Genomic DNA, 576716 nt, shown 5'->3' with positions numbered 1-576716 from the left:
TAAAGACCAAACACTTCTGGTTGCATTTCTATAATGTGGAGTGCTTTTTCTCAGAAGTCACAGCATCCGAGTGCTGCATCTGGCATCCCACCACCAGACTTGCTCCTGGAAATGATTTTCTGTAAATGAGCAGACTGGTTCCAAATAGGAAAAGGAGCATGTCAAGACTATATACTGTCACCCTGCTTATTTAACTTCTATGCAGAGTACATCATGAGAAATGCTGGGCTGGAAGAAGCGCAAGCTGGAAACAAAATTGCCAGGAGAAATATCAATAACCTCAGATATGCAGGTGACACCTTTATGGCAGAAAGTGAAGAGGAACTAAACAGCCTCTTGATGAAAGTGAAAGAGGAGAGTGAAAAACTTGGCTTAGAGCTCAACATTCAGAAAATGAAGATCATGGCATCTAGTCCCATCACTTCCTGGGAAATAGATGGGGAAACAGTGGAAACAGTGTCAGACTTTTATTTTGGGGGGGTGGCTCCCAAATCACTGCAGATGGTGATTGCAGCCATGAAATTAAAAGACACTTACTCCTTGGAAGGAAAGTTATGACCAACCTAGATAGTATATTCAAAAGCAGAGACATTACTTTGCCGACTAAGGTCCGCCTAGTCAAGGCTATGGTTTTTCCTGTGGTCATGTATGGATGTGAGAGTTGGACTGTGAAGAAAGCTGAGTGCCAAAGAATTAATGCTTTTGAACTGTGGTGTTGGAGAAGACTCTTGAGTGTCCCTTGGACTGCAAGGAGAGCCAACCAGTCCATTCTAAAGGAGATCAGTCCTGGGTGTTCTTTGGAAGGACTGAGGCTAAAGCTGAAACTCCAGTACTTTGGCCACCTCATGCAAAGAGTTGACTCATTGGAAAAGACTCTGATGCTGGGAGGGATTGGGGGCAGGAGGAGAAGGGAATGACCGAGGATGAGATGGCTGGATGGCATCACCGACTCAATAGACATGAGTTTGAGTGAACTCCAGGAGTTGGTGATGGACAGGGAGGCCTGGCGTGCTGCAGTCCATGGGGTCACAAAGAGTCAGACACGACTGAGCGATTGAACTGAGCTGAAATACAACTGCAACTGAGAGACTTCCGTGGCGTCCAGTGGTTAAGACTTCACCTTCCAATGCAGGGGGTGTGAGTTTAATACCTAGTCCGGAAGATAGGATCCCGCATGCCTTGCAGCCGAAAAACCAAACTGTAAAATAGAATTGATACTGTAATAAATTCAATAAAGTCTTTTAAAATGGTCCCCATCAAAAAAAAATTTTAGTGTACAGGAATGCAAGGGATTTGTGTGTGTTGATTTTATATCCTGCAACTTTACTATTTTCATTGATTAGCTCTAGTAATTTTCTGGTGGAGTCTTTAGGGTTTTCAATTTAGAGGATCATGTCATCTGAAAAGAGTGAGAGTTTTACTTATTTTTTTCCAATTTGGATTCCTTTTATTTCTTTTTCTGCTCTGATTGCTGTGGCCAAAACTTCCAAAACTATGTTGAATAGTAGTGGTGAAAGTGGGCACCCTTGACTTGTTCCTGACTTTAGGGGAAATGCTTTCAGTTTTTCACCATTGAGGGTAATGTTCGCTGTGGGTTTGTCATATATAGCTTTTATTATGTTGAGTTATGTTCCTTCTATTCCTGTTTTCTGGGGAGTTTTTATCGTAAATGGATGTTGAATTATGTCAAAGGCTTTCTCTGCATCTATTGAGATAATCATATGGCTTTCATTTTTCAATTTGTTAATGTGGTGTATTACATTGATTGATTTGTGGATATTGAATAATCTTGCATCCCTGGGATAAAGCCCGCTTGGTCATGGTGTATGACCTTCTTAATGTGTTGTTGTATTGGGCATACACACTGCGGAAACCAGAATTGAAAGAGACACGTGTACCCCAGTGTTCATCGCAGCACTGTTTATAATAGCCAGGACATGGACGCTACCTAGATGTCCATCAGCAGATGAATGGATAAGAAAGCTGTGGTACATATACACAGTGGAGTATTACTCAGCCATTAAAAAGAATACATTTGAATTAGTTCTAATGAGGTGGATGAAACTGGAGCCTATTATACAGAGTGAAGTAAGCCAGAAAGAAAAACACCAATATAGTATACTAACACATATATAAGGAATTTAGAAAGATGGCAATGATAACCCTGTATGCGAGACAACAAAGAGACACAGATGTATAGAACAGTCTTTTGGACTCTGTGGGAGAGGGAGAGGGTGGGATGATTTGGGAGAATGGCATTGAAACATGTATAATGTCATATAAGAAATGAATCGCCAGTCTAGGTTCAATGCAGGATACAGGATGCTTGGGGCTGGTGCACTGAGATGACCCAGAGGGATGGTACGGGAGGGAGGAAGGAGGGGGGTTCAGGATGGAGAACACGTGTACACCCATGGCTGATTCATGTTGATGTATGGCAAAACCAATACAATATTGTAAAGTAATTAGCCTCCAATTAACATAAATTTAAATTTAAAAAATTTTTGTTTAAATAAAATACAACTGCAACCAAATTTAAAAATTACATCATAAGTTGTAAAATTTGATAACTGTTCTCATCTTTGGTGTTGCAGTTTTGGGGCTACTCCTAGCCTTATGAATTACATTCTCCTACACTGAATTCCTTGTATTATTCCTCCATACAGCATTCTACACCACACCTTGGACCTTTGCTTTTGATCTTTCCTTGGTCTGGAATGCCCTTACCCTGATCCTTATCTCTTTTCAAGTTTGACCACTGGTGTCACCTTCTATAAGGGCCTTCCTGAAATTTCCAGATCCTGCTATGTACCCTTTCTTTGTGCTTTCTTTGGTTTTAGAATTACCATATAATATTTAATAGTTTCTAGGAATCTGTCTCCTCCATTAGACTACAAGCAATTCCTTGAGTGCAGGAACCACGTCTTACTCATTTCTTGCCTACAGTTGCTGGCATGATGTCAGGCATAGAGATTAATCTCAATAAATATTGATTGAAATGAATTGTGTTGCCAATAAACCATGATGCTATCACTCCATCTGACCCTTTTCTGCCTTCAACTCCTGGAAATGCCAGCAACATTTTAAATGACTGCATTTTAGCACTTCTGCGAATATAATCTTTTGTTATTTCTCTTTCTTTTCAGGAACCTCTTTCTGAAGCTATCGAAGACAAAAGGGAAGAATCATGTCCATGATTGCAGCTTTCTATGGTGGCAAGTCCATTCTCATTACTGGGGCCACAGGCTTCTTGGGCAAAGTGTTGATGGAGAAGCTATTTCGCACCAGCCCAGACCTGAAAGTCATTTACGTCCTGGTGAGGCCCAAGCAGGGCCAGACCCTGCAGCAGAGGGTTTTCCAGATCCTAGATAGTAAGGTATGCCTTATGGGAAGAGTCTTGGGGGATGGTGACTCACTGCAATGTTCCCTTATAGCCCCAGATGCAGATGGGACCCAGAATATCTGGGCAGATAGAGGAGAGGAGACAAAACAAGAGAGCAACCAACAGTTCATGGAAAGCTATGGTAGAATGCAAGAAACATCTTTCATTTCTGGAAGGTGTTTAACTGGAAAAAAAGAACCTTGAAAAGCTTTTTCACTTCACCTTGAAAGAGCCAGTGTGCCCTTTTCCTGATTTACTGTATGTTGAAACCAGCTCTTGATTGGATTAGAATATGCTGGTGGAATAAAGGAGAAAATGAGGTCAAATTTGAGATTCCTCGGGGGAGGGAGGCTTTGATGGAAAATATACTGTAACTGAATAAACCTCCTGAAGGAAAAAAAAAAAAAAGAAATCTGTGGTGTTTTCCCTTAAGAGGGGAAAGAGTGCTTAGACCCTGTCCAGGGCAAATGAGCAGATAACGTAAATATATTCTGCAAATTACCAAGTAAGAATCAAAATGCTAAAACTCTCCAAGTGGACTCAGTTCAGTTCAATTCAGTCGCTCAGTCGTGTCTGACTCTTTGCAACCCCATGGACTGCAGCATGCCAGGCTTCCCTGTCCATCACCAACTCCCAGAGTTTACTCAAACTCATGTCCATTGAGTCGGTGATGCCATCCAACCATCTCATCCTCTGTCATCCCCTTCTCCTCCCACCTTCAATCTTTCCCAGCATCAGGGTATTTTCCAATGAGTCAGTTCTTTGCATCAGGTGGCCAGAGTATTGGAGTTTCAGCTTTAGTAGAAGTCCTTCCAATGAATATTCAGGACTGATTTCCTTTAGGATGGACTGGTTGGATCTCCTTGCAGTCCAAGGGACTCTCAAGAGTCTTCTCCAACACCACAGTTCAAAGCATCAATTCTTTGGCACTCAGCTTTCTTTATAGTCCAACTGTTACATCCATACAGGACTACTGGAAAAACCATAGCTTTGACTAGATGGGCCTTTGTTGGCAAAGTAATGTCTCTGCTTTTTAATATGCTGTCTAGGTTGGTCATAACTTTTCTTCTAAGGAGTAAGCTGGTGGACTCACCAGGCTTCAGATCTATCACAAGTTTATCCAAACTCTTCCTTAATTTTCTTCTAAATTGAGGGTAGCTTTCCTCAAAATTTTTGGAAAGTCATTTACATATTATATCATATCATATTATAAATATAAACAGATATGATTACTAAGTAGCCATGCAGTAATAGCTTCAGTTGTCTAAATGCTGCAAGTTGTATACTTTATCTATGATAACTTGACATTTCTCTTACCCCACTTCTGTTATCCTGTAAATTCCTCTAAGGGAAAAACATGCAAATGAAATACATGTGTGAATGAGCATTTGAGTCTCAAACTCTCTCACTCCCTTCCCAAACTATGAATATATCACCTCATGTCTTGATTTATATATTTGAAGGCTTTGGTATGAAACACTTTGTCAGTTTATACCTCTTACCCTTCAGCTTGCAACGTTTAAAAACAATGACCTCGTAGGGTTGCCATAGGAGTTAAATATATGTGTCTGGAATGTACAAGGTTAACAAAAGGAAGATTTAAATAAGAATTTTTTACAAAGTCTCCTTTCCAGTGTTTAGGCCTGCTGACATCTAACAGAGATGTGTGTCTGATACCACAGCACATTATAGACACCCAGTAAGCTTGATGACTATATTTTATCTGCTGGCACCAGCATGAGATTTTGTATAAACCATCATCAAGAGAAGCACAAAAGTCTCTCCTGTATCTCATGGCCTAACTCAGCTGTGGGACAAGTAATAATGACTGACACTTACTGGATACTTAGTACGTGGCAGACATTTCTCAATGGCTTTTTCATGACTTGCGTGCTCAGCCACTTTAGTCGTGTCTGACTCTTGCCACCCCATGGACTGCAGCCCACTAGGCTCCTCAGTCCATAGGATTCTCCAGGCAAGAATACTGGAGTGGGCAGCCATACCCTTCTCCACGGGATCTTCCCCACCCAGAGATCCAGCCCATGTCTCTTGTTTCCTTCATCAGCCGGCAGATTCTTTACCACTGGCACCTCCTGGAAAGACCCTTTCACATCTTATCTCGTTGATTTTTCAACAATGCTGTGAAGTGAGAATTATTAATATCCAAATTTGTTAAATGAGATAAATGAGACCAGAAGTATTAAATTACCAACGATCTGTGCTTAGTCACTCACTCGTGTCCAATTATTTGTGACTTCCAACCCAAAGATTGAACCCTGTCTTCTGCATTGCAGGCAGATTCTTTACCATCTGGGCCATCAGAGAAGCCCACCCAAGGTCACACAGTCAATAAATAAGCTCACCAAAGGTCACCCAGTTAGTAAATAAGAGCATTAGACTTTAGAGACCCTACCCCAGCCTGCCTCCAGGGCAAGTATGCCTGCGTTGTAACTAATGGTCCTGAAGAATAAAATTTAAAAAAAAAAGGCTGATGTGGCATAAAACCAAAATCTAGAAGAAACTCGCAGATCTCTCTTCTTATACAGCTTTGCTCAGCTATACATCCCTGATGGACTTTGTTTTCATCACACATTTAGCTTTGTAGTCAGCTTATGAATTTCTAGATAACTGTTGTGACAGAGAATCTTGTGGTCAGCCTAGTCTCCACCTCCTGTTACATTCAATGTGCTGTATTTGATAACTCTGAGACATTACTTTTGTTATGGAACTCTTGATTATACTATTAATATCATTTGTGAACCTGATTTGCAAACCTTTAGCCCTGTTTTCGCTATTGGGCTATTTATAACTGTCAGCTGTTAACTTTTATAAAGAGTGGTTCTCAGACTGTGGTCTCCCAACCAGCAGCATCAGTATTACCTGGGAGCTATCTGTTGCTATCGGATAGTGCTTAAAAGCATGGGCTTCAGAAGCAGATTGATCTGTGTTTGAATCTCAGCACCACTGATAAACCATGGGACAGTGTGCAGGATATACACTTTACTGATCCTTAGTTTCCTTATCTGTAAAATGGGATAATAATACTTTACTCACGTACATATATGTGACAATCTTTGAATGAGGAGAGCTGGCTCTCCCTAAAGCTGTCCTTTGAGATTGATGGAACTTCTTTTCTGGAAACTCTCAGCAAAATTTGCCTTACATCTTATCAGTCAGGGTTAGGTTATGTATCAATTTCTGAACCAACCTGTGTGGCCTGAAATATGCCATATACTAATTTGTTCAGAAACTCCAGATCTTAGCCTATCACTGTCCATGTGGAAATTCTCAATAATCTCACAGAGAATCTTAAATAGGGACATAAATCAATTATAATTTATTAAGGTTATAGGGAGATCCAAGCTGACGTATGGGTTGACAAGGCAAAATAAATTTCTCTGTGTTTTTTAATGTAAAATATAAAGTAATCAGCTTTGTGGTACTTTTTAATTTTTAAACATTAATTTGTCGATTGGCTGTGCTGGGTCTTCACTGCTGCAGGGGCTTGTCTCCAGTTGCAGCAAGCAAGGGCTGCTCTCGAGTTGCAGGGCACAGGCTTCTCACTGCGGTGGCTTGTCCTTGTGAAGCACGTCTCCGGGGCATTCAGGCTTCAGGAGCTGCAGCACGTGGGCTCAGTAGTTGTGGCTCCCAGGCTCCAGAGTGAAGTCTCAATAGTTGTGGCTCATGGGCTTAGCTGCTCCACTGCATGCACGATCTTTCTGGATCAGGGATCCAACTTGTTATCTCCTGCACTGACAGGCAGATTCTTTACCACTGTACCATCAGGGAAGCCCCTCAGCTTTGTATTTTAACTGATCAAAAAAAGCACACCCATAAATTTGTCATCTCCAGTGCAGAGAGAATGTAGTGTAGTGTCAGTTGCTTAGTCGTGTCTGACTCTTTGTGATCCTATGGGCTGTAGCCCACCAGGCTCCTCTGTCCATGGGATTCTCTAGGCAAGAATACTGGAGTGGATTGCCATTCCCTTCTCCAGAGGATCTTCTTGACCCAGGGATTGAACCCAGGTCTCCTGCATTGCAGGCAGATTCTTTACCATTTGAGCAACAGGGAAGAGAGAACTTGGTGGTATCTTAAAACCAAGAAAACTACATTCAGCAGCCATCTGCTAAATTCCTCAATGCTCAGGATTTTCCATTTCTAGTCCAGCAGTTGTGTTCCAGTTGCAATTTTAAAACATTTTCTCCAAATCTTTCAAGACAGCCCTAATAGAATCAAATCCAGCATAGAAAGTTAGTTTCCTATAAGCAGTCTCACCTACCTACCACCTTGCTAAGCCTTCCTTCACACAGGCTCCTAAATTCAACATCAGAATAAAAGGTATTTTTCCTTTGTCACTAAAAAAATCTTTCCTTTGTCTCAAAGAGACTTTGCTGTTACTGTAACACTATTGAAGATATGTATAAATGATTATAAAGTGAACCATTACTGTAGCACCAAAATGCTCAAGAAATTGAAATATTGAAATATGGACATGTCTTCTCATATCTCTATTTCCGGTTTTGTAGCAAAGGCATTAATTATACTTCCACAAATTTTGACTTATATGGTCAGATAGAAGGAGAAGGCCTGGGCTTCATAAAAAAAGACTGATGTAGTTTAGCATTTTTGCAGCATTTCACTGAAAGGTGAAAATACCCCATATGAAATCTAATCTTCCTCTATTTGCTTAGACTTTGGAGGGAAACAGTGCAAGTTGGTTATTCCAAATATTTGGGACCCCACAACCAACTTTCCAATATAGGGTTATATTTAAAGGAATATACACAGACAAATTGGTGCAGGAGACCTGGATTGGATCTTTGGGTCAGGAAGAGCCCCAAGGAGAAGACAACTCACTCCAGTATTCTTGCCTGGAGAATTCCATAGACAGAGAATTCCATACCCCACACAGTCCATGGGGTAGCAAAGAGTTGGATGTAACTGAGCAACTAACACTTTCACTTTCACTTGACATTCTGCAGGTAGTCAACCAAATTTGTTCAATGAATGAATTTAATGTATTCCAGTTCTTCAGACCAGTCTTTTACTTCTATTGTGTGACCACTCTTATCCTAGGTTTTTACTCAGAAAAGTTTTCCTGTATGGATTAGAATTTCTTCCAGAAGGCCTCTGATTTTACAAATTTTTATTAAATATCTTCTATGAATCAAGACCAGTCTAGAGTGTGCCATTGAACTTCATTTGGACATAGAGTGATTTAAATGTACCCATGCCTTATTCCCAAGAAAGATCTGGTATCACTTTTAAGCACTGCTTGTCTCCTGCCACACAACAGTGATGCATGAATTCTTACCGAGCTGTATTAATAGTAATACAGTGTGCTTAAAAGTAGGTTAATGGTATCAGGTGTGCAAGGCTTGGAAACATTTCTTTAATTATAATAAATAAAAATGTTACCAGTTTGCCTTTGATTCCCATTGTATTCAGAGGAAATATGATTGAGCCTATCTATTAAAAGCCTGTTCCTCTATCTATTAAAATTCGTTCATCAGTTTCATTCCTTTTCTTTTATGGTATGGATAGCAACCACCTCTCACTTCCTGTTTCCATGCCTTCACAGGGAGACAATTAAGTGGGAATGCTTTGGAGAGAAGGTTATTTTTAACTATTTGGTCATATAGGACTGGAACTTAAGAATCAAAAGAGAGGATCAGTTTCCTCACATGTGACTAAGATCCTTGAGTATTTTCAGAGCACTTAAAGGAACACATCAATTGAGATAAATCTATCTGAATTAATGGCAGATTCTTGAGGACTTTCTCACAAAGATAAGGTGGCACTCTAAAAAAACAACCAGACATATATGTAAGGACTGTAAAATATATATTTATTGTAGTATTATTTACATAGCAAACGTGGAACCAGTCTGAATGTTCCACAGTTGAGGAAAGGTACACAGATGTGTTGGACTGTTATGCAGGCACTAAAGTTTATATTTTATAAAGTATTAAATAATATGAAAAAGTGCTTATAATACATTCAGAACCAAAAAAATGCAAAATAACATCCAGTGTAATCTCAAGTAATGACCCTAAATAAGTGCTGATGGAATCTTGGATTAATTTTAGTCTCATACTATAATGAGCATGTTTACTTTCATGGTGAGGGAAAAAAGTACTGTCTTTTGTAGTGGAAAATCAGAACAATAATCATTCTCCAAAAGAATTCTCTAAATGCAATCACAATGAAGATGTTTTATTTCTATGGTGGGAGAAAAAGCCCACTTTTTAAGATGGTAAATAAATAAGGCAGCAAAGCAATCACAAATTTCTAAAATTGTGGAATCAGCTATAAGTTCAGTTGATGTTTAGTTTTGAGACTTTATCAAAATAAACTAGTTTGATTTACTTTTTATTAAAAATATGATTCTAAATCTATAACATTGTTTTTAAGAAGATCTCCTAATTTCTTTTACAAAATCTGTGGAGTTTCTAGAGGAAATAAGCCAAATTTCCAGTGTTGACATGTGAACATGCTTACCACAGACCCACTTATGGGTTGCCAGGAAGCCCAAGCTGCCTGCTTAGTCTCTTCTTATGAAAAATGTGCCCATTTACCTGAACCAACCAGTTTTCCAACTAGGAAAAACAATTTTCAGTGGTGAAATTTATTTTATGTTGCTATCTAGAATATGGCTTTGTTTAACAAGACATGATTCTTTCCCACTACAACAGATAATTGGTTGCAAATAAATCATTCCATTGTGAAGTTCAAAGTGTTGAGAGCATTTTGAGGTTTTTTAGTGCCTTAAAGATGTGTTCCTTTGTATAACAATGATATCCCATTTATATCCATTTAGGATCTGAAGTTGGTCATAACCTACTCTGAATAACTTACACCCGTGGTGGATTCATGTCAATGTATGGCAAAACCAATACAGTATTGTAAAGTAAAATAAAGTAAAAATAAAAATTAAAAAAAAAACATCAAGAAGACAATATCCATATCTGAAAAATAAAACCACAAGTAGATGAATTTATATTGAGTGAGGTAGTTAATTAAGAGTGAGGTCAGAATCTAAAAAAAAAAAGATGTTTGAGAGAATATCAGAAATGCTTGGGCTTTTCCTCTTAAGCTATAGTAATTAGGTAAGGCAAGGTTTACGGCGAGATGTTGCCAGGTTTAGAATGCAGCATATGAGAAGACTAGGCAAAATTCAGGGTTTTACAGGGAAAGGCTATCCTGTATTATACCACTGGGAAGTGGATTTATAAACAACAGAGCTTGGCAGGTTGCACTGGATATTTCAAGTCAACTTCTCTGGAAAAATGTGAATTACTCAATAAGCTTGCAGTACCTTTAAGATAAACCTACTTTGAAATACCCTGGAGAGCTTTAGATAGTGAATTATGCTGGGACACCCATGGGGCCCTCAGTTCATAGAACTGATTAGATTTAAGACAATAGAAGATAGCAACATTCCATGAAATAGTTTATTGAATCCTTTTGCAAAACTATCATTGGTAGTTTTTAGAAGACGTTAGATCCCTCAGGGGAAAAATAATGCATTTAAAGAAATTAACTTCTACCAAATAACATCTGCAAAGAAAAGACCAGCACTCTAACATCACTATTAAGAAGCACCCAACAGAAAAGTGGGCTTCCCAGGGGGCACTAGTGGTAAAGAACCCACCTGCCAATACAGGAGATAAAGAGATGCAAGTTTGATCCCGGGGTCAGGAATGGGTTGCCATGGGTTGCCCTGGAGGATGGCATGGCAACCCCCTCCAGTATTCTTGCCTGGAGAATCCCATGGACAGAGAAGCCTGGTTGTCTATAGTCCATAGGGTTGCAAAGAGTCCGTAATGACTGAAGCAACTTGCACAGCACAGCACACACACTGTGGCTCCACCCTTCCTTCCTACAGCAGAAAAGTTAATTTCATATAATATAAAAGTTCCTTGTAAGTTTGCATAGAATTTCATAAGGAAGAATAGCATTTTCATATTTGGTTCAGGCTACCCTGTGTAAAAGTTGCTTGTTCACAACTTCCAGAACATGAATTTCTGATTGATTATTAATGATTCTGTTAGATCTCTATTTAAAGCAAAGGCAATTAAAAAAAAAAGTTTGTATTTTAAATTCCCAAAGTCAGTTTTGTTCCATTACTATATTTTATTTTTCCTAAGAAACTAATGATCCCACAAAAAGCAAGAGGCTTTTATAAATTGGGGACAACTAGAGGGAATATAACCTTTCCAGGAATTAAAATTCCCCCATGATTAATAGACACATACTTTTGAAAGGGTATAACTGGTTCTCAGTTTGACAGTTACTCAACTCAAATTAGTTGAAGTGTGTTAAGCCTCCCTTCTATGAGTGATTTCTTTCCCTTTAAGAAAAAAAAAAAAAAAAAGCCTTTTAAAATTGATTTTGTCTTCTTTAAGGTCCCAGAAACAGAAGTAATTTATTTCTCAATCTCTTGTTTTCTTTTACAATACCATTCACTAGTTCATTCAATCACTAGTATGATTTCACATGTCCAACTTCTTTCTTTCTTTTAAAATTTCTTCCAATCATATTGTCTTTTTCATAGAAGCTTCATATTGCCTATGCTGATTTCACTCCAGAAGTTACCAAGCCACAGGATTCAGCATGACTCTGAAATATATTCAGTTTTTAGAGATACATGGATCACATGGCATAATCAGAAACCTTGGGTGACCCAACACACACAAATGCACATGCATACTGTCTGATTAACACATTTTGGAAATGGAGTATTTCTGATGGAAACAGAAGAGAAGTTTTCCTATTATTAGAAACCTACTAAGTGGTAGCCACTATGCTAGGCATCCGACATTTATTACCCTATTTAATCTTCACAAAACTCCATGGTATGCCTTATTGCTGCAACACAGATAAGAAATTAATCCAAGAAAGTTGTCACCTATCCAAGGAAGTACCAAGGAAGTGGCAAAGCATATTTTAAATGCAGTTCTCCTATCTCTAAAGCCTATTTTTTTCTCCACTGCATTGCTTTACCACCCCTAGGAAATTAATTCCTCTAACCAGGTACTTATTCTGAAAGAACTCTGTGAAAGTGGCTTTTGATGTGGGAACAAGATGTTGAACTGAGTCACCTCTAGCATTTATTACAGATTCTTAAGTGAATTATAATTTTGCTAAATGCAAAATTGTTTTCAATGACAGCAGAATATGTATGATATAGACGTTGTTAACAGTAAATTCTAAGGGTTCTCACCACAAGGAGAATATTTTTGTTCATTTTTTCTTTCTTTTTATTGTTATCTCTATGAGGAGATGGATAGTAGTTGAACCTATTGTAATCATTTCACAATATATGTAAATCAAACCATCATGCTATACCTCTTAAGCTTATATAGTGATGTATTCCAATTATTCCTCAATAAAACTGGAAAAAAAAAGAATAGTAGAAAAGAAAAGCAGAGTATATACAAATTATTAGTTCTCTGAGATCATGAGTGTTACAGTCCTTTGACTGACATTTTAGATAAACATGCACACTAAGACTCTGAGACCCCAAGAAATGAGTAACTTACCCCAGTCACACAGTTAATAAATGGCAGAACTAGGCTTCAAACTCTGGCCTTCCTGAATCCAAAGAGCCAAATCCAAATTAGGATCTTTCTAATACACCAGTGGTTCTCATCTTCAGTGTGGATCAGTGTCCCTAGTGAGGCTGTACAAAGTACAACTGCCCAAGCTGCATCTCAGAACTGAGTCAGAATATCTAAGAGTGGTACATCTGGGTTTTTGTCTTTTTAAACAACTTCTCAAGCAACCCTACTGTATGCTAAAATTTGATAACCATAGTACTACATTTAAGACTGCTTTGTGGTCCTAGAGAGTAGTTCTTATGAAAGCAGTAAAAACTTCTAGGTTAATCCTTTATATCTTATGGAAGTTATCAGTAAACCAGCAAAATTCTAACATTTGTGAATCTTTACATTAGGTATGATGGCTTTTTGTCTTAATTTACATGTACTTATTTGTATTTAATTGTACTCAACTTAGATTATATATATCCTTTTAAAATAAGTCTTTATTGCTCAAGAGCTGACTTGTAAAATTCATTGATTTGTTTTAACTCAGCACTCTAAAATTTCAATGATAAATGTTCCAGGCTCTCCTGTCCATTGGGATACCAGATATTTCATAGAGATTGCCCTTTATTTTAAGAGACTCACCCCTTGTTTTTACAAAATAAAAATGTTAAGCAAATTTTGGTGGGTTATTGTGATTAAATAATAGTTATATTTGAAGAGAAGAATCAGTAAACTGAATAAAGATCAAAACCTCTCATGATTAGAAAAGAATGATAACCTAAAGTAGCCTTTAGAAGGTAGTAACCTCCTAGATGCCTCCCAAGTGAGATTATGTGGATAACAAATTGACTGTAGAAGTCCAAGCTCAGGGCTTCTATGTTGTTTCAGAAGCATTATATAAATGTCATGCCCCTCAATTTTTGCCCAAGTCCTGTTTTTAATAAAAATGCAGTGTTAGTATTTGGCCACATAAGTCATACCTCAGTTAATTGAACCCTCAAATTTCTCTTTTTGTGAATTTTTTTTTAGCATTTTCAAGTTTGTCTCTTGCATCTGGGCTATAAGTAACTATTGCCAAAATAGTCTCTCATGTTTAAAAAACAAATTGGAAGAGAAATACTTGTCTGTGTAATGTCAAATCAATGAAACACTCCTAAACTTTCTAAGAACCAGAGTGAAGTAAGCCAGAAAGAAAAACACCAATACAGTATACTGACGCATACATAAGGAATTTAGAAAGATGGTAACGATAACCCTGTATGCGAGACAGCAAAAGAGACACAGATGTATAGAACAGTCTTTTGGACTCTGTGGGAGAGGGAGAGGGTGGGATGATTGGGGAGGATGGCATTGAAACAGGTAAAATATCATACATGAAATGAAAAAAAAAGAAAGAAAAATGTATTGCTTTATTATCATTTCAAAATGTTTAGATCATCTCCCAGCTATTATCTTTCAGTGACCACAGAAATGTATCTTCCATCTGATATCAAGAGCATGGTTTACTAAAATGAAAAAGCAGCATTCTTGAGTGTTCAAACATAGCAAGTAGTTATTCAACTCTTTACCTTCTTAGTCCTGTGCCATTAAATAAAGAATATATGAGAAGGAAGATGATGAACTCTTAGAATCTAAAATAATTATATTAAGTTCTTTATTAGTGGGCCTTCAATGAAATTTTTGAAATTTTATTTTTTAGCTCATTTTTATTCCACCTATTTTTTGCCTTTAATTTATGTTTTGTCCCTCACCTTACCCCTCCAAAAAAAATAATAACTTTCAGAAGAGCTAATATCTATTGAGGATCCATTTGGATCATTTTGTCTGTCCTTTAGTCTTGTCGTTATTACAAAAGAAAAGGGTGTGCGCTGAGCCTTTCCATATCCCCTACCCTTGGCAGTTAATACAGAGGACCCATAGATCACTTTAAGTCTTCTTTTAGCAAGACTAGTTACCCGCTATCTTTTATCCCACCAACACGAAAGAGCTGGTAACCAATTTCAGGAATCAAACTCTCATTTATGGTCCTATTACTGTTCTTACAGTGAAGAGTGAAAGTGTTAGTCGCTCAGTCATATCCAACTCTTTGCAATGCCATGCACTGAGACCCGCCAGGCTTCTCTGTCCATGGAATTCTCCAGGCAAGAATACTGGAGTGGGTTGCCATTTCCTTCTCCAGGGGATTTTCTTGACCCAGAGACTGAACCCGGATCTCTGGCATTGCAGGCAAATTCTTTGCCATCCTAGCCATCAGGAAGGCCTGCTCTTAGAGTAATTACTTTCAGTTTAACAAAGAAAATTTGAGTTGTTTCAATGAACTGGGTGCTGTCAAGCATGAAGAGATAAAAGAAGAATCAAGGAGTTTACAAACCAGAGGGTGAAATTTAAGTGCAGAATTTTAAAACGGACATGAATTTTTGGAGTTGGTGTTTCTCTAAGTATGGTATTGGACCATCAGACCTATCCATGGAGATGGTTAAGAGATACTACTCTTGGTTACATACCAAAGTTACTGAGTCAAGATCTCTGAGGGTGGCGTAAGGGCATTGAGGGGAGAGAGCAAATTAGCCAAGATGGCACGTTCAGGCCCTCTCGCCCCACATTTTGTAAATAATGACTATGGAACAGCTGAGATCACTTATAACACTGCACATGTGCAACACAAGGCACTCACTTGATCATGAGCTACTTTGTGCTGTAGGCATATATGAGCTCTACCTCGAATGTGGGGGCTTCCCTGGGGGCTCAGACAGTAAAGAATCTGCCTGCAATGTGGGAGACCCAGGTTTGATTCCTGGATGGGGAAGATCCCTGGAGAAGGAAATGACAATCCACTTCAATATTCTTGCTTGGAGAATTCCATGGACAGAGGAGCCTTGTGGGCCACAGTCCATGGTGTCCCAAAGAGTTGGACATGACTGAGCAACTGACACTTCACTTCATTTCACTAGAACATGGTGGCATTACTGCTGAATCACGGCTGTGTCTGTTGTGTTGGGTCAGCCACGAGGGGAGAGAATGTAGCGTGTCTACTGCTATGGCTGCAGCATCAGCCAGGAGAGAATAAATGTGTCTGCAGTTTCTCTGGCCCCTCAAGTCTTCTTCCAGTCTCTTAACTTGCACCTTGCCTACCCTGGGTTCAGTGAACAGTTTAAACAGTGAGACAGTTGGCACTGTGAGCAGGATCAGAAACAGAGGCATCATTTTTAATTGGTCCCTAGAATTTTCTTTTGCCTCTACAGTTTGAAAACCACTGATGTCTTGTAACTGCCCTGGGCTGTTAAAGAGGGAAATGAGTCATACATAGTTGTTCATCAGTTATTTGTGTTAACAATGCCACTAAGGAAGTTCTCAGCTTGGGATCAGTTAAAATCAGCTTTGAAACCTGATGTGAAATGCAAACTCCTGGGCAGGGCCCAGTAATTTCTTACTTTGTGAGCATGGCATGGGGTCCAGGAATTTTTAGATGCGTATCTACTGATTTCAGTGCAGTTCACTTGGGGATAACATTTTAAAAAGCACTGACCTGTTGCATGGCAGTTGGCTGCAATCTCTAGCACTCTAGGCTTCGCCTACATTTAATGAGTATTGTTTTGTTAGAAGCTACAGCCATATGCTGAGATTCCAGATTAAAAGTTTTTTTACAGTCTGAGCCACCAGGGAAGCCCATGCCATTCATATTATCAGTTCAGTTCAGTAGCTCAGTCATGTCCAACCAGCCCCATGGACTGCAGCATGGCAGGCCTTCCTGTCCATCACCAACTCCTGGATTGAGTCGGTGATGCCATCCAACCATCTCATCCTATGTCGAGCCTTTCTCCGCCTGCCTTCAATCTTGCCCAGCATCAAGGTCTTTTGCAGTGAGTCAACTCTTTGCGTCAGGTGGCCAAAGTATTGGAGTTTCAGCTTCAGCATCAGTCCTTCCAAAGAAATCCCAGGGCTGATTTCCTTTAGGATGGACTGGTTGGATCTCATTGCTGTCCCAAGGACTCTCAAGAGTATTCTCCAGCACCACAGTTCCAGGGCATCAGTTTTTCAGCGCTCAACTTTCTTTATAGTCCAACTCTTACATCCATACATGACTACTGGAAAAACCATAGCTTTGAGTAGAAGGACCTTTGCTGGCAAAGTCAAGTTTCTGATTTTGAATATGCTGTCTAGGTTGGTCATAGCTTTTCCAAGGAGCAAGTATCTTTTAATTTCATGGCCGCATTCACCATCTGCAGTGATTTTGGAGCCCCCCAAAATAAAGTCTGTCACTGTTTCCACTGTTTCCCCATCTATTTGCCATGAAGTGATGGGACCAGATGATACGATCTTAGATTTCTGAATGTTGAGTTTTAAGACAACATATTTATTCTCTTCTTTCAGTTTCATCAAGAGGCTATTTAGTTCTTCTTCACTTACTGCATATCTACATATCTGAGGTTATTGATATTTCTCCCAGCAATCTTGATTCCAGTTTGTGCTTCATCCAGCCCAGCATTTCACATGATGTACTCTGCATATAAGTTTAATAAGCAGGGTGACAACATACAGCTTTGACGTACTCCTTCTCCGATTTGGAACCAGTTGTTGTTCTATGTCCAGTTCTAACTGTTGCTTCTTGACCTGCATACAGATTTCTCAGGAGGTAGGTAAGGTGGATGATATTCCCATCTCTTGAAGAATTTTCCACAGTTTGCTGTGATCCACACAGTGAAAGGCTTTGGCATAGTCAGTAAAGCAGAAGTAGATATTTTTCTGAAAGTCTCTCGCTTTTTTGATGATCCAGTGGATGTTGGCAATTTGATCTCTGGCTCCTCTGCCTTTTCTAAATCCAGTTTGAACATCTGGAAGTTCAAGATTCACATTCTGTTGAAGCCTGGCTTGGAGAATTTTGAGCATTACTTTGCTAGCATGTGAGATGAGTTCAATTGTGCGGTGGTTTGAACATTCTTTGGCATTGCCTTTCTTTGGGGCTGGAATGAAAACTGACCTTTTCCAGTCCTGTGGCCACTGCTGAGTTTTCCAAATTTGCTGGCAAATCAAGTGCAGCACTTTCACAGCATCATCTTTTAGGATTTGAAATAGCTCAACTGGAATTCCATCACCTCCATTAGCTTTGTTCGCAGTGATGCTTTCAAAGGCCCACTTGACTTCACATTCCAGGATATCTGGCTCTAGGTGAGTGATCACACCATCATGATTATCTGGGTCATGAAGATCTTTTTTTGTACAGTTCTGTGTATTCTTTCCACCTCTTTTTAATATCTTCTGCTTCTGTTAGGTCCATACCATTTCTGTCCTTTATTGAGCCCATCTTTGCATGGAAAGTTCCCTAGGTATCTCTGACTTTCTTGAAGAGATCTCTAGTCTTTCCCATTCTATTGTTTTCCTCTATTTCTTTGCATTGACACTGAGGAAAGCTTTCTTATCTCTCTTTGTTATTCTTTGGAACTCTGCATTCAAATGGGTATATCTTTACGTTTTTCCTTTGCCTTTCACTTCTTTTCATAGCTGTTTGTAAGGCCTCCTCAAACAACCATTTTGCCTTTTTGCCTTTCTTTTTCTTGGGGATGGTCTTGATCACTGCCTCCTGTAAAATGTAATGAACCTCCATCCGTAGTTCTTCAGGCACTCTATCAGATCTAATCCCTTGAATCTCTTTCTCACTTCCACTGTATAATCATAAGGGATTTGATTTAGGTCATACCAGCATGTTCGAAACATATATTCTAAACTGCAGAACAAAAATTTTAAATTCTTTGTAATACTGGTAGTAATCTAGTAACAGGAGAAGGCAATGGCACCCCACTCCAGTACTCTTGCCTGGAAAATCCCGTGGATGGAGGAGCCTGGTAGGCTGCAGTCCTTAGGGTTGCTAAGAGTCGGACCCGACTGAGTGGCTTCACTGTCCCTTTTCACTTTCATGCATTGGAGAAGGAAATGGCAACCCATCCCAGTGTTCTTGCCTGGAGAATCCCAGGGACAGGGGAGTCTGGTGGTCTGCCATCTATGGGGTCGCACAGAGTCGGACACGACTGAAGTGACTTAGCAGCATGTTCTAGTGGTCTTCCCTACTTTCTTCAATTTAAGTCTGAATTTGGCAATAAGGAGTTCATGATCTGAGCCATAGTCAGTTCCCAGTCTTGGTTTTGCTGACTTATAGAGCTTTTCCATCTTTGGCTGCGAAGAACATAATCAATCTGATTTCAGTATTGACCGTCCGGTAATGTTCATATTACCAGGCCTGGCTAATATAGTAAAATAGGACCCTATTTATTACTGTGGCTTCAGTTGATGCAGCCAATTCATTGATTTATATCAATGGATTGTAATCAATACCACCTCAATCAGAATACTTAAGCTTCTTTTTAAATTACATTATGTTCATTCAGATATCCCCTTTTATTTAAAAATATAAATCCATAAATAGGATGTTGATTGGGATTTTATTTCAAAAGTCCTTTATTTCAAAAGGACTTTATTTGGGAGAAATAGTAATTATCTCCTAAAACAGTAATGTTGTAAATGTATCTTTGTGCTGTTCAACATTGTACAGGTGGTCTGAAAGTATAGTACAATTTAATAATATTCTCTGACTTTTAAAGTCACAAAAACCCACGACTTCCCTGGTGGTCCAGTGGTTAAGAATCTGCCTTCCAATGCAGGGACTTGGGTTCTATCTCTGGTTGGGGATTAAGGTCCCACAACCGTGGGGCAACCTGAGCCCAGGTGCAACAGCTAGGGAAGCCCCTCCATTCCACAACCAGAAAAAGCCTGCACACCCTAACAAAGACCCAGCACAGCCAAAGAAAATTTTAAAAATAAAATCATAAAAGCCAAAGGCAATAGAAAATGTTTGCATGGCAGCTTGCATCATCTGTGATAAGCCCTATTGCTAAAAGAGTAGACACTGAGTTCATTTTCCACATCTTGCTCTCAAGCAGCCAGAAGTCTTCACAGGCCAAAGTCAGACTCAACAGAACCTCAAACAGATTTCTTATGAATGAAATCTATCATAACTCAGAAAGAGCCTCCTATAAATTCAATTGTTAAAAAGGAGGATAACTGTGTAAATTTTTTATCCAAAAATATCCAACCTGTGTCTGTTGTATAATTAACATGAACTACAAAAGAAAATTGTGATACTGGAGAAGACTCTTGAGAGTCCCTTGGACAGGAAGGAGATCAAATTAGTCAATCCTAAAGGAAATCAACCCTGATTATTCACTGAAAGGACTGTTGCTAAAACTGAAGGTCCAATATTTTGGCCACCTGATGCAAAGAGCTGGCTCATCAGAAAAGACCCTGATGCTGGGAAAGATTGAGAGCAGGAGGAGAAGGGGGCAACAGAGGATGAGATGGTTAGATAGCATCACGGCCTCATTGGACATGAATCTAAGCAAACTCCAGGTGATAGTGGAAGAGAGAGGAGGCTGGCATGCTGTAGTCCATGGGGTTGCAAAGAGTTGGACATGACTTAATGACTCAACAACAACAACGACACAAAGGAAAACGTCTGACTGAAAGCAAATATTAGCATGCTTATGATCTAGTATGACTGGCGAGCTGTTAAATGTCTTTCAAAAGAATTTAAATGACCTTTGTTGAGAATGTCCCTGAGATGCTTTATCAATCTTAGATGTCAAAAAAGCATTGAAGAGTGGCCCAACTTTTGAATTATTTTCAGGATTATAGTAACACAATATTAAAAAGGCTGGCCCTACAGTGCAGGAAAATAGTAGCTTGGAGACAGATGTATATTATCCTGCCAGGTCAGTATGTGGATTTAATTCCCTTCCCTAGTTGGCTTCATTAAATTTCCAGGATGTCCTCTGAACATGGTCTTACCTGATACAAATGAGACATGATTTCTGTAAATACCTGAAATCAGCTTCTTATTACCCAACAGGTAATAAGAAGATTTACCTGGGGTGAATCTCTAGCGGCAAGGAGAAGCCTGCTGCTCAGGATCAAGGAACAGATGAAAACATTCTTTTGAAGTTAAAAGGGAGAGGAGGATTGTCTGTCTCCACGACTATATTAGTATTCAACCACATCCTAATTTTCTCTGCTCTTAACCTTTCTAAACGTTTAACCTTACTTTTCTTGCCCTTACTTTTCACATACCAAACCATTACTACAATAAAGTTTTATTTTATCAAAGTAGATTGGAACCAAGATGATTTCATTAAAATTGTTATTTTCTGAGAAAATGGAAAATAACAATTCAACCTGAGAACTTCTGTGTGGAAGGGAAAATAGAGGCTGTGTTTTACCTGAATAATTGTAATAAAAGCTATATCTGCCAGTACTCTTTCCTTTTCTCTTTATAAATAAATTAGAATATTAAAAAATCAATTAAAATCTGATAAAAAGTACACGAGCTCATGTAATCCTCTTACTAGACAATAACTGCCATTTATATATTAAAATGAGATTATATAAAAATTTTATTTGTTTTACCCATTACAAATTTGCTTAATTTTTTTTTTCTAATTATCTTTGTGCTTCTAAGTCCTCTTGTTAATCTGATCCAATTAACCAAGTTGTTTTGAAGCTGCGCTTATGAGACCTTACAGGCTGGTGATTTTGCTGGTAATTTGTCAAGGTATATAAAGGCTGGTGAGTTTGCCCCGAAACAGTATCTCCCAGGCAGAAATGGAAATAATCACCCTGTTTAAACATGAAGCTGTCTTGGAAGGGAAGAGAGGATGGTGCAAGATATGAATGACTTACTACCACTCCTTCACCCAGGAAAAGTTCAAAATACACTCCTTACTGGTCACTGGAACTTTTTCTGAATGTTTATCAAATTAAGAGGAGCAAGAATTATTCTAAGCTGACCTTGAATTCCATGAAATATAGCAGATGGCTGTCATATTATTACAACTAATAACCAGTTTTTGTGAATTAAAATGAAATAAGTCAGTGAAAATAAGAACATTATTGGTGATGATGATCTTTGATGATTTATATGTTTTAGCTGTTTGAAAAAGTCAAAGAAGTTTGTCCAAATGTGCATGAGAAGATCCGAGCTATTTCTGCAGACCTCAATCAGAATGACTTTGCCATCAGCAAGGAGGACATGCAGGAGCTTCTTTCCCACACAAACATCGTCTTCCACTGTGCCGCGACCGTGCGCTTTGATGACCACCTCAGGTACAGTCCCAGTCCCCTTTCATGACTTATATTAAATGTGTGTGTGCACACGTATGTGTAAGTTTTTTCATTATTTCTATTTTTATAAAAAGATATTCTCAATGAAAACAAAGCAGTAAATCTTTTCCAGAATCTTACCATCCACAGATAACCATTTAATATTGTGAAGACCATCCATTTCAGCTTTTCTTTATGCATCTGTAATATAATAGACTTATGTTCAATTTCTCCAAAAAATGGAATGATGTTTTTTGCAATCTGTTCAGTTTTATTTTTAGATATCTTTCATTGTCAACTGATAATTTATTATATTTGTAGTGACTACATGGCATCCCATTGTACATGTATATAATACACTCAAGCAGTTCTGTAGTGAGGGGCATTGCTTAGAAGTTTCACTGTTATAAACAGTTCTGCGATGAACATCTGTGTATATACATTTTTTCCCTTTGGATAAATTCCCAAAAGTGGAATTATTAGACACATGCCAGATATGTCCAGGTTATGAACAGTTTATATATTTTGACATATGATGCTAAGTTGCTTTTCAAAAAGGTGGTATGAATTTACACTGTTCATGAGCATATGAGTGCTCATTTCTAACACAGTAGTACCCTATTATAATTCTTTAATTCTTTTTACCATTGTCAATATGAAAATGGAAATAGTATTGCATATTTTGTTTTTTATTTTTGATAATCAGAAAGGTTGAGAATGTTTAAACGCTTATTGACAGTTTATTCTTTTGTGAAATGTTTGTTTGTGTTCCTCACCTATTTTTCTCTTGAAAAAAATTTTTGGGGGTATACTTTAAGACTTCTTGGAAGATTTAGCATATTAACTCTTCATCTTTTATTAGGCTCAAAATATTTTAACAGTTTATCATTTGTCCTCAGCTCTGTTTTTATTATTTACAGTTTTCACAATTTCTTCTAGTATTTTAACTGTTTCATGTTTACATTTAAATCTGACTCATTTAAAATTTACTTACCTCTAAAGAAAAATAGGAAAATTCTATAAAAATAAGAGTGATGTATGTGATGTACAGTATTTTTTTAATATTAACAGATAGTTATTTTTTAAACAACATATATTAAATGATTTATTTTCATTTTTGTTTAAAAGAAAATATTATATTAAATGCCTATTTCTGAATCATTTTTTTAAAAACCCCATTAATTAGACTTTCTTTTCCAGTACCACAATATTTTAATGACTACTATTCTTATTAGGCAAGTATACACACATTTTTCTCTTTTTAAAGAATTTTCCTGACCATTCTCACCTCTTGATTAAGCTTAGAATAAATCTGCCAAGTTTGTTTAAGGGTTGTGAGTTTGACTGAGATTACCTTGACTATGTAGATTGATTTAGAAAAATAGCATGATTTAGACATTGACTTTTCCTACCCAAGAACAATGTATATCTTCATTCAATTTTTCTCTTATGATCCTTAATGAAGTTTCATAATTTTCTTTATATAGAGCCTACTTATTAATTTGATATCTTTTCAATGTTCTTTTTTGAATATGTGCCGTTCTTCCATTGTAGACTCTAATTTTTGTTTCTATACAGGAAAGCTAGTGATTTTTTTACGTAACTTTTAGATATGAACGCCTTATTGAATTATTGTTCACCCCTGTTTTATCCAGCTGCTTCTGTTTTTTCTCAGATATACAGTTATATAATCTGATAGTGATTTTGTGGTTGGCTTTGCAGTGATGGTATTTATTAACTATATTTTCCTCTCTAATGATAAGGCTGGAACTTCAGAGCAGTGTTAAGTAGTAGTGATTGTGAGCATTTTTCTTGACTCTGCCTTTAAAACCAGTGCTCCTTACTTTTCACCATTAAGCATGACACAGGCTATCAAATTGAAGTATATGTATTTTTAAATAATTTGCTTCTTTTAGTGAAATTATAAAAATTGAACTAGAAATGGGTATTGAATGTCATTTTAAATTTTTTCTATATATATATGTACACACGATCACATATTTTTTTCTTTTATTGAGTTAGAGTAATAGGTTTCCTATTTGTAACGCCTCCCCAGGCAGGCATTTTGCTTTTTTGCATTTCTTTTCCATGGGGATGGTCTTGATCCCTGTCTCCTGTACAATGTCACGAACCTCAGTCCATAGTTCATCAGGCACTCTATCTATCAGATCTAGTCCCTTAAATGTATTTCTCACTTCCACTGTATAACCATAAGGGATGTGATTTAGGTCATACCTGAATGGTCTACTGGCTTTCCCTACTTTCTTCAATTTGAGTCTGAATTTGGCAATAAGGAGCTCATGATCTGAGCCACAGTCAGCTCCTGGTCTTGTTTTTGCTGACTGTATAGAGCTTCTCCATCTTTGGCTGCAGAGAATATAATCAGTCTGATTTCAGTGTTGGCCATCTGGTGATGTCCATGTGTGGAGTCTTCTCTTGTGTTGTTGGAAGAGAGTGTTTGCTATGACCAGTGCATTCTCTTGACAAAACTCTATTAGCCTTTGCCCTGCTGCATTCTGTACTCCAAGGCCAAATTTGCCTGTGACTCCCGGTGTTTCTTGACTTCCTACTTTTGCATTCCAGTCCTCTATAATGAAAAGGACATCTTTTTTGACAGAATGTGGTCCACTGGATAAGGGAATGGCAAACCACTTCAGTATTCTTGCCTTGAGAACCCCAGTATGAAAAGGCAAAATGATAGGATACTCAAAGAGGAACTCCTCAGGTCAGTAGGTGCCCAGAAAAATGTCTATTTCTGCTTTATTGACTCTGCCAAAACTTTTGACTGTGTGAATCGCAATAAACTGTGGAAAATTCTGAAAGAGATGGGAATTCCAGACCACCTGACCTGCCTCTTGAGAAACCTATATACAGGTCAGGAAGCAACAGTTAGAACTGGACATGGAACAACAGACTGGTTCCAAATGGGGAAAGGAGTACATCAAGGCTGTATACTGTCAACCTGCTTATTTAACTTCTATGCAGAGTACATCATGAGAAACACTAGGCTGGAAGAAACACAAGCTGGAATCAAGATTGCCGGGAGAAATATCAATCACCTCAGATATGCAGATGACACCACTCTTATGGCAGAAAGTGAAGAGGAACTAAAAAGCCTCTTGATGAAAGTGAAAGAGGAGAGTGAAAACTTGGCTTAAAGCTCAACATTCAGAAAACAAAGATCATGGCATCCAGTCCCATCACTTCATGGGAAATAGATGGGAAAACAGTGGAAACAGTGTCAGACTTTATTTTGGGGGGCTCCAAAATCACTGCAAATAGTGATTGCAGCCATGAAATTAAAAGACACTTACTCTTTAGAAGGAAAGTTATGACCAACCTAGATAGCATATTGAAAAGCAGAGACATTACTTTGCCAACAAAGGTCCGTCTAGTCAAGGCTGTGGTTTTTCCAGTGGTCATGTATGGATGTGAGAGTTGGACTGTGAAGAAAGCTGAGCGTGGAAGAATTGATGCTTTTTGAACTGTGGTGTTGGAGAAGACTCTTGAGAGTCCCTTGCACTGCAAAGAGATCCAACCAGTCCATTCTAAAGGAGATCAGCCCTGGGTGTTCTTTGGAAGGAATGATGCTAAAGCTGAAACTCCAGTACTCTGGCCACCTCATATGAAGAGTTGACTCATTGGAAAAGACTCTGATGCTGGGAGGGATTGGGGGCAGGAGGAAAAGGGGATGACAGAAGATGAGATGGCTGGATGGCATCACAGACTCGATGGATGTGAGTTTGAGTGAACCCCAGGAGTTGGTGATGGACAGGGAGGCCTGGCATGCTGTGATTCATGGGGTCGCAAAGAGTCGGACATGACTGAGTGACTGAACTGAACTGAACTGTTTTCCTAATTTTGTATGAAACATATATTTCTGGAAAAAGAATTACTTCAATGTCATCATATCCTTATGTTAATGCAGCTTTGTGTTCTATTAGGTAAAATTTAGAGTTTTAACATTTTTTTAACTGAAGTATAGTTGATTTAAAATGTTGTTTTAATTTCTGCTGTACAGCAAAGTGATTCAGTTATATATATATACAAATATATGTATACATTCTTTTTTATATTCTTTTCCATTAAGGTTTATCATAAGATACTGAATATAGTTCCCTGTGCTTTATTTTAGAAACTTGTAATTTATCCATCCTATAAATAATAGTCGGCATCTGCTAATCCCAAACTCCCAATTCATCCCTTCCCTACCTCTCTCCCCCTTGGCAACTTCATCTGTTCTCTATTGACATCAATTTTATATCTGACCTATACCTTTGCAATAGAAACATATTTATCATTCTATATTAATTGTTGCTCTCCTCTAGTTTATTTGAATTTTCTAACTTAAGGTAGATGCCTAATTTATCTTTTTTATTCTTTTAATGGCTGCTTAAGAAGTCCCTGTATAAATTCAGAGGATTGTGATTTTTCTTTCCTTCCAGTTGATTTAGAATCAGATGACTTCTCAACATGTATTACAGGATTTATATGCACAAAAGGCATCATCAACATATAACATATTCCAAGTATCATAACTGTATGGCCATGACTCATACTTTTCTTCCTGGTCCTTCGATGCAGCCACAAAAATCAGATGGATATGCCAGTTACTGCAGTAGGTGCAGCTCCAGCAAAATGGGATGTGATTTGCCTCACTGTATTTCCTTTTGCCTAACCTTCTCCAGACATGCTGTGCAGCTTAACGTCACTGCCACCCAGCAGCTTTTGCTCATGGCCAGTCAGATGCCGAAGCTGGAAGCCTTCATACACATTTCTACTGCCTTTTCAAATTGTAACCTGAAGCACATTGATGAAGTCGTCTATCCATGTCCTGTGGAGCCAAAAAAAATCATTGACTCCATGGAGTAAGTTGGGTTACATGGGTGGTGGGGGTGAAGGGAGATGGACTTTCATTCATTTAGAAGGTAACACAGTGGGATACCCTGGGATCAGAATGCTTTGAAAAGGTGCCAGCTTCAGCTCCCTGACCTTGCTATTCTCTGTCGCCAGTGGGGAGTAGAGTGCTTCTTGATGGAGGAGAATAGGGATAGAAAAGCTGTATTAGGTTGCTTAGAATTCCATGAGGTTCTTGAGAATACTTTACATGGAGGTGGTTTCTCACTTCTTAGTGAACTAAGCTTTGCTACTAGATTTATTTTTTTCAAGGGAAGTATCAGGGTTTCCCAGGTGATGCTAGTACAGGAGACACTAGAGGTGTGGATTTGATCCCTGGGTCAGGAAGATCCCCTGGAGGAGGGCATGGCAATCCATTACAGTATTCTTGCTTGAAGAATCTCATGGACATAGGAACCTGGTGGGCTACAGTGCATAGGATTGCAAAGGAGTCAGACACAACTAAAGCGACTTAGCATGCACACAAGGGAAGTTTGCATACATAATATGTAAACGTCCAGAAGAAAGGTTTTATCATTAGACTGGCAAAGGTTCTGTGACCTTGAGCAAATCTTTGGCCTCTCTGAGCCTTAATTCCTTCATGTGTGAAATGAGGCTAATAATAGTGCCTGTCTTTATAGCTGTGATGATAATGTGAGTTATACAAACAAAGCAGTTACTACAGTGCTTAATAGCAGTTAATCAAAAAGTTAATAAAGAAGAACTAATAGGGAAGAGAAATTTCTTCCAAATCTGGCAGAAAGTGTCGGTTTCTTGATCTGTTCAGCTGAGAGACACTTCCCTTATGATCCTATTATACAGGAGAGACAGAAGTCTAGCATTTTTCTCTTTGGCCAGCTAACAGGAACTATTTTCTTTTTAGGCCATCACTCTGATCTCAAAATAAGTATGTTTTTCTGTTCTGCCTCTTCATTCTTGTGTTCCATTTACCAAATTTGCCTTATTTTGTTTGCTTTTTAAAAGACTCTGCATAAAACATATTATAGCAGAGAAAATATACTCTCATGGTGGATTTGTCAGATTTTAATTTTTTATAATACTGTATTTCTATTTTAGATATACTCTTTAGCTTTAGCTAAATCAAGAGTTTATTCCCTTCAGGGCAAACATTTTTATCTCACACAGCTCTGAGAACAGATATTTTTACCTGTCATTTAAAAATAACCAGGACGAAAGAAAAATGAAAGTCATTTAAAGGAGACAGAGGTTGCTTAAAGTTGCTAATAAATGATGATTTGCTTAACTGGTGCAAAGGAACCTTTCAGAGTCCAGAATTTCTCAGGATAGTTGGAGAAAAGGCACTGTGATGCCAAAGTCGGTGCAGGAAAGTCAAGTTCTAAAGCCTTGGCATGTTTTCAGGAGGGAAATGATTTGTATGCTGTTTAGCCATCCTCTTATAGCTTTGTCTTTTGGTAACAGTGGTGTTTATGGATGTGATACGCCCATGAAATAGGAAATGGCAACCCACTCCAGTATTCTTGCCTGGAAAATTCCATGAACAGAGCAGCCTGGCAGGCTACTTACTGTCCATAAGATTGCAAAAGAGTCAGACTCAACTGAGAAAATGAGCACACATACTCAGAAGCCCAGGAAAGGAGCAGACTTCTCCCTGTCCTTTGATTCTCCTGAGAGGTCACCAATGAAAAAGGGAGGAAATGGAGATTCAGTTCACTCAGAGATTCCATACCACTTTCTCCCTCCCACACTGTGTCCAGATGCTCAAACCCTCCCACACCCCATTTCAAAGAATAAGCTCACCTCCCAGAGGAAGAGTTGATTTATTAACAGGCATTCTCCACTCCCCAGCATATGTCAACTGGTAAAGGCAGGTATCGGCTACATGATTGATGACCAAACTGTAATGGACATTAGTGCAAAATTTATGTCTGTCTGTCATGTACTGCTCTCCAAGGAGAACAATTATTTTAAAACATACATATATGTAGCCAAACAGAACTAGGAGAAAAATTATATTTCGTCTCAACAAAATACATTTCAATGCAGTTAAGGAACTAAAGCTAACTTTTTTTAAACAAAGGGAACATCATTACCATAGTTTATTTATTTAAATTTTTATACTCAGAACCACCTGTCCAGCACCATCCGTCTCAGTCTTTCATTTGTGCTCACTCTCGCTCACACGTCTCTGCCTTGGCTCAGGTGGTTCTGTCTCTAGAGGCTACTTCTACCTCTGCTTCCTCTGGTAAGCTCTTATCCAGACATCAGAGCTTTCCTCTGGGAGCACATGGGTTCAGGTGGTCACTCCCGTGCTCCCAGAGTGCCCTGTGCTCATCCTCATCATGACATTTAGCGCAGGTCATTCTAAATGTCCGATTATCTGTCTGTATCTCCAGTGGCCAATGAGATTCTCAAACAAGAGACTGTCTCTTGTTCCTCTTGTTCTTCAATGCCAGCACAAAGTAGGAACTCAAATATTCGCTGAATGAATGAAAAGCTTTTCATGGAACTGGATTATCATTGTTCATACCACTCTGGCTAAGATGTGTTGTTTCTTGTTTGTTTAGACAAAGCAGGAATAGACAGAATTCCATAGCAAGCTGGTATTTGAGAGTGTGAAGTATAAATATAAAATAAAACATATAAAATACATATATGTATTTACATATAAAATACATATATGCCCCCATCTTATCTGTGTTTTGGATTGCTCTTTTTTTCTTCTTTAACTTGGAATAAAACCTGTGTGTTAAGTTTGGAATAATGCTTTGAATAAATCCCAGCAGGCTCTCACCAACTAGACCATTGTTCATGACTGTTTCAACAATTCCTATATCAGATAGAGTTTTCTGAAGTTTTAAAATGACAGCATTAAAGTTATTCTGAATAAATACTACTGTTCCTAAATCCAGATTTAGTGTTCTAAGAAAATATTTTTCTCTGATTTCTTCTCTATTTTGTAATTGGCCCCTGGTTAAAATAAAATTGCCCTTGGAAATTTTTATCAACAGTAACCCTATCGAGTCTAGCCACTGTCATTGTTCTGAGTACTTCAGTGGTCCTCATTTTCTACAAAAAAAGGAACAAAGAGTTAAACAGCAAGAAAATCTTGAAGCTTTGTGATCAAATAAAATCTCTCATAAAAGAGTAGTGAATACATTAATTTTAGATGGGGGAGGGGAAATCCTCTCACAGTGTATGAATGCATGCTAAGTTGCTTCAGTCGTGTTCAATTCTTTGTGACCCCGTGGACTGTACAGGCTCCTCTGTCCATGGAATTTTCCAGGCAAGAATGGTCAGAGAAGGCAATGGTAACCCACACCAGTACTCTTGCTTGGAAAATCCCATGGACAGAGGAGTCTGGTAGGCTGCAGTCCATGGGGTCGCAAAGAGTCGGACACTACTGAGCAACCTCCCTTTCACTTTTCACTTTCATGCATTGGAGAAGGAAATGGCAGCCCACTCCAGTGTTCTTGCCTGGAGAATCCCAGGGACGGAGGAGTCTGGTGGACTGCCATCTCTGGGGTCGCACAGAGTCGGACACGACTAAAGCGACTTAGCAGCAGCAGCGGCAATACTGGAGTGGGTTGCCATTTCCTACGCCAGGGGATCTTTGCCACCCAAGGACTGAACCCTCATCTCCTGCAGCTCCTGTATTGCAGGTGGATTCTCTACCACTGAGCTACCGGGGAAGCCCCTTCACAATGTATGTGTACCAAATCATCACACTATGCACTGTCTTAAAATGTTGTTCATCAGTTATATCTTAGTAAAGCTGAAAAAAAAAAAGAAAAGAAAATCACCCATAAAACAGTAAAATGAACCTTTGTTTATCCAGAGAAGCAATTTAATGGGAATTACAGTTCTGGGAAATAAAAGAGGGTTTGCACTTTTTTGCCAGGAACTTTCCAGATTGTGCAGGCTGAAGAGATCCTGCTTGGCACTGTTAATAAAGGGAATGGAACTGTGAACCAAACCCAACACCTCTCATTCCTGCCCCGTACTTCTGTCCTTCTCAGCCCACCCCATCTTCTGTCCATCTCACAGCCCAACCCCTCCCTTTCTTCAGCCCATCTCTGAAAATCCAGAGTTACCTTTGTCCCTAACCATTCCCAAAAGATAAATTTCGATTATCTTATTATGGAAACTTTAGTATATACACATTTTCATAATAAATTAGGACTTGATGCTTTTAATTGGCCTTTCGTGTTCAGCAACTGATTATCTGTGCACTTGTCTTCTGCCCTTCATCCCAACACAGACGTTTTATGATGTAATGATGTCACCATTCTTATAATTTCTGCCTTTATATTTCCAGCTTCTACATAGTTGGTAATATTTACCTTTAGAAACTCAGGTGTGTAAATGGATCAGGGATGACCAATAAACTCCAGTTTTCCAGAATAACAGCTTAAGTGGAACGTTTATTTTTAAAAATGCTCATAGCTGACCAACAAGGACAGAAGTTTGGGGCTTATGCTTCCCATACTTTTTAGGCCAAGGTAAATCCTGTTAGGGGGGCTGTGTAGAAGAAAAAAGCTTTTCCATCTGTATAAAACCTGAAATAACTAGAGTTAGGAACCAGAAAAAATGGATCCATAATTACTTAGTGCTTTATTGAGCATGCTTAAACCAATCTAGTAAATATGCAGTAAGAAGGGAAGGATTCAATGAATCATCATTCAGCAATTACTTGGAACAAAGGCACTTTCACAGACATTAAATTCCTTAACATAACATTGTAGGGTATACTATTATGGCTAATGTATTAACAAAGGAACACAGGCTCAGAAAGATTAAATAACTCTTCACAAGTCTCTCAGCTAGTAAGTTGCAGAGACACAAAGATTTTCCATGGCCACATGATTATGGTCTTTCTAGTATATTCACAATACCATGTGATTAAATGGTGCTTTCTTAAGATAGGGACTGTACTTTCAAGGAGCTCACAGTCAAATGCAAATAGAACAGAGTAGAATTACCTGAGGTATGGTGGAGGAAATGGGATGTAGTAGGTTTGCTGGTGCTGAAGGACTCTAAAGAAAGATGTGGGAGACAGAACTGGAAGAATATGTACAGTGGGGACAGGTCAGATGAGGCACACACTGGGCAGAGCTAGTGAAGGAGGAAAACCTAGGGCTTGCCTGGGACAGAGCTGTAAGTCCATTTTGGCATCACATAGGTTACATGTAGGCAAGCTATTAGAGGTCAAGCTGGAAAGATAGAATGGAGCCACACTGTGGACATTTTGAGTACCATGCAGAGGGTTATGTTTAATTCTACAGACAGAGAGATCTGTTGAGGGAGGACTTTGTGTGTGTGTCTGTGTGTGTGTGTGTGTGTGTGTGTGTGTGTGTGAGTGAGTGATTTTGGCCCTTTGTTTCATTTTGTTTTAATCAAGGAAAGACTTTGATGAAAGTGAGCTTTAGGATCATGATGGTTATAGAGCAAAGGGGATATGTTAGCATGGGGAGTCTCCACAGGCATGGAGACCCATCACCCAAGATGAATGGTGAAGGGGACTCGAGCCTTTCTGAATGGCAATACATGTAGAAAACCCCTATGTGTTTGTGGAAAGAAAAACCAATAGGGCATGGCTACTGCTTTGCCTATAGGCTTGCATACACCTTTTTTTGTTGTTGTTTTCGTTCAGTTGCTAAGCCCTGTCTAACACTTTGTGACCCCATGGACTATAGCCCACCAGGCTCCTCTGTCTATGGGCTTTCCCAGGCAGGAATACTGGAATGGGTTGCCATTACCTCCTCATGGGTATCTTCCCAACCCAGGGATCAAACCCACATCTCCTGCATTTGCAGCCATATTTTTTACCACTGAGCCACATGGGAAACCCCTGTTTATCTATTCTAGGGGAAAGGAAAAGCTAATTTTAGCATTTGTGCTTTTATTGTCAGGATTGTATAGCATTAAGATGGCATCTAAGCAGCTGACAAAAAAAAAAAAATTGGAAATTCTGTGTACTTTTAATAGCACCAGACTTCAACATGAATGAGAGCAGGGTTAAATTGTTCTTAAATGAGCTGAATAATTTCCATGTTGTCAGGTCACTGGAACCAGAATATATGCTCAATAAAAGTCTATAGGGTAATACAGAGGCCAAGTCACCATAAGCATTAGGCTCAGATATACCCTTCTCCCCAAGAAATGATTCAACTTTACTTTGAAGCCAGTTAAATTTACTCTGAAGTCACTGCCCAATTGAAGTTGGCCAACCTTTGGCCTTTCCGCTTTTCAGCACTTTTCACCAGTGCCACCGGATACCTTAAGTTCCAATTTTTCATTTCCTCAAAGACATCCCCTCTCTAACTTTCCCACAGTCTCCCCACAACCACACCTCCTTCTGAGTTCACCCATTCTCTCCTACCATTATCCATCTCAGCTTCCCAGACTTTGGACAGCACTGGCCAATCATGACTGTCTTGTGAAAGAACACAAAGTTAGCTGGTTTCTGGGGAGAATAAGATGATTGGACACAGAGATTAAAAAAATATAATCCTTGCACTCCTGGACTCATTGTGAAGTGGGGAAACAGACATGAGCAAGAACTTTTGTGTTCAGTTGCTCAGTTATGTCCAACTTTTTGTGACGCTATGGAATGTACAGGTTCCTCTGTCCATGGAATTTTCCAGGCAAGAATACTGGAGTGGGTTGCCATTTCCTTCTCCAAGGAATATCCCCCACCTAGGAATTGAATCCTCGTTTCTTGCTTTGGTAGGTGGACTCTTTACCCTGGGAAGCCCGAGCAAAAACATATAGCATGATAATTGCAGTAATCAAGGGACAAACATACTCCAGGTCAGAGAAAAGACAGCAAAGCTTACCCTGGGGCAGGATGTCCAGTACTTACTCTCCAGAAAGCTTTTCTTGATACACTACTAGGTCGGCCCTGTTTGGTGCACAGGAAAATGGAGGAAAAATATATATTCCTCTTGCTATTTCATTCAGTAAATACAAAAATTATGAAAATAATGATATAAAAAGTTGAATAAATAAGTTTCAAACCAAAAAAGATAGTAATATTTAGAGGAAATTGTCTGTATTATGTATGTATGTCTGTGTGTGACTTTGCCTCTTTTAAAGCTATTTAAGTAGAAGTTTAGAATTTGGAGCCCATGAGTTCAGACATCTCCTTGAGTATCCCAAAGTGCTTTGACTTAGTTTCAGAAATGTGCTTTGGTTTATATAGTGTCTTTTTTTTTTTTTGAAAGGAAAACTTTGTGCATTTTTAAATTGTTTGATGTAGTTAAATATATAGTGTCCTTTTTTCGTGCTGATTTATTTACTAGTTTAAAGACAAGCAACAGCTCCAAATCAAATTTTGATAAAGGAGAACATGAACCGATTTTAGGTCCTGAAAAGGGCATCACTTGACCAATGAATGTCACATTAATCTCTTTGAACTGAAGAAATGGCAGGGTGAGATATGATCTGTTTGGCTATATTAGAAAAGATATTTTAAAACCAACTGTGATTCCTCTTGCTATTCCTCTTTCTAGATACATGCTTCTTGGCGGTTTTACTAAATATGTGTTAGCTCATTTTGTTTAATCAAATAGTTTTAAGTGTAGTTGTGAATGTTCCTATTTGTCCTCATCACCTGAAAATTTAGAACACCTGTAGTTATTGCTATTTTTCACAAGTGCCAGTGGAGGACATGAGAAAATGATACAGTAGAATATGGCGGAGCTACAAATAGAAAAGGCAGATCATCTATGGAGCCCTGCAACGTCTTTTGCTTTGTGTTCTTGTGCTGTTAGTATTTTCCAAGATGAGCTAACTCACCAAACTTGGAGAAGCCTCCAAGTGTTACCTTTTTCATGCACACCAACAGCAGTGATAGCACGTGGTACCAGCCACGGGACACACAATCCGAGGGTATTGCTGGCTTCTGATGCTTTCTTAAACTTGTTTTCTTTACAGCTTTGTTAAAACTGGACTGTATTTCTTCAGACCTAGTTTTTGTAACCTGTATGTTTTTGTAGGTGAAAATAAAAATGGTCTTAGGTCAGTTAATCCACTGCTGACCCACAAATAAGACGAGGTAAAGGTAACAGTATTAGAAAGATAGACAGGCACCTAGATTGTCCCTCACTCTCTTCCAACACTCAGTGACCATGTGATTGAAATAACTTCTGTTTTTCTAAGTATTTGGAGTTGTTTTTAATTCTCAGACCTTCTCAGCCTTTCTCTTTTCAGTGTAAACCAGAAGGCATTTGATAGCTAGAAGATATTCAGCACTAATAGCCGCAAAGCAGGGAAAACTAGACCGTAACAGACAGGATTCACATTCCTCTCCAATATTGAAATTGAGAGTTGTGTTTCTGAATGTCTTGGCATTAAGCACTTCTTAAATACTCAATAATTTGTCATGAGAGGAAAACAATAACCTCTAATAAGATTTTTCTGCAATCAAAATAATATGATTGTGTTGGGTCCAATAAAATGGGAACAAATGTACCAAACACATTAATTATAAAATCACACTGACATGTCACCTAATTTTTAAAAACTGTATTATATCCAAAGTTTCACCAAATAGATCTACCAGCTAAGAGAAACATTCAGTATTTAATCAACAATCATTTCATTGCTCTCTTAGAGAAAAGCAGGTAGACTCTGGGATTATCAAAATGATTTTAACATCTTTTTTTAAAAAAAAAATTAGGTTGGTACCATGGTAACTCAGTTATTCATGATACAGATCTTCTTGAAGGTAGAGGTGTTCAACAGTCACTGTATTAAAGTTGCTTCATTGTGCTATTCTCACCCCACTTGACAGACGATTAAAGCTATCAGAGCACTTTAAAACTCATTGGAAATCTCTGGAAATGGTTACAAGTTATTAGCATAGACTCTAACCAGATCTCCAAAATACAGTGCGTGGGTTCTAAGACAGATTGTAAGTTCTGATAAATGCAGTTGCCTTTCTTTGTTAAGGCATTACTGCTACTGCTGCTAAGTCGCTTCAGTCGTGCCCGACTCTGCGCGACCCCATAGACAGCAGCTCACCGGGCTCCCCCGTCCCTGGGATTATCCAGGCAAGAACACTGGAGTGGGTTGCCATTTCCTTCTCCAATGCATGAAAGTGAAAAGTGAAAGTGAAGTCGCTCAGTCGTGTCTGACTCTTCGCAACTCCATGGACTGCAGCCTACCAGGCTCCTCCGCCCAGGGGATTTTCCAGGCATGAGTACTGGAGTGGGGTGCCATTGCCTTCTCCAGATAAGGCATTAAGCAGAATTTAAACAAAAATCAAAGCTGAAGGTTTCGAGATTAGTGCCAAGGTTCTAGTTGGACAATAGTGAATGAGAGGGGCTGCCACTGACACCTCTGATGACAGCCTCTCAAGTCCATGACCAAGGCAGCCAGCCCAGTGTTGGACACCCAACTGGCACTCACAATACATTCATTGAATGTACCTTGATAGGTACATGCCCTCTGAGAGGCTATAATTGAAGATAGAAATTAGCTCTATGTAATCAAGTAGCAGGGAGCTTCCCAGGTGGCGCTAGGGGTAAAGAACCCACCTGTCAATGCAGGAGACATGAGACACAGATTCCATCCCTGGGTCGGGAAGATCCCCTGGAGGAGGGCATGGCAACCCACTCCAGTATTCTTGTCTGGAGAATCCCATGGACTGAGGAGCCTAGTGTGCTGCAGTCCATGGGGTCACAAAGAGTTGGACATGACTGAAGTGACTTAGCGTGTGTGTGCACACACACACAATCAAGCAGCAGACTGCAAAACAACTGGATACATGTATTGAGACAGAAGGCCATAGGATTCAACTAGTAATGTTGGGCTAAGCAGTGGGGAAGATCTCATCCATCTTGCATCATGTGGATAGGTTCACACTCAAGCCTTGGTGTCCTTTGACGGTTCCAAATTACAGAACTCAAGCTGGAACGGGGAAGTTCTGTTTGTTGTGTCTCACAATTTCTTTTTGGTATGTTGTCTGACACATGCTGACAAGATTCTTTTTCACTCTGACTACTTTTAGGTGGTTAGACGACGCTATTATTGACGAGATCACACCCAAGCTGATCGGAGATCGGCCTAACACATACACCTATACCAAGGCCTTGGGAGAAGTGGTGGTGCAGCAGGAAGGTGGCAACCTCAACATTGCCATCGTACGGCCCTCCATCATGGGAGCAACCTGGCAGGAGCCCTTCCCAGTAAGCCCACTTGCCTGGATTCCACGCTTTGCTTCTGAACCAGCATCTCTCCTGTCCAAGTACTCTCTGATGTCTTTTTTTTTTTTCCAGTATAGATAGCTGAGTACAGCAAATGTGAGGACCAAAGTGCACGTTTGTTTCAGGATTTACTCACCAGCGGGCTCCTCTGATGTTACACTGACTGTCCTAGAGTTGGGTGGAGTCTTCAGTTAGTTTCTCAATAACTCTAGTCTCAAAATTCCCATGGGAAATAACTTTATTTCTTGGCTTCTCCACAATAGTTTAAATATACAAGAATGTTCCTACTGGCCAAGTTGATAACGTTAACAAATTGCCAGGGTAAATAGGAGCAGCAAAGCTCAGAGAAAGTCCTCAGTTTAGGAATAATGTTTTTTATCTGCGTATACGTCTGTATCTTTTTGAAAGTACTTTGAATTATGCCATCTTTTTTCGAAGCAGTTCTGTAAAGTTTTTGTACCAGATAAATTCAAGTTCCATTACTTATTGACATGTAACCTTTTACATATGAGTTGTCTCATATGTAAAACTGGGCTAACCACACCCATTGTGGAGGGCTGATGAAATGAGACAGTGTAGTGGTATGTCTACTGCAGTGCCTGGTCCCTAATAAAAGGCTCAACTAATATCAATCCCTTCAAGTTCTCTCTCCTTTCCCATCTTATACATTTTGACTTTCAAAGATAAACAGACATAATGAGGTCAACTGACTTGCTTTGGTCTTAGGAGACAAACTCATAAGGACGTTTTTCTCTAACTGCTCCTAAAGATAATATTTTCTCTACCATCTATAGCAAGCTAATACAAGCTGATCTTGAGATAGAATGAATGAAAGATGCTATGACTCTTACCATTGTCAAGTAAGAGTCAATTTTCTGCAAACTATGTTTGAATTGTTCCCCTGAGAAGTTAAAATCAGGCCCAAGTGAGGAAAATGAATTGATTAGCAGATTATGATATTAAGATGAGATCCAATTTAGCTCCTAAGATGTCATAGACAGCTTGAAACTATTCTTGATTCCTGCTATGAAATAAATGCTGGCAGAATTTTAATTCTTCCACAAACCAAGTGCAAAAATATCCAGTGCTTTCTCACTGATCTCTGTTTGTAATTTTGGAAATAGTGGACTAGACAGTTTATCGGCTGGAGTTTCATCGTTCTTGTTTGGAGTTTAAGATTAGACTGCAGATATTCCAAAGGTACTGTGATTTTCTGACATGTGGAACCAACTAGAGATCTTTTCCCTTTTCTCTTTTTAGGGTTGGGTTGATAACTTAAATGGACCTAGTGGGCTCATTATTGCGGTATGTATAACGGTGTGGAAATAATTACTTCAAATGTAGTGGAGGGACAGTAACGAAATGCTAGTATTGGCTTAGCTTTACTGATGCAAAACCATAAGCATTCCTTTACTCACTACAATTGATGCAAATTATTTCAGTTTTGCTGATTGAAAAATGAGGCAGAATGAAATTAATTATCTGTCAATATCATTATCAGGAAAATAGAAGTACTGTGATATCGTCAATTGCCACTTAGGAATTTTATTTTTGGATAGAATTTTGAGCCTCTAGTACCATGCTTAGTTAACACAAGATGGGGGTATTTCCTTCTTTTCGCTCTTTAACCATAGCTAGAATTAGGGATGTGATAAAACTCATATCCCCAAAGATTATTAAATTTATGTGCATTTGGATAGAAAGTATATAAATGCATAAATATATCAATATCTATTTCTCAATATATCTAAGAAAGAGGACTACCAATTGGAGGAAGTTTTTCAAATATAAAAACTGATGACTATAGGAAACACTTTTCAACACTAATCCTCTCACAGACAAGGAGGTATATCAACCATTCCTCTGGGTCAGCAGACCTTTGTGTGCATCTCCCTGCAGTGAAGACTGATCCTGTGAGCTGCGGAGCTGTCCGGTTCACACTGAAGCATTTTAGGCTCAGAACTACAACTCTTCTCTTTCGGACATTGAAATGGACTTCATGTCTTTAAATGAGTTTAAATTTTGTTTGGGATCTCATGTTTCAGACTGTGCCTCTGTTCTTCACAGAACTAGATCCAACATGAACTAAATACAAATAAAAGACAGTGAATTATGACTACTTGTCAAAGATAGTGACAATGAACTTCTTTCTGATTTCTTTCTCTTTCTGTTCCCTACCTGCCTTCAACTCTTGAGGCTTAGTTGGAAGTGAGTGTTCAGAAACTTAGAACATAGCTATTTTAACATGATCCCAGAGTGAGTTTTATTACACTGTTAGCAAAGCTGCACATGTATTCAGATTTTCTAAAATTTTCCAAATTGATTTCCCATATTCTGAAGGACAGGAGGAGGGCATGGTAACCCACTACAGTATTTTTGCCTGGAGGAATCCCATGGACAGAGGAGCCTGGTGGGCTATAGTCTATAGGGTTGCAAAGAGTCGGACTCGACTGAAACGACTTAGCAAGCACACTTGTCCAAAGGAAGGTTAATCAGTTACAAGAAGACAGAAATTAGGAATATAAGAAAGTGCTGACCACTGCAAATTGATGTCAGAAACATGCAGGGTGTAAATAATCAATTACTTCAAAAAGTCAGTAAACTGGCTCCTTTATTTATTGACATGGCATTTATTAACATGAACAATTCCCAGTTCTTGCATCTATATAGCATCAGTGATCTGTGAGGTAAACAAAGATACTGAACAAAAAGTAAATAACGGTGGCCTTTTCCACAAGTAATAAAAAGTTTTTGTTAAGCAGTGGAATTTTCTCAGTTTAAAAAGGTGTTTCTTAAACTCCTAGTTCTTATTATTTCTTGTAAACTAGTAGACTCTAGCTAAAAATGACAACATTTAAGAAATGGTAAGTTAAATTAATGGGAAATTTGGGAAAAGTTAATTCTTAGAATATCTTATGAATTAATTTTTAAGATATGAAATCTTATTCTTGTTTTTTCTTTTATTCTTGGTGTTTATTAATTAGCTAAATACATTAAACTCCTCACAAGCTTGAGGAATTTCACTCTGAAGAGGAACCTGAGAATCACTGGTGGTTCTTGGAGATGTTGGCACTTGAGCTTGGATGGGGAGGTTGGATGGCCTGAGAGCAGTCAGTCTTGGCACATTAACCTAGCAAGCAGTGAATCAGTGTTAGTTATTATTACTACCAGCATTGATACTATCTGTCCGATACATACTTCAGCCCCAGCTATTACATAACGCCTGGTTCAATAATTTATGTCCTTTTTTCTGTGCAGGCTGGGAAAGGGTTTCTTCGGTCCATAAGAGCTACTCCGATGGCTGTGGCAGATTTGATTCCAGCAGACACAGTGGTCAATCTCACTTTGGCTGTAGGATGGTACACAGCAGTTCACAGGTGTGGAGTGGATACTTAAACTGGCTTTCAAAGATTTGATGAGGAGGAGGGTAACTATGTTGGGCACCTATTCAAAATATATGAATTTTACTGAAGAAGACCCCAAATGTGAGAGGGTATCTGTTTGGATATTTCACAGAGTTCCAATTATGTCATAATATAGGCATCAAGTTGTGTTATAAATACCAGTTAGTACTTGGTTGATCATAAAATAATAAATTCTTCAAATCATTTAACCATGAAATTCTCAATAATTGAAAGATTTTCATTCTATTCAGCAACCTAAAATGCAGCTTCCTTTTTTAAGGCAAAGAAGATAAAAGTAGATGAAATGAGAGCATATTTTTCTTCATTTCTCAGTTCCTAATAAAAGTCAAAAGTTCAGATCACCGTGTGTGTGTGACAGAGGTATTTTTAGTACAAAGAAAAATAATAGGTTGTTTGTATATTTAACATTGTTAATAAACAAAATTTTTATTAATTATTTGAAGTTAGATATTTAGATGTTGTCCAATCCAACAGCACTTCATTGGATTTAGGAAAAATCATAGCCCATATTTTTGCCCAGTAAAGACGTCAAGAAATTAGAAATACAATTTGCTTTGTCATCATCATGCTGCCTCCATTTGCTCCATAAATATGTCAGTCTATGGGATTTTGTTCTTCATACACATGTACACACACACACACTTGCACTTTTCCTAGTTTTCCATTTTGTTTTTAACCCAAAGAAGGAACAAAAGATGAAAGTGGTGTGTGGAGTGCCTTGTGTGTCAGGCTGTGCTTAGTTGCTCAGTCGTGCCCAACTCTTTGTGACACCAGGGACTGTAGCCTGCCAGGCTCCTCTGTCCATGGGGATTCTCCAGGCAAGAATACTGAAGTGGGTTGCCATGCCCTTCTCCAGGGGATCTTCCCAACACAGGGATTGAATCCCAGTCTACCATATTTTAGGAGGATTCTTTACCACCTGAGCCACCTAAGAATGCCTTAGTGATAGGAATTATTGGGAAAAAAACCAAAAAACAAAAAACTTGTTTAAGTATTATTTTCTCTATCTTTCTTTCATTAGTTCTCCATTTTCTTATATTTACCTAACTTTTGTTTTTCAGACCTAAGTCAACATTGGTCTACCACTGTACATCTGGCAACCTCAATCCCTGTAATTGGGGCAAAATGGGTAAGTGCCTGTAGCAAGGTACGTAAGGAACCATTAGAGAATGCTCATTTGCAATTAGCATCTGCCACAGGGAAAAACAAAGTGTCATGGAGCTTTGAGTCTAATGGGGGAAAAGACAAAACACAGGTAAAGCCAGAAAATTAATTGCAAATTGTAAATGTGTAGAGTTAATTAGAATACACTGTGGTATCTCAAAGAAAGGGACCAGTGAAACAGCGGCATGATTGTGAGCAATAAGGGCTCCGTTGGCTATAGAGATTTAAAAAACAAATCAAGTCAAGCCAAAGTCAGTAATTATAAGCAATATCAATGATAAAATACTTCTCCTGAGCCACTGTGCTCACACACACAGCCCTCGTCCCCCTGAACATATCACTGAGAATGTGCCATGATTAATGGCCAAGTAGATTTAGAAAAGTCCAATGATACTAACTGGTGTCATTGAGTCAGTGATACTCTTTATTAATTTAGGCAGTCAGCCATAGTGTAACCTTGAAAGTAGCCTGTTGAATTGAATTAGAATTAATCCTGCATATGACAGAAAATTAGCTAACCAATCTTGTACTCTGCTTCTGATTTTCTTACAAATATCTGAAACTTTTAGATCATCTAATTGCTGTTTAGCTACTAGATGTTGAAAAAAATTAAATGTGCTTAATTTGTTAGAATCTTATCTCCAATTCAGAGCATTCCACTGTGCTATTCTATTTGCAAAGTTATTATTTCAGTAAAAGTAAAATGAAATTATCTATTACCATCATATCCAGTTATTTAGATCATATAGCGAAATAATTCTGGAAATAAAAATAAATCTCTATCTCAGTAACAGAATTAAGGTATCATTCATACAAAGAGCATTAGTAGAAGTAACCAAGATACTTAAATTCTTAAATCAAAAGATGCTACATGTAAATCCATACCTGGGATTCAAAATAGTCTTCTTCCTTGCTGAAAATTCTGTCTATTTTATGAACATACACAATGTAATAGTTGAAAGTGATCTTAAAAATAATCTAGTGTGCTTACTTCTTTTGATTATGGTACATATAAAACTCTCATTCTGCTTTTTCTCTCTTTTCCTTGTTTTTAAATTGAAGTAGACTTATTTACAGTGTTGTGTTAATTTCATGTATACTGCAAAGTGATTCAGATAGATAGGTGAATAGATAGATATCATTCTGCTCTTAAAATAAACTTTGCTTTGACAGAAATTTCTGAATCAGTGAAAGTCAGACAATCAAATCACTGCATCTTGTTCCATGTTACATAGCCACTTATTAACTTTTTTCTTTATTTATATATATATTATTCAACTATAGCTGACTTACAGTGTTTCTGGTGCACAGCAAGATGATTCAGTTATACATAAACACAGATACTATTTTTAAATTATTTTCCATTATAGTTATTACAAGATATTGACTATAGTTCCCTGTGCTATACAGTAAACCTTTGTTGCATATCTAATTTCTTAAAATTAGAAATCTAGCTTTCTATTTGCCACGTACTAACTGTAACACTCAACAAGAAGGATAAAATTTAGAGGAAAGCCTTTCATTCACAAAACCATTAAAAACTTTGTATTTTCGAAATTAAACTATGGTACAATAAAAATTAAATTCTTTAAAAAATAGTCTAGTGTTTTCACTTTATTTTACACACAAAGCCCATAGAGGGTAAATGATTTATTCATTGCACATGGGGAGTGGGAGCCGGACATAGAAGTAAATGAGGGGTATGAACATGTAATGATCACCCCACTAGGGATTCGTAAAGTCAACATGAATCCCTCTGGGAGGAAAAGACCCAGGATCAGATGTTTCTGGATAATCTTTTCTGTATGGGGTATATATTTTTCATACATATTTCTAGGTAGTATCTTTTACAGAGGACAGTAACCATATTATCATAATAATTGATAACTTCATCATAACTGAGTAATGAACTTAGGCAACTTTGAAAATTCTACATAAATAAAATCAAAACTAAGTTCAAAAGAATGAATACCTTTTGAAAAGAAGTATTTGATTTACAGATGTACATAAAAAGCTTTAAACCATGTTTTATATAAGTAATGATATACTTTTTAAGATTAGTATTTAAGAAAACTCTGGAGACAAGAGTAAAACAATTGAGTCTGACATATTGCCAGAATAGTAGAAATACCAAAGAAGTAAAAGACTGGTATTTAAAATGAACCAACATGAAGGAATCCTAATTTTACAGTCTCTCTTTTACATAAATCTTTATAAAACTTTAAGTAAAATGTTAAGAAACTTTCCTGATTGTTCTGCAAATAATGATCCAACCAAAGAAATAACACCCCCAGGCTCTGTCTTGGGCTTTCTGAATAGACTAGATAACCTTGAAATTGAATTGAAATTTTAGTATTGACTAAAACTATTTTCCCAAGAAGTTGTTTTAGGGTAAAGGTTTCAAGTGAAGGATTCAATTCTTAACCAATTTACATTGTTTAAATTTGCAGATGACCACTTGCCTGGTGTAAAATTCTTAGTATTATTCTAGACTCTACACAACAAATCCTTACTATTTATTGTTTTGACCGATTGCAAATGCCATCCACCACAATGGGTGGCATTTACAATGCTCCTGGATTTAGCACTTAATCTCCCCCACTCTCACCCCCTCTCCAGGACTCCAAGTCTTGGCAACCTTTGAAAAAATCCCATTTGAGAGAGCTTTCAGGAGGCCAAAAGCTGACTTCACAACCAACAACATCACAACCCATTACTGGAATGCTGTCAGTCACCGGGCCCCTGCCATCATCTATGACTTCTATCTTCGTCTCACAGGAAGGAAGCCCAGGTGAGAAACGGAGACAATAGCTTTAGGAGGGTCTCTGCGTGAAAGTCAAGGACTCCAGTCCTTTGCCTTCCCATCCCCTATGGATCAAAGTGACAACTGAATCACAGTTATGACTATATCTCTAAGGGAGTTAACTATATCTCTATATAGTTATGATTTTATCTCTATAGAGGGACAATCAAAGCAGTAGTAGTGGGAACCCCAAGGGGACCCTACCTTAATGTTAAGGAACTTGCTTGATGAATTCAGCAGGTAATCAATCACCTAAAAAGAAAAGTAACTGAGAGTCTGTATCTGGGAGTTTGTAAATTGTTAGATTCAATCCCTGGGTCAGGAATTACCCTTGGAGGAGGGTATAGCAACCCACTCCAGGATTCTTGCCTGGAGAATCCTGTGGACAGGAGAGCTTGACAGGCTACAATCCATAGGATCACAAAGAGTTGGATGTGAACTGAGTGATTTAGCAGGACAGTTAATCTTACAATGTACTACAATGGTAACAGCCTCACATACACACAAGGGGTGATGCATGACAAGCTCATTTTAATTCTCACAACAACCCAAGGAGGGTATTCTCATCCCAGTGTTACAGATGAGGAAATGGAAGTTAGAGGAAGAATTTTAAGTAGTCTCAGAGGAAGAGACAGAGGAAAGATCTGGAGAAATCTGAACTGGACTGACTGCCATGTGGAGATGAGTGGAGAGAGTAGAGGGAGCAAAGTGGAGTGTCAGGGTGTTGATGCTGGGTGAATTAGGGCATGGCCCTTTCTACTCTGGTCTCACTTGAATAATACTTTGTGTGTAATTCCTGCCATCAGAAGCATGATGTTAGCCTCTTTTAAAGGAGAAAATCTCTCTCAGTGTGTTTATTTCCATTCTTATTAGTAGAGCAAATGAGTGATGCTTAGGCAATGTAGAGTTTATCCACATTTTCAAAGATCTTCCTTAGAGTTCATAACTCATTGTCAGTTTCTTCATGAGTAAGGTGAAAAGGGGGACACTATGTTTGTGGGAAAATATTTTTATAAGGGGCTTATTAAATAAAGATGGGAAAAGAAGGAAAACCAAACACTGCTGACATCAACACTGAGGCCTTTAAAATATATCAGGGTTGGAAGGAGACCTGGATGAAGAGCAAAGTTCAGTAAGTAGAAAAGAAAAACACAGGAGGACCGACTTTTTGCGACCCCATGGACTGTAGCCTACCAGGCTCCTCCATCCGTGGGATTCTCCAGGCAAGGGTACTGGAATGGGGTGCCATTTCCTTCCCCACAGGAGGAACAAGGCCAGTAAAAATCTTTATGTATTTTGTTTGTAAGAAGTTTAATTGTAATATTCATGGGAAATGATTATTCGTTTGGTTATAGGAATCTTAAGAATAATCTTTATGGCAGAAAGTGCTAGAATCTTTCTGGACTCTTTCCTTCCCCAAGTGTGTTTGTGTGTAATCACTTATGCATTTACAACCACATGTATGGTTTTGCTTTGAGGTAAGGTGTGTCTCTATGTATGTTTAAATCAATCCTACACACTTTTTCACTTGTATTCCATGAAAATCCAAGTCATTCTGCTAGTGCTGTCTTTTTCACCCCCATTAAGAACAATGGGACAAGTATCAGTGCACATGCATCCTTACAGAATGTGCCTTTGGGTCTGTGGAGGATGCTGAGGGGTAGGCTTGCTAGACTGGAGGATATACTCAACATGGATATTATGACTACTACCAGGTTGCCTTAAAGGCAGCCTCTGTCAATTTATACGCTATCACAACAGCATGTGAAAGTATAAATCTGTTCTTTCTCATTCTCATTAATACTTTGCAAAAATCAATATTTTGAATTGTTAAGCTAATGACAAGAAATAGCATCCCTGTCACTTTGATTTGCATTTTCCTTGATTGATGGAGGGGCTGGGCTTTCATTTGTTTATTGGACATTCATGTTTTCTCTGTTATGAGTTGCCTGCTTCTATTTCTCACCTACTTTTTAATTTTGTTTTTATTGAAATATAATTTATTTACAATGTTCAGATGTACAGCAGTGATTCATATATATATGCATATATATATATATTCAGGCCCTTATTTCTTATATATAGTAATGTGTATCTGTTAATATCAAATTCTAAGTTTATCCCTCCCTGCTTTCCCCTTTGGGAACCATAAGTTCGTTTTCTATGTGATCCTGTTTCTGTTTCACAAGATTCATTCATATCATTCTTTTTAGATTCTACATATATCATATGATATTTGTCTTTCTCTGTCTTAATTACTTGCTTAGTATGATAATTTCTATGTCCATTCATGTTGCTGCAACAGCATTATTTCATTCTTTTTTATGGTTAATAATATTTCTATTTTTCTATTTGATTTTACTTATTAATTTTTGGAGGCTGTGTGTATATGTTTATATGTGTAAATATATAGTTTTTAAAGGGGGAATTCTCTCTCAGTGTGTTTATTTAGGGGCTTCTCTCATGGCTCAGTGGTAAAGAATCTGCCTGCCAATGCAGGAGATGAGGGTTCAGTCCCTGAGTCAGGAAGATCTTCTGGGGAAGGGAATGGCAACCCACTCCAGTATTCTTGCTTGGGAAATCCCATGGACAGAGGAGCCTAGCAGGCTACACTCCACCGGGTCATAAGAGTCGGACATGTTGCAGCAACTAATCAACAACATTTCTATTTTTCTGTTGGGTTGTACTTATTATGGAAGTGGTGTGTGTACTATATATGTGTAAATATATAATTAATGTGTTTTCTTGAAGTCAGTGTCTTATTCTGTAGCTCTGATTATGAAGTTTTTTTAATACAAGGGAAACTACATATAATGCAAGTCTTAAGAGCATGGAGTTTGGTCAGACTTACAGACTTAAATCCTGGCTTTCACTAATTTACCCATATGAGCCCTAAATTACTTAACCTTTCTAAATACTAACTTGTTGAAAAGAGATTGTAATCATACCTATTTTACAGGATTTTACATCAGAGTGCATAGAATATAGTAATCACCATTATTACCAAAGAAAAATCTTATATGATAAAATGAATCATTTTTCCTTTATAACTTTTCATTGTATGCATTAATAAGATCTTCACTACATGAAAATAATAAGTGTACTCTTTCTTTCTAAAAAAATACTATTTTGCTGATACAGTCCTGTACATAAAATGATACACCATTGTATACATTGTATAGTCACTTGTACAATGATTATTTTTTAAAAGTAAATTATTGAAATCATATCAATTACTTCAGAGTTGTAAAATGAATAAAGATTGTAAATTTGTTTGGACTGCTGTAACAGAATATCATCGACTATGTGGCTTATAAACAATAGCTTTATTTCTCATAGAACTGGAGACTAGAAAGCCTACAATCAAGGTGCTGGTGGATCCAGCATCTGCTGAGGGCCCACTTCCTGGTTTCTGACAGCCTGTGTTCTCTGTGTCCTCACAGGCTGGCAGGGCCAAGGGAGCTTTCTGGGGTCCCTTTTATAAGGGCTTTCCACATCTGCTGAAGTCTCCTTCTCCAATACTACCACATTAGGAGGAATAGGTTTCAACATGTGAATTGCAGGGGGATATAAACATTCAGTCTATAGCCAAGATGTTAGATGACAATAGCAAATGGAACTCTATTATGATGCTTGAATTAGGGAATAATGATTCTACAGCCTTGCTTAAGAATTTCCCATAATACAATGAGAGAAGTACCTCATGAGTCATTAGGGATATGGACATGAGGATTTGACCAGAAATAAGACCAAATTCCCAAAATAGCATCATAAGTCATTATGGGGTCAACTATAGTAGTCACTGTTACCAAGATTAGCCTAACTGGTTAAGATAAAAATCAAATGATCTGTAGGCCAGACATGATTTGTAGCCAGAAAATCTAGGTTTGAGCAGTAACTATGTGACCCTGTACCTATTAATCCTTCTGCAAAATGAAGATAAACAATATAGACCCTGACTACCTCATGGAATCATACTGTATAAATTAAGAAAGCATGTTTTTTAAAAATATAAATTGTTACAAAATTGGGAAGTTCAAACAGCAGGTCCTCACCACGGTGTTAAAAGATATGATCCATTTAAAGTAATGAGATCCAGGGGGTCCCATTTACAAAAGCAAAGACTTTTTGAAGTCCATCAAAACTGGGCGGAATTTTGGCTTTGGCACATGATATTATCATGGCTACTCAATCTTTTCTAAGCTAACTTTACCTGTTCATAAAAACACAAACCTACCTAACAGGGATGTTACAGGTATTAGTGGAGACAGTATTTTTTTAAACGTTATCAGCACTGTGCCTGAGTAGATTATTAACAAATAAAATATATTTTCCCCTTAAATCTGCATTAAGAGCTGTTTTTGGTTCACCAGATGCTAATATAGTCACCACTTCTGCCCAGAGTTTGAGGTTTGAAACCTCAAATCAATAAATTTAAAAAAAAAATCCAAGAACATACATTAAAGAAGAGAAATAAGTTTTCTTCTTGTCTACCTCAGAATTCCAAGAACGAAGAGTATGTCATTGGGGGTGGATATGTTGCTCAGCTTTTAGAATACTTGCAACTCTTGAAAAAGAGATGGTAGGAAAGAGACAGAGAAGTAGCTTAGTGGTATTAAAATGCCTGCTATAACAAGCTCCTTTAGGTTCGGCTGCATCCCTTCTTTCAACAGAGGGTTAATGTGGAAGAGAAAAAAGAATAAGAATTTTAATGAGGAACTGAGGGAAAAGTGGGGAGAAATAACTTTTATATTTTTCAGACCTAATTTGTCATATATCCCTGTGCAGTAGCAGGAAAGCCATCATCTGTGGTGCATTGATATTTGCTCCTATGTGATCTTTACCTCAGGATGACAAAGCTCATGAATCGGCTTTTAAGAACCCTTTCCATGGTGGAGTATTTCATCAACCGGAGCTGGGAATGGAGCACATACAACACTGAAATGCTGATGTCCGCGCTGAGTCCCGAAGACCAGAGAGTGAGTACACTCCTGACAAGCAACGGGAAAGCCTTCCCCACTCGGAACTTAGAACTATTTGACTTGGAGAGCTGATGAATAAAGGCAGTTTTATATACACAGAATTTTTTTTCTTTTTGGGCTAAGAAAATCAGTGAATGCTATCAACGCAATGGCAGGACACAAGTTTAACATAAGAGATCCAGTTTCTTAGCCTTTGGTCAGCTTCTCCCTGCTATTCTGCAGTCAGGTCTCATAAACTTTGTTTCACTCCTTTGTTCACCTTTGGTGAGTGAAAGTCAAGTCAAGTCACTCAGTTGTGCCCGACTCTTTGCAACCCCATGGACAGTAGCCTGTACCAGGCTCCTCCGTTCATGGGATTTTCTAGGCAAGAGTACTGGAGTGGATTGCCATTTCCTTCTCTTTTCAACAAATCCTCAGTTCCTCTGTCTTTCCCTCCCAAACATATGCCTTCAATGAAAACCAATAATTTTATGGCTCAGCAACTCTCTCATCCACTGTTCTTGTCAAATCAAAATCATTCTGCATCATCAAAGCTACATACAGTTCCTTTCTTCCAACCTTTTTAAAGCTAACCTTCCACCTCTGTGTTCTAGCCCACCTTAGATCTCCTACCATCAGCATTCCCCTCTCTGTAGCATTGTCATTCTTCCTCCCTATAATGATTTCTCTTTGACCATTCAGACATTTATTTCTCAAGACAGGCATATGCTTTAAATTGTTTAGTGTAAGTACTATTTGGGCTTCCTGGTGGCTCAGATGGTAAAGCGTCTGCCTGCAACTTGGAAGCTTTGGGTTCGATCCCTGGGTCAGGAAGATCTCCTGGAGAAGGAAAAGGCACCCCACTCCAGTACTCTTGCCTGGAAAATCCTATAGATGGAGGAGCCTGGTAGGCTAGAGTCCATGGGGTTGCAAAGATTATGACTGAGCAACTTCACTTTACTTTTTACTTTATAAGTACTATTTATTTCTCTGTATTAGCTTCTAACCAGTCACAAACAGTTGTCCTGAAATTCACAAATATAGAAAACTGTATTATATACATGTTCCTAGCTTTGTTTTTCCTCCATTCGTTCCTTGAGCACATCCTTGGTTTTTAATTAAGCTTTAAAGTTTTCAGTCTCTTGACTGACATTTTCCATTAAATTTTCTTAAAGAAAAAAAAAAGATAAATTTCTTCATTTATCTTGTACTTGACAGCATGTAGAAGAAACCAAGTCATGTTGAGAAGTAAATGTTAGATATACCCTCACCTGCTATCTACCAGCCTTATAGTGCATGATTCAAATGCAAGTCCTAAAATTACTTCCTACCAGGAAACCTAAGGATTACTTGCAGTCAGACACAATATTTGTTATATTAAATGTACTAGTTGAGATTTTGTTGTTGTTTAGTCGCTAAGTTATGTCTGACCGCTTGTGACCCCATGGACTGTAGCCTGCCAGGCTCCTCTGTCCATGGGATTCTCCAGGCAAGAATATTGGAGTGGCTTGCCATTTCCTTCTCTAGAGGATCTTAGCAACCCAGGGATTGAATCCATGGCTTCTGCATTAGCAGGTGAATTCATCACCACTGAGCCACCAGGAAAGCCCAGTTGAGATTTAGAGGAATATTTTAACTGAAATCATCGCTCAGTTCAGTTCAGTCACTCAGTTGTGTCCGACTCTTTGTGACCCCATGAACCGCAGCACACCAGGCCTCCCTGTCCATCACTAACTCCTGGAATTGACCCAAACCCATGTCCATCGAGTCAGTGATGCCATCCAACCATCTCATCCTCTGTTATCCCCTTCTCCTCCTGCCCTCAATCTTTCCCAGCATCAGGTCTTTTCAAATGAGTCAGCTCTTCACATCAGGTGGCCAAAGTATTGGAGTTTCAGCTTCAACGTCAGTCCCTCCAATTAACACCCAGGACTGATCTCCTTTAGGATGCACTGGTTGGATCTCCTTGTAGTCCAAGGGTCTCTCAAGAGTCTTCTCCAACACCACAGTTCAAAAGCATCAGTTCTTCAGTGCTCAGCTTTCTTTATAGTCCAACTCTCACATCCATACATGACCACTGGAAAAACCATAGCCTTGACTAGACAGACCTTTGTTGACAAAGTAATTTCTCTGCTTTTTAATGTGCTGTCTAGGTTGGTCATAACTTTCCTTCCAAGGAGTAAGCGGCTTTTAATTTCATGGCTGCAGTCACCATCTGCAGTGGTTTTGGAGCCTACCTCTAAATTGAGAAGTGAAAGTCACTCAGTTGTGTCCTTGCATCTCCATGGCCTATACAGTCCATGGAATTCTCCAGCCCAGAATACTGGTGTGGGTAGCCCTTCCCTTCTCCAGGGGATCTTCCCAACCCAGGGTTCGAACCCAGGTCTCCCGCATTGCAGGCAGATATTTTACCAGCTGAACCACAAGGGAAGCCCCAAAATACTGGACTGAGTAGCCTATCCCTTCTCCAGTGGACCTTCCTGACCCAGGAATCAAACCAGGGTCTCCTACATTGTAGGCAGATTCTTTACCAACTGAGCTATAGGGGAAGCCTAAGTAACTCTAAAATGGACATGAAATAAAACCCTTTTCCCAGAAATGTTTACATACGTTGTATAGACAAAATTCTTCAAAGCACCTGTGTTTAAAATACATGGATCAAACCAGATTATTTTTAAAAACCCATCGTGGTATTATAAATTACACGTGACTTATCTTTATTGCATTTTCTTCATGGAATTTACACATCTAAATAATGCAAAAGATAATAAGCTTATAGTTTCAATTTTGACACTTTACAAATATTTTAACCTAAAACAAAAATTTTGTGAAAAAAAAAGAATCAAAGCTGCAGTAGATTTCACATATACATATGCTTGTAAAATACTTTAGCAAAGGTAATAGTCCTGAATACCTGCACAATTGCCAAGCTCTGGTGTGGCTCAGAATTCAGTTTCATTTGCCATATAGAATGAGGATTCCAAATTAGGGCTTCATTGAAATCTAATTTAGAAATATGAAATAGCATAAAAATAAAAGTCTCTGCATATATAGATGAATACGCAGCATTTGGTGGTACTGTGGAAAATAAAAATATCCAAACAAAGTGATACAGAATTACTTAGCAGTTTTTGGATAAGTCTGTGAAGCTCTCTGGAACTTGTTAGTCTTGTCTGCTTTCCTTGTTAATACTGCAGTTTACTTCACAGAGATTTGCGGTAACTTGAAGTAAATACATGTAGTAAAAGACCAAAGCAGAAATAAAATATAAGCCAGGGAAAATATGTACTAAAATAGGAACTTAAGAGCAAGAATGAAAAAAACTGACATTCATGTCTAGTCTGTAAGATCCTGCTGTGTGTGCTGTCGCTTCAGTCGTGTCCAACTCTTTGCGACCCTATGGATCACAGCCCGCCAGGCTCCTCTGTCCATGGGATTCTCCAGGCAAGAATACTGGAGTGGGTTGCTGTGTCCTCCTCCAGGGGATATTCCCAACCCAAGGACTGAACCTGTGTCTCTTCTGTCTCCTGCTTTGGCAGGTGGGTTCTTTACCACTAGCACCACCTCAGTTCAGTTCAGTTCAGTCGCTCAGTCGTGTCCGATCCTTTGCCACCCCATGAATTGCAGCACGCCAGGCCTCCCTGTCCATCACCAGCTCCCGGAGTTCACTCAGACTCATGTCCATCGAGTCGGTGGTGCCATCCAGCCATCTCATCCTCTGAAAGCTCTAAAAGATTCTACTAAGTCACTACATTTGAGGAGGAAATTTGTTAAGATTTTCGGTGGCAACGTGAAAAGGCATTCTTTAAGAGGAAATAGCCAGTGTTCTGCGTGTTCCACTCGAAATGGTTCTGAAGGGCTCCATCTAGTGGCATACCAAGAGACAGAGTGGATAAACCTATGTAAAGCAAATAGAGAATATAAATTCTGCTTAGTTAGTCCTTAGGCATTGCTTCTCAAAGTTTACCTTAATCAGCAAAATGAAGTAGTGATATTTCAGAAAAGGGTGCTAGGCCAAGGGAAAACAGCAAAATTTATTAATGGAAAGAAAAACATATGTAGTTTGTCTTGGTGCCTAATGTATTATTCTCTCTTAAAAATAATTCTCCTTTACTTGAAATTAAATTAGGTTTCACCAGACTAATATCAGTTCCTTAAAATTTCTAAGACTGCCTAAAGGCCAAATATTTGTCCTTGATCAATGTTTAAATCTAGATCTGATAGACAAGAGTGCCTGATGAACTATGGATGGAGGTTCATGACATTGTACAGGAGACAAGGATCAAGACCATCCCCAAGAAAAAGAAAAGCAAAATGGCTGTCTGAGGAGGCCTTACAAATAGCTGTGAAAAGAAGAGAAGCAAAAAGCAAAGGAGAAAAGGAAAGATATACCCATTTGAATGCAGAGTTTCAAAGAATAGCAAGGAGAGATAAGAAAGCCTTCCTCAGCGATCAATGCAAAGAAATAGAGGAAAACAATAGAATGAGACAGACTAGAGATCTCTTCAAGAAAATTAGAGATACCAAGGGAACATTTCATGCAAAGATGGGCTCCATAAAGGACAGAAATGGTATGGACCTAACAGAAGCAGAAGATATTAAGAAGAGGTGGCAAGAATACACAGAACTATACAAAAAGGATCATCAAGACTCAGATAATCATGATGGTGTGATCACTCACCTAGAGCCAGACAACCTGGAATGTGAAGTCAAGTGGGCCTTAGGAAGCATCACTACAAACAAAGCTAGTGGAGGTGATGGAATTCCAGTTGAGCTATTTCAAATCCTGAAAGATGATGCTGTGAAAGTGCTGCACTCAATATGCTGGCAAATTTGGAAAACTCAGCAGTGGCCACAGGACTGGAAAAGGTCAGTTTTCATTCCAATCCGAAAGAAAGGCAATGCCAAAGAATGCTCAAACTACCACACAATTGCACTCATCTCACATGCTAGTAAAGTAATGCTCAAATTTCTCCAAGCCAGGCTTCAGCAATACGTGAACCATGAACTTCCAGATGTTCAAGGTGGTTTTAGAAAAGGAAGAGGAACCAGAGATCAAACTGCCAACATCCGCTGGATCATCAAAAAAGCAAGAGTTCCAGAAAAACATCTATTTCTGCTTTATTGACTATGCCAAAGCCCTTGACTGTGTGGATAACAATAAACTGTGAAAAATTCTGAAAGACATGGGAATACCAGACCACCTAACCTGCCTCTTGAGAAATCTGTATGCAGGTCAGGAAGCAAGTTAGAACTGGACATGGAACAACAGACTGGTTCCAAATAGGAAAAGGAGTACGTCAAGGCTGTATATTGTCACCCTGCTTATTTAACTTAGATGCCATAGTACATCATGAGAAATGCTGGGCTGGAAGAAGCACAAGCTGGAATCAAGATTGCCGGGAGAAATATCAATAACCTCAGATATGCAGATGACACCACCCTTATGGCAGAAAGTGAAGAGGAACTACAAAGCCTCTTGATGAAAGTGAAGAGGAGAGTGAAAAAGTTGGCTTAAAGCTCAACATTCAGAAAGCTAAGATCATGGCATCCGGTCTCATCACTTAATGGCAAACATGTGGAAACAGTGGCTGACTTTATTTTGGGGGGCTCCAAAATCACTGCAGATGGTGATTGCAGCCATGAAATTAAAAGACGCTTACTCTTTAGAAGGAAAGTTATGACCAGCCTAGACAGCACATTAAAAAGCAGAGAAATTACTTTGTCAACAAAGGTCTGTCTAGTCAAGGCTATGGTTTTTCCAGTAGCCATGTTGGTTGTGAGAGCTGGACTATAAAGAAAGCTGGGTGCTGAAGAATTGATGCTTTTGAACTGTGGTGTTGGAAAAGACTCTTGAGAGACCCTTGGACTACAAGAAGATCCAACCAGTCCATCCTAAAGAAAATCAGTCCTGGGTTTTCATTGGAAGGACTGATGTTGAAGCTGAAACTCCAGTACTTTGGCCACCTGATGCAAAGAGCTGACTCTTTTGGAAGGACCCTGATGTTGGGAAATTGAGGGCAGGAGACGGGAACGACAAAGGATGAGATGGTTAGTTGGCATCACTGACTCAATGGACATGAGTTGGGGTAAACTCTGGGAGTTGGTGATGTTCAGGGAGGCCTGGTGTGCTACGGTTCATGGGATTGCAGAGTTGGACATGACTGAGCGATTGCATTGAACTGAATGTTTAAATATTTCTTATACATGGCAATCCATATTATCACTGCCTTTAAAATAACAGCTCAAATAATCTCATTTGGAGGGGTATCACCTAAATCTTCCAAACCGAATGTCACTTATTTATATAAAAAAAACTTCATCAAATGTGCAAAGTGATCATCCAGCAATTCTGACAGTCCATAATCTCTTCTTGCCTTTCAGGTGTTCAACTTTGATGTACGTCAGTTGAACTGGTTAGAATACATTGAAAATTATGTTTTAGGAGTTAAGAAGTACTTATTGAAAGAGGATATGGCTGGGATCCCAGAAGCAAAGCAACACTTAAAAAGGTAGGTATAACAGTTAACATTTAATGAGTACTTAGCATGTGTATCTCATTTTATACCAGGCATGAAATTTGAGGAGAGCAGTTAATATTTTTCCAGCCTTTATACTATATATCCTAGTATACACTGTTTATTTAGACTTCACCACACTTCTATGAGGCAGGTAGTATTTTTGTTATCCCATTTCCATCAAAGAACTATGTAGGCTCAAAGGAGGGAGTGGGCAAGCTGTACATGGTAAGCGGAGGAGCCAGATTTGTATCTAAGTTTGTTTCTTCTATCATATCCTGTCATAATGTGATATAAAGAATACCCAACAGGCAGGAAACCTGATGGATACTATTTAACATAGGCAAATCAATTAACTGTTCTTCAATAGCTTTGACTGCCTGAAATTTTTTTCAATAATTAATTAATCCCTAAGGAACATAGAATTATAGCAGTCTTGCATAATTCTGGTAGAAGCAAAGGGTTTTTAATGCAGAGATGACCAGGATGGGAAAAGTTGATTGCAAACAGACAGGAACCTTGAAAAGCAAGGTGAGACTTTAGAATTTACCCTCTAGTAAACGAGAATCTGGAGAAGGCAATGGCAACCCACTCCAGTACTCTTGCCTAGAGAACCCCATGGACGGAGGAGCCTGGTAGGCTGCAGTTCATGGGGTCGCTAAGAGTTGGACACGACTAAACGACTTCACTTTCACTTTTCACTTTCATGCATTGGAGAAGGAAATGGCAACCCACTCCAGTGTTCTTGCCTGGAGAATCCCAGGGACAGAGGAGCCTGGTGGGCTGCTGTCTATGGGGTCGCACAGAGTCGGACACGACTGATGCGACTTAGCAGCAGCAGCAAATGAGAATCAGTGATTTGTGATATACAGTAACATGATCAAAGTGTATTTAAGAAAGCTTATATTAGCCGTGTTTATAAGACAGGTTAAAGCAGAGAGGTATGAGAAAGGGAAACTAGTCAGGGGAATATTGTAGAAATATGATTACTCAGAAGGAATGTGGTGGAAATGAAAGATATCAAAATCAAAAGACTATCAGATAGTGCCATATACCTGAGGACGCTTAATTATTTGCTGGTCATAGCCAGGAAAAGATACATTTATGCCTTAGGTAACATAGTTGGGTATTTGATACTGTGTTGACTTTGACTATACATGTCTGTTTCTAGGCTCCGAAATATTCACTACCTCTTCAATACTGCTCTCTTCCTCATCGCCTGGCGTCTCCTCATTGCAAGATCTCAGGTGGCTCGGAATGTGTGGTTCTTCATCGTGAGCTTCTGCTACAAATTCCTCTCCTACTTTAGGGCGTCTAGCACACTCGATGCCTAAGGACATTTGGTGATCCCCCTTTGTCTGGAACCTCTCAGATACCTCTAAAACGGCAACTGTGGTTCTCAAGATTAGGTAACAAACATGCCCATCATTACCTGTCAAATGTGCTGCCATGTATTCATCCTTATTTCAAAACTATACATTTTCATTTCATTTCAGTGAGAGAACAAAAGTCATATCCTAGCCAATTAGACACATTTTAGGAAAAAAAATTGTTTCTTTAACATTATTCTGTGCTCTTGAATATAAAACACCAAAGGACACCCATCTTCCCTTATTTAGCTTTGTTCTCCTTGAGAGGACTAATGTCAACTAAACATGGAAGGACACATGACAGACGTTGAGATATGCTAAAGAAAGGCAGTTGTCATTGGAACCATTTAGTACAGTGTGCTTAGTATACTTAGTGTACTTAGCATAAAAGCTGAAAATCAAGATAAGTAGACAAAGGTCTCAACATCGTCATAAATGCTTAAGAGAAACAATTCTCCATGGAGGTTTCTGCTTTCTTTTTGTGCTATACTATGGAGTCCTGGTTGAGGGCAGGGGAATTAGAAAAGTGGGTTTACATCTAACATTTTCCTTCACTATACCCACATCTGAAACCTGAAGAGAACCAAGAGGTGTAAATAATGTATATAGAGTGAGGGCTCAAGCATATTTTAATTATGGCTGATTATTATGCTTTTAAGTAAAAATTGGTTCTCATAATTTGAATGACAACTATTGTTTCTAAATCATTTGAATCATCAGTTGTCCTGATTACCTCCTCTTAGGAGTTTTCCTCTTGTTCATTAAAGTGGCCAAATCCCTTATATTTAAGCTTATATTGCCCAGGCCTTCGATTAGAGTGAATAATGTCAGATGAAGGCCCTAGGCTAAAATCATGTAAAAACCCATTTTCCTGATCTTTGCCACTGAGAAAAGCAAAATTGCAAATAAAAAATGTAAATGCTAGTCATATTTTCTGTGGGGAAGTTCACTCTTTCACCAGGACTTGCTAGTATCTTGATCACTCCAGTTGCAGAATGTTACCTGTACAATGTGCAGCAGAAAAGGACAGACTTCATTAAGTGACTGGAAGTTCAGACAACAGGTGTTGTTTTAAAAATAGTTTACATATAATGCAAATGAATTAGTAAAAATCTGTTATCAAATTCCCATATTAATAATATAACTGTTATCCCAACTTTCCTCATATTTGAGAGATGAGTGCATTTTAGATTGCAGCACTTCATGTTAAACACGTGGGATATGATTCAAATAACAGTACCTGGGGCCTAAGTAACTAAAAAGAATCATAACTACTAGAAAATTATATGAGCATAAAACATTCAATGGTAGTTATACATATGGCTCACTTCCTGGGATAATTGGTTAATACTCAGAAAGGCACATTCATGTGGTAGAAGTATACTACAGCTGTGAGGGCAACTTCTAGCTCAGTATTATTTGAAATTTTTCTGAACCCCATAAAGCACATTTGGGCTCAGGGCAGGGAGACTCTTCTGGGCAATGTCTTTCTCAATCTCATCTAAGTTATGCAAACTACTTTCCAGGGCAGAAAACCCAGCTCTGAAAGAAAGCACCTGGTTATCTGCAGTTTGAGATTTCTGTGTGATATGTTTGAGTTGATTAAGATAAAAACTATAGATGATAAAAAAGAAATCAAGATATAATTCAGTGAAATTGGACAAAACATAATAGTTCTAAGAATTTACTATCTTTTGGTTATTTTGTTTCACCAATTCAATAAATTCCACTGATCATTCAGTTTTGACTTGATTAAATGAAAATTTGAATTAAAGACTGATTTCCTCTCTTCTAGTATTGTATCTTTAACTGCTGACTACTGCAATAGATCCTCTCCCTCATCCTTAGGAAAATAAAAAGAAACTACCAGATGAATATGAATTAACACATACCCATAATGCTTTGTTTTTCAGACACCATTAATAGGGTACAGAGCAGGATGAGCACAGCCCTTACACGAGGTAGCCATTGCTGTGCCTCATTACTCTGCACCCTGTTATTAGGCAACAGGTCTTGCTCAGCCATTGGTCAGTCCCTCAGTGGGCCCCACCCACAAGCAGCAAGCTGTTAGTGAGCAACCATTAGTTGTCCTGCTCAGTTATTGGTCAGTGCCACAGTGGGCACGCCCCATAAGTAACTGTCAATGAGGGACGATTAGGGAAGTGATTCAGCCAAGGGTCAGTGGTGCGGTGGTCATCGGGTAAAAGACAGATTCAGGCCTTCTCCTGGAGGCCCTCCAGCTCATCCAGGCTTGGGCCAGTGAGTGAACTGGAGGACCCAGGGAACAGACTGGGAACTATGTAATGCAGGGCTCCAGAGCCCTAAAGCCCTCCACTAGCCTTGGCCCAGACCTTGAGAAGCAGTGAACCTCTCCCCCATCCCTGTCTCTGCTACCAAATAGCACAGATATCTGCCTTGGTTGCAGTCTGTGAGACATGGTCTCCCCTCTTTTTGGGCAGCCTGAGGAGACTGAGGGTGAGGTGGCTTGGGTGCATGGCAGAGATGACAACTTGGCAGGGTTTGGGGACCTGGCCCTGAGAGTGCTGCCAGCTGAAATCTGCCTCCTCTTAGCCAGGACCAGGACCTTGGAGGATGCAGGTTGTGCCTTGGGACCTTGCCCTTTCTTGGACAAGAGAATAACAGAGACAGAGAATAACATTGGTTCGGTAGAGATTTACAGGAACATCGTTCCCCAATCATGACCTGACCTCAAGAACAAAGGATCTGATGCCTAGAAGTTTGTAACAACTAACCACGGCCCTCCTTCACCTTTGGCTTTTAAAGGGGCTTGTTGAAAGCTTTCACTAACTGGGTTTCTTAAGGCATCAGCCACCCATTTCCTTGTATGAATCTGAAGTAAACCTTTCTCTGTTCCAAACTCTAATGTTTTAGTATTGACAGACCTCACTGTGCATCAGGCACATGGACTTGCAATTCGGTAACACATGCTGAAGAATATTCTACCTCTGGTATTAGAGAAATGGCACAAAGTTCTCTTGTGATGATTAAGCTGTAAAAGTATGTATCTGCATGAAAGAAAACCCCTAGCTACTTTATATCAAGACCAATTAACAATAATTTGAGTGCCTAATATATACAATCCAGTAAGAACTTCCTACTTTTGATGGAGAAGGGGGCAGTAAGTACAAAGAAAGGGTTACTTTTAAAAAGCTTTGGTAATCCCTATATTCTGCACCCACAAGATATTACAGTAACAAACATTACAGAATTGAAAAGTCAACACGAGGCAATTAATTCTAGAAAAAGTTGAGGCAGATGGGCACACAAATCAGAAAAACATTTCTCAAAATTTTATACTAACTTAACATCTCCAGCTAGTATAAAATTTAACTCATTTAAATTTTTAGCTCATTTAAATAAGTGACTTAGAATTTCACGGTAAAATTGACTTGAGAAGGGGCTAATAGTCAAGTAGTGTAACTCATAGTAAGCATTAACAATTAAATTAGACCAGCCTAAAGTTTCTTGGATTGTAAAGAGATCAAACCAGTCAATCCTAAAGGAAAACAATCCTGAATATTCACTGAACGGACTGATGCTAAAGCTGAAGTTCCAAATGGCTACCTGATGTTCTTTGGCTACCTGATGCGAAGAACTGACTCCTTAGAAAAGACTCTGATGCTGGGAAAGATTGAAAACAGGAGAAGGCAACAACAGAGGATGAGATGGTTGGATGACATCACTGGCTTGATGGATACCAGTCTGAGCAAGTTCAGGGAGTTGGTGATGGACAGGGAAGCCTGGTGTGCTGCAGTCCATGGGGTTGCAGAGTCAGACACGACTGACCGAATAAACTGAACTGAATGTTTCTAAAAATTCAATGTTTCAAATTTCACAAGAATCACATGCAAATCTCCACATAACTTTCCCCTGTACATTTTCTCTGAAAATCTAAAAAATTATGTTTTGGGAACCATATACAAATATGGAAAATTATGAAAGAGATGGGGAATACCACAACACCTAACCTGCCTCTTGAGAAGTCTGTATGCAGGCCAGGAAGCAACAGTTAGAACTGGACATAGAACAGACTGGTTCCAAATAGGAAAAGGAGTACGTCAAGGCTGTATATTGTCACCCTGCTTATTTAACTTATATGCAGAGTACATCATGAAACACTGGACGGGAAGAAATACAAGCTGGAATCAAGATTGCCAGGAGAAATATCAATCACCTCAGATATGCAGATGACACCACCCTTATGGCAGAAATTGAAGAGGAACTCAAAAGCCTCTTGATGAAAGAGTGAAAAAGTTGGCTTAAAGCGCAACATTCAGGAAACAAAGATCATGGCATCCAGTCCCATCACTTCATGGGAAATAGATGGGGAAACAGTGGAAACAGTGTCAGGCTTTCTTTTTCTGGGCTCCAAAATCACTGCAGATGGTGACTGCAGTCATGAAATTAAAAGACACTTACTCCTTGGAAGAAAAGTTATGACCAACCTAGATAGTATATTCAAAAGCAGAGACATTACTTTGCTGACTAAGGTCTGTCTAGTCAAGGCTATGGTCTTCCCTGTGGTCATGTATGGATGTGAGAGTTGGACTGTGAAGAAGGCTGAGCGCCAAAGAATTGATGCTTTTGAACTGTAGTGTTGGAGAAGACTCTTGAGAGTCCCTTGGACTGCAAGGAGATCCAACCGGTCCATTCTGAAGATCAGCCCTGGGATTTCTTTGGAAGGAATGATGCTAAAGCTGAAACTCCAGTACTTTGGGCACTCCATGCGAAGAGTTAACTCATTGGAAAAGACTCTGATGCTGAGAGGGATTGGGGGCAGGAGGAGAAGGGGACGACAGAGGATGAGATGGCTGGATGGCATTACTGACTCGATGGACGTCTGAGTGAACTCTGGGAGTTGGTGATGGGACAGGGAGGCCTGGCGTGCTGTGCTGTGATTCATGGGGTCGCAAAGAATCGGACACGACTGAGCGACTCAACTGAACTGATACAAATATGAAAAAATGCTCACTACCTAGATTACTTCTTAAAAATATAACAAATTGCTAGAATTGCTGATTTTAAGATATAACTGACTTGAGAGAAGAATGCCCTGTGAGGTGCAGATACAATTATGACAACAGATACTTAACTGAAATTCTTAACAGCTAGAAAGACCTCTCTGATATAAAATAGATTAATAGTTTAGGTGTATCCCTACCTTATTTGTGGAGAAGGCAATGGCACCCCACTCCAGTACTCTTGCCTGGGAAATCCCAGGGCCAGAGGAGCCTGGTAGGCTGCTGTCCACGGAGTCTCTAAGAGTTGGACATGACTGAGCGACTTCACTTTCACTTTTCATGCATTGGGGAAAGAAATGGCAACCCACTCCAGTGTTCTTGCCTGGAGAATCCCAGGGACGGGGGAGCCTGGTGGGCTGCCGTCTATGGGGTCGCACAGAGTCAGACACAACTGACGCGACTTAGCAGCAGCAGCAGCAGCAGCTACTTTATTTGAAATATCAGTTCCAAGCTGGAATTGTAAATGGGTTGGAAAGATGTGGAGTTGGGTCAATTTCATCAATTCTAGAAAAATTTCTTAAAGAAATCAAAGATAAGTATAATATAAGAAATCACCCAATTAGTTTGTATAGTTGCTTGAAAACAGAATTTATAAAATATTTACTACATAATTATATGCCGTGTTGTTGAAGGTCTGCTTTAGTATGTAGTACGTATCTTACATCAATGTATACCTTTTGCCACACCTCCTTATTCTGGGGTTTACATTAAAATTATTATATAAACAAGCATAAATGAATTTGGAAGAATTGTTAATGCTTTTGATAAATACAACTTGCAGTCGCTGAAACAAAACCATTAAATGTTTTGCTGATTATAATCTGTTTACAGGTGTATAAATTGGAGTCAACTCTTTTCCTCACTCACTCGTAACACAAAAAATATAGAATGCCATATGATACAGCAATTTAGCTCCATCTGAAGCAAAAGGAAAGCTACTGAATGATAAAGATTGCTGTAGTTTTCCTAGGAGGAAAAAGCAGCTTAAATATGAGGAACTAAGGCTTATTTGGGGGTACATGATCGTAAAAGGACAAAAAAAAATTATTGTACAATGTATTTTATTGAGTCCAAATCTTTAGGATTGAGACCCTGAATGAGTCTTGTGTTTCTTTCTGTTAAAACAATTTTAAAAACTGCAAGAAAAAAAATCCAAGGCATTTTGTTTCCTACTCTTAAAACAATGCTGATATAATCACTAAAATATTCCAAAAGGGGTGGGAGAAATTACAATAAATAAATAGTACTTGGATATTACTCCAGGCTTCATACCATAAGGTAGTGAACAAGTAGTGATCTATTTGGATAGTGCTGACAAAGGGTGACTCATTTTGGCTTAAAGGTTTGCTAGACCTCCAGACAGGGAAGAGCTTAAGTGCTAGGTTAAAGTCCTGATGAGATTTTAAAGATCCTAAGGCTCAGGTTAAGTAATTTAAAAAATATACACATCTCAAACTTAAGTTTAAAGGTTTTAAATTGTGAAACAAAGGAGCTGCATGTACATTTAATTTTTGGTACCTGAATTACTAACCTAAGACATAAAAAGACAATACACAACATGTGTCCTTTATACCATTAAAAAAAGTAAATCTTAGTCATTCCTTTAAGAATCCCAAAGCTGTATTAAAGATTATAAACTTTGTCATTAGTAAAGTTTTATTACAAAAATTCAGTGCTTTATATCATAAAATGTATGAGAAAAGCATATTAATCATCTAAGTCAAGAATTAAAAATGTGTAATTCTAAGTCAAGCTTTTCCCAAGAGGTAGTCTTAAGTGTACAAATACTGCAGCAGACAATTATTCATCTTTTTCATTTAAACATTTCATCTTTTTATAGGCTAATGTATGCAAACACAGATGAAAAAGAAAACTCATTTAACGTAATTCCAGATCTCAAAATATTTAGGATGGAATATATACACAGATACTATGAATGCCCTAATAAAATAAAAAATTGAGTAATAAACTTGGGTATCCTACTAGAGGCATCCCCAGGTACATGCCAATAGACAGACAGGCCAGTACAGTGTTCTCTGCCATGGAAAAGATACACTTGGTGAGGTCAAAAACTGCTACTAAATCCTAATATACAAGTGTACCTCATCACTCATCATACAAAGGGCTGGTCAGAATCTTAATACTTTGATTGCTCAAAATTTGACCCTGACTATTCAAGGGGTTTCAGGTGAAAACCTTTCGTAACTTTTAAAATGGAAATCAATGGCGAAGTAGGATTTTGCTTCAAAGAAATTCCTTTTATACTCAGTTTTAATGGGACAGAGTAATACTATTACAATTTTAATGTGGTATTTGGAAAACAAAACGGTAACAAGTAAAAATCATATATAAGTACCAAAATAATTTTTAAAATCCTTCTTAAAGATATTCAACTTTTATAATCCTAATTGAGAGAAAATAATTCTAAATCAATAGTTTTTCCTATTAAAATAACCCTGAAACTTAATTGAATTTTCTGACAAGCAGATTCACAGAACCAACATTCAGTCTAAAATAGCTAAAATTCTAATTAAAAATTCCTTTTCCTAGTCTACCTTCACTGGAAATAACATCTGAAGAAATCAGAAATTTCTAAATAATGAGAAGGCCATTCATTATTTGGAATTTTCTGAATTCAAAAATCTTTCAAAGCATAAACTTGTCACTTATATTAGTCAGTTAACTTAATGGCTCTTAATCATATTAACTATATATTTTAAACAATGATGCTTCTCTTATTATTTGCAAAATCACATTCTTATATAAGCTTTACTATAAAGTAGTTTTATCAGTATTTCTTCTTCTTTCCATTATCTGCCTCAACTGCTTTCAACAGGACATTTTTTTCTTTTACTTTTTAACAGAAAGGAATTTGAAAAACTCTAACTTGTGGTGTCCTATTCTCTAAAAGCCATTTAAAATCTTGTTTTTTAGTCTTGGTCTTGTTACTTACCTGGAATTTTTGTTTCCCCATTTCCCTGAAAGACTTAAACCATGAGGAACTGGTTGATGATTCTTCTACTGTCATTATTAAGCATTACAAAAGGAAAAATTATGTTGGCACACATATTCCAAATTTAGGTTTTAACAGCACCTGAGTGATATACCCCTCTTTCAAATCTTTTATAGTCTAGAAATCTAGAATGAATCCTTAAATAGTAAGAAATCTAGACCAACACAATCTAATACAGAATCAATCACATTCAGGACACTCTGAATGCAGATCGTTTTTTCATAATACAGTTTTACAGTTTAAATGTTTAATATGATAAACATTTAATATTGTTTAATATGACACTGTTTAATATGATAATCTCTCAGTTCTGACATTATTTTGTCTTAAATATTTGCTTTATACTTCTATTTTTAAGTTACCCTGTTGCCCACTACCACAACACATAAAAAATGCTACTTTTCCTCTTAATATTTTACAAACTGATTATTTCCATCATTAGCAGTGGATCTTTTTATTACTCACCCCTTGTTCCCAAACCATAACAAAAAATAACGATCAGATTAGGAAATTTAGCATCGTTTTTAAACTTGTGCTTTCTTCTCCCTGCATACGTGCCCACTATACAATCTGTGAATGATACCTGTTACATATTACAGCATCTGCCTCTGTTACATATTACAGCATCTGCCCTTCTGAGTATTTACCTTAGTCTTTCACAACCTTGCCTTGAACAATCAGAAATGTCAACAGCCAAAGTTTAAAGAAAAGCAGTTACCACCCTAAGACCCAAAATTGGATAAATGGTCTTGTCATTATGGCTTAACAGTAATATGGCTATAACACAGGGACCCCGCCTTTTCCTTTATTAACAATGTGACCTGACCACACTTTTTAAAGTCTACACTAGTTTTCCATATGTTTTACATATTTTATTCTGACATCATATCTTTAAAAAAACAACGAGATGAAAACATTTGCACTTATCAATGCCATTTTCTTTAGATGTGATTTGACTTCTTCCTTTAGGCTCTTTGTCATCAAGAAGCAAGGTCTGATTTCAATACTGCCCATCTGCTATGAAAATATCAGAAGGGGTCATGTTCAAAGCAATACTCCAGCTGGGCTTATTCACTGATTATAGATTAGCTGCATAATTTCTTCTAGAACATTTGTAACAGACAAGGAACATATAGGATTTCAGTTTGGGGGTTTTTTTTTTGTCCCTAGGTGTGATTTCTATTTTTCATTCATATTTTCTTTTCTTTGAATATATTGCACAATATTTTATTATTAAAAAAGGTTTTATGTCTCAGGCAAAAAGTTCTTCTCCTTTACTTGGGAGATGTTAATGTGTATTATTTTCTAAAAGAGGTACATGGTTGTCCGTGTGGCCATCTTCAAAGGGAACCTAGGGAGGAACAAAAAGATCAAAGTATGAGCTTTATTTCTTATACTATTTCCTCTAAACATAATGGTTTATTTTGGGCAATTTCTTTTAGGCACCAAGAGCTAATATTTAGATTTAACAATGATACTATGACTTAGGATGGACATCACTGTATCACTTACAGAATTGACAGGTTTGTAGGCTCCAAGTCTGAAACGACAGTAAATTATTTCAACTATAAATTTGCCAATTCCATGTAACATGCCTGTAACAACAAAATGTTTGTTTTTAATTAAATTATGCTTCTAATGAAATTTCTTCCTATGTTATTTACTTCCTAAATTTGTGAGTAAGAATAAAAAACTCAACTAATTACAATGGAATAGGTTAAGGAAGGAAACAGTTTGCTTTATTGACATCCACAGTTAAAAATATCAAGACAATTGGATTTTAAAATAAGTGAACTTCTTTTCAAAATCAGAAGGCCACATAATTCACGACCTTGACAAAGCAATCTTTTCAAAGGTGCTAATATATCTTACACCACCACAAATTTAAATGACTCTATTGTAAATAAAGCAGTAACCAAAACTTTCATAAAAAAGCTATTCATTCATTTAAAAAATATAATTGAAACTATAAACTCCATGTAATATTAAACAGAAGTTAGCATAAAAAAGGAACTATTTAGGTTGGTACAAAAGTAACTGCAGTTTCAGACTGCATTTTAAATCATTATAACCAGGCTCAAACACTTTTTTTAATCAAAATAGGAACAATTAGAATCAACACATTGTTGCCAATGAGAAATAAGTTTGCTTATTCCTGTAGCATAAAAATCCATGCTTTGGGATTCAGTGAAGTCTTGGAAAGTGTCTTCTGCCTCCTGCTGTTTTGGAAGCATTTTCCCTGCAAGAAATGGTCAATATGCTTGAAGAAGTGGTAGTCAGTTGGTGAGAAGTCAGGTGAATACAACAAATGAGGTAAAACTTCATAGCCCAATTTGTCCAACTTTTGAAAAGTTGGTTGTGCAACCTGCAGTCGGGCATTGTTATAGAGAAGAATTGGGCCTTTTTGTTGACCAGTGTCAGCTGGAGGTGCTGCACCTTTCGGTGCTTCTCATTGATTTGCTGAGCATACTCCTCAGATGTAATGATTTTGCCTACAGAGGATTAGATAGGTGGCAGACCACCAAACCATGACCGTGACCCCTTTTCTGGTGCAAGTTTAGCTTTGGGAAGTGCTTTGGAGCTTCTGAGTTGGTCATCTCTGGATGTCATATACAGCCCACTTTTTGTTGTACGTCACAATCTGATTGAGAAATGGCTTGTTGTTGCACAGAAAAAGAGAAGACACTTCAAAATGAATTCTTTTATTTTCAGTCAGCTCATAGGCAGCCACTTAAATCAAGCTTTTTCACCTTTCCAAATCGCTTCAAGTGCCAAATGACCATAGAATGGTTGACGTTGAGCTCCTCTGCAACTTCTGTAGTTCTAAGAGGATCAGCTTCAATGATGGCTCTTAATTGAAGCTGTCAACTTCCAATGGCCTGCCACTACACTCCTCATCTTCAAGGCTCTAGTCTCCTTTGCAAAACTTCCTGAAGCATCACTGCACTGTATATTCATTAGCAGTTTCTGGGCCAAGTGCACTGTTGATATTGCAAGTTGTCTTGGCTGCTTTACAACCCATTTTGAACTCAAGAAAATCGCTTAAATTTGCTTTTCGTCTAACATCATTTCCATAGTCTAAAATAAATATAAACAGCAAGTAATAAGTCATTAGCCATATGTTTTATAAAGCGAGATATGCACATTAAAATGATGTATACATGAGCACACTTATTTAGAATGTATTCTAATATCAAATGGTAAATTTCAACAATGTAAAAACCACAGCTACTTTTGCACCAACTTAATATTTCCTTTATCCTTTCTATTTTATTTTTCTTTCTATATTTAACACTCAAATTTTCACAGTTACAATTCTGCAAAAGGAATGGCTACCCACTCCAGTATTTCTGCCTGGAGAATTTCATGAACAGAGGAAGGAGGCTGACAGGCTACAGTGCATGGGGTCTCAAAGAGTGGGACATGACTGAGTGACTAACACTTTAACTTTCACAATATAGCACTTCTTTTTCCTTTCAAGTTACCTTTGAGAAAATCCCATAACCTTAAAGCAAAATGATCAGAATTCACAGAATGTGGCTGTACATATTTCATAGTACAGCGTATCATAAAATATAATTTTACATCCTGTACTGTTGAAAATACCTTAATTGAAAAGAAAATTTATGTTCAAACTATCTACTGTTTCCAGGCATATTCTCATCTAATCCTACAACACACTTGCAAGTTAGATATTATTATTCCCATTTTTATAGAGAGAAAATTTTAGAAAATGTAGGTGACTGACACAGGGCTACCACCATGTAAATGACACAACTTGAGTTCAATAGGCTCTCTCTAGCACACTCTGTGTGTAGTCCCTTCAATTGTGTCTGACTCTTTGTGACCCTATGGGCTATAGCCCACCAAGCTCCTCTGTTCACGGGAGTCTCCAGGCAAGAATAATGGAATAAGTTTCCATTTCCTCCTTGAGGTGATCTTCCTGACGCAGGAAACAGACCCACATCTCTCCCGTCTCCTGCCTTGGCAGGCAGGTTCTTTACCTCTAGTGCCACCTGGGAAGCCCAACCACACTAAATAATCTCCCTTAAGTCACTGAATACAGTGAACTTAAGTGTAACACTTAATCAATACAATCTGTGATGTCTGAAATTAAACCTTAAAGAAAAAGTTCTTTAAACATCAAAACATGAAAATGTATACATTTCTTGCCCCTTTTGTGTAAAAGTATCTTGACTGAGTGTGAGCAATACTTTTAGAAATTAGACAAAAAAAAAAACAGGAATGAATCTTAACCTGTTGTTGAAAAGATTCCTCCAACAATACCACAAAGTCTTACAAAAAACTGCCAGAAAGGCATATGCTCTTCGGTAACTGTCACCATAAGAGAGCTGAGATCATACTTCATAAAAATCCCAGAGACTCCATGGCTGCCCGCAGCATGGTTAATAACACGTTCCTAAGGGAAGGCAAAAGGAAGGGGAGGGAGAGAAGGAAGACACAACAGGATTCACATCATCAGGCTACTTGCATACAGTCAACAGGAAGCCCTCCAGCCCTCCTGAACAAGAACGGCATCCAAACCTCTTCACGAATTGTCCTGCTAGCTTAAGTTCTCTATTATGTATTCTTTGTATGGCTGGGTTTTGAAGCAATCAAAAGAACTGAATCATTCTTTCCTATTTTCTCAAAAAAATCACTTTACATACAAGGTTTCTATTAACCCAAGACTTTAAAACTATATGGCACAGTCTTCATTGGCCAAATCATTGAAAACCATCACATTGCCCAAGAAGTTCGTTTGGGTTGTTCTGTCGTATCATAAGGAAAAACCCAAATGAACTTTTTAGCCAACCCAATACATTGCTATTTTAACATACTTTTTTGTAATATTTCTTTGCTAAGAATTTACAAAATAATTATACTTACTTCCTGTCATTTGAAAAATTAAAAAACAATTTCACTTTCTGTTGTTCATTTTAAACCATATGAGATATAGTACAGGAAGAAAGAATGCATTAATTTGAAAGACTGACTACTGGTTCAGTTTTTAAATGAAATTTTTTTCTTGAAAGGAGTGTAACTAAATTTACAAACCTACCATAGTGTGCACACTGAGTGAGAAAATAATGTTTTGTTTCATCCTGGTTATAATTCAAAAATCAAGCTTGCAAACTTCTAATACATTTCTATCACAGCATTCCAAGGGACTCTCAAGAGTCTTCTCGAACACCACAGTTCAAAAGCAGTCAATCCTAAAGGAAATCAATACTGAATATTCATTGGAAGGACTGATGCTGAATCTCAAGCTCCAATACTTTGGCCAGCTGATGCAAAGAGCTGACTCTTCAAAAAAGACCCTAATGCTGTGAAAGACTGAACACAGAACGGGACGACAGAGGACCGAATCAATGGACATGAGTTTGAGCAGGCTCCAGGAGATGGTGAAGGACAGGGAGGCCTGGCATGCTGCAGACCACGGGGTGGCAGAGTCAGACACGACTTAGCAACTGAACAACAGCTCATAGCATGAAACAGCTATGATACCCAGCACTTTGTTACAACTTTTGTGTCAAGCCTTACCTGTTTCTACTACGTTGTAACTAAACTATAAGCTTCAGGAAGACATATAGCGAGGAAAATTATAGCAACTCATGTGGGCACTACAAAATCTCTTTGCCTGTTAGCACAACAGAACTATTGTTATAAGCTTATTCCTTACAAGCTTCCTTATAAGCCACTGATCAAGTTTCCAATATAAAATGATTTCATCTTAAGAGTTCTGATAAGTTAAATATAATGCCAAAATAATAACTACACTGTCGCCATCTATATGAGTAGATGTTGTTTCAGGGATCACGGTGTCTACATAACAAAAGACTCATAATGGTTCGCTTTTGGTCCAGGACCAATGAAGGTCAGTGCTGACTTTCTTATCATCCATCCATTCTGCCAACTTCAGTTACTTTTTCTGACAGTGAAACACAACTATTGTAGTTACCCTATCAGTACAAACACACCCCACAAAGGCCAAATGCTCTGGGATTCTATTTTTCTTTTTTACTTTTATTATTAAAAAAATATATATCCTGGAGATAATTTCATATCAGTAAACAGGCATCTTTTTCTCTATATATTTTTAAAGTTGCATGCTCCCCCATGTGTGGATGTACTATGTGGGTTGTTTCCAGTCTCTGCAATTACAAATAACACAAGTAATAGCCTCATACACACATCACTTCTATTCTTTTATCTCTGGATTCAATTTATAAAAGTAGGATTGCTGTGTCAAAGGGTAAACGCATACATCATTTTCCAGATATTGCCTAACTCCCTTCCAAGCTATTATGCCACTTTACACTCTTAGCAATGTATATCACTCATTTTCCCCAAAGTCTTGTCACTGTGTAGACTGCCTGACCTTCCAGTGTTGCCAACCTTAGTGAGAAATGATATCTCCCCAGCCATACAGAAAAGCAAGCACAATGTATACTTACAGACACTTTAACTAGTTTCTCTCTGTGTACACACAAACATAGTTTATATTTATTTTTCCCTTCTGAACCATTTGAAAAGTCATAAACACATGACACTACATCCATAAAAACTTTAGTATTTAGATTCCTAAGAATAAAGAAAATTCTATAGTTATTGAGCTCATAATCAACATAAGTCATAAGATTATCAAAGGAAAATCTCATATGGAGGAAAGCAAATTTTTAAAAGCACTTAAATTTTGGAATTTTTCTGTATACTAGTATTTGAATATCACCATATTTGAACACAATAAGTAAATGTAACTTATAAAAATAAACAAAAGAAGAAAAAAGAGAAGAAAAGAAAGAAAATATGGTCCCAGAGTAGATGAGAAATCTGTTAAACTATCCAATTCTAAAACTCTGCTCCTCACTGTCAATATTTATTTATAGAGCCACTCTACCCTAAGGTTACAGAACATTTTTCCTCTCAATTATTAACAGATGAATACAAAGCCCTAACTTAAGAAGGAAAACCCTCTAAACCTGCTATGTGAGTCACAATAACCATGCATGGCCCAGGGTAGGTGCATTAGTTAAAAACTAATGGTGAAATTAGAAAATCTGTTGGCAGATAAAAACCTACGTATACCAATACATAGGAAAACACTAAAAATTAAGATATTAAGAGTAAAATAATTAACATCATAGTTTAAGTTTTTTATTAATTGACAGAAAACATTCTAGATTTTTAAAATCTACTTCTTCTTCTAAAACATATATTTAGTACCCATTTCTGATATTTTATTTGCTTAAAATAAAAGGTCAATCAATGGATTCCAAATCTTAAATGAGGGAGGGGATTACCTGATACTTCAACTTAATTTTGTAGCAGAACTATAAATGCTTTAAAAATTCATTTTAAACCTATTTTGAAAACAATTTCAAAAATAATATGTGTTAAAAAAAAGAATTCTACTTTTTGAAATTTAATGCTTTTGAACTTTATTGAAATTTAATGTTTTGTGAAATATGAAATTTAAATTTTTGAAATTTGAAATTTAAATTTTTTTAAATTTGAAATTTAATGTTTATCTTTTTGTCAGTTTTTCTAAATGTCCTATGAACATGTAATAACAATGTACATGATACAAACTTTTAAATATATTTGTGTAGTGATACAAGATTTAAAAAATAATTTTACCAGTTGAATTCAACTTACCCTTTCTGTCACGGCAAACTGATGGGTGTCTGCTGAAATTTTGTACGTATGTAATTTTGTTGGCACAATTGTAATAAAATATTGAAACATCTGGTTGTCTAGAATAAAAACAAAATGTAGTTTTTTCCATCAATCCAGTAGCAATGAAACTGCTTCCAAATATATCATTCTTCTATTAAACACATATAATCTGAGATTTAATGCTATTTATAACAATGTCTAACAAAAAAAGTATTATAAAACAATCAATGAAAGCAATAATTCACGCTCGATAAAACAAGTTCTCAGTAAGCATAAAAGTCACACACACATATCTATTAGATGTCAAAAAAACAGATGAGCTAGTGACCTCATTAGATATCCTTTATAGTCATTAGCATCCTTTTATAAAATAGGGAAAGTAAAAAAGCAGTTCTTTATAGTACAGAAACTAACAAAAATAAAGTTATAATAGTATATAACCACCATGAGATACATTTTCAGTTTCTACTAATATCTTAAGATAAAAAAATAAACCAAAATTGAATTAGCCATTGGATGAATAAACCAAATTGGAGTAGAAAATGGCAACCCACTTCAGTATTCTTGCCTGGAAAGTTTCATGGACAGACGAGCCTGGTCAAGCAAATGAATCAAAAGGTAGTCTTTGGATAAATACAAAGAATCAATACGACAGCAGGAAAAAAAAGAAACCACTCAATGATGGCCTGGAGTCACTATGTAATTAAAGGGATTATAATTGTATAGTTATTAGGCTGTTCTAGGTTTAATATGTCAGAAAGCATTATATTACTAATTACTGATTTTACACAATCACATAATAAAAAGCATGTTAATTCTCTAGGTCTTACACTCTAGAAAATTTAGAACTAGATATGCTGCTGCTGCTTAGTCACTTCAGTCGTGTCCAACTTTGTGCGACCCCACAGACAGCAGCCCACCACGCTCCGCCGTCCCTGGGATTCTCCAGGCAAGAACACCGCAGTGGGTTGCCATTTCCTTCTCCAATGCATGAAAGTGAAAAGTGAAAGTGAAGTCATTCAGTCGTGTCCAACTCTTCAGGACCCCATGGACTGCAGCCTACCAGACTCCTCCACCCCTGAGATTGAGTACTTGAGTGGTTTGCCATTGCCTTCTCCAGAACTAGATATACGTATCTATAATTTCAGCTAGGTAAGTGATAAGGCCTCACTATGTTTGTGACATACTTCACATCATATGGTAATAATTGTCTATGAAAATTGTGTACATGAATAAAACATTTTTATCATCCCCCAAAGAAGAGAAGCAAAAAGCAAAGGAGAAAAGGAAAGATATAAGCATCTGAATGCAGAGTTCCAAAGAATAGCATGGAGAGATAAGAAAGCTTCCTCAGCAATCAATGCAAAGAAATAGAGGAAAACAACAAAATGGGAAAGACTAGAGATCTCTTCAAGAAAACTAGAGATACCAAGGAACATTTCATGCAAAGATGGGCTCGATAAAGGACAGAAATGGTATGGACCTAACAGAAGCAGAAGTTAGTAAAAAGAGGTGGAAAGAATACACAGAAGAACTGTACAAAAAAGATCTTCATGACCAAGATATTCACGATGGTGTGATCACTCATCTAGAGCCAGACATCCTGGAATGTGAAGTCAAGTGGGCCTTAGGAAGCAAAACTACCAACAAAGCTAGTGGAGGTGATACAATTCCAGTTGAGCTATTTCAAATCTTGAAAGATGATGCTGTGAAAGTGCTGCACTCAATATGTCAGCAAATTTGGAAAACTCAGCAGTGGCCACAGGACTGGAAAAGGTAAGTTTTCATTACAATCCCAAAGAAAAGCAATGCCAAAGAATGCTCAAACTACCACACAATTGCACTCATCTCACAAGCTAGTAAAGTAATGCTCAAAATTCTCCAAGCCAGGCTTCAGCAATACATGAATCGTGAACTTCCAAATGTTCAAGCTGGTTTTAGAAAAGGCAGAGGAACCAGAGATCAAATTGCCAACATCCACTGGATCATGGAAAAAGCAAGGGAGTTCCAGAAAAACATCTATTTCTGCTTTATTGACTATGCCAAAGCCTTTGACTGTGAGGATCACAAGAAACTGTGGAAAATTCTGAAAGACATGGGAATACCAGACCACCTGACCTGCCTCTTGAGAAGATTATATGCAGGTCAGGAAGCAACAGTTAGAACTGGACATGGAACAACAGACTGTTTCCAAATATGAAAAGGAGTACGTCAAGGCTGTATATTGTAACCCTGCTCATTTAACTTACATGCAGAATACATCATGAGAAATGCTGGGCTGGAAGAAGCACTAGCTGGAATCAAGATTGCCAGGAGAAATATCAATCACCTCAGATATGCAGATGACACCACCCTTATGGAAGAAAGTGAAGAGGAACTACAAAGCCTCTTGATGAAAGTGAAAGAGGAGAGCGAAAAAGTTGGCTTAAAGCTCAATATCCAGAAAATGAAGATCATGGTATCCAGTCCCGTCACTTCATGGGAAACAGACGGGTAAACAGTGGATACAGTGTCAGACTTTCATTTTTTGGGCTCCAAAATCACTGCAGATGGTGACTGCAAGCCATGAAATTAAAAGACGCTTACTCCTTAGAAGGAAAGTTATGACCAACCTAGATAGTATATTCAAAAGCAGAGACATTACTTTGCCAACAAAGGTCCATCTAATCAAGGCTATGGTTTTTCCAGTAGTCATGTATGGATGTGAGAGTTGGACTGTGAAGAAAGCTGAGCGCAGAAGAATTGATGCTTTTGAACTGTGGTGTTGGAGAAAACTCTTCAGAGTCTTGGACTGCAAGGCGATCCAACCAGTCCATTCTGAAGGAGATCAGCCCTGGGATTTCTTTGGAAGGAATGATGCTAAAGTTGAAACTCCAGTACTTTGGCCACCTCATGCGAAGAGGTGGCTCATTGGAAAAGACTCTGATGCTGGGAGGGACTGGGGGCAGGAGGAGAAGGGGACGACAGAGGATGAGATGGCTGGATGGCATCACTGACTCGATGGACGTGAATACGAGTGAACTCCGGGAGTTGGTGATGGACAGGGAGGCCTGGCGTGCTGCGACTCATGGGGTTGCAAAGAATCGGACATGACTGAGTGACTGAACTGTACTGAACTGAAAGTTCCTTTGAATCCCTTTCAGTCCATTCCCTCCATATCTGGCCTAGGCCAACCACTAATCTACCTTCTATTGTTACACACTAGTTTTGCCCATTCCAAAATTTCATATGAATGGTAGTATATGTATGTACTTTGGCATGTCTTGCTTCTTCATGTTCTTCAGCATGAATAAATTTTTATTTCCATCAATTCAATTTTTCAGTCTCTAATCTCAGCGTAATTCAGAATAGAAGAAAGAGGTAAAACTATAGATAGAAGGGAGAAGTAAGAGTAATGGTCTGTTTAGCACTAACATTAGACAAGTTTCTGACAAAATAAACCAAAGCCTGTTTCAACCTCACCATTTCTTATTTCACCTAATGCTTGTACCACTATCAGTTTCATAAACACAAACAGTTTTTGAGCAGTTTTCTATTATCAATTTCAATTTAAATCCTAAATATTATCACAGATAATATTAGAGCAAGAGGGTGTCAACTTTGTCTACCACCAATAACTGGCTTGTCAGCTGAGCTTTCATCCTTTGAGTCATTTTTTGATATGAAGTGAACTGCTCAATCTGTGCTTATTTTTTTAGATGTTTTATAACTCTATTATATCATAAAAATAGCAACGTAAAAATGATAGAAGGTGTTCAAATGTTAAGTATGAAAAAGATGAAATTGAGAGTGGTGAGGTTACACCCAATGCTGTACACATGTGTGGGAAAATTAAGACTTGCAGGAAAAAAGGAAAGATAAACGAAATCTCATCCCATGAGGAGTGAAGTACCAATGCAATGAATAATAACCCATGAGGGTCAAAGAAACGCCAGAGCTTTTTGAGCTACAGACTATTTGTCTAATATATAAGATTGCTAGATAACTTGATAACCAGGAAAGGCAGAAAATGCTGTTGCATAAAATTTTGTTGCAAGATTTGCAGGTCAAATTGGCACAGCATTAAAGATGTCACTGCTAAGTAATCCCTTGAAAACTGCTACATCAGAGGGGGCAGTTATCTGAACCCACCAGATCTGTGATGCTGAATTTTTTTTTTCTTTTTTAAAAAAGAGGCCCAACAGAATATATATTAGGCAGAAAAGCATACCTGCTTTAAAGATTTGAAAACCTGCCGACATTCATCTCATGGCATTTTACAAAATAACTCTAAACACCTTAGTCTCCCTGAATTTAGGAACAAATGAACTTCAAGAGTCTTTTGAAAATTAATCTGTTCATATTTAAATCTGCTTCTTTATAAAAATTTATAGTTCATTTTAGGATCCTGAAACAAAGTATTAACCAACATGTTTCAAATGAGCACCTCAGGTAATATTTAATGTATTTCAGTGTGGAATGAACATATACTTAACATGAGATTACAGAGAATAAAGCTTATAACTCTCAGAATGTTTCTACTCACGTTTCAAGTTTCCTTAAGTGAAACATTCCCAAACAGAAACATAAAATACTCATGAATGTGAATATTCTAATTAAAGCATCTTTAATGTATCTGATTACAATGCTGTGCTAACAGAGTAAAATACTGTATATTAATAAATCTATTTGAATTAAAACAAATAAAATCCTTAATTAGTTTTGCAGAGACTAGACTTCTTTTGCAAAAGGAAAGCATAGGAAGCTTTAGAAGACCTCAAGGTATGTCACACAATATGAGTATTTAAGAAGAAAAGCAACCAAAAATCTTCAGGAAATATGAGGAAATATAACTTGCTACAAAATTAAAGAAAATAATCCACTTATATTTGGTTAAGCTACAATTTTAAATGGAACAGTTAAAACAGTTGTAAAAGATATCTGTACTACTTCTGTATTAACAACAAACCATTCTAGAAAAACTCTAGATTTCTGATGTTTGTAAACTTCTCCAGAGAGGTTTCTGATACGGTAAGTATAGCATGCATTTTATAACTCTGAATCTATAAAAAGAAAGAAATTCTTCTTATAATGTTCAAATTTTCTTTTACTCTTTCTTTGTTGAATATGGAAAAGCAGTTATACCCTCTTACATTAACCTTTCATACATTTGAAGAGCTTTTAAATTCTACTCCTTGTCCTGCTTACTTTTGACTAATTCCTTATTCTGTTTCACGGTACATTCTTTAACATTCAAATTCATCCACTACTAGGACATTCTCTCCACAAAACATTGTCACTTAATGATTATCAACCATTTAAACCACTTAAAAGATTTGTTTATCTGTTACAAGGGGGTTAAGAAAAGAATTAATTAAAATGTTTTATCAAAGTTACAACAACAATTTGCAGACATGCAAATTCCAACAGTAATTTTTAAATACTTACGATCTAATGCAATTTTTTCAGTTCCATCTAAAGGATTAATAATTCCTGGAACAAGTTCTCCAAAAGACAAATGATCTATTCTGTGAGAAAAGTTGTAAGCTAAGAAGCAAAAAAATAAAACTATTAAGTAGAGACATTAAATTACTTAAAACTATGTTACAGACTAATTCACATTCTTGTCCATTCTCAAATGAAAGTATCTAAAATCTGGTGGCATGATAACACTGTATTTAAAACCACATTATTCTGAGAAAAAAAGTATATGAATACATAGGAACACTGTATTGCAAATTTCATAATTATATACAAATTAATATCTAAGAAATAATATAACATCTAATTCTGATAACAAAAAAAATAATTCTTTTCTAGTCCAAATCATCATACAGAAACAGGACTGTGTTGTTAGAAGAACTGGGGTGATGTCCATGAAACTGATCAGTTATATTTTTAATACACATCGTTGCTAAATGTGACCAAATTTGTTTTTTATGGAATTTATTACTTGTTTTTATTCTCCAACAGAGTTTAAGAACTAAATTTATGATAACCATTACATGAAACTAACTTGAATACTTTATATCTGTGTGTAAATGTCCCTATTTAAATTTACATATGGAAACTTCAAATATATTCTCATTATTATAAAAATTAACAGAAATGTGTACAAAGTGATAAAAAGGACACTAAGGCTCTTCCCCTAACCTTAGCAACTTCTGAGCTATGACTAAATAGAATTATGACTAAATAGAGCTATAATTAAATAGGTAGCTTAAAGACAAGAGAAAATAGATTAGGCATTAAGTTAAATAATTTATTTTCTCCTGTGGCTATCTTCTTTCAGAGCAGGCCACTTTCAAAGCCCTACCTTGTACCTGCACAAAAAATTTAAAAACAAACTTTTCCCAAGGATATCTTCCCAGAAAGAAATTTCAGAAACTGCTTACAGTCATGGTTGACAAGTGCTGCCAAGTGTGCATGACCTCGGGGATGTGGAATTGCCCTGAAAGGAGGGAAAAAAGATTAAAGTAATAACATTTAAATACAGAATGAATTAAAATCAGAAAGCAGATCTTTCTTAAACTATATGATTTTCTTAGAATTAAATAATATAACATACTTGACCTATGATTTAAGTAGTTAAATCTATTCATCTTGATGCAATAAACTGGGGGTTAGCAAACATTTTCTGTAAAGTTGTTGTTATTGTTTTAGTTGCTAAGTCATGTACAACTTTTCTGCGACCCCATGGACTGCAGCCTGCCAGATATCTCAGCCCATGGGATTTTCCAGGCAGAAGTATTGGAGTGGGTTGCTATTTCCTTCTCCAGGGGATCTTCCTGACCCAGAGACTGAACCCATGTCTCTTGCAACGGCAGGTGCATTCATTACCACTGAGCCACCTGAAAAGACCTAGACAGTAAATATTTTAGGTTTGTGGGCCAAGATGCAAAACTGAAAATATTATGTAGTTACATAACGAGAGAAAACAAATTTTCACAAATGTACTAATAAACTTCAAATTATAATAGTAATAACTGAGTACTTTTATGGAATCCAGGGTTTTTTTTTTGGAATCCAGGTATTTTTTCTGGGAGAGAACATTTTGCTTAATTGGGCTTTAGAGTTGGCATTCCTTATTTTCAAAATTCCAGATATGATATGGATAGGATACAAACCAAATGATTTTCCATTTTACCTCTCTTACTGAAGATGTGAATTATCACAAAGAAAGATGTGTGAAGAAATTAAGAACAAAGGCCAAAATATAGAGGTTGCTACTGTATTTGTCAGTTTCCCTCTTTCAGTTAATTTTGGAATAGGATATTGTTTGTATGCAGAGATGCAATAAACTCTTCTAAATTTCTTTGAGCGAACAATTATCTGTTGGACTTTATGATATGAAGAAGTTAAGGTTTCCATCTACAGGTTGGGGATGGGAAGAATAGCTCCTGGCAACAGTAACAAAACAAGAACGTGAAGAGGAGTGGGATAGCGGAAACAAAGCAACACTTGACCTGATCACTGTAAAAACTGAAACAAAGTCTAATGTTTTCTCTGCACGTTAAAAAAAAATCTCCATCCAGCCATGCTCTTTCCTGTTTTATGACCTTTCCTTCAGCCTAGATGCTATTCTCTCCTTTACATATAAAAAGTCGAATCATCCATTAGTGTTCAAAGGTTTTCTCCAATAAAGCCTCCACTGATTCGACAGTAGACCAGCAAACTTGTTATACAGTTTTTTTTATCAGCCACAGTTTTGCTTTATATCTACAATATAACTATAATTATACAACTACAATTAAGTAATTATTAGTGTAATTCACTGTTTAAAGTTCAGATTCTCTCATAGAATGTCAGCATCATAAGGGCAAACCCTTTCTCTGGTTTTCACTGTTTCATCTATAGTATGTAGCATGGTACTTTGCATGTAGCAAATACTCAAGAAATGTTTTTTACAATGAAGAACTGTTCAGCTCTGAAACTAGCTAGGAAGAGAGAAGGGAGGGAAAGAAGCAGAGAAAGAGGGAAGAGATAATCAGAGAATCTATTTATTTATTCAGAAATTTACCAGGTATTTACCATATGACAGTTTCTGTGCTGGGTTCTGTTCATAAAAAATCTGAGATTTTTCTTTAACATTCACCTAATTTAACTTTATCCCAGACACATTTCTACCTATATCAAAATATTGTCTTGAATTAGGGATTCCATTTTGATGAGAATCACTGAAAGGAAAAACAAAAAAAACCTAATATCATCCAACAAAATGAACAAATTAACGAAATGTCTAAGTAAGACCTTTGTGGCTACCAACACTTGGCAAGCTGAAGGTTTTAATTCACATTTACCTACATTTTCTATATTTTAATATATGAAAGATAAGATGACTGTTATCCTTTTGTTTTAAAGTAGAAGTGTTTAAAGTCAGTAGTCTTCTCTTTCCTGAGGCTGAAGGCCTAAACAATCTGAAGACATCAAAAATACACATTTGAAGAGTCACTTAGTTGTTAGTTAGATATTATTTAATTAGCAAAGTTTTGACTTTTAACCAGACTGCCAACTTGTCTAAAGTATTTTCAGCAAGTGAAAAGAACATACTTGCCCACAGTTATGTGAAAATTCCCTGCTACTTTATTGACATACAGATGACCACGAATTCTGCAAGCGTCTGGAGGTTGTGACGAATCATCTTCCCTGTTACAAGATACATTACGATCACTTACAGCATAGTCAGTAGTTATCATTTACTGGTGAGAAAATTTTATAGAGGGAAAAAAACTCCTAAAGATAGATTTTTACGTAATGTTCTAAATGTCAAAAGCAGAATAGCAGTTTTTTGAAATCTAAACATTTATTTTAAAAAACTACAAAAATGAAAAAAAATTATACATGAATATGAAAAGTAAGTCAAAGTGTTAGTTGCTCAATTGTGTCTGGCTCTTTGCAACCCTACTGACTGTAGCCCTCAGGCTCCTCTGTCCATGGGATTGTCCAAGAAAGAATACTGGAGTGGATTGCCATTTCATTCTCCAGGGGATCTTCCCAACCCAGGGATAGAACTAAGTCTCTTGCACTGCAGGTAGATATTACTATTTTAGCCACCAGGAAAGCCCAACTATTGAATATATATTTACACAAACTTAAAATTTCATAGTTATTCAAATTTACTCAGAGCACTAAATCTAATGAGAGAAGAAAAATGAAAAGTAAAGAATTATTAGTCCAACAAAGACACTTTCATCATTTGTTTCTGGTACTTTCAGAGACAGGAAGAATGAGGTAAGGGAAGGGCATGACACTTAACTTCATATATATAAGAACATTTTCTTCCTAAACAAATGTAAAACCTCTATATAGTTTTAAATTTAAATAATCATTTTTATGACAATAGCATTTCCAAATATCAGCTCTTCTAATCTATAAAAGAGACAAAAGTAATATAAAAACATGAAATCATGAAATTCCTAACCAAAGTTTATACATCACCATAATGGTAAATGCAATAAATTTGTTCTTAAAACTTAGTACAATTTTATATGAAGGTATACCATACACACATAAAAGAGAAAAATTAAATAAAAATATTATTATTTATGATAATCCTGATCAATATCACAGGCCATAAATTCAAGAGTTAAAAAGGCATCTTCATCATAAAGAATGATTATATTTTCTCTAAGAACTATCAGATTCAGAGAACTAAACCATTACTAAATCATGTCACAGTAAATCCTTAGTAAATAGTCTCATAGTTAAAATACACATCTCACCTTGGTGGAAGTGCTGTTGATGCACTTTTAAAAGCACTTTTAAATATCACATCTTGAAGTGAATGTTCTTCTTGCAGTCTACTCTGAATCAGCTGTAGCATCCTAAATACAAAACAAGCAACAGTTTAAAAACACAATAAGACACAAAGAGAAAGTCAAAGTATTTGAAATATAACAATGGCTAGTTGACTTGCTAAGTCATATATTTATTATCACAGAACCTTATTCTAAAATACAGTTCGAAGTATTCTTTGGTCACTTCCTGGAAAGCAGGAAAAGAGAGGTAGTGTGGCTAGAGGTCTAAAAGCCGGGGTCCCTAATCCTGTCTATTTCTACCAATAATGAGCGTGTGTGTCCTATTTATATGTCCATCACTGGTGGAATGAGGGCCACCAAGAAAGGCTTTCTGTTCATCTGAATATCTAAATTCATTTTTCATGAACATATGCAGCAATCACAAAATCATTAGCTTTTGTCAGATACTGAATAAAGTGTTATAGATAAAAAGAACAGGACAGATACAGGGTCACATAACAGATTTGGGGGCTTCATTTGTGGCTCAGGTGGTAAAGAATCTTCCAGCAATGCAGGAGACAAAGGTTCGATCCCTGGGATGAGAAGATTCCCTGGAGAAGGGCATGGCAACCCACTCCAGTATTCTTGCCTGGAGAATCCCATGGACTGAGGAGCCTGGTGGGCTACAGCCTATGGAGTCACAAAGAGTCGGACATGAGTGAGCAACTAACAGTAGAAGTGACAAATAGATTCAAGAGATTAGATCTGATAGGCAGAGTGCCTGAAGAACTCTGGATAGAGAACATTGTACAGGAGGTGGTGATCAAAACCATCCCCAAGAAAAAGAAATGCAAAAAGGCAAAATGGTTGTCTAATGAGGCATTACAAATAGCTGAGCAAAGAAGAGAAGCAAAAGGCAAAAGAGAAAAGAAAACATATATCCATCTGAATGCAGAGTTCCAAAGAATAGCAAGGAAAGACAGGAAAACTTTCCTAAGTGATCAATGCAAAGAAATAGAGGAAAACAATAGAATGGAAAGACTAGAGATCTCTTCAAGAAAATCAGAGATACCAAGTGAAGATTTCATGCAAAGATAAGCACAATAAAGGACAGAAATCTAACAGAGGCAGAAGATATTAAGAAGAGGTGGCAAGAACACAAAGAACGATACAAAAAAGATCTTCATGACCCAGATAACCACGATGGTGTGATCACTCACCTAGAGCCAGATATCCTGGAGTGCGAAGGCAAGTGGGCCTTAGAAAGCATCACTACGAACAAAGCTAGTAGAGGTAATGGAATTCCAGCTGAGCTATTTCAAATCCTAAAAGATGATGCTGTGAAAGTATTTCACTCAATATGCAAACAAATTTGGAAAACTCAGAAATGGCCACAGGACTGAAAATGTCAGTTTTCATTCCAATCCCAAAGAAAGGCAATGCAAAAGAATGTTCAAACTACCACACAATTGCACTCATGTCACACGCTAGTAAAGTAATGCTCAAAATTCTCCAAATTTGGTTTCAGTAGTACATGTACCAAGAACTTTCAGATGTTCAAGCTGGATTTAGAAAAGGCAGAGGAACCAGAGATCAAATTGCCAACATACACTGAACCATAGAAAAAGCAAGAGAATTTCAGAAGAACATCTGCTTCTGCTTTATCGACTACACTAAAGCCTTTGACTGTGTGGATCACAACAAATTGTGGAAAATTCTTCAAGAGATGGGATTAACAGACCTCCTGACCTGATGCCTGAGAAATCTGTATGCAGGTCAAGAAGTAATAGTTAGAACTGGACCTGGAACAATGGAATGGTTCAAATTTGGGGAAGGAATATGTCATGGCTATATATTGTCACCTTGCTTATTTAACTTACATGCAGAGTATATCATGTGAAATTCTGGGCCGGATGAAGCACAAGCTGGAATCAAGATTGCTGGGAGAAATATCAATAACCTCAGATATGCAGATGAAACCATGCTTACGGCAGAAAGCAAAGAGGAACTGAAGAGCCTCTTGATGAAAGTGAAAGAGAAGAGTGAAAAAGTTGGCTTAAAACTCAACATTCAGAAAAATAAGATCATGGCATCCAGTCCTATCACATCATGCCAAATAGATGGGGAAACAATGGAAACAGTGACAGACTTTCTTTCCTTGGGCTCCAAAATCACTGCAGATGGTGACCACAACCATGAAATTAGAAGACGCTTGCTCCTTGGAAGAAAAGCTATAACCTACCTAGACAGCATATTGAAAAGTAGAGACATTACTTTACAGACAAACATCTATTTATTCCAAGCTATGGTTTTTCCAGCAGTCATGTATGGATGTGAAAGTTGGACTATAAAGAAAGCTGAGCATCAAAGAATTCATGCTTTTGAACTGTGGTGTTGGAGAAGGCTCTTGAGAGTCCCTTGGACTGCAAGGAGATTGCACTAGTCAATCCTAAAGGAAATCAGTCCTAATATTCATTGGAAGGACTGATGCTGAAGCTGAAGCTCCAATACTTTGGCTACCTGTTGCGAAGAACTGACTGACTAGAAAGACCGTGATGGTGGGAAAGACTGAGAGCAGGAGAAGGGCAAGTTCGGATTGCATCACTCACTCAAAGGACATGAATCTGAGTGAGCTCCAAGAGTTGGTGATAGACAGGGAAGCAGCCGGGCATGCTTCAGTCCTGGGCTGCAAAGAGTCAGACAGAACTGAGCAACTGAACTGAAAAGTGGAGATGACTGGGGTATAAATCCACAACAAGAGCATCCAATTCTCAGTACAAACTAGGCCACACTGAAATTTAACATCCCCTGGTATCTGCCTTTCCTGAAGTAACCTGAACTTTATTCTATGACATGATCATTTTAAACAAAATATTACATTCTACCTATAATTTTTAAAGAGTATCAGCATATAGGGTATAGGATTATAGAGAGCTTAGTATACATTTGAGAACTCATGCTTAGATTTTCTTTTTAAATATAGTCAAAATAAAACAGAGTTGCTTGAAGACATTTTTTTAAACTAAATTCTTACATTTACAATAATTTATGAAATTACTTATTCTGAACAAGACCAAGAATAAAAGTATTACTTCTATTTCTACCATTTTCAACAATAACTTCATCTCTTTAGATATAATCCTATTTCACCTACTTTAACTCTGTATCTTTATATAACTAACATCCAAAGCATCTATATTAGAACTCAAACTCAACTAGTACAAAATTTATAACCCAGAGGGGAAGGAAGGATGAACAGACAAAACAGGATTTTCAGGGCAGCAAAAATACAGATACTATAATGCTGGGTGTATGTCATTAGGTATCTGTTAAAACTCAAAATGCACATCTCTAAGAGTGAACTCTAATGTAAACTTCAGACTCTGGGCAATAAGGATGTATTCATATTGTGCATGGGCTTCCCTGGTGGCTCAGATGTTAAAGCATCTGCCGGCAATGCGGGAGACCTGGGTTTGATCCCTGGGTCGGGAAGATCCTCTGGAGAAGGAAATGGCAACCCACTCCAGTATTCTTGCCTGGAGAATCCCATGGACTGAGGAGCCTGGTGGGCTACAGTCCACGGGGTCGCAGAGAGTCAGACAGGACTGAGTGACTTCACTTTCATATTGTGCATAAACTGGAAGAAACGTACCACTCTGGTGCAAGATATTGATAATGGTGGAGGCCATGCATATGAAGGGACAGGGGATATTTGGGAACTCTACAGTTTTCACTCAAATTTGCTGTGAACCTAAAAATACTCATAAAAAGTTTTTAAACATATATAAACATACATAAATAATTTTGAAAAATTATAAACAAAGAAGCACCTGAAGAAGCAAATATAAATCAGAATATACTTTATATCCTATCATGATACAATAATAAACATTTTCTAGAAGGGCAAGTGAGAGATAAAGATAAAATACATATGCATCACCCACTGAGGACATTGGTAAAATAGGCCTAGTTAAAATAAAAGGTCATTTTTACACTGTAAAATCAGTAGAAATAAATAGCTGTCATTAGGAAGGCTATGTCCAGAGTTTGAGATTTACTACTTCAGGAAAAAGATTAGTTGGGATCCTATATATTTAAGAAAGCAGAAGAGCTGAAAGAAAACTTAAGTATCTTTAGCAAATTCTGCAGGAAAAGAACATTTTGGTATGCACATTATTTAGGTTGTTAGGCCCTAGGCATCTCTAGTCCATTCACAAATATTTGTTTGGAAGCAGAACACAATAATTTAGGAAGCTTCAAGAGGTCAGATTTCATCTTTAGATGTATGCATGTACAGAGACTCAAAAACTTTGTAGCTAATGCTAGCAGAAATTGAAACCTTCATATTTTTGTATGTCATGTATTTCCAGAGTTCAACTTTTACTGCTTGGGCAGTGGGAAAAGAGCTTGATGACAACAAACCATATGTGTGTGTGTGTGAGCCTCAAATAGGCCAGTAAAAACCCGAGCTAATGTTCCATAGATGAAGGGATATGAAAAAGTGCACTATGATGAAAAATGGAAAACTGTACGCTGGAACATATTTATAATTTTAATAGTAAAAACACAATCTTGTCTCTCACTTATTACTAGTTTTGAACACTGAATAAAATTCCAGATGAAAGCAGACATAACTTTTAACATTTCTAGAATAAAGTAATATATTTCATTCCTGGACAGCTCTCTACTAAAAGCACTAGAAGCCCAGAGACACCTAATGTTAAGTTATTTTGTTCAACTACATTTGTTTCAACTTTAATTTTAAAATCTCTCCAAATGATGAAAGTGGAAATTAAAAGAGAAAGGCATTTGAAATGAACCAATACTTAGGGACTAGAAAGAAAGAAAAGGATGAGTAAAAAAATTTATTTTTAATAAATTTCTAATTTATTATTAAATTTCTAATTATTATTTTTAATAATTTTCTAATTTTTAAGTTAGATAATGCCTTTTTATTTATTTATTATTTGATAATGCCTTTTTAAACACAAGACACAGACTAGAAACCAAAAAGAAAGGACAGAGAGGGAATGCAGTAACCATTTACCATAAAAAAGTAATTTCTTTAATATACAAAGAACTCTTTAAAGGTAGTAAGAAGAAACCCAATGACCAAGCAAAATGGGCATATGGCATGAACAAGGAGTTTCATACAAAAATACAAACGGGGAAAAAAAAATGAAAGATATTCAGCTTATTTATAAAGAAATGTTAATTTTAAAGTACAATATCATTTTTCATCCATCAAAATGGCAAAAATTTTTTTTAAAAAAGTGATTATACCCACTGTTGGTGAGGTTAAAGAAACAAGTACTCTCACATAGTTGTGGAGTATAAATGAAACTATTTGGGGAAGATACTTGGCATTATCTATCAAAATTTTTTACCAATCTTACTGAGATATAACTAGCATATAACATTATATAAGATTAAGGTATAAACATATATACGGTGAAATGATTACCACAATAAGTTTAATTAACAATCACTACCTCATCATTAGAAATGTTTTTTCCTTGTGTGACAACTTATCAAAACATTAAATATTATCTAAAAGAGAAATTTCATTTCTAGAAATTTTATATACATATATTCACACAAGAACATAAGGAATATATACATATATTCATATGAGAAATTATATTCAAGAATTTTCACTGAGCATTGATATTAGCAACCTGTCAGCAATCTAAATGTCCATCAATAAGTATCCAAAAATTATTATAGCTTGTGAATAAAATATACCACTGTATATACTTAAGTGGGAAGATGTCCAAAATAAAAGGTTAGGTTGGAAAAAGCAAGCTATAAAACAGATGTAGTGAATGACCCCATTTGTATTAGGAAAAAAGGCATAAGCAAATATGGCCACATGCAGAAAACTGGTTATTAGCACTCGTCAGTGGTACTAGGTTTAGAGAATGATGAGGAGGCTTCGATTTTCATGTAATATCCTTTATATTCAAATTTGATCATATATGCTTTTAAAAATATTTAAATAGATAATACAATTTTAAATGTAAAATAAAATGTATTTATGGTTCGAAGTGGATTAGAGAAAAGATATGACATTCCAAAGATTGGATAAAACTTTTGAAATTATAAAGACTGTATTATATACTGTATTCTGTTAATATTTCATTCAAACAAATGCCTAGAAGAATCTATAAATAATTCACAGTAGACAAAATAAGCAAAGCAAGATCTAGATTTCTATGAACCACAATACTTTGTTTAGTTATTACCTCTGCCACTCTCTTTGCTGTGGTGAAAGATCAAATATTGCCTGAAATGAAGCAAAACATAATCACCAGAACTGTCAATTTCTCCCGGCTTTAATATCATAATTTAAAACAATTTTCTTTGAGCAAGGAACAAATTTATAGTGCCGTTAAAAACAAGTATTCGTAATTTACATTTAATCTTCCATAAGTCAAACTAATAAGTTTAAATATAAATATATAAATTTAAAAACACTTATACTCAAAAGTAGTATATAGAAATTTTACTAACTGCAAATATTTTCCTGTTATAAAAACCTACATTTATAGGAATGGATACAATGCAATCTATCACATGTACATAATGGTAATTTAGGGCTTAAAATCATTTACATGATGCCAGCAAGAAACTTAAGCATTTAAAAAAGAAGAAGAAATGAAAAACTCATACAGCTCAAGTATAGTATTCAAGCATACAAAGCCTACGTTTCTGTCATGGTATTTTACCACGATAAAATCAACAAGTTTTGAAACAAGCTAAACAATGTCACTGTAATTCCCAAATGTATTAACCAAAAGAATAATTCAAGAAATGTTACCTAGGTACTATAATCATCAATTCAAAGACAAATTTTGTTATTTTGTAGACTCAGAGGGAAACGGGCAAGCTCTCATGGTTTGTGGCAATACCCATAATTTAATTTTCCAATAGCAAGTCCACCTTTGATATTTATAAAGACAATTCATAACTAGACATATTAATTCTATGTTCTAACTCATCATTATTATTAATGATGCCTCCATAACATGTCCTGACCTACTACTCTCTCTCTACAAATCCCTGGTCTCAACCCCCCATTCCATCAAACAGCTCTAACTCTATGCCTTTGGTTATTTAATTATGTTAACCTGGAGCCTACCTCTCCTGTAATTGTGACCCTAAAGTCAGTCTAAATTCTATACACCATTTGTTCCAGGTTAAATCACCCCCTTCTTTCTGATTACAATGAAATCACTTTGGTTACTCCTCCTGCAACCTTTTCACACCATGGCACACAGAGAAAATGCTAACATCTAAAAAACACACCAAGGCAAACGGATGAGGCTACACGCACCTGCTCCCCAGTTACTTTGTGAATAAAACTGTTGATAGCAGGGACTGCAATTTTTCCTTTGGTATCCCCAAACTGCTCAACATAGTGATTAACACAGCAGGTAAGGAACCACAGAGTGGCTTTGTGTTAGGCCACATGCTACTTAAATTATTATCTCAATCTTCATAACAATCTTGTGAGTTTATTATTCTTTTATATATATAAAAGAACTCAAAAGGTTAAAAAATTTTTTCAAAATCACAGGTAGTAAGGGTCAGTGTATAAGCCCAATTCTCAGATTTTTCACTTTCTCACATCCCTAAAAATGGTTCTTTTCTTTAAACAAATAATAGCTATCACATAGCATAATGTGATCATGGTTTAGAAACTTATAAAATTATTAGAATTAAGTTTCTATATTCAGACTGCATATTAAAAGAATGAGTGAAAATTTAAAAACAAGTAAAAATTATCTCAAATAATTTTACATTAATAATAATTCTGAAATATTTTAATATAAATTAGGACAAGGGAGTGAATACTTACCAGAAACATTGTTAAACATTTTAAAAATTACTGATAAAAAGCATACAATTTTTAAGTATACATATAAGAAGTATACATATTATTAAGTTTCTAGCTTTATGACTAAGACATGACTTTTATTTCATGACAGTTAAAATAAAACTTTTCTATTTGCAGATGATGGCCAGAATGGCAGAAACTGTTACAATGGAATAATCAATAATCTTGCCACAATTACATAATTCTAACATATCCATTAGAGTCTAATATCTGTAATGCGCTATGCTTTACATTTTGTGAACTATAAAAAAAGAAAAATATCAAGCAATTTCTTCTCAGGAGTTTAGCATCTAGCTAGAGAGACAAGCTATCCAGAAAAAAATGTACATGAAAAAAAAATCAGAGACTTAATAAATGTAAAGAGTGACAGACACTCAGAATATGGAGACTGCTAGAAAATAGCATAAATAAATTTCAGAGGATAAGCTCAAGATGATATTTCCTCAAATCCTCACAATGCTTAAAGAAACAGAAAAATGAGGACACAAACTATATCATTGTTTTGAATTATTTTAAATTAGCATCCACCTGCTGGAAATTTTTAAAAACTTATGCAAGACAGCATACAAGGGAGACTAAATTGAGAAAATAGCCCAACACATAATTAATTTCATGAGATAAGAAAAGTTCATGCAAGCAGCAATTAAATTGCCAATTCACAGTAAAAGGGGAAACAGGTGATAAAAGACAATAACACACTTGAGGAAAAGACAGCGTCCATCCTAAGAACACTTTCAATAATTCGATCAATGCCAGAGACTGAATTCCACAGCAGTATTACTCCCAGCTTATATGTGACCTGGACAGTAATATCAATTAAGCAAAATTACTGCCACAGCTGCCGGCTAACGAAGACAGTCACACCAGTTAAACAAAAAAGGAATTACCTTAGCTAAATTTACCCCATCAAAAAAGAAACACGGAAAAGAAACACTGTGGTGCCCTAGTGACGCACTCTGCCATCCTGAACCCAGTGTGACTTCTTCCTTTCTTTTCAAAAACTTCCAAAGCTTTAACTTTACTTAGAAGAAGCATAGCCTATTGCAACTCTCAATCAGTTATTTGGCCATGCATCTTCCCATCCAAAAGAAGAACAAGAAAACAGACAAAAAAGATTCATTAATTTGAAGGACGTGGTCAATCTGAGGTCCAAGGCCTAATTTTCCTCTATGATACCATTTCTAAAAATAAGAAGAAAAGTTTTTCTAATATCTCTCAATGAGATTTAACATCATGAAGATAGAAAAAATAGAGTGATCTGCAATATATTAGAGGTGGGAAGTATACATAATGAAGGCATTGAAAAAAAAGATTGATTCAGAAGTCAGAAGCAAAGTTCAAAATATTCATCTTATGCAGGAGTTGATAAAATATTGAGAACCACTCCAGGAAAGTCAACATCATTTGATAAGAATCTTTAAAAGCAGAAGCAAAAGTATTACTCTGAATGTCTTTAAAGCAAACCAACAACCAAAAAAAGACTTAAAAATTCAGATCACTAATATCACCAATAGCCAAAAACAACTAAAGGAGATCTACATTTGGATATATAGGATAAATATCTGAATTTCAAAAGTAAAGGAAAGAAAGCATGTAAGTAGATAAATACATTCCCTACAAGGAAAAAAATATTGTGCCAGAAGGCAATAAAGGAATGTCCACAAAGCTGAGTGCAAAGTATCATAAAGCAAGAATTCTATCCTCAGCCAACTTTACATGTATGAACAACGGAATGACAGAATGGCAGTCTGTCACAAAACATAATCCACATATTCCTAAAAAAAAAAATTTATTTTATACTGGACTATAGCCGATTGACAATGTTATGATAGTTTCAGGCGGACAGCCAACGGACTCAGCCATACATATACATGTATCCATTCTCCCCCAAACTCCCCTCCCAACCAGGCTGCCATATAACGTTGAGTAGAGCTCCCTGTATTATAGGGTAGGATCTTGTTGTTCATCTATTTTAAATATAGTAGAGTGTACATGTCCATCCCAATATTCTTTCTGTGATAAAGAAGCCACAAAAAGTCCCTTAAAAAATGATAAACAAAAATAAACAAAGAAGTGTAGAAAATAAAAGCAGTAAAACTCAGTGAAAGTTGAAGAATTATTCCTAAAATAGTATGAAATGTAATAAAAATGTGAACATGCCTGACAATAATCACCACCCAAACTTCCAGATAACAGTATGCAGTAACATGGTACCTGACTTTGTAAGGTAACTAATCTCATTAAAAATTACTGATATCAATTTTTTGAGTGGAGTAAAGGAGTTAGGAAGTAGAGAGATTCAGAGTGACACTAACAAAAGTTACTTTTTCTTTAGAAAACTTTATTTTAAAAGTGTGTATGAAAAGGCATAAATACATTTTATTGCTATAAACTAAAAATAACTTGGTAATCAAAACTAACCTAAGGGCTTCCTTTTTCTCCTCCACACATTCAGTTACTTCTAATCCTCCATCACCTTTAGTCTTCACTTTCCAATTTTGTTTATAGAGAGTTCACAACTGTCAATGGTAAACAAAACAACTCAAGAATGGATGAGTAAACTTAAGTACCACAAAGCCAACAGAGTAGCCAGCAGGCAAACTAGCTGGGAGTTCTGTACGTTCTTCTCTGAAGCTTCTTTAGGCCTAGTTCTGATCAGGACCTGTTATTACCTGCCCCTGTAATGTGATATCTGCCCCTATAATGTGCTGGTGTCTTCTGATAAATTAATTTTATTACACACAACTTGTGCAATGAAAACGATAATAAGACAATGTCAGTATTTCACCAGGTCTGGGAAATGGAGGTGTGAAGGTAGGTGAAAAAAAGTAAATGTATATAAAATTCTCCTCTTAGATACTGCTTCATTCTTGATTACAGGAGAAATGTAGCTCAGACGTTTTTAAGGACTTAAATCTGGTAAAAGAAGAATACAAATAGGACACAGAATTTCTAAATCATCGGAAAAAAAGGAATGTCATCACTCTAGCAACTGTATAAATGAGATAAAGAACTGTTAGGAAGAATTAACAAAAAATATAAAATAAGTACAAGGTTATTGTTATAGAGGCTTATCCAAATGCTAACAATAGTTATCTCAAGGCTTTAGTATCAAATATAACTTTTTTCTTCCCCTAAATGTTTACAAAGGAAATGTATCACTTTTATTTTCTTGTTTTATTTTTTATTGAAGTATAGCTGACTTACATTGTCATTCATGACTCCTGAATTAAGAAAATGTATTTTTTTAAAAATTAGCTCAGACAAAACTAAAAGCAAATATTAAAACTGTTTTCAAGGGAAAAATTCCTCAAAGCATACAACTGAAAATGACATGTGAATCAAACTTACTGGTTCATAAACTAGACCATCTGCAGATGCAACCATTGTTTCTGCTAAATCCAATACATCTGCTCCAACATCTGCATAAAAAAAAAATTGGAAGTTTTATATTCTATGCTCAGAACCAAACTATGTGATATAAACTAACAAACTAAGATGAATAATAGAAAACTCACAAATATGTAGGATCACTTTCCTATACCGCTTATTTATTCAAGTTAAAACAGTAGTATTATATAGTTTTGGTGGAAATAACTTCAAAAATTAATAATGCTTTTTCTACTTTTTACTCGGTAAGAAAGATGACTTGGAATCTCACAGTAAAAATAGTATAAACTTAACTGAACTGAAGAGCTTTGCAAAAATTAGCAATAAACTAATCACAGTATTAAATGGCTGCTGAACAAAATATTAATGACTAATTATTTTTAGAGATTAAAAAAAATCTTAAGGCAAAGCTACTGATGACATTTAAATAGTCAACAAATAGGGAAAATTTATTTTGAAAAGGGTAAAATTTTATTGGTATTCAAACATCTATAATAAAGCAAAATATGATAATTCAGTATTAATACTAACTCAATAGTTTAGATACAAAATGTTTCTTTTATCTTAAAACCACTAACATAGAAAATATAAATGGAAAAGGGAAACAGATTTAGATGAAATCTCTTAGAAATGAATTTCCTTAATTGGATATAATGAGTTTACAACTTTAAAAACTTTTGTTTGAATTACTGAATTCTTGGTCTCTACTTTTCAAGCAGCACTTTACATACAATTTAAGAGGAAAAAGCATCCTCATTTCTAAGAGCAATACTGATTCAAACAGTATCTATCTGGAATAAAACCATTTTTTCACTTCTACCAGTATAATTAAGTGAAGCCAGTGAAGAAAACAGAAAACGGTACCACCACCATTAACTTAAAAGATTTGAATCTGTGTGCAAAAGTAAAAGTAAAGGGTTGTAAATTTAAACAGTAATAGGATATGTTTGTGGAAGGTGGGTGTAAAAACTGGTACTCCAAACAAGATATACCTAAACTAGAACTTTGACTTATCAAAATTTCCTCCAATTTTCTTTCATTTTAATCATACTAATGTAAAAGTTAAATCTCTTCATGGAGGAGAAATATAAAAAATACAAGCTGTGGAGAAAAACATTCTAATTTGCATTCTTAAATAACACTAGAACAGTATTTTACAATATCATAAAGGGAAAATAAAGTTAAAACAACCAGTATTTTTTACTTTTTACTAGCAATTATTTGGAGGAGGCAATGGCAACCCAGTCCAGTACTCTTGCCTGGACAACCCCACGGACGGAGGAGCCTGGTAGGCTGCAGTCCATGGGGTTGCTAAGAGACACGACTGAGTGACTTCACTTTCACTTTTTACTTTCATGCATTGGAGAAGGAAATGGCAACCCACTCCACTATTCTTGCCTGGGGAATCCCAGGGATGGGGGAGCCTGGTGGGCTGCCATGTATGGGGTCACACAGAGTGGGACATGACTGAAGTGACTTAGCAGCAGCAGCAATTATTTAACCATAATTTATATATGCATTCATCAAGTTAAAGATGTACTTACATTGACACTTCATGGCAACAGTAATATCTATATTGATTCTCAATTTGCTAAAAAATGAAACGGAAACATTATATTAATTGATCAATAAAACATGAGCAATAAAAATCAACTGATCTATGAAAAACTTGAACTTCACACAGAATATGTCAGTTAGAACTTGTATAGCATTTCATATGGCCAAAACAAAGGCTCTTCAAAAGTAACAATTCTATTTTGTAATTATTCCAAAAGCCATTCTGACTTACAAGTTTTAAACACAGTATCCTTTAATTAAATGGCAAGTTTACAACTGAGAAGTCTAAGCAACTCAGAAAAAAGTATTAACCTCTGTTTACATAAATCTTATATAGACTATGTGACTAAAGAATGTAAAACTTTCAAAATCAAAAGGTAGGAATTGAAAGTCTGTCTTCCCTTATCAAATAAATACCATACATCCAGCATTATGCCTGATATGCTACAAATAGCAAAATCTTTATTCTTTATCATGGACCTATAAAATGGACAGCTTCAGTTCTACAGATAAGCAATGGTATTTACAGAAGTATAAATGCATGCCTAGTTTAAGACCAGATAACCACTGAAGTGGCATACTGGAAACTAGGTCTGTATAAGTCAAAATAAATGTACCAAAATTACTAGAAAAAAAGAAATCTGATTCTTAAAGTTTTGCATGGCCTTTTAAAAAGACTCACTCAATGCCTTATTTTCAAATGATCAGTTCAAATTAAATTAATTTTCAAAAAGAATTAAGCACCAAAAAAACAGAATGAGTACAATCAGTATTAGTCCTGTCTGTCCTGTGCCTCCTATCAAAACTTTTTTTCACCCTAATAATTTTCATCTGGTTTCAACAGAGAGTATGGATTTTTAGAATTTCATGTAGTCTTAAAGTTGTCTAGAGTTCAGACTGTAGTCAAATAACCCTGGAGTTTAGGCTCATGAGATTTTATAGGAACCAGAAGATGAAGCCAAGTGGACAGGCTTCTGGGCATCCCCATTACACTTGAGGTGAACTACATGACTTCATTTGTAAAGAAGAAAAAGTGTTTCATTGGGGCTAAAAAAATAAATAAGAAAAATAACAAATTCCTTAAAAACTAATGGCATTAAGAATAATATTGACGTTACAGATCACAAAACTACGGCCCAAAAAAGCCAGCTATATGACTTGCCCAAGGTTACAAAGGACCTATTACAAATGTTGACTGACTGAATTCTCATCGATCTGAAGAGGAAAGTAGTATAAATATTATCCCCATTTTACAGAAAAGAAAACTGAAGCACATGCAGATATAGAGTTAGTCAGTTCTCGAAAGTCACACACCAAGTAACTGGCAGATCTGGGACTGAAATTGAAAAGTAAATGTTTCCTGCCATCTAGTGCAACCTACATGTTATAAACCTGTTATCTTCAATCAATTAAAAAATCCAAATGATATGAATAAAGTATGTTTGTTTCCTAATTAAGATACTATTATTTTCAAAGGCTTAAAAGTGATGTTTACCTTAAAATATAGTTTATACATAATTTACAACAATCAAGCTTTAAGTATAAACAATGTTACCATAATTTGTTTTCCAGCTCAGGCAGATCAGTAAGATATTTCAAAATCTAAAGAGTAAACAGTTTTAAAACATCAAACAATTTCCATCTTTTCAACTTCTAAGGAAAAATACATTCTGTTCTCCTAACCTTTTTAAACAAATATATGAACAGAGAACCTCTCTTTTATAATTTAACCAGTATTCAAATGATTCTAAAATATTTTACCTAATTCATAATGAGAATTTTTAAGGACTATTTCTTCAGAATTAAAATAAACTATGTATAAAAATTAAACCATTTTATTTTCAGAACAATAAATCTAAAGACATTTCAAAAAATAAAAGCAGTTACCTAGAAAAATCCTTGTCTACTTCATATTCATACTTCATCCATGTATCTTGATATACTGAAAATTCCATTATAGTTAATAAAGCCATAGTGGTAAATGCTATTAGAGAAACTGAGAAACCAACAAAAAAGAAAGAATTACAATAATTTTTAAAAGGTAAACAGCAGGAAACTGAGATTAAAATTAGCAAAGAATACCCTAATATAATTGCCATGTGAATGAATACTGTAAAAGATTTTTCTTAAAATATTAAAAAAATTTTTCTAAAACAACTTAAAAATGAATATTTAATGAACACAAACATTTGCATTATTGAGAAAGCATGTCATTTCTTCAGTATTAAGGACATTTCTCACTAAATGGATCTGTGAAAATTACACAAAGACACAAAACTTTTACTTTGTTACAAACAGCAGAGTCACAGATATGATAAATGATAAAAGTAAGGAAGTTTCACAACACAAATTTGAAAGTAGTCCCCTCAAATTAAAAATGGCATCCATGCTGTAGCCCAATTAAAATAACAAAAAACCTGCCTAATTTCTTAGATCTTGAGAGTTCACAATCTATGCCAGAAAGTCAAATAAAATCTCCATCTCTGCTTACCAAAGTAGATAGATAAAACTCTATCTACTTGGAAATCTCCCAGATATTTCACTTCATTTTAAAAGATCTAATTAAAAGAAAAAGCACTATCATCTACTATAACAAAAAACACTTAAAATGGACAGTGTAACAAGAACTTGTACTATGTTCATTAACAAAGTTAATCACAGGAGATTAGAAATAGCAAATAATGTAAATTTTACCAAATTATTTTACCAAATGAAATGTGAATCTTATGAGAAATATACTGTTTCATTAGTTCTTCACATAGAAAAAAGTTATAGTAAATACTGTTACATTTTTCTGATATATTTCATTACTATTTTATTTAACAAATCTCTCTCTCTCTGTACCAGGCACTGCTCTGAGTATTTTATAAATATTAACTTATTTAATTGCTACTGCAACTCTACCAGGTAAACACTGATAACATCCTCATTTTGTGTAAGAAGAAACTAAAGCATAGACAGGTTGAGGAACTTTCTGAAGATCAAGTATTTAGGAAGGGGCAGAGGTGGAATTTAAATCCAGACAGTCTGATTCCAAAGTCTAAGCTCTTAACTTACTACCCTATTCTACATTTCTTTAGTAATGTGAAATTTAAGAATTTTATTATCATATCTAAAGTGACTTACTCTTAACCACAACAGACTAGGGCAGTTTCAACATCATTAAATAACTTCAATTCTATCTACATATAAAAATCTTAATAATAATTCAAGAGCACCAAAGCAGTATAACTGAATTAATTTGTTCAGTTATGCTTTAATAAACACTGCTAAATGCACAGGCTGCTCTGGGTTGGATGCCAAAAAGCATATACAGAAGAATAAATTTAAGGCAAATAGTGTGACATGAGGACAGACCAGCTATAAAGTTACTTTGCTGAGTTTAAAGTTACTTTAAAATTCACTGATGAGTTCTTCCTCATAGTGACATTTCTGTAAGTTCTTTTTTTTGGAAAGAAAGGGTTTTTTTAACCTTTTTTCTTCTTTTTTTCATTGGTGTATAACTGTCCTCCAATGTGTTACAGTGACGTGAATCAGCTGTATGTATGCATACACTCCCCCGTCATGGACATGCCTTCACGCCCCCACCCTCACTACCATGCTAACTCAGAAGATGAACTTCCTGAAGGAGTTCTGATTTGAACTGATACTCACCTGTACCCCCACTGGCTGAAGTCTCCACATAGCTCTCAGGAACCTTTGGAAAGGCATCCAACTCTTTCACCAAACTTAAGGTTTTCCTCCGATTCAGTCGCCTCATCTTCAGGAAAACCTTCTTCTTCTTTCATATAGTCATGCTAAGAAATAAAAAAAAAAAAATGAATAAATGCATCCTTCAGAAAGATTAAAAGGCTGATTTTATTTTTAGATAACTGGCAAATGTCCTTGGAACAACTTAACATTCTCATTCCTCCTCAAGGGACAAAAAAGCTTAACACTATTCTTTCTCCACTCCCACCCTGACAAAAAGTACTAATGAAAGGTAATTTACACACACTAACACATTTAACAGCTAAATAATGTGAAAAGCTACTCAATCGTATTTGTAATGTTTGAATATACAAATTAAAATGGTTATTCTCTTAAATTAACAAAACATACAAAAATAACACATTTCCATTAAAGGATGACAATGAAGTAAAATAGACACGCTCATATATTGCTAACAACAACATAAATAATCACCACTCCTCTTTTCACCAAGTAAATTCCTCTTTTAGGAATGTATCCTAAGGAAAATATATGTGTTGTGCACAAAAATTTCATTATGAGGGTATTTCACAAAACCCTCACATCCAATATACAAATTTAGTGAATTAAAAGTTCTGAACCTAAGCAAGCACTGAAAATCTTATAAAAGAAAATACAATAATGTACAAAAATACTCGTAACACATTAAGACTAGAAGGCCATATTCCAGTTTTATTAGATGCAGGGAAAAAGATACTTGGGGAGAAAAACTGAAAGCCTATACACAAAATGTTTTAAGTAGATAATGGGAGAATTTTGTTCTCTTTACAAAATTTTGAACTTTACAAATTATCTATTTTTATAATAAAAATATTGTTTAAAAATTGACTGCTTGCTATTCTCCTTTTGATCATTATGCCAACTATATCTAAAATATGCAAGCCATAAAATAACTGAAATCACAAATATTTATAGAATTTTATATGGCTGATTTATATAATTATTATAGGTGATACTACAAGCATTACCCCAATCAAAGCTGTACTGATAAAATTAACACCTAATAGAAAGAGTCTATTGGTTGTAAAGTCACTAAAAAAAAAAACCCCAGTGTCTAGAAGAAAGCAGAAAGACTTATCTAAAATCTAAATAGTATTAATACAAAAAGAAAAGACCATAGAAAGAGTATTCATGGAGAAAAAGGAGACCAGAGAGGTAAAAACTGGCAGGAATCACAAACACTGCCCAAAAGAGAGCAAGCCCTAACCAGGGGCACTACTTAATCAGTCCATGCAGGAACCACAGCCCTAACATGAAGCTGAATGCATTAAAGGGCTGATTTCATTTGCTATTACAAACATCCAACTTACTCCCCTTGCTGATTCCATGTTTAAAAGTGGCCTTCAGATTATAATTTGGTTTTCATATACATGGTTTTCCTAAGAAAAAAAAGAACATGTAGACAATAGAGAAGACAGAGTTTGATTCGCATGATAGTTGTGAATTAAAGCTTCTGAGTGTTTATTAAGCATAAGCCATGGCTCCTCATGTTTGTTCAACTCAGTAATCAAATTTATTTTCTATACCCACTTAGCAGTAATAGCACCAAGACTGATCTTTCTTCCATCTTTCAAATTTCTACTCATTCTCTCCTACAGGAGTTAAATAATAAATGCGTTCAAGCCACTTAACTTTAAAACAAAACTCTCAAGGTAAGCTCAAATCCAACTCAACTCTGGCTACCGCTTCAGTGTTCTTGCCTTGAAAACCCCATGAACAGTATAAAAAGGCAAAAAGATATGACACTTAAAGGAATGAGTTGTCTCCATTCATATCCTGAGACTAATTCCTCGGTTCTCAACTAAATTTGCTCTCAGCAAGGTCATCAACAATTTCCTTAGTAACAAATCCAATGGACAATTTTGGCCTTAATTCAGTTTTGCTTCTGAGAGAATACATTTTCTCACTTGTTCATCACTTCTTTTCCCTCTTGAAAGTCTCATACCTTGGCTGAGGTAATACTACATTCCTGATTTGACTTATTTTGCAGATTCTTCCTCTCAGATTCTGCACTAGGCCCTTCCCTCAACCTCCACACTTTCCCCAAGTGGTCTCCCATCCCTTCCATTTCCATCAACACATTGATTCCTCTCTAATTTTTATTATCAGTCCAAATCTTTCTGCAGACATGAATATCTTTCTGCCTTCTATTACATTTTCATTGGAGCACTGGAAAGACAATTTAGAGTAAATATGCCTAAAAATAAACACTTCACCCTACCAAACATGTTTCTCCTCCTGTGTCCCTAAATTAATGATGACACATGCATCCAAATGCACAAGCTAGAAACATGAATTTCATCCTTAAACTCTTCTTAAATTTCTCACAATTCTAACTTTTCCAGGCCCAGAGAAATTCCTTACTAGGATCTTAGTCTCAGCTGCCATAATCTATCTCTGCATTGCTTCAAACAATCTTCAAACCTTCGATTCACTCTCTATATGACAATCAGTAATATTTTTAATACATAAAACTCATCATATAAGTTTCATTTTAAAATATTTACATAGGTTCCCATTACATTTAAAGAGTCTGAAATCTATCTATCCCAACATGTTTTACAAAGCACTGAAAACACAGACCCTGCTTACCTCTCTTTAAAACCCAGTTTCTCAAAGTCTTAGTTTCAACCTTACAAAATCACTTTCTATTCCTTAAACACACTATTCTATTAGAAATATCCTCCCCCTCCTACCCCACCTCTACATTTGGCTAACTTTCTTCACATCTCAGTCTAAAACCTTCAATGACCTCAAACATGAGTTACAGCATTTGCTCCTAGAACACTGTAGTTTTAGCACACTATTTCTACCTGCTTGTTTTCTCCATAGTAATGTTAAGGCAGGGACCATGGGTAACTGAGTTTTTGTATCTCCAATGCACATGAGGTTACTTGATAAATATTTATGGAAGGAAGAAAAGAAGGAAGGTGGGAAATTCACCATTAACATTCATGACAGCACAGCTTTCCAATCAAAACATCCATACTTAGATAAGTATGTAAAAATATAAGATCTACAAGTATAAATCACTATAGTATATCCCCAGCACCTTTAACAGTGGTTGGCTCATAGTAGCAATAGCATTGTTAAGCAAAAGAATAAAACTGTGAATTTTATTTTCTAAACATTCTATGTATTTTAATAAGCCTTACAAATGCTGTCTTATAAATTGAATCTAAGTATAAAGATATGGCAGGCAAGTAGTTGGTTTTCCCAACACTCTAGTATTCATACAGCCTATCCAGTGCTCCTCCCTTCATCATCTAACTAGTGTACTCACTGGCTATCTCCCTCTCCCATTTCTAGTTTCTACAACTGCACAGCCTGACCCAGAGAACACAGAGGGCACTTTCACTGGCTCTCCCCAAACAGACTAGAAAAGCTGACAACAGGCCATGTTCCTGGTGAACTGGCGGGGGTCTCACCTTCCCCTCAAGACAGCTCCATTCTACACCTGAGCACCTGCCACTCTGCTGCTCTTACCTCATTCTTCTTCCTCAGCACTAACCTACACCTGAGAAATTCGTTCCACCTCAAAAACTGCCAGTCTGCTCTATAGAGCCACTATTTTGATATGAACAAGTCATCTGTTAACTTCTGGTTTTTCTAAAAGCAAGCCTTCTACCTGCTATTTATGAAACTTGACATTCTTCTAGTGGCATTTCTCTTTGAATCCTACTTCTTTTCTGAGACTCACAGGTAAAGTAGCAGCAGGTTTCAACATGATTTCTTGACCATCTCTTCCCTTTTTAAGTCTATCTTCTAATAATAATAAACACACATACTATACAGAATTATAGCTAACTTTCATATTATGTATCCAACTCTTTGAGACCCCATGGACTGTAGCCCACCAGGCTCCTCTGTCCATGGGATTCTCCAAGTAAGAATACTGGAGTGGGTTGCCATGCCCTCCTCCAAGGGATCTTCCCAACCCAGGGATCGAACCCGGGTCTATACTTCTCTCTTTCCCCATCCCATGACACTCATGCACTCGCTCACAGTGATGTCATGTAAACATAACATTTATTTTCCAATCATTTCCATCTTAATTCTATACAAAGTCACACATGAACAAGGTCACATTTTGGCTCCTCTGAACTTTTAAAATTGTGTGTGTGTGTGTGTTAGTTGCTCAGTCATGTCTGACTCTTTGAGAACCCATGGACTTTAGCCCACCAGACTCCTCTGTCCATGGGATTCTCCAGGCAAGACTACTGGAGTGAGTTATCATCCCCTTCTGTAGGGGATCTTCCCAACCCAGGAATCGAACCCAGGTCTCCCACATCGCAGGCAGATTCTTTACTATTTGAGCTACCCAGGAAGCTCAAATTTAAAACTGCTCTGCTGCTAATATCCAAAACACGAATTTTCGTCTCTGAGCAAAAACAATTATGCTTGCAGTTCTTTAATTTCTCGACTAGAGAAAAACCTACTCTTCACTTTCCCTGGGTTCTCAATCCCTTGGATTCCTCCCCATTATGCAGTTCCACTGCTCCCATTCCCACTGAATTTGCTTCTCCATCCAGCTCAGTTAGCCATTTTCAAAAACACATTTAGAAAGACCCTAGATCAGTGATTTCCAGAGCCACAGGACTGCTATTCTGTCACAAAAGTTTCTAATCTGTACCTACTAAATGAAAAAAGCAATGATAATGCAAGAATTTCTAAAGTTAAATTTATTCAATTAAAAAAAATCAGTCTTTTATTCTGAAATTATTTCCTTTCCTTGTTTTTAATGTGCCAAATATCCTTTCTTTGGTGAAATGATAAAGCAGACAGAAAGTTTTTTGTTTTGTTTTTGGATGTCTTTATTTAATAAAATTAAAAACTTCAATTCTACATTAGCCCTTAAGTCCAGCCCCTTTCCCTGATTTCTATGTACTTTTTGTACTGGTTAACAAAATTTAGGAGCCATTATGCTAGATTCCTTAGCCCAGTGGTTTTCATAATTTGACAATCTCCAGTACCATATCTTTAATTTCTCTCCTATACTGCTGTGTATACTAAAAAATAAAACACATAAGCTCTACTAAGTCATTGATAACAACTGAGACTAAAACAATGCTTTGAAAAACTGCATAAGAAATATGAAACCAACTTTCATGCTGGAACACAGGCACATATTATCAACACTCAATCTAAGTAATGCCACACAGCCAGTATTTCATCATGTGTCCATGTAAATACAATGAGACTATCAGATGCTTTGCCAAAATTAAAATATAGAATTCATGATACTTCTATTGCTCCATTACATTTAATTGTGTGGAGACACAATTTATTCCTGCTACTCACACTTTATGAGCTAACTTCTATCTTTAACATATATTTGACAATATGAAAAATATTTAATTGGTTAATACATATGCATTGTTGTGAGCTGAACTATGCCTCCCAAAAGGATACATCCAAGTCCTAATCCCTGGTATCTGTGAATAGGTCTTATTTGAAAATAGCTCGGTTTTCAAAAATACAACTAGTTAAGATGAGATCATACCATATGAAGGTGGCCCCAAATCCAATGAGGGTTTCCCTTGTGGCTCAGCTGGTAAAGAATCCACTGACAATGTGGGAGACTTGGGTTCGATCCCTGGGTTGGGAAGATCCCCTGGAGAAGGGAAAGACTACCCACTCCAGTATTCTGGCCTGGAGAATTCCATGGACTGTATATAGTCCATGGGGTGGCAAAGAGTCGGACATCCGGTGGCCAGTGCCTTAATGACAAGCCATATGAGGATACACAGACACACTGGGGACTAAGCCATGTGAGGACAAGTAGAGATTACAGTGATGAATTTAAGCCCAGATGTTAGGACAGGCGGGAAGGTTTCTTTCCTAGAGCTGTCAGAGGCAATATAGCCCTGCTGACACCTTTATTTCAGTCTGGTGGCCTCCAGAATTGAAAGAAAACAAATTTCTATTTTTTTAAACCAGGCAGATGGTAATTTGCTAAGTCAGCCCTGTGAAATTAACACAAGTCGTTAACAAGAATGAGAAAGGAGATGGAATAAATACTATCCAGGCTGCCACTGAACTTCAGAAATGAAAAACAAAACTATGACTTATTTGTAAATTTAAGCGACTTAATAATACTGCATTAGAATACAAAAGAAAAAAAAATTTATGAAAGATACCTTAGTTTCACTTTACAGCACTATGGGCTTCCCTGGTGGCTCAGAGGTTAAAGCGTCTGCCTGGAATGCAGGAGACCGGGGTCGGGAAGATCCTCTGGAGAAGGAAATGGCAACCCACTCCAGTACTCTTGCCTGGAGAATCCCATGGTGGGAGGAGCCTGGTAGGCTCCAGTCCATGGGGTCGCAAAGAGTCAGACACGACTGAGCGACTTCACTTCACTTCACTTACAGCACTAGATATCAAAAAAGTACTCATTCTTTTTACTTTAAAACTTTTTACAATAGAGTAAAATGTTTAATAATTACAGTTATTTACACTAACATAATTCAAGCAAATCTAACAACCTTCCAAGTGATATTTTTAAAAAATGTTTACTTGGAAGCAAATAAGATGGTATAAATGTGAGTTCTGTGACTAGAAATGCTTGGGGTTCTTCTAGGCTCTTACTAGCTATGTGACAAATTTGAAAAGATCCTCAACTTCTCACAATTCTCTATTATAATTATATTTTAAAAGGAGGGATGGAGACATAATGGTTTACCTCACAGTTTTTAATCAAGATAAAAATGAGTCATTTGATAAATGTCTATGTCTAATTTTCAAAAGAAACGCAAAGACTTATAAGATAGCTGAGATTTGTTAAAGTCTTTAGGAAGGTGGAAAGATTATCTGAATTAGTTGGTAATACCATGACTAGTCGAGTTTGATCCCTGGGTGAGGACGATTCCCTGGAGAAGGAAATGGCACCCCACTCCAGCACTCTTGCCTGAAAAATCTCGTGGTCGGAGAAGCCTGGTAGGCTACAGTCCATGGGGTCACAAAGAGTCGGACACGACTGAGCAACTTCACTTCACTTCACCATGAATAGACTGAGAATTATGTAAATTGATAGAATAAATGTTGAGAGACATCGAGTGCTGGCAACACATATTGGATGCACCTAATAACAAGATGAAGCAAGGTTTGACTCCAGTAAGTACTCAATAAAAGCACACAAAATTGAATTAAGAAAGTAAGGCAAGTGTGAAGAAAAGGTCAGTGACACATGAAATATACTGACAATAGAATGAAAGTCCCCAAAAACAAGGAGAATGGGTTACCAAGGCACTAGGTCACTGACCTAGACTGAGGTAAGGCTGCATGAAGTAGCAGAAAGAAGAAATCTGAAACTTAGTAATTAAAGAGAGGATAACAGCTTAAGAAAGCAAGCAGTTGGAAGATGGAGCTTAAGCACAAATTAACCATACAGACTTAAAAGTATAATCAATTTTGGAATCAAAGAAATTACTTTAAAAAGCATCTTCTTCATTCTATATTTTGGCTAAGTACAAAAGCAACATTTTGTGAGGAGGTATATAAGATAGAAAACAAAAATTAAAAATTAACAAGAGCTAACACTTATTGAGCACCACCACCCACCTTCTGAGTCTGGTATTATTATTTCCATTTTGCAGATAAGGAAACTAAAGTACAAAGAGGTTAATTTATCCATCAGGACATTAAGAGGCAGAATCATAATATTGAAAAACTGCTGAAAACGATTTATAGCAGGCATAGACTGCCTAAAAAATAACTTCTATTAAAAATAAGTTTCACCATTTCTTCCAATTAAATCACTAACCCTAAAGGAAATTTATCATTTTATTTCTTTCTTTCTTTTTCCTGTTATTGTTCCAAGTCAATACTAATTTCCTCTGAGACTTTAAAGCTTGGTATATTTTTATGATTTGTACCCTCAATTATAACAATCAGCTGTGACTGAATTTTACCATCACAAAGAAATTCACTCCCTCTTCTTCCCCTAAAGAAAACAGTGAAATTTCTTTTTTTCATGTTTTTCCCCTAAGAGACCCGGAATAATTGCAACAATGTGGAGATATCAATAAACAAATTAAGTAAACAAACATACCTACTACACTCTTCAGTGAACAAACCTGATTCATTTCTTAATAATAGCTGTATACTAGAGTACAGTGAAATATTTAAATACAATTGCAAACAAGTAAATCCCATTTTTAACTGTATCTTTGACTGCTTCTGAAGGCCCGTCTTGCAACATTTTAACAGATATTATGTAACTTTGCGTTGTCCTGAGGGCATTAAATCCTAAATATAAAAGTTACAAGAACACCTTTTCTCAAACAACGACCTACTAATTCTATACACTACCAATACCCAAGGGTATTCTCTACCACGAGTTGACTGTTACCTAACGACGGTTTCTTAACTCTGGAGGGTTTCAGAAAAGTACTGACACTAGAACCTCTCTCTCCTATAGCATCTCGTCCTATCCTAACCCCCTTCTCATTTTCCTAAGCGGTGCGCGAACCTCCTGAGGAGAGGCTAAGAAGATCTAGGTCTTTCTCAGACAGAGAGCAACTTGCTGCGAAGAATCTGGTATTTGTCTGAACGGGGATGGAAGCCAGACACCCGGGAAATCCGGACACCATCAGGCAGGTCTTCACAACGTGGGACCCTCGTCGCCTGAGGACGGGAGGAGCCACCGGGGCACGGGACGCTGTAAGAAGCAATGGGCCTGGGTCAGAAGCTACGGGGAAGTACCTAAACTCCTTCAAGTTGTAAGACAGCGCAGAAACACTGAACCGGAGAAAGAGATTCCCGGCGCAGCGCTGCCCAGGGTCCTGCCAGTAACGCCCCCGGGAAGATAGGTAGAGCGGCTCCCAGGTCCGGCCCGTTCTCCAGAAGAGAGGAATTAAGACAGGGAACAGTCCTATAACTGGCTCTCACTACTTTAACCACATTCAGGCCCTGAACAGCCCTGGAGCAAGCGAGGGAACAGCACCCAGCAGGGTTTCATTATTTTACCTTGTGTTACGGTCCCAGCCGACCGCCATGTTTCACAGAAGCCCGGGTGGCCCGGGCTCCCATTTACCCGGAAATATCGCGAGAATAGAAGCCACTACCACCGTTGAAAACGTCAACACGGAGTTGGTGTAGAGCTCTCGCGATATTCCCTTTGCTGACGAAGTGCTCTGTGAATCAAGAGGCGTGGTTCAAATTAAAGAGGTGTGGCTAAACAGAAGAGAGATTTAAATATATTTCAGTTATACCCATTTGGCTAATACGGAAGTAACTTCTCCAGGGAGGGATTTGTATTCTACCAATTTGGAAACCTGGGGCTTCCCAACTAGCGCGACTGGTAAAGAATCTGCCTGCCAATGCAGGAGAGGCAAGAGACGTGGGTTTAATCCCCGAGTCGTGAAGATCTCCCGGAGTAGAAAGTGTCAACTCACTCCAGTATTCTTGGCTGGAAAATTCCACGGATAGAGCAGCCTGGCAGGCTATATAGTCCATAGGGTCGCAAAGAGTAGGACTCCACTGAACGAGGGAGCGGGGCATGCACACCCGCATAGGCACGCATACAAAAAGTTGGAGACCACAAAACGAATCTCACGCAGGAATTAACATTTACAGCCCTAAATGTATCACTCCTCCAAAACTCTCGTCACGTTTTGTGCAGTCTTTCTTTACCTCTTTATTTTCTTCTGTCAAGAACGTTTATACTTTCCTTTTAAGACCAGGTTACAATTATTTATTAAATGTTTGTCTTGTCTATGGGTTGGCCAAAAAGTTCGTTCTGATATTTCCGTAATATCTTATGGGAAAATGCAAACGAACTTTTTGGCCAACAATTAGTAAACTCCATCAGAAAGTACATCTGATCTACAAAGATTCTGATGTACCTATCTATAGGGCAGCAATGGAGATGCAGACATAGAGAACAGACTTTTGAACACAGTAGGGGAGAGAGAGGGTTGGATGATTTGAGAGAGTGGCATTGAAACAGGTGTGGTACCATATGTAAAGTGGGAATTTACTGTATGACACAGGAAACCCAAAGCTGGTGCTCTGTGACATCCTAGGAGGTGGGATGGGGAGGAAGGTGAGAGGGAGAGTTAAGAGGCAAGGGAACATATGTACACCCATGGTTGATTCATGCTGATGTGTGCCAGAAGCCATCACAATATTGTAATTATCCTCCAATTAAAGATTAAATTTAAAAAAGGACATCTGTCTCTGTCAATCTTATATCACCAGTACATTTCTATGCACTCAAATATTTATTGAGAAAGAAAATTAATGCTTCATTCAGCTTGTCCTAACACTTCCTATCATAAGAGGCAACAGAAGGGACTTTGAAAAGAAAGGGTTCAAGAGCAAGCCCATGTGTTACCAGATTTTCCAAACATTGAGATTTCAATTTTAAGATTTATTGACCAAAAATTCTCACAAAAAAATAATAATGACTAATTCTTAAGGGGTATACAGCACTTTTTCCCCCCTGTAAGCAATATTTATATGTTTTACTGTCTGTATCTCATTTAACCCTCACAATATTATTCACTTACTAGATACGGAAATAGAAATAAGTGGCAGTTAAGTAGTTTACCCAAAGTCAGATAGCTAGGAGATGCAGAAAAATCTTGACCACAGAACTAAACTGCCTTACAAAGGAGAAATCATTTTATTTAATTAATTAACACTTACTGAAATATAAAATTTTGCTAAATTTAAAATATCCTAGCAAATAAGGGCAAAGAATTTCCACTGATGGAATTTCACTTCCAGACTTTCATCTCAGGATTAGCCCTAAAACTTTAAACCACCCCTAAATTGATTTAAAGCTTAAATTGATATTTAAGAAGAAACACAGTGGGGTGGTTAAGATCACAGACACTGAGCCAGGATTTCTTGGGCTAAAATTCCAGTTAAATCACTTACTAGGCTGTGACCTTAGGCATATTATTTTATCTCTTTGGTCCTCTTTTGTTTATCTATAAAACAGCACAATAATGTATCAAAGACTGTTACAAGGACTAAGTTCAGTTCAGTTCAGTCGCTCAGTCAGGTCCGACTCTTTGCAACCCCATGAATTGCAGCAGGCCAGGCCTCCCTGTCCATCACCAACTCCTGGAGTTCACTCAGACTCACATCCATCAAGTCAGTAATGCCATCCAGCCATCTCATCCTTGGTCGTCCCATTCTTCTGCCCCCAATGCCTCCCAGCATCAAAGTCTTTTCCAATGAGTCAACTCTTCTCATGAGGTGGCCAAAGTACTGGAGTTTCAGCTTTAGCATCATTCCTTCCAAAGAAATCCCAGGGTTGATCTCCTTCAGAATGGACTGGTTGGATCTCCTTGCAGTCCAAGGGACTCTCAAGAGTCTTCTCCAACACCACAGTTCAAAAGCATCAATTCTTTGGTGCTCAGCCTTCTTCACAGTCCAACTCTCACATCCATACATGACTACTGGAAAAACCATAGCCTTGACTAGATGGACCTTAGTCAGCAAAGTAATATCTCTGCTTTTGAATATGCTATCTAGGTTGGTCATAACTTTTCTTTCAAGGAGTAAGCATCTTTTTATTTCATGGCTGCAGTCACCATCTGCAGTGATTTTGGAGCCCAAAAAAATAAAGTCTGACACTGTTTCCACTGTTTCTCCATCTATTTCCCATGGAATGATGGGACCGGATGCCATGATGTTCCTTTTCTGAATGTTGAGCTTTAAGCCGACTTTTTCACTCTCCTCTTTCACTTTCATCAAGAGGCTTTTGAGTTCCTCTTCACTTTCTGCCATAAGGGTGGTGTCATCTGCATATCTGAGGTTATTGATATTTCTCCTAGCAATCTTGATTCCAGCTTGTGTTTCTTCCAGCCCAGCATTTCTCATGATGTACTCTGCATATAAATTAAATAAGCAGGGTGACAATATACAGCCTTGACATACTCCTTTTCCTATTTGGAACCAGTCTGTTGTTCCATGTCCAGTTCTAACTGTTGCTTCCTGGCTTGTATACAGATTTCTCAAGAGGCAGGTCAGGTGGTCTAGTATTCCCATCACTTTCAGAATTTTCCACAGTTTCTTGTGATCCTCACAGTCAAAGGCTTTGGCATAGTCAATAAAGCAGAAATAGATGTTTTTCTGGAACTCCCTTGCTTTTTCCATGATCCAGCAGATGTTGGCAATTTGATCTCTGGTTCCTCTGCCTATTCTAAAACCAGCTTGAACATCAGGGAGTTCACAGTTCACGTATTGCTGAAGCCTAGCTTCGAGAATTTTGAGCATTACTTTACTAGTGTATGAGATGAGTACAATTGTGTGGTAGTTTGAGCATTCTTTGGCATTGCCTTTCTTTGAGATTGGAATGAAAACTGACCTTTTCCAGTCCTGTGGCCATTGGTGAGTTTTCCAAATTTGCTGGCATATTGAACGTAGCACTTTCACAGCATCATCTTTCAGGATCTGAAATAGCTCTACTGCAATTCCATCACCTCCACTAGCTTTGTTCGTAGTGATGCTTTCTAAGGCCCACTTGACTTCACATTCCAAGATGTCTGGTTCTAGATGAGTGATCACACCATCATGATTATCCGGGTCGTGAAGATCCTTTTTGTACAATTCTTCTGTGTATTCTTGCCATCTCTTCTTAATATCTTCTGCTTCTGTTAGGTCCATACCATTTCTGTCCTTTATCGAGCCCATCTTCGCATGGAATGTTCCCTTGGTATCTCTAATTTTCTTGAAGAGATCTCTAGTCTTTCCCATTCTGTTCTTTTCCTCTATTTCTTTGCATTGATCGCTGAAGAAGGCTTTCTTATCTCTTCTTGCTATTCTTTGGAACTCTGCATTCAGATGCTTATATCTTTCCTTTTCTCCTTTGCTTTTCGCTTCTCTTCTTTTCACAGCTATTTGTAAGGCCTCCCCAGACAGCCATTTTGCTTTTTTGCATTTCTTTTCCATGGGGATGGTGATGTCCATGTGTAGTCTTCTCTTGTGTTGTTGGAAGAGGGTGTTTGCTATGACCAGTGCATTTTCTTGGCAAAATCTATTAGTCTTTGCCCTGCTTCATTCCGTATTCCAAGGCCCAATTTGCCTGTTACTCCAGGTGTCTCTTGACTTCCTACTTTTGCATTCCAGTCCCCTATAATGAAAAGGACATCATTTGGGGGTGTTAGTTCTAACAGGTCTTGTAGGTCTTCATAGAACCGTTCAACTTCAGCTTCTTCAGCGTTACTGGTTGGGGCATAGACTTGGATTACTATGATATTGAATGGTTTGCCTTGGAAATGAACAGAGATCATTCTGTCATTTTTCAGATTGCATCCCAGTACTGCATTTCGGACTCTTCTGTTGACCATGATGGCTACTCCACTTCTTCTGAGGGATTCCTCAGTAGTAGATATAATGGTCATCTAAGTTAAATTCACCCATTCCAGTCCATTTTAGTTTGCTGATTCCTAGAATGTCAAGGTTCACTCTTGCCATCTCTTGTTTGACCACTTCCAATTTGCCTTGATTCACAGACCTGACATTCCAGGTTCCGATGCAATATTGCTCTTTATGGCATCGGACCTTGCTTCTATCACCAGTCACATCCACAGCTGGGTATTGTTTTTGCTTTGGCTCCATCCCTTCACTCTTTCTGGAGTTATTTCTCCACTGAACTCCAGTAGCATATTGGGCACCTACTGACCTGGGGAGTTCCTCTTTCAGTATCCCATCATTTTGCCTTATCATGCTGTTCAATGAGTTAAAATATATCTAAAGTGTCTCTTTTTAAATTTTATTTATTTTAATTGGAGGCTAATTACTTTACAATATTGTGGTGGTTTTTGCCATACATTGACGTGAGTCAGCCATGGGTATACATGCGTCCCTCATCCCGAAATCCCTCCCACCACCCTCCCCCTCCCATCCCTCTGGGTTGTCCCAGTGCACTGGCTTTGAATGCCCTGTTTCATGCATTGAACTTGGACTGGTCATCTATTTCACATATGATAATATGCATGATTCAGTGCTATTCTCGCAAATCATCCCACCCTCTCTTTCTCCCACAGAGTCCTAAAGTCTGTTCTTTATATCTGTGTCTCTGTTACTGTCTCGTGTAGAGGGTCGTTGTTACCACCTCCTAAATGCCATATATATGTGTTAATATACTGTATTGGTGTTTTTCTTTCTGACTTACTTCACTTTGTATAATAGATTCCAGTTTCATTCACCTCATTAGAACTGATTTAAATGTGTTCTTTTCAATAACTGAGTAGTTTGTGACATTGTACAAGAGGTAGTGATCAAGACCATCCCCAAGAAAAAGAAATGCAAAAAGGCAAAATGATTGACTGACGAGGCCTTACAAATAGCTGTGAAAAGAAGAGAAGCTAAAGGCAAAGGAGAAAAGGAAAGATATACCTATTTGAATGCAGAGTTCAAAGAACAGCAAGGAGAGATAAGAAAGCCTTCCTCAGTGATCAATGCAAAGACATAAAGGAAAACAATGAAAAAGAGACTGAGAAAGACTAGAGATCTCCTCAAGAAAATTAGAGATACCAAGGGAACATTTCATGCAAAGATGACCACAATAAAGGATAGAAACCTAACAGAAACAGAAGATATTAAGAGGTGGCAAGAATACACAGAAAAACTATACAAAAATAATCTTCATGACCCAGATAGCCATGATGGTGTGATCACTCACCTAGAGCCAGACATCCTGGAATGCAAAGTCAAGTAGGCCTTAGGAAGCATCACTATGAACAAAGTCAGTGTAGGTAATAGAATTCCAGCTGAGCTATTTCAAATCCTAAAAGATGATGCTGTGAAAGTGCTGCACTCAATATACCCACAAATCTGGAAAACTCAGCAGTGGCCACAGGACTGGAAAAGGTCAGTTTTCATTCCAATCCCAAAGAAAGGCAATGCCAAAGAACGTTCACACTACTGCACAATTGCACTCATCTCACAGGCTAGCAAAGTAATGCTCAAAATTCTCCAAGACAGGCAGGCTTCAACAGTACATGAACGATGAACTTCCAGATGTTCAAGCTGGATTTAGAAAAGGCAGAGGAACCAGAGATCAAATTGCCAACATCCACTGGATCATCAAAAAAGCAAGAGAGTTCCAGGAAAACAGCTATTTCTGCTTTATTGACCACACCAAAGCCTTTGACTGTGTGGATCACAACAAACTGTGGAAAATTCTGAAAGAGATGGGAATACCAGACCACCTGACTTGCCTCCTGAGAAATATGTATGCAGGTCAAGAAGTGACATTTAGAACTGGACATGGAACAACAGATTGGTTCCAAATAGGAAAAGGAGTACGTCAAGGCTGTACATTGTCACCCTGCTTATTTAACTTATATGCAGAGTACATCATGAGAAATGCAGGCTGGAAGAAGCACAAGCTGGAATCAAGATTGCCAGGAGAAATACCAATAACCTCAGATACGCAGATGACACGACCCTTATGGCAGAAAGTGAAGAAGGACTAAAGAGCCTCTTGATGAAAGTGAAAGAGGAGAGTGAAAACATTGGCTTAAAACTCAACATTCAGAAAACTAAGATCATAGCATCTAGTCCCATCACTTCATGGGAAATAGATGGGGAAACAGTGGAAACAGTGACAGACTTTATTTTTGTGGGCTCCAAAAGCACTGCAAATGGTGACTGCAGCCATGAAATTAAAAGAAGCTTGCTCCTTGTAAGAAAAGCTGTGACCACCCTAGACAGCATATTAGAAAGCAGATACATTACTTTGTCAACAAAGGTCCATCTAGTCAAGGCTATGGTTTTTCCAGTAGTCATTATGGATGTGAGATTTGGACTATAAAGAAAGCTGACTGCTGAAGAGTTGATGCTTTTGAACTGTGGTTTTAGAGAAGACTCTTGAGAGTCCCATGGACTGCAAGGAGTCAAACCAGTAAATCCTAAAGGACATAATCCCTGAATATTCATTGGAAGGACTGATGCTGAAGCTGAAACTCCAATACTTTGGCCACCTGATGCGACGAACTGACTTATTTGAAAAGACCCTGATGCTGGGAAAGATTGAAGGCAGGAGGAGAAGGGGATGACAGAGGATGAGAAGGTTGGATGGCATCACTGACTTGATGGAGATTAGTTTGAGTAAGCTCCAGGAGTTGGTGATGGACAGGGAAGCCTGTTGTGCTGCAGTCCACGGGGTTGCTAAAGTCGGACATTACTGAGCAACTGTACTGAACTGAGTACTCCATTGTGTATATGCACCACAACTTTCTTATCCATTCATCTGCCAATGGACATCTTGGTTGCCTCCATGTCCTGGCTATTGTAAACAGTGCTGCAGTGAACATTGGGGTACACGTGTCTCTTTCAATTCTGGTTTCCTCGGTTTCCTGTGTGTCCCCAGCAGTGGGATTGCTGGGTCATATGACACTTCTATTTCCAGGTTTTAAAGGAATCTCCATACTGTTCTCCATACTGTTCTCCATAGTGGCTGTACTAGTTGCATTCCCACCAACAGTGTAAGAGGGTTCCCATTTCTCCACACCCTCTCCAGCATTTATTGTTTGTAGATTTTTTGATAGCAGCCATTCTGACCAGCATGAGATGGTACCTCAGTTTGGTTTTGATTTGCATTTCTCTGATAATAAGTGATGTTGAGCAGCTTTTCCTGTGTTTGTTACCCATCTGTATGTTTTCTTTGGAGAGATGTCTGTTTAGTTCTTTGGCCCATTTTTTAATTGGGTTGTTTATTTTTCTGGTATTGAGCTGCATGAGCTGCTTGTGTATTTTTGAGATTAATTCTTGGTCAGTTTCTTCATTTGCTATTATTTTCTCCCATTCTGAAGGCTGTCTTTTTACCTTGCTTAAAGTATTTCTTTATCTAGCTGCAAAGATACCATCAGCCCTTCCTTCTTTGTGGGTCTGATTGTTTGAGCTTTGTGTGGCTGGAAACTGGTTGTTGTTCATTTGGTTACACCTGATCCTTGGTCTCTAGAATAGTCTACTTTCAAGGTAACAACTACTCCATAAGAATCAGATGTCACAATAAAACAAAACTGACTAATTTGATCTTGCTTATTTAAAAAAAGCTCATGATCTTCCAAGCTGCTCAGTGAAGACTAAATTTCCTTCGGAAGATTGAAACCTTACTTAACTTGGAAGGGGCGAGTACTTAATGCTATGGTGGTGTTATATCTGGAAAACAATTTGCTTCCAAAAATAAAAATGTCCATTGGGTAATGATTAATCAAATCCATTTCACCTGCTTTCAAGATCATTTTTTAGACTTGCTTGTCCTCCAAGCAGTACATAGCCTAAACATTGTCTACCTGTTATTTTTAAGAAGTTGAGGTCATCTGTGTCTAGTTCAAGCCCAGTTGTTACGTCTGGATGGGACTACCAACTGAGCATGTGAGAGTGTCTGTTTGGTGACCTTTTCAAGGCACAGTGGTCTATAGCTTAGTTATGCCTTCACAGAATGACCTCACATTTATCCACCCCTGCCACTCAGATATTTTTCCATTTTCTGATATCATTATATAATATTGGTGGTGAGATAAAATGGCCAAATAATTTCCATTCCATATACAAGATATGTCCCTCCTTTTTTATTCCATAAATACCCAAAGCCCCTTGCCTTCAGGAAGCCAGATTTGAGATTTGTCTTCTAATTCCCTTGCTTGGGTGAAAAAAACCCTGCCTCTGCAGCAAACTTCAGCATCTCAGCCTTTGGGCTTGCTGTGCATTAGGTTAAAGGAACCTGGTTTGGTAATGTTGCCTGCAGAAGAGAACCAGGAGATAGATATTAGATTGGGGATTAACAGCCAGTGCTAACCAATCTGTATTTTGTACAAATGATCTAAAGGTGTTTTCATGCTGTTTTTTTTGTTGTTGTTGTTGTTGTTGTTTGTTTGTTTTAGTTCTCTACAGTTTGCATAAAAGTTTTTAGCAAGTGAGTAACAAAATTAAGGTAATTTAATACTTTTTGTTATATGAGTGCCCTAGAAACACCTCAGATTCAATATATCCCAAGTGGATTTTATAATTTACCCCCAAATCTATTTCTTCTCCACTGTACCTAGGAAAGTCAATGACACCACTAACCTCAGACTTAGTCACTAGCTACCAATCCCAATGATCAATTTCTTTCATTAAAGCTACTTTCAGTTACATGCTACACACAAGACTGTGATTTTTATGTATGTGTCAAACTATCATAATTACAGAGGAAAAAAACAGGATAACATGACAAAAAAAAATCAACTTTCAACAGCACAGCAGAATATATTTTTCCACTTTCTGATATTATATAATATTGGTGTTGATCTAAAATGGTCAAATAATTTCCATCCCATACACAAGATTCGTCCCTAGAGGTGATTTTCATATCATGTAAACAGAAGAAGCCAAATATATAAAAAATATATGGTTAGAATTCAGATGCTTGAACTAAAAATTCTGAATACATATTGTATATCTTACTATTACTATTCAACAGGACTAACATGACAAATACTCTTATGTATTAAATTTGTTTTTGTAAGTAAAGGATAGTTGAGCCAACAATAGTGAGGTCCCTTTCCTCCCTGTCTGGATCTTAGAAGAAGCCAGTCAGACCTGTTCCCACCTGCCCTCCACTTTCTCATGAACCAGGTTTTGAATGAGTAAACTTGATCAGAAGTTGATTTTTCCTCTAATGGAGGAAGTAGTTAGGTTGGGGGAAACTCACTGAAGAGTTGAGTCCTGGACACAGATTGAGGCTGCTACTTTGGTATCACATCCATCTAACCCATCTATAAAGGCGGTGATCTATACCTTATTGATCTCTTTTGGCACTTTCATCATAATACAGATGGGGATTGCTAAGCCTGAGGTAGGAGAAGCTATTAACATCATGTCTATTCTAATCCAAGTCCAAGCTGAAGGAACACATAGGGAACCCATTAGAGTATTCCATTTGGAGGCAAAAGATAGAAAAAATAAGGTTGGGAAATTAGTACTATCTTTTTTTTTTGGTCTGTACACCAAGTCTAGGTTCGGTGGCTCAGACGGTAAAGCGTCTGCCTACATTGTGGGAGACCTGGGTTCAATCCCTGGGCTGGAAAGATCTCCTGGAGAAGGAAATGCCAACCCACTCCAGTATTCTTGCCTGGAAAATCCCATGGGTGGAGGAACCTGGTAGGCTACAGTACATGGGGTTGCAAAGGGTCGGACAACAACTGAGCGACTTCACTCACTCACTCATACACCAAGCAAAAAGGCTTGATTCAGTTAAACTATGATTTGTCAAGGATGAATTTTTTTTAAATCATTTTAAAGTTTTAAAGGTGCTAGCAACAGCCATAAAGAACAGTGAAGCTTCCCCTTTGCTTCCCCCTCCCCCCGACCTTGCATCATCTGTTGGCGAAATGCAGCTATTTTGTCATCAGCAGAGTCACGAAGCCCAGTGGGGAGGCCCACATGGCAAAGCACTTCCGTACTTTAAATATTTCTGATGAGTCTCAAGTCATTCAAATTCTTGACCAAAGTATGAGACCTCTTTTTATCTGGAATCTTGTATCATTTTCTTATCGCCAGTGCTCTTAAGCTTCACAAAGACATCTGTGATCTTGGTCCATCCTCACACTGCTGCTGGGCATCCAATGCCTTCTTTCCACCTGGCAACACATACTCTTAAGTCTAGGAAGTTTTCTTGACTTGTTGTCTTGATTAATTTCTCCCTTCCATTTTCTCTATTTTCTCATTCTGAAACTCCTATTTATTGTTATGATATGCCCTGGACTATTAAAAATGATAACTAAAGGAAATAGGAAATCAAAAGCAGTGGAATAAAGAATTACAGCTTTTTCTTTATACAACCACAGTATCATTTTTAATTGACCCTATTTCTTCTGTAGTTATTCCTAGAAAAGGTGATAAAAGTGAAATTAAAAGCAATGTATAATAATTAGGGATGTGGGAGAGATTTCTGGTTGCATGTAAATACTCATCTCTCCTTCAGTACCAGAATCCTGGACAATTAAACCCAAGTGAAGAATGAAATTCTCATGGCAGGTAGACATGTAAGTAAAGTCACTGAGTAGGGCTTTTATGAAAGCCATTTGTCCCCTTTTCTCCTTGCCCTTCCTCATTTCCCTTTTTGGAATGTGAGTGTGATGACCTGAGTCCAGCTATTTTATGGCTTGACAATTGAATTGGTACACTGAGGATGGTGGAGGAGGAAGACAGGAAAAGTCTCAGGCCTTCTAATCCTTCGGACAGACTATCAGCTGTCTGACTTCATTTAGGTAAGAGAATAAAAATACTAATTCCTAAAACTACTATAGTAAAGTCTTTTTAACAAGCAGCTGTAAAGTAATTCCTGGTGGATTCAAGGAAATTTATACTATTTTTAAGCTCTCTGAAAACTGAACCACCCTTATTACATGTAAGTCTTCTTATCTCTATCCATCTGATTTTCCTTCTCATGTTCAAGTGTGTGATTGAAGCCAGCCCAATTCCAATATCTGCACGCTCCTAATCTTATCTCCCCAGTCCAAACTCCACACTTTTGCCTGCATTATCTTCTGAAAACACCCATCAGTCACGTGATATAGTAATTAAGGTCTGTAATCAGAAAAACCTATATATTCATCTTTCTCTGAAACCAGGTGTTTGATATAAAACAAGTCAGTCTCCCTAGCTTCAATGTCTTCATTGATAAAATGGGAAAGAGAATGCCTTTTTGATACAATTGTGCTCAGAATTAAATTAATATATATAAAATATACAGAACAAGGAAATTTACTAAGATAACCTCATGGGATTGTCATTCCCAAATTAAATCCGTAAGGAATTTATGAAGAGAATTATTGAAAAAAATGGAGGACATAAGAAAGAACTGAATAAGTATATACATTGTTGAACAGCAAGGCTTAATTAAATCAATCTTTTTCCAAATAACATATAACATAGTCCTTTTCTCCTACATGTAATGGTTTATTGCTGAATTTTGATTACAGTCAAACATGAGAATTTAATTAGATTTTACCTCTCCTGATTAAAGTGTCATTGAAGTAAAAATTCTGAAACTATTTCCAAAAGAAAGCTTTGCTGCTGCTGCTAAGTCGCTTCAGTCATGTCCGACTCTGTGCAACCCCATAGAGGCTCCCCCGTCCCTGGGATTCTCCAGGCAAGAACACTGGAGTGGGCTGCCATTTCCTTCTCCAATGCATGAAAGCAAAAAGTGAAAATGAAGTTGTTCAGTCGTGTCCGACTCTTAGCGACCCCATGGACTGCAGCCCACCAGGCTCTGTCTATAGGATTTTCCAGGCAAGAGTGCTGGAGCTTTATAAGTGTACAATTTACTGATTTTATTAAATGTATGGGGTTGTGCAGTCATCACCATAATCTAATTTTAGAACATTTCCATCACCCTGATTTTATTTCCTGCATTTACCCAAAATTTTGAAAAGTGAAAGTGCAAGTTGCTCAGTTGTGTCCGACTCTTTGTGACCCCATGGTCTTTACAGTACATGGAATTCTCCAGGCCAGAATACTGGAGTGAGTAGCCTTTCCCTTCTCCAGGGATTTTCCCAACCCAGGGATCCAACCCAGGTCTCCCGCATTGCAGGTGGATTCTTTACCAGCTGAGACACAAGGGAAACCCAAGAATATTGGAGTGGGTAGCCTATCCCTTCTTTGGGGGATCTTCCCAACCCAGGAATCTAACTGGGGTCTCCTACATTGCAGGCAGATTCTTTACCAACTGAGCTATTATGGAACCCCATCCATAATGTTAGGGAACTACTGTTCTGCTTTCCATCTATAAATTTGTCTACATTCCATGTAAGTGTAACTGTAACATGTAGTCTGTTGCAACTGGCTTTTTTTTTTTGTTTAGCATAATGATTCTGAGGTTCATTCATTTTTGTGACAATTTTTTAACTGTTCTCTTATGTTCAAATATTTTTTAAAAGACCCAAGGTCAGATTGTTGGGGGAGGGAATCCTCTTTAAAAGCTTTATTTTTAAAAAATGCACAAAACAGTAACTAATATAAATTGAAAGTTTACTAGCTGACTGACACTCTTTTAAGTAGATACATTTATAAATTCCTTTAACTACAAGATATCTCTATGAATAGTTTTTTATTGCCTTCATTCTGTAGGTGAGAAAGTAAAAGTATAATGAGTAAAAAGTAAAAGTCATAATGCTAGTTAATAATGAAGATGGGATTTGAACCCAAGAAGTCTGGTTTCAGAACCAACACTTGTCCCTATGCCCAGAGGTTCAGTTCAGTTCAGTCGCTCAGTCATGTCCAACTCTTTGCAACCCCATATATCTCAGCACGCCAGGCCTCCCTGTCCATCACCAACTCCCGGAGTTCACTGAAACTCACATCCATCGAGTCAGTGATGCTATCCAGCCATCTCATCCTCTGTCGTCCCCTTCTCCTCCTGCCCCCAGTCCCTCCCAGCATCAGAGTCTTTTCCAATGAGTCAACTCTTCGCATGAGGTGGCCAAAGTACTGGAGCTTCAGTTTTAGCATCATTCCCTCCAAAGAACACCCAGGGCTGATCTCCTTTAGAATGGACTGGTTGGATCTCCTTGCAGTCCAAGGGACTCTCAAGAGTCTTCTCCAACACCACAGTTCAAAAGCATCAATTCTTCATTGCTCAGCTTTCTTCACAGTCCAACTCTCACATCCATACATGACTACTGGAAAAACCATAGCCTTGACTAGATGGACCTTTCTTGGCAAAGTAATGTCTCTGCTTTTGAATATACTATCTAGGTTGGTCATAACTTTTCTTTCAAGGAGTAAGCGTCTTTTAATTTCATGGCTGCAGTCACCATCTGCAGTGATTTTGGAGCCCCAAAAATAAAGTCTGACACTGTTTCCACTGTTTCCCCATCTATTTCCCATGAAGTGATGGGACCGGATGCCATGATCCTTGTTTTCTGAATGTTGAGCTTTAAGCCAACTTTTTCACTCTCCTTTCACTTTCATCAAGAGGCTTTTGAGTTCCTCTTCACTTTCTGCCATAAGGGTGGTGTCATCTGCATATCTGAGGTTATTGTTATTTCTCCTGGCAATCTTGATTCCAGCTTGTGCTTCTTCCAGCCTAGCATTTCTCATGATGTAATCTGCATATAAGTTAAATAAGCAGAGTGACAATATGCAGCCTTGAGGTATTCCTTTTCCTGTTAGGAACCAGTCTGTTGTTCCATGTCCAGTTCTAACTGTTGCTTCCTGACCTGCATATAGGTTTCTCAAGAGGCAGGTCAGGTGGTCTGGTATTCCATATGATATTCAAATATTTTCATGAGATTAGCTTTAATGGTTAAATGATCTAAATGGAAAAGTCAGGTAATATCTAACACAGAAGATAATACAAATTTTAAACCCTTTTCCACTGGAAGAGAATGGATGGCAGAAAGCGTAACTGCCAGTGTTACCCAAGCAAAGTTAACAGTGACATCAAGTGATATCAGGGAACACAAGACACAGTGACAATCTGTGCTTTCCAGGTAAAGGGCATTGCCAGAAATGCAAGACTTTAGTGCTCTGCATGTGTGGAACTCTAATTACCCGGAGAGAAGAACCAGTTCTCTGTTGAACAGCAACTGTTAGTTGAAAGACTTTTAAGTATATGTATATTCTGTAGTATTTAATATACACAGAAATATATGTAAGTTATGGAGCAAGATCATAAACATCTGTAAAACCACCACCCAACTTAACTAGAAAATTATTAAAACCACTTATGTGTGGTTCCTCTGTCTTATCCCACCATCCTCCCACTGCTCTGAATGGTGGATTCTTTTCCCTGCCATTTTTTTTTCAACTATATATGAAGCTAAACAGTTTAATTTTGCCTGTTACTGACTGTTCTATGGCTCCTACTCTTCTGAAATTTGGTTTTTAAACTCATCATTGCTTTTAATATTCATCCAAAGAGCCTGTGGACTGTCCTATGTTTTTTACTGCTATGTGAGGATACTACCTTTTGATTATCCATGCTTCTGTATTGGGTATGTGGAGTGCCAGCTTTTGCTGATGTTCATGTTTCCATAAAGTTCCCTGTTCATGCTCAGTTGTCATGACTGCATCACTTTCCCAGGACACTGTTAAACCTAACTGCATGTTAGAGTCAATGTAAGAAATTAAAAAAAAAAAAAATTACACCACCCCCACCCATGTCCCAGATGTTTTCATTTAATTGCAGCCATGCAACCATCTAGGGCATTTCCTTGGAGGTAGAATTGCTAACTCAGAGGACATTGGCATTTTTAATATTACCCATGTTATCTGAGTTGCACCCCACCCCTGACCAGTGAGGAGAGTTCCCTTCACTCCACTTTCTCATCTGTTTATATCATCACACCATGCATTTTGCCAGTTTAGAGAATGTAAGATGGCACTTTTTCTTGCTTTTGCTTTCTGTTCTATCGATTGATTTCATCTCTGTAGCAATATCACCCTGTTGGCTCAGCTGGTAAAGAATCTGTCTGTAGTGTGGGAGACCTGAGTTCAATCCCTGGGTTGGGAAGATACCCTGGAGAAGGGAAAGGCTACTGACTCCAATATTCTGGCCTGGAGAATCCTGTTTTAAATACTATAGCTTTAACTGCCTCTGTTGTAATTTTCCACTTTATTCTGTCTCTTTAAGAATGTATTAGATATTTTGGCCCTGACAGTGGTTTGTGTTGCCACTAACTGAAACTTTGGTTAAAATTTACTCTTATTTTATAAACATCTATAAGGAATAGAAAAATGAAACTGGTTATGCTTTTGATAATAAAGTTGAGACCAAGATGAAGTCAATTAAGTGCCCAAAGCCTTTTACATCACATTAATTTCTCAGTTAATCTTTGATGAGAATTAGACACTTACTGGGTCTAAGTTGTTGACTGTTAAATTGACAAAGAATATGTATGAATAATTGGAACTATGTTATTGAACTATGTTATTACTACTTCCCTGGTAGCTCAGATGGCAAAGCATCTGCCTGCAATGCGGGAGACCTGGGTCCGATCCCTGGGTTGGGAAGATCCCCTGAAGAAGGAAATGGCAACCCACTCCAGTACCCTTGCCTGGAAAATTCCATGGACTACAGTGCGTGGGATCACAAAGAGTTAGACACGACTGAGCAACTTCACTTCACATTACTGAAAATTTTGTGAAAAAGATAAGGTGGTGAGTTAGAGGAAATTATTTTAAAACTCAGTTCATATATTACTCTTCCTGCAAAACCTCCACCCATCTTTGCAGAAAGTGTTGATTATTTCCTCCTAGGCTGGCAGCTCCATGGCATACAGAATCATAGTTAACTTTGTATATCATTCTTCTCCCCTAGAATGAGATTCTAAAAATGAGGGAAATTTCCTCTTTCAAGGTGCCCCTCTTTGCCATACAGCAGGTGCTCATGGAGGACATTTTTAAATAAACACATGAGCAAAAACTTAGGTTATTAGGTCTCTATTTTTTAAAATTTGGCTACATAACTTTTACAGACTATATTAATGTACACAGTTGACTGCAGTTTAATACACATAGAGCTTGACCTTGAAATTAAAGAATAAAAAAGAGTTTGGGGGAAGAAGAAACAGTTGAAGTAAGAAATAAAGCTTATATCCTTCCTGAGTGAAATTGGCTTTCAACTAGGAAAAGGGAAAGTAAAACAGTCTAACAGTGAAATACTCTAATACCTTTCTATTCAACAGGGAAAAGATTAAATACAGAACAATTTAAAAATTACTGCCAACTGAAGCTGAAAAGAGATCACCAAATAGTCTCTGACCCTTGCAGAAAAGTCAGGCAGCTTCCCCAAGCAGTACATGGAATGCTAACCCGACATCTTTTGCTGCCAGAGCCCTCAAGCATCACCAACAGATCACCGTCCCAGGAGATCAGAGATTGTCCAAGCATCCAAATTAACCACCTGCAGATCACACTGTGAAGAAAAATGCTTTAGACAGGCCTGATGTTTTAATACAGTCCATCTTTAACTCCCCTTAATGTCATCTAACTGAAAAGATGAGAGCAATTTAATGAGACAAAGTAAAAATAGTACAAAACAAATTAACATAAGAATGAGAGAATCTTCATTATAAATCTCATCTTTCAATTTACTGAATTCCTATCGAACAGTATAATTTAAATCAATGAATGCAATTTAGTCCAAAATTCATAAAAGATGTTTTTAGTAAATACTAGGAAATTTAAAAAGACTTTCCCTTTGTAGCATTTGCAAAAGAGAGGAGAGACAGAAAGAGAAATAGAGAGGGAATGGGAAGAATGGGGTAAGAGAAAGGGAGATCAGAAAAAGAAAAAAAAATTATCTTTTGGTTATTTCTTTATGGATTGTTCTTTGATTTGTTTATATTGTGCTTACCTAAAAAGTTAAACTATCCCCTCTTTTTGAATGCTGTAATTTTGGAAACAAAGTGATAAATATTGGTGGGAAATAAGAAAAAAAAAGTTGCTTCAAGCTCTTTCTCATTCTACATTATCTATCTTTGTGATGGGCTCTGGCATTAAGTCTCTGGTCTCAAGGGCCTTCCTTAATTTTTGGCTAAGCTTTGAAAGATGAGGGTAATGGTACTGGTCAGCTGAAATTCAGATAAGTGTTTTGAAAACAATGGAAATATCTTAATTTGTACCTGAAAAGTTAAAACTCAAGCGATAAGCCTGATAAATCATTTCTTAAATGTCAGTTGCTCATTGAAATTGTGAAACTTACTGGGACCATTCCTATATTTGTACTTATCTGTGTGAGTAAAATTAAGAATTACAAGGAGGGATTAGCATTTCTCTTCATATCTTTCAATGTTAACCAAGTTAGAAAAAATAGTAAAAGTATATATGTACGCTCAGTCATGTCCGACTCTCTGTGGCCTCATGGACTGTAGCATGTGAGGCTCCTCTGCCCATTGAATTTTCCAGACAAGAATACTGGTGTGGGTTGCCATTCCATTCTCCAGGGGATCCTCCAGACTCAAGGATCGAACTCACGACTCTTGAGTCTCCTGCATTGGCAGGCAGATTGTTTACCATTAGCACCACCTGCTGTTCTGTGCTGAATAGCTTCAGTCATGTCCTGCTCTTTGCAACCCTATGGACCCTGGCCCATAGTCAGGACCATATGGACCTGCAGTCAGCTTCTTTGGACCATATGAACCGTAGTCAACCATATGGACCGTTGTAAGGCTCCTGTGTTCATGGGATTCTTCAGGCAAGAATACTGGAGTAGGTTGCCATGTCCTCTTCCGGGGATCTTCCAGACCCAGGGATTGAACCCACATCTCTTTGTCTCTTCTTTATATCTCCTGCATTGGCAAGCAGGTTCTTCACCATTAGCACCACCTGGGAAACCCCAAAAGTATATATGGTGGTATTCAAATGTGACATATACATAGTACATAGATATGAATTTAATGGCATTTAAGATTATAAGTTCCCAGGAGGCACGAACCAACATTAACTATCTGTGACCAATGTTTAATATTGAATGTATTTATACACCAAATCCAAGCTCCTCCATGATAAAAGTTGGGAGAAGTGACATCGAGTTTTTTCAGCAATGACAAGAGACATATTTTCCAGATATGTGGTTATGTATTTCCTTTCCCACTTGTGATCACAGTCCCATCAGGTCGCCCTTCCGATGATCCTGCTTCTCCTCCAGTGATGGATGTGATCCAGTCTGTGTAGGCAGAAATTCTGGTGAAGACTGTTGGTGCGGCAGGATGGCAGTTACTGCTGCCCCAGCTCACAATACCGATGAGCTTGTACTGTCCACCCTCACCACACTGCAGTGGTCCTCCAGAATCTCCCTGCAACCAGCAAAAAGAGAAGTTCATTCTCCTGACTGCATGATTCACGGGGGACGCTAACCCCCAACTGCAGGGAATGATCAGACAAGAGTGTAAGTCACTCTCCCATCACAACAGCTTAAGGAACCAGGGCCACTGAGCTCGTTGGCTGATGTTACAGATCTCTGATTCAGACTGGAATTTATATTTTCAAAGCAATGCTGAAAGAAACGTAAATTCATTTTATGCTGGCCATAGACTGCCATGCAGGAATGTGTCTAATAAATAGAAATGAGCAAATGATGGCTTTGAGTTACACAAAAGCATTTTTATATTTTCAGTGCTACTGGAAACAGGTAGTTTGAGCTACCTAATTCAGCTATGACATCAAACCATAAGAAATCATCATTTTTTTGCAGGTCAAAAATAGCTGAAAATCATCAGTTTCACATAGTTCAACCTAGCAATGGAACAAGTAATTCCTTTTGAAAACGGAATCTATGCAAATATCAAATTAGCAATCACAGTACATCAACTTAGCAATGGACTTATTCCTCTCATTTTTCCCTTTAAAACTGCCATATGTTTGTACCTCTTTCTGGTCAGCAAACAAACATTCAGGAGACAATACTGAAATGAACCTCCTGCCCTTGTGAATACAGGCCTTAATTACCATACAGGAGGATGATCCGGAAGCCCCTCCACATATATTAGTGTTTTTAATTTCCAGTCCCCAGTAGCTTCGACAAGATATACTACTGATCAGAGGTACCTTTGCCTGCTGCACAGTTTTAGGAAATTCATCTTCTAGTAGAAAAGAAATAAAAATACATAAGCAAATGCTATTAAAGGATAAAACAAAATTAGCCTTACATATACATAGACTCGAAGGGGTAAATCCTACTCATTCTCCTCTCTCAGCACTTCAATGATGCCATTAGGTGACTTGTAAAAAAATAATTATTCCACAGTGGTTTATATAACAGAAACAACAAAAAACATTTTATGTGCATTCTTTTGTCATTAGTATAGTCCTCAAAAGATATAAAACTGATACCACCTTATGAAAACAAAGACAAAATTTACACCCAAATCAGTTTTTGATAAAGCAAACAACATAATTCATTTTTGACATATGAAGTCTATACTTTATTTCATTGGTTTGCCATCTTTTCATTCTTTTGATTCGACTTCTGCTGAGCAGGACATTCTGTTTAAGTGCTGATACTGACTAGAAGCTGAAAACTGAAATTACATTCTAACTAACTCTTTACTTTGTTGGATATTTGCAACTAGTTAATTCATTTGGAAAATAGAGTGTAGGTGAGACCAGAGACATGGGTTTGATTTTTATAAGGACTAGAATATTTTTACATAATCTTTCCACCGATTTACCTTTAAAATAAAGTTGAAGTAGAGTTGATTTACAACATTATGATAGCTTCTGGTATAGAGGAAAGTGATTCAGACATATACATACATTATATATATAATTATATTATATATAATATATAATATAATTCTTATATATAATATATACAATTCTTATATAATATATATTCTTATGTATATGGATATATATAATATATAATTCTTACATATAATACATATAATTCTTATATAATATATATTCTTATATATATGAATATATAATACATATAATATATAATTCTTATATAATATATATAATATATTATATAATATATATAATATATAATTCTTATGTAATAATATAATATATAATATATAATTATTATATATATAAGAATATGAAAAAGAACATATATAATGTATATATATGTTCTTTTTCATATTCTTTTCTGTTATGATTTATTACAGGATATTGAATTTGGTTCCCTGTGCTACACAATAAAACCTTGTTGTTTATCCATCCTATATATAATAGCTCACATCTTCTAGTCTCAAACTCCCAATCCAACCCTCCCCTGCCCCTCCTCTTCCTTGGCAACCAAAAGTCTGTTCTCTATGTCTGAGTCTGTTTTTGTCTCATAGTAAGTTCATTTGTGTTACATTTTAGATTCTACATATAAGTAATATCATATCTACACACTTACCTTTTATATCACCCTATCATTTCAGAAAAATGCCTGACAGCTTTAAGAACAGGCACATACATCTTGAAGTATGGGTTTTTACAATTGCAATATCTACACTATTGTGAAAACAAACTGTGTGTGTGTATGTCTGTGTGTGCACTCACAGCGCAACTGGGGAGTAAATACACACAAATATTTATGGGTAATAACATCACTAGATAGTTACCAGCACAGGTTTTCACAAGTATCAATGAACTAGAATCAATGAACTTGTGTTAATGAATATGATGGACTAAAACTCAAGCAGTCACCTTTAGATCTATTATGAAAAAAAGTTTTTCTACGATCATTCCTATGAAAAATACAGAAAAATTGAAAATGAATAAACAGTATACTCAGACTTCAAATATAATTGTTTGGATTCTAATTTTAGAAGAGGTAATAAATATACTTACGATGAGGTTCAGTTATTCCCCATCCGGCAGTCAAACATTTGGAAAGTAAATTTATTTTATCATCTTTCCCTGGCAAACAGATTGTAGATACAAACTCTCCTAATAAAAGGATGAGAAAGAAAAAGACAAATATAAATTAGTCTATTAGATTCATATTAACATTATATTGTTTGCTCTTCAGTGATAGCTCTAGAAATATCTACTTTGACCTGACACTATCCTCTGTAACCCTATAGTTTAATAAATAAAGTCTTCCAGAAGCTTTCATCTATTAGTTACTCAGAGGGGAGCATCCCAATCAATGTACATGATGCCATTTTGCTCCAAGTATTTCCATATCCTCCTAGGAAAACAGAAACACACATCCTGCACTGAGATGTGGGGCTTCTCATCCATAACCATTTTAAAAAATGCATTTTTTTTTAACCTGCGTGCCTTGAGCACATCACCATGCTGAATCTGAGATGACAATGCAGAAGGATAAAACTGTCTTCCTTTTTCAACTATATTACATGAAGAATGGGGAAGAATATATTTGTAGCAATTTAAACTTTTGAAGTATTTTTACAGCAAATATCTATCTTCACAGTTGCATTATAAAATATATTGATATATTACACATTCACTTTTTTTTTCTTATCACCAAAATTTGTATATATATAAATACTGTGGGTTTCTGTCTCTGTGTGTATATATGCTACACACACACACACACACACACACACACACACACACACACACACACTGAATGCAGCGCTCTTGTGTTTGTTTTCCCTTTCCCCAGGCTGTTTCACCTCATTTTTGTCCGGGCTTTTACATACATAAGTGCTTCAGCATACCTGCTATCACAGGCCATTAATTTCAATGATATGTCCTTTATTTTTAGTGCTATCTCTTAACAAAATTACATAAAACTCTTTGTAACTTGTCCATTGTTTTCCTACTCATCTCTACACATGTAGCAAATCTTATGTTATACTGCCTTCATAGATGATTATTGCTCTATCATAATCTCTTCCCAAATTTCCTTGAGCTAAAACATTTTCCCTCTACCAACATATTTTTCCCATCAATAGTTTTTTTCTTATTCTGATGCTCTTCATTGACTAAATTATGATTATATTATTTATATCATTGCATACAGATCTACTACATCATTCTTTTAACAGCACACCATATTCAGATAATGAATGTACTGCAATTTATTAAATCCCATTGGCAATTTATTTAGACTCTAATTTTTTCCTTTATAAACTGCATCAAGTTTTCCAGATCACATATCTGTGCATCGGTGCCAGTATTCCTGGATAGTTGAGTTGCTCGACCACAGGGCCTGCACTTCAAAAATTGTCAGATATTGCCAAATTGCAGGATCGGGGTGGGGAGATGTATTGACTTGTACTCTACATAAAGCTGTGTTTATAATGGAAAAATATGTCAAGAATCTGGAAAACAGTTATGCCCCAAATCCAGCATTTCTACATCTGAAAAATTTATTTTAAGGCAATAGACCTAGGAAAATGTACATATAAAGATAGTCAATCCAGCATTATTTAAGTTAAAAAAGGAAACAACCTTTACATGAATGTTCATGGAAGCTTTATTTGTAACATCTAAAAGCTAGAAACCATCAAGATGTTCTTCAACAAATGAATGGTTAAATAGGTATGAGTGGTTAAACATTCATACCATGAACACTGAAGTGAAGTGAGGTGGCTCAGTCGTGTCCAGCTCTTTGCGACCCCATGGACTGTAGCCTATCAGGCTCCTCCGTCCATGGGATTTTCCAGGCAAGAGTGCTGGAGTGGATTGCCATTTCCTTCTCCAGGAGATCTTCCTGACCCAGGAATCGAACCCGGGTCCCCCGCATTGCAGGCAGACGCTTTACTGTCTGAGCCAGAACATTACTCAGCTATTAAAAGCAATGCACTGTTGATACATGCAACAACATGAATGAAGTTCCAGGGTGTTAATGCTAACTGAAAAAAAATCAATCACAAAAGTTTACATACTATATGATTCCATTTATATAATGTCCTTGAACTGACAAAATTATAGAAACAAAGAGAACAGATCCGTGACTGACAGAAATCTGGGTGGGGAGGGTAGGGTAGGGAGGAAGGAGATGAGTGTAGCTATAAAGAGGCAATAGTATCGATCTTCATGGAGATAGAAATGTTTTGTATCTCAATTGTATAAATGTCAAATGCTGCAAGTTGTTACCACTGGTGAAAACCAAGGTAAAAAGTACTTTGGTGTCTCTGTATTATTCCTTATAATTGCATGTGAATCTACAATTCTCTCAGCATTGACAGTTTAACTAAAAATAAATTTTAAAAGCAGGGTAGGGAGAAAAAATAAGTCATAGTCAAGGTTAAGAAGCACTGCTCTGAATGCTGTCAGTGACTCAGTTATAAAAGCATAAAAAGCAAATGATTTGGGGTTTGTAGAATGGATGCACTGAAATGATATAAAAAGTGAGGTCTATAGGCAGAAACAGAGGAGAGAGTTGGAGCAGAGCAGGAAAAGTGTCCAGAGCCCTGTGATTTCATGAAAAAGCTTGGATATGTGGGTGGGGACTATCCATGGATCTTAGTTACATTTCCCCCAATACATCTTCCACCTAAGAAGGAAGGTGGGTTAATTGCCATTCCCTGTCTACAAATGATAAAGCTGAGGTTCACAGAAGTTACATAAACTGCCCAAGACGACACGACTACTTCGTGACAATGTGAGGATTAACAATTTCACATTTTTGCTTAGCTTCGGCTTAAGTAAAAATTTTTAAAAAGCAATATCTTACTAAGTTATAAGTGAAGTGAAGTGAAGTCGCTCAGTCATGTCTGACTCTTTGCGACCCCATGGACTGTAGCCTACTAGGCTCCTCAGTCCATGGGATTTTCCAGGCAAGAATACTGGAGCGGGTTGTCATCTCCTTCTCCAGGGGATCTTCCCGACCCAGGAATCGAACCCAGCTCTCTCGCATTGTAGGCAGATGCTTTACCGTCTGAGTTACAGACCTGGGTTCACTAAGTTCGATAGGAACAGAAAATTGAACATCTCATAGTTCAAACTGACGTTCTCTTAGTGTTTGAATTAACCTCTGAGAACATAGTCTCAAAATATATATACATAGGACAAAGGTAAAAACGTACTTCTTTCTGTTTTTTTAGGTCACACTGTGCAGCATGCAGGATCTTTGTTCCCCAGCTAGGGATCAACCTGTGCCCAAACACTGAGAACATAGTCTTAATCACTGGACTGCTAGGAAAGTCCCTAAAACATATTTCTTTGAAATATCCTCTAGACCCCCATCAATTAAATACACATAAAAGTAAAATGTTTACACAGATACTTCAGCTGTTAGAGAAAGGAAGTTAAGTTAGTATAAAAGAACATTTGAAAATAATTATTTAACTTCATGACTCAGGGAACTCAAACCAGGGCTTTGTTACAAAACAGGGGTGGAGGTGAGAAGGGAGGTTAAAGAGGGAGGGAACACATGTATACCTATGGCTGACTCATGTTGATGTATGGTAGAGGCCAACACAATATTGTGAAGCAATTTTCCTTCAATTAAAAACAAATGTTTGGGGGAAGAAAAGTACATATAGCACTTCTAAGCAAGACAGAAGATAAAAACTATATGGCAAAGGTTCAAAATGGAAAAAAGTTATTTATACTGACCTAGTTCAACAGGTTTTTCCAGATGCAGCAAAGACAGATCATCGTTGGGAGGAAATTGTGTGAAGCTGGGGTGAATGTACACAGCTTTCACAGGAATCAAATCACTATTTCTTATATTCCCCAGGTAACTTCTCCCTATTACCAGGTAGTCTGTGACAGTACTTGTCACAAGAAAAAGGAGTGAGGAGATAGATTCCACTTTTAATTAGGCCATCATTTCTCAGAATTACTAAAAATATATTCTTTAACATTTCTAATCCCCATTAAAATCCTGATTATCTTGAATTCTTAGGAAACAGAGGTTTTGTATTAATTCAGCCCTTGAGAAAAATTTTAAAGGGTCTACTTCCTTGTCTTCATAATGTCAGATAAAACAATTCAGTATTTTTTATTACAATTAACATTCATGCTGCCTCAAGATAATAATCATATGTATTATAATCATAATATTATGCATTATATGATGTACTTATGTAATGGTCACTGAAACTATTCTGAAAATTATATTTACTCCCTAATACAGTGCTTCTCAAAGAAATGTCTAGGGACCACATGCATTAAGTCTAGCACAGGTAATAAAAGTGCAGAATTCCAAACATAACTCATCAACTCAAAATTCAGAATTAATACTCTAAGATTCCAGTTACAGCAAACTCCCCAGGTAATTTTAAGCACATGAAAGTCTGAAACTGTGTTAATAAGTAAGTCTTCTTATGATTTATCTGTATCAAAAGGAAGAGTTGGAGGATAGTATAGAAACTGAGTTTTTAGTTCACTGAAGGCTCATGATAACCACATTATTTGATTAGATGCTTTTATTGTAAAGCCAATTTCAGAGACGTTGAAAATGTTGTATCTACTTGTTCAGCTATGGGACACTGTGCAACAGTATCAGCTGTCACGCTACTTCTGGGAGATAATACTAAAAACGTCAAGCTAAGACTCCTCTGAGGGAGTTTTCAGATATCTCTGTATCATATTAAGATCAAAAGTAAGATAAAATCAAAGAAAACAAATGTTCCTTTTTTAAAGGATATTCCTTGAAATTCTTTTAAACTTTACAGATTTATTTTGGGACTGGGTATGATCATCAGACAATCCATAGGCGAGTAAGGAGGAAAGGAAGCAGTGTATAAGCAACCCCTGGGCTCTAGGCTCCATGCTGAGAAACTGATGCAAAAATGTGAGATCTTCATTTTCATGGTTGGAAGGGAGGGTATTGTTAGTTTCTTACTAATTAAATCATACCTAGAAGCAGAAAGTTGCTCTTAGAATTAAAAGCTATTAGTAGTAATTTTATTAGTGAAGCACAGAAAGTTTCATCAACCTAATACATTCATTCATTTGCAAGTTGGGGACTGTATCAGTGGGAGCTGGTGCTTAATGTTTCTCATGATGTGGGGAGAGAAAGAGTGCACCCACCATGGGCCCTCAAATAGCTCCTTATCAGCACCCACCCCATCCCAGAACCCCACCCCCCAACCCAGGCACACACCTGAAGTTACAGTGTGCCGCTGTCAGGACCCACTGTCTCCCAATCAGAACACCTCCACAGTAGTGACGTCCTTGGTGCTGCAGACTGACCAGCCAGGGCCACGACATCACAGTGGCTGCACGGCCACCAACCACCCTGGGCTCCCCAACCTCTGCAGACAAGGTATCTGTATTCCTCTCAAACCCTTCAGTGAGAAATGGGTCAACAAATGGAACGCCACATGTGTCTTGAGCTGGCTGTCTTCTGGTATTGTTTTCTACTGTAAGCCCTCCGAAAAAAACAAAAGCAATACATTAGATAGCAATACTTATGAATATCTATTTAAATCTCAGAAGGCATTTACTCCTTTTGCCAGTTCAAAGCTAGCATTATTTGCAAGAGATGAGACTCATCTCTTCTTCCAATGCTTTTAAATGAGCAAAAATCGACAGTTTACTAAGGTATTAATATACACACCATGTTAATACACTCATACATATCTTTAGATGAATTGGAACATAAATAATTTTTTTAAAAAAAAGAAATAAAGATGTTGCGTTTAATCATGAAATTATTGGAGATTGTTCTTTCTGTAGCACCATTTGTGTTATCCCAGTACATATATTTAGACACATCAAAATATTTTATGCTCTGTGTATTCAAAATAAGTTGTATATATAAAGGAAAACCATAAGGAAAATTTATAGCAATATGTTTACTCCATTCTCAGATTTAAAAAGAAACTTACCAGAAAGTAACAAGAGACAGTTAAGTATTTCCTTAAATATAAAGAAAACTAAATTTTTCCATAACCATATAATTTTGGAGTGATAGGATATATTCCTAACCAGGGATCAAACCCAGGTCTCCTAAGACAACTCACTTGTTAATTCTTTACTTGAGATTATTTTTTATACCAGAAAGCTATTTAAAAAGTTTATAGCATAGTGGATTTGCACTTGTTTATTCAATACTTAAGTAAAATCATTTCTACTTTCTTTTCAGATATGTATAAAACATGGATTCCCTCTTCCTTTACAAATATGCAAACTCTTCAAAATTAAGACTATCCTGGACTTTAGGGGGAAAAAACGCACAAAAGGTATTTACTAAAACATATTTTTTAATGCATTAAGTTCACTGCATTACTATATGTTTTTATTGCATTGGTAATCCACATTTTATGTGGTAACTCAGATTTTGGGGCTGTTTGTATACATGTATAATAGCAATATTTTATTAGTATTCAACTTTACAAAACTTTAAAAAAGAAATGAGGCTAAATATTTTTATTGTGAGAATAAAGGGTCAGTTTAAAGATAAAGCAATGGAAAAACAAAAGCAATGGACACAGAAGAAGGGTCAATTAGGTGAGCAGGGCTTTAACAATTAAAAATCACGTCTATAGGGGACTTTCTTAGTGGTCCCGTGGTTAAGATTCTGTGCTTCATTTGCAGGGTGCATGGGTTTGGTGCCTTCCTGGGTAGGGAACTAAGACGCCACGTGCCTTGCGGCACAGCCAAAAAAAGAAAAAAATCACACCTATAGGACAATGTGGTTCACTAGTCTAGGGCTCAAATTCAGGGCTCTTGGGAGAGCCTGTTCATTTCACTATCCTAAGAAAGATTGTTGTTGCTTAGTTGCTAAGTTGTGTCCAACTCTTTGTGATCCCATGGACTGTAGCCTGCCAGACCCCTCTGTCCATGGGATCTCCAGGCAAGAAATCCTGGAGTGGGTTGACATTTCCCACTCCAGGGGATCTTTCCAACCCAGGGATCGAACCCACGTCTCTTGAGTCTCTGGCGTTGGAAGTGGATTCTTTACCACTAGAGCCACCTGGAATCTTAAGATAGAGTGTCATTAAAAAAAAAAAAAAAACACTTTGCATTAATGTGGATTATTTGAATTTTCCTGCTATTACACTCTAATCAAGAAAATCTCCTAATAACAGATTCATTAGGTTTAGTCTTAAGCAAAACTAACGAAACTCTAGCTTAAAATTAGATAGACTAAGTAGGAAAAAATCAGTATATTTGTTTCTATTTTATGCAGAAAAGTTAATATATCTGAAATATTTTGAGGGCTCTTCATAGTGGCAAGGAGATAGTTACTTAATAGAAGAGATATGTAAACAAAGACATGGAAACACATTGAACTCTCCTCTTGTTTCAGCTTGAAAGGCCCCACAGGATCTTTTAAATAGCAACTCACTGTCTCTCATGTTTATTATGTCTTAATTAAAAACAACATACACACATAGAGACATGTACACACCCCAATTAACTTTATTACCTCACATGATCTATGTGAACTGCCAAAGTCTCAGTCCTTAAGGAATGGTTTAAAATGAGCTTATCCTGTTTTTAGTATTAGAGTAAAGTGATTGCCATTGATCCCTAAACCAGTGGGCTCCAGGTTCTGTTTTAAGGCATATATGGTACCTGCTTTAGTAGATATTTTAAAATAATTACTTACCATTAATAGGCAGTTGGGTCCCAATATTGCTTTTCTGTGATGGCTTCTCAGTCATATCTTCCAAAATCAGTTTAAAACCTCTTTCTCCCACAGACTCATCAGTTTTCAAATTCACAGTTAGGTAAGCACCACTGGATATCCAGACAAATTCTTTCTTGGAGCCACATAAATGAGCTGCAATGTGAAGTATACTCAATAATTAAAATACTTCTGTGTAATTACATGGGTAAAAGATGGAGGAGAGAGGGGACATTAAATTCCAAATAAATCTTGATAAGAATGATTATCAATAATGTAAAATCAAGATTCTGAGGGTGAAATTCATGATTTGATTGAGACAAAGGGTATAGATTTTTAAAGATCAAAGGGAAAAGACTGGGCTAGCAATTGATATGGAAGCAATATACAATTTGTGTGGCAATCTTTGATTATAAGGGTGGTTAAAGAAGCATTTCAATGAAGATAAATGGACAGAGAAATGGAAGTAATGGGATACCATTATGGACCAAATGTTGGTGTGACCCCAAAATTCATATGTGAAAATCCTAATCCCCAGTGTGATGCTGTTAGGAGGTGTGGCCTTTGGGGGTGACCTGGTCATGAGGGTGGAGCCTTATAAACCCTTATAAAAGAGAACCCAGGGAGCTCTCTAGACCCTGTATTTGTCTTATGGGAAAATAGCAAGAAGACAGCTATGAACCAGGAGGCAAACCCTCACCAGACAGCAAATCTTGAACTTCTTGTCTTCATAACTGTGAGAAATACATACTTGTTATTTAAGCTACCCAAACTATGGTATTTTTATTATAGTAGCTAAAACTAAGACATGTAGTCTGCCCAAATACAGACTAATGACGATCCTTTCCTAATATAGAAATGCAAAAGTTGTCACAAACATTGTCCTGATAAGTGACAAGATATCTGCTGTAATTTATCTGTACAAGCTGTAACTGAGATTCTCTCAAACTAAATGATACACTGTTGATTTGTCTTAAAGATAATGTTTTTTGAGGAATCTGGGAAAGAGATGGGGAATAGGAGAAAGTTAATCTCTGCGTCATTCTTATCCTTGAAGAATCTGGTGAACTGGATGTCGTGGGTAGCTTTGGAGAGGCACCATGTCAAATGAAGGCAATCTGTGTAAAGTCAACTAACACTCTGGAAGTTTTAACATAATGGAAATGGGAAAATGTTATTCTGCTTTTCAAAAAGGAGATTGAGGGTTGGCAGAGGGGGAAGGGTAGGAGACAGAGAAAAACAAAGAGGCCAAAGGATTTGCAAAATCTTATATCAGTGAAGTAGTGTAGCTTAGTCCTTACAGGCTCAGATTCCAAAGTCAAACTGCTAGTCTGGACTAGTTCTATTAGCTATGTGGCCCTAGGCAAGTTATTTAACCTCTCTGCCACAATTTTCTCATCTGTATAATTTAGATTAAAAAAATACAGGATTATATAAAGTTGTATTTATGAAGCATTATAAACATTTACTAAGTAAAAAAACCTCAGCAAAATTTTATAGCAAATTATTAGGCGGTTTTTGAACACTTTAGGAAGGAATCAGTGGTCATGGGCAACTAGCATGGGATCCTCAACAGGCCATATTAAATTAACCTAATTTAATTTTTGGAAAGAGCTAATTAGATGGTGGCTAGGGGGAATGAGATAAACTTAATGAATTTTGATTTCAGTGGAGCACTTAATAAAGTACCTTACAATGTCCCTGTGAACAGATATAAAGTGTAAGTGGATAATTATATGACTAGGGAGCTTCACAGCTGATTAAATAACCATACAATGTTAACCTGAAGGGAAGATCTGATGGGTATGAAAATAGTTCTACCCTTGGTTCTGTGAAGTACAATATTGCTGTTAATGGCTTAGGTAGAAATACAGGTAACACATGTACAAAACGTGTAGGTTTGAGATGGGTAGCTGAATGAGAAGTAAAGAACTAGGTTAAACATAGAATCTTTGTGATAATTTAGTTTAATCTTTCATCTAGCACTGAGTTTCTTCTAAAACAACGTTGGACATATGTTAGCTGCATCTGAAGATATTATGTGGAACTTATGAGCATTTATTTTCTCTTTTTAAGCAGTTCTAATTGCTTGACAGTTCTTCCTTATGTTGAATCAAAAGGCATCAGTGTAATCATATGGTTAATGGAGTGGCCAAGGATAGAAATGTTTGAATCAGAGTGCTTGGGCTTTAAACCAGCTTCCTCTACTTATTAATTATGTTACCAGAGGCAAGTTACTTAACATTTTTGTGTTTCCTTATATTTAAAATGAGGGTAACACCAGCTACCTCCATAGGGCTGCTAAGAAGATTGAGTTATAAGTTCTCAGGACTATGCATGAATAATGGTAAACATTCAATAACTATTCGATATTATTAGGCAGAACAAGTTTCATGCATGGCTGAGAATCTATGGAAATTCCATAAATACTTGAAGAGAAGAAATTGTGATCCTTCTGTTTTCTCTCTCCTCTAAAATAAACATTCCCAGGTGTCCACACCCTTCAGCATCCTGGTCATTATGTTCTATGGATGTGTTCCAAATTGTTAATGTTCCTTAAAATTGTTGCTTGACCAAAGATGACATTTCATAACCAGTATGTCAGGGGCAACAACCAGACTGACTGGATATTTACAATGAAGACTCGTGAGGCCAAGTTAGTGAATGCCAGCTCAGTGCCAACACTAACTTTAACCATACAAAGGACCTTATCTCTTTTGTCATAATTCTTTACTAACAACACTGCATTGAAATTTTGGAATCATTTGAGACTTTTGAAATTTGATTTCAATCATTCTACTTCCCAAATTACCACTTTTATGCATCCTAATCTATTAGTATTCCCTTGCTATAATTGATCTCTCCGTGACTTCTTGCCCATAATCCCATAAACTATGTATAGCCATCAACCTCTAAGAAAGTGAGAGATTTTACTGTAAAGGGAAGCAGAGAAATGGGGCAACAGCTAACTTTCTTGTTCTATTTTTATTTTAATTATGGGTAATAATAGAATATGTTTGAAACTGATGAGAATGATTGAGGAGATTGATGATGTCAGAGAAAGAATAACTAAAGGAAATTTATGAGAAGCTGATAACTCTCAAATCTGTATCTTAAGTCCAAACTTCAGGAGTTCTACTTCTATCTCCCTACTGCCAACTCAACCTTAGATGTATCATGGCATTAAAAATATAACATGACCCATATAGATCTTTCACCACAAATCCATTTCTCCCTCTAGTATTTCCCATCTCTGTAAATGCCACCACCTCTGAAAACTTTCCACTATAGACTTAGGAGCCATCCTTGATCTGCAGATCTAATTTCACATTTATTCCGTCAAGAAAGCCTATCAGTTCCCCAATCTGTCCATTTTACCTGCATTCCCTTGTTACCATCCTCTTGCAAGGCGACATTAGTACCTAAACAGTACTAAAAGAACATTCTGCAATGATGGGAAGTTCAATATGAGTGCTGTCCAGTATAGTAATCATTCACTACATGTAGCAGCTGAGCACTTGAAGTGTGGCTAATACTACATTCCATTTCATTCTAAAATTTGAATTTAAATTAGAACATGGGTTAGACAGCATAGGTATAGATTATCATAACTGCCTCATAACTGCAGGTGTAATTCACCCTGACAAGGGGGGAAGGGATAGCGAGAGAGTTTGGGATGGACATGTACACACTGCTATATTTAAAATGGATAACCAACAAGGACCTACTATATAGCACATGGAACTCTGCTCAATGTTATGCAGCCTGGATGGTAAGGGTGTTTGGGGGAGAATGGATACATGTATATATATGGTTGGACTTCCCTTGTAGCTCAGTTGGTAAAGCATCTGCCTGCAATGCAGGAGACCTGGGTTCGATTCCTGGTCGGGAAGATCTCCTGGAGTACAAAATGGCAACCCATTCCAGTATTCTTGCCTGGAAAATCCCATGGACACAGGAACCTGGCAGGTTACAGTCTACGGGGTCGCAAGAGTCGGACATGACTGAGCGACTAAGCACATATATACATATGGCTGAGTCCCTTCACTGTTCACTTGAAACTATCACAACATCATTAATATATATTTTTTTAAATAATTCACTTGTCACTCTAAAATCCATTCCCAACGTGGTAGCCACAGCAGCTCTCAAATTAGTTCCTTGTCCAAAACCTTTAATGACCTCCCACTGGATGGGAATAAAGCCCACTCATTCCCATAACCTGAGCTGCATGACCTGAGGGCAAAACCTTCATCTTGTACAACCTCACCTCATTCCAGTCCGTCCTCACTCAATCTCTAGCCACTCTGATCTTTGATAGTTCCCCAAGTTACCAAACTATTCCCATATTCGAGGCCTTTTTCTAATGTATTTTTTCATCAAATATTTATTTTCAGGTAGTACTTTAGACATTGGAGATAAAGCAGTGAACAGGAGACTAAGCTCTGTTATCAGGATATTTTCATTCGGGTGGAGAGAAACAGATTCTAAACAAATAAATATACATGCTGCCAGGTCATGATTAATGCCAAGAAGGATAAGTGTAAGAGGATTATTTAGATGATGTGATACAAGAGGCCTTAGATTATATAATATCTGGACAGATACCCGAACAAACTAAGGAAGTGAATCTTGAAGTCACGTTTGGGCCAATCAAGATTATGCTCAGTTAATCCAAGGAAGAATAAAGGAGAAGGAGAATGGTAGGAGGTACGGTCAGACCTGAGATACTAGACACCTTCGCACATGCTTTCTCGGCCTTGCCTGACTGTTTCCTTGTCATTCTTTGGATCTCAAATGCACCCCTTCAATGAGGCCTTCCATGACCATCTTAACTAAAGCAACTGTGTACCCACTATTATTCCATACTGCTGCTGCAACTAATTTCCTTCAAACTATGTTGACATAGGGTTTCCCTGGTAGCTCAGCTGGTAAAGAATCCACCTGCAATGCAGGAGACCTCAGTATGATTCCTGGGTTGGGAAGATTCCCTGGAGAAGGGATAGGCTACCCAATCCAGTATTCCTGGACTTCCCTGGTGGCTCAGATGGTAAAGAATCCACCTGCAATGCAGGAGACCTGGGTTCAATCCCTGGGATGGAAAGATCCCTTGGAGGAGGGCATGGCAACCCAATCCAGTATTCTTGCCTAAAGAATCCCCATGGACAGAGGAGCCTGGCAGGCTACAGTCCATGGGGTCAAAAAGAGTCAGACATGACTGAGCAACTAAGCACAGCACACATGTTGACAATCAGTAATTATTTATTATTTATTGTTAAATACTATTATTAGTTTTTTTTATTATGTCTTTTCAAAAGAAGGTGGCAATGATCACTTCTGAACTGTTCACCATTGTGTCTTCAAGATGTCTAACACATTAGAAAATGCTCAGTCATGAATTAATCTGACATGTATATTTAATATGGTGTTAACTAGTTACTGATGTCTTACCTTTATGGGGTAAATGAAAGAATGAAGAGCAGATGAACCTTAATTTTGCTAATTATTTTCATTAATATATTGTAAAACCATTGCAATGAAACCAATCTGGAGGCTGTGTACCATTCCATCTACATTCTCAGAAATAACTAAAAAGTAGCTAAAAACTAATGAATTCTCTTTAGGTGAGAAAATATTTAGTAAGAAAAGATAACTGAGACAAAATAGACAATGTGGATCCATATTTGGGCTAGCTCTTCTCACCAGATGGGAGAAGAGCAATAGGGTTCAATGTTCAACAGTTTAACAATGCTTATAAAATTGCATATTTCACTGAACTAAAATGATTGTAAGTATATAAAATTATATGCAATAAAACTGTGTAAACTAGCAAACTAATGGTAGTGACCTCACCTTTATATAGAATAGTATAAGCTAATTATAGAAATACGAGTTGTCACATTTTAAATGTTTTGACCCATGAATTTTTTATTAATCGGAACTTTTAAAGACAAATAATGTTGTCAGGTTGAAAAATAGTAGAGTGAGAAATAGGAAAGCAGCCTTGACATCCAGAAACTGGTCCAGCACTCACAACTGAACCAGGGTCTCCTGTGAGATACAAACAATCTCACAGGATACCAACATCAGACTGTCTCTGAATCTGTGATGAGACAAAAACAAGGTCATCTGTAACCAATAAAATACCAAACATTGACCTCTGGCTAAAATGAAGACTTGCTACTTCATTATCAATTACAATTTTACCCGTACTCCAGTCACGCCTAGATACCCAATCATAAACTTGCCCCACTTTCTCACCCACTTCCTGCAAGCAATCTAGAGCAAATTTCACTTCCTTAGTGTGTGGGTGCTCAGTCATGTCTGACTCTTTGCAACCCCATGGATTGTAGCCCATCACGCTCCTCTGTCCATGGAATTTCTCAGGCAAGAAAACTGGAGTGAGTGAGTTGCCATTTCCTTCTCCAGGGGATCTTCCTGGCCTTCCCAATTGAACCTGCATCTCCTGCATTGGCAGGCAGATTCTTTACCACTGCACCACCTGGTAAGCTGTTCCACTTCCCTAGAATTTAGGATTTGGGCTTAGAATGGGTAATTTTGAAGCAAGTCCACTTCCCTAGACCTTCTCCAAAATTACTCATTCAAAATCCAAATCCTATAAGAGGTTCTTTCTACCATCCTGTTAACACTCCATGGTTTTCAAGGATATGTGTTTTCCTTTTCCACAATGAGTAATAAATCCAACTTGTTCAATTCCAGGTGTGTTCCAAGGGTCTTATGTTGAAAGGCATTCTGGAGAATTATACCAGATAATTCTGGATCTGATACCACAGATGATTCATATTAATCTTATGGAGAACTAATAGCTTGATATTTTGTGTCTCCACCACCTCTATTCTATTGCTCTAGAATTCTTGGCAGGAACCAAACTCACTGATAAGAAAAATTTTAATTAGCTTTGGAATTTCAAAGTACATTGCTAAACCTACTGGTGTTATAAATCCTAGAATATCACAAAAGTAGTTAAGGTCTTTGTAAAAAGAGCTTCAAACCTCTTCTCCTGTCCTTTGTGATAGGTGGATTGTAATGGTATCCTGGTTGGAAATTAGAGAATGGGATACAATATTGAATTACAAAATCTTTGGAAAAGTTCCCTCTATGAGTCAGTCTCAGGACATTGTCTGACATTCAAACACAGTAGACATCATGTAGTCAATAAATCTCTAAAGATTATTTAAGTTAATTGGCCTTTTTTTTTTTTTGTAATTTACCTTGGATCTAAAGAGAGCTACCTTTATCGTGAGGATGAAATCTGAGTAAACAAAATTTCAAAAAGCTACCTAAAAATGCAGTTTAGGCAACAGAAACTCTTCAAATATATGACTTCCTGAGAAAAACAAAATTAGTGTGCTCTCTGATGATAAAATGAGATAGGAATCACTGAAATCAAGAAAAGCTGGAATTAAAGGCAAAGAGCCATTGAGTGTGGTATTATGCTCATCACATTATGTTTAATAGTATTCAGGATTCTGATGAAAGATCTGATGGAAAGTCTCTGACAGTAAATGATATTGCTCCCAAGGCAAATGTAGATCATGTTTGCCACATATATAATTATATAAATTTTCTTATGAATGCTACTCAACATAGGACATTTAAGAAGGTTCAGTTTACCAAGTAATCTTGATTGTTGATCTGGTCCATCATAAATATTGAAATAATCCCATTCACAGTTCCAAGATTCTTCCATTATAAAATCTTTAATCAATGCCTTCATTTTATTTCCAGACATAGAATAAAAAGTCCAAGTGCAGTTCAGCATATTAGGATAAATGTTAGGATAATTGGGAGATGTGATCTCAAAAGAACTAACTGCAATCAGATCCAATATTGGACACCCTTGAGGCAAAAAGAAAAAAATATTGTATGCAATAGTCAAGGAGCTGAGTTACTACTTTTTGGATCTGGTTTTAATGTCTACAACAGGTCATTAAAACCTTACACTGCAGTGTATTTCTATTAAGTTATATTACTCTTTCCTTACTTCCATAGCTCCTTATATATGGTGACACAGGGTATAAATGACTTTTGTTTTGAGAAACTGACCCTTCCCAAAAGAAGACAAAGTTCTTTGACTTTAACTCACAAACTATGAACCACTAAGTCGCCCACATATACATTGTGATGTAGCCTTATTGCTTATCTTTAAGCACACAGTCTTCTAAATCCCTGAGTAAATGACATACTCCTAAAATTCAGCCTATACTAAAAATTATAATCATTTTATTTGGTAAGGAAATTTGGGTCACTCTCAGATAGTTGAAATCAGGATATTATGGTTCACAAGGGCCAAGAAGCTACTACGCCAAGAAGAGAACTGAGGAATTTAATGATATTTTGGATTTACTCCAAATGCTCTAGGCATTATTCAATATAAATTTAATGCCACCCCCAAATTGATTTACTTCATCAATAATCTTGTCATTTTAGTTAACTGTGCAATGGCCCAGCAAAAAGAGAGGGTGAGGGGTATCCAAGCACAATCCAGAGGACATAAAGTATATGGAAAGAATGTTAATGAATAACAGAGTTAAAATAGGGGGATCTCATAAACAAAACATGTATTTCTTACACAGCAATCAGATAAGGTGCTACCTTCTTACTCTCTACTCTCTGATCTGCCCTAGGTCTCCACTACCTCCAAAGTTTGACACTCAGAAAATTAATATAAGTTCATATCTCATTATAAAGCAAATAGAATAAGGACATAACACTTAGAAGTCTTTGACAGCAGCCAAAATATACTTATTCCTAAACAGTGTTTAGCAGAAGGAAATTCCTCACTCTGTCTCTATAATATCAGGTAACCAAAGGCAGATCAACAAAGCCAATTCCTTACCTCCTTTATCCTCCTTACCATTAACTTTAATGTTTCCTCTCATGGAACCTAGAATAAGAGAATTCTCAAAGTCAATATATCCTAATTAATGCTTTATATTTTTTATTCTTTTGCTTAAGTGATACACTTACATTGGAGAACATTTCCAAAACACAGATTTCAAAAAAGGAAGTCTCCTGTAATCCCATAAGTAACCAATACTCATATTTTAATGTAAATCCTGCTTTTCCCTAAGCTATAGTATACATTTTTTAAAAGCTGTATTTCACTTTACATCATTGTAACTTCCCCCCAATTGTGAATATTTTTCCATATGACTACATATTACACATACATTTTAATGGCTTTATATTTCTTACTCACATAGATATTAATATTACAGTTTCCACTGATATATTTTGATTTGTAATCTCATGAGTATGAATGATGAGTCAGACCTTTTAAAAATATTTATTTATGTATCTGTCTTTGGCTCTGCTGGGTCTTTGTTGCTGCATGGGCTTTGGTCTAGTTGCAGTTCATGGGCTTCTCATTGTGGTGGCTTCTCTTGTTGCAAAGCATGGGCTCTAGGGCTCGGGTTTCAGTGGCTGTGGCCTGTGGGCTCAGGTTGTGGCTCCTGGGCTCTAGGGCACAGGCTCAATAGTCGCGGTGTATGGGCTTAGCTGCTCCACGCTATGTGGGATCTTCCCAGATTAGGGATCAAACTTGCATCTCCTGCATTGGCAGGCAAATTCTTTATCACTGAGCCACCAGGGAAAGCCAAATGAGTCAGATTTTTAACAAACTTCACATACAGGGTGAACCTATAACATTTATGCTGTTGTTGGAAAAATGTCTGCGCTAAAGGCTGTTTATGTTTATCTGAAAACAGAAATTGAATACATGTATGAAGTCTGCTTCACTGACTCCTACTCATTCTTTAGCTCTCAGCCAAAGGGATTTTCATGAGAAAGACGGATGTATTTCTTACTCATTTATTAGGTAAGGAGCTACTATCTTACTGTCTACTCACTAATCTACCCCAGCTATGATGTCATTTCCTTTATTCAAGCAATTATTGAGCACCATCTATTTGTAGGCCTGGTTGTATGATTTGGAGGGAACAGCGGGGGGGCATGCTTGGTATGGCTGAGCAACAGCAGAAAGGCTGGTGTGGCTGGGGTAAATGATCGGAGAGGTAGTCAAGGAGGTAGCCAAGAGCCAGATCATACAGAATCTCATAGGTCACTGTAAGGCCAACTAAGAGTGAGCTGGGAAAACACTGAAAGGTTTTAAGCAGAGGAATAACATGATGTGAATTATTCATTTTAATATGATTACTTTGGAGCCTCCCTGGTGGCTTAGTGGTAAAGGATCCGGCTGCCAATGCAGGAGACAGGTCCCGGGTCTGGGAAGATCCCACATGCTGAGGAGCAGCTAAGCCTGTGTGCCACAGCTACTGTGAGCTAGAGCCCCAGAGCTTCAATTACTTAGCCCAGATACCACAACTCCTGAAGACCCCTTGCCTAGAGCCTGTGCTCTGCAAAAATAGAAGCCACCGCAGTGAGAAGCCCACACACTACAGACAGAGAGTAGCCCCTACTTGTCACAACCAGAGAAAAGTCCACGCAGCAAAGAAGACCCAGCACAGTCAAAAAATTAAACAAAATTTTTAAATATTTTAACAATGATCATTCTGGCTGTTAAGGGTAAAACAGACTATGCAAAGGCTTGTATCAGAATGTTATGATGGAATTGTTGAGAGGTAGTTGGATTCTAGATTAATTTTGCTGCAGGTCCACAGATGAACTCTAAATCTGATGACAGATGTGAGAAGGAAAGTCAAGGATGGACAATATAACAGCTTGAACACTTCATTAGTAAATTGCAGTTGTCCTCTACTGAGGTGGGGAAGACCGGTGGGGGAAGAATTTGGAAACAGAGGTAGGAAATCAAGAGTTGCATTTTGGTCCTGTTAAATTTGAGATGCTTATTAGATACCCAAATGAAGAGGGAGGCAGTTGGATATACAGTCCTAGAGTTCAAATTAGAAGCTGGAGATATACTTTGAGTGTTGTCTGTGCAAAGATGGTATTTAAATTAGGGATTGGGTGAGATTACTTAAGAGTGAGTACAGGTAAAGAAGAAAACAAAGTCAAGGACCGGGTCCCGGCACACCTCAACTTTTAATGGTAGGAAATATGAGGAGCGACCAGCCAAAAGACTCTAAGGAGACCAGTGAAGAAAGAAGACAGTCAAGTAACAGTGGTTTCCTGGAGGCCATGACAAATGAAATTCTAGAAGGAAGAAGAGGTCATCCATGCCAAATGCAGCTGTTATGACCGAGAAGTAACTGTCATATCTGAACTTATGGGGGTCACTGGTATCTTTGGCAAGAACACTATCTGGGGAAGGGTAAGAAAGAAAGCCTTATAGGAATAGATTCAAGAAAAAGCAAAAGGGTAAAAGGGGAGAGAGTGACTAGAAATACATTTGAAGGTGTTTTGCTATAACAGAACAAAGATTTCCCAGAATTCCATGCCCATCCTTTACCAAACTAAATAAGACCCCCTGTCAAATCTTAATATAGTCGTTTTTTCACTCTATATTTTTCTGAGATTACTTGACTGGTTGACTGAAACAAAAATGCAAAACATGAGAGCTGTGAGTTTTGTTTCACTTAGGGTCTTACTGAGGACTATACCCATGAGACAACTGCTCAGTAACTCTGAACAAGCTGTTCCATAGAGGTAGGGGGGAGAAGCCAGTCTAAATGTCATTTTGGCTAGGGAGTATGGACAGTCAAGCACATGTCTTGAAAGAAGATTACTGCTAGTCACAAGGAACAGAGATCTCAAGCTAATGATTTCAGTGCTTTTACATGAAAATATGAAATTTGGGTTCACTAAAATTTTTCCTGAAATACACATCTAGCTATGTAAGGGGCCTGCTTGTTCAAAGCACAGAGCATCCTGTTATCACTTTAATTTCCTCTCTCTGAAGCACAGAGTGCACTGTCCATCAGCTACTGCAGTGGCTTAATCCTGGTAGAACTGGGTGATAAGCAACACTCTCTGTCCTTCTCTGTTTACAGAGACTGTCTCCCAACTAAACTGTCAACTCTTCTAGGGCAGGGACAGTCTTGCTCATCACTGAATCCTCAGTGCTTTAAACATGGTCTAGCATAAGTTTAAAACCATTTGCTGATAATCTGAATAATTAAATGCCTAAATGGGAAATTTGATTCTGTTTACATTAGCCCCTTATGATACAACTTTCACTTATATAATTTGAACTTGATGCAAATCTTCGTTTTCTCTATCCAACATTTCTCACATTACCAGACTAAGAAAGTAAAAATTTTTTGTAGAAATAACTCTCTAATTATATTCCAATTAACATTTTTAATGAGTATGAATTGATAAATCTTAAGGACTAGAGCAACTCTAATGCTTAATTCAGAATTAAGCATAATTGCAAATGTTTTCTCCATAACATCCAATTTCCATAATTTGCAATAGTTCTCAATTTTGATAATGCTATCAGCGCTTTTACCAAAACTATAGGAATGTTGGGCAAAGCATATTTGTCAATAATCTGGTTGCATCTAATATATATGAACTATCCACCAAACAAGTTTTAAAAAAGGAATCAATTACTCTTGATATTAGTATATTAAGGTAACCAATTTCAATATAGAAAAATTGCTTGAAACTTTTAGGCTAGGGATGAAAAATTCCTACTGTATTGTTATAATATTCCAAGTATACAGAAAACTAGGCAGAATTATTAGGTACTGTAATAAAAACTGAAAAATTTGATAAATCTTATACTTTGTGAAGGTTTACTTTGATGCCTCCACAGATTATGGAAGTTAAAACTTTATATACTATCTTTTTCTTCTCTTCTAAAGCTTACAAATGAAATGAAGAACACATTATTTTTTGACACATATTTTCTAATAAAGCACAATAAAGCAAAAACATATAGATATAAGTATGAACAAAGTAACAGACTTACCAGACATATGATAAGAATATCTCAAAGAAAATTCTTCCATGGCCAAACTTGTATGGTATGTGAAAATCAACATCATAAGAGGACCATGAGACTTTAATGAAGGTGAATCTCCTTCACATAGATTTCCTAGCCAAAAAACAACAAAACAACCCCACCCCCCGCAAAACAACATTCTTAGCATTCATCAAGGTAAAAGTTATTGAGCAAAGTAAAAGGAAAAAATCCTATTTTTATACAAATTTATAGTTTATCTACTACCAACAATAATGGGAAATTAAGCAAAACAAAACCCAATTAGAATAGATACATTCTAGATTTGTGACTGTAAGCAGTTCTAAGAAAGTGGTTCCAAACCAAGTAGGACATTGTACCCCGTTCTCATAATGTCTGAAATACTTAAGTAGATCTTTTAAAGCTATATAATATAAAAGAAGGTAACATGGTCTGGCTAGGTCATCAGGGAACTAAAAGATATTTTGTCACAAGATTGAAATAACCATACATAAAAGAGTATATTTCAGCTTTTGTTACATACAACTTTCATATATCCACAGCACAACGAAATGAATAAGAGGCAAGGTACAGTAATTGGCATAAAAGTCAAAACTGCTAGCTGGTCTAAATGACATTTTTTAGGCAACAGTTCTTAGAGGTCTCCTGTGAGTCAGAATCCTAGGGCTAATTAGTAATGGTTTCACTCAACCTCCCATTGCCCTTGGATTTCTAAAAGCATCCTTCAGAAGATGATGGAGACTGATCTTTACCCGTGGTTCTCTCTCTTGTGAGCCAGACTGCTGTTCTAAAGTTCTCTGTAACTGCTACCCTATGAATCTAGCTCAACTTCTAGAATATAATGTTTTTCTTTCATCTTCTGATTTTTATAGTTTTTTTTTATGATCAGAATGTTTAATCCTTCACTAGAGAAAATCTGGACAATTTAAAAAATAATTACTTATAACCTTGCAGTTCAGAAATATCCACTTGAACATATTGGTGTATTTCTCCCTATGATAGGGACAGAGTGGGATGATCAAATAGCACAATAGTGAGTTCCCCATTAGGGAACTGTAGATAGAGTGGGAACTATAGGGGGCTTTGGGAGACCACAATAAGACTAATGATCACTCAAGAAAGAAATAGGAAAATTCTGAAACAATGTGGGCTTGCTTGACTCATAAAGCAAAACAAGTCACTTAACATCAAAGTCAGATTGGCTTACTTAATGATAAAATCAAGCTAACTTCAGTTCAGTTCAGTCGCTCAGTCATGTCTGACTCTTTGTGACTCCATGGACTGACTGCAGCCCACCAGGCTTTCCTGTCCATCACCAATTACCGGGGCTCGCTCAAACTCATGGCCATTGAGTCGGTGATCCCATCCAACCATCTCATCCTCTCATCCCCTTCTCCTTCTGCCTTCAATCTTTCCCAGCATCAGGGTCTTTTCAAATGAACCAGTTCTTCACATCAGGTGGCCAAAGTATTGGAGCTTCAGCATCAGTCCTTCCAGTGAATATTCGGGGTTAATTTTCTTTAGGATTGACTAGTTTGATCTCCTTGCAGTCCAAGGAACTCTCAAGAGTCTTCACCAACACCACAGTTCAAAAGCATCAGTTCTTTGGTGCTCAGCTTTCTTTATGGTCCAAATGTCACATCCACACATGACTACTGGAAAGATCATAGCCTTGACTAGATGGACATTTGTTAGCAATGTAATGTCTCTGCTTTTTAATATGCTGTCTAAATGGGTCATGGCTAACTTACTAAGCAACAAAAAGATGCAACAGAAACAGAGGACATGCCCACAAACAACAAAACAATGGAAGCATGAAACCTACATCCTGCTCAGTTAGGCCAGTGAGTTAGTAACCCCCAAACATGTTCTTTGGCCTCGACATGTTCTTTGCACAATGCCCCCCAAACAAAAGAACAACAGTAGAAAATAAGGCCTACAAACTGCCCAGTGATGTCATTAAATTAATGACCACCAAAACAGGCTCTGTGCACACAAAAAAATAATCATTTATGGAAAGATGACTTTTCACAATGAAAGGTCCTCATTGTACTGAGACTTGAAAATATTTTTCCAAGTGCTCTGACAGTTGAAGTAAACTTCCCTGCCCTACCTGGGGCAGGAAGCTGATGATGGAAGTTCTACTTTCTTTCAACTCAAGAAATACAAAGAAGATCTCCCTCCCCTCGCTCTTTCTCTGGTTACAAAAATGTAACCCATTGAGTACTTGTCTTCCCACTTGTGAACCTTACAAATGTCCTATTCTAATAAATCACTTCCTATCAATCACTTTGCCTCTCACTGAACTAATTTCTGGGCCGAGACATAAAGGACTGTGGTGCCGGAGCTCTTCAGAGCCCTGGAAACAACACCCAGTGATTTCAGCTGGTGACTAGAGCAGGACTGTAGTAAGATAAGAAGGTCTGGGGTCGGGTCCTGGTCGGGCCATGGGATGCCACGGGTCAGAAGTTCTGGGGACGACACTCCACTGATGACAACCCATTTCAGTCAGGCCAATCAACCCCGAGAGCTTTACGGCTCTGATTAGATTCTGAGATACAAGCCAGGGGAACAATGATATGGGTGTTTAAGGAACTGGAGAAATGATGGCAATCAGTATGGGTTGCCATGGAAAGGTAGTATGGAAATACAGAAAGAATCTTATTGCTGGTAGAGACGACAAGGGAAGTGGTATGTGAAAAAGAAGGAATTTCACTGTCTGGGTTGCTTTGACCAGGTCTGAGTCCTGGCTACATAGATACATACCATGGCAGTGGAATGGCTGTGCTTGTACACATCCAGTTGCTATATGATGTTGCAGGAGTTAGCAATCTCTACTCTTTCACCCTGAGGTTTTCTTTCTATGCTCTCTATCTGTTCCATATCTTTTAACTCCAAAAGACCTGTATGATCACCGAGGTGTAACAATTCACTCTTCTCTCTCAATCTGGCAGGGAACCAGCTTACAAGACTCAAAGTACTTTTCCTTAATTACTAGGAGTGCCCAGTTGAGGACCTACCAGGCCCTGATGTCAGTCTTGTCCTCCCTCCAGGCCCTTGCAAATGTTAACCCTTTTATTTCTGACTTGCAGCCAGACAAATTCCAAATCGTCATCAGCACCATTGGGGACATCTTCTGTACTATTCCTTTGTGGCAATTTCTTGGGCACTAACATCTGGCCGGGAGACTGCTTTGGAAGGGATACCATCTAAAATCATAACTGAAAATCTTGATCAAATTGCACAAGAACAAAACTTTTGGATAGCCCAGGAAGCAGAGACCTCTCCTCAGGTTTGGGTCTAAGAAGGGTCAAATTGAATGAATCCCAGTTGATACCCAGAGGGGTATCAACTGGATACCCCCTTTGGCTGTGTATTTCAAAGCCCAGTCTACCCCAGACATCCTCTGGGACATGTACTCCAGGACTGGAAAAAAATTGAACAAGATTTGAAAAAGAAAAAACTTCTCAGGCTATGTAACCAGGTTTGGCTGCAATATAATTTAGAGAGCCAAGAAAAGTGAGCACTGAACAGGTCTCTAAATTATAATACTATACTGCAACTAGATTTACACTGTAGAAGGGAATCAAAATGCAGTGAAATACTACATGTTCACGTTTTTATGACCTTGTATTTGGGAACTGTAACTGGAAGGGATCCATGTAGCCCAGAAGGCTAATTTAAGGAAGCAATCAGAAGACAGTTTAGCTGATCCAGTGTACAGGGCCATGCGAAGATCAGACCCCCCATAGAAAGAACCTGTTGCTCCTGCAGTAGCTGACAGCCCAGTGGGAATTGTTCCACACCCTCCTGGAGGAGCTATTGTGCCAACAGAGGCTCTCAAATCTGAGAGAGGCTAAAATCCCAGAGGAAAGTGTATGCAAAGGTGAGGAAAGGCCACCACCATATTCCAGAACTCCTTCTCTGTTCCTTAAGCTACCCAAGGAACACAATCTCAGCCCAGCTAGCACCCATAGTGGCCTAAATTACCAGCTATCTGCCCCTACAATCTTGCCTCTGAGCAAAGTTCCTGATGAGAGTCAAGGAACAGTAACAGTCCATGGGCCCTTTTCAAAATGTTTGATCTAAGTCTGGTCGGGGATAAATTGGGAAGTTTTTCTGAGGACCCTGAAATTTTCACTAAGGAGTTTACCAGGTTAATGAGAACTTTTGATCTCACCTGGGGAGATTTGCAGATTTTTTACTATCCCATTGCTGCATCCCAGGGGAAAAACAGCATATAATACTAGCAGCCAGGGACAGTGCTGACCAAATGGCAACTAGGGCCCAACCAGGACATGCAGTTTTTCAAGTGGGGAATGACACTGTCCCTGATGCTGATCCACAGTAGAATCACCAGATGAATTCTACTGACAGGGACAGATAGGACAGTATGATTAACTGTTTGATAGAAGACATGAATGGTAAAGTCTGTTTATTATGAGAAAGTAAAAGAAGTCCAACTGGGACCAAATGAAAACCCTGCAGTTTTTCAAGAGAGATTAGAGGAAACTTTTAGAAAGTATACAAATGAGGATCCCCTTCCCCTGAGGGACAGTCCTTTTGGCTGTGTATTTCAAAGCCCAGTCTACCCCAGACATCAGGCACAAAATTCAAAAGATAACTGCTGGTCCTCAAACCCCTATAAATGATTCACTCCAATTGGCTTATTCAGTTTTCATTATAGGGATGTGGCCCAAAAGGCTGAATGCCTGCGGAGAGACAAACAAAAGGCTCAAATGATTACAAAGGATTTGTCCACTGAGGGACCACCAAAGGAGAGGCCAGGTTTTTTGGGCCAATCTGACCATGGTGGACCACAAGGCCCATGGGTACCCAAACAAATTCACTGTGCCCTGTGTGGTCAGAAGAGACACTGGAGGAAAGATTGTGATCAATGTACCCTTTGCCAACAGTCAGTGCATGGGCAGAGGGGTTACCTCAGTTGCCAGCAAGTGATGGGGGCCATTAGGCTTCACAATCGGAAGATAGAGGGGCCTGAGGCCAGAAGTGGCTCTGCCTAGAGATATCATCTATATAATTAATGCTGAGCCTAGGGTAATCATTGAAGTAGCAGGCAACTTGATAGAATTTCTTATAATAGACACTGGTACAACCTTCTCAGTCTTAACCTAAAGGATTGGAAATCTTAAAAATCATAAAGAATATGTAATGGTCATATCAGGAAAAAGACAAGGGAACACTTTCCTAGAACAATTTATGTGTAACATTAACAGTCAACTACTTTTACCTTCCTTTTTGTTTGTGCCTGATTGTCCCTTTAATGGGAAGAGATTTATTAAACTAGTTAGAGGCCACTCTGTTCCTAAAGGAACAACGAAACCTTGTGTCACATTGTGCTTAGTCGCTCAGTTGTGTCTGACTCTTTGCAAACCTTTGGATTGTAGCCCACCAGGCTACTCTGTCCACGGGAATTTTCAGGCACTGGAGTGGGTTGCCATTTCCTCCTCCAGGGGAATCTTCCTGACCCAGGAATGGAAACTGCATGTCCTGTGTATCCTGCGCTGCAGGCAGATTCTTTACCTGCTGAGTCATCAGGGAAGCCCTTAAGGAAAACTTATTCATCACCAAATGATTTTAACAGAGAATGAAAATGAACAGACTGAATCTACAACTGAGCTAGAAGCCCTGGTAAACCCTGAAGTTTGGAACATTGAGGTTTCGGGCTTAGACAAAGACATTTGACCAGTAGTTATCAGGCTAAGACCTGGATGAGACTATGCCTGTAAAAAACAATATCCCCTAAAGCTAGAAGCCTAGAGAGGAATTTCTCCTACAGTGAAGAAGTATGATTCATATGGTTTATTACTGGTACCTTGTCAGTCACCATATTATACTCTGGTATTACCTATTCTTAAACCTGTTGGAGACTATCAATTTGTACAGGACCTAAGGGCTATTAATGAAACTATTGGACCCATTTATCCTATTGTGCCTAATCCTTAATACTATCCTAACTCAAATCCCAGGGGAAGCCAATTGGTTTACTGTGTTAGATTTAAGTGAAAGTGAAAGTCGCTCAGTCAAGTTCTACTCTTTGCAACCTCATAAACTACACAGTCCATGGAATTCTCCAGGCCAGAATACTGGAGTGGGTAGCCTTTCCCTTCTCCAGGGGATCTTCCCAACCCAGGAATCGAACGGGGGTCTCCTGCATTGCAGGTGGATTCTTTACCAACTGAGCTATCAGGGAAGCCCGAAGGATGTTTTTTTCTGCATGCCCTTGGCCCAGGAACCTCAATTCCTTTTTGTCCTTGAGTGCACAGGTCGAGAAACAAAAGAAACCTGATAAAACACCTGGACTGACTTCCTCAAGGACTTAGGGACAGCCTTGAAAATGACACCTAATGGTCTCTATTAGACCTTTAGTCATACTTAAAAAAAAAAAAAAAAAAAATATATATATATATATGCTATGTAATTTTTTTATTCCAATCTTCTCTCTTAATATCACAGTAGGATTTTCCTGTATTCTAAAAAAAGTTAGATGAAAATATTTCATTTAGTGGTGATATAACATTTTATTCTATGGATTTGCTATACTTTTCTTAACCAATTTCCTATTTTGATCCCTTTTTTTGATCCTAAATAACACTAGCTGAATGAATATCTTGTACATAAATGTAAAGTATATTTCTTAAAAGTATGGATAAAAATAGAAACACTGAAAGTTCTAGATTTATCGCTTTTGAAAAACATTTCTCTATCTTGCTCCAGAAAGAAACTATGTATTATACCTAAACAACAACATGAAAATGTCTGTTACACTGCATTTTATTTACTAAGTATAATCATTCTTCAAATATTTTTGTCAGTTAAGTAGGTAAATTTTTTTCATCTATGCTTTAAAGAGGCTAAGTATTTTCTCACATGTATTTGTCTATTAATTGCTCATTCAGATCACTTGCCCATTTTTGTATTATTGTGCTGCTGCTGCTGCTTAGTCCCTCAGTCGTGTCTGACTCTTTGTGACCCCGTGGACTGTAGCCCACCAGGCTCCTCTGTCCATGGGATTTCCCAGGCAAGAACACTGGAGTGAGTTGCCCTTTCCTTTTCCAAGGGATCTTCCTGACCCCAGGGATCGAATCCACGTCTCCTGCTTGGCAGGTGGATTCTTTACCATGGAACCACCCTAGGAAAATAGTAATTCTGAATCGTATTTTAAAATCAGTTGGTTAAAGTATTATTTATTGTACTATTTTTAAATTGTTTTATGTTAGGGATCCTCTTGATTCAAAAAGAATGCATCTGTGCTTTATAATTGTTGAGTCACTGTTAATTATTATAGGGCTGATGATTCAAGTGTGCTTCTAGTGACAAACCATTTCTAAGTTTCACTGACCATACATAGTATTCTGTGAAACAAACATTCTAACAAAGGTAGTTTGCTATGCACACATAGTTTCAAGTCAACAATTCTAGAACTATTAAGCTTTTCACTATTATAAGAAAACTGCCCTTCTTAGTAAACAGATGGCCAGAGGATTAACTTCATTGTGACAGAAATGAAAAATAAAGAGAGATTTAATTTAGATTGTATAGTAACTGATATATAAGTATTCATTAACTTTCCTTATCAATCAAAAGAGGTTGAGGGTTAATCCAGTGCTTTTGCCTTTTCAAAATCACTTGGGTCAATAGTTCACAATTCTTTAGGAAAATGAACAAAAGACTCAAAAGCTTTGGGAACTCTGGTTTTAACCTGACATTTTTTCAATGCTAAATCATACATATTTGGGCTGTTATTAATTTTTTTACATATTTGGGCTTTTCTAATACTGATTTATATACAGCCCCTATATTAATTACCTTAAACCTTTCTCAGAGTTGTTGAAAATCCTCGGTTTGTTACTTGTTTTTTATTTTGCTTCTGTTGAAGGAAGTTTTTAGTTATATAGGAATTTATTGATAATTTCCTGTTGTCTTCAATTGCTTTTACATTAGAATCCTTCTCCATCCACAACTAAGATAATTGCTTATTTTATAAACTTTTAATGCCTTAAGAAAAATGCTTAGCTCTTTACTCAACTGTTCTTTGAGGTGATGGAGAATATAATTTATATTTTCCTCCCTGATCTGCAATGCAAAATTTATCACATTTAAATGCCTTATAGTTTCTTGGGCCCCTTCTGGTCTACTCATGTGTGTCTCTTTTGTACCAGTACTACTCTGTTTTAATTATGGTTACCTTGGGGTGGATTAATGTTAATTTCATCTTCCAGTTTTAGAACGTGGTACTTTTCTCTATTCAGATATGTGTGTGTGTGCACATGTGCACGCATGTGTTAATTTCATATTTGTGCCATAAAACTCACATTTCAGTGTTATTCCTAGCTACATGGTTTTTGTGACAAATTATAACCAAAGTGATTTTTACATTATAACTTTTAACTAATTTTTACTTGGATGGTTTTATGGATATGATATTTTATCATTGATTTATATTTATTTTTCCTAATTTGACCTCACTTTTAGATAATACATTTTCAATATTAAACTATTTGTGCATTCTGAGGATATAGCATTGTTGACTATGTTTAAAATATTCATTCAATAACCTATTGACCTCAAAAATTGAGTTAACCACTAGAGGCTGTCTTATTTGCAAAAATTGAAATAGAATTAAAAAACTTTTTGTGGAAGAAGATAGGAAATAATACATATATTTTATGAATGAATTCTAAGTGAAGAACAAGTTATAAGAACAACAGAGATACAGTTCATCAATATTATAAATTATAACTGACATAGCTAATGTACTCTTTTTCCTTTTTCTGTATTTCTTTGTTCTTTCAAACCTTGTGTTCTCCAACACTCCATTGAGGGACAATAGGGAAAAAATAGCCTAATCTTTTCTTCTAAGCAGCACAATTTTAAAATACAAATTTAGAGGTGTAATTCTAATTCAAACACTGCAGGTGCCTGGTTTCTTTTGTATTGATTAACATGCACTCTGTCATTTAATTATCAAACTAACCTCATGAAGCAGTACAAGTTACAGGTATTCTGTAAGGCAAGAAAGCAAGAAGTGGAGATAATTTCCAAAGATACTAGCCTAGATGCTGCATTCTCCCCACAGAAAGCTATGCCCTTCTGATGTTATGTAAAAGCTCCATGTTTACTAATATTCCCTTAAGTAGAAACACAAAGATTGTCAATGCACCTATTTCTGGGATGTTAATGTAAGCCTAAAGAATAAAAGAACAGTGGTTTAGCAATTGGCTGTTTGATCAACTCTGGCAGTAGTTGATCAACGTGGAGAGGGACACTGACACCTGGGACCTTCCTAGAGAGACAAAGGCCAGCAAAATGCTATACATCCTCTCTCTGGGAGTCACCTTGTTACATTAGGCATCTATATCTCTGACTTAGGCACACTGGGAATTTGTAATACTCATGTACATATGTGCTAGTGTTGCTGTGTCTTTTCACTTAAATCACATGAAAAGTTACAGGTAGTTTTCATCACGTTACCAATGAGGACAGTGACTAATTGAAAAAGCTTTGGGAACATTCCAAAGTCACTGAATTACCAAGTGGTAGAACTGCAGTCTACTGGACCCAGGATCATCAGATTTCAGAACTCTAGGCTGCTATATCCTAACTAACCGAGCAACTTTGGTCAGCCAGCCCAAACTATGCTTCCATTTCCCTTTTCTCTAGTCATCTCGCTCTCAGTTGGGTGTGGCCATGTGAAAAATCTGGCCAAAGTGACTTAAATATGCTACAGGACTCCTGGAGACATATTGCTTTCTTCATGGTGATAACCCTTCCCTGGGCACTTTCTTCTTTTCTCGCCATTGTAATGGCTGCAAGTGAAATAGCCACTATGGAACCACTAGGAAAAGGCCAAGAGAACTGCAATAATTCCAGTCTTCACAGAGTTGAACTGTTGAGTTGGTGGTGCATCTGCATGCCTCCGCATTTCTCATTCTTTCACAATAATAAATTTAAGTCACTGTAATCAGGTTTTTGACTACTATCTAATTAATAATTCCATTTATCACGCACTCGATGGACGTGAGTCTCAGTGAACTCTGGGAGTTGGTGATGGACAGCGAGGCCTGGCATGCTGCGATTCGTGGGGTCGCAAAGAGTCGGACACGACTGAGCAACTCAACTGAATGACTGACTGACTGTGAACATTATTTTGCCTGATTAATATTATACTCTCAGTTTTCTTGTGCTGCATTTGTCTGAGACTGTTTATTCATCTTTTATTTTTAGTATTTCTGGCCAAGTTTCATCTATGTATGACTCAAGTAAACAGCACATAGTTGGGTTTTATTTTTAACTTAATCAGAGTATTAGGCTAATTTCAATTACAAATATAAAAAATAGTAACAGCAACACGCTATTTCAATATCACATTTAAGAAGAGACTAATTTATGTCATCTGTAATTCGCACACTGAATATAAAATGATCTAAGAATATTTTACAAAATAAAATCAATAGCATGGTTCTTCATGGGAAATTGGTTACCTATTAATTTTTTGCCTGATCCAAATCCTTCATAAACCCACAGGTGACCCTGACAGGCCAAGGGCATTGGTTGCTTCTGGAAGTTGATAATATCAAGGCGAATGATATGATTTATAGGGGCTAGTAATCTCCAGTGGCAGCTATAGCACAACAAAAGAAAGTTAGAAATTATTTCTCAGTAGTATATGTTGTTATTTACTTTGTTCAGCATTTAATGCATCACTCAGTGAGTCACTGTTATTGACTGTACCTGATTCTTTTGTGCTTAGGTGAAAGAAAATTTTAACATAACAGTAAAAATATTCTCTAATACTTTTGAATTTGTCAAAAGTTTTAACCAAGTACACCCATTATGTGAATGGCTGGTCAAGCACATGTATTATTCTAAATTCTAATTGGCAATCCACAAGAGTTACTGAAATATTCCTGTGTCAATTTGCCCTAAACTTCCCCAAATCATACACATTTACTTAGGATTGATACTATATGAATCTCCACTTTTTGTTTCTCACTTTAAGTTTCAGTTCAGCTCAGTTCAGTCGCTCAGTCATGTCCAACTCTTTGCGACCCCATGAATCGCAGCACGCCAGGCCTCCCTGTCCATCACCAACTCCTGGAGTTCACTCAGACTCATGTCCATCGAGTCAGTGATGCCATCCAGCCATCTCATCCTCGGTCGTCCCCTTCTCCTCCTGCCCCCAATCCCTCCCAGCATCAGAGTCTTTTCCAATGAGTCAACTCTTTATTTAATTTAGGGAAAGTTCTCTTTTTACCGTGGCATATTATATGAACCACTTATTGAGTACTACTATGTGCCAGAAGGTTTTACATACATTATTTCAATCTCCAAAGTTCTTTGATAGAGATTCGGCTTTTCACTTTACCTAACAAGTGATCTCTTTTGTTAGGAAAGTACAGTTTATCAGCAGGGGTAATCTCACATTCAGGTTCTGTATACTTAAGACTTCAAATCAGTTATTGTCTCAAAGTCCATTCTTTCAGGAAAGCAGATGGAAAATAATTCCTTAAACAGATAACAAATGTTGCTGCTTGTCAAGTGATCATTCAAAAACTTTCATTATAATAAAAATTCCATCCTCACCTCTTAATGGTTCTGTGAAAATATCTCGGGAATTGTATGATCCCTGCTGGTTTGGTCAGAATAACATCCTCACAAGTGGCCACATGCTCTTGGTTTGAACTCTGAAGAGACTGGGTGCTTTTACTGCCTTTTGGACCTAGAAATAAAGAAGGAAAAAAAAAATGAGGTAAAACTAATTTTTAAGAGGCTTGTTATATGCCTTTTCAGATCAGAGCTGTCAGTTTTCTCCCTGTTTTAGAGAAAGTTAACAGGAGGTGGTTAGTTTCACTAAAAATTTTTCTATCTGAAATATTCAAAGGTTACAGAAAACCAGCACCTCTCTCAAATTATATTTGGCACAGCCTAAGGTCTATGGAAGATAAAGAGGAATAACTGTAGATGATGTAGGTTCCCTACATAAGTCCATTTAAAAGCAATATTCTTTTTAAAAAATTTTAATTCAACTATAGTTGATTTACAATGCTGTGTTAGTGGCTGGTATACAGAAAGTGATTCAGTTATACATATATATATATATATATATATATACATTTTTTTCCCATTATGGTTTATCACAGGATACCGAATACGGTTCCCTGTGCAATACAGTAGGATCTTGCTATTTACATATAATAGTTTGTATCTGCTAATCCCAAACTCCTAACTTTCCCCTCCCCTACCCCATCTCCCCTTTGGTAACCATAAGTTTGTTTTTTCATGTCTGTCAGTCTGTTTCTGTTTTATAAGTTCATTTGTATCTTATTTTAGATTCCACATACAAATGATATATGATATTTGTTAAAGCAATATTTATACTACAGTTTTTAGGAAAACAAATTTCATATGATACACATGCTTTTCTTTTTGTTTCTCATTTAACTTTTTTCCAGGTATATCTCTGCAATGCTTTTCAGTGCCAAGGAGAGAAACTAGTTTTTGGTTACCTATGCTCATCGAGTCAAAAATCTCATTAATTACATGTCTGAAAATGTAATAAGCCTGAATTGCATACAGTTTACATTTATAATATCAGCCTCTACTATTTATTTAGCTTGTCCTCAAAACTCATTCTAACCTTTCATTTTTACAATATCACTATAAAGGAAACTTGTATAGAGATAAAGAACTGTGTGGAGCTAATCAGCCAGCTAAGTAAGATTTAGAACCCAAATCTTCAATCCACAAGGATAATGGTTGTAGGACAGGCTAACTGTGGTATAAAATCACAATCATGATAAAAATATTGATATTACTTTGCAGTTAATATATTGTATCGCCATGTCCATGAGTCACAATTCTGAATGATGTACAAGTCAGTCAAGTTATTCACTAAATAGTTTTTCTCTTGGATCAGACCAAAATCAGATCATTTAAAAAGATTTTCCCTTCAAACATAAACTCATTCCCCACAAAAACATAACTTTTCTTACAAAACAGTGCATAAGTTTTGAAATATCCCTAAAAAGAAAAACACTGAGTTTTTAAAAATTTAATTTATTTATTTTAATTGAAGGCTAATTACTTCCCAATATTGTGGGGGTTTCTGCCATACTTTGACATGAATCAGCCATGGGTGTACATGTGTTCCCCTGTCCTGAAACCCACCTCCTATCTCCCTCCCCATCCCATCCCTCTGGGTTGTCTTAGAGCACTGGCTTTGGGTGCCCTGCTTCATGCATCAAACTTGCACTGGTTATCTATTTCACATATGGTAATATATATGTTTCAATGCTAGCTTTAACTTTATAAGTTAGAACATACCTTGGACTCTAAAGACAATATAATTTATGCCAAAAGCACCTTGCACACTGGAATGAAATGTCACCCTCACCAGTGGTCCAGAGCTCATGAAAACCATCGGATAAAGCCTTCTTCCACATAATTTACCTAGGTTAAAAAAATCAAATTTGATAAAAAAGAAGAACATTTTTAAAAGTTTCTAGTTTAGGCATGGCAACTAAATTCCACTCTGCAAATTGAGGAACAGCATTCTAGAATTCAAATGACTCACCCAAAGTCACAGACTAGGGGGTGGGGAGTCAGGAGCAGAACCTAGATCCCAAATTGAATACTTGTTACAGTCTGTTATGTCCCATTGTTCCCATGAAAGACAGTAGGTAGCACATTATTTTAATATGAGGCTGATATGCCATTTCTCTCCTAGGAAAGTAACCTATTTATTAAAAATACATCACTGCGAAATCCATGATGAAAACTTTTTTTAAATTTTACTTTATTTTACTTTACAATACTGTATTGGTTTTGCCATACATCAACATGAATCCGCCGCAAGTGTACATGAGTTCCCAATCCTGAACCCCCCTCCCACCTCCCTCCCTATACCATCTCTCCCTACAGCCACTCTTTTTTTTTTTTTAATTTTTATTTTTACTTTATTTTACTTTACAATACTGGCCAATCTCCTTTTGATTGCTTTACTTTGAGAACCTAAGTCAAAGAGAATGTAAAATTATAACCATAATTCTAAAATGATTCAGAGGGCTGATTAAGAAGGTATAGAAAGATTCCATGAATTTCTTAGAATCAAACTCGCCTACTATTAGGAATAATTCAGTGTCTTTCTGTAATAATTATTTAAATGTCATCTGCTCAGAAAGCTGGTTATTCTGCACCCAATTCTATGGCATCTGCAATCCCATATGCTTTTTCTCTCTCTTCTCACCTCATTTTCCCTTAGTCCTTCTGCCTAATATATATTTTATCATATTATGTGTCCTGTCCCCCCTAGAATACATGGTGGTAAGGGCAGGGATTTTTTTGCCCATTTTGTTCACTATCGGATGCTCACAACCAAGAAAAGTCAATCCTTGACCCATAGTAGGTGTCCTGCATATATTTGTAGGGAGTAAGGAAGGGAAAAGATTATTTACAAGAAGAAAAAATCATTAGTTGGCATAATATATTAGAGTAAATGATGCTGAAATACTATTTGAAGAATGAGTCAATATTTATTTGTAGCAAATAGAGATGAATCCAGCTCTTGAACGGTTGCTGGCTCCCACAGGGAAAAACATAGCATTTGCAGTGTACAAGGATACTATCCAACTTGAGTAAGAGGTAATATCTCTATCATAGCCTTACAGTTCTGCTAGCTATCATCTGAAGGACAGAACAATTTTACAGGTTTCAAGCTGACAATTTCAAATCAAAGAAATGCTAGGTTGAAAAATTATAGGGTTTCCACAGTTAATCTACAACAAAGTCAAGCATGGTTTTCAGTACATAACAATGAAAAAGGCAAGTGTTAGTCACTCAGTCGTGTCCTACTCTTTGCAACCCCATGGACTACAGCCCACCAAGCTCCTCTGTCCACAGAATTTTCCAGGCAAGAATACTCGAGTGGGTTGCCATTCCCTTCTCCAGGGGATCTTCCCCATCCAGGGATAGAACCCAAGGCTCCTGCACTGTAGGCAGATTCTTTACTATTTGAGCCACCAGGGAAGCCTGGTTTTTCCAGAAATCATTTATTTCTATTTGAGAGCCTGGTATATGATAAAGTGAAGTGAAGTGAAAGTCACTCAGTCATGTCCAACTCTTTGCGACCCCATGGACTGCATAGTCCATGGAATTCTCCAGGCCAGAATACTGCAGTGGGTAGCCTTTCCCTTCTCCAGGGGATCTTCCTAACCTAGGGAATGGAACCCCGGTCTCCCTCATTGCAGGCAGATTCTTTACCAGCTGAGCCACAGGGGAAGCCCAAGAATACCAGAGTGGGTAACCTATTCCTTCTCCAGTGGATCTTCCCGACCCAGGAATCGAACTGGGGTCTCCTGCATCACAGGCAGATTCTTTACCAACTGAGCTATGAGAGAAGCCCCAGTATATGATAAAGATAGCTATAAATTAAAGAGGAAATAATTTTTTCTAAAAAAGGAATTAGTCATAAGATCATTTTACCATATGAGAGGGGTTCCCTGGTCTCTCAGCAGTAAAGAATTTGCCTGCAATGTGGGGAACCTGGGTTTGATCCCTGGGTCAGAAAGATACCCTGGAAAAAGGAATGGGTACTCACTCCAGTATTCTTGCCTAGAGAAGTGCATGGGCAGAAGAGCCTGGTGGGCTACAGTCCATGGGGTCTCAAAGAGTCAGACACGACTGAGTGACTAACATTAACACAACACTAACACCATGTGAGAAAATGTATTTCAGCAGGATTAAGCATTTTTTTATTTAAAAATTTCTGACCTTACTTGGGAAATTTTTAAAAATAAAAGCAATGAGATAAATCAAAGATGAAAATACATAAAAATATATTTAAATCAATAAATTTAAAAATATTTATATCAACATACAAATACACAAAATTTAAAGGCAAATGACAACCTCATAAATAAGTACTTGTAATTTATGACAAAGGAAAAAATGTTTTATATAATTATACACACACACACACATATATATAGTGCCCTTATAAATCAATAATAAGATCAATACTCAAATTTAAAAATAATGGTAGTAACAAGGAATTTGAAAATGTAGATAGCTAACTAATAAATTGAAAAAAAGTATCCCCATTAATGATTAAACAAAGTAAAAGTGCTTATTAAATTGATAATATCAGACTAAAGGCATGGTGAAAGAGGCTCAAATTTAGTAGTATGCATTCATGCAAAACAAATGTCTGAGACTCTGTTATTTCAATTTGGGAAAATATAGGAGGGGAAGAAAATAGCCAGATCCCTGCTCTCATGGCACTTTCATTTTGGTCAGGTAAATGAAGATTTCAAATAGAGACCACTGCTACACATGAAATGACATGTGTAGAACATGTGCAGAATATGACAGAAAAAGACCATGACAGGGAAAGGGTGATGGCCCTTTAGACTTAGAATGTCTGTTTGAGAAGGTGACCATTCAGTCAGTCAGTCATTTACTGAATGCCCTCTGTGTATCCAGGACTGTTCTAAACACGGGATTCCTGACACGAAGAGACAAGTTTCAGTCCTCGAGAAGCTCATGTTAATAGGGAAGACACAGGTATGAACACATGAAACAACATCATAGGTTAGAAGACAATAATGCCAAGAGAAGGGCCGTTAAGAATTCCGGAGGTGGGAGGTGATGCAATTCTCATCAATCAGGTAGGCCTCATTAGGAAAGCGTGTTCTCGGAGGAGGAAAGGGGACTCTTGTACACTGTCGGTGGGAATGTAAATTGATACAGCCACTGTGGAAAATAGTATCAGGTTTCTCAAAAAGCTAAAAATGAAACTACCATATGACCCAACAATTCCACTCCTGGGGTATATATCCAAAAAAATAAAAAACACCAGTTCAAAAGATGCACACACCCCCATGTACATAGCACGTTACTTACCCTTGCCAAAATATAGAAGCACCTAAGCATCTGTTAACAGAGGAATGGATAAAGAAGATGTGATACACGCACACACAAAGGACTACTACTCAGTCATTTAAAAATAACAAAATTTTGCCATTTGCAGCAACATGGATAGACTTGAAGGGCATTATGCTAAGTGAAATAAGTCAGACAGAGAAAGACAAATACTTGTATGATATCACTTATATGTGGAATTTAAAAAACTCCACAACTAGTTAATATAACGAAAAGAAGCAGACTCACAGATACGAGAACAAACTAGTGGTTACCAGTGGGGAAGGGGGAGGGGCAATAGAGGGATGGGGGAGGGGGGTACCAACTGTTCGGGTGTAAGACAGGCTCAAGGATGTGTTGTTTTGTAATAACTGTAAATTGAAAGTAATCTTTAAAATTGTATTTAAAATGTCAAATAAAAAAATGAAAGCACATTCTAGTCAAGACTTGACTGGATGGAGAAGAGCTCTTTGGAGAGCTGGGAGAGGTAGATGGACAAGGGCCCTGAGAGCAGAGTGTGAAGAGCTAAGGGAGTGGCAGGCGAATGTCATGCTGTGCATTCTGGGTCTCACTGCAGTTTCAAGGAGACCTCAAGCCATTTCAATCAGGGTGGATGGGGAGGTGATCTGATCACAGGGGGAAAATGTGCAGTGGACAGGCCAGTTAATGGTTTCCTCTGCAGTCTAAATGAGACAGTATTTCTAAAGAAAGAATCTTTAAATAAATGGTTGTGCCTTTTAAGTCAATAATTCAATCTCAGAATCTTTCCAAAGAAAACAATCTCAACCTCAAAGCAATTCCCTGGCTTCCATATACTCCTGAATCAAGCACGCACATTTGTGTGTCAACCACGTACACTCACAGTAACATACATAAACTTCTCTTTCCAGGTGTCCCCATCAACCAAATTATTTCCAGCACCTTCCCACCTCCTGCTTTGTGCATGCTGTCACTTCAGTCATGTTTGACTCTTTGCGACCCCAAGAACTATAGCCCACCTGGCTCCTCTGTCCATGGGATTCTTCAGGCAAGAATACTGGAGTGGATTGCCATGTCCTCCTCCCAGGGATCTTCTTGACCCAGGGATCTTCTTACGTCTCCTGCATTGGCAGGCGGATTCTTTACCACTAGCGCCATTCCCCTTTACTGAGAGCCAAAAACCCTGTATTATACTTACACAAACAAGAGTTGGGAATTTTGTTTTGCTAAACACAATAGGTTTGCCCATACATGAAATGAAATGACAGTTGGTATGTTATTAGCAAACTTTTCAATTTCACAATTTTAAAAACCTAATGTGTCTTGCCAGAGAAGGCAATGGCAACCCACTCCAGTACTCTTGCCTGGAAAATCCCATGGATGGAGGAGCCTGGTGGGCTGCAGTCCATGAGGTCGCGAAGTCGAACACGACTGAGTGACTTCACTTTCACTTTTCACTTTCATGCATTGGAGAAGGAAATGGCAACCCACTCCAGTGTTCTTACCTGGAGAATCCCAGGGACGGGTGAGCCTGGTGGGCTGCCATCTATGCGGTCGCACAGAGTCAGACACGACTGAAGCTACGTAGCAGTAGCAGCAGTAGCAATGTGTCTTGCTGTATTTTAAAATTCAACACTCTAGGTCCTACATGATTTTTAATTATCTTAATCCCTCCTTGGTCATATACACACTTCTGGCATTCCGGTACGGTTCTGCTACGTTTGAAGATGGGCTCTCTTGCCTTTTTTTTTTCTGAATACACATACATACAAACACACTCACTCAACCTTTAGTATACCTGTTTTGTAAATTCAAATTTGAAAATATTAAACATGTCTAAAAATAAATGCATAAAAATATGCCTACATTAATCAACATTTCAGAGGTATTATTGCCAAGTTTAACTCTCCCTTTGATCTTAAGCTGCTTACCCAGGAAAAGCACACATATAAATGCCCCTACGGCTTACCTGACATCCTTCTCTCACTGTGGTTTTCTTCATAAATAATCAGAGCTGAGTCTTGACACATACGAGACCCAGGGAGTAACAGATACTCAACTGTAAATTTTGCCATACTCCTTGGTGAAACTCGGAGCACCCAAGAACATTCCAGTTTTCCTCTATAATCCAGTGGATATCTTGGAGATGAAAAAAAGCCTCTGGGCTCTTCTAACTCCACTTCAGGGTAACAGCCTATGATTTAGAACACACAGACACCAGGGACCAACTCAAAAAGACAAAGAAAAGTGAGATTCTATCATAAATTTGAATAATTTAGGCTTGCAAGAAGAAAAATAAAACTTAATTACCATCAGTTATAAGGTCTTGGATAAAATGATCACCCCATTTAATGTGTCCTAGTTTTGTGAAATGAGACTGTAAAGGTAGAATTTAAATAATAATTATTCAAAATGACTTTTAACTGAACTTTTAAAATTTCTTAGAAAATGCAAAGTGGACTGCACTGTATTCTCTAATGGCAGCCTGTTTTCATTTCTTTCCTTCGTTGACATACAACTGAAGATCTGTTCCTAAAAGCTTGTTTGGTTTCCATAAACACTTATCTTGCTGGGACAAATGAAGTCTGCAATTGAGGTCAGGAAAGGAGAATTTGCTGAATACACTTTGAATGTCATCTTCAATTTGTTCTTAAGTCTAAGGGCACTGCTGTACCTGCATGGGTACCTGCAGAGCTTCAGATGCTAGGAGCGCTCTGTCCCACTGACCCTGACATTGGCTTCTCCTTCGGGTGACATCCTTGGCTCTTCCTTCTTTCCCTATGTCTATTCCCTTGATAACAATTTTTTTTTTTAACAATTACAACTGAAATACTCGTATTCAAATGAACACATTTTAAAAATATTTAATTGGTTGATGATTGGTTTACAATATTGGTTTGATTTCACATTTTGATTGATGAATATGATAGCTTATGGTGAACGGTGTTGAATTTGTGATCTCCGAAGAAGATTTAACTTCAGGACTAGGGACCAGGCTTGATCACTCAAGAGTTTTGTAGAGCAGAGTTTTATTAAAGTATAAAAAGGGATAGAGAAAGTTTCTGACATAGACTTGTAAACAAGATAATCCATTTGTTTTTGGCATATGAGTAAAAGGAACCACAGCGTCATTTATTATTTGTAAATCTTGAACTAGTCTCCATTTATCATTTAACTTTTCCACACCCAAAATAGGAGTGTTGTATGGACTATTACAGGGAATTAATAGCCCCTGCTCCTTTAAATTCTCAATGATGGCTATTAACCCTTCCTTAACCTCAGGCTTTAGCGGGTACTGCTTTTGCTGTGGAAATAGGTGAGGGTCTTTGAGCTTTTAAGGACAGGAACAGCATTTTGTCCTCAACCCACAGTTTTTTTCATCAGCCCACACTTGAGGATTTACAGATTGTTCCATTAAAAAGAGCGGATTCCATATTCATGAAAACAGCGACCTGGACCTTGTTCAATATATCCCTCCCCAGAAGGGGTGAGGGAGACGCTGGCATGATTAGAAACTCGTGAGGAAACAGCACAGAGAAAGTTGCCACTTAAAGGATGACTGACATAATGTTTGGCTCATCCAGACAGTCCCATTACAGTAGTGGATCAGGAGGAAAGCGGACCAGGGGCTTCAGTGAGCACAGGGAAAGTTGCCCTGGTGTCCAAAAGAAGTCAACTGACTGGCCCTCCCCAGTTATTAATACCCAGGGTTCCTCAGGTGTAATTAGGACGGGAGCTTGTGGGGAGATCTCTGGGCACCTTCAGATTGTCTATGTCAGAAGCTTTCTCTGTCTCTTTTAACACTTTAATAAAACTCTGCTCTACAAAAGCTCTTGAGTGATGAAGCCTGGTCCCTGGTCCCGAAGTTAAATTTTCTTCTTCGGAGATCAGGAATCTGACACCATTCACCGTAAGCTATCATCTTGGGGTCTTGTCCAGGATCTGAACCTGGGACCTCTTGCCCCAGAGGCGAGAATTGTAACCTGTAGACCAACCAATCCGCTGCCCCTTCAATCCAGATTGTCTTAAGAGTCCAACCCTTGGGGCCTACACCTCAGAGGGTAGTCTCTTCTCCAGTGTGGTCCTTTGCAGACCGGACCTGGAGCAATACATACATCATTATACATGCTCTGCCATAGAGAAATAACATTCTAACTGAGGAGACCCATATGTTAATACACTTTGCTGAACAAGAGAGATGAAGAGTGGCAGAGGTGAAAGGAAATGTTCCAAGAATTCAGGATTCTATTCAATTGCTTGGTTTTCTGTTACTTCTGTGAATTTTTCTCTTTTTCATTTACATGGCTATTATGGTCTAACTTAGGTATTTCTTAGGTCTACTTGGATGTTATAGTAACCTAACTGATTTTGCAGTCTCGAATCTTCCCCCATCATGTCCTTCAATCAGAGAATGATGAAACAGAAGAATTAAGCTCTTTTCTCGCTTGCTCAAAGCCAACCACAGCGGCTTGCAAGGTCTTTCCGAGTCTAGTCCCAACATGTCTTGGCAATCTTTTTTCCTCTCTACATGAATCCTCCACTATAAATCTGCCTGGAAAAGGAACTGAATCATATAAAGTCATGAATTCCCAAGCAGTTACTATTTTTTATAAATAGGGTAACAATTTCAAAAAACCATTGCTAAGATTCATTTATTCCCTTGTGTGAAAAGCAAGTGGTGGGAGTGTGTGGGTGTTAAAGATGGCAGAGTCCTAATACTTTTTCTCACAGAATATTCAGAGAAGTAGAACAAAACAATACCCTTTTATATGTAAAGCTTTCAAAGTTCTTTGGCATGCATAATTATTTCTGAACACACGCAAATGTGCGATGTCTTCTTTACATTTTCGCAATGTTCATTTCCTAATAGCCTGTTTTGTTTTGTTTGGACACGCCCCATGGCATGTGGCATCTTAGCTCCTCGACCAAGGGTTGAACCCCCACCTTCTGCATTGGAAGCACAGAGTCTTAATCACTGGACCACCAGGGAAGTCCCCACTTTCTAACAGTCTGAATGAGACAGAACAAAGAATACATTTGATGGGCACTATTACCACTCCCTGGATAGACTTCCCTGGTGGTGCAGACAGTAAAGCGTCTGTCTACAATGCAGGAGACCCGGGTTCAGTCCCTGGGTTGGGAAGATCCCCTGGAGAAGGAAATGGCAATCCACTCCAGGACTATTGCCTGGAAAATCCCATGGACAGAGGAGCCTGGTAGGCTACAGTCCATGGGGTCACAAAGAGTCGGACACGACTGAGTGACTTCACCATATTTGCTATCACCACTCCCACACTTCTTGACTCTTTCCACAGGTCATACCATCCCTATTCTGAGGGCTTCACATAGATTACTTCTTTCAGCACTCATTAAAACTGTTAACTCAAATCATCAAAATCATTAGGTTTTATGATCTTAAGTTCTACTCTCCATCTCAATCCCAATTCCAGATTTAATTTAAATCTAAATTTGACTCTTTGACTCTAGTTTTGACTCCTGACTCTTGTGTTGTCAGAACTTACCACCCGTAAGGTAACGGGTCCCTGAGTTACTCCACTTCATTCCTAGAAGATTTTAGCAGTCATTTTCTCCAACATTATGCTTATTTTATATCTTGCTGATTTCAACAGGCACATAGATGATGACTCCAGCACTGAAGCTTCTCAATTCTCAACTTCCCTCCAGTAATCCTGTCCTTCACTTGACCTCATTCACTCATCCCAGTGATCAGCCCCTACACACCTGGTTATTAGCAGTAATTACAAGCCTCGCGTAAACTCAGTTTCAAGAACCACCATCTCCAGCCACAACCTTCTATTTTTCAGCTTACACCAACACATCTTTTGAGACTTGTAATTCATCTATCCCACCATCTTTTCTTATTTTTTAACTTATCATTCATCCTTGTTTTACTCTTTCCCCCAGCTTAAATTCCAACCATGTATCATTTTAATCCCTTCCTCACACACACACACTCCCAATTCCCTTATACTCTTGTAGACTTGGAAAAACCCACTGTGATCGAACCTTCTCTGCACCCGTGCTGCATCTATGTGATACACCTCAGTGTCTCCAGAGGGAAACAACCAGACCAACTGATTGCTGCCACTGCTGCTAACACTTCAGTCGTGTCCAACTCTATGCGACCCCATAGATGGATTGGTCTCCCTCTAAACTTATGATCATTAATCTCAGAGGCTTTTATGCTGCCAAAAAATTCTACTACATTTTCCTAGTCCATAGGGCTTCCCTGATAGCTATTCGAAAGCTATTTAATACTTTCTTTTTTCTATCTTAAAACTCTCAAACTCTCTTCTACAATCCTCTGTTTCACCTGCTGAGGAAATAAGCAATTAGAGGACAATTGCCAGCAGCTCTCATTCCCACAGGTACCCATAAAGAGCACCCGTGCCTAAATATTCTGCTTTCCATTTGGCAAAACAATGGATAAACTGCACTTTGCTCCTGCCCAAGACCAGTCCTTCCACCTGGACACTAGATCTCATCTGCTTTCTTCTACTGAAAGTTATCCCTCTAGCAAGTCTTGTTCTCTCTGGACTCCTCTTCAGTTTTTCTCCAACTCTTCCTAGTTGTCTCCTGGACTTGAGTGTGTGTGGGAGTGGATGAAGCAGAGATGGGTGAAAAGGGAAAGACCCTGACCATTTGGAAACCAAGAATGATGGTTATCATGGAATTTTTATCTTCTTGTAAATCTTTCACAGACTTCTAAATCTCCAGGTGCTTTTCAGTTTCATCCAGTTCAGTCACTTAGGTGTGTCTGACTCTTTGCGACCCCATGGACTGCAGCACACCAGGTTTCCCTATCCATCACCAACTCCTGGAGTTTACTCAACTCATGTCCATAGAGTAGGTGCTGCCATCCAACCATCTCATCCTCTGTTGTCCCCTTCTCCTCTCTCCTTCAATCTTTCCCAGCATCAGAGTCTTTTCAAAAGACCAGGTGCTTTTAGCTTTTAACTAAAAATATAATCCTATTAGCAAACAGACACTGACAGTGTGGAAGAACTAAGAGAGACACTAACACAAATGCTGGTCTTAGTCATCTCATATCCAGAATCTTTGTCTAGCAAGATATCTGAAAGGCTAAGGACCTTTGTTCATGCAGTAATAAACAGTTCAGAGATCAGAATAATTCTGTGAATTTTTCCAAAATTCAAGCACTGTTTATAACCATTAAGACATTTTTTTTTTTAACCTGTAATAGCTGTGTCTATGAACTAGATAAGATCCCTTTTCTAGTTCTTTGCGACCCCATGGACTGTAGCCTACTAAGCTCCTTTGTCCATGGGATTTTCTAGGCAATAGTACTGGAGTGGATTGCCATTTCCTTCTCCAGGGGATCTTCCCGACTCAGGGATCGAACCAGGTCTCCCACATTGTAGACAGACGCTTAACCATCTGAGCCACAGGAAGTCCCAAGAAAAGATCCGTAGACAGTAACAATAGATAGCTCACCTGCCCTTCAACTTAAACTACAAACCAGAATGAAAACAGTTTATGGTACTCCAAAGAAAATTAGTGAATCCAGATAAGCAATGCTTTTTGCTAAATTCTTATTAGCTCTATTAATAGGATAATGTGAACATCTACTACCTGGCCCAGATGCACTGTCTCTTGAGGGTGTGGGTGGTGGCAATTGTTGTCTTGTTAAGATTTTGCTTTCATTTTTTATCTGGAGTAAAACAGGACCTGCATCTGGGGAGACATGTTAAAAGTAAATAAAGATGAAAGCCTAAGGACAAAATGTAGTCTGTTCCAGAGCAGAGATTTTCAAAAAAGAATGCAAATCTAGGATTAAAGCAGCCTCAGGAAAAGTCAATTTTACCATAACATTGCCTAAGGAAGAAGTTATTCTTATAGAATTTTATGTTTAGAAACTAAAATAAAATACTATGTTATTGTCTTTTCTTTTATAATGCTGTTTCTATCACTCTCACCTCTCCCAAGCCCACTCTAAAAACAGAAGAAACTTTTTATAATATATGAAAAATATTTACCTTTGATTTTGGATTGAATCCAGTCCAGGAAGACACTCACTCTGGCAAATACACCAGGCTTCCTTGGTTGGGCACAGCCAGCTCCCCAGCTGACAATGCCATAGAGGACAAAGGGACCTTTTTCATGTTTACACACTAATGGTCCACCAGAATCTCCCTGAAACACCAAGAAAACATGTTCTAAAATTGCTTTAATCAGAACTCCTGCTTTCAATTTTGGAACATGAATAATTAATTTATTCAAAACATATTTCTTTAATTTTTTAAAAGATTTATTCCTTAGAACAGTCAGACATAAATAAATGAAATGGCAAAAGAAAGGAAAGAGGAGACACTACAGCTGGTATTCCGGAAATACAAAGGATTATAAGAGACCATTATGAACACTTAAAACCAAAAAATTGGGTAATTTATAAGAAATAAATTCCCAGAAACATGCAACCTACTAACACCAAATTAAGAGGAAAAAGAAAATCACAATAGACTAATATGAGAAAGGAGAATGAATCACTAATGAAGAATATTATAAAAAAGAAAAGTCCAGGACCAGAAGGCTTTACTAGTGAATTTCATTAAACATTTAAATAAAGAATCCTTCTCAAATTCCTCCCAAAAACTGAAGAGGGGGGAATATTCCAAAAATCATTTTATGAAGTCAGCATTATCCTCATACCAAAGCCAGATAAGAACACTACAGGAAAAGATAATTACAGGCCAATATCCCCAGTGAATATAGATGTAAAAATCCCCAGCAGAATACTAACATACTGAATTCAGCAGTATATTAAATATACTATCAATCACCATAATCAAATGGGATTTATTCCAGTGATATGAGAGTTTTTCAATATATGCAAATCAATAAATGTGAAAGTGAAAAGTTGTATCATCTCAATAGTACAAATAAAACATTTGAAGAATGCAACATTCTTTCATGATTAAAAACTCTCAAGAACTTGGATATAAACAAAACATAACTCAACATAATAAAGGTCATATATAACAAACCCACGCTTAACATCCTACTCAACAGTGAAAGGTTAAAAGCTGTTCCTCTAAGAGCAGGAACAAGACAAAAGTGCTCATCCTCACCATGCCTATTCAATACAATCTGAAAGTTCTGGTCAGAGCAATCTGGCAAGAAAAGGAAACAAAGGCACCCAAACCAGAAAGGAAGAAGTAAAATTGTTTTTATTTTCAGGTGAAATAATCTTTTCTACAGAAAATCTTAAAGGCTTCACCAAAAAACTGTTAGAACTTATCAATGAACACAGTAAAGTTTCAGGATACAAAACAAACATACAGAAATCTCTTGCCTGTAATCAGTGACAGGCTGTGCGCCTTGCACTAGTTCACAGTGGGTCCTGCTGGACAGATTGAGGTAATCAAGCAAGATCTGCTCCACAGGGCTAATGCTACATCTCCCCTTTAACATTTTATAGAGGTTATAAAAAAAAACAGTGGTATGTTGTGTGATGATCAGCACAAAGTCCTGCGTTTCTATCAAGGCCACCTGGGCCATGAATGAGAAGGGAATCAAAATGAAATCTGACTAGAATTTTACTGCACAGGCCAAGTACATTTAGTATGGCATTGAGTTTTGATATAGTTTTACTTTGATGTGAATTTTGAATTTCAGCTACACCTAGATAGACATAAAATGATAATTAAAATGCTGTACCAATTTATCTAATAAAATTGGCACCTAGCCCCTATTTTGTTGGCTATGAGATAGTTTATGTTAATTTTAAGGGTTTGATAGAATAGTTCATGTGTATTACAGTGATATTCATATGCAGTGTCTCCAAACGTTATTTTCAAAAGCTCAAATACAAACTTCTTTGAAATAGAAAAAAGAAATCAATTGTGTCTCTATACACCAACAAAAAACATATTTAAAAGATTTCATATATGATAGCATCAGAATAATAAAATATTTCAGAACACATTTAACCAAGGAGGCAAAAGATCTCTATACAAAAAACTTCACTTTGATGAAAAAAATTGAAAATTATTTACACAAATAAATGAAAAGATATCCTATGTTCATGGATTGGAAGAATTAATATTGTTAAAATGTCCATACTACTCAAAACCACCTACAGATTCAAAGCAGTCCATATCAAAATTTTAATGGTGTTTTTCACAGAAATGAAGGAAAAAATCCTAAAACTCACATGGAACAACAAAGACCCCCACATAGTCAAAGCAATCCTGAGAAAGAATAAAGTTGGAGGCATCATATTTCCTAATCTTAAAATACATTACAAATTTATAGTAATCAACACAGTATGGTACTGGTGTTAAAACAGGTATGTAGACCTAAGGGACAGAATTGTGAGCCCAGAAAAAAAAAACCTTAATTTATATAGGTAACTAATATTTGACAAGGGAACAAAGAGTATTCAGTGAGGAAAGATTAATTTCTTCAGTAAATGGAATTGGAGAAATTAGATATCCAGAAGCAGAGGAATAAAATTGAATCCCTGTTTACACCATAAAAAATTAAAGACTTAAACAAACATAAGGCCCCAAAAGGCAGAACTCCTAGAGGAAAACAAGGGAAAAGCTCCTTTGCTTGTGGCATCAGTTTTTTGGATCTGAAACCAAAAACACAAGCAAGAGGGGCAAAAATCAGTCAGTGGGATTACATCAAGCTAAAATGCTTCTGCACATTACAAGAAACAATCTAGATCAAAATGCAACATGTGGAATGAGAGAAAATATTTGCAAACCATATATCTGATATGGGGTTATTATTCAAAATTATAAAATTCATACAAATCAATAACAAAAATTACACAGTTTAAAAATGAGCAGAAGATCTGAATAGACATATTTCCAAAGTAGATGTGCAGATGACCAATAGGTATATGTAAATGTGTCCAACATCACAAGCATCAGGAAATGAAAGTCAAAATCACAATGAGATAGCATCTCGTACCTGTTTAATCATCTATCATCAAAAAGACAAGAAATAAAGTGTTTGCAAGGATGTGGACAAAAGAGAATCCTATTGCAACACTGGTAGGAATATAAATTGATATATCACTGTGGAAAATAGAACTACTATATTACACAGCAATCCTAGTTTTGGGTATACAGCCAAAGGAAATAAAATTAGGATACTGAAGAGATAACTGCAATTCCATGTTTATTGCAGCTTTATTCACATTAGCCAAGATATGGAAGCAATCCATTTTTCTGTGAAAGGATGAATGGATAAAAAAGATGTAGTATGTGTATGTGTGTTATGGATACTTTAAGAGTGCTCAGTTGCTAGGTCATGTCTGACACTCTGTGACCCCGTGGACTATAGCCTGCCAGGTTCCTCTGTCTATGTGATTTTCCAGGCAAGAATACTGGACTGAGTTGCCATTTCCTCCAGGGGATCTTCTTAATCCAGGGATCAAACCCACATCTGCATTGGAAGGCAAATTCTTTATCACTGAGCTATCTGGGAAGCAATATATACATATATACACACACATATATATATATTAGATATATGTTTATTTGTTATTTATCTATAAGAATACTAAATATTAAGATGGAATATTATTCAACTATGAGAACAAAGGAAATCCTGCCCATTGTGAGAATATGGGTGACCCTTGAGAACATGATGTTAAGTGAAAAGTCAGATAGGGAAAGACAATGACTATGTTATATCACATATATGTGAAATCTAAAAAAAATAAAACTCACAGAAATGGGCTTCCCTGATGACTCAGTGGTAAAGAATCTGCCTGCCAATTCTTAGAGGCATGGGTTTGATCCCTGGGTTGGGAAGATCTGCTGGAGAAGGAAATGGCAACTTGCTCAAGTATTCTTGTCTGGGAAGTCCCATGGGCAGAGGAACCTGGCAGGCCATGGGGCTTCAAAGAGTTGGACATGACTTAGCAACTAGGATCTTATATATGGTTGCTAAGAGAGTAGATCATAAGTGTTCTCAACATAAGAAGAAATGGTAATTGTGTGAGGTGTGCTCAGTTGATCAATTTTGTTCGACTCTTTGTGACTCTATGGACTGTAGCCTGCTAGGCTCCTCTGCCCATGGAGTTCCTCAGGCTAGAATACTGGACTGGGTTGCCATTTCCTCCTCCAGAGGATCTTCCCAACCCAGGGCTTGAACACTTGTCTCATGCATCTTCTGAATTGGCAGGTGGAAACTTTACCACTGATCCATCTGGGAAGCCACTTCACAACACATGTGTATAAAAATCAGCACACTGTACATTTTAAATTTATACAATGTTATATGTCAATTAATCTCAATAAAGCTGAAAATAATCAGACCTTAAAATATAGGATTTGCATTTTTTTAAAGACAGCTTTTCTGATTTTTAATCGGTGCTTTTTTTTTATATATATACAAGTGTATTTAGACCCTAACTAAAATTTTAATTATCTTCTAAAATAAACTGAGCTGATAACACATTTGATATAGTTATTTATTTTATATGAAGACTTTTACAGTAGATATCCTGAATTGGGACTAGGAGACAGATTCCCTAATTTGTATTGTAGAACAATTAACATTTTCTTTGGGCCCAGTTTTTTTCCCCACAGAAGATTATTAAGATTCCCTTCCAGTTTGAAAATGGTCTGATATGTCTTTTATTCACTCATTAATTCAGTACCAACATATACCCAATATAGAATTTTTCAGGCAATTACAAACATTTCATGATACAGAAAAAGTCTAATTTATCTTGTTTAGTCAGTTATCACAGAGTTTAGTACATAGTAAATCTTTAATAAACAAATGGTGCCTATTAGTTACTTAAAAAAATATTATTCAGTGCCTACTGTGGGCTAGCCATTATAGAAAAGAGTATAAACAAATTAGATTGCAATGATACCCATAAAAGGAATACTCAGAGTGAATGTTGAGAAAAAAGGTAGCTGTGTGTATGTTTACACACACATATATATACATACACATACACACATATATAAATATATATATGCATACACATGTATATAAATTACATATTAACTTAAATAATAAATAAACTATATATTAACACTGATGTGACTGTTAAGGGCTTCCCTGGCGGTGCTAGTGGTAAAGAACCTGCCTGCCAATGCAGGAGATGTAAGAGATACAGGTTCCATCCCTTGTTTGGGAAGATCCCCTGGAGAAGGGCATGGCAAACCACTCCAATATTCTTGCCTGGAGAATCCCATGGACAGAGGAGCCTAGTGGGCTACAGTCTATAGGGTCACACAAAGTTGGACATCACTGAAGCGACTTAGCATGCACATATGTATTATATGTGTGTGTGTGTGTGTGTGTGTGTATATATATATATATAAGCATTTGAGCTCATACATGAAAAATAAGAAGGAGCTGTATTTTTAAAATCTGGAGAAGCAGCATTATATGTAGAACTGATATCGGGGCTAAGGGCCCAATTTAGACATGGATGTAGCAAGTTTGAAGGTCAGAAGGCAATCAGTGTGGCTGGACTATAGTAAGCAAGGGGAGAGAAATAAGAAATACATTGGAAAAGTCAGCAAGAACCAGACAAGTATCTACTCTGTGAAGTCAGAAATCACTTGATAGGTCGAAGAACTTGAAATTTTTAAAACAATCTGAAATTTGTGGTGAGCAAAGAATCACAGGATTCCACAGTGTGTGTCTGAGACTCCCATGTCTCTGCATTTCAGCCTTCTAATGTTCACCTTCCTGTATGAGAAATTACATTAGCAGGTCCATTACGTCCAAGTATACACAGGAGGGTAAAAACCAATTACCTGACAGAAATATTAGAGTCCATTCTGTCAAAGCAAGTTTCTGAAGCTACCCTTTCAGTAAATCAGTATTCTTTGTAAGAGAAAGCTAGCCACACGTGGTCAGAATCTCAACTCCTATTTTCCTTTTCTCGTATTGGCTATAAATTTGGTCACACTGCAGCCAAAGTGACAGCTGGATGTAGCTGAAGTAATAATAGGTGCCAAGTGAGATCATGGTATTTGGCTCACCTCTACATAGATCTGTTTCCCTCTCTAGTTCTTTTATGATCTCTTGATAGATTAAGGTCTTTCATTAAAGTTAGATGCTATTAAACATGACAGAGACAGCAGAGCTATTTATTAATTTTCTTGATTCAAAATAGAAAAACCATCCCTCAAAAAAGGGAGAAAGAACACATTAATTCAGAATCAGAACACTTTTCCATTTGATTTCTGTAACAGTAATATCCTCTAGCAGAGGGTGTGAAACCCTTCTCATACTCCTCAGACCTTCCAGTCAGTGTCTGGCTCTGTGCCACAGGGATCCTGCCCTCTTCACCCCACCCATGAGGTCAGCCAGAATATGAGAGGTGCCCCCCTGCAGCCCTCCAGCCATCACTTTGGGGAAGCTGCCTCACTCCTCCAAGGGAGTAAGTGTACTACATGTGTTTATCACTGTAGGATTCAGTTCAGCCCCCCACTGTGGTAGCTGGCTTAACTGCACATCCTAGACTGGCTGCCTCCCCTTCCCTGTACCACCTCCTCACATTCCTACAGCTGATAGCTGCACTTCTAAGCAGACCACTACAATTGAATCCTCCTCTTAGGGTTGCCTTCTGGAGAATGCAAATTAGGATAATATACAACATAAAACAGAATTTGTATAGAACTTGACATCACAAAAGGCTTAACTACAATACATTTATACTCAAAGTTGAGGGGACCTCCTTCCTTTTGTTCTCATGTTTTACATGGAAAGACTTCTACCCAGATTTTAGCCCAGTTTTCTCTCTTTAGAGCTGACATCTACTGCTTCATGTTTCCTCGTGGTGGGGGCTGGGGTGTACCATCAAAGAGCTACAACTATTCAAGACTCATTCTTTCTTCCCTCTCTAGCCCAGCATGAAAGGAAATACCAATCTGGAGGTATGTGTCTGCCTTCCTTCAGGCAGCTTCCCTCAAATCCAGCCTAGGAGCTAAAGGTAGGGCTACTTCCTGTTGGAAATGCTTCTCGGTTGCATACCTAAGTCACATTTTTCAGTTGGCTATGTGGATATTAAAGCTGATATTTTGCAATCCTTTTGCACACATCCTGTCTTTTGCTTACTTAATGCTGAATTCGCCAATCGCATGCTTGCCCAACTGACTTGTAAGTCCATCTGTGTAGCTTTGTACCACTGTGGTATCACTGAAATTAAACTACTGCTTTGTGACTTGTTTTCCATTGCATATGAAAACCATTTTTTCAAAGGTTCTCATTTTCCTCATGATTGTTTTATTTTATTCTGTGGTAGAAAATTGTGTGAGTACACAGGAATTTAGTAATAATTTGAAACAATAAAATTCTTATATCACAAGTGGGATACATTAATTGAGAATCCTTATTTGCTCGTTGCCCCTTTACCAAAGCCCTAAGCATATCTGAACACATCTCACCAGCAGGTCAGTTGAGTGGTGTTGCCCTCTCCTTCCTTCTCACGGGCTCCTCTACGTACCCACTTGCCCTCTGACTGATGCCTGCTTCTGTCTGGCTTTTGAATAGGGGTGTGGTGTGATACTGCGGGCACGCCTGTCTATGACTTTGAGAGTGGATTCTTCTTGTCTGTGGAGAATCTCCAGCAGATAACAACTTCCTGTCTTCCTTGGCAAAATCGGGATCCTCTCACCTGGCCCACATCTTTCCCTCCAGATGCTGCAAAGCCAGCACAGATCATCTTCTCTGAGATTCCTCCTGGATGGGCTGAATAGTAAGTGCGTTCGCAGACCTCTCTTTCTAACACAGGCACTTGAATCTGCTGTAAGCGACTTGCTAGACCACCATCTAAAAAGTAGATTGAGAAAGAGCTTGATTGTGAAGTAAACAACAGGTGATGTTAAAGAAATATATTTAAGTTCAAGCTTTCTCTACACCATCATTCGGTTTTGCCTAAGTTGATGCAGAATTTTGAATCCAAACACAGTGTCTTGTGCAGAATATCTATTTCCAGATGCAGCATCTTGGGGAAGAAAATCCATCGGCAAGAGAACAAGACCAAAAGCACTTTTTTAACTAGTTTAATTCTGATTTAAATCTTGGTGTTTCAAAGATTACTACATGTAAGAATTCAGAAAGAGAAATTCAGTAATATATGACTTGGTGTTAGATAATCCATATTATAAATATATATAACTATATACTTATACATGTACAGTTGACCCTTGAACACCACTGGTTTGAGCTGTACAGGTCCACTTATACTTGGATATGTTTTCAATAGCAGATACAGAAGTACTACATAGCTTGTGGTTGGATGAACCCATGGATGCAGGATTGCAGATATGGAAGGCTGACTATAAATGATACTTGAATTAACCTCCACATTGTTCAAAGGTCAACTGTAAATATTTTATGTAAATATAACTATACAATATATAGTTTTATATATATATAATAAATATAACTATACAATAATACATTTATAGGACTTCCTAATATAAACCAAAATCATGTTTCTCTTTTTCCTTCATTATCACTGGGGCCTAATTCCAACTCCAATTTAAGATGACTTTGATGATGAATACTAAAGAATTTCTTCCCTGGCCTGACCCTCAGGCAGGCCTATGTTAACATGTGTTCTGCATGACTTATTCTATCACTTTAGATTTATGACTCATTTAAAAAAGCTAAGTTTTGTATTTGATAGTTCTGTAACTTTCTGGAAACAATTTTTTTTTTAAAAAGGGTTCATGTATACATATGGGGCTTCCTTGGTGGCTCAGCAGTAAAAAATCCTCTTGCTGGCAACCCACTCCAGTATTCTTGCCTGGGAAATCTCACGGACAGAGGACTCTGGAGGGCTACAGTTATGGGATCACAAAGAGTAGGATAAAATTTCGTGATTAAACAACAACAGATATGTATACATATAGCTGATTCACTTCCCAGTACAGCAGAAACTAAAAAAACATTGTAAGACAACTATACTCCAATAAACATTTTTAAAAACTATATTAAAATTAATTAAAAATTAATTTACATTTAGTGGTTTAGATGGTAAAGAATCTGCCTGCAAGGCAGGAGACCTGGTTTCAATCCTTGGGTCTGGAAAATCCCCTGGAGAAGGGAATGGCTACCTACTCCAGTATTACTACCTGGAGAATTTCATGGACAGCATGGACAGAGGAGCCTGGCGGGCCATATAGTCCATGGGGTTGCAAACAGTTGGACATGACTGCATAACTAACACAAGATGTACAATGTTTATGCTTTTCACTCCAAGCTATTAATACTCACAACATTGTGAGGTGGGCTGTCACACTGATTTGACACCTGAAAAAGCCAGAACTCTGAAGATTTGATCTTTCAGCAACTATGGGACAGAACTAAGAACTAGCCCGGGTCTGACTCTTATATCTTACTTTTTTAATGCAATAACCTAATACAAAAATAAATTAATATATTTTAAATCCTCTTTTCAGAGATGACCCCTAAAAGTGCTGTTTATTATCACGTCTCAAATTGGAGAACTTGTTATCTCTCTGAGACTGAAAGACTGAAGTCACCTTTTGTAAAGCTTTAACTATCTCTGTCACCTGGTGGTCACAGAGTTGGTGAAGGCTGAAGGAATTAGAGAACAGGCACATTTACTCAAGGGCATTGAAGCCAGCCAGTCCATAAAAAGTTAGTTTCCTCTGTGCGAGGTAGATATTGACCCCGGGGGAGAGAGCAGTAAATTAGGCAGAGATCTGCCTCCAAGAGGCTCCCGCTATAAGGGGTGAGATACAGAAAACGAGTCTGTAAAATAATGTCAAGTCCCTTTATGTTCAAGGAGATGATAAAACCAGGCAATGAAGAGAGTGGAGAAGGACAGTCCTGCTGCCAAGAAAGCGGTCTGAGAAGATTTGAGTTGAGGATGGAGTGACGAGAAGAGGCTGTGAGAAGACTGAAATAGGAGTGCTCTGAGGCCCAGGAAACAAAGTACAGAGCTTGAGAGGGAAAGAAGACACAGTGCCTGAAGGTCAGCCAGCAACGGGACAAAGGAGGGACGGATGCTGGGGAGGTTCGGGAGGCCCCATGCAGATTCTTCAGTGCTGGGCTAGAAGATCAGATTCATTCTTTTTTTTCTCAATGAAAAATTATTATTATTATAACCCAAAAGTAAATATTTTGGCAACATTCTTAACATTCAGTTTGGGATGGAAATTGTTTCTAAATGTAACAAAAAGCCATTCAGGGTTTATCAGCTGAGCCACACTGATTTAAATTCCCTTTTGATATTTATTAGTCATGGAATCTTGGCAAATGACTTAACTTTCAGGTCCATAACTCCCTCATTTGCAAAACAGGAGGATAAAATCTCCTCATATGGCAGTTGTAAAGATTTTAGAAAAATGCAGTTTGGCTTCAGGTACCGCAGTAAACTGAGAAGATGAATGCTATACAGGGTCAAAGATTAATTCCCCTCTCTGTCAAGCTCACAGACTTTGCCACTGTTTTGTTTGAAGTATATTTGACTTCCTTTTCATGAATCACAACTTTGTTGAGCTTGGGCAAATGGCAACCCACTCCGCTACTGTTGCCTAGAGAACCCCATGGACAGTATGAAAAGGCAAAAAGATATGACACTGGAAGATAAGCCCCCCAGGTTGGAAGGTGTCCAATATGCTACCAGGGAAGAGCCGAGAACAATTACTATTAGCTCCAGAAAGAACAAAGCGCCTGGGCTAAAGCGGAAACAACTCTCAGTTGTGGATGTGTCTGGTGGTGAAAGTAAAGTCCGATGCTGTACAGAATATTGCACAGGAATCTGAAATGTTAGGTTAATGAATCAAGGTATGCTGAATGTGGTCTAGCAGGAGATGGCAAGATTGAACATTAATATCCTAGGAATTAGTGAAGTAAAATGGAAGGGAATGGGAAAATTTAATTCAGATGACCATTATATCTAGTAGTGTGGACAAGAATCCCTTAGAAGAAATGAAGTAGCCTTCACAATCCACAGAAGCATCACAAATGTAGGGTTTGGGTACAATCCCCAAATGATAGAATGCTCTTGGTTAATTTCCAAAGCAAACCATTTAACATCACAGTAATCTAAGACTATGCCCAACCACTGATGCTGAAGAAATTGAAGTTGACCTATGAAGTTCTGTGAAGACCTACAAGACCTTCTAGAACCAACACCAAAAAAAAAGGTCCTTTTCATCGTAGGGGATTAGAATGCAGAAGTAGGAAGACAAGAGATACCTGGAATGACAGGCAAGTGTGGCCTTGGAGTACAAAATGAAAAAGGACAAAGGCTAACAGAATTTTGTCAAGGGAACATGCTGGTCATAGAAACAACCTTTTCCAACAACCCAAGAGACAACTCTACACATGGGTATCACCAGACGGTCAATACTGAAATCAGATTGATAATATTCTTTGCAGCTGAAGATAGAGAAGCTCTACAGTCAGCAAAAACAAGACTTGGAGCTGACTGTGGCTGATTATCAGCTCCTCATTGCAAAATTCAGGCTCCAACTGAAAAAAGTAGGGTAAACCACTAGGCCATTCAGGTATGACCTAAATAAAATCTCTTCTGATTATACTGTGGAGGGGATAAATAGATTCAAGGGACTAGATCTGGTAGGCAGAGAGCATAAATAATTATGGATGGAGGTTCATAGCATTGTACAGGAGGCAGTGACCAAAACCATCCCCTCAAAAAAGAAATACAAAAAGGCAAAGTGGTTGTCTCAGGAGGCTTTACAAATTTTTAAGGAAAGAAGATAAGTGAAGGGCAAGAGAGAAAGGGAAAAATATATACTGAACTGAAAGCAGAGTTCTAGAGAATAGCAATGAGGGATAAAAAGGCCTTCTTAAATGAACAATGAAAAGAATTAGAGGAAAACAACAGAATGGGAAAGACTAGAGATTTCTTCAAGGAAATTGGAGATATTGAGGGAACACTTTATGCAAGGATGGGCATAATAAAGGTCAGAAACAGTAAGGACCTAACAGAAGCAGAAGAGATCAAGAAGATGTGCAAGAATACATAGAAGAACTATGCAAAAAAAGGTCTTAATGACCCAGATAACCATGATGGTGTGGTCACTCACTACATACTCACCACATATGGACATACGGAAGTGTGAAGTCAAGTGGGCCTTAGAAGCATTTCTACAAAAAAACCAAACCGAACCAAAACAAAAAAACGAGTGGAGGTGACAGAATTCCAGCTAAGCTATTTCAAATCCTAAAAGATGATGCTGTTAAAGTGTTGTACTCAATATGTCAGCAAATTTGGAAAACTCAGGAGTGGCCACAAGACTGGGAAATGTTTTTATTTCAATTCCAATGAAGGGCAATGCCAAAGAATGTTCAAACTATTGTACAGTTGCGCTCATTTCACATGCTAGCAAGGTTATGCTCAAGACCCTTCTAACTAGGCTTCAGTAGCATGTGAACTGAAAACTTCCAGGTGTACAAGCTGGGTTTCAAAGAGGCAGAGGAACCAGAGATCAAATTGCCAACATTCGTTGGATCATAAAGACAGCAAGGGAATTCCAGAAAAACATCTACTGCTGCTTCACTGACTATGCTAAAAGGCCTTTGACTGTGTGGATCACAGCAAACTGTATATATCTTAAAGAGATGGGAATACCAAACCACCTTACCTATCACCTGACCTGTATGCAGGACAAGAAGCAATAGTTAGAACCAGACATGGAACAACTGCTGCTGCTGCTGCTGCTGCTAAGTCGCTTCAGTCGTGTCCGACTCTGTGCGACCCCATAGACGGCAGCCCACTGGTTTGAAATTGTGTAAGGAGTATGACAAGACCATATATTGTTACCTTGCTTATTTAACTTCTATGCAGAGTACATCATGGGAGATGCCAGGCTGGCTGAATCACAAGCTGGAATCAAGACTGCTGGGAGAAATATCAACAATCTCTGATATACAGATGACACCACTTTAATGGCAGAAAGGGATAAGGAACTAAAGAGCCTCTTGATGAGGGTGAAAGAGAAGAGTGAAATAGCTGGCTTAAAAATCAACATTCAAGAAAACTAAGATCACGGCATCTGGTCCCATCACTTCATGGTAAATAGATGGGGAAAAACTGGAAACGGGAGATTTTATTTTCTTGGGCTCCAAAATCACTGCAGACAGTGACTGCAGCCATGAAATGAAAAGACATTTATTCCTTGGAAGAAAAGTTATAACAAATCTAGACAGCATAATAAAAAGTGGAGACATGACTTTGCTGACAACGTTCCATCTAGTCAAAGCTTAGTTTTTCCAGTAGTCATGTATGGATGTGAGAGTTGGACCATAAAGGCTGAACAGAGAAGAACTGATGCTTTCAAACTGTGATGCTGGAGAAGACTTTTGAGAGTCCCTTGGACTGCAAAGAGATCAAACTAGTCAATCCTAAAGGAAATCAACCTTGAATATTCTTTGGAAGGACTGATGCTGAAGCTTAAGGTCCGATACTTTGGCCACCTGATACGAAGAGCTGGCTCATTGGAAAAGACCCTGATGCTGGGAGAGATTGAAAGCAAAAGGAAAAGGAGGATGCAGAAGATGAGATGGTTAGAGAGCATTACTGACTCAGTGGATATGAATTTGAGCAAAGTCCAAGAGATAGTGGAGGACAGAGGAGTCTGGTGTGCCGCATTCCATGTGGGTGCAAAGAGTCAGAAATAACTTAGCAACTGAACAATAGCAACAATATTTAATTTACATAGTTGTGTTAGCTTCTGCTATATAGCAAAGTGATTCAGTTTTATGTATATATACACACACATATGTACTTTTTCAGATTCTTTTCCATTACAGATTATTATAAGATATTGAATATAGTTCCCTATGCTATACAGTAGGACATTGTTGTTTATCTATTTTATATATAGTAGTATGTACATGTTAATCCCAAACTCCTAATTTATCCCTCTCTTCCCCTAACCTCTTTGGTAACCATAAATTTGTCTTCTGCATCTACTGGCTTACAGAGTTTAAATGACATATAGACAGAAGGAAAATATAAGAGAAAATAACTTTATACAGTGCAAAGAAGCAGGACAACAACATCAACTCATTCAGGTCTTTTGATATTTCATTATGGCTTTAAGAACTATAGAATCTAGCCCAGGCCTCATCAGATTTCAGTCCGCAGGCCAATTCCATGTCAGCCCCTACTACCAGCTCCCAATACCAACTCTGAGTCTATTTATTACAATCCATGAATTAATTATGGTTTGTACATTTTTAAATGGTTGAAAAGATAATCCAAAAAAGAATAACATTTTGTGATAAGATTATTGCATAAAATTTCAACTTCATGGAGAAATTCCATTGGAACACAGCCACATCCATTCTGTAACATATTGTCTAAGGCTGCTTTGTGGTACAACAGCAGATTTGAATAACTGTGACAGAGACCATATGGCCTACAAGGGAGAAGATACTTCTATTTGTCCTTTCACAGATCTAACCTACCTATGAATAAGGCATCCTGCTGGAAAAATTATAAAATAGCTCATTCTCTACTCTGATGAACTATTACAGTTACATAAACCATGGTTCCTATCTTTCAGAAGGAAGAAGGGCTAAAGCAGATACCATTTGATATCGTTTCCATGACATATTCTCAAAACTGTCAATCAGTAGTGATGTTTATGCAAAAGTAAAAGGTTTACCTTTACTAACACTTCCCCAGCCAGTCACAACACAAATATCAGAAGAAAACAGAGGCTCCAAGCTGTGTGGAAGACATACTGGCCTCACCACTGAGCTGAATTCTAGGGCAGAGCTCAGTTGTATCAGGGCGATGTCAGAGTCATAGCTCAGTGTGTCGAAGTCCTCATGCATCACGATGTGTTTTGCCCTTCTCACCTGCATCATGAGCACGCAAGAAATTACAAGGCAGAGTCAATGATTCAAACAACTTCCTTGTATACTGGTCCAAAATAATCCTAAATCTCTGCATTTCCACATGTTGCCCAATGAAGGTGACTTTGTACTAAATTTAAAAAGGGAATCTTTGTTAATAATTTGCAGGGATCCATGAAGCACTTTCTGAGGAATGGTGGTCCTGGAAAAATTAGACTCTGTGGATCTGTGTACATGGACCTCAGTTTGGACCTCCTGACTCACTTCCCCTAATTCTCAGGTTAAATGTGATCTCAAATTCTATCTTTAAATGTTGGTATAAATGATAAGTGTAAGAGGGCATTAGGAGATTAATAACTAATCTCATGTTTTAGATAAATGTATTCCCTGAAAATGAAAGTCCCTCAGTCATGTCTGACTCTTTGCGACCTCATGGACTATATAGTCCATGGTATTCTCCAGGCCTGAATACAGGAGTGGGTAGCCTTTCCCATCTCCAGGCCATCTTCCCAATCCAGGGATTGAACCCAGGTCTCCTGAATTGCAGGCAGATTCCTTACCAGCTGAGCCACAAGGGGAAGCCCAAATGTATTCCCTGGCATGTGACAATTTAGAGAATAGGCAGAATGACCTTTAAAAACATTTCTCACCTGCTCAGTTGATTCCTTCAAGGTTCTATCATGGTCTCCAGCAACAATGGTCCAGAAGAGTGGATTATTTTTCCTGAAGGAAGAACAACAAAAGTTTGATATGAAAACACATTTTTCACCATTTGGTCTAACACTATCTGGCCCTACCAACATCCACTGTTCAGTCCAGCCAGGATCCACCCACTACCTTGTCTGGAATCTTTGTGTAATTAGGGAACCTGAACCATGCCTTCTGATCTATCTGAGGACAAGTTCCTAGTTGTCTATCTTGCCCTCTTCTTTTGTCCATAAAATGTTTTTGGAGCATTTATCAAATATCACCAGTTTATTTTTAAGTTGAGGAGGAAAAAAACCTACAGCTTATTTTAATTTCATAGTGACATTAGGAATACATGAAGAAAATTACATTTCTAATGAGGTCTATGCTTTACTGTTAAAAATATTCAAATACTATATTATAAAATATATCTTTAAAATTATCTTTTATAAAATAATCAGAATTTATGAAATGAAGACTAATTTATCAATTCCTAAATAGGTAAAATTCACATCTGATATCAGAGATTATGACACTGACTACTTTTAAAGGGGAGAAGGCATAAGGGGGACCCCTAGGTATTGGCACCATTTCCTTTCTTGGTCTGGGTGCTAGTTACATGGTTGTTTGCTTTGTATAAATTCCTCTAACTATGCTAATGTTTTGTACACATTTAATAAACTTCAAAAAATGTTTAAGAATTTGATCCATTAATTTGCCACATCAAGATCTCCAGCTGAAAAAATATCCAAGGAAAGAGTCCCTCAGTTGCCACAAATATACTGGCAGTGATTCTTCATTTTTCAAAACTGTTTCTTCAGTAAAAATAAAGTTATGGGAAGTATTTTTTCAATACACTTAGTCAAAGAAGTTTCTTAATACAGGTAGGCATCTTCTCTCTAATCATAACCGTGCTCATTTCAGTTCCTTGCATGATGAGTCTGACTCACTGATGTGTTTCAGTGTGCCTTTATTAAGGGAGCCGACTCAAGTAAAGCGCCTGGCAAGTATACGGGAGATAGTAATGAGTCCATAGTGGTAGCCATTATCATTGTTATTATCTGTCATGCACTCTAATGGAAGGATCAACTTTATTTTCAAAGTCACTCTCTAAATCATTACTCGGCAGTAAAGAAACTTATTTCTTAAAGCTGTTACCAAGGCTGCTGCCCTAGAATCATACTCCTGCCCCTCCCTTGGATGGAAACCAACTGTTCTTATCTATGTTTTGGAAGGAAGCTGCAAACAGAAAAACAAGAACTGGTTAACCCTAGAAAGGGCTTCTCTGGTGGCTCAGTGGTAAATGATCCGCCTGTTGGTAGATGGAACTTGGTTTCCATCCATAGTCCAAGAAGATCTCACATGCTGTGAAGCAACTAAGCCCAAGTGCCACAACTATGGAGCCTGCGCTCTAGAGCCTGGGAGCCACAGCTCCTGAAGCCTGAGAGCCCTATAGCCTGAGCTTGGCAACAAGAGAAGCCTCCGCAATGAGGAGTCCGCATACTGCAATGAAAAGTAACTCCTGCTTGCCACAACTAGTGAAAAGCCCACATAGCAAAGAAGATACAGCACAACCAAAAACGCATGGATAAAGAAATAAATGCGTGCAGGTGGGCTAAGTGGCTTCAGTGACGTCTGACTCTTGTGACCCCATAGACTATACCCTGCCAGACTCTTCTGTCCATGGGATTCTCCAGGCAAGAATACTGGAGTGGGTAACTATGCCTTCCTTCAGGGGATCTTCCCAACCCAAGGATGGAACCCACACATCTCACATCTCTTACATCTCCTGCATTGGTAAGTGGGTTCTTTAACACTAGCACCACCTGAGAACCCCAAATAAATAAATATTTTAAAAGACAGCTTCTAAGAAAATAAAGAAGGTGGATGAAACTGGAAAAAACCCACTGATTCAGGTTTGAGACAGATTCCAATGTACAGTTGCAAAGCGAGTTTATTCCCCTAAATTAAGTTTATTTTTTAAACTTTTTATTTTATATCAGAGTATAGTCGATAAACAGTGTTGCGAGAGTCTTCAGGTGGACAGCAAAGTGACTCAGATACACATGCATCCAGTCATTCTCCTCCAAACTCCCCTCCTATCCAGGCTGCCACATAACGTTGAGAAGAGTTCCCTGTGCTGTACATTAGGACCTAAAATCCCACATGAGCATGAAGAAGAGTGTGGAGTCAACAAAAGGAGAACATGCCAGGTTTTCCCTAAAAATAGAACAACAGTACCCAGCAACTTGTTAGAAATACAGATTCTCTGGCTCCACACCAGACTTTAAGTCAGAAACCTTCCAGAAAATTTTGGTATTTGCTAGGGCTAATCCTAAGGGTAACCAGTGCTAGAGATGGTGGCATGTGGGATGCAGTCCAATGTTGCTGTCAGCTGTCCTTATCACCTTTTGTAGCAATGTCAGCCAGCCTGGCACGTGGTGACCTTTAGCAAAAATGATGTCTATCTCAGCTCCCAGATTTTGTACATTTCCCCAAATGGCTCATTCCATGCAGTAAACTTGCCTTCCCAATGGATTTGGGTACTCCCTTTCAATGGAGGCTGGAGCCCTGGATGTCCATAAGATTGATAAGAATGAGACAAGGAGAAGCAAGTTCTTGAAGGAATCAGCTGAAGGATGCCCAATGGCAAGGCATGAGTGAACATACTAATTCTTTACACTAGCATCCCAAAGCTTCTGGGTAAAGATATACACAGTTCCAACTTCAAAAAAGATATTTCTCTGGTCAAGTAAATTAGACAACTATAAAAGTTAAAGAAAAAATGAGGTAACCTTTTCCACATCAATATAAGTATAAGGCACGTTTTGTGTAAAAATTATAAAACATGACAAAATGTTTATGTATAAACATTAATGTAAAATCAGATAATTAAAACATTCTGAATGTTGATTACTTCTAGAGAGGAGGAATGTGTTAGAGAAATGGAGAGGGTAGTTTGGATTTTACTTGATAACTTTATTTGAACTGCCTTTTTAAAAACAAGCAATACTACTACTTTAGCAAAATTTTACAAAGAAAACAAGAAGGGTCACTAAAATTATATACAAATCTTTTTGTGGTTAATTTAAATGGTTCACAAACATTTATAGCTGACTGTGTTTATTAATCTCAGTTGACTCATCAAGTTGAATATTTCACCTTGTAAAGAATGGTTTGGTGTGGTCTATATCTTGCTGCAAGGAATCATAGTCTATGACATAAATTCAAGAATAAACTATTTGACAAGGGAGTCTGACAAAGCTTCTTCTGCGCCTCTGGCATCAGTACTAATAGCTGGTTTCTTCAATACTTTAATTTTCATTAATTAGTCAGCTGTGATTGAGGCTTTTCCATGGTACATAAAAATGCACTTTGATAGAATTCTTATAAAATGAATTTCTCCAAGAGCCAGGGGGTGCTAGAATGACCCATGTGGTTGAGCTGGAAATATCTGTGTGATCTCATGTTTACCTTAATATAGGTACAGACAGAAAAATAGGTTTATGTAAGTAAGTTAGTATGCCTACTTACATTTTCTAGCTCTGTTAGCTAAGAGGGGCTATAAGCAATAACGACACCCTGGTAGCACCGGGATGCTCAGCACCCAGATTTTAACTTCTCATGCGGCTTATGGGAGAAATGGCTGCTTCTAAGACTGAGAGGGGGTACATAAGATAAATTTGGAGCATCTTTGTCCCAAAAGGATGGTGGCATATCAAAAAGACAAGAACTCACAGTGGTCAAAACTGGAATACTCAACCTGAAAGAACGCATAGGGATCAAAGCTGGAGCAATTCAAGCAACAAAATAAATATGTAGTATTTACAAAAAAATAAATGTCCTCCAGCCCATATTGGTTTAATACACAATTTAATATTTAAAAGGAAAGTGAAAGTTGCTCAGTAGTGTCTGACTCTTTGCAACCCCATAGACTATCTATTCCATGGAATTCTCCAGGCCAGAATACTGGAGTGGGTAGCCTTTCCCTTCTCCAGGGGAACTTCCCAACCCAGGGATCACACCTAGGTCCCCCAACTGCAGGTGGATTCTTTACCAGCTGAGCCACCAGGGAAGCCCAAGAATACTGGAGTGGGTAGCCTATCCCTTCTCCAGCAGATCTTCCCGACCCAGAAATCGAACTGGGGTCTCCTGCAATGCAGGCGGATTTTTTTTACCAACTGAGCTACCAGGGAAGCCCCAACAAAAGTAAGAGAAGAGGCAAATCTCCCCTATGGAATAACTTTAATTTATGCAGAAAACTCTGCACTCAAGATGATAGAGCTTAATGCCCAACTGCTTGAGTGTGGGCTACCCTTAGCCACTTGCTTGCAAAGAATAGGTAAGAATGGGAGGAAGATGGAACTTAACAGTGGAGACACCTGGCAAATACCAGGTTAACATCATCAGTGAGAAATCATGCTGGTAGCATGTACCCTTCAAATGATGTGATGAAATGGACATGTCATGGACATGTTACCTCTGTGGATTTCCTGTGGAGTCCCAGAAAAACCATGAGAAAAATATCTGATGAACTCAAACTGAGGTACCTTGTACAAAATACCAGATGAGTAACTCCTAACTACCGTCACAGACCAAAGTCTGTGAGACTCAGAGCCAAGAGGAGCCTAAGGAAACAGGACAACTAAATGTAACTTGGTGTTCCAAATGGCAGAGGGAACGACTACACAGACCTTGAGACAGGAACAAGCATGGCATGTTTGAGAAGAGGGGTGGGCTCATTGGGGACAAGCAAGAAAGGGTCAAGATGGACTCATGGACAGGGCATGGTTCTGGACTTTGACTGTACATTGGAATCATTTGGGGAGTATACGTTTATTTTGGGCTTCCCTGGTGGCTTAGAGTGTAAAGCGTCTGCCTGCAAAGCAGGAGACCTGGGTTCGATCCCTGGGTCAGGAAGATCCCCTGGAGAAGGAAATGGCAGCCCACTCCAGTACTCTTGCCTGGAAAATCCCATGGACGGAGAAGCCTAGTAGACTACAGTCCATGGAATCGCAGAGAGTTGGACACAACTGAGCAACAATTTACTATTTACTATAGTTGATTTACAGTGTTAATTTCTGATGTACAGCAAGTTGATTCAGTTATACATATACATGTATTTTAAAAAATATTCCTTTCCACTATGATTTATCATAGGATACTGATATATATATATATATATATATATATATATATAACAGAGAATACAGTTCTCTATACAGTAGGATCTTTTTGTTAGTCCTGGGGTGTATATAAATATACAGTGTCCAGAACCTTCTTACAAGTGATTAACTGAATTAGTCTGGATTGAAAATGAATTAATTACAGTTATACACATCCACATGATAATCCATATGATATGCTATAAAGATAAAAGCAAATCACAGAGGAATATAAACTGTAATTGTTTTACATTAATACAGGGAAAACAAGACAACATACTGGTTTTAGGAATTCATAGATGTTAAAACCACTCCTCAAAAAGCAAAGAAATTGTAAATGCAAAATTTAGCATAATGTTTACTTCTCTGGGAGGGGCACTGAGAGGGCTTGATAATGTAAAGATCCTTCTTACACTAAATAGTAGGACCATTCTTTAGACTACATGTTTATATTTTGTATATTTCTTCACATCATGGCATAGTTTAAAATTTAAAAACGTTTAAAGTTCAGAGATCAAGGTGGTGAATTATCCTACTGTGTTCTCCACTGTCATGATCCCACTTTAAGAGGAATGACACTAAACCAATGCAGGGTATAGAGCACTGCATGATGAGGGCTGTGGAGTTACCAATACTAGAACAGCAAGCATTCAGCCTAAAGATTAAGTTAAGGGCAATGTGAGAGGAATCTTCAAGTCTAGGAAGGATGATTACATGCAAGTAGAAAGAGATTGAGTTCTTGTTTTCTGGAACTGCAGTAAACTTAGATTAATAAATTATTGCTATAGAGAAGCAGACTTGGGCTCAACATAACAATCAAAGATGCCTTAAATGGGATGAACAATTTCAAGATTTGATTTGCTTTTCTTCACTGACCTTGTTTAAAAAGAGGCTAGATGGACATGGGTCAGAAACACTGAAAGGAAGATTCATGCTTTTGAATCAGTCTGCATGGTTTTAGGAGTTACACAATTATATTTACGTCCTAAGTATGCTACAAAAAAGGTTTCCCTGGTAACTCAGTGGTAAAGAAGCCACCTGCCAATGCAGGTTCGAGGCCTGGGCCTGGAAGATACCCTGGAGAAGGAAATGACAACCCACTCTAGTATTTTTGTCTGGGAAATCCCTTGGACAGAGGAACCTGGCAGGCTATAGTCCATGAGGTCTCAAAAGAGTCAGACACGACTTAGTGACTAAAACAACAAACAACATGATTATTGTTGTTCAGTTAACAAGTCAGGCTCCTAGGTCCTTCACTATCTCCCAGAGTTTGCTCAAATTCATGTCTATTGAGTTGGTGATGCTACCTAACCATCTCATTCCCTCCTGCCCCCTTCTCCATTTGCCTTCAGTCTTTCCCAGCATCAAGGTCTTTTCCAGTGAGTTGGCTCTTCATATCAGCTGGCCAAGGAATTGGAGTTTCAGCTTTAGCAAGCAACATGGTACATGAATACATTAATAAAATATCATCAGCCTCACTCACGATTGCACACAATGCGCTGCAGTCAGAATCCAAATCGAGTTGATGATGGCACCTCCACAATGGTGATTGCCGAGAAACCTCAAACCCACCTGCCATGGCCAACAGTGGGGGCAGGCTTCTACTCCTCCTGCAATTCTTCTAGAAAGCCACTGGGGACTAAACGGAGGGATGCCACAGACACCTACAGCAAAGGAGATCAAACCAATGACCCATTCAACTGAAATAACTAAGAACACACCCCTCCCCAGTATGTCTTGCCATAGTCAACAGTGGAAATTGGAGAAGGAAACGGCAGCCCACTCCAGTACTCTTGCCTACCAAATTCCATGGATGGAGGAGCCTGGTGAGCTACAGTCCATGGGGTCACAAAGAGCTGGACACAACTGAGTGACTTCACAACAACTTCACAACTAGTCAACAGTAGCAATTCCCAAACACCAGATGAGTTTCAAGAAGATGCAGATTCCTAAGACTCATCTCTGAAGAATTTGATTTTAAAAGCTTGCCTAGGTGACTCTGCTAACCAGTCAGGTTTTATAGGTACTGACCTACAGAATTATGGGCTTCCCTAGAGGCTCAGTGGTAAAGAATCCACCTGCCAATGCAGGAAGATCCCCTGGAGAAGGAAATGGAAACCCATTCCAGTATTCCATGGAAAACCCATGGAGAGAGGAGCCTGGTGGGCTACAGTCCATGGGGTTGCAAAGAGTCAGACATGAATTAGTAACAGAACAACAATAACTACAGAATTGTATTTATTCATTCATTTAACAAATACTTAATTAGTACTTGGTGTTATCAGGCACTGCTCTAGACATTGGTGATGTATCAGTGAATAGAACAGACAAAAATCCTGGCTCTCATGGAACTTACATTCTAGTAGGAAAATTCAGTTTGTTAGCAAAGGGTATGCAGTTCTTTATTATATGTTCTTATTTTATGTCTCTTTCTCATTGTTTGAAACCATTTACAAATCCCCAAACATGCCAAATTTGCTTAGACATCCAAATGCCGTTCTCTTGTCTAGAATACTGCTGTGACTCAGATCAAATACTGTCTTCCCCATGAAGCCTTCTCTGACTCCCCTTCAAGAAGCAGACATCTTTCCTTCTTTACAGCTCCTTGTGCAACTTTCTACTACAAATCATCAACTATAATATATATAACACATGCATACAGAGCAATGAAAGATCATAATATTTAACATAACACTTAAGGTTATAATGAAATTAAAAATTAAAAGTGTGTTAAAAAACAAACCCCCAAAACTTTGCTTTCTCCTTTTGCCCATAAATGCAAAATCATATTACAGAATCTGGAAAGATATTTTAAATTTGAAATTGGCATATGAATAGATGAAGAAAACAGATTGCTCTCTGTACCTCTTTCTTCCTATCCTAAAGCTTAATTCTTTCTTCCCTCTATTTATGGAGCCCATGCAAAAACCCAAACAGAATTCTAAAAATTTCATGAGCCTAAATATAAAACCCATTCTTCCTCACTGCAAAGTATTATCAATGTAAGATGAGGCTTTTGAAAATAGATATCTAGTTAAACAAGAAAGAAGATTAAATAGATCATAATCACATGGCTATCAACTCACCATGTGGAATAACTTTTGCAGAAGATATAGGATTGGTTTTGGGAAATGATGTTGATCCAATTTTGTTTAAAGAGTCTGTAGAGAAAAAATATAATTGAAAGTATTTACAGTAGCCTAAACTAGCTGAGTCACTTGCTTATGCTGGTCAATCATAAAACCACTCTTAAGTTGACCTTTCAAATGCTAAATGCCAGATGCCATACATGTGATTTGGTGGTATAACTCTTAATATTCCTGTTGTCTTCTAAGCATTACCTCCTTCTTTGGCCTCATGCAGAGAAGGCAATGGCACCCCACTCCAGTGCTCTTGCCTGGAAAATCCTATGAACGAAGGAGCCTAGTAGGCTGCAGTCCATGGGGTCGCTAAGAGTTGGATACGACTGAGCGACTTCCCTTTCACTTTTCACTTCCATGCATTGGAGAAGGAAATGGCAACCCACTCCAGTGTTCTTGCCTGGAGAATCCCAGAGACGGGGGAGCCTTGTGGGCTGCCATCTATGGGGTCACACAGAGTTGGACATGACTGAAGTGACTTAGCTTAGCTTAGCTTTGGCCTCATGACATTACTCTTTTTTTTTTTTTTTTAAATATATATATATCTATGGTCATCTCTTTCCAATCTCAGTCTTTTTTTCAGGGTCAATTCTTTAGTCTGAAAAATATTCCATGAAGTACTGTACATAGCTTTATTTGTATTCATTTACATATATATGACTTCCAAATGTCTCTCTTCAATCTAAATCTCCTTCCTGAATTCTAGATCTAGACTAGATCTAGAACTACAAATTCTAGGACTGCTGGATATGTCCATCTTGATCTCTCACAATCTCATAAAAGTCCGGGTATCTCAAACAGAAGCCATCGATTTTAACAGTCAAAATGGTCTTGCAATGCTTCCCTGTATCATTTAATGACCCTTATGGCAGAAAGTGAAGAGGAACTAAAAAGTCTCTTGATGAAAGTAAAAGTGGAGAGTGAAAAAGCTGGCCTAAACCTCAACATTCAGAAAACGAAGATCATGGCATCTGGTTCCATCACTTCATGGGAAATAGATGGGGAAACAGTAGAAACAGTGTCAGACTTTATATTTTGGGGCTCTAAAATCACTGAAGATGGTGATTGCAGCCATGAAATTAAAAGATGCTTACTCCTTGGAAGAAAAGTTATGACCAAAACCTAGATAATATATTCAAAAGCAGAGATATTACTTTGCTGACTAAGGTCCATCTAGTCAAGGCTATGGTTTTTCCAGTGGTCACGTATGGATGTGAGAGTTGGACTGTGAAGAAGGCTGAGCGCCGAAGAATTGATGCTTTTGAATTGTGGTGTTGGAGAAGACTCTTGAGTATCCCTTGGATTGCAAGGAGATCCAATCCATTCTGAAGGAGATCAGCCCTGGGATTTCTTTGGAAGGAATGATGCTAAAGCTGAAACTCCAGTACTTTGGCTACCTCATGTGACGAGTTGACTCATTGGAAAAGACTCTGCTGCTGGGAGAGACTGGGGGCAGGAGGAGAAGGGGACGACACAGGATGAGATGGCTGAACGGCATCACTGACTCGATGGACGTGAGTCTGAGTGAACTCCAGGAGTTGGTGATGGACAGGGAGGCCTGGTGTGCTGCGATTCATGGGGTCACAAAGAGTCAGACACAACTGAGTGACTGAACTGAACTGAACTGAACCATCTAGCCAGCCACTCAGGCTAGAATCCTGAAAATCATGCTGGAAATTTTCTTCATATACCTCCTCTCATAAAACATAACTAATCAAGCAATGTCAGAATAAATTATTATAATGACTTGCTCACACTCTCCTTGCAAGTGAGTTTACCCCTAACCTCGATTGCCATTTCTATGTTACTGCTAAGGTTTGAACTTTGGCTCTACCTCTTGCCAGCTCTGCATCTTTGGGAAAGTTACTTAACTCCTCTAAGCCTCTATTCCCTCATCTGTGAAAAGCAGAACAGTATACAAACCTTTTTGGTTTGTACTGAGGAATAAAGTAATACTGTATGTGAAGTGATTAGTTCATACCTGGTACAGGGTAAATAGTCAATAAATATTAACTAGACATCCTATGTGACTGGTGATGGAGGTAAACTCCAATGCTGTAAAGAACAATATTACATAGGAACCTGGAATGTTAGGTCCAGGAATCAAAATAAATTGAAAGTGGTCAAACAGGAGATGGCAAGAGTGAGCATAGACATTTTGGGAATCTGTGAACTAAAATGGACTGGAATGGGTGAATTTAACTCAGATGACCATTATATCTACTACTGTGGGCAAGAATCCCTTAGAAGAAATGGAGTAGCCCTCATAGCCAACAAAAGAGACCAAAATGCAGTTCTTGGGTGCAATCTCAAAAACGACAGAATAATCTCTGTTTGTTTCCAAGGAAAACCATTCAAATCACAGTAATCCAACGCTATGCCCCAACCAGTAATAAAAAGGTGATGTTGAATGGTTCTATGAAAACCTACAAGACTTTCTAGAACTAACACCCAAAAAAGATGTCCTTTTCATCATAGAGGACTGGAATGCAAAAGTAGGAAGTCAAGAGATTTCTGGAGTAACAGCAAGTGTGGCCTTGGAGTACAAAATGAAGCAGGATGAATGCTAACAGAGTTTTGCCAAGAGAACACACTGGTTATAGCAAACAGCCTCTTCCAACAACACAAGAGGTGACTCTACACATGGACATCACCAGATGGTCAGTACTGAAATCAGATTGATTATATTATTTGCAGCCAAAGATGGAGGAGCTCTATACAGTCAGCAAAAATAAGACCGGGAGCTGACTGTGGCTCATGAACTCATTATTGAAAAATTCAGATTAAATTGAAGAAAGTAGGGAAAACCACAAGACCACTCAGGTATGACCTAAATCAAATCCCTTATGATTATACAGTAGAAGTGACAAATAGATTCATGGGATTAGATCTGATAGACAGAGTGCCTGAAGACCTATGGACAGAGGTTCGTGACATTTTACAGGAGGCAGTGATCAAGACTATCTCCAAGAAAAAGAAATGCAAAAAGACAAAATGGTTGTCTGAGAAGCCTTCACAAATAGCTGAGGAAAAAAGAGAAGCTAAAGGCAAAGGGGAAAAGGAAATATATACCCATTTGAATGCAGAGTTCCAAAGAATAGTGAGGAGAGATAAGAAAGTCTTCCTCAGCAATCAATGAAAAGAAATATAGGGAAAACAATAGAGTGGGAAAGACTAGAGATCTCTTCAAAAAAATTAGAGATACCAAGATGGGCACAATAATCGAAAGAAATGGTATGGACCTAAGAGAAGCACAAGATATTAAAAACAGGGGGGCAAGAAAACACAGCAGAACTATAAAAAATATATCTTCATGACCCAGATAACCATGATGGTGTGATCACTCACCTAAAGCCAGACATTCTGGGATGTGAAGTCAAGTGGGCCTAAGGAAGCATCACCACAAAGAAAGCTAAGGCAGGTGATGGAATTTCAGCTGAACTATTTCAAATTCTAAAAGATGATGCTGTGAAAGTGCTGCACTCAATATGTCAGCAATAATGGAAAACCCAGGAGTGGCCACAGGACTGGAAAAGGTCAGTATTCATTCCAATTCAACAGAAAGGCAATGCCAAAGAATGCTCAAACTACCACACAATTGCACTCATCTCACACATTAAAAAAGTAATGCTCAAAATTCTCCAAGCTAGGCTTCAACAGTACGTGAACCGTGAAATTTCAGATGTTCAAGGTGGATTTAGAAAAGGCAGAGGAATGAGAGATCAAACTGCTAACATCTGCTGGATCATCAAAAGAGCAAGAGAGTTCCAGAAAAATATCTACTTCTGCTTTATTGACTATGCCAAACCCTTTCACTGTGTAGATCACAACAAACTGTGGAAAAGTCTTAAAGAGATGGGAATACCAGACCACTTAACCTGCCTCCTGATAAATCTGTATGCAGGTCAAGAAGCAACAGTTAGAACTGGACATGGAACAACAGATTGGTTCTAAATCGGGAAAGGAGCACATCAAGGCTGTATATTGTCACCCTGCTTATTTAACTTATATGCAGAGTACATCATGAGAAATGCTGGGCTGGATGAAGCACAAGCTGGAATCAAGATTGCTGGGAAAAATATCAATAACCTCAGATATGCAGATGACACCACCCTTATGGCAGAAAGTGAAGAGGAACTAAAAAGCCTCTTAATGAAAGTGAAAGAAGAGAGTGAATAACTTGGCTTAAAACTCAACATTCAGAAAACAAAGATCATGGCATACGGTCCCACCACTTCATTTTTGAATTGAAGTGACTTCATTTTGAGGGGCTTCAAAATCACTGCAGACAGTGACTGCAGCCATGAAATTAAAAGACTCTTGCTCCTTGGAAAAGCCATGACCAGCCTGGACAGCATATTAAAAAACAGAGGTCCATCTAGTCAAAGCTATGGTGTTTCCAGTAGTCCTGTATGGATGTGAGATTTGGACTATAAAGAAAGCTGAACGCTCAAGAATTGATGCTTTTGAACTGTAGTGTTGGAGAAGACTCTTGAGAGTCCCTTGGACTGCAAGGAGATCCAACCAGTCCATCCTAAAGGAGATCAGCCTGAATATTCATTGGAAGGACTGATGGTGAAGCTGAAACTCCAATACTTAGGCTACCTGATGTGAAGACTGACTCTTGAAAAGACCCTGATGCTGGGAAAGATTGAAGGAGAGAGGAGAAGGGGACAACAGTGGATGAGATGGTTGGATGGCATCACTGACTCAATGGACTTGAATTTGAGTAAGCTCCAGGATTTGGTGATGGACAGGGAAGCCTGGCATGCTGCAGTCCATAGGGTGGCAAAGAGTCAGACACAACTGAGTGACTGAACTGAACTTACTGAGAAGAACAGGCAACTAGGGAATGAGAAGATTAGAAGGATGATATCAAGCAGATGCTGTTTAACTAAGTTACTTGTCACATTCTGATATTCATTTGACTATGGAATTGATGGTTATTTCCTGATTTCATTGCCATTTTAAAATGTTGGTATCATTAACATTTGTTCAGGGCTTGCTAACCTTTTAACTTTCTCTTCTAGGTGATGAAAACTGAATAGAATTGCTACCGGGAGACAAGTTCTCCCTGTGGTCATGGCAACGAACAGAACACATTTACTCTGAAGACCAAATGAAAGTGAATTGAGAGGTGGGCTCTTGAATTCAGCTGGACCAGAGCAGAGTTGCTTTACAAATTATCAGCTACGTGGCTGATCTTGGGCTAGAATGGGAGAGGGATGGAAGGAGGGAGGGACGGAAGGATGGAGGAGGGAAGGATGGAGGGAGGGAAGGATGGAGGGAGGGAGGGAACACTGTTTTCTGCAGCTCTGGGTCCTGGCCTTTAACAAATTTGGTTCTTCTACTAAACTACTTATTCTTGTAAGTTGTGTTTCCTTATGCCTCTTTATTCTTCAGAGGCTAACCTCTGTGCCATTTTCTTAAGCAGGTGCTGCCCCCCTTTATGGCAAACCTTCTGGGTACCTCAGAATTGAACTCTTTAGACCCCTCCTCAGTGAGAACACAGCCCTTTGAGCTTACGTGAACTTCTTTTAAAAAAATTTATTTAATTGGAGGATAATTGCTTTACAATATTGTGATGGTTTTTGCATACATCAGCATGAATCAGTCATAGGCACACATGTGTCCTCTCCCTACTTAACCCCCCTCCCAGCTCCCTTCTATCCCATCCCTCCAGGTTAAGCCTGTTATACAGTGAAGTAGGTCAGAAAAAGAAAGACAAATTTTGCATATTAATACATGTATATGGAATCTACAAAGATGGTACCTATGATCCTATGTGCAAGGCAGTAAAGGAGATAGATTTTTGGACTCAGTGGGAGGAGAGGATAGGATGACTTGAGAGAACAGCATTGAAACATATACACTACCATAAGTAAAATAGATAGCCAGTAGAGTTAGAACTTTACCTTTTATCACAACTGTTCATTGACTTCTTTGTCTTCCCAAATATTTGAGGACAGTTTGGCATCTCCAGACCCATATTTATTTTCCTAATCTAGATTTTAGTGCCACAGGACAAAAATAACTCTTCAAAGCCTGCCTTATGTTTCCACTCTTGTGAAGTAAAATTAACAAGGGTGAATGGGAGAAGCAGAAGAGGAGTGATTTATTTTTAGTGCTCTTCACTAGTTTAGAAAAAAAATGTTAACTGGATAAATTAAAAAAGAATCTTGTTCTTAACCAATAGACATAATTTTTGGTTTTCTTTGTTCACCAGGTCAATCTATTGTACTTTGTTTTCGTTGGACTGTTTTGATTTCACTTATAGGTGTATATGTATATGTGTATATTCCATTATTTTAATTATTATTTGCCTAATTTTGTAACTGCCATTTTCTGAGGTTCATCTTTGGTTTCTCATTTTTGGGTATTTGTTTTAATCTCACTTAATGCCATAACAAACCACTTGTGAAATCTTTGTTCCTGAGCAAAGATCAAGCCCTGAGCCTTTGGAGTGGGAGCACTGCCTCCAAAACCCTAGACTACCAGAGAGCTAACCCTGAGGAATATCAAATAGTGAGAAGTTACACAAAGGAAACCACTTGAATACAAGACCCAGCATCACCCAACCAACAGTAGCACCCTGTACTAAACAACAAACAAAACAAAAATACAAACCCAACCATCAACAGACAGGATTACCACCTCAGTCAGCCTTGCCCATCAGAGGAAAAACAAACTTACTCAGCACAAATCTCACCCTATCAAAAACCTTGAAAACAGATTGGAGAAAATGCAAAAATCAGTTAACAAAGACCTAGAAGAATTAAAGAATAAACATATAGAGACAAACAATACAATTACTGAGATTAAAAATACTCTAGAAGGAATCAATAGCAGAATATCTGAAGCTGTAGCATATCTCTGGGAGGATATCAAACACACCAATATTTGAATTATAGAGGTCCCATAAGAAGAAGAGAAAAAGAAAAGGTATGAGAAAATTTTTGAAGAGATTATAGTTGAAAATTTCCCCAACATGGAACAAGAAATAATCAAGTTCAAGAGGTGCAAAGAGTCCTGTACAGGATAAACTCGAGGAGAAACACACCAAGACACATATTAATTAAACTAACAAAGACTAAACACAAAGAAAGAACATTAAAAGCAGCAAGGGAAAAGCAACAAGGAACATACAAGGGAAACCCCATACGTTTAACAGCTGCTATTTCAGCAGAAACTCTGCAAGCCAGAGGGGAATGGCAGGATATATTTAAAGAAGAAAGGGAAAAATCTAAAACCAAGATTACTGTACCCAGCAAGGATCTCATTCAAAATTGATGGAGAAATCAAAAGCTTTTTAGTCAAGCAGAAGTTAAGAGAATTCAGTACCACCAAACCAGCTTTACAACAAATCTTAAAGGGACTTATATAGTCAAGAAATACAAAAGAAGAAAAAGATCTACAAAATCAATCCCAAACAATTAAGAAAATGGCAATAGAAATTGCAATAAATGGCAATGTATATCAATAATTACTTTAAATGTAAACAGATTAAATGCTCCAACCAAAAGACACAGACTGGCTAAATGGATACAAAAATAAGAACCATCTATATGCTGTCTACAAGAAACCTACTTCAGACTCCAAGACACATATAGACTGAAAGTGAGAGAATGGAAAAATATATCCCATGCAAATGGGAAGCAAAAGAAAGCTGGAGTAACAATCCTCATATCAGACAAAATAGACCTTAAAATAAAGAAGATTACAAGAGATAAGGAAGGACACTACATAATGATCAAGGGATCAGTCCAAGAGGAAGACATAACAATTGCAAGTATCTATTCACCCAACATAGGAGCACCTCAATACATAAGACAAAAACTAACAGACATAAAAGGAAAAATTGACAGTAACACAATACTAGCAGGAGACTTTAACACCCTACTCACACCAATGGACAGATCATCAAAACAAAAATTGATAAGGAGACACAAATCTTAAATGATGCATTAGATGAGGTGGATCTCATTGATGTCTTCAGGACATTCCATCCAACTGTAGAAGAACACACTGCCTTCTTAAGTGCACATAGGACATTCTCCAGGATAGACCACATCTTGGATCACAAATCAAACCTCACTAAAATTAAGAAAACGGAAATCATAACAGGCATCTTCTTTGACCACAGTGCTATGAGGCTAGATGTCAATTACAAGAAAAAAACTGTAAGAAACATAAACATATGAAGATTAAACAATATGTTTCTAAATAACCAACAGATTACTGAAGAAATCAAAAAAGAAATAAAAAAAATCTAGAAACAAATGACAATGAAAACACAACAACTCAAAACCTATGGAATGAAGCAAAAGCAGTTCTAAGAGGGAAGCTGATCCTACCTCAAGAAACAAGAAAAACATCGAATAGACAACCTAACTTCATATCTAAAACAACTGGAAAAAGAAGAACAAAAACCCCCCAAAGTTTGTAGAAAGAAAGAAAAAAATCATAAAGATCCGCAGAAATAAATGAAAAAGAAATGAAAGAAATAATGAAGATTAATAAAACTAAAAGTTGGTTCTTTGAGAAGATAAAATTAACACACCTTTAGCCAGATTCATTAAGAAAAAAAGAAGAATCAAATCAAAAAAAGTTAAAAGAAAATTAAAAAAAAATTAGAAGTGAAAAAGGAGAGGTTACAACAGACAATGCAGAAATACAAAAGATTATGAGACTATTATGAACAACTATATGGCAATAAAATGGATAACCTGGAAGAAATGGACAGATTCTTAGAAAAGTTCAATCTTCCAAGACTGAATCAGGAAGAAATAGAAATTATGAACAACCCAATTACAAACACTGAAACTGAAGCCGTGATCAAAAATCTCCCAAAAAACAAAGGCTCAGGATCAAATGGCTTCACAGGAGAATTCTATCAAACATTTCGAGAAGAGCTAATGCCTACCTTTCTAAAACTCTTTCAAAAAATTTCAGAGGAAGGAACATTTCCAAACTCATTCTATGAGGCCCCCATCACTCTGATACCAAAACCAGACAAAGGCAACACAAAAAAAGAAAACTATAGGCCAGTACCACCGATGAACATAGATGCAAAAATCCTCAACAAAATTTTAGCAAACAGAATTCAGCAACACATCCAAAAGCTCATACATCATGATCAAGTTGGGTTTATTCCAGGGATGCAAGGATTCTTCAATATATGCAAATCAATCAATGTGATACACCATATTAACAAATTGAAAGATAAAAACCATATTATAATCTCAATAGATGCAGAAGAAGCCTTTGACAAAATTCAGCACCCATTTATGATGAAAACTCTTCAAAAAATGGGCAGAGAAGGAACCAACTTTAACATAGTAAAGGCCATATATGATAAGCCCACAGCAAACATTATTTATTCTTAATGGTGAAAAAGTGAAAGCATTCCCTCTGAGATTAGGAACAAGACAAGGGTGTTCACTTTCACCACTATTATTCAAAATAGTTCTGAAAGTCCTAGCTACAGCAATCAGAGAAGAAAAAGAAAGAAAAGAATCCAGATTGAAAAAGAAGATGTAAAGCTCTCACTGTTTGAAGATGACATGATACCGTACATGGAAAACCCTAAGCACAGTATCAGAAAATTGCTAGAGTTAATCAGTGAATTTAGCAAAGTTACAGGATACAAAATCAATAGACAGAAATCACTTGCATTTCTATATACTAACTGAAAAATCAGAAAGAGAAATTAAGAAATCAATCCCATTCCCCTTTGCAACAAAAAGAATTAAATATCTAGGAATAAACTTATGTAAGGAGACAAAAGAACTGTATACAGAAAATTATAAGACACTAATGAAAGAAATCAAAGAACAACATAAACAGATAGAGAGATATTCCACGTTCCTGGGTAGGAAGAATCAATATTGTGAAAATGACTATACTACCAAAAGCAATCTACAGATTCGATCCCTATCAAATTACCAATGGCATTTTTCACAGAACTAGAACAAAAATTTCACAATTCATATGGAAATACAAAAGACCCCGAATAATCAAACCAGTCTTGAGAAAGACTGGAGCTGGAGGAATGGAGCTGGAGGAATCGATCTCCTGACTTCAGATTATACTACAAAGATACAGTCATCAAGACAGGATGGTACTGGCACAAAAAAAGAAATATAGGGCAATGGAACAAGATAGAAACCCCAGGAAAAAACTCATACACTTATGGGCATCTTATTTTTGACAAAGGAGCCAAGAATATACAATGGGGAAAAGACAGCCTGTTCAATAAATGGTTCTGGGAAAACTGGACAGCTACATGTAAAAGAATGAAATTAGAACACTTCCTAACACCATACACAAACTCAAAATGGATTAAAGACCTAAATGTAAGACCAGAAACTATAAAACTCTTGGAGGAAAACATAGGCAAAACACTTGATGACATAAATCAAAGCAAGATCCTATATGACCCATCTCCTAGAGTAATGGAAATAAAAGCAAAAGTAAACAAGTGGAACCTGATTAAACTTAAAAGCTTTTGCAGAGCAAAGGAAACTATAAGCAAGGTGAAAAGACAACCCTCAGAATTGGAGGAAATAATAGCAAATGAAACAACTGACAAAGGGGGGATTAATTTCCAAAATATACAAGCAGCTCACACAACTCAATATCAGAAAAATGAACAACCCAATAAAATAGAGGGAAAAAGACCTAAACAGACATTTCTCCAAAGATTTACAGATGGCTAACAAACACATGAAAAGGTGCTCAACATCGCTCATTATTAGAGAAATGGAAATCAAAACTACAATGAGAAATTGCCTCACACCAGTCAGAACATTCATCATCAAAAAGTCTACAAACCATAAATGCTGGAAAGGGTGTGAAGAGAATGCTCTTGCACTGTTGGTGGGAATGTAAATTGATACAGTCACTATGGAAGACTTTATGGAGATTCCTTAAAAAAAAAAAAGCTAGGAATAAAACCACTATATGACCCAGCAATCCCAATCCTAGGCATATACCCTGAGGAAACCAAAATTGAAAAACACACATGTATCCCATTATTCACTGCAGCACTATTTACAATAGCTAGAACATGGAAGCAACCTAGATGTCCATCGACAGATGAATGGATAAAGAAGCTGTGGTACATAAACACAATGGAATATTACTCAGCCATAAAAACAAACGCATTTGAGTCAGTTCTAATGAGGTGGATGAACCTAGCACCTATTATACAGAGTGAAGTAAGTCAGAAAGAGAAAGCTGTATTTAGCTGTATTCTAATGTATATATACAGAATCTAGAAAAATGGTGTTAAAGAATTTATTTACAAGGCAGCAAAGGAAAAACAGACACAGAGAACAGGCCTATGGATTTGGGGAGAGGGGAGGAGAGGAGATGTATGGAAAAAGTAACATGGAAACTTATTACCATATGTAAAATAGATAGCCAACGGGAATTTGCTGTATGGCTCAGGAAATTCAAACAGGGGCTCTGTATCAACCTAGAGGGGTGGGATGGGGAGGGAAATTCAAAAGGGAGGGGGTATATGTATACCTATGGCTGATTCATGTTGAGGTTTGACAGAAAACAGAAAATTCTGTAAGCAATTATCCTTCAATTAAAAAATAAATAAATTTATAAAAAAGAATCTTCTAATGACACTATTCTCAAAAACTATTTTAAAATCTCATAAGTACAAAACACATATCTCATGAAAATCTACATGACCATAAACTTGACGATCTAGTTGACATTCAAGTTAAATTGACAGATATCAGTGTTCGTGAAATCAGAGTTAAAAATTTATATACACTAGATTAGGAACAAAAACCAGCCATATTCTTATTTTAAAGCTTATTTCTGATTATATCTGCAACATAGAGTAACTATCCTTGAAATAGGCATGATCATTTTTTTGAGTTGCAGTGGATGAGGAAGGAAGAATCCACAGAAATTACACTCACCTGTCATGGTCTGTGTGATAAAATCCATCAACACAAATACCTTGGAGAAAATGCCAGGTGTTGCCTTTCTCTGCTTATTTCTGAAAGGATTCCAAACTCTAGTACAACCAGCTGCCCAGGAAATTATCCCAGCAAGAACCCAGGCTCCATCATCTCTTCTACAAACAAGTGGGCCTCCAGTGTCCCTCTTTTATGGTAGAGAAAGAGGAAATTTTAAAAGTTACAAGTTAAAAACATTTTATCAGGTTCAAAAAGATCAGCCCTCATCTCAGAGAGAGAAGTAGTAGAAGCATAAGAACTCAATGGTCATAATTCATCAACATTCTGTGTTCATCATTTTGTTTCTTCATCATTGGTTTCAAAGGACTATCCTCTTATTCAGATGTAAACTCCTTCCACTCACTTCATGCAATCTTGTCAAGCTAACCCTTAATTTCTCTCTTCCTCCTAGTCTTTTGGGAACAATTCAAAATCAATGGAAGGAGGAGGGGGAGTTCACAGATAATGCTTCCGTTATAGCATTCTAGGAAAGACTGGATCACATTCCAAGCCCACAATATCAGTGAATAGAGCCCCCAAGTTCACGCAATGGCTCAAGGCTTTTAAAACAGAATGCCTGGGAACTTATTTTGTCCCAGGGGCTATATATAAAGGATCCCATTGGCTCTCAAACTAGCGGATAAAGGAGCCACACTTTCAGGATCTTTTAATAATTCTTCATAACAATGTGTTGCTTTGAAAACACATGCCAATTGGTATCAGATTGAATCCCCTCTAAAGGAACAGAATTGTTTGACAACTTTATCCAGAAAATACTTACCTGTGAAGGATGAGGCAGTAAGTCTACCTATATTCCAATTTAGAAAGCAGAATAATTGTAAATGTCTATCTCCTTCCTACCACACTCCCTGGCCCTTATTCCGTCACCCCCTAGAAGAAAAATTAAACATTTTCCCAACAGAAAATTTTAGAGAGCTCCCCATGGCAGTTTCAAGCTGCTTGTTGGCAAAGAATAAAGACTCTCTGCTCCTTCATTTTAAGAAAAACAATTATAATTAAAACTTAAAATTCACATCTATCACAAACTGGCCTCCCTTTCCTTTCTTGTCAGAGTTGGTCCTCTTTGTGAAGTTGTTGTGTTGGCCTTGGAATGTTGTCATATACAACATCTTTTACCCCACAGTTACTGTAGCTATGCCATCTTTGGTCACACTCTATGTAAATATTGCATTCCTCACTAAAGCTTGAGAAAAGTTAAAATGTTTAACAAAAGGCAGAATGAAAAATAATCACAGCTAGCCTAATTCATTTGCCAAAGTGGTCATCTTATTTGATTTCATTAGATTGGAAATGTTGAAACCATCTTCCTTGCCTGACCTCTTCACTCCCCCACAAAGAGGTACAGGGGTAAGGATGCACATGGGACAGAAAAGAATCCTCTCAGCTCTGGTCAAGGCAAGTTTTTCAGTAGAAATCAGATGGAAAGATGAGGGAAAAGCGAAATCTTAAAGAAGTAATCCCTCAAAAGCAACCCAGAAGCCACTCTCATCCACAAGATAGTGGGTGAATAACTGGACTGGTTTATGTTAGGAGGACTAGTGTGCTGCAGTCCATAGGGTCACAAAGAGTTGGACATGACTGGGCAACTGAACAACAACAACAATGCTTATTACCTGGCAGGCATCCTTTTCCCCATGAGGAAAACTGGCACACAACATGTCCCTTCCCAGGGGAGGAAGGTTCATGCCCCTGAGCATGGCACCACATGTTCTGTCATCCATAATGGGAACTACGGCTTCTTGTAGGATATTTGAATATTCTGATGCTGTGGAGAATGGACTGGTAAGTTGGTCAACAATTGTCCCCACTTAAAGAAACCTACAAGAAGCTTACAAGTTTAGAATTGGTAGATGTTTAACCAAAATGTAGAAGTAATTTTTTTTTTATAGCTCTGAATATTTTTCCCTAAAATCTCACACTAGTGACAAAGGGCTTTTTTTAAATCAGATTTTTAATGTAACATAGGCAATTGTAGCTTCTCTGAATATATGTTTAAATGTTTCCTCAAGAGGAAAACTTTAGTTAGTAAAAGCAATATTTTGTAACGTTCTTTGCTTTTTAAAAATCACAATACCAAAGATAAGGAAGCGGAACTATTGTTACTTTACTGTATTCTTCTTCATCTATTATATTTACTTCCTGTTCCTGACCCTAATACACCTAACCAAAATGGCAGCAGGAGGAATTTTATGTAGAGCCTTAAGTATAGCCTTTTTTTGGTGAAGACAACCAGAAGTCTTCCCTGAGTTAGAACTCAGACAGGATAAAACAAGGATAAATGTATTATTTAAGACCAAAACATTTCTGATTCCAATGGGCATGTAAAGGAGCCCAGAAGAAATATTACATTCTTTTGATGTCTCTTACTCTCTGAAATCTTGCCCCATCCACTGGCCATGCAAAGAATCCCTTCTTCAAATTTATCACCTCTATGGGGAATACAGATTGGCTGAACAGTAGTTCCTGAAAACAACAACAATAATAAAAAATCATAAGAGTCACAGACAAGTGATCCTATATATATTTGGAAACTGACATCTGCTTGATGTCATAGCTTCCACACTTTCTTCCTAAATGTAATTAATGATATTTTAAAGATTTTTTTCTCTCTCAAAAGAACTATCCCATATTCATAGAAATTTAGAAAGTGCTAAGGAAAACAACCCATTGTTAAAAGTACCAAAATGACCTTCCCCAACTACCAACATTTTAGGATGCACCCTTGTTCTTAAGGGGCTTCCCTCATAGCTCAGTTGGTAAAGGATCCACCTTCAATGAGGGAAACCCCAATTCGATTCTTAGGTCAGGAAGATCCTCTGGAGAAGAGATAGGCTACTCACTCCAGTATTCTTGAGCTTCCTAGTGGCTCAGCTGGTAAAGAATCCACCTGCAATGTGGGAGACCTGGGTTCGATCCCTGGGTTGGGAAGATCCCCTGGAGAAGAGAAAGGCTACCCACTCCAATATTCTGGCCTGGAGAATTTCATGGACTGTATAGTCCATGGGGTGGCAAAGAGTCAGACACAACTGAGCAACTTTCACTTCACTTCACTTGCTCTTAAGGGATAGTTTTTCACTCAAGTAATTGAGCACTGTTATGTGGCAAGAGGTCTTCTAGCCCTCAGTAAAAAATGACCAGGAAAAATCCCTGCCCTTACAGAATGTAGATCTGAGCATGAATGAGTGTGAGTGTTAGTGAGAGAGAAAGAGAGAGTGAGTTTGGGGTGAAATAGAAGCAATAAATCTAATAATTTAGCTATTATGTAATATGTGCTCTGATTTTTCAAAAAAAAATCAGGAAGCCATAAGAAAGATGAGAAGTCTGGGGATTAGGGAATATGGCAAGGGTGATGTAATTTGTAAAATGGCAGTCATGCCAAGTTCCATTGAGCAGAGCCTTGAAGGAGCTGAGGGAAGAAATCAGGCAGTCATCTCTGTGGAAAGTATCTGAAGAAGAAAAAAACAAAATGGAAATTTCCTACAGTGGAATCATATCATATATGTCTTAGGAACAGTGAGGATTCCAGGATGTCTGGAGCAGACTAAACAAAAGAAATTCTAGTAAAAAATGAACAAAAAAAGAGGTTGGCTACAGGGTTAGGATGATGGGTGATGTCAGCTAAGAAGCTAAGAACACTGATTTGCATCTGAGTGTAATGGAGAACCACTGAAGTGTTTTGAGCAGAGTAATAAAATCTGATTTACATTTCAAAAGTATTATTCTGGCTGCTGGATTAATTATAAAAACTAGGGATGCAAGAGAGGAAGTTGGAGATGATTCAAGAGACCATCCAAATTAACCCAGGCAAGAAATGATGGGAGCCTGGAGCAGGATGTAGGAGAGGAGAGGGTGAGACAAGCAATATAATTTTTCTGATGGATTCGATATAGAGTGTGAGAGAAAGAAGAATGAGCAATGAGTATGGTCAATGTCTCTATTTAATTCAACTATTGTTACCAATTCCAACTATGTTCATATATTTAAGTTTTATTGACTCCATTTCAAGTCTTCCTTTTCAGTTAATAGTTTCTTGTTTGTTGGTCATTTTTGATAGACTTTTACTTATTTAAACTTAAAACTTACTTTGTAGCATGTATATCATTTTAACATCTGTAATCTTGGAATGTCTGATTCTGGTTGTTACTTTGGACTCTGGTGGCAACTTTGTCTGCTTTTAATTGTGTGTGCTCTCAATCATTAAAGCTCTATGGGAGTACATTCAAGCTGAGATTTAAGGTTCATGTCTTCAAAGAGAATTTACTACCTTTGCTTCTGCCAGAAACCCAATTACTCACCTGGAACAACTTCAAAATCTTGGCTTAGAGTTTTGGGGACGGGTAATGTGAGTGCCAGCTTCAAACCTGAATGAAGGCTAGCTCAGGAAAATAGATATTTCTGAGAGCCCTCCGTTCAGGGCCAAGGTTCAAGCAGGTGAATTTTCCTTATTCCCTCACTTTAGGTGGCATATTTTCCTGTCTCTTTCCCTCCGTTTGTAAAGCATCACCTTTCAAGAAGTCCCAGGTTACATACATGGAAGGTTCCAATCAGACTCTCTGCTCCCACATCCTACTCCCACGCAGGCTCCTTGCGTGGAAAGTTAAGGTTATAGGCTCTTAAAGATCATTTAAATGCTTCAATGGCAGTCACTTGACTTCAGTGTCTGGCTAACTCCTTTGAATTTGTTCTCTTTCATTGTTTTTGGTCACTGAACACTTCCCTTTCCTGTGTTTTTTAAAGTAGGCTTTTAATATTTTGTCTAGAATGCTTAGATTATCTGTACTGAGAATGGTGTCAAATATCTTGTCCATGATAATGACAGAAAGGAGAAATCTGAGGACATTTTCAAATGTCCCATACTCCTTAGTTAGAGATGAGTACAGGTAGATGGTCTAGAATATTGCCCAGCCAAGACACTGGAGTATTTAAAATGCTGATTAAGCATACATAAGTTGCTTATTACTGGTACTTATAGCCTGTGCAGTACTTTTGATATGTTTTAGATTAAACAAAATTATTTTTAAGGAATAAAATTTAGCTATTCTAATATTACTAGATATATATACACATAGAAATTAAAGTTTACTGGTAAAAATTAATAAATATAGCTTTTTCCATTACATCTTTTGTATTCTAACTCTCCCTACTTACCAAACTTGACTTTGAGTTTTAGATATAGCAGTGCAATATTAAAACTCATATATCCAAGTCTGTTGTATTCAGGATGGATAATAATTTTTGAGACAGGACTATTCTGTTCCTCCTTATCCTTCTGAAAGAGGTTGTACTCCCCAGCAGTCACTGTCAGACTCTTAATTTGCTTCCTAAAACCAAACAGAAATCTTTCAGTAAGTATAATCCTTTCCTCCAGGAAAGGCTGTCTTGATTTCATGTAATTAACATGATTAATGTATCTTTAGAGATTTCCAAATCTTAAAAGAAGATGTACTTTTATTAGTGATTATTACTATTGTTATAATTTCTATAAATTATAGCTATCTACAAAAAGTCATGGTTTTCGATCATGGAGTGTTTTCATTCTGTGAACTCTTTCTCCTATTGTCACTCATCTTTCTGCAAAAATATTCAGGTATCTTTTGTACATAAACCAGTCTCTCTCTATATATATATGCTCTACCATTTTAAACAAGATATAAAAGTTGTTCCTACTGTCCTTCTTTTTCTCTTATTAGCATACTCTTTTAATAGTATTTTTCTCTCCTAATTACTGAAAAGTAGATTATTAAAACATTGGCTCATCCATTTAACATTCGATGCTAATACTTTATTAGAACCAGTAACCATCAACCCACCCTCCACTGACTCTACAAATCATAGATTATGTGTGGAATCTTTGAGGTCTCTGATTAGTAGAGTAGAAAGCACAAGAAATCTTGGGCTACACACAAGCGTCTGGGAATCAGGAAAGTCAGTCAGTAGGTGGACCAGATGGAAAAAATTAAGAAAGGGACTAAGGTTGAACCTTGCACAGCATTTAGGGCATTGACTCTCCCAGTCCAATTGCCATGGATCAAGGTCTGATAAGTAATGGAAATCCAAAACTTACTCATTGAGGCTAATCAGGCAATGTACTGCTGTAACAACCAGATCATTTTGAATCAAACTTCCTCCACAGAAGTGGTGTCCACCTAATTTCAGGGAGACCTGCCCAAGAAAAAAGTCAGGAACACAACTAATATACATCTCCACATAGATGTCATCTCCTTCAAAAACATTTGAAATCAACTCTTCTAATATGATGTCACATTAAGATACTGATACATTCAATAAATTGGTTAGTAAGAGATTTCTTAGGAAGCAAACTTTTTGACAGTGAGGTCAAGTGGGGGTCCATAGTAAAATTACCTGTTAAGCTGGAGTTATGGTATCTAAAAATAGAGAACTAATTCACCATTAGCTCATTAAGAAATCAATGTCTTTATCACACTCACCTGCCATGGGTGTCCACCAACTGTTGAATTTCTCCAACTACTAATTCTAGAGAAGAACCCAGATTCCAAGACAGTTTCTATACTTTTCAAACCAACTGCACGAATTCTGTACTTCAGTCCTGTGTGGGAGAGCAAATGTGTCACACACACACACACCCACACACACACACACACACACACACACACCCACACACCCACCCCCCACCTCATGTCAGGGTTCACTGTATCCAGATTTCCATTCTGGGGTTTTATTCCCCAGGTGCAGATGTTCACTCAGCTGGAGGCTACCCCCTTTTCTCAAAATATCCACGACCTGAGACCCCCTTTTCTCAAAATATCCACGACCTGAGACCCCCTTTTCTCAAAATATCCCCCACCTGTCCCACTCGCACCTCATTGACTAGCACTTGCCTGGTGACTCTCCCTGCCCTTTGCAGCCTGAGCTGCCTCAACAAAAACAGACCTGGTCACTGAATGAGGCCCCTCTCCCTCTAGTGAGGGATTCGGGGCTTTCCCTGGGAGGATTGCTGCTGCTGCTGCTAAGTCGCTTTAGTTGTGTTCGACTCTGTGCGACCCCACAGACGGCAGCCCACTAGGCTTCCCCATCCCTGGGATTCTCCAGGTAAGAACACTGGAGTGGGTTGCCATTTCCTTCCCCAATGCATGAAAGTGAAAAGTGAAAGTGAAGTCGCTCAGTCGTGTCCGAATCTTCGAGACCCCAGGGACTGCAGCCCACCAGGCTCCTCCGTCCATGGGATTTTCCAGGCAAGAGTACTGGAGTGGGGTGCCATTGCCTTCTCCGGGAGGGTTAACATGGCATAATTTAGGTGGAATGAAAGATACTGGAGAACATACACTGCTCTGAAACAGAGTCACTGGATTTTAAGTTACTTCCACTTGGTTATCTTTCCTGGAGAAAAATCTTTAGCACCAGCAAGGTTAACAGATGTGCCTAAAAACTTGAACTTCAGAATCTAAAAGATTTCAGAATATTCGGCCCAGGCAATTCGTGGGCACACCTGGCCCTTTTCTTTGTTGGCCTAGGGAAGAATGAAGGTACCCGGGACCTGGCTCACCTTGGCTGGGCGGGGGGTGGACCACCAGCAACATCAGCAGCAGGAGTGAAACAGCCCCGGGCAATGCCCGTATGGCTCCCGCGCGTGATGACCCGTCCATCTTCGCCAGACGCAGGCGCTGCAAATCAGCGAAGAGAAGCGCTCCGGCCTCACGGCTCTGAGCTCCCGGAAGCGCCTGCCTACATCACTCCCTTTCCGAGCTGGGGGGTGGGTGGCGCTTCTGCCTCGCAGCCGGGCGCACAGGTGTCCCTCCTCAGGACCAGCCCGGCCGCAGCTGCTCTTCGGCTGCCCAGGTGTCATCGCGTCCCCGCCATTCACTCCAGCAAACAGGAGCGAGGTAACCTTGCAGGCGAGCCAGAGTCAGATGCAGGAGATGCTAGGACAGATGCAGGACCAAGGGGATCAATGGCCTAGAATGCTCGGCGCAGGTGAATCTGTTGAATGTGGCCCAAGTCCCAGGGTAAAGGAAGCCGGGCACCCATGCAGGACACAGGCAGGCTGACCCTGAAAGGAGGAAGACTCTTGAAAGTTTGAGTATTAAAGATCCCACCTAGCTTCTAAAAAGCTTGTTGAAGACCTTGACACTCCTGAGTTTTCAAAAGGACTGGATATGAACGATCAGATTTCTGCCCTACTCCTTTTCTGGGTGTCAGTGTTATCATCAGCTTCAGTGGAATAGACCAAAGCTGTAGGATCCAGCGCTTAAGATTATTAAAATGAATTCACTGCATGTTAGCATTTTTTCAATCAATATTATTTTCTAGTAAGTAATTTGTGACAAATTAGCTTGAGGTTGGGAGAGGAATAAAGCTAGAATTTGTAACTGATTTATAATTTGTCAAAAAATGAGGACAAAGTTAAGTGAACACTACATATATATATTAACTAACCTAGACACCCAGGCCCTATTGTTTCACTTCTGTATAAAAGGTAAATAAAAGCTCCTTGAGGTAGACGGGTAAACAAATTAGGGAGACAAGTGGTAGACAGAAGGACAGGAAAACAGAGATGGTCAAAGTGGAGGGAATGCAGGTACAGTGACAGGCAGGTGACAGCTGAGGGAAGAAGGAGCAGAAGGTGAACTGGGAACCTTGGGCAAAAAGCTCAAAGAATGGGACTGACACCCAAACTTGAGACATACCATCTCAAACCTTTTTGTTTCATGAGCCTAAAAGGAGTTTCTGTGATCTTTGTATCTCAAGTCTTAGATCACTGAAAAGCTCTAGAGCTGCACTATTCAACAGAGTAGACATTAGCCATATGTGGTTATTCAAATTAATATTAGCTAAAATAAAAATTGAGTTCCTCAGTCACACTAGCTACACTTTAAGTGCTCACCAGACACCTGTAGCTAGTGGCTACCATATTGGACAGCACAGATACAAAACACTGTCATCATCATATAGTTCTGTTGGACTGAATTGTTTTTGAGAGTAGCATCGTTTTAAGAAAATATACCTTGGATGACAGTTTGAGTAGATGACGCCTGGGTTTTGACCTCGAGTACTGAGGGAACACCAGGAGGGGGCTTGGTAAGGTAAACAGCTCTTTCCTGAAGATATACAACTACATCTGAGTTCTCCAGGTTATCTCCAGGTAGTAGCCCTCAACACGCTTATCTCTGAGTTTTGCTTTTGCTGTAGCAATCCCACAAGTGTTACCATAACCATTTGTGGCCTCAGGGACTCATTACTCTCCAAAAAAGCTCAGATCATCCAAATGGACCCAAACTCCTCTCTTTTTTCTTAGCAAGAGTGGGTCATACTAAATCTACTACAAAGCTCTTACAAAATGAGAGAAAAGGAAGGAAAAAATGCAAGTTGGACCCACAATATTCAAGTTCATGGCTAACTCTCTCATGAAGCTCAGAAACCGTGACCCCTTGCAGTCTTGTACATGTGGTACACACACAGCTTTGCAGGATCATTAGTGTTTTGTTTCAGACCCGAAGTCTCCATGGGGTTGGACATCATTTCCTGTTACAGCATAGCTCCCTTTGTTTCCAGAGTTCAAACTCCCAGCCTTAAATGAGACCTTGTCCTTCTAATACAGAGGATTGTTCCCTTACAGCCCTAAAAAATAATGCCTTTCCATTAAATAGAAAAAGAGTCATTCATTGTAAATTGCATACATATCAAGAGCCATGTCATTAGTTTCAGATATAAATTTGCTAGTAAGATGATGGTTTAAATATGAATTGAGTTTGTGGTGATGCTGAAATGGAAGCATTCTCTTATTTAAGGAAAAACCACAAAACTATAGAAAAGGAAAGGATGTCAAGCAGAGTGAGCTGGACTATCCCAAACTGGATTGAGAAACCTGCATTGAATTTGAACATAATTTCGTTAGGGCAGCATAATCGTGATCTGCTATTGGAGGCCTTCCAGGATGTTTGATGGATGCCCCAGTTCTAAGGATAGTTGAAAAATTAGGAGTGGTTAGGAGACTAACCCAGGAGCAATAAGTAAACCATGGGTACATAATGTTTTGTTTAAAAAATAAGTTTTTCCATGCCCACTAAAACACTGGTTCAAACTCTGGAACCCTCTCCCAAATCCCACAAGGCCTAGGAATGGGCAGTAAAGTGATCATTGGTGACATTAGAAACAGCAATTTCCTTTGAATTTGTTGCAGGGACAGATTTCACTAGGATGTAGAGAGAATGTGAAGGACAGAGATAGAATGAGTGGAGACAATTTATTCTGATAGAGTGGCTGTGAAGGACATAGAGATGCGGTAGTAGCTACCAGATGAAAAGGAATAAAGGAAAGGTTTTTTTCTAAGTGACCTTCATGGTGGCTACCAGTATCTGTGTTTTAAAATAGAACTGAACTGACAAGAGCCAGCAAAAGGAAGAAGTTAAAAAAAGAAAAAAGAGGTTAAAAATGAGGTTAAAAAAGAGGTTAAAGAATGAAGTTCTACAAGAAGTGATATCCAGGGCCCAGGATCCTCTTTTTCCATTGTAGCAACAGGAGAATTAGATGCAGGGAAGTTTGCAGACAGAGTGCAGAATACTGAGGAAGTACCAGTTTTCTACTTTGTATTTACACCATCAAGAAAGAGGTGAAGGCATCTATCTCCTCAGTAAGATGAGGGGAGGGTATCTGGAATAGGTAAATACTGAAATGGTCATTGTGTGGCATGAAAAGGACAGCAGGCACCATGCACACAGAACGATGCAATGAAGGAAGGAACAATGGGGGAAAGGAAGAAAGAAGGTATTTTTTTATTTTAAAAGTGGGCACCTAATTGTGACATAAATTTCAGCGGGTACTAACCACAGACCACTTGAGAGATTGAAACAAGACTTAATTCTTTTCAGCATATTTTATATAAAATATACATTTACATAAATTTTATTTTGGAAAGACCTAGGCAAAGTGTACATAATCAGACTTAAATGGGAGAAATCCGTTATGAGAGATATATTTCTAACTGGCACAGCAAAAGTAACAAAAATGTACATTTATATATAACTGATCAAAGCAATCTGAAAAACATGATACAAGTAATTCCATCTAACAAAAGGAAGGATGGGTGAGTTACAGCAAGTCAGCCGATTTCCACATTATAAAAGCAGGCCATGGTTTCTACAGATACTTTAATGTCTTTGGAGGAAATTAAAAAAATTTTTTCCCCAGAAACACAACAAAATCACTAATTTTTACGTGTGAAAGTGTTAGTTACTCAGTCGTGCCCAACTCTTTGTGATCCCATGGACTGTAGCCCACCAGGCTCCTCTGTGCATGGAATTCTTCAGGCAAGAATACTGGAGTGGGTTGCCATTTCCTTCTCCAGGGGATCATCCCTCCTGACCCAGGGATGATCCCCTGGAGAAGGGAATGGAGACTGCAAAATAGGAGTATTTACCTCTGTCACATTAAAGTATATGGGCAGTTCAGTCACTTTTAGGGTTCTGTGTTTTGCTGCAGTAATTATCTTAAGAATTTCTAAAATTAAGAGCCACACTCAACAGTTACCTGTGCGGAGGCAGTGGGCTTTCCATTTGGATTCGGGGGACTCACAGAGCTTGATAGGCCCATAGAATTAACCACTCCTTTAATGTACGAGAAACGTGACTGAGACAATTGGTAACTTGTCCTGCATGAGGCAACTCCTTTGTGGCAGAGTAGGACTAGATTTCAAATCTCCTTCTTGGATTGGGTCTCCCCTCCTATGGATCAGCAAGACAGCCCCAAAAGGACATTATGCACATTTGAATTACTTCTATCCACACTGATACAAATACACACCATGTGCGCCACTGAGAATGGGAAAAAATGTCCTGGATTTCTGGACATGGAGAGCTCTTTTTAGTTTGTGGCAAATGTTGATCTAAACTTACAAACTAATAATGACCTCATATTGTGATGATGCTAATTTTATCAGTTATGTGCCCTAAAGGTTTTTATGGAAAGGATCCTTGGTGATAAAATTAGAACATTTTTATATGAGCCAGTTGATAGATACTGACTCTGTTGTGACATTATATTTTACTGATAATAAACCATAGCTTGATTGAAGTTATTTCATTTCTTTTAAGTTATGTAGCTACTAAAAGACAAAAATAAGGAAGTGCTATTTTTGTAAGGATTGCTCAACATAGTTTTCACGTCAGAAACTTCAAGAATAATTAAAAAGTTACATTTCCCTACATTTTTGGCATTGTAAGTTTTTATCTTATTCAATTGTAGCCCAAACATAAGATTTGACAGGGTTTTTTTTTCTTTTTACTCTTTTAAAAATGTCAAAAGATGCTATTTAGATAGTTGTTTTTGTTGTTATTAATGGGAAATACCAACATATGCTTTTATCAAAGTAAATGTGATTTGGAAATTAGGAAAATATTAAAATAAACAATGCCTATAACTGCATTTGCTTTGAGTGCTGTTACTATAACCCTATAGATTTATTGATCTAAGGTACAAATCTATCACAAACCAGAGAAAAATATTTTTTAAACTTATTGTAATGAGTACAATTAAGAAATAATTAACAAAAGTTGACATGTATAACTTAAAAAAAAGAGATACAGGTGTAGGCCTAAACTTAAGTCATGGATCCTTCTATGAGTCATAACAAAACATGAGTTTTATATACTGGGCTCCTCATCTGGTAGATGAAAATAGCAGGGCCATTCTCCATCTGAGGACAAAGAGTTCTGTAAATATAAGATCAAATTATAGTCCTGTTGCCACAAATGCAAAACCACCTCAGCCAACCCACCTGTTTGTCAATCTTGGCACGGCAGCTTCAACTAACCAAGTGTGCTGTTAAGTCATCCTTTGAAATTCCTTGGCTCACTTTAGTCTAAATTTAGAAGTGGAAACTGTAAAAGACTGTAAACATCTCCTGGTAAAAGTCATAAACTCTTATTAAAGGTTTTAGCCTGCAGTGGTTCTCCAGCCTGGCTGCATATTAGAATCTTAACCTGAGTGGCTGAGGTCCAGTGATTCCCAAAGTGCGCACCCAGGTTATTTTCAAGTCCACTAGGGCCTAGATAGAGCACCTGTGTGTGAGGGGCGAGATCTCAGTGGTCAGCTAAATGTGGCGTTTCAATTTGAGAGGCTTGGAAGGTTTGAAAGAAAGAGTATGAAACCCACATTTGCTTTTTACTCCTCCTCAAATTAGTTTTTTCAGTTGGCTTGTGTGGAACGCTCTGGATTTTTCTCATTTAGCCTTGTTGAAAAGCAGCTGCACCGAATGAGGTCCTACGTGTTAGGCACGTCAGACTCCTACACTGGGGAATGTGAAGTACTGTGGGGGCTGGAATCCAAGTGCTGACAATCCTCTTTGTTTTGTGATGGGCTTTAAAATAAACAGACCTAAAAGAATATATCTCAAGAGTCCCTAAAATAAATTTTCCTTTCCTTCAAGGTATTTGAATCTTTGGTTTAGTTCACTACAGTTAACGAGCCATATTTCATGAATACCATTTACAGGTTGAAAACATCTGAGTCAGCTTTGAAATCCTGAATAATTCTTAAGGTTAACATAAGCTTGTAAAGCCATTCTCGTGGCTTCTATGTCAAAGGGCATGTGAAAGGACTGCCACTTATTGGAGAATCTGAAGGCAAGGAGAACTGGTTCTGTGCAGGGCAGAAGGACAGGTTAGATAGACTGAACGAACTCCAGCCTTGTTATCAGTTACATTCCTTCCTGTCCTGGGCAAAATAGAATTTTAGGACCCTTTGTTCAAAAATTACTAAGAATTTCAAGCAGAGCATCCAACCAAGCTCAAGGTGCACCTGAGTGCAAGACCCTGAGGCCTGCAGAGACTGCATGTCCACGAAGCTAACTCTACAATCCCATCTCGGGAAGAGGTTATGAACTCACAGCCAAGCCTGCTTTTGTTAAGGGAATCTGGATGAACTCCATGAGTAGCCAGGGCACCCCATTCTTATTTTGATAAGGATGAGTTCCACATAATATTTCATGTTACAAGAGCAAATAAAAATAGTTATAAAATACACTTAATATCTTTGAAAAATAATATGTGATTTATTTTCTTATAGGTACCATGCAACTATGAAAGCTATTTCATTGGCTACATCTAAGTGAAAGTATTAACTCAGGACAGAACTACCTGATCCAACAAAAAGTGCTTACTTCTAATGTTCAAAGAGATGCCAGTGTGCGCAGATAGAATGAGACAGAACGACAGAGTGAGAAAGACAAAGAGAGGGAGAGAGAGAGATGGAAGGGGTTGGTGGGGGGAGAGGGGAAGGGAAAGGGGAGAGAGAGAGACAAGAGACAGAAAACAGAGACAGATGGGGAGAGAGAAAAACATCCAAAAGAAGGCAGAAAAAGTCTCCTGAAGGCCACATGACCCTTTTCTCTCAGAAACTTTTAGGCTGTAGTAGCCATTGCAATTATTCCAACAAATGTACTCTCGTATCTTTAGCAGCCCTTCAGATAAGGCATAATTGCTTTTCAAAATTTGGGGCTTGATCTTTTCCATTAACTTTCTAAGTATAAATTTTTGTTACTGATTATTCTAAAAAGTTTGTAATTAAAGTACTAGATATTGTTTTTAGCTAGGGTTCCATGTTTTTCATTTTGGGGGTGGAGTAGTTATTTTATAATAAATATTATAGTACATTTCTTGACCTTAGGACTATAATATTTGAAATTGGGGGACTAAAAATATTTGAAATGAAATTTTAGACACATTTATGATCTATACCATTAAAGACTATTAGAAACAGAAGATCATAGTTGTAATATATACATTATTGGATTACTGATACACACAAACATGTATGCTAATTTAAATTCCATAATCCTTTGTATTTAAAATATTCCTGGCATCATCCCTTTCCAAAGAAATTTTTTTCCTTTTATCTAGATTTACCTTGACAAAAAGTAATAATAACAACACAGAGGCAGTGCTTTCCACTACTGGGGCTAAAAAGAAGCAGAAGGCTTCTCGCTCTGGCTGGAGCATGTCACATATGTGTGCCTCAAGCTACTAAATGTGTATGACACCTGGCTTAGCACCAGGAACAGCACTATCCAGAGTAGGTTTTTTTTTTTTTTTTTTTAAGTTTATGATGAATACCAAATTAGAATGACATATTCCAATTCCTTCAACTCCAAAATATATTACCACCCAAACACTGATGGCTGATTCCTAATTTCTTTAAATTTAGCAAGTGAATAATCAATACAAAAGTTTTGAGGGACTGTTGAAACTTAATTACTTTGTAGTTTAGATTAATAATTTTTGTATGATCAGTTGTAAAAGCTGCTACTAAAACAACTATGTACAGAGAAAAATGTATTCATATATTAAATATTTTATGATATGAAATAAATAATACTAAAAGACAAATGTAAAATTGTAAGTTCAACTTTGCCATCCATACCTTTTAAATATAAATATATATATTTTAAAATTATGAATTTAGATTTTTTCCTAGATTTTTTTGAGCATTTTCCATGAAATCTCCAAAATTCCAAACATAGAACCAAGAACTGCAGGTTCTATCATTCATGTTTTAAGCACAGAATTCTCATTAAGCCTCAGTTGTGTCCAACTCTTTGCAACCCCATAGACTGTAGCCTACCAGGCTCCTCTGTCCATGGGATTTTCCAGGCAATAGTACTGGAGTGGGTTGCCATTTCCTTCTCCAGGGGATCTTCCCAACCCTGGGCTTGAACCCGGATCTCCTGCATTGTAGACAGATGCTTTACTGTCCGAGCCACCAGGGAAGTCTCATTAAGCCTAGGAAGATCAATCAATAGAGCTTCCTTACATCCATTTAGAGTCTATGAAGATTTCTGTAATATACTGTAAATATTCCTCAATGATTAAATATATTTTCAAAAAATAATCTCTGAAAGTTAAGATAATAAAGTAGAACATTTCTCTCAATTAATATCTTTAATAATTCTCATGTAGAATATACTATTTTTTCTCCACCAAAATAACAATATATTTGGAGGTGGAAACATTTATGATTTTTAAAAGTACTTATGAAATCTTAGAGCAGAACCACTACTCCAATAATACTTGTAATAAAATTAAAATAATTTAAAACATTTCCATAAACAATCAGGGGTGCTGACATCCTTGATTTTCCCATAGGAATATGAATACCCATACACAATTCCAGAAACTTCCTTATTGATACATTAGGCAATGGGAAAACAGCTTTTATCAGAGTGGAATTTAATTTACTTCTCAATAAGGCTCTAGCAATATCCTCAAAAGGATATAAGATAAAGCTGACTTAACAACAGCCTCTTTCCCCATATATTCCAGAAGATTTTTACAAAAACTGTGAGATACTCATTTCTAGTTCCAGAGAATTAAATGAGCTACCTCTTGGAAGAATTTCCCAAATGGTTTATCCCAGAGGATTTATTCTCTCTGAAATATCTCTTCTCATAAAGAAGAGATGCCATGCCTTCGTAGCATTTCAAACCTCTATTTCTGCGAGGCTACACCAAGAAATGTCTACACTAAGAGATGGAATTAGATCTCCAGGTTGAAAAAGCAGACACATATATGAAAGGAAATCTAGAATTAAAGCAAGAAAAAATTCTGTAAAATGTGCGGCTGCGGTTTTCCTTCCATCTCAGGTCTCCTAGCCCCTGTTTGCTCTTTTTGTCTTCTTTCATGGAAATGCAAGTCTCCAGCACAGCGTTACCAGCAGGTGTCCCAAAATGTGTCACCCTGAACTCGGGGTGAGAGGAAAATGCCATTGATTGTGCCCCAACTGATGTGAAAACAAAGCTTCCATCACTTCCTCTTCCAAAGACACCAGCACTGTCCCTTGAGACTGGGTCAAACGCTGCTACGTTTGGTTCTTTTCTCGAACTTCCTGTAATCTTTTCTCAAGGCGATCCAATTTGGCGAGATTTTCCTGCAGTAGTTTGCTGTCTGGAACCAGCTGTAAGGCTCTTTCATAATAAGTTCTTGCAGACACGTAGTTTCCCTGCAGAGAAAAAGAAAAGGGATAATTATATTCTGATCCATCAGAATGCTTGCTTGAAGAATGGGGAGACTAAGAAACAGATCTTCTGGTCCATTTTAACATTAATGTCCTCATAAGGAGACCCTGTCTGCTTGTGTAATTTCATCTTTATCTGTTGGTGCTCTTGGAGAATCCATTTGTTTAAGTACCAGACCAGATGGAGAATGTGAAAGATAAGGGTTATGCCATAAGTTTAAATGGCAGGAAAACAGATTTTCAATTCTATTAATACAGTGTATGAAGCTATCATCTCATAGTGTTCTCACAGGGTTAACACTATTCCTTTGTAATCAAATGGAACCAAAGCACTGGAAATTAATAATTAGAGCGAAGGGAAGAGAGAGAAGGTTGAGTCAGGGGAGAGGGGTGTGTGTGTGTGAGAGAGAGAGAGAGAGAGAGAGAGAGAGAGAAGTATTTTTGAAATTGCAAGAGTAATGATTAAAAAGTAGATAGTTTAGGAATCTATTGTACCTACTTAGTGACAGGAAATACTTTAATCTTCACCTTAAAACATAAAAGCAACTTTTGCCTAATACAGGCTTTAGTGCAAATATGCTTTTATAAAATGAAAAGAACTGATAATAAATAATATGGAGTCAAATTTATCCCATACTCAAGGTGTGTGACCATATATATCTGCTGGATACTCTAAAGGCAGGAGGGAAGGCATGTTGCTCCAGATCTGTAAAAGACCCCTGTCTCCACCCTCTATTGGTCCCCATCTGTTTTGTTTTTGAATAAATTAAATATTTCAGTTTAACTGGCAACCACATGTGCCTGGTCCCAGAAGGTCCCTGACAACAAGTCAGAATTATTAACTTTTTTCCCAGATTCTTTTCTGCCACTAAATGTATTCCTTCTGTATGGTTGACTCTCTTTAAGATCTGTGTGCTGCGAAGTCTTAGCAGTAAGATCAGTAGAGATCTCTTCATTCTAAAAAACCATGAATTTGTTCCATTTTATTCTCAGTTACAGCTCCATGTGGATAAAGACCAGTTACTCTCTAAATTTTCATTACAACTTAAAATAGTACCTCTTAGAATAAAAGTAACCCACTCCAGTGTTCTTGCCTGGAGAATCCCAGGGACGGTGGAGCCTGGAGGGCTGCCGTCTATGGGGTCACGCAGAGCTGGACACAACTGAAGCGACTTGGCAGCAGCAGCAGGCAGCAGAATAAAAGTACTATGTAGCAATATCAATATTTATTGAATGCTTAAATGAACTACCTCCCGAGTGTCAGGGTCTTAGACACCTGCCTGCCATATAATGAGCACTCAATCTGATGCCATCATTACTGTTATTATTAAATGACTATGTGTATTTGTGTTAAGTTGCTTTAGTCGTGTCTGACTCTTTGCATCTCTAGGGACTGTAGCTTGCCAGTCTCCTATGTCCATGGGATTTTCCAGGTAAGAATACTGGAGTGGGTTGCCATGCCCTCCTCCAGGGGATCTTCCCATCCCAGGGATCAAAGCTGCATCTCTTAAGTCTCCTGCATTGGCAGTCAGGTTCTTCACCACTAGTGCTACCTGGGAAGCCCATTAAATGACTATTTGTATGTAAATGAGTAAACACTATTTCTTATGATATTCACTTGTCATATTGGTGAAAAGGAGAGTAAAAATCATAGAACAGGTAATTCTACATTGGGAATCTAGGCACTGGCATGTGCATAAATGAAAGTATTTCAGATTATTAACACTGATTCTGATAAGAGGCTAAACAGAATTCTGAACGAATAAGAACCTGGATTTAGCTACATGACTATTTTTTAAAATTCAAGTATTTAATCTTTAGATTGTCTCTTGAAATTTCTTAAGCATAGCATATATATGCAGACAACTGAACATCTGTGGCTCTCAAATTGCTCTCAGACTGTGTTCTTATTGTGGTTGATTTTGAAATTGTTTACCCAAGAGGTTTCTCTGAATTTAGGCCTCAGCCTGGTACCAGGCATCGCCATCTCAGATCATCAGCTTTCTCTGTCTTTTCGACAAAATCTAGTCATAGAGTTATTTTCTCTCACTCAAATTGCTCTTTTCTTAATGAAACTGGAAGCCCCTTTTTAAGTAAGTTATATCCCTTAACTCAACGTCCCCAATTTCTAGGTGCTAGGTGGGGAATTTGAATTATCCAATTTCTAGAACTGTACTAGCTACTATGAAGGCCACTAGTCCTCTGTGTCTATTTAAATTTAAGTTAATGATAATTAAGAATCGAGTTGCTCAACTGTACCAACCACATTTTAAGTGCTCAACAGCCACAATGGGCTAGTGGCTACTGCCTTGGACAGTACATACATGGAACATTTTCTTCACTGAAGAAAGTACTATTAGCCAGTTCCATCCTAGAATATGCATTAATGTCATAAGGCAGAATTGAAAATAGTACTTGGTGATATGGCCCATCTGGTGCAACTCTGATTTAGTTCAGTTCAGTTCAGTGGTTCAGTCATGTCCGACTCTGCGACCCCACGGACTTCAGCAAGCCAGGGCTCCCTGTCCATTGCCATTTCCCAGAGCTTGTTCAAACTCATGGCCATCGAGTTGGTGATGCCATCCAACTATCTCGTCCTCTGTCTCCCCTTCTCCTCTTGCCTTCAATCTTTCCCAGCATCAGGGTCTTTTCCAGTGAGTCAGTTCTTTGCATCAGGTGGCCAAAGTATTGGAGCTTCAGCTTCAGCATCAGTCCTTCCTATGAATATTCAGGACTAATTTCCTTTAGGATTGACTGGTTTGATCTCCTTGCAGTCCAAGGCACTCACAAGAGTCTTCTCCAATACCACAGTTCAAAAGCATCAATTCTTCAGTGTTCAGCTTTCTTTATAGCCCAGCTCACACATCCACACATGACTACTGGAAAAACCATAGCTTTGACTAGACGGACTTCTGTCAGTGAAGTAATGTCTCTGCTTTTTAACATGCTGTCTAGGCTGGTCATAACTTTCCAATAAAAGAGTAAGTGTCTTTTAATTTCATGGCTGCAGTCACCATTTGCAGTGATTTTGGAGCTCAAGAAAATAAAGTCTCTCACTGTTTCCATTGTTTCCCCATCTATTTCCCATGAAGTGATGAGACCGGATGCCATGATCTTAGTTTTCTGAATGTTGAGTTGTAAGTCAACTTTTTTCACTCTCCTCTTTCACTTTCATCAAGAGGATCTTTAGTTCTTCTTCACTTTCTGCCAAAAGGGTGGTGCCATCTGCATATCTGAGGTTAATGATATTTCTTCCGGCAATCTTGATTTCAGCTTGTGCTTCCTCCAGTCCAGCATTTCTCATGATGTACTCTGCATATAAGTTGCAGAGTGACAATATACAGCCTTGACTTACTCTTTCCCTATTTGGAACCAGTCTGTTGTTCCATGTCCAGCTCTAACTGTTGTTTCTTGACCTGCATACAGATATCTCAGAAGGTAGGTGAGGTGGTCTCTTTCAGAATTTTCCACAGTTTGTTGTGATCCACACAGTCAAAGGCTTTGGTGTAGTCAATAAAGCAAAAGTAGATGTTTTTCTGGAACTCTCTTGCTTTTTTATAATCCAATGGATGCTGGCAATTTGATCTCTGGTTCCTCTGCCTTTTCTAAATCCAGCTTGAATATCTGGAGTTTCACAGTTCACATACACTTGAAGCCTGGCTTGGAGAATTTTGAGCATTCTTTTGCTAGTGTCTGAGATGAGTGCAATTGTGTGGTAGTTTGAACATTCTTTTGACATTGCCTTTCTTTGGGACTGGAATGAAAACTGACCTTTTCCAGTCCTGTGGCCACTGCTGAGTGTTCCAAATTTGTTGGCAAATTGAGCACAGCACTTTTACAGCATGATCTTTCAGGATTTGAATTAGCTCAACTGGAATTCTATCAGCTCTACCATCTTTGTTCATAGAGATGCTTCCTAAGGCCCACTTGACTTTGCATTCCAGGATGTCTGGCTCTAGTTGAGTGATCATACCATTGTGGTTATCTGGGTCATGAAGATCTTTTTTGTATAGTTCTTCTGTGTATTCTTGCCACCTCTTCTTAATATCTTCTGCTTTTGTTAGGTTGATACTGTTTCTGTCCTTTTTGTGCCCATCTTTGCATGAAATGTTCCCTTGGCATCTCTAATTTTCTTGAAGAGATCTCTAGTCTTTCCCATTCTATTACTTTCCTTTATTTCTTTGCACTGATCACTTAGGAAGTCTTTCCTATCTCTCCTTACTATTCTTGGGAGCTCTGATTATGAAAGTGAAAGTGTTAGTCACTCAGTCGCGTCCGACTCTTTTCAACCCCATGGACTGCAGCCCGCCAGGCTCCTCTATCCATGGAATTCTCCAGGCAAAAATGTTGGAGTGCATTGCCATTCCCTTCTCCAGGGTATCTTCCAAACCCAGGAATTGAACCCAGGTCTCCTGCATTACAGGTAGTTTCTTTACCATCTGAACCACAAGGGAAACTCCAGTAATAAAAAATGTATTATAGTTTTTCTGCTTCATTCATTTCATTTTACATAGAACTTCATGAAAAATATAATCTTTTATTGCCAATAGTATGAGCAAGTCTCTCCTTCCCTCTGTTTGTCATCTCCTTGCAAAGTTTGATTCCAACTATCAACCTTGCCACAGCCCTCAGTATTTCCTAAGCTTCACCCAGACTCAGGCAAGGAGTAGGGCCCAGGAATGGGATAATACTGCTTGAGGCACATATTTCCTGGCAAGGCAAAGGTCACAGAAAGTTAATGGTTGTTCTTGAAGGCCTCATGATGATAATCCTGCATCCTAATGGTGACATCAAAATGACCACATCCAAGCCATGTGCCTGATCTATATATCTGTGTTGGACTGAGTGAAAGTGTTAGTTGCTTAGTCATGCCCAACTCTTTGCGACCCCATGGATGGTAGCCATCCAGGCTCCTCTTTCCATGGGATTTCCCAGGCAAGAACACGAGTGGGTTGCCATTTTCTCTGCCAAATGATATTCCCAACACAGAAATAAAATCTGTGTCCCTTGCATCTCCTGCCTTGGCAGGTAGATTCTTTACCACCAATGCCACCTGAAAAGCCCTGTGCTCCTCTGTTAGATCAAGGCTTATAGCTACAAAGTAACTATCCTATTATTCCCTTCCATCTGTATAGTTATGGATCACGTTTTTTTTTGTTGTGTTTCTGGGAGTGATCAGTTTCCACTTAATCATAAATCCTATTTATACTTTGTTTAAATTATAATTACCATCTTGCTATTTTCTCAGGATAAAGTTTGAGAGAAGCCTGAAAAGAAGCTAGCTAAATAAGAGTGATCCTTAAAAATCATGTAAGACCATTGCATTTCTCTGCTCGAAGTCCTCCAAGGATCGCAACTTGTTTGGCATAAGAGCTGAAGACATTACAGTCCCCTTCCTTCAGTGCCCTGTATCATCTGTCCCTGTGGTCTCTCCACCCCGGCTCCTATCATTTCTATCATTGCCTCTCGCCTGCTCCTCAGATACACTGGCGCACTCACACCTCAAGACCTCTGTGCGTGCACTGTCCTGCTTTTGCCATGTGGCTTGCTCCTTTCAGATCTTTGTTGAAACACCACTTTTTAGCTAAGGCCATCCCTAACCACCTCAATTTAAAATTGCAGCTTTTATCCCCAGCACTTCCTATCTTCTTTCATTCTTTTATTCTCTATAGCACTTTTCACTATGTGATATATTTCATGTGTATATGTATATATGTGGGTTTCCCAGGTGGCACAGTGGTAAAGAATCTGGCTGCCAATGCTGGAGATGTGGGTTTGATTCCTGGGTTGGAAAAATCCCCTGGAGCAGGAAACGGCAATCTACTCTGTAGTCTTGCCTGGAGAATCCCATGAACAGAAGAGCCTGGCAGGCTACAGTCCCTGTGGTTGCAGAGTCAGACATGACTGAGCATGCACACACACACACAATACACACATATACACACATACTAGTTATTGTCTGTTTTCTCCTCCTAGAATGTTAGCTCCACAAGAACAGGTATTTTTGCCTTGTGTTCACTGCTATATTCCCAATACCTAGACATGTACCTAGTACATAGGATGTTCTCTAGCAATGCTTATCAAATGAATGGATGGATGAATGAGTGTCTGTGAATCTTTGATTTCCTGCCAAGGGCAGCTTCCAGTTATTAACTCAAAGGTAGCTTCTTCTCTTGAAAACAAATGTTTTTCAATAAGTCCGGTAATAAAAGATATACTAAGTATAAGAAATAATAACCTTATATCTTGACAGTGAGTTAAGCTATAGAAAAATAAGCTGTATTAGTGCAGCTCCAACAAAACTTTAGTTTAGTTCACACAGCAGACTTTATCTACTATATGATGATACCTAAGTAGGTATTATTTTCTTTATGATAAAATTATGACATCTAATTTATATAGATTTGTTTTTTAAAATGGCTTCATGATATTCAATGTCTAGATAATACAAAGTGAACATAAATCCTGCTAATAACACTTTTAAGCACCTATGTTTTCAGTATTCAAATAATTCAAAGAGGAAATTAACAATAGTTTTTCAAACTTTTAAAGGGAAGAAAGAGAAAACACAAAGGGAAAACATGGTTCACATGAACAGGAATTATTTTCTTACCTTGATGTGCTGAATTCCACCCATATTCATCCAAGCCTGTGCTTGATCTGGATTTAACTCCACAGCCGCTTTATAGCTCTAAATACATAAGAAATATCTTCAGGCTGGGAAATGAGAACCCATCTTTAACACTGTAGGATTGTGGAAAGCATTTTCTATATATGTGGAAATTTAAATGGTTGATAAAATGAACAGTCATGTCTAGTTCTCAGGTGTTCCCTTTATTTCTATTTTTTTTCAAAGCTGATGATTCTAAAGTGGAGGAAACTGAAATGTGTAATTTCCTTGGAGAGCTAATCTCTGGACTTAAAAAGGCTGAAGATGCCTGCCAGGCATGCAGGTGATTTCTATTACATGCATCATTTCCCACTGGCCTCGATCTGCGAGAAAATGGTGCTCTTAGACCTTTTCACTGCAAATGGACTTTGCAAGAAAAAACTATAGAATCTTCGTTTCCTAAACAGCTTAACTCTCTCACAAAATCTGATCTGATTATTCAGCCCATGCTTAAATTCTTGCAGGGATTGGTATTCTGTATTTCTTTAATGACATCTAATACTTTTTTACCAGAGGATAGTTTTAATCATTAGAAAGCCTTTGTTTTTCTTCTGCCTTGTGAAAGATCTTAAAGTGTTTGAAGAGAGTTACTTGTTTCTCAAATATTTTTTGTCTGAATAACATGTATCACAATGTCCTATCAGTGAAATACATTTTTAACATTTGCACGTTGTTTTGCATCAAAGGGTATATTCACCATTGAGCTTTGATTTTAAGAGTTGTCACTTTAAATAAAACTAAAGGCTAAGAGTACTGTCTTCGATTACAAAGCTAAGTATCCATGTGTATATATTAATGTTCCTTGCTATTTTCCTGAATAAGAATCTATCTGAACAGATCCATAAATAACTAGAAACTGTCCATCACTTCTCTACTTCAGTTTGAGGAGGAAGAAGCAAATGTTAAGAAACCGTATTGCTAAAAATTGCTAAAGTAAACTGAAGAGTATGTTTTGTGTTAATTTTTATCAGCAGAATAAAATGTTTATTTCTTATTCTCTGTATGACCTTGAAAAAGTTAGAAAAGCTCTGAGTCTCGTTCAGTCATAAAATGAAGACAATGAGCATGTCTTATATGATTGTTGTGAAGATTATAATAAATGTGAATTATACATTAAAAAACTAACATTGTAGCTGCTATTATTGGCCAATGGCTTTACCCCTACTCTTCACAAATCAAGCCATAATGACTATTTAATCCATTAGTCAAGTAACTAGAAAATACTTTTGTTTTTAATACAATATATAAAATATAGACAGATATATATACCATATAAGTACTCCTACAAATGATCATGTAAGTTATAAATAATTAAAGAAAGACAGCATTGAAAGTTTCATAAGGCAGAGAAGAATTCAGATTCTGCTCAAACAGGCCACCATTTCTGTTTTAACATTCACATTCAAATTAGTTTCTCCAAATATCTTTACATGCTTTTCCAATAATATTTTAAAAGCCTCTTACATTTATTTTCAAAAACAATCTTATCATTTGAAATTTTACTTTTTTGCATAATTTTATGACTTCATTAATTATAACCTGTGGCTTTATTGTGGAAAATATATGGCATTTCTGTAACATTTCATTAGCTTGTAAATGTCTTTTTATTTCAAAGTGGGTTATCAATTTCATTCCAAAGATACACACATTGAACATCCCTAAGATGCAACATAGTATGTTTTAGAACACAGAAGGAAGCAGTCCTTTCCACAAGGAAAATGCAGTTGAAATAGGGAGCTAACCAGCGCTCATGCATGTGCACAGAGGGAAGAGGAAGCAGAGGATGGGGAGATGGAGGAGAGAGAGAGACACCTAACAACACAATATATGATGCTTTCAAATGACTGGTAGAGACAGGAAGTGTTTTAGGAGTTCATAGGAAACAAGTCACTGGATGAAAGGATGGTAGGGAGGGCTCCCTGAGGGAGACACAGGCCTGTGTTGGTAGATGAGTGGGATTCTGCAGGGACTGATGGATGGGGTGGACAGTGTTTAGGACATGTGGAATGCCAAAGCTCCTTGGGGCACCAGTCTAGCTGAAACAGAGGGTTACTGAAGGCAGACAGAGAGCGAAAGAGTGAGAGAGACAGAGAGAGGGGAAAGCTTACTTGAGGGCAAAATGTGGAATGCTTTAAACATCAAGCTAAAGGTGATAATTCAGAAAACAATGAGGAGGTATTGTAGAACTCCTAATGGTCAAAAACCAGAGGCTCAATTATTTAAAAAAATAAACTTACAATGTCAATTAATCAGAAAATTCACTCTATCAACATGCCATTGATCTTAGCTTTCATGGTATATGTTTCATTAAAGACTGAGAGAATATTAATTTTAATCCATGAATTTAATAACAATTTTATTAAGTGTTTATACCTCAAAAGCTTTGTCCAGGAGGTTCTGCTCTCTCAGTTGGTTTCCTTTTGTGAAAAAAAGTTCAGATATAACTTTTGGATCCTTTGGTTTCAGCTTGAGAGCCTTGTCTATAGCATCAAGTGCCTGTATAGGTTGGAAATTAAGACACAGTAAGTGTAGATTAGATAAAGAAGAACTAACTTAAACGGTATCTTCCATTCTTTTTGTTTTTACGTATTGGCTAGTGTGGTGAGTGATGATCAAAGCACATTCTTCATTTTATCTGATGTTCTCATTGAGGAATAATGCAGCCCTGACCAAATAATTTCCCTATAATCCAGGTTTCCTATTTATGTTAGTGACAATGAAATATCCCTGATCACTTTACAGGAACACTGTGCGATCCTATTGAAACAACATCTGGGGTTGGATGTTTTGCCCTGGCCACATGTCCGTCTGGACCACTCCAGCAGCCTCATCTTGGGGCCTGGTGCTCACTCTGCCCCCAGCACCCACTACCCCACACCCTGCAGCCAGAGATCCCTTCAAAACACAAATCTGACAAGCCTCTCTTCTCCTTAAAGCCTCAAAGCTTCTTGCAGTATCCCTTGTCCTGGTCCCAAGCCTTAGGATAGAGTGCCCAGCAACCTCTGTGGTTACATCTCACATGCCCCCTACTCTCTCAAGCCCATCCCTCAGATGGGCCATTCGTTGTTGACTTGGGGCCTTTTCATGTGCCCTTTCTTGCTTGGAATGCTATTCACTGCCCTTTTTTGTTTAATAAATCTGTCATTCAACCTTCAACTTCACGTCACTCTATAGAGAACTCTACCGCCCAGACTATTCGGGTTCCCTGGATATGCGCGTTAGGGACTATGCTGCTCTTCACGACATCAGTGGGCACAACTATAATTCTGCACTAGTTTTGTGATTACTTGTTCAACCTTTGTCTCCTCTTTGACTGTAAACTCCAGGAAGACAAGGGAAATAATTTTTGTGTTTTTTTTTCCCCCAACACCACTTTATTCCCATTTGATAAATATTTTGTCAAATCAGTTCATGAATCTACTGGTTATGTGACTTAAAAATGAAGATAAACAGTACAGTTGCAACACAGGGCCATTGACGTGCCTTAAAGGGTTGTTATAAGGATTCTATAAGATATATTTGAGGGAACATGCAAAGTTATAAAACATACCAATGTTAGTCTTTATTGAGTTAGCTGAAAGCAAACTGAGATGAGCCCACATGAAACCTTCAGACCCAGAACAAACCAAGAAAACATTTCAAGGGGTTGTCTAAGCAGTCAAGGAGGTATCTATGAAAAGTGCCAAGGAATAATGATCAAGACTGCTCGCCCTGGTGAGAGTACAGGCTGGAGGGTCATCAGCTACGCCTGATTTGTACCCTGAACACAGACAATTCCAAACAGCGTGCCCTCTACCTTGTCGTGCTGCTCCTGCTTGCTGTGGATGGCGGACAACAAGCGATAGCATTCAAGGCACCCGGTCTCCTCTGACACAATGTGACTGGTCATCTTTTCAGCTTCTTTTGTCTGTCCCATCACAGCCAAAACCTGAGCCTGCAAAACCACATGGACCTTGGCTTAGATAGCACTTGGTTATCATCTTATCAAAGAAATCATTCAGGGAACATTTCCCACAGAAGTGCTCAGCATCTATTTGTGACACACAGAGAGGGCTGACTTACCACAGTTATTAGTAACAGGCTTTAGTCTTCTGTTGTTTGTTTCTTTATGCAGGCATATGCCTGCATTTGTGCATGCGTTGCTGGAACATCAAAGTCATTCAATGAAATGACTTGTGCCTTTTTAAAAAAGTTGACTATGTAAAAGAGAAATTTTTCCCTATGGTTTCAACAGAACACTGTGTTTAAAACAAGAAAACAAGTTTGTTTTACTGTAAATCTAAGGAAAAAGAAGAGTAATGATCCCAAAATTGAAATAAAAAATATTGTCAATATTAATTTTCCTAAATTTGATATCTAACTCTTCTGTGGTTATGTTAGAGAATGTCCTTATTCTTAGAAACTATATGCTGAAGTATTTAGAAGTAAAGATTAAGAGATAGATAACCTCACGTCACTCAGGAAAAAAATAACATGTATTAATAATATGTATATGCACATAATATCTAAATACGCACATACATACATGTACACACACATACATACATACTTGAAAGGTGATAAATGCATCAAAGTGCTAAAAATTTATCAATCTGGGTGAAAGAATGTGCAGGAGGCTATATAGAATTTTTGCAAAATTTTGTAGGTTTGAAATTATTAAAAAAAAAACATAAAAGTGTCTTTAGGGTCCATGTGTTTGGTGAATGGGTCTAACACTGGTTAAATATGAATATTCATTAAATGGATAGAGTATAGTATTCTAGTTCCCATTCTGAGGCTTACTAACTACAGCTCCCTATATGGCATGCCATGCATTTCTTCTCTTCTCCGTCTTCTTTCTTTCCTCTGTCTACTCACCAGTGCCAGGCGGAGTTCCCTTTGGGAAGGCTGAAGGGCCACGGCTTCCCGGTAAGTCTGCAAAGCCTCTTCATATCTGCCAGTGTTGTAATACAGCGCTCCCAGAGGTGACAGTATCTCAGTTTTGCGTGCTACCTGCAGGGCACTGAATTTGAGGAAACAAATGGACATTTTTCTTCTAATAGGTACATTTCCAAAGGTTGAAATTTAGATTCAGGGACCACTGTCTATGGTTTGAGGCTGTTCCCACCCGGTCTTTGTTTTTATATCAAGAAGAATGTTAAAAAAAGAAAAGAAAAAGATCATGCTGCCATCCTCTGACTATAAGAATGTTTTTTAGTGACCTAGCAATATGTAAATTGGGCCCCAAGGATCTTTTCCATTCACCGAGATAGGCTTGTTTTGATGTATGAAGTTTTTCATTTAGATTCATTTTTAAAATTGCTATTTGTAGTTTGTGTTGTTAAGTCCATAGCTTCAGAAAACAATGGACTAACTAAAATGAGAATTAAACTCCAAACTTGGTTTAGCACCATATTTTAACCAGCAGGCAAAAATGTCATTTATCAGGATATCATTTATCCTCATAGTACCATTTATGGTACTGTTCTCTAGAGAGGAGAATCTGTTTTGCCTGCATTGGCAAAATTTGCTAGTATTTTGAAAGAATCTGTTCCAAATTACTAAGACTTTGATGGCCAACTGCAGGGACTTTGGGTGACTTACAAAGTGAAAAATAGGACCTTTACCGTTTGTACCATTCTTCAGCCACACTGTTGTCTCCCAGTGACCTGTAGAGCCTCCCCAGGTTCACCATGGCCACATGATGGCTTGGGCTAAGTTTGATGGCCTGTTGGTAATGGGCCACTGCCTTCTCTGGAAAGCCTGCAACCAGTGGCAGGTTGGTAAGAGCAGAGCATGACTTTGTTATAAAACAGACCAACTCTTTTTCTTTCTTTTTAACATATGAACTCTTTTAATTTCTCTTCTGGTAATGATAATTTTTCTTGCAGCCATACCATCAAATTATTCACTTAGTAAATTAGCACACATTTTGGCTTCTTGCCACCACCTAACTTTGGACCATTTCACTATTCATTTTCACTTAAAACCTATTTCTTTTATTAAGTATATTATTTTCATCAAAGTGTTTTCTGGCTATTGCCCTAGCTGACAGGATGTTTTGAAATTATCAGTGATTGTTATTTACACAAGATACTGTTGCTTCTCACTATATTCAAAGGAGAATGTGCTATGATAGAAAGAAAACTGTCCTGAAGCAACTTCTGAGGGTCTACTACAATTATTCTACTGCAACCTAGTGACTGAGACACTCCTTTAAATAAGGCAGTGGCTGTATTTTGAAAATATCTTTTTAAATAGTATGTTTTTATTTAGATGGTATTTATTGAATGGGACTTTAATAATAATAATAATACCAACTTGCATTTGTCCAATGCATTATATATTTTAGAACCTTTTAGTTAAACAACCTCATATGATTTTTGCAGATGTTTTGATCCTATTTAGCTGTCTTTTGAAAGCACTTAGTTCCCTCTTGGGATTTGCTGCTACTGCTGCTAAGTCACTTCAGTCATGTCCGACTCTGTGCGACCCCATAGACAGCAGCCCACCAGGCTCCCCCGTCCCTGGGATTCTCCAGGCAAGAACACTGGAGTGGGCTGCCATTTCCTTCTCCAATGCACGAAAGTGAAAAGTCAAAGTGAAGTCGCTCAGTCGTGTCCGACCCTCAGCGACCCCATGGACTGCAGCCTACCAGGCTTCTCCATCCATAGGGTTTTCCAGGCAAGAGTACTGGAGAGGGGTGCCATTGCCTTCTCCATCTTGGGATGTAAGTGATATTAAAAAATATTATCACTTTATAGATATAGATGCAGAAGTGCAAAGAAATTAAGAAACTCAACAAAAATCCCAGGGCAAGTGAGGATAAAGGCCAGAACTAGAATCAATCCCTCTGGTATGATGAGATTCCCCAAAGAACCTTCCTCGTGACATTATATGTAAGTGAATGAATTGTGGAAGGGTCTAAAGTTCTACATAGTGTGTTTACTTGCACAGACATCTTCCCAAGTCTATCTTCTTTGAATGCAAGTTTGACCAGGAGGTGCCAAAAAAAACCTCTGCACGTGTAAGGGTCTATGTATAGGTCACAGGTGAGAGGGAGAATAATACCAGTAAAAAAGCATGAATATAGTGGGAGTGTGGAAAGGTATACAGTAGTTAGTGAGATTTGGGGGTTGGGAGTTGGGGTGGGATTTTTTTCTGTTGAAGGAAGAGGGCTAGATCAGGCCAACAGTCTAGATGTCTTCTTCCTTTTCTGTAAAATTTTTGATACCTAATTTATTATTATATTGCTAAGGAACCAGCAGGTGGCACCATGAAACAATTTTGTTTTACATGCAAAAAATAAGGGATGTTTCCTAGGTATATCAGAATGTAAATTTATGTCCTATGGAACAGAAGAGCTTCAAATATCCTAGAAAATAAAAACCCTCTTGAGCATTTCATATCGACAAAATAATTAAAATTGAATTTGATTGCAGGAAAGGTAGTCTAATAGTTAATGAGAACAAAGTGGTGTTTTTGTATTAAATTCAAGTATCTTTTCATCCTTTCTAAGTATTCAACACACGCCAACAGGATGTGGGAGCGCAAATCATAAAGAAAACAGAATCCCTGCCCAGTAAAGTTTTACATTAAATGAGACAAAGCAAGTATATTTTATATAGCACCTGTTCTATAAGAGTATATCAATTATAATGGAACAGTTCCTTAGTATCACATAAGGAATGATGAAATAATTCTAGAGACTTTTAAATCAGCTGTAGAAAAGTATTTACCATTTGCCAGTAAATTGATTCAGAGGCAGTTTCTGCATCATTGTAGAGAACAACAGTTCATCATTATAGATTTATAAACTTGTATAAATGCTATTCAAAGGAGACAGCTACTCATTAAACCATCAAGGCCACTTTCTGGCCACCTGGGAAGTTTTCCTGAACGATCTGATTATAAGAATGGGGCAGATTTTACCAAACAGACTGAAGATTTAGAAAACTGACAGCAAGTACAACAGGACTGTCAATGCGAGTTTCCTGCCAAGCCCAGTGAGTTCTACTTTTGAAGCATTATTTGGGTGGATTGCCACTTAGCTTGTTAGATAGTATTATCTCATCTCAACAGGTTCTCTTTAATCTCACCAGTATCAACTAGGAAAACTCCATAGTTGTTGTGTAAGTCTGAGCTGTCTGGGCATTTCTTTATTCCAGCCAGGTATATTTCCTCAGCTTCTTTAAATCTCTCCTTAAAAAAAGAACAAAGAAAAATACATGAGAGAATTTTTTTTAAATCAGCAATAAACTGAATAACAGAAATAGGAAAAGCAGAAAATAACTTACTGAACATCTGCTATGCAATAGGCACCAAGATCAAATACTATTTACTTTGAGTTAAAGTCAGTATCAACTGCATGGATATCAATGATATCATACTTGTGTTTAGTTCCTTCAGCACAAACCAGCTGATGTTTACCAAGAAGCAACATCTTGGATGTAAGAGGTGGACTATAAAGAAGGCTGAGCACAGAAGAATTGATGCTTTTGAACTGTGGTGTTGAAAAGACTCTTGAGAGTCCTTTGAACTGCAAGGAGATCCACTCAGTCCATCCTAAAGGAGATCAGTCCTGGGTGTTCATTGGAGGGACTGATTTTCAAGCTGAAACTCCAATATTTTGGCCACCTGATGTGGAGAGCTGATTCATTTGAAAAGACCCTGATGTTGGGAAAGATTGAGGGCAGGAGGAGAAGGGGATGATAGAGGAGGAGATGGCTGGATGGCATCACCGACACAATGGACATGGGTTTTGGTGGACTCCGGGAGTTGGTGATGGACAGGGAGGCCTGGCATACTGCAGTTCATGGGGTTGCCAAGAGTCAGACACGACTGAGCGACTGAACTGAACTGAACATCTGAAAGGATCTGCCCTACAGAAAAAGCCTCAAAGTAGATGTTTGAATGGGATGCCTTCCATCCCAGCAACCCTCTGGATGAAAACAGGTGATCCATTCATATAGGAATGTCTTCTGAGGTGGGTGATCTCACTGGGAGACAGGGTTATGGTGGTTGTTCAGTCGCTAAGTTGTGTCTGACTCTTTGTGACCCCATGGGCTGCAGCACGCCAGGCTTTCCTGTCCTCCACTATCTTCTGGAGTTTGCTCAAACTCATGGGAGGCCTAGCTATTTGTCTAACAGCTGCATTTGCATGGATAGCTCTCCTACCTATACTGTATGATTTTGAGGGGAGAATTTTTTGAAGGAAGTGGGTGTGGAGGTTGATGCTGATTATGAGAGGGCTTTGTGAGAGTTGGACTGTGAAGAAGGCTGAGCACCGAAGAATTGATGCTTTTGAACTGTGGTTTGGAGAAGACTCTTGAGAGTCCCTTGGACTGCAAGGAGATCCAACCAGTCCATTCTGAAGATCAGCCCTGGGATTTCTTTGGAAGGAATGACGTTAAAGCTGAAACTCCAGTACTTTGGCCACCTCATGAGAAGAGTTGACTAATTGGAAAAGACTCTGATGCTGGGAGGGATTGAGGGCAGGAGAAGAAGGGGACGACCGAGGATGAGATGGCTGGATGGCATCACTGACTCACTGAACGTTAGTCTGAGTGAACTCTGGGAGTTGGTGATGGACAGGGAGGCCTGGCATGCTGTGATTCATGGGGTCACAAAGAGTTGGACACAACTGAGCGACTGAACTGAACTGAACTTGCCTATCTCTTAAAAAAAAAATATTTCTATAGCTTACCAAACCATTTGTTACTTCCCTATCACCCTCCACTATCCATCTCCAAGCTGCATCCTTCCAATAGGAATACAGGGTCCCTCAAAGGCACACCTTCAACTCCTCCCTTTGTGGCAAGGCTCACATCAATTGCCACAGCTTCAACAGATCTTCTTCCAGTTGCTTTGATTTTCTACTCTAATGATCCACTTTAACACACTTCAATAATTCTGAATTAGCTTTTAGGCACATTTTCCACGACCATCTGAGATAGTCATGTCACGCTTTCTTTTATAATATAGAAGGTAATGGCTAATTAATGACTCAAAGCCACTCAGGTTCTAACAATAACTCACGAGTAAACCACCTCCTAGTACTGCTATGAATGTCAGGTGAAAGGCAATGGTTTGGCATAAAACACAGAGCAACTTTTCCTTTTGTGTGCTCTGATCATGGACACTGTCCATAATTTTATCAGAAGTTACTACTACTAAGCATTCAAACAGAAACAGGAAAGGGGAATGACAGCACCATTTTTCTCAGACATGACACCTAAAGCTTGTGAGTAAAAATGCCCTGAGTACTGAACAAGAAGTCAAGATGTCTAAATCTGATTTGACACAGAAAGGCAAAGACACTTAACTCTTGGTAGAATGACCAATGCCATCTCTCTTAATCTACATACTTACGTACAATTGAGGGAACAAGGTGTGGTTTAAATTTGGCAAATTTCTCTTATTTGAACTGCAAATCCATAGTCCAGCAAAAATGGATTTCCATGTTTCTAAAAGTGTGTTTTCTAATGGCTAAACTCAAAAGAATTGTCAAACTAAAAAAAAAAAAAAACTCAAAGATGAATGAAAAATCTCAAGCTATTTCTTTTCAATCTATTGAAGAAAAAAAAAACTTGATGAAGATATCACCCACTGTGTGTGTGCACATTAAGTCGCTTCAGTCGTGTCTGACTCTTTGCCACCCTATGGACTTAGCCTGCCAGGCTCCTCCAGAATCCATGGAATTCTCCAGGCAAGAATACTGGAGTGGATGCCATGCCCTTCTCCAGGGGACCTTGCTGACCCAGGGGTCAAACCTTCATCTCTTAAATTTCCTGCATTGGCAGGTGGGTTCTTTAGCACCAGTGCCACCTGGGAAGCCCCATCACCCACTGAAGGTCTCACAAATTGGTGAGTGTACATGTGTGTGTGTTAAATGGAGACAGGCAAGTCACAAATTACATAAGATCCCAATTGAATTAACAGAGAATAGTATTGGATATTTACTCACTTGCCCATTCATTCAGCACATGTTTTCAGTAATTACTATAGAAAGCACAGCATAGTGATTAAGAACTGGGCTGCCATATGGAGGCGCCTCAAAAAAGCTAAAAATAGAGTTGCCGTATGATACAGCAATCCCACTCCTGTGCATATATCCAAACAAAGTATAATTTAAAAAGATACATGTACCCGTATGTTCATAGCAGCACTATTTACCATAGTCAAGACATGGAAACAATCTAAATGTCCATTGACAGATGAATGATAGAGATGATGTGGTGTATTTATACAGTGAAATATTACTCAGCTATCAAAATGAATGAAATAACACCATAATACCATTTGCAGCAATGTGGATGGACCTAGAGATTATCATACCAAGCAAAGTAAGTCAGAAAGAGAAAGACAAATACCATATGACATCACTATAGTATGTGGAATATAAAATACAAATGAGCATAACTACAGAAAAGACACAGACTCACAGACATTGACAACAGACTTGGTTGCCAAGGCAGGGGGAGGTGGGTAGGAGAGGAAAGGAGGAAAGGAATGGGAGTTTGGGATTAGCAGAAGCAAACTATTATATATAGGATGGATAAACAACAAGGTCCTACTATATAGCACAAAGAACTATATTCAATATCCCATGATAAACTAGAATGGAAAAGAATATAAAAAGGGAAATGTTTTATATATATATATATAGAGGCTTCCCAGGTGGCACTAGTGGTAAAGAACCCACCTGCCAATGCAGGATACATAAGAAACATGCATTTGATCCCTGGGTCAGGAATATCCCCTGGGCAACCCACTTCAGTATTCTTGCCTGGGGAATCCCATGGACAGAGGAGCCTGGTGGGCTACAGTCCATAGGGTCACAAAGTATTGGAGATGACTGAAATGACCTAGCACATGCGCGCGCGCGTGCGCACACACACACACACACACACACACACACACACACGACTGAATCACACACACACACACACATGACTGAATCACTGTGCTATACAGTAGAAATTAACACAACATTGTACATGAACTGTACATCAATAAAATTAGAAAAAAGAATTGGGCTGCCAGTGCTTGGCACATGGATTGGAATCCCAACCCCACCATTTACTGTCTCTATGACTTTACTTCCCCCCCTCTATGTTGCCAAGTGTAAAGGAATAACCTATTTCAGAAGGTTGTTCTGAAGATTAAGTGGATTAAAACAGCTGAAGCCCTCAGGACAATGCCTAGCAAGTAGCACTTTGTCATGTTAGCCTCTACCCTTATTACTACTACTAGGAGTAGTATTTGTTGAGCACATTTAAATTCAGAGATGGCATTAGTATCAAACACTAGCACTGGTCATAACAGAAGAAAATCTTGATTTTAAAGAAATGGTTACCCAGTTTCAGATTAGCCAGGGCATTATTTCTCTGGTTGCCTCTAAGAAATTGTTTACTGACCTCTGTATCAGAGATGATTAAAATAATTAAAAGGAAGAACATTCAAGTTACTTACTTTTTCTCATATAAGGTTAAATAAAGAGCTTTGATGGGAAATGCCACGGGGACCGGGTTGCAACACCTGATAAGGCCACAGTAACAATACCAGGGAACCTGGGCTCAAGATCACATACACTTAGCTCTTTACTACCCTGCTCACATTGAATTGTATTCCGTAGTTTAGCTGTCTTTGAGCTCCTTAAATTGAAGCATTTTGTTTCACTCCTCCCCAGGTCTTGGGCGTCTGTCTCCCAGGGGTATAAGTAGTAGCACCATCCATGTGTCAAGTTTATAGCGGAGATAGAAGAGTGGGTAACAGACAATCCTACCCTCACAGACAAGACAGTGAGATTTGGGCAAGAGGGAGACACTGTGATGGCTGGGAAGAGTGTCACAAAAGCAAGGTGCTTGGGAAGCGAACAGGAGTGACACCCAGACTGGTGTTTAATAGATTCTCCAAACGCCAGGAAATGCAGGTTACCATTAACTCCAGCAACTGTATAATATGAAAATGTGCTCGAAAAAAATCTGTGCTATTTGAGATCTTAAAAATATCTTTATAACTAAACTGTGAGAGAGTTGAAAGATATTTTTCCTGAAAGGAATAAAATTGATGTCCTCATATTCTAAGTTGCTAAAGTCAAAAACAAGAGCTTTCAAGTACAATTATGGTTGTGCCTGATTTAATTTTATTTTTCCCCCACATTCGTGGCTGCTCCAAAAAGGCAAAGAGATCACTTTTTTCATCTAAAATCCATTTTTGGATTTATGAGCTGGGTCTCCACTAGAAATGCAATTTTCAAAGTCCAAAGAAGTAATGCGATTTAAAAGACCATCCATGTCTAGAGAAAGTAATCACATTCCTGTGCCTTTGGTATCCCCAAGGGCAGCCTCCAGACTCGGGTTCTATGAAAAATGTTTTCAATATCTGTCTTTCTTGTCCTTTCACTTGACTGTAAATTTCAAAGAATGATTAACTCCACTTATTAAAAAACGTAAAGGAACCACCAGTGCAGGAGAAGAATGCTTTCTAGGTATTTATTTAAAACAAATTTCACCTTCTCTGGAAGGGCAGTGCATTTATCTTCAAAAGCAGTATACTTAATCCCTCAAGTTCAATTTCATTTACCTCATCTGGCTAGATGTCCTGACCTAAGCTGATCACTCCCAGTCTCCCCTGACTTGTGAGAGCCAGAGGAAATGAATATAAGCTATTTATAGGACAACTTTAATTAAAAATGTTTGTGACCCGGAGAATAGTTCTGACAAATAATATGGCCACCAGAGTCCCTAACCAACCACTGCCTCAGCATGAAATCAGCCTTCGAGGACAGTGGTTAAAAATGGGCAGTGTGCAGCCATGGGCCCCACTCCAAGGCTCAAAAAATTTTCAGTGGGGTGGAAACCAAAGAGCCCAGGGGCAGAGATGAAATACTGTCAACATCTCCACATTGTATATGCCGTAATTACCGACATGGCATGCTTTTCACCTCAACGAAGGGGAAGTGAGAAGTAGATCTGAAAATGGGCCTTTTGTCATTTACTCTCAGGCCAACTGATATGTCTGGAAAAGATTTCTTATAGTTCAAACTGCAGCAACCAGGAGAGCAAATGGACATGGGCTCAATGCAGCTATCTTCAAACTTCTGGTTTGCACTCTAAAACTTACTGAGGACCCCAAAGAGCTTGGTTTATATGATGTACATTTATGAACATTTACCACAACAGAAATGAAGCAGACATTTTTCTTTAATAAACTGATAATAAACTATATTTACTTAAAATAATAAACCAACATAACATATTCATAAGAAAATATATTTTTCCAAAGCAAAAAAAAAGTTAGTGAGAAGACTGATATTATTTTCTATTTTTCCAAGTATTTTAAATAACTGGATTGATAGAAGATAGCTGGGTTCTTATATTTACTTTTATACTAATCTATTTCTGCATGTTTTTTAGCTGAAGTATGTGAAGGAATGTGGTCTCACACAGACATTCAGTTGGAAAGGGGAGAATATTTTCATATTCTTTTCATGACTGTGAATACATCACATAGCCTATAAAAACTACTGTATACTTGGGAAAGAATTAGAGTTAAAAAGGCAAATTACTTGTGACTATTATAAAAACTGCACAAACCTTCTTGGACCACAGGAGGCGTAGTCAACCCTTTGTGAACAGCTGCTTAATGAGTGGCCTGTAACATGTTCTTACTGTATGGCAGGTGTAGGGTGTGATGTTCCAAAGCGGTGAAAGACCAACAGGGTTGGAGCAGGAAGGCTGTGTGCTCTGACATCACGGCTGTGCGTCTGGTCTGCTTCCCAGTCCTTTGACTCTGACCAACGATGTGCGCACACAGATCTGTCAGGGATGTCCCCATTAGCCAAACGACTATTTACCATTACAAGCCTGGCAAATGTAGGACCGCTCGACATTTAAATTCATGTCAGTGACTCCTCCAGGCAGCTCTTTAAGACACAATGGCTCAGAACATAAAGCAGAGGTGCCTCTTTTCTCACCCTCTCCTTTGCTTTTATTTTCTTTATTGAACAGTTCTTCCCCCATCAGTCACTGACATGGACGCTTATGAGAAAGGTGCTGGCAACATTTAGATGTCTAATACTCTTTTGCATTTAACTGAAATGAATCAATTAACTTGGCCTTCCTCCTCATCAAGGAATTCGGGTATTTCTAATCCTCAATTTTCTCCTCACCCAGCAGACTGTGATCGACATTACCCTGTGACAATTTAAGAAAGAAATGATGACTTTAAAGAGGAAATGCCAAGAATCATAAAAGCTAAAGAGAAAGTATGACAAATGTGACAGTGTGTAACAGTCGACAGACCAGGAAAAGGGTGGCCAAAGAAACCATGCCCCACCCCCAGAAAAGAGAAAGAGAGACCAGGAAGAGTGGAAGGGGAGCTACATGTTCATGGAATTGCAGCATTCCCATTTCCAAACGGTTCTCCTGTTCTTCTGTCCTCATTCTATGTACTTTCAGGCACACAACTTTGCTCCCCTAAGAGGAAGGAATCACACTTCCCACTGCACAGCCCTCACCTGGTCTAATTTCTATAGCCAGAAAACTTTTCCTAATGATTTTTTATCTCATTGATATCTATATGTTCTTAAGGTACCAAACTGAATTTCACTCTTTGGGCAGTGATCCTCTCCCCAAACACGCATTCTCTCATGAGATCAGGTCCCTGTGACACCCTCACTGGTACTCTCTTTGCACATATGTCACAGCTGGGTGAGGAGTTGGGCAGAGGGTGGTGATTATTCCCCTAAGAGTATTCTTCCCTTTTAGACTCTAAGTTCCATGAGTTAAGGCCCATACTTGCAACTTCTTCTAATACTTGGTGATACTTAAGTGCTCAATAAATAAGAATCGAACACTTAAATCGATGAAGTATTATGTTAGGGTTCAGCTCAAGGTGACCTGACCATACATGCAATGGTATATGTGCCTGAATCTACCCCAAAGATGACACTTGTCAAACAAGAGAAATTGAACTTATTTTTGATCTATACTTCTAATTTATATTTTATTGTTCCAATTTTCTTTCCATTCTTGTATCAGTTAAAGTCACATCCCCAGACACTTAAAGAAACATATTTTAAGTGTTATCAAATTAATTAATTGAGTTTTTCCATAGGCTGGCAATAATTGACAGTGATAATGTTATAATTTACAGGATGATAATGTTAACTTTATTTCCTTTACTGCTGTGTAATGCAAGCTATATAACCTATGGCAAGAGGAGGCTGGTTAAAAATGATGGTGGGCTTGTAAATGTTTACAACCCTATCTGTGAAGCTGGAGTATAGCCAGTTCTGAATGCTAATGAAGAACCAAAAGAGACTAGTAAGCCAGAGACCACCTAAGCTTTGAACCTAAGTTTATTTTCTATTCTGTTTTCTTGACTTCTGTGCTGCAGTAGACACAGAGTGGCAACTTTCTTCTGCATCCTTTTATGTATCTAACATCTATGACAACCCACCCTGCTGGGTTTCGTCTATGGTTTTTCCTCTCCTTTTCCACATGGGTACTTGTACACCTGACCTCATTAACTACAGCCTATTACCACAGTCCAATCCTGGGACCCCAGCATCATATGCTGAAAGAGCAGTGGGAGAGGAGTCAAGCTACAGGCCCCATTCTTGGTCCTGACACTAGTTATCTGTATGACCTTGAGCAAACTTAATTCTGTGCACCTCATATTTCTATCTGCAAAATGAGGAGGTTTAACAGTTCTTTAAGGTTCCCCCCACACACTACTCTTCCATTTTCTCCTAAGACAAATTAGCTAAACATAATATAGATGCATGTACTTGAAGTCCTAAATCTATCTTTCCAGTCCTGATCTCTTGCACTGTCACCTGTCCACATGCTATTTCCATTTAAATGTTCCACTAACATTCAAGACAGAGGTTACGGACTGCTGGTGGTATACTGTATTAGTACTGTTCTTTTAGAAACCATCTTAGTAATGCATCTCAAGGGTCATGAAATATGCAGATACACTTTGATATGGGAATACTTCTGGAAATCTATCATTAGCAAATGATCCAAAATACTGAATCATAAAGAAGAAAAAGTCACACACACACACACACACACACACACACACACAAGAACCTGAATGACCAATAGTTAAGATATTATTATATAAATTATAATTCATCATTTCATAAACTAGTAAGTAGGTATTAAAATGGTATTTATGAAGATCATTTAACAGTATGAAAATGTGTATAATATTATATATAACATAATAGCAAGTCAAAAGAATAGGGTATAAATTACATGTGACTATTAAGCATGAAAACAAAAAATGCTAATTTGAAAAGATATTTCCACCTGTATGTTCACTGCAACATTATTTACAATAGCCAAGCTACAAAAAGTGTCCATTGATGGATGAATGGATAAATAAATGTCACACACACACACACACACACATATATGCACACACACAGTGTTATATTATTCAGTCAAAAAAAGAACAAAATCTTTCCATTTGCAGCAACATGGATAGAACTTAAGGACATTATGCTAACTGAAATAAGTCAGAGAAAGACAAATATTATATAATCTCACATATAAAAACCCCACAGAAAACAAAAACATGAATCATATTCCATGACTTCAGAATACACTACATCACTGCAGTAATCAAAACAGTATGGTACTGGCACAAAAACAGTCACACAGGTCAATGGAACAGAATAGAGTTCATAAATAAACCTATACACTTATGATCAATTAATCCACAACAAAGTCGGCAAGAATATACAGTGGAAAAAAACAACCTCTTCAATAAGTGTTGCTGGGAAAACTAGACAGCTATACATAAAAGAATGAAATCAGAACATTCTCTAATATGTACAAAAAAAAACTCAAAATGGGTAAGACCTAAATATAAGACCACAAATCATAAAACTCCAGAGGAAATATAGTTAGCACACTCTTTGATATAAGTTATAGCACAATTTCTTTGGATCTGTGTCCTACAGCAAAGGAAATAGAAGCAAAAATAAACAATGGTAACCTAATTAAACTTAAAAGCTTTTGTATGGCAAAAGGAACCATTGACAAAACAAAAAGACAGCCTTCTGAATGGGAGAAAATATTTGCAAATGATATGATTGATAAGGAGTTAATTTCCAAAATATATAAAGAGCTCATACAACTCAATATCAAAACAAACAAACAAAAATGTAATTGAAAAATGGGCAGAAGACCTGAATAGATATTCTTCCAAAGAGGAGATGCAGGTGGCTTCCCAGGTGGTGCTAGAGGTAAAGTTCTCAAAAACTAAAAATAGAACTATATGACCCAGCAATTCGATTCCTGATTATATATTCAAAAAACCCCAAAACACTATTTTGAGAAGACACATGCACTCTAATATCATAGCAGCATTATTTCCAACAGCCCAGATATGGACTCAATCTAAGTGTTCATCAACCAATAAATGGATAAATAATATATCATATTAGTATATCTACATCTATATCTATCTATCTATCTATAGAAATGGAATACTACACAGCCATAAAAAGAATGAAATTTTGCCATGTGCAACAACATAGAGGGTATTATGTTAAGTGAAATAAATAAGAGAAAGATAAATACTGTATGATATCACTTATATGTGGAATTGGGCTTCCCTAGATGGCATCACCAACTCGATGGACCTGAGTCTGAGTGAACTTCGGGAGCTGGTGATGGACAGGGAGGCCTGGCATGCTGCGATTCATGGGGTCGCAAAGAGTCGAACACAACTGAGCTGAACTGAGTGGCTCAGATGATAAAGAATCTGCTAGCAATGCAGGAGACTTGGGCTCAATTCCTGGGTAGGGAAGATCTCCTGGAGTGGGAATGGCTACCCACTCCAGTTCTTGCCTTGAGAATTCCATGGACAGAGGAGCCTGATAGGTTACAGTCCATGGGGTTGCAAAGAGTCGGACACGACTGAGTGACTAACACTTTCACTTCACTTTCATATGTGGAATTGCAAAAATGCAACAAACTAGTGAATATAACAAAAATGAAACAGACTCATAGATAGAACAAACCAGTGGTTATCAATAGGGAGAAAGAAGGGGGGATGGGCAATATAGGGGCAGGGGATTAAGACATGCAAACTATTATGTATGAAATAAGTTACAAGGATATATTCTACAATACAGGGAATACAGCCAATTTTTATAATAACTATAAATACAGCATAATCTTTAGGATTGTGAATCAGTATATTGTACACTTGTAACATATAATATCATATATCAACTATATTTCAATTAAAAAATGTAAAAAAAAACCTGGCCCACCAAGTTCATAGACAGAGAAAATAAATTCCCAGAGGCAGGAGAAAGCGGTCTTTGCAACCCCATGGACTGTAGCCTGCCAGGCTCCTCTGTCCATGGAATTCTCCAGGCAAGAATACTGGTATGGGCAGCTGTTCCCTCTTCCAAGAGATCTTCCCAACCCAGGAATAGAATCCAGGTCTCCTGCATTGCAGGGGGATTATTTGCCATCTGAGCCAGCAGGAAAGCCCAAGAATACTGGAGTGGGTAGCTTATCCCTTCACCAGTGGATCTTCCCAACCCAGGAATCAAACTCTTGACCAGCTGAGGTACCAGAAAAGCCCAATAATATCATATATCAACTATATTTCAGTTAAATATTAAAAAAAACAACAATAGACCACCAAGATCATAAGCACAGAGAATAGATTCCCAGAGGCAGGGGAAAGGGGTGGATAAAATCTGTGAAGGGGGTCAAAAGACACAAACTTTCACTTATAACGTGATTAAGTCCTAGGGATGTACTGTATAGTATGGTGAGCATACTTAACAACACTGTCTTGCATTGACAGTAAATCTTAAAAGTTCTTATCACACACAAAAAATTTTGTAACTATGTATGGTGCTGAACTTATTGTGATAATCATTTTGCAAGATATACAAATATTGTATCATTCATTATATTGTATATCTGAAACAAATATGTTTATTATGCATGCATGCATGTTAGGTCACTTTAGTTGTGTTCAACTCTTTGCAACCCTATGGACTATAGCCTACTAGACTCCTTTGTCTGTGGATTTCTCCAGGCAAGAATACTGGAGTGGCAAACTGGTGCTATGTAACAACCTAGAGGGGTGGGATACCCAACAGGGAGGGGACATAGGTGTACCTATTATTGATTTATGTTGATGTTTGGCAGAAACCAACACAATACGGTAAAGCAATTATTCTTCAATTAAAAATAAATAAATTTGACCAAAAAAGAAAATAACTGCAGTTAAAGTTTTAAATAGAAAAGAATATTGGAGTGGGTTGCCATATCCTCCTTCAGGGGATCTTCCCAACCCAGGGAATGAACCCATGTTTCTTACTCTCCTGCAGGGGGGTTCTTTAGCACTAGTGCCACCTGGGAAGCCCCCAATATCTCAATTATACCTCCACTGGAAAAAGTCAGTATATTAAAAAGAACTGCAGTATATTAAAAATGGTAATATTTGTTGTTTCCAGATACTAGGGGTGAAAGGTGAATTTTATTTTCTTTGATCTTTCCATGTTTTCCATTAGATTTTTATATTATTAGTGTAATTTTATTTCTTCTGTTTCTGAAATCTTGCTTCTCCTTGGTTTCCCCACAGCTCTCATTGGCCATATATCTTCTAAGTCCCTTAGGTGCTCTGTTCTGGAGTTTTTAATTTTCTAATATTTGTCTCTTTCAGCCTTCAGATGCACACAGTTTGTAAGTACAAAAGGTTTCTTCGTCCACAATAGAGTTTATCCATTCCCACACCATCTTCCTGAAACATGGCTCTCAACTATGTATTTAAAAGCCTTCTCCAAAATACTGCCATATTTCTACAATGTTTAAAACACTTTCTTCAGACACCTAACTTTCTTCCTATTATATATCATTTTCAAATCTGTGCTCCACCATGGGCCTTAATATGCTCCTTCATATAAGGTGTTTTCAAATTATTGGCCTACTTTACAGATTTTCTCTCTCAAATTCTCTATTATGTCCAAATAGATTTACTTACTACCTTCAAGTTCCAACAGAATAAGAAGCACAGTGTTAGATTCAGATAAAGTCTGAAACAGTTAATATCATTAATTTTAGGGTTTTATGCAATAGAAACATAATCTCAAGCCAGGGAAGTATTTCTTATCCTCCTGAAACTACCGAACTATAATTGAAGAAACCAGTTCCATTTGGGAGCCATTTTGTCATAGAGAAAATGGGCAATCCAGAGCCTATGTAAAGCACATGACCAGAAGGAAAGTGTTTAGAAATCAGGGCAAACTAGAAACAAGGTTAGTATAGAAAAGAGTTGTTCAGAGAAATGACAAGGCGGTTGTGCTCATAAACCATAGACTGTTACTCAGCCATGAAAAGGAGCGCATTTGAGTCAGTTCTAATGAAGTGGACGGGTCAGTTCTAATGAGGTTCAGAGTGAGGGGATATATGTGTACCTATGATTGGGTTATGTTGATGTATGGCAGAAATCAACACAATATTGTAAAGCAATCACCTTCCAATTAAGAACAAATAAATTTAAAAAACCCGAAATCTAAAAACTGTGCTCAATAAGCTATCCCTTGGGCCCAGCCCAGGGGGAGCAAATCACAGGACTGTTGATTTCAACTCCATACAGGAAAGGGTTCTCTAACATTGTGGGCCACCACAACCACAGTGAGCATGGGCTAGGCACATGCACATATGGTGGTCCTGGAAGATGACCAGTAAAGTGACGGAAGGGTTACCAGTGTGTTACAGCTTGACTATGGTTTGCTTTCTGGAACGCTGATGAATAAAGTTGTGCTATCAAGAAATAATTTATTTGCTAACAAAGGATATGAGCTTGGTGCTTGTGCATTTGAAGCATTCTTTTATTAAATAATTCAAAGCATAAAGATAAGATGCTGAAAGTTAGAGACCGAAAGCAATCCTGAGTTATGCCCAACAGCTACTCTCTCACGAGCCCTCTCTGATGTTAAAATCAATTGCCCAAAGGAGCAGAAGAACCTTTCAATCTTTCAATCACATTCTTCAAGTTCACAGTATTTTACATTTGAATCGAGAATAAGAAAGGCTGGCAAAAGATGTGATCTTTGTATGTAAGGAAAGGTCGTGGTCATAGTATAATTTGTTTTTTCTTAAAACTTGTTTATAACTTTATGTGGCATGCCACAATGTTATATCAATTTGCCATTATGGTTCTCAAAAATTGAATTCACCCCATAATCGATTTTAAATAAGGCATCTGACACTTTTAAAACATAACTAAGAAAGTGTATATATGTTGCCCTTTTTAAACATATAGATATATTTATACTATGTTTTACAGATATATATGTCTATGCTGCTAAGTCTGTGCTAAGTTACTTCAGTCGTATCCGACTCTGTGTGACCCCAGAGACGGCAGCCCACCAGGCTCCCCTGTCCCTGGGATTCTCCAGGCAAGAACACTGGAGTGGGTTGTCATTTCCTTCTCCAATGCAGGAAAGTGCAAAGTGAAAGTGAAGTCACTCAGTCATGTCTGACTCTTTGCAAACCCATGGACTGCAGCCTCCCAGGCTCCTCTGTCCATGGGATTTTCCAGGCAAAAGTACTGGAGTGGGGTGCCATTGCCTTCTCCGATATATGTCTATAAAATTTGTTAATAGTAAGATATTGATGAATGGACTAAAATTTCAGTGTCACCAAACATTGTCATCATTTTTAATAAAGTAACTTTTCATGAACTTGGAGTTCATCAATTTACAAAAGGAATACAACTTGAAACTTGGATATTTATTAAGGCAAATCGCTTTTCACAATATTAACATGTTAATACTTTATTTGTATAGAAACAATAGCACTAATTGAATTGAAACCTTAAGTTATTCATGAAAAAGTTCATTAGCACTTAGTTGACTTTAAAGGAGGTACTTTTAGATGCTCTTAACATGTTGGAGCCGTAAGAGTTAGGGAACGTGATTTAGAGTAGTTATCAACTTTAGATTTGGAAACTGAGGCCCAGAGAGGTGGAACACTTCTCACTCAAGTTTGCACAGGTGTTACTAGGAAGTGGGGTCTAGAATAGGCTGCCTGGTTCACTGTCAAATTCTCCTAATTTGGGGAACTGACCCGGAAGTGCATGAAGTCCAGAGATGCTGCATGTATGCTTGCCTGGCTTGCATTATACAGTGAAGTATCCTGAGCCCATTCCAGTCCATTTCAGTTTGCTGATTCCTAGAATGTCGACGTTCACTCTTGCCATCTCCTGTTTGACCACTTCCAATTTGCCTTGATTCATGGACCTGACGTTCCAGGTTCCTATGCAATATTGCTCTTTACAGCATTGGACCTTGCTTCTATCACCAGTTACATCCACAGCTGGGTATTGTTTTTGCTTTGGCTCCATCCCTTCATTCTTTCTGGAGTTATTTCTCCACTGATCTACAGTAGAATACTGGGCACCTACCGACCTGGGGAGTTCCCCTTTCCATATCCTATCATTTTGCCTTTTCATACTGCTTTTCAGAAAGTGTGAAATTTGTCTCCTACAAACTTCCATCGGTACACATAAATCAATTTCAGAAGTGTTAACTCACCTATCATGAGAAACAAATTGATGAACTAAATCACTATGTATGTTCCTTTTGCTTCTAACTTTATAATTTCTGACCAAAATGCTTCAGGTATGCAGATGACACCACCCTTATGGCAGAAAGGGAAGAGGAACTAAAAAGCCTCTTGATGAAAGTGAAAGAGGAGAGTGAAAAAGTTGGCTGAAAGCTCAACATTCAGAAAACGAAGATTATGGCGTCTGGTCCCATCACTTCATGGGAAATAGATGGGGCAACAGTAGAAACAGTGTCAGACTTTATTTTGGGGGGCTCCAAAATCACTGCAGATGGTGATTGCAGCCATGAAATTAAAAGCCACTTGCTCCTTGGAAGGAAAGTTATAACCAACCTAGACAGCATATTGAAAAGCAGAGACATTACTTTGCCGACTAAGGTCCGTCTAGTCAAGGCTATGGTTTTTCCAGTAGTCATGTATGGATGTGAGAGTTGGACTGTGAAGAAGGCTGAACACCGAAGAATTGATGCTTTTGAACTGTGGTGTTGGAGAAGACTCTTAAGGGTCCCTTGGACTGCAAGGAGATCCAATCAGTCCATTCTAAAGGAGATCAGCCCTGGGTGTTCTTTGGAAGGAATGATGCTAAAGCTGAAACTCCAGTACTTTGGCCACCTCATGTGAAGAGTTGACTCATTGGAAAAGACTCTGATGCTGGGAGGGATTGGGAGCAGGAGAAGGGGATGACAGAGGATGAGATGTTTGGATGGCATCACCGACTCAATGGATGTGAGTTTGAGAGAACTCCAGGAGTTGGTGATGGACAGGGAGGCCTGGTGTGCTGTGATTCATGGGGTCGCAAACAGTCGGACACCACTGAGTGACTGAACTGAACTGAACTGAACTGAACCCTGAGCCCTAGAGAAGCAATATGCATACAAAGACATAGCTTTTGTTAAAGAAACTTTCAGTCTTGTGAGGAAAAACAAACCTGATAAACTGTTTACATTATATAGTTCAGATATTAATTCAAGAAATAAAATTATGTGATTGGTTTGTGAGTTGATGCATGTTCCTGAACATTTCATAAAAGCTCCAAGGAAATCTAACGCCCCATGAGATGGGGAGGTGGGTGAGTGTTGGGGGAGGAAGTGAAAGTTGAATTGAAAAATGAGGATGATTTAGAAAGAAAGAAAAGATGGCATTACAGGGAGAAGGAACTGTGTCAGTGTCGGTAAGGGCTCCCCCTAAAACAACATACCTTGTTATCACTGGTATTAGTTGAGTGAGTGACATTGTCTTTTACCTTCAGGGTAATTTTCATCAGGAAGAACAATTAAATGTTTATTGTATGTCCTGGCAAGTTGTGAAGAAAAAAGAGATGTGACTGATCTTGACAGTGAAAGTTGCTCAGTCGTGTCCAACTCTTTGTGACCTCATGGACTATACAGTCCTTGGAATTTTCCAGGCCAGAATACTGGCGTGGGTAGCCTTTCCCTTCTCCAGGGGATCTTCCCAACCCAGGGATCGAACCCAGGTCTCCTGCATTACAGGCAGATTCTTTACCAGCTGAGCCACAAAGGAAGCCCAAGAATACTGGAGTGGGTAGCCTATCCCTTCTCCAGGGGATCTTCCCCACCCAGGAATCGAAACAGGTCTCCTGCATTGCAGATGGATTCTTTACCAACTGAGCTACTAGGAAAGTCTGATTTTAATGCCGTGCTTTATTTATTTACAGAGAATTGAAGCAGCTTTCAAAAATAGAGAACACAAATTGAATAAAATAAATTGTTAAGGAAAATGATAAACCCAGTAAAAGCAGTACACACAGAAAAGTAGCCTATCCTGTCGAGACAGCAGTTATTTGGGGTGGGGCCAATGGAGACAAAGCTAGAACTGATTTTCTTAGCATCTGAAAGATTTTTCATGTGTTAGATTAAAAAATAAAGCAAAAAACTTGTAGTTCAGGAGAAACCTAATATTGAGCCATGAGAGAAATTTTCCCTTGAGTCCTCATCCAAAAGCCACTGAACAATGTAGCAGGTGCTGGCCTCAACCCAACCCTGGTCCGCGGCTGGAAGGAGTAACTTCACCTGGCTGTTCTCACGCTGTCCCTCATTGCAGCACAAGAGCATGACCCTGAGGCACAGGTTGTTACATGAAACACTGCCCACATGCCCAGCCCTACTTTAAAGATGAGTAAAACCTTGGTCACGTGCTGGACTGGAGGGGTTACATGGTCTTCAGATCATATCCATTCATCTTGTGGCTCAGCTGGTAAAGAATCTGCCTGCAATGCGGGAGACCTGGGTTCGATCCCCAGGTTGGGAAGCTCCCCTGGAGAAGGGAAAGGCTACCCACTCCAGTATTCTGGCCTGAAGAACCCCATGGATTGTATAGTCCATGGGATCACAAAGCGTCAGACACAATGGAGTGACTTTCACTTTTCATTCGCTCAGTATTTACTGACTGCATACAATGTGACAGACAAAGAGGGGAAAGTCATGAATAAAAAAACAGCCTTTCTCATGGAGATTCTAATGGTGGGAGTAAGATCACAGACGTAAATAAATGTATGTTAGATGGTGATGAATGCTTCGGAGAGAAATCAGAGAACGTGTGGGGCAGTGACGGAGTTGTTTCGAAAGGGTAATCATAGATAGCCCTTCCACACAGAAATATTTGGGCAGAAACCACCATAGATGAGGAAGGAAACTCTAAGATGTCTGGGAGAACAGTGCTGCAGGCAAAGGGCACAGTTAGTGCAAAGGCCACAACTGTGTGCCTTGTCTGAGTAGCTGCAAGCCACCAGCCAGGCAGAGGTAGGCGGTCTTCCTATGAAAATGAAGGAGCTAGGATGTAGTGAGAAAAGGGAATAATGATGGAATCTTTTCTCCAGAAAACTCCTACTGTGTCTGCTTCAACACAAACCAAGGCAGCTGAGGACTGCCATGTCTATCATAAAACATGAGCATCATCATTTTAGCTTAAACTTTGTGTTAAAACATGCATTAAAATCACTCACTACAGACACAGGCCTTTGTCTAAAGCCCACCTACACTAGCAGAGCAAGACAACTAGATTTATCACTTCTGACATTTAAATAGCCACTGAATGTCCTAATTTTGTTTCCTGGTGAAATCTCCAAGGTTTTTCAAATGCAAATTGCACCCCTGTGTACCTGACAACATCAAATCATTCATTACATTTAAGTCAAAGCTGGAGGGCATCTTTCAAAGGTGTTGAGTTTGAGTTTAATTTTAAAGACAATCTGGAAATTATATAATAGCAGAATCTACCTTCTATTGAGGGCACTTTTGTGTGTCAACAAAACTCTATCATCAGTTTAGAGAAGACAATTTCTATTTGTTTTCCCACAGCATGGGGCATGCATCTAGAACACTGAAATGTGGGATCAAATGGTTTGTAGCCAGGAGCCTGCATGTACAGTTAGTCGTCTGACTCTACAACCCCATGGACTGCAGCCCGCCAGGCTCCTCTGTCCATGGATTTCCCAGGCAAGAATACTGGAGTGGGTTGCCATTTCCTCCTCCAGGGGATCTTCTTAACCCAAGGACTGAACCCACGTCCCTTGCATTGGCAGGTGGATTCTTTCACCACTGAGCCACCTGGGAATTTTAGATACAGTGAAAAGGAGGGAAATCAAAATACTTCTCCATTTTATGCCATGAAAAATGTTCTCTCTTAGGAGCCTGCCTATGTGACTCTGTGATCTTCTGATAGGTATTAAAAGACATAGGATCTATAAGATTATCGGTAATTGTTTCCATACTGAGTTCAGAGATCTTAGTCCATTAGCAATTCCCCAGAAAAATATAAATGAGTAGTAATTAAACAAGCAAATATCACGTACTGTTCAAGACAGATTTTGTTCCAAAGTGATAGAGAATTTAGTAGTGGTTTATAATGGACCATCTTAGTCTAGAGACCCCATACGTGCACAAAGAATACTGGAGTGAGAAACCTAGATTTGTGATTTCTATCAAGAAAACTGACATACAGGTTAGTTGTCCATTATGAACTTCAAGTTAAATGATATAAGAAATCTGTGATTATAACATTAATTTATACATTCAACAGAAACAGTTAAGAAAATATTATGTAAAACTAAATGGAAACAATTACCTGCTCAGCCAATAATGAAGCTAAGCTTGAATATGCATCTGCAAACTCTGGACCATATTTAATGGAATCCTTCAGTAAGGTGATAGCCTCTTCCTTTTTCTCCTGAGACCTATAGATTATAAGAGGGGAAAAAAGGATATCTTTTAATAAAACTTTAAATCCTCTGATTAGACTTGAAAATCTCATTTCTTTTAACAAAGATTAACGGATTCACTCTGGATTTTACTGCAAATAAATTAAACTAGACTTCCTCCAGGTGCTAACAAGTTTCTGTCTCCGAATTCTCAGTGGAAAGAGATGTTAAGATGTAAACGATGCTGAAGATTATTCACTGATTTCTCCACCTTCCATTTCCTGCTATGCGCTTTTTGAGAATTCTATTTAAAATTTTATAAATTGTTTAAATAGAAACTTTAACCTTCAGAGGAGCAATTTTGAGCACATGACCTGGGCAGCATGGGAGCCACTTTATAATGTGGAGAATGGCTCGAGCCCCTCTCATACTAGCTACACCATTGCAGGCTGGGGTCCTAATAGAAGCAAGCCAGACAAACTACCCATGTCCATCTTTGCTTTTCTAAGAGAGAGAGCTCTTATACATAATTTGTGAAATTATGAGATACTGGCTGGCAAAGAATGATGAGCTATTTTATCCTCATATTTTTATTGAAAATTGGTCTGATGGTCTTCTTTATTTTAGTTTTCTCCCAGTGACTACATTTTTCATTCAAAGAGGACTCAAGGCCTGAAAGTTATTATTTTGGGTGAAAGTTCTCTTTCCTGTTAGTGCCATGGGGAAACATTGGGTCATTAGTATGACATCAGTGTCTTAGAAGCCAAAAATGTACACTGGCAGTGATCAACGCTGCCATCAATGCAATGCCACAAACACTGACCACTTGCTAAACTCTAGACACTGTAATTGACAACAGAGGTGGAATAAAGAATAGAACCTGTAGAACGATGAAGGGCACATAGCCTAAGTGTCCCTCAACTTTATCAGTTACCAATACTGAATTGTATGCTTATGTTTATATAGGATCAACAATCATTTATTCAGCAATGAATATATACCAAATGCTCTGGTCAGTTTTCACATAACATTAATTTAATTCTCATAACAATCTCATGCAGCAAGTATTATTATCTTATCATACTCATTTTTCTAATATGAAAATCTGGATTCAGAAAAGTTAAGCGACTCATCATGTTCATATAACTACGACTCTGAGTCAAGCTCCAGTGCTCTTCCCTCATACCGTATCTGCTTACTCTAATTGCTTAAAATCCACCTCTTATGACCTTGATGCTCAAAGTGTGATCCATGGATCAGTATCTTCAACATCACCTAACCTCTGGTTAGCAATGCAGAGTCTCAGGCCCCATTTGGAAGTAAAAAATTCAGACCCTTCATTCAAAAAAGATTCTCAGGGAATTTGTACACACATTGAGATTTCAGCAGCGCTGCTCCCTGAATTTTCAAAGGCACCTGAGAGTAACTCCTGCCACAAAACCTCTCTATAGGGCTTCAGGCTCTATGGAATGAAGATCTATAGGGGAAACCCAGTACTGACTCCATACATTTGAGTTCCAAGTGCTAAAAGTAGCATGCTGCAAGGCTGTTTTCAATCACAGACCTTGGGAAAAAAGCCATGTTTCCAGCACAGATACTGTGTTTACTACCATTTGGTTTACAAACATTTATCACCATAAATTGTAGCTATTTCCCAGGGGATGTGGCTGTCCATGCTATCCTCTCCTTCTTGGGATCTAGCTAACTCCTACTGGGCTCCTCTTGATATCAAGGTGCAACACCTGCCTCCTTAAGTGGCTCGTCCTTGGGATGGGGCTTTAAAGATGTATAGTTTAACAAATCTGCATTACAGCTCTTAGAGCTCTGAAAGCACTAAGTTGCTTTCTTGTTAATCCATTCATTTAATCGTTGAACATTCAAAGAGAGTCCATAAGACTCTATGGAAGTTCACTATGTGTACATACACTTGGGTTTCTCTTCTAAAATAAACTTTGAAGTAATTCTTCCATGGGCATATGTTTTTAAATAAAAAACATATTTTTAATCCTGGTAATTTAACTATTGATTTCATGGTTAGAAGAACTCTTCCCCCAAGGATTTTGTAAATCTTTATTAACATTAATTTGGAAATTTTCCTGAAATCCAAAGGAAGATACAGATTTAGAAAATTAAGGCTGAAATTCAAGCCCTGCAGGACATAATTTGGCTTGGATATTCTTTAAAATCAGCAAAGAAAAAGCCACAACAATTTGACAGCAAAGATTTAATGACTTGCATTTGTTATGACTCACATCAATTAGAATGACAGCTTAACCTTTTGTATATAAACTCAGTGAGATTAATTACCATGTGCAGTCCAAGAATCTAAATACTTGAGGTTGTCCATTCACATTCATGTGACATATTGGAAAAGTTAGCATCAAAGTTATTCACAGGAAACTTTGAATTCTTTATGAAAAACTGTACCTTTATTAATCTCTTCAAGGAATGACTGATAAATTTTCAAGAAAACACCTCATCCTGTAATTTCATGTGGTGTATAAATATTATAAGATGCAAAGATTGGGGCAGAGGAGACTCTTCGTCTTGGCTCTGCATTCCTGGAGGACTCTGCATTTCCCTGGGAGCCTCTGACAGTCCTTAGTCCCCAGTAGGGGTCAGGCACATGCCAAGCTGACAGATAATTATAAATGTTTTTAAAGAAAGCCCAAGAAAATGATAAGTGGAAATTCTGTTGCTGTTGTTTAGGTTCCTGAAAGGGAGAGGAATAGTAGGAAAGATATATTTCTCCTGTAGATCTTTCTTGTTCACAGTTTGGTAGGAGTTATGAAGCTGGTGTGCTTTTGAAACATTCAGTTCATTTCAGTTCAGTTGCTCAGTCATGTCTGATGCTTCGCGACCCCATGACCACAGCACGCCAGGCCTCCCTGTCCATCACCAACTCCCGGAGTCCACCCAAACCCATGTCCATTGAGTCTGTGATGCCATCCAGCATCTCATCCTCTGTCATCCCCTTCTCCTCCTGCCCTCAATCTTTCCTAGCATTAGGGTCTTTTCAAGTGAGTCAGCTCTTCACATCAGGTGGACAAAGTATTGGAGTTTTAGCTTCAACATAAGTCCTTACAACGAATACTCAGGGCTGATCTCCTTAAGGATGGACTGGTTGGATCTCCTGGCAGCCCAAGGGACTCTCAAGAGTCTTCTCCAACACCAGAGTTCAAAAGCATCAATTCTTGGGTGCTCAGCTTTCTTTATACTCCAACTCTCACATCCATACATGACCACTGGAAAAACCATAGCCCTGACTAGACGGACCTTTGTTGACAAAGTAATGTTTCTGCTTTTCAATATGCTGTCCAGGTTGGTCACAACTTTCCTTCCAAGGAGCAACTAACTGGCTTTTAATTTCATGGCTGCAATCACTGTCTGCAGTGATTTTGGAGCCCCCCAAAATAAAGTCTGACACTGTTCCCACTGTTTCCCCATCTATTTCCCAGGAAGTGATGGGACCAGATGCCATGATCTTAGTTTGCTGAATACTGAGCTTTAAGCCACCTTTTTCACCCTCCTCTTTCACATTCATCAAGAGGCTCTTTAGTTCTTCTTCACTTTCTGCCGTAAGGGTGATGTCATCTCCATATCTGAAGTTATTGATATTTCTCCTGGCAATCTTGATTCCAGCTTATGTTTCTTCCAGTCCAGCATTTCTCATGATGTACTCTGCATAGAAGTTAAATAAGCAGGGTGACAATATACAGCCTTGCCATACTCCTTTTCCTATTTGGAATCAGGCTGTTGTTCCATGTCCAGTTCTAATTGTTGCTTCCTGACCTGCATACAGATTTCTGAAGAGGCAGGTCCGGTGGTCTGGTATTCCTATCTCTTTCAGAATTTTCCACAGATTTTGGGATCCACATAGTCAAAGGCTTTGGCGTAGTCAATAAAGCAGAAACAGATGTTTTTCTGGAACTCTCTTGCTTTGTCCATGATCCTGTGGATGTTGGCAATTTGATCTCGGGTTCCTCTGCCTTTTCTAAAACCAGCTTGAACATCTGGAAGTTCACGGTTCACGTATTGCTGAAGCCTGGCTTGGAGAATTTTGAGCATTACTTTACTAGCGTGTGAGATGAGTGCAATTGTGCAGTAGTTTGAGCATTCTTTGGCATTGCCTTTCTTTGGGATTGGAATGAAAACTGACCTTTTCCAGTCCTGTGACCACTGCTGAGTTTTCCAAATTTGCTGGCATATTGAGTGCAGCACTTTCACAGCATCATCTTTCAGGATTTGAAATAGCTCAACTGGAATTCCATCACCTCCACTAGCTTTGTTTGTAGTGATACTTTCTAAGGCCACTTGACTTCACATTCCAGGATGGCTGGCTCTAGGTGAGTGATCACACCATCGTGATTATCTTGGTCATGAAGCTCTTTTTTGTACAGTTCTTCTGTGTATTCTTGCCACCTCTTCTTAGTATCTTCTGCTTCTGTTAGGTCCCTATCATTTCTGTCCTTTATCGAGCCCATCTTTGCATGAAATGTTCCCTTGGTATCTCTAATTTCCTTGAAGAGATCTCTAGTCTTTCCCATTCTATTTCTTCCTCTATTTCTTTGCATTAATTGCTGAGGAAGGCTTTCTTATCTTTCCTTGCTATTCTTTGGAACTCTGCATTCAAATGGTATATCTTTTCTTTTCTCCTTTGCTTTTTGCTTCTCTTATTTTCACAGCTATTTATAAGGCCTCTTCAGCAGCCATTTTGCTTTTTGCATTTCTTTTTCTAGGGGATGGTCTTGATCCCTGTCTCCTGTACAATGTCACAAACCTCCATCCGTAGTTCATCAGGCACTCTGTCTATCAGATCAGGTCCCGTAAATCTATTTCTCAGTTCCACTGTATAGTCATAAGGGATTTGATTTAGGTCATACCTGAATGGTCTAGTGGTTTTCCCCACTTTCTTCAATTTCGGTCTGAATTTGGTAATAAGGAGTTCATGATCTGAGCCACAGTCAGCTCCTGGTCTTGTGTCTGCTGACTGTATAGAGGCTGCAAAGAATAGAATCAATCTGATTTCGGTGTTGACCATCTGGTGATGTCCATGTGTAGAGTCTTCTCTTGTGTTGTTGGAAGAGGGTGTTTGCTATGACCATGCATTCTCTTGGCAAAACTCTATTAGCCTTTGCCCTGCTTCATTCCACATTAACTTAGAGCAAATAATCACCTAAGTAGAACCTTCCTTGTCATATAGTATATAATTAGTCTGTGAGAATTAAACTTCATTTCAACCTGTTTCTGAATTCAATAACATCCTTTTCATATCTGCATTATGTATGGCCCATGTTTCTTTGTTAGTTATCCAGTATTAAAAATCAAAGATGATATTCCTATAATTCTATTGGATTATTATTACACCTTGGAGTGCATCTTACTCAGTTTCACTTGCTAACACTTTAGTTCATACCTCACTTCTAGTTCCCTCTTTGTCCTCCTTCTACTACATAGAGACAACTAAATGATACATTTTTTTTCCCTAGAGTATTGCTCTCAACACATTGCCTTATTATATAAAAAAAACTTCATTAATTCCCTACTACTCACAGACACTTAGTTTAAAACCTTCTATAATATGGTTCTAAGCAGTATTACAAACATACCCAGTGGTGTGGACTAGTGGGTATGAGTCTAGCCAGACTGAGTGACCTTTGATATCTATCCTACAGAACCCAAGAGATCACTACTCCAGTACATCTCTGCCCTCACTGTATGTTAAAATCACTTGGTGTACTCATATAGAGACCTTAGTATTCTGAGACTGTGGTGCTCTTACCAGCTCTAATTATCCTCTCATCAGAGCTCCTAACCATGTAACACAATCACAGACCATATATATGCTACCTTTCTTAAATTTTTACTTTATTTTGAGTCTCCACTAAGAAAAAAAGATAGTAGGGGAATAAAAGCCTTGCTCTGGCCTCCAAAGGGGCAACTGCCTCCTTGTTCTTCAGCTCAACATTCTGAAGAGCAGCTAGGCTTGAGCCTACTTTGCTTCTGCAAGGTCCTGGCACTGCACCTAAAGGGCACCCCCACTGCCTCCAGCGGGAGGGTGGGAGTCTATCAGTGAGTGCTCCACACAGTCAAGTTTTAAAAGCTTCATGTTTCACAGTAGCTCTTTGCTGAACATTTATTCACTGCTAAAGACAGAGTAAGTGATTCATTTGCATTATTTAATTCCTATTAAGCATTTTGAATTATGCATAATTATTTCCATTTTAAAGATTTAGAAAACAATACTAGTAACCACCAGTCCAACAAAAATTTTTAAAAACCCTGAGATTTCGAGTGCTCACAGGATTTGCTCTTAGCACACAGCTACTTTAACACTAGGATTCAACTTTGGAACTTCAAATTTAGCATGTTCCATCACTGGGCCATGATTGGCATTTCTGCATCCATTCTGTCACTCTCTGTCTGTGACCATTATTAGGCTGTAAGCTCCTTCATAGGCAGGACCCATGTCTTATTCATTTTAGTTACTTCTTTCATCCCAGAGACTAGTAAGGTAATCTGTACAAACAGAAATCCAATAATTACTAAGTTATTTTTTAAACCATGGTTTTACTATTTTCTACATTCCTAGATCTTTATAAGTCTTCTCAATTAAGCTTTAAAAAAATTAACAGAGGTGAGTGATATAATTATTTATTTTATATTTCTGTTTCTATAGCTCTTTCAATACTATGGAAGTGATCCTAGGAACAGAGAAGCACCCCAAGCCTTAGACTCATAAGAAAATTACAATATAGCTTCCATTTATTGAGCACTTCTTATTTACCAAGCACCGCTAAGCAGCTTCTCTGCATAGTAGCTAAAAGCACAAACTCAAAAACCAGAATGACTGGGTTCCAATATTACTGCTTTCTTTGGCAATTGTCTGATTTCCCTGTGTCTCTGGCACACAGTAGATACCAAATGTTTTGGCTTTTATCAGCTTGTTAATGTTTCTAAAATCATCCATTAAACTTATATTCTCTCTTTAAAAATTAGTTTCTGAAACTAAGGAGAATGTAGTGCTTTTGAAATTCCTTCCAAAGTAATATACTTTTGTAGGGAGAGAGTAAAGGGTCAAAGTAGGTGATTAAAAATAGTTAATCCTACTAGGGGATTGTAAGTAGAAAAAAATATGTGAGACCCCTGTAAATTAATGATTACTCAAGAAAGCAGGTTCGCTTAACAACAAAACCAAGCAGGCTTGCTTAGCAATAAAACCATGCAACCGAAGCGCGAGACATGCCCCCAAACAACAGAACAATGGCAGCGTGAGACCTACATCCTGCCCAGTGGACTCAGCAAGTTAATGATCTCTAGGACATGCTCTCTGCACACATAAAAATAATAATAATAATTTGTAGACCTTTTTTGACCATATAGGGACAAGAAAACTTCCCTGCTCAAGCTGGGAGAGGAGGTGATGATGGAAGCATGATGTCTACTCAGCAAAGTCAAAGAAGGTCTTCTCCACCTCTCCACTTTTTTTTTTGATTAAAAAATTGTAGTCCACTAAGTTCTCAGGTGTGGCACTCTCTCACCAGCCTGCTTGTAAGCCTCCCAAGTGTTCTATTCTAATAAATCATTTACCTATTGCTTTGCCTCATGGTGAATTCTTTCTTGGCTGAGACATAAAGGACTACGATGCTGGAGCTCTTCAGAGCCTCCCCTCTCCCTCCCCTGAAATGCCACCAAACAGCTTTATTGTCACATTTCAGACTACTCATAAGAAATTTAAGTTAGATGGTAGAGTAATTTTTCCTGTGTCTGGTCTGATATCACAAAGGGTTTTTAGTATAAAGTTGTCACCAAGTACACAAATGAATAGCGCTGCACTGAATGTAAAATAACCCAGTAACTGAACAGTCAAAACCCCTGGAAACCTCATTCTTAGGCAAATGCCAAGCTGAGAAGGCCTAAATGGCAGACTGATAGTTCAGAATCCACTCAGCTGATGTTGGAGCCACACGAAGGTGTGGGTCTTCATTTTGCAGGGGTGATGGCTAAAGGTGAACATTTAGGCAAGAAAGAATCGGGAGCAATTTTGAGCCTCTTTTTCAGTCATGCCAGGAAAGCTTCTTAGAAAAGAAAGGCTTAAGCAGTTATTTCCATATAAAAACGAATAACAAGAGAGGCAGAAAATTTCAAAATAGACATTACAAAATGCTTAATAAAGGGAATTACCTATGTATTCTGACAGTACAGATCACCTCTGAGACAGCATTCGACAGTATTAAAACTCCCTAATGCATTCTTTGGGCTCTATAATAGGCAATTTAGGGAAATCCAAAGCCCATTACCAATGTAAGCCTCCATCTATATAGGAATACTCTGTTAGCCCTTTAGATAGAATTGACAAGTCAATTCAAAAGGTGGAAAATATGAAAGCAACATTTTCACCAAGCATGTGATTCACCAAGGATGTGTATTTCCTCTCAACAACCAAGCAAGTCCACAGGCTGTTTTTTTGAATTTCAGAGAAAAAGCTTTAAGTAAATAGATGGGGAAACAGAGGAAACAGCATCAGACTTTATTTTGGGGGGGCTCCAAAATCACTGCAGACGGTGATTGCAGCCATGAAATTAAAAGCCACTTACTCCTTGGAAGGAAAGTTATGACCAATGTAGATAGCATATTAAAAACCAGAGACATTACTTTGCCAACTAAGGTCTGTCTAGTCAAGGCTATGGTTTTTCCAGTAGTCATGTATGGATGTGAGAGTTGGACTGTGAAGAAGGCTGAGCACCGAAGAATTGATGCTTTTGAACTGTGGTGTTGGAGAAGACTCTTGAGAGTCCCTTGGACTGCAAGGAGATCCAACAAGTCCATTCTGAAGGAGATCAGTCCTGGGTGTTCTTTGGAAGGAATGATGCTAAAGCTGAAACTCCAGTACTTTGGCCACCTCATGCGAAGACTTGACTCATTGGAAAAGACTCTGATGCTGGGAAGGATTGGGGGCAGGAGGAGAAGGGGACGACAGAGGATAAGCTGGCTGGATGGCATCACCGACTCGATGGACATGAGTTTGAGTGAACTCTGGGAGTTGGTGACAGACAGGGAGGCCTGGCATGCTGTGATTCATGGGGTCACAAAGAGTCGGACAAGACTGAGTGACTGAACTGAACTGAACTGAGCTTTTCATAACAGGTGAATAAATTGACAAAATGAAACCGCAGTATATCCCCCATCTAATTAGGCATGGGCACACTTCTTTATCCTGAGGGCAGGAGAAAGGGGCAACAGAGAATGAGATAGTTGGATGGCATCAAGAACTCAATGGACATAAGTTTGAACAAACTCTGGGAGCTAGTGGGGGACAGAGAAGCCTGGTGGCTGCAGTACATGGGGTCGCAAAGAGTTGTACATGACTTAGTGACTGAACAACAATTGACGTGGAAATTGCTGTCACACTGTGAGGCCTGTCAGAGCTTCTGGGAAGGCTTCTGCAGGTACTGATGGAACTATCAGAGAACTCCAGAAAAGTGGAAGAACCAGGGAGAAGTAAATCTGCTCCTGGGCTAGGCAATATTATTTCCTCTCTGCATCCTGAATGTCCTCATCTGTCAAACAGTCACCAGGTGAAGACTGATAATCCTCTAGGACCTAAAATAGTCGGTCTTCACTTTTCCCTTAGATCAACTGTTCTCAAATTTTAGTGCTTAAGAATGAGTACTGGAAAGGATTTTCCTGGTGGTCTAGTGGTTAAGATTTTGCCTTCTAATTCAGGGGGTGTGGGTCCCAGCGCTGGCCAAGGAGGTAAGATTCCACATGCCTCACAGCACCCCCACCAAAAAAAGAAAAGATATATATAGATATAACAAAAAAGCTGTATTAAAACAAATTCAATAAGATCCTTAAAAAAAAAAAATCAATACAGGTTTGGTATAAGGAAGGATCCCAGGCCTCCTAAGATTCAGTAGGTCAGGGGTAGGGTCCAGGAATCTTACTAAGCCCCCTAGGTGATTCTGTTGAAGGTGGTCTTCAGTCTATGATTTAAAAACTCTGTCCTGCTTACTATGTGGGATCTGCCTGATCAGTTGATCCTTGATATAAGGCTACATGTATCAGGATGAGGAAAGCTAAAAAAAGGAGAGATAAGATTTTCTGGAACAATTGGAGCAAAAAGGTCACAGTGGCCAGCTGATTTGCCCAGATGAGCAACATTCCAGATGCCAAATGATGTAGGGAGGCTACAGATGGGGTACCTGGAGGGTGCCACTGCAACTGGAAGAGCAGCTGTTTTGCTCATAGAAGCTCTGTGGCCAAGTTCTTTTGTGTGTCCAAGTTTTAGTTCCTGTGTTGTCCACATATGTATTGACAGAAGTAAAAGTCTCCTAATATTTTGCAAGCAAAATGCCTCTCTCTTAGGTCTCCCTTAGGAACTTCCAAAAGGCTAAAATCCCTGAGAAGGGGATCCTGGGACCAATAACATCTTCCTCACTGATTTCATAAGAGAAATATTAACTAGAAATTAGATCTTATTCATAATGTGCAAACTTTGCCATTGAATATTTGTAGTTTCACAGGGAATTTTCCCTTTGGTTATACAGCAGTGGGACTGTTTTTCTCATGTGTTAAGTGACAACATTCACCTCATCTCACTTTCCTGGCTTTGCCTCAGTGACAGATATTTAGCAAAAGCAAATAAGGTTTCAGCACATTTTCCTTTGGTAATTAAGGTCCTGTTAAGTTTATCAATTTAGAAAACTTCTTCAATTCCTGTGTAAAATCTCATGACACATTCATTTAAACTGAAAGCAGATGCTTGCTTTGAAAAAAATATTGACATTTGGGGAGAATTTAGGAAATGCAATAACAGAAATAAATGGATTTGGCAATCCCCTTGCATGCAGTAAAATTTCCTATTAACCACAGTGTGAACCTGGAGTGCTGGGCAGTCTCTTAACCACCATTCCTTTTCCTTTGCTGGGGTGTTTTGCTGTTCGATCCAGGAACAGTGTCTGTCACAAACGGAAAAGATGGTGACTTTAAGGGAGGGGCAGGGGATGCTGACAGATCTTTACCAGCTCCTCTGAAAAACTGAACTGTGAAAGTCAAATTGTGAATGTCTGACTGAAAGGCTGTCTTTACAGAGTGCATATTTTTCTGTGGCTCTAGTGTCTTTCCTAGCAGAAGGAAAAGAAGAAAACTGGATCCTACCTTGTGTAGCCTCTTTTATTTCTAGTTTACTGGCTGATGCAATGGAAACCTAGTTTACAGGCACTTGCCCTAGTTTTTCTGCTTCATTCTTTATGGAAGCCACATAGAAGAACTGTCTGGAGGAGAGATTCATAGGTATTCATGGTGAAGAATGAATTTCTTTTAATTCAAAGCCACACTCACTACAGTTAGAGTCATGAGAGTAGATCCCCTGTACATCTCCCTCCTGCTTGCAGTGGGTTTGCAGAACCAGAGTCAGGTGTTTGGAGCCATAGTGTAGGGGGTGACGGGGGGGGGGGGGGGGGCCCACCCTGTGTGGTGTGGGTGGTCTTTAGCACTTCTCTCCCCAGCTGAAAGCCAAGGGAGGGAATGATGGACAGGTCTGACATGGTCTGGTCACCAAGCTACAGACATGGAAACAGAGCTCACACAAGGACCTCACACAAGGCTGGCAGGAGTGGGTCCTGAGAAAAGGTTCTTCCCAAGTCCCCTCCTCTTATGCTCCTTTGGCTCTTTATCTGCCTGGTGAGGTCCCTGCCCTGAACCCTGGCAGCAGGAAGCTTGTTCCTCATGGCCTTGCTCCTGCATGTGTGGAGCCAGTTCTGCGCCATGAGTGCACAGAGGTGGGCTGAGGGGTGGGGCAAGTCTCAAGTAGCATGTCTTCGAAGCAAACAAAATGCTGATGCTAAGCTCTTTAGCAATTTGAAGGAAAGCAGAGAAATAACGTCCCCAGGTTGGTTCCTGGAAAATAAGGCAGCTGAGACTAACTTGGTTTAGGCAGGAGTCATTTACCCCATAGATAAAGGATCATCTGGATGACGCAGTGGAATGCATGTCCCTGGTTTAGGCTCAGGCGGATTTTTGTCTAAATCCCGGCTCTGCTCTCACCAGCTATAGGACTTGGGTTAGATGTTACACCTCCATGAGCCTCAGTGGCCGAATCTGTGAAAGATGCACAGTTATCTCTACCTCTCCCGGTTCCTCTGAAGAGTGGAATAAACACGCACACACAGTGCGCTTACCAGAGCGTGGAGTGCATGGGAGGATGAGGTAACTGCTAGCTCCATGTGCTCCTTCCTTCCTCTCCAGCTGAATTAGCATCTGGAATTTGTACCTGAAGGCTCACTGATCTCTCAGCAAAGGGGCGATGCTCCTCCAAGGCAGGATTGCCTCTGAAGGGAATAGGGACTTTCAAATTCCTTTCTGATTTTCCATTTCCATTTCAATATAAGAGATGAGAAACTTGGAGTCATAGTGAAAAGCACTGATTCTTGCAGCAAGAGAGCCTTACAGAATCATCTAGTCCCATCTCTTATTTTGAAAAGAAGGAAACTGAATCTCAAGGAGGTTGAATATTGACTAAAGCTCTTCAAAAGCAGGAACAGAAAATGTACCACCTACTTCTGATTTATTATTAATTTTAGCCAAGAATATGAGCTTCAAATTGAAGTGAAAAATTATATCCCTAGGCTAGTAATAATAATAACTAAGGCTTATTTTATCTTTATTGCGGGTTAGGTCCTACATTAAGTATTTACATGCATTCTCTTGTTTAGTACTCATGAAGGACCTGGTTACTAGCAGTATTTTTACTTTGTGTGTGTGTTAGTTGCTCAGTCGTGTCTGACTCTTTGTGACCCCATGGATTGTAGCCCGCCAGGCTACAGCCATGTAATTCTCCAGCAAGAACACTGAAGTGGGTAGCCATTCCATTCTCCAGGGGATCCTCCTGACCCAGGGATCAAACCCAGGTCTCCTGTATTGCAGGCAGGTTCTTTACCATCTGAGCCACCAGGGAAGTCCTATTTTTACTTTGTAAATGAGTAACTGGAGCCAATGCAAGATCAAATTGTTTTCCCAGGGTCACACACTACTATGCGGTAAAGCAGAGATCCAAACTCACTAAGCTCTACAGCTCCTATTCCTGAGGAGAGTGCAGGGAGAGTGCAGAGCGCAGCCATGTGATGCAAGCAAGTAGCTGGCTCTGGAGGTCTCGCTTCACAGCTCATGGCCTGTGACGTCCCTCACCATCTCCCAGTTGGTAATGAGGGAGTGAAGGCACCTGCCCTCTGGAAACCCTCCATGGGCAGGCACATGAGATGTGAGGAAGTGCTCTGTAATTTGTCATTCAAGTGTTAGTTACCGTTCTTTTTCCTTGGAAGAAGAGAGGTGGCAGAAAGGTCGAGGGCATACAGCCCTACAACACTGCCCAGCAGAGAGGTGGCACAGCAGGAAAGCACCAGAGTGGGCCCTGCACGAGGCAGGGAGGTTGGCAGAATTAGTAAGAAGTTAGCAAGAAGGGAGGAAGTCCCAAAGGCCTCCTTCCCCTCCTCAAGGTGCTTCCCAGGACTGAACTGCAGGTCACAGGCAAGCATGGGCCAGAGGGGACACAGACAGCATGCATAGTCCCATCCTTGGCATTTCTCTTCTGGCCTACACAGAGCACTTTTAGATTTGAAATTTTTTGAGGATCTCTACCACATTAAATTCTGAATTTAATCTCTATGTGAAGGCAAAGTTGATCTCCAAATGAATTTGAGATAAACAGTTGCTCAATTTTTATTTCCAGTGAATTTCCAGTGAACACCTGCATTTCTAGTATTCTTTTCATTGAATTGTACCTTTTTTAAGCTATGAGTCAAGAGTTGTTCCAACTCATTTCCCAGTACAGGAGTTAAAGAGCACTAGATTGAAAGTGAGGCCAGGAAAGATTATGAGAATTAAAGGAGTGGGAATATGATTTTCAGGACAGGTAAGACCACTGAAAACTCCTATGCTTGACAAAGCAGTCTGGCCTGTTTAATTATATTCTGTCAGAAATATTTATGCAAGGAAAAAATGATGACCATCCAACACTTTCAAGAGAATATAAACAAAACTGGGGTTCTTGAAAGCTTGCTTTCCTCAACAGTGCTTCCTGTGCACAACTGTTTTCTGGCCTCAGGAGTGTTTATCGCAGCCATCACAGCAAAAGAGAGGACTGAGAAAAGGGACCCTTCCTTTCTCCTTGCAAACCATACTATAGATTTAAAACAACTCACTCATGCTCTCATCATTAGCAATCACAGGATAACTGAGAAGAGTTTTTGTTGGGGGAAGGTTACTTATGAAAATATTTCAACAATTAGCAATCTGTGTGTATATTATATATATATATATATAAAACACACCCAAATCTTAAGAAAGTAGGTAAACATTCTCATCATTTCTCTGATAATTCAGTTTTGTACAGTCGTGGAATATAAGATGATAAAACACAAAGAAATAATATTTTGGATGAACTAGAAGAATTGTCACTTAAAAGTCTTTGTAATAAAGATGTCCATCAGCAGATGAATGGATAAGAAAGCTGTGGTACATATACACAATGGAGTATTACTCAGCCATTAAGAAGAATACATTTGAATCAGTTCTGATGAGATGGATGAAACTGGAGCCGATTATACAGAGTGAAGTAAGCCAGAAAGAAAAACACCAATACAGTATACTAACACATATATATGGAATTTAGAAAGATGGTAATGATGACCCTGTATGTGAGACAGCAAAAGAGACACAGATGTGTAGAGTGGACTTTCGGACTCTGAGGGAGAGGGAGAGGGTGAGATGATTTGGGAGAATGGCATTGAAACATGTATACTGTCATGTAAGAAACGAATCACCAGTCTATGTTTGATGCAGGATATAGGATGCTTGGGGCTGGTGCACGGGGATGATCCAGAGAGATGATATGGGGTGGGAGGTGGGAGGGGGGTTCATGTTTGGGAACTCATGTACACCCGTGGTGGATTCATGTCAATGTATGGCAAAACCAATACAGTATTGTAAAGTAAAATAAAGTAAAAATAAAAATTAAAAAAAAAAATCTTTGTAATAGTCTCTCAAATGTAGTGTGCATGTTTCTATTTCTTGAATGGTGACAAGTAGTTAGTTTGGCTGGGAGTCTGGGTTTATACAGTGTGGGAGAGTTGCAGAAAATAAAGAACAAAGGGGCAGGATTGTGGGAAGTTTTGTATATTCACACTATATGTGTGTATGCGATGGACAATCAATGAAGTTCTCAGTTCTCCTAAATGTAGTGGGAAGGTAGAAGAAGAGCAGATATAGGAAACAGAAAAGAAAGATAATGTGTTAAGAGCAACAAAATAGAGAGCTTCAGAGCACCACGAGGTCAACAGGATCATATTGTTTACCTCAGAGAAATCAAGGGGAGTGAGAGCTGAGAGAGTCTTTAGAATTCACAGCTGGTATTGACAGAGCAGCTCCAGAAGCTGAATGAACAGGTAAGCGGGAAAGAGAAGCAGTAAGTGCTAACTATTCTTTTGGCCAATTTGATCAGAGAAAGAAAGGGGTGAAGAGAACCACCTGATGGAGTAGCCGAATGGAGACATTCCCCAGAAGAAGTGGGGCATGTGGAAGTGTGTGGAATGGGAAGAATCCGAAGACCGAAGAGAATGCTCATGATAACGGGAAGGGAAAGGGAGAGAAAAAGAACCAATAACACGTGGATTTTACACTAAAGCTAGTGGCCAAAACAAAAGACAGACAACACCAGATGTTAGTGAGAATGCTAAGGAAGTGCATCTCTCACCAATGCAAATGGACCTTTTCACCAATGGAGTGAAAAGTGGTACAATTACTTTGGAGAACTGTTTATCTGGCAGGTTCTTAAAACATTAAATATTTATCTACCCACAATTCTATTTCTAGATATTTACCCAAGAAAAACAAACATACAAAGACTGGGACATAACTAGTCATGGCATGAATATTCATGATGACTCAAGTCTATAAATAAACCAAGTATCTACCTACAGGAAAATGGATAGATAAATTCAGGAATTTATACAATGAGATATTACTATTCATAAATTTTAAAAAATGTACCATGTAATAACATGGATAAGGCTCAAAAAATCATGCTAAATGAAATTATCCAGATGCCCAAAAGTATACATTAAATGTTCACCTTTAAATGAAGTTCTGTAACAGGTTAAAACTAGTTTGTGGTGAAAAATTTTGATTTGAACAATGATTGCCTCAGAGGAGGGAGTACCTTACTGGAAAGAGGCATGAGGGGCCTTTCTGGGGTAAATGCTATACATGTTATTTTGGAGGTAAATACAAAAGTATATAAAAAGGTCAAAACTAATTGTAACAAACAAAAAATATTGTGCATTTTTGCATATTAATTATGCCTGAATTAAAAAGCCACACAAACACACAAACACAGGCTTATTAGGGAGACAACACAATTCTTCGTCTCCTGGAAGAGCAAAAAACGAGGACATCTATGAACATGTAGGAAATGAGACAGGGGCAAGGGAAGCTAAAAAATTTAACCTTGAATGACTTGAATATTCTTAGTAAAAATAAAGCATTATGTCATCTTCTGGGTGTGTGTATAGGCACTGAGGAGGGGAACAAAGGATACATATATTAGGAAGACAAAATATTTGAGAGATATTACTAGACCATAACGGAGGAATTTCTAACAGCTATAATCTCTGATTGTGTTTTTTTCCATGATGGTGTCTTTAGAGTTTTGTAAGGATCACATTCAATTCAGACGTATGTTTTTACCTTTAATACATGACAGATTGGATGAAGGTCTAGGACATACATACAAAGATGATAACTATACATACATATACATCCTGGAGTAGGAATGACGCAGTGAAAAATAATGTTGCTGCTGCTGCTGCTAAGTTGCTTCAGTCGTGTCCGACTCTGTGCGACCACACAGACGGTAGCCCACCAGGCTCCCCTGTCCCTGGGATTCTCCAGGCAAGAACACTGGAGTGGGTTGCCATTTACTTCTCCAATGCATGAAAGTGAGAAGTGAAAGTGAAGTCGCTGTCGTGTCCAACTCTTAGCGACCCCATGTCTGCAGCCCACCAGGTTCCTCCATCCATGGGATTTTCCAGGCAAGAGTACCAGAATAGGGTGCCATTGCCTTCTCTGAAAAATAGTATTAGATTACTATAAAAATAAAGTTAGATATTACAATGGTTTGTGATCTCTCAAACTACAATATGTAACAAATCTTATAACCAAATATTTAATTTGGGGGGGTTGTTAGAAAAAAAGGTTTGAAATGGCTCCTGGGGTGGGGAGGTGAGTGATAATGAGAAACAAATGGAGAGGTACTGGTCTGAGGAAAAGCAAAATGCATGCAAAGGAGGGTACCCTGCGTTGGGGATACATTGAGCAAGTAAATGATGTTCAAGCTGTGAGTCTAAGCTGAAGTCACATACATTAACAAAACAGAACAGATTTTTGCCAAGAAAATGCACTGGTCATAGCAAACACCCTCTTCCAACAACACAAGAGAAGACTCTACACATGGACATCACCAGATGGTCAACACCAAAATCAGATTGATTATATCCTATGCAGCCAAAGATGGAGAAGCTCTATACAGTCAACAAAAACAAGACCAGGAGCTGACTGTGGCTCAGATCATGAACTCCTTATTACCAAATTCAGACTTAAATGGAAGAAAGTAGGGAAAACCACTAGACCATTCAGGTATGACCTCAATCAAATCCCTTATAATTATACAGTGGAAGTGAGAAATAGATTTAAGGGCCTAGATCTGATAGATAGAGTGCCTGATGAACTATGGATGGAGGTTCGTGACATTGTGCAGGAGACAGGGATCAAGACATTCCACATGGAAAAGAAATGCAAAAAAGCAAAATGGCTGTCTGAGGAGGCCTTACAAATAGCTGTGAAAAGAAGAGAAGTGAAAAGCAAAGGAGAAAAGGAAAGATATAGGCATCTAAATGCAGAGTTCCAAAGAATAGCAAGAAGAGATAAGAAAGCCTTCTTCAGCGATCAATGCAAAGAAATAGAGGAAAACAACAGATTGGAAAAGACCAGAGATCTCTTCAAAAAAATTAGAGATACCAAGGGAACATTTCATGCAAAGATGGGCTCGATAAAGGACAGAAATGGTATGGACCTAACAGAAGCAGAAGATACTAAGAAGAGGTGGCAAGAATACACAGAAGAACTGTACAAAAAAGATCTTCATGACCCAGATAGTCATGATGATGTGATCACTAATCTAGAACCAGACATCTTGGAATGTGAAGTCAAGTGGCCTTAGAAAGCATCACTACGAACAAAGCCAGTGGAGGTGATGGAATTCCAACTGAGCTGTTTCAAATCCTGAAAGATGATGCTGTGAAAGTGCTGCACTCAATATGCCAGCAAATTTGGAAAACTCAGCAGTGGCCACAGGACTGGAAAAGGTCAGTTTTCATTCCAATTCCAAAGAAAGGCAATGTCAAAGAATGTTCAAACTACCGCACAATTGCACTCATCTCACATGCTAATAAAGTAATGCTCAAAATTCTCCAAGCCAGGCTTCAGCAATATGTGAACCATGAACTCCCTGATGTTCAAGCTGGTTTTAGAAAAGGCAGAGGAACCAGAGATCAAATTGCCAACATCCGCTGGATCATGGAAAAAGCAAGAGAGTTCCAGAGAAACATCTATTTCTGCTTTATTGACTATGCCAAGCCTTTGACTGTGAGGATCACAATACACTGTGGAAAATTCTGAAAGAGATGGGAATACCAGACCACCTGACTTGCCTCTTGAGAAATCTGTATGCAGGTCAGGAAGCAACAGTTAGAACTGGACATGGAACAACAGATTGGTTCCAAATAGGAAAAGGAGTACGTCAAGGCTGTATATTGTCACCCTGCTTATTTAACTTATATGCAGGGTACATCATGAGAAACGCTGGACTGGAAGAAACACAAGCTGGAATCAAGATTGCCAGGAGAAATATCAATAACCTCAGATATGCAGATGACACCACCCTTATGGCAGAAAGTGAAGAGGAACTAAAAAGCCTCTTGATGAAAGTGAAAGAGGAGAGTGAAAAAGGTGGCTTAAAGCTCAACATTCAGAAAACTAAGATCATGGCATCTGGTCCCATCACTTCATGGCAAATAGACGGGGAAACAGTGGAAACAGTGTCAGACTTTATTTTTTGGGGCTCCAGAATCACTGCAGATGGTGATTGCAGCCATGAAATTAAAAGACGCTTACTCCTTGGAAGAAAAGTTATGACCAACCTAGATAGCATATTCAAAAGCAGAGACATTACTTTGCCGACTAAGGTCTGTCTAGTCAAGGCTATGGTTTTTCCTGTGGTCATGTATGGATGTGAGAGTTGGACTGTGAGGAAGGCTGAGCATCGAAGAATTGATGCTTTTGAGCTGTGGTGTTGGAGAAGACTCTTGAGAGTCCCTTGGACTGCAAGGAGATCCAACCAGTCCATTCTGAAGGAGATCAACCCTGGGATTTCTTTGGAAGGAATGATGCTAAAGCTGAAACTCCAGTACTTTGGACACCTCATGAGAAGAGTTGACTCATTGGAAAAAACTCTGGGAGGGATTGGGGGCAGGAGGAGAAGGGGACGACCGAGGATGAGATGGCTGGATGGCATCACGGACTCGATGGACATAAGTCTGAGTGAACTCCAGGAGATGGTGATGGACAGGGAGGCCTGGCGTGCTGCGATTCATGGGGTCGCAAAGAGTCGGACACGACTGAGCGACTGAACTGTACTGAAATGAGAGATGGGATTATAAATTCTTATAGTTAGTTTCTAATCTCAAAGTGTTGTGGCCAGAAAAGATGCTTCATATGATTTCAACTTTCTTAAATTTACCAAAGCTAGCTTTGTTGGCCAGCATGCAGTCAATCCAGGAGAATGTTCCATGTAGACAGAGAAGAATGTATATTTAGCTGCTTTTGAATGGAATGCTCTATAAATATCTATTAAGTCCACCTGCTCTAATGTATCATTTAAGGGCTGTGTTTCCTTACTGATTTTCTGTCTAGATGATCTGTTCACTAATGAAAGTGGGTGTTAAAATCCTCCAGTATTATTGTTATGGTTGATTTCTTCCTTTATGGCTGTTAGTATTTGCCTCATATATTGAGGTGCTCCTATGTTGGATGCATATATAATTACAATTGTTATACCTTCTTCTTGGATTGATCCCTTTGTGCCCCTCCTTTGTCTCTTGTAACAGTCTTTATATTTTAAAGTCTATTCTATCTGATATGATGATTGCTACTCTAGCTTTGTTTCTTTGGATTTCCATTTGTATGGAATACCTTTTTCCATCCCTTCACTTTCAGTCTGCATGTGTCCCTAGATCTGAAAGTGGGTTTCCTGTAGACAGCATATGAGTTCAGTTCAGTTCAGTCACTCAGTCATGTCTGACTCTTTGCGACCCCATGAACCACAGCAAGCCAGGCCTCCTTGCTCATTACCAACTCCCGGAGTTCACTCAAACTCATGTCCATCGAATTGGTGATGCCATCCAGCCATCTCATCCTCTGTTGTCCCCGTCTCCTCCTGCCCTCAATCCCTCCCAGCATCAGAGTCTTTTCCAATGAGTCAACTCTTCCCATGAGGTAGCCAAAGTATTGGAGTTTCAGCTTCAACATCAGTCCTTCCAATGAACACCCAGGACTGATCTCCTTTAGAAAGGACTGGTTGGATCTCCTTGCAGTCCAAGGAACTCTCAAGAGTCTTCTCCAACACCACAGTTCAAAAGCATCAATTCATCGGCGCTCAGCTTTCTTCACAGTCCAGCTCTCACATCCATACCTGACCACAGGAAAAACCATAGCCTTAACTAGATGGACCTTTGTTGGCAAAGTAATATCTCTGCTTTTTAATATAGATGGCATATAGATGGGTCTTATTTTTTTATCCATTCAGCCAGTCTATGTCTTTTGGTTGGAGCATTTAATCTGCTTATATTTAAGGTAACTATTGGTATGTATGTTCTTACATCGTTTTGTTAATTGTTTTGGATTTGTTTTTGTAGGTCTTTTTTATTTTTTCTTTCTCATTTGTTCTCTACTCTTGATCTGATGACCAACTTTAGTGCTGTGTTTGGATTTCTTTTTTTTTTCTTTTTTTGTGCAGGTGTCAACTGTAGATTTTCAGGTTGTGGTCAACATGAGGTTTTGATATAAAAAAATGTATGTATGTCAAGAAGCAACAGGTAGACCTGGACATGGAACAATTAACTGGTTCGAAATTGGGAAAGGAGTATGACAAGGCTGTATATTCTTACTGCCTATTTAACTTCTATGCAGAGTATAAAAATGCAAAATGCTGGGTAGGATGTATCACAAGCTGCCATCAAGATTGCTGGGAGAAATATCAACAGCCTCAGATATGCAGATGATACCACTCTAACAGCAGAAAGCAAAGAGGAACTAAAGAGCTTCTTGATGAGGGTGAAAGAGGAGAGTGAAAAAGTCAGCTTAAAATTCAACATTCAAAAAACTAAGATCATGGGATCTAGTCCTATCATTTAATGTCAAATAGATGGGGAAAAAGTGGAAACAGTGGCAGATTTTATTTTCCTGGGCTCCAGAATCACTGTGGACAGTGACTGCAGCCAGGAAATTAAAAGACGTTTGCTTCTTGGAAGGAAAGCTATGACAAACCTAGACAGCATATTAAAAAGCAGAGACCTCACTTTGCTGATAAAGGTACATATAGTTAAAGCTATGGTTTTTCCAGTAGTCATGTATGATTGTGAGAGATGGACCATAAAGAAGGCCGAGCACTGAAGAATTGATGCTTTGAATTGTGGTGCTGGAAAAGACTCCCGAGAGTCCCTTGGACAACAAGGAGATCAAATCAGTCAATCGTAAACAAAATCAACCCTGAATATTCAGTGGAAGAACTGATGCTTAACCTGAAGCTTCAATACTTTGGCCACCTGATGCAAAGAGCTGACTCATTAGAAAAAAACCCTGATGCTGGGAAAGAGTGAGGGCAGGAAGAGAAGGGGGCAAAAGAGGATGAGATGCTTGGATGGCATCACTGACTCAATGGACATGAGTTTCAGCAAATTCCAGGAAACAGGGAAAGACAGGGAAGCCAAGCATGCTGCAGTTCATGGAGTCGCCAAGAGTCAGACATGACTTCAGTGAGTGAACAACAAATATAAGAAGACTGTTTTAAATTGCTGTTCTTTTAATTTCAAATGCATTTCCAATATCCTACATTTGTACTCGCCTTTTTTCACAATCACTGGTTTTGTTATTGTGTTTGTGTGTGGATGATTTCCTACCTTTATTGTATGGTTGCCTTTACTGGTGAGCTTTCCCGTTCATAATTTTCTTATTTCTAGTTGTGACCTTTTCTTTTCTACTTAGAGAAGTTCCTTTATCATTTGTTGCAAAACTGGTCTAGTGGTGCTGAATTCTCTTGGTTTCTGCTTGTCTGTAATGCTTTTGATTCCTCCCTCGAATCAGAATGAGAGCCTTACTGGGTAGAGTATCCTTAGTTGCAGGTTCTTTCCTATCATCACTTTAAATATATTGTATCACTCCCTTTTGGCCTGCATAATTTATGCTGATATCTATGCTGATATGCTAATTAGTTGATATCCTTATGGAAGTTCCCTTGGATGGCATTTGTCGCTTTTCCCTTGTTGCTTTTAATATTTTTTTCTTTGTCTTTAATTTTTGTCATCTTGATTGCTATGTGTCTTGGTATATCCCTCCTTGGGTTTATCCTGTCTGGGACTCTCTGCACTTCCTGAACTTGGGCGTCTGTTTCCTTTCCCTTATTAGGGAATTTTTTAGCTATTGTCTTTCCAGGTATTTCCTCAGGTCCCTTTTCTCTCTCTCTTCTCCTTCTGGGGCCCCTATCATGCAAATGTTGGTATGTTTAATGTTGTCTCAGAGGTCTCTTGGACTGTCTCCATTTCTTTTCATTTTTTTTCCCCTCTATTCTGTTCCTTGGCAGTGATTTCCACTATTTTGTCTCTAGGGCATTCTTCTGTCTTAGTTATTCTACTATTGATTCCTTTTAGTTTATTTTTCATTTCAGTTATTTTATGATTCACCTCTGTTTGCTCTTTAGTTCTTCTAGGTCTTTGTTAAACATTTCTTGTATCCTCCTGATCCTTGCTTCCATTCTTTTTCTAAGATTCTGGATCATCTTCACTATCATTATTCTGAATTATTATTACTTATCTTATTTCTGGTAGGTTGTCTATCTCTCCTTCACTTAGTTGTTTTTCTGGGGTTTCATCTTTTTCCTTCATCTGGGGCATGTTCCTCTGCCATGTCATTTTGTCTAACTTTTTATGATTGCAGTTTCCATCCTGCTGGCTTCAGGATTATAGTTCTTTTTGCTTCCACTGTCTATCCTCTTGAAGCTATCTTGAGACTTGTGCAGGCTTCCTGATGGAAGGGACTGGTTCCTGCGCAGTGGTAGGTGGACCAGGGTCTTGTCTGTCTGGTAGAAGGGCTGTGCTCAGGAAGACTTCAAGCTGCTTGTCTGCTGATTGATGGGGCTGTGTTCCTGTCCTATTGGTTGTCTGGCCTGAGGCGTCCCAGCACTGGAACTATAGGCTGTTGGGTGGGGCTAATGGCAGCCTCTGGGTGGGCTCATGGCAATGAATGAATACTCCCCAGGACTACTGCTGCCAGTCTTTGTTCCTGCAGTGAGCCACAGCCACTCCCCATCTCCACTGGAAACCTTTCAATACTGTGATGTAGATCTGGCCCAGTCTCTTATGGGGTCACTGCAATTTTCCACTCGGAACTGGTGTACATGAGACTTTGTGTGTGCCCTCCAAGAGTGGACTCTCTGTTTCCTCAAGTCCCTTGGAAGTTTTGCAATCAAACCCTGCTGGTCTTAAAAGCCAGATTCTCTAGGGGCTCTTACTCCAGTTGCTAGATGCCCAGGCCGGGAAGCCTGATTGTGGCTTAGAATTTTCACTCCTGTAGAAGAACTTCTATGATATAATTGTTCTCCAGTTTGTGGGTTGCCCACCTGGTGGATATGGGATTTGACTTGACAGTGATTCTGCCTCTCCTACCAACTCGCTATGGCTTCTTCTTTGTCTTTGGATGTAGGGTATCTTTCTTGCTAGGTTCCAGGGCTTTTTTTGGTTAATTATTATTCAGCAGTCAGTTGTGATTTTGGTGTTATTGTAAGAAAGAGTGAGCTCATATCCTTCCATCTGGCCTTCTCTGAAATGGGTTTATAGATTATAAACATAAAATCCAGAGAGAATAGATTGTAACAATGGTAAACAGCAGAGACATCCTGGAATGAGAGACAAGGAGGGGAATGAAACTTGTCCTGGAAGGAAGGCATGTCAATCTCAAGGTCTTAAAACACACACATGAGCAAAGAGAAGAGTTTGGAGGTGGCAAGTTGTTATCCCATGACACCTTCCAAAGGTCAGAAGGAGTGACCGAGAGAGGAAGAGAAGGTTGGGGAAGAGGTAATGAGGTCAAAGAGGAACATTTCAGAATTCAGACACTAGAGGATGCAAAGATGTTTGTAATTAGAAAGCCATGGAATGGTCACATCAATGAATGGGGAAGACAGAGCAGAAGTGCCAGGACCTGGCGGGAATGCAGCAGAGGAACTGTGTGATGGGTAAAACTGAATTCACTGAAGTAGGCAGCACAGTTTGGATATCAAGGCAGAGTCTTTGACCTGGTGCTCAAGACGGTGACATGGCCTTGATAAGCATGAAGATGGTGTCAATGAGCTGATGGACTGGGCTTCAAAGGAGCTGGAGAAGGACATGTAGAGAGAGACAGGTGTGAGCTGCATAAAGATAAGGGAGGAAAAATTGCAATGTGGTTAAAATTACAGATAAGGTTGGAAGTAATCTGGATGTTAATAGGTCACCATGGGGTGCTAGTGGGGAGGGGGATTCACTCCAAGAGGAGGATGAAGAAGGCTCCCACCCAAAGCTGACATCCTAATAAGGTGAGAAAGACCTCAAAATGCTTTTGTTTATCCAGTGGGCTGGCATTTTGGATTCTCTGGGGTTTCAGGTAAGAAGCAGGAAAGGGGAAAACTACTAACTTGAGTGTGTAAATATCCTTTTTATGAAATAAAATGTAGTGTACCTAGTGCCAAAGCTATAAGGAAATGTATCCCCAATATTTACATTTATATCAAAGCTAATGGTTACCATTCTTTCCACATCCTTTTATTCTTTTCAATTCTAATGATCAGACTAAAGAAAATCAAATGTATATTGTTATCAAATTCATCTAAATAGTTCAATTTTGGATATTATATTTCATTTTCTTTTGACTTTTGATTATAAGATTTATTGTAACACCTTTATAACATCCATATCCTATTATGTGAATGAAAGGCAATTTTGGCAAAGGGACAATGTGATTCTTTAATATGAAAATATTCTTTTCTATTAACAAACACCAGATACTATTTTACCCAAGCAGTCAAAGAAGTGTTTCCCCATGCCCTGAATTAAAGAATTCTATTTATGTTCTCTTGTGCCATCAGGAACTTCTGCTCTTTACATCCATAAAAACTTTATGCTAATCTTGCCTAGTTTCTTGTACCTTTTAGGTTTCAAGCAAAGCCAACAATAATTAATGTAAAATAAGCATGCTGGCATGGAAAACTGCTCCTTATCAATCAGTCACACCACAAATGTGCTGCACAGAATCATAACAGATAAACTTCCAAGTCCAGGGAAATGGTCATGAAAGAGGTCAAATATATTTAGATAAGAATCAGTGACATGCACTGCTGTGAACAGGTCTAAAACTGTCTGTCATATAACTCCAAGAATTCAGATGAAACTGGTCCTCAGTGCTCTAAGGTTTCTGGGATGCCTTGACAGAATCACATCTTAGTTAGACCTCCCGGCTTGGACAAAGATTCATTTCTCTCAAAGTCAAGGTCATTAATAAAGGTCTGCAGTGTTCAGTATAGCAACCACTAACCACAAGTGGCTACTGAACACTCGAAATATGACTAGTCTCAGGTAAGCTGTATGTGTAAAAAATACACTGGATTTCAAAGATTAATTTTAATTAATTAATGTATATTCTATTGATTTTAATAGAATGTACATTATCCTATTTATATTTTTACATGTTTAACTTAATCAATTTTAATATTATTAATTACATGGAGACCGGGGTTCAATCCCTGGGTCAGAAAGATCCTCTGGAGAACAGGATGGCTATTCACTCCAGTATTCTTACCTGGAGAATTCCATGGGCAGAGGAGCCTGGCAGGCTACAGTCCATAGGTTGCAAGAGTCGAACATGACTGAGTGCCTCACACACACACACACACACATTAAGGTGATAATATTTTAGATATATAGAGGTTTAAGATATATATTTTTTATGTTTTAAAATACGGCTACCTGAAACATTTAAATTATATATTCTGGCTCTCACTTTTCTGTTGGGCAGGGCTGGTCTGGGCTGTATCCCAGTTTTGAGATGAGCCACTAGGAGGCAGTAGAGTGTAGTGATTAAGAGCAAGGGTACTTGGTCAGGAAGTTTGAGGTTTAATTCCCACAAATTCTGTTTCTTCACTAAGGGACCTTGGCACCTAAATTATCTTCTCCAAGTCTCAGTTTTCTCACTTATAAAACAGGAAAACAATTTTGCTTTCCACTTAGGTATGATGGAGTCTAAACCACTCACATCTAAGGGAACCACTTGGGTTCTTACAATGAGCATGAGTTCCAGATTATAAAGGAGAACACAATTTTTAAGTTATCTGCCTAATGAGAAATAGATAAGGCATGAGTCTTAAGTAGTAAAATGCATCAAATAAGAACATTTAAAATATTCTTATATTCTTGAGCCTCTTGATGAAAGTGAAAGAGGAGAGTGAAAAAGTTGGCTTAAAGCTCAACATTCAGAAAACGAAGATCATGGCATCTGGTCCCATCACTTCAGGGCAAATAGATTGGGAAACAGTGGCTGACTTTATTTTGGGGGGCTCCAAAATCACTGCAGATGGTGATTGCAGCCATGAAATTAAAAGACGCTTACTCCTTGGAAGAAAAGTTATGACCAACCTAGATAGCATATTCAAAAGCAGAGACATTACTTTGCCGACTAAGGTCTGTCTAGTCAAGGCTATGGTTTTTCCTGTGGTCATGTATGGATGTGAGAGTTGGACTGTGAGGAAGGCTGAGCATCGAAGAATTGATGCTTTTGAGCTGTGGTGTTGGAGAAGACTCTTGAGAGTCCCTTGGACTGCAAGGAGATCCAACCAGTCCATTCTGAAGGAGATCAACCCTGGGATTTCTTTGGAAGGAATGATGCTAAAGCTGAAACTCCAGTACTTTGGACACCTCATGAGAAGAGTTGACTCATTGGAAAAAACTCTGGGAGGGATTGGGGGCAGGAGGAGAAGGGGACGACCGAGGATGAGATGGCTGGATGGCATCACGGACTCGATGGACATAAGTCTGAGTGAACTCCAGGAGATGGTGATGGACAGGGAGGCCTGGCGTGCTGCGATTCATGGGGTCGCAAAGAGTCGGACACGACTGAGCGACTGAACTGTACTGAAATGAGAGATGGGATTATAAATTCTTATAGTTAGTTTCTAATCTCAAAGTGTTGTGGCCAGAAAAGATGCTTCATATGATTTCAACTTTCTTAAATTTACCAAAGCTAGCTTTGTTGGCCAGCATGCAGTCAATCCAGGAGAATGTTCCATGTAGACAGAGAAGAATGTATATTTAGCTGCTTTTGAATGGAATGCTCTATAAATATCTATTAAGTCCACCTGCTCTAATGTATCATTTAAGGGCTGTGTTTCCTTACTGATTTTCTGTCTAGATGATCTGTTCACTAATGAAAGTGGGTGTTAAAATCCTCCAGTATTATTGTTATGGTTGATTTCTTCCTTTATGGCTGTTAGTATTTGCCTCATATATTGAGGTGCTCCTATGTTGGATGCATATATAATTACAATTGTTATACCTTCTTCTTGGATTGATCCCTTTGTGCCCCTCCTTTGTCTCTTGTAACAGTCTTTATATTTTAAAGTCTATTCTATCTGATATGATGATTGCTACTCTAGCTTTGTTTCTTTGGATTTCCATTTGTATGGAATACCTTTTTCCATCCCTTCACTTTCAGTCTGCATGTGTCCCTAGATCTGAAAGTGGGTTTCCTGTAGACAGCATATGAGTTCAGTTCAGTTCAGTCACTCAGTCATGTCTGACTCTTTGCGACCCCATGAACCACAGCAAGCCAGGCCTCCTTGCTCATTACCAACTCCCGGAGTTCACTCAAACTCATGTCCATCGAATTGGTGATGCCATCCAGCCATCTCATCCTCTGTTGTCCCCGTCTCCTCCTGCCCTCAATCCCTCCCAGCATCAGAGTCTTTTCCAATGAGTCAACTCTTCCCATGAGGTAGCCAAAGTATTGGAGTTTCAGCTTCAACATCAGTCCTTCCAATGAACACCCAGGACTGATCTCCTTTAGAAAGGACTGGTTGGATCTCCTTGCAGTCCAAGGAACTCTCAAGAGTCTTCTCCAACACCACAGTTCAAAAGCATCAATTCATCGGCGCTCAGCTTTCTTCACAGTCCAGCTCTCACATCCATACCTGACCACAGGAAAAACCATAGCCTTAACTAGATGGACCTTTGTTGGCAAAGTAATATCTCTGCTTTTTAATATAGATGGCATATAGATGGGTCTTATTTTTTTATCCATTCAGCCAGTCTATGTCTTTTGGTTGGAGCATTTAATCTGCTTATATTTAAGGTAACTATTGGTATGTATGTTCTTACATCGTTTTGTTAATTGTTTTGGATTTGTTTTTGTAGGTCTTTTTTATTTTTTCTTTCTCATTTGTTCTCTACTCTTGATCTGATGACCAACTTTAGTGCTGTGTTTGGATTTCTTTTTTTTTTCTTTTTTTGTGCAGGTGTCAACTGTAGATTTTCAGGTTGTGGTCAACATGAGGTTTTGATATAAAAAAATGTATGTATGTCAAGAAGCAACAGGTAGACCTGGACATGGAACAATTAACTGGTTCGAAATTGGGAAAGGAGTATGACAAGGCTGTATATTCTTACTGCCTATTTAACTTCTATGCAGAGTATAAAAATGCAAAATGCTGGGTAGGATGTATCACAAGCTGCCATCAAGATTGCTGGGAGAAATATCAACAGCCTCAGATATGCAGATGATACCACTCTAACAGCAGAAAGCAAAGAGGAACTAAAGAGCTTCTTGATGAGGGTGAAAGAGGAGAGTGAAAAAGTCAGCTTAAAATTCAACATTCAAAAAACTAAGATCATGGGATCTAGTCCTATCATTTAATGTCAAATAGATGGGGAAAAAGTGGAAACAGTGGCAGATTTTATTTTCCTGGGCTCCAGAATCACTGTGGACAGTGACTGCAGCCAGGAAATTAAAAGACGTTTGCTTCTTGGAAGGAAAGCTATGACAAACCTAGACAGCATATTAAAAAGCAGAGACCTCACTTTGCTGATAAAGGTACATATAGTTAAAGCTATGGTTTTTCCAGTAGTCATGTATGATTGTGAGAGATGGACCATAAAGAAGGCCGAGCACTGAAGAATTGATGCTTTGAATTGTGGTGCTGGAAAAGACTCCCGAGAGTCCCTTGGACAACAAGGAGATCAAATCAGTCAATCGTAAACAAAATCAACCCTGAATATTCAGTGGAAGAACTGATGCTTAACCTGAAGCTTCAATACTTTGGCCACCTGATGCAAAGAGCTGACTCATTAGAAAAAAACCCTGATGCTGGGAAAGAGTGAGGGCAGGAAGAGAAGGGGGCAAAAGAGGATGAGATGCTTGGATGGCATCACTGACTCAATGGACATGAGTTTCAGCAAATTCCAGGAAACAGGGAAAGACAGGGAAGCCAAGCATGCTGCAGTTCATGGAGTCGCCAAGAGTCAGACATGACTTCAGTGAGTGAACAACAAATATAAGAAGACTGTTTTAAATTGCTGTTCTTTTAATTTCAAATGCATTTCCAATATCCTACATTTGTACTCGCCTTTTTTCACAATCACTGGTTTTGTTATTGTGTTTGTGTGTGGATGATTTCCTACCTTTATTGTATGGTTGCCTTTACTGGTGAGCTTTCCCGTTCATAATTTTCTTATTTCTAGTTGTGACCTTTTCTTTTCTACTTAGAGAAGTTCCTTTATCATTTGTTGCAAAACTGGTCTAGTGGTGCTGAATTCTCTTGGTTTCTGCTTGTCTGTAATGCTTTTGATTCCTCCCTCGAATCAGAATGAGAGCCTTACTGGGTAGAGTATCCTTAGTTGCAGGTTCTTTCCTATCATCACTTTAAATATATTGTATCACTCCCTTTTGGCCTGCATAATTTATGCTGATATCTATGCTGATATGCTAATTAGTTGATATCCTTATGGAAGTTCCCTTGGATGGCATTTGTCGCTTTTCCCTTGTTGCTTTTAATATTTTTTTCTTTGTCTTTAATTTTTGTCATCTTGATTGCTATGTGTCTTGGTATATCCCTCCTTGGGTTTATCCTGTCTGGGACTCTCTGCACTTCCTGAACTTGGGCGTCTGTTTCCTTTCCCTTATTAGGGAATTTTTTAGCTATTGTCTTTCCAGGTATTTCCTCAGGTCCCTTTTCTCTCTCTCTTCTCCTTCTGGGGCCCCTATCATGCAAATGTTGGTATGTTTAATGTTGTCTCAGAGGTCTCTTGGACTGTCTCCATTTCTTTTCATTTTTTTTCCCCTCTATTCTGTTCCTTGGCAGTGATTTCCACTATTTTGTCTCTAGGGCATTCTTCTGTCTTAGTTATTCTACTATTGATTCCTTTTAGTTTATTTTTCATTTCAGTTATTTTATGATTCACCTCTGTTTGCTCTTTAGTTCTTCTAGGTCTTTGTTAAACATTTCTTGTATCCTCCTGATCCTTGCTTCCATTCTTTTTCTAAGATTCTGGATCATCTTCACTATCATTATTCTGAATTATTATTACTTATCTTATTTCTGGTAGGTTGTCTATCTCTCCTTCACTTAGTTGTTTTTCTGGGGTTTCATCTTTTTCCTTCATCTGGGGCATGTTCCTCTGCCATGTCATTTTGTCTAACTTTTTATGATTGCAGTTTCCATCCTGCTGGCTTCAGGATTATAGTTCTTTTTGCTTCCACTGTCTATCCTCTTGAAGCTATCTTGAGACTTGTGCAGGCTTCCTGATGGAAGGGACTGGTTCCTGCGCAGTGGTAGGTGGACCAGGGTCTTGTCTGTCTGGTAGAAGGGCTGTGCTCAGGAAGACTTCAAGCTGCTTGTCTGCTGATTGATGGGGCTGTGTTCCTGTCCTATTGGTTGTCTGGCCTGAGGCGTCCCAGCACTGGAACTATAGGCTGTTGGGTGGGGCTAATGGCAGCCTCTGGGTGGGCTCATGGCAATGAATGAATACTCCCCAGGACTACTGCTGCCAGTCTTTGTTCCTGCAGTGAGCCACAGCCACTCCCCATCTCCACTGGAAACCTTTCAATACTGTGATGTAGATCTGGCCCAGTCTCTTATGGGGTCACTGCAATTTTCCACTCGGAACTGGTGTACATGAGACTTTGTGTGTGCCCTCCAAGAGTGGACTCTCTGTTTCCTCAAGTCCCTTGGAAGTTTTGCAATCAAACCCTGCTGGTCTTAAAAGCCAGATTCTCTAGGGGCTCTTACTCCAGTTGCTAGATGCCCAGGCCGGGAAGCCTGATTGTGGCTTAGAATTTTCACTCCTGTAGAAGAACTTCTATGATATAATTGTTCTCCAGTTTGTGGGTTGCCCACCTGGTGGATATGGGATTTGACTTGACAGTGATTCTGCCTCTCCTACCAACTCGCTATGGCTTCTTCTTTGTCTTTGGATGTAGGGTATCTTTCTTGCTAGGTTCCAGGGCTTTTTTTGGTTAATTATTATTCAGCAGTCAGTTGTGATTTTGGTGTTATTGTAAGAAAGAGTGAGCTCATATCCTTCCATCTGGCCTTCTCTGAAATGGGTTTATAGATTATAAACATAAAATCCAGAGAGAATAGATTGTAACAATGGTAAACAGCAGAGACATCCTGGAATGAGAGACAAGGAGGGGAATGAAACTTGTCCTGGAAGGAAGGCATGTCAATCTCAAGGTCTTAAAACACACACATGAGCAAAGAGAAGAGTTTGGAGGTGGCAAGTTGTTATCCCATGACACCTTCCAAAGGTCAGAAGGAGTGACCGAGAGAGGAAGAGAAGGTTGGGGAAGAGGTAATGAGGTCAAAGAGGAACATTTCAGAATTCAGACACTAGAGGATGCAAAGATGTTTGTAATTAGAAAGCCATGGAATGGTCACATCAATGAATGGGGAAGACAGAGCAGAAGTGCCAGGACCTGGCGGGAATGCAGCAGAGGAACTGTGTGATGGGTAAAACTGAATTCACTGAAGTAGGCAGCACAGTTTGGATATCAAGGCAGAGTCTTTGACCTGGTGCTCAAGACGGTGACATGGCCTTGATAAGCATGAAGATGGTGTCAATGAGCTGATGGACTGGGCTTCAAAGGAGCTGGAGAAGGACATGTAGAGAGAGACAGGTGTGAGCTGCATAAAGATAAGGGAGGAAAAATTGCAATGTGGTTAAAATTACAGATAAGGTTGGAAGTAATCTGGATGTTAATAGGTCACCATGGGGTGCTAGTGGGGAGGGGGATTCACTCCAAGAGGAGGATGAAGAAGGCTCCCACCCAAAGCTGACATCCTAATAAGGTGAGAAAGACCTCAAAATGCTTTTGTTTATCCAGTGGGCTGGCATTTTGGATTCTCTGGGGTTTCAGGTAAGAAGCAGGAAAGGGGAAAACTACTAACTTGAGTGTGTAAATATCCTTTTTATGAAATAAAATGTAGTGTACCTAGTGCCAAAGCTATAAGGAAATGTATCCCCAATATTTACATTTATATCAAAGCTAATGGTTACCATTCTTTCCACATCCTTTTATTCTTTTCAATTCTAATGATCAGACTAAAGAAAATCAAATGTATATTGTTATCAAATTCATCTAAATAGTTCAATTTTGGATATTATATTTCATTTTCTTTTGACTTTTGATTATAAGATTTATTGTAACACCTTTATAACATCCATATCCTATTATGTGAATGAAAGGCAATTTTGGCAAAGGGACAATGTGATTCTTTAATATGAAAATATTCTTTTCTATTAACAAACACCAGATACTATTTTACCCAAGCAGTCAAAGAAGTGTTTCCCCATGCCCTGAATTAAAGAATTCTATTTATGTTCTCTTGTGCCATCAGGAACTTCTGCTCTTTACATCCATAAAAACTTTATGCTAATCTTGCCTAGTTTCTTGTACCTTTTAGGTTTCAAGCAAAGCCAACAATAATTAATGTAAAATAAGCATGCTGGCATGGAAAACTGCTCCTTATCAATCAGTCACACCACAAATGTGCTGCACAGAATCATAACAGATAAACTTCCAAGTCCAGGGAAATGGTCATGAAAGAGGTCAAATATATTTAGATAAGAATCAGTGACATGCACTGCTGTGAACAGGTCTAAAACTGTCTGTCATATAACTCCAAGAATTCAGATGAAACTGGTCCTCAGTGCTCTAAGGTTTCTGGGATGCCTTGACAGAATCACATCTTAGTTAGACCTCCCGGCTTGGACAAAGATTCATTTCTCTCAAAGTCAAGGTCATTAATAAAGGTCTGCAGTGTTCAGTATAGCAACCACTAACCACAAGTGGCTACTGAACACTCGAAATATGACTAGTCTCAGGTAAGCTGTATGTGTAAAAAATACACTGGATTTCAAAGATTAATTTTAATTAATTAATGTATATTCTATTGATTTTAATAGAATGTACATTATCCTATTTATATTTTTACATGTTTAACTTAATCAATTTTAATATTATTAATTACATGGAGACCGGGGTTCAATCCCTGGGTCAGAAAGATCCTCTGGAGAACAGGATGGCTATTCACTCCAGTATTCTTACCTGGAGAATTCCATGGGCAGAGGAGCCTGGCAGGCTACAGTCCATAGGTTGCAAGAGTCGAACATGACTGAGTGCCTCACACACACACACACACACATTAAGGTGATAATATTTTAGATATATAGAGGTTTAAGATATATATTTTTTATGTTTTAAAATACGGCTACCTGAAACATTTAAATTATATATTCTGGCTCTCACTTTTCTGTTGGGCAGGGCTGGTCTGGGCTGTATCCCAGTTTTGAGATGAGCCACTAGGAGGCAGTAGAGTGTAGTGATTAAGAGCAAGGGTACTTGGTCAGGAAGTTTGAGGTTTAATTCCCACAAATTCTGTTTCTTCACTAAGGGACCTTGGCACCTAAATTATCTTCTCCAAGTCTCAGTTTTCTCACTTATAAAACAGGAAAACAATTTTGCTTTCCACTTAGGTATGATGGAGTCTAAACCACTCACATCTAAGGGAACCACTTGGGTTCTTACAATGAGCATGAGTTCCAGATTATAAAGGAGAACACAATTTTTAAGTTATCTGCCTAATGAGAAATAGATAAGGCATGAGTCTTAAGTAGTAAAATGCATCAAATAAGAACATTTAAAATATTCTTATATTCTTGAGCCTCTTGATGAAAGTGAAAGAGGAGAGTGAAAAAGTTGGCTTAAAGCTCAACATTCAGAAAACGAAGATCATGGCATCTGGTCCCATCACTTCAGGGCAAATAGATTGGGAAACAGTGGCTGACTTTATTTTGGGGGGCTCCAAAATCACTGCAGATGGTGATTGCAGCCATGAAATTAAAAGACGCTTACTCCTTGGAAGGAGAGTTATGACCAATGTAGACAGCATATTAAAAAGCAGACACATTACTTTGTCAACAAAGGTCCATCTAGTTAAGGCTATGTTTTTTCCAATAGTCAGGTATGGATGTGAGATTTGGACTGTGAAAAAAGCTGAGCCCAGAAGAATTGATGCTTTTGAACTGTGGTGTTGGAGAAGACTCTTGAGAGTCCCTTGGACTGCAAGGAGATCCAACCAGTCCATCCTAAAGGAGATTAGCCCTGGGTGTTCTTTGGAAGGAATGATGCTAAAGTTGAAACTCCAATATTTTGGCCACCTGATACAAAGAGCTGACTCATTAGAAAAGACCCTGATGTTGGGAAAGATTGAGGGCAGGAGGAGAAGGGGATGACAGAGGATGGGATGGTTAGATGGCATCACCGAATCAATGGACATGGGTTTGGGTGGACTCCGGGAGTTGGTGATGGACAGGGAGGCCTGGCCTGCTGTGGTTCATGGGGTCGCAAAGAGTCGGACACAGCTGAGCGACTGAACTGAACTGAACTTATGCCTTTATACCTATTGCTACTTAACAGCAGAAATATATAAAGGAAAGCAGAAGTAAAACTCCAAATCTAAATGTGGGTTAGTTCTGCTATTTTCTGGTCACCTTTCTCTGCTACTATAGGACATAATGGAAACAAACTTTTCAGTTTCCTGATGAAAAACAGGAAAGTCCTTCTTCCTCCCCAAAGGTAGTCAATCACATGCCATTTAATAACTAAACATTAAGTAACATTTGGATTGGAGAGCTATTTGGGCAGCATGGGTAATAGAAAGTGAAAAAGACAGGGCATGCACTCAACCCTGGATCAGCTACAGCCTGGACCGTTGTCACATGAAGTCTTCAAACCTTGGTTTTTTTCATCCATAATGAAAATGGGGATGAGGATGACAATGCCTCTCACAATAGTGTTAAAGATTAAATTAAATTGTGGATATAAACCCCACTTGTCTGTAAACTGTAAAATATTACATGAGTATTAGCTAGTATCATGATTTGATTCTAGTGGATTCTAAGACTCATCTACACAGATGGAGCCACTGTGCTCTCCGGTTAATATAAAGAGCAGAAGGCAAACAAGGGTGACTTTGTACCTGACGGTTAACCTATCAGGACCTTGGTTCCTATTCGTCCCAATGTATATTAAAAAATCATTGGGAAGGCTTTATTTTATTTTATTTTTTTAAATAAAGCACTCAAATTCTTATACAGGTGTGAAGCATTACTGGTCTGGATAATCACTGAGTTGATTTTACTGAAAAATACAGAAAAATCTTATGTTGAATATCTAGGAGTCCCTCCTACTGTGAAAAGTAGCCATTGCTATGCTCCAAAAAATATTTCCTTGCGCTCTTAACTCACATACACTAACTCAAGATAATAGGGGCAATAATATGCCAATTGAAAAAGGAAGGTTGCAGTATGCATGTCTTGTTCATGTCTGGGTAAGATGAAATTTAAAAGCATCTATGCCATCATTTTCAAGTAGAGCCACATTCAGCACAGTGTGATAATCACAACTGCAGGAGATCATTTCCAACAAGAACTATCAGTGTGTATTCAGGCTGACAAAGTTGGCTTCTTTGTTAAAAAAAGGAAAAGAAAGAAACTCATCTGCAGTATTTTTTAAATTAGTACTATTTTTGAAATGCAAGTATTCCAAAAGACATGAACAGGATTTATCCACCCTTTAATTATTAGGGCTCTAAATTGGACATATATAGATGCAACAATGACTTTAATAAATGAGTCCTTAAAACTTCACATAAGTAAATAAGAACTCATAAAAATGGAAGAGTAAAATAAAAGCATCCTATTGACCTGTAAATAGCTACCTACATAACTGACACACTTTCCCCACATCTTTTGATTTCATGTTATTTATTAAGAAGAACATACTGGTACTAAAAGACTTTTCTGTCAGTGTATACGTCTTCATTCTTAGTTGTTTCTCATCACTTTCAATTTATACAGAATGTTAACAAGCTTTCAAATTTTTTTTGGACATAGCCTGCAGGACCTTAGTTCCCCAACCAGGGACCAAATCCATGCCCCCTGCAGTAGAAGTGTGGAATCCTAACCACTGGACCACCAGGGAATTACCTAAACTATCTAATTTTAAAAATTAAGCTCATTTAGTTTTTGCTGACTTAAACTTTTATTTTTTCATTTTATATGTAGTTTCCTTGCATTTATTAATTTTTCTGTTGTACTCTCTTGATTAACTATCCCAGTGCATGGATAACGCCATTCTTAAACAAAACTTCAGACTTGGGATGTCACCTATTCTTTACGCAATGCTTCTGTTCAAATGGGATTAAATAAAAACATGACTTAACAAATGAGCACACTAAGGAAAAGAACTAGTATCTCTGTGCATATGGAAAATTCAAGGAGTAAAAAGAAAAGTGAAGAAGATGCATCCACTGAGGTACTAAGGCAACTAAGCCAATCTTGGTAAGGAAAAGGTTAATAAGACAGCAAACCAAGGGCCCTAAAAGTACCAAGTGTGCTCTCTAGAAGTTCAGAGACGTAGAAACCAATTCAGAAAGTGTATGGATTGTCAGTAACCTAAGGAGCACAGATAATGCATCACCAACACTGACTCTAATCATTTTCACCCTTTATTTCCATTTCTGGTATTTTAACCTGTTTTTTATACGTAAAAGTTAAATGCCACAGCCACCACCATTTCCACTATGACTACTGCCTTAACTATACCAACACCATCATCAACATGCCTAGACTTTACATTAACAAAAATACAAGATACCAAAGTACTTCTTTGCCTTCAGGGAGACTAACTGCACTATTAACCTTTTCCAGGGCAGTGAGTGAAAAGTGAACACCAGTGATTACACCTGGAAGGTCTTCTGAGAGCAAGAGTTACACTTACTAATTCCAAGCTAGGCTCACTTTGCTTCTTGCATGATCAGTTGCTTAGGCTGTCTGACTCTTTGCAGTCTCATGGACTGTAGCATGCCACGCTCCTCTGTCCATGGGATTTCCACATAAGAATACTGGAGTGGGTTGCCATTCCTTCTGCAGGGGATCTTCCCAACCCAGGGATTGAACCTGTGTCTCCTGCATTGGCAGGCAGATTCTTTACCACCGAGTCACCAAGGAAGCCCCACTTTGCTTCTTATCTATATCATAAACTGGACACAAACTGTGGTTATGCCTTTTGGCTGCACCTTTAGAGTACACTGCTTATCCTAGACCAGCTCTTTCCCTAAGGTATATTCACGAAACACCTGGGTAACGCCTATTAAAAATGATTGACTAAGGAAAGTGCTATATTCCGTATTCCCTTCTTGAATATTCACAGAGCATTTAGCATGTTAAAGATGCTTGCAATAAAGGAACTATCTTTGCTTAGCTCAGCATTTCCTGAGTTTATTTGACCATGCAACCATTCTGTATTCATACCCCTCTACAGGCAATCTAGGAACATCTCCCAGAACTAATACTTCCAGAGAGACATTGGGAAACACCCTTTTGACTGATAAGGGACAGAATGAATTCAGATGAATATTACATCCTCCCAAAGCTTGAAAAACCTATTCTGCCCTAGGAAGAGGAGACAACAGCACCAAATGAGTGCTGAAGAGGAAAGGATTTCTTAAAATTACAAGGTCTTCTGATCAAAGGTACCTGTTCTACTTACTTAAGGAGATTCCCGAGATTGAAAAGAGCCCGGTTATGCTGTGGGTTTAGCTGGAGAGCCTTCTGATAGTACATCTTTGCCTCTGCTGTGTCTCTAGTCAGGGTTCCAAGGTTGTTCAGGGCACTTGCGTGGCGTGGATACAACCTGAAAAATTAGAAATATTAAGCCATGATTGTTCAAAGACTTCTACATTGGTCATGATTTACTTGTTCTTCACCCCTCCCCACCTCAGGTATGCCAGAACCAAAATGAAACACTGAATTCTTCCTTTATTTCACAGTATGTCTATGTGAAATCTTTTTTTATTTCTTTATGACTACATTGAGTCTTTGTTGCTCTGCACAGGCTTTCTCTAGTTGCAGCGAGCAGGGGCTACTCTCCAGTTGCTGTGTGCAGGCTTCTCACTGAGGTGGCTTCTCTTGTTAAGGAGCATAAGCTCTAGAGCACAGGGTTCAGTAGTTGTGGCGCCTGGGCTTAGTTGTCCCATAGCATGTGGAATCTTCCTGGACCAGGGATTGAACCTGTGTCCCTTCACTGGCATGTGGATTCTTAACCACTGAACCACCAGGGAAGTCCCTTTATGTCAAATCTTAACGATCAACTGTTTGTGCAGCTACCGGCATGTAAAGATGGCAGGAAAGCACATACTTGACATTCAGTGGTATAAGGAAATTACCCCCAAAGAGTGCAAAAATAAATAATATGCCAATCAACCCGAGTAAGATACTTAGCTTGGAGCCTACAACTACTTTCAACTTCCTTTGATAGAAAATCCTCATTGCTTCAGGTGTTGAGTTTCTGGTCTAGGGGACTGCTGACCAGCTGCCTGGATAATGCCCACTATTACACAAGATGCTGGCAATTCCTCAGCTGAGGGATCTTCATGAATATATTTGAATATCTGAAGCATAAGTGACATGACCATTATTGAGAAGGTGATACAAATATCTCCCCACAGAAATGATATTCCTCCTTCAAATGGCTCTCTGTCTTGACTCTTTTACCATTTTACCTCATTTTCCCCCCTACTGTAATTTGGCACCATCTGCCCTGATAGAGTCTGGGAATGAAAATCCTGACAAATATTTAAAAATTTAAAAATGCACAACCAAGTGAAAATAGCAATCCTAATATTCAGAAGCAAATGTAAAGGAGGACTGCGTGTACATCAGCAAACCAAATTTATGCTGATTAAGAAAGGAAGAGAATCAGTTTACTTTCTTAGCTCAAAACTATAAGGAAGGCAAATCAGCACTGCTTCTTTAGCCACTGCTGAATTGTTTCTGCTGTGCTCAGAGCGGGCATATTTAGTCGTCAAAGAGGTCGCCTTGTCTCTGTCACCCAGAGGACTTTGTATAAGCCTGTGGAGCTGCCTTTTAATGTAGGAAAGTCAAGATAAAGCCCAAGTAATAAAAACAGGATCTGTACCTGTGAAGTCTCCTGACGATCAAAAGTCATGCTTCCCCTCTCCCAGCCTGTTCCATACCTTCTAAGAAGATCAATATAATCTGGGGACAGAGAGGTTCCTATTAAAAGGCCAAGGAAGACAAGCTGCATAGCTTTTTTAAAAAAGCCTTTGCATAACCCAGAGTTTATTTGGCATGTAATTCTCCCTTCCCTACTTTCTTATAGCTCAGCTATAAGCATCCCTCAGTACTTTCAGGAAGACACACTGGGTAGTGCTCCTCTTGACTGACAAAAGACAGAATCAATTTAGATGAAGGTTACATCCTCCCAAGGCTTGAAAACCCTAATTTTTCACAACGACTTTGGAGGCTGCTGGGAGACATATATTATGAAAGGAAGTTGGGAATAGAAAAAACACATACACACTGTTTGGTTACCTTTAATTAGCAAAGACAATCTGCAGGTACCTGGTACCAGCCCCCTAACTCCCAGCCTCACAGTTCCTGGGGGGTCTCCATGGAGATGCAAGCCCTTGGAGGTCTCTGAAGTGCCTCTATAGGACATCAGAACAAAGATAAGATGCTCTAATGCTTGACCACTCACTTCATGCCCTGAACAGCCTCCTTGGGAAGCTATGTCTGAAAATTACTCTGGGAATGGTCATGGAGAGCACATCAGAGCCAGAACTTAAATTCTTCCAATGGAAAAAAATTTTTTTTTGGATGTTGAGCAAAGCTCTCTGACCTCCTAAAGATTTAAGGTGGGGACAGGTCCAGTGAACATGATGAAAACAGTTCTAATTGTTTCTCTGATAGCAAACAGCAACAGAAGGTCCTAGGAACCTCTGCCTTCTCAGAAGAGGTCACTTCTTAAAACTCGGTCTTTTTCTTATTTCTTTAGGTTTTGGAGGCCTCAAAATAAGTGTCTGAGATGAAAACACTAAATTTAGGAAGTTGTTCAGTTGCTCAGTCATGTCTGACTCTTTTGCAGCCCCATGGATTGGAGCGCACCAGGTTTCTCTGTCCATGGGATTTCCCAGGCAAGAATACTGGAGCAGGTTGCCATTCCCTCTTCCAGGGGATATTCCCAACCCAGGGATAGAACTGGAGTCTCCTGTATCTCCTACATTGGCAGGTGGATTCTTTACTTCTGAGCCACCAGGAAAGCCCAAATACAGGAAAGGACAGTCTAAATTCATTAAGAGCTTCTACATGGGTTCCCTGTCACACAACAGCCTCTCCTGCTGGTTCTCAGTCCACCTTTTCTGACTTTGTCACTGTCTCACTGCCATTTAAAGCAACAGCATGCACTTTCAAAGATTACTGACTACAAAAATGTTTCTCTCTTTCTGTTTTTTCAAACCAGAAACAGAACATAAGCCTACACTGAACTCTCTAAAACAGAAACAATCAGTGAGAAGGAAAGTAAAAAAGAAACAAATATAAATACCATGAGGGGAAAAAAGTCTTCTGCATGTCTTGTGCTCCAAGAGGCTTAGGACAGGGCTTTGTGGTCAGCTGCAGGCAGCAAAGCAGCTCTGCTGTAACAAAGTCCTAACCTGTCCAGGAAAGGGATTGCTGGCATTTACAGTGATTTACTGAATCTAATGCAGGAGCCACAGGAGACTCAGGTTTGATCCCTGGGTCAGGAAGATCCCCTGGAGAAGGAAATGGTAACCATTCCAGTATTCTTGCCTGAAGAATCCCAAGGTCAGAGAATCCTGGCAGGTTACAGTCCATGGGGTCGCTAAGAGTCCGACAGGACTAAAACGACTTGGCACATTGATTCTGTTACCACTCACAGAGCTCCAACTCGAAAATGTGTGATATTGTTTATTCCTGGTAGTAGTAAGGGTCTGCTAGCAATAGCTTCTTTCTCTGAGCTGGTTAGGCTTGCCTAATCACAAGCAAGCATTGCATTATTTATGAAACAAAGCTGAATTTCATAAAAATAATTATTCAAGAGGGCCAAGAAAAAAAAAGTCACTTTTAATTTTGATGTTTATATAGATGTAGACATTTTCTTAAACCATATATTCTGCTCTTGTTTACAGAAGATCTATGCAAGGACAAAACTTACTTTGTGTGTTTACTTTTTAAATTAACTTGTGTTTAAATGAACTCAGGTCTAATTCAATCCTGAGGTCTCCAGCAGGGGAATTTTCTACTGGAAAGATGAATAATTTAAGAACTGTCTATATAGCTCCATCAATTGTCAGAATAAATGAAGTGTGCCTTGACTTTGACGACTACAGGTATGTTTTACAAAAGTTCTGGTAGTGATTATTCCCTTCCCCAGCTAAACAATCTCTACAAAAGCTCCACTGAACTGGAGGAGAGTGGTGATTTTCTTTTCAAACACATTTTTAAAAAACAAGTGTGAACAGCCACTAGTATCAGGAAGTGTATTCTTTCTCTTTAAAAAAAGAAATCTAGATATAGAAATACAATTACAATTCTATGAGCTGAAGAGAATATCATTTCAAATATTGGCTGATTTACATTCCTGATAAGCACACATCCATTTGAGCACTGAAGTGCTTCTTATTTTTTATCTGGTAGCCTTTCCTTAAGCAGAATTAATAAAGCAGGTAGTTAAGGACACTATTATTATTCCCTTTCATTCCCAGTCACCTTATCTCTGAAGAATGAACATCAACAATATGTTAACAGGAACCACTGAGGTAGCAGCTGCCTAAGTGACAAACAGAAAGCAGGAAGAGAAGAAAACGGGCCTGAAACACTGAGCATGTATTAATGATACTTTACATTTTAGAGCGCTTTCTCGTACACTATCTAACTTAATTCTAATTCTTCAAGTAGAATTATTGTACTGTTTTACAGTTGTAGAAAGGGAGGGTGGGGAAATTAAAGAAAAAATAAATTACTTTCTTCAAAAAAGAAATATCTCAGAAGCAGTTGTGTTAAGTGTTGAAAGTCAGATAATTCCAGTAAATCTATTTATTTTCCCAAACAATCCATGAGTCATTCAACCTTCAGTAAAGAAATATACTGCTACCAATTAGAGCTTCCACTTAGAAGAATTTCCCCTTGTATCCTTGGGCCAATTCATTCAGCTATGATCTTATAGGGACTACTCAGAGACAGAAGCAAAATAAAGTCAATACTCAGGAAACATGGCTGAGGTTCTCCTTCCCTGGGAAAACTTGTCTCCTGCCATACAAAATACTCATGTTATCTCTGCAAAGCACAGTATTATGGGAAATTATTTGGAACAAACAATATTCAGTAAGTATGTAAGGCAGTGAGGCTTCCCTGGTGGCTCAGATGGTAAAGAATGTGCCTGCAATGCAGAAGACCCTGGGTCAGGAAGATCCCCTGGGGAAGGGAATGGCAATCCACTCCAGTATTCTTGTCTGGAAAATTCCATAGACAGAGAAGCCTGGTGGGCTACAGTCCACAGGGTCACAAAGAGTCGGATATGACTGAACGACTAACATTGTGGTTTACTGTGTGATATAAGGCACAGATACATGCTCACAGATCCACTGGTCTCAAGCTTCAATCTCAACTAAGATCCATGAAGATAAAATGTACATGATTCTAGTTTCGTTTCATATTTTATTTAGTCATTTATTTCAAATTTTGTACACTCTGTTCAAAAGTTAAGAATGATGTTCCTTTTTTACTGTTTGAGAAACTTCTAAGGCATTTCATTGTTCAAATAAGATTGTAACATGTACTCCAGTTTGCAATTTCCTTTTGGAGCATACACACCCTGATTTATTTGTCTGATTTTCATTCCACACATTAATTTATTTAAGGTTAAGTATGCTAAGGTCAGATGTTTATTTTCTATTTCCTGTTGAGGGGGAGAAAAAGAAAAAAGGACCTGAAAGAAAAACATGACTAGGAAAAAACTCAATCATGAGACCTAAAGTGCACTGAACTAAAAAGTACCCAAAGTAAGCTTTATTTCAGGAGTCCGCAGCAGCAGCATATTTTTAGTCACATTAGTTCCTGGCATTTCTCAAGTGCCTGGTTCCTCCATGCTATAAACTATGAATCATCAGGTCATTAAATTGTGCCAGAATGACATTGACCGTCTACCAGTCTGCTTCTTTAACTGTCTGAAATCACCATTGACACCCAGAAGTAAGTCTTGCCACTTTCTTTTGGTTCTGTACTTCTTCCCATTCATTAGATAGCCTTGGGGAAATAAAAACCTCAAATGCAATTTAGGGAAACAGGACACACTCTTCAGTGAGGAGCCAATTAAATGATCTGACCTCTCACAATGGATGACCTCCGGTCAGGATTCAGCAGGACTCCGCCCATCTGACTTTTCTAGACAATTTAAAGAAAAACCATGCCCTCAGGAAATGACTCATTTTAAGTGACTGAATTTTCCTGATTCCTGGGAATTTTCCTCAGGAGGCTGGGAAATACATTGAATTAAATACTTCTCTGCTCTTTTAAACAGAAAGTAGTCAATGTAATTTAACTTTTCTCAAGGGCTTGGGGTGACCATGGTGAACTTTGGTTTTCTGTGGCAGAAGAATAGGAAATCATTTTGGTGGAGTGGAAAAATAATTGCACTTGGGAGTCAGAAGCCTTGGGCAACTTTCTTGCTGGGTGATTTTGAGCTCATACCTGTGCATTAGTTGCTCTCTCTATAACAATAAGGTCCATAACATATTAACCTGTGTGACCAAAAAGGATGGTGGGTATGAGATGCCTACCATCATCCCTGGTACATTCCACACATCTGATGCTCTGGGGTTGGCTGCAGAACCTCTGGGTGGCTGCGCTTGGCTCCCTGCACAGCCTAATGAACCCATGCCAGGCTGAAACTGCCACTCTTCTTTCATGTATATTTCTCATCCTCCAAAAAATCACCCTTCTCACTACTGTCAAAGGCATCTGACTTGCTTCCATCAGTCAAAATAACATCCATTATTTTTCCACCACTAACTCAAATCTTCTCATATCCATCTGTTTCTCCCACGTCATGGGTCTTCAGATGTGAAGGACACTTGGCCCAGTCCATTTTAAGAATGTAGGACTGTTCCTTGTCAAGCACTCACTCCAACAGAGTCTGTTAATCTTTCATCATCTGAAACAAATGATTCCCACAGGCACCAGGGTAATTACCTCCAAACCTTTCTGACACGCTCAACATCAAATGGAATTCCAGACATGCACAATTTTAAGAGTTACACCCAAGGTTATAAGGAGATTCAAAGTCCTATATGGCAGATCCGTGTGCTCGTAGTATCCTTCTTGTAATAACACTTCGCAGCATGTGTAGCACTCTGGCTGTTAGACTGCCAGGAAAAAAAAAAAAAGACAGTGGTGGACAGGAGGAGTGTGTCCATGTTTACAGAGAATAGTGCCAGCCTAGGAGGCTGTGAGGAGTGGGGAGGGGAAGGGGTGTATATCCTGAAGATTCACCTCAGGAACTGGGGGTCACCACTGGCATATAACGGGGTTTCCCAAGTGGTGCTAACTGTAAAGAATCTGCCTGGCAATGCAAGAGACACAAGAGATGAAGGTTTGAGCCTTGGGTTGGGAAGATCCCCTGAGTAGAAAGTGGCAACCCACTCTAGTATTTTTGCCTGAAAATTCCATGGACAGAGGAGCCTGGTGGGCTATAGTTCATGAGGTTACAAAGAGTCAGACATGACTGAGTGACTGAACAGACACACACACACACACACACACACACACACACACACACACACATACACACTGGCATATAATGGTCAGCAGCCCAGTTCAGTTCAGTTCAGTCGCTCATTCGTGTCTGACTTTTCGCAACCCCATGAACCGCAGCACGCCAGGCCTCCCTGTCCATCACCAACTCCCGGAGTTCACCAAAGCCCATGTCCATTGATTCGGTGATGTCATCCAATCATCTCATCCTCTGTCATCCCCTTCTACTCCGCCCTCAATTTTTCCCAGCATCAGGGTCTTTTCAAATGAGTCAGCTCTTCGAATCAGGTGCCCAGAGTATTGGAGTTTCAGGTTCAACATCAGTCCTTCCAATGAATATTCAGGACTGATTTCCTTTAGGATGGACTGGTTGGATCTCCTTGCAGTCCAAGGGATGCTCACGAGTCTTTTCCAACACCAGAGTTCAAAAGCATCAATTCTTCGGTGCTCAGCTTTCTTCACAGTCCAACTCTCACATCCATACATGACCACTGGAAAAACCATAGCCTTGACTAGACGGACCTTTGTTGACAAAGTAATGTCTCTGCTTTTCAATATGCTGTCTAGGTTGGTCATAACTCTCCTTTCAAGGAGTAAATGTCTTTTAATTTCATGGAATCACCATCTGCAGTGATTTTGGAGCCCAGAAAAATAAAGTCTGACACTGTTTCCACTGTTTCCCCATCTATTTTCCATGAAGTGATGGGACCAGATGCCATGATCTTCGTTTTCTGAATGTTGAGCTTTAAGCCAACTTTTTCGCTCTCCTCTTTCACCTTCATCAAGAGGCTCTTTAGTTCTTCTTCACTTTCTGTCATAAGGGTGCTGTCATCTGCATATCTGATGTTATTGATATTTCTCCCAGCAATCTTGATTCCAGCCGGTGCTTCTTCTAGCCCAGCGTTTCTCATGATGTACTCTGCATATAAGTTAAATAAGCAGGGTGACAATAGCTAGTGGTGTTAAAAGTGTATAAGTGTATTAGAGCTTGAAACCTGAAGAGGAGAAAAACGAAGTGAAGCAGAAGAATAGGGTATGCTGGGGTTGGCTGGGAGACCAGGGATAGACTCACGGACAAGATGAGATTACCTAAGGCGCCCTGAAGGAGGGGGGCAGCCATTTACAGAAGGGGGAAAGTGTCTTGGGAAGAAGGAAGGACAAATGCAGAGTCCCTGTAATAGATGTGAATGAAAAAATACTGACCGCCGTATCAGCAAACAAACAATGTGGCAGCCATTACATCATCACATTACAGCTGCCCAGATGGTACACCCTGGGGAGACTCAGGATGAGACAGCACATGATACTGGCCCCAGATAGCTGAGGTGCACATCAAAGGAATAGTTTTCAGTGAACCCAGACTCTTGCATCTTCCCCTACATTAAAAAAACACTAAGTTCCTTAAGATATCTGATTTTCTTTAATAAACAGTAAACTTTTGTTGCTCCAACTACCTAGTCTTTGTTGCAAAAACTCTTATATATCCTCAACCCCCATTTGCTTCTTCAGAGTAGTCTCTCAGAGTTATCTGAGATGCTGTGTCCTGGGCCATCTGCCAAATAAAACATAATGCTCTACTTTTAGGTCATGCCTGTTTTTTCTTTTTTTTCCAACTGATATAGGAATGTGGCAACTGCTGTCCAGCGTTCCTGGAGCTTACAGCGATAGGTGCAATAGGAGGTGAGGTCTGAGTGGTAGAGGTCAGATAGTGCATGACATGGAGACCACTGCAGGGCCCTTGATTCTTGATGGAAGCAAGCAGAATGTTCTGAGCACAGGACTGCTAATGAACTCCCCTGGGCTGCTGGGTTGAGAACAGATGGCAGGAGGGCAGAAGGGAGAAGCGAAAATGCGGAGATCAGAGAACATTGAAGCAATCCAGGTGAGAGTGGGCAGTGGAGGCAGGGAGAAGGGGTCTGATTTAGGATGCATTAACAGCATTTATTGAGTTTAGCATGGCCAGATATTTAGACATTGTTTTACACCTTGTTTGTGAATTATCTTCTAATGTTCCAGGGGCCAAATTGGCTCAGATGGTAAAGCGTCTGCCTGTAATGCGGGGGACCCGGGTTTGATCCCTGGGTCGGGAAGACCCCCTGGAGAAGGAAATGGCAATCCACTCCAGTACTCTTGCCTGGAAAATCCCATGGACGGAGGGGCCTGATAGGCTATAGTCCATGGGGTCGCAAAGGGTCGGACACATGACTGAGCGACTTCATTCATTCATTATTCCAGCCCTATGAGGTAGGTTAGAGAAGTAACTGGCAACCCACTCCAGTATTCTTGCCTGGAGAATCCCAAGGACAGAGGAGCCTGGCAGGCTATAGTCCATGGGGTCGCAAAGAGTCAGACATGACTGAGTGACTAACACTAACACTATGAGTAGGTAACACCACTATTCTCATTTTAACAGAAAATCTAAATGATATTCTGTTCAGTTCAGTTCAGTTCAGTCGCTCAGTTGTGTTTGACTCTTTGTGATCCCATGGACTACAGCAGGCCAGGCCTCCCTGTCAATCACCAACTCCCAAACTCATGTCCATTGAGTCGGTGATGCCATCCAACCATCTCATCCTCTGCCGTCCCCTTCTCCTCCCACCTTCAGTCTTTCCTAGCATCAGGGTCTTTTCCAATGAGTCAGTTCTTTGCATCAGGTGGCCAAAGTATTGGAGTTTCAGCTGCAGCATCAGTCCTTCCAATGAGTATTCAGGACTGATTTCCTTTAGGATGGACTGGTTGGATCTCCTTGCAGTCCAAGGGACTCTCAAGAGTCTTCTCCAACACCACAGTTCAAAAGCATCAATTCTTTGGTGCTTGCATCACCGACTTGATGGACATGAATTTGAGTAAACTCCGGGAGTTGGTGATGGACAGGGAGGCCTGGCATGCTGCAATACATGGGGTCGCAAAGAGTCAGACATGACTAAGCGACTGAACTGAATGGAACTGAACTGCCTAGCACCAGTGACTGGTTGATAAGGGGGTATAAATGTTCCATTCCTTTAATGACAACTCTGAGGATGCCCAGCTCCCAAGCACCCTAAGGGCTCCTCTGATCCCCTGGGAGTATACTGCATCTCAGCTTCTCCCTCTGCCCATCTTGTTTCTCTGGCCAGCATTAATGATCTTCCTGTTTGTTAATCTCTGCCTTGGATTCTGTTTCCTGGGGAACTACAGTGAGGTTTTGAAGTGACATGGTGGTTTAAGGCAGAAAAGAAGACAGCAAATGGTTTTTAATATAAATTATAGAACATTCATGCTGAAATATAGTCCATAAGTATGATTACAATATGACTAAAATTCTAGCTTTCTAAATGAAATGTATAATGTCTTGGATTTAATGAATAAAATTGTTAAACTTAATTAACACAAAATAACGTGGTAAGAATATAATTTTAACAAAAAGGAACAAAAATAATTTCAATTGTCCTACTGGAAAGCATATTTAGACTTTTAGAAATGAAAATGACACACCAGCAGAAGAATCCATCTCCACTTGTTAAACTAGGTTAACAAATGGCATCGCAATTTTTATTCTTTCCAGAAATACATGGCAGCTGGTAGTTAATGCCACCTGTAGTTATGGGAGTTATTTTAAATGCTCATTCAAAAATAGCCTAGGTAAAGAAGGGCTTTTAAATAATCATTAAATCCTGATTTTTTAAAAAATGTTCAAACTCTACCAGTTTTATAGACAACACTTTTCAAAGGAATTATAATAATCTTATTAATAGACTCAGGACATCAATGAACAGTGGGTTAATTAGATATAGACTTCTTTACAGTCTAATGATATGGCTTTCTTCAATAATCACTGTCTTATGATTTCCTTTTTCCCACATACACTTATTACAATCTCTTGGAGCCTCTTTGCAGACTTCCAGTTATCCACATACGAGGGGATACAAAGAATGATAGCAGTGGGAACTGTTCTTATGACAAGTCTCTATTTTATGCATTAAAAAAAATCCCAGTCAGAAAAATTTTAGCTTCTCCTTTCCCACATGTTAGCCAATTATATATCAGTTGAATATTTCTTTTGTACAAGAGTTTTAAAAGCACATTCCTTTCCTTTTAATTATGTCTGGTCAGGGACTTCAACATCGCCCCCACCCCTCACTAACAGTTTCCCTCCTCTTCAGATTTTCTATTTAAAAGATCAACAATAGATATATTAGGAGTGGACAAGTCCTCTCTAAGGGGCCAGGTGACCCAAAGACACTTGAGAGATCCCTCAGGTCAGGGACCTCTGAGTAATGCATCTCCTACTCAATATAACTTACAGGAGGGTGATTTCTTAGACTATGTCTGTGAATTTCATGTGAAACCATAACTGTGAAAAGAAAATAGCTATCTGTGTGGCTGAGGATCACAGCCTTTTTATATGTGGCTGATATCCAACTACCTGGAATGCATCAGCCAGTCTGGGTGTGGCAGGGGCTTACTGTCAGGGGCTAGAAGGAAGAGGACATCTAAATGAACAAATGTTCAGAGGAACATGGAGTGATTCCTGCTGACATCAGAGAGACTTTTTTGATCCACCTGAATAAAGGTGAACTCTATTCTCATTGCCAGCTTCAGGGTTCTTAATGACTAGCCCATATTAGCCAATCAGTAATTGATTTTTGTAGGGAATCTATACTTGAGATGAAAAATAATTTCCACGAGACTTCTAATGAAGACTCTTTTAAAACAGACATGTAAATGTATCCTCAGATTTCCAGATGTTCTCTCTTCTCTGTAAAGCATTTTGGGGGATATATACTTCTTAATAAACCCTCTCTATAAGTCTGGGCCCTTTTGTTCCTGTAAGTTATGCTGCTTGAGTCAGTTGTGCTTATTAACAAATTTATTCCAATTTATTGCAATTTCATGATATAATGAAATATCTTACCAACTGATAAAATGTAAATGTGAAAAAGAGAGTTGTAATCGCTATGAAAACTAAAAAAAAACTCAAAAAAGGGAACTTGCTCAAAAATTGCTATTGAATTCAATATAAGATTAATTGTAAAAGACTGGAAAAGAAAAATCAGAAGTCTCAGTCTTTACATTTTTAGTCCACTTTAAAGTATCAAAACTCAGAAATGAATTATATATAAATGAATTATATATGTGTTTTTTGCCAATTCTAATCAGCAGACTCTTACTTAAAGAAAAAGACTTGCTATGACATTAAAAGAATTGGTAAATGGGGGTACCTGTGAAATTTTAGGGTACAATAAAATATTTGAGTGTACATTATTTATTTTATGATTCTTCATTTTAAACTGACTTTTAAAACTAATCAAGAAGCCACTGGTCAACTATACATACAGTATTAACTGCACTTTATTTGGGAAGTACCACTCTCACTCCTTTTGGGCTTACCAAATGAATCATTCCATGAGAGGTTTTGTACAGGAAGAGCTTAATGGTTGGGTGGTCACTGGACTTTCTACTCCCATCATATGAGGTGAAATGGTAGGAACCTTCTCCAGAGTAATTCAATGGTTAGAAACTTTTGAAGGAAAATGGCAGCTTCACCGGCAGTATTCTGATTTTCCAGTGTCCAGAATCCCAACCTTTATAACACCCTAATAAATATAACAGCCGCCCCGACAGCAAAGGAAAACTTCTACCTGTCTTTGCGGAGGATTTAAGGAAATGGTTCTGACAATTTCCTTTGATGATTCGAGTCTTAATCTGGATCTATGACCTTAGCTGTGGCATTATCCAAGGGCGACCTCCCTTGCAATACAGAAATGTCATAAAAGAGGTACACCAAAATGAAGTTAATGGTCCTTCTACATTGTTTAGAAAACAAAATGAAGTTTAAAAGAAGCACAGTGTTCATGCCATATATAATTACCAATTTAATATAGTGTTATTTTGGGAACTGTAAGCCAGCCAAAAAGATATAGGTATAGATACAAACTTTATGACTAATTTCAGCATTGTCTTTGGAATCTATACAGTTATTACAACAGGAATGAATAACTTTGGGGACTGACTTCAGGTAACACCACACTTAATCCTGCATTTCCCTCATTATTCTCTTTCTTGTTGTGTGCAAATATGGAAAACATCAGAGACAACAAAGGCACAGCAGCATGAAACAGCTGGGACAGGGCAGAGCCCCAGGGTCTGCAACCTCCACAGAGAGTTATATCAAAGGAAGGGCAGTCTCCAGTCACCGGGGATAAATAATCACCAAAATGATGAACAGTCGTAGTATTTTCCTTTCTTTAACTTAAGAGTGACAATTTACTTAAAAAAAAAAAACCCACATCCACTGAAAATTCACACAGAGGTATCCACACAAAAATAATAATAATTTAAATCAAAAGTATTTTGAGCCTAGTGGGGATAGGCTGAATTATTTCACTAATTACTATGCAGTATATTTTTAGCTTTAATGATTTTTACCACATTTCTCAAAGGACATGTTTCTTCCTGAAGCACAGTTGTTGAAGCAAACATTTATCTTTATTGTTTCATAGGAAACAGGCGGAAGTCCCAACCAGCTACCGCGATTCTGTAAAATCAGCTGCAGGAGAATTTTGCTTAACTTATACTTTTGCCCTAAGCTGTGCCTTAGGATCTGCCTTATTTTTTTGTTTGAATTTGACATAAAATAGTGTGTTAGAATGAAAGAAACTTAAAAAGATACGGGTACATTTCCCTTCCACCAATATTTTTCAGGCAAACTTACTGCTTTTCTCTTCCCTTTAAGAATGCCACCTGAAATCATGACACACTAATTAATTATTGAAGATAAAACATAATTTATTGGCTTGAATGTCCCTTGAAAGAACACGCCTTTTTTAAAAAAATGACACTTCCTCAATTCAAAAATAATGCATGTTCATTGTAAAACATCTGGAACACAAAGGAAAGAATAAAGAAAGAAATTAAACCATAATCTCACTAACCAGAGATAAGCAGTGTAAACATTTGGATAAACTGGTTTGCAGTGAAAAAAATATAATTCCTTATTAAATCTTTCAAAATACTTTCTATTTCTTAATAAAAACTTCTTTTTCACAATAATGAGCTTTGTTGCAATTATTCCTCTGGGGCTCATATTTCTTGAAATCTTTGGGAAAGAGAATTCGATGTGAATAGTTTAAAATTTCTCCCATATTGAATATTAAATAACAAGTCCTAAAGTCTAAAAGACTTTGCTTGATGACAAAATATACTTATGTAGAACACTATTCAAAAGGATAACTTTTAAAAATTAGGTCAGTTACTCTAAGAATGACAATTTCAAACTAAACCTTGAGACAATCCAAGAAGGGTGCTTCAGTGAAATGTATGCTTTGTTTGGTTCACATATTTTAGAGCATGTCCCAAAGTGGAACAGTATCAGAAAATTCAACCAAATGTGGGACACACTGTAGAGGCATGGAAACCTCTTGAAAACACTTCTGTGAGCTCACATGGGGAGATTCTGAGGCTGTGTTTAGTTATCAGGTGTTCACTCCTTCCAGGTTAAACACATTTATTATCTGAGATCTTCTACGGCAGACCTTCTTTTTTTTGGGAGGAGGGGAAAGACCATCTTGAAAATCAGAGTTGCAGTTTGGGTACCTAAAAGCAATACAGATGGCTGCTGATAATGCAGAACTTAAATTTGAATCTAAAATCATCTCTGGGGCTTCCCAGGTGGTGTAGTGGTAAAGAATCTGCCTGCCAACACAGGAGAAGCAAGAGACACAGTTTCTATCCCTGGGTTGGGACAATCTCCTGCAGGAGGAAATGGCAATCCACTCCAGTATTCTTGCCTGGAAAATTCCACGGACAGGGGAGCCTGGTGGGCTACAGTCCATGGGGTTGCAAAGAGTCAGACATGACTGAACAGGCACACAGTAAAATCATCTCTAAAGCCATACACGGTATTTTCTCTTCCAGTAGATAAGTACAAAGAGAGTGTCAGGGCTGCTCATGTTTAAAGTTTTAAAACATTAAAAAATATACTATATATACATGTAGGTACAAATGAGCGACTGAACTGATGTATATACATACCTTCTTAACATATTCCCAACAGAGTAATTAAGTGAATTCTCACTTTTTAAAAAATTTAACACAATGATCAGAGTATGTTACCTCTATTCTCAAGTTTCTATATAAATCCTTTTAGATAATGGGAAGCCTAGACTGGGAAGAATTCATTGGAGTAAATTTCCTATGAACTTATGAGAATATTTTTTATAACCAATTACTATAGGTCTGTATATATGTATTTAACTGTGTCACTTTATTACATGATGTGTAGCAATGGAAATTTTTATAAGAAAACACCGAAAGTTAGAAGCAAAGTAAACTTATAACAGACTTGAACAAAGAGCCAAAAAATTTGGAGTCCAAGATCTATACCACCTCCAGGGAGATGGTCACTGTCAAGAGAAACAAGGTCTCTGTATACTGGGAGGGGTGAATGAAATAAACAAGGGCCTGAAAAGCATAGACACCCAGCTGCAGCTTACTTGAGGGCCGTTCTGTAGTGGTAGATGGCTTCCCTGTTCCGACCCTGGTCCTTCAGGAAATTGGCATAGTTGTAGTGAACCTTGGCATTGTGGGGCAGAGTTTGAACTCCAGACCTAAAAGTTAATAAATTAAAAAAAAAAAATGAGTAACAAAGAGTACTGCTTAGGAATGTTGCCAGTTTCTTTCATGTTTTAATCACAGATTTATGAACTTGTATTTGAAATGTTCATTGCATCCATCAAAGCCTCTTCCAAAACTTGTGGACCTTATGAGTTACTAAACATGCTTCTGTGGAAAACAGTGAAGGTTGTGCACAATTATGCACAAGCAAAATACACTAACTGCCTGTGAAGCAGAGGAGCAGGAAGTAGTGAGAGATGATTCTTTGGGGGGAGAACCATGCATGCTCAGGTTAACTCAGCTTTTTCCTTACTTCTTTCACTTACAGCCTTCCTCTTTTTTAAAGAAATTTGAGATTGTCTATAAAAATAAATCATTACAAGAAGGATGACTGTAGACTAGCCTCCCTACTAAGGTTTGTTGGAAATAAACACTTCTCACATACTAAGCCAGGGCTAATTTTATTTAAAGGCAGGTGTAATTATTAATAAATATTCTACAAGTTGAAGGTAAGGAAAGGAGGCTTGGCTCAGAAAAGTTAAAAATTTCTTAAGTCATGAGTGTATTAGTCTGCTCAGACTGGCAAAACAAAATACCTGGGGAGCCCCAGAGGGTAACACTGAAGTTTTGAAGGTAATACAAGTCTCTTTAACTGCACCACAAATTCACCTTGCACAAGTTCAGCCTGGTAGTAAGTACCAAGAGTGGGATTCTGGCACAAGGAATTTGCTTCTAGAGTCTCTGTTCCCTCACCTGCAAGGAGGTGGTGGCAGGAAGTGACAAAGGTAGATGGGTTTGGGAGCTATCTGGGAAGAAAACTCCAGAACTTCTGAGGGTTAAATGTGGGAGGGGAACAGGCTAAGGGTGAGAGGAAGGAGACATGATGACAACCTAGTTTCTGGGCAATTGTACTTCAAACGCGGTACCTCTTCTAGGTAAGAACACTAGGGAAATTCCATACAAAGTGTTAAAGCTGTTAGGGAAATATGTCAGGGTATTGTGACCTTTGTTGAGCTTTTGTTGAAATAGCCCCTGTTTAATGTTATAAGCTAATAAAAATTGTTTTTAATTTTAAAATAAAGAAAAACGTGCAAAGGCAAACAAATAAATGAAAGAAAAAAAAAAACAACAGCCCCTTAGGACCAGCAAAGACTGTCCCACTTAAAATCCACTTGCCGGCTCCTTGAGGAACTCTCCAGAGGACAGAATGTACAGGGAGTGTGTGAAGCTAGAGACCAAGCCAAGGGCAACATCCTGCGAAAGCAGCAGACTCCACCTTCTGTGGAGCTGCTGAGGCGAGGTCAAATGCATGGCCCTAGCTACCTCTCCCTGGCCCTGCACATCCCAGCGACTTATTTCACTATTCTTTCCCTTCCCAGCAAAAGGCAGGAAGTTTACTCTCTAGAGGGCTTCCCAGGTGGCGCTAGTGGTAAAGAACCTGCTTGCCAATGCAGGAGATATAAGATACTTGGGTTTGATCCCTGAGTTGGGAAGACCCCTGGAGAAGGGCATGGCAACCCCCTCCAGTATTCTTGCCTGGAGAATCCCATGAACAGAGGAGTCTGGTGGGCTACAGTCCATGGGGTTGCAAAGAGTCGGACACTGAAGCGACTTAGCATGCATTCATGTTACTCCCTAGAGAACTGAATCAGAGAGATCCTGCATTCAGAAACAACAGGTACAGCTGAGGGCCAGTAGAGATGTACCTCCAAAGTAGGTTAAGTGACAATATGCATTCTGAACAGTGGATCCTCCTCACCCTGTGGTATCCATGCAAAGCTCTGCACACTGGCAGCCAGGATTGGACTCTCAGGAAGGAGACTGGAAGAATCCTCTCACTGGAAAATGACTAACCCAAAACAAAAGATTTACAGATGCTACCATTTGGGTGCTCCAGTGAAACCATCAGTCTCTTCAATCACCCTCACAGTACAGCTCACTAGCTAACAAACAAAGCTAGAATTTTAATGTAACATTTCAGATGGACATTACCCAAAGGATATTTAGTCACAGGGCAGGACCGAGGTCAGAGTGATAGTGACGGCTTTTTAAAAATTTAATTTTTATACAGGAAAATGTCTGATTTTTCTCTCCAAAACTACACAGTGCATGGTACAGGGAGATTTTAAAGATAACTTTGATTTCAGCATAGATATAACTGTAATATTTATTGGAATTGATCCTTCCTCTGTGCAATTAGCATAGCCGCTCTATTATGTTTCACCCAAGTTCAGTCTGTGAAAACACATCCTTGTGAAGATGAGGGCATTGTTCAGGGATGGCAGTAGGAAATAGTAACGTTCGTAGCAGGCGAGCGGGTGTGGGTGGAGTAACTGAAATCCTGTGACTATACTGCTTTTCCCATTGTTATTTCCCATTGTTGTTTTTGACCTTTACATTCTCTACGTAATCTTTTCCTGCTTCATTTTTCCAGTCTCTCATTTTACAATGAACAGTTTATGAAAAAAGAAAGATAAACTAGTCAAAGGCAAAACTTTCCGTGTCACTCTGAGTGGCCAGGTTGTCCCTCCTTCCCAGGCCAGCCTCCTCAGCTTGTGACCTGGACGCTGTGATTCAGTCGTCCCAACTGTCTTAACAGAATGTGCGGCCTTACACATACTTACTCCACAAGGAAATGTAGCATTCATAAGTTATGGCGCTGGATCTCAGACCCTATTAATGACTGCTGTTGCTGCCATTGTTTAGTTGCTAAGTGGTGTCTGACTCTTTGCGATCCCACGGACTGGAGCCTGCCAGGCTTCTTTCTCCATGGGATTTCCCAGGCAAGAATACTGGAGCGGGTTGCCATTTCCTTCTCCAGGGGATCTTCCCAACCCAGGGACTGAACCTGCATCTCCTGCATCTCTTGCATTGGCAGGCAAATTCTTTATCACTGAGTCACCGGGGAAGCCCTATTAATAACTACAACAAGGATTATGAATAAAAGCCTCCCTCTGAATGCAGGGTCTGTATTCACGCACTTTACATTTCTCCCTCACACCTCTCATTTGCAGAAGACTTGAAAAATACCAGAGATATCAAGACACTTCCCTCAGGTATCTCTCCAAGTCTGTAGAACGTTTGTTTTATTTATATTACTGGAACAATAGGTCAGGAAAACCATCTCCAAATTCCTGATTAGAAAACAAACATTTTTAAAAAACAAGTAGTATTCAGTCAGAGGTTAACAGGAAAGGAAAGTAAGAATTTGTGGTTCTCCTCGATTGTGACCCTATTTAACCTAAGGTTTCCAACACCACACTCAGGATGGCCAGCGCTTATGCAGGCTCATTTTAAATCAAGCGCTGAGCTAGGCATCCACTTCCTAGGGCTATCTCCTTTCCTCCCTTCAACAACCTATCAGATGGGTAGTATACTGTACCTCCCATATTGTAGTTGAGGAAATTGAAGCTCAGAGAGTGAAGACCATTTTCTAAGGTTACAGACTGAGTAAATATTTGAGCAGAGATTTCAGCCAAGGCCAATACAAGGTCAGAATCATTCCTGAAGTTGGTCAATATTGGATAAACCTAAAAGGTACCACAAGATACTAGGTACATTAGAATGTCACTTGTGACTATGTTTATATCATTGATAAACAAACTATGGCCTGATGGGCCACAGACACATCCATGGGTTTACCCTTTTACAAAAATGTCTTCGGCCTCTTTCCCAGGGTAACAGCTGAGTAGCTGCAAAAGAGACTAGAGGGCCCACAAAGCCTCAAATATTTATAGTCTGGCTTTTACAAAGGAATCTGCCAATCTCTGGTTTCTGTTCTCTGCCCTGAGAGATCTGCTTATCTTTCTGGCTCAGCAGTTCCAGAGGAAGAAAAAGAAATGTGTTTTCTACAGAAAGGGAGGAAGATCTAGGCCACAAATTCTTAAAGGTGGTCCATAGATCATTTAAACAGTTCATGAATGGGATTCAGAGAGAACCCAAACTGGATGCAAAACAAAATATGCTGTCTTTGTCATTCTAGGTATTTTGAAGATTTGGGGGATGGGAAGAAAATATTTAATCAAATTGTGTTATTTTGGTACAATTTCCTGCAAACACACATAAGAGTCTGGGGTATCACTCAGTTCAGCTGGACGTATGCAGTTTCTATCTCCTCAGATTAGATAGCAGAATAATTTCCTGTTCTAAGAGATTAAAGAAAATGTACCTTGCAACTATGATTACAAATTCTCTCATTCTGTCTCTGTCTGTCTCTCGCTCTGTCTGTCTGTCTCTGTTTACATTGGGCTGAGATTAAGTTAGACAACACAAAGCAAAATATAGGAGTGGTGAAGTATATACATTCTTTGGCTTTTACATTAGATTTGGGTTCAAATCCTGGTTCCTCCTTTTCACAGCTAGTCTGATTTGGATGAACTGCTCTCTCTCTGAGCCCTTGGTGAGACACAAGGATTGGATTCGTACACTTTTGTGTAAGAGGATTTCAAGAATAGATGTACAAAGATGTGAGGTGACTTTGCACTGGTATCTCCTAAAAATACATCATTCAGTGCCATCTTTTTTGTGGGAGGAGGCCTTAGCTGGAAACACTGGAACTTGATTGAAATTTGGATTTTCTCTAACACAAAGGTCTGTCCTAAGATATTCTGTAAGGTTGCTCATAGTATTGCAAGCAAAACCACTCCATATAATTAGAGAGCTCTCGAGACCATATGACCTGGGATGGTCAATGAGTTTACAGTTTGGAACAGAGGAGAAAACAGAATTAGGACCTCTGTAAGGACATCAGCTTATCTAGAACTTGTTCTTACTCAGTGGGCCAGCTCTTGGTTTTGACCATTACAGCTACTTTAGGTTTTCCTCATCCTATCATACCGAGCTCAGGCCCACGAAAGAACAGTCTTTGAAGGCTTGGGTTGATTATAGTCACCTGCCTATACTTATACAGTGTCCTGCCCTTCCTCTTGTCTACCACCTGCTTTGTTGTTTAGCTGCTAAGTTGTGTCCAACTGTTTGCAACCCCATGAACTGTAGCCCGCCAGGCTCCTCTGTCCATGGGATTGCCCAGGCAGGAATACCGGAGTGGGCTGCCATTTCCTTCTCCAGGGAATCTTCCTGACCCAGGGATTGAACCCATATCTCCTGCACTGGCAGGTGGATTCTTACCAATGAGCCACCAGGGAAGATCCTACCACCTGCTACATTATATTAAAATGTGTTCATGCGTCTGACTCCCATCCAGACTTCAGGCTCCTCTAGTCTCTCCCCCAACCCACTTCTCACCTAGAACATAATGCAGAGCAATAACCTTAGCATTATAAACATAGTGTTTATCACACTGCCCTGGGCATCTTTTAACACACTCTTCTATTCTTATAAATACACCAAAAGATGCACATGTGTACTAAGTCACTTCAGTCATGTCTGACTCTTTATGACCCTATGGATTGTAGCCCACCAGGCTCCTCTGTTCATGGGTTTCTCCAGGCAGGAATACTGGTATGGGTTGCCATGCCCTCCTCCAGGGGATCTTCTCTGGAGGGATCTTCTTAGAGATCTTCCCTAGGGATCAAACCACCCACCTCTCTTATGTCTCCTGCATTGGCAGATGGGTTCTTTGCCACTAGTCCCTACCAGAAGATAAACACCACCATTATTCTAAATTTTAAAAATTTATTAAAAATTTTTTTAATGAAATTTAGATGATTTACAATGTTGTGTTAGTTCTAGGTGTACAGCAAAATGATTCAAGCCATTTCCTTTTCCAGAGGATCTTCTGGACCCAAGGATCAAACACACATCTCCTGTGTCTCCTGCATTGCAGGCTTCAGATTCTTCCCCACTAAGCCATTAGGGAAACCATATATATATATATAAAATTATGGGTTATCACAAGATATTGAATAAATATATTGAATAGTTCCCTGTGCTATACAGTAGATCCTTGTTGGTTATCTGTTTCACATAAAGAAGTGTATATACGTTAATCCCAAATTCCTAAATTTTAAAATAAAGAAACCAAGGCATGAAGTGGTTGAGTAACTCACCCACGATCATATATTAAACAGTGGAACTTGGAGCAAAGCCAAAAAGCCTAATTCCGGACTCCATACCAACTACTAATCCTATCATGACTCAAAGGTTCCTGGTAAATGTTCAACTAATTTGAACATTGCTCAGGAAAGATGAATATATACAAACATCTGGTCTTGAAGGAAAAAGAAAAAACTTAAAGTCTCAGATTCTTAAAAGTTTTCTCAGAATATAAATAAATTATAATAGGCAAAGCTTTCTAAAAACTATTGATAGCTTTGATTTGCATATTACACAAAACTCCATTTGATCACCAAAGGCCTCTCAGACACAAAGTTTCTTTATGTACATATGTGGAATGTTTTAGTAATCAACTGCTCACTTCCTACATGCTCCCATCTAAAAAACCAGAAGCCTCTGCATGCAAGGTCAATGAGTATTTTGCTCTTTTGTTTTCCCTTTTTAAAACTGCTGGCATCAGTTGTATAGGGATTGAACACTAACTTGTTATCCTTGAGATAAACCACTATCTGCCAGAACCCATCCCCAGAGTTGCTCTGATTAAGCAGTAAACATCATTATAAAATGCAATCACTCTTAGTACCTTTACTCAAGAAGGTTTAACATAGGGCAGAACCATTTAAACATTTCTCATAAAATCACTGACTATTGAAAGTGAAAGAAAAAAATGAATTAAGTCAGAGGAAGTTATATTCCTGAACTTCCATGCCCTTGTGTTTACAAAATGACTTCAGCACTGGGCAGTAAGAGGGAACGAGTTCACTGTCATCTGTAAGCACTGCACTGAAGTCCGGGATATGACAGGAACAAAACAGGCTCTGCAATCTAAAAAATGAAAAACAATTCATGGAAAAGGAAAAAAAACCCCAAAAACCAGAGTAACAGGTCCGTACAGTACCCATGGAAATAATGATGGTAACACTGATAATGACAATGACAATAAATGACATGTAATAGTAAATAAAGACAAGCATGCCAAATTACATTTTTTTCTATTAAAAAAGTTAAATTGCCAAGTAGCAAAATCAGATATATTGTTTTAAGTGGACTTCCTGTGGAGAATTTGCTTTTGCTGTGTTATCTCAGAGGAAGCCAACTTCCCCCCCATCACCCCCATGGAAGTTAGAGGAGAGTCTTTGACCAGTTCTGTCATCTCAGTGCCCTGATGGAGGACAAAGGACAGGCACATGACTTAAGTTCAGGCTCAGTTAGAAGACTTTATCTTCCTGGGAACTGTGATGTGAAGAGAGAAAACTGGGGTAAGTTTACCCTCCATTCATTCCTTTGCAAGTATTCGTGTCCCCTCAGGACAGACTATTCGGACAACCAGTCTGCTACACACTTTCAGTCATTTGACTCCAAAGAATAAGTGTAGGGTACGAGGTGATCAAGGAACCAAATAAAAGCACATTGACTGAACTGGCCAACCGGGCCACAAGTGAGGACAGAAGCTGGAGGCAGGCAAAAACTAGGAACTCCTAGAGACTGGAAAGTACTCGTGCGAAGTCAGGTGCGGCTGAGCCAGGAGCCCAGGAAAGGTTGCCTGGGCTGTGGCATCAATGAGACAAATCAAGTCCAGAAACACAGCATGATGAGTGACCCAAAGGATGTTTATACTTTAGACATTTAGGACATTGTTGTATTCGTGGCTCAGATGGTACAGAATCTGTCGGCATTGCAGGAGACCTGGGTTCATTCCCTGGGTTGGGAAGATCCCCTCCCCTGGAAAAGGGAATGGCTACCCACTCCAATATTCTTGCCTGGAGAATCTCTTGAACAGAGGAGGTTGGCAGGCTACAGTCAATGGCAACAGTCAATGGTTGTAAAGAGGCAGACACGACTGAGTGACTAACACTTCACTATATTCTGAAACAGCTTCTACATCATATAAAAATCTACCAGGAGATGAGAAACCATTTCCTGTTCACAATTAATGTTCCAAAGTAAAGCAATTAGATTACAGATCACGACTTAATGTCCTGAAACATTTTAAAGAAAATGTACTGCATTTCTCTTCCTTCTTGCTGTGCACTCACCTTTCCCTTTCACCCGGCTGAACAATGGAATTAGACTTATTGTTTCATTTTGTTTATAGCTGATTTTACAGCCCAGCTTATCATTAAGACTTTCCATCTCAATTCACAGACCCCCCAAAGTTTCCTGTGATCCTTATTTTCATCAATTCACTTAGAATGAGCTCCCATAAAACTTAATATACTATTTAAAAAAACTGAAGTTAAAACCCAAAATAAAAGGACATTTTCCATTTATAACTTCACTGAAAAACACTTCTGGAGTCATAAATATCACCAGATCCATGTCACCTGATTTGTTTGGAAACAAATACATAAGCAAAGAAATAATGCGAAGAGATTCACTTTTATCCCTCTAGTCATACCTGAATAGGGACTCTCTCGATAGCCAAATTTCATTCTGTTTCACGGTTTTCCAGGAGAAAAGCAGCAGTAGCAGCACCGTGGACACGCTCAGGGTGGTGGCTCCACAACGATTCAGCCACGCACACAGCTTGCTCAGTCCGTGCACGAAAAGAATGCAGTAGCCCATGCTGGAAAAGAAAGTGGAGAAGCAGGTGAGTCTGAGAGTGTGATGGAGGCCTCTGAGCATTCCATCCCATGCAACTAACTTTCAAACAGAGTCTGTGCTGTGATAGAAAAACAGATATAACCTCCCTGTCAGATACAACATTTGCGCCCGTGCTATGATAGAAAGACAGACATAACCTCCCTGTCAGATACAACATTTCCACGTCAATGCTCCAGTGGGCTCCACCAGCACATTTGCTAGTTCTCTGCCCGAGTGTGGAGAACCACAGGTTCATCTTGTAGGCTCCTGCTCCTAGATTTCATCAGCTCATGCATCCAGAAAAGTCGATCCTGTATGCTCTTGGGTCTTGACTGGACCCTCTAATCCAATCTCCCTCGTCCTCCTAACATTGTATAACCCTTCTGGCACCATGGTGCAAATTTGGGCCCTGATGCTTGAGAGAGACAGTCCCTGGGGGACTATCAGATCCTGAGAGGGATTCTGGTCACCAAGGAGTGTTGGGTTTGGTCTCCAGAAACATGCCACTTAGTAAGTCCCCACTCTGGCAAAAGTCCTTACACCTTTCCTTCCTGTGGGAAGGAAAATCCTTTCACAGGCCAAATCTAGAGCTCATCATGGACAAGCTTCATTGATCTGATTCTCATGCTGACTGTGGCCTGGCTTTCCCAAGAGACAAGAAGAATCCTGGAGTGGGACTCTGGCACATTGTGGTCACATCTCTGAAAGCTTTGGCCTGGTGGATGGAACATGATCCCTCCCATCACCTATGCACCCACAGAGAGGCTTCCTGCCTGCTGACTGGCCTCAGAAAAACACAAACATTTAGCTTGTACATTTCAGTCATTTTTTTCTTAAGATGACAATATAAATTATTACAGAATATTTTAACAACGAAGGGAGCTTGTATAAAGAAATCCTGCATGAATCAGACACTAATACTAAAAGAAACCCTAAATCAATCCATCTCATTTACTTTGCTCAACTATTTATTTGCTCTCTCACTAGTATATGACAGGCAGTATGCTGGGCACTAAAAATACAATTATAGGTAAAACACAGAATATATACCTCCACTGTTACAGGCACCAAGAACATAACAGTGGATAACACAATCATCCCTCTCCTCCTAGAACTCCCATGGAAGGAAAAACAGCCAACAGACAAGTAAAACACAGAGTGCTGCTGTGCTGCGAAGTCACGTCAGTCATGTCCGACTCTGTGCGACCCCACAGACGGCAGCCCACCAGGCTCCCCCATCCCTGGGATTCTCCAGGCAAGAACACTGGAGTGGGTTGCCTTTTCCTTCTCCAATGCATGAAAGTGAAAAGTGAAAGTGAAGTCACTCAGTCGTGTCCAACTCTTCGCGACTCCATGGACTGCAGCCCACCAGGCTTCTCCGTCCATGGGACTTTCCAGGCAAGAGTACTGGAGTGGGGTGCCATTGCCTTCTCCAAAAATGCATAGTAGATCACACAGAATACAATATGTTAAGCAGAGAAGAATCAAGTAGGAAAGAAAAGGCGCAGACCAGGCTGAGGTGGGGAAGATGAGCTGTTCATATGAATGGTTAGGGAAGGCCTAACTGAAAAGGTGACATGTGGACCAGGTACTGAAATGCAGGAGGTGCACTCTGAAGGCACCCATGTCCCCAAGACCAGCTGCCTTCTCTCCCTGCCTTCATAAAGCAGCACCACAGAGAACCAATATTTATTGAGCACATCTGATGTGTTGAGCACATTCTTGTCAGGAAGTCAGCTCATCCTCACATCCCTGGGGTTCATTGTTAGCAGCACTGAATTCCTGATACTGAACAAGAGAGACAAGGACATTTGCTGAATTTAGTCACATGGTTCATGCACAAAACACCAGGAATTCCAGATTCTAGAGTCCACACTCCATCTACTGTCCTGACACTGGGCTTCTGCCTTGACTGGTGGATGCTTGTGTTCCTCACACCTTATCACACAGCTTCGCCTGCTTCCTTCCCAAGCACTCCATTCAAGAAATCTCAATGGTCTTTAACTGTTTCCTTGTAGGAAACAGAGCTGCCATCTGGCAGAGCAGTAGGGAAGGGAAACACTGGGATCCCAACAACTCCAGAGAAACGTGGCAGAATACAAGGATGACTAAGATAATAGCAGCCAAATGAACTATTTTATACGTTTGCACACTTGTTGAGTGTTTCCTACGCGTCAGTTCAGTTCAGTATGCGTCAGGTGCTGTGCTAAGAGCTTTATGTGGACCTGTCCACTATATCTGTAGGGCTTGGAACAAGGATAGTACTGGCTTTAAATATATTATCTAATCAAAAAACTTAATCTTCAGTATCTTTGACTTCATAAATGAGGAAACTAAAGCTTTTGTTGTTGTTGTTCAGTTGCTAAGTTGTGTCTGACTCTTTGCAACTCCATGGACTGCAGCACATCAGGCTTCCCTGTCCTTCACTATCTCCCAAAGTTTGCTCAAGCTTATGTCCGATGAGCTGATGATGCCATCCAACCATCTCGTCCTCTGTTGTCCCCTTCTCCTCCTGCCCTCAATCTTTCCTAGCATCAGGGTCTTTCCCAGTGAGTCAGCTCTTCATATCAGGTGGCCAAAGTATTGGGGCTTCAGCTTCAACATCAGTCCTTCCAATGAAAATTTAGGATTTATTTCTTTTAGGATTGACTGGTTTGATCTCCTTGCTGTCCAAGGGACTCTCAAGAGTCTTAGAGAATTTAAATAACTTGCCCACAGCTCCAAAAGCTAGGAATAGAGTCAGATCAGAAGTCTCATGACCCTAACATTCTGCTATAATTCAGGAGTTGGCACACTTTTTCTGTAAGGGGCCAGAGAGTAAATACTTCAGGCCATATGGCCTCTGTCCTTCCTACTCAACTCTATCTTTGTAGCAGGAAAGCAGCCATTGACACTTATGTAAACGAATGAGCATGGCTATGTTCCAACAAAATGTATTTATAAAAACAGGCGGTGGGCCAGATTCCACTCACAGGCCTGTCGTTGAGCCCTGCTACGGCCAGCACGAGGGGGAACAGCTCTCCTTCCACTCAGCACAGGCCTTGGGATCAAGTAACACGGTCATTTTCTTTCCAGAAGTCTTTGTGTTGACATATGGTTTAAAGAAATGTGAAGCCATATAAAATAATCTCCATTTAGGTTTGCAAATTTCTCAGAGGATATCACATTCTTAAGAACCTGAACACAATATCAGAGATTAAGATGCTTCTCTATTATGACATTTCATCTTTCAACATCTGCTTTACTGCGGCTCTCAGCTGCAGGGGGTACGACTGCTCTCTTCATTGCTGGGGCAGCTAAAGCCCTCATTTTAAAACTGGAAAAATCAAGCAAATGAGAAACTACATACTTTTTTGGCCTCCAGGAAAATGAAACCGGACTCCAGTTTGGTCCGGCTAACCTGTTGAAGGAAAATGTGGACTCTGACTAGAGATGGCCACAGAGAGCCCAAAAGAGTCAGTGCAAACAGCTGACAGCTGACAACATCATAACCTGGAGAACCAAGAACCCAGCTGGCTGTGGAATGGCTTAGCTCAGTACAGAGAGGCATTTTCAAAGCATACTTGAGAAGCACCACAGCTGTCCGAGAGAAGGAAGCATAGAAATACTCTCATTCACAGGCCACAGGTATCTCCAATTTTGAATGGATTTTATTGACAAGCTGCTCAGCATGTAGCACTTGTAGTAACTAAAGAAATTTGCATCTCTCCCTTAAAAGATGCAAATCCAAAGAGAGCTGGATAGGAAATCTGAATCAACAATGTCTGTCCTTTCAAATTAGAATTAAAAAAAATGTTTACACCTGTTGTTTGAGAACTTTGTGAGCAGTTAATCATCCTGCAAATAGTACAAATGTACTTTCAGGAACTTTAAGTGGAAGAAGTTCTTAAGTGATAAAAGTAACAACATTTTCCCTTCCCATTTACATCAACCTGGAGAGATGACAATTTTCTATGACTGGGCCAAGCATTTAGTGAAATTTACTTTAGTTTCACTTTTTGTTTAATTATAGTTATATGCAGCAAAGAGAATCTTTCAGCTGTTAAGGAAGAACTGAAAGTCTACCTTTTAACTTAACAAGCTTAAATTACCCACTGAGTGTACCTATAAGTAGCATAAATGATACAAGACAGACACATTCTTTCTCTTTTATTACTCTAAAAAATTCCCAACTTTAGACTGTTTAAGTGAAACACATCCCTGATTAACTTCACATTAATCCATTGAATCCCCATCTGGAAATTTATCTGACCTTAAGATCTTATTCTGGTCTCATGAATGCTGACCCCAAATGGTTAAACAATAAAGCCCTGGAACCTTGGCCCCAGAACAAGTGTTTGATGCTCTAGCAAAGGAAACAACAGGAGTCAATGGTGGCTCCTCAAATCAGATTGAACCCAGAAGCTGGCAGTTCCATGAGCCCAGACTCATCAGTGTCCCAACTTATTGCCATTTCATTTATTATCTCAAACACTTGATGGAAGGGGAAATATCCCCAAAGATGGAATGTATCTGGATGTGAAAGTTTATTCATAGTCTAGAGAAAGGCATCTATTGTGTATTTCCTTAGCTCCGCATCCCAGGGGTGCTAGGCTTGGAATTGAGAAGCTTTTTAATGTTTATTCTGTCACCTCCACTGGCTTTGTTCATAGTAATCTCTCCTAAGGCCCACTTGACTTCACACTCCAGAATGTTCAGCTCTAGGTGAGTGACCACACCATTGCAGTTATCTGGGTCATTAAGAGCTTTCTTATATAATTCTGTGTATTCTTGCCGCCTCTTCTTAATCTCTTTTGCTTCTTAGGTCCTTACTGTTTCTGTCCTTTATCGTGCCCATCCTTGCATGAAATGTTTTCTTGATATCTTTAATTTTCTTGACAAACACATCCACAATTGAGTGCTGTTTCTGCTTTGGCCCAGCTGCTTCATTCTTTCTGGAGGTGTTAGTAATTCCCCTCTGCTTTCCCCAGTAGCATATTGGACACCTTCTGACCTGGGGGCAGGGGCTCATCTTCAGTGTCACACCTTTTTGCCTTTTCATTAGGTTCTCATGGCATGAATATTGGAATGGGTTGCCATTTCCTTCTCCAGTGGACCATATTTTGTAAGAACTCTGCACTACGACCTATTTGTCTTGGGTGGGCCTGCACAGTATGGCTCATAGCTTTGCTGAGTTACGCATGCCCCTTTGCCATGACAAGGCTTTGATCAACAAAGCGAAGTTGTTTGTACTACAATCACCTTGAAAGGCTATTGCACAGAGTAAATGAAATGACACATGGATGTGAATACAGGTATCAGCGTTCTAAAGTTCATGTGTGTATTAGGTACTCTACTACATCAATTAGAGTTAAGAGCAAGGAGAGATAAGAAAGCCTTCCTCAGTGATCAGTGCAAAGAAATAGAGGAAAATAATCGAATGGGAAAGACTAGGGATCTCTTCAAGAAATTTAGATATATCAAGGGAACATTTCATGCAAAGATGGGCTCGATAAAGGACAAAAATGGTCTGGACCTAAGAGAAGCAGAAGAGATTAAGAAGAGGTGGCAAGAATACACAGAACAACTGTACAGAAAAGATCTTCACAACCCAGATAATCACGATGGTGTGATCACTCACCTAGAGCCAGACATTCTGGAATGTGAAGTCAACTGGGCCTTAGAAAGCATCACTACAAACAAAGCTAGTGGGGGTGATGGAATTCCAGTTGAGCTGTTTCAAATCCTGAAAGATGATGCTGTGAAAGTGCTGCACTCAATATGCCAACAAATTTGGAAAACTCAGCAGTGGCCACAGGACTGGAAAAGGTCAGTTTTCATTCCAATCCCAAAGAAAGGCAATGCCAAAGAATGCTCAAACTACCGCACAATTGCACGCATCTCACATGCTAGTAAAGTAATGCTCAAAATTCTCCAAGCCAGGCTTCAGCAATACGTGAACCGTGAACTTCCAGATGTTCAAGCTGCTTTTGGAAAAGGCAGAGGAACCAGAGATCAAATTGCCAACATCAGCTGGATCATCAAAAAAGCAAGAGAATTCCAGAAAAATTTCTATTTCTGCTTTATTGACTATGTCAAAGCCTTTGACTATGTGGATCACAACAAACTGTGGAAAATTCTGAAAGAGATGGGAATACCAGACCACCTGACCTGCCTCTTGAGAAATCTGTATGCAGGTCAGGAAGCAACAGTTAGAACCAGACATGGAACAACAGACTGGTTCCAAATCAGGAAAGGAGTATGTTAAGGCTATATATTGTCACCCTGCTTATTTAACTTATATGCAGAGTACCTCATGAGAAATGCTGGGCTGGATGAAGCACAAGCTGGAATCAAGATTGCCAGGAGAAATATCAATAACCTCAGATATGCAGATGACACCACCCTTATGGCAGAAAGTGAAGAGGAACTAAAAAGCCTCTTGATGAAAGTGAAAGGGTAGAGCGAAAAAGTTGGCTTAAAGCTCAACATTCAGAAAACGAAGATCATGGCATCTGGTCCCATCACTTCATGGCAAATAGATAGGAAGCAGTGGAAACAGCGGCTGACTTTATTTTTTGGGGCTTCAAAATCACCACAAATGGTGACTGCAGCCATGAAATTAAAAAACGCTTACTCCTTGGAAGGAAAGTTATGACCAACTTAGACGGCATATTCAAAAGCAGAGACATTACTTTGCCAACAAAGGTTCATCTAGTCAAGACTATGGTTTTTCCAGTAGTCATGAGTGGATGTGAGAGTTGGACTATAAAGAAAGCTGAGTGCTGAAGAACTGATGCTTTTGAATTTTGGTGTTGGAGAAGACTCTTGAGAATCCCTTGGACTGCAAGGAGATCCAACCAGTCCATCCTAAAGGAGATCAGTCCTAAGTCTTCACTGGAAGGGCTGATGTTGAAGCTGAAATTCTAATATTTGGCCACCTGATGTGAAGACCTAACTCATTTGAAAAGACCCCAATGCTGGGAAAGATTGAAGGTGGGAGGAGAAGGGTATGACAGAGGATGAGATGGTTGGATGGCATCACCAACTCAATGGACATGAGTTTGGGTAAACTACAGGAGTTAGTGATGGACAGGGAGGCCTGGCATGCTGCAGTCCATGGGGTCGCACAGAGTTGGACACGACTGAGTGAGTGAACTGAACTGAACTACATCAATAAAATATGTTGTAGATCTGTAAATACACCTCAAGAAACATAATTTCCAGACTGACCCAAACTGTCTAATTTACAGGCCAGTTATAAGTCTTTTAAGAGCATTCAATAAGAACACCTTTAAAACTTCAAAATACTTTATACAACATTGTTTCCTTCTGAAAGGTATGATTCACATAACATTTTTATAGAAAAAAATACTGCAGAAAATAAGGTACAACTGGTCCTATGTGAAATACATGTGGCCATGTAGTTACAATAATGAACATCCATAGACTTCAAACATAAAAAAGCACTAAGCAAATCTTTTGTTAGACCCATGTCAAACCTTTCTCTATTGTGTCTATCTTTGTGAAAGTGAAGGAAAAGAAAATTATAAACTCTTTGTTGCATTAATGCATAATGAGGAAGCTTTTGTATTCAACTCTGATAAGACATAAAGTATTAACTGGAAGTTCGGGTGAGTTTTAAGGATAGAGAATTGTTTTATTCCTTTTTTCAGGCTAAGTACTGGGCAGATAACAGGAGGTGCTTCATAAGTGTGATTGAACACTGTGGTTGAAGGCATCAGAAACTAAAACTGTGTAAAAGCCCCTGTGTCCTTGTCTTTTGAAGTAAAACGCTGACTCGAGCTAATGACTGGGAAATAGGGAGATATAGAAACAAAGAAGAGCTCTCGGGCTAGGGAACTGGTAAAAATTTAGACTATGATTCTGCCACACAGCTGAATCACCCAACTCCCAGTTCCCTAAAATATATAGATAAAGTTCTGAAACACATTCTTAAGTTGTTTTTACTGGAAGCAGACCTCCTCCAGATGAAAACTGCTGACCACCAGAACACAGACCCTAGACTGGTTGAAACCAGAAGATTGATGATGCTTGAAACTTCACCTTGATGGAAGCCAATTCAAGAACTGTCCACGAGCTGATCACGCTCTGCTTCTTAACCACTGTTAAACTCCTCCCTACCCCTTCCAGGGTGGGTCACTCAGCCTTGAGGGCATTAACCCACTGTGGTCCCCTTTGCCTGGCAAAGCAATAAAAGCTGCTCTTTTCTTTCCTTTTTTTTTCAAATGAGCTGTATTTTCTAAATTTTGTTTTATTTTTTCCTGTTTTCATACAGTATTGAAAACAAAACTCAGCACATTCACATTTTCCCGAGGAACTGTAAAGATGATCTCTACAGGGATAAATGTTGTAAAGCCTGAAGCTCAATCAACTGATGTTGAAAACTCTCAAAGGGAGTAAAGGCTTGATCTGAATGGTCTAGAACATGTACTGTAATTTAATAGAAGAGATGGTCAGCTTAATATTTAATGATTTAAAAGAACTTCCCAGTCCATCCGAAGAGTATGGTCCAATAGTAAATCAAGTTTCTGAACACATTTTGTGCTACATATATGTATACTTTGCGATCCTCAGGTGTTCTACTACACCCGAAACTCTGTCTCTGTGTTTCTATTCAGCACCAGTGAACAGAGGCCGAGTTTCGACAACAAAACTAATATGGAAACAAAAGTGAATTTAAAAATGCATCAGTTCAAAGTGGAACCCAAAGATGACTATCACCAGGGTGATACTCGAGGTGTCGTGTTTCCCTTTGCAGGTGCCTCCACTTGGCTTATTTCCATCTCAGCCTGGTTCAAGTGGCCACATCCAAATTTTCCATCTGAGCTGAAGGGCCTTTTGGTCAAAGCCAAACACCTCGAAAGTAACTGAATCTACATCTAAGATGTCAGAAAAACCACCTTCTCAAACCTCCTACAGCAATACTCAGCATTAGGACCTGAATTCTGCCACTAATTCTTCCACAAACTACCAAATTCTGGAGTCGAGCATCTTCACTTTTGAAGCAAAAGCATAATGGCCAGGCAACTCACTAGCTGCTGCTATACCCGTGTTTCTTCCCCATACTAACACAGACCTGACTGCACAGGCTGTGGCACATGTCGGCGTATGCAAGCTGAGTCGCGCAGTCAAGTCCGACTCTTTGTGACCCTGTGGTCTGTAACACACCAGGCTCCATAGGCTTTCCCAGGCAAAAATATTAGTGTGGTTGCCATTTTCTCCTCCATGGGATCTTCTCGACCAAGGGATGGAATCTCCGTCTCCTGCATTGGCAGGTAGACCCTACCTCTGAGCATCCAATGTTCTTTAATGTTACATAATACTCTCTAATGAAGCATGTATTTTTCTGGGTATTATGAGAAAACACAGATGTACAAAATGGTGGTCCCACCTCTGACAACCTGGGCTTCTAAATGAGTGGGGAGGATATTTTAAGATGACTAAAATGTATAGAAGAAGTCCCTGGTTTGAGATGGACAGAATCCAGGCACCAAGGAAAGAAAGAGATTCACTAATAAAGATGAGGGAGTCCTAATGGAGGGGAGGTTGCAATAGCGATACAGAAGTCCACTTACATCCTCCAGGCAAACCGTGCAGGACACTGGGAGTGTGACACCATCATGCTAGTCTCCCTTCCACTCCCAGAGGCACATTCCATAACCTCCTTCAGTATTATGTTTCAGAACGTTAGCCTGATAAGCTAGGGTTGCTCACTTTTTTAAAAATTTGAGATACGAGTGATACACTAGTGTCAGGTATCTGATATTTCTATTTATTGTAAAATGATCACCACAGTAAGTCTAATTAACATCCGTCAAGCTTACATACTTAAACATTTTTTTTTCTTGTGATAAGAACTTTTAAGATCTATTTTCTCAGCAATTTTCAGTTATACAACACAGTATTATTAACTACACATTACATGCCCAGGGCTTCTTTAACTTATAACTGGAAGTTCGTGCCTTTTGCCCACCTTCACCTATTTTGCCCACCCCTCACACCCCATCTCTGGGAACCACCAATCTGTTCTCTGTGTCTGGGAGCTCAGTTTTTTTGTTTCCAATGGAGTATAACTACTTCCCACTGTTGTGTTAGTTTCTGCTATACTATGAAGTGAATCAGCTGTGTATAGGCCTTATATCCCCTCCGTCTTGGACCTCCCCCCGTCACCCCCCCTCCCCCAGCCACTGCGCCCATCTAGGTTGTCACAGAGCACTGAGTAGTGCTCCCTGTGCTCTGTAGCAGCTTCCCACCCGCTGTCTTACACGTGGTCGTGCATATACGTGACTCTCAATCTCCCAGTTCATCCCACCTTCCTTTTCTCTCTCCGTGTCCACCTGTGTGGACATCTGAGTTTCTATTCCTGCCCTGGAAATAGATTCACCTGTACCATTTGTCTAGATTCAACATATTATTTTTTTTCTTTTAAGGGTTGTTTATTTTTGAGCACATGAGATGAGAAAAGAGACAGAGTTTTGTAGAGCAAAGCAAGAGGAAGAAAAGCGCTGGAGAATGAGAGGCCTGTACTATGTTGCTTTGATTTCCTTCCACTTTGGTTCCCCCAGTCTTCTCATTTGTACAGGATAGACTGAAATAATGGCTTGTAATTACCTAGTATAGCTTACAAACATTTTGCACATGTATTATTCTATTCAGTCTTATCTGAATTCAGATTCCACTCTCCAAATTTTACTTTCAAATCATGGTTTCCAAGACATTTACTGCTCTCCATTCAAAACTCAGAAACAAACATTTATGTTTTATAACTAACAACCTAACAAAGTTCTATAATATTAAGGCTTTGACTCCAGCCTAGCAAATAACTGTTCAAGTTTATCCTCCCTTTATCCAATAGCTGAGGACAATTAATTGAACACAACAGAACGGACTAGCTGATCCTCAGCCCGTGAGCACACTGACCTCCTCTCAGCTCACTCACTCCTTCTCACTACTGTTCTGTTCTACGTGATCCACAGTCTCTAGATTTATAACACAGTCATTTGAGTCCCTTTGCAAAGTCCTACTGCTTCCTTTCTGGTCATGACAGTCACCTAGCCCACTCACTCCCATGATGACTTGGTGACTGACCACTAGTCTGGTGCAGCCCAGGACCCTCCCTACTTGGGCCCTGCTCTGGAGAGTAGCCTTCACAAGACAAGATCCAGCTTCTAGATCTCATCTCTCTTCTTAGTTGAGGTCTCAAGGGGCTGGATGGAACAGTCCATGCTGGCACAGCAAGAGCAGAGAAACAAACACACTGGAGTCAAATCTTCCCGTCCCTACCCTGTGGTATTCTGAAGACCAACGTTAATTGCCTTTTGAAACCCCAGTGTAGGGCGGCAGAGGGACTCAACATGTCGGACTCAGTACCATTCACCTCGTGAGCAATCTGACCTGTGCTTTGAGCCTGGGTTTAGATATTAGGCTTCAGCACAATTCCTGAGTCTCTTCTCATGACTTGATATGGATATGCACACATCTCACCTGTTCTCATGGCTGCAGCTTCTCTTGATAAGCTGCCTGCACTATCACCACTTGAATGGGAGCATCTGCCATTGCCCCTTGTTGTCTTACTTCAGTGATTAGGGTCCTATTTCCTCCTGGCAGGTACTCCTTATTGCTGCTAAGCAAGGACACCCCATCAGTTCATGAGGAGGCCCCACACCAGGGCTGCCCAGACCAACTTCCAGTGCCCTCTGCTGGACCCTGCAGAGGGCCTATCCACATGGCAGGTGGACTTCCCCTCTTCCTGCCCCACCGTCAGGGGATATGTCTCCCTTTCCCTACTTGGGTATCATGCTGAAACTAAGCAGACACAAGTGGTCCCATTCCAATACAGGACAAACATGTGTTTCAGACCTTAAGAGGAAAAATTCATGCTTTACCCAAGGTTATTCCAAGCCACAAAGAGTGGAACTTTGGGGCTGAAAGGGACCTTTGAGACCATGTGGCATCCTGATAACTGGAGTTTAGATTTCCTGAACTGCAAAATGTCCAAGAAGGAGGAGCTGAGTGGGGGAGAAGAAATTAATGGAGGGTTGCACTCTCAATCTCCAGTGTGGATATAGGCAGGGATAACTGTGGCATGAAGATATAAGCAACATTTGGGGACCACCAGGGAAGGCCAACACTCAGATTTTATAGACAGGAAAGTAATCCCCAGGATGGCCAGGCAGCGTGTTGATTCCCAGGTCAGTCTTCCTTTCACTGGATGTGCTAACGTAAGATTTTATTGATAGCAAATTATTTTTCTGTTGATTTGTGTATTCGGCAAAACTTTGATTCACTCTCAATCATCACTCTCTTCCAGCAACTCTGAAGGAACATACGCATAGAGGGCTTATCAGTAGGGGTCCCCAATGTCAGATAACAGGACTAGTGTTCCTTTAGAGGTAACATGTCTCATTTTGCATCCTGAGAAATAAATAACCTGTGTAAGATTACAAATTCCATTTTAGAATTAGTAGGTATGATTTGAAGGTATGTGTCAAAACTGAAAATGGAAAAGAGTCACCTTTTCCCCATTTTTCCATGTCTGATGTGTCCATTAGCTGAAGAACTACACAACTCAATTCGTATCCTTTTTCCCCTCAAACACATGTTATCTATTTAACTTCTCCTTCCATGGTCCCAGTTTTTATTGATCAGTTCTGTCCACATTCTTGTTTCTGCCTTCACTTACTGCTGTCTGTTCTTCCCTCTCCCCTCATACATGTTTTCTTAAAATAGTTCAGGAATTTGCTCTTTGACACTAAAGTAAATAAATCATCCTTAATCTGGCATCTGAATGGATCTCTGATCATATCCTCTGATTTTATTTGAGAGCTCTCAACAACTATGCCTGCTTCATTGATTCTAAGAAATTTTAGTCCTTTGAAGCATTATAAAGTGGTTTTTATGAAATACAAAAAGTAGCCATTAAATTATATGCTACTCTTGAGATAAGAACAAGAGATCAAAACTTCTGTGAAAGAATGATTTAAGCCCTGAACTCCCCTGCCTGTTCAAAAAAGATATCCATAAAATTGGCACTTATCACCAGAAGAAAAGATTATTCCAATTGCTTTTGGTGGTAAAACATTGACCCTAAAGCCATACAACAGTGTGCTAAATAGATAGCCAATTTCTGTTCCTTTTATGCACAGATTTCAAAGTGCAAGTGAGAGGCCCGTGAGATTTTGGATCTTCGCTAGGTCAGGATGGAGGGAGAACAGAAGCGAAAAGATTTAAGTGACTTGTTCATTGTTAGGCAGAGAGGTGGAGGATGAAAGAGAACTGTGGATATGACTCATTCTGGGTTTTTCTTGTAAAATGGCCAAACCAGCCCCCTGGGGCTGCAGGGATCCACCTGGGGTTCAGTGAAGGTGGACATGACCTCTGTAGTGTTCATGGATGGGATCTTAAAACTCAGAATGGGATCCTTAACTTGAACATTCAGTGAGCAGGAAGTTCATCTATCAATTGAACTTTTAATTTCATCTTCCTTTTGTTGGCTAAAGTTTTGGAGATAACACAGATTTTCTGCATTGATGAATTTCTATATTAAAGATGATGATCTGTATCTTCAAGAAGGCCAGAATACATGGTGCATATTTTCCTCAAAGCAGCTGGGTGTGAATGCAGTGGGGAATGGCTCTTTCTTGTTGAGCTCAATAATGGGAGGAGAGCCATGCAGAGAGGATTCCCGTGTGTTTAAAAAAGCTTGGACACATGCTTCAGCATTGTGGAAGCCAGCGTGCAGGTTTATTAAATGCACTGGCTTCACCTGGTGCTCTGGCACTTTCCAAGGGACACTTGCAGTTGTCTGTAACATTCTTTGCAGCCCTAAAGAAGATTCCAGCAGGTCCTTACCCAACTGTCTACCATCCTCCACTGAGATGGGCCAGCTGGTCTCTGCTGAGTAAAATCTTTTTAGGAGAAAGTACCCATTTTCATGAAAACTGTCACCATGGGTAACCAGCTCCAACAAAGTTACTGAAGTCTCTTAAGTCATAGTACAGAAGTTTCACCACAAAACTTTGATTTCTGACCCAGTTGTACAACTTTAGATAAAAGGAAATCCAGCACCATAATTAATATGGCTCCCTTGTGGTACTCATTACAACAGCGACCGTGAAGGAAGGCTGGGGTTCATGAGAAGTACAATGTCTCTCTCAAAAACTCCTCAGCTTCCTCTGACCCCAGGCTCCCAGAATCAGAATTAAACTCTCAGGTGTGTGTTCAGAGCTGTGTATCTGGCCTGGTCACCTGCCCCCTTCATCAGCTCCAGGACCACCTCCCTGTCACACGGCCTTGGCATCTGCTGAGACTATAGCTTTGGAGGGGAAAGAGTCCTGGCTGGACACACTGATAATGTGGATCTGAATACAGGAGATGCTGGGCAGTAAAGACAAACCCTCAGAAAATGATGACTTGGCATCAGCACCACAATGCATAGATGCAGGAACTTGGAGAGGAAAGGCCAGCCATCTTTTAATAAAGATCAGTTTCCTGAAACTGATTTTTGGATGACTTTGCATCAAGTTTGCCAAATGCAGCAAAATTCAAATAAGTTCTGAGAGGCAGGCACGTGCTGTTGGTAATATTGATATTTTCTTTATATTTCAAACTTATAATCCCAATCAGCTTATTCCTAGTGGGAAAAGGGCAGTGGTACAACTTTGACTATTTTGGAGCAAAGGAATGGAATCAGAGAAAGGCCTAGCTATGACATGGCGGCACAGGGAGGGCCAGAGCTGGATAATTCTGTGCGTGGAGGACACACCTGCTGGGGTGATAGAAACCCTTGGCTTTAAATAAGATAGCTTACACACAGTTGATGACAATATTATGGGCTTCTCCGGTGGCTCAAATGGTAAAGAATCTGCTTGCAATACAGGAGACCAGGCTCAACCCCTGGGTCAGGAAGAGCTGCTGGAGGAGGAATTGGCAATCCACTTCAGTATTCTTGCCTGCAGAAATCCATGGACAGAGAAGCCTGGCAGGCGACAGTTCTTGGGATTGCAAAGAGTTGGACACGACTGAGTAACTAAATTTCACTTTTTCTTTCATAATGTTTACCTAAGTTTCTCTTCTAGAAGAATGAAATTTAACCTCTTGTTTAAAATTCCAGCCTTTCATTTCCTCAAAAAATTTTCTCTTGTATTTGGATTAGAAAAGTTCACTGCCCATGTAGTCAGAACCTCAATGGCTGAGGATTCAGATCTCAGGACTCCTAAAGTATCAAGTGCTGATTTCAAATGGAGTTGAGCTGAGAGTACTTTATGCTCAGATTTTCTTCATCTTTTTCCACTGAGCAGAATACTGAGGTTACTATCAGAGAAGCAATGTAAGCTGGAAGGTGACAGACGGGTCAGTAGACAAGGATCCATAATCTACCATTTTGCCACTTACTAGCTTTATCACTTGGAGAAGGCAACGGCACCCCACTCTAGTACTCTTGCCTGGAAAATCCCATGGACAGAAGATCCTAGGAGGCTGCAGTTCACAGGGTCACAAAGAGTCAGACACAACTGAGCAACTTCACTTTCACACACTGGGGAAGGAAATGGCAACCCACTTCAGTGTTCTTGCCTGGATGGCAGAGCCTGGTGGGCTGCAGTCTATGGGGTCGCACAGAGTTGGACACGACTGAAGCAACTTAGCAGCAGCAGCAGCAGCTTTATCACTTGGACAAGTAACTTAACTTAGAGCCCAGGCATTACTTTTGTAAAATGGGTATAATGGTATCAGCTATCTCAGAAAGCTGATATCAATAGTAACAGTTGATATTTACTAGTCATGTATAATACAAAGCATTTTATAGTTTTTTATATGACCATCTCACTTAATGTTTATAATATCTCACTGAGTTCAGTGCCATTATCTTCATTTTACATAGATGAGAAAACAGACCTAGGGATGTCACACTCACGTCACACTATGACTGTAGGAACATGTCTTGAACCACCACATACAGCATGCATTAACTGAGAAAACAAATATAACACACTTAGTGTTGTGACTGACATACAATAAAGATTCAACAAAAGTTCTGATACAATTAGACTGTGATATTATTTTAAAAAATATCCAGACCCATCAAGTGTTTAGATTGAAAGGTGCCATTTTGTGTTTAATCAGCAGTTAAAATCTTTGGTGGGGGGGGGAAAAAACCCACAAAACCCAGAGATTCACTAATTTTTGTAGCCTCAGATCTAGTAGAGTATGCCTGGGACAAGTGCTAGGTGAATATCTCTTAAGTGAAGAATGAATACAGATTCTACTTGGAATCAGGAGTACTGCAGACAAAACCTGACTGAAGCCACTCTCAGCTGCTCCAAGCAAAAACACATGTAGAACAGACACTAAAGTCTGCCTTTGCCCACCATATTCCTTTGTACTGACAAAGCCTCACAAGCTTGTCATCTTAAGGCAACATAGAATGCAAAGAAATTGTGCTGTATTTTTGTCTTATCAAGTAGTTCTTATCAAGGAATAATCTCCTTCGCAAATTGTGCTATAAACACAAAGAAAATTAAAGGCCACCTTTTCATTAACCAAGTCAAAACAAGAGACTGTAAAGTCTTAGAAAAGCTGTGAGGTACTTAGTTTGAGGGAAGTTAAAGGTTATGAAATTCATTTATAATTATATGCATTTAAAAATTCTCAATCAATATCCATAAATGAAATTAAATCTTATTTGTTACTTAAATTAATTTTATTTAAATTAAATTTAAAGTTAACAAATTTCTAACTCAATATGAATGAATAATTTCCTGATAATATTTTGGTTTATTGTACTTATTTTGCTGCCTTTTAGAAAAGTTCATTCTTACTCATAATTCATAAAATCACTTAATTTTAGGAAGCTTATTAAAATATCTGTTTTAAAAATGAGAGGGAATTTTCTGGCAGCCCAGTGATTAGGACTCTGTACTTTCACTGCTAAGGGTCAGGTTCAATCCCTGGTCGAGGAACTAAGATCTCATAAGCTGCACAGTGTGGCTTAAATAAAAGTAAATTAAATAAGTAAATAAAGCTCTATAAGTTAAAAAAAAATTCAGTTTGTGGACTTCCCTGGTGGTCCAGTGGTTAAGAACACATCTTTCAATGCAGGGGATGGGGGTTTGATACTTAGTCAGGAAACTAAGATCCCATGTGCCACGTGGCAATAAAGCCCATGTGTGGCAGCAAAGACCCAGCACAGCCAAAATAAAAATAAAGAAATAATGTTCTAAAGTTTAAAAAAAAAATGAGTGTAAAAAAAATCATGTTCTGCTTAAGGTCACACAATAGATAAATGGCAGAACCATTTCAGGGACATTTTCAGGCTTCTGGAGAGAAACATGGCCTTGGAATGCTGACATTTGAATAAGACAAGAGAACGGACAAGCGTCACACTGTTCAAAAATTCAAAGCTAAGTGGCATTATGTAATCATACATGTCTGAACGCCCTTTATAACTTTTAACCAATGTTTTTCTCAAGGACAAGTTTCTTTGAGATTGTTTCTGTTTTTAAATTCAAGAACAAAGAAAGCGGGAGAAAGAAGATAGAAGTCAATTAAAATCATGCTACTTAACACAGTTAATAACAATGCAAATTAACAAACATTTCTAGAAAGTAACTCATTATGTTTAATAAGCACAGATACTTGAACAAAGAAGTTACGGTAAAATGATTGCTGCTAAAATCCTGAATATACTCGGGTCAATATTCTTATCCAGCTTCCTCTGTGGCTGTTTTTAAAGCTGATGTAATAAACACCTGAGCTCCACAAGGATCTAACTGTGATACACACAAACAACAGTCTCTCTGGAGCCATCAGTGTTGGTCTCGTAAAGAGAAAACCAGAAACAGTAATTACCTAGGCATGTATAGGACTCTCTCGGCCACCACGAAACCCACCCTGAAGAAGAGGTTGCTGGCTGGGATGAACGGGAAAACCAGGAACAACAAGCCCACCAAAACTTCCCTGTGCTCCAGTCTCTGAAACACACAACAGTGGAGGACAAATTAATCTGGGTTTAATTCCACTTCAGTTAGCATTTAACCATCAAGTTCTTACTCAAGGAATGAATAAACTAGACCAATGTGGACCTTTTGATCAGTGTACTGATTCATCAGAGAAAGCCTTCAGGCTAAAACCTCTGGCTCATGGAAATATTCGCATGTTTGCCTGACACAAATTTGCCACCCAGAACATCTGCTATTTGCATAACATAATCAGTGACCATTACTCCTTGTTCTGGGCTGGCCCTACAGCAACACTACTTGGTCTGGTTTCTTTCAGAGTCCTTGTGCCCCCAGGCAACTCATTCTAGGGAGCACAGCAGCTGGGTAGGGTAAAGCTCACTAAGGCATCATGGAGAATTATTGTCCTCTCAAAATAGAACACATTAAAAACAAATGAATAAACCAAGAAAAAAACCCACAAAGAGCCCACCAGAGGAGGCAAATCTTAGCATGAAGGAAATGAAATGCAAATGGTGAAATAAGGGGCACCAGAGAGGGAGATCACTTGAGCTGAGGTGTTTTTAGCATCTTTCAAAGTAAGCCACTAAGCATTTACTTGCTTGATTCCATGAAATTACTTGATTCCATGAAATTTTTTGGAGTAAAAATTCATTACAATAATTCATTAAACTGATAGAATACCTTTCTCTTATATTGTATATAAAAAATTTGTAAAGATTTTTGTCACAACTAACAAAAATGTTTTATTTATTATCAATAATATGTTGTAATGGGCACTGTAAAAGATCGTGTGTATTTCCAAATGGACACATTTGAAGGAAAATCCATTTAAAACAAATCTATATGTATTGGATGATATTTAAAAAAAAATAATTGAAGAGGAAAACCAAATAGAACTTTCCATATTACTGTTTTAAACTGTTTCTTATAAACATTTTAAATTGCCTAATACTTTAAACATTTGCAAACACTAAACAAAACATTTCAAAAACATAAGTAAGACTCCCTAACACAAACTACTAATATTTTAAGTAGACAAAGTAAAAGATTTTAAGCATCTTGAGACATTTCATACTTGGACTTTATTAAAATCTTTGTTTTGCTGACTACAATACATTGAATAATAAAATTTCTGAGAGTAATTCCATGTAAGCAAATGCGATTTGGACTATTTCCCTTGAACAATTAATGGTTCTGTAAGTCATTACCTCATTTGTTTTTTTTTTTTTACCCAAAGTAACCATACTCTTTAGAATTAAAAGATGAAAGAAAAAGAAGAAAAAAAATTTGCATAAGAAGCTTTCAACTCAAATGGATGCAATGTTATATATTCTATGGTGCATTTAAATTGAAGGAAAAACACAGGTAAGAAGTGGCAAGTTCATTATATTTAAAAGCTGAAAACCCTCTTCGTAATTTATATTATTCTTTCAGTTTACAAAGTATATTTCAGTGCAAGAACTTAAAGTTTATATAAGGAACAAACACCCTAAGAATCCTATAATATGATGGTGAGATATGGAATATTTCTTTCATATTGACATCAGTGATTCTGGCCCTCCAAATGTGAATCCCTGACCCTAAGGTCACTCAGGAAAGAAGAAAATACCTGTCGATATGGCAGCCATGAGGCTGCAGCCACTCTACAATAAGCACTGGGGAACTCAGGATGTGAAAAACACAGAATACTGGACCCAGAGAGCTGAGATGCACATGGAAGGAATGATTTCAAAGAGCCCAGACTCTTCCCTTGGATAGAAAAGCACTAAATTCCTTAACCTGGGCTATCTGGTTTTCTTTAATTCATAAAACACTTTTGATGCTCAGACTACTTGTCCTTTATTGCAAACTTCTATATAACCAACTTCCCCTCACTTCCCTTTCCAACCCACCCCCCCCAACCCACTCCCCCCCAACCCACTCCCCCTGCTTCAACAGAGCAATTCTCTCAGGGTTACATAAGACACTGTCTCCTGTGCTTAAAGTCCTAAAAATTCCCACCAATTAAAACGTAACTCTCAACTTGTAGGTTGTGACTATTTTTTTAAGTTGACAAAGGTAAGTATTTCTTGACAAAGTTGAAAATAAACCCCAGAGAATGAGTGTCTTGCCCAAGTGTTCCTTATGAATGTTGAGTCTATGTGATGTTCTCTCTCTCTCTTTTCTTTTTTTGGACTATTCAAAAACTGAAATACTTTTACAAAAGTATTAGTGTGTCTTCCTAAAGAGATTTGTAAAGAGAATGTAAAATCCCCTATTAATTAATCCTAAGAATGAAGACAAGGGGAGGGACTGATGGAATTCTGACCAGGTCATGATATATCCACGTCCCTGGATTGTGTTTTACCCTATGAGATGCCTCCCCACCTCATCGCAGTTATTGGTGAGCATCCCTCATAGCTCTGAAAAAGGCATTGCCTTCACACCCCCAGTACCATCCCCCTTGCTGCCTGACCAAAGGCCTTCCTCACTGTGGTGGCATATGCTTATGTCCTTTACTCAGCAGAAGCCCAAGGCTCTGGGAGCCACTAGATGGAGAGCAGGCGTGCATCCCGGGCATGCAGAGGCTCCCTTGGCCATCTCCTCCCTCAGTTCTGGCACCCCTGAAGTGGGTAGTCTGAGTGCCACTGCTGCAGGCAGTGGTGATGCTGAGTTGGGGACTGTAGGCTCCAGGCACCAACTTTCTTTCCTTCCTGGCCCTCATCCAGTTGTAATTACACATTTTTCTGTGTGCTCACCATATTTTTCTAATGTCTCCACCAGACTGTAAGCTCTATGAGGACAGGAGCTGGTGAGCTGTATTCAGAGTTGTGTGGTTTCTGCTCAGCTTAGTGAGTGTTTAGAAACATTTGTTGAATAAATCAATAAATGAATAAATGTTCCAGGTGAGAGAGGAAACTGGGTGTGAGACAGGGAGAGGATGGAGAGGGCTTCCTGGTGGAGGGGACAATCTGGGGTTGAAGACTGAGTAGTGAATGCTCACAAGGTAAATGTGGTGTCAGGAAAGGAGGGAAGTGGCCACAGTGAGGTGCATTCCAGGCATAAGATACAGAAAGTACAAAGCAGGGAATAACCCTGTGCATGTTAGAAGGTGATGAATTATAAGGGTTTGGTGTTCCCTGAGTGGAGCTGATTTTTACCTACAGGTAACTAGGAACAAGTTAAGGGTCCCACACACATAGAAGGGAAAGCAAGTCAGTGTCCCAAAGCTGATGTCCAGATTTAAGTTGGGGCCCTGCCATCATTAGTCACCTTGAGCAGGCAAGTAATTAGCCCTTCCTCACCTCAGCTATAAAATGGCATAACTGCAGTTCATGGTTTAGTGGGGTTGGTTGGATCAGCACAAAGATTTCTTGGTCAGTTAAGGTCCATGTCATTGGAGTTGTGAGTTTAGAGGCCACCACTCCACAGAATGTGCAACATATTCAAGAATATACTAAATATTGATATAAACTATAAGTTGATTGGCCAATCAGAATGTTGTAAAATTAGGGAAAAATATGTCATGGATGTGGCTGAACTTCCTAGAATGAGAAAGACTGGAAGGGAATCCAATTTTGTATCTTGTGGATCACAGACGTGACAGAGTTGGCTAAATAATTTGTGGCTTATCTCAACCTAATAGGTTCAGATGAAATGCAAACAAAATATGAGTGGGGGAAAAATGTGTTTCATTTTCCAAGTGCATTCATTTCTAGGAAAGAGGCCACTGGAAATTTATTCCAAATACACTAGGGAGTAAAATGACAGAAGAATTAAAACAGCTAGTAATATAGCCATTAAAAATACATTACTTGTCTGATTAACTGTGCAACTTTTGACAAATTAATTTACTTCTCTGATCAGTTAAACAAAAGAAAGTTTACCGATACCTACTGTATCTGTAGGAAAAATGTGTGATAGATTCACTGTGGTGGGTGTTAGGCTTGATTTTCTTCTGGCTCGAGAGGAGACAGAAGAGCATTTCTCTGAGCTGCAAAGAAATGAAAATCTCTTAACACACCTGTCAGGGTGCCCAGAGAATCACTCGGCCACCATTGCACAGCCATGTATCTGCGGGAGTCACTAATGGAAAAGCAGTGATCTCCTCAGAAACATAGATTACCTCAGAGAAGCCCCAGCTCCAAAATCTGAGCCTAGCCTAGTGGCTTCTGGTTTATCCCATTCCCTTCCTACTCTGTTTCCTTTTCAAGGAACAAATCACAGATGAGGAAACATACACAAGCACACACACACACACACACACACACACACACACACACACAGCAAATCACAGATGAGGAAACATACACACACACACACACACACACACACACACAGATGCAAATGCACGTGGCCAGCATTGTGCGAACGAGTGGTCATGAGAAGACAGCTCCACTCTCATTCAGCCCACACAACCTCCACCATGGTCTGCTCCCTCCCAGAGCAGCAGAGAACAGGCCTCGTTATAGTAATTATCACCGCCATCCCTATTATCATATTTTCTTTCGCCTCTAAACAGGTTACAGAGAAATGAAACAGTGCATTCAGCATGTTCTGACAGTTCTACAAAGAGCACAGTTATATTTCAACCCTAAGGATGCATTTGGCAGTTCTAGGCTCTAGCTGTCTGCATCTAATTTATCAGTTTTCAGGGAAGCTGATGACCATAAAGCTCCCTCTTCAGCCCTGGGAGTAAGGTATATCCAAGCTGACAACTGACAGAGCTATATATGAGGCCCTCTTTTCTCATCTGTTCTTGGGTCTACTTCCTCCGTTAGATAATGCCTTCCCTGATGGGAGTCACCATCCCACTTAAATTTATCCAGATACCTGAACAAACATAGTTGGCATTCACCAAATTGTTGCAATAAGAAAAGATTAGTGATAGAAGCTACACATACATCTCTGGGGTTCAATTTAGAGACTTCTCACTGTGGAAACCTTGCATTTTTTTGCCATCCTCCGAAACACAGTATTTACAATGCTAATTTGGGTTGAGAAGTCCTCAGTCTTTGAATATCTAAACTGTTTTGTGATTGTCTGCCAGAGTTGACCAACAGCATTTTTAACCAGGTACTTTTAATCAGGATGCACGCATGCAGAGGCACCCTTCCACGCCTCTCATTCCATTCATTGCTACTACTGCCTGCCCTTGAAAGGTCGTGGGGCTTTCATGCTCAGGAAAAATGACATCTTTCACATGACTGAAATTTAATTTTAATTTTGTGAGTATTTCAGTGTATTAAAATACTCAATAATTGCTATTATATTATTATGGAAGCTCTTTTTAATTGAGGAAGACAAGTTATTTAATCAATTGAAATCTCCATTGCTTTATCTGACTGCACTTTACTGCCTCATCTCTTGTTCTGAATCCCCATCTCTTGTACCAAGCTGGGGGCACTGGGTAGTGAGCTACGCTCATTTTCTTGTTAAGTGACCCTCAAATTTCCCCCCAGTAGCAGGCAACACATTTATGCCAGTTTAAAAAATTCTCTTTAATGTTCACAACAGTTCTGTGGAGATTAGCATTATTATCCCTGTTGTAATCTCAAATGCTGAAACCTTTGGGTCCTTCACAAATAAGTGCAACTACAAATCAGCAAAAATGCATTGCATTATTTCTGTGAAAAATTTTCCTTACAGCTGCACAGGACTCCAGGTCTCCTGCAAGAGGAAACCTGGGCTCTCTCTATGATGCTTGTGTACATTTTAATAATTTTTTGAAAACTCAGCTCCTTATATTACTGTCCAGAGGAAATGCATCAGTGAGTCTCCACTTGAGCAAATCAGAGGCTCTCAGGCTTATTTAAAACATCATGAGCTTTCAATCTACAGATGTCCTTCGATGCTTTCAAATGATGATAATACAGACTGCATGAAATGGGTGGAGAGCTGGCCTCAGAAGACTAACTGGGGACCAGCATGGGAAGGGGCAAGTCAGAAGTGGAAGCACAGAAAGAGCTGGATTGTCTGGGGCAATGGGATTCTGTCTGAGCTCTGTACGAATGTATGTTGAACTTCCTTCCTCCCCATGGGCTGCTCTCTTGCCTTCTTGATCTTCACTCTTGTCTATATTTTCCTTTGAATTGGACAGCCCCTCCCTCCTCCACCTTTTCATACTGTTCATGGGGTTCTCAAGGCAAGAATGCTGAAGTGGCTTGCCATTCCCTTTTCCAGGGGACCACATTTTGTCTCTTGAGAGTCCCTTGGGCAGCAAGGAAATCAAACCATTCAATACTAAAGGAAATCAACACTGACTATTCATCAAAAGACCTGATGCTGAAGCTGAAACTCCAATACTTTGGTCACCTGATGCGAAGAACTGACTCATTGGAAAAGACCCTGATGCTGGGGAAGACTGAGGGTAAGGAAAAGCGGGTGACAGAGGGTGAGATGGTTGGATGGCATCACCGACTCAATGGACACAAGTTTGAGCAAACTTTGGGAGACAGTGAAGGACAGGGAAGCCTGGCATGCTGCCGTCCATGGAGTCACAAAGGGTCAGACACGACTTAGCAACTGAACAACAACAACTCCTCAACATCTGTCTGATAGTGGCTCAGTTTGCCTAACTCCAGGCATAGCTCCGGTCTAGGGATCCTCTCCAAGGTCATAGTCTCACTTAGTGTTGGTGACAGTTCCTTCCTTTGACATTTCAGGCCATCTTGTATGTGTCCCTTGGCATGTTAGCTCCACTTTGCCCAAGGCACTGCAAAGACCTGCAAAGGTCTCTTCATAAACCCTTCAATCACTCCACTGGCTGTGCACTCTGTCTCCTGCCAGGGCTCTAACTAATAGATCACAGAGAAAGGGTGCAGAGATGGTAGCAGAGGTGTGGGTGCTGAAAAGTAGTCAGAACTCTGGCTTTCATGGAACAACTGGAGCCAGTTCCAGATCACTCCTGACTTGGTCCCATCCTTGCACTATTGTACTTCCAGTATGTTTTAGCCCTTGAGTGAACCACCATTTTTTGAGGCCATTGAGATTATAGAAAAATTCTAATGTATAAAAACAGTGAAGACAAATGCCAATCTGAGAGAGCTTTATCTGGCAAATGATATTTAGACCAATCTCTCAATAGTGGGAGAAGAGAAAGTTTTGAATTTTTACTGCTATTGTTATATCAAATGCAATAGTCCACTTCTTAAAGATTCAAACAAGATCTAGAATCTGATCAACATATCAGTAATGGAGGAATTGAGAGGAATCCTGGGACAGTCTTAAAGACAAAGAGAATAAGAAAATTTGAAAGCTTATTCTCAGAGCTTCAATTACAGCTGCCAAACTCCTTGGTGATTTTACAGTTAACGGGGACCCTAAGTTAGACATGCTCAAGAGGCTGAAGGACAGTCTGCCCATGACATGAACACAATTCATATCTCACACATACGTGTGGAAAGGTACCACTTGCAATTTTTTCCTTCACTGGTCCGAAATCAACAGAATAAGCCAAGCTGGGGAAGAAAATAGCTCTGATTCAGGATCTCAATAACATAGCTGCCAACACACATTCTACACTTGGCTCGAGCTGGTGATATCACTTCCTCATTTTTATGTGCTCTAAAATTTACTCATAAATGCTCAGGGAAAAAAATTTTAAAAGGGGAAATGAATGAAGAAATTATATCTCCTTGGAGACAAAAGTAAATTTGTACACTGTCTTCTCTGAGCCAATTTAAACACTGCTTGTCCCATGCCAAGGTTTCTTCACTGAGGAGCTCTGCCAGTCACACTGATGAACGGAGAGTCGAAGGGAGATTAAAATCAGAGCATTCCCAAACCAACACTTCTGATTTCTGGTCTTGGGTTATGGACTTCATTTTTTTTTTTTTTTTTTTGCAGTTTTTGTTTGATTTGCTTTTAATCAATCATCTGAATCTTCCTGCAAACACTAGTTCCTGGGATTGAAACTTCTTATCTCACAAGAGCACACAATTACGTTGTTTCAGAATCAAATCAGGTGGAAGACTGAAGCACTCAGATTGTTTTACTCAAGTGAGAATAAACTAATTCAAACTTTATTTGGAAATGTGCCTTACCTTCTCTGTAAGTGTGTTTTAAATGTTCAAAGGCAAATAAAAGCAAACATCTTTTAAAAGGCACTTTAGAAGAAGCATGATTGGAAAACACCAGTCTAGTGCACGAAAACACCATTCATTTTCATAAACAAGCACTAGTAAGGAGTTAAGGGAATTAAGTAAGTTAGAAAAATATTGTTCAAGAAATCTTTTTCCTGATTCAAATGAAAATATCATAGGAATTCATGGAGACATGGGAGAAGAAAAGAATGAACTTTCTTCATCTCTATCTGTGGTTTTGAACAAAAATGGAAAAGTAATTACTATAAAGCTGTGTATTAAAAAAAAATTGTGAGGAAGGCTAGAGAGATGAAAGATAGGAGCAAGACAAGATCTCTTCTAAGATTGTGTTCAACATATAGATTATTATACATGTGCTATGGGAAAGGCTCATGCAGAAGGGCAAATAAAAGCCAGCTGGTAAGCTGCAAATGGTAGAGGGTAAAGGAAAAGCAAGAAACTCTTAAGCAATACCATATGCCAGACATTTGACTTAGCCTGTACCATTGATATTTTGTGATAATATTACAAGATAGGTAATTATCCCCAGTTATATAGATGAGGAAGTGGAAGCTCAGAGGGCTTAAAGACACATCTACACTGATCCAATTAGTGAAAATTAAGGGGTTCAAACAGGTTTGATTCAGCCCAAAGCCTGTTCTTTCCCCACAATCCCATGGGCTTTGGGATCCAAAGACAAGGTCAAGGGAGTGTACATGGGGGAGATTTCAACACTTTTCTTCTTCCTAGGTTTGTAGCAGAAACACACAGAGAAGACAAGACCTAGCAATTTGAGGTTACCTAGCAAGGTATTGCTAGGCTGATCCACAAATCTCACCACTGAGGTCTGTGACAAAGGGCATCATTGAGCCCTGTTGCCACATAAACACTGACACACACTTCCAACTTGCAGGGATGAAGAAGGATGTGTGGTGTGAAATGTGTATTCCTTGTCAAGGATTCTATTTCAATCAACACTTTCAGGTGGCCTACCTACTCACCCCTACAACCTGCCTCTGGACGTATCTGTGCCCACAGCCACAATAGGGGAAGATGCCATTCATTTGACTGCTCTTTAGTTACTGAATTGTAAGTCAAAACTATATTTAAGGCGGCTTGAGAAAAGAATAAGGATTATTTCTGACATAAGAAATCAAATACTATGAGGAGATTGCTCTTCTTACTAAGAGTGCATTCATATTACAGTGATCGGAGAGAAACAGTGAATAAGTTGAGTGGAAAAAGACATTCTAAATGTTAAATCTATACATGCTCTGTAGCTTGTTGCTCTAAACTCCTTTTTAAATATTCACCTGTTTATCTATGAAGTTGATGATGTTCAGTCACTCAATCATGTCCAACTATTTGTGACCCCACGGACTGCAGAATGCCAGGCTTCCCTATCCTTCACCATCTCCAGGAGTTTGCTCAAACTCACATCTGCTGAATGGGTGATGCCAGCCAACCATCCTGTTCTCTGTTGTCCCCTTCTCCTCCTGCCTTCAATCTTTCCCAGCATCAGCCTTTTTTATGGCCTGACTCTCACATCTGTATATGTCTTTGACTGTGATTTTGACTACAGACCTTTGTCGGCAAAGTGATGTCTGCTTTTTAATATGCTGCCTAGGTTTATCATAGCTTTTCTTCCAAAGAGCAAACATCCTTTAATTTCATAGCTGCAGTCACTGTCCACAGTGATTTTGGAGCCCAAGAAAATAAAATCACTCACTGTTTTCATTGTTTCCCCATCTATTTGCCATGAAGTGATGGAATTGGATGCCATGATCCCTGTAAATGCTTTACGAATGTTGAGTTTTAACCCAGCTTTTTCACTCTCCTCTTTCACCTTCATAAAGTGGCTCTTTAGGGTGGTATCATTTGCATATCTGAGGTTATTGATATTTCTCCTGGCAGTCTTGATTCCAGCTTGTGCTTCATCTTGCCTGGCATTTCACATGATGTATTCTGCATATAAGTTAAATAAGCAGGGTGATACTATACAGCCTTGACATACTCCATTTCCAATTTGGAACCAGTCTGTTGCTCCATGTCTGGTTCCAACTGTTGCTTCTTGATCTGCATACAGGTTCCTCAGGAGGCAGCTAAGGTGATTTGGTAACCCCATCTCTCTAAGAATCTTCCACAGTTTGTAGTGATCCATGCAGTCAAAGGTTTTAGCATAGTCGATGAAGCAGAAGTAGATGTTTTTCTGAAATTTTTTTACTTTTTCTATGATTCAGTGGATGTTGGAAATTTGATCTCTGGTTTACCTGCCATTTCTAAATAGAGCTTGAACATCTGGAAGTTCTCAGTTCACATATTGTTGAAGCTTAGCTTGAAGGATTTTGAGTATTACTTTGTTAGCATGTGAAATGAGTACAATTGTGAGGTAATCTGAACATCCTTTGGCATCTCCCTTCTTTGGGATTGAAATGAAAACAGACCTACTCCAGTCCTGTGGCCACTGTGGGCTTTCCAAATTTGCCAGCATATGAGTGCAGCACTTTCACAGCATCATCATGTAGGATTTGAAATAGTTCAGTTGGAATTCCATCACTTCCACCTGCCTTATTCGTAGTCATGCTTCCTAAGACCCACTTGCCTTCACAATCCAGGATATCTACCTCTAGATGAGTGATCACACCATTGTGGTTATTTGGGTCATTAAGAATATCTTTTTTGAATAGTTCTTCTATATTCTAAATACACTAAAGGTGTATTCTTGCCACCTTTTCTTAGTATCTTCTGGTTCTGTTAGGTCCATACTGTTTCTGTCCTTTATTGTGCCCATCTTTGCATGAAATGTTCCCTTGGGATCTCTGATTTTCTTGAAGAGATTAGTCTTTCCCACTCTACTGTCTTCCACTATTTCTTTGCATTGATCACTTAGGAAGGCTTTCTTGTCTCTCCTTGCTATCCTTTGGAACTCTACATTCAGATGGGTATATCTTTCCTTTTCTCCTTTGCCTTGTGTTTCTCTTCTTTTCTCAGTTATTTGTAAGGCCTCCTCAGGCAACCATTTTGCCTTTTTGCATTCGTTCTTCTTGGGGCTGGTCTTGATCACTGCCTCCTATACATTATCATGAACTTCTGTCCATAGTTCTTCAGGCACTCTGTCTATCAGATCTAATCCCTTGAATCTATTTGTCATTTCCACTATATAATCAAAAGGGATTTGATTTAGGTCATACTTGAATGGCCTAGTGGTTTTTTCCTGTAGGTGTGGCTAAGTTGCTTCCATCACGTCTGATTCTTTTGCTACCCTGTGGACTGTAGCCCACCAGGCTCCTCTGTCCATGGAATTCTCCAGGCAAGCATATTGGAATGGATTGCTGGGCTCTCCTCCAGGGCATCTTCCAACCCAGGGATCAAACCCACATCTTTTGGGTCTCCTGCATTGGCAGGTGGGTTCTTTACTGCTAGCGCCACCTAGGTAGACACAATGGTTTTCCCTACTTTCTTCAACTGAGTCTGAATATTGCAAAAAGGAGTTCATGATCTGAGCCACAGTCAGCTCCAGGTCTTGTTTCTATTGACTCTATAGAGCTTCTCCATCTTCGGCTGCAAAGAATATAATCAATCTGGTTTCGATATTGACCATCTGGTGATCTCCATGTGTAGAGTCATCTCTTGTGTTGTTGGAGGAGGATGTTTGCTATGACCAATGTGTTCTCTTGAGAAAACTCTGTTGGCCTTGGCCCTGCTTCATTTTGTACTCCAAGGCCAAACTTGCCTGTTACTCCAGGTATCTCTTGACTTCCTACTTTTGCATTCCAGTCCCCTATGATGAAAAGTACATCTCTTTTGGGTGTTAGTTCTAGAAGTTCTTGTAGGTCTTTGTAGAACCATTCAACTTCAGCTTCTTCAGCATTACTGGTTGGGGCGCAGACTTGGATTATTGTGATATTGAATGGTTGGCCTTAGAAACAAACTGAGATCATTTTGTTGTTTTTTGAGATTGCACCCAAGTACTGCATTTCAGAATCTTTCATTGACTATGAGGGCTACCCCATTTCTTCTAAGGGATTCTTGCCCACAGTAGTAGATATAATGGTCATCTGAATTAAATTCGCCCATTCTGGTCCATTGTAGTTCACTGATTCCTAAATGTCAGTGTTCACTCTTGCCATTGCCTGTTTGACCACTTTCAATTTACCTTTTGGACTTAACATTCCAGGTTCCTACGCAATATTGTTCTTTACAGTATTGGACTTTACCTTCACCACCAGACAAATCCATAGCTGGGCATCATTTCCACTTTGGCTCCGTCTGTTTATTTCCTTCTGGAGCTACTTCTCCACTCTTCTCCAGTAGCATAATGGGCACCTACCAACCTGGGGAGTTCATCTTTCTGTGTCATATCTTTTTGCTTTTTCATAGTATTCACGGGGTTCTCAAGGTAAGAATGCTGACATGGTTTGCCATTCCACTTCTCCAGTGGAACTCCAGTGGAATTCTTGTCAGAATTCTCCACCATGAGCCATCTGTGTTGGGTTACCCTGCAAGGCATGGCTCACAGTTTCACTGAGTCAGACAAGGCTGTGATCCATGTGATCAGTTTGGTTAGTATTCTGTGATTGCAGTTTTCATTTTGTCTGCCCTCTGATGGATGAGGCTAAGAGGCTTGTGAAAGCTTCCTGAAGGGAGGGACTGGCTTCACGGAAAACTAGGTCTTGTTGTGGTGAGCAAGACCATGCTCAGTTAATCTTTAATTCAATTTTCTGCTGGTTGATGGGGCTGTGTTGTTTGGCTTGAGTTCAAATCTATGAACTATTTTATGTATAAATCTTGCAAGAATGTAATACTGTCATAGCCACTTATTTTTTGCATTTTTTAACTTTTAATTTTTTTTAATTTATTTTTTAACTGAAATATAATTGTTGGTCAATATTACATAAGTTCATGCCAATGCTTGTGCTCAGTCACTAAGTTCTGTCTGTCTTTGGACTGTAGCCCAAGAGGCTCCTCTGTCCGTGGAATTCTCCAGTCAAGAATATTAGAGTGGGTTGCCATTCCTTTCCCTATGGGATCTTCCCAACCCAGGGATCAAGCTCATACTGCTGAGACACCTGGGAAACCCATTACAAAAGTTACAGCTGTATAATATAGTGATTCATAATTTTTACAGTTTATACTCCATTTATAGTTACAAAATATTGATTATATTCCCTGTGTTGTACAATATAGCCTTGTAGCTTATTTTATACATAATAGTTTGTACATTCTAACTCCCTATCCCAGTGTTTCCCCTCCCTTCTTCTTCTCCCCATTGGTAAACACTAGTTTGTTGAATTTTTAGATTCCACATAAAGTGGTATCATCTGGTATTTCTCTTTCTCTGATAACCACTTACTCTTGTAACACCTGTGATATTCATATTTATATCAGATATTTGCTCAGGAGGGTAGATTTGGAAAATCAAAAGAGTAGTGTTGCCCTAAGAGCTATATGTTCATATGTGTTGAGACTAAAGCTATTTGGGTGGACTCAGAAGAAAGGAGGAGCTGGAAGGAGGCACCAAGAATGCCCAGCACACCTCTGGCTTCAGGGGAGGCCCTGTCCAGAGGAGGGTGAGTGGTGTACCATACACGGGCCCTGTGGGTCCAAGAAAAGAAAACTGTCTGCAGAGGCTCACTTGTGCCTGGAGCTTGTCCAGGGTAGAAAGGGGAAAAGGCCACCACTTAGGGGTCCGGGTCTTCCATCATGCTCCCTGCATCCAGCTCTGGCTAGTGAAACAAAAATGTCTCAGATAATGCTACTGAATTCTCTGTGGAGAACAGGAACAGTAAGTGACTTTAGGTAGGAGGGAGGCAGAAACAATTAACCATTTTTTTCCCTCTTTAAGAATTCAGTTAAGAACCAGGGTGGATTTAACCTTGCAAATGAAGTCATGCATGAATTCAGTTTTGATGACAAGGAAACGGAGGCAGAGGATAAATTAGATGCATTTTATAAATAACTTTGTTCCTATGGCAATATACAGGCCTGGCAGAAGTGGTCTTCTACCTATGACTACTGTTTAAACATTTCTAAGATGTCCCTCTGCCAAAACTTTTCAAAGCAGGGTGCTATAGACTTATTTTCTGTTAAGAAACAGACACGATTGTTACTTTTTTCACACTGTGAGTCACACTCACTCAGAGGTATGATTAATCTTCCCACATTGGATTGTCACACAGAGGACAGTCCCTCCCTTCTGTAATCTAAAATGAACGAGGAGAAGGAACCACAAAAACCCCACATAGTTCCACACAGTAAAGATGCAAAAGTTTTAGAGCAGGATTCCTTAAAGACAATAATAATTCATCATATTTTATCAAACAAATTGCAGTTTGGCTTACTTCAAGGTTACAAATGTGGAAGTAATAAGAAAGTTAGTGGCTTCTCTCAATAGCTAAAAAAAAAATAAGTGAATTTTAACTTGTCCTGTTGAGCTTCTGAAGTAACTGCTATTAATAATGGATATGATTCCTACTATCCATCAATGTACTCCAAAATCAAAGAATCTTCTATATTCAAAATATGTTGGATCTCTTTGATAAGACCCACTTTCCTGCTTCTGAAACATACAGTAATAAAAGCGTGATCAATCACTTTGCTTTATCAGAAATTGTTAAAGCTCTCTCTCTCTCTCTTTTTTTTTAACAAGTAGCTGACATGATTAAACAATGTTCTTCCTTTACCTTGAACTGTGCCTCTGAACAGCCCATCTACCACAGCCTAAAAGGGCAAATTTAATGGATTAATGAATGCAACAAAGGATGGAAACAGAGGCCCGAGGTTTTAATATAGTATCAAGTACTTGTAATTTTCTAAGTTCAGACATTTCAACACCTATTATCATTGCTTCAATAAGGCCTCCTTTCTACTAAACTGCAACAGCATGAATCTCTAAAGTGCAGATAAGAGAGAAGCAGCATATGACCTATATGAATCTTGACATAAAAGTAAGAATTCCACCCCCTAATCACTGATTGAGAGTCAGTTTCTCCTTGGGAAATTATTACAGGATAAAAGAAGAAATCTTTCAGATGGCCAAACAAAGGGTAAAAGTGTTTTAACCCCAAGTGAAGACAATGACAGAGCGAGTACCTCTGCAACAGGCAGAAAACCAGAGTTCACTGGCCCGAGTCACCCACATCAAAAGGAACTGTGGTGCCCTGGAAGGAGAGAATGTTCAATGCAATGCCAGAGAGGCTGACATTAATAATGTTGTTCCCAGTTAACCACTTTTTAATAGCAAATGCCAGGGGACAGGGCACAAACTGACTAGGCCAATTTGGCCATTGAAAGTTGCCAGGCCCTTCTGTAAATACTCTGGCCTCTGGCAATAGGAGCCACACAGGACACAAAAATGAACACAAGTTTTACATGAAATTCTGCCAAAAGTGCAACCATTTATCATCAAACAGTCACACACTGGCTTTTCATGAAGCTCCAGGAAGTCTTTTCTCTGTCCTCCAGTCTTTCTACAAGAACCGACAATGAAAGGAGCTTTGTTCTTAGGAAGAACCACTCACTTTCCACTCCAGTAAGGTACACAGTCTCTGTCAAGCACCTTCTTTTAAAAACAACAGCACAGAGTGAAGTAAGAGAAAGAGAAAAATAAATACTGCATCTTAACACTTAACACATATATACATGAAACCTAGTAAGATGGTACTGATAAACCTCTTTGCAGGGCAGCAATAAAGACACAGACATAGAGAACAAACTTGTACCCACAGGAGGGAAAGAAGAGGGTGGGATGAATGGAGAGAGGAGCATGGAAACATACACTATCATATATAAAATTGGATAGCCAGTGGGAATTTGCTGTATGACTCAAGGAGCTCAAATCCAGTGCTCTGTTGGGATGGGGTGGGAGATGGAAGAGAGGTTCAAGAGGGAGGGGTATATGTATACCTATGGTTGATTCATGTTGATGTATGGCAGAAACTAACTTAGCAATATTGCTAAGCAATTATCCTTCAATTAAATAACTAAACAAACAAAAACAAAACAACAGTGAAGCAAATAAAGATACATTTCTTAAAACTGCTCCAGTTACAAGGAGCACATGTGCAGAGATACATGCCACATTACTCTGGTCTCCCTTGAGAAACTGTCTGCTTGACGTGATACTCACTTCCCCAAACAGTGGCATCTGATGGATGGCCATGCAGTGTCCACATCTCATCATGACCCTTAGAAATGATAGTCACTGCCACAAATCTAACTACAACCTCAATCTGATGAAAATCAAGGCTCCAGGAATCTGTTTGAAGGCCTTACCTCTCCTTTGCTGTTGACTTTTAGAAACTATACCTCTAAAAGGAAGGGTCTCAAAGGAATCCTTTCACAGATGGTATTGCGAAAGGGAATGTAATACGAAAATGGTTTTGTTGATGCTGTGGTGGTGGCTATTGTTTTGACAGTACAAATATGGCAGCAAGAAAGTGTTTAAACACTGCCCAAGAAAGGACTCTCAAAATTCACTTAGCCACCCACCCTGATATCTCCAAGTCAATATTTCCCAAAACATGCCCCCAGAGCACTGATCCTACAGGAAAGCCCTAAAAAAGACTCCAAATTCAAATAAATTTAAGAAATGCCACTTACTACATATATCCCATTTAGAAACTCAAAATGCTGCTTATAACATGGTAAAGGGGTTTATAAAATCCCTCAGTAGAGAAAAATATGTTTAACTTCTCTAAACTAAGTGTTTCTGAAATGCAGAATCTTTACTTAGAGTAACCTTACTTAATGACCTGTATGATGATAGAACATATTTTGAGAAATGCAAGTAAAAATTGCTCAAGCAGAATGAAGTTAAAAAGAAAAGCTTCCATATTAGGAGTTTCTGTGTGTGCGTGTGTGTGTGTGAGCTTTGCGACCCCATGTACTGTAGCCTGCCAGGCTCCTCTGGCCATGGGATTTCCCAGGCAAGAGTACTGGAGTGGGTTACCATTTCCTGTGCCAGGGGATCTTCCTGACTCAGGGATCGAGCTCGCATCTCCTGCATTGCAGGCAGATTCTGTACCACCTGTAACCTGTCCCCCAGATCATCACACCAAGTTTCTGCCAAACAGAAATCTTCCCTACATCTCTTCTAGAGCCTTCACACTACAGGTGAAACATATTTTCTGTTATTTATCTTTTGTAGATGTAGAATACTTGACTGTCACTTTCCATGTAAAAAAAATCACTACACATCTAAAGAACTTTATCGAGTCATCTATCAGCACAGCCTTGGCTTCTGCCAGGATAAATCCTGAGAATAGGAAAGTTTCTTGGCAGTGGAGAAGCACGTCTGTGTTTAGAAGTATAATTCTCTCAGAGGTGGGGTAATGGACTGAAAGTGGAGAAAACAGCTCTTCAAGGTAAAAATAGAGTTTCCCTCTATTTTTATTTTCCATACTCAGCATATTGTTTGGAACCAATGAATGATCAATAAATTAAAAACTGAATACTTTAACTTATCATTCCTTCTGGTCTTTCCCTCTCTAAACACACCATCCTTCACCTACACATTTATTCTGAAAAAACTGTTAGTTGCTCAGTCGTGTCTGACTCTTTGCCACCCCACAGACTGTAGCCCACACCAGGTTCCTCTGTCGATGGAATTCTCCAGGCAAGAATACTGGAGAGGGTTGCCATTTCTTTCTCCAGGGGATCTTCCTGACCCAGGGATCAGACCCAGGTCTCCTGCACTACAAGCAGAATCTTTACCATCTGATTTTCTTCTATTTTTATTGTCCATACTCAGCATATTGTTTGAAACCAATGAATGATCAATAAATTAAATACTGAATACTTCAACTTATCGTTTCTTCTAGGCTTTTCTTTTCTAAACATATCATCCTGCACCTACGAATTTATTCTGCTTGTCTCTGAATACGTTGTCAGCTTTTAAGATGAGTTTTCATTTCCAACACACAGCTGTATATAGGTAGCTGCTAATTGCGGCTAGTCATGCTGTTCAGACTCCTGGCCTCTGCCATGAGACACACAAAGTGCCTGAACATCAAGGCTACCTCCTGAACATCAAGGATACCTACCTCCTCTAATTAATTTTCTTCCTCAAGGTATTCTTGATAACTTTTCCATCCTCAGCAATGAGTCTCTTGGTGTAACACTATCACTGATTACTCATTCATTCAATAAACATATTACTGTCTTCTTTTATAATCCCTTTGGGCAATGTGCTTATAGGCAATCACTTAAAGAATTTAGCAGTCAATCACTTCCATCTTCTCTGTATTTTCCAGGCACTGTTCTAGGCTCTCTGGCATATATCATTTGGCAAAACCAACCAACCAAACAAAACTCTTGCCTTTCCAGAGAGGAAAAAAATAAGAATCTGGTGAGGGATATTTGAAACAGAGGATGAGTGGACAAGAAGGAGGATGCAATTCTAAACATGGTAGACAGAGTACGTCCTGTTGAGAGGGTAGCAATTAAGCAAAGCCTTCAAAAGATGAAGTCAGCGGCAGTATTCATTTCATAGGAGGACATGAGTTCAAGACACAAGAAAAACAATGGGGTGGGACAAGAGCATTAGGCCACTATACTGACCACTATGACTTTTACTTTGAGAAAAATATGGAGCCATTGAAAGATTTTAAGTACAAAAAGGGCATGATCTAATTTTCATTTTAACGTATCATGGTGGTCACTGTATTGACAGTAGTATGGACCACTGGCACTAGGGTGGACGCGGGCCAACTAGTTAGGTTATGGCAACAATATAGGTGAGAGAATGGCTTGGACCAGGGTGATGGCAGTGAGAAATGGTCAGATTCTGGATATACTTCGAAACAAGAGTTGACCAGATTTATTGATGGGTTGAATGTGATATTAGAGAGCGAGACAGAGAGGCAACAAGAAAACCCCAAGAATTTTGGCTTTGGCAACTAGTAGAACGAACAGAGGCGGAAAATTGTCAGGGAAACAATGAAAGAGTAAGTTCAGGAGTTAAATTTCAGAATGTTGGTTTGAAATACCACGTGGAAATGCATTTATACAGCAATTTCCTTGCTAAACAACCCCAGGTACCCTATATATTATTTCACTTATTCTTATTACATTTTAGGTGAGAAAAAAAGTTTGAAGACCCTATTGTCAACGTTTTAAGGTGTAATAATGTAAATATAGAAACACAGAAGCTCATATGACAAACTTGTTTTCCTCCTAATACTCTATGCTGCCTCTTTAGGCAAAGCATATGCCAAAGTAAGGCATTTTGGTTTTATTTACTTATTTTTTAATGAGGTGAATGATTCTCCCCAGGTTGCATTTATCACATTTGCCATCCTTTTATAAGCTCCTTGTGCATAGAACTTGGAGCAAACCACCTACAGAATCTGGCTATCAGTCACTTCAGCCTCCTTTCTATCTTCTAATACAAAAAGCTATTCTCAATGGGTTTTCTGTTTAGGGAAACTTACTTTAGCTGCTTTTATCTCAGGCCATCCTAATTATATATTTCATGGTTTTCTTCAAACAGTATGGAAACAGTGGGCTCCTTTAAATAGAAATGTCATGTTCTCAATGGAAATAATAAGGACAGAATGACTCCAGGGTTACAAAAACATCTTTTGACCTTTTTAAGTGTTTAAAACAATCAGAAGTATTACAAGGCTAGGTGGTAATAAGTTGCTTTTATGGTAGTATGAATCATTAAGTTAAAAGAAATAATAGGATTGTTAAAAATTAAGATTATCACTTAAAAGGTGACAATTATTCTGAGTAAAAGCAAATAATAATATAGACTATAAAATCATGCTGAGAATCATAAAGCATATAATCAAGAAAAGTAAAACTGTTACTGATGTCTGAAACTCCTTTTTCCCATTACACAACTATCTAAATCTTTCTTTAATAATTTCAGTGAGGTTTGCAACTAAGGTATAAACATCAGAGGGGTAAGTAAGTAACTTTCTTATTAAAGAGTGTGTGTGACTTGTGAAAATGTGACTGCCCTGTGAAGGCAAAGAATAAAACAAATTATTTAATGATATGAAAAAACTCCTGCCAGGCCAGATCAAAAGCCAAGCAGAGCATTACAACTGAACTGTGTCCTATATGAGAAAGATATGCATGAGGTGCAGATACATCACAAAGAGAAATGACTTCCCAGGTGAGGTATTAGTAATGGACAGCAAAGAATGCCTTGGGAAGACTTTGCACAGTAATCTCTGATTTTCAGGTAGCCACTGAATAAAATGTTGGAGTTCCAATGGCTATTTTGTTTTAATACCCAGGACTGAGTGGTATGGAGAAATCTAGCAATGACAGCAACAGGTTTTAAAAACAACAATAAAAGAAAATGATTCTTTTCTTATATCTTGCCTATTCTGGTAAGCTTTCAAATATCTTTAAAATCTATAATATTTCTATAATTTGGAGGTTTAGGTGATGACTCCAATGTTCGTTTGTAAATAATTTAGTGATATTTGTCACTATTTTCTTCCCCTTGATTAACATTCATTTTTTAACTAAATAGATTTATGTTAGGATTCTGCCTTTTTAGTATATTTGAACATATCTACTTCCAACTTCTAAAATATGCTTAATCATTAAAAAATCTTCAAGTATGTTTCTACTCTTAGATCTTAGGCCAAGAATTTAACCTCTGTTATCTAGGATGGGAGAAAGGGGGGAGGTGGGAGGGCAGGATCAATCTGCGGTAGTATTATAAATATTTTTGATGATCTAAAGTGTAATTGTAAGTTGAAATATATATAATTTTTTAAAAGCAGTCAACAGGGTTACATTTTTGTTCAAGTCTGGTTATTCCTACAAAATGGAAATAAGAGCCCTGATTGTGCTCCTGCCTTTGAACTGTGATGATTTCTAGGTGATGGTAATGGTGGTGATGATGACAAGGAATAAAAGAACAGCTGCCAGGTACTCAGTGTTCCCCACATGCCAGCCACTGTGCCGAGTGTGCGGCATGGCTTGCCCTGGTTCACCTTCACAATGACTTGACACTACGGCGTAAGAACAGGGTTAGACAAGGTGAGCTCACAGACCGCAGGGGCATAGCCCGGCCTGACTCAGGTCAGCACTACTCATTCTGCTCTGCAGCCTTCTCTCATCCCAGCCCTGGGACTCTGGGTCTGGAACTTGGGGCAGTACTCCTCCACACCGGGGCTGCCTCCAACCTGGAGGAGACTGGCTCCCACTTGAAGATGGTCGTTACAAATTTAATTTAGACAACCAGATGAAATTATAATGACTGAAAATAAGTCACAATTTGTATCATGTAAAGCAAAGCAGTGATGGGAAGGCAAAAGCATGTGGGAAGAGGCAGCAGCCATGGATCTTTGAATGTGTTTCATTTTAAAATAAGGTGCAAATTCAACTTCTCTACTTTTCAACATCACATCTGAGGAAGCAGTAAGCGCCTCATTTTCCAACTTTCATCAGAAAAGTGATAGAAGCAGAAATCTGAGCTTCAGAGCATGGCCAAAATTAACGACAGGTACTGACTTGAACACCTTTCGCTAGGTGAGGTGAGTGATGGGGAGGCCTGGCGTGCTGCAGTCCATGGGGTCGTAAAGAGTCAGATGGGACTGGGTGACTGAACAACTAAATTGGAAAACTGTGACCCAAGTAGTAGGATATTATCACTACAGGTAAAAAGTGGCAACTTGAGAAGTCAACTGAAAGCAGTAAGAAGAGGCTGGATCAACTAGGCTGCAAAATTTAAGACAGAGAGACCTCTCAGACAATGACTCTCCCGAAGTCTTGGTGGTCACACACAGATGGACCATGGCAAGACACCACAGGACCTCTTCTCTCAGTGCCGGCAGGGGCCCCAGAGCAGGACAACCAGGCGGGCTGTAAATGGGCTGGAAAGATTGGACCTGTAATAATATGAGGAAGACTCGCATAAATTGAGGACAAGTGGAGAATGTGAAGTTTTCAGAGAATGGGAACTGAAAAGAGAAATGTAGGCAAGAAGAAAAGGAAAATACTCGTCAATATTGGTACAGAGCCATTCACCATTAACTGAAATCTTCATTCCTCAAGTTCAATGTTATTTTACCATTTGGTATATTAAAACATGATGCTTATTTTACCAGGCTTCATAATGGCTATTCTGGAATTTAGAAGAGCTACTCTGCAGTGATCTACCTGACACAATAATGCCTTAACATACTGTTTGGTTAGGCTAAATGAAAGTAACTTCCAGAAATCTAAAAGCATGTTTTAGTTCAGCCATGTGAATCTATGGTAGTATAACAGGGGTCAGCTAATTTATGCGACAATGGTATAGGAGAATAGTTCTGACAGACTATATGACAAGGGCTCAAATATTTATACCTACTTCTTCAGCAAAAAGAGAGAAAAGTTTGCCATCTCCTCTTGCTCTGCGATACTGTATTTATTCTCATAAATTACTCCTGTTCCAAGTACTTTGGGGAATAAGGCAAGATTGTCAATGAGAAAATAATCACTTTCCAATCTTCCCTCCTTGCTGACATGTGTCAGTTCGGTTCAGTCGCTCAGTCGTGTCCAACTCTTTGTGACCCCATGAACCACAGCGGGCCAGGCCTGTCCATTACCAACTCCCAGAGTCCACCCAAACCCATGTCCATTGAGTTGGTGATGCCATCCAACCATCTCATCATCTATAGTCCCCTTCTCCTCCTGCCCTCAATCTTTCCCAGCATCAGGGTCTTTTGAAATGAGTCAGCTCTTCATATCAGGTGGCCAAAGTGTTAGAGATTTAGCTTCAACATCAGTCCTTCATATGAACACCCAGGACTGATTTCCTTTAGGATGGACTGGTTGGATCTCCTTGCAGTCCAGGGGACTCTCAAGTCTTCTCCAACACCAAAGTTCAAAAGCATCAATTCTTCGGCACTCAGCTTTCTTTATAGTCCAAATCTCACATCTCTACACGACCACTGCAAAAACCATAGCCTGGACTAGATGGACCTTTGTTGACGAGGTAGTGTGTCTGCTTTTTAATATGCTGTCTAGGTTGGTCATAACTTGTCTTCCAAGAAGTAAGCATCTTTTAATTTCATGGCTGCAATCACCATCTGCAGTGATTCTGGAGCCCCCCAAAATAAAGTCTGACACTGTTTCCACTGTTTCCCCATCTATTTTCCATGAAGTGATGGGACTGGATGCCATGATCTTAGTTTTCTAAATGTTGAGCTTTAAGCCAACTTTTTCACTCTCCTCTTTCACTTTCATCAAGAGGCTCTTTAGTTCTTTTTCACTTTCTGCCATAAGGGTGCTGTCATCTGCACATCTGAGGTTATTGATATTTCTCCTGGCAAGCTTGATTCCAGCTTGTGCTTCTTCCAGCCTGGTGTTTCTCATGATGTACTCTGCATAGAAGTTAAATAAGCAGGGTGACAATATACAGCCTTGACATACTCCTTTTCCTATTTGGAACCAGTCTGTTGTTCCATGTCAAGTTGTAACTGTTGCTTCCTGACCTGCATACAGATTTCTCAAGAGGCAGGTCAGGTGGTCTGGTATTCCCATCTCTTGAAGAATTTTCCACAGTTTATTGTGATCCACACAGTCAAAGGTTTTGGCATAGTTAACAAAGCAGAAATAGATGTTTTTCTGGAACTCTCTTGCTTATTAAATGATCCAGCAGATGTTGGCAATTTGATCTTTGGTTCCTCTGCCTTTTCTGAAACCAGCTTAAACATCTGGAAGTTCATGGTTCACGTATTGCTGAAGTCTGGCTTGGAGAATTTTGAGCATCACTTTACTAGCGTGTGAGATGAGTGCAATTGTGCAGTAGTTTGAGCATTCTTTGGCATTGCCTTTCTTTGGGATTGGAATGAAAAGTGACCTTTCCAGTCCTGTGGCCACTGCTGAGTTTTCCAAATTTGCTGGCATATTGAATGCAACACTTTCACAGCATCATCTTTTAGAGATTGAAATAGCTCAACTGGAATTCCATTACCTCCACTAGCATTGTTTGTAGTGATGCTTTCTAAGGCCCACTTGACTTCACATTACAGGATGGCTGGATCTAGGTGAGTGATCACACCATCGTGATGATCTGGGTTGTGAAGATCTTTTTTGTACAGTTCTTCTGTGTATTCTTGCCACCTCTTCTTAATATCTCCTGCTTCTGTTAGGTCCATACCATTTCTGTCTTTTATTAAGCCCATCTTTGCATGAAATGTTCCCTTGGTATCTCTGATTTCCTTGAAGAGAGCTCTAGTCTTTCCCACTCTATTGTTTTCCTCTATTTCCTTGCACTGATCACTGAAGAAGGCTTTCTTATCTCTCCTTGCTATTCTTTGGAACTCTTCAATCAAATGGGTATCTTTCCTTTTCTCCTTTGCTTTTTGCTTCTCTTCTTTTCACATTCTCTTCTCTTCTCTTCTCTTCTTTTTATTTGTAATGTCTCCTCAGACAGCCATGTTTCCTTTTGCATTTCTTTTCCTTGGGATGGTCTTGATTCCTGTCTCCTGTACAATGTCACGAACCTCCGTCCATAGTTCATCAGGCACTCTATCAGACCTAGTCCCTTAAATCTATTTCTCACTTCCACTGTATAATCATAAGGGATTTGATTTAGGTCATACCTGAGTGGTCTAGTGGTTTTCTCCACTTTCTTCAATTTCAGTCTGAATTTGGCAATAAGGAGTTCATGATCTGAGCTACAGTCAGCTCCCGGTCTTGTTTTTGCTGACTGTATAGAGCTTCTCCATCTTTGGCTGCAAAGAATATAATCAATCTGATTTTGGTGTCAACCATCTGGTGATTTCCATGTGTAAGTCTTCTCTTGTGTTGTTGGAAAAGAGTGCTTTGACCAGTGCGTTCCTTTGGGAGAACTCTATTAGCCTTTGCCCTGCTTCATTCTGTACTCCAAGGCCAAATTTGCCTGTTACTCCAGGTATTTCTTGACTTCCTACTTTTGCATTCCAGTCCCTTATAATGAAAAGGACATCTTTTTTTAGGTGTTAGTTCTAGAAGGTCTTGTAGGTCTTCATAAAACTGTTCAACTTCAGCTTCTTCAGCGTTACTGGTCGGGGCATAGACTTGGCATAGACTTGGATTACCATGATATTGACATGTGTGAGGGGGTTTAATAAAGAGAAATCTTCTGTTTGTCCATGTGCTTGCTCTTTCACTGAGTATATTGATGGGGGCTGTGGTAACACTAGCATCAGTTCAGTTCAGTTCAGTTCAGTCACTCAGTCATGTCCAACTCTTTGAAACCCCATGGACTGCACCACGCCAGGCCTCCCTGTCCATATCCAACTCCCAGAGCTTACTCAAACTCATGTCCATTGAGTCAGTGATGCCAATAAACATCTCATCCTGTGTCTTCTCCTTCCGCCTTCAATCTTTCCCAGAATAAGGGTCTTTTCAAATAGGTTCTTTTGGAGCTTCAGCTTCAGCATCAGTCCTTCCAATTAATATTCAGGACTGGTTTCCTTTAGGATGGACCAGTTGGATCTCCTAGCTGTCCAAGGGACTCTCAAGGGTCTTCTCCAACACCACAGTTCAAAAGCATCAATTCACTGGTACTGATCTTTCTTTATATTCCAACTCTCACATCCATACATGACTACTGGAAAAAACATAGCTTTGACTAGATGGACCTTTGTTGGCAAAGTAATATATCTGCTTTTCAATACGCTGTCTAGCTTGGTCATAACTTTTCTTCCAAGGAGCAAGCATCTCTTAATTTCATGGCTGCAGTCACCATCTGCACTGATTTTGGAGCCCCAAAATAAAGTCTGTCACTGTTTCCACTGTTTCCCCATCTATTTGCCATGAAGAATGGGACCCGATGCCTTTATCTTAGTTTTCTGAATGTTGAGTTTTAGCCAACTTTTTCACTCTCCTCTTCCACTTTCATCAAGAGGCTCTTTAGTTCTTCTTCACTTTCTGCCATAAGGGTGGTGTCATCTACATATCTGAGGTTATTGATAATTCTCCTGACAATCTTGATTCCAGTTTGTGCTTCATCCAGCCCAGCATTTCTCATGATGTACTCTGCATATAAGTTAAATAAGCAGAATGACAATATACTGTCTTGACGTACCCCTTTCCTGATTTGGAACCAGTCTGTTGTTCCATGTCTGGTTCTAACTGTTGCTTCTTGACCTGCATACCTGTTTCTCAAAAGGCAGGTCTGGTGACCTGGTAGCACCATCTCTTTCAGAATTTTCCAGTTTGCTGTGATCCACACAGCCAAAGGCTTTGGCATAGTCAATAAAGCAGAAATAGATGTTTTTTTCTGGAACTCTTTTGCTTTTTTGATGACCCACTGATGCTGGCAACTGGATCTCTGGTTCCTCTGCCTTTTCTAAACCCAGCCTGAAACTCTGGAAGTTCACGGTGCACGTACTACCAAAGCCTGGCTTGGAGAATTTTGAGAATTAATTTGCTAGCATGGAGGCTATTCAAGAGCAAGGTTGGAAATAGGCATGAAGGGAGATTCCAGAAATCCCACAGCTGCCTCCCAGAGAATGACCCCCACCCAGCCCTGCATCTCCATTTCCATCAAGTCATCACTAGTGGTCACCTCCACTGGACAGGCTGCACATTCACTGCCAGGCAAACCTGAGAATCTGACTGGTCTTGCAGGGCCCAGAGATACAGCCAATGATTTGTGCTTGTTTCAAGGGAAAGATGTGGAAGACTGTGAATGGAAAACCTGGGACAAAGCTGTGATCCCTATTGAAAATGAAAACAAATGACCAAACAAAATCAATCCTTAAAACCTCATACCTGAGGGAGGAGACTTCCTTGCTTAATGTGTGTTTTCAAAGCACACCTTTTTGTTGAGGTTGTTATTAGGAAAGCTGGCTATCATTAACTTCCTTCTTTTTTTCCTCAGGTTTTAATTTTTACAAGCATCCTCAATATTATAAAAGATATAAAAACTTAACATCTCAAGATTCTTTCTGAAAATGTAATGGAGAATCAATACAGTAAATTACTCTTAAATAAGGATGTGGGAAAGGACAAGCATAAAGTGCAGGACTGATGGTATTAACTCCTTTAAACAATCCAAATTAATCCAGACTTTCCTGATCTATGTCACTGTTGCAAGTCAATAGTCTGATGCACAATCTGTAAAAAAAAACAAGTACATTTTTGGCCTGTTGTTCTCTTGGTATATAGACATACACTATTCACAGGTGAGAATGGAATAACCAGCCTTCATGTCTTAAGTGCTCTTAATCTCTACTGTACACACCTTCCAACAGAGTGATTATCCTCATCACAACGAGTGAGAGCAAATTAGTTCATTTTAAAAGTCATTATTAAAAAGAATTCAATCCAATAATGAATTTCTAGATTGTTCTCTACATTATGTATTATGAGCTCAGATGCATTCCTCATGAATTAAAGGTGTAAACAGGAAGAGGAGATGGAAAGGCTCAGAATAAGATGAAGTTCACATTTAAACTCTCAGACACAAGTGAGCTCTTTTATGATAAATAATAAATGACTTCCTGAGGTCTTAAATTTCATATGCCATAAAAATGGGACAAATTATAAACAATCTTTAAACCTTTAAATTTTGAGCCCTAGTTCTCTCAGTCAACCCTGGACAAGAGCTTGTCAAAATTCAAACCTCTGAGATGAATCAATTTGCAAAGTAGAAATAGAGACATAGATGTTGAGAATAAACTTATGGACACCAAGGGGGTAAAGCGGGGATAGGATGAATTGGGAGATTGGGATTGACATATATACACTACTGACACTATGTTTAGATAATGAATGAGAACATACTACATTGCTCAGGGAACTCTACTCAGTGCTCTGCAGTGACCTAAATGGGAAGGAAATCTAAAAACAGAGGATCTATGTACATGTATAACTGATTCACTTTGCGGCACAGCAGAAACATAACACTGTAAAACAATGATACTCCAATAACAAAAAAAATTCTAACATAGGATCTCTGAGTTGCTTTACCTACCAGGACACTCCAACTGGCTGTGGAAGTGGCCTGGAAGGGCCTGCAATTTATAATGATATGCAACTTAACTTACTTGTATGAGAGAGAATTTGCTTTTGTTTTCAATAAGTGCAAAAAATGTGCAAGGACAAATATTCAAAGCAGGCCTGCAGAGAGTGGTACTCGGATTGTGGCTGGGGACTGGGAAATAATGGCTGTTTTATTTCTTAACATGTGGTACTTTGTAACTTTGTAACGTCAATAAGTTTTCCAGAAAAATCCATTAAGTGTAAATACAACTGTCACAGGGTAGAATATGTCCCCCTCCTCCAGTGCCCTGGTTGATGACAAGGTAAGATAAAAGAAGTGATGTTGGTAAACTGGAGGAGAAAAAAGAGTGTAAGCATATATGTTGCCCTAAAGTTATGCCCTCCCCCCAAAATTGGTTAATAAATATTAGCAAAAGAAATGTGTGTATGTCTTACATATGCATTGTGGATGCTAAGACTGCCCTTTAACTTCAGCCCTCGCCTCCTGCCTTCCACACACACACACACACACACACACACACACACACACACACCATCATCTCCTCGAAATCATTTCCTTTGGCTTGACTTTGGCCCACTCTACTACAGTTGTGTCGGCCTCCCTGCTGCTCTGTCTCCTCTCCAGTACTTTCCTGCCTCAGGGCCTTGGCACTTGCTTTCCTAATACTTGAAATAATCCTCCCCAAGCAGCCAAATGACCCATTCCTTCACTTCCTTTATGTCTCTGCTCAAGTGTCATAACATCTGTGAGGTCGACCCTGACCTCCTCACAGCCCCTACCGATGGCTGGCATGTAATGACAAATTTCAAGTGATTAGGGGTAAGTTCCATGTAGGCAAGACCTTCATTCTGTTTACTGCTGTGATCTTGGCAAAAAGTAGATATTTAATCAACATTATGAGGATTAAAGAGGAAAAAGCAGTGAGGCTAAAGAGAACATACTCTCCTCTGAGGAAAAGTCAGGGTGGATTTTGTATGATTGAGAATCAAACAAAGGTGAAAATAAAAGAAATATTTTCCATGATTCCCAGGACTCAATGTCTATGCTTGTTTATCCAAGCATTTTTCCCCTAGTAATGTATCATAGGGACTCATTATCTCAGAATTTAAAGAAATCAGTTCAGTTCAGTTCAGTTCAGTTCAGTTGCTCAGTCATGTCCGACTCTTTGCAACCCCATGAATCGCAGCACGCCAGGCCTCCCTGTCCATCACCAGCTCCCGGAGTTCACTCAGACTCACGTCCATCAAGTCAGTGATGCCATCCAGCCATCTCATTCTCTGTCATCCCCTTCTCCTCCTGCCTCCAATCCCTCCCAGCATCAGAGTCTTTTCCAGTCAGTCAACTCTTCACATGAGGTGGCCAAAGTACTGGAGTTTCAGCTTTAGCATCATTCCCTCCAAGGAAATCCCAGGGCTGATCTCCTTCAGAATGGACTGGTTGGATCTCCTTGCAGTCCAAGGGACTCTCAAGAGTCTTCTCCAACACCACAGTTCAAAAGCATCAATTCTTCGGCACTCAGCCTTCTTCACAGTCCAACTCTCATATCCATACATGACCACAGGAAAAACCATAGCCTTGACTAGACAGACCTTAGTCAGCAAAGTAATGTCTCTGCTTTTGAACAAACTGTCTAGGTTGGTCATAACTTGTCTTCCAAGGAGTAAGCATCTTTTAATTTCATGGCTGCAATCACCATCTGCAGTGATTTTGGAGTCCAAAAAAATAAAGTCTGACACTGTTTCCACTGTTTCCCCATCTATTTGCCATGAAGTGATGGGACCGGATGCCACGATCTTCCTTTTCTGAATGTTGAGATTTAAGCCAACTTTTTCACTCTCCTCTTTCACTTTCATCAAGAGGCTTTTGAGTTCCTCTTCACTTTCTGCCATAAGGGTGGTGTCATCTGCATATCTGAGGTTATTGATATTTCTCCCGGCAATCTTGATTCCAGCTTGTGTTTCTTCCAGTCCAGCATTTCTCATAATGTACTCTGCATATAAGTTAAATAAGCAGGATGACAATATACAGCCTTGATGTACTCCTTTTCCTATTTGGAACCAGTCTGTTATTCCATGTCCAGTTCTAACTGTTGCTTCCTGACCTGCATACAGATTTCTCAAGAGGAATAGTCAGGGATTATAAAATAATTTCAATACATTAATATAGTACACACATCATTTGGAAATATTCTAGGTGGGTTTATTTTGCTGATATTGCTGCAAACATTTCATCCACTGTTCCTTTTTAGCACAGAAGAATATCCATAAGCAGTACCTCTATTTTCATAAAATCTTGGTTCTACTGCTTACTGTCATGAGTCAAAGCCCTGAGGATCATGTCCTTAGTAATTGATCATGACATAGAATAAATAGGATTATCCGTACTTTAAGAAGTTACTAACTAGCAGGACAATCTGACTTTTAAGACCTTCCAATGTGTAAGTAGATCAAGAACAGAGAGGCCAGGCCACATAAACACGAGCTAGATGCCAAACCTCTGTCTCCAAGCTCTGAAAGAAGAAAATGTAGGAAGTGCAAGTAGCCTCCAAGAATTGCCAGAGGCTTCAGTTAATGTTTGCAAAGAATTTTCAAGATGAAAGCCATCACAGAAGAGAGAAATTTTACTATCACCACAGCTGGAATGCTTTGCTAATGTTTTTCCTGATGCAAGAGAGTGACTTTGGAACAAATTTCATGAAAGAAAAGGACTAATAGCCTTCCAACGGAGAAGTTTCTACTCATTTATCATGTTATCAAAGACACTCTGGGGACAGCCAAGGCTCGCCTGTGTTTGTAGGGCTCTACTGCCATCATGAAGGCGCGTCTTTAACATAACGTGACCAAGATGACAGCCTGTGGGGATGCAACACTCCCTTTAATTAGTTGGGAGGGAGCCAAGAAAAACCCTTCCTGACATACCGGTCCAGCACTCTACTATATTTGCTCCTGCAGATCAATACCAATATAGCAGGCATGTCAAACCACAGAGGCCAGGCTCTAATAAAACAAATCTTACATTGACCCTCTAACACTTCATACTGGTATTGAGTATGGTCTTTTTATAGGCTTTAGATATAGTTCACCTTAAAAAAAAAAAAGGTTCTGCATACCAAAATATAAATAGAGTTGCTAACTTTTTATGGTTTTATTCATTTAGATAACAACAAAATTTACATAATAAATTTCGGAGGTAGCAATTCTTAGTGTTAGAAACATGCCATTAAACCAAATAGAAAATAATTTCTGTCCTCGTGGGGCTTACTACTCTAATTGGAGGAAGCACATTATATAAAATCACCAAGTTATATAACTTTTTAGAAATTGGAAGTATAGTGAAGAAAAAGTTTAGTGAAAGGGAGATAAGATGTGGATTAGAGGGTATATGTTTGCATTTTAAACAGAGTAGTTACGGTAGGCTTTACCACGAAGGTGAAATTTGTGCTCATATTAAAAATTAACTCAAAATGGATTAATAACCTAAATATCAGAGCTAAAATTTATGAAACTTTTAGATGAGAACAAAGTCAGAAATCTTTATGACCTCAAATGTGATAACTGAGTTTTAAATTTAACACCAAAAGTAATGAATGACAATAGAAAGCAATCAGACTTCATTAAATTAAAACAACTTTTGTGCATTAAAGGACATTATTAACAATGTGAAATGAAAACCTAAAGAATGGGAGAAAATATTTCCAAATCATCTATGTGTTGGGAATTTAATATTCTGAATTCTTATAACAACATCAAAAATACAACCAAATTTTAAAAAAAAGACCAAAGGAGTTGAATAGACATTTCTCCAAAACAGATGTGCAGATGGCCAATAAGCAAATGAAAAGATGTTAATCACTGATCATTAAGGAAATGCAAATCAAAACTATTGGGAGATACTTCTTTATGCCCACCATGTTTTAAAAAAAATAATACAAAATCCAATATTATTCAGCCATAAAAGGAATAGAGTATTGATACACACTATAACTAGCATGAATTTCAAAAATACTATGCAAAGTGAAAGAAGTCAGACATAAATGGTTACATATTATATTTTTGTAGTTATTGTATAATTTATTTCATATCCAGAATATGCAAATCCACAGAGACAGAAAGTAGATTAGAGGTTACCAGGGGATGGGGTAGGGAGAGTTGGGAGTTATTACTTAATATGCATGGGTGTTTTTAATGAAGTTATGAAAGAGCTCTGAAATAGAGCAGTGAACTATTCAAGACTGTGAACACACTAAGTACCACAATACTGTATACTGTAGAATGGTTAATTATATGTCACGTTTTTCACCTCAAATAAAAAAACAAAGAATTTTTCATCACACTTTTAGGATCACATTGCATGTTTTATATTTTATTTTCAGTTATGTATTCATTTCAATCTTTAATCTATTTGCAACATTTTAGTATTTTTTTAACATAGCTTTATTGATACAATTCACATACAATAGAATCCACCCATTTTATACGTATATTCTGGTGAGTTTTGGTAAATGTATGTAGTTCAACAACCACAACAGTCAAATTTTAGAAAGTATTCAACACCTCAAAAAGTTCCTTCAAAAGTTATGGTCAATCCCCAAACCCAGGTTTTTTGTCATTATAATTGTGCTTTTTCTAGACATACAAAACTCTAGGAAAGGTAAAATTATAATGACAGACATTTCATATGAATGGAATTAAACATTATGTGATCTTATATGCCAGGTTCCTTTCACTTAGTATTTGAGGTTCATTTACGTTGATTTATGCATCAGTGCATTATTTGTCCCTTTAAAATTTTTCGATAATTTACTGCATTAAGTTTATCCATTTACAAGGTAAAGTCACTAGATTATTTTTATTTTTCAGTTAGTACAAATAAAGCTTCTATGAATACTTACTTGTAAGACATTTGTATAGACAGACGTTTCCATCTCCTTTTAGTAGATACTGAGTAGAACTGTCTGTTTTTATGTTTAACTTTTATTAATAACAAACTGCTGAATATTCCCAAAGTGACTGAACCATTTTCACCAGTAATACATGAGGCCTCCAGTTGCTCCCCTTTCTTGGCCAACACTTAGTATTGTGAATTTTTTTAATTATAGTTATTCTAGAGGATGTAGAGTAGTTCTGTTTGTGTTTTTAATTTGAATTTCCCTAATGACTAATGATGCCAAGCATTTTTTCATGTGCTTATTAACCTTTGTATATCTTTTCTTGTGAAGTATCCATTTGTATCTCTTGAACATTTTAAATGAGCTGTTTTTCTTATTATTGAATTTTCACAACTCTTTAAATATCCCAGCAAATATTTTCTTCCTATTTGTAGCTTGCCATTTGATTTAATTAACATTATTGTTTGAGGAACAAAGCTTTTAACCCTAATGATGTCTAATTTACTAACTTAAAAAATAATTTACACTTTATGTATCATAAAAATCTTTGTTGAACCCAAATTCACAAAGATCTTCTTCCATTTCCTTTTAGAATCTTTGGTTCTGTTTAACTCTTAAGGAAATGGCAACCCACTCCAGTATCCTTGCCTGGAAAATCTCATGGACAGAGGAGGCTGGTGGGCTGCAGTCCATAGACTCACAAAGAGTCGGGCACGACTGAGTGACTAACACTAACACTTATGATTCACTTAAAAATACTTTCTAAATGTATAGTATGAGGTAAGGATTAATTTGTTATTTCAGTATCTTCTATTTAAAAGACTACCCTTTCCCCATTGAATTACCTTAAGTGAAAGAAGTGAAGCCGCTCAGTCGTGTCCGACTCTTTGTGACCCTGTGGACTGTAGCCTACCAGGCTTCTCCGTCCATGGGATTCTCCAGGCAAGAATACTGGAGTGGGTTACCATTTCCTTTTCCACTGAATTACCTTAGTAACTGTCTGAATTCTATTTCATTTTCTACTGGCTGTTTTTTCTGACTTTGAGTCATACTATCCTATTTCTTTACATGACCAGTAATCTGATTAAAAACCATATATAGTATGCCATACACTATGCTGTTTTTGCCGTGTGCTCAGTCTCTTAGTAATGTCCGACTCTTTGCAACCCCATGGATTACAGCCTGCCAGGCTCCTCTGTCCATGAACTCTATTCTATTCTGCTCTTCTGAAATCTGATGGTTTCCTGTTGTAATATGCGATAAACTTGCCTGGACACAAATAGAAAAATCTGTAGACAGCTGAAATTTTTGCTCATTGGGTTTCTTTCTTTCTTTTGCCTGAATCTCTGGGGGAATATCTTTTGTGCCAGCATATCTTTGAGATCAGCCAATGATTTCAACAGAGATCAAACACAGACAACTCAAGCCAGTGAAATTTCTACCCTCTGCCACCCAACCTGTATATGGGTTAAAGAATTCATTCAATTTGCAGCAAATAAGTAAGCCTCCCCAGGCTTTCAAATTGCTTGTGCTTTCTAGGGCATCCTACGTGCACTAATTGTTTTTGCAGTCATCCATGAATGTGTGGAGAGTGTATAATCTCAGCCCTTCTATAGCTCTCTTGCCTCCAAAATCTCCCCCTTAAATTTTTAGCTGCGCTGCTATTTTCCCAACCAAATCAGTCACCTTCAGCCAGTAAACCTGTGGATTTTTAACATCTGCCCTGGGGGCATGGGAACATCTTCAGACAAGAAGCATCTTGCCCAAGGCTGTAGCCATTTTTAGTAAGTAAATATTTTCAAGTTCTTTGCCATCTTTGATCATTTTTAAATGTTATAGTTAATAATTTTTCCATATTCCAATATTTTTCCAAGTTTCCAATAATAAAACTATTAATAAAGCTTTTTAGTAGTATTTTTTGAAATGAGAATCACCCAACCAACTCAGGCAGGCATTCATTAATGTAAGTAGCGTCTTAACCATATTTTAAGTACTTATGACTATGTTATTAATATCTCACTTATTATTACATGAAATAAAGCAACTGTATCAAAAAATAGTCAACTGCTGCAGGAAAAAAAAATTCTCATTTGTGAACATTAAATTTCAGATCCAATTTCTACACAGTTGGTGGAAACAATATGGTATATAATTAAGATAGCCTTGGCCTCCTAACCCCATTAAAGTCTTCAAAATATATATTACCTTTCTGGAAAATTTTTAAATATAAAGTTTTTTTTAGACAGAAGGATAAATTCAATTTAGACCCACATTCTCTTGGAGGAAAAAAGCATTACTGAGTATAGAGTATCTCTCTTCCAATGCAGTGTTCATTTGAATGTTAAGAAAATTACCTTGAAGGCTGCTAAACAATGAAGACTCAGTAAGGCCATCACAACTGCCAGAAGGATGGTAGCTCCGTTCCGTATGTCCCATATGGTCTCTACCAGAGGAATACTGCCCACCTGCCAGTCATAGCACAGGGTAACAGGTGCAAGCAGAAGCCACACGTTGAAGGCCAAGAGGTAGGAATAAGTAAGGAATCTAAAAGAGAAGAAGAATCACTAAAACACAACTCGAGATCCATGACATTCTGAAAACATTCATTCACCATGTTTCTACTGAATAGCCTTTCTATGCTAAAAATGTTATAAAAAGACAAGGTAAATGGAAGGCCATTCATTCATTTAGTCATGAAGTTGACCATTCTGGAACATATCTAACAGCTGCTAGTCACTGTGGTAGCTGCTGGCCTTTCAATGATGAAGAAGACAGAGTTTCCATGACCTATTTTTTAAAATTATCATATAAATACATATATAACAACTGAGATAAATGGTATAAAAGAAAAGTTTGATGGAAGTTTTTGACATGAAATGCTGCCTCGTTGGGTACAATTCCCTGAGTAAGAGACATTTGAATTGTCTCTTTTTAATAATGCCCCAAATCCTGCACTAGATATGCAAATATTAACCATTTAAAATAGAGTGGTCCATTTTGAACCATCTCAAAAAAAAATATCTGTAGTAGGGAGATACAGTCTCTCACAAATCAAGGGGCTAACCTTCAAGAGGAGGGACATACAGTTGTCCCTGATAATAAGAATAGCCAGGTGGACCTCAGGAAGGAAAATAATGAATGGAGATATTACTCCTGTTTCCTGGCTGTGTCTAGGCAGTAAGGTAAAGCAGAAGGCATCCTAACTGACCCCCTTCCTTTCTGCACAGAGGAAATGGAATTTATTTAAGTTTGTTGTTCAGTCTACACAAATCATTAAGTAGTGTTCAAGACCCTTGAGAACGGCAGAACCCCAGCATACAGCAAACTCCATCCACGTCTCTGCACTAAGGGATGACTGAACCCTCGTATGGCTTCTAGCAGCAGAAGGCCACGTCCCCAGGATGACCCCAGCCCCTCTCTGGCATTAAAATGACAGCCTGAGAAAGACAGATCATCATTGCCTGGAGAATTTACTTCTTTTCTGGCCAAACCATGACAAAAGGCCCCCAATCTTCATTTCCTAGAGCATTTACTACAAAGCACTTATGACTAGGAACATGTATCTCCTAGAACTCACAAGTTGTTCTCAAGGACCCGGGAGTGTTGTTCCTTTAAAATGTCATCACCAGGAGCATGGGGCCTGGCTCCCAGTCTGCTGGAGGACAGAATCCTAACTGTGATAACTGTCAGCCAGTACACACAGCCTGAATGCACTTAGAAGATAAGTCCGTTGTAATGTTTTACTTCTCTGACTTAGCCAAGCACCAGTTTGCAAACCCCTTCCCCCCACCCTTCTCTCTTTAAAGTACTTAGTCACCTCTGCGCAAATCAGAATGGGGCTCAGCTCCTGTCCCATCAGGAATTACTGAGTAAAGTGTGCTCGTACTACTCTAACTCATGTCCAGCTGGGTTCATCTTTAACATTCTATATGGAACTAAACCAAAGACCTAGAAAAATCCCTTGTCCTTAAGGAAGGTAAAATCCAATAGTGAAACTAAGATATACAGAATTAAAGAGTCATGAGGGCACAGAATGTGAAGACGAGACCTCCCGCACCACCATGTCCTTTTAAAGGAAATCTTAGATGGGCCAAATCCAATGCTAAGAGTAAGTTCACCTTAAATTTTCAATTAAGTAGCTCTGGATTAAAATACCCTTCCCAGGCCTTCTCAACGTATCTCCTTTCCTTCCCTCCTCTTGTTCCAAGGTTGGCAGTGGAAAAACCATTAACAATGATCAGGAGAGGCTCGGTGATGAGGGTTATTCACTGCCTTCACTGTTAAACCCCAGCAGAGAAATGCATCAGATGTTTCAGTGGTGTTTCAAAACTCTCCTCTCTGTTTTTATTTAAAAAAAATATTAATGCACAGACAGTGCAGTATAAGGGACTTCCCTGATGGCTCAATGGTAAAGAACCCACTTGACAATGTGGGAGATGTGAGTTCAATCCCTGGGCTGGGAAGATCCCCTGGAGAAGGAAATGGCAACTCACTCCAGTATTCTTGCCTGGGAAATTCCATGGAGAGAGGAGCCTGGTGGGTTATAGTCCATGTGGTTTAACGAAATCCATGCTTTGTTATTTAACAAAAATAAAACCAAAAAAGTCACCGTATCCCTTTTAGGTTTGGGCCTATGAGAAGGCCAACTTCATAGAAAGATGATTGGGTCACTTAAGGCTTCTTTTCAAAGAGATTCTAAGCTGATGTTATTTACTTCTGAGCTCAGTAAAGCTTCTTAACGACTTGGCTTTAAAGAAGAATGTTCAGCCACCAAACTTAGCAGGAAAATTATGCAGATGTGTCACTCAGTTACATTCTGGCTCTTAATAAATTACTTTAATAAACAGTATCTCCTTCTTGATGTAATAGATCTAGGCAAAGATTATAAATGGCTGCTGAAATTATTAGATAAAAAGTTGATGGGGTATTTTATAATGGATGATCTGGTTATATCAGGTGCCAGGAACTTTTTATATAATTTTAAAATCACAGACAGGGAAACTAACATCTTGATGTGCTCCTGATGGATTATGCACATCACTATCTATAAGATGGTCTTGCCAAATACAAAAAAAAAAAAAAAATTAAACTTAAATCTAATCAAGCCCTGTGTTACTAGTTTATATCAAATACAGAAAACACCAGGACATGTTAAATAATACCACAAGGAAGCAACACACTAAATTCAGAGTGTTACAGAACAAATGATGGCAGTTTCTTCAACAAATACATTGCAGTGGCAAAGAAAAAATGGGAGAGGGCACAAATAAATCAAAAGACTTGAGACATATCAAACAAAATGCAGATTTTGTTTAACTGTGAATTCAAACAAACTGCTCTTAAAAATAACTGCTTATGAGACAGACAAAATTGAAATGCTGATTAGACATGCTAACAGGGAATCATTGTTACTTTGTAAGTGTGGTGACAGTACTGTAGTTCTGTTCTTTAAAGGTTCTTGTCTTTTAGAAATACACATAAAATATACACATTTAAAACAACATGATGACTGGGATTTGCTTCAGAATTATAGACTAAAACAAGGGGGAAGAACTGGGTGGGAATATGAGTGAAATAATATTAGACATGAACTATCATTGTTGAAACTGGATAATGGGTACGTGCAATGGCACCCCACTCCAGTACTCTTGCCTGGAAAATCTCATGGACGGAGGAGCCTGGTGGGCTGCCGTCCATGGGGTCACTAATAGTTGGACACAACTGAGCGACTTCACTTTGACTTTTCACTTTCATGCGTTGGAGAAGGAAATGGCAACCCACTCCAGTGTTCTTGCCTGGAAAATCCCAGGGACAGCAGGGCCTGGTGGGCTGCAGTCCATGGGGTTGCACAGGGTCGTACATGACTGAAGTGACTTAGCAGCAGCAGCAGCAGCAGGTTCTTTACACTATCTTCTCTCCTTTTGTACTTCATATTTTCATAATAAAAATGAATTTTACGTGGTGGTAAAGGTAACAGAATTGCCACAGGAATGGTTTCTTATCTTATATTTGGTTGCAGCTTGACTATGGAGTAGATGCAAATGCTATGTAGAAACTTTTAATATTCAGGCCACAATTTGACATTGCTCTGCAAGTTGTGTTCAGTCTCTTATATTTTCTAGATTTCCAATACCACTGCAACAGAGGATGAGATGGCTGGATGGCATCACTGACTCAATGGACATGAGTTTGAGTAAACTCTGGGAGTTTCCTATGAAGTGATCGGACTGGATGCCATGATCTTCGTTTTCTGAATGTTGAGCTTTTTAAGCCAACTTTTTCACTCTCCTCTTTCACTTTCATCAAGAGGCTTTTTAGTTCCTCTTCACTTTCTGCCATAACGGTAGTGTCATCTGCATATCTGAGGTTATTGATATTTCTCTCGGCAATCTTGATTCCAGCTTGTGCTTCTTCCAGTCCAGCATTTCTCATGATGTACTCGGCATATAAGTTAAATAAGCAGGGTGACAATATACAGCCTTGACGTACTCCTTTTCCTATTTGGAACCAGTCTGTTGTTTCATGTCCAGTTCTAACTGTTGCTTCCTGACCTGCATACAAACTTTTCAAGAGGCAGGTCAGGTGGTCCGGTATTCCCATCTCTTTCAGAATTTTCCACAGTTTATTGTGATCCACAGAGTCAAAGGCTTTGGCATAGTCAATAAAGCAAAAATAGATGTTTTTCTGGAACTCTCTTGCTTTTTCCATGATCCAGTGGATGTTGGCAATTTGATCTCTGGTTCCTCTGCCTTTTCTAAAACCAGCTTGAACATCTGGAAGTTCACGGTTCACATGTTGCTGAAGCCTGGCTTGCAGAATTTTGAGCATTACTTTACTAGAGTGTGAGATGAGTGCAATTGTGTGGTAGTTTGAGCGTTCTTTGGCATTGCCTTTCTTTGGGATTGGAATGAAAACTGACCTTTTCCAGTCCTGTGGCCACTGCTGAGTTTTCTAAATTTGTTGGCATATTGAGTGCAGCACTTTCACAGCATCATCTTTCAGGATTTGAAATAGCTCCACTGGAATTCCATCACCTCCACTAGCTTTGTTCGTAGCGATGCTTTCTAAGGCCCACTTGACTTCACATTCCAGGATGGCTGGCTTTAGGTGAGTGATCACACCATCATGATTATCCGGGTCATGAAGATCTTTTTTGTACAGTTCTTCTGTGTAGTCTTGCCATCTCTTCTTACTATCTTCTGCTTCTGTTAGGTCCAGACCATTTCTGTCCTTTATTGTGCCCTTCTTTGCATGAAATGCTCCCTTGGTATCTCTAATTTTCTTGAAGAGATCTCTAGTCTTGCCCATTCTGTTCTTTTACTCTATTTCTTTGCATTGATCACTGAAGAAGGCTTTCTTATCTCTTCTTGCTATTCTTTGGAATTCTGCATTCAAATGTTTATATCTTTCATTTTCTCCTTTGCTTTTTGCTTCTCTTCTTTTCACAGCTATTTGTAAGGCCTCCCCAGACAGCCATTTTACTTTTTTGCATTTCTTTTCCATGGGGATGGTCTTGATCCCTGTCTCCTGTACAATCTCACGGACCTCCATCCATAGTTCATCAGGCACTCTATCTATCAGATCTAGGCCCTTAAGTCTATTTCTCACTTCCACTGTATAATCATAAGGGATTTGATTTAGGTCATCCCTGAATGGTCTAGCGGTTTTCCCTACTTTCTTCCATTTAAGTCTGAATTTGGTAATAAGGAGTTCATGATCTGAGCCACAGTCAGCTCCTGGTCTTGTTTTTGTTGACTGTATAGAGCTTCTCCATCTTTGGCTGCAAAGAATATAATCGATCTGATTTTGGTGTTGACCATTTGGTGATGTCCATGTGTAGAGTCTTCTCTTGTGTTGTTGGAAGAGGGTGTTTGCTATGACCAGTGCATTTTCTTGGCAAAACTCTCTTAGTCTTTGCCCTGCTTCATTCTGCATTCCAAGGCCAAATTTGCCTGTTACTCCAGGTGTTTCTTGACTTCCTACTTTTGCATTCCAGTCCCCTATAATGAAAAGGACATCTTTTTTAGGTGTTAGTTCTAAAAGGTCTTGTAGGTCTTCATAGAACCGTTCAACTTCAGCTTCTTCAGCGTTACTCCTTGGGGCATAGACTTGGATTACGGTGATATTGAATGGTTTGCCTTGGAGACGAACAGAGATGATTCTGTCATTTTTGAGATTGCATCCAAGTACTGCATTTTGGACTCTTTTTTTGACCATCATGGCTACTCCATTTCTTCTGAGGGATTCCTGCCCACAGTAGTAGACATAACGGTCATCTGAGTTAAATTCACCCATTCCAGTCCATTTTAGTTCGCTGATTTCTAGAATGTCGACGTTCACTCTTGCCATCTCCTGTTTGACCACTTCCAATTTGCCTTGATTCATGGACCTGACGTTCCAGGTTTCTATGCAATATTGCTCTTTACAGCATCGGACCTTGCTTCTATCACCAGTCACATCCACAGCTGGGTATTGTTTTTGCTTTGGCTCCATCCCTTCATTCTTTCTGGAGTTATTTCTCCACTGATTTCCAGTAGCATATTGGGCACCTACTGACCTGGGGAGTTCCTCTTTCAGTATCCTATCATTTTGCCTTTTCATACTGTTCATGGGGTTCTCAAGGCAAGAATACTGAAGGGGTTTGCCATTCCCTTTTCAATATAGTTACTTATATAATTTTTAAATGCTCAATTTTGACTTTTTATATAGATCATAAAAAAAATAGGTTTAAAAATAAAAGCAAACCATGGAACTGAAAAAAACAAACTTCCCCTTCTTGTAATACTAGGAAGGTCAAATCCATTAACTTGACTCAAGACTATTAACTTAATCCTTCTTAATTTTTGTTAGGTATAGTTGTTAGGTATTTTGTTAGGTATGGTTTATAATAATATATTAGTTTCAAGTGTACATCACAGTGATTCTAAATTTTTGTATATTATACTCCATTTAAAGTTATTATAAAATATTGGCTTTAGTCCCTGTGCTATACAATGTATCCTTGCTGCTTATTTATTTTACACATAGTAGTTTGTACCTAATTTTCTACCCTCAAATTGCCCCTCCCCTTCCCTCTCCCTACTGGCAACCATTAGTTTGCTCTCTACGTTTGTGAGTTTGTTTCATTATACTCGATGTTTTACTTTATTTATTAGGTTTCACATATAAGTGATGACATTCAGTATTTGTTTTCCTTTGTCTGACATTTCACTAAGCATAGTACTCTCCAGGCCCATCTAATCTGTTGTGAAATGCAATTTTGTTCTTTTTTACGACTGAGTAATATTACAGTGTAGATATATGCATGGGTGTGTGCACGCTAAGTCACTTTAGTCCTGTCCAACTTTGCAACCCTATGGACTATAGCCCTCCAGGCTCTTCTGTCCATGGTGTTATCCAAGCAAGAATACTGGAGTGGGCAGCCTTGCCCTTTTCCAGGGGATCTTCTGACCCAGGGATAGATTTGAGTCTCTCATGTCTCCTGCTTTGGCAGGTGGGTTCTTTACCACTAGTGCCACGTGGGAAGCTCTGTATGCATATACCACAGCTTTTTTATTTTTATCTATTCACCTTTTGATGTACACATAGGTAGCATCCATATTTTGGCTATGGAAATAATATTTCTATGAACATAGGGGTGCATGTATCTTTTCAACTTAGTATTTTTGGTTTTTTTGTGATATATACACAGGAATGGGATTGACCTTCTTAATACTTAAACACTATCTCAAGAAACTCTGAGGCATCCACCTACCTTTTGTGCTATGAATTCAAATCAATGTTACCAGGAGACTCCTTAAATACTATTTGAAATCCTGAAACAGCACTGGAAAGTTTTTGCAAATTTAGGTATAAAGAAGTCACTTGGAATCATGCCAAAAGCTAATTACATTTTTGGAGGCTAGTTGTGCTGACTGTAATTAGAAACTGATGTATTTCTTTTTAGCTCATTGACTGTGAATTACATTTCAAACTAATCATCTTGCTTATTTCTGCTAAAATTTCAGAAATAAAACAATCTGTTTAGTATCTTTGCCTGCTGGGTTTTCTTTTTTGAAACAGGAACAAAAATAAAATGAATTATTTATCAATTTTCTGCCATGAATTTCACACACAAGAGGAAATTCACTAGAATATCTGGTCAACAAAATGCAATATACAGCACAAAAAGCTGGGAATTCAGCTTAAACAATTTAGTCATATATTTTAATTGATAAGCCAGGAATGAATGAAGAAGTTTCAGGATGAAATATATGAAAGGGAAGGTGAGGCCAGTGGGGACCTGGCATCAAACAGCACCTAATGGAATTAGTGCTCCTTAAATATAAATCTTCTTTTTTATTTAAAAAAAAAAAAAAAAAAGAGTGCTCCACCTGACCTGCCTCTTGAGAAACCTGTATGCAGGTCAGAAAGCAACAGTTAGAACTGGACATGGAACACCAGACTGGTTCCAAAAATGGAAAAGGAGTATGTCAAGGCTGTATATTGTCACCCTGCTTATTTAACGTATATGCAGAGTACATCATGAGAAACACTGGGCTGGAAGAACAAGCTGGAATCAAGATTGCCAGGAGAAATATCAATAACATCAGATATGCAGATGACATCACCCTTATGGCAGAAAGTGAAGAGGAACTAAAGAGCTTCTTGATGAAAGTGAAAGGGGAGAGTGAAAAAGTTGGCTAAAAGCTCAACATTTAGAAAATGAAGATCATTGCATCCAGTCCCATCACTTCGTGGGAAATAGATGGGGAAACAGTGGAAACAGTGTCAGACTTTCTTGTTCTGGGCTTCAAAATCACTGCAGATGGTGACTGCAGCTGTGAAATTAAAATATGCTTACTCCTTGGAGGGAAAGTTATGACCAACTTAGATAGCATATTGAAAAAGCAGAGACGTTATTTTGTCAACAAAGGTCCGTCTAGTCAAGGCTATGGTTTTTCCAGTAGTCATGTATGGATGTGAGAGTTGGACTATAAAGAAAGCTAAGCACAGAAGAATTGATGCTGTTGAAGTGTGGTGTTGGAGAAGACTCTTGAGAATCCCTTGAACTGCAAGGAGATCCAACCAGTCCATCCTAAAGGAAATCAGCCCTGGGTGTTCATTGGAAGGACTGATGCTGAAGCTGAAACTCCAATACTTTGTCCACCTGATGCGAAGAGCTGACTCATTGGAAAAGACCCTGATGCTGGGAAAGATTGAAGGCAGGAGGAGAAGGGGACGACAGAGAATGAGATGGTTGGATGGCATCACCAACTCGATGGACATGGGTTTGGGTGGACTCCGGGAGTTGGTGATGGACAGGGAGGCCTGGCGTGCTGCAGTTCATTGGGTCACAGAGTCGGACATGACTGAGTGACTGAACTGAACTGAACTGAACTGCAAAAAATACACATAGAATCTGTTCTTTGTCTTTAAAAAAACCTTTTGGCAAAGAAATATCATGAGCCTAACATATTTCCCTGTTCTAGTAAGATGCCTGTGATAGGTACATTTGAAAAAATCATACACTGCAAGCAGAAATGTACAGCACTTGCTTGTTTTATATAAAATGTTTCTGCTCAAAGGATCCTTTTTCTTTCATTTATGAAATCCTCCATCATTTCATAAATACAGGTCATTGGGTCCACTGTATAAACAGTGCATCTTCTCAGTTAAGGCACAGGCTAACACTGTCTAAATAGCTGAGGTGTAAACCACGGTACCTCCACAATGGAGTACCCCATCTTCCTCTGACTCTGCCTCTGCCCTCCAGATTTTGGTGATCTGTCCTACCCCTCCCCAGACTGTCCTTTTCATCTTCATAATTCCTCTGTTCCACTGATGCTTCAGAAGGGTCTCCACAGTTTCACTCTGGAGAAATAACGACAGGCCTTTGTAGGCCAAACCTGCTTATTACCATCATTAGCATCTTTTCCTGCTTATAACCTTCTCCAGGATGAGCCAAAGAAAGCCATTTCCTGAACTAAGTTCTCAATGAATAGGAGACCCTAAAGCGAATTCAATAAATGTTGAATAATTACTCTGGGCATTTTTAGCAGTACTGAAGGGTAATCAGAGCTAGCCCCTGTCCTCCACATGGACAGCATCATTGGTGAGAAGACATGTACACATTACATGGTTGGGAAATAGTGAAATACAGACACCAAATTTCCATGGAGCTCTAAGACATGTAATGAAAAACAGGATTAAGGAATGCCCTCCTATAATCTATGCAGAACTTAAATAGGTGGACAGACAGCAGACAGAGAATCCATGCAGGACCACAAATAAAAATGGTTTCAAATTGTAAATGAATATGACTTTCTGAGGACAGTTAAAAATATGGGTTAGCTAGAAAGTGTTACAGTACTCTTGCTTGGGAAATCCCATGGGTAGAGGAGCCTGGTAGGCTGCAGTCCATGGGGTCGCAAAGAGTCAGACACAACTGAGCGACTTCACTTTCACTTTCCACTTTCATGCATTGGAGAAGGAAATGGCAACCCACTCCAGTGTTCTTGCCTGGAGAATTCCAGGGACAGGGGAGTCTAGTGGGCTACTGTCCAGGGGATCTTCCCAACCCAGGGATCGAAACCAGGTCTCCTGCATTGCAGGCAGATTCTTTCCCATCTGAGCCATCAAGGAAGCCCATGAGTAAACTAGAGTATAGGATTAAAATGAGTAATATAAAAATGATAAACTGCCTCTGCTAAAATGAAAAATATTATGAAAAATACTTATGTTGAGTGTTGGTGGGGATGCGGGAAAATTGGGACTTTGAAACACTACTGTGAATTGGTTAAACCACGTTGGAGAAGTTCAGGCAGTTTCATGAAAGTAAAATAAATGCCTACTTTAGGATCCAGCATTTCTACTCCTAAGATTATTCCAACAGTGATATACATATATTTTAAGCAAAAGACATTTACAACATTGTTCACAGCAGTACTATTATTATTTTTAAATTTTACTGAAGTATAGTTGATTTACATTTCAGGTGTACATCAAGCTGATTTGATGTATGTATATTTACACATACATATATTATGTGTATATATATTCTTTCTCAGATTCTTTCATGATGGTTTATGACAAGTATATGTAATTCTCTGTGCAATACAGTGGGTCTTGGTTGTTTATCTATTTTATATATAGTAGTGTGTATCTGTTAATCCCAAATTCCTAATTTATCCCTTCTTTCCTTTCCCCTTTGGTAACCATAAGTTTGTTTGCTATGTCTGTGCCTCTATTTCCATTTTATAATAAGTTCATTTGCATCATTTATTTTTTAGATTTTACACATAGTGGTATCATATGATACTTGTCCTTCTCTGTCTTACTTCACTTTAGTATGATAATCTCTAGGTCCATCCATCTTGTTGCAAATGGCATTATTTCATTCTTTTTTATGACTGAGTAATATCCCATGATGTGTGTGCATGTGTATATATTAACAGTTTCAAACTGATGTCCATCCACAATAAAATCAATACCTATATTGCTATAAATTCATTGAATGGAAATCCATCCAGCAATGACAATAAATGCAACAGGGATGAACATTATCATGGGTGATGTGGAACAAAAACAGATGACACAAAAGAAAAGAAAATCAAGGAAAACCATCTATAGATAAGGATGGGGTGACCAGAAGCATGTCCTGACCCCCAACACACAGGGCTGGGACAGAAAGTCACAAGGCAAGCCCAGCTGAATGACTGGAGTAGAAGCTTGTCTATGGCCCTCATCTCCTAGCTCCTTGGTGTCAACAGAGTAGAAAGCGCTAGACAATCCTTGTAAGAATCAAAAGATCAGAAATTAAGAATAAAACCAGACTTCTTAGGAACCAGAACCAAGTGGTTACAAGGTAGTCTCCTCTCTAGGCACCAGGCCTTCTTCTTGGCTGCCCTGCTTCTCTCAGTCTTTGCTCCAGCTCCTCCCTCTGCCCCTGGGCTCCTCATTCATGCTTCTCATAACTGAGGCTGGGTGTGGCCATCAGGGTTGCCCAGCTCTCATCCTCTTGCCTTCACGCATCTGTTACTTCAGTCTTTGTGGCCAATCGCCTTACTCTTAGGTTTCAAAGTCCTGAGACCGGCTCCTGATTGGGTCACCTCATCTCTTGGAATCAACTCTCACAGGTTGGCTGAACTTTAACTCCTGATCCTTCAGGTCCCGGTGAGGATGTCACTTCTCCTGATAAGTGTTCCCTGTCACTGACCCCTCCCAGGGCCAGGCTGGAGTCCCCTAGGTGAATGCCTGCAGCCTCAGGGCATACACATCTCCTGTAACTTCCTGTTAACATGCCTGACTTTCCACTGAAACAAAAGCTTCTCAGGGACAGAGCTGAGTCTTATTGATAGTTATCTCCCCAGCACCCAGCTCTTTAAAGAAATAGGTCTTAAGAAATTAGTCTGAGTAAAATAATGCCTAAAAATCTAAAAATATTTAAATTTGATTATTTTATTTTGACCTGAGGCAACTATATCTGCTAGGCTTCTAGATGTCCAGGCTTATAGCTAAAGGGCACAGACTGAAGATTCCACCCTCATGTGGGCCCCTTAGCATCTTGGGCAAAGCTGGATCCTGGGACACCATCCAGGAGTGAGAAGAATCTGAGTAAAGGCACTCACTCCCCTCACATGTCACATAGCATCATCATAAAACTAGGCTAGGATTACTTTTTCTTATTTTGCATTAAGGCAGAGGAACCAGAGATCAAATTGCCAATATCCAATGGATCATCGAAAAAGCAAGAGAGTTCCAGAAAAACATCTATTTCTGCTTTATTGACTATGCCAAAGCCTTTGACTGTGTGGATCGCAAGAAACTGTGGAAAATTCTGAAAGAGATGGGAATACCAGACCACCTGACCTGCCTCTTGAGAAATCTGTATGCAAGTCAGGAAGCAACAGTTAGAACTGGACATGGAACAACAGACTGCTTCCAAATAGGAAAAGGAGTATGTGAAGGCTGTATATTGTCACCCTGCTTATTTAACTTCTATGCAGAGTACATCATGAGAAACGCTGGACTGGAAGAAACACAAGCTGGAATCAAGATTGCCGGGAGAAATATCAATAACATCAGATATGCAGATGACACCACCCTTATGGCAGAAAGTGAAGAGGAACTAAAAAGTCTCTTGATGAAAGTGAAAGAGGAGAGCGAAAAAGTTGGCTTAAAGCTCAACATTCAGAAAACGAAGATCATGGCATCCGGTCCCATCACTTCATGGGAAATAGATGGGGAAACAGTAGAAATAGTGCCAGACTTTATTTTTGGGGGCCCCAAAATCACTACAGATGGTGAATGCAGCCATGAAATTAAAAGACGCTTACTCCTTGGAAGAAAAGTTATGACCAACCTAGATAGCATATTCAAAAGCAGAGACATTACTTTGCCGACTAAGGTCCGTCTAGTCAAGGCTATGGTTTTTCCTGTGGTCATGTATGGATGTGAGAGTTGGACTGTGAGGAAAGCTGAGCGCTGAAGAATTTATGCTTTTGAACTGTGGTGTTGGAGAAGACTCTTGAGAGTCCCTTGGACAGCAAGGAGATCCAACCAGTCCATTCTGAAGGAGATCAGCCTCGGGATTTCTTTGGAAGGAATGATGCTAAAGCTGAAGCTCCAGTACTTTGGCCACCTCATGCGAAGAGTTGACTCATTGGAAAAGACTCTGATGCTGGGAGGGATTGGGGGCAGGAGGAGAAGGGGACGACCGAGGATGAGATGGCTGGATGGCATCACGGACTCGATGGACATGAGTCTGAGTGAACTCCAGGAGCTGGTGATGGACAGGGAGGCCTGGCATGCTGCAATTCATGGGGTCGCAAAGAGTTGGACACGACTCAGCGACTGAACTGAACTGAACTGTGATAAATATAGTTCAGATGAGAACTCCTGTTACATGACAAACTATATAAAGTGAATCTGAAATGTCATAAGTCTCCCTGATCTTTTTAATGCACCATTAATACAATTATCTTATTAACAGAGACAGTCTCCTCAGAGTAGAAAACATCAATTTCAACATCCAAGGCTGTCAGTAACAATTTCTTACTCATTTATCTGCAAAAAATTAAGTAATTCCTTCTGCAAAATAAATACTGGCTTCATTTCTTATCTAGAGTCTGTTTCTCTCTATAAAGCATTTAACATCTTTATTTCAGACGCAACATACTTCTCATTGAGCACCGGTGTAAACAGCAGGTTAAACAACCTGAACATGAGCTGCTGATCTTACATCAGGTGCAGGTTCCATATTCCACACAGAATCCTGGTGGTCTACTAATGAACTAAATCCAATTACACTGAACATACTTTAAGCATGTACAGCATTTTCTAGTGCTTACATATAAGGATTATCTGATCCCAACTCATTCTCTATGAGGTGAGTGTTACCCTCATTCTTGCAGCAAGGGAAATAGCCAATGTTACACCTATTCAAACAATTGTCCAGTTCACTGCAGGAGACCCTTTGGAGACCCTGCATACTAGGCAGGGTTTTCTGGCCTAAGTACAATGCAGAAAACTGAATGGAAACATGATTGTCAAATACTGGCATTTCATGGAGAAACACCTGTCTGAGATTCTGACTTATTCCTTGGACAGTGCCACCTGGAAGAACCTGAGTTTGTATACCAAAAAACCCAAGCCATTAAATTTTAGTCGAAGCAGGGCTGACAAACTTAAACCAGCGTGCAGTCTTCTCTATAGCACAGCAAACAGATGCCTGAACTGATGGAAATGTTTGTCAAAGCATCACACAGCAAGAAACAGGATCCATAATTTAAAAGCTCGGCTTTGGCATTTTATTCATTATGAAAAGCAATTTTTGCTTTTATGTTCCATTGTTAGCAAAAAACAAAAGATTCATCTCTAATTTTTATCAGCTTCTAATGGATTTAATATTATAATATAAACACAATAAGTAAATGTAAAGGATTGTGTTTTTTCTTGAAGCAGGAAAGTGTCAACAAGTGATCCAGCATTTTCAACCCCACTGCCTAGTCCACAGGTAGAATTTCCCACTTCCACAGGCTCCCCTTCTCACTCCCTCCTCTTTCCTCTTCCTTGTTTCTCTCCCCTTCATTCCCAGGGTCCAAGACAAATTAGAGGAATTACTACTACACAGTGTCATTTCAGTTGGGGAAACTACACTCAGTGACTTTGATCATCTCTTTCGTCTCCAAGCTATTTTTCTAAGAACATAATACAAAATATATGATGGGACGACACCCAGCTTGTAGAGAGCTCTTTAGTTACAGAGGACACAGTTCATACCTGAAGATTTCAAGAGTAACACCTTACCCCACCACCACCACAAAGGTGCTGATCAAACACAGAATTATCTCACCCAATGTTATACCTATTCAAACAATTTCTGGAACCTGAAGCAGAAAGTCTTATTTTTAGCATACTTCCCAGGGTGATTCTGATATTCATTCTAGTTGAGCAACTATTGTTTTAAAAATCCGAATAACTTCAGTTGCATTTCATGTATGGAGACATGGCTAGTTGCTGAAGCAAGAACAGAGCAACGCCTTTTGCCTACCTCTCTTTAAGCGCACAGTTGTTTTGTTTTTAAAAATAACTTAAAATTTCACTTGTTCAGAGTTTATTATTAGTCTCCATGTTAGGGACTTAAAGGACTATAAACATTGTAAGGCATATGCACTAAGGCTGTAACTATCAAAACCTAAGGTTTCATGCCTGTTTGAAATTACCAACTAAAAATGGAGACAGAAAAAAAAAGCTTCTTTTGAAGGATAATATTGACTTCTATCTTAATTTCATTATTTCATATCTTAATGTCTTCCTACAAAATAATGCATGCTTTTTCTTGTGTAGCCAAGCTGCAGAAACAGATCTACCCACCTAAATGGATATATTTCACCTGCTTATCCAGAATCACATCTCATGAAAAAATCATGATGCCGATAGGAGGCCTTAAATTCACTGAAAAATCCAATTTTATCTGTTTCCTGGATTTGAAAGACAACTATTTTCAATATTAGAAAGGCCATAGTTCTTTGGTTAAGGATATACTGCTTTATGTTCTGTCTCCTTTGAATCAAGTAAAATAGAAAACCTGTTACTAGGCAGCAGGCAGGTGCCTTAATAGTGAAAACAACATTATCTCTTCTGCGGGCTGTAGTCCAATGCGGAAGCCTTACTTAACTCAGGCTTTTGTTTTTATTTTTAATCCAAGATTTACAAAAGTGTGCTAAGTCACAAAATTGAAAGTCAAAGCACCACATTTCTAAAGAGACACATATAAACATATGAGTAAATCCTGTGCTAAATGACAATTCTCTGACAGAACAAGCTGCTCAGAGACCTACTCCATCACTCCTCAAATGTGAGTCCACCATAACCACTGAAGCAGAATCTTCGGGTACCAGACCCGAGCACTGATGTTTCAACATGATTCACAAGTGTTTTTGAGATGCATGCAGGTTTGGCAAGCTGTCTGGAGTAAAATTATAAAGCCCAGGACAGTTGTAACCAGGGCATAAATTTGGGTGGTATTATAATTTACAAGAAGCGACATAAGCATCCATAGTCTTGGTCCTTAAAGGACTTCTTTTTCAGATGGCACTAAGTCAGTCTTGACACCAAAAGGCAGAGTGCAAAATCTCTACCACTCAGAATCAGCTGAGTAAAACAGATGTTGGCAGATTAGAGAAAAACAGCCAAATCAGAGGCAGAGAAAGGCTGCAGAGTAGGCTGTGTCTAACTCCACTCGCCAGCTTACCCGTCCTTTTAACAGCTAGGCCAAGAACCGCAGCGCTTGTTCTAGGCCAGTGCTATCCAATAGAAATATAATAAAGTGTGTATATTTTCAATGTTTTATTAGCTATGATAAAAAGAAGAAATTAACATGCCAAATTAATTTAATATTATATTTTGTTTCAAGAATATACTCAAAATATCATTTCAACATGTATATATTTAATGGGATATAGTCAATATAAAACTATTAATGAGATATTCTGCATCTCATCATTCTTACAGGATTTTGCCTTCAAAATCTTGTGCACATTTGATTTATACTTAAAGCATATCTCAATTCAGACTAGCTGGTGGCCTCACGTGGCTCTAGTAGTAGACACCACAGATCTACGTAATCACTCTGGCCCTCAGTCCCACCCTCCACCTCTCCCCACACATACTTGTTCTTGGTTTAATCTTTAATTTGGGACTTCTACTCTAAACTCACTTGCAATCCTGGGCTTTAGCCCCTTTCTGCATTCAAATACAATTTCAAAATTTTTTAATCTCAGGTGTCCCAAATCGCTAACCTGTTCCATTGTCTCTGTTCTGGTTCAAGGCTTTTGTCTCCATTCACTTCCTTCTACCTCTGGTGAAAACTTCTAGCTCTTGTTACAACAGAAATTCCACATGGGATGGGAGGCCAAAATTTTCTTAAACTTGCTTGTCAAGAGAAAGTTGGGCAATCAAAATACAATATTCTCCCTGTTCTTCAACTTATAACGATATTTTTCTTCTCAAGTCAAAAGCAGAAACATGTACAATTCAACGTCATGTCATTTAGCTGATCCACACAATCTCAACAGACTGACTGGAAAAGTCATTGATCAGTCACAGAATTCCTGACAGTTAATATGATCCCCAAACAGTCTGAATGCCTGGGATAAAATGAAAAGGAAAAAGATTAAGGGTTTGTTGGCAGCATATGGTAAATAACGATGATGCCTCCATTCTGTATGGATTTATCTTGTTGGTTGGATACACCCAAAAGTCAAAAATATAAAGCCAAATTCTAAATGACCTCTGAACTGCTGTTAACATAAACTGTATCATAAGCAAGGTGAAAAGACAGCCTTCAGAATGGGGGAAAATAATAGCAAATGAAGCAACTGACAAAGAATAATCTCAAAAATATACAAGCAACTCCTGCAACTCAATTCCAGAAAAATAAACGACCCAATCAAAAAATGGGCCAAAGAACTAAACAGACATTTCTTCACAGAAAACATAGAGATGGCTAACAAACATATGAAAAGATGCTCAACATCATTTATTATCAGTTCAGCTCAGTTCATTCGCTCAGTTGTGTCCGACTCTTTGTGACCCCATGAATTGCAGCACGCCAGGCCTCCCTGTCCATCACCATCTCCTGGAGTTCACCCAGACTCGTGTCCATCGAGTCAGTAATGCCATCCAGCCATCTCATCCTCGGTTGTCCCCTTCTTCTCCTGCCTCCAATTCCTCCCAGCATCAAAGTCTTTTCCAATGAGTCAACTCTTTGCATGAGGTGGACAAAGTACTGGAGTTTCAGCTTTAGCATCATTCCTTCCAAAGAAGAAATGCAAATCAAAACCACAATGAGGTACCGTTTCACGCCAGTCAGAATGGCTGCTATCCAAAAGTCTACAAGCAATAAATGCTGGAGAGGGTGTGGAGAAAAGGGAACCCTCTTACACTGCTGGTGGGAATGCAAACTAGTACAGCCACTATGGAGAACAGTGTGGAGATTCCTTAAAAAACTGCTAATAGAACTGCCATACAACCCAACAATCCCACTTCTGCACATACACACTGAGGAAACTAGAATCGAAAGAGACACGTGTATCCCAATGTTCATCGCAGAACTGCTTGTAATAGCCAGGACATGGAAGCAACCTAGATGTCCATCAGCAGATGAATGGATAAGAAAGCTGTGGTACATATACAAAATGGAGTATTACTCAGCCATTAAAAAGAATACATTTGAATCAGTTCTAAGGAGGTGGATGAAACTGGAGCCTATACAGAGTGAAGTAAGCCAGAAAGAAAAATACCAATACAGTATACTAATGCACATATATGAAATTTAGAAAGATGGTATGGCAGAGAGTGAAGAGGAACTAAAAAGCCTCTTGATGAAAGTGAAAGAGGAGAGTGAAAAAGTTGGCTTAAAGCTCAACATTCAGAAAAGGAAGATCATGGCATCCAGTCCCATCACTTCATGGGAAATAGATGGGGAAACAGTAGAAACAGTGTCAGACTTTATTTTTGGGGGGCTCCAAAATCACTGCAGATGGTGATTGCAGCCATGAAATTAAAAGACGCTTACTCCTTGGAAGAAAAGTTATGACCAACCTAGATAGCATATTCAAAAGCAGAGACATTACTTTGCAGACTAAGGTCCATCTAGCCAAGGCTATGGTTTTTCCAGTAGTCATGTATGGCTGTGAGAGTTGGACTGTGAAGAAGGCTGAGCACCAAAGAATTGATGCTTTTGAACTGTGGTATTGAAGAAGACTCTTGAGAGTCCCTTGGACTGCAAGGAGATCCAACCAGTCCATTCTGAAGGAGATCAACCCTGGGATTTCTTTGGAAGGAATGATGCTGAAGCTGAAACTCCAGTACTTTGGCCACCTCATGCGAAGAGTTGACTCATTGGAAAAGACTTTGATGCTGGGAGGGATTGGGGGCAGGAGAAGGGGACGACCGAGGATGAGATGGCTGGATGGCATCGCTGACTTGATGGACGCGAGTCTGGGTGAACTCCGGGAGATGGTGATGGACAGGGAGGCCTGGCGTGCTGCGATTCATGGGGTCGCAAACAGTCGGACACAACTGAGCGACTGAACTGAACTGAACTGAATGATAACCCTGTATGCAAGACAGCAAACGATCCACAGATGTATAGAACAGTCTTTTGGACTCTGTGGGAGAAAGAGAGGGTGGGATGATTTGGGAGAATGGCATTGAAACATGTATAATATCATATAAGAAATGAATCGCCAGTCTAGGTTCGATGCAGGATACAGGATGCTTGGGGCTGGTACACTGGGATGACCCAGAGGGATGGTATGGGGAGGGAGGTGGGAGGGGTGTTCAGGATGGGGAACACATGTACACCTGTGGTGGATTCATGTCAATGTATAGCAAAACCAATACAATGTTGTAAAGTAATTAGCCTCCACTTAAAATAAATAAATTTATATTATAAAAATAAATATAATATTAAAAACGTAATCCTGTACAAACACACAGTGAAGACTAAAAATTTACATAATGTATTAATTAGGGAATCAGACACTTAACAAAGCCAATTTATAAAAGAATTTGAGTTAGGCAAAAACCTTCTTAGATATAACAGCAAAAGCGTAAGGAACAACAACCAAAACATGGATAAATTGGATTTCATCAAAGTTAAAAATCTTTCATACTTCAAAGCTTTTTTTTGTATGTGTGTCTGCTTCAAAGTTAAAATCTTTTGTCATCAAGAAAGTGATACAACAACCCACAGAAAGGTAAAAAATGTTTATAAATCATATATAGAGACTATATAAATATCACTTTTAGAATACATAAAGACTATTATAACTCAATAACAAAAAGACAAATAACCCTATTAAAAACTGGTCAAAACATCTGAATAGACATTTCTCCAAAGAAGATATAGAATTAGCTAACATGCACATATAAAGGTTGTCTACGTCACTCTCACTAGGGAAATGCAAATCAAAACCACAATAAGATGCCATTTCATACCACTTGTAGGGCTATAATCAAATTAACAACAAAAAGAGTGTCAAAAGACAAGTGTTGAAGAGGATGTAGAGAAACCAGAATGCTCATATACTACTGGTAGAGACTGTTTTGGTAAACAGTATCACAGTACTTCAGAAAGTAAAATACAGTGTTAACATATATGATCTGGCAATTACATTCCTAGCTACATATGTAAGGGACATGAAAACTTATATTCAAACAAAAATTTGTGCATGAATGTTCATAGCAGCAGCATATGTAACAGCCAAAAAGAAGAAACAAACCAAATGTCCATCAACAGATGAATGAGCAAATAGAAAGAGATATATCCATGCAACGGCATACTACTGTGGAATTAAAAAAAAATACTTATCTATGTATGCTATAACATGATGAATCTTCAACACATTTTCCTAGGTAAAAGAAGTCTGTCATGAAGGATCACATTTCATATAATTTCACTGGTTCATGTCCAGAATAAGTAACTCTACAGAGATAATTCTATAGAGATAAAAATAGATCAGTGGTTGCCTAGGGTTGGGGGACTGGACTGAAATGGGAAGTGGCTGCTAATGGATATGAGGTTTCTTTCTGGGCAGATGCTTTAAATTTGATTGTGGTGATGGTTGCACTAAACTTTGTAAGTATACTGAGAATGACCAAACTGTACATTGGAGATAGATGAATTGTATGGCATATAAATGATATCTCAATAAAGCTATTATTAAATACAGATATAAATTGAGTTTATATAAGAAATACAGTCCTGAATATTCATTGGAAGAATATTGGAGCTGAAGCTCCAATACTTTGGCTACCTGATATGAAGAACTGATTCACTGGAAAAGACCCTGATGCTGGGAAAGATTGAAGGCAGGAGGAGAAGGGGACAACAGAGGATGAGATGGTTGGGTGGCATCACCAATTCAATGGACATGTTTTGAGCAAGCTCCAGGAGCTGGTGATGTACATGGAAGCCTAGTCTGCTGCAGTCCATGGGGTCACAGAGTCAGATACGACTGAGCAAACTGATCTGAACTGAGTCAGACTGAACTGAACTGAACTCCAGAAACATAAATATATATGTATCTATTAAAGTAAATTTCAGAAAGTTTTCACAGTTCATAAAAAAGTAAAAAGTAATGAGACTGACAAATTATATGCAAAGAATAAAACTAATATTTGAAATTTTATTTTCTACTAGAGAGAAAAGAAATAATCACACCTGTCAGATTTCTATACATAAAATTCTAAGTGAACAGGGTTGTAAAATACAGTGAATATAAGTAGCAAGTCAACCAAAGTTGGATTCCTCTAGGTTTGTTAGCCAATGCTCTGCATCACAGTGAATGCCACAGTCACGCTTTGCTTTTCCATGTCTTAGATACTTTTTCGTAACAAAGGTTTCCCAAGAGTATACCATGATTCTGAATCTCAGTTTTGTTAGGCAGAAAATGGCAGATATTTCCTCTTAGCTAATACATGGAAATAGATCATCTAAAAGAGAAGGAATCTCATAACTTAAGTCACAAAAAGTCATTTGAAAGAAAGCAAAAAACAAAGAGTTGACCAAGCAACCCTTAAAAGCTTTTAGGATACTTTAAAAACTATCTGTAATCATTAACTTCAACAATTATTAAGGGATGAGAAAACTAGTTTGAAAACTCTCACCTGATTAATTAAAGTTATTAAAATCCCCTTCTCCAGGGGATCTTCCTGACCCGAGTTCAATCCCTAGGTTGGGAAGATCCCCTGGAGAAGGAAATGGCAACCTATTCTAGTATGCTCACCTGGAAAATCCCATGGACAGAGGAGTCTGGGGAACTACAGCCCATGGGGTCACAAAGAGTTGGACACGACTGAGTGACTTCACTTTCACTTTTCACTTTCATCCTTGCAAGATGGAAGCAAAGATGCTATAAAAGTTATTCAGTTTACAAATCCACTAAAAAAGGTAAAGGATTAATGAGACTTAGCTGACTGACAATCCTCTAATTGGTAAAGACAGACTCACAAAGCCAGCCAAGTCATAGCTAAATTGTACAGCTGATGAGAAGAGGGAGAAAAAAAAAGAGAACTGGAAACAGACTAAGATAACCCAGTTTAAAATCCTTATTGTACTAGAAGTCAAACAGTTATGCAAGCAGTGTACAAACTTTACTCAGCAAAGATATTAAAGACAATTTTCTGGATGTTCAAAAGAATCAGTTATAATACAGCTACCTTAGAGGAATGTGAAAGGCCATTTATAGCAACTATCATTGAAATGTCCTAGAGTATTTTAAGTATGAAACACAAGAACTAAAAGATATGTGTGTGTTTATTTGTTTTAAGATAAATAATATAAAGGTGTTAGGACATTCTGTTCTATCACTTTATACTGACTGAACTGCCTGAGGAGTCACTCGGCTTCCCCAGTGGTCAATGGGAAAGAACCTGCCTTCAATCCAGGAGACACTGGGAAGATCCTCAGGAGTAGGAAACGGCAACCCACTCCAGTATTCCTGCCTGAAAAATTCTAAGAACAGAGGAGCCTGGCAGGTCTGTGGGGTCACAAGGGGTTGGACACAGCTGAGTGACTGAGATAAACTTAGATAAACTGAGATGGATTCACAGACAGAAAGTACTGGAATAAAGGTATATCAGCTGCCTCAGAAAACATATGTAAATACCCTGCAAGTGAAAGGCAGAATCTAGTGAATGATGGCCTCCAGGGTCCTAAATCTGCCAGCGGTTCCACCAAAGAATTTTTTTTTTTACCACTGACAGGAATAAAAATGCAACCTGACTACTCTGGCAGCTAAGATGGTGTAGACAGGAGGACAAGTGAGGCAGAGACCAAAGGCACCTTGTCCAGACACCAAGGACTGTGGGGCAGGCATGTGTTTGCTGACGAGAGAGCTACGAATGAAATGATTGGTTGGTTGTTGAGAGCAGTCTTCTCTAGTTCTCGTCTGTCTATCTCCTTTGTGAGGCTTGGCTTTTGGACACTGGTATGCTCAGTCTCCAGATGAATAGGCTGCATCCAACTATAAAGAATGACCACTTAAATTCATCAGAAAAGAAAGCCTGGAGGGAGACCAATAGAGGGCTAAGGGAAATAAACAGAGCGATAAGAACAGGATCTCACAAAGCTGCTTTTTTCTCTTAAAGGCAGTAAATAGCTACTGAAGGAGCTGCAGAATCTGAAACATTTTATCAATGAGCTAAAAATACCCAGACAAGGAACTCTGGAGATGTTGAAAGCCAGTGAGAGAAACCTAAAAAAGGACAAGTAGCTTGCAATATTAATAAAAATCTCGGTTAGAGATGTCAAGCTTAGTAAATGGACTAATTAAATAATTTTTTGAAAAATATAAAACATAAACAACAATTGATAAGCCTCTAGATTACCTCAACGGAGAAGGCAATGGCCCCACTCCAGTACTCTTGCCTAGAAAATCCCATGGATGGAGGAGCCTGGTAGGCTGTAGTCCATGGGGTCGCTAAGAGTCAGGCACGACTGAGTGACTTCACTTTCACTTTTCACTTTCATGCATTGGAGAAGGAAATGGCAACCCACTCCAGTATTCTTGCCTGGAGAATCCCAGGGACAGAGAATCCCAGGGACAGGAGCCTAGTGGCTGCCATCTATGGGGTCACACAGAGTCGGACACAACTGAAGCGACTTAGCAGCAGCAGCAGCGGATTACCTCAAAGGGTTAAGTCAACACTCAAGTCTGTATACCATATGGTTTCTGAAGCATATTCAAGATTTTTTAATACAAATAGATATTGCAAGTAATGAAAGCAATTGTAACACAATATTTACTATAAAAAAGGATCAATCAAATTGGAAGGTATCTTTTATGAATGGAAAATATTCTTTAAAAAGTAGAAAACACTAAGAACAAAAAAGAAAGATATAAAATGCAAAGATATTGGAAATTTACCAATTAAAACATATGAAGTAAATAAGGGAAGTTAAGTGAAATAAAACAGAAATCACTGCTTAGCTTTATAAAAACAAAATTCAACAATATCCTATACCCATGAGATATAAATAAACCAAACTATATATATATGCTATTAGTCAAGGTTTAAGATTTAGGTCTTTGCAAACACAAAAAAGAGAAGGTAAGTTACTAATATGAAAATTATTAGATATTAAAAAAGTATATAAAACTATGAAAATTTAAGAACAGTAACCTTCAGAAGCAGAAGATATTAGGAAGAGAAGGCAGGAATACACAGAATTGTACAAAAAAGATCTTCAAGACCCAGACAATCACGATGGTGTGATCACTCACCTAGAGCCAGCCATCCTGGAATGTGAAGTCAAGTGGGCCTAGGAAGCATCACTATGAACAAAGCTAGTAGAGGTGATGGAATTCCAGTTGAGCTATTTCAAATCCTAAAAGATGATGCTGTGAAAGTGTTGCACTCAATATGCCAGCAAATTTGGAAAACTCAGCAGTAGCCACAGGACTGGAAAGGTCACTTTTCATTCCAATCCCAAAGAAAGGCAATGCCAAAGAATGTTCAAACTACTGCACAATTGCACTCATCTCACATGCTAGTAAAGTAATCCTCAAAATTCTCCAAGCCAGGTTTCAGCAATACACGAACTGTGAACTTCCAGATGTTCAAGTTGGTTTTAGAAAAGGCAGAGGAACCAGAGATCAAATTGCCAACATCTGCTGGATCATGGAAAAAGCAAGAGAGTTCCAGAAAAACATCTATTTCTGCTTTATTGACTATGCCAAAGCCTCTGACTGTGTGGATCACAATAAACTGTGGAAAATTCTTCAAGAGATGGGAATACCAGACCACGCGACCTGCCTCTTGAGAAATCTGTATGCAGGTCAGGAAGCAACAGTTAGAACTGGACACAGAACAACAGATTGGTTCCAAATAGGAAAAGGAGTACGTCAAGGCTGTATATTGTCACCCTGCTTATTTAACGTATATGCAGAGTACATCACAAGAAACGCTGGACTGGAAGAAGCACAAGCTGGAATCAAGATTGCTGGGAGAAATATCAATAACCGCAAATATGCAGATGACACCACCTTTATGGCAGAAAGGGAAGAGGAACTAAAAAGCCTCTTGATGAAAGTAAAAGAGGAGAGTGAAAAAGTTGGCTTAAAGCTCAACATTTAGAAAATGAAGATCATGGCATCCGATCCCATCACTTCACAGGAAATAGATGGGGAAACAGTGGAAACAGTGTCAGACTTTATTTTTGGGGGGCTCCAAAATCACTGCAGATGGTGACTGCAGCCATGAAATTAAAAGATGCTTACTCCTTGGAAGAAAAGTTATGACCAACCTAGATAGCATATTCAAAAGCACAGACATTACTTTTCCAACAAAGGTCCGTCTAGTCGAGGCTATGGTTTTTCCAATAGTCATGTATGGCTGTGAGAGTTGGACTGTGAAGAAGGCTGAACACCGAAGAATTGATGCTTTTGAACTGTGGTGTTGGAGAAGACTCTTGAGAGTCCCTTGGACTGCAAGAAGATCCAACCGGTCCATTCTGAAGGAGATCAGCCCTGGGATTTCTCTGGAGGGAATGATGCTGAAGTTGAAACTCCAGTACTTTGGCCACCTCATGTGCAGAGCTGACTCATTGGAAAAGACTTTGATGCTGGGAGGGATTGGGGGCAGGAGGAGAAGGGGACAACCGAGGATGAGATGGCTCGATGGCATCACTGACTCGATGGACATGAGTCTGAGTGAACTCCGGGAGTTGGTAATGGACAGGGAGGCCTGGCGTGCTGCGATTCATGGGGTCGCAAAGATTCGGACACAACTGAGCGACTGAACTGAACTCAACTGAACCTTAATGTACAAATATTATAGCAATAATACATCCTCAAGAAATGTTATGAAAACTGTCAAATATAATTATATCTGAGAGCCTCAGAAGTATATCACAGCAGGTTGGATAAGGAATTAAAATGAGCAAAATCCACTGGTCATCATCACTTCTTACTCCCCTATCTTAAATCTCGTAAGGACAAATGGTTATATATAACTGACTGTATCTTAGCAAAAATTGTTGCTCATTTCTATTTGTTACTTTCAACTTTCCCACTGATTTCAATCTTACAAATAGTTATGATGTCCAGTTAACCTCTAAACACCTCTCAGTACTTGTTCTATAATGTTTGCCTTATGAGACACTCAATAGATATTTATTATTAAGTGCTCAATAAAATTGATACCAATATGAGAACAATAATAATGACAAAATTATAATAATATTCATAAAACAGTACCATTTGTTGAAAAGAATTCCAAATGTCTAAACAGTGGTTTCTTTTTTCCATACACCTTAACTAGAACACAACCTTTCTTTCCTTAAAATGCAAAGCCAATATATCATTTAAGATTACTTAAAACAATCAGATAAATACCAAGTAAAGCTTAAAAATTCACTTCTACTGACCTTGTAATAATGTAAGGCGAAAATGAAGCTGGATTATCCTGCTCTGAAAAGAGGGGCATAGATCCTCCCATTATCCACAGACGAAAGTACAGAACAATGATCACCTTTGGAAAAAGGAAGATTTGCTGAGAAAATTGTTGGTTGTTGAAATAAGCCCTGCTTTTCTGGAAAATACTTTCAGATGCTTTACAAATATTTTGTCCTACGAACACATTTTTAGTGAGCATTTTTATAAAATTCTATATTGAAGATGAGTAGAAAAGATGGAAATAGGTGGAGGGGAGAGAAAACACTGAAGGGGACAAGGGAAAGGCACACAAAACTAAATAACAGCTGTCTGTGTTATCCATTGCTATCCAACAGCAAATGAAGGACAGAGGAGCTTGGTGCGGTGCAGTCCATGGGGTTGCAAGGAGTGGGGTGTGATGTAGTGACTGAACAACAACAAAATCCCCTACATAAGAACCTTCAAGTTGTGAAATTTCAAGGATGTGAACATGCATTTGCATGTCTAATCACATAAGTTAGTTCACATGTCTGGTGTACACTGCCACGTGTGTGCATCCTCCACAAGTGGTTGTGCTTTTGTGTACTTTTGTTGCTTTCTAGTTGCTAAGTCATGTCCAATTGTTTGAAACCCCATGGACTGTAGCCTGCCAGGCTCCTCTGTCCATGGGGTTTTCCAGGCAAGAACACTAGAGTGGGTTGCTATTTCCTTCTCTAGGGTATCTTTCTGACCCCAGGATCGAACCCATGTCTCCTGCATTGGCAGGTGGATTCTTTATTACCAAGTCACGTGGGAAGCCACTCTTCAGGAATATTAATATATAATCACTAAGATAATCTAAACTTATATTTGGTTCTCATTCTTTTAAAACAAACAACCGTATAGCATTGTATAAAAATCAGTAGTACAGTACCATCTTCCACCTCCTCTCCCTCCTCCAGGCAGTACTCTTCTTGCCTGTTCACTCAATGCCAGCCCCTGTATGCCAGCTGTTGTATGGTACTTTTCAAGGTACTATAAGATTAAAAGTGTTTCCCTTATTTTGTGTGTTTTTTAAAAGTATTATTTGCATGAAAAGTATGAACCTATCACTGTACAGTACTATATAGCCTAGCTGGGTACCTAGGCTAACTTTGTTGGACTTTCAAAACAGTGGACTTAAGAGGCATGCTCTTGGAATGGAACTCATTCATACGTAGGGGACTTACTTTAAAGATCCTTCCACCTTAGGCCTACCAGTCCAATAGGAAGATGAGGAATCTGAAGCTTAAAGGTAATCTGCCCAGAATCTAACAGTTAATTAACTATAGGATCTCGGAGTTGGACTCAAGTCACTGGTCTCCAATGCCCTGTGTCTTAACCACTGCTCTCATACAACCCCATGAAACTTAACTTCAGCTGTGGTAGAAGATACCTCTGTGTCCTGAATAAACACATTTGGAAATGTTCCAACCCTCAAATGCTCTGAAGCAGACTACCCACACAGAGTTATTTCAACAACCCCCCAAAACAACTTTTGTGTCACTTAATGGAATTTTATCACTGAATGGTGCTATCCCGTTCCAAAGATGGGTTGAGAAAACCACAGGCCAAAGACACTTTAGTAGGGATGACATTTGTTTATAGAATTCACCCACACAGATCTTCTAGATATAATTCTTATTTTAATAGGACCAATTATGTTGTATCTGTCTGTCAGAGTCAGAGGGAAATCTCTGCTTCACTAAAAGCTAAAAGATTAATATGAGGAGGGAATTAAGGCTGGAGTTTTTCCAAGGAATATCACTGACTTATTTCATGAATGCTTTTTTATATAAGTGACCCCAAATCCAAAAATCTAAACTGAACATATAGTGTCAGTCGAAAGCATATCAGCAGTAAATAATGCCTAAGAAGAAATTTAAAATCATTTTAATTAACACATAAACTAAATTTAAAATTTTAAAGATATTGTAATGGAAAATGTCAACTATAAAAGTAATAGGAAAAGTATCCTGAAAGAATATGAATTCCCTAAACTGCTGAGAGGTAACAGAATATGTCATCCCAAAATATGCTACTTTGGCATATAGGTAGTTTTGAACTGAAGGCAATTAAGACTCAAGAGACTTATGAAAAGCTTTCTACCTCTCTGTTAACTGCCTAAATGAATTAACTGCCCTATAGCAGGGAATACAGGGCATCACAGCAGTACTATCAAGTTCTTGCATTCCCAAACAACACGAAGATAAAAGTCACTTCTGAAATGAAAGTTGAATTGTCTTTATTCTATGCAAAGATACTGGGGCATTCTTTAGAGAAACCTTCTGCCCCTTTTGCTGAAATTGTCCAATCAAAGTTCTCCATCTCATTCAGTTTTTGCACACCTTCTTGCTTCAGTTCAGTTGAACTGATCAGTTCACTTGCTCAGTTGTCTCCAACTCTTTGTGACCCCATGGATTGCAGCATGCCAAGCTTCCTTGTCCTTCACTAACTTCCAGAGCCTACTCAAACTCATGTCCATTGAGTTGGTGATGCCATCCAACCATCTCATCCTCTATCGTCCCCTTCTCCTCCTGCCTTCAATCTTTCCCAGCATCAGGGTCTTTTCCATTGAGTCAGTTCTTCTCATCAGGTGGCCAAGGTATTGGAGTTTCAGCTTCAGCATAAGTCCTTCCAATGAATATTCAGGACTGATTTCCTTTAGGATAGCCTGGTTGGATCTCTTTGCAGTCCAAGGGACTCTCAAGAGTCTTCTCCAACACCACACTTCAAAAGCATCAACTCTTCGGTACTCAGTTTTCTTTATAGTCCAACTCTCACATCCACACATGACTACTGGAAAAACCATCACTTTAACTAGACAGACCTTTGTTGGCAAAGTAATGTCTCTGCTTTCTAATATGCTGTCTAGGTTGGTTATAGGTTTTCTTCCAAGGAGCAAGTGTCTTTTCATTTCATGGCTGCAGTCACCATCTGCAGTGCTTAAACATGCCTTAATGTTGATTTAAAATATGATTAATTGTTAATATTACAATTCAAAAACATTTTCATAAGTTTCCTATCAAACTTTATTATAAATCTGGATTTACAATTTATGAAAAACAGCAACAGCAAAAGAGACTGATCTCCTAATTTCTTTGAATAGAAGCATTAAACTGTGTAAGAATATGACCAATGTGATAGTCACTGAAGATCAGGACCGAGAACCTCTATCTTTTATGTATGCACCTTCTATTTGCTCTTCCTATCAAGAGTGGAGTCAACTTCCCCTTCCTTTAAATCTGGTCTTGTGACTTGTATTGAACAAAAGAATCTAGTGGAAACTTCACAGGTCTTGCAATATTAGAAGCCTGGTAGGCTGCAGTCTGTGGGGTCGCTAAGAGACGGACAGGACTGAGCGACTTCACTTTCACTTTTCACTTTCATGCATTGGAGAAGGAAATGGCAACCCACTCCAGTGTTCTTGCCTGGAGAATCCCAGGGATGGCAGAGCCTGGTGGGCTGCCGTCTATGGGGTCGCACAGAGTCGGACACGGCTGAAGCGACTGAGCAGCAGCAGAATCCAGTTGTCAGGTTGTAAAAAGATCCTGTCCATCCAACTAGAGAGAGTAGCCACAGAGAGAGGCCTAAGAGGATGACTTATCACAGAGAGGTTACCTGCTCTGACTCATAACTGCACAAACTTGCTTGAGTAACCCCAGCCAAAAATATAGAAGAACCAGCCAGCTGGATGTGACCCAAACTAAAGCATTTAGGGAAGCTAATATGGTGGTTTTGTTTTAAGCCACTACATTTTAGGTGTTTTGTAATATAGGAACGGATAATTGATACAGCCAGGTTTGTGTTGCAGAAACAACTCAGCACCAGCATCCTAAAAAGGACTCACAAAGTACAGTTCATGTTGTTGGTGTCACTGAACTCACATATCCCTAGAACGCTTCCATATTTACATTCCAAGGCTTTGTAACATTTATTGTATGTAAACTGTTTGATCTTAAGATCATATTGTTAGGCTCAATTGCTGATTCTATTAAACAATCTGGATCATATCTCTGAGTCAAAGTAAAATATTTCTTATTAGATATTTCAAAACCATATATATACTTACATAACTTATGACCAAAGTGGCCCTTTTTAAGAAGGGCCTCATGGTAAGCAGGAAATTTCTATTGCTGCTTGCTGTCAGATACCTGAAACAGAAAAGAAAAAGCATATTAAATAAGTGTCAGAGTCCACTACATGTAACGTTTTCTTTTCAATGTGAATAGGCTCTTGCTCAAAAGAAGGATGGAAAAGATAGCCACCAAGAGCATGGTTTCTGGAACACACCACGCAGGTTTCAATCCCCAGCTCTGCTTCTTTCTGTATGGAAGATTTTGGACAAGTGGAGTAGTTTCTACTTTATAGGAAAGTTGTAAAGAATAATAAGTTGTACAATAATACAGGGAATACAATCTAGTACAGTTAGCTACAGTTATATATTACTATCCTATCTAACTCCAAATAACAGAGGCATTCTGGCAACTATTAATATATGATGACCCTAGTCACAAGGATGATCCTAAACAAAATAAGAGTTCATTTGCCTACTGAATGTAACTTGAGAGGTACAATGTCTTTCACCCACAAAACATCTCACAAATATTTTACCCCTAAAAAAAAAGATGCTAAGGTTGTATGAGATTAAGTAATTTATCCAACGTAACAAAGTTAAAGTTATTGGGCTTCCCCAGAGGCTCAATAGTAAAGAATCCGCCTGGCAATGCAGGAAATGCAGGTTCAATCCCTGGCTCAGGAAGATCTGCTGGAGGAGGGCATGGCAACCCACTCCAGTATTCTTGTCTGGAAATCCCATGGACAGAGGAGCCTGGCAGACTACAGTACATGAGGCTGCAAAAGAGTCAGACAGGACCGAGTGACTAAACAACAACAAGACAAAAACAAAGTTATTAAGCATCAGTGGTCAGACCAGAGCTCATGAATATGCAACGGAAAATTATACTTCATGTGCCGATGACCCTTGGAACCAAACCAGGTAATGAGAAAGCCACTTCTTTAGGGGCAGCAACTTATGTGGAGCCTGCATCTGCCACTTGTACAAAGTGGAAGCACTATATGTCCACACAGAAGACATGTGATTGGTTGGTTTTAATAAAGATGATCAAAAGGAAGGAAGAGGAAGTTGTCAACAAACTTCCCCAGGAAAACTAAAGCAAGTCCTTTTGCTTACAGACAAATTTCTGTATTTTAAAGTACAAACTGTAGGGGAAAAAAAGCAAACCACATAATCCAGCAAATATTTCCCACCTTATCCTTATTTCCCTGGCCCCTTTTCACTTTTTTTTTTTTTTTTTTACTTACTTTTAGTTTAATTTTTCCTCAAAGGTATCCTCCTCAAGAATTTCTTAAAATCTGTATATGAATGTGTTATCTTCACACAGTAAGGATGTTCTACAAAAAGAAAGCTTCATTTGTGAGACCTGAGTGGGTTAGTATCTCACAAAAAAAGTCTAACTTGAACTCCTTACAAAATACATGTGCTTCCCATTTTATAACAGCTAAATGTGTCCAAGTGGCTCTGTAAGGAGGAAACAGTATCACTCCAAGGCAGATCCCTTCCTTCTTGCTTTCCTTTTCTTTTTCCAAAAAGCAATTCACAGTCACCTTTTAGCAAGCTCTGGACTGGATGCACCTCCAAGCACTTTAGTCTCCTTTAGTCCCCAAGAGAGAGCGGGTAAGGAGGAAGGTCAGGGATACTGTCAGCTTTTATAACACTGGTGATCTCTTCCACCCTAAAATGGGCTTGAGAGAGTCCACCATGTATGTTCGAGATTTCATGTATGTTTGCATCTGTGCATTTCTCTGAGGCAAAGTCCTTGGCTTTGATCTTCAGTGTCAGCTCGGGTCTGTGATTGCAAAAAGGTTAAAGCACTATTCTGGGCCTTTCCTTAGTTTTGCCTCTGCCATCAATATCATTTTCAGACCAATTCAACAAAGACCAACTGTGGATATTTCTACTATTCCTTGACAGGATGTGGATAATTGGCAGCAGTAAGGCAAAGGAATGGACAGAGTGGGAAGGAAAAGGGCTGAAGTGGCAACACATCTGAATGAAAAAGCCCTTCTCGGATTGGCCTGTTTTGAGAAACTACACTTCTCAGGTTCCCCCTGTTGCTTGTTTATTTTAACACAGTGGAAAAATTAGGAGCAGTTTCCTGTCTATAAAACAAATCACAGGGTTTTAGAAGTCAAACTTAGGTAATTGGTATTTTGTTTCACTGAAAGCTCAATAGGATGGCTAGTTCAGTGATATATATTTAAAAGAACCCCATTGTTTGGAAATTCTTCCTCCATGAAAAATTCTATGTCCAAAAAAAGTACCAAATAATTTAGTCTTAAAATGTAACAAAGCCTAGGATGATACAGAGAACAGTGGTTGAAAAAAAATGACCTTTCAAGATCTCCGTTTCCAGCTGTTGACCAAAATTAAATGAGAAAATGAGCCAAAATGACATGGTCCCCTTTCCTGGTAAACACTAGGTCAGAAGCTGAGAGTCCTAAGTTCACACAGAGAGCTGAATTTTCTGCAACTCCTTTCCCTCTCCTTCCTACCATAAAAATTGGATAGTAGAATTTTTCCCCCTTAGTCCACAATACCTGTGAATTAGAACCAAACAACAACAAATATTAACAATAGTAAAAATAGTAAACAATATGTCAGATACAAACATAAGTGTTATAAATGTACTAATCCCTTTACGATTTATTTGTAATTTCAAGAATTCCTTGAGGAAGAACATTATAACTCCTTTTCAATAGAGGAAGATACTGAAAAATTAGAACTAATACTTAACCATAATATCAGATTACCTCAGCTACTCATTTCAATCACAGGCTAATATAGCTGAGTGTACCTTACAAACACCAGGAACTATGCAAATATCATCACTGATTATTTTCAACTTCAGTTAAATTCTCCACTATTTTCCATGCAAAGACAGAGAACATGCCAACAAAACTGAACCATTGAGGAAACCACTAGCATAGGAAGCAAGAGTCTAGCAGTCTATCCCTGTGCTTCCAGCTACTTTATCACATTAGTTGGTACAAATCTACAGGGGCTTCATTTCCTTCCTACATCCGTGATAGTTGACTAAATGGTTCCAAGGTCCCTCTCAGGTCCAAAATGCTATGATCCTTGGATGCTTTCACCAACTGATGGCATCAAAGATGACAATGAAAGAAAAACAGGAAAATTACTGAAAAAATTTAAAAGGAACACCAAGTGATAAAGGTGAAACAAATATTAAGGTGAAGCAAAAAGATGACTCCTTCACTTTATGTAGACCTTTGATAATTTGCTGTTGCACATTAAAAAAATACTTTAACATTAGTCTGGGGTTGTAGCATTATCAAGTTCTGCATTTTTAACAATTTCTGATATTAGGAAAATAAAAGCAAAAGATCAAGACTATACAAAATAACTGTTCTAAATTATGCTTCCCATGCCCTAATTTTTTCTGACTGCAAAATTTCTATCTACTAACATCTACCTCCTTAGTTAATCATGTTCAAATATTCAGAGGTGAATGGGTCTTCTTTCTGAAGTTACCCTCCATAGCTACTCAGTCATCAAATCCCACTGAGAGATCTCAGCTGAGACTAGGACAACGAGCCATCCAAAGCTGTGAATTGCTTTATTTTTTCAGGAAAGGGCTCTTTGAGGGAAAGATCTCTCTGCAGGAGGTCTTTTTTGTCTTGTCACTTTAGCAAATTTATATTTTAACTAAACTTTGGCCTAAACACACCTTTAAAATTTTTGATCACAGAATATTTTGCCTGTTCTGTTGGTTCTTTACTTAGATCAAAGAAATAGAAATGAATAATATGTAACTAACAGACAAAGCCTTTGACTCTGTGGATCACAATAAACTGTGGAAAATTCTGAAACAGATGAGAATACCAGACCACCTGACCTGCCCCTTGAGAAATCTGTATGCAGGCCAGGAAGCAACAGTTAGAACTGGACATGGAACAACTGACTGGTTCCAAATAGGAAAAGGAGTACGTCAAGGCTGTATATAGTCACCCTGCTTATTTAATGTATATGCAGAGTACATCATGAGAAACGCTGGGGTGGAAGAAGCACAAGCTGGAATCAAGATTGCCGGGAGAAATATCAATAACATCAGATATGCAGATGACACCACCCTTATGGCAGAAAGTGAAGAGGAACTCAAAAGCCTCTTGATGAAAGTGAAAGAGGAGAGTGAAAAAGTTGGCTTAAAGCTCAACATTCAGAAAATCAAGATCATGGCATCCGGTCCCATCACTTCATGGGAAATAGATGGGGAAACAGTGGAAACAGTGTCAGACTTTATTTTGGGGGGCTCCAAAAATCACTGCAGATGGTGATTGCAGCCATAAAATTAAAAGACGCTTACTCCTTGGAAGAAAAGTTATGATCAACCTAGATAGTATATTCAAAAGCAGAGACATTACTTTGCCAACTAAGGTCCGTCTAGTTAAGGCTATGGTTTTTCCAGTAGTCATGTATGGCTTTGAGAGCTGGACTGTGAGGAAGGCTGAGTGCCGAAGAATTGATGCTTTTGAACTATGGTGTTCGAGAAGACTGTTGAGAGTCCCTTGGACTGCAAGGAGATCCAACCAGTCCATTCTGAAGGAGATAAGCCCTGGGATTTCCTTGGAAGGAATGATGCTAAAGCTGAAACTCCAATACTTTGGCCACCTCATGCGGAGAGTTGACTCATTGGAAAAGACTCTGATGCTGGGAGGGATTGGGGGCAGGAGAAGAAGGGGACGACAGAGGATGAGATGGCAGGATGGCATCATGGACTCGATGGACATGAGTCTGAGTGAACTCCAGGCGTGCTGCGATTCATGGGGTTGCAAAGATTCGGACACAACTGAGTGACTGAAGTGAACTGAATTGAACAGATGACCAGATCTCTTCCCCAGCCTCCCCTTCAGGGATCTCACAAATAAACTGTGAGAATAATATAGCATCTAAAAAAGATCACAAGGAGTCGACAAGCCTGCACACAGTGGGGGATGGTGATGACTCTAACCACCTATCTCAGTGATCAACTGAGATTACTTCCCCTTTTTCCCTTGAAAGTCTTTCATGGCCACACAGAAACTTCAGAGATGGTTTTGAGTCATGAGTCCACCTTTCCCCCAGATTGCTGGCTTTTTGATTAGAGCAACTATTTCCCTTCTAACATCACTCATTCCTTGTGTCCAGATCTGAGTTTGGTAACAAAGTCACCAACCCATAAACTTGAGGGTAAAATGAATGTTGATTATTTTAAGTCATTGAACTTTGTTAAAATAGAATTATTGCGTTAATAGATAGTTGATATATTATAGCAAGATGATCAATAAATGCTTATGGACTCAAATAAAACTTTAAATATACTTAGATGCCTCTTCTTTGTCTGTATTTTCCTTACCCTCCAGTACTAGACTGGATACAAAATAAAAACTCACAGCTTGGGATGTAGACAGCAAGTTGAAGGAGTCTGGTGGTTTACATGAGACTACTATATTAGATTTTCCAGTTCTTCTCAAAAACCTCCTAATTTTTTGCCTAAACAACAGCTGCAGTGGCAAACATCTCAGCTATAAGTTATTACCATTTAATAATATACTGATAAATTATTTTAAAAACTATAAACAAAATTACTTCAGTAATACCTGTCATACTAACTTAAGCTCTCTTTGCTCCTTCAAGGTAATGAAAAAGATTAACAGTCACATCAGTCAGTCAGTCAGTTCAGTTGCTCAGTTGTGTCCAACTCTTTGTGACCTCACAGACTGCAGTACGCCAGGCTTCCCTGTCCATCATCAACTCCCAGAACTTACTCAAGCTCATGTCCATCAAGTTGGTGATGCCATCCAACCAATCTTTCTTTCCAATCAGTCTTTCCCAGCATCAAGGTCTTTTCCAAAGAGTCAGTTCTTCTTATCAGGTGGCCAAAGTATTAAAGTTTCAATTTCAACATCAGTCCTTCCAGTGAACATTCAGGATAGATTTCCTTTAGGACTGACTTCTTTGATCTCCTTGCAGTCCAAGGAACTCTCAAGAGTCTTCTCCAAAATCACAGTTCAAAAGCATCAACTCTTCAGTGCTCAGCTTTCTTTATAGTCCAACTCTCACATCCATACATGACCATTGGAAAAACCATAGCCTTGACTAGTCGGACCTTTGTCAGCAAAGTAATGTCTCTGCGTTTTTACATGCTGTCTAGGTTGGTCATGGCTTTTCTTCCAAGGAGCAAGTGTCTTTTAATTTCATGGCTGCCATCACCATCTGCAGTGATTTTGGAGCCCCCAAAATAAAGTCCAACACTGTTTCCATTGTTTCCTCATCTATCTGCCATGAAGTGATGGGACTGGATGCCATGATCTTAGTTTTTTGAGTGGTGAGTTTTAAGCCAGCTTTTTCACTCTCCTCTTTCACTTTCATTAAGAGGTTCTTTAGTTCCTCTTCCCCTTTTGCCATAAAGGTGGTGTCATCTGCATATCTGAGGTTATTGGTACTTCTCCTGGCAATCTTGATTCCAGCTTGTGCTTCATCCAGTCCAGCATTTTGCATGATGTATTCTGTATATAATTTAAATAAACAAGGTGACAATATACAGCTTAAAATGCTCCTTTCCCAAGTTGGAACCAGTCCATTGTTCCATGTCCGGTATTCTAAATGTTGTTTCTTGACCTGCATACAGGTTTCTCAGGAGGCAGGTAAGGTGGTCTGGCATTACCATCTCTTTAAGAATTTTCCACAGTCACATAATATGACCAAAAGCAGAAAGAAAGAAAAAGAATTTGAAAATCTGGAGATTTTCAGGAGTTAAGAAATCCTGATTCTCTTTGAAACAAAGAAAGAAAAGATCTCACAATTGACCAAAGTCTCAAAGACTTAGCTCACATTAGAAGAGATGAAAAGATTAACAAAAACAGCAAAAGAAATTTAAGCAGTCTTCAGTTTCTCTCTTTGATGCACTCTCTTTGAACCCATAAATTGCATCTTCTAAGCATCAATAACCAATAGCATTCTATAGAGGAGCAAAATAGAGAGGGAGAGACAGTGAGCAAGTTAAGTGAAAGGGTGTTCAGTCTTGCAAAACATCTCCCAGGGAATGTACAGCCAGCCTTTGGAAGGGGTGCGTTAATCTCTTCCATTCACAGGTGAAGAAAGTGAAATTCACTCAGTCATGTCTGACTCTTCGCTACCCCATGGACTGTCCATGGAATTCGGCCAGAATACTGGAGTGGGTATGTTGTTCCCTTCTCTAGGGGAGCTTCCCTACCCAAGGATCAGACCCAGGTCTCTGGCCTTGCAGGTGGATTCTTTACTGTCTGAGCCAGCAGGTAGGTTGGGGCAATTTCTCTCTCTATGAGCTGAATAAAGGCACTTTACAGTCAGGCAGAGGAGCAGGGTCCTCCAGACAAGCTGTTAAGCACGATTATAACAACAAAAGCAATGAAAAGCAAGTCAAAGAAACAATGTCCAACATGGTGTCAGAACTGGCTTCCTCCTGCATCAGATGCATATTAAATATTTTTATGGCATTTTCTATGTCAAAAGGTTTTTCAATCCAGTCTAACATTTAATCCTCGAAAGATCCATATGCAGTTGGCAAAACAGACAGCACTGGCCCCCTCTTACAGATTGAGGCCTAGTGAATCCAAACCAGAACTGACTTTCCTGATGCCTGATTCTATGCCTTTTAGCTGTGCTTGTGGTCTCCTCTCCAATGAAGCTGAAAGGCAACATTTGCTATAGGTTGTCTCTTATTCCCATCCTCTAAACTTGCTGTACACTGGAGTCTTTAAGAAATCCATGGAAATGAAATCACTGCTAATTGCAATATATGTTTGTACAGATACACAAGTAAACTTTTACACTAAGAAACAGATTAAAAACAAACTATAATAATACTTTCTGGTTTTATCCCCTGTATTGGGATAAATGGAGCTTATCTGGTGGCTCAACAGATGCAACGCAGGAGACCTGGGTTCAATCCCTGGGTTGGGAAGATTCCCTGGAGAAGGAAATGATAACCCACTCCAGTATTCTGGCCTGGAAAATCCCATGGACAGAGGAGCCACAGGCTAGGGTACATGGGGTTGCCAAGAGTTGGACACGACTCAGAGGCTAAACAACAGTTAAGAAAAATGGGCTGATAAATCAAGTATAGTTAAGCTAGTGAAAAGCAGTATTTGCTATTGGACTGTCCTGGTAAACTGAAGAAACACACATTCTGTTAACAATAACAATAATAGTAGTGAAGGTTCACAGTGCATAGTTCTTACAGTTCTTATGTATATAATCCTTAGCACATTCTTATCAGTTGTAAACTCTCAATATCTTCCTCTCACAGGGAGAAACTAAGGCAGAAACGGTCAAGTAACTTGTCCCAAGGTCCCACATGTAGGAAGCAAGAAGATTCAGGATAGAAAGTTCACCCTGTGACCTTACCACCAACTCTGCTACCTTTTAATCATTGCCAGCTAAACCTGTTTTCACCTTCAAGGGGTATGCTTAAATTTCAAAAACTACTCTCAGAAGTACAAACATACCAGTTACATGTTTTAAAGGATGTTAAGTCAAGATACCAGAAGATACCAGATTAATTTAGGAAATTAACAAAAAGGCTGCTACAACTATATCACTATGAAAAATGACAAGTTATTCCAACAACAATATTTGTATTATGTAAGTTTCAGGTGTACTGAATTATAGCTCAACATCTGTATACACTACAGAGTAATCACCACTACAAGTCTAGTTATCATCCATCACCATACAGTTGACCCCCATCACCCGTTCCCCCACCCTCCAACTCCTTTCCTCTAGCTGATACTATTAATCTGTTTTCTGTATCTATGCTTGTTTTTATTTTTTGCTTTTTTTAAAAAAATAATTCCACGAGTGAAATCATACTTGTCTTTTATTTATGTGATTTATTTCACTTAGCAAAACACCCTCAAGAAGGTCCAAATGGCAGGATTTCATTCTTTTTAATGACTGAGTAGTATTTGCTGAATGCTTAGATTGCTTCCATATTTTGGCTAGTGTAAATAATGCTGCAATGAACAGAGTGAAGTGAAGTCGCTCAGTCATGTCCGACTCTTTGCAACCTCATGGACTGTAGCCTATCGGGCTCCTCCGTCCGTGGGATTTTCCAGGCAAGAGTGCTGGAGTGGATTGCCATTTCCTTCTCCAGGGGATCTTCCTGACCCCCATGTTGCGGGCAGACGCTTTACCGTCTGAGCCACAAGGGAAGCCCGCAATGAACAGCAGGGTGTATCAATTTTTTTGATTTAATATTTTTGTGATATTCAGATAAATATCCACAAATAGAATAGGTGGGTCATATAGCAGTTCTATTCTTAATTATTTCAAGGAATCTCCATACTGTTTTGTATAATGGCTGCACCAATTTACAGACCACCAATAATGTACAAGGGCTCCCTTTTCTCCACATTCTTTTCAACATTTTGCTATATCTTGTCTTTTTGTATGTCATTCTAATAGGTGGGAGGTGATATTTCATTGTGATTTTGATTTCATTTACCTGATAATTATTGACATTGAAGATTTTTCCACGTGCCTGTGGTCATCTTGAGTAAAAGGTCAATTCAGATCCTCTGTCTAATTTTTTAATTGGGTTGCTTACTTTCCTGTTGAGTTTTACGAGTTCTTAATATATTTTGGATCTTAACCCATTAGTGCATATATAATTTGCAAATATCTTCTCCTGTTCTGTAGGTTGCCTATTTGATTCTATGATAGTTTCTTTGACTATGCAAAGGCTTTCTGTTTGATTTAGTCCTGTTTACTTTTTGTTTTGTTTTATTTTGCATTTTGTGTATGTATCTTTTATTTTGTTTATTTTTTATCTTGCCTGTGGAATCATATCCATAAAACATTGTTAAGACCAATATCAATGAAGTTACTGCCTATGTTTTCTTCTGAGAATTTTATAGTTTCAGGTCTCACCTTCAAGTCTTTAATCCACTTTGACTTGATTTCTGTGCATGGTGTAAGATACTGGTCTAATTTGATTTTTTTGCATGTGACTGTTCAGTTTTCCCTACATCACTTATTGAAGAGACTCTCCTTTCTCCACTGTATGTTCTTCTTTGCTCTTTGTTGTAGATTAATTGTCTATGGATGAGTGGGTTTATTCCTTGATTCTCAATTCTGTTCCACTGTTCTATGTCTGTATTTGTGCCAGTATCTTACAGTTTTGATTAATATAGCTTCATAGTATAGGTTGAAATCAAGATGTGTGATAACTCCAGGACTGTTCTTGCTCAACATTATTTTGGCTAATAGGGGTCTTCTGTGTTTCCATACAAATTTTAGAATTATTTTTTCTAGTTCTGTGAAATTTGCCATTGAAATGTTGATAAGGAGTGCACCAAATTTGTAGATGGCTTTGGGTAATACAGATACTTTAATAATATTAATTCCTGAAGTCTCTGGACATGAAATATCTTTCCATATTTTGTATCTTGCTCAATTTCTTTCATCAGTATCATAGCTTTCAGTGTACAGGTCTTTTATCTGCTTGATTAAATTTATTCCTATTATTTATTTTTGATGCAATTATAAATAGAATTATTTTCTTAATTTCCCTTTATCACAGTTCATTATTAGTGTATGAAAACAACAGATTTCTGTACATTGATTGTATCCTGTAACTTTACTGAATTCATTTATTAGTTCCAAAAGTTTTTTGGCACAGTCTAGAATTTTCTTCCCCAGTGGCTCAGCGGTAAAGAATCCGCCTGCAGTGCAGGAGACATAGGTTCAATCTCTGAGTCGGGAAGATCCCCTGGAGAAGGAAATAGCAACCCACTCCAGTCTTCTTGCCTGGGAAATCCCATGGACAGAGGAGTCTGGTGGGCTACACAGTCCCTGGAGGTGCAAAAAAGTCGGACAATCACTTAGTAACTCACATTATCTGTAATAGTGACAGATTTACTTCTTTCTTTCCAGCTTGGATGCCTTATATAACTGTTGTGACTAGGACGTCCAATACTTTGTTGAATAAAAGCAGTAAGAGTTGGCATCCTTGTTTTGTTTCTAATCTTAGAGGAAGCACTCTCAGCTTTTCACTGTTGAGTATGATGTTAGCTATAGGTTTGTCATATATGGGCTCTATTATGTCGAAGCACATTTCCGCTATACCCACTTTGTTGAAAGATTTTATCATAAATGGATGTTGAATTTTGTCAAATGCTTTTTTCCAACTAATGAGATGATCATATAATTTTATACTTCATTTTGTTACTGCAGTATAGAATGTTGACTGATCTATATGTTGAATGATCCCTGCTTCCTTAGAATAAATCCCACCTTATCATGTTGTATGATCCTTTGAATATATTGTTAGATTTGGTTTGTTAATATTTTCTTGAGGAGTTTTCTATCTATGTTCATCAAAGATATTGGCCTGTAATTTTCTTTTTTTTTTTATGATGTCATTGTCTGTTTTTGGAATTAGGATAATGTTGGCTCTGTAAAATGCATTTGGAAGGTTTTCTACCATTTTGATTTTTTGGAAGAGTTTGAGAAGAATAAGCATTAAAGTTTCTTTAAATGTATTATAGAATTTTCCAGTGAAGCTGTTTGGTCCTTGGCATATGTTGTTAGGAGCTCTTTGATTATTGTTTAAAATTCTTTGTTAGGTAATTGGCCTATTCAGATTTTGTATTTCTTCATGATTCAGTCTTAGAAAACTATATGTTAATAGAAATTTATCCATTTTTTTACTTTGTCCTGTTTGTTGGTGTATAATTGCTTGTAGTAGTCTCTTATGATCCTTTGTATTTCTGTGATATCAGTTGTAACTTGTCTTTCATTCCTGATTTTATTTATTTGAGCCCACTCTCTTTTTCTTGGTTAATCCAGGTAATAGCTTATTGATTTGGTTCATTTTTTTCAAAAACAGCTCTTTGATTTATTGGTCTTTTATATTTTTTAAGACCCTATTTCATTTACTTCCACTCTGATCTTTATTTCCTTCATTTGCTTTTCCTTTTCTAGCTCCTTTAGGTGTAAATTTAGATTGTTTGCTTGGAATTTTTCTTGTTTCATGAAGAAAGTTTTGCTCTGAACCTTCTTCTGAGAACCCCTTTTGCTACATCCCACAGATTTTGATATGTTGAATTTCTATTCTCTTTAGTCTCTAGGTTTCTTATTTCACCTTTGATTCCTTTGATGATCTCTTGGTTATTCAGTAGCACATTGCTTAATCTCCAGATTTGTGTTTTTTTTCCATTTTTTTCTTGTGATTGATCTCCAATTTCATACCATTGTAGTTGGAGAAGATGCTTGATATTTCAATATTCTTGAATTTATTTAGACTTGTTTTGTTATCTAGCATACAATCTCTCTTAGAGAATGTTCCATATGTACTTGATAAGCATCTATACTCTGCTGTTTTTAGGAGGAAAATTCTCTATATACCTAGTTAAGTCAATGAGGTTTAATATGTCATTTAGTTTGATATTTATTTTCTGTCCAGATGATCTATTCATTATTGTAAATGGAGTGTTATAAAGTCCTCTACTACTATTGTATTGCTTTCAATTTCTCCCTTAACTCTGTTAATATTAACTTTATACATCATGGTATCCTTTGGTTGAGTGCATATATATTTATAAACATTAAATCTTCCCATTCAAGGGATGTCCCCTATGTGGGTTACATGTCCTTCAGCTGAGGTGGAGCTATGGCTGCTGCTGTGGTATGCTGGTGGCTAGGGCTGGCTCTCCAAATATTTGCAGGGCCTGGTAGACTATGAGACTTGGCTGAGATGCAGGGGTGGGTGCACTTCTTAGCAAGGCTTGTGCACTGGCACTAACAGGTTAGATGTTGATTTCCAAAATGGTACCTGCCAATGGAAGTATTAGCAAGGTACCCTGAAGTCAAAAAATGATCCCCACCATTGTCTCAGTTCTCAGGGAATATTCCTCTCCAGCAGATGCTTCACGTCTAGTAAGTGGGTTCCTTTCACATGTGTGTGTGTGTGTGTGTGTGTGTGTGTGTGTGATCAGTCACTTCAGCCATGTCAGACCCTGCGACCCTATGACTGCAGCCTGCCAGGCTCCTCCGTCCATGGGATTCTTTAGGCAAGAATACTGGAGTGGGTTACCATGACATTCTTCAGGGGATCTTCCCAACCCAAGGATCAAACCTAGGTCTCCTGTGTCTTCTGAATTGCAGGTGGAGACACAGGGGAAGCCCTTACCTATGCCCCACACATTTTTAAATCTAGTGTTTTTACCTTGGTTTTTTATTAGATGAATCTACACACAAGCCCTTGGAAAGCAGATTTCCATTTCCTGTAGCTCTACGGCTTTCCTGGTTGTATTCCCAGTTGGTTTTCAAAGCCAGATGTTTGGGGCCTCATCTTTCCTGTGCAGAATCAGACGGTTGGGGCACCTGATGTGGAGTTTGGATCCCTGGCTCCTCAGGGAATCCAAATGTCCTTCCACCCTTTATTATTATAGAGACTCTGTTCATCAATTTTTCTGGTCCCTTTGAGAGGGAATTATTCTACATGTGGTTATAGATTTGTTGTTTCCACGGGAGGAGGTTGAGTTCAGGATCTTTCAATGCTGCCATCTTGAGCCCTCTCCCCAGCAATATTCAATTTAACAAGGTAAATATTGAATACTAGAATCAATGTATGAAAGAAATAAATACATATGTTTAACATTTAAATAACAGCTAACAATTATGTGCATAACTAGAAACTGTCATAAGCACATGTATTAATTCTTTAAACACACACAAAAAATAACAACTATGAAGCAGGTGCTATATCTATTCTCATTTTATGTTAATAGATGGGGAAACTGTGGCATAAAAAAGTGAATGAACTTGTTGAAGATCATAAAGTCAGTAATTAGCAGAACTGGGGCTTGAACCTATGCATCCTGTTTCTCTAGCCCACATCCCATCATTATACCAACCTTTCTGTACTTTCTTCACAGCCTCAATGAGCAGTTCACATGATAAAGGACTAAAGGAGCTCAGAAAATGAAGAAATCAACATGGACTTGGAAAGGAAGGGAGGATGCAGGGAAGAGGTGAACTTGACCTGGATCTAGAGGGACCAAAGACGGGAGAGTAGAGGAAGGCAGCAGGGGCAAAGAGGAGAACTGCCCGTGTTGCTGCACAGGCACTGGAGTGAACACAGCCTGCTCTGGGCATGCGGTCTCCCTGAAAACACAGCAAAGGAGCCCCTACGCCTCCTTGGTACACTTCTCAGTGTTTCAAAGTCAAGTGTCTGAAATCTGAATAAAGAAAAGTTAAATTGAAACTATAAAACCCTGATGACTTGAACAGCAGAAGAATATATCTAAATATGATTGATGTTGATTCCATTTGCCTTTTGCTCAGACACATGGGCATGAAGATCTCACCCAGGCAACTCCCTTTCCCCTAAGCTTGCCTACCTGGTGTTACCACCCCTGTCACCAGGGCTCTTTAAGTACCTGGAGCAACACCACCTCTTCCTATAGTCTCAACTCTGACCTGCTTCCTAGGTACCCAGAACATAAAAGGGCCATCACTGCTAACAGTAGAGGCTACCTTGTGATGCACATCAGTATCCTTTCTTGGTGTCTCCTCTACTGTTCCATCCATGTAGAACATAGGACAGGCTGGCTCAACCAGGTCTTTATCCCACTTGCAAGCTTGTATAACTGGGGAAGTAATTTAGGTTGGGTACTGTTTTACAGATCCAGGCAGCTTAGATTTAGGGTAGGGAGAGGACCTTAACAAGGCCACTTTCTCCAATCCAGCTTTCCATCTAAGGCCTTGCATAGTTACTCATCACTCCTCCCCAACCCTCATGCACATGCTCTGTAGCAACCTGTAATAACAGCAGTAAATCCAGAAGCCCCCAAGCACACAAGGTTCTATGCACTGAGTTCATGTAGAGGCCAAGGAAGACATCTGGCAGCCTGGGCTTCCTGCAGACCACAGCTTCTCCTGAAATAGATTACCTCCCTGCAGCACTGTGGTCAGAGGCCTGCAGCAGAGTAAGTGGCCTAAGGAAACACAACACCATTTACAGGGACATAAGCAGTGTTGATACAGGAGAAGAGAAACAAACATCAAGAGACAGCCCATTGCTCTGGCTCCAACCCCTCAAGCCTTTTGTATGTAAGGCAGGAGGGTTGACTGTCAGGTTTGCAAGGAGCAAAGAGTGAATGTCAGTCATTCCTGCATGATTTGGGCAAATATCTTCAAAAATTCACTTTTCCTACAAGAATCTCACTTTGGGGGAATCCAGCTTTATTTCCCTTGGAACTCCATTTTTTACACTGAGGTGAACATAACAGGATATTTATTAAAAATTCAAAAATTCAATGCTTCACCTCTGGGTAATTTGGTTTTGTTTTTAAATTCCAAAGCTCATGCACACTAAATGTTCCTGAGGAGACAGCTATAATTTCACAGTAAAAATATGAATCACAGTGGTTCTTAGCACTGAGTACACATAACATAGAAACAATCATTATTCAGATAACTGTCAGAGTTTTAATGTTTGCATAAAAAGTCTATTGTTATTGTATAAGTTAGGAATCCATAATAATCAAGCCTATATTTTTTCAAATGAATATTTATTTTGGCTATATAATTTTTAAAATTTTCTCTTAATATCCTTCTGGATCTAACAGTTCCATTTTAAAACATAATATAAAAAAGCCTAAGTAGAAAAGTCATGAAAGAAACTAGAAACTCCATTCCCAGCTATATAATTCATACATATATTCACATATTTAATTACATTTATTTTTATTTTACTTATACTTTCCAAACTAACCATTTACCATTAAGAAAGCAATGTTATAATAGCAGTTTGCTAGGTTTTCATTATCTCTGTGTATAAAGCCTTGATTGCAGAAGGATCTCTCTGAGTCTTTTGCCCTAAGCTCTCAAAGTAATGCACCCTTAATATTACAGGGGCTACTCGGCATGGTAAACCTAAAAGATAAGGCACCCTAGGCCTTGTGTACCTCAGCCATAAGATACTCATCATAATTTCTGCCTTACAAGGTTGAGGGCAGGATTTCAATGAGGTGAGGTATATAAGATGGTCAACAGAGTGCCCAGCTCATAAAGGCACCCAAAGTCATCAACACTATAAGAGTGACCACAACTCAGCTGAAAATACCAAGACCCGATGACTTATCCTTCAGGGGTACAAAAAGAAATGTGAAGTTCATCTAAGATAAGGATACGAAAGGGTTTCATTTCTCTCAAGTTCTATTATCTCCCTCCTTCCTAGAAGAGAGCAAAATATTTTCCTAGAATACAAAGTTTTAATCTGGCTTTTAGCAGTCTTCTTGTTCATGGGGCTCCTTTAATTCAGCTTGGATACTGAAGGCAAATACTCAAATGCAGGTTGTCCGTGCACAAGGGAGCCAGCTGAGGAGGAACTGAGGGGCTGAGAGGACTGAAATTCAGTTCATGCTCAGTTTGACAACCTGTGTGCTCTAGTACTGACTGCTTCTGCCCTAGAGAAGCTAGCCTTTTCCCAACTGGCACCAAACAGTAAACAGTGTCCTGACTAAAGCATCATCCACCCACCACATCTCATGCCCTCACAGCTTTCTCTACTTACTATAAATTTCACTATTGACTAGCAGCAGCCCTGATCCAGTCACATATGGCTGTGAGAGTTGGACTATAAAGAAAGCTGAGTGCTTAAGAATTGATGCTTCTCAACTGTGGTGTTGGAGAAGACTCTTGTGAGTCCCTAGGACTGCAAGGAGATCCAACCAGTCAATCCTAAGGGAAATCACTCCTGAATATTCATTGGAAGGACTAATGCTGAAGCTGAAACTCCAATACTTTGGCCACCTGATGTGAAGAACAGACTCATTGGAAAAGACCCTGATGCTGGGAAAGATTGAAGGCAGGAGGAGAAGGGGATGACAGAAGATGAGATGGTTGGATGGCATAACCGACTCGATGGACATGAGTCTGAGTAAGCTCTAGGAGTTGGTGATGGACAGGGAAGCCTAGTGTGCTGCAGTCCCCATGAGGTTGCAATGAGTTGGACACGACTGAGAGACTGAACAGAACTGAACTGAAACAGCTTCACTGTCCTAATGACTTCCGGAACAACTTGTTAAAAATCATGTTTCCATTTTCTTTGCAGCCAATTTCATTTCCTCACTGCCATACTATCACAGCGTTGCTATATTTCTAGTCATCAAACCATGTGCAAAGTAACTTAATGTTCAATTTAAAAAATAGTGTTTTTTCTGTCTCAGCTAAGTTTTCATGCAGACTTAGCACAGTTTTGTACAGTAGGCATTCAATTCATCAAAATGAAATATTTAGAATCCTAATTATATAATACTCCCTTTACAAACCATACTGATAGACATCAGGGCCCAATTTGAGACATTATTTTAACAAATACATTTTTTTCTCTCCTAAACTAAGTTCAAGCTCAGCTATAAGCCTTCTGAAAATTGTCCAGCCTGACATTTCCTAATCCAAGAGATTTCCATACACGAAACTGGATTGTCATCAAGCATGACCAACCAGTCCAATCTTCCTAGTACTGAACAGCTTGCTGGGACATAGGACATTTAGGGTTCAACGTGGAAATGCCCTGGGAAAGCAGAAGTAGAAGGTCACCCCATATGCCATTGTCTAGCAGGTTGGTAGAGTACCGTAGAATAAAATGTTAAGGAGTAACCAAACCACAAATTCTGCAAAATTAAAAGGAAAAAAATTAGCTTTTTTTTCCCTTTGCTCTAGACATACACCTGCAGACACACACACACACACACACACACACACACACAGTCTTAATTCATGACTTGCTATTCCTCATGAGTAAGAGTTTAATAAAAAAGAAGTGTTTCTCTGGTGGAAGATATCTACTAATTGGTTGAACTGTTAATTCTGAAAACATGAGAACTAGAGTTTTCTCATCCACATTTTCTAGCTGTCAGATAAATCTTTTCTGCTTGGATAAGCCAATATAAGTTATTTTTTTATAGTATCATTTTGTTAAAACAACAAAAAGGAGAGGAGGACAGAAAGAAACAAAAGTTTAGCAACCACTAAAACTGTACAGAGCCCCCTATATGTACAGTCAATGGAATTGTAATTACTGTAATTACTGGACTATATAAAGCTGCCAGTGCACAGTATGGAGGTAAGCTGCTCACCAATCAGCAACAGAGCATCATCTTCTCACAAGCAAAGAGAGATCTACAGATTCACCTTTTGAAAACAAATCTGAGACACTCTGAGAGATTTACATTAGTGTCTCTTTTTTATAAATGCTAAATTTTAAAAGAGCAGAATACCATGTTGGCTTGGATACTATGAGACACACAAAACCATGGATTTCTCATGTGAGAGATAATTTATATAGCCCTGAGCACTTTTTTTTCTGAATAGCAACTGGCATCATGCAGCAAAGCCTAAAACATTTCATCAACCTTTAGTAATCACACTCAAATCAGAGGCACACAGAAAGAATTATTAGTAAAAACCTGGAAACAACCTATATATAAGGGAATGCTTAAATAAATTTTAGCATAACCACGTAAGGGAACAATACCATTAAATTATTTAAAATTACATTTAGAAGAATATTTAAAGAGATGTGTAAACACTCATTATACTTTCTTAAATAAAAATAAGATAACATGACCAAAAATAAAAGAACAAGCAGCATTATACAATATGAATTCAGTTGTTAAAAGGTCAAAAGACTGGTAAGCTGTTACAGACTGCATGCTTATAATCCCCCAAATTCATATTGAAACCCTAATCTCCAGTGTGATGGTATTTGGAAGACTTTGGGAGGTATCTAGGTCATGACAGTGTAGCCTTCATAATGGAATTAGTTCCCTTATAAGAAAAGACATGAGAAAGCTTCTCTCTTTGCTTTTTGTCTTGTGAGAATACAATACCAAGATGACCATCTGCAAATGAGTAAGAGCCCTCACCAAGAACTAAATCTGCCAGCACTTTGATCTTCAATTTCCCACCCCCCAGAACTGTAAGAAATAAATGTCTATAGCTTAAGCCACAAAGTCTATGACAACTGTTATGGTTGTTGTTGTTTAGTCGTGTTGCAAAGTCATGTCAGACTCTTTTGCGACCCTGTGGACTGTAGCCTGCCAGGCTCCTCTGTCCATAGGATTTTCCAGGCAAAAATTCTGAGCAGGTTGCCATTCCCTTCTTCAGGGGATCTTCCTGACCGAGGAATCAAACCTGCATCTGCTGCATTGGCAGGCAGATTCTTTACCATTGAGCCACCAAGGAAGCCTGATTAAGGCAGTAGCAAAATATTAATAGAGGCTATCCTTGGATATGATATTAAGCATCCTTTAATTTCTTGTCCATAATTTTCTGTAGTTCAAAACTTTTCAACAGTTAATAAAAAATATTTTACAATCAGAGAGAAGTCAATGAATTCTATTATTTAAACAAAGTGTTTTTAAAAGTAAGTTAAAAAATATGAAAAGATAGAATTTTCAAAACAGGAATGAGAATTAAAGGCTAAAGAGCAGACAAAAGTGAAATCATTTGGGCTACATCAGTAATTCTTAAGGAGCTACTACAGCATAATAAATGTTCAATAACGAAAGTTTATAGTGATTACCCTAACCTAGTGCTATGGAGTAATCTCTAGGATATATTATCAGTGAGAAAAAAGTATAAAATATGCTACCACTTATTTAAGATGGGAAGAAAGATATTTATCTTAAATTAGAGCAAAAGCAAACTGAAAAGAGAAGGAAAAGGAGATGAAGGAAGAAAAGAGAAAAAAGAGTTACTTACAGATGGAGGGAGGCAATGGGGTAGAGAGCATTGGGCAGATCTCCCTGAATAGACACTGCCTTGTAGATTCAGAAGGAGTGTTTACATGATTATAAAACAAAATCAAAGGCAAGAAAAAAAACAAACCCTAAAAATCAAAAGCAGCATGAAACAAATGAGCCATAACTTTACAAAAGGACCTATATCAAGTGAGTCTAAAGCAGCACTTTTACTGTATATATCTCATGCATGCACACTCAGTTGCTTCGGTCATGTCTGACTCTTAGCAACCCTGTGAACTGTAGTGCACCAGGCTCCTCGGTCCATGGGATTTTGCAGCCAAGAATACTGAAATGGGTTGCAATGAACTCCTCCAGGAGATCTTCTCAACCTAGGGGTCAAACTCCTGTCTCTCATGTCTCCTGCATTGGCAGTGGATTCTTCACCACCAGTGCCACCTGGGAAGCCCAAACATCTCATACATATACTTGAAAAACAAAGAGAATTATTAAAAACTCACAAACTACATTTAATAATCATGTTGTCCTAGGTAACATTGGTTTTGTTGTTTTGAGACTGCCATGTGAATAATGTGGGGCAAAACAAATATTAATACATAATTATGCTATGTCCTTAGGAACTACAATTTTCAGTGGCAGAGAGGGAGACAGAGATGCACCATGGGTGAGGTGAGGTCAAAATCCTTGTAGTTCTAAACGTGAATCAAAAGTATCAGGATGAACTCATTACCTAGTTTCATATTTGAAAGATAATTGATTTTGACAGAACTTGCCACTGGAAAGTCCTAGAAACACTAATTATTCAGTAGCAATGAGCACTGCAAAAGCCTTAATTTTGGTCCTAAACATCCCTCCCATCTTGGAAGAACCAAAAGCACTTGGAGGAATGACTAGTGTAGAAAATGGATAAGATAAACATGGAATGTCTGGAACATCAGGGAAGACAACTGAGGCCACATCAAAAGGACAGAGGAACCAACCTGAAGCAAGCTTCCACTGACCACAAATGGATATTAGAACATCAACAGATGATGCTCAAACAAACTATAGTAAGTCCATACATCCATACCGTGTAATACTACACAGCAATAGAAAGGAGCACACTATTGATATACACACCAACTTGGATGGATCTCAAAGACATTCTGCTAAAAAGAAAAATCGTAAAAGGCCACATGCTACACAATTTCACAGTAGACCGTTCCCCAAATGGCAATGTTATAGAGATGAAAAATACACTAGTGATTGCCAGAGGTTTGGGGTTGGTGGCAGGGTAGAAGGTGAGCACAGCTATAAGAGACAGCATAATAGACATCTTTGCATTGACATGATAATTGGGTACCTTGATTGTGATGGTGCTTATATCAATCTACAGATACAATAAAATGACTTAGAACTATATACATGTTGCATCAATGTCAATCCTAGATTTAATATTGTACTTTAGTTATTTACAGTGTAAATCTTTTCCAGCGGTCATGTATGGACGTGAGAGTTGGACTGTGAAGAAAGCTGAGTGCCAAAGAACTGATGCTTTTGAACTGTGGTGTTGGAGAAGACTCTTGAGAGTCCCTCGGACTGCAAGGAGATCCAACCAGTCCATTCTGAAGGAGATCAGCCCTGGTGTCCCTTAGAAGGAATGATGCTAACTAAAGCTGAAACTCCAGTACTTCGGCCACCTCATGCGAAGAGTTGACTCATTGGAAAAGACTTTGATGCCGGGAGGGATTGGGGGCAGGAGGAAAAGGGGATGACTGAGGATGAGATGGCTGGATGGCATCACTGACTCAATGGACGTGAGTCTGAGTGAACTCCGGGAGTTGGTGATGGACAGCGAGGCCTGGCGTGCTGCGGTTCATGGGGTCGCAAAGAGCCGGACACGACTGAGCAACTGAACTGAACTGACTGAACTGGGTGAAGGGTAAAAGGGACCTCTTTGTATTATCTTTGGATCTTCCTGTTATTCTTATATGTATTTTAAAACAAAAAAAAATTTTTTAGAAATATCAAATTAACTCTAAAGTCCATGTCTGTTTCCCTGTGTCATGCTGCCTCACTGAAGAGCATTAAGCTCAAAGTATGACAGGTGCTGTTCTTCCCTGGTGGCTCAGACAAAGGAGCAGAAGGAGTCTGGTGCAATGTGGGAGACACGGGTTCCATCCCTGGGTGGGGAAGATCCCCTGGAAAAGGAAATGGCAGCCTACTCCAGTATTCTGGCCTGGAAAATCCCAAGGACAGAAGATCCTGGCAGGCTACAGTCCATGGGGTTACAAAGAGTCAGACACAATTGAATGACTTCACTCACTCACGCATGACAGGTGTTACAAAATCATAGATTCAGCATCTGCAGTTAATTTATTTTGAGAAGCTTAGTACAAGTTGGATTTGGTTACTCCTGTCAGCAAATGAATCTTCGGAACTCCTGGCTTCCTTCCCTTAATATACCAGATTTAGGATTCAACTGCCCAGATGGTTTACAACTGAAATCAGTAGAAACTCTGACTTCCAAGAAGCAAAGTCAAAATTATTTCTATCACTCTTCCCAAAAGCATTCAGAAACTCAACCTAAGACCCGCAAAAAATAGAAGAGAAAAGATGTGTAAAATTGAGATAAGCATGGTTATTCTAAACCAGAGAGAATTTAAAGAAAATCTTCAAATGTCTGACCCTAAATGATACTCACAAAACTCCACATAAACCTCAACAGCTAAACATGTCCATATATATAATCTCTCACACCAGGATGTTACTGCAAAGTGCCACTGAATGTACTGTACAACCATTTCTTTTACATAATTTAAGTTCATGGAAAGCAGGAAGTCCAACAAAAGATGAGAAATAAGAAGAATTTAACACACCTGGAAAAAGCAAAGCTTGCAAATAATCTCTCCTAACTATTAAAAAACTGCAATGTTTTCACTAACAGGGTAGCTAGTTGGTTATTAAACTGAAAATAATTAATTTCTTTTCACTTTAAATAGAAAAAATACAGTATCGGTGTGATGGAATGGTTAGGAAAAGAAACATCCAGTCAACTTTTCATTTTTATTCTTTTCCCAAGTAAAATATGGGATTTCCAGAGCAGTTTTATTACTATAGATAAGCGGAGAAGGCAATGGCACCCCACTCCAGTACTCTTGCCTGGAAAATCCCATGGATGGAGGAGCCTGGTGGGCTGCAGTCCATGGGGTTGCTAAGAGTTGGACACGACTGAGCGACTTCACTTTCACTTTTCACTTTCATGCATTGGAGAAGGAAATGGCAACCCACTCCAGTGTTCTTGCCTGGAGACTCCCAGGGACAGGGGAGCCTGGTGGGCTGCTGTCTATGGGGTCGCACAGAGTCGGACATGACTGAAGTGACTTAGCAGCAGCAGTTAGAGAAAAAGAAGGCTAAAAAGAAATTCTGAACCTCAAATGTTTGTAAATTCTTAAAAGTTTGAGCAAAACTAATATTAAAAAATTTCAGCCATATTTTCTCATCTTAGCAGATATAGTTTCTCTCATTAGAATGTATACTCAATACATCACATCGAAATATTACAATTATACCAAAAAAAAAAAAAAGGATGGCCTTGTCTTTCTTTTTAACCCTACATTAGTCCTAAATTGCTCTGAACAAATTCATATCTGTTCAGTTTCTAATGTTAAGATATATCAGACTAGGGTCTTTAAGAAATGTTTCATTTATTTATTTTTTTTACCCTTTTTCTCACTCTGCTAAAGATACACTGCTGATACACACCTTGGTGTGAATGGCATATAAGATTTCTGGTTCTAGAGACATAGACCTGTATTCAAATACTGACTCTGCTATTTCCCAGCTCTGAGCTGAACTTGTGAGGATTAAGAAAGAAAACACAGTGAGCACACTTAGCATAAGGCATGCCACACACACATACGCACAGGACAAGGGGATCATATCATTTTCTAATACTGTTATTACAAATGACAGGTTATAGTGAACACAGAGATATTTCCAACTCAATAGTTACATAGAGAATGTATTAACAAGTCCCTTGTTTTGTTTAGATATGTCATGCTATTTTTAATAAAACTCCAGAAATTTTTTTTTCCTTACTATTATAAACAGTACTTTCCATTGCCATTTGGAGAAACTACTCTTTAAAAAGAGTAATTGGGCATAGGATGAAAAGATCATCTCTTTGCAATATACACTTTTATTTTTAAACTAAAATGTATTCATAGATACTATGAGTGAAACTTAGTTCAACTCAAGGAAAAGATTTTCAGTGATATTTTTGAGAGTATCATTCAACATCAAAATAAATCAAGTGGGGCTATTTTGTTGGCACTGAGATTCAGAAAACCAATTCCCAGGCACGGTACAGAACAGTCTCTATTCTAAAATTTTAAATTGCCTTATTTATTTTTATCTATTTTTTTCTGTGCTTCTCTATTCAAATGCAATGGGATAGTATTCCTTATTTACAAATTTACTTTAGAAAGAAAACTTTCCGGGAAGACACAATATTAAAACAATGCAATGCATGAAGATCTTTATGCTTAAAGACTAATTTTTGCTTTGCCACCTAAATTAAAACTTGTTTTTGTTAAAAAAAAAAAGGAACAAAATTTTATTCTATGCACCTATGATTCTCAAAAAAAACTTTCACAAATCTGACAACTATTTTTAGAAGTGCAAATTACTGTTTTAAGGACCATTATTTCCTATTGGAAACAAAGCTATCAACAAAAAAAGACAAAGAAGTCTTGTAGGCAATATAGCAAATAATACTACTGAGAAGCTTGGTAAATGAGAATAATTATTGAAAATGGTTTTTAAGGGTTATTCTGTATATGCTGACAACATTGATGGGGAATCACAATTCCAAGGTTAAAATCTAGCAAATTCAAACTTTCTAAATCAGTTCCCTCCTTTATAAGCAAAGCAGTACAGCTTCATGGGGTCACAAAGAGTTGGACACAACTGAGCAGCTAACCCTTTCACTTTACAGCACCTACAGAAAGTGAACAAACCATTCTTTTACTTCATGTTCATTATGATCTAAAACTGTAGACTATGTTATATAGTAGGACTGGTTGTTGTTTTTTTGTTTTAAAAAAAAGGTCCACTTTACTCAGCTCCCAAAGCTCTATTATTATCCATTTACCAATCCACAGCTACTGAATTTTACTAAGCACCATCTGCCATCTGCTCAAGTCACTCAGCTAAAACTTCTACTAAAGTCCCTAAACAATGTAATAGTCTAACACAGGGGTCCCCAACCTCCAGGCCATACACCGATACTGTTCTGTGGCCTGTTAGGAAGTGGGCCACACAGCAGGAGGTCAGCAGACAGTAAGCAGGTTTTACAGCTGCTCCCTATTGCTCACATTACACCCCATCCCTCATGCTCTTCCCCACTGATGGAAAACTGTCTTCCACGAAGTAGGTCCCTCATGTCAAAAAGGCTAGAGACTGCTGGGCTAACCCATGTGGGACATCTTGCCTATATATGGCAGTATTCATCAGTCTTTCTTAGAAATCTCTACACCATTGAGTTCCCCCTAAACATTTTTCCATTTCTCCTGAAACTCTTCTACAGCCTTTCTTCTTCTGCTCCCCCTAATAATGCCACTCCCAGACTTCTTTCACTATACCGTATTTCATTGTCAAATTAATAAACATGATCACTAAATGATTTCATTCAGTTTCACAACTTTAGATTTTACAGACATGCCAATGCCTCCCAATAGTGGTTGATCACTACACTGCTCTGGTGGGAAGGTGAGAAGATGGACAGAAAGACTTGAGTTGTATCATTTGTTGATTTATGTGGTGTAAACACTGCCTCCATGACTTTAGTTCAAGCCATCCACATTATGGCATTAAAATGGAGTTGAGAAGAAATGTGCAAACTGGGCTCACTGAATTAGTAGGACCCTCCCTTCTCTGGTGAGCTTCCCTGATGGCTCAGATAGTAAAGAATCTGGCTGCACTGCAGGAGACCTGGGTTCTATCTCTGGGTGGGGAAGATTCCCTGAAAAGGGAATGGCAATCCACGCCAGTATTCTTGTCTGGAAAATCCTATGGACAGAGGAGATTGGCAGGCTACAGTCCATGGGGTTGCACAAAGTCGGACAGGACTGAGTGACTGGCAATTCCATTCCTTCTCTTCTCTGGCACATATCTGCTCTCCAACCTGTACCTCCTGTCAGGCACTATCCCTGAGCTTTGGTTTCACACATTGAACCATCTCTCCCTGGATGAGGATTTTCACAATATCAACTTGAGAAAACTAGGACCTGGGACCTTTTGATGCAGTGTTTGCACCTTGAAAAGCATCTCCTTGAGCAACAAAATACAACAAAACTATACATGAATGTGCTGTTGGGGCAAATTATGAACAAGATACAAAAAGACAAAAAAAACCCAACTTCCACTTCTAAGGTGGTTGTTGTTCAGTCGCTCAGCCATGTCCAACTCTTTGAGACCCCAAGGACTGCAGCATGCCAGGCTTCCCTGTCCATCACCAACTCCCAAAGCTTACTCAAACTCATGTTCATTGAGTCGGTGATGCCATCCAACTATCTCATCCTCGATCATCCCCTTCTCCTACTGTCCTCAATTTTCCCCAGCATCAGGATCTTTTCCAATGAGTCAGTTCTTTGCATCCTCTGTCCATGGATTTTCCAGCTTCGGTGCTGCCAGGTCTCCGTTACCCATGTCCCCGCCCAACCAGTGTGGCCCCTCATCAGGAGCTCCAAGTCTGGGCCTTTCCTAAGTCAGGTGCCGCCAGTTACAGGATAGAGCAGCTACCTAGTGGTGCTTTGCATGTGCAGTCTCTTTTACTGCTTACACATAACAGCTCATGGAGGCTATGACTATCCTCACCTCATAGATGAGAAAACGAAGGCTCAGTAAGTTGACAAAGCTGCTAAGTAAAAAAGCAGGAAAATAATAGCTATATTTTATGATTGATTATACCCTTCCATCTAGTACCCATTCTCCCTCTTTTCTTAGTAACAGCAACAAGTTTTATTAGACTCACTGACCAACTAAAAGAAGAACATTTCCCTCCCTTGTGTGTGGCGTGTGACTAATGAGACATAAGCACAAATGTTAGGAGGACCTACTAAGAAATCTTCTTAAGGAGCAGAGAAGAGCCTATGTGCATCTGTCCTGACTCCTTGAACTTGGATGTAATGGCCAGAGAGCTAGCAACTATTTTAGACTATAAGTGAAAGTCGTTCAGTCATGTCTGACTCTTTGTGACCCCATGGACTATACAATCCATGGAATTCTCTAGGCCAGAATACTGGAGTAGGTAGCCTTTTCCTTCTCCAGGAGATCTTCCCAACCCAGGGATTGAACCCAGGTCTCCCACATTGCAGGTGGATTCTCTACTAGCTGTCATCAAAGAAGCCCTTAGACTACAACGGTGGGTCCCATAACCTAGCAGTCAAAGAACAGAGGCCTTGGGAATTCCCCGGTAGTCCAATGGTGAGGACTCCACACTTCCACCACAGCAGGCAGAGATTCCATCTCTCATCAGGGAACTAAGATCCTGCAAGCCACGCAGTATGACCAAAGAAGAAGAAGAAAAACAGAGAACTTCAAAAAACTTGGCAAAACAAAAAGAATTAGACAACTTTGTGGCACCATAATACCAACCCTACAAGTGCCTACTTCTAGATTTCATTTAAATGTAAGAAAAATAAACTACTATCTTGCTTAATCCACAGCACGTGTGTGTGTTTAATATATGCAGTTGAACTTCTACCAAAATCACCCTCCCTAGTGAAATATATACAATATATATACCCTGGACCCTGAATTTCTTCTCTCTGCTATCTAACTGTGACAACTTTCACAACATACATGATTGAGAAAACTCAGAAACAGAGATTTTTAATACTTCCCTGAATACTGGAAACATAAACGAAATGCTGGATGTTTTAAAATTAAGTGATAATTATCTTCCAGGATTGTTATGATGAACAAATGAGTAAATGTACCCCTTTCTGTCTGCTAGCTTGCTCAGTTACCAAGGAAATGGTATGACCTTGCCTGAATCTTCACATCTCTATCGCACAGTAACAACTGTTTTCTTGAAAATGTTGCTGACTATGATAGGATCTCAAGGCAAGAATACTGAAGTGGTTTGCCATTCCCTTCTCCAGTGGACCACATTCTGTCAGACCTCTCCACCACAACCTGCCCATCTTGGGTTGCCCCACCCCATGAACAGTATGAAAAGGCAAAATGATAGGATACTGAAAGAGGAACTCCCCAGGTCAGTAGGTGCCCAATGATCAGTGGATAAATAATTCCAGAAAGAATGAAGGGATGGAGCCAAAGCAAAAACAATACCCCACTTGTGGATGTCACTAGTGATAGAAGAAAGGTCCGATGCTATAAGGAGCAATATTGCATAGGAACCTGGAATGTCAGGTCCATGAATCAAGGCAAATTGGAAGTGGTCAAACAGGAGATGGGAAGAGTGAATGTCGACATTCTAGGAATCAGCAAACTAAAATGGACTGGAATGGGTGAATTTAACTCAGATGACCATTATATCTACTAATGCGGTCAGGAATCCCTCAGAAGAAATGGAGTAGTCATCATGGTCAACAAAAGAGTCCGAAATGCAGTACTTGGATGCAATCTCAAAAACAACAGAATGATTTCTGTTCGTTTCCAAGGCAACCATTCACAGTAATCCAAGTCTATGGCCCAACCAGTAATGCTGAAGAAGCTGAAGTTGAATGGTGCTATGAAGACCTACAAGACGTTTTAGAACTAACACCCAAAAAAGATGTCCCTTTCATTATAGGGGACTGGAATGCAAAAGTAGGAAGTCAAGAAAAACCTGGAGTAACAGGCAAATTTGGCCTTGGATGCAGAAAGAAGCAGGGCAAAGACTAATCGAGTTTTGCCAAGAAAATGCACTGGTCATAGCAAACACCCTCTTCCAACAACACAAGAGAAGACTCTACACATGGACATCACCAGATGGTCAACACCGAAATCAGATTGATTATATTCTTTGCAGCCAAAGATGGAGAAGCTCTATACAGTCAACCAAAACAAGACCAGGAGCTGACTGTGCCTCAGATCATGAACTCCTTATTACCAAATTCAGACTTAAATTGAGGAAAGGAGAGAAACCCACTAGGCCATTCAGGTATGACCAAAATCAAATCACTTATGATTATACAGTGGAAGTGAGAAACAGATTTAAGGGCCTAGATCTGATAGAGTGCCTAATGAACTATGGACTGAGGTTAGTGACACGGTACAGGAGACAGGGATCAAGACCATCCCCATGGAAAAGAAATGCAAAACAGCAAAATGGCTGTCTGAGGAGGCCTTACAAACAGCTATGAAAAGAAGTGAAGCGAAGGCAAAGGAGAAAATGAAAGACATACCCATTTGAATGCAGAGTTCCAAAGAATAGCAAGAAAAGATAAGAAAGCCTTCCTCAGTGATCAATGAAAAGAAATAGAGGAAAACAACAGAATGGGAAAGACTAGAGATACCAAGGGAACATTTCATGCAAAGATGGGCTCGATAAAGGACAGAAATGGTCTGGACGTAACAGAAGCAGAAGATAAGAAGAGGTGGCAAGAATACACAGAAGAACTGTACAAAAAAGATCTTCATGACCAATATAATCACAATGGTGTGATCACTCACCTAGAGCCAGCCATCCTGGAATGTGAAGTCAAGTGGGCCTTAGAAAGCATCACTATGAACAAAGCTAGTGGAGGTGATGGAATTCCAGTTGAGCTATTTCAAATCCTGAAAGATGATGCTGTGAAAGTGCTGCACTCAATATGCCAGCAAATTTGGAAAACTCAGCAGTGGCCACAGGACTGGAAAAGGTCACTTTTCGTTCCAATCACAACGAAAGGCAATGCCAAAGAATGCTCAAACTACTGCACATTTGCACTCATCTCACACGCTAGTAAAGCAATGCTCAAAATTCTCCAAGCCAGGCTTCAGCAATACGTGAACCGTGAACTTCCAGTTGTTCAAGCTGCTTCTGGAAAAGGCAGAGGAACCAGAGATCAAATTGCCAACATCCGCTGGATCATCAAAAAAGCAGAAGCGTTCCAGAAAAACGTCTATTTCTGCTTCATTGACTATGCCAAAGCCTTTGACTGTGTGGATCACAATAAACTGTGGAAAATTCTGAAAGAGATGGGAACACCAGACCACTTGACCTGCCTCTTGAGAAACCTGTATGCAGGCCAGGAAGCAACAGTTAGAACTGGACATGGAACAACAGACTGGTTCCAAATAAGAAAAGGAGTACGTCAAGGCTGTATACTGTCACCCTGCTTACTTAACTTATATGCAGATTACATCAGGAGAAACGCTGGACTGGAAGAAGCACAAGCTGGAATCAAGATCGCCGGGAGAAATATCAATAACCTCAGATATGCAGATGACACCACCCTTATGTCAGAAAGTGAAGAGGAACTAAAAAGCCTCCTGATGAAAGTGAAAGAGGAGAGTGAAAAATTTGGCTTAAAGCTCAATATTCAGAAAACGAAGATCATGGCATCCGGTCCCATCACTTCATGGGAAATAGATGGGGAAACAGTGGAAACAGTGTCAGGCTTTATTTTCTTGGGCTCCAAAATCACTGCAGATTGTGACTGCAGCCATGAAATTAAAAGACGCTTACTCCTTGGAAGAAAAGTTATGACCAACTTAGATAGCATATTGAAAAGCAGAGACATTACTTTTCCAACAAAGATCTATTTAGTTAAGGTTATGGTTTTTCCTGTGGTCATGTATGGATGTGAAATTTTAACTGTGAAGAGAGCTGAGCACTGATTAATTGATGCTTTTGAACAGTGGTGTTGGAGAAGACTCTTGAGAGTCCCTTGGACTGCAAGGAGATCCAACCAGTCCATCCCGAAGGAGATCAGCCCTGGGATTTCTTTGGAAGGAATGATGCTAAAGCTGAAACTCCAGTACTTTGGCCACCTCATGTGAAGAGTTGACTCATTGGAAAAGACTTTGATGCTGGGAGGGATTGGGGGCAGGAGGAGAAGGGGATGACAGAAGATGAGATGGCTGGATGGCATCACGGACTCGATGGACGTGAGTCTGAGTGAACTCCAGAGTTGGTGATGGACAGGGAGGCCTGGCGTGCTGCGATTCATGGGGTCGTAAAGAGTTGGACACGACTGAGCGACTGAACTGAACTGATGATAGGATCAATCAACCCATATTTAACCAAGCCCTTTACCTAAACAAGACTGCATCACCCAACAGCCACTCACATATATCAAAGCTGGCCCTGCTTGATAATCTAAAAGATAACTTAACAGATAAAACAGATAGAATCAATGCATGTCTTTTGAAACCAATCCCTCCCATAAAGACAATAATAATGTCTATCATCACAATGCATAGTGACTCTTCTTATAGCCTCTTAGAGAATTTTCTAGTAATTGGGATAAAAGGTCCTGGGACCAAATTCTAAAGACAGTAATAGACTCAGCAAGTAACTGCTAGAATCAGTACATATGTCATTTGAATTATATTGCTCTTCTTATGAGATGAGATGGAAGGAAAACATGTGTTCGTATCTCAAAACTGGCTGAACCAAGCACCAGGCAATACATGAGATAAGAATCTCAATTTATTTATAATCTCAATTACATAAGAAACATTGCTTTCACGTTTATATAAGAAGTGTGACAATAATGAGATGATAGGTTTTTCAATTTGGTCCATAAACTGGCACTGATGGAAAGTTCACAAGACAGAGGAATTGCAAAATGGATGAAACAGGTTTAAAGCCAAGATCATTTATTTGAGAATATATGTCACTCATTTATATATGTAAGCTCTGGTCCATTAAAACCATATATAATGAACTGTGAAGATCAAGTACTGCTAATTTGGTGACAAAATTAAATACTGAAGAATATGTGTGTTTTCCTGTTATTTTTTGAGTTTTTTTAGGAAGTCTTTCAAATGCAAATATATATTTTATTCAACTACATTTTGGAAAAATCTTTATACTACACTTTGAGACCAGGATTAAACAGTTGGCTAAAATAAAAATGCTAAGTTTTGGATTACTCATTCACCATGACTTTTGAACTGGCCATCACTTGAAGCTAAAACTGAAGAAACTATTCTCAATCAATAAAGTGTTTGTATTCATAGGGGAGTTTGTGTTATGTGTTAACACCTCCTGAGCCTAAAAGTAAAAATAAACCCCATGCCCTCCAAATCACGTACTTGGGTCTTTGATGAAGGCAGCAGAGGCAGAGAAAAAAGCAAGAGTAACTGGGCTGCCGAGATGCATTTGTGTTAGTGGAAAGAAAGGACAGAAAATTCGAGATTATTCAGGCTCGACACTACGAAGCTCAGATGGACACCAAAACCATAGAAAGCCTAACACTGTGTCCAAAAGTGACAGGTTCACTAAAGTGAAAGCTGTAACAGAAGAAGGCCTTAATACATCAAGGAAAGAAGCTATGAATAAATGAGAATGCTCTTTTTGCAAAATAGACAAGTGTAATGGATAATAACTCAAAAGTACTCTTCGTTTGTGACCACAGTTTGATCTAAATTAATGGCACTGTCATTACCCTAGACAGAGAATGTTCAAACTCTTACCAATGGTTCTAATGTGCTCATATATTTCTTATCTTCACTGATATCACTATAATATGACTTGGCTTTCCAAACAACAATTTTTTGTTATTTTTAATATACTTTTCCTTCTCTTCTCCGTTTCCATAATCATATATTTATTATTATTTCTTCTCTCACCGTCTCTCTTATTTCATTTTTTCTCCTCAATTTCTCTTATACCTTTTCCTATTGTGTGTTCTATGGTATTCTTAGTTTTAAAAAAAATACAAAACTGAGTCTTAAAGACCAATGACAGAGGTTAAGAGCCAAAGTTCACCTGAATAGCCTTAGAGGAACAGTCAACATCATTAGTCATTAGTCAAAATAAGATACCACTTCACAGCCACTGGGATGGCCACAATCAAAAAGACAGACAATACAAGTATCACTGAGGACGTAGAGTAACTGAAATCTTCTTACATTACTAGTGAGAAATGTAAACTGGCACAGTCAGTTTGTAAAACACTTTTGCAAAAATGAAAACATGAAATTACTATATAACCCAGTCATTTCCCTTCTAGATATTTATCTACTGCTCCAAATAAATAAATAAATAAATAAATAAATAAAACATATGTCCACATAAATATTTGTATGCAAATGTATATAGCAGTATTATTTATAATGACCCAAAAGGAAGCCATCCAAATATTCACTGCTTGGTGAATGGATAAACAAGACGTTTATAAGCAAAATGCAACTGAATACTATTCAACAATAAAAACTAATGAAATGGTGAAATATGCTATAAAATGGAAAAACTTCAAAAATATTATCTACGTTAAAGACGTCTGATACAAAGGAAAATTTATTTTATTATTATATTAATGTAAATGTCTAGAAAAGGTAAACTCACAAAGACAGAAAGCAGATGAGTAGTTAGTTGCCTGGGCTGGAACTGGACTGACTGCAAATAAACACAAGAGGTCTTTCTGCGGAGGTGGGAATGTCCTAAAACTAGACTGTAGTAATGTCTGCACAACTCAACACATTTATTTAAAAGATTATAACTGTATGCTTAAAATAGGTGAATTTTACAGTGTGTAATTTATGCCTCAATAAAGCTTTAAAAATACTCTATCAATTTTTATATGGTGATAAATACTACAATGACAGGTATCTATTCAGTGAATTCCATTGTAAAGTTAGAGACATATTTGGAAAAAATAAATGAAAAAAACAAAATCTAACAACCTGAGTTCAAAAAGGTGTTAAAGTGCCCAGGCAGACTCATAGCACATTGGATGTTGCACTTTAGTTCTCCTAGTATTTATAGAGCAGATCGAAATTTCCCCTTCATATGGGATATATACCCCAGTTATAAGTTCATCAAATTCAAAGCTGTAGGTTATTTATGTAATAACATAACCATTTTTCATATTATTAACATATATTAGGAATAGCTTAAAAAGTACTTTCATTTTAAAATCAAGCATTGCTTGCCGCTGATCTAAATTTGGCATTTTTCAGAAAAATGGCAGTATTCTTTCCATGTTCCCATGTGTATCTTTCTACCTTTGTGATAAACCTTTTCACATCGTGCTGTAATGGTCCATCCCATTGACTCATTAATCTTGTATAAGTTTCTTACAGGAGAGACAGTTTTCAACGGATTGTATCACAAGTAACAACACATCATTGCTACTCAGTGAATCTTGGTTAACCCTTTATGTATATTTCCTGTGGCTGTGACAACAAATAACCACAAATCTGCTGGCTTAAAACCACAGAAATTTAGTCTCCCACATTTCTGGGGGCCAGAAGTCTGAATTCAAGGTGTTGGCAAGGCCAGTCTCCCTCTGAAGGTTCTGGGGGAGAATTCTTCATGTGTCTCCAGCTTCCAGGTGCTGTCAGCATTCTTTGTCTTCTTTGGATTTCAACATCACTCCAACCTCTGTCACTCCAATCTCACAGGACCTTCTCCTCTTCGGTCTCGTACGAGAACGCTTATCATGGGATTTGGGGCCCACCTGGATAATCTGGGGAGAAGGCAATGGCACCCCACTCCAGTACTCTTGCCTGGAAAATCCCACGGATGGAGGAGCCTGGTGGGCTGCAGTCCATGGGGTTGCTAAGAGTTGGACACGACTGAGCGACTTCACTTTCATTTTTCACTTTCATGCATTGGAGAAGGAAATGGCAGCCCACTCCAGCGTTCTTGCCTGGAGAATCCCAGGGACAGGGGAGCCTGGTGGGCTGCCGTCTATGGGGTCTCACAGAGTCGGACATGACTGAAGTGACTTAGCAGTAGCAGTAGTGGATAATCTGGGATGACCTCATCTGAAGACAATTAGATTTGCAAGAACCCATTTCATGAATGGGCTTCCTTGGTGGCTCTTTTTTTTTCACCTATGTCTTCAACCTAAATCCTAGTAGTAGATTTTATGATGACATTGACTTTGGCCTAAAGGGAAAATATGAAGCGAGATTTTCCATGACTGAAACAAATATAATTCACCAAAGCATGAGCCAGATATTCTCCCATGCTTTTAGTTCTTTTCAAATTTTCCCTTTTTACTGATAGTAGTTATTTTCTGTGGTTCTAACTTTCCAATGGTGTTTTTCCAAAAAGACATATTTGAATACAGCTTGGACTGAAATAAAATATTTTAATTAACTGTGGAGCAATATAAAAAGAAATTTTGCTCTTCATCTCAACATTTTATCACAGCCTTCAGGATCAGAAGCACTGTTATCTCAGTCTTTTGTATATGTATTAGTTTGTGTTTGGGGAAAGGATGGCCCAGTCACATACATCTAGATCTGAGTCATTGCAGTTTACATGAGCACAGAGTTCTACTGCTTTAATGGGGATGAAAGGAGAGAACAAAAGAATAACATTATTAAATGTTTTAAAAATGAGCCAACAGCTTTTTATTAATAAACTTAACTTTTGGATGTGTCTAGAAGTCAAAAACAGTCAACCTTGACTACCCCACATTTAAACAAGGAACTTGCCAATGCTGTAATGCATTTCTACAGTTTTTCATCTACATTTTTATTTCTTAATTTAATTTTATTATTATTTTTTTGATCATGCTGCAAGACTTGCAGGATCTTAGTTCTCAGGATCAGGGTGGAACCTGTTCCCCCTATAGTGGAAACACAGAGTCCTAACTCCTGGACCACCAGCAAATTCCTCATCTAAACTTTTAAAAATCCTGAGAAACTCAAAATAAAATCAAAAGAAATCTTTGGTCTGTAAAGAGGCAATCTCTACCACCAGTGTTATTCTCTTTTCTCCCAATTACATCACCAAATTCACCACTATTTGCAGATAATCTTGAAGCCTTCCATAATACACATTTCCAAGGAAACTAAAGATAAAGTCATGGATATTAAATTTCTTTTAGAGCTTCTGCCTCACTTTTGTTCCAAAGATAGCAGGTGACTGCCTCCTAATTTACATAAGTCAAATACTATAACATACATTAAGATGAAAGATTTAAATAAACATAAAAATTACTATTAAAACATCATTTTTATTTGTCAATTTTCTTTTCTTATTTAAAAAGATGAAAACTTACTATATTTTATCAATTTATACATTTAACTTTTAAAGTTCATAAATACAATATTTCCTTAGGATCATTAACATACTAGATTAGATGCTTAAGTTCTGCTGGGGTTGGGTAGAATGATATACAGAAAGGAAACAAACACAAAAAAAACCCTTAACACATGGAAAGGGTATTTTGTGCAAATTAACATTATTTATTTTTAAATGTTTAAATTTTTAATTTCCTTGTTTCTAATTTGCACTTGAAGAAGTTTATAAGAGTTTTATAAATAACTGATACATAAGAAGTATTACTCTTATCAAAGAAAAACAAAATGAAAGGAAGTAAAAGGGTTTCTGAAAACCATAAAGGTCTACAGAAGTACACTGAAAGCTTGTTGAGAAATCACACACATGCACTATAAAAACTAGAACTAGAAGTTTCATGCAAGCAGACGTCATAGCTGTGTTTACTGATTTATTCCCAGAACCATGAGCAATGCCTGACCGGTGCTGGGCTCTCACACTGTACTTGTCAAATGAACAAAGGAAGATATGAAAGAATTCAAGAGCACAGGCGTGGAGCACTCAGCCTGACTACTGACTCCACTGTCTATACAGCACACTGAGTTTCACTTTTTCCCTCATCACTCAGTAAGCCCCTGCCTGAATGGATTCTTTACCTCTTTGTGAGCAGGTATATCCTGCCTCCCTGGATTCTACTGTAAGCCTCTTTGCATTCCCAGCGTCCACCACAGCACCCTCTCACATCTCAGACATATCCAAGGATGATGACAATGTTGGGGAACTGGAAAACTTTCTCTATGTTTAAGGGGTGCAGTGTCTATACAACCACCTTTACAGATAAGCTAACATATGTGTCCCACCATATCTCTGCTAGAGATGCTTACAAATAATGTCCTCTTTCTTCTCATGTTTTTAAATTGTAGAAGAACTTTAGAATATCCGGGAGAGTTGCCATTTCAGTGTCTCATCTGACACACTTCCTCACCCAGTAAACACAGTTGTACTTCAGCACCTACACTCTTACCTAAAATATAGGTCTCTGGTGTTAATCACCACCATGTTATCAAATTCAGATCAGCACCCCACAGTCGTGCCAAAGTATGGACAGACCCTTACTATCATGAAAATCTGAATGATCTCTGTTACTCATCCTTGGAGCCCTGACCAGTCTCTATAAGATTAAGAGGGAAAGTGGGAAAGAAGGGGTTAAAAAATCTCATTCCCCGGAACCACCCTCTACTCTCCAGCTGTGAACAATCAGGCTTGTCTGCATTTCTTCTAGGAAACTCCTGTGGCTTTATTAGGATGAATGGGAAACAGAATTTTTACTTTTTGATAGGTAGGGTTATAAATCTACCATGAAGACCACCAGGAGTTCAGAGTTTATCTGAAGAAGCTGGATCTTTAATTCTGGACCCCACAAGATGCTCTACTTAGGAATGTCATATTGTGCTCCAAGGCAGAAATGGGAGGAGATGGCGAAACTAGGTTTGTGACTAAGGAAATACTTTCTTTAAATGGAATTATATAAAAGGTCAGGTAACAGTTGTGCAAAGCAACGTCCCTAAATATTCATGCTGTGTCAATCTGGATGTATTTGTTCATATACAATTCTGCCTTTTTCATGGTTAGTCATGATTTTATGATTTTCTCTAAGTTTTGTATCTAATCTTTAAATAAAAAGTTTAATCTTTGACATAAAATATGTCATACAATTCAAGGAAAATAGTAAAGGTGAAAGCAACTTAATTTGAATTTTTCAAAGGAGGACATACCAAGAACCTGGATTCGACTACGGATTAATCAATAAACTTTCCAATCTCTACTCCATGAGGCAGAATGCTTTTATTTTACTAACATAAAGTACAGTTTTTCTAATATAGGAATTGCTTGTGCACCTTCTATTTTTTCGTTTGGCTTTTAAGACTTCATCACACGATGACAGCAATATCCAGAACATAGCACAATGCATTCAATGAAATCCACAACAACAAACATACCAAGCAGTGAAAGACTGAGGCCCTTTTTCCTATTAAAAAAAATAAACCAACAGTATGAACCAATAGCCAGAGATCTGGATGTACATGAACCTGTGGGAGGAGAAACAAAATCAGGAAAACTGCCTCTCGAAAGCATGAAAGAGTCACGTGAGGTCCTCAGGGAATCAATGTTTTCCTCAAACGTAGCAAGTAACCTAGAAAATCCTCTTTCAAAAGGGAAGAATTTTCTTTTAATCGATTAAGCCCGGGAGAAGTCTGTCACTATCAGGAGAATATTCTTTTTAAAAAGTAATGATTTCACTGCAAATGTCCATGATGGGTTTAAGAATTCTTATAGCATTTTTTGTTGTTGTTGCTGGCAGCATCCAATTCAGCCTGCAAAATATGGTAAGCTTTTCTCTTTATTGATTTAAAATAATTTGATAAAGAATTTGGTTGGTTTGTCAAAAGCATCACTAAAGTGGATTAGATTTTGCTCAACCCCAAGCTGCATTTTTTTGCCAACAAAACCCATGAGGAAGCAATGAGACCTGTACAATCATCAAAACTTATTCTGCTGAGAAGGACTAGAAATTACCCAGACCAGCCCCCTTGTTTGATGCTCCTGGATGTCAGTTTTAGAGGTTACCTTTAGCAGATCTTCTCTTCAAACTTTCATAGCTCAGTTCTTCATAAACTTATAGAATCTCTTTGAAACTCTTTTATATTTCCTGCCACCATTGGGGAACATTAAATCTGTGGTCACGATTACTTTTTTCCAAGACTCCTGGATTAACTTAGGTTGAATTGTTATAAAATTGGTACCTGATTATTAGCTAAAAATGATAATTTTATAGATTTCATTGATCTCAGTTAAAACCATTTTATATTGAAAATTAATTTTTGGTTTTCATAACCAATTAATGGTTATATATAACCAAATATAATACCGTGACAGTTGATGAGAAAATATTTCTATGTTTTATTAAAATATATTAATTATTTTAATTAAAAATATAACAGCAGGGACTTCTCTGGTGATCCAGCGGTTGAGAATCTGTCTTGCAAGATATGGGGCATGGGTTCAAACCCTGGTCAGGGAACTAAGATACCACATGCCTTGGAGCAACTAAGCCCATGTGCCTCAACTACTGAGCCTGCATGCTGCAACTAAGACCCAAAGCAGCTAAAAAAATAGAAATAAATATTTTTTTAAAAATGCAATAGAAAGTAATTCCAAGGACAAGTTTGTAGCATCAGAAACTAAAGTGTCTTAATTTCAAACCATGCAACCAGAAGGACTAATATAAACAAGCGAATAAATGAATTGATGATGAAAAGTCAAAAGGAAAAGGAATGAATCTCAGGGGTATAGCCGATAAAATCATATCACAAGGAAATTGTCTACCTGGTGACTTCAACACCCCAGTTCTTAGAGATGCTGCAACTTTGGAGGTTGGGGGAGAGATGGCAGTAATTACCATAATGAAAATCCATAATCAAATCCAAATTCAAAGAGATTTCAAATAGACAAGAATGAGGCTAAATCTAAAATGCTGAAATTTAATAGGGCAATTTTTTCAGTATCCAAATTTAAGACTTGGTAATTTTATAGGTAATGAGAAGAAGTGAAGGAAAATGAAGCTTAACAGGAATGGAAGATCTTGAAGGGACGGTGTTGCTGATAGTACATTTACTGTAATCCTCAAATGATCTGTGTGTCTGGCCCCAGGACGTAATAGTAGACCACAAAGAACAGCAGAATATAATACCCCAGAATATGCCATTTGGCATAAGAATTATTTTGAGCTGAAGGCAACTGAGAAGCAGCAGATGCAAGCAAAGTTCCTTGCTCTCCTTCTATCTGCCTAAAAGTAGGATATAAATCTTCAAAGCCATGCTTCCTCCCCTCTCCAGGACAAAAGTTCACCACTGGAGACAACTTCAGACCTTTACCAACCTGGAGACAGCACTGGAGGAAACTATACAACAAACTTTACTAATTAGCTTTTTTCCACTATTAGTTTTCTCCAGTATATTTACCTTCTTATAGTTTGTTGCCCTCGTAATCCTGAAACTACTTTCCTTCATTCTATCATTTCTCTGTGAACTTACTGCTCTCTGTTGAAGATGCTATATAAGCCACAATTCTAAGCAACTGCTTTGAATTACTCAGTTTTCCCTGGATATCTTCCATAAATATGTGAGGTATATGTGTTAATAAACTTCCCTTTGCTTTTCTCTTATGAACCTGTCTGGTACTATAGGGTCTCATTCAAGAACTCAGAAAAGTAGAAGGAACATTATATTTCCTCCAAAATAGCTGCATGAACAGAATCCTAGTCCATAAGGAAGAAAATGCAAGTTCTATTCCTCTTGGAGAAGAATTCAACTCTGGTCATCTCACTTCTTAGAGATGTTCATTAATTACAGCATATCTAAGGAAGAGCTACCAGAATAATAAGAACTGGTATATGAAGAAAACTGGTTTGTGGGATATGGCATATGGAATATGGAAAACTGGTACATGAAGAAATGCTGAAGAATGGGAAAGTGTTTCTCCTTAAAAAAAAAAATGATATAGGAGGAGAAAATGTTGCCTGAAAATATGTGCAGAACTATTGGTAGAAGAAGGGTCAAATTTTCCTCACCCCAGAGGAATGGGCAGCCTCAGGAAGTAGTGAGGCCAGGCTTGCTCAGTGTTCAGAGTAGAGGCCAAACACAGATGAAGAGGGTCCTATGGGAGGGGCCGACTCTATGATCAGTCACCAAGGTCTCTTCAAACCCTGAGAATCTACAGTTGGTACACTGACCAAACTCAGGGAACTCTTCTCTGGTTATTGGTTGCTAGATCCAGTCTGTCCTAGAGAAACTTCAGCATGTGCAGGTTGGTTCCAAAGAATCATAATCATGTGATCTACTTCTTGCATTACTGAAATTCTAATACCGAAGATGTGTCTGCTTCTGGCCAGAAAAAAAGGCATCATATAAATTATAAAATGCTATAAAAAGGAGCACTGTGATTCTCATTACCATTTATCTCTTTTTTAGTTTTCACAGGTTCCCCTGGGGCCCAGGATATGTTTCCTACAATTCTCCCTAAATGTCCCAGAAATACAAGCAACCTACCAGGGATGTTGACTCAAAGGGAGGGAGAATTTTGTCACCCCCACATTAAGTCAGCATGTGGTACCCAAACAATGCCACCAGAATTCACAGAAAGAGCTTCATAGAGAGGGTGGAATCTGACCTGGGACCTGCAGAAAAGAAAAGGTCACGGTGAAGGGAGACATGCATTTCCCAAAGGGAAGCCAGGGACATTAAAGGCAGGGACAAGAACAAAACTAATACACTCCACTTTGTGGTTCCCTATATGTTGAGATCTAAAGGAACTGAATTTTCCTTCTGCCCAACTGTTCCACACTCATCTTCTCTCTGCTCTAAAGGAATGAAAAGAAAAGTGTATCTCGGTTCGTGAATGAGCCACAATGCCAGTGAGGCAGTGCTGTTAAGGCTATGATGGAGTTTGAGGTAATTACTTCCACATTTTAGCTTCTTCACTGAAATGTGGGAATGTGAAGGGGGTGATTCTGGAAGTACTTTAACAGGCTTTGGAGCAAATGTTTTCACCTGAAAACACCCACTCCAACAATCTTATACCACACAGAGACAGACATTCATGAAAATAATTTTCACACTGTATGGCGAAAATCAGTTCACTGACAATTCTGTTAATTCTGTATATGACATTCCACGTAGGTGCTTTTGGCAAACTTTCATTTCTATATATTTAGTTACATACATAAATAGAAATTTTGTTGATGATGCCGCCTGTGCGTTTATGTCAAAAAAAAAAAAAACCACCGGGCTGGAGGAAGGGAACAGTGGAGAGAGAGGTTGAAAACAGCTGTTCAGATACCTGTTCAGATACTTGGCTCACTCAAGTAACACAAAGATGTCTTCATTCAACATACACTGCCCCAGACCTTTCTATGTGCCAGGCAGTGTGCCCAGCACTGTGGGACACACGAAAGCAGAAAGCAGACACAGGCCTTGACTTCTGGGAGCTTTCAGTTTCCTGAAGTAGACGTCACACAAATACACAATCAGGAACTGTGTTAAGAGCTGAAATGGAAGGATACAGGATTGCATAATGACTGTATAACAAGGTGACCTGATTTACTTTAAGGAGACATAGCTTTTGTTCTTGTACAGTGCCTGTACATTAAGGATTTAATAAATAAGTGGATGAATGAGTATAGTTAAGGGATGAATAATTAAAGAGAAGAAAGGTAACAACAATTTAATATACTTTATTTGCTAAATATATATATGAAAGACACAGAGCAAATCCAATTAAAATGGACACTGAAAATCATAGGAACAAATAATTTGGTTGGAAGTTACTTCAGAGACCACCTGAAACCACCAAAAGTGGTTACTAACCACCCGGCCCCTCTGACAATCTGAAAACAAGCCAAAGCTGCATAGAACTGCAGTAGCACACTCCATGCCCTGGGACCCCGTTAAAGATGCTTAATTTAATGATATTTTACCCATAATCCCACTCAGGACAGGACCACACTGAACATTTCCAAGCAGACTCCAGTGGACCCAGATAGGCAGGTCCTTTGGAAAACTTGGGTCAGTAGAATACATTCTAAAGACAAGATACTTGCCACGTTAGAGCACACACAGACACACCCCAGACCAAACCAAACATTCATCTAGAATCTATGTAAAAGATTTTACATTCAATACCTGGTGTGTCAGGAAATTAATTTAGGCAGGAGAGTGAAATAGGAAAAAAAGAAGTAAAGAGAAAATATTTCCACATTAGACACAAGTAAGGAACAAGTCACTTCCATGTTCTACTTTTTAAAATACAAGTACATTCAAAAGAAATATCTCAAGACTTTAAAAAGAGAAAAAAGTGGTAGAGAAACCAGAGAAACTCTGCACCTCCTAGAGCCTGCCTACCTTTCTCTGCCCTTCTCTCCTCTGCAGGAATTAAAATGCCAGACAAACGGAGCCAGTCACAACAGGAACACGTTGTGTCAGATACACACATGCCTTCTAAAAAGTGTTTAAAAATTTTACAATACCTTTATAGTCACATGTTTTAAAAAGTGCTTCTACAAATTTAAGTCTTCTTTCCTGCACACTCACCTGTGAGGCGGGCTTCTCGAAATTTCTGCTACAGTCTAATGACACAGTGGAGACAGCACAAAGCCAGAAGTGCGACCCAGTGACAGAAGGGGAGTTGCCCTGTCATCACGGAGACAATCTACACGTGAGGGCAAAATACCCTGAAAGGAGTATTTTGAAAGGAGTTGCTGAGAGGAGTTGACTGAGGGATAGGATTGGCCAGGGCTCTGCTGTACCCCATCACTGAAACATGTTTCTATCCATCTCTGCTCAAACAGAATTTGTGTCTATTTCTGTTTTCTCACTTGTTTCTCTCATTTCTATTGAACAATATTCCTGAATCAAGCAGCTGCCACACTGCTAGCTGGCTTCCAGACCTAGCTACTCCAAGCGCAGCCGGCACCCCCTGGCTGGGATCTGCAGAGAATCAGTAGGCCTGTTAGGACACAGCTGATGCCTTGTAAGTCATTTGGCTGCTCGTCCTTCCGCTGCATGCCAATTAGTCTGCAGGCTGCTCTTTCTCTGCAGCCATCGGAACCGTACTCCCATCTCAGGGATGTCTCAGGAACCACATGACTGAGATACCAAATGAAGCTGATGCCCAGTGTTTGTCATCAGCCTGGAACTCAAATGGCCTTGGCACAACACACCTGAACCCTTAAAAGACCATTCTTACGGAAGAAAATACAAAAGTTAGATATTTTACAAGGTCAGAAGGAGACATATTTTACACAGGAGCTAGTTTTATGTGATGATCTAGAAAGGAACACTACATAGGATTATTAACGGATTTCCATGAGTTCCCATGCATCAGCACTGTGCTTTCCTTTCCTCTGAAATATGTCACTACTATCTACATCATCCTCTATGTTCTTAATACCAAAAGTTACGGACATTGAACTGGAACACTGTTGTCACCAGTTTAACTCAAGCTATTAACTGCACATGGCACCTTATTTTTAACATTACTATAATGAAGTGAGGAGGACTGAGAAGGACTGAAACAGCAGAGAGTCAGGGATTTGAGGCTTGGGGGAAAGACCTTAAAAAGCTGCTGGCATTCTGCAAGCACTTGGCAAATGTTTTTGGACCCGCTTTGCAAAGCAGCCCTGTTTTAGTCTGTGCACTAGTATCTGGGAGGCTTTTCATGAGAGGTCACTACCTCTAGCAGAACACGGACTTCTCAAATAAATATCACCTGGAAGAGAATCCCCCAACTGACCAGCCTGACCATCTCAGAGCAGACTCATCATGTCACATCAGGTGGCACCATTGCCAGCACTACTGTGGGGCATGCAAATCACTCATATGTAAAGACACTCATTAAACACTCAGGTATTCAGATAGGTGAGCATCTCAAAAAAAGTTTAATCCTCAAATGTGCTGCTATCTTAATTAGAATTATTTTTTTTCCCAACCTATCACCTCCTTTTTATCAAAGTAGCAATTATCAAACAATTTCTTACCTGAGGACACCTTTCATTCAAAAATAACTGAAGAAACAAAAAAACTTTTACATTTTATATCTAAGAAGAAAAAAATTAACTTTTAATCCTCAGCAATAACAATAAGTCCGTTGCCTATTAAGATATTTTAGTTTAAAAATCTAATTTTCTAAATAAAAAAATTAGTGAAAAGAGTAGAATTTTTAAAAATATTTTTTGCAAGTCTCTTAAACTGGCTGATTCAATACAAGAGAACAGAAACTAAATTTCTATATTTCCTTCCACATTCAATCTGCTGCTATATGTTGTTTGGGTGGAAGTATGGGAAGACAGTCTGTCCTTCCTTAAGTGTGTCTGGAAAAAGAGCATTTTCATAGTTTTCTAGGTAATTGTGGGTATCTTTTGATACCTCATCAGTCAACAAGGGTTAGTTACTTAGAGCTTAGTCGCAAAGTAGAGTTCACCGGTCTATCTTGAACTCTGAATAAATCTTTTTCACTGACTGTGATAGTTCATTTTATGTGCCAATTTGACTAGGCTATGATGTCGAGTTATTTGGTCAAACACCAGTCTAGATTTTGCTGTGAACATTTCTTATAAAATTGATTAATATTTAAATCAGTAGATATTGAATAAAGTAGATTACTCTCCAGGATGTGGGTGGGCCTCATCCATTCAGTTGAAGAACTTAAGAGAAAAAGACTGAGGTCCCCAGAAAAAAAAGAGAATCCTGTTTCCAGACTGCAGCATGAAAACTGTTCCTGAGGTTTGCAACCTTTGTACTCAGAACTACATCAAACTCTTTCTTGAATTTCCAGCCTACCAGCCAGCCTGCAAATTCCAGACCTACCCAGCCCTCACAACTGCATGAGCCAATTCCTTAAAATAAATCTCTCTCTCTAGCTATGTATCAATATATTCAATTTTTCAATTCTCTGGAGAACTCTGACAAATATATGCATGATTTTATAATATCATGCATTGGTCATTTGGAAAATACTAGGTCATTGAATTACACAAACTTTCAAAATGTTTATACACATTTCATTATACAATATTTTGAAAAGCCTATTTGCTACTATCACAACCAATCCTTGAAAGCTTTTTGATACTGGAAAGTTCGTTAAGCTCACAATGTCAGCTTAAAGTTTTCAAAAATTTTGATTTCTGCTGGAAAACTTGAATTTATGCACTAGTAATACATATTGTTAGTTGTTTTCTTTGAAGTATGGGTTTCATTGCTCATTTTGGAGAAAGTGCTTATAGAGTCTGAATAACCATGTCAGTAAGTCTTTCTACTAAAAACAATGTTTCATTTTTAAAAGAGAAGTTGGTATGGCTTTCCACCCAGACAATCACACAACACTTCTCCAGACAGGATTCTCTTGTGCACAGCAGAAGAGCTTTGTGCAGGCTGCCAATTTCTTCACACAGAATATTAAGAAGAAATATACTCCATTGTTGACGTTTAATACAAAATTACTTTATATTGCTTCACAAGAACATTCTTGAGTGAAAAGGGCATTTTTTTTTTTTTAAACTGCAAGTGTGTAGCAGTATGCACAATGACCGCTGTCACAGTTTGGTCCCTCTGTCTTGATCTGTGATAAAAGGCCAATTGTTCTGCCTATCACAGCCTTTGCATTATCAATGCAAATATCAACAGAGTAAAAAAGGCAAAAAGCTGCTTTTATTATTATCAGAATGGGTGGGACCTCACAGATCCCTAAAAGGGCCTGGATCTTCAGAGCAGTTTAGGAACCACAGAAGTGACCTGCCCTCGCCCAAGTTTACCTACCAAGTTCCAGAGGGAAACTCAAGCTGGTACGCAGGTGCTGGGCTGGCTAATTTCCTGGTCATACTGCTCACTGAAAGGGGATGGCCCCAGAAGCCATGATCTCTAAACTGGGGTACACAGACCAGGGTACACAAAGACTCTCTAAGATTAATTCCCTTCAGAAGCACTAAAGGCCAGATGCTACTTCTATTTCTCGGGGTCCACTATTCCTTTCACATTACTTCTGACTCCTTCTTTATAAAAGAAACAGTACCTGTTTCAGAATAGTGTACTGTCCGATGGTAAGTCCTCCAAGGGCACCCAACACAAGTATAATTAGAAATTCTGGTATTTGTGTTGCAAAAGAAAAGGACTATAAAGACTGGAGAAAACTCATTTTACAAGTGAACTGGTTTCCAACTGAATGCTTTCAACAAATTGAAGCAGGATCTAATGGAGTCATTCACTGAAAGATCATTTAAAATATCTGATAAAAGATCAGTAAGCGATTTTTTGGCACATAATCCAAAAAGAGTTCAAGGAATTGAGAAACTTTGATATATCAAGATTCCTTTCATCTCATCTACTCATTCATATGTAGAATTTTCTCATCTAAGCATATAAATGAAAAATTGGTATAACCATGATTCTGAACCCAGATTCTTTCTGGTAACAAATATTTTCATTATTTAATATATGAATTTAATTGTAAAATAATTTCAGAAGATATTTGCATCTCCTTAAGAGATGCATTTCCAATACTTTACTTTTGATTTTTAATAAGTATGAGCAGAATAATGTAGCAATACCTTATAATAGCCATAATTTGGGGCTAGAATTTATTCTAAGCCCTTTGTTGTTGTTCAGTCACTCAGTCATGTTTGACTCTGTGACTCCACGGACTGCAGCACGCACTGTCCTTCACCATCACCCAGATGCTCAAACTTATGTCCATTGGGTCACTGATTCCATCCAACCATCTTGTCCTCTCTTGTTACTGTTCTCCCCCTGCCTTCAATCTTTCCAAGAATCAGGATCTTTTCCAATAAGTCAGTTCTTCACGTCAGGTGGCCGAAGTATTGGAGCATCAGCTTCAGCATCAGTTCTTCCAATGAATATTCAGGACTGATTTCCTTTAGGGTGGACTGGTTGGATCTCCTTCCAGTCCAAAGGACTCTCAAGAGTCTTCTCCAACACCACACAGTTCAAAAGCATCAATTCTTCGCCACTCAGCCTTCTTCATGGGAGGTCCAACTCTCACATCCATACATGAATACTGGAAAAACTATAGCTTTGACTACACAGATCTCTGTTGGCAAAGTAATGTCTCTGCTTTTTAATATGCTGTCTAGGTTTGTCATCGCTTTCCTTGCAAGGAGCAAGCATCCTTTAATTTCATGGCTGCAGTCACCATCTGCAGTGATTTTGGAGCCTAAAAAAACAGTCTGTCACTGTTTCCACTGTTTCCCCATTTATTTGCCATGAAGTGATGGGACCAGATGCCATGATCTTAGTTTTCTGAATGTTGAGTTTTAAGACAGCTTTTTTACTCTCTTTCACTTTCATCAAGAGGCTCTTTATTTCCTCTTTGATTTCTGTCATAAGGCTGGTGTCATCTGCATATCTGAGGTTATTGATATTTCTCCCGGCAATCTTGATTCCAGCTTGTGCTTCATCCAGCCCAGCATTTCACATGATGTACTCTGCATATAAGTTAAATGAGCAAAGTGACAATATACAGCCTTGATGTACTCCAATGGAACCAGTCCATTGTTCCATGTCCGATTCTAACTGTTGCTTCTTGACCTGCATACAGGTTTTACAGGAGGCAGGTGAGATGGTACTCCCATCTCTTGAAGAATTTTCCACAGTTTGTTGTTATCCACACAGTCCAAGGCTTTAGCATAGTCAATGAAATAGATGTGTTTCTGGAATTCTCTTGCTTTCCCTATGATTCAATGGATGCTGGCAATTTGATCTCTGGTTCCTCTGCCTTTTCTAACTCCAGCTTGAACATCTGGAAGTTATCAGTTCACATACTGTTGAAGCCTAGCTTGGAGAATTTTGAGCATTACTTTGCTAACATGGGCTTCCCTTGTGGCTAAGCTGGTAAAGAATCTGCCTGCAATGCAGGAGACCTGGGTTTGATCCCTGGGTTGGGAAGATCCCCTGGAGAAGGGAAAGGCTACCCACTCCAGTATTCTGGCCTGGAGAATTCCATGGACAGTATAGTCCATGGTGTCTCAAAGAGTTGGACACAACTGAGCAACTTTCACTCACTCGCTTGCTAACATAGGAAATGAGTGTAATTGTGTGGCAATGTGAACATTCTTTGGCATTGCCTTTCTTTGGGATTGGAATAAAAACTGACCTTTTCCAGTCTTGTGGCCACTACTGAGTTTTCCAAATTTGCTATTGACTGCAGCATTTTAACAGCATCATCTTTTAGGCTTTGAAATAGCTCAGCTGGAATTCCATCACCTACACTAGATTTATTTGTTCACTACAAACAAATATTTATACATAAAATTTTTATATTTTGTATATATATATATATAAACATATATTTATTCACTTAATCCTTATAACACCTGTATTCTATTAATCCCTGTTTTACAGATAAGGCAACTGAAGGCATAAAGCAACAAGAATTAGAGCTAGGATTTAAACTCAGACTTGAGAGTCTGTGTTTTCAACTACTATTTTATGCTACTTTATACATTATTTAAAATGTTTTGATAAACTGAATATTAATACTAATATACAGTTTTAATACTTAGACATTAAGACATGGAAAATTTTAAAATCAGATTAATATATTTGCAGATTTTTATTGCAAAGAAATATGATATAGTGATTAATAAAAACATAAAAGCATATTATATTAAATGAGATCTTATATGTCAAATGGAATGGAAATATGAATTCAAAGTGAAAAGAATAATGTAAAAAGTGATAAAAAGGAAGCTTAATGATGTGTTTTAAAAATATATGACAGTAGATGACAAATCACTTTTAGCATTTATATTCCATTGGACACATTAAAAATAGTGATAATTTTATTTTAAATTATCAATATATATAATATATGGGATGGCAATCTGATGCAAAGAAATGACTCACTGGAAAAGACCTTGATGCTGGGAAAGATTGAACGTATAAGGAAAAGGGGGTGGCAGAGGATGAGATGGTTAGATACCATTACTGACTCAATGGACCTCATTTTGAGCAAACTCTGGGAGACAGCAAAGCACAGGAGAGCCTGGTGTGCTACAGTCCATGGAGTCAAACAAGCCTTAGCAAAGAGTTGGACATGACTTAGCGACTGAACAACAACAACAGGGATTTTACAGCCTTTGTAAGTGGTGCAAACTTAGGCAGAAAAATTTTAGATGCTAATCTAAATGTAGAGAGACCGAATGGATTTTCCAAATTAATTTCAATAGTAAGTGGATCAAAATGTTTATAATACAGTCCTTGATGAGGAATACATTTCCAGAATCATCTCCTGAAGAGCTTTGGTAGATTGACTTGAAGTCCACATGTCTAAAGTGAATGAGGTCTGTGGAACTCATACGCAATGGCTCAGCTTTACCAACCCCATCACTGTTTATTTACCAACTATCATTCCACTGGAAATGGGACCAGCTTTATTTATGACCAAAGTTCAATGTCCCTGTATTCCTAAATAAAAACTAGATAAATTTAACAAGGTCTGAGTCTGAAGAGAGTTAGCAATTATAACCTTTAATTTAAATGTTCATATCAGATATGAAGTAGTACTATCCTATAGCCTTCACTTTTAATTTGATAGCAGCAAAATCATTGGTAAACACTGCGATTTTAAAACTTTTGTCATATTGGGATTTATAATTCCTTCCATAAATGGAAGCTTGCACACTTAATTATAAATTAATGGTCCAGTAATTACTCATTAGTAAGGAAACAATGTTGAACTTGCAAATGATTTCTGATTAAGTAGTGACAGGCATGTAACAAAAAGAAATACTCTATAACACAATGTATATCACTTGCAATAAATTAAGCCCACTCAAACACTGTTTTCCTAATTACTATGCATGTTCTAAGTTAAAATGTCAAGTACAGGAAGGTTCTGTTTCTAACAGTCGTGGAGTACTCTGTATTGGCCCAACACTCCCACAAAACACAACTTTAAATTTTGCAGTAAATACCAAAAATAACTACTGGAGGCACTAGAGAGTGATCAAAAGCAGGCAGAAATCAGAGGGAAATTTGAAGAAGGGAATAGAACTTTTTTATGCTGTATTATTTTTCCTGTTCTTTTTTTTTTTTTTTAATGGTTCTTCATCTGAAGGGAGGGAAAACCAGCTCCACTTGGTAGAACAGCTGAAATGCTGACAGAAAGCCCCAGCCATACTAGCTTGAAGAGCTGAGGACAGAGTCCAAGACAACCAAGCTAGCCATGATGTGAGGGAGAATCCCACAAGACTCCCAAATTCTGTATAAAAACTTCTGCCCAAACTTCTGGCTGGCAGCCAGTGTACATACGCAAAGCAGAACTCCAAATAGGCCTTAAGACTATAAGATTGATACAAAGATTTCAGCTGACATCCAATACCAGAAAAAAGAGTTGAAAAGTTTGTGTATCCCTGCTAACTGCTACTATAAGATGCCTTTACCAATATCAAGAATACTATCCAAAATCACTATGCATATGAAAAGCAGGAAAATGTGATTCAAATACAAGACAAAAAGCAATCCATGGCCACCCAGGTGTTATTAGGAGACAAGAATTTGAAAGCAGTTATTATAATTATGCTAGGAAAATATGCCCTTTTTTAGGAAAATATGAACTTCCAGATGTTCAAGCTGGATTTAGAAAAGGCAGAGGAACCAGAGATCAAATTGCCAACATCCAATGGATCATCGAAAAAGCAAGAGAGTTCCAGAAAAATATCTACTTCTGCTTTATTGACTATGCCAAAGCCTTTGACTGCGTGGACCAGAACAAACTGTGGAAAATTCTGAAAGAGATGGGAATATCAGGCCACCTGACCTGCCTCCTGCGAAATCTGTATGCAGGTCAGGAGGCAACAGTTAGAACTGGACATAGAACAACAGACTGATTCCAAATAGGAAAAGGAGTACATCAAGGCTATATATTGTCACCCTGCTTATTTAACTTATATGCAGAGTACATTATGAGAAACACTGGGCTGGAGGGAGCACATGCTGGAATCAAGATTGCCGGGAGAAATCTCAATAACCTCAGTTATGCAGATGACACCACCCTTATGGCAGAAAGTGAAGGGGAACTAAAGAGCCTCTTGATGAGAGTGGAAGAGGAAAGTGAAAAAGGTGGCTTAAAACTCAACATTCAGAAAACGAAGATCATGGCATCCAGTCCCATCACTTCATGGCAAATAGATGGGGAAATAGTGGGAACAGTGACAGACTTTATTTTTGGGGGCTCCAAAATCACTGCAGATTGTGACTGCAGCCATGAAATTAAAAGATGCTTGATCCTTGGATGAAAAGTTATGACCAACCTAGATAGCATATTAAAAAGCAGAGACATTACTTTCCCAACAAAGGTCTGTCTAGTCAAAGCTGTGGTTTTTCCAGTAGTCATGTATGGATGTGAGAGTTGGACTATAAAGAAAGCTGAGAGCCAAAGAATTGATGCTTTTGAACTGTGGTGTTGGAGAAGACTCTTGAGAGTCTGCAAGGACTGCAAGGAGATCCAACCAGTCAATCTGAAAGGAAATCAGTCCTGAATATTCATTGGAACGACTGATGTTGAAGCTGAAACTCCAATACTTTGGCCACCTGATGCAAAGAACTGACTCATTGGAAAAGACCCTGATGCTGGGAAAGATTGAAGGCGGGAGAAGAAGGGGACAGCAGAGGATGAGATGGTTGGATGGTATCACCAACTCCATGGACATGAGTTTGAGTAAACTCTGGGTGTTGGTGATGGACAGAGGCCTGACGTGCTGCAGTCCATGGGGTTGCAAAGAGGCGGACACGACTGAGCTACTGAACTGAACTGAACTGAGGAAAATATTATCATAATTAATGAACCAATAGGACACCTAAGCAAAACTATATTAAAAAGCACTAAATGTAAGTTCTACGACTAAAATACCTACACACACACACACACATACAAAGATATAAAACAAAAATTCTCTGAATGAGCTGAATGATATATTAAAGAGAGTAAAATTGAAGATATATCCAAAGAATGGATCAAACTCATCTAATCTGAAGGAACAAGAATAAAATAAAAATGAACAGCATCTCAGTGACAGTATGGAACATCTAAGATCAGTATAAATGAAGCTGTGGAGAAAAAGGAGAGAGAATATAATAGTAAAACAAATTTTAAAGAAATAATGGCTAAAATATTCCCAAATTTTGTAAAATGTATAAATTTATGATTCAGGGAATTCAATAAACACAATATAGTATAAGTGCAAAGAAAGCCACACCTAGAAGAAAATAAGTACAAGAGAATAACAATATAATATCTGATGATCTATTACTGAAAAAAAAAAGACAAGATAAGGGAATGCACTATTACCATTAAAATGCTAAAACAAAACAAGTAGGGAGCAGTCATCTTAAAGCAAGTCTAAGAAACTGAGAAGGACACAATGATTTCACGAAGATAAAATCTCTCTCCCACAATATGGTAATAACATAGTAACAGTGGTCAATTCTATCAAGGGCAGAACAGACACAACAAGGGGACTCATTTTCCACCAAATGCCCCTCTGTGTCCTTTCATACAGACTTCTGAATACAATCCAGCTATTCAAAAATGCTAAATATTTTAAAGCCTAAACAATAAAAAATACATCATATATCTGTTATAAAACCTATGTTCCTTTTAATTTGCTACTGCATGCCTAATGATGTGGTCAAGAGTTATTAAAATATACACCCATAAATCTAAAGGAAATGAAAATAAGCACCCAAGGAAGAAGTCAGTGAAGTCCATAAACTGAGGCAAGGGAAAAAACCCACACAAGAAAAAACAAGCCTGAGCTTCAGAATAGGGAGAGAAGTGCTTCTATCTATTAGATCAAAACTATGTTCCTTATGAATTTGCCTTTTCATTTCAAGTGAAATGCTCCCCAATTAAAATATGCCTTAATAAATGTAGAAATAATGAAGATAAGCACGTCACAGATAAGAAAAGTCAACAAAACTGAAGGGGGCATAATACAAGAACAAACTTCGAGAAGCTCCGTGATAGTGAGAGGTGGGAGTTTGGGTTCGAAGCATAATCTGCTTTCAATTTTAACAATAACTTGCATTTACAAGATGTACCACAGACTCAGAAAAAATATGATTTCATATTTAAAAGCCACAATTTAATTCCCTGTACTATTTTACCAGAGAAGCAGCTTAGCAGAATGGTTGATAGCACAGTTTTAAGCTGGCCCAAATTGCTTCAAATCATGGTTCTGTTGCTTATTAGCTGTGCAACCTTGAATAAATGCCTCAGTTTCCTCATTCAGAAAATGGGAATCGTACTTCCCTGGTGGTACAGTGGATGGGAAAGTGGGCAATGCAGGGGACACAAGTTCAATCCCTAGTGCGGGAGGATCCCACGTGTCATGGAGCAACCAGGCCTGCAAGCCGCAACTCCTGAAACCCACACCTAGAGGCAGTGCTCTGCAATAAGAGAAGCCACAGCAATGAGAAGCCCGGGCACCTGAATGAAGAGTAGCCCCTGCTTGCCACAACTAAAGAAAGCCCCTGTGCAGCCCAAAGACTCAGTGCAACTAAAAATAAATAGATTAACTTTAAAAAAAAAAGAGAAAATAAGGGTAATAATAGTGCCTATCTGATGTAGTTTCTGTAAAGACCAAATGAGGTAGCAGAGTATTAAATTTTTTGAAACAGTATCTGACACATAATAAACTGCAAATGTTTCTATATGTTTACAAATGTTACACGGTAATTAAGCATTACAAGTGTAAATATAAACTTTGTTGCTTAAAATCGGTTTCCTTTTCTGTAAAATAGCTTCAATAATCTTTGTATTTGATTAAATTTGATAAGTACAAGCTATTGGAATAACGTACAAAAGTTATTTTAGTTTTAGAATGGCTACAATTTGTTGCTCTAGAAAAAGGAATCTCCCTTGCCACACAGTGCCATGTATACCCTCCATCAGGGCTTTTCTCAAACATAAATAAACTCAAAGTGTTTAAAGTGTTCCAATTTCAAGATTGCAGATGGGATTTCCAAGATTCAAATATTCCTTCAAACAGGAAACTGTGATTCAAAGCCATGAAGCTCCCACATAAAACAGGACAGGGCTCTGTCTGCACTGTCTCCATAGTTTGGAACAGGTAGAGGCGAATTTCTCATTCTGGTAGTGTGGAAGTTAGATCCTCTCATGTAAAAGCAAAATGTCAGATAAAATATTTTAAAAACCCAGTTTGTAAATATATTGATGAGCTGAGTAAGAACTTCTCAGAGACCAAATATCAGGTGTGAATGGAACATCAAAAGGGTAAGGGGACTAGGAAAGCATTTGCAAGCAAAATTATAGTAGAGCTTTCTAGTCCTTAGCCTTATAGCTACTATAAGAATAAAAGAAAATAACCCAGTGACCACCCAAGATGGGGAATCAGTAAAGGACTCTGTGCACACGTGCTCAGTCATGTCTGATCCTTTGTGACCCCATGGACTGCAGCCTGCCAGGCTTCTCTGTCCAGGGGATTCTGCAGGCAAGAATACTGGAGTGTGGTGCCATGTCCTTCTCCAGGGGATCTTCCCAATGCAAAGACTGAACCCGTGGCTCCTGCAGCTCCTACACTGGCAGGGAGATTCTTTACCTGGGAAGCCCCAAAGGACTCTTCCCCTGAATAAAGCTGGGGTTCTAAAGGATTGCGCTCTCAGGGTAAGGGCACTACAAGGAAACTTAATTGATACAAACAATGGCAGTGAATAGGGGAAGAAAATCTCCTTTGAGAATTCATAATCACAAACGGACGAGCATAACATTTCACAGCTTGAATTCATATCACCATATTCTCCAAAAAACTACAAGTTGAAATTCAAAGTACTCCTGGGTTTTGTACTGTCCTCCAAGCAAATAAAGCAAATATAGATTATGCAACCCAGGCATCTAAGTATTCACACAGAAAATGTTCCAAGAAAGATGGGCTCAGAGTAAATCACCAAAAATTTGCAAGTATCCATGAGAGGTCCTACAGGGAAAATAAAGCCAAAATTAGACCCACAAAGGCTTCATAATTAAAAAATATCTGAATCAGAATAAACTTTCATATTTTATCAATCTAAAAAGCCATTCATTTAAAAATGCACCATTATTTTATTTAAAACAAAGAGGAAAACAACACTGACAACTACAACTGTAAGCTGCATTTCAACTTCAGAGATGCCAGATGTGGGGAGCAAATACTTATCCTAGGATGACTGATATGCACTTAGTATCTCAGTATGTTAGTACTGGGTCTTCCCTGGTGGCTCAATGGCTAAAGAATCCATCTGCAATGCACGATGCAAAGGTTTGACCCCTAGGTTGGGAAGATCCCCTGGAGGAGGGAATGGCAATTCATTCCAGTATTCTTGCCTGGATAATCCCAGAGGAGCCTGGTGGGCTACATTCCATAGGGTCACACAGAGTCAGACATGAGTGAAGTGACTGAACACACACACATCAGTAGTGTGTAGTAAGAATGATCTTATAACTGACTCCCTGAAGGCTGACTTTCTGCAAAGTTTAATCAAATCCTTTTACAACTGACTTCAGGGTCAATCCTGGTACAGTACTGAAGCTACAGATCAACCCAATGGTCTGCTATCAAGCTGGGAACCAGGCTTGGACCTCAGACTCCTTCCTCACCAGCCCAAAGGAGGAACTGGTATTCCCCTGACCCTTGAATCCTGAGGTGGCAGAACAGAGATGAAGGTCAAGGTGTAGTCTTGTCATAAAGCTGTGCCCAAAGGTTTGAACTCCATTCACTTATCATATTAGGAGAGGAGTGCTAGTATGCTAATCTTGCAGCCTGGACATTCACAGCTCTAGCTTTATATTCCTTTTCCTATCGTCTTATAACTCTCCATGCTAGATCCCTGAGCATACTGCATAATAATGGGCAAGGGGGGAGTGAACATATCTACATGGCTCCTCTCCTGTGAATATCCCCCAATATAAATGGTACCAGGTAGTCCAAGGTGAGTACTCTCAGGTATTTCACATTTTCTTGCTCTGCAATGTCTAAGGAATCTATAAACAATTGTAAGCAGAAAAAAGCAGATTTAAAAGACTAAGAAGATTTGAAGAAAAACTGAACAGAACTTCTGGAAAAGGATAATAGAATATTGTATACTTAAAATTTGAAAAGAGGGTAGATATTGTGTTTTATGTTCTTACCACATACATAAATTACTAACTATAATAAAGGAGGTGATGGGTGTTCATGGACTTGACAGCAACAATGGTTCCATAGGTAAATATTTATTCTCAAACCAACTTAGTTATATATTAAATATGTATCACTTTTGATATATGTCATTATATCTCAGTAAAATGTTGTAAGTATGTTTTGAAATATTAAACTCCATGAACAGTTTTACAAACACAACAATCAAAATAACAAGATAATTGGTAAAGTAGAATTGAACCTAAGTATCCAGAATATAAAGGGACAAAAAATATACGAAAGCAGGGTTAACCAAAATGGAGGAGTAAGAAAGTTTAACAATAGGAGATGGAAAAGGAAAGATAAGAAAGATGAAGTAGAGATAATAATTAAGCTGATAATGGCTACAAATTCATCTATACACACAAACAGACACACATACACATACATATATTATAAATATACAGATAGCTGAAAAGCCTAATCCATGGGTTCAGGACTCCTAACATATCTCAAACAATATAAATAAAAATAAATCCACATTTCAACTATCAAGGTGAAAATGCAGATGACCAACTATAAAGTATTAAAAGCAGGCAAAAGGAAAATACAGATTATACTGCAAAGGAGCGACAGACTGGTGACCTCTTACAATCAACAATGGAAGTTAGACATCAGAACATTATCTTCAATCTGCTGACAAAAAATAACTCCCAATCCAGAAAGATATATGTTTAGATAAATGAGATAAAAATATCTTTTAAAAATTAAACTGAAATAAAGAAAATTTACAGAAAACGAAAGGGGTATGCTCAGTTGGTAAAGAATCCTCCTGCAATGCAGGAGACCCTGGTTTAATTCCTGGGTCGAGAAAATTCACTGGAGAAGGGATAGGCTACCCACTCCAGTATTCTTGGGCTTCCTTTGTGGCTCAGCTGGTAAAGAATCCTCCTGCAATGCAGGAGACCTAGGTTTGATCCCTGGATTGGGAAGATCCCCTGGAGAAGGGAAAGGCTACCCACTCCAGTATTCTAGCCTGGAGAATTCCATGGACTGTATTAGTACATGGGGTTGCAAAGAGTTGTACAGGACTGAGCGACTTTCACTACACTTCACTTCAAAGGGGTATGCCAGAGCTCCCCCAGTGACTCAGCAGTAAAGAATCTGCTTGCAATTCAGGAGCCACAGGAGATGCAGGTTTGATCCCTGGATCAGGAAGATCACCCCTGGAGGAGAGCAAGGCAGCCCCCTGGAGAAGGGCAAGGCAACCCACTCTAGTATTCTTACCTAGAGAATCCATGGGCTCGCAAAGAGTTGAACATGATTGAAGTGACTGACCACGCACGCTCAAAGGGGTATGCTACCATCACTTATTTCAGGAATCCTGAGAAATATTTTTCAGGTGAAAAAGTGATTATAGATAGGAGGATTGAGGTCAATAAGAAATAAAGAACTGACATCAAATACTGAAGGGGTGTGTACATGTGTATGTAGACAGAGGGATTTATAAAAACTATAAAGAATTACGGAGTAGCTATTTTGACAGATATTAGAATTATTTTAGGGCTACAAGAATTAAGAGTAGGTAGTATTAACATTGGGAAGACAAAGGAACACAACAAAGAAACCAGGAACAGATACACATATGTGGAAATTTAATTTGTGACAGTCCTGGTCCTGTTCCCACTGCTAAGTCACTTCAGTCATGTCTGACTCTTTGAGACCCTATGAATCATAGCCCACCAGGTACCCCTGTCCATGGGATTCTCCAGGCAAGAACAGCTGACCTTGTACATCAATGGTAAAAGGCTAGACTTTGCAACAAATCATACTGGAATACTTGATCACTTACATGAAAAATAAGATTTAGGAGAGAAGATTTAGCTGAAGTGAAGACAATATAAAAAGTCAAAATTATATTTTAAAGATGTTTAGAAAATAATATAGAACATATTCATGATGTCAGGACAGAGAAGGATTTCTCTGTTTCTTCAGAGTAGAGATGGTTTTGCATAAAAAGAGAAGGTTGATAAATTCAACTATATTAAAATTAACCACCCTATTAAAAAAATGGCAAAAAACTTGAAAAGGTACTTCACAGAAAAAAAAAGTAGCCAATAATAATCATAAAAATATAAGAATAATCCCACTAGCATTTAGGAGAAAATTAAAACAGAGACAATATTTTACAACACACTAATTTGGCAAAATGCTAAAGTCTGACAATAGCAAGTGCTGACAAAAATATAAAGCATTCTGATTATATACACTCTACTGAATGTAGTATTTATTGTTATAATCAGTTTTGGGGGAAATGGCCTAATTACTGATGAAGATACGAATGGCCTACACCCTGCAACCTACTCAAATTCATGTATATATATATGCATTACATATGCAAAAATTGTTCACAAAAGCATTATTTGCAATAGAAAAAACTAGAAATCTGAATTTCTTTCCATCATATTCTAGATAGAATAGATAGTGATAGAATCATTACACAATTTATACAACATTATACAGAATATTACAGAATACAGTCATGTATGGATGTGAGAGTTGGACTAAAAAGAAAGTGAAGTCACTCAGTTGTATCCGACTCTTTGTGACACCGTAGACTGTAGCCTACCAGGCTTCTCCATCAATGGGATTCTCCAGGCAAGAATACTGGAGTGGGTTACCATTTCCTTCTCCAGGGGAATCTTCCTGACCCAGGGATCGAACCCGGGTCTCCCTCATTGTAGGCAGACACTTTAACCTCTGAGCCACCAGGGAAGCCCAGACTAAAAAGAAAGCTGACTGCCAAAGAATTGATGCTTTTGAACTGTGGTGTTGGAGAAGACTCTTGAGGGTCACTTGGACTGCAAGGAGATCCAACTGGTCCATCCTAAAGGAGATCAGTTCTGAGTGTCATTGGAAGGACTGATGTTGAAGCTGAAACTCCAATACTTTGGCCACCTGATGCAAAGAACTGACTCACTGGAAAAGACCCTGATGCTGGGAAAGATTGAAAGCGGGAGAAGAAGGGGATGACAGAGGATGAGATGGTTGTATGGCATCACCAACTCGATGGATATGGGTTTGGGTGAACTCCGGGAGTTGGTGATAGACAGGGAGATCTGGTGTGCTGCCAGTCCATGGGGTCACAAAGAGTTGAACACAACTGAGTGACTGAACTGAACTGATACAGAATATTATACAGTTATGAAAATCAATATAGCTACTGATAATAACAAAGATTAACCATAAAACATAATGTTTAATAAAAAGCCAGCATTTTTTCAAAGAAGATATACAAATGGCCTACAGGCACAGGCATACTCTGGAGATGCTGGGGGCTTCATTCCAGACCACTACAATAAAAGCAAATACCACACAGTATGCCATACAAATTTATTGGTTTCTCAGTGCATATATAAAAGCTATAATTTCCCTATAGTGTAATTAAGCATTCAGTAGCATTATATCTAAAAGAACAATATAGATACCTTCATTAAAAAATACTTCATTGCTCAAAAATGCTAACCATAAAAAGCGCAAGTGGCCTAGTAATATATATATATATATATACACATATACAGTATGATTCAATTTACAAAAATTTATTGTTTAGGGATATAAACATGTGTAGTAAAATCATAAAGAATAGAAAGGGGGAAATAAACACAAAACACAGGATAATGTTACCTCTGAGGAGGCTGGGAGAAGAATGGGTTGAAAGAAGGATGCCCAATTTACAGGAACCATTGTATTACTAGGTTTCCCTGGTAGCTCAGTTAGTAAAGAATCTGCCTGCAATGCAAGAGACCCCGCTTCAATTCATGGGTCAGGAAGATCCACTGGAGAAGGGATAGGCTACCCACTCCAGTATTCTTGTGCTTTCCTTGTGGCTCAGCTGGTAAAAAATCCATGTGCAATGTGGGAAACCTGGCTTCGATCCCTGGATTGGGAAGATCCCCTGGAGAAGTAAACGGCTACCTGCTTCAGTATTCTGACCTGAAGTCCATGGGGTCACAAAGAGTCAGACATGATGGAGTGACTTACACACACAGTTACACTGTATTATTAATTCCTTATTCTTTCAATAAATTTTAATAAAATTCTTTGTCTAGTCAAAAGTTAACTTTTAAAGTAAAATAGAAAGATTACATAAAACTGTACCAACAAACAAAAGCTAAAATGACAGTTCACATTTTTTATTACAAATGATAACCTAAAATTCATTAAAACTTGGCTGTATCTCTGCCAAGTTCTTAATATAGTAATTTCTCATTTTGAATTATCAGATCATGTAATAAAGGCAGAATTGAAAGACTACCAGTGAATAATTGTCTTTATAAAACAGAAACCAGATAAATGACAAAAGCACCATAAAATATATTATTTATGTGTGGTTCACAATTAATTGCATGCCCTAAAGAGACAAGATGCTCCAGTAATAAAGTTTTTTGTCACTTTGGGAAGATATTTATTTGATCTGCCATTTCACAGTAGTCTCCTATTTGCTAAAGCATTTAATCTTCCATAAATAGCATTTCAAAGTCATCACTGGAGCTAACTTCCAGGGGGAAAACATGATATTTAAGACCCCCAATTGTTAAAATCCAATCTTCAAATTCAAAACTTTAAATTCTGCCAATGACATTTCAAAAGAAGTGTGTCTGACCCCAAAGAATGGGCTGTCAGCTGGAGGCAGAATTCCATGCTAGCCTCTCAACTTCTTTAAGATCGAAGCCTTTATAAACAGACCCACCTAAGCTCAGAATTCCACAGCTAGACTGAGCTGGCTGCCAAGTATTCAGCCTGAGTGGAATTAAAAAGCAGACACCATGTTCTAGTTCCTCTAACACTGCTCTGGAAAACAACAATGCGGTCCCAGGGGACACCACCCACCTCGTAAGCCTGGGGGAGCTGCAGCCTGCACTTTGAGCTACTGAGCCACAGACAGAGGGTTACAGAGGGTGGAGGGGAGCAGCCTGTCTCAGGACAACATCCCAGGTTTCTGTCCTCATCTGTGCCTGCTCATTATCTCAACCAGTTCACCAGCTGTTTTTGATATCTTTACCATAAGTCACAGCAATTAACATGAAAGCTGCTCTTTATAAACACCAGGAACATTTAAACATAGTATTTACTTTCTTAGTAAATACCAGTGGTTGGCTAAATAATAGAGATTTTATGCCATCTCCCAACCTTAATATTAACCCAGAAAACCTCTCCTTAGATTTTTAATAAAGCTGTCTTCCACCTAAGTTTGATTCTTTAAGCTCAAGAGGGAATAAAGCAATGGTCAACAAACGCATAAACAGAGGTGCAAGACCAACTGTGCTCCCCCAGGAGGGCAGCCAGCCCTAGACTCTCTGCACTTGTTTTGGAACCCTTCCTGCCTTCACTCTACACCCATCACAAGCTTTGGAAGGATATCTGACACGACTGCACCTCTTGTTCTTCAAGGATCTAAAAATCCCGTAGCTGGCAAAGTGTTAGCCATAACAACAAGATGTTCTCCAACCACAACAGGATGATTTACTGGGTGTTAACAACATAACATGGGGCTTCCCTGGTGGCTCAGATGGTAAAGAATCTGCCTGCAACGCAGGAGATCCAGGTTTGATACCTGTTGGAAAGATCCCTAGAGAAGGGAATGGCAATTCACTCCAGCATTCTTGCCTGGAGAATTCGGTGGACATAGAAGCCTGGCAAGCTACAGTCCATAGGGTTGCAAAGAGTTGGACACAACTAAGCAATTAACACATACACATAACAGCATAAAATAAAACCAATCCAAAGAACAGATCAAAAAAAAAATTAGAAAGCCAAATCCTTAATATAGAGATTATTCTACAGTCATAAAGACTTGTTTATATTGACAAATTAAATGTACACATAATGATTATCCCTCCCAAATATCTACTTGACTTGTAAGTAGCACTAGATGCAGTTAAGAGATAATGAATCACATAAACACGGTAACAGGACAGCAAACATCCTTCTCCGCAACCTTCCAGAAGCTGCTGAGCACAGCAGGAGAATAACACCACTGCTCCAGCCTGATTAGTCTGAGAGCACCATCAAAGGCAATTAAATCACCTCAACTGTCAAAATACGACGGGGAAACCATACACATAATGTTGCAGGAGTTCTGCACCTGGAAAAATTCGATGCATGATTTACTGAACGTGTGCTATAGCACCACATGATCAAAGTAGAGGAAACGAAAAGAGAAAAGGGCTCAGCATTGCGGCCCCATCTGATTTTCTGAAGTATGAAGTCTGCAGTTTTGCATATTGTGTATACAGCTGTGGATTACAGAGAAATGGGAGCCCCAGATCACAGGTAGAAAACTTGGGGACCTAGGTAACCAAAACACTGTTATGAATGCTACACAGTGAGAGGGTTTATCCCTTTCCATCCGCAGGTGCTGGTGCCAGCTGTGGCACACTCCAGTTGTTGCAAAAGGAAAAAGAACTGGAAAATCATGAGCTTTAAGCAGAGCACTGCTTCTGCTTAAAATTTAAGCCACACAATGTTAGGCATCTTTTAGGCATGCCCAATAGTAGAAACGCTTTTAAAAAGAATAAAGGAGCTTTATTCAGATACTAGAGGTGGCTTTGCCGGACAATTACAATTTAGGGCTTCAATTACAGGAGCAACAAAAATGACACAATGTGGTACTGTGAGTATCAGGCTCCATTTTTAGATCCAGCCCCTAATCAGTGTGACAGGAATGAGAACCCATGAGGCAAAAGGGAGCAGTGCCAGATGCTGGGGGAGGCTCGGTTCTGGAAGGAACGGCTAAGAATGGAGCAGCCCCTGGGTGGCCAAAAGCTCCAGTGCTGTCACCTGAACTCAGCCCGTGGGGAGGAGGCTGCCACGCCAGCTCCCCGCCAGGGCCTCCTAGGCTGTCACGACCAGGAGACCCACACCAGGACAGCTGGAAGGAGCTTCCAGGCTGAAATCAGGCAGCACGGGGTTCACAAGCTTGGCTGGGCCTTAATATCACCCGACCTGCTCATGTGACACATCACAAAAGGGAAGAGCAGAGAGACCACTGGTTGAGAGTCTTACCCTTAAGACACGGACTCCATGTCTAACTGCAGGTCCTGGATCCCTCGCTGCCAGAAGCAGATCAACAGCAGTTGGCAGAAATGCAGGTTCTCAGGCCCTGTGGCAGGATCTGTTGAACCAGGAGTTACTCTTAAAGAGCCCCCAAAGATTCCCATGTACATCAAGGTTTGGAAAGAAAGTACTGCTCCACACCACACTGCTTAACTCCTGCAATCCAGAAAAGCTCAGATTTTACAGACAAACTTCTTAGGTTCAAATCTAAGACTACCAGTCTGACCCTCAGTAAAACCCTTAAACCTTCATTTAAACCCTTAATCCCTCAGTTTCCATCATCTGTAAAAATCACCACAATACCTATCTCATTCATAGGGATCTTGTTAGGATACACAAGATAATTTAAATATTATTCTAACTACATTAAAATGTCTGCTTACTCCTCTATCTCCCTGATGGATCAGGAACATCTTAGTGGCTGGGCATTTCATCTGTGTGCTCCAGATCTCTCCCACTTGTCCTCCAGCCACCTTTCCCAGAAGGCTCGCCTGTGTGGTCTATATCAGTCAGCTGCCTGACCCCTCCAGTTCACAGCAGGGAGCCCTGGACTAAGAGAAATGTCTGCCTATTGCCCAGTCACTTAGGTGGGTTGGTGCTTGTCTCAAGGTGACCTTTCCTGAAGGACACTCACTTCCCAGGTTCTGGGTGATAACTGCCCCTCTGATGTTATTGCCCTCACCTGAGGAAACAGTCCCTTTGTTGATAATCCTCCCCCTATCGTCCTTTTTTGAATGTGTCATCTCTTTACTGGTATGACTCTGACCAATACACCAAGTCTCATCCAATCACTATTCCTGCAGGTCAGCCCAGCCAGACCCACGCTAGTGGCTGCAGATACAGAGGTAAAATTAAAATGGCAGTCCTGGTACTCGTGGAAGTTATATTTTGGATCTCACACTGTGACTGACACAGAGAAGATAATATTTTAAATGGATAAATATAATTTCCTCTTTTCCTTAATCCTGTATCAGAAGCACTTGCCCCAGAGCACACCAAAAGCCTGCTGGTTACAAAAGCGGACATGCCAACAAGACCCCAACAAGGGCAGGGGATTAGCCAGACAAGGGAATCAGAGTCTCATGGAAGCCACAGTGAAAACAAGTGCTCTACAGATTTGAATCCAAATCCGCTATTTTCATTTAATAAAATCAAAGGCTGTGAAAATATTTTACCTGAGAAAGTGAGACTTAAAAGATAAACAGAAGAAGGTGAGTTTTGCAGCTTTTCCCTAATATCAAACCATTGCAAGCTACATAATTCCCATGATCTGCCATGGGAAATCCCCTTCACAAAGATCCTGGCTGGTGCCTTATTAAAAAAAAAAAATGTATTTTGTGGAAAACACTTCCTAGGAGGTGGAGATTTCTACCCTTAGAACCATCTCTGAGAAGGATCACCAGAGGTTGACAGCATTGCCACCTGAAGGAGAGGCTGGTGGGGATTAGCTCTAAGACCATGTAAATACTTCCTGATGACAGCAAAGGTTTTTCACCAGCTCCTTCTTTAGCTGTTCCCAAATCTGAATAAAGGCCAATAAACCTGTAAAAAATGTTTCTTAGGTTCTAAATTTTTAAAGGTCAACTTAGTACTGACTCACTTGGGATATAAAAGGGGGAAGAATCATAACAAGGAATTCCATTTAGTATTTGTTCAAAAAAGAGGGAAGGTTCTCACTATGTTGGTATTTAGAATTTGTTAGCATTAAACAAGAGTTTTTTACTCCCTACTTTATGCAATGGATTTATGCAATAAGTACAGTAGGTCCTTCTGCAAGGACCATCTCTATTAACACTAAATGAAATAGGAGTGGGTTCTGCATATTCTTAAGGCTGGTCATGAATGAAAATTTGGAGGAAGGAATAATTTGTTAGTAGTAAACTTAAATTAATGAAAATCTATATTTTCTGCAGTTTTCTGTCAGGGAACTCTAATTCCTATTACAGGAGAATTTAATTCAACAGAGGAACAGTCTGAATAATAGTCTAAAAGGAGAAGGGGACGACAGAAGATGAGATGGCTAGATGGCATCACCAACTCGATGCACATGAGTTTGAGTGAACTCCGGGAGTTGGTGATGGATAGGGAGGCCTGGCATGCTGCAATTCATGGGGTTGCAAAGAGTCAGACACGACTGAGTGACTGAACTGAACTGAACTAGCAAACTGGATTTTTTAACAACATAACAGCAAAGCAATGGAGAGTAAAGCTTATGTCCTTGGAACAAAAAGAAAAATAAAAGAAAAAGCTATTCAGAAACTGATCCTTTATAAAATAAGTACTAAAAGAAAATGTTTTAAAATCTCTGAATCTGATATTGATTTTATTTTCTCCTATCATTTACTTAAAAGAAGATAACCAAATAATATTAATATAGAAAAAATGTTTATGCTTGGAATCCATTAAAATACAAAAAGGAAAATGCATTTTATTGCTACAAATGTACACAGATTTTTCCAGACACTTTCGTTACCACTTTTTATTATACATTTAAAGATTTGGGGCACATAGTTAATTAATTTAATTTTTCCTCTAAACCAGAATATCAATTCCCATGTGATTCCAGCATACTCTTTCTATTTCTATGCAGGTTTTCTTGGCTATTTTTATTTACTTATTTATTTTTGGCCACATCGCATGGCACTGCAACTTGGACTCCTGCAGGGCACCTCCAGGAAAATCCCATCTTGGGTATTATTTTCTTTTGCTCATTCTTTTTTCTCTACTACAATATTCAAGCAACTTTTTTCCTAATTTCCATAAAATGAGATATGTACTGTGATTATTTCATTTGCTCAGAATATTCTTTCTTTCAGGCTTCCCAGATGGCTAACTGAAGAACACTTACTCGATACTATCTATGCAGAGAGTATGGTATTAAACACTGTTGGGATTAAAAAAAAAAAGTTTCACACAAAACTTTGAAATCTTTTCGAAAAGGGCACACATAACAAATGTTGCAAATACTTGGTTGCCACTGATAACTGCAAAATCAGTAAAGCAGTACCAATGCAATGGGCCTTCGGGTAAGAGACAACCAGCAGAGCTATATTACTCAGGAAAGGATATTCAAAGGCAGGAAGAATTTATTGGGTAAGTGGAAAAGGAGAAGGCACAGAGGTGAATGACCAGAGAAGAAAACGATGGCAACAAAGTGTATTTCAGTGGAAATAAGAGAGCCATTTGGCTGAAATAAATCTTTCCAGTAGGAAAGAATTGGGAGATGTAGATAAACAGATGGGCTTGAAGCCAATCAGTCTATGAACACGAAAACAAAGGTATTATGGGAGCTTCTCACAACAAACTGTGGAAAAATCTTAAGTAGATGGGAATGCCAGACCACCTGACCTGCCTCTTGAGAAATCTGTATACAGGTCAAGAAGCAATAATTAGAACTGGACATGAAACAACAGATTGGTTCCAAATCGGGAAAGGAGTATGTCAAGGCTGTATATTGTCACCCTGCTTATTTAACTTATATGCAGAGTATCATGAGAAATGCTGGACTAGATAAAGCACAGGCTGGAATCAAGACTGCCAGGAGAAATACCAGTCACCTCAGATATGCAGATAACACCACACTTTTGGCAGAAAGTGAAGACGAACTAAAGAACCTCTTAATGATAGAAAAAGGAGAGTGAAAAAGTTGGCTTAAAACTCAACATTCAGAAAACTAAGATCATGGCATCCGGTCCCATCACTTCATGACAAATAGATGGGAAAACAATGGAAACAATGACGTACTTTATTTTCTTGGACTTCAAAATTACTGCAGATGGTGACTTCAGCAATGAAATTAAAAGATGCTTGCTCCTTGGAAGAAAAGTCATGATGAACCTAGACATATTAAAAAACAGACATTACTTTGCCAACAAAGGTCCGTCTAGTCAAAGCTATGATTTATCCAGTATTTATATATGGATGTGAGAGTTGGACTATAAAGAAAGCTGAACACCAAAGAATTGATGCTTTTGAACTGTGGTGTTGGACAAGACTCTTGAGAGTCCCTTGGATAGCAAGGAGATCCAACCAGTCCATCCTAAAGGAAATCATTCCTGAATGTTCACTGAAAGGACCGATGCTGAAGCTGAAACTCCAATACTCTGGCCACCTGATGCGAAGAACTGACTCATTGGAAAAGACCCTGATGCTGGGGAAGATTGAAGGCAGGAGGAGAAGGAGAGGACAGAGGATGAGATGGTTGGATGGCATCACCGACTCAATGGACATGAGTTTGAGTAAACTCCAGGAGTTAGTGATGGACAGGGAAGCCTGGCGTGCTGCAGTCCATGGGGTCGTAAAGAGTCGGACATGACTGGGCGACTGAACTAAACTGATGGGAGCTTCAGGAATTGCCTCCAGGGTCAAACAGATCTTGTTCTAAATTTGGTTCAGCTAACTACCACCCGGGTTTCCACATCCATAAAATGCTGATAATAACAGCACCAGTCTCAAAGAGATTCTCTAAGCAATAAATTTTAACACTCTTCTCACAGTGATTAGCACATATCAAGAGATTTTTTTGTTTAATGTTAAATCTGTTCTTATTGTTAGCCTGGATCACATGTCACTGTTAAAGAGGTCTTGGTGTAGAGCGATGTGATACAGCACTCATTTGGTCAGTAATGAGCACTGTTCCGACCAAAGGGAGGGGGCCACTCTTCAGACAGGCATTGTATGCAGCTCTCTTAACACAGTGTGAAGTCAATCCAACAACAAAATTCTTACCCAGCCACATCACCCCATTATACCCAAAGGCCTCCAGTACCAAGCTCTTATCCCCTTACCACTTACTCACAAATGTAGGTTCCCAATATGCTCAATATCTGCTAACCTTCACGCTGCAGTGAACGTGGAACATGGGGCAAGAAAGACCTGGATTCAAATGCTGACTACATGTGTTGCTCCTGACAAGCTATTTCCTCTGAGCTCAATTTTTTTCACATGTAATACATGGAAATAATAAAATTAATCTGGATATATTTTTATGAGGCTTAAATAAGATAAGTAAAGCAAAAGCAAACAGCACATCATTTAACACAGAATGCTAGGCATGTACTGTTATCTAGTCAACACTGAAAACAACGCTATGAGGTACATGCTTCTGTTTAGTCACATGCTTCTGTTTAGTCACATTATATGAATAAAACTGAGGCTTAAAGAGATTAATCTGCCAAGTCACAGACGATATGCATGGCAGAGCATCAGAATCAAGCTGTCTGACTCCAGCGCTGTCTCACTCCTCCCCAACTTCTTAAAACTCCACAAAGGTAATTACATTGACCAGTGTCAACCTCACCAGGCTCAGGACTGCCCTGACATTCAGTCACTGTGAGAATGTCTTTGGTTGAGAGAAAAGCAATAATCAGAGGGAAATCCTTAACATTCTCTAGGAAGCTGCTTACTTATTATCACATTTTTTTATCCCTTATACAAAAGACTAAGAGCCATTTTAATGGTATCAGTTCAGTTCAGTCACTCAGTTGTGTTGGATCTCCTTACAGTCCAAGGGACTCTCAAGAGTCTTCTCCAACACCACAGTTCAAAAGCATCAATTCTTCGGTGCTCAGCTTTCTTCACAGTCCAACTCTCACATCCATACATGACCACTGGAAAAACCATAGCCTGGACTAGACAGAACTCTGTTGGCAAAGTAATGTCTCTGCTTTTTAATATGCTCTCTAGGTTGGTCATAACTTTCCTTTCAAGGAGTAAGCGTCTTTTAATCTCATGGCTGCAGTCACCATCTGCAGTGATTTTGGAGCCCAAAAAAACAAAGTCTGACACTCTTTTCACTATTTCCCCATCTATTTCCCACGAAGTGATGGGACCGGATGCCATGATCTTCGTTTTCTAAATGTTGAGCTTTAAGCCAACTTTTTCATTCTCCTCTTTCACTTTCATCAAGAGGCTTTTTAGTTCCTCTTCACTTTCTGCCATAAGGGTGGTGTCATCTGCATATCTGAGGTTACTGATATTTCTCCTGGCAATCTTGATTCCAGCTTGTGTTTCTTCCAGCCCAGCGTTTCTCATGATGTACTCTGCATATAAGTTAAATAAGCAGGGTGACAATATACAACCTTAATGTACTTCTTTTCCTATTTGGAACCAGTCTGTTGTTCCATGTCCATTTCTAACTGTTGCTTCTTGACCTGCATACAGATTTCTCAAGAGGCAGGTCAGGTGGTCTGGTATTCCCATGTCTTTCAGAATCTTCCACAGTTTATTGTGATCCACACAGTCAGAGGCTTTGGAATAGTCAATAAAGCAGAAATAGATGTTTTCCTGGAACTCGCTTTTTCCATGATCCAGCGGATGTTGGCAATTTGATCTCTGGTTCCTCTGCCTTTTCTAAAACAGTCAAGCTAAAGTCCCAACTGTTACCTTACCACATTCATGTCTCTTTTTTTTCTTTCAGAATTAACATATTTTGATAAAAATTTTCATCTTCTGAACACATTCTGCCTTGTCCTCTCTGAGCTGCAACCTGACAAAACCTGTAATCAGGTTGGCTTTATGCCTCAGTGTGAGCTTGAATTTCCTATGATCTACTCTTCTATTCACTCCTTATCAGTCTCTTCCTCAGTTTCTGTGCCATCAATAATTTTTCTCTACTCACTACATTATGTTCTTTTCTTTACCTGCTTCATTACTGGTCTGATCACTACTGTTTTTCTTGAGAAGCTTCCCATTCCTTTGTTTCGACAACCCAAGGCCATGTTTTTCAACGTAGTTTCCAGAGAATATAAATCCACATGAAGTTATTTACTTATTTCCCTTTGAGGACATATAACCAACACTTCACTGGGAAAAATGATTTGCTTCTGATATTACTGCTGGAGTCTCTCTACCTTTTCACAGTGCAGAGAGGCCCTGTTCTCTTTCACTTAACTGAGGAACTTAAACGCTCCTTAAAATACATGTTGTTAGGTCTGCTTTCACTGAGCAGACAAAAGGCATCTATTTCAAATATGATTCATTCTTTCCTATTCCAGTACTGCCTTTTGTCTTTTTACATTTTCACCTGTCTCTTAAACTTCAGGAAAGAACAATGGTGACATCCACAGGGGCGATTTGTTTGTCCTGAACATCCTGCTGAGTTTGCCTGTCTCTAACAAGGACACATGCCTTTTCTAACTTGAAGAATAACTGGCAAGCTCTGATATTTTTCATGAGGTTGAACCTCTGACCCCTTCCCACAGTGCTGGGCCCTCCCCTGAGTTTCCTCATATTGGGCACGCCCTTCCTTTGAGCTGGCCCAGCAAGCAGATGAGTGCCTGCACCAAGAAGCCAGAAGACTCTATATTATCTTGACAGCTCTACAATCCAAATGTAGAAAATATATGCATTATGAATCACATGATAGAGAAATCTGAGCAGTTTTTGACTTTAAGAATATACATTTACCATGCCTTTCATGTTAGACTGGCACTAGCAATTTTTCACAAAGCTCATTTTAAAAAGTAACAATTTTAATTTCAATAATTGGTTTCTTGAGATTTTTATCTTCTTCTTTTGCTTTTTACAAGAGAAATTGTTATGACAGCTATTTCTAGGAGGCAGGAATCCCTCTGCCTCAAGACATCTATTTGCACTTTAATCTGTAGTGTGATTAAGGGGATTACCTGAAACCTTGGGGGCAGCTCCAAGTTTAAGTAAATAGTCAGAACATAATTGGGTAGATCTGTTTGTGTGGGCTCTGCTTCTCAAAAGTATTTCAGTTTCATCATAAGAATTAGCCTGTTCTATGCTAGTTAAAAGTATCTAATTGTTAAGCAACCAATAAAATACCCACCATATTCTCATTAAAACCCAGAACTAAACTGAGTCTAGATTAAGTAAGCAGAGGAAAGGCCAAGAGAGAAGGAAATACCAAGACCCACACAGAAGGCTGGATCCTCATGATGGCTAACAGCTTTCTGCAAGAGGTACGATCCTTACATTGACAATCTGATCAGTTTTATGAGATTTCTCACCAAAACCAGCTTTCTCTTTGTAAAGGAAAAATACAGAAATTGGTTTTAAGAGCAAAGATTCAGGAGCCAGGCTGCAGAAGTGTGGTTTCCAGGTTCTTCACTAATGATGTAGCATAAGTTATTTATCCTCCCTGTATCTCCACTATCACACTGGAAAATGTGGATAATAATGGTGTCAAATGGCACACAGAGTTGTTACATGATTAGGTGAGTTAGCATACATAAAACTCTTAAAGCAGTGTTTGAATATAATAAATGTTAGCTATTATTACTAATTATACTCAGTATATTCTGGAGGATTAATTATTGGAATTCAGGGGTTTATCCAATAAGAGAACAGTTACCTCATCATTTAGAAGGTGTTCAATAAATACTTGAGAAATTACATTAATTAATGTGATGATATTTCATAAAACACTCTAGTATATAAGTTGATGGGCATGAAAGAAAGTTGAATATACCTGTAATTCAGGTGTAAAACCTCAAAACGTGAGATGAGTATTGATAAGAGTCACTCCCTAGGTTATCCAGACTTTTCAGATATTCTCCAAGCCTATTATAGACTATGAGTTATGGAGATCAACCCAAGGTGAAACTGGAGATTGTTATGGGTAGTACATAGATATTCTAATTCACTTCTGTGTGAAAACTGACTGTATGACCAGATTAACCAGAGGTTGACATATAATTTAGGTGGAATACATATGGTAATTAAAAAAAACACATCCTATATATATACAAAACACAGGACAGGGATGGCCCCTGAGGAAACAGTGAAGGTAATAAGACCAAAGATAATGTTAAGGTAGACTTCAACTCTACCAATACAGCTTCATTCCGTAGCTATGAAGCCAAAACAGGATTGGAAATAAATATGACCATACATAGCATGGATGTTTGTTATATTACTTTTCATGTCTACCTGTATATTTTAAGTCTCACAGACAAAAAACAGGGAAAAAAGAAAAGCAGCTTTTACTACTTAAAGTGTCTTTCCTAAAAAATAAAAGTAAAAAACTAATGACCTAAAAAATGATATCATGGTTTATGCAGAAAATCTGAAAGAACTGACAAAAAACTCCTAAAACTAATAAGCAATTATAGCAAGGTTGCAGGGTACAAGATTAACATATAAAAAGTCAAATGCTTTCCTATATTATCATTACCAGCAATGAACAAGTAGAATTTTAAATTAGAAACTCAATACCATTTACATAAGTACCAAAAACTGAAATACTCTGGTACAAATATAATGAAATATGTACAAGAGGTATATGAGAAAAGCTACAAAACACTGATGAATGAATTTAAAGAACTAAATAAATGGAGAGATAGCCCATGTTAACAAACAGGGAGACTCAATATTAGGAAAATTTCAATTCTTCCGAAATTTACCTATAGATTCAATGCAATCTGATTTAAATTCCAGCAAGTTATACTGAGGATACTGACAAACTGATTCTAAAGTTTATATATGAGTCCAAAGACCCAGAATAGCCAACTCAACACTGAAGGAAAAGAATAAAATTGGAGGACTGACACTATGCAACTTTAGTAATTACAATAAAGCTACAATTGTCAAGACAGTACAGTACTAATTAAAAAAAAAGAATTAGATAAGTAGATCAATGGAATGAAATAGAGAGCTCAGAAATAAACCCACGTAAATACAGTCAACTGATCAATAAAAGAGCCTACGATGGAGCAAAGATAATCTTTGCCAAAAAAAAAAAAAAGTAATGGAACAACTAAATATCTGCATGCAAAAAATATAAATAAATACAGACATAGATCTCCCACCTTTAACTGAAACTAACTCAAAGGGATCACAGATTTAAGTGTAAAACACAAAACTATGAACCTCTCAGAAGACATCCTAGGAGAAAACCAAGATTATGACAGTTGGTTATAGTGATGACCTTTTAGACAAAATACCAAAAACACAATTCATGTAAGAAATAATTGATAAACTGAATTTCATTAATATTAAAAACTTCTTCCCTGTGAAAAATGTCAAGAAAATAAGAAAACAGGCCACAAACTGGAAGAAAATATTTGTAAAAGACACAGCTAGTAGAAAATTGTTACCTAAAACATACAGTTCAGTTCAGTCCAGTTCAGTCACTCAGTAGTGTCCAACTCTTTGCGACCCCATGAATCGCAGCATGCCAGGCCTCCCTGTTCATCACCAACTCCCAGAGTTTACTCAAACTCATGTCCAGAGTCAGTGATGCCATCCAGCCATCTCATCCTCTGTCGCCCCCTTCTCCTCCTGCCCCCAATCCCTCCCAGCATCAGAGTCTTTTCCAATGAGTCAACTCTTTGCATGAGGTGGCCAAAGTGCTGGAGTTTCAGCTTTAGCATCAGTCCTTCCAAAGAACACCCAGGACTGATCTCCTTTAGAATGGACTGGTTGGATCTCCTTGCAGTCCAAGGGACTCTGAAGAGTCTTCTCCAACACCATAGTTCAAAAGCATCAATTCTTTGGCGCTCAGCTTTCTTCACAGTCCAACTCTCACATCCATACATGACTACTGGAAAAACCATAGCCTTGACTAGATGGACCTTTGTTGGCAAAGTAATGTCTTTTCATATGCTATCTTGGTTGGTCGTAGCTTTCCTTCCAAGGAGTAAGTGTCTTTTAATTTCATGGCTGCAATCACCATCTGCAGTGATTTTGGAGTCCAAAAAAATAAAGTCTGACACTGTTTCCACTGTTCCCCCATCTATTTCCCATGAAGTGATGGGGCCAGATGCCATGATCTTAGTTTTAGAACTCCTAAAACTCAACAATTAAAAAACAACCCAATTTAAAAACTGGTCAAAGGTCTTAGCAGAGACCTTGCCAATATACACAAATGCAAATAAGCATATGAAAAGAAGCTCCACATCATATGTTATCAGGAAAATGAAAATAAAAACAATGAGATAACACCTATTAGAATGGCCAAAACTGAAAACACTAACAACACCAAATGCTGACGGTGATTATGGAGCAACAGGAAATCTCATTAATTACTAGTGGGAATGCAAAATGGTACAGCCACTTTGGAAAACAGTTTGGTGATTTCTTACAAAACTAAATATGATCTTACTATCAATTCAGTTCAGTTGCTCGGTTGTGTCCAACTCTTTGCAACCCCGTGGACTGCAGCACTCCAGGCTTCCCTGTCCATCACCAACTCCAGGAGCTTGGGCAAACTCATGTCCATCAAATCGGTCATGCCATCCAACCATCTAATCTTCTGTTATCCCCTTCTCATCCTGTCTTCAATCTTTTCCCAACATCAGGGTCTTTTCCTATGATCTTACCATGTGTGCATGCTAGGTTGACTCAGTCATATCCAGCTCTGTGCAGCCTTGTGGACTGCAACGTGTCAGGCTCATCTGTCCATGGGATTTTCCAGGCAAGAATACTATGGTGGGTTTCTGTGCCCTCCTCCAGGGGATCTTCCCAACCCAGGGATTGAACTCACATTTCCTACATCTACCTGCATTGGCACGTGAGTTCTTTACCACTAGCACCACCTGGGAAGCCCTGATCTTACCATATGATCCACCAATTGCACTCCCTGGTATTCATCCAAAAGAATTAAAAATTTATGTCCACATAAAGACCTACATACAGATACTATAGCAGCCTTATTCATAATTGCCAAAACTTGAAAACAACCAAGATGTTCTTCAGTAGATGAATGGATATATAATTATGGTATATTCGGACAACACAATATCACTTGAGCGCTAAAAAAAAAAAAAAAAAGTATCAAACAATGAAAATGGAACAAATTTAAATGCACATTACTAAGTGAAACAAGCTAATCTAAAAAGGCTACATACTATATGATTCCAACTGTATGACATTCTAGAAAAGGTAAAAGCCAATATGGAGACAATAAGCAAACTGTCTTACCTTATTATGGAGACAATAAAATGAATGATTGTCAAGGTCTGGGGAGGGGATTAATAGATGGAGCACAGAGGATTTTTCAGTGAGTTCAGTTCAGTCGCTCAGTCGTGTCCGACTCTTTGCAACCCCATGAATCTCAGCACGCCAGGCCTCCCTGTCCATCACCAACTCCCAGAGTTCACTCAGATTCACGTCCATCGAGTCATTGATGCCATCCAATCATCTCATCCTCTGTCGTCCCCTTCTCCTCCTGTCCCCAATCCCTCCCAGCATCAGAGTCTTTTCCAATGAGTCAACTCTTCGCATGAGGTGGCCAAAGTACTGGAGTTTCAGCTTTAGCATCCTTCCTTCCAAAGAAATCCCAGGGCTGATCTTCTTCAGAATGGACTGGTTGGATCTCCTTGCAGTCCAAGGGACTCTCAAGAGTCTTCTCCAACACCACAGTTCAAAAGCATCAATTCTTCGGTGCTCAGCTTTCTTCACAGTCCAACTCTCACATCCATACATGACTACTGGAAAAACCATAGCCTTGACTAGATGGACCTTAGTCGGCAAAGTAATGTCTCTGCTTTTCAATATGCTATCTAGGTTGGTCATAGTTTTCCTTCCAAGGAGTAAGCGTCTTTTAATTTCATGGCTGCAGTCACCATCTGCAGTGATTTTGGAGCCCAAAAGAAAAAAGTCTGACACTGTTTCCACTGTTTCCCCATCTATTTCCCATGAAGTGATGGGACCGGATGCCATGATCTTCATTTTCTGAATGTTGAGCTTTAACCCAACTTTTTCACTCCCTCTTTCACTTTCATCAAGAGGCTTTCTAGTTCCTCTTCACTTTAGGGCAATAAATTTCAAATGCAAATCCACTTTTTGTTACTCTAGGATCCATGCACCTAACCCCTGAGCATGCCATTGTTCCATCATTAAAGATAAACAAGGTAAGAACTCTAGAATCACTTTTGGAGAAAACTGCATCAATAGAGGCCTTCAAGTTAGCACACAATTTTCCTTGTGTTAAAACTAAACTGTTTTCTTAAATTCAAGCTCTAAGACTAAGAGTCTAATATATAGATTTGGTCAGAAATTATCTTTGCCAAAGTGAATTCTTGACAGGTAACAGCTGCAGTCTAATGCTAAACTGCCTTGCTACATCACTTCTGAAAACACAGTCAACATTAGGTTGCAGAGCTACCAATCGATCATGCCAGAAAAAGATACTTATTTGGCATCTGCTCATTTTCTTTGCCAAGTAGAAAAGCAATTATCTGCACCAATACAAAATGCAACCGCTAGGGCACAATACACACAAGAAGTCATTATTTTAATCAGAAATTGGAAGTCAAAATTATAAGCTTAGCATACTGAATGCATAACAGAAAGAGATTATTACTGTCCTTGGGAGGAAAATCATATATTGAAAAGTTTTAAGTTAATTAAGGTGTGTATAAATAGCATTGTTTCTCCCTATCATGGGCAAATGTACTCTTAGGTCACCTGTCAATTTTTCTTAAATATGAGAATTCTTCCAAAATTACAAAAATGTATAAAAAATATTTATATAAGATACTTTCTCAAAAGACAAAGAGAAAATACTGAACTTTCACATATATAGATTCAGGATTCAATTATGGTAAAAATCTCAGCATTATCGTTTTTAATTCTCAAAAGTGTAATAATTAACATTAACTAGTTTGAATTTTTAAATCTTCATACTTTCATAGTTGGCTTTACAATCAGTCTTTTCTTACCTATCAATCTAAAAACAAGATGAGCCTGCCCTGCACTGGTTGCCCTCTGTTACAGGGGCCAGTCAGTCCCTTGGCATCTCTCCCAAGCGCCTCCATAACAGGACTCCTGCCTACCTTCCCACCCTCACCTGCACTCCTTGTGTTCTGAGCTGTCTGTAGTTGCACACTCACACACAAACACTTCATGCACACTTTACAGGTACATGCCTCTTGTGTCCTCCCTCCTGCTGTGCTTTACGCCTGAAAGACCACCCTCCCTTTCTCTAGCTCATCTTCTCATCTGTTAAAGACTCAGTTTCCACAAAACTTCCCAGGCTGACTAAGGTTTCCTATTCTATGAGTCCCATGATTCGGTTTACACACCTGCCACCCTCAGTAAGTATCTTTTTTTTATTTTCATGGCTTCCCCACTGGGATGTAAACTTATCCATGCTGGGCCAATGTGAATTTCTGTTTTTGAGAACTTGGAGCCAGAACACATTAATTCCAGTCCATCTTGTACAGAGCATTGAACTGAGACACTCTATTGAGCCATGACTGAGGTGGCCCTAAGAAAAGTCAATCTTTAAGAACTTAGGAGGAAAGGAAAGCAACATGAATTTTAAAAAGCAAAAGAGAGACCACAAAGCCCCAAAAAAGGTAAAAAAAATAAATGTTTTAAGTTTGCCAGTTCCTATGTCCAGAAATTAGGTTCAATAACCAGACTGGTGTGCCATTAGAGTCCAATGTATCTTTCTAATGAAAACCTCAATTTGTTTAAATAATTCCTTTAAAAATTTTATTCTTTGTAAGCAAATGATCACTATGACATCTGTATACACTTACTGTATACAGTAAGTGTTTAATAAATGTTTATTAATCAAATGAATCAACCAACTGCCTCTGAAGAGTCACCAGTTATCAGTTTGTGAATGCACAGCTTTAATGACCTCTAAGACGGTTGAAGGCAAACATACTTAGAAAGTTGTTTATATTGATATTTTTCATCAATACATTTGACTAAAGTTCCAAAGACCTAAGTATTTAAGAACTCAAGATGGAAAAGGAAAAGAAAATAGCAAAATGCACATTAGTGAAATTTCCTGCACAGTCTGCTTGGTCACTTACAAGGGGGTACCATTATGGCGTATCAATTCGGAGTCAGCCTCCAACTCCCACACAAGTTCCAAGTACATGCACACCAACGGAGTGGAGCAATTAAAGAGAAAAAGGAAAGGGACAGCATAGCCTCATAAGAGTTTGACCAGAGTACCAAATGACACGAGACTACCTGTCTTTCTTGTGTCATTTCACAGATACGAAAAACAAACATCCAGGGAAGTAAAACAACTGGTCCAAGGACCACAGCCAAGCAGAATTAGAGCAGAGCTCAGTTTACTTCCAACCAAGCCATGGCTACTTACACTACCATGCATTCCTTTAAATCCAACATAACCTAGGAAATAGTTCTTCTCTTTTGAAGAATTCAGCAATTATACAATATTCAGATTTTTCACAAACAACAATGAGCACAATGATGTGAGTTTTATTGTTCACTTCATCATGTACTCTTAGTCATTGACTATTTTCACACATGTATTTTCTGTTTAAAAATATCTGGGAATTGGTATCCAACTGCAACTTATCTTAAAGGTTTACCTAACCCATTGTGGCTATAAATTAAGCACTGTAAAGAACAGAGAAACAGGAACCCTCCTCCAGGGTTGGTGGGAATGTAAAATGCTATAGCCACTATGGAGAACAGTATGGAGGTTCCTTAAAAACTAAAAATAGAGCCACTGTATGATCCTGAAATACTTCCCCTCGGCATGTATCTGGAGAAAACTATAATTCAAAAAGATATATGCTCTCCTAACATTCACTGCTGTACTGTTTACAATAGCCAAGACATGAAAGCAACTTAAGTGTCCATCAACAGATGAAGGGTTAAGAAGGACATGACATATTTACACAATGAAATGTCATTCAACCATAAAAAAGAATGAAATCATGCCATTTGCAGCAACATGGATGGATGTAGAGATCACACCAAGTGAAGTAAGTCAGACAGAGAAACAACAAATATCACATGATATCACTTACACGTGGAATCTAAAAAAAAATGACACAAATTAACTTACATACAAAACAGAAATAGATCCACAGTAAGGGAGTATGGTAAGGGAGGGGAGGGATGAATTAGAAGTTTGGGGTTAACAGATGTACACTACTATATATAAAATAGATAACCAGCAAGGACCTACTGTATAGCACAGGGAACTATACTTAACACTTTGCAATAACCTATAATGGAAAAGAATTTGAACAAAATAGACATATATGTATGTATAACTGAATTACTTTGCTGTACACTTGAAACTAACACAACATTGTAAGTCAACTATACTTCAATTTAAAAAAATATTAATGAAAAAAATTTTTAATAGAAGAGAGAAACAAACTGCATTGAGGTTATATGTAAAGTTTCTCCCTGACTCTACATGAAAACCAAAAGTACCATTTTATAATTAAACAACTTTAAAATAAAAAATTTTTATTACAAATGCAGTATGGAATAATTGCTTTCACAAAGTGACATTCCTCACAAAACTCATAATGAGAAAACCAAAGATAGAGTACAAAAAGAAATCTATGATAAAGACTTAACTGTCACAAAATAAAAGCTCTACCACTTGAAAACTGAAACACATTGGTTATTCATTAGGAACTGAGGCATGTCTAGCACTTAACACAAGACACAAACATTATTCCTTCCCTCCGTTCAACTCTGGCTGGTTGTTTGCATGTGGTTGTTTTTTTTTTTTTTTTCCTACATTATTATATATGAATTGCCTTCATCCCCTAAAAACCGATACTATGTTCCCTTTAAACATTTTACCGATACTTTTAGAGGTTAAATCATTAAGAGCAAACCTTTAATGCCAGGCTCCTCGTGGAGACTGTTGCTTAGAGTGATTTCAAAATCAATATGCATTTTCTAGGTTATATATAAAGTAGTAAAGATCATGGTTTCAGTAATGCAAAGAATATTAAAAATTCATAAATCTACAACATGAAACACATTTTCCTATATGGCTATAAGGTCATCAATCTAAAACCTAGTGAATTGTTTTTATTAAAGTAATGTTTTATTCAATAGTAATTCTAAATACATAAATTTTTTAATTAAAAAAGTCCACTCTTAGTTCCAGAAACTAATAATAAAACTCTAAGTACACAACTTATAATGAGGATGGTATGCACCAGTTAAGAATGTGTTAACACAGGCATTCTGTTTTCCCGCTAAATTTTGATGAACTTTTCATCTTTGCTATAAGAATGCTTTTCTCTTTTACAATCATTTTCCTCTAAAGTACTGTAAGCTCATAAAAAGAGAAAAAAATAACTAAATATCATAAACAAATAAAATCAAGACTATACCACTTTCATAAATACAGTAAAGTAAAACTGATCACTATAAAAAGGTTTCTAAACAGTAATTCTTCCACTCTGGCTTTGGCATAAAACATGATGGTCAGGAAAGCTAAGTCCTAGCCCTACCATTTATGAAAAGCCACAACTAAAAGCCATGTTATGCTCTTTTCATGTATTCACTCATCATTCCTCACAATAACCCAATAGAGCACTTTTTCTGTATTTTTTCCAAGCATTTACATTTTAAAAATTCTGTCACCTTTAATCTAGAAAACATAGTACCAGTTCAAAGCTCATGGCAGACGATTTTCAGAGCAACAAACTGGAAATCCCACCAAATTACCTGAAACCATCATGATATATTGCCTGCTGTAGACTAATGTTCCTATGAAAGAATTATTTATGTACACCCTGTTTACAAACTTAAGATGAACTGATACTGCTTTTATTGCAGTCATTCTACAACCTCTCAGCAGGCTACATTAAAAAAGATAAATTTTAAAAAATTTAGCTGGATGACAGTTGCATTAACTAAAAGAGCAAAGAAACTGGCAGCAAACTCCCTACAATACCTTAAGAGCACTCCCTGTGTTCTGCAAAAGAAGGGAGATGTCCTTGAAGTCACCCAGGCTCTAACCCACATAGGACAGAGATCGAGTATCCATATGGTGACTGATGAGCTGATGGAAAACGAGGCCTGGCATCCTTTTCTAAGAGCTTACTGAGGCAGTGAGACAACTGGATGCCAACCAGAAATGCCTACATTTTGAGAGTTTTCTCTTTCAACATATGTCCCCATGCATCCAATTGGAAAGCAGATGCCCAAGCTTGATTGCTCTCCACTGAGAAAGGAAAGAACTTATCATCCACTGACTCAAATTCACAGGGGATAGAAGACTGCCAAGAATTGGTACCCAGTCAAGATTTAGCAGAATGGACCAGGGTCTGTCAGCAGTTAGGAACTCTACCAAGTACTATCCATAAATTAAAAGGAATTTTCCCTCTTTAGCATGTGATTTATTTGGAAGAAGCTTTTAGCGGTAAGTTCTGAATGAAGCCAAGAGACACTTTATTGAAATGATTCATTTTAGTGCTGAGTTCAGTTCAAGAAGCAAAGCAAATTTCAATAAGCTTTGAGACAAACTTATCAAAGTAATTCCTGCTCTCCCATATACTCTGGGTCTGGTTCAGAAGGAATAACATCACCGTCAACTAGCGGTTAGGAAACAAAAAGAGAAAAAACTCTCTTCTAACTCTCTATGCACAGAAATGAACACCTCTCTGGTAAATTCCATATTCAAGAAAACCTACTTTAAAAGAACTTGGGAGCCAAGCTTTGGTAAATTAACCCCCAAAGAACATTAAAGACATATTAATGACACTGTATCAATAAACAGTTCAAAATTAAGAAGCCTGATAACACTGACAGTTCATTTGAAAAATAACTTTTTTATCTAAGATTTTACCTTCCTTCTCCAGATCCTTTCTAGCCACTAAGCCTGTCTGTGGTTCAGTCACACTAGGAGTCACTATAGGGTGTCAGTAAAAGCTACAGTCAGCTCAGTACATTAAAAAGAAACTGACAAACTATGAAAAAGTTCGGGGGTGTATGGAAAAAAGGTAAGAAGAGGATATCCTTTGGATAACATACACAAAAGATAGAATCATGAGTGTAAAGAGTTATAAAGTTGTTTTAATAAGAAATAACTTTGACATTAGTTAGGCTAGTTAATCTGGTCAGTGTCTTTATAAAATACAGCCTGGGAGTTACTTCTTTCTTGGGTCCACTATCATCACGTGCCAAATAAGTCATAGTGATCTGGCTGCAGCCACCTAAGAACTACATCTGAAGACGGAAGTACTTACACCATTGAAGAAGACATAGAATTCCATAACAAAGCAAAGGAAATGAGGAAAAATGAAGAGCAGTGAAAGATTTCACCTTTAAACTAGGCAAAAGAAATGAGGAAAAATGATCAACAGCAGTGGAAGAATTCACCAAGTCTCTATAAAGTAGGATCTGAGTTAAAATCTACTTCCTTGAGGTGTCTGCGTTCTTAAGGTGGGTTCCTCACTAGGTTTATACTTGCATTAAGAGATTTTAAAGTAGGAAAGGGGATTTCTCAATATGAACCTACAAATTTCACTTTTTACTGTTGGAGGTATTTTCCCTATAGATCTATTAGTTAACTCCACCCCTCTTTCATTTGGTTATTTCATTTATTAAAGCAGTAAATGAATGAAATTGAAAATGGCTCACCTGAGATCAGTCAGCCAGAAAAGTGTGTAAAATGGTTGGGGGGAGAGACCAGTTATTCACAAGTAATACAGACGGCTTTCGGCTTTCAACATAGATCTGTTGCTGTCACCAGAAAATCTCATTTCATTAGCTTACTAAGTTTCTCTCAAAGCTGAGATGAGGCTGTTAATAATGATCTGAAACACTTTTGCCCTACTCACAAGATCAATGTGTGGAAAATTCAAAATCCGATTTCAGGAGTTTAATCTACAAAACATTTCTTACTTCAGGGAAGAAGAGTACAGTGCAGTGTCTACAGAAGTAGGACTGCAGCCCACCAGGCTCCTCTCTCTGGAATTCTCCTGGCAAGAATGCTGTAGTGGGTTACCATTCCCTTCTCCAAGGGATCTTCCTGATCCAGGGATTAAATCCAGGTTTCCTGCACTGCAAGCAGGTTTTTTATCATCTCAGCTACCAGGGAAACCCCAAAGTATTAAAACAACACTTAAAAGGTCAGTAATCCATCCCATCAGTGAAGGGCAAAATATTTATATGCCTTTCTAATTCCCCTGAATTTAATGACTTCACAGTTTCACTTTAGTGACAACCTGTTCTCTAGTCCTAAACTTGTCTTTATTTGCAGGCCTCTGTGCAAGGAATACAATAAAGACTTTTAGAACACACTGAAGTGAAAAACCTAACCACTGTCTTACGCACAAAGATCGAAAACGAGCCCATTTTAAGTAAAAACACCATGATCATCATCCAGCTAAGTTCCATAAGCGCAGGGCTTTGTTCACTTCCCTATCATATATTTTCAACACCCAAAACAGTGCCTGATCATAGGAGGCATTTGGTAAATGCTGACAGAATGAATGATTCATGACAGATGTCGCAGAGCAGCAGAATAAAGAAGACAGGTCTTGAGCCAAGAACTCTTTTCAATACCAATCGCAATCACTGTCATTTAAATATCAGGTCTATATAAGAAAAATGACTACGTATAGTCATAGAAACAGATGTGAGTTATGAGAATAAGATTTCAGGTAGAATTCACTGAGTTTTCTAAGGTGACAGGGAAAGGATATTCATGTGTGAATGAACTGTATGTAATGAAGAGGGTGGGAGAAGGAAGATTTACATTTCTTACTTCACTTGGAGCAACCGAGCAAAAGATGGAATCAGCTGAAATTTCATCTGATTCCAGAGTGTCTACCCTAAGTCCTAGGTTCACCGCACTTGCCACTTGCTACCTATAAGACAATCACTAAGCCATACAGAAAAACAGGCAACTAAATAAATGACTTACAGTACGACTTTTCCCTGGGTTGGGATGGTCCCCCTGTATTTGCTAACTTCTGAATACATTTTATCTGATAGTATGTAGACGAATTTCTGACAGCTTAATGCCATCCATGCAATGCAAATACATACTAGCAAGAAAAAAAAATTCCATAAAAACACATTCCTTGCCTGTATACTGCAGGTTCACCAGTTTCATTGTTTAGAAAGTCACATTTCAGTGTTTAGAAAGTCATAAGGAATAATAATATCTATAATTCTGAACTACTACTAATGATGCTGCTGGCTGCCACACCAAATGGCCACCGTGTGCCAGGCACTTATTTACAGACTTATTACCTGCTTATTACTATAGCTCTGAGTCCTGACAAGCAATCTGAGAGTAAGATGTTACAATTAGTTTCCCTTTTTGGGAGATGAGAAAACTGATGCTCACAGAGATAAAATAACTTATCCAGGACCTGGTAAGTGAAGGATTTATTATTTAAACACTATCCTCAGAGATCTTCAGAACTAAGATAACATTACCTCTTTGAGCTTTTATTTTCTTTACCTGATCACCTTCTGAAAAAAGGACAAGCATAGTTTTTAAAACTAATTTTGATACTAATCAAATTTATAGTTAAATACATGATACCTTTCCTTTCCAGAGAAGGAAAATATATGACAAGTTTCCTCTCAAGGAAGGATAATGGTCCTTCTTGCTCACAAACATGTTGACTTAATAAGATCCTGACCCAGTTCCAGTCGTATTGTATACTGCTCTCCAAGCATCAGTCTTTCTAAATAGGCTGGGGCTCAGAGTTAAAAAAAATAAAATTTTTTAAAAGCATATCACCTAATTCAATGTATAAGCACCAACTATACTATATTAAAGCCAGTCTTTATTAAAGCCAGTCAGGAGAGGCCTCCTTTGTAGATCCACGGATGGCTGCAAGAATCTTCTATCCCTAAGAGCTGAGCAGGGAGGCCAGCAGCACAGAGCATCACACCACTGTCCTGACTCCTCCCCAAAGCCAAGTGCTCACCTGGGATTCTACAGAGCGCAGCAAACAGGCAAAGCACAGGATTAGTGGCTGTGCAGTTGTAATTCCAATCTTGACTTTACCACTTACCAACTATGTAAATGTGTTAAATGACAATTTAAGCTCTCTAAGATCTTCCATTTGAACCTGATAAGCAAACTATAAGATTTACCCTAAACAAATGTTGCGATGGCTGCATGGAATAATATGTGGGAAGGGCTAGCCCACTTCCTGATACATAGTGATAGATAACAGATGTAAAGCTTTCTTCCCCTCCTGAAGGACCTTCTTCACTGGAGTACTGGAGCTCACACTGTCCTATAAGAAATGACTATTAGATTTTCAGGAATTTTGCAAGCCAGTTATTAAATACAGCCATTATTTAAAATTAAATTCTATAACTTGTAATAAATTATATATACATATATTTTATATTTATATCAATTATAATATTATATATCTTTTATAATAAAATGAATTATATAACCTTAAATAAATCAAGCTAAAAATAAAGGTAATAAGTACACAAATCATATCATTTTCTAATCAGTTTCCTTCATTTTACTTCTGTCTATGCTCCTGAGATTATTTACATCTACAGTCTATCAGGAAGTAGAAATGCTTCAAGATGGTGGGCTATGGCACAACTCTCCCAACTCTAGTTTCAGCTACGTCACGTTTGTAGATTGAAATCAGCCAGGGTAGGAGTTACATGGAAATTTGTAAACACAACAAGTGGGGATTTACTTTCTTTGGACAGTCAATGATTAAGCATCACCAGCACACCACTGGTATGCATACCTCATCTTATTCCTTTTTGTTCCTGCACTTACCTCTATATTCTCTACAAGTTATTTAGATACATACACATATCCATTAAATTTAAAATAAAATGAAAACAAAAACCTCACATGCCTGCAGTTAACAGGCATGTTAACTGCCTGTTAACATTTCTTTATTGCCCCATTTCTTTATTGCCAAATTTACTAAAATGTTCTGCTGCTGCTGCTGCTAAGTCGCTTCAGTCGTGTCCAACTCTGTGCCACCCCACAGACAGCAGCCCACCAGGCTTCCTCGTCCCTAGGATTATCCAGGCAAGAACACTGGAGTGGGTTGCCATTTCCTTCTCTAATGCATGAAAGTGAAAAGTGAAAGTGAAGTCGCTCAGTCGTGTCCTACTCTTGGTGACCCCATGGACTATGCCTACCAGGCTCCTCCGTCCATGGGATTTTCCAGGCAAGAGTACTGGAGTGGGGTGCCATTGCCTTCTCTGACTAAAATATTCTATTTTTGCTTAATTTCAATACTTTCTTACCATCTACCCATTAATTTATTCATTTCACAAATACTTGCACAACTACGATTAACCAGACACTATAAGAGGATCTGGGGATACAACTGAGAGCAGAAGCTTATACAGTCGGATCAGTATGGAACTCAGTCACTGTATGTACACAGTCCGACTGGTGGAAGTCAGTTACACTGCAGCCTGCCTTCTGTCCCTTCATTAGAGTCTCCAATGATCTATTTATTCTTTTTTTTTCTCCTTTGCCTTCCTTAAAAAAATTTGCAATGTCCCCAAATGTTTTGCCCTCTTTTCTTTCATGCCCTGTACTAAAGAGTCAAGGTTTTGACAGCTTATCACTCTTCTTTCTTCATGCATTTCTGTGACTTTATCGTTTCCCAAACCAACTTTTCCATCTCAGTTCCTGACACTACCACCCACCCAGCTGTTGAAGCTAGAAACCTGAACACCCTTGATTCCTGCCATTCCCTCACCCCATTACCCTAAATCGGCAAGTCCTGTTAGATCCATATCCAAAATGTCTCCAAAATCCACCGTATGCCTACATCTCAGGCTTCATCACCCTCAGCCAAGACCTCTTTTCTCCCCTCAGTCAGTATGAAAATCTCCTTGCTTTACTCTTGCCCCTAAATAATGCACTATAAGAAACAAGACTGGAGATTTGTAATATAACCACATCTTGCCACATTAAACAAGCAAACAACAACAAAACCCTCCAAAGTCTCCCCATTCTACTCAGAATAAAATCCAAATTCGCTCCCATGGCCAAAACATTCATCATCTAGGCCTGCCCATCCCCTGAACCCCCTTTCCCCATTCCCCTTCCCATCCCCACTTGCTAATTATCCCAAGGCCGGAACCCTCTGTGCAGATCTGAGCAGAGTGAGCTCCTCCTCCCATCCACAAGGATTCAGAGACCTTCCCTGACCAATCAATGGGAATTTGCTACAGCCAGGCTCACCTACCACTCTCCACCACATTGTTCTCTCCTTGTTGGTTATTTAGTGTCTCTTCTCCTGGAAGGAAAGCTATATAGGGGCAAGGATCTTGTCCTCCTTAAACCCCAGTACAGCCCTGGTGCCTGCCTGGAACATGCCGGGCACATGGCAGATATTCAGTAGATCTTTGCTGATGAATGAATAAGTGGAGTATGATCTAAGAGACAGGTAAAGGCAGGACTAATTGGAAACAAAGACACCTGAAAAGAGGGAGTTGTCTGGGACTATAGAGAAGAATAAGAAGAGCAATCTGCTACTTAAGTGCTAATAGTATGAGTCAAATTTCCATCTTTATTAAATTCTTACTTGCCCACGGCTTGAGTTATTTTCAAAGTGAAGTTGCTCAGTCATGTCCAACTCTTTGCGACACTGTGGACTGTAGCCTACCAGGCTCCTCCATCCATGGAATTCTCCAGGCAAGAATACTGGAGTGGGTTGCCATTTCCTTCTTTTAGTGGCAAGCTAATTTAGCCAAGTACCTGTTCCGATAAATCTATGATAATTTTCATGGATAGGTCAAAAGATTTTTTAAAAAGAGAGAAAATTTTGTACTTTAAAGAAGATCTTCTTGAACCCTCAGAAACATTTCTGAGAGGCAGTGTCCCCTGGGCTACCTCATACACCTGCGTTGTAATAAATTTCTATTGAGAGGGTAACAGGCGGGAAGGCTAGGGGCCCCCAAACGGAGGAAACAAGCTAGAAGTGTCAGACATTTTTTTAGTCTCAAGTGGCAGGAGGAAACAAACTACAAGTGTCAGATTTTTTTTTCCTTCTCTACAGAAAATTAAAAGGAGGTTACTTTCAAAATTCTGTGTTGCCATGACAACACCTAGTTCCACCTGAACTTAACTGTTCTCAAACTTTGAGCTAACTAATGCAGGTTTTTTTTTTTTTTAATGGAAATATTTTTCTTAAGCTATGTTAATGAAAAATGTATTTACCTTAAACTCTGTCTTTCCTCAAGTTGATTCTGCCTAAGACTCAGATAATGGCTCAAAAAAGCAGTATGTTTTACTTATACAATTGTTCTCCTGATCTATGTTAATGAGACTATGTATTTGCTTGGAAACCTGCCTTTCTTCAAGATTCATGTCAATCATTTTATGGCCAAGATGACTCACCTTGTGCCAATGCTAACTCAAAATGCATGTTGTGGGTGAGGGGCCTGGTGCCCTTCTCTGAGTTATGAGACATTTCCTTTCTCTAATTAGCAGCCTGTGAGTAGGTATATAACTTCCTGTTAAAGACTAGCAGGGGGACACTCTTTCTGCCCCCTTCTGATGTCTATGTCAGAAGCTCTCTTTTATACTTTAATAAAACTTTAATATACAAAAGCTCTGAGTGATCAAGCCTTGTCACTGGCCCTGGATTGAATTCCTCTCCTCCAGAGGCCATTTTTGAATCCAAGGCCAAAAATGAATCCCAGCATTTTTCACAGCTCAACAACAACCTTTCATTATCACACACCAAAAGCAGGGAGTCAGGGCAAGGGAAGGCAGAGCTCTCCTCCCAAAGAAAACAGGGGCCTGCGCTCTGATGGGCAGGGTTCTTCCCCCAGGGAAGCAGCAGAATGCTTGTACTGCTTAACTGAGGCTTCACAGCCTCATCTCTTCTTCCAAATAACAGCAGTCAGCAGGGCTTCTACTTCTTCCAGCTACTCCCTTCTTATCTAATATGACACAGGGAAGGCCAGGGATAGGGAAGAGAAGGAAGGAAGGAGGAAGGGAAATGGGGAAGGGAAAAGAAAGGAGGGTAACAAGAGTGGGGGTGTCACAAAGAAATGACTCCGCGCTTCACTTCTCCAGTGATCCCCCTGCAACAGGTGATGCTGGATGGTGAACACACACAAGGTCAAGGAGCCCAGTCCAGTACCTCATCAAGGACCACACAGCTCCAGGAGACACGAGGAATCCACTGCTCTTGGGTTCAGATGGCATGGCATGGCAGCCACCCCAAGCTCCTTTGTGAGGGAACCGCTGCTGCTTCCCATTCTCCCGGAGAGGGTGTGTTGTCAGGGAGCTTCCAGGCTGCTGTGGGCTGCACTGATGGATGACCCCGTTGCTCCTAATTGTGAGGAGGAAACAATGTCAAAAGGAGCAACAAGACCTGCAACAAGGAACAGCAGTCCCCTGTCCCCTCCCCAGGCCCTGTTCCTTGGAAGGAAATATTCACGAATCTTTTAGCTCTTCTGTTTCTGGTATGTATCACAATATTTTAAAAATAACATTAAATAATAATGTTATTGCCAATTTTAGAACTTGTCATATTGGCTCATTACAAGAGAAGATGTAGATTCAATCCTCTTATGTGGTCACCAGTACACATACAGACACTCTTCACTTCTCATCCTCCTCAAACATTTCTCTCATAATAAACATAAGTTGAATTCTCCTAACTTAGCTGAAGGGATATTTGGGATTTATATTATTATGATCTTGGAAAATTGTGTTCACAGATGACCCATGCAACATATTCTCATATGTTCTTCCAGGAATCCTCTGAGATATATTCCATAACATTAGCTGGGCAAAAAATTTAAAAGTCTGACACTACTCAGGGATGGGGAGAATGTGGAACAAGAGGATTCTCATCCACTGCTGCAGTTATTTCAAGAGAATGACTGCACATCAATACAGTGAATGGACATCTATATGTGGGCCCACAACCTCACTTCTGTGGTTATGCACTGGAGAAACCTGCAGGTATGTGCACCCAAAACTTGACTGCAGCATGGTATATAATAACCAAAAAAGGGGAAACAACCTAAATTCAGATTCCAAAAGGATAGATGCGTGCATGCTAAGTCACTTCAGTCCTGTCCAACTCTTTGTGACTCTATAGATTGTAGCGCACCAGGCTCCTCTGTCCATGGGATTCTCCAGGCCAGAATACTGGAGTGGGTTGCTGTGCCCTCCTCCAGGGGATCTTTCCCACCCAGGTATCGAATCTGCATCTTTTATGTCTCCTGAATTGGCAGATGGGTTCTTAACACTGCACCACCCGGGAAGCCCTTATTCTAAATTAGCAGATAAGAATTTCTGGGAAAAGGAGACACAATTTTGTGAGATTCTCAATGAGTTAAGACCTTCAGTACAGGCAGATCCTCTGAGCTCGTATCCTGCTACTAATGTGAGCCCAGGTTCTGAGCTGCAGATGCCCTGGGGGGTTACTGGCCCCAGTCACATGTGTCCCATGGAGGCAGGTACTCAGGGGTAACCCTGTGACTCTGAAGTTACACAGACAGAGTCTAAATCAGGGATGGGAGACCCTGGAGAGGTTACTTTCTATGCCTGTACTTTCTGCTCTGTGAAACAATGGTAACAGTTGTTAGCAATAAGTGACTTCATACCTGTAAATGGCATGGTCCCGTTCCTGGAGCATAGCCTTCACTCAAGAGATACTGTTAGTGACCAGGTATCCCCAAAAGAAGACTCTACACATGAACATCACCAGATGGCCATACCTAAATCAGACTTGATTATATTCTTTGCAGCCAAGATGGAGAAGCTCTATACAATCAGCAAAAATCAAGACTGGGAGCTGACTATGGCTCAGATCATGAACTCCTTATTGCCAAACTCAGACTTAAATTGAAGAAAGTGGGGAAAACCACTAGACCATTCAGGTAAGACCTAAATCAAATCCCTTATGATTATACAGTGGAAGTGAGAAATAGATTTAAGGGACTAGATATGATAGATAGAGTGCCTGATGAACTAAGGATGGAGGTTTGTGACACTGTACAGGTGACAGCGATCAAGACAATTCCAAAGGGGGAAAAAAAAATGCAAAAAGGCAAAATGGCTGTCTGAGGAGGCCTTACCAATAGCTGTGAGAAGAAGAGAAGCAAAAGCAAAAAGAAAAAATATCAGCATCTGAGTGCAGAGTTCCAAAGAAAAATAAGGAGAGATAAGAAAGCGTAACTCAGTGATCAATGCAAAGAAATAGAGAAAAACAATAGAAAGGGAAAGACTAGAGATCTCTTCAAGAAAATTAGAGATACCAAGGGAACATTTCATGCAAAGATGGGCTCAATAAAGGACAGAAAAGATATGGACCTAACAGAAGCATAAGAGATTAAGAAGAGGTGGCAAGACTACACAGAAGAACCGTACAAAAAAGATCTTCATGACTCAGATAATCACGATGGTGTGATCACTCACCTAGAGCCTGACATCCTGGAATGTGAAGTCAAGTGGGCCTTAGGGAGAATCACTACGAACAAAGCTAGTGGAGGTGATGGAATTCCAGTTGAGCTGTTTCAAATCCTGAAAGATGATGCTGTGAAAGTGCTGAAGTCAATATGTCAACATATCTGGAAAACTCAGCAGTGGCCACAGGACTGGAAACGGTCAGTTTTCATTCCAGTCCCAAAGAAAGGAATGCCAATGAATGCTCCAACTACAGCACAATTGCACTCAACTCACACGCTAGTAAAGTAACGCTCAAAATTTTCCAAGCCAGGCTTTAGCAATACATGAACTGTGAACTTCCAGATGTTCAAGCTGGTTTAGAAAAGGCAGAGGAACCAGAGATCAAATTGCCAGCATCCGCTGGATCATGGAAAAAGCAAGAGAGTTCCAGAAAAACATCTATTTCTGCTTTATTGACTATGCCAAAGCTTTTGACTGCGTGGATCACAATAAACTGTGGAAAATTCTGAAAGAGATGGAATACGAGACCACCTGACCTGCCTCTTCAGAAATCTGTATGCAGGTCAGGAAGCAACAGTTAGAACTGGACATGGAACAACAGACTGGTTCCAAATAGGAAAAGGAGTACATCAAGGCTGTATATTGTCACCCTGCTTATTTAACTTATATGCAGAGTACATCATGAGAAACGCTGTGCTGGAAGAAGCTCAAGCTGGAATCAAGATTGCCGGGAGAAATATCAATAACCTCAGATATGCAGATGACACCACCCTTATGGCAGAAAGTGAAGAACTAAAAAGCCTCTTGATGAAAGTGAAAGTGGAGAGTGAAAAAGTTGGCTTAAAGCTCAACATTCAGAAAACGAAGATCATGGCATCCAGTCCCATCACTCCATGGGAAATAGATGGGGAAACTGTGGAAACAGTGGATGACTTTATTTTGGGGGGCTCCAAAATCACTGCAGATGGTGACTGCAGCCATGAAATTAAAAGACGCTTACTCCTTGGAAGGAAAGTTAAGACCAACCTAGATAGAATATTCAAAAGCAGAGACATTACTTTGTCAATAAAGTTTCATCTAGTCAAGGTTATGGTTTTTCCAGTAGTCATGTACGAATGTGAGAGTTGGACTATAAAGAAAGCTGAGCACTGAAGAATTGATGCTTTTGAACTGTGGTGTTGGAGAAAACTCTTGAGAGTTCCTTGGACTGCAAGGAGATCCAACCAGTCTGTCCTAAAGGAGATCAGTCCTGGGTGTTCATTGGAAGGACTGATGTTGAAGTTGAAACTCCAATACTTTGGCCACCTGATGTGAAGAGCTGACTCATTTGAAAAGACCCTGATGCTGGGAAAGTTTGAAGGCAGGAGGAGAAGGGGACGACAGAGGATGAGATGACTGGATGGCATCACTGACTCGATGGACATGAATCTGAGTGAACTCCGGGAGTTGGTGATGGACAGGGAGGCCTGGCGTGCTGCGGTTCATTGGGTCACAAAGAGTCGGACACGACTGAGAGACTGGACCGAACTGAATCCCTGTTACCTGTTCTCAGTTCCTTGCTACCAAGTTCACAACTGTACTCAGGTCCTCATGGAATTACTTACATAATGTTTGTCTTCCCCTAGCACTGCCCTTTGTGGGAAGGAATCTTATCTATCTTATTTGTGGCCAGGCACAAAATGGGAATGCTTTAAACAGGTAGATAAAATGATGCAGGAAAGAATGAACGCCTTCACCTATGCAGAGATGCTGGTTGTTGTGAGAGCTAAAAGTTACTAAAAAAAAAGAAAGAAAAACAACCCATAAACTATGAACTATGCAACTTCCAAGCTACATATCAGCAGTTATTATTTTTTCATAGAACTTCCAGCAGTTTGGTATGGTGTAGGTCAAGAAAATCACTAAAAGACTAAAACAGATCATTATCCTCTTTGAAAAATGCCTAGCTCAATAGTGACCAGATGAAGAAGAAAGGACTATAAGCAACCATGAGTTGGGGAGTCCTAAGACCAAAGGAGATAAGACTTAAAGTATGAGTATAGACAAAAGGATGCTGCCTGCCATCAAGTTATCAGCCACCGAAGCTGTCCCCAGGGTGTACCCTAAGGGAATTCAGAATTCAGAATGGAGAAAAACGGGATACTGACCCTAGACAGCTGACATGCATATCAAAGGAAAAATTTTCATAAGCCCAGACGCTTGCATTTTTCAATATATTGAAACGCCCTAAATCATTAACTTGAGATGTCTGATTTTTTGTGATTAGCACTCTTTTGAGTTTCAACTATAGCCTTCTTTTTTGCCCCCAGCAGCAAAAACTCATATATTCTAGTTCCTCCCTCACCGCTATGGAACAGTTTCCTTACAGCTACCTGAGGGGCTTTCTCAGGTTATAAGTCCTTAGTAATTGTCCCAAATAAAACACAATTCTCAACTTTCAAGTTGTGCGGGTGTTTTTTTTCAGTCGATGTGAGGTTAAAATATCTCTGGACAGGCCCAGAGGGGAAGATCTCCAGTCACTTGTCACAGAGCAAAGGAGGTAGACACGAAAAGGAGGCAGAAGCAAGTGGGAAGCCAGAGGAGCCGACAGGAAGGCCAGCAGTGCAATTACTGCGGTGGGTCAGAGGACTCATACGAGCCAGGGGGAGGCCCTCTGGCTTTCCTGATTTAAGCTTGGGTCAAAATGATAACTAGGCTCCTTCCTTTTACATGCCTCTGAGATTCGCAGAGAGCTAACAGAGTACTAAAATCTATTTAAATTATCTCCAAGTACGCCCAGGCAGGAAAGTGATCAGAATTTAATGACTCATCTCAGCTTGTTGACATGCAATAGCACTGCTTTTATCTTTGTGTCAAGAAGTATAAAGAGGTAGGGAATGGGATAAAAAGGCAGGATTTTTTTTTTTTTAAAGATAAAATTCTTCCAGACAAGGCCGGAGAATAAATCAGCTGCATTTATTAAAAGTTCAAATGTAAGGACCTTATAATTACTGAAAAATGGGGTTTGCATGTCAAATTGTTGGTAAATCCTGAGCAAGAAAATTACAGTATGTGCTTGAACTTTTAAAACGCCTTGGTCATTCTTATCATCTATAACCCACAGGACAATATGAAAGTGCCTAAATTTGTTAAATGAAAACAGGCTACTAAATAAACTTGTTCTTTAACTTGAATATGATATGCAATTAATTATTCCTGTATGGTTTAGAGTGGTCTGTTGTGGAATTCCAAACCTCCCCCCAACCCCGCCGCCCCTCACTGCCCCATGCAAAATTTAGGTATATACACCAGCCCTCAAGCTAGTAAACAGACTCCAATTTAGCAGTGTTCTTTGAAGGATGGCACTTATGTGAATGCAGAGATTCCAGGCAAACTGTTAACAAACTGTTACCATTTGTAACCACTCTCCTGTGTGAATCAAGATTTCTCAGTATTATACAAGCAAAACAATCTAGTGATATAAACTTGCAATTAGCATAGGTACATTTCAATTCCAAATTTGGTGCTCACAAAAACTTTACAATCCTCAATGACACAAGCGTGAAGAGTCTGAACACATACAATGCGCGTGAAGAGTCTGAACACATACAATGCGACTGTCTTAAGGAAATAAGCCTTACTATATTATGGTCTAAGGTGAGGTTTGTTTTTATTTAGTCGCTCTGTCGTGTCTGCCTCTTTTGTGACCCCACGGACTGCAATCCACCAGGCTCCTCTGTCCTTGGGATCTCCCAGGCAAGAATACTGGAGCGGGTTGCCATTTCCTTCTCCAGGGGATCTTCCCAACCCAGGGATCGAACCTGCATTTCTTGTGTCTCCAGTGTTGGCAGATGGAGTCTTTACTACTGAGCCACCAGGAAAACCCCCAAGATGAGGTTACATTTAACAGAATGTTGTATCTCTATTTGTTTAATGAAAATTTGAAAACTATTGATTTAAGTAATTTTTCTTTGCACATCACGCACTGCTTGACAGCAAAACTTTGACATGACTTACGGTTTATCATGATTGTGGGATAAAGAAAAGAGATCATAAACCAAGCACACGCCGAACACCGTGATGCCCGTCTCTTTCACCAGCATTGCGCAGGTCCCCAGAAACAGACTAAGCAGCAGGAAGAAGGGAGAAGCCGTGGGAGGGAAACTTTCCCCAACACAACACTGGTCCACACTCCTGAAAAATAAATTTGAGATGGTTTTACTCCAAGAAGAAATACGGGTTGCTAAGAAATGTCACCTTTTAAAGGTAAGATCCAACACAGATTTCATTTTATTCTAAATAGATGAGCAAAGGTATCTTTAAGAATAAAATTTGCAAAGGTGGGAAAAAGTAAATGACTGACAATGCTGAATTTGGTACTTAGATAAAAGCATATAAGTTATGGTAAACTACGGCATATAACAGAGGAACACTAAGAGGCATTTAAAATGCTAGTATATAGAGATATACTTGCTGCTGCTAAGTCACTTCAGTCGTGTCCGACTCTGTGCGATCCCATAGACGGCAGCCCACCAGGCTCCCCCATCCCTGGGATTCTCCAGGCAAGAACACTGGAGTGGGTTGCCATTTCCTTCTCCAGTGCATGAAAGTGAAAAGTGAAAGGGAAGTCACTCAGTCGTGTCCAACTCTTCGCGACCCCATGGACTGCAGCCTACCAGGCTCCTCTGTCCATGGGATTTTCCAGGCAAGAGTACTGGAGTGGGGTGCCATCGCCTTCTCTGAGAGATATACTTAGTGACATGTAAAGATGTTTAGGTGAATATGTATTAAGTGAATAATAATAAGCCATATGCATGAACTCTGGAGCCAGGTTTCCTGGGTTCAGATCACAGCTCTGTTGTTAACTAACAAGGTAACAAGGGGCAGGTCAATGCCTCCCTGTGCCTCATCCTGTGTTTATCATCATCATTATTATTATTTTTGTTAAGGTGTTTTATATGCTTCTGTACAAAGAAAACACTGGATAGATACCAAAACACAATCATCATTAATGTGATGAAAATATAGATGTTTTAGTATTTTTCTTTTCTTCTGGATGATCTGTTTTTTGTTTTTTTTTTTTTTTAATTGAGGAATAGCTGATTTACAATGTTGTATTAGTTTCTAATCTGAAGTTTTAAGTATGTTTTCCATGAGAATATTTAGGGAAAACTTTTTTTCTTTCTCAGCATAATTTCTAGCAGGGATTTTCTAAAACCTTCCAGTTGCTGTAAAGTCTTTTTTAACCTTACAAAACAGAAGCAGCTCCCCAGCAAGAAACCTCACAGTTCCTTCTGCAGGTGACACACCAATTTGTTCCCTCTCCTTGGTAGGACAATACATCTGCAGTTGTGACATCTCACCATTATTGTTATGTCTTGGAACAACTGCCTAAATTATATTCCAAATTTGTAGGAGACAGGCTTTTTCTCCGAAGCTGGTTGACAGCTTAAATTACTCAAAGCGCGAATGACCTGCACAACAGAAAGCTGTAGCAATGTGGCTTATTATCACACAGGTACGGATAGGCTACAGACCCACTCACATTCCTGTTTATCAACACACAGAAAAGACCTGAGAGATCAAGTTCACACTCAAAAGTGATTGTTAATCTTATTCTAACATGAGAGCAAACAGGAAACAATTGTTGAATTTGGGTTTACATTTTTAATATTTTCACAACACTCATATATAACTAGCAATGCCATGAGGGACTTCCCAGGTGACACAATGGTAAAGAATCCTTCTGCCAGTGCTGGAGACCCAAGAGACATGGGTTCAATCCTTGGATCAGGAAGATGCCCTGGAGACGGAAATGGCAACCCACTCCAGTATTCTTGCCTGGAGAATCCCATGGACAGAGGAGCCTGGCAGGCTACAGTCCATGAAGTCACAAAGAATAGGACACGACTGAGCTACTTAGCACACACTCATGAAATGCAGTGGGAGGCTACAAAGCCAGGATAGAAGCTTGGTCCTATATTAAGAAAAGGTTTTGGTCTTAAACCAAAACTTTATAAGGTTTAATTCAGTTCATCCTTGATCCAAGGTCTAAGCTGGTTTACAACAAGGATTCTCAGCACAGCTCAGGGAAGATGATTGTTACAAGGGCTGTTGTACAGGCTTCAGAATCCTTGGCCTCCACTCACTTGCCAGGTGAGCAAAAATATCTCCAGACATTGCAAATGTCCCTGGGGACAACATGGACAAATTTCTCCCGTATGGAGAACCACTGGTTTAGAACTGTGTTCCTTGCAGTCACTGTGTTTTGTAAGATTATAGGCCAATGAACTGACCCAAAGATCAAGGTTTATAAATCCTTAACTAGGCATCACTCCATGAAGCAGGGCAATGGTTCACTGTCCCCCTTTATCTGGGCCAGCCACTGAGTCACCGCCGCCATTACATTCTTTTTTTTTTAGATTAAAAAAAAATTTTTTTTTAATTTAAGTATAATTGCTTTATAGACTTTTGCTGTTTTCTGTCAAACCTCAACATGAATCAGCCATAGGTATACATATATCCCCTCCCTTTTGAACCTGCCTCCCACCTCCCTCCCAACCCCATCCCTATAGGTTGATACAGAGTCCCTGTTTGAGTTTCCTGAGCCATACAGCAAATTCCCCTTGGCTATCTATTTTACATACGGGCAAGGAGATCCAACCAGTCCATTATTTAGGAGATCAACCTTGGGATTTCTTTGGAAGGAATGATGCTAAAGCTGAAGCTCCAGTACTTTGGCCACCTCATGCAAAGAGTTGATTCATTGGAAAAGACTGATGCTGGGAGGGATTGGGGGCAGGAGGAGAAGGGGACGACCGAGGATAAGATGGCTGGATGGCATCACGGACTTGATGGACGTGAGTCTGAGTGAACTCTGGGAGATGGTGATGGACAGGGAGGCCTGGTGTGCTGCGATTCATGGGGTTGCAAAGAGTCGGACACGACTGAGCGACTAAACTGAACTGAACTGAACTGAATGTAAGTTTCCATGTTACTCTTTCTATTCATCTCACCCTTTCCTCCCTTCTTCCCAGGTTCGTAAGTCTATTCTCTATGTCTGTTTCTCCATTGTTGCCCTGTAAATAAATTCTTCAGTACCATTTTTCCAGATTCTGTATATATGTTTTAGAATATGATATTTATCTTTCTCTTTCTGACTCACTTCACTGTGTATAATAGGTTCTAGATTCATCCACCTCATCAGAACTGACTCAAATGCATTCCTTTTTATGGCTGAGTAATATTGCATTGTATATTACATCCTATTTTTAACCCACCCCTTTGCCTATGTCACAACTCAGGTGAGAATCTGATCATCTTGCGGGGAAAGGGGCAATATAATGGAAGATTGTTTTATTGCTTTTCAGTCTCACAAAGCAAGAAGCTTCTGTATTTTGATGAAATGATGTACAAATTAGAAAATCACAGTTGAGAAATAGTACTTTCAATTCGGCCTTGTCATTTTAAGCTTTAAGCTCCTTTAATGAGTATAATAAAGAGGGGGGAAAAAAACTAAGACCAAAATGAAAAGGACAAATTAAACAAATCATAGTTAAATAGAAGACAGGACTATATCCAGTATAATTTGGCTCAGAGCTAATTTCAAATTCCATTCTCAGTAAGAGAAATCAAGAAGCTAGAGCTTATCTTCCCAGCACTGGGAGGGCAGTCCTTTTAAGAGGCTATGACATAGTTCAGAATATAGCTGGAAAACACAACAGCCTAGTCTTTGGCTAAGAGACAGTTTCCTACGCCAAGTCTCCAGGAAGCTCACGGTTATCTCACAGCCAAGAAGCTTCCCTCCTCTCTCAGGAAGGAGCTCAGAAGCTACACACAAACACACACACACACACATAGCAGAAACTCCCAGGGAAGAGCATGACTGTAAACACAGACAAGGGCATTCTTAGCCATACATACCTATTATAAGAGAGAAAGGCCAAAAGAAACAGCAGGCATGCCAACACATCAGCTCTGCCAACAATTCCAGCCACCTACAAATTTTGAAAAAATAAAAACCTTAGAAAACCACTTTCTCAGAGACCCATAACAGCAATGTATTTGTTTTTAGAGGAATGAAAGAAACAGTAAATTAGAAAACACATTATTCTTCAATTTCTGATATATGACTACTCACTTCTGGTTATCCTAAACATTTAACAGTAATTTTAAAGAAGGAGATAGAAAGGAAGAAAGGGGCAAGATTTTCATGCTTAACTTTATTTTTAGCCTTTCTTGACTATAATACAACTCATAATCTATCATATTATAGTACTACGTATAACATATTTTCAATGTCATACATATATTACAATTACAGATATACTATATATGTTATAAATTTGTATTTTATTTTCAGATGTTCTTATATTATTGTACTTATATATATTTCATAATTTTATTTATATTATAAATTTTAATATAATATGCTATATATGTAAATCATGTTATAAATTATATAATATAAATTTGATTATATATTTGTATTATAATTTATATATATTTATGCAACATAGTATATATTATTATAACAAATATCACATTGATAACATACAATAACATTATATACATCATAATATATAATTTTAATTACATCTAAAGATATAAATAATATAATAGACAGTGAAGACTGGTAACTGTTACAAACTTAAGATTGAAAGAAGCTAAAAAGAAACAGTGACTAATGACCATGGTTTTAGAAAAAACACCTCACAACTAAATTATTAAGGTATAAAGTAGCATGCATTACACAACCTACTATCAAATGTTTCAGAAAATAAAAAATATTTCTATATATTGAAGGAGAAAGAGAGCAAGGATGATAAAGCAAATGCTGCGAAAGGTTAAAAACTGGTGACTCTGGATAAAGAGTAATATGGTCATTACACTTCTTAAGTTTAAAATTTTGTTTTCACTGTGTTACTTCAGAAAGGGACTGAAATGGAAGAGGAGTGGGGGATAGATGCCTATTTATAAATATTTGTATTATTACACTATTTAAAATGTGTACATTTCTCTTGATTTTTTTTAATCCAAGAAATAAAATTATGAAGGAAAAACTGGGGTATGGTTCAAAGAAAGTTTCAAAGAAAAGCTCACATGGGGAGGAAGAGTTTGCAAAAGAAATGAACAGATTTGACATTCAGGCACAGAAAACAGCTTCACCCAAATCACAGAGGACCTGAAGCCGATGGTGTGTTGGAGAATCAATCAACAGTTAATATCAGAAAGTAGATTTCTGAGAAATATACCTATCAGTTCAGTTCAGTTCAGTCGCTCAGTCGTGTCTGACTCTTTACGACCCCATGAATCGCAGCACACCAGGCCTCCCTGTCCATCACCATCTCCTGGAGTTCACTCAGACTCACATCCATCGAGTCCGTGATGCCATCCAGCCATCTCATCCTCTGTCATCCCCTTCTCCTCCTGCCCCCAATCCCTCCCAGCATCAGAGTCTTCCAATGAGTCAACTCTTCGCATGAGGTGGCCAAAGTACTAGAGTTTCAGCTTTAGCATCATCCCTTCCAAAGAAATCCCAGGGTTGATCTCCTTCAGAATGGACTGGTTGGATCTCCTTGCAGTCCAAGGGACTCTCAAGAGTCTTCTCCAACACCACAGTTCAAAACCATCAATTCTTTGGCTCTCAGCCTTCACAGTCCAACTCTCACATCCATACATGACTACTGGAAAAACCATAGCCTTTAAGACCTTAGTCTGCAAAGTAATGTCTCTGCTTTTGAACATGCTATCTAGGTTTGTCATAACTTTTCTTCCAAGGAGTAAGCGTCTTTTAATTTCATGGCTGCAGTCACCATCTGCAGTGATTTTGGGGCCCAAAAAAATAAAGTCTGACACTGTTTCTACTGTTTCCCCATCTATTTCCCATGGAGTGATGGGACTGGATGCCATGATCTTCATTTTCCGAATGTTGAGCTTTAAGCCAACTTTTTCACTCTCCTCTTTCACTTACATCAAGAGGCTTTTTAGTTCCTCTTCACTTTCTGCCATAAGGGTGGTGTCATTTGCATATCTGAGGATATTGATATTTCTCCCGGCAATCTTGATCCCAGCTTGTGTTTCTTCCAGTCCAGCGTTTCTCATGATGTACTCTGCATATAAGTTAAACAAGCAGGGTGACAATATACAGCCTTGATGTACTCCTTTTCCTATTTGGAAACAGTCTATTGTTCCATGTCCAGTTCTAACTGTTGCTTCCTGACCTGCATACAGATTTCTCAAGAGGCAGGTCAGGTATTCTGGTATCCCCTTCTCTTTCAGAATTTTCCACAGTTTATTGTGATCCACACAGTCAAAGGCTTTGGCATAAATATCCTCAAATAATAAGCACACTTTGCAATCATAAAGGAGAGGTGATGACACATGCATGGAGCTAGACCACCCAAGGCTTGAATATAGACTCCTCTTGCCATCTGAGTGAGACTCAACTTTGTTATCTCTAAGTTCTGAGATTTGGTTTCGTTATTTTTAAAATGAGTATTGTACCCCCTACCGCATGTTACTGCCATAATAAGTAAAATGATATATTGGGTTGGCCAAAAAGTTTTTTGGGTTTTTCCAAATGAACTTTTTGGCCAACCCAATATATAAAGTGCCCATTTGGTGTTGATGCCCTTCTGTCTTCCTTTTCTCTGCAGAGCAAGGAAGGGAGATTCTTATCACTGAGGTTTTCCTGTGTGACCTATAGAAATCATCTTTTTACATTAAGGTTTACATGTGTGATATTTTATGTTAACTTTACTAGATAATCCAATATATCTATTAGTTAATCTAAATAAAAAATAATTCAATTAAATACCTGCATCTGGATGGATAGCGAGTCACATAATTGAGAAAAATTCTAGTCTAATCCACATCAAGAGAAACCTGGACATGGCCAAAGAATTTCATTGGCAGTATAGAACTGAAAGCTCTTACCTAAAGTGGCTGTTCAGGCCACATGCTGTTCATTGATCCCTTAATCTATAAGGAACTTGCGTGCCACGTCAGGAAGAATGCATGAGGGAAGTAGGCAGTGACAGTGTGGTTTCACTCAGTGTCAAGGCCCGGCTCAGACTCGCAGTCTGTAAAGTTACAACTGCACACAATTCACTTCTGAAGTCTAGTTCTGCTCATTCTACACCACTGCCTCTTAGAGCACTGAGCTCAGCATCACCTGCAAGACCTCTGGAAGGTTAAACAGAGAGCCCAGCTCCCCAGCAACAAGGTAGTGGGATGAGGCCAGGCATCTGGGCCCAGAGGGACAGCTACCACAGCACAGCTGATTGTGGCCAACTCAGACACAGTAAGGCTCACAAGTTGGTAGTGGGGGTACCAAGCTGGAACAGGGCAATCACAAGTTAGGTGAGTGAAACTAACACTGTGAAGGCACCTGGAGCCCTGCTTCTCGAACTGTAGTCAGTTAGCTCTGCTGGCAAACAGCAGCAACAGCAGCATGTGCCAGCTGGATGTGCCCAGATATAAAGAAAGTAGTGTCCCTTGGAGCAGAAGCTCAGAAGGGGTGTTGAAAAGTCAGAGCTAACATCGAGACTCTGCTGCCAGCTCCAAACCCCCACGCAGTCACTGAACCCCTATTCTACATCCTTGTTAAGCTGGGGTCTCTGGAGGCAAGAAGGCTAGTGTCTTAAAAACAAAGTGACTGTCATCAGCTAATATATGTCCAGACCAGCCAAACACTGCAAGTCAATTTGTCAATGTCATCTTGTTCAGTAAGTACATGTATCACTCCCTTCAACAAACATTTTCCAAGCGCCTCCTCTTTGCCAGGTATTACGCCAGCTGGAGGGATAAAGCCTGCCCCAAGCAGTTAGTATCTGCTGGGGAGTCAAAAAAGGGGATTAAGAAGTTACAAGGAAACTGCATGCATTGTAAAGGGGAGAAATCACAGCCATGAGAAGACTGAAGGGATTAATTTGGACTGCAGGATCTGGGAAGGCTTTGTGGAAAGGCTGGCTGTATTCACTGGGACTTACAGGTCAGGCATGGAGGACTTCAGGAAACTTGAGACAGGGAGATGTCAATTCTGGGCCAGAAAGGGAATGCAGCATTCCAGGGAGAGGAAAGAGAGGTCTGAAAGCATGTGGGTGTTTCTGGCTGGGAAGGCATAAAGTGATGAGTGTGTGTGTGTGTGTGTGTGTGTGTGTGTGTGTGTGTGTGTGTTTACTTGCTAATCATGTCTGACTTTTTGTGACCCAATGGACTGTAGCCTGCTAGGCCCCTCTGTCCATGGGATTTTTCAGGCAAGAATACTGGAGTGGATTGCCATTTCCTTCTCCAGGGCATCTTCCCGACCCAGGGATCGAATCCACATCTCCTGCGTAGCGGGAGGATTTTTACCCACTAAGCCAAGACAAAGTGATGACAGCATGGATTAGTGAAAAGGGGGCAGCAGTGAGCAACAGAAAGCAAAGATGAAATGTTAAGTTGCAGCCCCTTGGGCCTGATTCCACAACAATGGAGTCTGAACCATAGGGTGCTGGGAAGAACAGAAAGACCAGTCAAAGATATGAATACAGAGACGGGCAGCAATTATTTCTGCCCTCAAGCTCCATCACCAATTGGGTAGTTGTAACCTGGGAAATGTATTCCTTTAAGAAATATTTAAACATTTGAATAACATCAGTAAACCTAATTGAGTTGAATTCAAATAATTAACGTTCAGATCTCCTAGCAAGCTTTACAGAATCACAAGTGGAAACTGCCAGTTAAGGACTTCATTTGCCCCCAGAACTTGTTACTTCTTGGACTATCACTCATAGGATTTGTATGAAATATGATCAAACCCAAGCCTCTCTCATTGCAGGTGGATTCTTTACTAGCTGAGCTGAGCTACAAGGGAAGCCCATGTATGAAGTATACTATATGTATAAAGCTATCAATTATGTTATCTGCAAAATGAGTTCTCCTAGTATCAGACTGAGCAGGAACACACACTTAACACAGGGCCACAGCTGAAAGCTAGATGTGCTGATTAGATCACAACCAATTTTTTCCCCGAGTACTCTGTTCCAGCCTTGGAAATGTTCACCCTAACCTTCAACTCCGTGTGTAAGCATTTCCTGTTCTTGTTTTTGATTTGACATATGAGCATTAATTCGAACAGTAATGTCTCTGTGATGACTGTTAAGTTTTAATTCTCATAGGAGAATTTCAATGATTTCCCCCATTTTCCTAATTTCTCTACTGATTTTTCTCATGATTCAGAATTAAGAAAAAACCCATAAATTTCCCAAGAAATGTACTGTCAGGAAACCCAAGAATCACAAGGTTTTCAATGAGAAAGGTCTATCTTATTCACTGTATAGCCCTGCATTGACTGACTATATTCCAGTCACTCAAATATTTATTGAAAAATTAAGTAAATAAATCAATGTGTTCATCTCGATTTAAGTTGGAAATAACTTTTCCCTTAACTGGAATTCTAGTTTTATTATAACATATTGCTTTGCCTTGTATGTTTTTATGTATATGCTCTTTGGCTTTCTAGAGGCTTATGAACAAACTGTGGGTAGGGAACCCCACTACCCACTCACATATCCCCTTGGCACCTGGCAAATGGCCTGTACCAAACAAGTACTCATTAACAATTTGTTGATTATATAATTAAGAAAGCAAATCATTAATTATATCAACATGCTTAAAGTAAACCTTCTTCCCCCCCAATTCAAACCCTCTATCCTTCCTGTCATAATTGATGGTCCCATTTTTATTCTTGTTTAACAGAGAGGGGATATATTCTACTAAATCCCTCTTTCACCACACTATGGTCTGTTTTTCTTTTTTTAAATCATTTATCACTGTTTTCATAATGCACATTTCTTTTTTACTATCCTTCTGTCCTCCTTTTTAGAAACCCAAACTAATATCTATAATTAAATAATGGTCTCTAGATATTACTTTCCAGTATAGTGTATTATGTAGGTCTAATTTCTTTACTTTCTTATGCCTCCCCTATCTCCTTGTAAATGCAAATAGTTTAATATTTTTCCCTAAATAAATGTCCATCTCTCAGGCTGCTTTGTACCCATAATTGTGTTACCATGGATTTTTTTTTCCGATTAGTACGAAAGTTGGTTGAAACTCTTTTAAAGGTCATTTTGCTAACAGAATTTTCCCTTTTTTTTTGACTTCAGCCTAACTCTATCAGCTCATGATCACATTGAATTTTATGCTCTCCTTTTCTGCAAGCACCGAATCAGGACTGGTCTTATTCTACTCATTTGTTCTTTCCTACACAAATTTTCCCCAAGACCCTCTAAGCATGAATTTTCAAATATATCTAAGAAACTGTCAGAAACATAATGAAGTCGATGGGCTTAGATTAAAACAGTATCATATGTTCTGTATGGCTAGGAGTAGTGGTCCTTGATTATTTCTCTTCATCCAAGAATAATATTGAAAATTTATGTATCACTCTTATCTTTTAAAATTCATATCTAAAGTTTTTCATCATAATTTTAAATACTTCAAAGGATTTAACTTCCTGTGCATTTTAGAAATTGATATTTTAAAATAGGCCATAAAGTTACTGTTTTGAATGTACCAAATGAACCTGAAACATACCACAGCAGTTTGAAGCTCATCATCTTCCATGTACACAAATGTAAACAGGCTCTTTAAATAACACATTTCACGTGCCCTTTCCCCTTGAAATCATGTTCCCATTTTATTTCCCCCTCAGCAATTTTTTCTTAATATGCTATGTAATTACATTTTAAAATATTCTACTTATCATGTCTATAATAAAAATATATATAATTAGATTAATTTTTTAAAGTTCCTGTGATCAAAAGCACCTACATTTTCTGAATTTTCAAAATTGTAGAATTTTCAATTTTGTATTATTGTTCCAATTATTATTATTTTCAATTGCTAAATACAGTGTAAGTTAGAAAAAATGATAAAAATTATTAAAGAATCAGTTCAGTTCAGTTCAGTCGCTCAGTTGTGTCCGACTCTTTGCGACCCCATGAATCGCAGCACACCAGGCCTCCCTGTCCATCACCAACTCCTGGAGTTCACTCAGACTCATGTCCATTGCGTCCGTGACGCCATCCAACCATCTCATCCTCTGCCATCCCCTTCTCCTCCTGCCCCCAATCCCTCCCAGCATCAGAGTCTTTTTCAATGAGTCAATTCTTCACATGAGGTGGCCAAAGTACTGGAGTTTCAGCTTTAGCATCATTCCTTCCAAAGAAATCCCAGGGTTGATCTCCTTCAGAATGGACCGGTTGGATCTCCTTGCAGTCCAATGGACTCTCAAGAGTCTTCTCCAACACCACAGTTCAAAAGCATCAATTCTTCGGCGCTCAGCCTTCTTCACAGTCCAACTCTCACATCCATATATGACCACTGGAAAAACCATAGCCTTGACTAGACAGACCTTTGCTGGAAAAGTAATGTCTCTGCTTTCGAATATGGTATCTACGTTGGTCATAACTTTTCTTCCAAGGAGTAAGCGTCTTTTAATTTCATGGCTGCAGTCACCATCTGCAGTGATTTTGGACCCCCCAAAAATAAAGTCTGACACTGTTTCCACTGTTTCCCCATCTATTTCCCATGAAGTGATGGGACCAGATGCCATGATCTTCGTTTTCTGAATGTTGAGCTTTAAGCCAACTTTTTCACTCTCCTCTTTCACTTTCATCAAGAGGCTTTTTAGTTCCTCTTCACTTTCTGCCATAAGGGTGGTGTCATCTGCATAGCTGAGGTTACTGATATTTCTCCCGGCAATCTTGATTCCAGCTTGTGCTTCTTCCAGTCCTCAATAATATAGGTGCAGGCTTTTTAAATAAATTCAGTTATCTATGACTGAATATTACTTTTTGTTAGAATAAGGAAGCATGCAGGATCAATTCTATTTGTAGCTTTTGTATTTGAACACAGCTCACATAAATGAGGACAGAAGTAACCATGTTACAGCAGTGACAGTTCTTTGAACACCCAAATTATCTGCAAAATCATAGCAATCTATCACCTTACATAATGTTTAATGATCTGTCAGCTGACAGCTCTACCAGGCTCTCCTTTAACCTGGTTGAAAGCAAATAAATGAAGTGTACCAGTCATTAAAGTGACCTGTCATTAGATTCATTTGCTTTCACAGTTTCTTAAAACTAAGGAAAAAGGCTTGACTGAGACTTTGCAAAGATTATTACTTATACTTTACAGCCCTCCACTTACAGGCACCTTGTTCAGTCCAAAATACTCAGAAAGGACTGGGAAAATTACACTTAACAAAGTAATTGTTTATAAAATAATTTTCTTCCTTATCACTCTAAATATACTTGTGTCAAAACCTTGTGCTTACAGATTTAGAATTTTGTTTGTGGCAAATGTCCGTCATATGGCCTAACCAGTCCTCATTATCAAACCAATTGGCCAAATCAGATGTCTTGCTTTAGATCAAATGACAGTATTATGCATCCCCATGACAAATATCTTGCAGGCCACCTTGCCCTACTTCTAATACCATGCTGCCTTCTTCACAGAAACATGTATAGACAGATAAGGACATAAACCTACTTTGGGTTTATGATGCCTTAATTAGAGGAGACTTGGCTGACACCAATATATCAAATTGTTTCACTGTACAGGGCCATTTGTATCCCTGGGGCATAGTAAGATTCTGATGTATGCAAGACATTCCTTATTTTTTTAATATAAGAAAAAGGCAACTGAAAGGGGAAGAGGGAGAGGAGAATCAACTTGACACTTTTCCCCAGGTTCTCAGGTCTGGATGTTAACTGTAGGATGTGAACTATAGGAAAATGTCCGGATGCAATCTGTGACTCTTGAGACAATTCTTATAAAACTGTGGTACCCATGTATTGCTTGGAAAGTCTTCATCCACCCTCAGCAATACGTAAAATAAACCAGCTGTGGTTACTGAGACATGAAGCCAGGCTACTGCTGCTGCTGCTAAGTCGCTTCAGTCATGTCCCCATAAATCCCATAGACAGCAGCCCACCAGGCTCCCCCGTCCCTGGGATTCTCCAGGCAAGAGTACTGGAGTGGGTTGCCATTGCCTTCTCCAATGCATGAAAGTGAAAAGTGAAAGTGAAGTTGCTCAGTCGTGTCCAACTCTTCCCAACACCATGGACTGCAGCCTACCAGGCTCCTCCACCTATGGGATTTTCCAGGCAAGACTACTGGAGTGGGTTGCCATTGCCTTCTCCCAAAGCCAGGCTAGATGACACCATCTTGGTGCATGATTAAGCCCATATTTTAAATAAGACTCCAGATCTATACTTTCTAAACACATTTCTCATCATCCTCCAAATAACTACAGTTCATACTAACTAACCTGGAAAACTACTGGTAAGTCTTGAAAGTGTATTTCATTTGAAGAATGTCAGTTCAACTTTCTATGGTCTTCCCGCAGCTCTTGGGCTTCCTGTGTGGCTCAGTGGTAAAGAATCCACCTGCCAAGCAGGAGACATGGGTTTGATCCCTGGGTCAGGAAAGTCTCCTGGAGAAGGAAATGGCAACCCACTCCAGTATTCTTGCCTGGGAAATCCCATGGACAAGGAGTCTGGTGGGCTACAGTCCATGGGGTTGCCAGGAGTCCAACACAGCTTAGCAACTAAACAACCCTAGCACGTAAGAGTTCTGTATCATGAATGTTATAAATATTAAGCAGGGCAAGAATAGGTTAAAAAATCGTAGAGCAGGAACAATAACTCAGCATGCTAAGCATCTCAAAATGCCCCTTGCTGTTTAAAACACATTAGGACTTAAATTTTCCACAAATAAGGAACTCTGGTCATTTATGACTACCTGTAATAAAGACAGTGGTTATTAGAAAAGCAGTTAAGTCCTGGAGGTACAATAAAGGCCATTAGAACATTTAAAAAGAAAAGTTGTCAAGCAGAATGATTTATATATAAAGATAAACACTTCAGTAGAGCTTTAAATTCACATGGTTTTGAGAGGAGAAAAAGATGACTGTTTTGCTTAATTATTTCATTGAGTCCCAATGACACTCACCGCCTCTGTGTGAACAGGATGCACGGCAAAAAGTAATGCCGTAACAAAAGCAAGTCCACGATTCCTGAAGACAGTTTTGTCACAGGTGTACATCAGCACAAGGGTCACTAGGCAGTGTAAAATGACATTTACTGCGTGGAAGTAGAATGGGTCCATGCCAGTCAAAAAGATGTTTAGCCTGTGACAACAAATAAAAACTGAATTAGCTACAAACAGAAGGTAAGCACAAGGAAAGCAAAGGGAATCCATTACTTTAAAAGGTAAGTTATTTAATTATTTTTAAATGATTCCACTATCAGGTTATTCTATATATCTGAGTATAAGTTTTTCCCTATCTAAAAAATTTTCTATCTGCAGAAATCTTTGTAAATGCAATATGATATTACTTCAGAACACTTGGTGGCCTCACTGAAAAGGCAGACAGGTGTGGAATGCTTTTCTTCCCTCACTCGCTTTTTTCCCTCACTCCCTGGCTGATGCAAACACCTCTCAGCACTCTTACTTCACTAACACCTCTTCCTAAGCAGCTGAGTGTTCACAGGCAAGTCCTCACCAGCGATGAGAAAGAGACCAAGAAACTGGCACCTATGGTCAAAGTTGGGATAAACCAAGTTCGACTGTGTTCTCTCACCCACAGTGACACCAGGAAGCAAATTTCTAGATTATGTACAAGGAATCATTGTTAATTACCACCCCACAAAGCATCTCCAGGGTATCTACCCACCATTACCAGTTGTAGCTGAAATTATTAATATAAGGGTGAGAATGAGCATAGCATTTCAGAATTTGTATTCAATGTTCGCTAACATCAGTTCCTATAGAATCTCATAATCTGAATTCCAGGATTACAACAAAAAGAAAATAAAAAGAGAACCACAATGAGCAGAGAAATTTGTTGTTCAAAATTTTAAACACTTTCACAGAGAGACTTCTGAACATAGCATTTAAGTTAAGAATAGGACATAATGTCCTCAAATAAGTCTGTGAGGTTATAGAAAAAAATGTAACTGCATAGGGAATGGTTCTCTTGGGGGAATACACACACCCTAAGTGGTACTGTCTATAGCCATCTAGACTCCAGTCCATTTTACCAAAACTGTAATTCCATATCTTTATCCTCACGCTCTTGACCTGCTTCTCTTATACAGCTACCTCCGCTTTGCCAAAAACAGCTGAGAATCTAAAAGTCAACTTTAGCAACGGCATACGCATATTCTAAATACTTGAGTTGATTCAGCTTTAATTTACAGAATTTTAAACATCTCAAGCTTTATTTGGACACACGGATCTAAATGTCATAGTCATTAATCAACTCAATTTTTATTTCCACTGAAGTAATCATGGTCCCAGCTAAGCCTAAAAAAAATGAATTGCTGGCCAACTCCAGGCCCAGTGCAAAATTCAAGACAGCTGTGCTGCAAACCTACGCATCTGTGCACACTCCAAGGTGCTTAAGATCGGAACCTGGTGTGAAATACCTCCATCAGAGGGAAAGAAGAAAGGGCCATGAACAAGGGGACTGGTGTGTTCGGCTAAAGAAAGGAGAACAGCATCCCTGCCATTCCAGGACAAGAGGACCTACACATGCTGAGAGAGCAGCTGGGAATCAGAAAGCACAGGATGGGGCTTCCCTGCCGGCTCAGTGGTAAAGAACCCACCTGCCAATGCAGGTGACATGAGTTTGATCCCTGATCCAAGAAGATCCCAAATGCTGTAAAGCAACTAAGCTGGTGCGCCACAACTACTGAGCCAGTGCTCTGGAGCCTGGGAGCTTCAACTCCTGAGCCCACTGACTGAAGCCTGTGATCCCTAAAGTCCAAGCTTCCCAGCAAGAGATGCCACCACAATGAGAAGCGTCTGCACCAAAATTAGAGAGTAGCCCGCTTAGCAATAAAGACCCAGTACAGCCAAAATTAAATAAATAAATAAGATTTAAAGAAAGAAAGAAAGAAAGCACAGGATGGAGGAGCTGTGAGAAGGATGAGATGGAGTCCCGGTCCTTGGGGAAGGTGGGGGTGGTTCCCTGACAGCCTACTCCTCTGACGTTGATTTTATACTGTTTCCACTTCACCTGGCTGATTTTTCCAGACTAGCTAAGTCATTCATTTAAAATTCATTCACATTCATCTCAGTGAGAGAAAACAGGCAATCTCATATGTGATAGGTCTCTAGGTTGTCAATATATATAAAAGGCTTTACAAATTGCACACCCTTTGCCCCAAAATTCTACTTCTAGAAATTTTCTGTAAGGAAAAAATAGAAAAGTATTTAAACACACACACACACACACACACACACACACACATGTGATACTGTGATGCAATAAGAATATGTATTTTGATCTTCATCCCAACTCCTGGTTAGAGACCCTAAAACCTTTGTAATTTCCTAAGCGATAAAGGTGCTAGAAATATCTTTTGTTTTAATATTTGGTCTCTGCCCCCAAGTTCCTGGCACCACTCTCCTAAATTCCTTGCAGTTTCCTAAGTGATAAGAGCACTGGGAGCACCTTTTGTTCTAATACTTGGTGTTTGGCTCTGGTTCCTGACACAGAGCTCCTAAATCTCTTAGAATTCCCTGGGAGATAAGAGTGACTTTTGTCTTAACAAGGTGATTCTTACAGGGCTCCTGGGTGTCTTCAGCATGGGAGCTGGTCACGAGAAAGACCACACGTGATTAGAAGCTTGGAACTTTTAGTCCACCCCCATCCTCCGGAAGAGGAGAGTTGAGGGAGACTGAGCTAATAATTGATCACACCTACATGATGACACTTCCAAAAAAATTCCCAGAACTATGGGGTTTGGAAGGCTTCCAGGTTGGTGAACATGTCAACGTGCCATCAGAGTGACAGAACCCAACTCCACAGGGGCAGAAGCTCCTGTATTCAGGACTCTCCAGGCTCTGCCCGATGCATTTCTTCATCTGGCTATTATCTGTACCATTTATCACGCCCTTCTTTATATAATAGACTGGTTTCCCTGAGTTCTGTGAGCCATTATAGCAAATTATCAAGTCTGAAGAGGGAGGTCACGGGAAACCCCAACTTGTGGCCAAAAAGTAAAAGCGTTAGTCTCTCAGTCATGTCCGACTCTTTGAGACCCCCCAGAGACTGTAGCCTGCCAGGTTCCTCTGTCGATGGAACTCTCCAGGTCAAGAATATTGGAGCTAGTACCACTCCCTTCTCCAGGGGATCTTCCTGATGCAGGGATCAAGCTGGGTCTTCTGCATCACAGAGGGATTCTTTACCATCTGAGTCACCAGAGAAGACCCAGCTTGTGGCTAACTCAGACATAAATGTGAGTAACCTGAGGACCAGTACTTGTGATTGCCATCTGAAGTGGAGGCACTCTGCAGAACTGAGCTCTTAACCTGGGGGATCTGATGTTAACTCCAGGTAGACAGTGTCCAAATTGAATTGAACTCCAGGACACCCAGCAAGTGTGAGAGAATTCTTTGGTGTGGGAGTAAACCCACATATCTGGTGTTAGAAATCTTGTGAGTATAAGTAGAGAAAGAAAGAGGAATTTTCCTGTCAATGTACAAAGATTGTGTTAATTATAAAAATAGCAACACAGGGATGGCAAAACATCTAATACATCTTTATGTATATCTCTATTCCCTGGAGAAGGAAATGACAACACACTCCAGTATTCTTGCCTGGAAATCCCATGGACAGAGGAGCCTGGTGGGCTACAGTCCACAGGGTCACAAAGAGTCAGAAATGACTGAATGACTGGGCACATTCCCACCGATGATATACTTCAGATCATAACCCTGGATTACAAATAATAGCACTGTTGTTTTTTTTTTTAAAAGACAAAGGACTTGCTATTTTTCCAATTTATTTGTTATTCAACCATTTAACAAGTAAAAGCATCATTAAAGATGATGTTTTTACTATGTTATGACATGTTTATGAGATACTTAACATACACTCCTTTCCCCTTCCAAAATGATATAAAATAGTCGGTATGACTCATCCATGTGTCTATATGTATCATATCTAAAAATGTGCAGATGTTATCCATATAGATTATTTCTGGAAATTGATTAGGAGTGAGTGTTTGGTGTTGCAAATGAATTAAATTAGATCCAAAATACAAAAATAAGTTGCTGAATGGGGAACCACTGTAGAGTTAAGGTAACAGTGTGAAAGTCCCTCACCTGGTACCTTAATCTAAGCTTTGAGAAGTCACCAAAAATCTAGTTACGAGAATTTCCCAGATATCTAAAAAGATGGAGCTTGAACTCTCCAAATGATAGATAAGTGAGCTTAAGATGAAATGGTAACAAAAGTTTTGAATATATCCTATGTGTGGGCACTGGAAAAAGAATATCTGATTCTGAGAGTTACTACAGGTTCACCAAAAGGGATTTAACTGATTAACTTCTGGAGAGGGGTGTGATAGACATGTTATATCTTTGACAATGTCATTAAATAGGACCTCTCAGAATCTCCTGGCATACAAGACAGAATAAAATAGATATGAGCTAACCGAGACTGGTGAATACTAAATCAATGTCTCCTTGGCTGGAGACCTCCAGGGTATGTCACAGTGTTCTGATATCATCTCTGGTCTGTCCAATATTTTTATCAAAGGCTTAAATGAATCCATAGTGTATGCTAACCAAGCCTGCACATGGCCTGTATCAGGGAAGGAGAGAAACTGTACTGAAGACGGAGCTTCACAAAGAGCTTAAATGACTAAAATTGATAGCTAATTCTAACAGAATTAGACAGAATATGGGTAACAGTAAAGACCCATTTTTAGACACAAAATAGAACAAAATCCTTGCAATCCAGATTAAAACTCTACATGTGGTATTGTCCAAGGGTTTTTCAGTTCAGTTCAGTTCAGTTCAGTCGCTCAGTCGTGTCCTACTCTTTGCAACCCCATGAACTGCAGCGCACCAGGCCTCCCTGTCCATCACCAACTCCCGGAGTTCACTCAGACTCGCGTCCATCGAGTCAGTGATGCCATCCAGCCATCTCATCCTCGGTCGTCCCCTTCTTCTCCTGCCCCCAATCCCTCCCAGCATCAAAGTCTTTTCCAATGAGTCAACTCTTCGCATGAGGTGGCCAAAGTACTGGAGTTTCAGCTTTAGCATCATTCCTTCCAAACTCAGAGTTACTGTGTCCTAGCTATCAAAACAGACCAAAGCACCAACACTGTTAGTCAGGGAACTGCCTAAGTCAGTATTTTTCATTTCAGTGCACTCTAACAGATATTTACTGAATACCTGCTAGTTGCTGGGTATAATGTAGGGCCCAGAGGAACAAACAGAAGACATGGCACCTGCCACCAAGGAGTTAATCGCATAGTAGGAGAAAGAGAGAAAAGTAATTCATAGTATGAGAATTCCAGCAGGAGGAGAACCTACCAGGTACTGAGATAAGGAAGATAGAGGCGTTCTCCCTGTGGATGGGAGAGGGAAGGGGGTGATATCCAACATGGGGCAGCAGCCCCGCAGGGTGTTACTTAAATGCTAGAGTACCTTCACAGGACAGCTTCAGGATTCTGGGGGAGGGAGTCTCAAAGTGATGTCTCAGGGAGGTAGGTTTGAGGAAGGGGTAATGCTCAGCCTGCAGAAAGATGACAGACAGGTATGAAACCATGTTTTTCAGGGGAAAGGCTCTATGGCATATTTACAGCTTTATCCCCAGTGTCTATCCCTGGTACATGCTAACACACAATAAAACAGGTGATTTCATATAAAAATTTCCAACTTTTCTTCAAATCTTAAAAGACATGGCAACTCTGGGCTTCCATGGCCACATGGAAATATCTGGGTGCCAACTGAGGTGGTTCAAGTGCTCATAATTTGCCACGGGGTCTTCCAACTACTGGGAGGCAGACTTCAGCTCAAAGAAAAAGGTAATATCTAAAGCTAAAATCAGTGGGGAGATAAGCAGGAATGTTCACACAGAAGCCTGACAACAGCCTGCCTTAAATACTATCTGCAGAGAACAATCTCAGGTTTCATGCCACCATGAACGTCCTTCCATTACAGCATTTAATCAGTTTTTAAAAACTCATTTACTATATCCCACAAGTGTTATGATAATTTTTCATTCATTGCTTGAAATTAACGTTTTTGTCATTGTATCCATCTCAGTTGGGACACAGTAGATTCTAAATGAAGGTTTCAGTTCAGTTCAGTTGCTCAGTCGTGTCCAGTTCTTTGCGACACCATGAATCGCAGAACACCAGGCCTCCCTGTCCATCACCAACTCCCGGAGTTCCCTCAGACTCAAGTCCATCGAGTCGGTGATGCCATCCAGCCATCTCATCCTCTGTCGTCCCCTTCTCTTCCTGTCCCCAATCCCTCCCAGCATCAGAGTATTTTACAATGAGTCAACTCTTCACATGAGGTGGCCAAAGTACTAGAGTTTCAGCTTTAGCATCATTCCTTCCAAAGAAATCCCTGGGCTGATCTCCTTTGGAATGGACTGGTTGGGTCTCCTTGCAGTCCAAGGGACTCTCAAGAGTATTCTGCAACACCACAGTTCAAAAGCATCAATTCTTCGGTGCTCAGCCCTCCTCACAGTCCAACTCTCACATCCATACATGACCCCTGGAAAAACCATATCCTTGACTAGATGGACCTTTGTTGGCAAACTAATGTCTCTGCTTTTCAATATGCTATCTAGGTTGGTCATAACTTTTCTTCTAAGAAGTAAGTGGCTTTTAATTTCATGGCTGCAGTCACCATCTGCAGTGATTTTGGAGCCCCCAAAAATAAAGTCTGACACTGTTTCCACTGTTTCCCCATCTATTTCCCATGAAGTGATGGGACCAGATGCCATGATCTTCATTTTCTGAATGTTGAGCTTTAAGCCAACTTTTCACTCTCCACTTTCACTTTCATCAAGAGGCTTTTAGTTCCTCTTCACTTTCTGCCATATGAATGAACAAATAAATTGACATTAAGCTGGAAGTTGGAAAAAAATCATCTTTTCCTTTCTACTCAAATAATCTCTAAGTTTATTTGATAACTTTCATTTCTAATTTAAAACTAGGCCAAGCAGTAGGAAATAAAACTTTTTTCCTAAAAAATTCTTAATAGTCATGTCTGCCTGGCTGAAAGCCTTCCAGACTTTGGCAGATAAAACGCAAACAGCCCCTTCTCGATCTGAACTCCTCTGCCTCCTTGTAAAACCGCCCAGAAAAGGGAGAGGGCACATGTAGCACACAGCACCAGTTCCTGGTACCAGTTCCCAGGCAAGACCACAGGGTCAGACAGTGTGGCAGCGGGCAGTCACAGGAGGAGGGGTGAGGAGGGGGGAAAAGACTCATTGGTTTTGCCCCCCAGTAAGGCACACTCTTCTGCTTTTGTTAGGTCCATACCATTTCTGTCCTTTATTGAGCCCATCTTTGCATGAAATGTTCCCTTGGTATCTCTAATTTTCTTGAAGAGATCTCTAGTCTTTCCCATTCTATTGTTTTCCTCTATTTCTTTGCATTGATCGCTGAGGAAGGCTTTCTTATCTCTCCTTCCAATTCTTTGGAACTCTGCATTCAAATGGGTATATCTTTCCTTTTCTCCTTTACCTTTCACTTCTCTTCTTTTCACAGCTATTTGTAAGGCCTCCTCAGACAGCCATTTTGCTTTTTTGCATTTCTTTTTCTTGGGGATGGTCTTGATCCCTGTCTCCTATACAATGTTACGAACCTCCGTCCATACTTCATCAGGCACTCTATCAGATACAGTCCCTTAAATCTATTTGTCACTTCCACTGTATAATCATAAGGGATTTGGTTTAAGTCATACCTGAATGACCAAAGAAAGGCAATGCCAAACAATGCTCAAACTACCACACAATTGCACTCATCTCACATGCTAGTACAGTAATGCTCAAAATTCTCAAAGGCAGGCTTCAGAAATATGTGAACTGTGAACTTCCAGATGTTCAAGCTGGTTTTAGAAAAGGCAGAGGAACCAGAGATCAAATTGCCAACATCCGCTGGATCATCGAAAAAGCAAGAGAGTTCCAGAAAAACATCTATTTCTGCTTTATTGACTATGCCAAAGCCTTTGACTGTGTGGATCACAATAAACTGTGGAAAATTCTGAAAGACATGGGAATACCAGACCACCTGACTTGCCTCTTGAGAAACCTGTATGCAGGACAGGAAGCAACAGTTAGAACTGGACATGGAACAACAGACTGTTTCCAAATAGGAAAAGGACTGCGTCAAGGCTGTATATTGTCATCCTGTTTATTTAACTTATATGCAGAGTACATCATGAGAAACGCTGGGCTGGAAGAAGCACAAGCTGGAATCAAGATTGCCGGGAGAAATATCAATAACCTCAGATATGCAGATGATACCACCCTTATGGCAGAAAGTGAAGAACTAAAAAGCCTCTTGATGAAAGTGAAAGAAGAGAGTGAAAAAGGTGGCTTTAAAGCTCAGTATTCAGCAAACTAAGATCATGGCATCTGGTCCCATCACTTCATGGGAAATAGATGGGGAAACAGTGGAAACAGTGGCTTCATTTTTTGGGCTCCAAAATCACTGCAGATGGTGATTGCAGCCATGAAATTAGAAGACACTTACTCCTTGGAAGGAAAGTTATGATCAACCTAGACAGCATATTAAAAAGAAGAGACATTACTCTGTCAACAAAGTTCCTTCTAATCAAGGCCATGGTTTTTCTGGTAGTTATGTATGGATGTGAGAGTTGGACTATAAAGAAAGCTGAGTGCCGAAGAATTCATGCTTTTGAACTGTGGTGTTGGAGAAGACTCTTGAGAGTCCCTTGGACTGCAAGGAGATCCTGCCAGTCCATCCTAAAGGAGATCAGTCCTGGTTGTTCATTAGAAGGACTATTGTTGAAGCTGAAACTCCAATACTTTGGCCACCTGATGCGAAGAGCTGACTCATTGGATAAGACCCTGATGCTGGGAAAGATTGAGGGCAGGAGGAGAAGGGGACGACAGAGGATGCGATGATGGTTGGATGGCATCACCGACTCAATGGACATGAGTTTGGGTGAACTCTGGGAGTTGGTGATGGACATGGCGGCCTGGCGTGCTGCGATTCATGGGGTCACAGAGTCGGACATGACTGAGCAACTGAACTGAACTGAATCCACACTCTCATAGACTAGAGCTCCAGATAAAGCCCATCACTTTAATTTTCTCTTGGAAAACACCTCTGATTTAGAAGAAAATAAAAGCAGGTATATCTCTGGAAGAGACTTCTACTTGAGAATATACTAGGGTCTGTCCTCAAGGGGACCCCAACTCTATTTCAGTCAAACAGCCATACCTTAGTGAACTGGCAGGGCATGGAAACTGCATGAGGTCTTGGCTCTCCTTTGTGGTGACTCAAGTCTAGTTTGGGGCCCTGAACCTGGAATTTTCCTGGTTATACAAATAGGTCAAGTAAGATTTAAGAGGGGTGCCTGCCCACTTCATGTCACCATTCCTGTGGGTCATAACGTCCCAGTTCTCACCACATCCTCGTGCCTGCCACGTCAATGCTCTCACCTAGACTTTGGCCGCTAAGCTCTGCCACCCAGCCTCTGGAACTCCAGCATCCTCTCAACCCCACTGGAGTCAGAAAGCCCACCGCAGTGGTAGCATATCCCACATCACACTTGGCCAACAGCAAAGAAGTGCCACAGAGCTTCCCAACCTTTCAGGCACTCTCCTATTTACGTATTTTTCAATGCCTCAGTGCAGAGAGAAGCATTTGGCCCTCTCAGGGGATGCAGGATAGGGGGTACCAGGAATGTGTGTGTAGACAATGTGATGAATGGACCTCAACGTTCCCACCTCAACGAGCTTCTGGATTCCTTTCTCTGTTATGCCAGGCAGATTTTGGCATCTCAACCTCATTAAACATAGGCCCCACTGAGTTGCAGTGGTTCCCAGGATTCTGAATCACTAGTGTGCTGGTTACAATTGCTGATTCCCTGATCCCATCCCAAGATATTCTAAGCCAGTGGATCTGAGAGGGGGCCCAGAGATCTGCCCTAAGCAACCCAATAATTCATGACAGGTGATACTCAGAACTGTAATGCTCAGGTCTTAAAGCTTAAGGGAAAGCTGCATATGGTTGCTATGTTTACCAGAAAAAAAATCCAGGTTTCTCAGCAATAACATAACATAACATACATTCTTCTCCAGTAAAAACCATAAACAGGGGAAAGAAAAAACTAAATGTACCCCTCATCTTCTGTTTTTGGTGTCTCGAGTGATGGCTTCTCTCACACTTCCCTGGTGACTTTCCATAGCCCATTCTCCTGTCTTCCTCCCTCAGCACTCATTTTTCTTCTTCTCATCTCCTGCCTTCATTACAGCTCTCAAATGCTTCTAAGTGCTTCCCATAGTCTTCTTAGATCATTCAGCCAATAAACAACAACATCTGGATCTTCTCATTTTTCCTCTAAGGCCTGTCCCTTAGGCCCTTCATCATTTTGGTTGCTTTTCTTCTGCATTCCCTCCAGTACCAGGAATAAATCAACAAATCAGCATCACTTCACGTCTCTAAAGAACCAAAGGATGTGATTCACAGGCACCGGTGCAAACAAGAGTGCCGAGAGGAGACGGTGCCCTGAGGCAAAGGCAAAATAGACCCCCTCCACCCCGCCTCCCACTCCAGCTCTGAGGAAGCTGTAGGGAAGGACCAGGCTGCGTGGAGCTGGTCAGGAAGAGGCCACAGTCTCTGTTGTCAAAGAAAGGGTGGGGAAACAGGGCAGGAAGATCAGAGGCCATAGAAGGAAGCAAGTCCCAGAAAATGTGAGTCCGCAAAGAAAAAAATAACAGATCAACACCAAATATAATACAGGTATAACTATAACTGACCTGTCAATTTTAAGAAAATGGGTTTCTTTCTTTTCAAGGTATGTATGTTTGGTGGAGTTCCTGGATGCAATGCCATTCAGACACCAGCTATCTGATACAGCCCTGCCCAAGACTCCCTCACTTCAGACACCAGACCACCCGCACATCTGACCTCCCGGCCACAAATTCAAGGGTTCCCACGACTCCCTTAGATTCAACAATTTGTAAGAACGACTCATAGAATTCAGGAAAGCATAATACTTATTTTTTTAATTAATGTCTTTATTTTTAATTAGAGTATAATTGCTTTACAATATAGTATTGGTTTCTGCCATGTAACAACAAGGGTATATGTATGTCCCCTCCCTCTTGAACTTCCCTCCTACCTCCCACTCCAAGTATGATACTCTTCTATGATTACAGTTTTAATATAAAAGATATGAGCCAAAACTGATAGGAAAAAAAAAGATCCATGGGGCCAAGTCTGAAAGGGTCCTAAGCATGAGCCTTCCATGTCTTCAGGACACATCAGCCCCTCAGCACACTGATGTGGAACTGCTGACCAGGAAATCATAACCAAGCTTAACCAGGGTTTCAATGGCGAAGCTAACTGATTCCATCACTGGCCACTTCAGCACCCCTTTCCCTTCCCAGATGTTGGAAGGTAGGGCCTTCCTAGATACTGTAACTGCAGAACTAACTCATACTGGGCCCATGCTGTTTCTAACAAGACACCAAGGTGTTTTTCAGAGACAACAGAATAAAACCACAAGTCATGCAGCTGAGGCATGCTCTGAGGAGAAAATTGTGACCTCAGATAACACCCAGAACCAAAGTTTCTCTGTCCTCAACCCTACACCCCAAGCCCCAACAGGGAACTAAAGGACAGGAACATGGCTGCAACCTGAACACCTTTCGGAAGTGAACGATTCATTGTCCAGGAAGATCCAGTATGACACTCCATCATCACAGCTTAGCATCAGTGGCCAAGTAATAAAGTCCTCCAATCCAAACCACCCAACAGGGCTTCTGCACACCGACCCTCCTCCACTAACCCTAAAAGCCTGAACCCTGCTTGCTGTCTCCTTGCTGCTTGACCTCACAATAATGTCCTTTTCTCAAAAGCCAGTGCCACAGCATCGTTACCAGCAAGCCTGGCTTAGAAACAAAAATCATCTGGCTCCAAGTCCCAACTCTTTAATCATAAGACTAGTCTTTCCAGCAGGACCAGCTGCATTCTAAAGCTATCTGGAGGCCCACCGTGAGTCAACTCCTCCTTAGCACAAACTCAGGTATGATCCCAGGGAGTCCCCATGAACAGCAAAATCACTCCTATCACTCTGGAAACTCGAATGGTTTAGAAGCTCCTTCCCAGAAACCTGGGGAAAGGCCAGACAAGTTCTTGCACAGCTGCGGGGAAGAGGAAGTCTCTCCCACTTAACCATAGCACCCTCGAGAAAGTATTTTCAGGTCCTTATACTCCATGTGGGCTTCTCAGGTGGCCCTAGTGGTGAAGAACCCGCCTGCCAATGCATGAGACATGAGACTTAGGTTCGATCCCTGGGTCGGGAAGATCCCCTGGAGGAGGCGAGGGCATGGCATTTCCCTCCAGTATTCTTGCATGGAGAATCCCATGGACAGAGGAGCCTGGCGAGCTACCATAATCTGTGGAGTCGCAAAGAGTTAGACAAGACTAAAGTGACTTAGCACACACACACGCATGCATACTCCATTTAATCCAACCAGAAATGATATTTCATTGTGTAACTCATTAACTGGAAAAAAAAAAAAAAAGGCCTTTCATTACAGATAGCAGGACACTGGCATGGAGGAATTTGGGTCTCCATGAGCAGGGTGTGGAGAGAATCCCGTGTAATTCTGATGTTTGCTAGAATTGTATCCAGTTTACAGCAAGCACCCCCCCCCCCCAACCATAATGCTGCCACAAAAGAAGCTCATGATTTAAAAGTGCTAAAGATGTCATTCCCCACAGAGGGTCACAGTCTTAGCAGGTTACAGCAGAGCCATTGGAGCCCTTTCAGGATCAGAGCTGCCCCTTCACTTCCTAGTAAGTAGGACACACTGCAACTCTCTGCGTGTCCAGCAAATTCCACTTTTGTCTTTGATAGAGGAAGGGAAAACGATACATAAGCCAAGAAATAAGTCCAGCAGATTTTCCCTCTAAGGGTGTTGTTGCCATTGTTTAGTCACTAAGTGATGTCCGACTCTGTGACCACAGGGACTATAGCCCACCAGGCTCTTCTCTCCATTAGATTCTTCAGGCAAAAATTCTGGAGTGGGTTGCCATTCTGTTCTCCAGGGATCTTCGCAACCCAGGGATATCCTGCATTGGTAGGCAGATTCTTTACTGCTAAGCCACATGGGAAGCCCTGTAAGGGTGCTCAGTTCAGTTCAGTCACTCAGGCATGTCCGACTCTTTGTGACCCCATGAATCACAGCACACCAGGCCTCCCTGTCCATCACCAACTCCTGGAGTTCACTCAGACTCACATCCATTGAGTCAGTGATGCCATCCAACCATCTCATCCTCTGTCATCCCCTTCTCCACCTGCCCCCAATCCCTCCCAGCATCAGAGTCTTTTCCAATGAGTCAGCTCTTCACGTGAGGTGGCCAAAGTACTGGAGTTTCAGCTTCAGCATCATTCCTTCCAAAGAACACCCAGGACTGATCTCCTTCAGAATGGACTGGTTGGATCTCCTTGTAGTCCAAGGGACTCTCAAGAGTCTTCTGCAACACCACAGTTGAAAAGCACCAATTCTTCAGCACTCAGCTTTTTTCACAGCCTAACTCTCACATCCATACATGACCACTGGAAAAACCATAGCCTTGACTAGACGGACCATTGTTGGCAAAATAATGTCTCTGCTTTTGTGTCTGCTGCTGCTAAGTCACTTCAGTCGTGTCCGACTCTGTGCGACCCCATAGACGGCGGCCCACCAGGCTCCCCCGTCCCTGGGATTCTCCAGGCAAGAACACTGGAGTGGGTTGCCATTTCCATTTTCAATGCATGAAAGCTGAAAAGTGAAAGTGAAGTTGCTCAGTCGTGTCCGACTAGTAGCGACCCCATGGACTGCAGCCTACCAGGCTCCTCTGTCCATGGGATTTTCCAGGCAAGAGTACTGAAGTGGGGTGCCATTGCCTTCTACCTAAATCATTACCTGAATATTTACCTACCTAAACATTTACCTGAAGAAGTTTGGCATTCACAACCATGATTTAAACAATTAATTTACCCAGCTCCTATCTATGTTGCATGTCAGGCACTGTTCCAGGTGCTTAAGATAAACCTCACAGAGTTCACACAGTAGTGAGGAGACACAAAAAGCAGCAATAAATCATGATGCCAGATAACAGTGCGGGCTACCAAGGCAAAGAGGGTAGGAGAGTCTGAGAGTAAGGACGGCACATGGAGGAGTGCCTGCTATTTCAGATCAGGTGGCCAGGGAAGGCCTCTGGGATGAAGTGACATTTGAGCAGAGACTGAAGGTGGTGAGAGAAGAAGCAATGCAAGGACCTGGGCAAAGAGCATTCCAGGAAGAAGCCAAGTGCAAAATCCCCTGGGAGCCAAAGTTTGGTCTGTACCAGGAATACAGACTCTACAAGGTAACACAGAGAGAATGAGGTGGAGACTGAAGACTATAGGTCTGGGTGTGGCCAGGGTCAGATCAAACAGGAGCCATCTCTTATCACTTGGAAAAGGAACAAGGCCATTACTGATGCAAGATTAGCATTCCTCATCCCCCTTTTAAGTGGGGAGATTACATAATCAAAGTCTGAAAAAGCTGACTGTAGCTCCCAAGGATGATAGAAAATACATTTTTTATTAAAACAGAAATGATTGCTTCAGAAGATGTTTTCCAAACCTTCACCAATTTGAGGAACTTACCTATTAAAAACTCTCCTGATTCAGAAATATATTCCTCTCATTTTCCATCCGTCCTACACCATCAGACTGTAGTCTAAAGTCTATTTTACATCTAAAGCATATTCTAACAGACAAGGATCATAACCTTCTTCTCTTGGGGTTTCTAAGATAACCTTGTTTGGAATGAAATTTTCAGAAAACTTTTTTTTTTTTTCATTTTTTTCTATAAAAATCTTCATTGCCTCCAATCACATTTTTTCTTAGCTACACCTACATCCATTACCAAACATCCTAGAAAATCTAGTCAAACATCCTAAACAGTCTTCACTTGTCTTAAGATTATCAGTCTTGTAGCAATAGACTATTTCAAAATGAATGCCCAGAGAGGTCAAATCAAAAGGAACAGAACCAAAAGGAACATGCACTATTTCTTTTAGGTTTTGGGCATAGAGGCTAGAGCTGACTTTCATGGTTGGCATATCATTTGTGCCTTAAAGTTGCAAAGTGTTGCCCAAAGAAAAAAACAAAAAAATAAAAACCTCTCAAGATCCAAATATTAAAGTGTTGAAAATCCTTACAGCTGCACATATTAAGATATTCTATTTTTTAACTCTGACATTTAAACCACCCACTTTCACTCATATGGTTTATATTAGCATCAGAAGCATTCAATAAAATAAAACTTTACAGCAAACTAGTAGAACACTATGATCTAATAGCCTGAGCATGGAAAGAGATCAAGGTCTTTTATTTGCCTTCCTTCTCCTTCTATATCATGGAAAAACCAGCGGTTCTTTTTTGTTGAAGGAAGCTTCTCCTTGCTTCTCGATGTGGAATGGCACAGCCAAGAATTCAGCAGGAGCTGCTTCTCCATGAAAGTTAAAAAGCTAAGCACCTTTTAAATCAACTAGGACCATTTTTCAATGTGGGCATTACAGGGTTTGGTTCTGGGTCAGCTCAGTGTCTACAAAGTGACTTCATGTGCTTCTCCTGATTCCAGTGTTAAAAACAGGTCATGGCCAGTGAAGGATGAAGAAAGAAAACAAAAAAGATTACTGCTGCAGATTAAGTTTTCACAGATGTTTTGATTCTGTTCTACAAAAGTCCAAAACTATTCCTGTGTGCCCTTGGAAATGAGATTATGAAAAGACTGAATAGAATATTTGACTAGAGACAGAAATTCATTAGAATTCTACATTCACTCTAGCAACACAAGGAAATGATCATTTGTATCAGTTAAAGTTTGACCAGAGAAGCAGAACCACCAGGAATGATACAGCTAAAGGAATTTGCTACAGAGACTCGACCTTTCATAATCCAGAGAAACTCATTTAATAGCTTATACAGGACTGCTGCTATTGTGTCTGTAACAAGTGGAAAGCCAGCAGGGCAGGTATTCCAGAAGGAAGGATGGAACCTGAAGTAGGGGGAAGAAGAAGGGGCTGGAATCCACAAAGAAGAACTAGAATACACTTCTCTCTTGCAGCCTCCTAGGCTCCAACTTTAATGATGGGAGTGGCTTGCAAACTGGCCAGCAGTATCCACGCAGCTGATCACACATGGAAACCATGATTTCAAGTAGCTACGGGAGATATGGAAAACTCTGGAGGAGCTGCAGAATCAGCTTTGCTGCACAGCAGAGCGGGTTAGTCTGCAAGTCTGGGACAACCAGCATGAGCTGTGACACACCAAAACCTACACCCACCTTCTGAGCAAGGACATGGCTGAAACAGAGCAGGGCACTGTGGGACGTTCCCAGGAGAGACCCCCACCTCCAATGTTCTCAGCCTGCCTTCTGTCTGTAGAAAAATTTTAGTTGAAGAATAAATTTAATCAGAGAGATGAGAGAATGTAGAAGCAAAGGAAAGCAGTCAAATAAGACTAAATAGTTTAGCCATTAAACAAGTCAAAGACTTTTAGTTCCTAGGCTTCCCTGGTGGCTCAGAGGGTGAAGTGTCAGCCTGCAATGCGGGAGACCCAGGTTCGAACCCTGGGTCGGGAAGATCCCCTGGAGAAGAAAATGGCAACCGGCTCCAGTATTCTTGCCTGGAGAATCCCATGGATGGAGGAGCCTGGTGGGCTACAGTTCAGTTCAGTCGCTCAGTCGTGTCCAACTCTTTGCGACCCCATGAATCACAGCACGCCAGGCCCTCCTATCCATCACCATCTCCCAGAGTTCACCCAGACTCATGTCCATCGAGTCAGTGATGCCATCCAGCCATCTCATCCTGTCGTCCCCTTCTCTTCCTGCCCCCAATCCCTCCCAGCATCAGAGTCTTTTCCAATGAGTCAACTCTTCACATGAGGTGGCCAAAGTACTGGAGATTCAGCTTTAGCATCATTCCTTCCAAAGAAATCCCAGGGCTGATCTCCTTCAGAATGGACTGGTTGGATCTCCTTGCAGTCCAAGGGACTCTCAAGAGTCTTCTGCGACACCACAGTTCAAAAGCATCAATTCTTCCAGCACTCAGCCTTCTTCACAGTCCAACTCTCACATCCATACATGACCACAGGAAAAACCATAGCCTTGACTAGACGGACCTTAGTCAGCAATGTAACATCTCTGCTTTTGAATATGCTATCTAGGTTGGTCATAACTTTCCTTCCAAGGAGTAAGTGGCTTTTAATTTCATGGCTACAGTCACCATCTGCAGGGATTTTGGAGCCCAAAAAATAAAGTCTGACACTGTTTCCACTGTTTCCCCATCTATTTGCCATGAAGTGATGGGACCAGATGCCATGATCTTCGTTTTCCCAATGTTGAGCTTTAAGCCAACTTTTTCGCTCTCCTCTTTCACTTTCATCAAGAGGCTTTTTAGCTCCTCTTCACTTTCTGCCATAAGGGTGGTGTCATCTGCATATCTGAGGTTATTGATATTTCTCCCGGCAATCTTGATTCCAGCTTGCGTTTCTTCCAGTCCAGCGTTTCTCATGATATATTCTGCATCTAAGTTAAATAAGCAGGGTGACAATATACTGCCTTGACGTACTCCTTTTTCTATTTGGAACCAGTCTGTTGTTCTATGTCCAGTTCTAACTGTTGCTTCCTGACCTGCAAACAGACTTCTCAAGAGACAGGTTAGGTGGTCTGGTATTCCCATCTCTTTCACAATTTTCCACAGTTTATTGTGATCCACACAGTCAAGGGCTTTGGCATAGTCAATAAAGCAGAAATAGATGTTTTTCTGGAACTCTCTTGCTTTTTCCATGATCCAGCGGATGTTGGCCATTTGATCTCTGGTTCCTCTGCCTTTTCTAAAACCAGCTTGAACATCTGGAAGGTCACGGTTCACGTATTGCTGAAGTCTGGCTTGGAGAATTTTGAGCATTAGTTTACTAGCATGTGAGATGAGTGCTATTGTGCGGTAGTTTGAGCATTCTTTGGATTGCGTTTCTTTGAGACTGGAATGAAAACTGACCTTTTCCAGTCCTGTGGCCACTGCTGAGTTTTCCAAATTTGCTGGCATATTGAGTGCAGCACTTTCACAGCATCATCTTTCAGGATTTGAAATAGCTCAACTGGAATTCCATCACCTCCACTAGCTTTGTTCGTAGTGATGCTTTCTAAGGCCCACTTGACTTCACATTCCAAGATGTCTGGCTCTATATTAGTGATCACATCATCATGATTATCTGGGTCGTGATGATCTTTTTTGCACAGTTCTTTCATGTATTCTTGCCACCTCTTCTTAATATTTTCTGCTTCTGTTAGGTCCAGACCATTTCTGTCCTTTATCGAGCCCATCTTTGCATGAAATGTTCCCTTGGTATCTCTAATTTTCTTGAAGAGATCTCTAGTCTTTCCCATTCTGTTCTTTTCCTCTATTTCTTTGCATTGATCGCTGAAGAAGGCTTTCTTATCTCTTCTTGCTATTCTTCGGAACTCTGCATTCAGATGCTTATATCTTTCCTTTTCTCCTTTGCTTTTCACCTCTCTTCTTTTCACAGCTATTTGTAAGGCCTCCCCAGACAGCCATTTTGCCTTTTTGCATTTCTTTTCCATGGGGATGGTATTGATCCCTGTCTCCTGTACAATGTCAGTCCACAGGGTTGCAAAGAGTCAGACAGGACTGAGCGATTTCACTTTCACTTTCAAGGGCTATAGATAATACTCTAAGCCATATTCTTTGCAGATACTGAAACCCCCCACCAGGTGGAAGAAGATAACTACATGATGACCAGACGACAGCCATGGCATAAGCTGCCGTGATTCCAAGAATGGGCCTCAAGGAAATGGGAACAAACCAGCTTGGAAATGAGGATCAACTGTACTTCAAACGATCAAAGCGAAGCTGATCAGATGACTTTCAAGATGACTGACTATCAAAGCTGACTGTGCTATTTCTACAAGTAGCCACCTCCCTCCACCTATACACCCCTGAAATGCCCCTTTAAAAGCTCTTGCCCAATAATTGTCAGTGAAGAGTGAGCCCATGGACATGGGTCCACCCTCTCTTCTAGTTCCTGCCTCCAAGATAAAGCAAACTTTTCTTTCCACCAACCTTGTCTCTCAAATATTGGCTTTCTACCAATGAGCAGCAGGACTGCATTTTGGTAATACAGTCATTTCACTTTCACTGTCCAAACCTTAAACAAATTTCTCCTGTCCGCCTCTAACCTAGTACAGCACAGGAAAGAAATTTCTAAGATGAGGTTCCAGTTAGCTAAACTGATACAGTACAAAGTCACCACATCTTGGGAAGCTGCCTTCATCTTCCATTGTGCTTGGACCCCCAAACTGGTCAAAGTAGACACTCTAATAATTCACTTCCCCACTTCAACTTCTACCCATTTCTTACATAAGAAAAACTGTGATTAGTATTAATATATTTCTATACAAGCAAGCACCTTTATGGTAACAAGCATTGCATTTCTTTATAAATAAATTTATGTAGCATTTACTATAAGGAAATTTCTATCTGTCAGTATGCATGATATTCATTCACTTATTCGAAGATAAGAAACTACCTGTAATGAAATAAATCAGTTTGAGATTTGCACTGGGAAAAAACTCGTGAAGATGAAAGAAAAACAAACTATAGAGTAGAAGGAAATCCTGACAAAGAATTTATATCTAGAATATATTAAGAAATTGTAAAACTCAACATTTAAAAAAATCTATTTAGAAAATTGACAAAAATATGAAGAGAAATTTTAACAAAGAGGATATACAGAAGCCAAATAGACACATGAAAAAATATTTAACACCATCAGTCAGCCATTAGAGCCAATTAAAAGCACAATGACATGTCACTACATACCTATCAGAATGGCTACAATAAAAAACAATGACAAAAAACTGGTGAGGAAGTAGAGAAGCTGGATGACACATACACTGCTGATGGGATGGGATGGAAAACAGCTTGTCAGTTTCGCAAAACACTAAACATGTAACTACCACATGACCCAGCAATTGTACTCCTGACATTTACCCTGCTGCTGCTACTGCTAAGTCACTTCAGTCGTGTCTGACTCTATGCGACTCCTCCGTCCCTGGGATTCTCCCAGCAAAAACACTGGAAAATGAAAGTGAAAGTGAAAATGAAGTCATTCAGTCGTGTCCGACTCAATGACCCCACGGACTGCAGCCCACCAGGCTCCTCCCTCCATGGGATTCTCCAGGCAAAAGTACTGGAGTGGGGTGCCATTTCCTTTTCCAGGGGATCTTTCTGACCCAGGGATTGAACCCTGGTCTCCTGCATTCCAGGCAGACACTTTAACCTCTGAGCCACCAGGGAAGTCTTGGGTTGCTATTTCCTTCTCCAGTGCATGAAACTGAAAAGTGAAAGTGAAGTCGCTCAGTCGTGTCCAACTCTTTGCAACCCCATGGACTGCAGCCCACCAGGCTTCTCCGTCCATGGGATTTTCCAGGCAAGAGTACTGGAGTGGGGTGCCATTGCCTTCTCCGGACATTTACCCTAGAGAAATAAAATCTATCTTCACATAAAACTCTGCAGATGAATGTTTGTAGCAACTTTATTTGCAATACCCAAAAACTGGAAACATTATAGCTAACAGCAAAAAACTGAAAACTTTTCTTCTAAAATTAGGAACAAGATATAAATGACCACTCCTGTCGTTTCTACTCAGCATAGAACTGGAAGTCCTAGGTAGAGCACTTAGGCAAGGAAAAGAAATAAAGGGGATCTACATCAGGAAGGAAGAATAAAATTATCTCTGTTTACAGATGACACGATCTCATATATAGACAATCCTAAAGATGCTACCAAAAATCTATCAGAACTAATATAATTCAGTAAAGTTACAGAATACAAAAATCAGAATAAAATACCAGCTGTACTTCCATACACTAATAATAAACTCCTGGAGGAGGCCATGGCAACCCACTCCACTACTCTTGCCTGGAGAAGCCTCATGGATACAGGAGCCTGGCAAGCTACAGTACAGTCCATGGGGTCACAAAGAGTCAAACACAACTGAACGACTAAGCACACACAATAATAAACTATCCAAAATTAAGGGAAAATAATCCCACTTACTATAGCAACAAAAAGAATGAAATACTGAGGAATAAAATTAACCATAGAGTGGTTTCCTCAGTGGTAAATAATCTGCCTACAATGCAGGAGACATGGGAGGAAGATCCTCTGGAGGAGGGCATGGTAACTCATTCCAGCATTCTTGGAGGGAAAATTCCACGGACAGAGGAGCCTGGCAGGCTATAATCCATGGGATCACAAAGAGTTGGACACGACTGAAGCCACTGAGTAGTAGCAGCAAATTTAACCAGAGAGATGAAAGACTTACACACTTATAACTACAAATCACTGATGAAAGAAATTAAAGAAGACACAAATAAATGGAAAGACATGCCATGTTCATAAATGGGAAGACTTAATATTGTTCATATATTATAGATTCAATGTAATCCCTATCAAAATCCCAAGGCATTTTTTATAGAAAAAGAAAAAAAAATCATAAATTTTATATTGAATCAAAAAATCCTGAATATAAAAAGTAATCTTGATCAACAGGAATAAAACTGGAGGCACCACACTTCCTGACTTCAAAATATATTCCAATGCTACAGTAATTAAAACCGTGCAGTACTGGCCTAAAAACAGACTTACAGATCAATGGAAAAGAACAGAGACATTAACCCATGTATATACAGTCAAATGATCTTTGACAAGGGTTCCAAGAATATACAATGGGGAAAGGATAGTCTTCAATAAATTATATTGGGAAAACTGGCTAACCACATAACAAATGAATGAAATTAGACTCTTACCACATATATAAAAATCAACCCCCAAAATAGTAAAACTTTAAATATAAGACCTGAAACTATAAAACTCTTACAAGAAAAATATAGAGGAAAAACTTCATGATGCTAGGCTTGGCAATAGTTTGTTAGATATGATAACAAAAGTACAAACAATAAAAGCAAAAATTAGACAAGTGGGACTATATCAAACTAAAGAAGCTTTGCAGAATAAAGGAAACAAGAGTGAAGAGACAACCTGCAGAATAGCAGAAAATGTTTGCAAACCAAATATCAGACATGTTATTAATATCTAAAATATATAAGGAATTTCTACAACTTAAAAGAAATTAAATAACTTGATTTTAAAAATGGGCAAAGAACAACTTGAATAGACATTTCTCCAAAGAAGACATGCAAATGGCCAATAGGTAGAGGGAAAGATGCTTAACATCACTAATCATGCAAATTGTGCTTTAATCATGCAAATCAAAACCACAATGAGATGCCACTTCATTCCTGATAGATTCATTTTTATGAAAACAAACAAACAAAAGGTAAGCATCAGTAAAGATGTGAAGAATTGGGAACATCTGTACACTATTGGTAAGAAAGTAAAATGGTACAGCCACTATGGAAAACAAGATAGAGGTTCCTCAAAAATTAAAAATATAATTACTATATGATTCAGCAATCCTTCTTCTGGGTCTATATCCAAGAGAATTGAAATTTTGACTTTGAAAACATATATGTACTCCTGTGTTCACTATAGCATTATTCACAATAATCAAGATAAAAAACAAATCAAGTGCCCATCATCAGATGAACAGATAAAGGAAAAGTGATATATACACTATGTAATACTATTCAGCCTTAAAAAGGAGGAAATCCTGCAATATGCAACAACACAGAAGACCTTGGAGAGCATTATGCTACATGAAATAAGCCAGCCGGAGGAGTCCACTTATGTGAGGTCCCTGAAATAGTCAAACTCATAGAAACAGATACTAAGATGCTGGTTGCCAAGGGCAGGGTGAGGTGAGAGGAGCATCAGGAGTTGCTTTTTGACAGGTACTTAGTTTCAATTATACTAGAGGAATAAGTGCTAGAGAGTTGCCGCACAACATTGGACCTACAGTTGAAATACTATATTGCGCCCTCAAAAACTTGTTAAGATGGCTTTAAATTTTCAAAATTTTTCCTTAAAAAGTTTAAGATACAGGTAAGACAGCTTGCACATATCTCAAAGGCCACTTAGTGTTTTCACCAATTGTGCTTGTGTGCTCAATCCTGTCCAACCCTTTGTGATCTCATGTGACTGTAGCCCAGCAGGCTCCTCTGCCCATGGGATTTCCCAGACAAGAATACTGGAGTGGGTTGTTATTTCCTTCTCCAGGGCATCTTCCTGACCCAGGGATCGAACTCGAGTCTCTTGTGCCTCCTGCATTGGCAGGTGGATTCTTTACCACTGAGCCTCCTGGGAAGCCCTATTACCTAAATTAAAAATCATAAAGACATGACCTATGTAAAGTTCCTAGGCCAATGCTTGATTCACGCTAAATACTTAATAGATGTGATTTTTTCTGTCCTTCTTCAAAACAATCTTCAGTGTTGTGTTGGCCTAACATTGTTAACATCATCCTTTATACATGTCCAGCCTCACACTATTGCACTATTGCACTAGAATATGCAGTTGTACCTCAGGTGACTATGATGAGAACGTCTCCACAACTTCTTCAAATCAATGCCTGTAAGAACAGAAAGATCAGCTGAATTTCTCTTTCTGAAGAGGCACTATTCCTTTCCAGTTAGTGCTCTGTTGCACTCTAGATTTGCAACTCAATTATCTTAAAAAAAAAAAAAAAAGTATATCTTACACAGCCAGTAAGATATACTCTACAAAGAGCAATGCATCTTAGCAACCAGACTGCTTTTTCTAACCAGTGAGTATCACAAGTGAAGTTGCTCTCTGCCCCCTCAATTCCTCTCCTTAGCCCCTATTCTGCTCAATGCCTGTCTTCCTCTTCATCAATGGTCTTCCCTCACTGTCTACTCCTTTCCTCCCCTCCTCTGTCTTCTGCCCCTGCCACTTCCTGCGTGAATTTTATTTATTTATTTTTTCCTGCATGAATTTTAAACAAATTTTTTAGAAAGCCAAGACACTCGTCTCTCTCCACCAACTGGGCACAGGCATTTGACCCTGACCTTTGTATACGGGCTTCCCTTGTGGCTCAGCTGGTAGAGAATCCACCAGCAATGCGGGAGACCTGGATTCAATCCCTGGGTTGGGAAGATCCCCTGGAGAAGGGAAAGGCCACCCACTCCAGTATTCTGGCCTGGACGGGCTTCTCTTGTGGCTCAGCTGGTAGAGAATCCGCCAGCAATGCGGGAGACCTGGGTTTAATCCCTGGGTTGGGAAGATCCCCTGGAGAAGGAAAGGCTACCCCCTCCAGTATTCTGGCCTGGAGAATTCCATGGACTGTACAGTCCATGGGGTCGCAAAGAGTTGGATACAACTGAGTGACTTTCACTTCACTTCACTCTGTATATGAAAAACATTCAAAGGAGGGACCTAGGCAGTCTCTCATGACTAGTATAAGTCCAGCACACCTCCTGCTGTGAGCTTCCACACCTTAAAGTAACCTCTGTAATAAATGAAAAGCAGGTCGGCTTAGAAGTTACACACATTGTGCCACCTGAGAATGTGCCATTTTAAAAAACATTTAGGGAAAAAAGGAATGAGCAACTTAGTAGCTGAGGTTATCTTTCAACTAAAAAACAAGACCACTTTCCAATGGGATAAATGTTTATAAAATAATCTTCAGAGTCAAATATGGAGTTTCCTTACCCTCCTGAAAACATTCAACTTTCAGTGGAAGAATTAAGTCCAATGGCTCTGGTTTCCTTTTCTAAGTCATCAGCCACCTGTCAAGAGACCTGGGCCTCCCGATCTGAACAGGCTTTTCAAGCTGCTTACCCTGTCTCATATGACCAGTACCATGAGGACGGGTTCATATTACACCCGTTGGAGAAGGCTTAAAACGCTGATGATACTGAACCAAAATTATTTCAACAGTTTTGTCCGGCACATTATAAGCTTAAATACTGAGCCAAATCATAATGGGTTGAGTCAAGCTCATGACATAGGAGCCAGCACTCCCTGGAATCAGCCCTTCTCCCCTCCCATCTGAAGCTAGCTCTCTTTTTAAATTCAAGAAAATACTCCATTCTTCAAAAATCTGACTCCCTTTGCACCTCATCACACTTGAAATGCTGAATCATGACTCTGAGGTTGTAAAAGAAAAACTACTTCGACTGGGACTCCGGGATCCCCAGAGGACCCCACGTTTTTCTGCCCTCCTTTGCTTTGCATCTTTTAAAGTCTAAATCTGGAGCTCTTCCCAAAGATCCGAGAGGCTCCAGGAACAGTCAAGGCTGCAGGTCGGGAGAGAGCTTCTGCCCGCGGTCCTTTCCTCCCCAAACCCCCGCGCCCCGGCAGCTCAGGGTTGCTAAGGAGCTGATAACTCCCCATCTGAAAAGCTGCCCCAGCCGTCGAGAAATGCTCAACTTGTGAGCTTCACCACTACAGCCACCGCCTCGTCGGGAGCGCTCTGGTCTCACGTGGCCACAGCGCCACGGGAGTGAGGTGTGCGTAGGCGGCTCCACAGCCCCTCCAGCCCTGGCCCCAGAGACCAGCCCGCCCAGAGCGAAGACTCTCCAAAAACTCGATCCCAACTCGCAGCCCGCGCCTACCGAGCCGCCCCGGGAGCCCGGAGAAGCGGGGCCGAGGTCAACAAGCAGAGGGGCGTGGGCAACCTGGAGAGCAGGGAGGCGTGGAAGGCAAGGGGCAGAAAAAAAGAAACGTCCCCCACCCCCAAGCGGATCCCTCAACTTCTCCCAGCCCAGTAGAGGGTGAGGAGAAAGGCGGCTTCGAGCCCAGGGTGAGGGACTCACTTGAAGGTGAGGACGCAGAGCGGCCGGTAAGACTTGTGGCTCGTGTTCTCGGCCATGCCCTTGCCCCAGAAATCGTTGGAGAAGATGCCCCAGCGCAGTGGGGCTCCGGGCCGCACGTCGGGGTTGTTGACGATCGCCCACACGTCGTCGTGCACGAACTCGCCCCTCAGGGAGCGGCCGTAGCACAGGCAGCTCGCCCCGGCCAGCAGCGCCGCGGCTCCGGCCGGCGCGAGTCCGCAGTCCCGCCGCCGGGAGGGCGCGCGGTCCCCGCCGCCGCCTCGGGCAGAGCTGGTCACCACCATCGCGCCGCCGCCGCTGTCCTGGTCTCTCCCGGGTGTCTGGCATCCTCCCCGGCCGGGGCCCGGACGGTGCGCGGCAGCTGCCGGGAGATGGGCTCGGGCATGGCCGGCGGCAGCTGGACCGGCCGCTGGCGTCCCGCGCTCCGCCGCCGCCTGCGCCGCCGAGTTGGCCCGGCTGCAGATAAACAGCAGTCCCCCCGCCTCCGCGGGCCATCGCCACCTCCTCCGCCCCACTGCGCATGCCCCGCTCGCCATCGCCTCCACCCCCCAATCCCGGGACCGGCGCCGCTTTCCCCCCACTCCGCGCACCCTCCGCCCGCGCCCGGCTGGTCTAGCGCTCAGCCTGCCGGCGCTGCGTGAAGAGGCGGCGAGAGTCCGTGTGCAGGTGGAGAGGTCGCTGCGTGGGGCCGCCCGGAGCGGCGGCGAAGGGGTACAGGGGTCCTCTCCGCTGTGCCCGCGATGCCCTCTGCCCTCGTCATTTCCCCGTTAAGGGTCTGCTGGGGGCGGGGGCGGACCTCACCGGCGAGCACCTCCAGGCCCCGGGCCAGGACGGGCTTAGCAGGTGCGCAGCCGGAACCCCCGCCCGCGCTCCGGGAGAGGGAAGTGGCCGCCGCCGCCCGGGACGTCCCGGCTTTTCAGCACCCCGGACAACAGCAGCGGCCCCCGGGCCAGGCTCTCCGTCCGGCTCCGCTCTCCTGTCCGGTCGCCGCCTCCCCGTCTTCTTCCCGGGCTTTCTTTCCCCACTGCCCGCGTCCCGCGGTTGCAGCCTCGGGGCGGGGGTGGAAACCGTAGGGAAATGGAGCTTCCGAAACGTCTCTCTGAAAACCGCGAGAGGGTCTCCCTGAGGTGGGCTTCTTGCCCACCCTGCGCAGGTTTGTTCACCGGCTGCTTTTCTTTACCGCCCATTCCTCTGCTCGCCTTTATAAAAAGTCTCAGTTTGGGTTTGGGTTTGGGAGCCGAGTTGACTTCTGAAACATTTCTCCTCGTTTGTTTTTTACTGAGGTTCTCAAAACAATCCGGGAGATGCCAAGCAAATTACTTTTTGTCCCCCTATGAGTGGATCATTTGGGTCTGATTATTACTTCCTACTCTGTGAGTATATTTGAACTCTTCCTGCTAAGTCGGTAAGATTCAAAACAAAAACCAAACTGCTTTAAGGCCCCTGGCTTTGGCTCCCCATCTTACAGTTTCTCTGAAAGGTTGTCTTCGTGTTTTTTTTTTAATATTGCTAATTTTAATATATACATAAGCTAAGTATACCGTTGTGATGAGGTTCAGTAGAATTTCTCCATGTTTGAAATATTTGTGAACTCTTCAATGGACCTTGTAAATTTTTATTGCTATGTAATATTGGTTACCTGGAATTTGACACATCCAGATAGAAAAGTTTAAATACAAAATTCATCGTATTATTCTCATCCTTCCAAAATCCCTAGGAATTTTGATGATCTAAAAAAAAAGTAGGAAAAAAAAGCAAAAATTCTTCTTGCACTGACTAAAAGCTTATATGACTCTAGGACACCTTTTTTTTTTTTTTTTTTTAAGTTGAGCTACATCTGAGCAGTTGAAAACTCAATGAATTAAGACGACATATTCCAAGTCAGGATGTTTTTATCCATTTCACTTTGTTTTTTAGTGACTTGGTAATTAGTGACTGAGAAACGTGTTCATCCTTGCATCAAAACTTTTTAACTCTTGGGTAGCCTTCATATCCAGACCCCACACACACCTGAGTCTACCATCTCCCCCACATGACACATTATAGTCTTTCTTCTTTGCCTGTCAATTAATTTAATTAAAATGTGTGAGTGTTTATGTTGTACTACAATATGCTAAGTACTGCGCTGGATGACCAAAGCTTCTCAAATTGTGTGTGATACACAATATTAACACCATAAAATACAACTTTCTAAGACAGTGAACTTGGGCTTACTGAAATGATAGTAGCTATAATAAACCAATGTATCAGTCATTGTCTACAATTAAGAAAGGCTTTCTTGAGACAATATCTTAGTCCCAAAGAGTGCTTCTCATGGTAGATTTTTATATATCTGCCTTGTACAGGTACAGCCTGTACACGCAGGTACAGCCTGCCTACCTCCTTCTCTTCTGAATTATTTTCTCTTTTAGAAGAAAACACTTACCAGAATTCTCCATGACAAAGAAGAGAAATGGAGAAAGGCAAAGCTGAACTCTAAAAAGACAATAAAACAGAGAAAAAAAGGAAACCTGTAAGTGGGGTTCCAGGTTTCTGAGCACAGAGAGCTTCATCAAGCTTTGCTCTAGATTGACTGGCATCTCCATTCTATTTAGTTCAAATGATGAATTTGGGTTTAATGTACTCTGAAATAATGAGATACCTCAAGTCTTCTCAAGGACAAGTAAGTAAGTAAATGCATTTTAAAAGTAAACAGTTCCTTTGCAGTCCCATCATTCCCTGATCCAATACTATTCTGTGTTACCGAAAGCCTGTGGAAATGTTGATGTCACAGAGAGAAGGTTTACACTGATATGCTGGCTTGTCATCCCTCTGCTTCTGTCTTAAGGTGTAAAGTACTCATCTTGCCTAATGAAGAGGCCCCAAAGCAAATTAATTCTTGTTACTTAGTCTCTGATTATTTTTAAAGGATTTATAATTAGAGCAATACTACCTTCTAAGACACCTTTGTCCACTCAGGGCAATTTAAAACATAAATTATTACAAAGGGCTTCTCTAAGGCTCATACAGATTAAGTCACTCAGGAAAGTTAAAGTGAACCATAGTTCTGAAAGACTATGGACACATAGGACACAACTAACAACTAAAAGTAAATCAAAGACAAGTAGATAATTTAATAAAATAAATTTCAAAGGACTGCCCATTGTGCTGTTTTGCGCATTACACCCTGTTCAGGAACCCAGATAGAAACTGTTGATGGAAGTGAAAACTCACGATGTGAGAGCTATGGGTTTTGGTTTTATCTGGGAACTTACTGAGGACTATAGCCAGAGAGATAGTTCTGAGCAACTGCTCAGATTAGGTGGAGTGGGAGATGGGGTTGGGGGAGGGGGAGGAAGTCCACATACATGTGACTTTTGGCAAAGGAGTATATGCAAAAGAGTAAGTCAGACCTAGAAGACAAATACGGTATCACATATATGGAATCTAAAGAAATGGTACAAATGAACCTGTTTACAGGAGAGAAGTTGAGTCAGAAATGTAGAAAGCAGACTTGTAATCACCAGAGAGTAAAGTAGGGGGAGGGCTAATTGGGAGATTAGGATGGAGATACACACACCACTATATAGAGAGTAGATAACTAGTAAGAACCTACTGAGTGGTACAGGGAACTCTATTCAATACTCTGTAATGAGCTATACGGGAATAGAATCTTAAAAACAGTGGATATATGTGCATTTTTAACTAACTAACTTTGCTGTGTGGCAGAAACTAACAAAGCATCATAAATCAACTAATTCCAATAAAAAATTAACTACAAAAAGTAAATAAAAATTAAAAGGCATCAATTTTAAAAAGGAGTATGTGCAATCAAGCACAGATCTTTGTAGAAGGTTACCACTAGACACAAGGAACAGATATCTCAGTTGATAATTTTAGTGCTTTTCTAAGTATGGGAAGATGCAAGAATCTTGGTCTATTGAATATTCTCCTAAAAATATCCAACTTCCTGAGACCAGTTCTGCCAGTTTTCTCAGAACACAGAGTGCCTCATCCTGAGCTTCACCCTGAATTCTTTTCAAGGTGATTTGTAGGTCAGTGACTACAGTGGCTAATAGCTTGATTTTTTTTTTTTTTTCTAGAACTGGGTGGTGAGCAACATTCTTTAGTTGGCAGGACAAATGCAAAATAAAAATTTAAGAAAAGAGCTGATAACATAATTTACATCAAAAAATAAATTTTTGTTGCCTAGTTATTTAACTATTACCTGTAAATTTATTTAACTATTATCTATTAACTATTTCTTCTGTTCTTGAAGAAAATGCAGGAAAATAGAAAAAAAAGAAAATGGAAATATATCTACCCACTACCCCTGGGCTACGGCAGCACAGGCAACATGCTCCCTAAGAAGCTGACCCAGCACCTGGCAGGGCAAATGGGGGAACAGGGTTGCCAAGTGATCTGAGGAATGCCTGCACCCAGACCTAGTTCCAGACGGGCCCCAGGAGACAGGAGGGCCTCCTCATGGAGGTAAACTGGCTTTCCTTTCAATTCCTGCAATACAACTGTGGCATCTGCACAGAATTAAAACTAAAGAATATAAAAAATTATCTGTGATCTTCCAATTTCTGTCTCTCAGGCAATAACTTTCGTCAACAAATTACAAGACAAAAGCATACACACGTAGATTACAATAAAGCACATGAAGTACTTGCTAGATTTCAGAGCCTAGGATCTCTAGCTGAAAACTGCCACACCATTGCAAAGCACATATCCACAGTATTAGAAATGGAAATTAAAATGTAAGATGATTGTATATAACAGAAAGACAATTTTTCATATGAATGAAATTTTATTTGCATACATTTGTATTTCACATTTTAATTATTTACAAATCAAAAAGTCACTTTTAATATGCATGGCTGAGTCCCTTTGCTGTCCACCTGAAACTATCACAAAATTGTTGATCAGCTGTGTGTGTGTGTGTGTGTGTGTGTGTGTGTGTATTAGATGTTCAGTCATGTCTGACTCTTCGTGACCCCAAGGGCTAGCCTGTCAGGCTCGTCTGTCCATGGAATTGTCCAGGCAAGAATGCTGGAGTGGGTTGCCATCCCCTTCTCCAGGGGATCTTCCTGACCCAGGGATCAAACCACAGTCTCCTGCATTGTAGGCAGATTCTTTGCCATCTGAGCCATCAGGGAAGCCCCTAATCAGCCATACTCCAATACAAAATAAAATGTGTGGGTTTTTTTTAAGTCATTTCTGGTTTCTTGTATAACCTCCACAATTTACAGGTAATGTCAGAGGAAACATAAAATTAAATTCAGACTTATAACAAACATTTGTATGAAGAGTCAATTTTTTAAAAAAATTATTCCTTCAGACTCATCAGCTCTAGAAATAGTATGTTTTGAAATAATTTATCAGAAATTTATCCCAATGTTGTTACAACCTACAGAATACTTATAATAGCTCTAGTATAGTTGGATCAGCAGAAAGATGCTTCTCAAAATCAAAAAGTATCTAAAAAATTCTGATTCCTAGCATTTTCTGAATTTCATGGCGTAAATATTTTAACCATGGTTGATTTCATGCTACCAACAGGACACCACTGCACACAGAGATAGTAAGAGATGAATAGTAACATGAGATTCTACAGAAATTTCACCATATAGTTACACTAGACGTAGATAAGATCAAGAGCATATTAATACTATAATATAGCAAAATAATTAGAAAATGATGAGTTTTGAACATTTATTACCTTTGTGTTTAATCTAATTTATATATTTGTTGTTGTTCTTTCAGTCACTAAATTGTGCTTGACTTTTGAGATCCTGTTAGATCGTAACCCACCAGGCTCCTCTGTCCATGGGATTTCCCAGGCAAGTATAATGGAGTGGGTTGCCATTTCCTTCCCCAGGTGTTCTTCCAGATTCAGGGATAAAACCCAAGTCTCCTAAATTGCAGGCATATTTTTTAACCACTGTGCCACCAGGGAAGCCCAATTTATATATTGGGTTGGCTAAAAAGTCCGTTTGGGTTTAAAAACCTTTTTGGCCAACATACATAATTATAAGTTTATGTAATTAAGCTTTGTATAATGACTGTGTTTAACAACTAGCTGACAGAATTCCTAAATATTTAACAGTTTTTGTGAACTAGTATAAGTTTGACTCTGGCACACTTTTAGATGAAATAAGATTGGCCACTGTTGGTATTATCGTTTTGAATTTCACTGATAAGTATGGGCAGAGGCAGGGAGGTCATTATCCTTGTGTAGTGAGGAACTAACCTTACCTTGAAAGAAGTCTAGCCTTTGCCCTGGGCTACTAGGAGGTAATTTTAGGTCCCTGGAGTGTCCTACTTGACAGGAGGATTTTTGCTGGGGGCTTCTTTTCTATGAAGACCTACAAGACCTTTTAGAACTAACACCCAAAAAAGATGTCCTTTTCATTATAGGGGGCTGGAATGCAAAAGTAGGAAGTCAAGAAACACCTGGAGTAACAGGCAAATTTGGCCTTGGAATGTGGAATGAAGCTGGGCAAAAACTAATAGAGTTTTGCCAAGAAAATGCACTGGTCATAGCAAACACCCTCTTCCAACAACACAAGAGAAGACTCTACACATGGACATCACCAGATGGTCAACACCAAAATCAGATTGACTATATTCTCTGCAACCAAAGATGGAGAAGCTCTATATAGTCAACAAAAACAAGACCAGGAGCTGACTGTGGCTCAGATCATGAATTCCTTATTACCAAATTCAGACTTAAATTGAAGAAAGTAGGGAAAACCACTAGACCATTCAGGTATGACCTAAATCAAATCCCTTATGATTATACAGTGGAAGTGAGAAATAGATTTAAGGGTCTAGGTCTGATAGATAGAGTGCCTGACGAACTATGGTTTGAGGTTCGTGACATTGTACAGAAGACAGGGATCAAGACCATCCCCATGGAAAAGAAATGCAAAAAGGCAAAATGGCTGTCTGGGGAGGCCTTACAAATAGCTGTGAAAAGAAGAGAGATGAAAAGCAAAGGAGAAAAGGAAAGATATAAGCATCTGAATGCAGAGTTCCAAAGAATAGCAAGAGATAAGAAAGCCTTCCTCAGCAATCAATGCAAAGAAATAGAGGAAAAGAACAGAATGGGAAAGACTAGAGATCTCTTCAAGAAAATTAGAGATACCAAGGGAACATTTCATGCAAAGATGGGTTAGATAAAGGACAAAAATGGTATGGACCTAACAGAAGCAGAAGATATTAAGAAGAGGTGGCAAGAATACACAGAAGAATTGTACAAAAAAGATCATCACGACCCAGATAATCACAATGGTGTGATCAGTCAGCTAGAGCCAGCCATCCTGGAATGTGAAGTCAAGTTGGTCTTAGAAAGCATCACTACGAACAAAGCTAGTGGAAGTGATGGCATTCCAGTTGAGCTATTTCAAATCCTGAAAGATGATGCTGTGAAAGTGCTGCACTCAATATGCCAGCAAATTTGGAAAACTCAGCAGTGGCCACAGGACTGGAAGAGGTCAGTTTTCATTCCAATTCCAAAGAAAGGCAATGCCAAAGAATGCTCAAACTACTGCACAATTGCACTCATCTCACATGCTAGTAAAGTAATGCTCAAAATTCTCCAAGCCAGGCTTCAGCAATACATGAACTGTGAACTTCCAGATGTTCAAGCTGGTTTTAGAAAAGGCAGAGGAACCCGAGATCAAATTGCCAACATCCGCTGGATCATGGAAGAAGCAAGAGAGTTCCAGAAAAACATCTATTTCTGCTTTATTGACTATATCAAAGCCTTTGACTGTGTGGATCACAATAAAGTGTGGAAAATTCTGAAAGAGATGGGAATACCAGACCACTTGACCTGCCTCTTGAGAAATCTGTATGCAGGACAGGAAGCAACAGTTAGAACTGGACATGGAAAAACAGACTGGTTCCAGATAGGAAAAGGAATACATCAAGGCTGTATATTGTCACCCTGCTTTTTTGACTTATATGCAGAGTACATCATGAGAAATGCTGGACTGGAAGAAACGCAAGCTGGAATCAAGATTGCCGGGAGAAATATCAATAACCTCAGATATGCAGATGACACCACCCTTATGGCAGAAAGTGAAGAGGAACTAAAAAGCCTCTTGATAAAAGTGAAAGTAGAGAGTTGGCTTAAAAAAGAGTTGGCTTAAAGCTCAACATTGGGAAAACGAAGATCATGGCATCTGGTCCCATCACTTCATGGCAAATAGATGGGGAAACAGTGGAAACAGTGTCAGACTTTACTTTTTTGGGCTCCAAAATCCCTGCAGATGGTGACTGCAGCCATGAAATTAAAAGACGCTTACTCCTTGGAAGGAAAGTTATGACCAACCTAGATAGCATATTCAAAAGCAGAGACATTACTTTGCCGACTAAGGTCCGTCTAGTCAAGGCTATGGTTTTCCAGTGGTCATGTATGGATGTGAGAGTTGGACTGTGAAGATGGCTGAGAGCCAAAGAATTGATGCTTTTGAACTGTGGTGTTGGAGAAGACTCTTGAGAGTCCCTTGGACTGCAAGGAGATCCAACCAGTCCATTATGAAGATCCGCCCTGGGATTTCTTTGGAAGGAATGATGCTAATGCTGAAACTCCAGTACTTTGGCCACCTCATGCAAAGAGTTGACTCATTGGAAAAGACTCTGATGCTGGGAGGGATTGGGTGCAGGAGGAGAAGGGGACGACAGAGGATGAGATGGCTGGATGGCATCACAGACTCGATGGAAGTGAGTCTGAGTGAACTCCAGGAGTTGGTGATGGACAGGGAGGCCTGACCTGCTGCGATTCATGGGTCGCAAAAGTTGGACATGACTGAGTGACTGAACTGAACTTGGCTGCCAGACAACCTAATAATGCAGTCTGTGATGGGAGCTTTGTGTCACACAAGATCAGTTCTGACTGCTGGGGGAACCAGAAACGAAAGACATTAGCCTGACCTCTGTGAAGGACTGATGCCAAAAGGTCAGCCATGCTGGCAGTATGTGATGAGCCCCAATAAAAACTCTGGGTGCCAAAGGCTCAAGTGACCTTCCCTAGTTGGCTGTCTCCATGTGTCTTGTCACAGACTAATGCCAGGAGTTTGACATGTCCTGACTTCATGGAGGAAGACAACATGAGCTTCATTCAGCATTTCTCATGGACTCTGCCTCTTGGACTTTGCTTGCTCATTTCTATATACATCCTTTCCCTGTAATAATCCAGAAGAGTTTTCAGTGAGTTCTGTGAATCCTTCTAGCAAATTTTGAAATTGAGTGTGGTTTGGGGACTCACCCCTAAACTTGCAATTGTTGTTAAAGTGAGGGCACTCTTGTGAGGACTGTGCCCAAATGCCCCTTAATACTATTTTTCTACTTTTAGTTTTTTCTTTAATACAATTTTTTTTTCTTTCAAAAGATGTAATAGCTGTCATCCAAGAAGAATGGAAGAAACGGTAGGCATCCTCAAAGCTGTAATATTAAGTTCTCTTCTTTTTCTCACTAAAAAGCTTCAAAGTCAAAAGTAAAAAGCATCAAAAGTCAAAGTAAAAAGCTTTATGAACAAATCAAAACCAAAAGAAGGGAGAAAAAAGGGAGGGATCGAAGAAGGGATGGAGAGATAGAGTGAAAAAGGAAGGAGGGAGGGAGGGACAGAGAGAGGGAAGAAAGGGAGGGACAGAGAAAGGAAGAAAGGAAAGGAAGTGAATTCATAAAACGATAAAAACCTGGAGCCACTGCATAAATACTGCTGGGGGGTTAACTTCAGGAACTTCTATGTGATTGTCAGTTTGTAGAGGATGAGGCTCAAATCTAATGACTATTTTTGAAAAGATAACAGATAATGAGAAGAATCTGAGAGTTGGCTGCTCTATATAAACTATTTATTGTTCATCAGTGGTAAGTGTTTTGCATTCTGTATGGAACAGTAACACTTTGCTTATGTGTTACATTTCTTTATGTTTCATTAAATTATAAAGATTATTTTGCTAAGAAATTCCCTACCTCACAGATTTCCTCACCCTTTTTAGAGGGTCTAGGGACCGCCAAAATTAGTAGGTTCACGGTACAAGGGACTTAATAAAATACCTATAAAAGCCAGTGACTCTGCTCGCATCATATATTATTAAAGTAGTTGGAGAACCTACCAAGCCAGTTTTTCTTTGACAAGAAGTGAAGATTATGTGTGGAGATAAACAGTTTCCCTTGAGAAATAACAGTCTCCAGTCTTTCCTCACTGTGTTGCTAAGTCTTATTTCTTGGCCTATTTTTCCACATATGAATTTATCTAGAAGGATAAATGAATCTTTTCAGGCCCCACTGCAGCTTACCAAAAAAAAAAAGAAAAGTATCCTTTGGATTTTATTGTTGGCCATGTTTCTATGAATAAGATAACCGGAGGTTTTTGTTATGGTGGTTTTAGAGGTGGTGGTGGTTTTTAAATAATTTTGAGTCTTCTTTGTACATCTTGGATGACTACTAAATATGGTGCCTTTTCCTGTTAGAAGACAAAGTAGAAGATTCTTGCTTCATAGTCTGTTTCACAAACACCGTCACTTTCATTTCTCATTCATTCAGTGATTTCATTCTTTTCCTCTTTGTTGGAAGGATTAGGAAACAGTTTTATCCATCTGACAAACTTTTTTAAAGAAAATGAAAATTACACCTACCATCTAAGAATCAGAGCGTCTTGGCAATGCTGAATTGTATTTATGGAAACACCCAAATGCTGTGTTTTCCCTTCATACTTGACCCAAAATTCCAGTAACAGCTACTGAGAGGTAGTATCATGAATGACAAACCCAGGAAACTCACCATAAATTCTCCTCCTTTCTATGGTCATGAAGAAACATGACTAATCAATTGTGATAGTCTTGCACATGAACTCCAGATGCAGTCTTAGAATCCTTAATACAACCCTCCAGGCTGCCACTCTGTAGATAAGTTGGCCTATGACTTGAAACTCCTCTGTTATACTGAGCCAGTGGAATATGGCTACCTGGGAGCATGGAAACCAAAACAATAATGTGAAATTATAAAAATAAAAGTTTAGCATTAAAAAGTGGTTTCATGTTTATAGACAAATGTGAATTTTTGAATATGTTTTCTATATTAATCTCATAATGAAGTAAATATGTATACACAACTTTTTTAGCTTTATATGTTATGACTTCTATTTGAATAAATGTATTTCTGATTAACATTTAAGCAGGTCTAAGAAGATCATACCTCTGTTGTATTTTGGAGTGTTTTTTAGGAGTTTCCCATAACAATTTTCACTATTTTGAAAGTATATTACCAAATAAGTGAAAATTATCACACAAGAACTAAATTGCCATATTAGAGTATTTCTATGACTACAATGCCTAGAAAATGTGAAAATTCATGAAAAAAATGATATTTAGAGCCATTTGTAAAGGAAGTCAATAACTTAGGCACAAGTGAGTGCCCTAATGGTGCATACACTTTTAGCTGTAATTTATCATCACTATGTCTAATCTTGAGTGCCACTGTCTGTCCCCAAATTGAAAATTACTCCTTTATGAATAAAGGAGGATTCCACTTAATCTGTATTCTCTAGAAGTAACGCAATCTGATGCTCCAACTACTTACTGGTTCTTGAATGGATCACTCTTGGTTCAAATGGTTTACAGTCAAGATGTGCACAAATGGGAAGTACCTTGGTGGCCTAGTGCTTAGGATTTTGGGCTTCATTGCCATGGCCTGAGTTCAATCTCTGGTCAGGGAACTGTGATCCCCAAGTGGGGCAGGGGGCCGGGGGTGGGGGAGGAGCAAAAATGTGCATATAAAACTGGGCCTCCAGACTGTACAGGGTTCCAGTTTCCTACTTGGTGAAAGTGCCTCAGAGGGCAATAGAGAAGATTGAATGAGCTCGATCAAGAGCCTAGTGCCTGATGTAAATGACACAGAATAAGACTGCTCAGTAGAAATTAGCTAAGATGAAAGATTATGATAATGGTGGTGGTGATTTTTCTCTCTCTCTTTTCTCTCAGTAATTTCTTGCTATTTCTATTTTTCTCCATTATGGAAAAATAGACAACCCACTGTCAAGCAACTGTTAGATATCTGCTCCCCAATAACTGATCGTTTCATTCATTCATTCATTCATTCATTCATTCTGAGAATGTGGCTATCGGACAAACTTGGGTTTACTCTGGACAACCAGTCTACCTTGCTCACTGTTGCCTCATTGCAGTTGCAGGATCAAGATCATCAACCCTCTCAAATCCTGGTGCCAGAGAATGCCTCTCTGACCAATGAGTCATGCAGCTATTCATTTTTTTTTTTTAATCTGACTGCCAGTTTCAAATTGCTTCTCAGGGAAACTTTTAATCATTTTCTTTCCAAATCTTTAATTTTTAACATCATAGAGCATGCATTTTTAAAAATTACTTCATAAGAAATATTTTAGATTTCCTCATGGTTACAAAGGAATTACTAGCAGTTATTTGGTCATTTTATCAATAATGCTTACCCCTTTCTTCAGCCTGCTTAAAACATTTTTTGAAAATCCTTGTGAAACTTTTAAAGTGAAAATGAACTAGGAAAAAAACTAAGTAGGTATATAGTGAAAATGAACTAGTGAAAAACTAAGAAGGTATAGTGAAAATGAACTAGTGAAAAACTAAGAAGATACTAAAAAGACCTATTTTTCCTAGGATATTCTTTTCCTAGGATATTCAAAGAAATCCTGGATTTCTTTCTTTAAAGTTACAGGTCTGGAACTTGCACCTTTGCTCTTGTTGATAACTCAGAGGTGGGAGACAGTGAGCTGGTATCCTTATTAACCTTGGAGGAAGTAGGAAAGTCCTCGATATTAAACACCACTGACTTTTCCTCACTGTGGTGGAGGATCGGGTCCAAACAGGCATAGACATTCAGACTAAGCAACAGCACTTGCCTAGTAACAGCAGATCTTAAGGAGTAGAGAAGCACCAGGAGAAGACAAAGGATAAGCCTAGAACTTGGGGTCCTTTTCATCCAAGGATGAGTGAGAGGAAGAGCCAGTGCTCTAGGAACTAGGGAGGAGTTCAGTTTCCACCCTAGCTGTGCATAAGGGTGGGGCCCTGTAGAGGCACCCTAGCAATAAGAGGAACTGGAAGTCGACCACTGCTTCTGACTCCAGCCCAGCTTCCAGGGATCTTGATCTTCTCAGCAAAGATAAAAGAAGAATTTTTACTAACAAAGCCAGGAGACCAGTATGGGTGGTGTTCCAGCAGAATGAAAATGATTTTAGATGAAAGTATAGAGATAGAGGGAGAAAAAGAATGCAATCTAAATGGTAAATGTGCTACTATATGATTAAATCTAGTTGAAAATTGCCTACTTACAAATCTACAGAGACGGAAAGCTGATTACCAGTTGCCAGGGGCTGGGAGCACGATAATGAGGAGTGACTGCTAATGAGCCCAGGGTTTCTTTTTAGCGTCATGAAAATGTTCTAAAATTATATTTTGGTGATGCTTGTACAATTCTGAGAGCACACTAAAAGCCATCAAGTTTTATGCTTTGAAACAGTGAATTTGATGGTATGTAAATTATCTCCCAATGGAACATTTTTTTAAAAAAGAATACAAAATATATGACATCAATAGCATGCAAATTAAAAGGAGGTCCTTGAAGTGTTCTGAGGTCACTAAATTGTCTGGAAACAGGGTAAGTTAGAATTTGTCTTTAGGCTTTACAATTATGCTCTATGCCCATTCTATAGGAGTGTCATATCACACACATGCTTTTTAAAAAGAACGAGAGGCAACTAAGCCAAAGAAGTTAATAATAACAATCAGTCCAGTTTGCTAGTCAGTTCCTTCTTAAAGAGTCCCTAAGAAAACAGTGATGTGGATTCCAGGCATACAGAGTGGGAAGATAAAATTTTTATGTTTTCTGCCTAAAATAGTATAAATGAGTCAACCAGTACAGTAGGAATAAACTTAGTAAACATAGTAGATACAGATTACCGTAGGCAAGGAAAAATAAGTCTTAAATAAGATGACTGACTTACAGGAGGACAGCTAGGTCTTTACAAATATTTAAATATTTTATAAAAGTTTTAATTGTTGTAAACCATTTTCAGTGGCTTTAAATTAACAAAAGCAAGACCAACACTGTGTGGTCTGCCCCTGGAGTTTAGCAAATTGCTTGCACACAGTAACAGATCAGATAGTTGTTAACTGATGGAATGGGTAAATGCTTGAATGCGTTAATAAGTGGATAGAAGACAGGATATTCTGAAGCTGCATATTCAGGATTTTCTGGAGGCATGAGGAAAATTCACTTTTGTCTTTGTTTTATTATAATGTATATTATAAATATCTTCAAAGTTAAAAAAAGTGACACATTTATATAATTTAAAATTTCTAAGTGAAGTTGAATTGATTCATACTCTGGAGATAGGCCACACTAGAAATGCAATTCATTTTCTACATTATTACTTATTTTGAGTGATGTAAATCCTGACTTCTGATTTAGAACTGCTTATACCTGCTTTTTTTTCCAGTGGTCATGTATGGATATGAGAGTTGGACTGTGAAGAAAGCTGAGCGCTGAAGAATCGATGCTTTTGAACTGTGGTGTTGGAGAAGACTCTTCAGAGTCCCTTAGACTGCAAGGAGATCCAACCAGTCCATTCTGAAGACGATCAGGCCTGGGATTTCTTTGGAAGGAATGATGCTAAAGCTGAAACTCCAGTACTTTGGCCACCTCATGCGATGAGTTGACTCATTGGAAAAGACTCTGATGCTGGGAGGGATTGGGTGCAGGAGGAGAAGGGGACGACAGAGGATGAGATGGCTGGATGGCATCACAGACTCGATGGATGTGAGTCTGAGTGAACTCTGGGAGTTGGTGATGGACAGGGAGGCCTGGCGTGCTGCGATTCATGGGGTCGCAAAGAGTTGGACATGACTGAGTGACTGAACTGAACTGAACTGATACCTGCTTTTTAGGAGGAATCTCCTAAAATCACTGCTGTTCTTTCAGACACCTTGAAAATCTTCTAAGAGCTCCAAAGAAGGAACATTCAGAATTTCTTACTCGAAAGAAAACGTTAAAGAGAAGCTTTAACATTAATCAATGTCTCCAGTTTAACACCATTTCTCATTATTCTTCAAATGTTAAAAGAGAACAATTCCTAATATACATTTTTTGTTGTTTTTTCCTAGCTATTGTTAAATGGTTCTCTTCTTATATAACAATGTTGCTTGAATGTCAAAATAAACTTGGTCTTTGTAAAATTCAGTTTTGCCAGCTGTCAGACTCGCCTCGACTTGAGGAACTTGAACTCATAGAAGCTTTACCATCTCTAAACTATATCTCAAAAGGAGTGAGCTCAAAGAATGCCAGTTCTGCCCCATATGGCTTGGCGAAAGTGGAGTCCAGGCCTGATTGGGTCAGTGGTGGGAGCTGCCGCAAGAAGGGGTCCGCGGCAGACAGAGGAGTGGAAGAATTGAGACAGAGGATGGATCCACAGCCAAGGTTCACAGGAGGAAATGCCAGTGGTTATTTCAGAGCAGGAGCCAGAAAATCAGAGCCCTGGAATGAAGCGGAATCTTGGAAGAGAAGGGAAGCTGGGTGTTTGTGCAGAGAAACAAAGCTGGGTGTTTGTTCAGAGCAACAGAAGCAGAGTGAACTCCAGAACATTCCACCAGGATCTACCTAGCCTCCCCAGGGCTGTGGTGAGACCAGCCTTCAATGACCTGCCAGCTCTGTGCAAGGACTCTCGTCCTCGGGCATCTCAAAGATACCCAGCAGGTTCTGATAAGCAATAAGACACAGCTCAGAGATACATGCGGAAATCATCCTGAACAGGAAAGTCTACATCACAAATAAAAGTCTTAAAAGTGAAATTTCATTCCACTGAGGAATTTGGAACCAGTGGAATTTGGAATTGTTGTTGTTCAGTCACCAAACCGAGTCCAACTCTTTGTGACCCATGAACTGCAGCACACCAGGCTTCCCTGTCCTTCACCATCTCCCTGAATTTGTTCAAACTCACGTCCATTGAGTCAGTGATGCCATCCAGCCATCTCGTCTTCTGTCACCCCCTTTTCCTCCTGCCCTCAATCTTTCCGCACACCAGGGTCTTTTCCAATGAGCTGGCTCTTCATAGCAGATGGCCATGAACATAATGAAAAGGGTTCATTAGAAAAAGAGTAATATTATCATATGTTTACTTTAAATTTTTTCTATATTTTCTATGGTTTTATTTAATGTAGTATGATGTGTGAATTAATGTTACTTTAAAAATATTTTATGTAAGCAATACTGATATTGTATCAGCCAAAATCCGAAAGGGTCACACCCAGAGATGATATTTGAAATTCCGTCTTTAATGATATGTGAGACATGGGCAGTGGCCAACACTGTACAACCAGAAGAGGATCCAGCCTTATTTCTGGATCTGGCTTCTGGAAGCCTCCTCTGTGCTGGTTAAATGAACTCCTTATCGTTAGAGAATTAGGAGAGGAGGTCCCAAGAAGGGTGCTAGGCTAAGGCAGGAGAGGGTGCAATTTGCAATACCTTACAGAATTATTTAAATATTTTAACAACCTGTTTTACACTGCACCCTGATACCATCAACTCTGGGTACAGCACACTGGGGATTGAACCCCAGACCTGCCATTACTAGCTGTGTGACTCTGGGCAAGTTCCATAATTTGTAAAGAGCACTGAGGTGAAAATTACAGGAGTTAATTCCTGTAAAGTGCTTAGAAGAGTGTCTGACACATAGTAAGGGCTTGCTTTAGCCAATATTATCTATTGATAGTGCTTATCTGGAAAACTATACAGACCAAAATGAAAAAAAAAAAAAAGATTGTGATTAATTAACAGTATACTCCACAGGTAATGAAAGAGTATTGGCAATAATAGGTTCTATGGGTTTGCTAATATTCTAGTCCACCCCTAACCCCACCTGACCACAGTCTATATCCAAAGCATGAGTATATCAGTGACAAACAAGAGGGAGGACTCTCACAAGTCTGGTTAGTTAAGTCTCAACTAGAACTCAGTGATGTGAGCGTTGGTCATTTTTTTCAATACCTGTTGCGATAACTAACGATTTTAAGGCTTGGTCAGGCCAGCATCCCTTAATAAATTTTGTTCTGGGTCACTATCTGGAAACCTTGCAAGCTCTATTTTTCTTTCCGATCCACCTTTGTGTTCCTGTGAGTTGATCTGGGAGGTGAAATTTCCAAAATCTCCACCCACTGGAGGCTGACAGTGGTCAGGGCTAAAGTCAGAGATAGCTGAAGACTGGTGGGGGACCTGACGCAGGAGTTGAAGAGGTGGCACCTGTTACTCACCTCTTGTCTAATGGGATCCTCTCATGACACATGAACACCTTCCAGGCCAAAGGTCTTCATCTGATATGTATTCCAGTCATAACCTAAATTCTTGTACATATCTTATAAAATGAAGTGATTTCACTAAGGATAATTTAGAACATAAGTGGTCACTTTGGTGAACTTTTAATATGATTATAATTATTCATCTTAGACATAAGAGCAAAAGAACAAGACAATTTCTAATATTCACTGCATTGCCTTTTGTAAAAAGCTTCTAACCAAAATTCAGACTTCAATATAGGTTCATTAAAGGATATTTTTGGCCAAAGATAACAAAAAAATGTAGAACAACATAAGACCTTTTGTTTCTGCTAAACTCTTGTCATTTCCTATCCCACCCTAACTCTTCTTCCTTTAACTACTGCCCCCAGCTGCTGACTCCTTCTATTTCTCACTTCTTCCAGCAAGCTTTTCCCTTTCGCCAAAGCCCAATATCCTTACACATCCTTCTTCTGTGTTTCCTCCCCGAAGTACAAGTTCTTCTAAAAATAAATCTACCAAAATAGGATGAGTAACAAGTTTTTCTAAGAATAAACCTATCAAAATAGGATGAGTAATAGGTAGATTTTAAGCAAAAGGTTTTCTTCAATTCCAAAAAGAAAAGACAAAAAATTACCAAGATTTTACACTACTGGAAACTAAGAATTCTAGCCTCCTGAACTAAATCAACTGAAATAGATTAGTAGGTTTTTTAAATGTGAATATCTGGTTCTACAATGTTGAGTGGAAGGCTTAGAAAAGGATCTAGCATCTCCTGGTTTCTTCAGACAGAATAGAAACAATAGAAAATGTAAGATGTGGGACAAGGCTTATTGCATTTCCAGTAAAGACTGAGTTGATACTAACTTACTTCATAAGCAAAGAAAGGGTAAATCCATGGGAAATTTTGAAAATCTTCTCATTTTCATCTGACAACATTCTGCATTCATCCACAGGCAGGTGCTTCTGCTGCATTACTCTCCATTGTGTGTATGGCCTCTAGCTAGAAACAGGGAATTGGAATTTCATACGTAAGCAAGAGCTAGAATCGCTTCCCTAATACACTCATCAGATTAGGGCAAATATTTTGAGATGTTCTTAGAACAAAAACAAAATGAGGTAATGATAGCTTTATGAACTTAGTAATGTGGAACCTGACTTTCATTTTTTCTTTCAAACTTAGAGAAGACTTATCCTTAACTATTAAGGACAGTTTTCAATGAGTGCTACACTGCTGATAATAAAACCAACTATTCTGTTCACCCTAAAAATCAGAGACCAAGATAGTAGGCATCTCTTACTGTCCTCAGACTCTCCTGACTTCCATGTTATTAACCTTACACTCCAAAAACATACATACTGGACGCTGACTACAAACAGTAAAATACTGCAAAAATAATTATAGCACTGTTTCTGAAGCTCGGGACAACACAGAAGTATGGAATAAATATTGGAACTATTTTTTCTTCACTTGTTATTCTCAGAGCTTTCAACTTTACCAAAAACTCTGCTCTCCTTGAGAGACAGACAATTGGCAAATGTCAATCATCTTAAACAACAGCTATAACCCCAGGAGTACCTATACCTCTCTAGAATACTGTTCTTATGTGGACACTAAGCCTTTCCTTGTCTACCATACACAAATCTGATTTATGACTATGGGGCAATTTTTGGAGTGTGTGCTCAGTCATGTCTGACTCTTCACAACTCTTTGGACTATAACCCACCAGGCTCCTCTGTCCGTGGGATTTCCCAGGCAAGAATACTGGAGTGGGTTGCCATTTCCTACTCCAGGGAATCTTCCTGACCCAGAAATCAAAACTGTGTCTCTTGCATCTCCTGCATTGGCAGGTGGGTTCTTTTCCTCTGTGCCATCTGGGAAGCCCCAATTTTTGGAGACTCTAGCATATTCCAGATCCCTCCATGATATATGGACCATATCTCATTGAAGTGTGTATCCAGTAGTTTACAAAGTGAAGAATTAATTGTGTACTCTAGAGATTTGCCAATTTTTAATGCACAATACCATGTGGGAGGGCGATATAACTGGAAAAATTGTCAGAAATAAGTGTAACTTAGCCAAAGTTATAAAAGACACTTTGTAGTTAAACACATAGTTTTGGATAATCCAATTGCTTTTAACTTCCTATTAGCTCATCTAGGCAGTGTCTGTGCCTTTGCTAACAATTTGTGTTGCACTGGTCAGATAGAAAAAGCTGCCTCTAAACTAAAGGAGATGTCTGGATCTCCAGGGTGAAACCCAAATAGACACTGGGAGAAGTGTTCTTGGCTTGAGTTTACTAGTTTGGGAGTGTGTTTCCAAAGCATTCTGCAAAGGTTAATCATCCTACCTCTCATATTCTTCACGTTGCTTTATTAATACAGCCTAGAATAGAACCTAGAGTTTTAAGTGCTGCCATGCAGTTACTATCATTTGACAAAAGCATCAACAAGACCAGAACTCTTATTCTGCTGCCAAACTCTTATTCTGAGGTGCAGAATCATCTATAGATTCTGACAATATCAAAAATCTGGAGTGAGACTACTTTTATGGCCAACCTCCAGACTAGTCAGAGAATGGCTAAAAGGGGCTCGAAAACTACAGTACCATCTCTGTTAAGTGTGCAGTTGTCAACTCAGAATGTATTGTGATTCACATAACACTTCCTTCTTCACTCAGAACCTCATCTTGCCTCAGTTAATCTTTGCCATAAGAAGTCACTGAAAAGAAGACTCAGGGAGGGAACACAGCCACAGCCATCAGTGGAAAATTGGATTAAAAATTTACTGAGCATGGCCTTGCCCACCACAGCAAGACCCAGTTTTTCCCACAGCCAGTCCCTCCCATCAGGAAGCTTCCACAAGCCTCTTATCCTCATCCATCAGAGCACAGACAGAAAGAAAACCATAACCACAGGAAACTAACCAAACTGATCTCATGAATCACAGCCTTGTCTAACTCAGCAAAACTAGGAGCCATGCCTTGCAGGGCCACCCAGGACGGATGGCTCGTGGTAGAGAGTTCTGACAAGAACTCCACTGGAGTTCCACTGGAGATGTGGAATGGCAAACCACATCAGCATTCTTGGCTTGAGAACCCCATGAACGTTATGTAAAGGCAAAAAGATATAACCTGAAAAGATGAACTCCCCAGGTCGATAGGTGCCCATTATGCTACTGGAGGAGAGAGGAGAAATAGATCCAGAAGGAATGAAGAGATGGAGCCAAAGTGAAAATTACACCCAGATGTGGATTTTTCTGGTGGTGAATATAAAGTCTACTACTGTAAAGAACAATATTGCATAAGAACCTGGAATGTTAAGTCCATGAATCAAGGTAAATTGGAAGTGGTCAAATAGGAGATGACAAGAGTGAACGTTGACATTAGGAATCAGTGAACTACAATGGACCAGAATGGGTGAATTTAATTCAGATGACCATTATATCTACTACTGTGGGCAAGAATTCCTTAGAAAAAATGGAGTAGCCCTTATATCAACAAAAGAGTCCAAAATGCAATACTTGGGTGCAATCTCAAAAACAACAGAATGATCTTTGTTCATTTCCAAGGTAAACCATTCAATAGCAGAGTACTCCAAGACTATGCTCCAACCACTAATGCCGAAGAAGCTGAAGTTGAATGGCTCTATGAATTCCTACAAGACTGTCTAGAACTAACACCCCAAAAAGATGTACTTTTTTATCATAGGAGACTGGAATGTAAAAGTAAGAAATCAAGAGTTACCTGGAGTAACAGGCAAGTTTGACCTTGGAGTACAAAATGAAGCAGGGCAGAGGCTAACAGAGTCTTGACACGAGAACACGCTGGTCATACCAAACATCCTCTTCCAACAACATAAGAGAAGACTCTACACATGGGCATCACCAGATGGTCAACACTGAAATCAGATTGATTATATTTTTTGCAGCTAAAGATGGAGAAGCCCTATACAGTCAGCAAAAACGAGATTGGGAGCTGACTGTGGCACAGATCATGAGCTCCTTATTCCAAAATTCAGACTTAAATTGAAGAAAGTATGGAAAACCACCAGGCCATTCAGGTATAAATCAAATCTTTATGATTATACAGTAGAAGTGACAAATAGGTTCAAGAGATTAGATCTGATAGACAGACTGCCTGAAGTACTATGAGCAGAAGCCTTGTAACATTGTACCAGAACTAAAACCATCCTCAAGGAAAAGAAATGCAAAAAGGCAAAATGATTGTCTGTGGAGGCCTTACAAATAGCTGAGAAAAGAAGAGAAGCAACAGGCAACAGAAAAAAGGAAAGATATACCCATCTGAATACAGAGTTCCAAAGAATAGCAAGGAGAGATAAGACAGCCTTCCTAAGTCAAAGCAAAGAAATAGAGCAAAATAATAGAATGGGAAACATCTCTTCAAGAAAATTAGAGATACCAAGGGAACATTTCATGCAAAGATGGGCTCAATAAAGGAGAGAAACTATATAGAACTAACAGAAGCAAAAGATACCAAGAAGAGGTGGCAAGAATACACAGAAGAATTATACAAAAAAGATGTTAATGACCCAGATAACCACCATGGTGTGATCACTATCCTAGAGCCAGACATCCTGGAGTGCAAAGTCAACTGGGCCTTAGGAAGCATCACTACGAACAAAGCTAGTGGAGGTGATGGAATTCCAGTTGAGCTATTTCAAATCCTGAAAGATGATGCTGTTAAAGTGGTGCACTCAATTGGCCAGCAACTTTGGAAAACTCAGCAGTGGCCACAGGACTGGAAAAGGTCAGTTTCCATTCCAATCGCAAAGAAAGGCAATGCCAAAGAACATTCAAACTACCACATAATTGCACTCATTTCACACTCTAGCAAAGAAATGCTGAAAATTCTCTAGACTAGGCTTCAATGGTACGTTAACTGAGAACTTCCAGATGTTCAAGCTGGATTTAGAAAAGGCAGAGGAGCAAGAGATCAAATTGCCAACATCCCTTACTTGATTTCAATGAAAGTAATGAAATGTTTTATATCTTGATTGTAGTGGTAGTTACGTAGACATATACATTTGTCTTTGAACTGTTCTCTAAAAATGGGTGCATTTTATATTAGGTAACATGTCTCAACAAAGTAACTTTTAAAAATAATTACTCATTTGGCTGAACCATATGAAAATTCCAGATACTGAGTGAGCCAATTTTGATCTATAAAACAACTTTATAGGTAGTATATTCTGGTTTATGCATGAATGAAGATATTGTCTACAATTAATTGAAACTGAATTTTTAAAGATTTTTATCATAAGTAATATTTGTACCATAATCAGTTCAGTTCAGTTCAGTCACTCAGTTGTGTCCGACTCTTTGCAACCCCATGAATCACAGCGCATCAGGCCTTCCTATTCATCACCAACTTCCGGAGTTCATTCAAACTCATGTCCATCGAGTCGGTGATGCCATCCAGCTATCTCATCCTTTGTCGGCCTCTTCTCCTCCTGCCCCCAGTCCCTCCCAGCATCAGAGTCTTTTCAAATGAGTCAACACTTCATATGAGGTGGCCAAAATATTGGAGTTTCAGCTTTAGCATCAGTCCTTCCAATGAACACCCAGGACTGATCTCCTTTAGTATGGACTGGTTGGATCTCCTTGCAGTCCAAGAGACTCTCAAGAGTCTTCTGCAACACCACAGTTCAAAAACATCAATTCTTCAGCACTCAGCCTTCTTCACAGTCCAACTCTCACATCCATACACGACCACTGGAAAACCATAGCCTTGACTAGACGGACCTTTGTTGGCAAGATAATATCTCTGCTTTTTAATATGTTATCTAGGTTGGTCATAACTTTTCTTCCAAGGAGTAAGCGTCTTTTAATTTCATGGCTGCAATCACCATCTGCAGTGATTTTGGAGCCCCCCCCCCCCCCAAATAAAGCCTGACACTGTTTCCACTGTTTCCCCATCTATTTCCCATGAAGGGATGGGACCAGATGCCATGATGTTCGTTTTTTGAATATTGAGCTTTAAGCCAACTTTTCGCTCTCCTCTTTCACTTTCATCAAGAGGCTTTTTAGTTCCTCTTCACTTTCTGCCATAAGGGTGATGTCATCTGTATATCTGAGGTTACTGATATTTTTCCCGGCAATCTTGATTCCAGCTTGTATTTCTTCCAGTCCAGCTTTTCTCATGATGTCCTCTGCATATAAGTTAAATAAGCAGGGTGACAATATACAGCCTTGACATACTCCTTTTCCTACTGTATGATAATCAGTTCAGTTCAGTTCAGTCGCTCAGTCATGTCCAACTCCTTGCAACCCCATGATTTGTAGCATGCCAGGCCTCCTTGTCCATCACCAACTCCAGGAGTTCACTCAGACTTGCATCCATCGAGTCAGTGATGCCATCCAGCCATCTCATCCTCTGTCGTCCCCTTCTTCTCCTGCCCCCAATCCCTCCCAGCATCAAAGTCTTTTCCAATGAGTCAACTCTTCGCATGAGGTGGCCAAAGTAGGAAGATTTTTAAAAATGACAAATATATTGATCTCTCCTTTAAAAATCACAGCTGGAGGCACACAATTTTTGATGAGTATTTGTAATTGGTAAGAAAAAAATCATTGAAAAATATCGTTAATGTAAATTTTAGGATCACTCATACCTAGTTACTTCTAATCAGCTCTAATCAAGAGATATAGTCCCACCTACTGCAATTTTGGCAAAAAATGGAATTTTTGCAATTTCAAATACACTGCAGATGGTGACTGCAGCCATGAAATTAAAAGTAAGGAAATTCCTTCCTTACTCCTTGGAAGGAAAGTTATGACCAACCTAGATGGCATGTTGAAAAGCAGAGACATTACTTTGCCAACAAAGGTCTGTCTAGTCAAGGCTATGGTTTTTCCAGTGGTCATGTATGGATGTGAGAGTTGAACTGTGAAGAAAGCTGAGCACTGAAGAAGTGATGTTTTTGAACTGTGGTGTTGCAGAAGACTCTTGAGAGTCCCTTGGACTGCAAGGAGATCCAACCAGTCCATTCTAAAGGAGATCAGCTCTGGGATTTCTTTGGAAGGAATTATGCTGAAGCTGAAACTCCAGTACTTTGGCCACCTGATGTGAAGAGTTGACTCACTGGAAAAGATTCTGATGCTGGGAGGGATTGGGGGCAGGAGAAGGGGATGACAGAGGATGAGATTGCTGGATGGCATCACTGACTTGATGGACATGAGTTTGAGTGAACTCCGGGAGTTGGTGATGGACAGGGAGGCCTGGCATGCTGCAATTCATGGGGTCACAAAGAGTCGGACACTACTGAGCGACTGAACTGAACTGCAATTTAATTCAACAAACAGTACCATCAAGGATATGTCAGAAGATGGTTTAATATAATTTTACAAGTAAAAATACATTTTTATTTTCTCCTTAGTAAAAAAACTTAAAATACTAATTTCTAGACAGTCTTAAGAAAACTTAATGAGAGTTACAAAAGGATTTTAAAAGCAAATTCAAAATACCCTTGTTGACAACAAGTGAAACAATTTCAGTTGCTTCATTTGAAACCTAATTTTTAGAAACAATTACAACAATGTAGTTGATTTCAAATATCAACATGAAATTCTTGTTTTTCTTATTATTGGGTCCTTTACTGTTCATGTCTCTACTTCTTTACTGTGATCAAGAATCCTGAGGAAGATCTATTAAGGCACATTATTATAAAAATTACAAAATTGTTACATAAAGTACAGAAACGGCAAAGACTTAAAAGAAGCATAAGAGTTTAAGAAAAGGTGGTAAGAATACACAGAATTATACAAAAAGATCTTAATGACCTGGATAACTACAATGGTGTTATCATTCACCTAGAGCCAGCCATCTTGGAATATGAAATCAAGTAGGCCTTAGGAAGCATTACTATGAACAAAGCTAGTGGAGATGATGGAATTCCAGCTGAGCTATTCAAATTCTAAAAGATGATGCTGTTAAAATGGTGCACTCAATGTGTCAGCAAATTTGGAAAACTCAGCAGTGTCCACAGGACTGGAAAAGGTCAGTAAGAGAGGCAATGCCAAAGAATGTTCAAACTACCAAACAATTGCACTCTTTTCACATGCTAGAAGGTCATGCTCAAAATCCTTCAAGCTAGGCTTCGACAGTAGTTGAACAAAGAACTTCCAGATGTACAAGCTGGATTTAGAAGAGGCAGAGAAACTAGAGACTGAATTGCCAACAGCCACTGAATCATAGAGAAAGCAAGGAAATTCCAGAAAAACATCTACTTCTGCTCATTGACTATGCTAAAGACTTTGAGTATGTGGATCACAACGAACTGTGGGAAATTCTTAAAGAGGTGGGAATGCCAGACCACCTTAGCTGCCTCCTGTGAAGCCTATATGCAGATCAAGAAGCAACAGTTAGAACCGGACATGGAACAAGGGACCAGTTCAAATTTGGGAAAGGGGTACATCAAGGCTGTATATTGCCATCCTGCTTATTTAACTTTTATACAGAGTGTATCATATGAAATGCTGGGCTAGATGAAGCACAAGCTGGAATCAAGATTGCTGGGAGAAATGCCAACAGCCTCAGATATGCAGGTGATACCACTCCAATGGCAGAAAGTGAAGAGAAACTAAAGAGCCTCTTGATTGAGGGTGAAAGAGTAGAGTGAAAAAGCTGGCTTAAAACTCAACTTTCAAAAAACAAAGATCATGGCATCTGGTCCCATCATTTCATGGGAAATAAAAGGGGAAAATGTGGAAACAGTGTCAGATTTTATTTTCTTGGGCTCCAAAATCACTATAGCTGGTGACTGCAACCATGAAATTAAAAGAAACTTGCTCCTGAGTTAGGAAGATCCCCTGGAGGAGGGCATGGCAACCCACTCCAGTATTCTTGCGTGGAGAATCCCTACTGACAGAGGTGCCTGGCAGGTTGCAGTCCATGGGGTCACAAAGAGTCAGACATGACTGGGTGAGAAAGCACACAGCTTCTTAGAAGAAAGGCTGACAAACCTAGACAACGTATTAAAAACAGAGACATTACTTTGACAACAAAGGTCTGTATAGTCAAAGCTATGGTTTTTCCAGTAATCATGTATGGATGTGAGAGTTGGGCCATAAAGAAAGAAGGCTGAGCACAGAAGAATTGATGCTTTTAAACTGTGGTGCTGGAAAAGATTCTTGAGAGTCTTTTGGACAGCAAGGAGATCAAACCAGTCAATCCTAAAGGAAATCAACCCTAAATATTCATTGGAAGGACTGATGCTGAAGCTAAGCTTCAATCCTTTGGTGACCTGATGTGCAGAGCCGGAAAGATTGAAGGCAGGAGGAGAAGGGGGTGATAGAAGATGAGACGGTTGGATCTCATCACCATCTCAATGGACATGAATTTGAGCAAATTCTAGGACATAGTGAAGGAAAGGAAAGCCTTCATACCTACAGTCCCTGGGGTCACAGAGAATGGGACTTAGAGAATAAAAAGCAACAATTATAAAAAAGAATAAACAATTAAGAGCTGTAAATTGACCCTGATAATCTGGAAGACAATGACTACATAGTCAGCCTCTAATCTTTTTCAATTCATTCTTAAAAAATTTTTTGTTGACATCCAAGTGGCTAGCTTAATTGTCAAGGATTAGTTACTTTCTAAAGGACAAGCCAGAGTATTTGAAACACTAAAAGCCTTTCTGATAAAATTGGTTTCTTCTTGGTTTACTAGGTAAAATACAGTATGGCCAGTTAAGTTTGTATTTCAGAACGTTTTTTTACTGTAAGTATATCACATGTAATATCACTATATTATAAAAACATCTTTGTTATTCATCTGAAAATCAAAATTATCTGGGTGCTCTGTATTTTCATTGCTTTATCTATCAATTCTGTCTCTTGCTCTTGTAATGATAAATCTAATTCAATTAAATAATAGTTCACAATCCATCAGAGATTTTGTAAAATAGATTTATGTATTCCTAAATTAAAAGGGATTGAACAAGCCAGCAGAATTCTTTTCTTATTTTTCAGCTATTTTGTTGATGTATTCTGGATAACAAATGTTATTCAGTTGTAGTATGGATACTAAGTAATTAAGTAATAAAACATTTGTTTGTGAAGAAATATCCAATACCCCATTACTTCAGTAAAGACTGTAATGATTTGGATTGCATATAGTCCAACTTTCAGGAAGAAAGAATGGCTTCTCTGAGAAAGGTTGACAGGAACTGCATGTTACTTTCCTTTGGAAAAATTTCCAAAGCATTTTACTCTGACACTATCCTGTTTTTTTCTGTTGCAGTAGAGTTCTATGTTATTTTTATCTGAAAGAAGAAATTGGAAGGTAACATCCAGGCATGAAGACTTGGTGTTTACTTGGACTATGTCATTAACATTTCCAACTAGTTGAGTGCTTTCCATGTTTCTCAAAGGTCTTCACCCTGTAAAAGCTGATGGATGACCTGACAGGTATTTCCAGGCTTCGGTTGGTGTAATGTGAGCTCAGGGCCTGGAAACAATAAAATGGCAATTTTCTGAGAGATTTACCTGCAAACAATCCAGGAACATAGAAGCCTGTTTCAGCTTCCCACCCAAAGCCTCTTCTTTTCTCTCAGTCCTGGAGGGGTTAGGGAAGCCTGGATCCTGTCAGGTTAATTGAGGGTGACATTAAGTATAATCTCAGCAGCAGTCGCTGTGAGGGCTCCAAGGGAGAGACACTGAAGCAGGGATCAGAGAGCTGGGCCATGGTCTGACCAGAGTGGAGGCTTCCCGTCGTGAGCAACAGAAGCAAAGGCTGCAGGCGTTGGGGTATGTCAGATCTTTTCTCTTAGAAGCTGGATAGGATGATTCGGTCATGATTTGACAAGTAATGGCTTTGGCTTCAGTAGCAGCTACAAAACAATAGAAGGGCCTTCTCCATAATTAAGTCAGTCACAGCTGAGCCAGACTGTGTGAAGTTCATAATGAGGGTCATCCACACCATTGCATTCTTAGAGGGTTGTACCTCGAAACTGGGTCTCTGTGTTACCAGAAGGGATGGATGGACTCAGCACCCTGAAGAGAGATTCACACTAAGGAAATCTAGACCAAAGTGATGTGAGAGGTTACTAGTGAGATTTTGGTCTCCCAACTCAGTTTTGTAATAATAATCAATTAACTTTAACCCTGAAGAACCTAGATTCTGGGTCCCACATCTAAATCCACAGCCCATAAGATACTGTCTGACTTTAAATACATCAAATGATAATTCTGCCTACCATTGTTATTTCTTCTTGGGTAACCTTACAACCATGTAACAGTTTGCTTTCAAGTTTCAGCCTATAATCCATAACTATTCTGAATGTTAAATAATTATTAACATAAACTTAAGTTCTCTGAATGGCCCAAAAAATAATGTTGGAAAAGTCTCTTTTAATTATTTTTTGTTCTCATGAGAAAAGAAGCTATATTTTGATTTAAAAACTTAATATGAGATTAATTTATACAATGCTATAATGTGATAGGGAAATTTGCAGTGCCATATTACCCTACAGACAATGGAGACATTAAAGATGGAAAAGGGACTATTAATCCATGAAGCCTGAGCTCCCTTTACTTCAGGGCAAGGTCAGGAGTCTGTGTTAAGTCCACACTCAAGACGGCAAAGGAGTGAGGGAATGAGAGGGAGCGCTGCAGCCAACCTGAGGATATAAACTAGGTTCTTATGAGACTGAAGGAAACAGATGATTGAAACTAGGACTTTCAAAAACCATAGGTTTTCACTGAAAGACACTTTCTTTAGTCCCACATGTTGTCTCAGAAGTTCACAGGACAGTGAAGGGGTGCACGTGGATGCAGGGAAATGAATTCCAAGTGTCCCAACCTTGGGAGCCTGAAAGCAGCAGATGCCATGAGCAGAAGGACTGTGAATAGACAGCCGTCTTAGAACAGAGGATGAGCCAGAGATGAAGACCACAATTCCCACCATAACACTAGCCAGGCTCCCATTTTGAGGCTGGACCTACACCTCTAGCCTTGGCCCAGTCATTACCCTCAGAGGAACAAGACATTGCACATTGTCAACTTTGTCTTGTTGAAAACAATGCTAGGAAGCCCATGTGGAGCCATCTTTCCAGGCAGAACTAGAAGGCAGAGGACAGGCTGGACAGGCAGAAGCAGAGTGGACTTCAGAGGCTGTGGCTCAGTGTCAGGAGCTGTGGGAAGCATGTGAACACTGGCCAAATAGCCTGAGGTCTCTCCACAGAAGCTCCAATTGTGCCAGCTCAGCCTCTCATCTCTTGTCTAATTTTCTTCCTGGCATCACCTTCAGGCCTCTGCTGGAAGTGGTGCTTTCTGGACTGATCGATCCCATTAAATGAGTTTCAGATGCTGATTTTCTGTTTAAAGGATGAGCAAGCATTTCCATAAGATGCATCTCATTTGACCAACATGACAAATTTCTTCGCTTTCTTGTGTCCAATCCATCATTTCACTGCAACTGTGAATTTCATTAATCAGCCATCGACTCCCTCTTCCAGATCGTTAATGGAGACGTCGGCTTCTGACTGGACCTGGTACCAGTTACCAGGGCTAGGGCCTGGCATCCCTGAGAACCCCTGGGGAGACATTCATCACTCTTATACAGGTGCCTTCATTACTCCAAACCAATTTTAGCTTATTTTGCAAGAAATACTTAGAATGTTGTAAGAATTAGTGCTTTCCCAAGGAACCCCTAATTCAGGATCAGAACAGATGGCTGCATGATACAGCAAAAAACAGACAGCCACAAAATCTCAGCCCACTAACCAGACAGTGCAGGCTCATTTATCCCCTCTCTTTTGTCTCTGGAAGAACAGAAGGATTATATCCTTCTGCTATAATCCTCTATGCTTTTGATGCCTTTCCATCATCACACTTTTCCATTGAGTTACCCTTTCTACTTGATAGAAGCTTTTTTAAGTTAATTTTTATTGAAGTATAGTTGATTTACAATTTTGTGTTAGTTTCAGGTGTACAATAAAGTGAATCAATTTGACAGAAACTTCTAATTTCAGTTCATCTACTTGGTTAGCATTAGGGTGCTGTATGCAAATCAGTAGGTTACTGGATGACTGTGAGGCCTACCTAGTGGTTAAAAATTTAACTTTAGAGAAGATGATGTTCTCAATGGCTTGGAGAGCAGGCATTGTTTCCTGATTTTTCTTTACCCACTCCCAGTGTAAATCAGGTTCTAATTATGTGAACTAAATCAAAGAAAATGGTCGAGTCAATTAGGTCAATTTGTTTTTATTTTATCCCTTGGTACCTAGTCACACAGAGTAATCAAGTTTCAACACCAACTTTTTCTTTTTTGTTTGGAATTTCCTTCTGAAATTCAGAAAAAGAAAAACATTTTTCTTCCCTCTATTTAGATACTTTTTTTGATAAAAGAATATAAAATTATAGCTCTGCTATCATTATAACTTGAAAAAAATATTTTTTGGAGGCAAATTGAAAGGAAAACTGTAAGATGAAACATTTGGTTTGCTGGAGTAGCAAAACTGGAGACAAATTTTTCTCTAGAGTATTATAATTTTATTTAGTATGATTAATATAATCTGTTATATCTCTTATATAGTAAGATGGTTATAAGTGTAAATTCAAATCTGTGAGGAAGAGTGATGTTTAAAACCTTCAGGGAAATAGTTTCTTTCTGTTTGGAGTCTAAGCTGAAAGTGGATCTCCCATTAACCAAGTAAAGTGGCATTTCCTGAGAAGCACCATTAAGCATTTTTAGGAAACAGGATCTCTGATATTACTGTTTAATCACTGTATGCCAAATAGTATGTGTGTTGTAGCATGTAACTCAAAAATTATTCTGAAAGGTAAGATGCCAGTGGGATTTCCCAGGTGGCTCAGTGGTAAAGAATCTACCTGCCAATGCAGGAGATGCAGGAGACACAGGTTCAATCCCTGGGTCGGGAAGATCCCCTCGAGGAGGAAATGGCAACCCATTCTAGTACTCTTGCATAGAAAATTCCATGGACAGAGGAGTCCATGGGGTTGCAAAGAGTTGGACATGACTAACTGAGCACACATTAGGATTCTGAAAAAAAAAAAAAAAAAAAATATATATATATATATATATATATATATATATATATATATATGCACATAGAGAGAGAGAGAGGGAGGGAGGGAGGGAGAGAATCCAAAATCAGAAAGGGCAGGCTAGCAGACTGGAGACTCAGGGAAGAATTGCAGTTCAAATACAAAGGCAATCTTCTGGTGAAATTGTTTCTCTTTTGGGAGAGATCAATATTTGTTCTGGTTAAGGCTGCCAACTGATTAGGTGAGGCTAACCCACGTTAGTGAGGACAATTTGCTTTATTCAAAATATACTAATTTAAAAATTCATTCAAAAAACACTTTCACAGCAACATGCAGAAGACTGAACAAATATCTGGGCACTGTGGCCCAGCCAAGTTGACATATTAAAATGAACCAGCATAGTGAGGTTAGATTTGTGAAGAGAGAGGAGCAGATAGTTAATAAGCATTCAACACAAACTTATTATTTTATGTATCCCTGTGGCATAAGGATGAGGATAACATTGCTGGTTTTAAGAGAAGTGTTTTGTTGAAAGTTTCTGATAAGGATACTCTGGTATATGGCTAAGACAAGGTGGAGTAAAGGCCAATTTACTGCTTAAG

General features: G+C 39.0%; 4 protein-coding genes across 4 annotated transcripts; 1 reads left to right on the top strand and 3 right to left on the bottom strand.

Annotated features, from left to right (window-relative positions):
• Nucleotides 1-3187: 3187 nt before the first annotated feature.
• Nucleotides 3188-57368, top strand: FAR2 (fatty acyl-CoA reductase 2). Its single transcript, XM_052640987.1, has 11 exons — nucleotides 3188-3376; nucleotides 21905-22080; nucleotides 26766-26945; nucleotides 36968-37145; nucleotides 38424-38468; nucleotides 40422-40540; nucleotides 41650-41717; nucleotides 44372-44543; nucleotides 49405-49534; nucleotides 55901-56028; nucleotides 57206-57368. Exons 1-11 carry the CDS (start codon nucleotides 3188-3190, stop codon nucleotides 57366-57368), a joined length of 1548 nt encoding a protein of 515 aa, XP_052496947.1.
• Nucleotides 57369-66206: 8838 nt separating this feature from the next.
• Nucleotides 66207-108464, bottom strand: ERGIC2 (ERGIC and golgi 2). Its single transcript, XM_052640424.1, has 14 exons — nucleotides 108420-108464; nucleotides 99357-99499; nucleotides 97590-97698; nucleotides 95690-95736; nucleotides 94107-94177; nucleotides 89101-89141; nucleotides 82841-82942; nucleotides 81669-81764; nucleotides 79514-79569; nucleotides 78567-78665; nucleotides 73119-73216; nucleotides 69717-69879; nucleotides 66972-67054; nucleotides 66207-66810 (listed from the first exon to the last, which is right to left on the bottom strand). The coding sequence occupies exons 2-14, from the start codon at nucleotides 99460-99462 to the stop codon at nucleotides 66748-66750; spliced, it is 1134 nt and encodes a 377-aa protein (XP_052496384.1). The 5' UTR covers nucleotides 99463-99499; nucleotides 108420-108464; the 3' UTR covers nucleotides 66207-66747.
• Nucleotides 108465-108482: 18 nt separating this feature from the next.
• Nucleotides 108483-218529, bottom strand: OVCH1 (ovochymase 1). Its single transcript, XM_052640608.1, has 26 exons — nucleotides 218496-218529; nucleotides 217420-217538; nucleotides 217035-217132; nucleotides 216119-216291; nucleotides 213338-213433; nucleotides 212584-212735; nucleotides 210911-211097; nucleotides 198915-198989; nucleotides 197312-197492; nucleotides 190627-190699; nucleotides 189784-189979; nucleotides 182784-182938; nucleotides 175156-175312; nucleotides 174752-174847; nucleotides 169107-169331; nucleotides 163565-163690; nucleotides 161825-161960; nucleotides 160723-160862; nucleotides 150206-150331; nucleotides 146207-146254; nucleotides 137329-137502; nucleotides 134875-135142; nucleotides 133380-133540; nucleotides 127854-127987; nucleotides 127000-127201; nucleotides 108483-108586 (listed from the first exon to the last, which is right to left on the bottom strand). The coding sequence occupies exons 1-26, from the start codon at nucleotides 218527-218529 to the stop codon at nucleotides 108483-108485; spliced, it is 3636 nt and encodes a 1211-aa protein (XP_052496568.1).
• Nucleotides 218530-227063: 8534 nt separating this feature from the next.
• Nucleotides 227064-545319, bottom strand: TMTC1 (transmembrane O-mannosyltransferase targeting cadherins 1). The gene is made up of 20 exons (XM_052640320.1): nucleotides 544766-545319; nucleotides 518902-519079; nucleotides 508816-508889; nucleotides 504910-505086; nucleotides 498632-498823; nucleotides 409058-409139; nucleotides 404961-405064; nucleotides 378394-378583; nucleotides 343028-343149; nucleotides 324993-325160; nucleotides 316459-316572; nucleotides 300903-301046; nucleotides 262310-262418; nucleotides 242702-242804; nucleotides 240230-240365; nucleotides 239481-239625; nucleotides 238420-238557; nucleotides 236997-237119; nucleotides 234567-234644; nucleotides 227064-227938 (listed from the first exon to the last, which is right to left on the bottom strand). Exons 1-20 carry the CDS (start codon nucleotides 545317-545319, stop codon nucleotides 227798-227800), a joined length of 3072 nt encoding a protein of 1023 aa, XP_052496280.1. The 3' UTR covers nucleotides 227064-227797.
• Nucleotides 545320-576716: the final 31397 nt, after the last annotated feature.

Source organism: Budorcas taxicolor, chromosome 5 (assembly GCF_023091745.1).
Source record: "Budorcas taxicolor isolate Tak-1 chromosome 5, Takin1.1, whole genome shotgun sequence".
NCBI lineage: Eukaryota > Metazoa > Chordata > Mammalia > Artiodactyla > Bovidae > Budorcas > Budorcas taxicolor.
This window is presented reverse-complemented; position numbering and strand designations above follow the sequence as displayed.

Coding starts and splice junctions, on each gene's coding strand:
- FAR2 (XM_052640987.1), top strand. CDS start 3,188: ATGTCCATGATTGCAGCTTTCTATGGTGGCAAGTCCATTCTCATTACT. Junction 38,469..40,421: donor CTAGTGGGCTCATTATTGCG/GTATGTATAACG, acceptor TTTTCTGTGCAG/GCTGGGAAAGGGTTTCTTCG. Junction 40,541..41,649: donor TGGTACACAGCAGTTCACAG/GTGTGGAGTGGA, acceptor TTTGTTTTTCAG/ACCTAAGTCAACATTGGTCT.
- ERGIC2 (XM_052640424.1), bottom strand. CDS start 99,462: ATGAGGCGACTGAATCGGAGGAAAACCTTAAGTTTGGTGAAAGAGTTG. Junction 97,699..99,356: donor TTCAGCCAGTGGGGGTACAG/GTGAGTATCAGT, acceptor TTGGTTTCTCAG/TTTCTCTAATAGCATTTACC. Junction 94,178..95,689: donor TGTTGCCATGAAGTGTCAAT/GTAAGTACATCT, acceptor TTTTTTATGCAG/ATGTTGGAGCAGATGTATTG.
- OVCH1 (XM_052640608.1), bottom strand. CDS start 218,529: ATGTTGCTGGTGGTCCACCCCCCGCCCAGCCAAG. Junction 135,143..137,328: donor GACCCAACTGCCTATTAATG/GTAAGTAATTAT, acceptor TTTTTTTCGGAG/GGCTTACAGTAGAAAACAAT. Junction 133,541..134,874: donor GCGGCACACTGTAACTTCAG/GTGTGTGCCTGG, acceptor TCTTGTGACAAG/TACTGTCACAGACTACCTGG.
- TMTC1 (XM_052640320.1), bottom strand. CDS start 545,319: ATGGCGAGCGGGGCATGCGCAGTGGGGCGGAGGAGGTGGCGATGGCCC. Junction 505,087..508,815: donor GCCTTTCTCTCTTATAATAG/GTATGTATGGCT, acceptor TTTATTTTTCAG/GAGTGTGGACCAGTGTTGTG. Junction 237,120..238,419: donor AGCAGGAGCAGCACGACAAG/GTAGAGGGCACG, acceptor CAACCTATACAG/GCACTTGATGCTATAGACAA.